This window comes from Dipodomys merriami, unplaced genomic scaffold (genome assembly GCF_024711535.1).
Source record: "Dipodomys merriami isolate MVZ:Mamm:240054 unplaced genomic scaffold, mDipMer1.0.p SCAF_114, whole genome shotgun sequence".
NCBI lineage: Eukaryota > Metazoa > Chordata > Mammalia > Rodentia > Heteromyidae > Dipodomys > Dipodomys merriami.
In genome coordinates, this window is record NW_027202427.1 from 1,811,835 (window position 1) to 2,356,857 (window position 545,023).

The following is a 545,023-nucleotide window of genomic DNA, read 5'->3' on the forward strand; positions in this document are numbered from 1 at the left end:
TGGCAGGAAAAGTCTGTGAGACTCTTATCTCCAGTAAACCACCAAAAAGCCAGAAGTAGATTGTGGCTCAAGTGGTACAGTAAAAAAAAAAAAAAAAAAAAGCTCAGGGACAGTGCCCAGGCCCTGAGTTCAAACCCCAGGGACTGGCACAAAGAAAAAGAAAAAAATGTAATGATTGCTCATATTTTCAACACCCATATTTACTTTTGTGAAGGAATAAAACATTAGAGATAAGGCTGAAGTCCCACCTCCCAGCTCCTACAGATGACTAATGACTAGGTGCATACACATCCTGTCTTTGTGTGTGTGTGTGTGTGTGTGTGTGAGAGAGAGAGAGAGAGAGAGAGAGAGAGAGAGAGAGAGAGAGACATTCCCAAGGCTTGAACATAGGGCCTGGGCACTGTCTCTGAGATTTTTTTTATTTTATTTTTTGTTCAAGGCTAATGCTCTGCAGCTTAAACCACAGCTTTGCGTCCAGCTTTTTTGGCTGTGATTAGAAATAAGACTCTCAGGGACTTTTCTGCCTGGGCTGGCTTTGACACATGACCCTCAGAACTTAGCCCCAGGAGTAGCTCGGATGACAGGTGTGAGCCACCGATGCCTGGCTCCTGGCAGTTTTAAATCATGTCACCTACCTGTCGGGACAGTCCCTGTATGAGGGCATCCAGTGTAGGTTTGATTTTCCAGCATGGTATATATCCCATGATTCATATCGTCCTGCAACTTGTCTTTTGAAATCCGTGATCACACACACGCACGCACACACACTGGGTATGCGTGATTGCTGGTGGGAAGGCACAGCCGGAGGTGCCATTCCGGGGCCCCGCGCCCGCTCACCTCTCTGACTATTTTCGCACCTGTAAAACGTGTGCACGCCCCGACCCCCCTGGTTCCGGGGGGAGCTGAGCCTGCCCTGCGGTGGAGGCGCCCAGGCCGCCGGGCCCGGGGAGAAACCTGCAGGGACACCGCCATCTGGTGGCCGCTCCGGGGCACTGCAGGGCCGGGCCGCGGCTCCCCGCTGTCTGCGGGGTAAAGTCCGAGGGCCCAGCCTGCGAGGCCCGGGCCTCCGCCGCCGCCCCGCCCGGCCCGGCCGACCTCACCCGCGCCGACCTCCGGCCCCGCCAGGCACGGCTCCTCCCCGAACCTCGGAGCCCACTGCCGCCGCCTGGCCTGCCTGGGCCTGGGCCCCTCGGGCCTCCCCCTGCCCCCCTCCTCCTCCCCCTCACCCCTGCAGCCCCTGCAGGCTCCGCTCCTGCGCCACCTCTTCCAGGAAGGCCCCCAGGCGCCTCCAAGCCCCCCAAGCCCACTGGCTGAGCTCCCTGGTCAGGCCGCACTGTTTCCTACCAGGAGATCAGGTGTGCAACAAGCCCTACACCCAGCCCAGCCTCCAGCCCTATGCCCAGCCCCACACCCAACCCTACACCCAGCCCTACGCCCAGCCCTACACCCAGCCTCCAGCCCTACGCCCAGCCCTACACCCAGCCCTATACCCTCCCTACATCCAGCCTCCCCGCTACACCCAGCCCTACACCCAGTCTCCAGCCCTATGCCCAGCCCTACACCTAGCCCCCCAGCCCTACACCCAGCCCTACACTTAGCCCCCAGCCCTACACCCAGCCCCCAGCCCTACACCCAGCCTCCAGCCTGTCATGGGAACCAGATACCCAAGGGCAGTGCGCACAGGGGACTGAAAATCCGGTGTAAAGCTTTCTTCCTGGACGTGCCCCACATGTTGCAAGGTGGTCCTGTGCACTGCTGCAGGGGCAGATGCAGCGTTCTGGGTTAGGACTCACGGGCCTAGTCATCTACGGCTGACACCCATGGCCTTTGCCACCCCTGGGTGCCCCACGCCCCTCCCAGCTGCTCCGCCTCAGCCCCCTGCCCTCTCAACTTGCACCCCGTCCCACCAAGAAAGGTACTTTCTGGGCTCCGCTTAGTGCCTGTTTTTTTGCCTGGGGGGGGGGAGGTTGATTTGTGACTTAACTGTTGTGAACTGCGCAGTCACGGCGGTGACTCGGGGTGGAGGGAATGTGTGCCTGATACAGCTCTTGGCACTGGTGGCTCCAGTGCCAAGCGTTGTCTTAATGAATCAACAGCTGATAGTCTATCAGGTGTCTTTAAATAGAAATGCACAATTCAGAAATTAAGCCCTGGCCTAGGAGAGATATATATGGAAATGCCACGAATTCGATTTTATATATGTGAGACTATTTCTGTGCCAGGACTGGGGCCTAAACTCAGGGACTTGCACTTCTGCCTGACTTTTTCCACTCAGGGCTGGTGTTCTACCACCAGAACCGTACCTCCACTCCTGGCTTTGCAGGAGTTAATTAGAGATAAGTTTCATAGACTTTTCTTCCCAGGCTAGCTTTGACCTATGATCTATGGATCTCAGCCTGGAGCACTAGGTGGGATTACAGGTGTGAGCCACAAACAACGGGCTTTGATTTTTTTTTTACTCTTTTATTATTTTTTATTGTAAAGATACATGCATGTATTTTAATTTTTTATTACCTTTCAGTGGTTGCACAAGAAGTTCCCTTTCTACAAAACCATGTCTGGCACTGTCAGCCACCGCTCCTAACCCACCCCTTCTCTCGCTTTCTATTTATTTTGGTCAGTCTGTCCCTCAGCTCTTCAGCTCACACTTGAGCCATGGCGCCACTTCCGGCTTTTTCTGTTTCTGGGGTGCTGAGGAATGGAACCCAGGGCCTCATGCATGCAAGGCAAGGGCTCTACCCCTGACCACCTTCCCAGCCCCACTTTCTTTTTGATTGAGGTCAGGTGATTGCATACATTTCACTTCTTCACAGTGTAGTGATTCTTAAGGCACAAACACCTTTTAACCTTCCCATTGGCTACCTTTGAATTTTAGGAATTCTAGTGCAGGCCAGGGGCGGTGGCTCACGCCACACATCCCGGAGGCTGAGGCGGGATGGGCCGAGCTCGGGGCCAGGCCGGGCGCACAGGGAAACGTTCTGATGATCGCGGTTCAAAGCCAGCCCGGGAGGAAAGTCCGTGAGGCCCTGATCGCCAAGGAACCACCCGGAAACCGGAAGCGGCGCTGTGGCTGGCGCGGTAGAGCGCTCCCTGGCGCTGCAGCGCCCAGGGCCCGAGTTCGAGCCCCACGACCGGCAGAACCACCCCCGCCACCCCCCGTGCAGGTGATCCAACATCCGGGATCCGCACGCCTGGGCGTCCCCGACTTTCCAGGGCGCCGACCCCGGGTGAGGGGCCCCAGGACCGTCCATGCCGAGCGCGGGTCCCCAGCGGCCGTGGCGGGGGCCGCTCCGGGCAGTGGGGCGCAGGGCCCGACCCGGACCGGGCTCCCGCCGCCCGCCCGGGCCGCCGCGTCGAGCAGCAGACGGGGCCGCGCTGCCCCGCGACGCCCTCGCGCACGCGCGCACGCGCGCACACGCGCACGCACCCGCTGACCCGGCAGCTGGGGCCCGAGGCGGACCGCGGGGGCTCGGGGACCCGCCGCGCGCAGGCGCACTGCGCTCGGCCGGCCGGGCGCTCCGCGGCTGCGCGCTCGGCTGCTTTTGCGACCGCTCTGCTTGACGGCAGCGGGTCAGCCCTCCCGGGAACCGGCGTTACCAGGTAACGGCAGGCGCGTGGGGAGCGGGAAGGGGTCCCGCGGCCGGGCCGGACCCTCACCTCGGGGCCGGGGCGCGGGCTGGGCCGCAGCCGGGCCGCTCCGGACGCGCCGGGCCCCGGCCCGCGGCTCGGGCTCCCCTGTGGCCCGTGGGCAGCCTCTCCCGCCAGACGTGCCTGTGCGTGCACCCCGTCTGGAGCCTCTCCCGCCCCGGGATGGTGGATGGATCTCCCCGCACCCATGGCAGCCCTCCCCACTGCCCTCCGCCCCCCACCTCGGCCCGGGACAGCCTCCTGTGGGGAAACTAGAGTGTCTGCTCAGCTGCCCTCCGTGGAGGACCCCCCCCCCCCCCGGCAGGACCGACCCTTGCAGTGGTCAGTTTTTCTTTTTCTTTTTCTTTTTCTTTTTTTTTTGGTCGGTCGTGGGTCTTGAACTCTGGGCCTGGGCACTGTCCCTCAGCTCTTCAGCTCAAGGCGAGCGCTCTACCACTTGAGCCACAGCGCCACTTCCGGTTTTCTGGTGGTTCATTGGAGATAAGAGTCTCACGGTCTTTCCTGCCCGGGCTGGCTTTGAACCGCGATCCTCAGATCTCAGCCTCCTGAATAGCTGGGATGACAGGTGTGAGCCACCGGTGCCCGGCTCAGTTTTTCTAAGTGATAGATTTATTTTATTTTATGCTAGTCCTAGAGCTTGAACTCAGAACCCGGGTGCTGTTCCTGAACTTTTGTGCTCAAGCCTGGGGCTCTACCACTTGAGTTACAACTCCACTTCTGGCTTTTTGATAGTTCATTGGAGATAAGAGTCTCATGAACTTTCCTGCCCGGTCTGCCTTCCAACTGTGATCCTCAGATTTCAGCTTCCTAAATTGCTAAGATTACAGGTGTGAGTCACCAGCACCCAGAAGGTTTATTTAGGTGGGGGGGGTTCGGGGGATTTTTTTTTTGTCCTAAGTCCAGCACTCAAAGTCAGCACCTGATGCTTGCTTTCATTTGTTGGTTGGCACTCTATGACCAGAGCCATGCCATCAACCCCAAATAGTGTGAGCATGCACATGTGCACATGCTCTCTCTCTATATATACATACACACACACATATATACATATATATACATAGAAACACACAAAAAATACTTTCTGACTTACCCTTTTAAAATGTACAGTTCAGCAGTCTTAGGGTTTAAAGATGGGCAGCAGCCCTATGATCAAATTTTAGAACATTTCATCACCCCAAAATAAACCGCATCTGTTCTCAGTCACTGCCGCTTCTCTCTCTGTTCAGCCAGGTAGCCACTCACCTGCCGTCACAGAGTCTGCTTATTCTGGATGCTCTATATTAAGGCCTCACATTTGCTCCTTTCCGTCTGTGTCTTTGACTTAGCCTAATGGTTTCAAGGCTCATCCATGTTGAATGTATTTGAACACATTCCTTTTTGTGGCCAAATAATATGCCATTGTGAGGATAGACCATCTATAGTTTGTCAGTCATTCTTGATGGACATTTGGACGTTTTCTCCTTTTTTGGCTGTTATGATGAACACAGCTGTGAGCATTCATGTACAAATGTTTCCATAGACAAGGGAGTTCACTTCTCTTAGATTCCGAATCTAGGGCCACAGTTCAGTTGTTGGATTTCTTGGAATGTCTCGAAGTGAGCTGTCAATTTGTTTTTTTTTAATTCTGAATGCTGTATCCAGGTCAAGGAGGACTCAGGCTAAGCTGTGAAGGTGGCACTGAGAAAAGCCCAGTTGCTCCGAAAGCCCCTGGGTGGGTGCCTGGCTGAGGAGGCGCGGGAGGCCCCGGGAAGGCGCCATCCTGGTGGGCGTTTGTCGTGGGGCCTTTGTCCCAGGAGACCCAGCACTGTGACTTCACAGCCAAGCCTCCACGTTGTCACCTTTCCTTGGAAACACCACCAGTGACTTCTTGGGGTCCCGAGCTGGAGAGCAATGTCCTGGTGTCTCACGTGTACCGGCCAGTCCTGTCTTCCAGCTAATTATGGGATACATATGTAATTCACAGACAGAAGGTGCTGGAGCCTGGGAATCTTAGCTCAGGTTTTACATGTCATTATTGTTTGCTTTTCTTTTTCCTTGTCTGCTCTCTAAAGAACACAGCCCTGAAGAATGGCAGAAGCAGTCTTCCATGCCCCAAAGAGGAAAAGAAGGGTGAATGAGAGCTATGAGTCTCCGTTGCCCATCCCGTTCTGGCAGGACCCCGGTCCCAGGCAGGGATGCCCACAGCTCCGCGCCGAGCTCATCAACAGCAGGGTGATCGTGAGGCGCTCGGAGGACATGAAGCAGCTGTACAGGAAAGTAAGTCCGGCTCCCTCCTGCCCGCCCTGAGCCCGCTGCCCTTCGCCAGCTCCCAAGCGGTGCCACCCACCCCCAGAAGCTCCAGAAGTCATACCACTCACCCGAATCCTGCCGGGAGCCAAGCAGGGTGGGTCAGATTAGCCACTCACAGCCCACTCAGTGAAATGGGGTCAATGGCTTGACCTTCGTGGTTCACTTATGAAAACAAAGCCAAGTCGTTTGTGGAGGTGTGGAAATGACCCTCACTCACCTGCCTTCTGTCCCCAGAGGAGTGGGTTCCAGGAGCCCAGCTGGGGGCGATGGAAGGGTGGGAGGGGCCTTCGAATGTTCTCAGTCCTCTGTGTGCTGGAAGGAGGCCAGGTTTGGTGTTGGCTGTTCTCCAGCGGAGGTGGTTTTGGCAGGGCACTGGTAGCATTTTGGTGGGATTTACAAGCACGCCTGACTAACCATGTGCCCTTTTCCCCAAAGGGCTACTTTGGAAAAGGTGTTCTTTCCAGAAGCCGGCCATGCTTCACGGGTTCAGATCCTAAGCTGGTTGCCACGTGGAAAGGTAAAGTTGAACAGCAAATCTTCATTTCCTTTCATCTGTGACCTTGCACCTAAAATTGAATGATGAGTTCTAAAGAAGAAGTAAGAAGCACACTGACAGTTTACCACTGCCCCAGAAGAGCAACTAGGAAATCTCATCTGGGTGCTGGTGGCTCACATTTTCCATGTAATCGTAGGTACTCAGAGGGCTGAGATCTGAGAATCCAGGTTCAAAGCCAGCCCAGGCAGGAAAGGTGTGAGACTATTATCTCTAGTTAACCACTAGAAAACTGGAAGTAGTGCTGTTATTAAAGTGGTAAAATACTAGCCTTGAGCAAAAAAGCTCAGGGACAGCACCCAAGCCCCGAGTTCAAACCCCTGAACTTTGTGGCTTGTGTCCAAGCTGTTCACAAACTCCTTCCTCAGCCTCACCAGGCTCGACTTTTTTTTTTTGGTCCAGTCGTGGGGCCTGAACTCGGCCTGGGCGCTGTCGCTCAGCTCTTCAGCTCAAGGCTAGCGCTCTACCACTTGAGCCACAGCGCCACTTCCGACTTTTTTCTTTTTTGCTTATGTGGTGCTGAGGAATCGAACCCAGGGCTTCAGGCATACAAGGCAAGCGCTCTATCACTGAGCCACCTTCCCAGCCCCCCCTTTTTTTTTTTAATAAAAAATAATCCTAATAGATGCAAACTTTTTAATTTTATCTATTTTTATCTAGTTTATTCTTTCATCGCTTGTACTTTTGGTATCATATTTTTAAAAATTGCCAAATCTAAATCATGCAGATTTTCTAGTTTTCTTCTAAGAGTATAATTGTTTTAGCTCCTCTGTTTAGGTTTTAGGTCCATTTTGAGTTAATTTTTTCATGTGGCATAAGATGAAGGTTCGGCTTCAGCTCTGCCTGGGAATCTCTCATTATTTCAGCATATGAACTTACTTTTTTAGGGGGAAGAGTGGGCTTTTGGTGTGGTTTAGTTGGTTGGTTGGTTTGGTTTTGTTTTTGATAGCCCTAGGGCTTGACCTCAGCCCAGACACAACCCACTTCTAGGAATTTATCTTAAAGATAAACTAGAAAAAATGGGGAAAGTGTTTATTGTAACACTGTTTTTAATATTCAAAGAATAAGAAAAATCCAGACACCCTTTAAAGGGACCAGTCACAAAAGCTAGTGTATTGGCATAATACAAAGCCTAGATCAGAGCCACAAGAAATACTGCTTAACAGAGTAAAGTCCTCACTGAGCGATGGTTTATCTAAAAAGGGAATAGTAATGTATGTTGAAGATGAAAGCACTTGAGAGGTTTGTCTAACTTGATTTAAACATCAGACACGTAGATATGTATTGAAATATCATGTTACCCCATTAGTAGTTACAATTGTTAAGTTTTTATGGGTTTTGATTTTGTGCCAATACTGGGACTTGAACTCAGGGCCATGTGCTCTTGCTTAGCATTCCTTCCTCACCTCAGCTCAAGGCTGATACTCTACAACTTGAGCCATAGCTCCACCTCTGGCTTTTTGCTGGTTAACTGGATATAAGAGTCTCTCAGATTTCTCTTCCCAGGCTGGCTTTGAATTGCACTCCTCAGATCTCAGCCTCCTAAAGTAGCTAGGATTACAAGTGTAAACCACCCAGTTGTTATGTTTTTATGCCCCAGTTGTATATTAATTTGGATTAGAGGCATGGCCTAGTGGTAGATTGCCTGCCTAGCAAGTATTAGGTCCTAAGTTCAAACCCCAATATCACCACAAAGAAAATTAAAAATAAAAACAAGAGCCAGGCGCCAGTGGCTCACACCTATCATCCTAGCTACTCAGGAGGCAGAGATCTGAGGATCTCAGTTCAAAGTCAGCCTGGGCAGGAAAATCTGTGAGAATCTTATCTCCAGTAAGCCACCAGAAAACCGGAAGTGGCACTGTGGCTCAAGCAGTAGAGTGCTAGCCTTGAGCTGAAGAGCTGAGGGGACAGTGCCCAGGCCCAGAGCTCAAAACCCACGACTGACAAATAAGTAAAAGCAAAAGGATAAGTTGATGTGGTGGTGTGTGCTTATAATGCCATCACTGTAGAGAAGGAGTGCAAGTGTGAGGCAGCCTGGGTCGTAGTGAGAGCCTGTCTCATAAAAAACAAGGATAAACCATTATTTTTAACTATGCCTAGGAGAGGGAATGAAACAGGTAGGAAAGAGATGGGACTTGGAAGTCTTACAGATATATAATTGTAAAACGAAGCTTTTTTCCAGAAACGCATCTTTCTAGGGAAGTTGTGAAATAAATGACAAGCATGTGGGTAGTTGGGTAACCCCTAGCGAATTATTTGAAGTAAATAACTTCATGGATGGATGGATGGATGGATGGATGGATGGATGTAGAGATAACAGTCTTGCTGTGTAACAAGGGCTAGCCTCCAACTCCCAATCCTCCTCCTAACACAGCCTCCCAAGTGCTGGAATCCCAAGCATGCACCACCATGCCTGGCTGTTATATAACTTGAAAACATAGAACTTTAGCTCTTTAGTCCTGGGGTAGACTTTGTGTCCCTTTCTCTTGCTGCAAAGATGCTGATGCCATTTGTAAAGCAGCCACGTTGATGGCTGTGCACAGCAGCCTTTTGCTCTCTAGACCGCAGGTTTGCCTGGAGGTCTCTGACCCGAGGGTGGTGGGTGGTGAATTGACCAGTCTCAAGGCAGAGAGAGAGGACCAGAACTGAAACCCAGATCACTCAGCAACCCCATGAGCACTTTAGAAAATGAGACCCAGCCGGGCGCTGGTGGCTTACGCCTGTAATCCTAGCAACTCAGGAGGCTGAGATCTGAGGATCGAGGTTCAAAGCCAGCCTGGTCAGGAGAGACCGTGAGACTCCTATATCCAATAAAACCACCAGAAAACTGGAAGTGGCGCTGTAGCTCAAGTGGTAGAGCGCTCACCTTGAGCTGAAGAGCTGAGGGACAGTGCCCAGGCCCAGAGTTCAAGCCCCACAGCCGACCAAAAAAAAAAGTGAGACCCATTGAGATTTCTTGAGCTGGAGCTGGAGCCTACACTTCCCAGGTCTGCGCCCACGTCCCCGCCCTTCCCCGCTACAGGGGCCTGTGCTCTGCTCTCCACCTGGCGTTCGCCCAAGTGGTTGGATGTGATGGAGAGGTGCCCTTCCCCCGCCGCCACTGCTGAGCTGGGGTGCAGAGTTGAGGGTCTGGAGAGCCCAGCGGCAGGGGCCAGGTTGGCTGAAGCGCTTGCCGGGCTGAGCGCAGGGAGGCATGGCCAGCAAAACAAGTACGCACACTCACCTTCCAGCTGCGTGCCTTCGTAAACCTGGCGTCACCTCGGACACTAATAGACCGTGTTTGTTGTTGCAGACGTGAAGACACGCATGCCTATAATCACGTCAAAGAAGTAAGTGACCTGAAGCTTGGCTTTCCTTATAGTTATAGCTCAAATAAGACTCTTAGGTAGCCTTTTTCACATGCAAGGTTTTTTCTTGTTTTGTTTTTGCATAGACAGGTTTTAGAGAATCTGAGTTTTATGTGGCTCGAATCATATTTGAAATGCATTAAGTGAACTCTCTGCTTTAATTTACTTACATTTTCATACTTTGTTAAATGGTGACTTAAGTCTTATCAAATGAAGCTCTTAAAAAAAAAAAAAAAAAAAAAAAGCCAGGCACCAGTGGCTCACACCTGTAATGCTAGCTTAGGAAATTTGAAGCCAACCTAGGCAGGAAGGTCTGTAAGACTCTTATCTCCAGTTAGCTATAAAAAGCAAGAAATGGAGCTGTGGCTCAAGTATTAGAACAAATAGTAGCCTTGGGCAAGACAAAGCTCAGGAACAGCACTCAGACCCGGAGTTCAAGCCCCAGGAACAGCACTGAAAACAAAAACCAAACAATAAATGCTTTTTTCATGACACTTAGAATATGCAGAAGTAGCCGGGCGCTGGTGGCTCACGCCTGTAATCCTAGCTACTCAGGAGGCTGAGATCTGAGGATTGCGGTTCAAAGCCAGCCCGGGCAGGAGAGACCGTGAGACTCCTATCTCCAATAAACCACCAGAAAACCGGAAGTGGCGCTGTAGCTCAAGTGGTAGAGCACTCGCTTTGAGCTGAAGAGCTGAGGGACAGCGCCCAGGCCCAGAGTTCAAGCCCCACGACCGACAAAAAAAAAAAAAAAAAAGAATATGCAGAAGTATATGAGGGCAACCTTTACCCAGGATCCGCTGTTGAAGAATGCTCCGGTTGTTCACTGTGCAGTCTTCCAGCCTGGTACAGACATGCTGGCACTGATGCATTTCTGCTTGCAGGTATGAGCGTCGTGTAGAATGGGCCACAGAGGTCATGCGGAGACAAGGCCAGGAGGAGAGCACAGTGTGCGAGATCCTCAAGGAGTTCACAAAACCTCTTGGACATCCTTGCACAGGGAGGAGCAAAAAGTGTGAACAGTGCGATGCCCGCGGCTCCCCGGTCGCCTCCACCCTGTGCCACACAGCAGAGCCCCAGGGCCCTTCTGTGACGAATGGAGACTCTGGACAGCGGGGTGGGCACCCTGATGGCCTGCAGGAGAGCTCTGGACACGACCTGCTTCCTGCACCCCCCCTCGAGGGACCCATGGTAGAGGAAACGGCAGCTCTGCCCCGAGAGCCCCTCAGCACCCAGAGCGGACATCAGCCATCAGGACAGAGGGGGTCCGAGCCTGAATACGTGCTCGTGGAAGAAGGCGTGTGTGATGAGCAGCAGGAGGCAGGCACCCCAGCGGAGGAAGTAAGTAAAAGAAAGCACCCCAATTCTCCTTAGGTGTGGGCAGCCCCCATTATCCACAGACTGAAAATACCTGGATTTGTCTTGATCTGGGGAGAGAGAAACCACACTGACACCACTTACCATAGTACGTTGTTACAGTTACTCTGTTAGTGGTTGTTGTTAACTCCTACTACACCCGATCTATAAGTTAGTTAAACTGTCTTGAGCGTGTCTGGATGGGGAGAAGCGGGGTTTGTATGGAGCTTCACTGGGACCCTTGGGCGCCCCCTGCAGATACAATAGTATGTATTGAGTTAGGGAGCCGCCTGGAAGTCACTCCCTCCACAGCCATCTGTTCTGGTCACTGGAGGCTCAGCTCTGCGCGCAGGCCTGTCAGCCCCAAGCATGTGGGATGAAGTTGGAGGGAACCTGCGGGCTGTCAGGGCCATTTCTTGGGACAATAGTAACTTGTTTAAATAACATGCTAGTAATATAAAGCAAGACCAATAATTCCTCTCCTTTGATGGGGAAAAAAAGAAATGCAGTGATCCTTTACATATGATCTGCAATACAGCCCGCATGAGAGAGAACGGGTTTATGAAGTCAAGAACATACGTTGATCGCAGAATCCAGCAAAATGCTCCAAGCTGCAACAAGACTCATAGACAAAGGGAGATCAAATAGGTTATTTTTATAAGCGAGGATTGTTTGTTCACAGTATTTCCAAGGCAGCTTTTTAGTTCGGGAGAGTTTATCATTTTAGAGCGCAGTGGCTCTATCAGGGCTTGCACTCGTTCCTGCTCTGTGCTTGATTTCTTTCCTTCTCCTCAGTGGGTGCACAGGCAGAGATTAACATGCCGGAGGAATCCATATAGGATCTTTGAGTATCTGCAGCTCAGCCTGGAGGAGGTACGTGTCCACCAAGCCTGTCAGCTCCCAGCGGGCCCTGCGGGATGCTTCCCGCGAGCCGGCCTTCGCAGCGGCCTCAGGGCACGGTTCTGAACAGAACACAGCCGTGGGTTTGGGGTCGCCATGAGCAGCCTCAGAAGCAGGCCTGCCTACATTTCCCTTCTCAGCCTTTTTCATTTGTTCTAAGTTGTGTGTTGGGGCTGAGGAGATAATGTCTGCTGTAGGCCAATGGTAGAGTGCTTACCTGTCATGACAAGGCCTAGATTAAAACCTTGGCACTGGGAAGTAGCACTGTGGCTCCAGTGGTAGAGCACTAGCCTTACACTGAAGAGCTGAGGGACAGTGCCCAGGCCCAGAGTTCAAGCCCCACAACCCATAAAAACAAAAACAAACCTTGGCACTGCTAAAGAAAGAAAATGTAAGCCGGGTGCCGGTGGCTCACGCCTGTAATCCTAGCTTACTCAGGAGGCTGAGATCTGAGGATCCCGGTTCAAAGCCAGCCCGGGCAGGAAAGTCCGTGAGACTCTTATCTCCAATAAACCACTAGAAAACAGGAAGTGGTGCTGTGGCTCAAGGGGGTAGAGCCCTTGCCTTGAGCTGAGGAGCTGAGGGACAGTGCCCAGGCCCAAAGTTCAAGCCCCACGAACGACCAAAAAAAAAAAAAAAAAGAAAATGTATTTGAGGACAATTCTCCTATTGTTTCATGGAGGATTAAAGAGGGTTCCTCTGGCATTTGTCTTGTGGTGGTGGTGGGGAGTGGGGGGGTTGAGATAGTTTTCTCACTACGTTTAGAACTAGGAACTAATCCTTTTGCCTTGGTCACCTGAGTGCTAGGACCACAGTCATACATTGCCACTCCCAGCTGAGTACTTGTTTTCTGTTTAGGATTTCAGATTGAATGTTTCAGCACTAATTTTCACCAGATTCTTTTTTTAATATGGCTTTGTTGAAATATAATTAACATACCATATAATTCACCATCTAAAGTATACAACCTTGGGGTAGGGATGTTATTGAAAAGAAAGAAAGAGATCATATTGTTGGTGGTGGTAGTAAAAGATACTATAAAATCATTAAAACAATGTAGTACTGGTGTAGGAGTGGAAAGATCAACCAGAAGAGTCTACAACCATACCCACGCATAGATGAGAATTCAGAGTATGGTAAAAATAGTGTACCTTATCCATAAGGAAAAGACAATGGATCTGAGGTATGGAGCTGATTGGCCATGTGGGAAATAAGTCATAATCCTCCCTCCTATCCTATGTCAGAACAGGTGAAGTATCCCCGTGGTCCTGTGTGCTGGGCCGCTTGCCAGCTGGTGGATGGATTTGGGGGAAGTGACTGGATCCCAGAGGGCTCCGCCCACTCAGTGGACTCACCCCTCAAGGCTTCATAATAGGAGGGGAGGCAGGACCCGGTAGAGGAAGGGAGTTTCTAGCTTCGTCCTTTGGGGACTGTATCTGCCCTCCCCCCACCCTTCCTGTATTCTTCTCTGTTCCTGTCCTCATGCAGTGGGCTGTTCCTGTGAGCCCAGCCACTGATTGAAACCCGAGATCCTCTGAACCAAAGTAAATCTTCCCTCCGTTCATGCTACATCAGGCCTGCTGTCACATTAGTGCAAAGTCTGACTGGCACAGAGACATAAAGGAAGAAATTTTACGGAAAAAAGCAACAATAGTAAACAGATATTGGTGGCTCATGCCTTATAATCCTAGCTACTCAGGAGGCTGAGATGTGAGGAATGAGGTTCAAAGCCAACCCAGGCAGACAAACCTGTCATCCAGCAAAAAGTGGAGGTATGGCTCAAGTGGTAGAGCACCAGCCTTGAGTGAAAAAACTAAGCAAGAGTTCAAGCCCTAGCATTGGCACAAAAGATAAAAAGTTAAGAGGTATGAGCTGTCTTCTAAGAAACATAGCACATAGATTCCACTATTTAAAACTCCGTGTTGGGGGTATAGGTAAGTTGTAGAGCTTGTATAGCATGCCTGTGACATGGATTTGATCCCCAGACCATCACTGCAGAAAAAAGGGCTCAAGCCTAACCAGAGCACCGCCCGTCCGGAACTCATCTTCCCTTTTAGATTGGTTTCCAACTTCAGCTCCTGCGCCTGCCTCACTCAAATCCTCATCCTGTCTAGAGCACCCTTGCTCTCCTTGGCCTCTTTCCATCCTTGGGATGAGAACCCCAGGAAGCCCCTTTGTGGGGATGACAAAGCAGGGGTGTGCCCTGCTCACGGAGGACGCCGTCTGCCCCGTTTCCTGGTGCCACCCACGTGTTAGGTTAGGTGCTGGAGATGAGAATAGGAAATGGGCAGTCCCTGTAGCTGAGGGAGAGGTCGGTGGGACAGGAAGGGGCGTGAGCAGTTGTGCACCTCTGATAAGGCCTGCTGTGGAAGTGGTCGGCAGCCGAGCCGGCTCCACCGAGCTCCGGCTCACAGGGTCCGGGTTCTGTACCCGTTTCCATCTTGTGGGTTGGGGCAGTCCATGGGGAAGTAGCTTTCACCTCAGGCTCCACTCCAGGGTGGAGAGGAGCTGACGGGGAGTGGGAGCAACGGAAGAGCTGTGCGCAGGGCCCTGTGCTGGTGGCAGATAGACGCCTTACCTTACTGAGTCCTCACCCCACCCCATGAGGAACCCCAGGTCCTGTTACCTGGCTTTGATGGGGGAGAAGCTGACCCTTTACTGGAAGGCGGGGCGCCCCTCCTCTGCTGTCCGCGTATTTATAATGTCACTCTCCAACTGTACGGAAGCATCAGCGCTTTCTTGGGCCTCTGTATGGCCTGTGGGCCGGATGCTGTGGTTTTGTAATGATAGATGAGGATGAGCAGCAAGCTTGCCCAGCACAAACAGGGTCTTGAGTTCCATTCCCTGTATGGCCCAGAAGCTAAGAACAGTTTAGTTTGTTTTGGTTGGTTTGCTGTGGACTTCTAATCAGGACTCAAACTCACAATCCGCCTACAGATGGGCATGTTATGCCCAGCCCAGAACATCAGTTTACTTTTGAGGTGGCAACAATTCAATCTATGTAAGACTCTTCCAGGAACATGAACTATTTTTTAAGGCAGTGCTGGGGGTGGAGCCCAAGGCCTTGAGCATGCTAGGCAAGGGCAGTGCTCCACCCCTGAGCCGCAGCAGCCCTAGCCCGCGGCGTGGCACCAGTCCATTTTTGCTTTTTTTTTTTTTTTTAAAGTCAGTCGAGGGGTTGATATCTGGACCTGGGTGCTGTCCCTCAGCTCTTCAGCTCAAGGCAACTGTTCTACCTCTTGAGCCACAGTGCCACTTCTGGTTTTCTGATGGTTCATTGGAGATAAGAGACTTACGGATTTTCCTGCCCAGGCTGGCTTTGAACTGTGACCCTCAGATCTCAGCCTCCTGAGTAGCTAGGATTCCAGGCGTGAGCCACCAGTGGCCAGCTTCATTGTTCATATTCTTGTTGCTGGCCAGTTGTATTGGGATGAGATAGAATTTTTTTTTTTTTTTTTGTCGGTCGTGGGGCTTGAACTCTGGGCTTGGGCGCTGTCCCTCAGCTCTTCAGCTCAAGGCGAGCGCTCTACCACTTGAGCTACAGCGCCACTTCCGGTTTTTCTGGTGGTTTATTGGAGATAGGAGTCTCATGGTCTCTCCTACCCGGGCTGGCTTTGAACCGCGATCCTCAGATCTCAGCCTCCTGAGTAGCTAGGATGACAGGCGTGAGCCACCAGCGCCCGGCTATGAGATAGAATTTTGTAGTTGCTTTGATCTGCATGTGCTTTGCAGCCAGGGATGCTGAGCACTTCTTCATGCATTTAGCGACACGGCAGCGTTTCTAATGAGCTTTCCCCTTGCTGTCTGCAGGCCTTCTTCCTTGCATATGCCCTGGGATGCCTGAGTGTTCACTATGAGGAGGTAAGGTGTTTTGTTAGACAGTCCTCCTAAAAGTTTCCCGACACCCACAGCAGGCCGTACTAATACTCTTACTTAAAGCCAAATGCTGTCCCTGGTGCCATACCCCAACCCCTACTGATTAAAGTAGGAATTGAGGTGTCTTTTCCTGAGTTTTGGCTTTGGGTTCTGACTGAAGACTGTTTAAGTAAAAGCCAGCTTTGAAGACTGTTTAAGTAAAAGCCAGCTTTGATTTGACCCTTTTAAATTGAATTTTACTCTCAGGAGGACGGTTTTTTGTATATACTGATCAGGAACTCAGCATCAAAGTAGTACTAAAAATATGCAACAGTAGAATCTAAGGGCTGTCATGCGTGATTCAGTCATTGTAATGTAGCTATACAGAAACAGGACCAAGAGTCAGAAAAGCACATGATCATCTCAGTTGACACAGAAAAACCCTTGGACAGAATTCACCCTTTTACGATAAAAGCTCGGAAGAAGCTAGGCGTGGCAGGCACGTCACTGAGCTTAATGAAGGCTACAGATGACACACCTACACCCAACATCATATAACATGGAGAAGGGCAAACTCGTTTCTCCTGAAGTCGGGAACTCAGCAAAGGTGTCCACCCTCCTCACTCTTCCCCGAATCCCTAGCAAGAAGGTAGGAGAAAGAAAAAAAAAGGGATTCAAGCAGAGAAAGAGTAAGTCTGCTTATCCCCATATGCAGATTATATGATCCTCCAAAAGCCTCGCCGGTCCCCCTCTCCTGCCCCTTCCCCTTCCTCCACACCGGTCCCCCTCCCCTGCCCCTTCCTCCACACCGGTCCCCCTCCCCTGCCCCCTCCTCCACACCAGTCCCCCTCCCCTGCCCCCTCCTCCACGCTGGTCCCCCTCCCCTGCCTCCTCCTCCACGCTGGTCCCCCTCCCCTGCCCCCTCCTCCACGCCGGTCCCCCTCCCCTGCCCCCTCCTCCACGCCGGTCCCCCTCCCCTGCCCCCTCCTCCACGCCAGTCCCCCTCTCCTGCCCCCTCCTCCACGCAGGTCCCCCTCCCCTGCCCCCTCCTCCACGCTGGTCCCCCTCCCCTGCCCCCTCCTCCACGCAGGTCCCCCTCCCCTGCCCCCTCCTCCACGCCGGTCCCCCTCCCCTGCCCCCTCCTCCACGCCGGTCCCCCTCCCCTGCCCCCTCCTCCACGCTGGTCCCCCTCTCCTGCCCCCTCCTCCACGCAGGTCCCCCTCTCCTGCCCCCTCCTCCACGCAGGTCCCCCTCTCCTGCCCCCTCCACGCTGAGATGGGCTCTGCGGCTGCGCTGTACCTCTGGCCTCAGTTGCCACTTTCCTGCTTCTGCCTGCCAGTGGGAATCGCGGGGAGCCCAGGCAGGAGCTGCGGGGGCCGGAGCCTCGGGAGCCGTGCAGATTGCTTCTAGTAGCCACATTAAATTAAAAACAGGTGATGTTAATTTGAATCACATCACATCGTTCATAGATCAAAAAAACGATGCGTTCTTGTCTTCTTTCTCGTAGTGAGTTGGATCTTGGTGTGTTTCACACTTCCAGCGCCTCTGTGGGGCTGAGCCGGTGGATGGCGGGGCTCAGTCTTCCAGCTGGGCCCCAGGGCAGGGGCAGCCCCAGGGGTCCGCCGGCCCTGGCCCAGGGCAGGGACACATGCTTCATTGCGCCTTCCCCCCTTCCTTTTTTTCTTCCCTCCCTTCCTCCCTCCCTCGCAGGAACCTTTAACGCTTGTGAAGCTCTGGCGCGCGTTCACCGCCGTGCAGCCCACCTTCAGGACAACGTACATGGCATACCACCACTTCCGAAGCAAGGGCTGGGTGCCCAAGGTGGGGCTCAAGTACGGGACGGACCTGTGTGAGTAGCTCCCGGGGAGGGATGGCGCGGGCGGCCTGTGTGAGTAGCTCCGGGGGGGGGGGGGGGGGGGGGGCGCGGGTGGCCTGTGTGAGTGGCTCCCGGGGAGGGAGGGCGCGGGCGGCCTGTGTGAGTAGCTCCCGGGGGCGGCTGGGGGCCTCTGGCTCACGGGAGACTGCGGAGCGCATGCACCGCACGCACAGCCCACCCGGCGCCTGCCCTCAGTTGTCTTCCACGACCCCCGCTTGCCTCACGCCATCCTTGCCCTTCAGGACTCCCCGCGGTGGATCGCTGGAGACTTGTAGGCATGGTTTGCCTGGGCCCCAGGGCCGGGGCTTCCAGCCCAGGCACCGCGGTAGTCCAGTACTCCCTCCCCCAGCGGCCAGGCGCTGCTTAGAAAGAGAACACAGTTGTGAGCACCACAGACACAAAAAGCAGGCAGTCATCTTGAGGGCGGCCAGCGCCCCGTGGAGGAATGTCATGAGCAGAGGCCAGAGCAAAGGCTGCTACTTAGGTCAGGAAACAGCTCTGGAAGCTGCGAGCGCAGGTGGGGAGCAGTTGGCAGGTGAAAATGGAAAGAGCATACTAGGCAAATGGCAAGTGCAAAGGCCCGAGGCAGGAACACGCCCAGCAGGTCGCAGCAGCAAATGTGCTGCTCTGAATTTCCAGAAGTAGGCATAGGCTGTTTGTTCAGATGGGCTTGAGTCTCACTCATCTCCAGCCCCAGAGCTGAACCAGCCAGAGTGTCTGCTCAGCACATTTGTAGTAATACAGGATTGCTCCACATCATTCAAACTTCCTGCTTTTTTTTTTTGGTGGGCGGGGGGGGGGGGGGTTGCGTGGAGTGGTGGTATTGGAGTTTGAACTCAGGGCTGTGTGCTTACTAGACAACGCTCTGCTGCTGCTCCCGCCCTTTTTATTTTATTTTGAGGTAGAGTATCGGAGGGTTTCCCTTTTTGCTTGCTGTATCTGGGACGACAGGCACATTCCACCATGCCCGGCTTTCTCTGTTGAGATGGGGTCTTGGAAGTGTTTTTGCCCTTGCTGTCTGGGAACTGGACTCCTCCTGATGTTTCTCTGAATTGGTAGCATTGCAGGCCAGGTGCCTGGCAGAACTTCACAGCCATGATACAGTTTCACACTCTACCATGGAGAGTGTAAGGGAAGAGGCAAGATAAGGCTCACAGGGAGGCCTTGTGTTTAGTCCCCAGTGCCAGGGAGAAAAGAGAGAGCAAGAAAGAGCCACATGTGCTCAACTGGTCGGAAGTGCGTGGCGAGGAGGGAAACCTGGGGGGCCAAGGCCTTGGGAACTCCCTTGCGTCAGGAAAGGCGTGCCAGCGGGGCGCAGGGCAGAGCGCACATGCAGAGAAAAACAACTTAGCAGTAGAGGACGCCGTCCATGGCCCATGGTGATAGGCTGTCTTTTTCTTCTTTGCAGTGCTGTACCGGAAAGGCCCTCCGTTTTACCATGCAAGGTTTGGAGCACTCTTTAATTGATTGAAGGCCACACAGGGCTTCCGGTATTGTCGCCATAGTGATGATTAAAAACCAGGTCCCTCTGGCCTGACCAGGACCATGCAGATGTCCACGTGGGACTGGGGGCGTGGCTTGGTGGCGAGAGGCTGCGCAGCATGTGGGAGGCCCCCCTTCCGTCCCCAGCGCCTCAGAAACAGGCCCGGCCTCTGCCCTCACCCCCAGCGGTCCCCTATTGGGTGGAAGACTGTGTTGGGTCTGTGTTGAAGTCAGTGTAGGTACATAGTGGTCGCCCCAGGCACCCCGGGTACCTGTCTGCAATTGTGCTGGGAAATTCTGTTCCTTGTCTACAGTTCTGTGTTGGAGCCAGCTGCAAGTTTGAGGTTACAGGAGAGAGAGGGCTCTGGTAACCGTCAGGGTGTCTAGGCCCCCTCAGGACGCGTGTGCTTTTCCTGTAGCTTCATTCTTGGGAAGACAGGCAGTGTTGTTTGTGAGCAGGTTGGCTGCATGGTTTTGATCTCCTAACCCACCTGTGTTTTGCAGCTACTCGGTGATCGTGGAGCTGGTTGATGACTGCTTTGAGGGCGCCCCCCGCAGGCCATTCAGCTGGAAGTCCTTGGCTGCGCTGAGCAGAGTGTCAGCCAGTGTCTCCAAGGTAACTGCAAAAAAGTCATTTGAAGCCTGGTGCCAGTGGCTCATGCCTGTAATCCTAGCCACTCAGGAGGCTGAGGTCTGAGAACCAGGGTTCAAAGCCAGCCCAGGCAGGAAAGTCAGAGAGACTCTTGTCTCCAATGAACCACCAGAAAACCAGAAGCAGCACTGTAGCTTAAGTGATAGAGTGCTACCCTTGAGCTGAAGAGCTGAGGGACAGTGCCCAGGCCCAGAGTTCAAGCCCCACAACTGACTAAAAAAAGTCATTTGTAGAACTTCCTGACATCCCTTATTTTTGCTCAAAGCTGGTGCTCTACCACTTGAGCCACAGCTCTACTTGTAGCTTTTTGTTGGCTAATTGGATATGAGTCCTACAGATTTTTCTGCCCAAGCTGCCTTCAAACCATAATCCTTGTATCTCCGCCTACTGAGTTGCTAGGATTACAGGCGTGAGCCCCTGGCGCCCAGCCTGAGTTTAGTCTTCTACCTCCATGTTCACATGCGCAGTGTGCTGCACCTGCGTTCTCTTGCGCCTTGGCGGGTGCCGGGGGAAGCAATGTGTCCGTGTGTGCCATGCACGCATGCCTGCCCACACTCTCTCGCCGCTGTTTCTCACAGGAGCTTCTGCTGTGTTACTTGGTGAAGCCCTCCACCATGACTGAGGAGGAAATGGGGTCCCCGGAGTGCATGAAGAGAATTAAAGTTCAGGTGGGTCCACAGCTAGACATGCACTGTCCCAGAGTCCTGGGCACTGCTGTGTGACCTTCCAGGCCCCGGAACCTCTCCCTCTGCCCTCCTCCTCCCTCCCCCACAGTGGCCTCTCAGTGGCCAGGCCCGGCCTCTCACATGCCTCACCTCCTGATGGCTGAGCTTCTTCCTGTCCTCCTGGCTGACTCCCCCGCCAGGGCTGCCCGGTCCACTGTGGAATCATCCATTGACTCTCCCCCGCCAGGGCTGCCCGGTCCACTGTGGAATCATTCATTGACTCTCCCCCGCCAGGGCTGCCCGGTCCATTGTGGAATCACCCATTGACTCTGCCCCGCCAGGGCTGCCCGGTCCATTGTGGAATCATCCATGTTTGTGTTGGTCCTGGTAGCCCTGTATGCACACTTACACACACGCACATACCCAGCCTGCCCCTGCCTTCTCTCACGCGTTGCCCCCCGCCTCTCACGCTGCCCTGCCTCCCACCCTGCTGTCATCTCCAGGGCATCAGTGCCCTCCTCCCCGAGGCTGGCTGGCATGGGGCTAGCGGCTGGGGCTGTGGCGTCCGGCTGCGTGTTTACACATCGTCTGCCAGCGGAGCAGGGGCGGCTCACCTCTCCACCGCTGCCTGGAGCCTGGCCTGATGGCATGTGCTTGGAACCTTAGAGAATCAGTGCTTCTCATTTTTCCTGCCTGCAGGAGGTGATCCTCAGTCGCTGGGTTTCTTCACGAGAGAGAAGTGACCCGGATGAACTTTAGTGACCCAGTGCAGCCTCCCCGGCTCCTGCCAGGGCCCGGGCGGGTGGGTAGAATGTCCTGTCCTGGAACTGAAGCTTTAAAGGGCGACATGCACACCACAGAAAGGACTGCAGACTCCACCCGAGCGCCCGCCGTCCCTCCTCCTGCGCTGTGGAAGTCAGAGCTGGCGAGTCCAGCCCCACGGCAGTTCCATGATCTGGGCACAGGCTGAGTTCCTGTCACCCTGTCCCTGGGAGGTGGCGCCGGCAGTCCCCTGGGAAAGCTCTTCTCTGGGGACCTGAGCACGGGAGCAGATGCGGACTCAGGACCCCACGTCCCACGCTTTAAATGGAAAGGCAGGCTCTGTGTGCCCGTGTACCTATGGGCTTGGCGCTAACCCGAGCGCTGGAGAGCCGCTTTCCGAGGCCGCCACTGCAGCGCTGGCTCTCCACGGTGCCTGTCCTCTGCCGAGCGCAGCCAGGCCTGCGTGTTGAGAGACCTGGACCAAGCCAGCGCGCAGGGAACGTTTCGGGAGGGTGAGCCGGCGTCAAGGAGCAGGGCTCGCTGGGCTCGGCTTCTGCTGGCTGCGAGCCGAGCGGAGCCGAGCCGGAGCTGTCACGGCCCGGCGGGGTGGGGCGCTGGTGGGGGCGGGGCGGGGCCTGCCTCCAGCCTCCGCTCCACCGAACCTGTCAATCCTTCCAAGGGACCTGACTCTCCCTTAAAGAGCCCACCCGGCAGCCCCCACTGCACCGACAGTGAGGCGTCTGCGTGAGTTTGGGTGAGGACCCCACATCCACGCGCTAACAAGGAAGGGCTTGGACGGGATGGGGTGAGAGGGCCGGAGGAAGCCTGGGGCTCCTCGAAGCTCAGCCCTGCGCCTCTTGGCAAGCAGATCGCAAAGCGGGCACGGCGGGCGCCCGGGCCGCCGAGGCCTGCGCCCACCCGCGCGGGGCTTTCCCTTAGCAGCCCCGGCCCCTCCGCGCTGCCGTGCCGCGGCAGAAAGCAGCCAGAGCAAAGCCCACGGAAGCGTGGCCCCAGGGTACCGCACCCGCCCGGCGATCCGAGCCCTAACAACAAGCCCGGAGAGCCGACTCCGGGCTCGCGCGAAGCCCCTCCGCGCGCCTCCACCTCTCGCCTCTGCGGGGTCCCGGCCGCGTCCTCAGCCCGGGGCTGAGCTGCGGTGCCGCGCCCCGAACCGCTCGACGCTGCCCCCTCCCGACGCTGTCACCTCCGCGGGCCAGGGGGCGGCACCGCCATCATGGAGGACCGCGACCCCAGGCGGAGCCGGGGGCGGCACCTGGGTGCCAGGGGTCCGCCCGAGGGGCGTCGAGGCGCAGTCTTCAAGCTGAGCACAGGGAAGGTCGCCATTCACAGCGTTGGCTGAGCCCCGCTCCGAAGGCCGCCATCCGCACCCGCACGCTTCCCGGGAGGCTGCGCGCTGGGCCCCGGCGGTGCGGACGAGGAGGGGTGATGAGTGTAACCGGCGTGGGGGTCTCCCGACACTGAATGCGCGAACTGACACCGCTGTTTGCTTTACAATGGTCGGTTCTGTGCACCGTGTGTCCCCGCGGGAGGCCGCTGTGTGGCGGCCCCGCGGCCCTGGTCTGCAGGCGCACTGTCCAGTGCCACCTCCTGGAGTGTAGCTGGCACTGGGCAGTGGCTAAAGCTCTGTGGTTGGGACTCAGTTCTGAGCAGGCCAACAAGACTGGAGACTGGCTTTTCCTTCTTGTTTTTCCTTAACTTTTCTTAGATTTAGGGGGTTGGCCCGTGCCATGCACGGTGTAGGAGTTTGGGAAGAACAGCCTGTGTGGGTGGTTGTGTCTTTCAGTTCAGTGACCTCCGAGGCTGGGTTGTGAGGGCCCACTGGTCACTCCATGAGCACAGACCTGCTCCTAATGGCCCCAGGAGTAACGGCGTGAAGGGCGCAGTGGCTCACGCCTGCAATCCCAGCTACTCAGGAGGCTGGGATCTGAAGATTGCAGTTCAAAGCCAGCCTGGGCAGCAAAGTGCATGAGACTCATCTCCAATAAAAAAAAAAAAAAAAAAAAAAAGCTAAAAAAGTAAGTGGTGCTGTGGCTCAAGCGGTAGAGCACTCGCCTTGAGCTGAAGAGCACTTGCCTTGAGCTGAAGAGCGCAGGGACAGCGCCCAAGCCCAGAGTTCAAGCCCCACAACCAACAAAAATAAATAAAAAAGGTTTCCCTTTAGCTGGGTACGGTGGCTCAGGCCTATAATCCAAGCTACTTGGGAAGTAGAGATCAGGAAGATCATGGCTTCAGGCCAGCCTAGGCAAAAATTTCACAAGACCCCATCTCTACAAAAGAAGGCTGGGCGGAGGGGCTGTCGTCCCAGCCATAGCAGGAAATATAAACGGGGATGGAAGTCCAACCAGCCTAGGTAGACATGGATCCTATCTCAAAAATAACCCAAGCAGAACAGACTGGAGAGGTGGCTCAAGTGGCAGTGTATCTGCCCGGCACAGGAAAGCCCTGAGTTCAAAATGAGCACCACCACCAAAAAGAAGTTGGCAATGAAAACCATGAAGTATTCTGCATTTCCCTGCCCCACCCCCACCCCGCCGGATTCCACCAGCCGGGATCTGCTGAGCTCCAGGCAAGTGATAGGGCGCGACTAAACAGCACTGCCACTTTGTACCCTAACAGACCTCCATCGCAAGAGCCCCAGTGTCTACAACAGTTGTAATGCGTGCCATTTTTTTACAGTTTTATTCGTTAGTGTTTGTTCATTGCAGTGCTGGGGGTGAGATGCAGCCACAACCCCGGCCTGAAATGTCTACTAGCTCCATGACTCCTCACCTTGAAGAAAAGCCATACGTGTGCTCAGCCATGGTGAAATGCCCTTAGGTGACCTGTAGCAGCCATCCCCTCTCCAGCGCGTGCGTGTGTGCACACACACACATGGCTTCCTCAGGGACGGCCTGTCTCAGGGTGGGGCCAGTGGATGGCGTGGAAGCCATGCTCCTCCACGGCCCGGTAGAGTGTGATGTACTTGGAGGCCAGCCTCGTCCTCGGGACCACATACTTCTCCGTGAACTCGCCCTTGTCCAGCTGTGCTTTGCCTTCGATGCTCAGCACGCAGTTGACGAAGGTGAGGGCATAGCTGTAGCAGTTGTGGTGATCTTCTTCGTACCTTCGGGAGAGGCCACAGGCAAGAGAGAACCCAGCTCTTACTTGTTTTTGGAAGAGACGGGGTCTTGCCGTGTTGCCCAGGCTGGCCTTACACTCCTGGGCTTGGGTGATCCTCCGGCCTCGGCCTCCTGAGTGCCCGGATGAGCGGGTTCACCGCCGTGCCTGGACCCTCAGAAGGCTGAGCTTTATGGTTTGCTTTGGTTTCAGTAATGGGGCTTGAACTTGGGGCCCGGGTGCTGTCCCTACGCTTTTTTGCTCCAGGTTAGTATTCTAACACTTGGAGCCACAGCGCCACTTTTGGCTGTTGTGGTTAGTTGGAGATGAGAATCTTGCCGACTAGTTCCTGCCCAGCCTGACTTCAAATTGTGATCCTCAGATCTCAGCTTCCTGAGTAGCTAGGATTACAGGCGTGAGCCACGGGTACCTGGCTGTCTGAGCTTTAAAGCCGCTTGGATTCGCCAGGCCAGGTCAGGAGGAGTTTGAGGCTAGGCGGGGCCTCATAGGGGGACTGTATTTCAATTAAATCGGGAGGGAGAAAGGAAAGGAGAGAAGAAAAAGGGAACGGGAGAGAAGTCTCAGGAGCAGCTGGGAAGCACTTCCAGAGCGTCCCGGGACCCTGAGGGCTGAAGCCACCCAGAGACCCACCGGCCATGGCTGCATCGGTGCAGCACCCTCTGCAGGACACCTCAGGCGCCCCGGGAGCACACAGGGACCCACTGGTGACAGGTGGGAGCCGGGAAGGGCCTGCGGCTGCCTACCTGTGGGGCAGCCAGGCCCCTGCGGCAGAGAAGTCCTCCAGGTACTTGTCCCACTGGTCCATCAGTGCGAACAGGCCGGGCTGCACCAGGGGGACGCTCAGGCTCTGCTCCCACCCCGCCCGGTCCCGCTGGACGCCCAGCGCCGTGTAATGGTACACGACCCCTGCAAATGCAAAGGGCCGTTCAGAGGCCAACTCCGGACTTGAGCCCAGGCGTGCAGGACCAGCCTGGGCACATCCAGCTCATCTCAGAAAAGGTCAGGTGCATCTGACAGTTTTAAAAGCCCCGCTGTAAGTTTCTGGTCACTCACAGCTGATGTACTGAGCCAGGAGTGAGGCTGCTGGCAGCACCAGCTACGGCGGCCTGCAGGGGGCGCCCTCTGCGCATTCTGCAGGGAAAAAAAACTCAGGGTGAAATCTGCTGCCAAAGAAACATTTTGTGGGGGCTGGGAAGGTGGCTCAGTGGTAGAGCGCTTGCCTTGCATGCTCGAGGCCCTGGGTTCAATTCTTCAGCACCACATAAGAAAAAAGCCGGAAGTGGCGCTGTGGCTCAGGTGGTAGAGCGCTAGCCTTGAGCTGAAGAGCTGAGGGACAGCGCCCAGGCCCAGAGTTCAGGCCCCATGACTGGACCCCAAAAAAAAAAAAAAAAAAGAAACATTTTGTGTCATCTTTCTATGCGGTGTGTGTGCGTGCACACGCATGAACATGCTGCAAAAGCACTCTACCGCACTCCAGCCTGTGCTGGTGGGGTTTCTGTTTAACTTCTGTGGGATTTTGTTTTGGGAGGGGGGAGGTACACCAGTACTGGGGCTTGAACTCAGGGCCTGAGAACTCTCCCTTAGCCTTTCCAGGCAAAACTGTTGCTGTATCCCTTAAGCCCCAGCTTAAAAGCTTAAAAAAGCTTCCAGCTTTTTGGTAGTGAAGCAGATAAAAGTCACAGACTTCACTACCCAAGCTAACTTCAAACCATGATCCTTCGACCTCAGCCTCCTGAGTAGCTAGGGTTATAGCAGTAAGCCGCCAGCACCCAGCTCCCTGCCCCTATTTTATCCCTGCAGCTTCTCAAACACAGGACACCACTGGCAGTAGGTGTGAGTTGGGCATTTGGGGACTTGAGATCAGATCCCAGTTCTGGATCCAACACAGAAACTCACATCTTTGGGCAACTCAGCCTCTCTGGACATCTGTTTCTTCCTCTCTTATACATCTAGTCGAGCCAGCTACCGGTGGCTCATGCCTGTAATCCTAGCAACTCAAGAGGCTGAGATCTGAGGATCATAGCTCAAAACCAGCCCAGACAGAAAAGTTCCTGAGACTCTTAAGCGCCAACGAACCACCAGAAAACAGAAGTGGAGCTGTGGCTGAAAGTGATAGAGCTCTAGCCTTGAGCAGAACTCAGGGACAGCGCCCAGGCCTCACGTTCAAAACCCAAGACCAGTAGAGCCAGGGTGTGGCTCTTGCCTACGTATGTAAGGCCCTGTCTTCCCATCCTGACTGTGGGGCTGATGAGCTACAAGGGGTGTGAGAACATACTCACCTATGGTATTGGTTATTCCAACATGAAGATCAGACTGCCCATCGTACTCCCTGAAAGAAAGGCCATCGCGTCATCGTCTGTGTGCATTGACAGTGCTGCCTGAGCTGGTCTCGAACTCCTGGGCGCACACACCCCTCCCACCTCACCCTCCGGAGCAGCTGGAACTGCAGGTGTGTACCACTGCACCAGCGATCAAGGGTTATTTTTCTTGTTGCTGTGTGTTTGGCCTACTGCATCCTCCAAAAAAAAGAAGGAAGAAATGTTGATATTGTTGATATTGTGCCATCAGGACCAAAAGGCGTGCAGAACTGCCTTCCTGGGGCTAGGAAGGCAGCTCAGTGGTAGAGCGCTTGCCTTGTATACATGAGGCCCTGGGTTCGATTCCTCAGCACCATATAAGCAGAAAAAGGCAGAAGTGGCACTGTGGCTCAAGTGGTGAGCACTAGCCTTGAGCTGAAGAGCTGAGGGACAGCGCCCAGGCCTAGAGTTCAAGCCCCACAACCAACAAAAAAAAACTGCCTTCCTTTCTTGAGGATGGGGGAAGGGAGCAAGATCATTTAGGATAAAAGTCTTCTCATTCATTTGTTGTTTTGTTTTTGTTTTTATCAGTCCTAGAGCTTGAACTCAGGGCCTGGGCCTGTCCCTGAGCTTTTCCACTCAAGGTTAGCACTCTACTACATTGAGCCACAGCTCCACTTCTGGTTTCCTGGTGGTTCATTGGAGATAAGAGTCTCCAGGCTGGCTTCAAACCTCGATCCTTAGATCTCAGCCTCCTGAGTGGCTAAGATTACAGGCGTGAGCCACCAGCGCCCAGATTTCTCATTTGTCTTGAAAATAACAAAGCTAGAGTCAGCTATCAGAGTGCTGTGGCGCCCCGGTGGTGACAGCTTTGGGTCACTGGTTGAGGGGTGCACTTGAGGTCAGAAATACTCCCTGCTGCTGTATTTGCTTGGACCGCAGAGGCCATTCCTTCTGAAGTGGAACTTCGCATCCTCCTGGGGCTCCTGGGGTCCGCATGGAAGTCATTTGCCGGTGGGGCTCCTCACTCCCTTCTGCGGGAGGGCTCCCCACTTTCAGGCTACTGCAGCTGAATCCAGAAGTATCAGAGGCCCTTCTCGTTCCAAGCCACCCTGGCCCAGACCCCAAGCCCAGACCCCAGCTCAGCCCCAGCACCATAAAACAGGCAAAGGGGAACCCCGCCTGGTGGAAACGTTAACCTGCACAAAGGAGGAAGGACCACCAGGCAGACCAGCAGGGCATTGTGGGAAAGAAAACACATTCTTTTGCTTTTTGGTTCCTTTCAAAAACAGTGACATAAAGCTGAAATAATAATTTGCTCTTTCTGTGTGGGTTCTCCTGATTATCCTTGGCTTTTCCATTTTAAGTTTTACTTTTGCAAGTCCAGAAGAGAATGTGTTGAGATTTTGATTGGAATTGCATTAGATCTGTACATTAAAGTGGGGAGGGGCAAGGGGGGAGCTTACAGGCAGTGCTTCTCTGAGCATGTGCAGAGCCCAACTTCCATCCCTAGCCCCAGGGGGAAAAAAACTAATTTTTTTCCTTTTGTCAGTCATGGGGCTTGAACTCTGGGCCTGGACGCTGCCCCTGAACTCAAGGCTATCACTCTACCACTGAACCACAGTGCCACTTCTAGTTTTCTGGTGGCTCATTGGAGATAAGGGCTGGGAAGGTGGCTCAGTGGTAGAGCGCTTGCCTTGCATGCCTGAGGCCCTGGGTTCGATTCCTCAGCACCACATAAGCAAAAAGAAAAAAGCCGGAAGTGGCACTGTAGCTCAAGTGGTAGAGTGCTAGCCTTGAGCTAAAGAGCTGAGGGACAGCACCCAGGCCCAGAGTACAGGCCCCACGACCAGACCCAAAAAAAAAAAAAAAAAAAAAAGAGTCTCAAGGATTTTCCTGTCCTGGCTGGTTAGGAACCGTGACCTCAGAGCTCAGCCTCCTGAGTAGCTAGGTCGACAGGAGTGAGCCACCGGCACTTTTTTTTAAGGACCAATCCAAAAGCAATGTCACGTTATCCCGAGGCTTGTTTGGTGTGACAGCACACAGCTGCAAGCTTCTGGAATCCAACTCAGTTAGCACGAGCCTCTTAACCAACAGTGGGAGTCCCAGGGTCCTGGATGGTTATGAGTGGAGGCCAGGCAAGCTGGTGGGTGGGAAGCACAGGGGAGAGGCTGGGGCTGGCTTGTGCCTCCTCTGCTGGCCAGCTTGGAGCCACCCAGAGTCGGGGAGGAGCCTGGCTTCTTCGTGGAAGAATCAAGATGGGAACCTGCAGGCTGACCAGTGCCTGCTGCTTACAGCAGCTGGGGGGGGGGGAGTGGGGGAGAGGAGACCAGGGCGGAGCCCTGAGCCGGGCTGGTAGCTCCTGGCAGGGCCATTGATTTAGTCACTACCAGCAGCTCCACAGACCATGGGGCACAGCCTCTTCTCGTGATTTTGGAATCCATCCTTTATAATAATAATTAGTAGTAGTATTTTAGTGAGTCTCACTATATAGCCCTAGGTGGCCTCAAACTCCAGATCTTCTTGCCTGCACCTCCAGCTGGATGCAAAGCCAGATGACGTCTGCAGCAGGAAGAGACCAGCGCTAGCCCTGGACATAAGGTGGGGTGCGGCTCAGTGGAAGAGCTAGGTGCCATCCCTGGAGGATCACACACACACACACACACACACACACACACACACACACACACACACGTCCTTCCTGTTGAGTGAGTTCCCTTCCATACAAAACAGTCTAAAAGCCGGGCGCCACTGGTTCATACCTGTCATCCTAGCTACTCAGGAGGCTGAGATCTGAGGATCACCATCAAAGCCAGCCCCAGAAGGAGTCCGTGAGACTCTTATCTCCAATTAACCATCAGAAAACCAGAAGTGGCGCTATGGCTGAAGTGGTAGAACGCTCATCTTGAGCTGAACAGCTGAGGGACAGGGCCCAGACCCAAAATTCAAGCCCCATGACTGAACAAGGGAAAACAAAAGACAGTCTAAGTACTAGCCCTTCAGGCTCTGCACATAGTACCTGCTTGTCACACAAGTGATGAACTATCCCAAATCATTTTTTGTTGTTGTTGTTTCTGAATTACCTGCGGGGGCATTTTTCTTTCTGTTACATCAACTCTATTCTCATTGCCAACTGCTGGAGGAATCATATTCCTTTTTTTTTTTTTTTTTTTTTGCCGGTCATGGGGCCTGAACTCTGGGCCTGGGCGCTGTCCCTCAGCTCTTCAGCTCAAGGCTAGCGCTCTACCACTGGAGCCACAGCGCCACTTCCAGCTTTTTCTGTTTATGTGGTGCTGAGGAATTGAACCCAGGGCCTCATGCTTGCAAGGCATGCACTCTACCGCTGAGCTACCTTCCCAGCCCTCATAATCCTTCTTAACCTACCAGAATCTCATATTCAGCAATGAGTTCTGAGTTGCAAAACAGCATTGGCTGTTTACACCTGTCTGTAAGGCTGTGTCACAAATTAAACAAGACACAAACAGGCAAGTGCTCCAAGTTGGGCTCTTCACACATATTTTCCCCTCCTAAAATCCCTTCTGCGGGGTTGTTCGTGGATTGTGGTGTATGATTGCCCGTGTCATTGCAGGGAGGTGTACATGCCCCCTCCCCCGCCTTCCCCCCTCTCTCTCTCCTTTTGTCTGTTTCCTCTTGGACAAGCTGGGAATGAAACCTGAGGCTCGCTGTGTGTGACACAAGTGCTGTGCCGCTACGATGTGCCTCTGGCCACACATTGTTGCCTGCTTGGGTTTTTTGCTATTGTTTTGTTTTCCATTCCTGAGGTTTGAACTCAGGGCTTACACTAGCTAGACTGGTGCTCTACCACTTGAGCCACACTGTCAGCCCTTTTTGCTTTATTTTTTGAATTGGCTTTTGTGCCCAAACCAGCCCAAACTGTGACCCTCCTATGTATGCACCTTGCATAACTGGGATGATAAGTGAACATCACTGGGCTCAGCTTGTTGGTTGAGATGGAGTCTCGATAACTTTTGCCCAGATCTCTGCCCCCTGAACCGCTGGGATAGTAGGTATGAGTTCCCACACCATTTTTTTTTGTTTTGTTTTGTTTTTTGTTTTTGTCACTCGTGGGGCTTTGAACTCGGGGCCTGGGTGCTGTCACTGAGCTCTTTAGCTCAAGGTGAGCGCTCTACCACTTGAGCCACAGTGCCACTTCCGGTTTTCTGTGGTTTATTAGAGATAAGAGTCTCTCAGATTTTCCTGCCAGCGCTGGCTTTGAACCCGGATCCTCAGATCTCAGCCTCCTGAGTAGCTAGGATTATAGGCGTGAGCCACCAGCGCCCAGCACACCATTCATGTTGATGAAACAGAAACCCATAGGTATCAATCAGGACGTCAGGCCCCCACACCAGAAGGACTGCCCACCAACCCTCACACCGCACAGCACAGATTAGAAAGAGAAAGTGACTGTGTGCCATAAGGCCAAGCTTGCAAAGTCAGCACAACACAAGAGACTCGGTACCTAAGAAACGTGCCCTGGGTTGGTCTGAGGAGGAAGGAACATGTTTCCTGATGTCCGTTGGTAAGTGGGCTGGAGATGCTGATCGGGGCTTCCTCCAGCCTGGCCGAGCCCACGTCCTGCTGGCAAAGGGGGCAGCGCTGTGGCACCCCGAAGCTGTAGATGGACATTTTGCAGTGGTCGAATTTAATTAAAGGCCTCCCGGCCTCAGCACAGTGCATCTCCGGGGCTCTGGAGACTTCCCTTTCCTGCTCGCACAGCCAGCAAATGAGCCCGCAGAGAGTAACCTGAGGAAGGCAAACCCAAACCGTGTGGTTAACCAGTAACCAGCCAGCACACAGGCTGCGTTCTTAAAGAGCAAGTCTGATGTGTTGGTTTCATTTCGTAGTGGATAGTATCCAGCTCCCACTCATTCATTAAAGCCCTACTTTCTATGCCTCCTGTCTTAGCTTCCGTGTGTGTGTGTGTGTGTGTGTGTGTGTGTGGGTGTGTGGGTGTGTGGGTGTGCGCGCGCGCGCGCTTCTAGCATTAGACTTACAGTACTACCAGAACTATTGTTTCATTCATTTTGTTTCTCCCACAAGTCTGGGGGCTTCTTGGGTTGTGGGAATTTTTTTTTCTTTTCTCTTTCTTTCTTTGTCCAAGAAAAATAAACTCATGCATTCAGCCTTGGGCAGTTTTGTGGAAAATTGTGATTGCCTGTGTTCATAGACACTGGGCTCTGTACCTGGCTCCAAGGAGAATATATAGCATTACTGGCGTTCATTTTTGTTGTTTTTTTTGCTGATGCTGGGGCTTGAACTCAGGGCTTGGGCGCTGTCCCTGAGCTTCTTTTTGCTTAAGGCTAGCACTCTACCACTTGAGCTACAGCACCACTTCTGGCTTTTTCTGTGTATATGGTTCTGAGGAATGGAACCCAGGGCTTCATACCTGCTAGGCAAGCACTCTACCACTGAGCCACCTTCCCAGCCTGGCATTCACTTTTGTGTTGCATAAATACCTGTAATCTTTCTAGGCTGCTTGGCCATTGAGTTATTCTGTAAAGTGAGAAATCCAGAGTGTGATTGTTCCAGGTGGAGAGATTGCCAGGGAGGGGCAGAGGTAATTTCTGGGGTCTGGGGCTATTCTGGGTCTTTAGGGTTACTGCACTATTTCCTGAGTGAAAATCCATCACCCATCATTATTTTCCAATTTAAAATAACTTTAAGCAACTGCATACAAATACAAGGGGAAAAAAAAGCAAGGCTTCTCGTTTCTCCTCCATTTTCCCAAGAATAGTAACTAACAGTAGGTTACTAGGCATTTACTATTATTAAGTTAACCCTATTATGGTTTGAGGGCTGGGGTTTCTCTCATTTTGGACCTTTCCCCAGCCTTGGTGATCCAGGCTTCGGATGAGTGCGTCATAACCCTGCGCTCTGCACCCGGACTGTGTCCCTGCTCAGGCAGAAGCAGCCTTAAGGTGAGAGCTTCTGAGGAGGGCTCCCCACCACAACAGAGGCCCGGGGTGTTTCCTCCCGTGCACTTCCTGAGTTTAACGTGCTGGGCACAGGAAATACCCACCAGCCTCCTGTCACTCACAGACTACACAGGTGCCCGTGTTCTCCTGACAGCCAGGCAGACAGGCTCTAGCTGCCGCTCAAGGACCTGGCAATCACCGGCTTCCAGAAACACCGTCAGATCGTTAGTCCCGAGGCCGGCGGCGCCGTGTGGCCGAGTGCAGACATATATGCATGTGTGTGCGCACATCATGGACAGAGAAGGAGGTGCATTATTTGACACATCACAGCATCTTCAATCCTATTTATATTACGGATAAAACCAAAATGCACAATTCATAGAGGGTGTGTGTCCCGAGGCTGCTCCGGACGGCTCCCGCGCGGGCCCGCAGTCTGCGTCTCCCCAGCTTCTCCGGTTCCTTCCTCCACCTCGGTTCGCTAGCTTCGGACGTGCTGTGGCTTGGCCGGAGCCGACCTCAAGCCGTCTGAGGCCCGAGTTCCACGAGAACAGCAGGAGAAGGAATGAGACGAGCGCGGGGCGAGCGAGCGGGGGCTGCCCCGCGCTGGCCCCGGGGGAGCGGAAGCCGGCGCGGGCCGGGCGGGGGGCGCGGCGGGGGCCCGGCGGGCGCGGCGCCGCGGGGCGGGGGTGACCCCGGGCAGGGGCGCGGCGCCGCGGGGCGCGGACGCCCAGGCGCTCGGGCGGGCCGGGCAGGGGAAGGGAGGCCTGCGGCCCGCGGTCCCCGCAGCCAGGCTGGCTCCGCCCCGAGGCTCCCGGAAGGCCCGCCCCCGCCCGCGGGGCGGAACCAATTGTGACGAGGGCGCGGTTTCCGGCCGGCGCTACAAAGGTGCTGCACGTGGGGCGCCGTGACGCGGCTGCGCGGGTCGGGCGGCGGCGGCGAGGCGGCGGCGGAGGCGCGACGACGGCCCCGCAGCCGGCCGCCATGAGCACCAAGCAGGTTACGTGCAGGTCAGCGCGCGGCGCCGCGGGCCCGAAACTGAGGCTGCCGCGGGACTCGCAGAAAGCCGCCCCGCGGCTCGCGGTGGCGGGTCGAGGCCCGGGGCGGCGGCGCGGGCCCTGGGGCGGACGGGCGGGGGAGGCGAGGCCGCTGAGGGAGGGAGGGAGGGGCGCGGCCTCGCGCAGGCCCGCGCCCGGGCCCCGCCGGCCTGCGGCTGCACCTGAGCCCGGCGAGTTAGCGAGGGTCGGCGGGCAGCGCCTCAGCGCGCGCGCGCGTCCTCTCCCCCTCTCAGCGCGCGCCCCGCCCCCAGCGCGCGCGCGTCCTCTCCCCTCCTCAGCGCGCGCACCCGCCCCAGCGCGCGCGCCCCCGCCCTCAGCGGCGCCCCCTCCCCGCCCCCAGCGCGCGCGCCCCCGCCCTCAGCGGCGCCCCCTCCCCGCCCCCAGCGCGCGCGCGTCCTCTCCCCCCCAGCGCGCGCGCCCCCGCCCCCCCCAGCGCGCGCGCCCCCGCCCCCAGCGCGCGCGCCCCCCGCCCCCAGCGCGCGCGCGTCCTCTCCCCCCCTCAGCGCGCGCGCCCCCCGCCCTCAGCGGCGCCCCCTCCCCGCCCCCAGCGCGCGCGCACCCGCCCTCAGCGGCGCCCCCTCCCCGCCCCCAGCGGCGCCCCCTCCCCGCCCTCAGCGGCGCCCCCTCCCCGCCCCCAGCGCGCGCGCACCCGCCCTCAGCGGCGCCCCCTCCCCGCCCCCAGCGCCCCGCCCTCAGCGCCCCCGCCCTCAGCGGCGCCCCCTCCCCGCCCCCAGCGCCCCCGCCCTCAGCGGCCCCCCCCCCCCCCCCCGTGTGTGGGGCTGTGGGCGCGCCGCTTCCTCTCGGGCGCGCGCCGGCGGGCTCGGGGATCGCGTCTCGCGGAGCTGGGCGCCTGCGCATGGGCCGAGCACCCCTCACGCAGCTGCAGAGCCCGCGCCCCGCCGCTCCACGGGCCGCAGCTTGGGCCCGGTAGAACCATCCGCGTGGAAAGTTGTGTTTTCATTTTGAACTCGGGGTGGGCGCTGCCTCGGAGCCTCTCTGTGCTCCAGGCCAGCGCCCTGCCTCTTGAGCACCACTCGCGGCCTTCTCTGTGTATGTGGTGCTGAGGAATCGAACCCAGGGCCTCAGGCATGCTAGACAAGCCAGGCCCTAAGTGGAAAGTTCAGCACTGTGAAATGCTGTCTCCTGTGCAAGAAAGTATTAGAAAATATTGTATAAAGTTACTTTCAGGAGCTGGGCGAGGCGGCATGAGTCTGTTATCATTAAAGAGACAGGCCCACCGGGTGCCCGTGGCTCACGCCTGTCATCCTAGTTACTCTGGAGGCTGAGATCTGAGGATTATGGTTCAAAGACAGCCCAGGCAGGAAAGTCCATGCGACTCTTATCTCCAATTTATCACAGAAAAAGCTAGCAGTGGCACTGTGGCTCTAGTCGAAGAGCACTGGCCTTGAGCAAAAATGAGATCAGGGACCACACCCAGGCCCAGAGTTCAAGCCCCAAGTCTGGCAAAGATAAATAAATAAAATGAATTCCTTGCTTTTTAAGTCCAGTGTTTTCACTTTCACTGTCTAGAAGTATTTTTTGGATCCTGTTTAGTGGGAGTTCTGTATGCCTCTGCCAAGTGTATGAGATTTTCTCTCAGTCTTGGGGAAGTTTTCTGTTACTTTATTGAATAAGTTTTAGTGCTTTTAGTTTTGAATTCCTCTGCTCATCAGTTCTGACTGCGTTAATTGGATCTTTTGGCTGAGTCTGTCAATTCTTGGATTTTCTTTTGGCATGTGCTGAATATTTTTCCATGCCTTGGATTTGTTGTTGTTGTTGTTGTTCTAATTCTTCTATTTTATGCCCAGCTCCTGATTCTGTTTTCCATTTCACATGTTCTGTTGCTGTGCCATTCAACTGTGGTTTGCACTTGTGAAATCAAAACTTTTATACTTCCAAGTTCTTTGTTAAGGTCAGCTCTCATGGTGTTAATATCATCTCTTAATGAGGTGTGTAGTGTTCCATTTTTCTCTGTCTTTTTGTGTGATTTGTGTCTTCTTTGTCATTTCCTCCTTTCATTCTATTTGCTTTTGGATATCCCTTTTATGTCTTCGACCAGTTCTCTCATCATTTCTTTGATGGTTCTTTTGTCCTCCATCTCTTCTTCACTTGGATTGTTGGCTTTTGGATTTGGTTTGTTGTTGTCTTGGTTGTTGATGAGTTTTGTAATCTTCTTGTATGCATTTGGGTGCAGGGGCTGTGGAGGTCGTCGGGGTTGTGAAGTGTGGTGGTGGAGTGACTCACTGGATGGATCTGTCAGACTTAGCGTCTTCAGCTCTGGGTGGTGCGGATAGCATAATATGTCCTGCTCAGTGGTTGGGGCTGTGTGGTGTGGGGTCAGTCTGGTGTTCAGGCCTAGGCTTGGGCCCAGTGACGTGTTCCTAGTATGTAGTGCACAGCAGTCTGGTATCTTGATCTGGTTCTGTATCCGGGGTAGGTGGATCCCCACTAGCCCAGTGGGGACTGACCCCTGGCCAGTCCTGAACTGGCGTCTCTGCAGAGAGGCCGGGTGGAGGCGGACAGGACAGGACAGGACAGCGTTGAGCACCTGGACCCCCTCAGAGGTGGAGGTGGAGGGCGCAGGTTCCCACTGTCTCCCCCCCCCAGTCCTGGATTGGGACAGGAGTGTACCCCTGGGTGGGTTCCCACCGGGCAGTGCGGGAGATCGTCTCCACTCGTGTTCTGGGTCGGTGGGTTTGTGGTCCTGGCCGCTTGCATGGCTGATGGCTGGCATGCACTTGCTCCAGGGCTAACTTGCACTAGGTGGACTGGTTCCGCGTGGGTGCCCTGGGCTGGCCAGCTCTCCTTGGGCTGGTGTGCTCGGTCAGGCCTGGGATGGAGGCTGGGGGGCCTAGATTCAGGCCTCTGGGGTGGGAGTGACCTTTAGAAGAGCTGGCTCTCCCTGTAGGTGGGGGAGAGTATCCCCCCTTCTTTTGGCAGATCAGGTTTTTCTGCTTCAGCCAGGGTGGTGTTGGACACAGGGTCCTCGTGCCCACCCGGTATTGGTCCTGGTGGTCCTCTGCTGGAAGCAGATGGAGCGGGGAGGAGGGGCAGGGAGGTGAGGAAGGAGTCTGCCTTCAGGCGGGGGGGAGGGGTCTGGGCCAGCACTCTGGGTCCCCACCAGTCCTGGTCTCCCGTCCCCAGCAGGACACTCACAGCTGCTGGCCTTGGTTCTGGGCTGACCAGCGGTGTTGAGAACATTTTCTGTCTCTGGGTGCTGGGTTCACATTGCTGATCTTTGTCGCTGTCTGTGCTGGTCCGGCCCTGGGCAGCTGAGGAGCGGCTCCGGCTGCTTAGCTGTGCTGTGGAGCTAGGCTGGGGGCGCGGGGGGGTGAGTGTGTGAGGTGTAAGTTCTTCATTCCTGTGAGTCTCTGTTTATGTTCTTCTTGTTGTCGATCTCTTGGGGTGAAGTGTGCGTTAGGATCCTATTGTCTGACTGGAGAGAGCAAGGTCACTCCCTCCTGCTTGGCCGCCATCTTGACCAGCACCAGGTGTGAAATTTTGTCAGTTGGTGAGTTGATGGATATTTGGGCTCCCTGTCTTGGACCATCAGATACAAGTATTCATGTGGATGTGTATTGTTTTTTGGGTAAACACCATTATGGCAAATGTGTTTTCAAGAAACTGTCCAACTCTTGTCCACATCAGCCCCTTTTCCCCATTTATAGACCGGGTCTAGGTCTAGGGTCTCCTCTATTTCCTTGCGTTGTTGGGGGGGGGGTGTAGGTGTGTGTGTGTGCACATGTGTATGTGTGTGTATTATAATTGACTGGGTGTTCGTGGTACACATCTGTCATCCTAGCTACTCTGGTGGCTTAGATTACAGTTTGAAGTCAACCAAGACATGAAAGTCCATGAGACTTATATCCAGCTAACCAGCAAAAATCCGGAAGTGAGAGTGTGGCTCAAGTAAAGCACCAGCCTTGAGCAGCAAGAACAAATGAGAGCAATGGAGCCTTGACTTCAAGCTGTAATACCAGCACGACAATTTCAATAACCATAATTACATGCATGTATGTTGTATACACACATCATATACGTTATATACAATTTGTTAGCAGTCTTGGGACTCACGGTCAGGCAGGTGCTCTACAGCTGAGCTACTCTACTGTTTTTCCCTGGTTCTTTTTTAGGATAGGGGATCTTGCTTCTTGTGTGTGTGTATATGCATGTGTGCGTGTGCACATGCACACTGGTCCAGGGCTTGAACTCAGGGCGTGAGTGTTATCCCTGAGCTTTCTGCTCAAAGCTAATGCTCCACTTCTTGAGCCACAGCTCCTCTTTTGGATTTTGGGGGGTTTATTGGAGATAGAGTCCACAACCTTGCCTGCCCAGAATGGTCATACCCTTTAAAAACTCAGTGGTGATAGCACAGCAAGAAGTATTTTCTACATGAGGAGGCTCACATTTTTCATACTTAACACATCTTATTTCAGAAGGATGTATCTTCAGATAGAAACTTCTGGGAGTATTAATTTTTCTTCCAGAAAAGCGGTCCTTGTAGTAGACATCTATACTAATTTGGGGGGGGGGTTGGTCATGGGGCTTGATCTCTGGGCTTGGGCGCTGTCCCTCAGCTCTTCAGCTCAAGGTGAGTGATCTGCCGCTTGAGCCACAGCACTACTTCCGGTTTTCTAGTGGTTTGTTGGAGATAAGAGTCTCACGGACTTTCCTGCCCAGGCTGGCTTTGAACCGTGATCCTCAGATCTCAGCCTCCTGATTAGCTAGGATTACAAGCGTGAGCCACTGGCGCCCGGCTTTGTACTCATTTTTCGAATTGAAGATAATACGTATCTTGTGCAGATCAGCGTAATAGCATTTGCTTAGTCCGTGTCTGTGGGGTTGAACATGTGCTGAGTTCATATGCGTGCGAGAGACAGCTGTGTGCTCTTGTCTCTCTCAGGTACTTCATGCACGGCGTGTGTCGGGAGGGCAGCCAGTGCCTGTTCTCGCATGACCTGGCGAACAGCAAGCCGTCCACCATCTGCAAGTACTACCAGAAGGGCTTCTGCGCCTACGGAACCAGGTGCAGGTAAGGCTGGGTGGGGATGCGGGCGGTGTTCAGTTCAAAAGTAATGGAACATCATCTCAAACCATGAGAAGCGTAAAGTATAATGTTTTATATCTATTTTACCCCATTTAGCAGGTCCTAGACTCTTCCTCTGCCGGCACTTTATCTCCTTGCTGTAATTTTGCTGAGTAATGTTTGTGTGTCATCTTTTCGTTTTTGTACTGGTCTTGGGCGTGAATTCAGGGCCTGGTGCTGTCATGAGCTTTTTTGTTCAAAACTAGAGTTTTACCACTTGAGCCCCAGCTCCACTTTCAACTGTTCAGTGGTTCATTGGAGATGAGAGACTTTCCTGCCCAGGCTGACTCCTAGCCATGATCCTCAGATCTCAGCCTCCTGAGTCCCTAGAATTACAGGCGTGAGCCACCAGTGCCTGGCAACCATCATTTTTGAAACTAATCTTCCGTACATATTTATGTGCCTTTTGGTTTTTTGGTACAAGTACTCGTGCAGTGAGCATTTATATACACAAAGCCTTTGTTTGAAAGGTGGCTCAGCGGTAGAGTGCTTGCCTCACATGCGTGAGGCTCTAGGTTCGATTTCTTAGTACCACATAAATAGGAAAGGCTGGAAGTGGCGCTGTGGCTCAAGTGATAGAGCACTAGCCTTGAGCTGAAGAGCTCAGGGACAGGGCCCGGGCCTAGAGTTCAAGCCCTACGACAGACAAAAGAAAAAAAAGAAAAAAATCTTGTAACTAATAAACTGGAATGTGGGCTGGGTGTGGTTCAGGTAACGGATGGCTGGCCTGCAGGCGTTAAGTCCGACTTCAAACCATAGCACCCATAGCACCCGGGAAATAAAGCACAGTAAAAACCTGTCTGCAGAGTGGAATGCATTGTAAAAGCTTTTTTTTGGGTGTGGGTGTGGGTGATAGCAAGGCTTGAACTAAAGTCTATGCAAGCTAGGTGGGTGCTCCAGCCATGCTGAGCCATGTTTCCAACCCCACCCCTACCTCCCCAGCACTGAGCATACTTCTGCACTGCTGCCTGTTTTATGCTTCCCGTCATAGGTAGGATAAAAGTATGGGGCACCGTGCGCAGCTTCTTCTACCAAAGGACTTCTCTGCCCGGGCTGGCCGGGGCTACAGCGCTGTGCGAGCCTTCTGCTCTTGCCGGATGCTGAGCGATGCACCCTTCCACGCGCAGGCCACGCGCAGCGCTCCCCCTAGCGGGCAGTCCTCACGGACGCTCCCAGCGGCCACCTCAGCCACGTGGCAGAGGCAGCGACAGCGGCAGGTGTCTGGGGCGAGGCAGCACGCATGGCCAGCATGGCTGTGACGTGTGTGTGTGTGTGTTTTGTTCAGATACGATCACACCAGGCCCTCAGCGGCAGCAGGCGGCGCCATGGGGCCTGTTCCCCACGCCGGGCCTTCCCCAGGCACGCACAGCCCGCACCCTCCTGACCTCGCCACATCCACCGTGAGAATGCACGCGCACGAGCCGGGGAAGCGGGAGAAGAGGACGCTGGTTCTCAGAGACCGCAGTGCGTGAGCAGCAGCCCACCCAGCCCGGGCTCCTCCATGGCCTCCTCTCCCCCAGGGTCCTCACCCAGGGCTCGCGGGGGCTGCATGCACCCCAGATGGGCGAGTGAGCCCCTAGTTTGTCCCCATGGAGCATAAAAGCAATCTTTAGGGGTGTCGGCTTGGCGGGGAGCGTGTGCCACCAATGCATGGGTCGGCGCGGCGTCTGCTGGTGTCAGGTCTGGCATTGCAGGGGGGGCAGGCGCCGGCTGCTCTGTCCTCTTAGCAGGTGGCAAGAGCTGTGTTCGTTGGCCTCGCCTCACCGTGAAGGCTGTCTGGCTGTCAGTGGTGAGCCTGGAGCCAGGCATGTTCTCCTGGCCAGTCTGTGGGGCCACGGCTGCCAGCCAGAAAGGCTACTGGGCGGCTCGCGTGTGGGCGGCGTGGCTAAGCGGGGCTGGGCTCACCTTCCTGTGCCTGCCAGGCGGGCCCCGGAGGCCGCACCTATAGTGCTGAGGCTTTTGTTTTTTTGTTTTTTTGTTTTTTGTCCGTCCTGGGGCTTGAACTCTGGGCCTGGACATTGTTCCTGAGCTTTTGTGCTCAATGCTAGCATACTACCAGTTGAGCTACAGCTCAACTGGCTTTTTGGTAGTTTTTTGGTAGTTTTAGTGGAGTTGCATGGACTTTCCTGCCCAGCTGGCTTCACCATGATCCTCAGATCTCAACCTTCTAAGTAGCTAGGGTTATAAGCAGGAGTCCCCTGCACCCAGCTTGTAGTGTTCGGGCCCTGACGTTGGGCTTGAACTCTGGGCCTGGGCATTGTCCCTGTGCTCTTCAGCTCAAGCCGAGCGCTCTACCACTTGAGCCACAGCACCACTTCTGGTTTCCTGGTGGTTCTTTGGAAATAAGAGTCTCACGGACTTTCCTGCCTGGGCTGGCTTTGAACCACGATCCTCAGCTCTCAGGCTCCTGAGTAGCTAGGTAGGATTATAGGCGTGAGCCATCAGCTCCTGGCTAGTGTTCTTTTTTTTTTTTTTTAAATACTACCATGCTCTGTTCTTTCCTTCTCTCCCCGTACTGTGGGGCTTGCTTTTGGTATGTTGTGAGTCTACGGTTCCTTTCACTTTCTCCTCTTGGCCTCTTTTCGCTCGCTGTTCCAGGCTTGCTGCTCGTAGGTCACAGGCAGTGGGTGAATCCTCTGGGTTTTGGCTCTGGGCCGCCCCGTTCTCATTGGTTGTGTTTGTGCTCAGATCTGTGTGGCGTGGCTGAGGAGAAGACGTCCGTGGGCGTGGCGAGTCACCCGGGCGGCTGCAGCGACGCCCAGATGGGCCTGGAGACCAAGCCGCACTCCTACCTGGACGCCATCAGGAGCGGGCTGGACGCTGCGGAGGCCGGCGGCTCCTGCGGCGGGGAGCAGCTCTGCCCCTACGCCGCCGCTGGCGAGTGCCGCTTCGGGGACACCTGCGTCTACCTGCACGGGGACGTGTGCGAGATCTGCAGGCTGCGCGTGCTGCACCCCTTTGACCCCGAGCAGAGGAAGGCGCACGAGAAGGTAATGCGGGGCCTGCGTGGTGTGGCCCACGTGCTGCTGTCGTCCGGGCCGCACACGTGGCACCGGGACGCGCATCTCACGTTCTCGTTAGCGCAGTGCCATCCCAGCATTTTAAAAAGCAATTTGGAATAAGGAGAAAAAGAAGAGGCCTTAGAAGTGTACAGTTCCGAGAATAGATACAACAGGAGCAGGGTGTGTGTGCGTACGCGTGTAAGCACGTTCGTGTGCTTGCCATCACGCATGCGCGCTCACACTCACCCAGCCTCCTTTCTCCCCAGGGTTCTGCTTGTCTGGCTGGTTGCGGGCGGGCGGCCTGCACTCTGGGGCCTTTCAGGTTCCGAGCGTCTCCGGCCCCGCAGCTTCCCTCGCACGGGGCTGTGTGCCTTGCACAGGACACGGGAGGACCCGTGGAGGGGGGCCAGTGCCGTCCGCACCGTGCATGGGGCTGGGGCAGGGGTGTGACATGCAGGGGAGCAGGGAGCCGCGGTGCTGCAGCGAGCTGGCCCAGCCAGGGCCTGGCGGAGGTGGCACCCAGGTGCCCACGAGCGAGCAAATGTGGCAAAGGAGCTGCCGCTGCAAACCTTTCGCTGTGCCGCCAAGCTCGCCGCGCAGGTGCGCAGTCCAGCACTTCTGATTCTACTGTGGCCGAGTGGGGTGGAACTCAGGAGCCATGAGGCCGGGGTGCCAGCGATGGTGGGTGCTGACCCCCGTCCTCTGCGGCTTGGCTCTGCGCTGGGGGCAGCCCTGTCCTGCAGGGCATGTGTCTGCGGCCCGGTGACTCCTGCTGGGCATCTGAATCTGGGGACTGTGGCCACGCAGGTGTGTGCTGCGTGTATCCTGCCCGAGCTCCCTGCCAGTCCGGAGTCAACGCCGCCGCTCCTTGTCTCCTGCAGATGTGCATGCTGACGTTTGAGCACGAGATGGAGAAGGCCTTCGCCTTCCAGGCGAGTCAGGACAAAGTGTGCAGCATCTGCATGGAGGTGATCCTGGAGAAGGCGTCGGCCTCAGAGCGGAGGTTCGGGATTCTGTCCAACTGCAACCACACCTACTGCTTGTCCTGCATCCGCCAGTGGCGATGCGCCAAGCAGTTCGAAAACCCCATCATCAAGTGAGTGTCAAGGCCTCAGCCGCCGGGCCAGGGATCTGCGCCGCCTCCTGGCCTCAGCGCCCTGCCCAAGACCTGGCCTGTGGAGCCCCGGGCCGCAGCCTGTGCTCACAGAAGCCACAGTGTTGCATGCATGGGTGCTCCCGCAGCCTGGTTCCCTTTTTCATCGTTGTTTGTTCACTGTACTTGAGGATTCCCTGGACTGGTCTGTGGTCACGAGTGCGTGCTACACAGCCTGACCTCGGAGGTGCCCCCGGCAGTTGCTGTGCCTGCCCCATGTGCTTCCTGCGGGCTGTGTCCTGGGGGGGGGGGGGGGGCACAGGCTCTGCATTGGCTCCGCCCTGGGCAGAGTGCATCATCCACCGGACACTGGTGCAGACACTGCCGGGCCCAGCCGGGCAGCCGAGGGAGGCTCTGGCTCTCTGTGCCTGCTCTGGGCACGGCGTGGAAAGACACGTGCGCAGTGTGGCCTCTCGTCACATTTTTGTAGTGTGGCACTTCAAGGCCCAGCCCTGTGGACGCGTAGATCAGCACCACTTTCCACTTCATTGTAAATAAGTCTGTTGGCTGGGCAGCGCGCCTCTGTCCATCTGCTCACCTGGTGAACAGATGGAGGTGTCCATCTGTGACACCTCCATGCACACCTCCATGCTTGTGAGCACGTCTGTGATGTTTTTCTTCCTGAAGTGTATTCCAGGAGTGGGGTGCAGGCCCTGGGGTAACTGCATTTCACTGAAGGGCGGGACACCCCTGGCACTCCTTGCCCCTCGCCCGCCCTGAGACGCCCTAGAGGAGGGAAGCCGTGGCGCCCGTCCTGCTCTGGAGATGTGCTCCGCGCCGTGCGGCGTCTCCCAGCTTGCAGGTGCAGGACGCCTGCCACGGGTAGACGTGGGAGCCAGGCTCCACGGAGGCGCGCGGGGTCCAGGACGACCTCCTCTTACACACCTCGTTCTCGCTGCAGGTCGTGTCCGGAGTGCCGTGTTATATCAGAGTTCGTAATTCCAAGTGTGTATTGGGTAGAAGATCAGAATAAAAAGAACGAGCTGATCGAGGCTTTCAAACAGGGAATGGGGTAAGTGTCTGCTGGCTGGGGTTCAGCCTCTCCCCCCTCAGGCTGTGCTCCAGGATGGGGGGGTGAGGGGCGTCCTGGCGTCCTGGCGGAGGGAGCGGTGGCATCCCCTAGGGACCCTGGACATGGCGCCTGTGGGTCTTTGGCAGTACCTATTGAGGATCTTCCACGTCACAGCCTGGTCTCCTGCCCGAGATGCAGCACCAGGAAGGCTGATGGCAGCCCCTCCCACAGCTGAGGTGAAGTGGCACAAACAGGAAGCTAGAAGGCAGACATACGAAGCCCGGGCCGAGCGAGGAGGGGCATGCTCTGGGTTTCTGTGCCTCGGTGTGGGACTTGAGCCTTGTTGAGATGAGGGATATTCCAGAACATTCCGGATGGAGGGGAGCTGAGTCTTGAGGGGCTCTGTGTGTGGTGTAGGGAATGCAGCTGTGCTGGGTGCTGCTCTGGAGGTTGTGGGATGGGCTGTGCGGGCTGTGCGGGCCAGGGCTTGTCCTGCGGCAGGTGAGCGGGACCGACATGGCCAGGGCTGGGTCTGCGTGAAGCAGCATTGCTGGGCGATGGAGCGTGGCCATGGAGCATAGCGGTGTGCTGGGATGTTTTTCTTTTCTTAACCAACCTTTGATCTTGGCCAATTTAATGTTTTATGACTTTTTAACAATTTTTACGTGGTGTGCAAGGGGTTTGCTGTTGAACTTGTTGGGTCTGGTACTTCTCCATCTACACTTGAATCCGGGCCTCCCACTCCCTGCCTGGGCTGGGACTCTCCCTTGAGCCGGCACGCTTGCCGCCCCGCTGGATGCCGCCCCGCTGGATGCTGGCTGTCCTGGAGGTGGCGTCTCACAGGCCGCACGCGCGAGCTGCTCCTGCTGTGCCGCCCTGCTCCCGCCCAGACCCTCTGCACCTGATTCCTTCGGCCCTTTACAGACGCCCTTCTCCAAGGCCAGCTGGCGCCCGCCCCTTCTGGGTCGCTGGGAAAGCGACTCTGCCAGCAGAGCTGCCCTCCCTCCCCACGCGTCCTTGGCCACCAATGCTGGGGAGGGGGGTTTCAACATCTGGCACTGCTGGCACCGCCAGGCGAGTCTCGGTCCCCGCGTGAGGCCTTCACTGGCCTCCGGCCGTTACTTCAGCCAGTGTTCCCTGCCCTAGTCTTTCCTTCCCTGTGACGCCGTCAGCCGGCCGCACTTCCGGTTTTGTCAGTCTTTACTCTTTGCTCACTTCCTGACCCAGCTGTGTCCTGCTGCTTCCAGCTGTGTCCTGCCTGGCTTTAAGGTCTTACCCTCCGCATTATAAATGCTGTACAAGCGGCTCCATTGTTTGGCTCCAGTGTAAAATCTGTTGGATTTTGACGGTGGGTAGATGACCCAGCTCGGGCTCGGCAGCGCCCGTTATTTGCTGTGGTTTGCATCGCACAGGCTGCTTGGGGACCTGCTGGTGTCCTGTTGCTGCAGGCGCCATGGAGATGCACGTTTCCCCCCCATCCCACTGCCAGTGCTTGTGCCTACTCTTGTTGCGATTTTTTTTTGCCAGTCCTGGCACTTGAACTCAGGGCCTGGGCACTGTCCTCGGGCTGCTTTTGCTCAAGGCCAGCACTCTACCACTTGATCTAAGGGGCCACTTCCAGATTTTCCCCTCCATGTAGCACTGAGGAATTGAACCCAGGGCTTCATGCGTACTAGGCGAAGAACACTCTACCACTAGGCTACATCCCCAGCCCCTTGTTTTGATTCCTGAGCCAGAAAACTATGAAAACATTTTTCCTGGGGGTTTCAGGCATCTGCCTTTCCACAGACCTTGACCTAGGCCGGACTAAAGGAGGTGTCGCCACAGCCACCTCGCTGCCCTCGGCGCTTACCCCCCTAGGAAGCCACCTACTTGTGTTTCTACAGTGTCCGAACCTCCTCATATTATCGTCACCGGTGGGAGGTTCGTGGGACTGTGACATGTTAGTGGCTCCCTCAAATCCTAATCCCCACACTCAAGAAGCTGAAGCAGGAGAGGCATAAGTTCAAGGCCAGTGTGGCCTACATGGTGAGGCTCTGTCTCCAACGATGAACAAAAGGTTCCTCACTGCTCAGGAAGCCTCTCGTGCCACCTGTACAAGGGGAAGGCAGGCACAGCTGGGTGCATTGGGCTCCGCACAGGTTCTGAGTAGGAATGTTCCAGTATACTGTGGTAGGGACCCTAGGGACTCTTCCTGATGGCATGGTCTTGAACATTCCTGTCAGTGGCGGGGTGCTGCGGGCAGCTGGGTGCGGCAGGGACGTGGGACGGCTCAAGGGGCCGTGGTGACAGGTGGGCGATCCCCTGCATGCTTGCGGGCAGGTCGATGCAGTCTGACGTGAGCAGCTGCACAGGCCCTGGGATTGAAGCCAAGTGCGGGAGGCAGCCGGGCCCAGAGACGCACTCACGTGTGCATGCGCGCGCACGCTACAGACGGGCTGAGCCCCTGCTTGATGCTGGTTTTAAGAGCACAAAGCATGAGGTGGGACACTGGGTGGTGTGGAGGGAGGGGGGCGTGCCGGGCTGGCAGCTCAGGACCTTGCTCGTGACCAGGCCGCGCCTCTCCATGCAAGAATGCCTGCCTGAGGGGCCTCAGAACGGGGGGGTCAGCAGGGGTCACCCAGAGACCAAAACCAGAGCAACCTGATTGGCGCTGAGGCTCCAGTGGCAGAGAGCTTGCCTTGCACCAGAAACTCAAGCACAGCGCCGGAGTCACGCGGTCCTGCCTGGGGTGGGGACCGAGGGAAACGAGCTTTCCTAGCAGCCGTCTAGGGCCGCTGCAGGGACGGGGGGAACGTGCAGGGCACTCTTGGGACTTGGGCAGAGCAGGTGGCCGAGCTTCAGACCTTGGCATAGAGCACCAGAGGGCGAGGATGAGGGCTCACAGCGGCCTCCAGTAGGGTGGGAGGCCTTGCTCCTTGCAGCCTCTGGATCCCCCTGCCGCCTCTTCCTCCCGCCTCCCTCCCCCTTCCCTGCAGGAGGAAGGCTTGCAAGTACTTTGAGCAAGGGAAGGGGAGCTGCCCCTTCGGAAGCAAGTGCCTGTACCGCCACGCCTACCCTGATGGGCGCCTGGCAGAGCCCGAGAAGCCCCGGAAGCAGCTCAGCTCCGAGGGCACCGTGCGGGTGAGAAGGGCGTCCGAGCTGGGGCTGGGTGGCGGGGTCCGAGGGCGGCCTCTCCTGACCTGCCTCGCCGCGGCTCCTGTGCAGTTCTTCAACTCCGTGCGGCTGTGGGATTTCATCGAGAACCGGGAGACGCGGCAGGCACCCGCCACGGACGACGATGACGTGGCCGAGCTCGGGGATCTCTTCATGCACCTTTCCGGAGTGGAGTCGCCAGAAACCTAGTCAGGGGTGCTCCCGACTTGGCTGTGCCAGGTGCCCGGTGGAGCCCGCAGTGGCGTGGGGCTGGGCCCGGGCGGGCGGAGAGCGCCTCCCCTGGCCTCATCCCACCTCGGGGCAGCTGGGAAGAGCGAAGGGATAAAAGGGCGTGCGCCTCGCCCCCACGATCACTATTTTTATAGCTGATTTTAGTTGTCCCTCCGGCCCCCGGGGACCAGCTCGCCCTTCCAACTACTCTGATTGCTTTGAAAAGAAACCTGGCTCCTGTCCTTTGTGAGTTTTTCTCAGAAGCAGCCGCCTGCAGCCACGCGGGAGGCCCGCCATGGTAATGTCCTGCCGTGAGAAGGCCTTGAGCTCCTTGAACGCTGCACACGCTGGCCCGTGGCTCTGGGCCTGTGGAGTGAGGACGTCCCTCTCACGTCCCAACTCAGCCACCATCCACCCTCCCGTGTACGGCATGGTCCAGGGCAGGCGTGCTGTCTGGCGGGGGGTGGCCAGCACCACCTGTGGGCTGAGGCCCGCCACGCCCGCTCCATCCATCCTTCAGCCCTTTTGTGTGAAAACTTCACAGCACCCAAGACAGTTTCTGACCGTGACTTGATTTGAACTGGAGTGCAAACAGACTTGCAAGGCAGAACATTTATTCCAAACCTTAGTTTTATCTATTTTTGTAAAAAGCTGAATATTTTATAAAGGTGTGGGCTGCGGATGTCTGTCTTACTTGAGTGAGTGTGGCGTGCGTTCCTTGCCAGTTAACTGCAGTAAAGGTTTCAGAAGGAGCAGGCACGGATGTGGGCCTGGCTGAGCCCATCTCCAGCCGAGCTCTGCGCCTGCATTTCTGCTGGGAAGGGGGTGGGGGGTGTTGTTCCTTTTGAAGGAGCTCGTAGCCATTACACCTAAACTTAATTTATTTTATTAAAATAACATCATTGAGGAGTCATCAGATAACTTGTATCTTGTCAGACGCAATAAACAAAATTAATTAAAACCCAAATCATTAAGAAAACCTGTATTTCCTGGCTTTCTTGTAGACATGACGTGACTATAGGCAGGGCTGGCCCGTGGCCCGCCCCACAGGGGCAACTCCTGGAAGACAAACTGAGCATGAAGGGGGGGCTGCTGGGGGGCGGGGACGGCTGGGGAGGGAGAAGGGGAGTCTGCTGGGGGGTGGAGGGGAGGGGAGGCTGCTCCCAGGTGGGCTGGTGGAGCACCTTGCCTCCCCACAAGGTCAGATGTGGGCGCCGGGAAGGAGGCTGTGTCCCCGAGTCACACTCCTTAGTACCAAAGCAGGCTCCTCCGGGCGGCTGGCACAGCAGTCCGGGGCTGTTTGGTGCATTATGTGCAAAACTGGCCACGCACCACTGTGAAAAGCCCACATCCACAGCCCCGGGTCCCCGCAGTGGGCTGGACTGCTCCATGCCCTGGATGTTCGTCTGACAGCCAGAGCCCAGCTTCCATGACACTGGACCAAGGGAGGCTCTGGGCGGGGCCAGGAGCAGGATTGGCCAGCCTGGGAGTGGCTTCCTTCTCCAGGGTCAGGTAGAAAAGAAGGCAACATCCGTGATGGTAAGGCCCCGTGAGTTGTCTAGATGGTCCTTAGCAGCAGCAGCAGCAGCTCCTCTGAAAGCATGCACTGTGCTCCCAAAGAAAGGGGACAGAAAAGTGCCCGCTCCCTCCTTCCTCCCTGGGTGGCCAGAGCACAGGTGCAAAGTCAGCTAGAAGACCGGCAGCCGCGGGGACGTGGTCAGCGTGCAAGAGTTGATGTCCTCGGTGTGGGCTGCGCGGTGCAGGGAAGGCTCAGACGCACTCCGGTTGATTTTCGGCAGAGAGTGTTGGAGCAGCTCAATGGAAGACAGGATCTGAAACAGGCCACACCGTGGTCTCTCGGTTGGGGCCACGCTTCCTGTTGGGTCCAAAGACAGGCCACCCCCTACACGGGACGGGACGGGACGGGACAGGGCGACACGGCCGTCCTCCCCGCAGTGGCAACCCTGCCGCTCCAAGTGCTGCATGCACCCAGGAGCGCTCACCTGGGGGAAGAGGGGCCTCTCCTCCTTCGCCTTCTTCACACAGTCAGCAACCAGCCGTTTCATTGCTTTGGGGCAGTTCTTGTACAGCCTGCTGAGATCTGGTGAGGCGTACCCTCGGCCCACCATGAAGATGATCTAGGGAAAGAAGGGCATTGAGAAAGGGAACAGAGCCAAGCCTCCACTGCACAGCGTGTCCCACTGGTCACCTGGTCTCGGTCGCTGATGTGAGAGTAGGGCAGCTCCCCGGTCATCAGCTCGTACAGCACGATGCCGTAGGAGTAGACATCCGACTGGAAGCTGAACGGGTTGTTATCCTGCATTCGGATCACTTCAGGGGCCTGTGGAAAGCAGACACATCTGTCCTGCAGGGTGACCCACAGCAGCCCCTTCCACTCAGTAGGGAAATCCTGTCCTGGGACATGACACACTTCTTTGTGGTTACTGGAGTTTGAACTTAGGGCACTGCACTTACCAGACACTTTTTGAACAAGAGGGTGGGGGTGGGGGTGGGGGCGGTGTGTGTGTGTGTGTGTGTGCGCGCGCACGTGTGTGTGTGTGTGTGTGTGTGTGTGCGCGCGCGCGCGCGCGCGCACCATTCCTGGGGCTTGAACTCAGCTGTCCCTAAGCTTAACTCAGCTGTCCCTAGGCTTTGAGGCTCAAGGCTAATGCTCTATCACTTAAGCCACAGTTCCACTTTTGGCATTTTTAGAAGATATTTGGGAGATGAGAGTCATAGGCGGGGGCTGGCTTCAAACTGCCATCCTCAGATCTCAGCCTCCTGAGTAGCTAGGATTAGAAGTATGAGCCACTGGCCCCTGGAATGGCATTTCCTGTTCATTCTCAAGCCTACCCAGATGGTGACCCTCCTGTTTACACCTCCCATGTGGCTGGGAGACAGGCACATACCACCACACTGGGATCTTGCCCAGGCTGCCTTCCACGTGGCTACGACTGTAGCTGCAGCCACCAGGCCAGCTGTTCCCTGAAGGACTTGACCCTCGGGCTCACTCTAACTGGGGTCCTGCTCTGCCGCCTCACCCATGCTGAGCTTCCGCTTTCGCTCCATACAGTCTGACACTAGAGGAATTTACTGAGGTGCGGGGAAATGCACAGGGCTCTGGGGTGCGGCCCCAGCTGTGCGCAGAGGACAGCAGTGGGCACCCAGCTCCTCACCATCCATAGCACAGAGCCAGTGGGCTGCTCAACCTGCTGAGAACCACTCCAGCGCGACTTCACCGTTGCCAAACCAAAGTCTCCAATTTTCACCGTGAGGCCTTCGTGGAGAAATATATCTCAATGCCTGTTAAGGACTCTGGTTGCAAAGCAGTGGCCCAACTAATTCTGAAAAACTTCCCAAATTTCTGTCGCACGTTCTCTCTACTCCCCCTGGTCCAGCGTTCTCAGAACTGAAGTTTAGGTTTCTGGAGTTTTAAAAAGTGCTTTTGAAATTGCCTCTATCCCCACAAGGCCAGTGGCCTTATAATCTTCCTGGGACTGTTACCCAGAGTTCTTCCAGGCCTAGCCACACGTGGTGACGGCTTTATGGTCACCTCTGCCCGCTTTCTGCATTCACACAGCCCACGGATGGAGTGCTGAGTCGGGAGGAAAGCTCACTAGATTACCAACGGGTAGCCCGGGAAGTCAGCCCTCCTCCTCCAGTCTGCGCCGCCTGCTGGCATAGCGTGGCTGGATGCTAGAACCCACCCGGCTGTGACCATCTCCAGCCTCAGATGAGTAAGTACCCAACACAGGCCATGTCCTGATCCAGCTCCTCTCCCCAGCTAAGCAGCAGAACTGGGTTCTAATACCTCCATGCTCCTCGCAGAGGTGAGGGGTGTGGCAAGAGCAGAAAGTTGAAATCTGAAACAGTTTTCTACACACCCTGAAGACTTGCCTCCACTCACACTTCTGAAACACACTTGAGCATCAGGAAGAGGCAGGAAACCCCTGCATATCAAGGTCTTTGCCTAGAGACAGGGTCTCCCTCCGTACCTAGCTGGCCTCAAACTCACCATACTCCAACCCCAGCTTTCTCAGCTGTCGATCACAGGCGCTTGGCACCACACCTGCTGCACTTTTGGGAATCTTCTAGCATTTGGCTTGTAAACGAGTTATCTCCTTTATATACATACACGTCCTCCACAAAGTAGAAAAAATAAGTAGGTCTATTTTAAGTTTAACCAAAATGTGTATCGCAACTCTTGTGGGAACGTTTTCAAATCACGGTTGCTGGGAAAATTTTTAAAAGAAAGGAACCTTCCCCAGAAAACCCAGTTTTGTGGAGAGTTTGTGGAAGGCAGCCACTCTTCTGGTGCCTACAGAGTTTGCTTCTCCACCAACTTCCTGACTTTTGCCCTTTCCTAAAAAGTTGTCCCTCAGCACGGAGGCTCCCCTCTGAAGCAAGCGGTTTGTTGGACTCAAATCACCAAAGGATACTGTTGGATTTCATGTCTCTGTGGATGATGTTCTTTGCATGGAGATAGCTGCGAAGGGAAAATGAGTGAGTCAGACAATTTCAAGTTCCTGGGAAATAAAGCCTGCCTGCCTCCAGGGAGGCTGTGCGGCCCGTCTGATCCCACCCATGGCGATCAGCACAACCACACTAACACTTTAAGCACCAACTGTCCTTACAAGTCCTTCTGATAACAGTGCCCATTACCTAAAGGACAAGTAATGTGACGTCCCCCAAATTAAGTCTCGTGCAGGTTCCGATTTGGATTTACCTTCAACTAAGCCAAGTAAAAGAAGCTAAGCATAGAAGACCGTATCTTAAACTTCATATGGCGTGACTCTGCTTATATGAAACACGAGCTCTAGAGACAGGATGTGTGTGCCAGGGCCTGTGTGGAGGTGACTGTTAATGAGCGTGGGTTCTTTCTGGAGCGATTGAAAATGCCCTAAAATTAGACTGTGATGGTCATATTACTACAAACAGACTAGAAAAACACTAGGATAAACTGATAGAAGGATGAATTTCAGTTTTTCAATTAGACTTCTGTTTTTTTTTTTTTTCATGAAATTCTGACAAATTTCTTAAGATTCTGAATTCCACATGAATTTTGGGACAGACACGCAGACTGCAGCATTTGCCTGCGGACCACAGCCAGAGGGGTCGGAGGCTCCCTGTGCCTTTACCCTAAGGGCGTGTTTATCCCGTGGTGCTTCCGATGCAGCACTTGCACGGCACCGTCGCTAGCGTCTCTAGCTCTGAGGACTGTAGCCAGCAAAGAACTGTGGCCAGAGGGCAGAACATAACCGAGAGCTGGGATGAGTCATAAAAGGAAAACAAATCATCTCCAGGTGACATCCCGCCCCGCCTCGGTACTGTCCGCCTGACACAGCAGTGCAGGTCCAGCCCCAGAGCTCGAGAAGATGGTGCCGGTCGCGCTCTGTGGTCACGCCTCCCCAAAAGCTGAGTAGCAACTGGAGCCGGGACCAGGGCCCAGTGCGGAACGTGCACTTCTCATTCTTGTCAAGCCTCCATTGGGCCACAGCAAAGACCCCACCTGATCAGACCACGCACCACAAAGCGAGACAAGGGCCGCCCGGCCATCTACTCACTCCATCCCCTGGGCCGTCTGCCGCGCGATGTCAATGAGCTGGAACATCTGGAATTTGGTCTCCTGGACGTGCAGGTGTTTGTAGAGGCTGCTGCCCTCGCACCACTGTGTCACGATGGCCAGGTTGTCCTTCGTCATGTACCCCATGAAGAGCAGTATGTTCACATGCCGGGTTTTGCTGCGGGGAGAAGAGGGTGCTCAAGACCGTCTATTTCCCACAGGCACCCCGACTCGAGGGGACTGGTGGAGCGAAGCTATGGGACTGCCAGCTGGGGTGCTAGGCAAAACAAGGAGCTGCTCTTGGAGCCCCTCTGTGCTGGCCATGCCAGTGCCCTCCACTGGGGCAGCAAGGACCCTCCTCTGCGCAGTCCACACTATCTGTTGCTCTCCCACAAGTCTGAATGGTGAGCAAAGACTGGAAAGCGGGAGGCGCTAGACCCAGAGGAAAGCAGACCAGCACGTAGAGGAAAACAATGGGAACAAGAGAGCCATTTCCCTACTGTATGTCATCACCAACCAAAAGCTGGGCTGCTGAGTGCCGTGGGCCCCGAGAGCTGAGCATACAAAAAAAGACTCATGCCTGATCTGTACCGCAATGCTGAGCAGGTGGCGCTGCCCACCCCGGGCCCACTCACCGCAGCACAGCAACCTCGTTCCTGAACGCCTGGAACTGCTCTGGGGTTGGGTCGACAACCTTCAGGATCTTCACTGCAACATCGCCTGAAAATGAGTTTGTAGTCAGTGTAGACTTTGTTTTTTTGAGGGAGAAACAGTGAGTTACTTTTCAAACCATGCATCCACTCAGATGGAACCAAGAGGCCAACTTTGGAACGGAGGGCAGAAGCATCAGTAAGTGGCTTCACTTAGCAGGCCTGGTGCAAAGCGGCCCACCAGTCCTGGGGGCCCAGGAGCCTGGTCGTGCGGGACGCACCAGCAACCTGGCTGATGGATGCCAGGGCGTGAACGGACTGGACCGGAGATAGCCCTCTACATACGATGGACACCATCATGAGGCTTCTTTGCCTTCTGGACCATTAAAAAGTAACCCTGTACCAAATGCTCACTACACCCTGATCGCCTTTAACGGCGCCCTTTGCTGTGACGTCAGCAGTCCCCCTCACTCTGAGGTCACCAGCAGAGGGGAGTCCCCACCTGAGGGCACCTAGCCGGAAAAAGAAGGAGCTGGAGTCCCAGCCCCAGGCAGGGGGCGCGCTCAGCCCCCCGCCCCTGCAGGATGGAACCGGGACCGGCCTCTTCATGCTGCTTCAGAAACGCTCGGGAGCAGCTCTACTCCATACAGGCTAGAGTTACAAGTCATTTTCAAAGTGTCTTTATACAGCTGCATTTATAGTTATTACAATCCGTTACTTAACACCCTTTAATGACCTCAAATTTTCATAAATGAATTTGCTAAAACAAGGCCTTCCACTCAGGATGTTGAGGCCAACCTGGGCTACACAACAAGCTACCATTTCAAATACAAGAAGGCCAAGCATGGTAGCTCAAGCCTATGGTTCTAGTTACTTGGGAGGGAGAAATCTGGAGGATCTCAGTTCCAGATCAGCCCAGGCAAGAAGTTCAGAAGACTCTCAACCAATGGCCAGGCATGGTGGCAAGTACCTATCATTTCTGTGTGGGGAAGTCTGAGTAGGAGAATCATGGTTCTGGTTGATCTAGGACTATAGTAAGATCCCATTGAAATTAACCAATGTAAAAAGTGTAGAAGAACGGCTCACCTATCTAGCAAGGGCAAGGAGTTCAATCACAACAGAAACAACAGAACCCTAGTCTTTCAAATGATAGAAGTAGGGGTCAGTGGAGGGTGCCTGGCGCCCTTCCCCCCACGAGGAGTGCAGTGTCGGGGCAGGCCCTCTCTCTGGAGCACTACTGGCGCACAGACTGTCTGCGTGTGTGCCAGCACTGGGCCTGAACTCAGATCATCAGCGGTAATGAGCCCCAGGCGCACTGAGAAGTGGAGGCACTGCACAGTTCAGGGGATCCTTTCAACCCGTATCTTGGCACCAGAACAGAAATTCAAGCACCTAGCTGCTTCACAGCTTTGCTGCATTATAACCTGAGTTAAGAAGAGATGTTTTTTTTTTGTGGGGGGACGGAGGGGGAATATAGCATTTTCAAGAAAATGCTGCCTGTATGTGCTAACACCTTGAGCCTGAGGCCCTAAACACCTGACACAGAATGTTACGTACACTGCCAAAAACATACACTGCATAGCTAGAGAAGTTACAATGGTGCCTTGCTTCTGAGTGAGAAGTGTTTCCATATCAATAAGAACTCTCAATCCACGCACTCGAGAGAGCGCAGAAGCGATCTCAGGGCCTCTGGCTTTCCTGGCTTCCCTAGTCTCAGCAAAGGACACATCAGCCACCTCTCTGGACTGCAGTTTCTCTGATGTCGGCTCCAGCTTTAAGTCTGTAGACTACGCCCAACAGCTGCAGACTCCACTCATTTAATAGCTTCACAGCACGTCCCATGGACAAGCTGCTTAGTTGCGGAAAAGTGTCCCTGACATACCTGCAGAGCTCAAACCTTGTTCATCTGCTCATCCTGAGGACAGCACACCACGCAAAGCACGGTGGTCCACATAGCACTGTGCACTGACCACAGGACCTTGGGGTACAGAGGAGTGCCACCAAGAGCCGAGGAGCGGGGCCTCCACGCCCGCTGTCCAGGGCGCCCCAAACTCACCATGCCACTTGCCCTTATACACGGTGCCAAAGGAGCCTGACCCAATCCGAGTGGACAGCATTACTTCACTGGCTTCAATCTCCCAGTAATAGCTTGAATCTCTCTGTCCACGAGGCCTCTGAAACAAGCAGGAGCATTCACAAACTCCTAGGAATAACACGTCAAAGAGAGGGCAATCCGACCCAGCCTGTCCCCTTATCTTGTGAAGTCTGTCTTTGGGAAATGCTGTAGCGTAGCTATGGCAAATTGCCAAGGCATCTGACAAAGATGCCAGCAACGGTACGAACACTTATCATCTCTTTCACTTGGTAAATTTTACCAGCCCCATTCCCAATGAAGTTTAATGCATTCTAATTCCCAGCCAGTCCGTTCTCACTGCACCTTCAGTGGCAGAATCTGCTGCTGGCCATACTCACAATTTTGTTTTTCTCCTGCATTCCGGATCCTGGTGCCCGCTCCCTTTGTACCGGCACGGGGGGTTTGGGCTGGGACCAGCCTGTGGGGCTCAGGTTGTTAGGGCTGCTGGATAGGGCTGAAGGAGAGGCTTAGCAGATAAGACAAACATAACCACACGTGAATAAGCGAACAGAAGACAAACTGTTGCACGAAGAGAAAAAAGGACCATTACTGTTTGCTAAATGAGGGAAAAGTACCTGATTCACTGTGACTTCGAATTGCATCCTGAAAGAAAAGGAAAATGAGTCAAATCAGATACTGCAAGAGCTCTCTGGAAGAGGGAAAAGAAAAGGGTTTACAGGAACAAAATGGAGTATAAAACTTCTGAAACGCAAAGTGAAATTCCACATTTACCAAATGTCTGGGGCCAGTTTCTTTTTTTTTCTTTTTTCAGTTGGTCGTGGGGCTTGAACTCAGGGCCTGCGTGCTGTCCCTGAGTTCTTCAGCTCAAGGCTAGTGCTCTACCACTTGAGCCACAGGGCCACTTCCGGCTTTTTCTGTGTATGTGGTGCTGAGGAATGGAACCCAGGGCCTCGGGCATGCAAGGCAAGCATTCCACCACTGAGCCACCTCCCAGCCCCTGGGGCTAGTTTCTTCAAGACTAGTCTTGAATGAAACAGTTTTTCATATGGAAAACATTTTTTTTTCTAGAGAAAAACAATGTAAATAAACTATATACTCTGTCAAGAAAGACTAAAAAAGTGACTATCAGCTGGGATCTTTCCAAAGACAACATTTTGCTCTGAGAAAGCTTAAAAAAAAAAAAAAAAAAGCAGGAAGAGAGAAAATGAGAGGAGAAAGCTCGCAGCGGTGCGCCACCTCTCCCCCACTGGGAGTGGCTGTTACCCTATCTGAGCCTAGTCACAGAGAGGCACAACACGAGCCCCCAGTCCTACCCCTCCACTACACGTGCGCAAAGCACCGCAGCAGGAAGCGTGGTCACCGGGTGTGGCTGCAGGCAAGGCCAGCACAGAGCGCTGTCTCCGCCTACACTGACATACTCCTCAGTGACAGGTCAAAGGTTACCTCTGGAATGTCTTGGAAACTGTTTGGAGAACTGTTCCAATCACAAGAGGCCACTGTGTTTACACGTGTGTTTCTGGGAGGTTCTTTGAGAACCATGGTGGGACAAGACACCAGTGCTCTGGCGCTGTCCGACTGTGACAGGACACGCCCACTCAGCGAAGCTCAGGGTCACACTATGAGGCCCAGGCCAGCCTGGAACTCGGGAACCTCCTACGCCATCCCCTCAGTGCTGGGATTGCAGATGTGGCCACACATTTGGCTCTCAAGGACATCTTGTCAGGAGAGAAAACAATCGTAGCTGTTTCTCCACTGCTCCCCTTTCCTCCCTCCCATTTTAGCGGTGTTGCCAAAGCATCTTCAGAGTTCTTAGTAAGGCCTGGTTCTGGTTCCCCAACCTGGCCAGTCTTCACAAATCACCCGCTGCAACATAAGCCCCGCCCGCCTGCGAAGGCTGATTCTGAATATGTGAGGGAAGGTGGAAGCCGGGGTCTAGGCTAAGTGCAGTCGAGTGAGTGCAGGTGGGCAGGATGCTGGCAGAAATGACCTGGACATCAACAGAACTGCCAGGAGCTGGGGCTACATCACCCACCCAACCTGGTCTATGCTTGCTGTCAAGCAAAGTACAATGCATTTTTATTAGCCATTATCGTTATTTCCCTGTACCTTGTATTTTATTTGATGGTAATTTTTACAATTTTATCAATTTATTCTAGGAGAGATTTTTTTTTTAAATAAAACTGAAATCTAAATACTAGTTTAGAAGAATTATAACCTGCTGGGCACCGGTGGCTCATGCCTGTAATCCTAGCTACTCAGGAGGCTGAGATCTGAGGATCACAGTTCAAAGCCAGCCCGGGCAGGAAAGTCCGTGAGACTCTTATCTCCAATAAACCACTCGAAAACCGGAAGTGGAGCTGTGGCTCAAGTGGTAGAGCGATCACCTTGAGCTGAAGAGCACAGGGACAGTGCCCAGGCCTAGAGTTCAAGCCCCACGACTGCCAAAAAAAAAAAAAAAGAATTATAATCCTTTAAAATAAAACAACAACATCCAGCTTAAAATGCTGAGTCAAAAAGGATTGGCGGGGGGGGGGGGGGGGGGGGGGGGAGGGAATCAAAATTGACTTCCAAAGTATAGGAAGGCAAAAACACAGCAGTCAAGCCCAGGTATTTCATAATAAAAACTGCAGTTTTTCACTTTTAATATTCCTTCTTGGAATTAGCATGTGTAAGAGAAAACGAATCATCTAATAGAAGAAAAAACAGCTACTCTATTATGGCGTTATTATGAGGACTAAGTGTAATGACGTAACAAATAAATTTCAGAATACACTCGGCCACCACAGTAATGAGAGAACAGGCACGTCAACGTTGCCTGGGTGCGGGAGAGCTGTGACTAACATGGAGGTGCCTCTGAGTTCTCTCAAGGGTTAATTCGTGGTACAGGGTTCCAGGGCATATCAATCTATCTTTGTATCTTCTTTTTCTTTTTGCCAGTCCTGGGCCTGAACTCGGCCTGGGCGCTGTCCCTCAGCTCTTCAGCTCAAGGCTAGCATTCTACCACTTGAGCCACAGCGCCACTTCCAGTTTTTTCTGCGTATGTGGTGCTGAGGAATGGAATCCAGGGCCTCATGCATGCAAGGCAAGCACTCTACCACTGAGCCACCTTCCCAGCCCCAGAACTAATTTTTCAAAAAATAATCTTCAATGCCATTGGCTTAAAATATTTAACTTGAAAAACACATTTTTCAGTAAAATCATATACAGTGCATTTTTATTCACACACTCTTGACAACAAAATGAAAACATAGAAAGCAGTGTAAATAGAAATATAAACTTTAACCCAGCAATTGCTTCACTGCCCAACAGTCTTAGCCCTTAATCATAAGAGAGCAAAGGCATGAAGAAAAATACCTACTCTTCCCCTCAAACAAAATCGTCTGGACCACGCCCTGGGAGAAGCATTCAGGCTGTTATTCTAGTCCAAAGCAATAGAAATAAAGAAGAATAAAGAACAAAGCAAGTATTTTGAGTGTATGCAGTTGTTAACAACGATGAACTCTAAACTAAACAAGAACATACTACAAAGCCAAGAGAAGAAAGAGCAGCTTGGAAACTCTAGCTAGGAGCGCTTTCACAACTACCTAAACACCTGCTAATTAAACTCTAGGACTGCAGCCATCTACTTCTAAATACAATCAACAAACTTGTAGGAGGTACTAACTGCACCTCACTGTTATTTTCTCTCACACACAAACATGGAACTACTCCACACAGCTTTCACGCTAGCTAACTGGAAACACTATCCACATCTGATGCACGGAAAGGACAGCCTCTCTCAGGAGGCTCTGCTTCTCCACCTGATCTACCAACCTTAGGATACAAATGTCATGAACAAAGAAAAACACTGCACCACTCCTCATTAGGTTTGAAACCTGAAACTTTCGACCCAAACCCACCAGCGAAACTCCTCACCAGCCCCAGGATACCCCGTTACCTCGATCATCCTGCTGTCCACAGGCAGGGCGGTGCTGACCATGTGGACATTGGGTGTGGACGTGGACCGCTGCCTCTGGGACAGGGAGCCTTCGGAGGAGGGGCTGGAGGCATTGAAGGTGAAGGCATGGGGCGTGGAATGCCTGTGGTAGGTACTGGGCAGAGAGGAGAAAGAAAACCCCATGTTGGCACTTAGGCTGCCATGCTGGTCCAATCATGCAACTATCTTCCTCAGTAAGGTATTTCAAGAGCAAATTCAGGCACTTCAGTGTGCAAATTTTTGAAAAGGAAAATAACATATGCACTTGGTATTTCATACACACACAAAAAGGGAAAAATACACTGTATGTTCTCCCCTTTTTAATAAATCAGCCATGCAGAAGACCAAGTGTTTATAGCATCTCTTGAGAAACAACAGACTGACTTTTGTGGAGCACTATTGTCTCCTAGACTGGCGGGAACTGCCCAGCTTCACTTAAAGACTAAATTCAAGGATGTGAGAGATCTTTGAACAAGTGTAGTTAGAGCTGCAGAGCACATCTGCAAAGTGGACACAAGGTACGGCCCCCTGCATCCTCCCCACAGACAGTCCACTGGGCACCTTATTCCCACTTCGGGCTCCAGATTGGCAGCAACTGAAGTTAATCGCTGGCTTTTGTTCAGCCGCACAGCTCTCTCACCAGACAAACCAGAGCATTAACATGATATTGTGGGATGGAGATATAGCTCAGGGTTACAGCACTGGCCTCATATGTGTGAGGTCCTGGGCCCATCCCAGCACAGCAAAACAATAGAACAAAACACACCAGTTATGTCTGGGCATGTGGCTCAGGAGCCGAGTTCTCATGGGCCTACGTGAGGCCAGAGGTTCCATCCCCATACTGTTCCATCCCCTCCATACTGTAACGTGTAACGTTTCACTATCTGCTATAAAGATTAGCTTAGGCTTTGTTCAGCTGAGGTATGAACGCATTGTGAACTCAAGGGATGAAAGTCTGGATTTTCTAAGGGAAATTGTTCTCTGATCTTGAAAAACCACCTTCTCCTGCCATTCTCTGTGCTTTCGGAAGCCGAGCTCCTCCTCATTGTTGAAGGCAATCAAACATGAACACGTATCATGATGATTCAACCCCTTTTTGAAGAGGCTGCCTTTATTCCAGGCTGATTTCACAAGGCCACTAAACATTACCTCATTACATATAGATTAAAGCCAGATATTCTGAACAAAGACATTTTATTTTAGATTCTAAATTCTTATGTAACACTGAGAAATGGTAACTAAATTCTGAAAGCCGGTAAAGACAAATTACATGCTTAATTCAAAGGCCTATTAGAAAGGATATTTATTTTTATTTTTTGGGGAGGTCCGGTCGTGGGGCCTGAACTCTGGGCCTGGGCGCTCGCTGTCCCTCAGCTCTTCAGCTCAAGGCTAGCGCTCTACCACTTGAGCCACAGCGTCATTTCCGGCTTTTTTCTTTTTGCTTATGTGATGCTGAGGAATCGAACCCAGGGCCTCAGGCATGCAAGGCAAGCGCTCTACCACTGAGCCACCTTCCCAGCCCCTCATTAGATCATTTTGAAAGATAGTAGTCTATATATAACACATAGCTTTAGCAATTGAAGTATAATAAGTGTCTTCAAGTTAAGGGTTTTTGTCTTATGAAATTAATGTATTCTGTTTGGGGCCCTTTTCTTTTCTTTTTTTTTGGTTGGTCGTGGGGGCTGAAGTCTTCAGCTTGAGGCTAGCACCCTACCACCTGAGCCACAGTGCCAATTCAGGCTTTTTTCTGCTTATGTGGTGCTGAGGAATGGAACCCAGGGCCTCATGCATGCCAGACAAACACTCTGCCACTGAGCCACCTTCCCAGCTGTTTGGGGCCCTCTTCATTGAGGCTTACCTCAGTACTATTTGAGGAAGACAGAACCTTAGGGTTTTGAAACCTCACTGAGACATCAGGGGTGTTGTGAAAACAGAAGAACGACAGTCTAGTCAAGGTGTCTATGGACTATACAAACCCAGAATCCCGGGGCCAAACTTTGACAGTGCTACCAGAAACACAGGAGGACTAAGGAATGTGCACACACTGGAGCAGAGTGAAAGCAGTCTCTGTCTTTTGAATTTGAGCTTCCAACTCCACTCATCCCATCTAACTTTTAAAAAAGAAAAGCTATGGGTACAAAATTACCTGGGAGGTGCTCGGGAGACAGACTCTCGCATCCGCCGCATTGTCAAAGAAGGTAGTGCTGGGACCCCACTATCACCAATAGTGGAATTGGGAAACAGCCTAAGTGAAATGAAGGGGGTTGACAGGTTTAAGACATTCTACGGAGAACACAGGCTGCCAGGCTGCCGTGCCTTGTCCCACAACTATCTATCCAAACCAACTTTGCCCAGTCTCCCATTTTCCTCAAGTACTATAAGCACCTGATGTAAAAAGACTATTGTGACCGATGGCACACTGGGTGATGATGGCCCGCCAATACGGCACACAGGCTCCAGCCAGCACTGCTAGGAAATACCTGCCAATGTCTTGGTATACCAAAGTAAGGGTTTGATTCTGGTGCATGTGTATGCCCATGCTTGCCTGGCACTGGGGCTTGAACTGAGGACTCATGGTCTAGCTCTGCTTTTTCTCTCAAGGCTGGCACTCTACCACTTGAGCCTCACCTCAAGTTCTGGCTTTAAGCTTGCCAGCTGGAGATAAGAATGTCCTCAAGTTCTGGCTTTAAGCTTGCCAGCTGGAGATAAGAATGTGAGGATTTTTCTGTCTGGGCTGGCTTCAAATGGTGATCCTCAGATCTCAATATCCCGAATAGCTGGGATTAAAGGCATTGAGCAACCAGCACCAGGCTAAAGGAATTTAAAAAAAAACTATAGTATGTTATTTTACAAAACCCTTCACACTCTAGCCATTTTAAACCCAAACACAGTTTTCTCCAGAGTGAGGTGAATAGAACATCAGCAAGGCGCTGGTGGTTCACACCTATAATTCTGGCTACCCCAGAAACTGAGATCTGAGGATCGTGGTTTGAAGCCAGCTCAGACAGGAAAAGCCCACAAATCTCTTATCTCCAATTAACCACACACACACACACACACACACACACACACTCTCTCTCTCTCTCTCTCTCTCTCACACACTCTCACACACACTCTCTCTCTCTCTCTCTCTCTCTCTCTCACACACACACACACACACACACACACACACACATACACACACACACAAGCTGAAATGGAGCTGTGGCTCAAGTGTACAGCACTAGCCTTGAGTATCAAAGCTCAGAGACAGTATCCAGGCCTTCAATTCAAGCCCCAGGACCAGCACAAAAAAGAAAAAAGAAAAAGAAAGAGAAAGAGAAAATGGGCTGGGAAGGTGGCTCAGTGGTAGAGCGCTTGCCTTGCATGCCTGAGGCCCTGGGTTTGATTCTTCAGCACCACATAAGCAAAAAGAAAAAAGCCAGAAGTGGTGCTGTGGCTCAAGTGGTAGAGCACTAGCCTTGAGTGAAGAGCTTAGGGACAGCACCCAGGCTCAGAATTCAGGCCCTACAACTGGACACCCCCCCCAAAAAAAAAGAAAGAAAGAGAAAATAACAAGTGTGTTTTGTACTTCTTCCCTAGAATCAAAATCCTAACCACCCACGAATGCTACTGTCCAGAGGAAAAAGCCAACGTCTTCTCTGTCCCCAACACCATTTACCTCATTGAACCAGGTCAGCTCTTTCCTAACAGACGCAGGTCCTACCTGCTCACTTCAGAGTCCTAACAGTGCACGGAAACCAGCTCTTTCATACAGTGTCATGCTGTGAGGCAGATGGTTTCTGGAGCAAATCATTTAATAAGTCTAAAACCCAGACTTCCTGGTCAAAATGTACAAAAAGCACCTGAAAAATGTTGACACAAGCACCCCTGTATTCTTTGGGAGAACTGAGGGAGTGAATAGATGAATGAATGAGTTCCTCACAAGAGCTGTCTGATGTTACTCCAGTCCACACACATAGTAGGTACTTTGGTGCTACAGTGCTCGTGAAATTTGTAGCCACAAGTCTGACATCGAAACCCATTTAGCAAGAACTTCTGACAAATGTCACAGAATGCAAGCTTCAGAAACGTCTTCCGAGCCTGTAACAGCAAAAATACAGGGGCAAAATTAGGTTGAATGAAAAATTGCCAAAGACAAAGCAATTTCTTAAAATTAAGTGTACTTTAGGGCTAATGAACTCCAAACTGCCTATGTAAACAACGGCATGCTTAATTAGAAACTGATAAACAGCAATAATATACATGCTTATTACTGCTATTGTGTGAGGCAAGGATGTAACATGCCAGAGAGAGAGAGAGAGAGAGAGAGAGAGATGCAACTTACAAAGTTGTGTGTTGTGAGGGGAACATGATCCAGAAAATCTACTTGAAGTTCTTCTCCAATCAAAGAGGCAGCATCGGTATTCCAATCTAAACGTGCTTTTTTACTGAAAAAGATTTTTCGGAACATGAAAGGGCAATGTTGGAATAAGGTTCAATATCGGCACCTAACAGTAGCTGCCATTAATTGCATGCTTATCTAAATATGACTTACATAATCCACATGACAAACCCATAAAGTAGGTGTTGATTTTTTCTGTTTTTCTGTTTTTTTGTTTTGTTTTGTTTTGTTTTTTGGTCTGGTCGTGGGGCCTGAACTCTGGGCCTGGGCGCTGTCCCTCAGCTCTTCCACTCAAGGCTAGCACTCTACCACTTGAGCCATAGCGCCACTTCCGGCTTTTTTTTTTTCTGATTATGTGGTACTGAAGAATCGAACCCAGGGCCTCAGGCATGCAAGGCAAGTGCTCTACCACTGAGCCACCTTCCCAACCCCTAGGTGTTGTTATTCTCAAGCTAAAAATGAGAAAACTGGAGCTCTATCAGGGTAATCCTCAGAGTGCAAGGACCTAGGATTGAATCCAGGGTCTACAACTAGGTAGCTAAAGAAGAGGCTGGCAAATTTGAAGCCCAAGTGAATAATCACAGAGAGACCCTATCTCAAACACAAAAGAGAACCCAGGCTTACTGGACTCCAAAGCTTATACTCTTAGAATAAAGTTTTCTTAGCCAGGTGCCAGTGGCTCATGCCTCTAATCCTAGGATCTTAATTGGAAGCCAGACCAGGCAAGAAAATCTGTGAAGACTCCAATAAACTACTCAGAAAAAGCCAGAAGTGACTCTGTGGCTCAAGTGGTAGAGCTCTGGCCTTGAACACAAAGAGGCTCAGGAACAGCACCCAGGCCTGAGGTCAAGCCCCAGGATTGGCAAAATAATAATAATAATTCTGTAAAGTGGGTCAGAAATATTACTACAGTGCTAAAAATGTATTGTTTAATAGTCTTTTTTCAATCTAGAAGATACATAAATGGAAAGGAACCACAAATGCACTTTTCCATTAATAAATAACAGGCTTAACTCTACAGAGCTGTTTGCAGCATCTATAAAAATAAACATGACCCTCTGAAAAAACATAACTGTCTTTAAATTTTACTCGAGGCCACTGTTTCTATGCATAGGATAAAAAGACAGAAAACTGTGATCCTTTAAAAGTAAAAAATTAAGCCCAGTCTACATCCATAGCACCCAAATCTACCCCACCAGTAAATAATCCATCCCTTAATAGAATTCATTCCCAATACAAGGTCACAGCAACTCCTTATCATCTCAAACCCCATTTTATCCTAGAAGAGAACAGAGCACACTTTCTGATGGACCTGCAGGAGTTATCTACTGCCAAGAGAGCCAGGCCCGCTCTAACTATTCCCTGTCTCTGAATCTCTCTAGTCCTTCAGGAGTACCATGGATTGGCTTGGGAACCACCCTGCGGCTACACTGGGTTAAAGCCGACACCTGCTTCCAAAATTTGCATGTCACCAAGCTACCTCCTCAACCTAGAGGAATAAACACACTGAAGGCTGACCTGCTCCCTCTTCCCCATTTCTCGTAAAGTTGAGAACTACTGGAATCATCAGAGATAAATGCTGAAGATCAGTAACAGGACGTGCTTCTTTCCCAAAGGAGGACAATAGACAGGTGGTAAGTTCAAGTAATTGTCTCCTGATAAACAAAGATCTAAAGATGCACAGAACTCTAAAGAAACCTAGGGTAACTGTTTTTAGTGGCACTAAGCTAGGCGATGCTTGTATTCTGAAGAAGGAGCTGTCAGACTGGTTCCTTACCCTTTGTGTCCGTGGAGGAGTCTGAACACAGCACAGCACTCTGGCTGGAGGCCCCGCACCTTGAGAGCTTTCCTAAGGCAATCATGCAGGCTCATTCCATTTCGCACATTGACCTACAGACAAAAGACCATCTTTAGAACCAACAAAGGCAAGTACAAGCTGGGCGCTGGTGGCTCACGCCTGTAATCCTAACTATTCAGGAGACTGAGATCTGAGCATCAGGCAGGAAAGTCCAGTCCACAAGCCTCTTATCTCAAATTAAACTGAAATGCAGACCTGCAGTGCTAGAGAAACCTCATGTGTGCATGCCGGCTGAAGTACAACCCTGCTGGGGCCGTCCTAACCCTTCTTAGGCAGCCTTTTTTCTGGATGACTTAAGACAGAAAAAAGCCCTCAAGAACGAAGTGGGCTGGAAGTGTGGCTTAAGGGTAGAAGGCTTGAGTTCAAACTCCAGGCCTCCCCTTCCCCTCCCCAAGGAGCAGGATGGAAACATCTGGGCCTGCCCCATTACTAGTCTCAAAACAAGACACAGTGTTCAGATGCAAAGTAAGAGTTGTTCACAAAGCTTCATCTTGCTTTATCACTGGTCTGCTCTGAGGGGTAAGAGGGGCTGGCTCCCCACAGAACTAGCACAGCCTAGGGAATAAGTCAACTCAGGAGGTGACAGGACGGAAGAAGAGCTTCTTCTGAGGGACCAATTACCAAGGGAGTAAAGAAATAAGATTTTCCAAACTACAGGAGCTCATTTGGAGTTTATCACAAGAATCTGAAAAAAAAAAGAACTGGGAAACTACACTACATAGGGTGTCAAAGGTCAATTGATTTTTTTTCACCCATACGAATTATCTATTTAAAAATAAAGTTAAGCTGGGTGCCAGTGGCTCACACCTGTAATCCAAGCTACTCAGGAGGCTGAGCTCTGAGGATCATAATTCAAAGCCAGCCCAGGCAGGTATGTCTGTGAGACTCTTATCTCCAATAAACCACTTGAAAACCAGAAGTGGCGCTGTGGCTCAAGCGACAGAGTGCTAGCCTTGAACTGAAGAGCACAGGGACAGCGCCCAGGCCCAGAGTTCAAGCCCCATGACGGACCAAAAAATAAATAAATAAAAATAATATTAATATTCTTTAAAAGTTTCTTGTATGTACCAAACTAGTTCAAACAAATGTTATCTTGGATTTATGTCAAAAGCAACTGGTAAAAGCCCAGTGATGGTGATTCACACCCATAATCCTAGCTACTCAGGAGGCTGAGATCTGAGGATCCAGGTTTGAAGTCAGCCCAGGCAGGAAAGTCAGTGAGATTCTTATCTCCAATTAAGAGGTACTATAGCTTAAGTGGTAGAGTGCTAACCCTAAGTTTTAAAAAAAGATCAGCTTGTGAAAAATACTGATTTCCAGCCTCTCCTTTAGTGCACCTGACAGTTATTTTGGAATAAACCATCTGCTCGTATTATGAGCTGGTCCTAAAGGCAGCGGCTCTCAGCTCTGATCACACACTGAACTCATTCAGCAAGTCAAACAGGCATGTATGCTTAAAAACAAAATGACAAGGCCCTGGGATAGTGCCACACACCTGTAATCTCAGCTAATTAAGAGGGTATTACAAGTCCAGGACTAGCCCATGGCAGAGTTAATGAGATCCTACCTCAAAAATAAAAAATAAAGTGGCCAAAAGCATGGCTTAAGTGGTAGAGCACTTGCAAAGCCCTAAGCTCAATGCCCGATGCCCCCACCAGGCACAAAAAGCTTGCTAATTACTTCAAAAATCATTTAAATTGGACACACATCGTGTGTCTCTGTACTACTGCTCCCATGGAAACATACTGGACAAGCCCTGTGGATACATGCTGGACAGGCCAGTGCCCCTGTGGATACATGCTGGACAGGCCAGTGCCCTGTGGATACACTGGACAGGCCAGTGCCCCTGTGGATACATGCTGGACAGGCCAGTGCCCCTGGGGATACATGCTGGACAGGCCAGTGCCCCTGTGGATACACTGGACAGGCCAGTGCCCCTGGGGATACATGCTGGACAGGCCAGTGCCCCTGTGGATACATGCTGGACAGGTGCCTGCCCCTGTGGATATACCGGACAGGCAGTTGTCCCCTGGATCTACACTGGAGCCCAGTGTGTGTTAGAACAGATGTATCAGGTTTCCTCAATGAAGATACCTGGAGTTGCTGCAAAGTGCTAGCTGGAAGGCAGCAGCCTGCCCTCTACTCTACCATGGCTCCTCGGAGCCAGGCACCTGGGGAAAGATGGTCTTCCTGGCATATATTCAGGGCCCATCTTTTGGCCAAAAAAGAAACTGACTTTTTTTTCCCTATAAAAGTAGCAGATGTCAAGCTTCTAACTTACTAAGTCCTAATCACATGCTATGGTCAGACAAAGCCAGTAAGGACTCCATACATGGATAAGGCATTCAGAAACAGTGGCAACTCCCTGCACCAGCCAATCAGCCATTGTGCTATAGCATAAGCCTCACTTCATAAAGGCCAGGAATCAGAAGTGCAAAATAACACATAGCTTGTCTAATAAAAGGCAATGCAGAAATTAAATTTAGGTCTGGTTGTCATAGATCCATGTTCCTGACCAGTGTGCCACATGAACTGTCCGGGCCCCTAGGCAAATAGGTAGTGAAGAAAGGAGAAGTCAGTATTCAAAACACCCAGATTCCCATAACACTCACAATTCCCACTTGACGGCTCACTTTAAGGTCGAAAAGAAAAATAATGAGCAACAGTGGATGAAACTGGAGGCATGGCTCAGCAGTAGAGTGCCTATTTAGCAAACAAGGTTTCTGAGTTCACATCCCAGTACTGCCACAAAAAAATAAAAATCACCTTACAACCAAAAGACCACTATGCAAATACTTCTATTTTTAGCAAGGAAAACAAAAATAAGATATACTCTATACATCAGCTGGCCTTTTGTTTCGCCCTTAGTTCAAAAGGCACCTAAGTATATACACAATACAATTCAGAAGCTCTGTAGATCCACAAAAGGAATATAAAGAAGCTGGGTGCAGTGGACCACGCCAGTAATCCTAGCTACATGGAAGGAGATTAGGGGACTGCAGTTTGAGGCCAACCCATGATAAAAGCTTCCTGAGATTCCATCAAATGATGTGTGACACAGTAAGGCACCCGTTAGTCCAGCTCACTGAGTCTGGGCACAGAGATGTGTGTCTGTCACCCCCAAAAAACAGGGTGAACAGAGTAAGAGGATCATAGCCCAGGATGGCCCCAAGATAAAGCAAGACCTTACCTCTAAAATAACCAACCAAAAAAAAGTTTGTAGACTGTTGGCCTAGCAAGTGCAAGGCCTAGCGTTCCATCTCCAGTAAACTCCCCACCCTCAAAAGGAAAAAAATATAAAGAAATTTATTAGCAAAGCAGCGAGAAGAAAGCCTATAGTATTAAACTTCTCTGCATTCAATTTCCCAATGTGAGCGCTTGTGTATGTAGAATAAAAACAATGCATGGAGCTTACACAAAGAATGCAAAAACAGGAAAAAAAAAAAAAAAAAAAGGAAGTGTTGACATTTAAAACTGAAGTTTTCTCAAATTTCCCACCAAACAAAATCAACCCAATTCCACTTACCTGTTTCAGCCAAGTAGTTGTTTGTTTGTTTATAATTCAGAAGAACAGAAGGCTTTTTTTTTTTTGGCGCGGGGGGGGGGGGGGGGGGGTCCAGTTATGGGGCCTGAACTCTGGGCCTGAGCGCTGTCCCTCAGCTCTTCAGCTCAAGGCTAGTGCTCTACCACTTGAGCCACAGCGCCACTTCCAGCTTTTTTCTTTTTGCTTATATGGTGCTGAGGAATCGAATCCAGGGCTTCATGCATGCAAGGCAAGCGCTCTACCACTGAGCCACCTTCCCAGCCCAACAGAAGGCTTTTTGAACAGTAAATTCTTAGAAAAAAATTGAGATTCTGGTCAGGCACAGTGGCTCATGTACATAATCCTACCTACTTTCACAAGATTCATAGTATAAGGCCAGTCTGGGCAAAAGGTTAGGAGGACCACATACATCTCAACAAAAAAGCTGGGCATGGTGGTAAAGGCTTGTGATCCCAGCTACCCAGGAGGCCCTAAGTAGGAGGTTTGTAGCTCTAGCTGGCCTGTTCAAAAAGACCCTACTTGAAACACAACTAAAGCAAAAAAAAAAGGGCATGGCTCAAAATGGTAAAGCACCTGTCCAACAAGTGTGAGACCCTGAATTCAAATCCAGCACTTCAAAAAGAAAAACAGAGATTTTGTGTTAGAAAGCCCAGTGACCATATTCTATACCATGATGCAATCATGAGCCTGTCACTGGCACTTGAAAACATAAACTGTGCAGCACAAGGAATGATGCCCTGGAGAAGAGATAGCCACTAATTTCTTAAGCTATCTATACTATCCTAGAAAATAAATTAAAATTATTTTTTCTAATAATTTGGCACTCTACCACTTGAGCCACCGCTCCACTTCTGTCTTCTGATGGTTAACTGGAGATTCATGGATGTTCCTGCACAGGCTGGCTTCAAACCACAATCCTCAGATCTCAGCCTCCTAAGTACTTGGATTATAAGCATTAGCCTCTGAGGCCTAGCATCAAGTTAGTTTTAATGAGCTAGAAAAATCTAAAGAAACTATTCAAAGCCTTAGAAATATCCCCCATAAGTGAATATGGTCAAAGTATTTCTAGCATTTGTAAAAGCGGAGCAATGAAACCAGCTGACATTGTTTTAAGATAAGGGGGAGGGGACAGTGTGTGTGAAAGGGTAAGAAGGCTGGTAAAGAAGGTGAGGTTGATGCGGAGGTACATCATATTCATGCATGGAAAAGTCACAACACCCCTTTCCTTGTAAAATTCATCTATGGTAATAAAACCTCTTAAAAAGCAAAAATCTTTATAAGCATGTACTATTTGGATGAAGATTCAGGAAGGATGCATTTGGGTCAAAAGTAGTAAAAACAAGGCCAAAAGTTGGGACAAAGTAGGGGATATGGAAGGGACAATTTAGTGAACCAAAAACTGCACCTAGAAATCTCAACTAATACAGACTTTCAGTAACAATGGGATTTTATCAGTCTGTAAGTTGGGCCACTGAATTGACAATATTTTCTATAGGCCTACACAATAAAGAGCTACATTTTCTAACAGAAAGAGTCACATACCACTGTTCTTTGCTTATTTGGCAAGAAAACACGGATAGTGTTGCTTGTCTTAGAAGAATCTGTGAGTTTGCCATCATCTGACGCCCGGCGCTGATAGCCAAACTGCTGGACTATTGTTGGAGAGATGCAGCTGGAACCATCGAGCACCGCGTCTTTCAGTCCAAAACCATTGCTGATCGCCTTCCAGGCTCCCTGTACGTGCTCCATTGATGCAGCGCAGACAGTCCTAACCTGGGAAGAAAAGAAGTAACTCGCAATTCTAGAACAAAAGCACTTAATGTAAGAACACAATATGAAGACTAGTTGGGAAAATACTACTTTGTGGATTTTTTTTTTTTTTTTTGGCCAGTCCTGGGCTTCTTTTGCTCAAGGCTAGCACTCTACCACTTAAGCCACAGCACCACTTCTGGCTTTTTCTGTGTATGTGGTACTGAGGAATCAAACCCAGGGCTTCATGCCTGCTAGGCAAGCACTCTACCACTACAACATTCCCAGCCCTGGATTTTAAAAAAATTCATGAACTAACCAGAAAAGGGGGGGAAAAACCTGTAACAGTATATTTCCATAAAGTATTTTATAAGAAAATTTAAAACTAAGGGAAATGGGTTAAGGAAGTCAAGAGTTTATCAAGGGTTACATACATGGGTAGTTAAAATAAGCCAAGCTGGCCAGGCACTGGTGGCTCATGCCTGTAATCCTAGCTACTCAGGAGGAGTAGATGTGAGGACTGTGGTTAAAAGCTAGCCCAGACAGGAAAGTCCATCCAACTCTTATCTCCAGTTAACTACCAGAAAACCAGAAGTGGTGCTGTGGCTTAAAAGGGACAGAGCATTAGCAAAAGAGATCAGAGACAGTAGCTAAGCCCCAAGTTCAAGCCCACGACCAGCTGCTCCAGCAGAAGTGCTAGGCCACGCTGGTCAGGAACCTGCAAGCTCAGGACAAATAGGATACTTCTAACTTCCTCATCAAAACAACACAAGTATGTCTTCATCATGTACTGAAGGGTAGACATCTGAAAACAAGAAAGAATCATCTTCCTAAAAGGCTGGCTCAGTGTGGCAGAGACATGGCCCTGGGTTCCATGCAGACACTACCCTCAAATGCTAAGGCAAGCCTAGCTTCTAACACTGTTATCTCTGGCCTTGTTAAAATATACACCCACATATGCAGATAAACATAGTTAAAAAACGCTAAAACAAGACAGGCCAAATGCATTCTCCTAGTAATGTGAAGGCTAACTGTGTTCAATTATTTAAAGTAATACATATATCTTGCTATAAAGGATAACTATTCCTTACATACAAAGAACTTCTAAAAATTGTTTTAAAAAGGTAAACAAAAAGAAAAAAGGTAAACAATGGTACAGGGAAAAAAACAAATTAAAATCACAGAAAAGAACATCCATAAACAGGCTATAAATAAAATAACTAGAACTACAATCACAGTCTAGGAAGGCTAAAGTAATAGAACCACATGAGCTCACAAGACCAACCTTGACAATACACCAACACCCCTACTCAAGAGAAATAGCAAGCCTAGATCCACTCTACTCCTCTCTATGCTGATCTCTAGTCTATTAGACAAGTGCCACAAGAGAACTAACACTACTGAAGGCAGGCGCTGAAAAACATGCTTTATGAGCCGTTTGATGACAGAAAGAGTGGCTCCTGCCGGCGTCAGAGCTTTGGAGACACCCCATCCACATCATCAACTCGGAGTCTATATGAACTTCTCTGAGTCTACTTTCTCATCCCCAATACTTGATGATAGCACATTCTACAAATCCACCAAAAAAGTTTGCCTTTTATTGGCTTCACTGTTCATTCTCATCTCAAATTTGAGGATATACTTGCTTTTAATCATTTAATTCTCGATTTTATAGTATAAACTCTTCTTAAAACTACATCTTTTGGGACAATGATGGAAGGAGTAATGCTGATCAAGATGCACTGTATTCACTTAAAAGAAAAAAACTACATCTTTTTTATTCAGGAGGCAAAGCAGAAGCCAGTCCATGCAAAGTTGAGACTATTACCTCAAAGAAGGGGAGGGGCTGAGGTAGAATGCTTGTCTGGAAACCAGAAGGTCTTTGTGGGCTTCTGAAATACTTAGTTCAATACCCAGTAAAGAAACAAAACTTTAAAATCCATTTTTATTAATACAGCTAACTTTTGTCTTGATCTCTCAACCTCATTTGTTTTCTATGTGAGTATTCCTTTTTTAGAAAGTTAGAGGGTGGGAGCCGGGCGCTGGTGGCTCACACCTGTAATCCTAGCTACTCAGGAGGCTGAGATCTGAGGATCGCGGTTCAAAGCCAGCCCGGGCAGGAGAGACCGTGAGACTCCTATCTCCAATAAACCACCAGAAAACCGGAAGTGGCGCTGTAGTTCAAGTGGTAGAGTGCTCGCCTTGAGCTGAAGAGCTGAGGGACAGCGCTCAGGCCCAGAGTTCAAGCCCCACGACCGACAAAAAAAAAAAAAAAAAAAAAAAAGAAAGTTAGAGGGTGGGGACTGGGAAGGTGGCTCAGTGGTAGAGTACTTGCCTCCCATGCATGAGGCCCTGGGTTCAATTCCTCAGTACCAAATAAACAGAAAAAGCCGGAAGTGGCGCTGTGGCTCAAGTCATAGAGTGCTAACCTTGAGCTAAAGAGCTGAGGGACAGTGCCCAGCCCAGAGTTCAAGCCCCACGACCAAAAAAAAAAAAAAAAAAAAAAAAAAAAAAGCTCAGGGACAGTGCCCAGGCCCTGAATTCAAGCCCCAGGACAGACACACACACACACACACACACACACACACACACACACACACACACACACACACACACACACACACACACACACACACACACACACACACACACACACACACACACACACACACACACTTCAAGCCCCAGGACTGGCGCGCGCACACGCGCACACACACACACACACACACAATTGGAAAAAAAAGAGGGGATAACTATTCCCTTATTAAGTTAAAAGATGAAGTTATAAAAATGCCAAATACTAGTGAGTTTACAAACACCAAACTGCCAGAGTAAAAATACACACAGACCTGAATTCTGTAATCAGAGGACACACATACGAATTCAATGCCAAGTCCCTAAACACCTAACCTGCTGTCATCTTATCTTGTTTTTTGGTTTTTTGTTTTTTTTTTGGCCAGTCCTGGGGCTTGAACTCAGGGCCTGGGCACTGTCCCTGAGCTCTTTTTGCTTAAGGCTAGCACTCTACCACTTAAGCCACAGCTCCACTTCTGGCTTTTGCTGTATATGTGGTTCTGAGGAATGGAACCCATGCATGCTTCATGCATGCTAGGCAAGCACTCTACTACTAAGCCACATTGCCCCTAATTTATATCAACTATACTCTTTCCACCTCTTTGCAATATAACCATGCTAGTATATGGGCTCAACAGCCAGGAAAGGTATCTTCTTCGCCAATGGAATAGAAGATCCAGAAATAAGTCCACATGCCTACAGTCAGCTGATATTTGACAAAGGAGCCAAAGACATACAATGGAAGAAACACAGCCTCTTCAACCACTGGTGCTGGGAAAACTGGGCGGCCACATGCAGAAAACTAAAAGTGGACCCCAGCCTATCACCATGCACCAACATCAACTCAAAATGGATTAAAGACCTTAACATTAAACCTGAATCTCTGAAACTACTGCAGGACAGAGTAGGAGAGACACCTGAACTTATAGGCACAGGAAGGAACTTCCTGAACAGAGTCCCAGGGTCACAACAAATTGGAGAGAGACTCTACAAATGGGACTACCTTAAAATAAAAAGCTTCTGCACAGATAAAGCTATCGCAACCAAGCTAGAAAGACAACCAACTAATTGGGAAAAAATATTTACCAGCAATATATCAGACAAGGGGTTAACATCCTGTATATACAGGGAACTCAAGAAACTAATCCCTCCCAAACCTAACAAACCAATTACTAAATGGGCAAGGGAACTAAAGAGACTTCTCAGATGAAGACATAAAAATGGCAAAGAAACACACGAGGAAATGATCACCATCCCTGGTTGTAAAGGAAATGCAAATAAAGACAACCCTGAGATACCACCTTACCCCAGTCAGAATGTCCTACATCCTCAAGTCAGCCAACAACAAATGCTGGAGGGGATGCAGAGAAAGAGGAACCCTATTACACTGCTGGTGGGAATGTACACTTATACAACCACTTTGAAAAGCAGTCTGGAGGGTCCTCAGAAAGCTAAATATTGACCTCCCTTATGACCCAGTCATACCACTTCTAGGCACCTATCCTGAACAACAGGAACCAGTATACAAGGACACATGCACCTCCATGTTTTTTGCAGCACTGTTCACAATAGCCAGGATATGGAAACAACCCAGATGCCCCACCACAGATGAATGGATCCAAAAATTGTGGTATCTATACACAATGGAATATTATGCAGCCAATAGAAAGGACAAAATAATGGCATTTGCAGGGAAATGGATGGAGCTAGAAGAAATCATGTTGAACAAGGTAAGCCAAGAGCAAAGAGACAAACGGTACATGGTCTCCCTGATAAGTGGATGTTAAATCCAAAATGTTAGGTGATACAAAAAATTAACAGGACTTAAGAAACAAAAGACTTCCACTCATCTGGTCAAATCACTACTAAATAACCCCATGCTGCTGATCACATGTATGGTGTATATGTGCACACCGGAGGGGAACCAGGAAGAGGACACAAAACTAGAGGGAATCAGGGAAACCCATCCGCTGCCCTGGACATTGACCAAAATGAACTAAGCAACTCAATGGCAGCGATGGGAGGGAGGGAACAAGTGGGAAAGAGGGAAAAGCTGATGCTATGCAAAACAAAAGAAATGTACATATACCCAATGTGGAAGAAATGACTGCATTGTCAAAGCTCATAGAACTCATAAATGTTATAGACGATAGACAATTTGCTCCAGGAAAGTTAGAATGTGTTTGTGACTTTGAGCATCACTATCCCACAATACTGTGAAATTTGGGAAATTATGTAACCACTTAATCACAATAAAAAATTTGAAAAAAAACAAAAACAAAAACAGAGTGTGAAGGAAGCTTCGGATAACATAGTCCCAAAATGTGGTAATTATCTGACTTCTAAAAGTGTAACACCTCCATACATCACCTCTGTAATAACAATAAAAGACCAAGACATTCTCCAAAAACAAAAAAAAGGTATCTTCTTTGTAATACCAGGGAAAAGATATAAAAAACTCAAGACAGCTGGGCACCAGTGGCTCACACCTATAATCCTAGCTACTCAGGAGGCTAAGGATCACAGTTCAAAGCCAGCAGGGGCAGGAAATTCTGTGAGATTCTTATCGCCAATAAAAACCACTAGAAAACCAATAGTGGCGCTGTGGCTCAAGTGGTAGAGCGCTCGCCTTGAGTTGAAGAGCGCAGGGACAGCGCCCAAGCCCAGAGTTCAAGTCCCACAACCGACCAAAAAACAAAACAACTCGAAAGCTCTTCTTTCCAAAAAATACAGCTTTTTTTTCAAGCTGTAAAACATGACTCATTAACACATAGGAAATCCCCCCCCCCCCCCCCCCCCCGGGTCATGGGGCTTGAACTCTGGGCCTGAATGTTGTCCCTCAGCTCTGCCACTTGAGCCACAGCAGCACTTCTGGTTTTCTGAGTGGCTTATTGGAGATAAGAGTCTCATGAACTTTCCTGCCCAGGATGGCTTTGAACCACAATCCTCAGATCTCAGCCTCATGAGTAGCTAGTATTACAGGCATGAGCCACTGGCACCCAGCTTTATTCTGTTTTTTAAGTTTTTGGGGTTTTGGTTTGTTGTTTTTTGTTGTTGTTTTTGAGAAAAGATTTCATTATGCTCCAGGCTAGTCTTGATCTCAAAATATTTCTGCCTCAACTTCCCAACTGGAATTGTGTACAGTATGTACAGCTTTTTTTAAATTTTATTCCTTTATCGGTATTACATGATTACATAAATTTCAAAGTATTGTGGGATACTGATACTTAGCTAAAATCACAAACACATTTTAACTTTCACAAGGTGAATTTTCATTATCATGGTCTATAAAGCTTATGAACTCTATGAACTTTGACAACTCTATGAAATTTGACAATTTCAGTGATATGTACATTTCTTTCCTCTTGCTTAGTGTGAGCTGTTCCCTCTTTCCCTCTCATTCCCCCCCCTCCCTTCGCTGCCTTGAGCTGCTTAGTTCACTGTCATCAGTGTCCAGTGCAGCTGATGGCCCCTCCGCTGTATTGTTTCCGTTTCCCTCTGATTCTGTGCCCTCCGCCTACCTTCCCTCAGATGAGCACATGGATATACTATGTGGGGTCAAAACAAACAAACAAAAAAAAGCAGAAGAGATGTGTCACACAAAAAAAAATCTTTGAAAAATCTTCAATTGAGACTCATGAACACAAAAATAATGGACCAATACTGTATCTGAATGCTACTAGTCTAACTCTAAAGTCCAAATTCCTAGGAATGCTTGCAATTTCTCCAAATACATGTATCCACACAGATACATATTCTGGTACTTAAACAGACAACTTCTGAAAAGGATTTGTGTAGTCTTAAAGTATCTTCCTATACCCTACCAATGAGCTCTTTCCATGTATGTGCTAATCCTGATATATGTAAATGTCATAGCCATTTGTGGCAGGTGATAGTTCATGTAATTTTACCAGTCTTCATTTAATCTATTGCTATTTTGACTAAAAAACTCAGATACCAAATTTTCGTTATTTTTTGTTGTTATGTGATCTTATTTTAATTTCTACTTTAAGGTAGAAGATATTTACTTCTCAGTTACAGTAATTCTAATTCCTATTGATCATTTTTAACCAACAGACTTCCAACCAAAATTCCAAAACCAATGAAACAATGGTTGTAGAGCCACAACATATTACATATAAAGTTATGTAAATTAAAGATGCTGGCTACATTTTAAGGAATTTTATTGTCATTAAGATGTTGTATGGAAGGGTTACTATTCTATGTCAGGTAGAAGATAGCTATTTTATATGACATAATATAAAATTATAACCATAGAAAACTCCATGAGAAACATTACCATTTAAGAAAACCTGTAGCCAGGTGCTGGTGGCTCACGCCTGTCATCCTAGCTACTCAGGAGGTTGAGATCTGAGGATCCTGGTTCAAAGCAAGCCCAGGCAGGAAAGTTCATGAGACTCTTAATCTCCAATAAACCACCAGAAAACTGGAAGTGGCACTGTAGCTCAAGTGGTAGAATGCTAGCCTTGAGCTGAAGAGCTGACAGACAAGTGCCCAAGCCCAGAGTTCAAGCCCCACGACTGATGGATGGAAGGAAGGAAGGACACAAGGAAGGAAGGACGCAAGGAAGGAAGGAAACCTGTTAGGCCAGCCAGTGTTTACTTTCTGTTGATACTTGCTAAAACTAATGAGATAGTAAGCTGTATCTTCCAAAAAAATACTTTTCTTGAGCTGGGAATGTGGCTTAGTAGTGGAGTGCTTGCCTAGTATGCATGAAACTCTGGGTTCAACTCCTCAGTACTACATACACAGAAAAAGCCAGAAGTGGAGCTGTGGCTCAAGCGGTAGAGTGCTAATCTTGAGCAAAAGGAGCTCAGGAACAGTGCCCAGGCCCTGAGTTCAAGCACCAGGACTAGCAAGAAAAAAATATTCTTACAATTCTGTACCAACTAAATTTCAGGACAGTAATATCACAATAGCCATTAACTGCCTATTATCTAAGTCTTTTACATTCAATACCTCATGTGACTCTCCTGTAACTCCTTATGAGATAAACTATCATCTCAACTTTTTTTTTTGGGGGGGGGGGGGAGGGTCCAGTCGTGAGGCCTGAACTCTGGGCCTGGGCACTGTCCCTCAGCTCTTCAGCTCAAGGCTAGCGCTCTACCACTTGAGCCACAGTGCCACTTCTGGCTTTTTTCTTTTTGCTTATGTGGTACTGAAGAATCAAACCCAGGGCCTCAGGCATGCAAGGCAAGCACTCTACCACTGAGCCACCTTCCCAGCCCTCATCTCAACTTTTGAGAGAAGTGGTGGGCGGCCATCCAGCTGAAACAAGACTAAGATTACACAGTGAGACACTCAGCCAAGGTGACCGGCGGGCTGCGAGGCAAGCTGCAGTCACAGCTCTATCAGGCTTTCCTTATTCTTAAGACTGCTCAGCAGGAAGCAGACCTGTGGCTTAAATTGGTAGAGCACCAGCTTTGAGGCACCAAAGCTCAGAGACAGCGCCTAGGCTGAGTTCAAGCCCATGATGAGCAAAAAAAAAAAAAAGACTGCCCCACATATGACAGGTTAGATTTCAGCCTTGTGGCTTCCTGCTATCTCTAAGCCTGTTTCTAATTAAACTTTTTATTTATAACAAAAGTTAAATTTAGAGGAAGATTAAAGAAAATAGTTACCCATAAAGTTCCTCATCCTCATTATATTTTTGTATATCACCTAATATTTGAAATGTAATCCATGAAAAGTAGTTCAAAATCTATCTCCACCTTTTAACTAACTGTATGGCCTTTCACCAAAATTCTTGTTTTGGTTTGTTTGTTGGTTTTGGGGCTTGAACTCTGGGCCTGGGCGCTGTCCCTTAGCTCTTTAGCTCAAGGCTAGTGCACTACCACTAGAGCCACAGAGCCACTTCCAGTTTTCTGAGTGGTTTATTGAAGATAAGAGTCTCAAGGGAGATAGGAAGGGGAAACAAAGGAGGAAGCAACAATGCTTGATAAGAAATGTACTCTGTATCTTGCCTGTGTAATTGTAACTCCTCTGTACAGTATTTTCACAATAAAAAAAAATCATAAAAAAGCAAGTCTCAAGGGAGTCTGGGAAGGTGGCTCAGTGGTAGAGTGCCTGCCTCTCATGTGTGAGGCCCTGGGTTTGATTCCTCAGCACCACATAAGCAGAAAAGGCTGGCAGTGTCACTGTGGTTCAAGTGGTAGAGCACTAGCCTTGAGCTGAAGAGCTGAGTAACAGCACCCAGGCCCAGAGTTCAAGCCCCATGGCCTACCAAAAAAAAAAAAAATCTCAAGGGCTTTTCTGCCTGGGCTGGCTTTAAACCATGATCCTCAGATCTCAGCCTCGAGTAGCTAGGATTACAGGAGCGAACTACCAGCGCCCAGCTTACCATAATTCTTTTTTTTTTTTTTTTGGGGGTCCGGCCGTGGGGCTTGAACTCTGGGCCTGGGCGCTGTCCCTCAGCTCTTCAGCTCAAGGCTAGCGCTCTACCACTTGAGTCACAGCACCACTGCCGGGTTTTTTCTTTTCTGCTTATGTGGTGCTGAGGAATCGAACCCAGGGCCTCAGGCATGCAAGGCAAGTACTCTACCACTGAGCCAACTTCCCAGCCCTTACCATAATTCTTAACTTCCCTATATGCCAATTTTCTTACTCACGTATGTCATAAATTTATGATTGAATGTCTTCTGCGTATCAGGCATTGTTCGATGTTTAGGTTCCTTTAGTATTCAAAAGAAAAAGATTCTGACCTTAAAACTAGATCAAGGGGCTGGGAATGTGGCTAGTGGCAGAGTGGTTGCCTAGTATGCATGAAGCCCTGGGATCCATTCAATACCACATACACAGAAAAGGACAGAGTGGCACTGTGGTTCAAGTGGTAGAGTGCTAGCCTTGAGCCAAAGAAACTCAGGGATAATTTCCAGTCCCTGAGTTCAAGCCCCAGGACTGGCTAAAAAATAAATAAGTAAAAAAATAAACAGATCAAGAAGCACAACATAAAGTAAGTTACACAACATGATAGAGGGTGCTAAGTACCAGAGAGGGAGAAAGATTATAATCTGTATAGTGAGGGCGGAGCAGCCTTCATGGGGAGGTTAAGCTGAGCCACGATTTGGAAGGGGGCCTGTTCCTGGCAGAGGAGCCAGTATAAAGAAAACTATGTCCACAACAAGAGATGGCAGAGTTCAGAATATGGGAAAACGCTATATACACAACTAACAAGATGACAGAGCTCAGTGAAGTACGAATACAGCTGGGTAGCAGTTGTATCACATGATGCAGACCACACAAAACCCTGCAGTTCACCGTAAGGACTTGGTCCTATACTGAGTGAAATGAGAAGCCATTGAAAGGCTTCAGACCAAGCTGCATCTGACAAACAACAGTATGCCCATTTGTCCTAACAGAATCTAAAATAAATCCCTTCAATTATGTGAGTATTTTGATTGACACTTTAGACCTGTGATTACTGGGTCAACAGGTAAGAATTATGTGTGAAGACTGCTACTGTCACATTTTTTTTGGGGGGGTCCGGTCGTGGGGCCTGAACTCTGGGCCTGGGCGCTATCCTTCAGCTCTTCAGCTCAAGGCTAGCGCTCTACCACTTGAGCCACAGCACCACTTCTGGCTTTTTTCTTTTTGCTTATGTGGTGCTGAGGAATTGAACCCAGGGCCTCAGGCATGCAAGGCAAGCGCTCTACCACTGAGCCACCTTCCCAGCCCATACTGTCACATTTTTTGTATCTTCACTCTGGACTTACTTTTAAAAGTTTAGTTTCTGAAGGAGCTGGTTGTAGAAATCTATTTTTGGTCACTTTTTTTTTTTCAGGGACAAACCCCAATAAAACCGGAAAGGGAGGGTTGTGCTATTACTTCATCTTTCTTAGAAATGACAAAGGCTTTTTAAAAGTTTAGAGAGTGTAGAGGTAGTTGATAACGGTAACCAACAACAAACAACACTGTGGGTTCAGGATGGAACCTAGGGCTTCCTGGACTAGGCAAATGCTCTGCCACTGAACCATATCCCCATCCTATTATCTTTTGAAGTCATCTTAGCAGGTCAGCTTTCCATCAACAGGTGACTGGCTGAGTGAGAATACTGTGTTTAAATTTCCTTAGGGGGGAAAGACGCATAGTCCAATTCCCAAAAAGCTCTCTGATACCCATACAATAACAGGGTCCAGGAAGAAGGAGGAGGCTTCTTTTTCTGACTTGTTTTTTTTTTTTTGGGGGGGGGAGACAGGGTCTCACTTGGTAGCACATGCTGGCCTTGAACTCACAACCCTTCTGTCTATACAACGTGGGTGCTAGGACTTCAGACATGTGTTATCAACAGAGCAAGCGGGGACAGTGGGGACACACAGGTTGTCAGCCACTAAACCAACCACTCAGTAGAATTAAGGAGAAAACAATAAAACTTAAAGTCTGTCTGCCATTTGTTTCTTGCAATAACACAAAAATGCTAAAGTGTGGGGAAACTGCTACATTCACATTATGTTTACAAAGGATTCTGTAACAATAGTCACTACTTTAGATTTACCATGGGCAAACACCTTAGGTCATATTGTTATAGCCCTAAAATATGAAGCAATTTCTCAATACATAAAACCTAGATACTGTTGAACACCAACAAGTTATTTTGGATGGTGCTAGATTTTTTTAAGGGTCTTGTGCATACTAGCACAAAAAAAATTTTTTTTTTCTTTTTTTTTGGTCAGTCATGGGGCTTGAACTCTGAGTCTGGGCTCTGTCTCTCAGCTCTTTAGCTCAAGGTGAGCACTCTACCACTTGAGCCACAGTGCTACTTCCGGTTTTCTGGTGGTTAACAGGGGATGAGTCTCATGGACTTTCCTGCCCAGGCTGGCTTTGAACCGTGATCCTCGGATCTCAGTCTCCTGAGTAGCTAGGATGACAGGCGTGAGCCATCTTAGCACAAATTCTTATCTGCTGAGTCATGGTACTGGGGATGGATTCAGGGCCTCCAACTTTGGCTTAGGATAGTACTCTGCCACCTGAGCCATACATCCACTTCTAGCTTTTGTTTGGTTAAGTAGACCTAAGAGTCTCTCAGATTTATCTGTCTGGGTTTGCTTCAAACTGTGGTCCTCAGATCTCAGTTTCCTGAGTAGATGACAGGCATGAACCTCCAGCCCTCCAACTGTTAACAAATTTCATAGGCTACACCTAATCAGTTAACTTCTATGGTTTAAAATACAGTTCTCAATTTCTTAAATAACTTGAAACTATAAGAAATTAAGGAAAAAAAACTGTTAAATTCATATTTTGAAAATGTTAAGAATACTTTGGGTAGCTGGGTTGCCATTGGCTCATGCCTATAATTCTAGCTACTCAGGGCCGGGCACTGGTGGCTCTCACCTGTAATCCTAGCTACTCAGGAGGCTGAGATCTGAGGATCACAGTTCAAAGCCAGCCCAGGCAGGAAAGATCATGAAACTCTGATCTCCAATAAACCACTAGAAAACCGGAAGTGGCGCTGTGGCTCAAGTGACAGAGTGCTCACCTTGAGCTGAAGAGCTGAGGGACAGCGCCCAGGCCCTGAGTTCAAGCTCCACAAATGACAAAAAAAAAAAAATTCTAGCTACTCAGAAGGCTGAGATCTGAGGATCCTGGCTCAAAGGTAGCCCAGGCAGGAAAGTCCGTGAGACTCTTATCTCCAATAAACCATCAGAAAACCGGAAGTGGCGCTGTGGTTCAAATGGTAGAGTGCTCATCTTGAGCTAAAGAGCTGAGGGACAGTGCCCAGGCCCATGGTTCAAGCCCCCATGACCAAAAAAAAAAAAAAAAAGATTAGTGCATACTAGAAAAAGCTATGAGAAAAAAGAAAATAAAGACTATGAAAAAAAGAGAGGGAAAAGCAGGCCATTGATTTTCACCTCTTTCAAGAATAAGATTACCGGGGCTGGGAAGGTGGCTCAGTGGTAGAGCGCTTGCCTTGCATGCATGAGGCCCTGGGTTCGATTCCTCAGCACCACATAAGCAGAAAAAAAAAGCCAGAAGTGGCGCCGTGGCTCAAGTGGTAGAGTGCTAGCCTTGAGCTGAAGAGCTGAGGGACAGCGCCCAGGCCCAGAGTTCAGGCCCACGACCGGCAAAAAAAAAAAAAAAAGAATAAGATTACCAGCTAGACACTGGTGGCTCACACTTGTAACTCAGGAGGCTGAGATCTGAGGATCAAAGTTCAAAGTCAGCCCAGGTAGGAAACTCTTATCTCCAATAAACTATTCAGAAAGAGCTGGGAATGGTTCTGCGGCTCAAATGGTAGAGCAAAAGAAGCTAAGGGATTGTGCCCAGGCCCTGGGTTCAAGCCCCAGAACCAGCAAAAAGTGGGCGGGAGGGGAATTATACTTTTAAAATACAAATCCATTGGAAAGGCAAGGCACAAGTCCTACCCATCTGTCCTCTGGCCTCAGATAGCTGGTCAGCACAGTAGCTACCGCTCAACCCTTAGGTATCAGCAGCTTAGGCAAACAGTTGCACTCTATTTTTCAAGAGTCTGAGAGGCTCTGAGCAAGGTCCCTGAAACCTTCTTGCCTTCATCTACACAAAGCACACACGCCTGGCAGAATGGGTTCTAGCAGGTAGAACACTGTTAGATATGCTAACAGGTGAAGGGTCAGAAACATAAACACATACTACATTTGTGAAAAACTAACATCAGAATTTAAAAGGCAACATATTTATTGCTTAGCACAATTCCTAATAAACTGATGAGACGGAATCTGTCTACAAAAGACACTGGCTGTGATAACTTGCTTGGGCTGAGAAGGCTGGATTAACAAAGCACAGCACTAGAAGTATCAGAAAACAGAGCTCCTGGAGGATTAACTAAGGGGGCGGGGGGAACCTGGAGGCTAGGAGCTGGACCTGGACAGGATGGGGGACGCTGTGCACTGAGTATAGGTCTATCCTCCCTCCTTCCCACCACTCTCTAAAGGACAGACTGAAACCTCTGAAATCATGATCCAAAATTCACAACTCCTCCCTTAAGCTGTCTATGGCAGGTACTTGGTTATAGTAGTGAGGGTGACTAATACAGAAACACATTCTGCCCCCCCCAGCCTAGCTCTAAAAATAACATCAATGAGTTGCTGCACTTATAAGCATGTCTAAAAATAAATAAGGACTGGGGGTATGGTTCAGTGTAAAACATAATAGTTAACATTCAAGTGCGACTGGGTTCAAGTCTCATCATCAAAGAAACATGACAGACAGATTATATAGTATCAAATCAACAGAATCTATACATTAGAAAACAAAGTAAACCTTTAAAACTCTGGGATGGCCTAAAGCCGATAGCTGGTTTTGCTTTTTTCAGTTTACCATATGATATAGAAATAAAACAGCAAGACTAGGGCTGGGAAGTTGGCTCAGTGGTAGAGCGCTTGCCTTGCATGCCTGAGGCCCTGGGTTCGATTCCTCAGCACCACATAAGCAAAAAAGAAAAAAAAAAACAGCAAGACTATCAGTGTTAGACTAACCAAGAACAGCAACTACACAAAGTACTGGTAAATTAACTTCAGAACAATCAATTAAAATGTAACCACAGCAGGGTATGGTGGCTCACAACTGTAATTCCATCTACTAGGAATCCAAGTAGGGAAGACTGAGGTTCAAGGACAACTCATGCAGCCGGGCACCGGTGGCTCACTCCTGTCATCCTAGCTACTCAGGAGGCTGAGATCTGAGGATCACAGTTCAAAGCCAGCCTGGGCAAGGGAAGTCTGTGAGCCTCTTATCTCCAATAAACCACTAGTAAACTGGAAGTGGCGCTGTGGCTCAAGTGGTAGAGTGCTAGCCTTGAGCTGAAGAGCTGAGGGACAGCGCCCAGGCCCAGAGTTCAAGCACCACAACTGACCAAAAAAAAAAAAAAAGAGAGAGAGAAAAGAAAAGGACAACTCAGGCAAAAAGTCAGCAAGACCTGATCTCAACAAATAGGCTGAGCTTGGAGCTCAAAACTGTAATCCCACTTCTGAAGATCTAAGTAAGAGGATCATGGTCTAGGCCATCCCTGGCCAAAAAAAAAAAAAAAAAGCCGGTGATATAGCTCAAGATAGCTCAGCATGTACCTGCTGAACAGGCATGAGGCCAAGAAAAAGAAAACTACCAATATTTATATCATCTTATCATTTTAAGTGATTGGAGGGCTGGCAACATGATAATCTCAGCCACTCAGGAAGCAGAGATAGAAGGCTTGAGGTTCAAGGCCAGCACAGGCAGTCAGCAAGACTCCATCTCAACCAAGCCCCACAGAGATAGTATACAGCTGTGACTGCAGCTACATGGCAGACCTAGGTAAGAATATTATGGTCTGAAGCCAACCCCAGGCAAAAACAGGAGATCCTACTCAAAAAAAAAAAAAAAAAAAAAAAAGCAACTACAAGTAACAAAGGGGTGGGGGGAGTGTAGTTGAGGAGGTGGGAGGGAAAGGATGGGATGATAGGGGAAAAACAAAGGAGGCAACAATGCTTGATAAGAAATGTACTCATGCCCTTGCTCATGTAACTGTAACCCCTCTGTACAGTGTTTTCGCAATAAAAACTTATTTTTAAAAAGGGGTGTGGCTCAAGTTGTACAGCACCCGCCTAGCAAGCACATCTAAATTCATACCACCAAAAAAAGAAAATTAAACAAGCTAAGGAAAGTATTCCTGTCTCTCTCGTATGTTATTGTCAGTCTTGAGGCTTGAACTCGGGGCCTAGGCACTGTCTCTGGACTCTTTTGCTCAAGGCCAGCACTCTACCACTTTGAGCCACAGCTCCACTACCACTTCAGGTTTTTGAGTGGTTAACTGGAGATAAGTCTCACAGGACTTTTCTGCCCTGCTGGCTTCTGATCCTTAGATCACAACCTCTTGAGTCTCTTGAGTAGCTAGATTACAGGCATGAGGCACTGGCGCCCAGCCTTGCCTCTTTTTTTAGATTAAGTTCAAAAGGCTCTATGAAGGCTGGGAAGGTGGCTTAGTGGTAGAGTGTTTGCATGCATGGGTTCAATTCTTCAGTACCACATATATAGAAAATGCCAGAAGTAGCACTGTGGTTCAAGTGGCAGAATGCAAGCCTTGAGCAAAAGGTCTGGGACAGTGCCCAGACCTTGAGTTCAAACCCCAGGACTGTCAAATAAAAAGGGGGGGGGCTGGGAAGGTGGCTCATTGGTAGAACGCTTGCCTTGCATGCATGAAGCCCTGGGTTCAATTCCTCAGTACCACATAAACAAAAAGAAAAAAGCTGGAAGTGGCGCTGTGGCTCAAGTGGTAGAGCGCTAGCCTTGAGCTAAAGAGCTGAGGGACAGCGCCCAGGCCCAGAGTTCAGGCCCCACGACCGGACCCAAAAAAAAAAAAAAGGATCTATGACAACTGAAGAGAAATAAATGATTCAAATTTAAATTGGAATTCCAAATTCTATTATATGACTTAGATTTAAATAATATAGATTTGGACCTGAAACAATTATTACTTAATGATGGTACTATTCTTTTGTAATAGATAGTTTATAAATAAGTAAAACTTGTTTCTACAAGAAAAATATGCACTGTCTCATGTATCATAAGCAATTTAAATTTTTCTTCAAATTTAAAAGTTTTGCTTCCTTTCTAAATTCTAAAGAATTTAAATGTGTCATCTTAATCCTATTTCTAATCTTTTTTTCTAGTGTGGCTTTACTTCTTATCTATTAAACAAGAGGATACCAAAAATATAACCTTTTATTGATACAGATATCATACAGGAAATGGATAAGGACTTCAGTAGAAATACAAAGAGTCTACAAATTCTTTTTTTTTTTTTTTTTGGTGGGGGGTCCAGTCATGGGGTCTGAACTCTGGGCCTGGGCGCTCGCTGTCCCTCAGCTCTTCAGCTCAAGACTAGCGCTCTACCACTTGAGCCACGGAGCCACTTCCGGCTTCTTTCTTTTTGCTTATGTGGTGCTGAGGAATCGAACCCAGGGCCTCATGCATGCAAGGCAAGCGCTCTACCACTGAGCCACCATCCCAGCCCCGAGTCTACAAATTCTTAAGTCATCGTGTGTGTGTGTGCGCGCGCACGCACACGCGTACATGCGTGCACATGCACAGGCCACATGTGCATACATGCTGGGACTTGAACCCAAGACCTCAGACTTATTTTTTAGCTTGTTGTAGGGCTTGAACTCAGGGCTCTTTGCTCAAATCTAGCACTCTACCAATTGAGCCACACACAGCACCATTTCCAGCCTTTTCTGTGTATGTGGTACTGAGGAACCGAACCCAGGGCTTGAGGCATGCTAGGCAAGCACTCTACCACTGAGCCACCTTCTCAGCCTGACACTGTCATTCTTTATCTTTATTCCAAACTTTTCTCCCTAGAGGTAGTAATAAATGTGAGATAAAATAAATACTCATGCAATTAGAACACTGCTTAACCACAAGCCATGACTCATTTATTCTGAATGTTAGTCAATACAAAAGAATTCTTATACATCAGAAACACCTGGGAACTGCCCTAGAGTTAAAATCTTGTTGGCTACTCAGAGAATCTCTTTGGTTTAGAAAGAAAAAAAAGAGGAAGAACTGATAACAAGAACTTAAAGTCTGCATCTGTCATTAAGTGAAAATCTAAATATCCTGTAAGTAGCCGATGGCAAACACTTGTAATACCAGCAGTAAGAAGGCTGAGGTCAGAGGATTATGAGATTGAGGCCAGCTTGGCTATACAGGGAGAGCCTGTTCAAAATAAACAAGCAGCAACATCAAGTCCACTAAGATGTATATTTTTAAATAGGATTTGTCTAAATTTAGCATTAATGGGACTTGCCAGGCATCCATACCTGTAACCCTAGTTACTCAGGTGACAGATCTAAAAATTTCAGTTTGAAGCCAAGCCTGACAAATCCATGACACTTATCGTCAGTTGCAGAAAGCCAGAAGTGGAGCCATGGCTCAAGTAGTAGAGAACCAACTCAGAATAAAAAGCGTACGGCCAAGTTCAAACCAAGTACAAGCACACACAGTTGTAAGAAAAAAATGTATAGGGCTGAAGGCATGGCTCATGTGACAATGCGCCTGCTTAGCAAGCACGAGGTCCTGAGTTAAAACCCCAGTACTGCTCCCCAACCCTTGTTTGCACATGCTAGGCAAATACTCTCCCAGTAACTTACCAAGCCTCATAGCTCTTGGTTTTTTTTAGTCTATATCACAATATAGTCCATCTCACTTTATAACTTAGGCTGCCCCTGAACTCTTCACCCTCCTTCCTCCATCTTCCAATCCTAGGATTCCAGGCCTGCAAGGGCCTGGCATGTTAGAATTAATAAACCAGAGCACAAAGTGCTGGCGTGAAATAGTACCATTTTCCTTAATACAAGCCATAGAAATTCTACTGATTAGCAATTACAAATCTTTGCTTATTATACTAATTAGGAACTCTTCTAGATCACCCTTAAACCTCCAGCCTGGGATTTTACCAGTCTGCTGGTAAAGGTCTTAAACACTGTTAACACTACTCCAAATATTAAGAGCCAGTTTCCAAAATACAAACTACGAGACCTTATTTAACTCTCATATTACTTACAGAAATCTATTACTTCCCCATATAGATTATATACTTTTTTTTTTTTGCCAGTCCTGGGACTTGAACTCAGGGCCTGGCCTGGGCACTGTCCCTAAGCTTCTTTTGCTCAAGGCTAGCACTCTACCACTTGAGCCACAGCACTACTTCTGTTTTTTTCTGTTTATGTGGTGCTGAGGAATCGAACCCAGGACTTCATGCATGCTAGGCAAGCACTCTACCATTGAGCCACATTCCCAGACCATATATGTAAATACAGAGAGAAGGGGGGGGGAAGGTAGAGAAGAGGAGAGAGAAGGAGAGAGAGAGAGAGAGAGAGAGAGAGAGAGAGAGAGAGAGAGAGAGACAGGGTCACATTATGAAGTTAGAGGAGAGAAAGGCAGAAAGAGAAAACAAGGAGGAAGAGAATTGAAGAGAGGGAGAAAAAGGCAGGGGGAGGGAGGAAGGGAAAATTCTAACACTGAAAATACCACTTTCTGATATTATAAGATTATAAAATTGAGGTCCAAATGCAGTGACTCACATCTATAACCACAGCTTGAAATCAATTACTGAAATCAATGAGCGAGCTGAGGTTGTTAGTAAATTTGAAAGCATTTAATTAAAGGCATTGATGGCTCATACCTGTAATCCTGGCTACTCAAGGAAGCTGAGGCATAAGGATCTCAGCTGTAAGACAAACTGGCCACGAACTTATCTCCAATTAGCCACCAAAAAGCCAGAAGTGGAGCTAGCAGAGTGCTAGCGGTGAGTGAAAAAATTCAGACAGCACCTAAGCCCTTACTTAGTTCAAGCCCCAGGACTGACCCCAATAAACAAACAAAAATATGCATCATGAATTCTTTGCAGAGGGATTCAACATCTTCCACTAACTTACCAAACTGATCAACAAAGGAAAAGAAGAGAGGCCTTCTAGAAAACATGTGATCACATATATAGAGAGCTATAAGAAAGGTGATACTAGCTGGGTGCTGGTGGCTCACACCTCTAATCCCAGCTACACAGAAGGCTGAGATCTGAGGATCGCCTTCAAAGCCAGGGCAGGAACGTCTGTGAGACTCATCTCCAATAAATCACCAGAAAACTGGAAGTGGCACTGTGGCTCAAGTGGTAGAGCACTTGCCTTGAGTTGAAGAGCTGAGGGACAGCGCCCAGGCCCAGAGTTCAAGCCCCATGACCAACAAAAAGATACTGAGCTGGCAATGTGGCGTAGTGGCACAGTGCTTGCCTAGCATGCATGAAGTCCTGGCTTTGATTCCTCAGTATCACATACACAGAAAAAACCAGAAGTGGTGCTGTGGCTCAAGTGGTAGAGTGCTAACCTTGAGAAAAAACAAGCTCAGGGACAGTGCCCAAGCCAAGTTCAAACCCCAGGACTGCCCACCCCCACAAAAAAAAAGTGATATTGTAGCCTCCAAAGGAATGTCCAGATAAGAGTACAAAAGGAATGAATGCATGACCTAGTACCAAGGTAAAACCAGAAGTCTACAGTGTACCCAGCATGTTTTTAGCACTGTCAGAAACAAGCTAAAGGCAAGATTCTTGCCAAGAGACTGCGTGCACTGAGCATATTTAATAAGAACCAAGATAATTTCCTTTCCCATGAAGGAAAATGATGAGGAAGTAAAGATGGGGTGTGTGGCTGGATGGCACAGCTCTTGCCTAGCATGCCCAACTGCATCAGGAAGGTGGGGGGAGGGGAGTTGAAGAGAAAGGTACCTGGGATTTAACTAAAATGCAAACCTGTTCTACCAGAGGCATGTGAGGACAGTGGGAAGGAGCCCCAAGCTACTGGAACCTATACCCCCTATGGATTAAAAGCATAACTAGGATCTCTCTCTCTCTCCCTCTCTCTCCCTCTCTCTCTCTCTCTCTCTCTCTCTCTCACACACACACACACACACACACACACACACACACACACACACACACACACACGATACAGAACACTGAGCTAGATACAAACTGTATTGTGATTTCCCTTGAATTTACCTCTCCTTAGTCTAGCCTTGGTTCATCTGACAGAGTCATCACTTTCAAGACTGCAAACTTAAGGTTTGCTTGTTTGTTTTTGGAGGGAGGGTGAAGGGACACAGGGTCTCCCCAGGCTGACCCTGAACTATCTATACATCCCACACTGATCCTCCAGGCCTTGGCCTCCTGAGTGCTAGGATCATAAAAATGTACCTACCACCATGCCCAGATCTTTTCCTTCTTAAATTGTTCACAAAACAAAACGAGCTGGAGGGCTCAACAAACATGAACTGCTCAAATACTTCCTCCTCCTTGTTCAGGCACAACAATGTGTGCAGCCTGCAAAATATTTACACTACAGTTTCCCAACAAATCCACGGGGGGCGGTCTCACTCACTGCAAGGTGCTGTATGTGTGTCAACATCTTGAGTTTCCTCACTGCTTTTTCTCAACTTCTGGCCACAAAATGGTAACCTCATCAGCTGACTGGCCAGCACACCACAAGAAATGTGCCACATTCTATGCTTCCAAACATCAGCGGGAAGGAGCCACCTAGGCTTAAGAAATAGGCTAGTATTTAAATGTGTAACTGATCTTAAGATACAAGTTTAAGTGAGCTAGCCAAACTAAAACAATCACTTGCATAGAAGATACTGAGTAAATTTCATGTTTAACTCTCACCACAAAAATGGGTTTTTTCTTATTTTCATGTTCAGTATCTGAACTATTTACGTAGCAGTCCTGGGGATTGCACCTGAGGCCCTGAACTTCCTAGGCAGGAGGCCCACTAGAGCCATTACTCCTTCTGATTTGTTTTTGCCAGTCCTGGGGCTTGAACACTGGGCCTGGGCGCTGTCCCTGAGTTCTTTTTGCTCAAAGCTAGCACTCTACTACTAGAGCCACAGCTCTACTTTCAGCTTTTTGTGATGAATTGTAAGTAAGCGTCTCATGGATTTTCCTCCCTGGGCTGGCTTCGAATTGTGAACGTCAGATCTCAGCTTCCTGAGCAGCTAGGATCACAGGTGTGAGCCACTGGCACCCTACTCCAGAACTTTTTAACTCAAGCTTTTCTTCTCACCTTCAAATCAGGCTGTTTCTTCATCTAGGCAGCAACTGATGCCATTCATTCATTTATTCAGTGCCAATACTGGGGAACTTGAATTTGAGGCCTTGGGCTCTCACTTGGGCCAAACTTTCAGTAATACATTTTTGCTGGGTAATTGGATAAGAATCTTGCCAACTTTTCTGCACAGGCTGCCTTCAGACTGAGATTCTCAGATCTCAGCTACATAAGTAGCTAGGATTACAGGCATGAGCCACTGGCACCCAGCCTCAATGACTAATTTTACAAGGAATAAACCATTACAAAGTACAACATCAATACAAGCACCAAAATATACAATGTGAAAATAAAACATGGTTTAGAGATGATTATTCTGATGGCCAGGTAACAATCGGTTAAAAAAAAAAAAGGCTACATAGTGAATGAGGAAGGAAAAGAATCAAAACCATCCTGGTCTTTCAATTTGTTAACCAGCTGGGATACTGGTATATAATACTTGACTGAGTTCTTGCTTTCTGTTCCATGTTATTATACACCAATGTTCACAGCAGCAATGTTCAAATCAGCCTGAAGATGTAAACACCAAGTACCCCACTGACAAATGAACAAAATGTGGTGTATCCATTTAACATTACTCAGCTATAAAAAGAAATGAAGTACTGATATACACTACCAATGGACAAAATCAGCCAGACACACTAATTTTATAGTATTTTATTTTGAAGTGTCTGGAACAGGAAAAGTCAGAGAAAGCCAGAACAGAATTACCAAGGGTTAGGAGTAAATGGGGAGATTTGGGGGGGTGGGGGAAGGTGTTTGGTTTCTTTCTTTCTTTTTTGCTAGTCCTGGGGCTTGAACTCAGGGCCCGGGCACTGTTCCTGAGCTTCTTTTGCTCAAGGCTAGCACTTACTACTTGAACCACAGCACCATAGCTTTTTCTATATGGTTCTGAGGAATTGAGCCTGGGGCTTCATGCATGTTAGGCAAGCACTCTACCACTAAATCGTATGTCCAGCCCCAGTTAGTTTTTTGTTGTTGCTGTCTGTCCTGGGGCTTGAACTCAGAGTCTGGTGCTGTCCCTGCACTTTTGTGCTCAAGGCTAGCACTCCACTACTTGAGCCATATGACTTCCAAGTTTTTCATGGTTAATTGGAGATAAAGAATATCATGGGCTTCTCTGCCTGGGCTGGCTTTGAACCACGATCCTCAGATCTCAGTCTCCTGAGTAGCTAGGATGACAGGTCAGAGCCACCAGTGATGACCAAGGAGAGTTTTTTTAATAGACTGTTCTGTTTTGGATAATGAAAAAGCTGTGGAAATGGAGAACAGTGATGATGATGATGACAACAAAGCACTGTGAATACACCTAATACCACTGAATTGCACAACCAAAATGGTTAAAATGGCAAAATTTATGTTTTTGTTTTTGTTGTTTTTGTTCCATCATGGGGCTTGAACTCTGGGCCTGGGCGCTGTCCCTCAGCCCTTCCACTCAAGGGAAGGGCTCTACCACAGCGCCATTTCTGGTTTTCTGGTGGTTTATTGAAGAGTCTCACAGACTTTCCTGCCTGGGCTGGCTTTGAACCGTGATCCTCAGATCTCAGCCTACTGAGTAGCTAGGATCACAGGTGTGAGCCACCAGTGCCCGGCATGTTATATATATTTTAACACACACACATACACAAAGCCTAAGGACCAATTCTACATTGTCCACTAGGAAGTTAATACTAGGGCAACAACGGTCACTATCTCCGCTCTCACAATTGACTGAGGTCAAAGAAGGCAGGAGAGTACTACATACTCATTCTCTCCAGTTAAAAGTTCCCTAGGTGCAGATTCCCATCCTTACAGATGCAGGAGATCATCAGCCCAGCAAGAGCTGCTTGAGGCAATTAGTGAGTTGTGAAGAAGGCCTTCAGGAGCTGGCGATAAGAATTCAGGAAGCTGGAGAGATAGTGCCCCCAACAGAGAGCCAAGTATATATAAGGGAGGTAATTACTACCACTAATGCTAAGTGGCAGAGTTCTCAGGATGTATCTTCTCATTACTACAGATGCTATGTACATGTATGAGAAAAAGTGGGGAGGGGGGAGCAAGATGAAGAGATCAAGAGAGACAGAGACAGTGTGAAAGCACACAAAGAAAGAAAATCCCCAAGTGAAGGAAAATCCACTCATTCATTCAACTGTTGTATAAGCAACAGTTGTGTAAGGTTTTAAGAACTGGAGAGAGCAGAGTACTATAGGCCCCACCTTTAAGGAGCTTAAGTCTAGTCAGAGACAAAAGACTTGGGGGATAAGGGGAAGAGATTCAACACAATAAACATTGTTTAGCACCTTACATACAACAAATTGAGCTGTAATCAGAGGCCAGTCTCTGCATTATCCTGAGCATTAAAAAGTATTTGAAACAGTCCTCTAAGAGGAGAACAGTAAACAAAGAGATTAATAAACCTTTACTTACAAAGTCTACAATGCAAATTACTAAAACAGTTTTGCACAAACCATTTAAGGTCTAATAAAGCCTAGTAGTTAGTGCTGGCATTTAGATTCAGCACTTTCACTGAAGTATACAAGCCAGGTCACTTGGCGTCTCAGAAATTTATCTCAAGTATCATTTAAACATTAAGTAGATGGCACTAACTGGGGATCATAAATGACTTTACAATAAAGGCCATAAAAGAAGAAATGCAAAATGTTCAAGAAGGTCTTAAGGACAATGGAAAAGACAAGTAATAAGGGGAGTAGAGAGCAAAAGATCAGGAAATGATGTTTTAGAAGATGGTTTTGAAATGGCTCTTTAAAGAGGAACAGATGAAAATGTAGAAATCTCTTTCCATTAGATAAGGGCCTTGTAGGCACCACTTGCCAATGCCAAATGTAGGAACTTGAACATAGTTAGCACTTAAAAAAAGAAAAAAAAAGCTTTTGCAAAGGGTGACACTAGCCAAAGAACATTATATTCATTGCCTGATTTAATGGCAACCTCTCTATACAACACCTTAATAATAACAATAAGTTTTATTTTAAAACGTGTGGAGTTTTCTTTGGGGGGGAGGGTCAGTCCTGGGGCTTGAACTCAGGGCCTGGGCACTGTACCTAAGTCTCTGTGCTCAAGGCGAGCACTCTACCACTTGAGCTACCACACCACCTCTGGCTTTTTCTGTGTATGTGGTGCTGAGGAAGCGAAGCCAGGGCTTCATGCATGCATGCTAGGCAAGCACTCTACCGCTGAGCCATCTTCCCAGCCCAAAAATAAATAGCATTTTTAGTGGGACATGCTGGCACACACCTTTGAGCACACTCTTACCACCTGGGGGACAGGGCCAGAGGACAGTGAGATGGAGGACAGCCTAGGCTACATAAAAAGCTAGGGGCCAGCTTGAACAGAGTGTCACCCTGTCTCAAAAAGCAAAAAACGACCAGAGCTGGAGGCTCGGCTCAAGTGATACAGCAAGCTGCCTAAAGAGCATGAGGTCAAGTTCAAATTCCAAACGAAGAGAGAGAGAGAGAGAGAGAGAGAGAGAGAGAGAGAGAGAGAGAGAGAGAGAGAGAGAGGGGATAAACCACATTTCTCTGGATAGCTGTGGATAGCTGGTGAACAAAGACAGAATGACTCTGTACAACATAATTTTCTTGCCGGGCCCTGGTGGCTCACGCCTGTAATCCTAGCTACTCAGGAGGCTGAGATCTGAGGATCGCGGTTCAAAGCCAGCCCGGGCAGGAGAGACCATGAGACTCCTATCTCCAATAAACCACCAGAAAACCGGAAGTGGCGCTGTAGCTCAAGTGGTAGAGCGCTCGCCTTGAGCTGAAGAGCTGAGGGACAGTGCCCAGGCCCAGAGTTCAAGCCCCACGACCGACAAGAAAAATAAAAAACAAAAAAAACCCCATAATTTTCTTCAATCCTTTGAATTTTGTATCACTGTTGACTACATTATACAAAAAACAATATTATTACATTTTGTAATAATTGGAAGTAAAGAATACAATGGTATGTGAAAAAATAAAAAAGAATTCACATCAGAGGGTCTTAAGATCCAGGCAACGGGTAATGAAAGCCTGAACAAATTTGGAGGCAACAGGAAGTAACAAGGAAGTCATTCAAAAACATAACAATCTGACACATGACTAAATAAAAGGGATGAGGTAAGGGCCTATACTATGAACAGAATTATAAACATTTTCCTTATAAGCGTATTTTCTTATAAACAATGTATTCAGTGAATATGTTAGAAAGTATAGAATATAAAGGAAATTATTTCTACAGTTTAACTACCACTGGTAAATGCCTATGATCCTAGCTTTGTGGGAGGCTGTAGGTCTGAGAACACCCTAGGCAAAAACAAAAAATAAACAACAAAAATAAACGCTAAGCACCTGTAATCCTACTAGTCAGGAGGCAAGAAAGTCAGTGAGACTTTTATCTTCAATAAATTACCAAAAAAGCCAGAAGTAGAACACTGGCTCAAGTGGTAGAGTGCTAGCTACCTTGAGCAAAAAGAAGCTCAAGGAGAGTGCCTAGGCCCTGAGTTCAAGTCCCAGGACCAAAGGAAGAGGAGAAATTAAAAAAAAAAAAAAAAAAAAAGACCCTACCTGAAAATATCTGAAGTTAAAAAAGGACATGGACCAAGTAGTACAGAGCCTAGCAAGCACAGGCCCTGAGATAAAAACCTTAGTACCAAGAATGAATGACAATATGTAATTTACTGGCTTTTATTATATTCACAGTTATATATCCACCTCCACAATCTATTCTGGAACATTTCAACACCCCAAAAAGAAATCCCTATCATATCACTGCTTATTCCCCACTTACTCTAGTTCCAGGTCTGCTTATCTCTTGAGATCTCATTCTAATAAATGAACCCATAGGACACACTGCTTTCTGTGCCTCGTTTCTCTCACTAATCACAGGAGTTTCAAGGTCCATCCGGGCTGCACTGTCTACTAATCCTGAATAATATTCCCCTATACTAAGTTTGGGGCATTTTTAAAACATAACTATAACCATTCCAGAAACATTATTTCATGATCAGCATTTTTCATGTCATAAATGCTTTGTGACATATGAAATAAAGCACAGTATCTCACATCAAATGGCTGTGTTGTGATTTAGTCACTTTAATATTGTCTGACATTTTAATTATTTTCAATTGTAAATGAACCTTTGAGGGGGGGGGGCCTGAATTCAAGGACTAGACACTGTACCTTATTTTTTTCTTCTCAGGGCTAGTGCTCTACTCCTTTAAGCCTAAGTGCCACTTCCAGCTTTTTGATGATTAATGATGAAGGTAACCGTTTTATGGACCTTCCTGCCCAAGCTGGCTTTGAATCAGGTTCCTCAGCTCTCAGCCTCCTAAGTAGCTAGGATCACAGGCATGAGCCACAGCACACAGCACACAGACTTGCTAAGGTGTCCAAGCTTGTCTCAAATTCACACATCTCCTTCCTCAGCTTTCTCAGTGCTAGGATTTCAGGCATGGGCCACCGCACCAGTTATAAACTTTGAGGTTTTTTGGTGCTAGTACTGGGGCTTGAATTCAGAGCCTCAAGCTTTCACTTGTCTTCTTTGCTCCTAGCTGATAATCTACCACTTGAGCGTATAGCCTCTGTCCGGGACTAGAGACAGCCAGCAAAAATTAAATACAACAGGTAGAAAGAACCCTCGGGGCTGGGAAGGTGGCTCAGTGGTAGAATGCTTGCCTTGCATGCATGAGGCCCTGGGTTCGATTCCTCAGCACCACATAAGCAAAAAGAAAAAAGCCGGAAGTGGTACTGTGGCTCAAGTGGTAGAGAGCTAGCCTTGAGCTGAAGAGCTGAGGGACAGCGCCCAGGCCCAGAGTTCAGGCCCCATGACCGACAAAAAAAAAAAAAAAGAAATAAGAACCCTGCACAGCATACATACATCCTCAGAAGCAATTAGACATGTCAGGTTCCATTAAAACATTGACTGCCACTGCCTGCTGCTACACTGCTGCTATATATAAAAATGTAAACAATTTCTAAATCCTAAAGATTTAAACATCCTAAAATACCTTCAGGATTGTTTGTTCCCACACAGTAAAACCCTTCAGAATCTGATCTAAAAATAAAATTATGTGTCAAGTGTTCTTCAAAAATACTATGTATACTGATTGGAATGTGATGCCAATTAACACATTTTGTAAGTAACTTGCCAGTGAAACTTCAGATAGCCTAAGCCAAAATCAACAACAAAAAAAACAACACCCTCTTGACATTTTCCTTAAATGAGAAATTCTGCAAGTAATTTTAGAAGGCAAACAGATCTGAAGTTAACTAAAATCATGAACTCATTAAGAGTAGCTTCTTGTGGTGACACCTGCCCATATTCCAGTTACCTAGGAGAGATAGGAGGATCTCAGTTCAAGGCCAGCCTGGGCAAAAGTCATCAAGATCCAATCTAAAAAATTAAAATTAAAATTAAAAAATAAAACAAAACCAAGCTAGGTTATAGTAGCCCATGCCTATAATTCTAGCTACACAGGAAGAACATGTAGGAGGATTGTAGTTCCAAGCCTGCCCGGGGAAAAGCTCCAGGCTCTACCTGAAGCTAAAAGGAGAAAGAGCTGGGCATGTGGCTCAAGTAACAGAACCAAGCTTGAGGCCCAGAGTTCAGACTCCCTCATTGCTGTCTCACATCTGTTTTTAAAATGAAATTACTGAAAGCTAGCTGGGCACTGGGGATTCATGTCTGCAATACTAGCTACTCAGGAAGCTGAGATCTGAGGATCATAGTTCAAAGCCAGGCCAGGCAGGAAAGTCTGTTGAGACTCTCATCTCCAATTAAACACTAAAAAAGCCACTATAAATGAGGCTGTGGCTCAAGTATAGAAAACTAGCCTTGGGCACAAAGGCGCAGGGACAGCACCCAGGCCCTGAACTCAAACCCCAGGACTAGGACAGGAAAAAAAAAAATACACAGAAAGCTATACACGTAATTCTAGAGAAAAGAGAATATAACAAAATGGTTCAAATGCTAAAAATTAAAGGTGAAAACTTTAACATGTAATCAACTCCTGGGGTCAGAATACAGTACCCAGCCATTACTACTATGAAGATTACAGACAAGATAGTTTAGCTCTATACCAAAAGAATCAACTGAATCATGGAAACAAATTATCTAATATCACAGTAGTATCTAGTATCACACACAGTTAAATGAGGAATTATAATACACATGCATGCCAAAAACAAAGATCTATGCAACTTTTTTTTAAAAGAACCAAATTTCAACTAATTTAGTCAAGGTGAGCAAGTTTCCAGCTAATTCTTATTTTGAAAAAATGACTTCCACAACCTCCCCTACTGAAGTCAAAGCCTGATTCTGTGGTTTCATAAGCCTCCCTCCTCACTGTCACATTAGTTCACTGCCTTTCAAAGACAGTATTTAAAATAGTCTTAGGCAAGTCAACCTTCAAGCACGCTGTATGGCTAGCAAACTCTGCCCAAGATCAGGATTATTATGTATGATCTAGTATGTTCCTAACACACAAACAAAAGTAGTGCCTCTGTAACATTAGTTTCTATTTTTAGATAATAAGCTACTGCTTTATCTGAAATGTAAGTGTAGGACCATACATTTACTAATACATTTCTTGAAATAGTAATTTGAAGTTACTAATTATATTTTCTAACTCAAAAATAAACCTAGTGCTTCTGCAAAAGTCAAATTTAACTTCTAAAAAGTATCAAATGGTTACTGAATCTTCAGAGCAAACAAGTAGCGTATTTTAAGCTAAAGGCAGATAGGTTTAGAGCACTTAATACAATAGCATTCTTCAGTTTTAAGACACTTTTTGTCCTAAACAACCCAGCTTAAAATGCTTCTGGTTTTTTGGCGGCCATGGGTTTTGAACTTGGGGCCTAAGTGTTGTCCCTGAGCTTTTAGCTCAGGGCTAGTGCTCTACCACAGTGAGCCACAAGCACAGCTTCCTGCTTGTTTCTGTTTTTTTTTTTTTTCTGCTAAACCAAATCCCTTAAAATATATTCAAATTTATTTTAGTTGGTTTCCTATTTCAAATACATTTAAGTTTTTCCACTACTGACAAGACCTTCACAATCCCACTACAATTTATAATCCAAAACACCACATACCTAAAAGATAAGCTTTTAAAACAGAAACAGTAACAGGTTTATTTTTCCAAGAATCCAGTGTTCCACTGGGTCAAATGTTTCTGTTGGATTTTAAACAGCTTAGCCCTTGAAGTGATAAGAATGAAAACAAGTCAAAAGAACCTCAGTGTTCTTCAGTGGCATGCAATCTTCGCAGCCCAAAAAGGCTGCGGAACTTCGCGTCGAAGTCCTCCAGCACCGGAGTAATCTACGCCGTGGCACACAGGTTCACCGCCAAGGCCATTCCCAAACCCGGTGCGCACAGAGCTGGGGCCCTCTAACAGATCGGGCGCTGGGGAAGTCCTCCAGAGACCCGGGTCACCGTGCGCGCCCACGGACACACGCCTTTCGGCTACCTCGGACACGGCTGTCCATTTCTCGGTGCTGGGGAACACACCCCATCTCGTCGAGTCCTCGGAAAGTTAGAACCGGGAGAGGGTACCACGCTTGTGGGAAACGTTTCTGGTGAGCAGAGGGCCTGAAGTGTGGACCAAGCGCTTCCCAAAGGGACCAGGAGACGCGAACCGAAGCGTTAGCGGGCTCACCCTCGCCCGCCACCCCCGGGCACCGGGCCCCCACCGGCCCCCGACCGGCCCGACCGGCCCCAGCCACCCGGGGGCGGCGGGGGCGCCCGCGAGAGCCGGCCCTCCTCGGGACGAACCCGGGCGAGCCCGCCGGCTCCCGCGGTCCTCCAGCCGACAGGGCTTCCCCGGGCGCGCCCCTCGCTCCCCGCCCCCCGACTCCCCGCTGCCCCCCAAGCCCCTCCGGCCTCGGCCTCTCCCGCGGGCCGCGCGCGCCCGCGCATCCCGGGCGGCCAAGGAGGGAGCCGGCGCCACCCCCCGGGGGATGCTCGCTCTCCCCGGGCCAGCCGCGGAGCGGGGAGGGGGAGCGCCGCGCGGCCGGAGCCCCGGGAGGAGACAATGAATGGAGCCGGCGGCCTCGCCCTCTCCCCACGCCCCGACGCCCCTCGGCGGGCTCCGGACGGCGCCGCCCGCGCGCGCCGGGGCTGCCCCGCGCGCCGGCCCGGAGCCCACGGGGGCCTCCGCCTGGGTGGCGGGCGTCTGTCACGGGAGCCGGGAGGCCCGGCGGCGCGGGCCCGGGGCCCGGCGACGGGAGGCCGAGCCCACCCGCCCGGTGACCCCCGCGCGCGCCGGGCACCGGGGTGGCGCCGGGCCGCTTCCGCGACGCATAAGGAAACCCGAGCCGGGACGTGGGAGCCGGGCTCGCCGGCCATGACACCGGGCCCGGGTCCCCGCCCGCCCGCCCGCCCGCGGTGACAGCGGCCGGGCCCCGGCCCCCGGGGAAGCCGACCCCCGGCCCCGCCGCCCGGCCCCGCAGCCTACCTGGGGGAGCCGGCCACCCCGCGTCCGGTCGTCCCCCGGCGGCGTCCGGGCCGCTCCTCCCCGCGGCGGGCGAGGGAACCGGGGGCGGTCACATGAAGCGCGTCCCCAGCCCAGGGGACGGGGCCCCGGGAAGGCCCCGCATCGCCGCACTAGCGCCCCGCGCCTCAGGGCACGCGCCCCAAAGCCCGGCCAGCTGGCCCTTGCGGGGCGCGCAGGGACAGCGCGAAGGAGTCTTCACGCCTCACGCTCGCTCCCCTCCGACTCCCGCCATCTAAGATGGCGGCCTCGGCGCCCGCGATGAAGACACTCTCGGGCGGCCCCGGCTGCCGAGCCCTGCACTCGGCGCTCTTCCTCCCGCCCTGCGGAGCCGCCGGCTCCCCCTCGGCGGCGCACGAGCTCTCCGGGCCGGCGGTCGGCGCCGCGCTCGGCTCGGGCATCGATTGCTCTTGCCCGGACGCGGGCCCCGCCCTCGGGGGCGTGGCCTCGGGACCCCGCGGCCGCCATTTCGGCCGGAGGTCGGGTCCCGAGGGAGGGGGCGGGGCCCGGGGAGCGCGGGAGCCGGCGCGCGTGCTGCGGTGCTCGGCCTCGGTGAAAGCCTCCCCAGATGCCGCCGAGCTCCGTCAGCGCGGGGGGTGCGCGTGCGGACGCCGCGCTGCGGGGCACAGGCCGGGGCCCCGGGCTCGCGTGTCACACGCACCGAGTGACCGAGCCCAGCACGGGCCTCCGCGTGTCACACACCCAGTGACCGAGCCCCGCGGGCCTCCGCGTGTCACACGCACCCAGTGACCGAGCCCCGCGGGCCTCCGCGTGTCACACGCACCCAGTGACCGAGCCCCGCGGGCCTCCGCGTGTCACACGCACCCAGTGACCGAGCCCCGCGCGGGCCTCCACGTGTCACACGCACCCAGTGACCGAGCCCCGCGGGCCTCCGCGTGTCACACACCCAGTGACCGAGCCCCGCGGGCCTCCGCGTGTCACACGCACCCAGTGACCGAGCCCCGCGGGCCTCCGTGTGTCACACACACAGTGACCGAGCCCCGCGCGGGCCTCCGCGTGTCACACGCACCCAGTGACCGAGCCCAGCACGGGCCTCCGCGTGTCACACACCCAGTGACCGAGCCCAGCACGGGCCTCCGCGTGTCACACGCACCCAGTGACCGAGCCCCGCGGGCCTCCGCGTGTCACACACAGTGACCGAGCCCAGCACGGGCCTCCGCGTGTCACACACAGTGACCGAGCCCAGCGGGTCTCCGCGTGTCACACACAGTGACCGAGCCCAGCACGGGCCTCCGCGTGTCACACGCACCCAGTGACCGAGCCCCGCGCGGGCCTCCGCATGGGCCGTGTGTTCTCCAGCACACAGTCTCAGGCGAGCACCGAGGACAGCGTGAGCACCAAGCCAAGCACCCATCGCTAGGAAGGAGAGGGTGGGAACGGATCCCAAGTGCAGCCGCCAGGGCTGGAGGCCATCCCACCAAATGGCCATGCCCCCTGGGGTGGGGATCCGTCGGTGAGCACAGCGGGGGTGGCCAGGAGGAGGAGGAGTACCTTGAGGTTCAAGGGGCAGGAAGGCCAGAGAGCCTGCCAAGCGCATTCTGTCTGAGCCCAGGAGACAGCACGGCCCCGGCTGTGCGGTGGGCCGCTGGTAGAAGCTGGTGTGACAGCACCGGCCGTGAGGCCAGCCAGGTGGAGAGGACAGGCGTGCACGGTGCGACGCCCCCGCCTTGGCCTTTCCATGCCATCCTCTCCCAGTTTAATTTTAGTCACAGATGAGTTGGGCCGGCCTGGGCTGGTGCCTGGGAGAGCCCGCCATGTAAATAAACAATGACTCCACCAGAGGAGGGAGGGAGTGGCCTGCTCTACCATATTGGGTCAGGAAAGCCTCCACGGAGGACACAGCTCACCAGAGGATGAGTGGGAATTTTCTGGAGTGGGAGCAGTATGGGCCAAAGCACAGAGGTGTGGTTAGGATGGTATGTTTGGCAAAACAGTTCGTGGGCTTGAGATTGCTAATCAAACCCTCCCTGGACAGAGAAGAAAAGAAGAGATCTGAAGATGTCCAGCCTGGCATCGGTCCGCTCCAGCCATCACAGGGCGTGAGGGATCCGACACTGGAGCGACAGGCATTGCTATGGTGTCAGATGCAGAAAAGCTAGCGCTGTTAAATATTAAGACGTAGCCAAGCACTGGCGTCTTACTCCTGTCATCCTAGCTACTCTAGTGGCTGAGATCTGAGGATCAAGGTTTGAAGCCAGCTTGGACAGAGAAATCATAAGAGACCCTTCACTCCTCCAGTTAACCAGCCAAGTGCCAGAAGTGGAGGTGTGGATCAAGTGGTAGAGAATTAGCCTTGAGCAAAATAGCTAAGGAAGAGCTTGAGGCCCAGAGTTCGAGCCCCAGTCCTGGCACCAAAACAAAAAGATACAAGTGCTCTTATAAATAGCTTGGGGCTTATACACTGGGACAATCCCTGGAAGTCAGTTCACAGTACTAACATGATAAAGGCACAGGTCTTTTGTCCCAGGAATTCTCCCTTGGAATGTATCCTGCAGGTACACTTGCACCCTCCAAGAAATCTTGTACACCATTGCTTGTGATCCAAACACCACACAGCGGTAGAAAGATGGCAGTAGACTGTGCACTGATACAGAAAGATGTCCAGGAATGACACAAAAATTGGGCTGGGGGTGTGGCTTAAGTGATAGAGCACCTACCTAGCAAGAAACAGACCCTGAGTTCAAATCTAGTACCACAAAAGAAAAACTATAAGCAGCATGAATAGTGTGCTTCTTTCTGCAAAAAAGGACAACATTTACCTCTAGTTTTGAGTACATCTGGGGAGACGCGAAACACAGTCACAAGCTACTTCTTGATCATTTTTAGTCTTTAAATGATGGAGTTGCCCACTCAAAGCTTTAAAGCAAAACTAGCCCAGAGGGAAACGTAAACCATAAAGGGAGAGGAGGAGACGGGGAGAGGAGGAAAGAGTTGTACTCCAGTTCCTCCTCTATGCTCCGTCCTCTTTCTCCCCCACAAACCCCGTGGTGTGCATTGGCACACTATCCAGGCCTCCAAAGGCTTGAGCCTGGGCCTGGCCAACTCCGCTGCTCTCCTGCTCCTGAATTGCCAGGCCCTGGGAGGAACCCGGCTCCACTAGGCAGCCCCACTTCCAGACACCCAAGTAGGCCAGAGGAGGCCATGCAGCACCTCACCCCAGGAAGGCTGGGCTCATGGCCCTTTACTCTGTTCCTCAGCAGCCCGTGGAGGAGAACATACTTCCTCCCGCCTGTCCACCCCAGCACAGCCAGTACAAGCTCTGGAAACAGGAGGCCAAATCCCAGCTTCCATCACCTCAGGAAGGGGGATGGGGGGCGGGGGGAAGAACACCTTTCTTCAGCCTTTGATAAGGGGAAATGAGCAGGGTAGCAAGCACCTCTCCAGGCCCCCAGTCCGCTCAGAGCACCTCTCCCCACACGCCTCCCATCTCTCTCCCCCACACACTCTGCCCAGGACCCTCTAAGTGCATCTCCCAGAGGTTCTTGTGCTGGAAACATGCCCCCCCCCAAATGGCGCCGACTCTGCAGGTGGTGTAGAAGATGGGGACAAGTGAGAGGCAATCAGGCCACTGGAGGTCCCGCCCTTAGAAGGCATCACATCGTTCTCAGAGGACCCTGGTGGTTATTTTTAAAAAAGCCAGGCACTGGTGGCTCACGCCTGTAATCCTCGCTACTCAGGAGGCTGAGATATGAGGATCACAGTTCAAAGCCAACCCAGGCAGGAACGTCCACAAGACTCTTATCTCCAATGAACCACCAGAAAACCAGAAGTGGCACTGTGGCTCAACGTGGTAGAGTGCTAGCCTTGAGCAAAAAAAAGCTCAGGAACAGGACCCAAGCCCTGAGTTCAAGCCCCATGAGCAATAAATAAATAAATGTAAGGTCCACTCCTGGTTGGCCAGCAGACTCCACCCTCCTCACAGCAAAGTCTCCACCCAGTACCTGCATTACCTAGGCAACTGGGACACCTGGAAGAGGTCACATCTGCATCCGCTGAGGTCACATCTGAATTTCATGTGGCTACACCTTTCTCTGCCCATACCCTAGATAAGGGCTAGCCCAGGCCCAGAGGCTCTCTCTCCCTGCTCTTTTCTAGCTCTTTTCTCTCTCTTTCCCAGGCCTTTCCCAGCCGCATGGAGTGCCAACCTTGCCTGGTCCCAGCAGGTCTACTGAATAAACCTACCCCTTACCTGAATACCACGTGTGTGCTGGTGCTGTTCTTACTCGGCTACCTCTTTTTAAAAACCTAACAATAAACACCAACAAAATTGCCTTCTGGCTTCCAATCTGGCCTTGGGACAGACTGCTGTCAAAGGCTGGGATGCCATGGATGGAGGTGCTCACCAGAGCTGAGCAGAGGCTAGCCATACTCTTGAACCTCCAGAACTGTGAGTTTCTCTCTTTTCTTTGTCAAGTATCCAGCCTCAGGTACTCTGTTACAACTTCTGAAAACAGACTACACATCAGGTCTAAAAGAAGAAAAACTCTGGCTGGGGAGGTGGCTCAGTGGTAGAGCGCTTGCCTTGCATGCATGAGGCCCTGGGTTTGATTCCTCAGCACCACATAAGCAGGAAGTGGTGCTGTGGCTCAAGTGGTAGGGCGCTAGACTTGAGCTGAAGAGCTGAGGGACAGCGCCCAGGCCTGGAGTTCAGGCCCTACAACCAACAGGAAAAAAAAAGAAGACAATCTGTAGCCCTTTAAATGACTCTAATTCTCCCTCTTGGGTCCAAATTCATCCCAAAACGGTGTACACTCCAACTTAATTTCCACTTCCCCTCCTCCACTAAGCCCCGCAGTGTGCCTTCCACACGGTCATTCACAGAATGCCTTTCCTTCTCACTCAGAGCACTCAATGCTCAGGGGGGTTTACGTTTGCTTAAAGACACACCCTTAGCTGGGCACTGGTGGCTCGAGCCTATAATCCTAGCTACTCAGGAAGCTGAGATCTGAGGATCGGGGTTCAAAGCCAGCCTGGGCAGGAGAGACCTTAAGACTCCTATCTCCAATAAACCACCAGAAAACCGGAAGTGGCGCTATAGCTCAAGTAGTAGAGCGCTCGCCTTGAGCTGAAGGGCTGAGGGACAGCGCCCAGGCCCAGAGTTCAAGCCCCACGACCGACAAAAAAAAAAAAAAAAAAAAAAGAGACACCCCCTTGCTGTTGAAATCCTGCCTCAGTCTCTCTCCTCACCAGCCCTATCTGAGGCCTCTTGTTCCCAAACTAGCTCTTCTCTCTTCACACCCTGTCTGGGCTGTGCAACCCAGAGCCATTTGATGACTTAGTTCCTATTTTTCCCACTACAGGGAAGGTTTGCCCTGCTGTGTGTCCCCAGTCCACAATCTTCCCTGGAGTCACCTTTCCAGGCAGCGGCTGCCAGTTCCACTCCCAAGTCCGTGACATACCTATGTATGTTTTCCCAACCCTTCACTACCTCAACTCTCAGAAAAGGCTCAGACTTTGGAGTCATCCTCTGAACTTCCATCTCTTCAACCAATTCCCTGAGTGTCTCTAGACCAGGCATTCTGTTCCTGATGGGCCTGTCAGAAACCTCAGGGCCACCCTGGGACTGAAGGCTTTGTGGTCTCTGTCTTGAAATTCTTCATCGTCTTACCCTGGAATCCATGCTTTGTGACTGATGCGCCAGGGAACAGTGCAGGTCGCTGGGGCTTCGGGAGCCTGACTCCCTCAGGAGCCACCGGTTCCTCCTCACCTCCCTGGGAATTCTGGCTACTCACGCCTCCTCTTCAGCATGTCCACTCTCATCCCAGACCCTTCCCACCCCAGCATCTCTTTGTCTCTGCCCCCAACCCTCCCCACCCCATCATACAGTGGCAGCCCTCCACTGGGAGCATGGCATGATGTCCAGAGTGACTTTCCTGTCCACTGTGTAGCAGGTGTATCTGGCACTGGGAAAGAAGGAGATCTAGAAAGCCCTTCTCAGGGTCAGCACCTTCCCTGGACACATCCCTGAACTGGCGGGGGGGGGGGGGGGGGGAAGGGGGCGTGTACCATGAAAAACAAACAGAAAACAGCAAGAGAAGCCAGGAGCAGTGTTGGCTCAGTCCTGCAGCACTAGTGACTTGGGAGGTAGAAACTCGGGGATCACAGTTGCCAAGCAAAAAAAAAAATATATCTGGAAACTTCATCTCCAGCAGCAGCTAGGTGTGATAGTGCATGCCTGTAATCCCAGCACAATGGAACACAAACAGTCCGGGCCGGCCCGGGGACAGGGAAACCCTTTCTTGAGAGCATGTGTGGAGGTTTTAGCAGGGCAGTTCAGCTCCCCGCGTAGCTTTGACTAGAGAACAGTCCTTCTCTATGGAGGATGGTCGTCCTTTTCAACCAGAGGTGTGGCTTCAGAGGGACGCACATGGAGTGGTGAGGGAGGAAGGGACACCTGCCCAGGAAGCCAGATCAACCGAATCCACCCTGCTGGTCAAGAGGGGACACGTCACAGCCAGACTGCCTTCACAGCTATGAGACCAGATCTTGCAAATAGGCAATGAAAACAGAGGCTGGAGGCGGGTGGCTCAAGCGGTGGTAGACATCTGCCTTGGCATACATGAAGTCCTCAGGAAGAACCAACAAGCAAATGAAAGAGGAGAGTGAAGGAAGGGAGGAGGGAGAGACAGCCAAGTTATACTTTTTGGTCCACCGCATAGCTCTTCCCCCCCGCCATATGGATGGCTCTGCAGGGATTCTAGGAGTGTTACACTGCTTTGGAAAGATCTTAACACGTGTCATTCTCCCCAAACAAGGTCACAGTGGATACAGCAACCAGAATAAAGACAGAAAGCACGTGGTAGCATGGTGGTCTCTGGGTGGACAGACCCTCTTCCATGAGGGCTCAGAGCTCCAGCGGACAATGCAGAAGCAGCATGGTCAAGTCACAGGTCACTGGCTGGACTGGATAAAGTGGCTGCTGGCCATCCTGGTCAGAGGGACACACACAGCTTCCACCTACCCCAGGAGACTGCGCCTCTCCTGAGATCCTAGGGGACCTCAGCGACGGCAGCTGCCATCTTTGAAACACACCAGCAGTCACGCCCATGAGTTACATCTTAAAATCCTTTAATTCTCTTGGTAAAGAACATCCCAGATTTGCATTATGCTCTCAGGGTGGATTATGAATGTAAAGCTATCCGCTTGTTGAATAGAAGCATTTAAAGCACATCATCTTCGGACCTGGGGTTTAGCTCAGTGGTAGGGTCTCTGCTTGGCCTACAGGAGGCCCTGAGTTTGATCCTCAACCCCACAAAGCAAAAAAAAAAAAAAAAAGATGGTAAAATATATCCTCATGATGGCATATTTACAGTTTAAAAATCATACCAGTGCCGGGTGCTGGTGGCTACATCTATAGTCCTAACAACTCAGGACACTGAGACCTAAAGATGAGCCAGGGGAAGGAAAGTCCATGAGACCCTGATCTCCAATTGACCAGTAAAAAAACAGAAATGGAGGTATGGCAGAGGCTAGCCTTGAGCAGAAAGAGCTAAGCAAGAGCATGAGACCCGGAGTTCCAGACCCACTACCTCCATAAAGAACTAAAATAAAATAAGACAGAAATGACACTAAGCCATAAAGAACTAAAATAAAATAAGACAGAAATGACACTAAGCATTTCACAGCACGGGAGTGGCACCACCCACTCCGCCGCTGAGAGGAGGACTTACTGAGATGTTATAGTCTGCCACCCAGAGTTCCCAGAGCGTGGAGATGGTTAATACACACTTCTGGCCAGGACAGAGGAGTAACGTTCACGGAGCAAGGCTTAGTGGACGACTAAAACTTTAATTTCTGGTTCTGTCATTGCCACCGCTATCCACAGTCTAACACGGGCCATTTCCCATCCTTGGTTCATGTGGGGTAATTCCGTGGAGAGAATGAAAGCTGGATAACAAGAGCCAAAGATGAGCTTGGCTTGTTGAACTCCATGGACTCCCGCTTCCCTAGTTCATGCTCCATGACCTCAGGTCACTTTTCCTTACATTTGTGAACATTTGTTGAGTAGCTATGACATGCTGGATGTCAGCAACTGAGCTGACCTCCGGGGTGGTAGAGATGCTGCTTCGACGGTCCTGGGCCTCGGGGAAGGAGCCCATGAATCACGTGCAAGACCCTGGACCACAGGAGTCTGTGCCATGATGAGTCACATGAAGAGGGCACAAGGGGAAAGGCAGAGAAGAAAGCGGGAGTGGAGCTCTCTGGGACAAGAGCATGAGAGACAAAGGCTCCGAGCAAGACCAGTTGAGCATGGAACAGGAAATGTCCCAGCAACCCCCAGTTCTGGTATCCACACCAGGCCTGGTTAGGTCAGAGAGCCTCCATCTCAACAGAAGAAGCTGGGTGTGGTGGCTCACGCCTGTCCTCCTGACACCTGTTTTCTCATCCCAGGGAAGCCTAAAACAGGTGAGTCAGAGCTCAGACATGTGCCCAAGCGGGAAGGCAACCTCAAAAAAAAAAACCAGCACAAAAAAGGGCTCAACAATAGAACGCCAACTTGGCAAGTGCAAGGCCATCAGTTCAAACCCTAGACTGCCCAACGCTGCCAAAAAAAAAGAAGGAAAGAAAGCACCAATATACTCTACATGAAAACCCAAAACAAAGGTTCATCTTACCTGAAACATGTGAAATTAGACATGTCTAATATTTTCTGTACATTTTGTTTCTGGCTTTTACATTAAAAAAAAAATGTGTGTGTGCCAGTCCTAGGGCTTGAATTCACGGCCTGGGCACTGTTCTTTTTTTTTTTTTTGTCGGCCGTGAGGCTTGAACTCTGGGCCTGGGCGCTGTCCCTCAGCTCTTCAGCTCAAGGCGAGCGCTCTACAACTTGAGCTACAGCGCCACTTCCAGTGGGCACTGTTCTTTAGGCTAGCACTCTACCACTTGAGCCACAACTCTGCTGCTGGCTTTTTTGATGGTTCATTGGAGATAAGAGTCACAGACTTTCCTGCCAGGGCTGGCTTTGAACCATGATCCTCAGATCTCAGCCTCCTGCTGAGATCTGATGTGAGCCCCCAGTGCCTGGTTCATCCTGACTCCTTTCTGTATTTGCCCTTCCTGAGGTTCACTTATAGAAGTAAAGAGCCACAAAAGCTCAGAACTTAGAAAATCTCAAGGATCCTTCTACGCAGACCTCTCTAGCCCCAACATTTGGCAGGTGGGCGAGCAGGCCCGGGGGGAAGAGTCCCGTATTCTGCCTGGCATGTGACTGTGCTATGAGAACCCAGAGCTGCAGAACTGGGTCATCCAGGATCAAAGCCCGGTCCTACCATTTATGAGCTGTGTGCCCCTGACAGGCACCTCACTCCCAGAGCTGTGCTTTCCCTACCTGCAAAAGAAGCAAAGAATCCAGACCTCCTCAGCTACAGAGGGAATTAAATGCAATAAGATAGGAGAGGTTGTCATCTACTAGGGACCCCATAAACGTTCCTGTTCCTTACCTCTCAAATAGCTTTTCTACACTTTTGGTTATTTCTGTTCCACAGAGCCCTACAAGTTGAATAACTGGCCCAACCAGTACAAGCATTTTCACAGGCCTTGCGCTCAGTGCCCCTTTTGTTTCTTACGGATACTCACTTAATGGCCACAGCAACATCTGGCATTGTCAGTTTCACTCTACTTTGCCAGCATAAAATACTACAGTTAGTCAGTGGCTCACGCCTGTCATCCTAGCTACTCAGGAGGCTGAGATCTGAGGATCGCAGTTCAAAGCCAGCCCAAAGCAGGAAAGTCCTGAGACTCTTGCCTCCAGAAAACCACCAGAAAACCAGAAGTGGTGCTATGGCTCAAGTGGCAGAGCACTAGAACTTGAGCTGAAGAGCTCAGGGACAGGGCCCAGGCCCAGAATTCGAGTCCCATGACCAACAAAAAATAAAAAATTTCAAAAAATACAGTTTTGGCCAGGCACGGGTATCACATACCTATAACCCTAGCTACTGAAGAGGCTGAGGTCTGAGGATTGCAGTTCAAAGCCAATCTGGGCAGGAAAGTCTCTGAGACTCTTATGTATGAGGCTGGAAGTGGAGCTATCGCTCAAGTGGTGAAACCCAGGGATAGCACCCAGGCCCAAGTTCAAGCCCCAGTATCAATACATACACAGGTGTGTGTGTGTGCTCACGTGCTCACACACACACGCAGACACAGACACAGAATTTAGTTTTTCCTCTGGGTATCTGGGCAAAATAAAATATTTATCATTGTTTTAAGTCGTACTTTTTTGATGAATCCTGAGGGTGAATATTCCCCCACATCCGCATTTCCTGTTGTCTTATGCATCTGTTCATGACCTTTGACTTCTGGGGTGTTAGTATCCTCTTATCAATATGAGTGAATTTTTTTATGATAACAAAATTCTTATGATCTATACTGGCAGCAAATATTTATGCCCAATCCCTTGTTTGCCATTTTAAAAAATGTGTGCCAGTACTGGGCTTAAACTCAAAGACTGGGCGCTGTCCCTTAGCCTTTTCACTCAAGGTTGGCATTCTACCGCTTGAGCCGTAGCTCCACTTCTGGCTTTTTGCTGGTTAATTGGAAATAAGAGTCTCCTAGGCTTTCCCACTTGAGCTGGCTTTTAGCCACAATCCTCACATCTCAGCCTCCTGACTAGCTAAGGTTACAGGCGTGAGCAACCGGCGCCTCGCTGCGTTTTCATGTTGAAGCTGATTTAGTTTTACTGTCTTTGTTGTGTTGGTTATCATTGTGATTGTGATTTGGGAGTTTTTAAATTTTTTTGTTTTGTTTTGTTAGTGTTGGGAATCAAACAAACTTGAACATGCTAAGCATATACTCTAGCACTGAGCTGAATTTTCTTTCTTTTTTTAGGTCCGGTCGTGGAGCCTGAACTCTGGGCCTGGGCGCTATCCCTCAGCTCTTCAGCTCAAGGCTAGCGCTCTACCACTTGAGCCACAGCACCACTTCCAGCTTTTTCTGTGTATATGGTGCTGAGGAATGGAACCCAGGGCTTCATGCATGCGAGGCAAGCGCTCTACCACTGAGCCACCTTCCCAGCCCTTTCCCTTTCTTTTCTGTTTTCCGGTAGCACCAGGGCCTCACTCACGTGGGGCAGGCCCAGAGCTACACTCTAGCAGCCACATTCCACGGCGTCTATGCTGTCCCCTCCAGAGGAGAACTCTTTTATCTTAAGCCAAATATAATGGGTTGAATTGAGTGTCTCCAAAAGACAGGTTGAAATCCCGGCCTCCAGAAACTTGGAGCATAACTTTATTTAGAAACAAAGTTTTTGCGTGTGTAAGGATTAAGATGACAGGAAGGAAGGCAGAGGGGCCACTAACCCAATACAACTGCCGGTTTTCTGTTGGTTAGTTAGCTCTTTTGGGATTGGTTAGTTTGGTTTGGCTTTGAGACAGTCTAGATACAGCCTAGACTAGTCTTCAAAATTGTGATCCTCTTGTCTCAGCTCCAGAGTGCCGGGATTTCAGGCAGGAGCCACCATGTGCAGCTTCACCTACTATCTTCATGAGAGAAGACAGTCTATAAAGCACGAGGCTTGAAGCAGCACAGAAGCGAAGAGTCTCAGAGGGAATGCGGCCCATCGGTCACCGCTATGCCAAGCTCTGGCCTCAGGAATTATGAGAGAATATCTGTCAGTTGTCTTGAACCACCAAATTTGCCATATGCCTGGACATGACCTGACTGTCAAATTCTCCTACGAACATGAGAAGCGAGGAGGAACTGGATGGGAACGCTGCTGTGTTGCATGCGGACGTACCAGGCTGTGGGCAGGGTCAGCACTCGGCTTTCTTAGCCTCCAGGAAGATGGCAGCAAGTTTAATCTCTACTTTGCAAGCTACATGAAGACACACTCAAGGGACTGGCAGATGTAAATGTGAAAAATGGAGCCCTAAACCAGACGCCGGCAGCTCACGCCTGTCATCCTAGATAGTCAGGAGGCTGAGATCCGAGGATCACCGCTCAGAGCCAGCCCGAGCAGGAACGTCCATGAGACTCTCATCTCCAATGAACCACGTCACAGAGTGTAGAGCACTACTTGCCTCCCAGGCCGTGAGGTCAAACTTGAGGACTGGCACTCATATAAAAAAAATGGAGCCCTGGATTCCATCTCCAGAACCAGAATAACCATCAGCAAAAAAGAAAATAGAACAAAACATGGGAAAGTCAAAAGAATTTTTTTCCCAGAACTGATGAGAATACCCCACTTGTAAGCTCAATAACACATGCCAGAGCCATAAGAGAAGAGGTGGATACATTCCCCCTTCACAAGGTTGTCTGCATAGTAATAAATACTTTAAACAAAGTCTAAGGTCAAATGGTAATGGGGGAGGGAGGGAAGGAATTACCTACAGATAAAGGATTGGATTCTCTTGTAGAAAAAACAGAGGCTGGAAAGGTGGCTTAGTGGTAGAGTGCTTGCCTTGCACGCATGAGGCCCTGGGTTCAATTCCTCAGCACCACATAGGCAGAAAAAACCAGAAGTGTCTCTGTGGCTCAAGTAGTAGAGTGCTAGCCTTGAGCTGAAGAACTCAGGGTCAGTGCCCAGGCCCTGAGTTCAAGCCCCAGGACTGGCCAAAAAAAAAAAAAAAATGAAACTCAGAACCCAGTAGAAAAATAATCAAAGCTAAGTTAGGTAGAACATGTCCAGCTCCTTGGGCTTAGTCCCCAGAAACCACACACACACACACACACACACACACACACACACACACACACCCCTAGCTACAAGTCACAGAAACAGGCCATGTCAACTAGACAAAAAAAACAGCTACCACCTTAACAAGAGAAGCAACTCGGAGAAACCACCCTCACCCCTACCCTCCAGAGCCAGACACACCCAGCCTTCCCGTGTGTTAGTGACTGAGCCAGACCCAGGGTTAGGACCTCAGACCAAGGTTCTTTGCCACGCCATGCCCTGGGAGCATTATCAGACTGTCACCATCTTGCCTGAGGTTAGAAGAAGGAGCTGCTCGGCGGCTGGCTCTGGCTGCCTGTGGGGTGCTGGCGCCCCGCTTGGGATTGCTCCTTGATTCTGACCTTTGGTAAAGTGGTGAACCTCTCAATGTCAGTCTTCTGGAGTGCAAGGTGGGGACCGTCCAGTGGGGCCTTCATACCATCGTTAGGAAGAACAGCGGGTTAATGCATGGAAAGTGTCTGTGGCTGTCGTCGGCACCACGCAAGTACCAGCCGGCCCCGGCCGTCACCGACGGGTGACCTCGAGTCTGGAGATACAAGAGAACTTCGTTTATTCTAAAACTTCCTGCGTTCCTACCCTCCAGGTACACGATCACTTTCCAACACATTCTCTTCTTTAATCCTCCCAACGGTTCTGGAAGTCTGCCTCCATTTTTCCAAGAAGAAAACCGAGAATCAGAGGGGTTCAAGTTACCTGTCTAAAGTCACAAGGCCCGGGAGGGGCCAGGACCAAGATTCAAGCGTAAGGGTGGGCAGGCTCTTTGCCACGGCAGCCACGGTTCGGTCAGGCCGGCGGGCCCGCGCGTCTTTCACCCCACGAGTGCCCGGGAAATCCAACCCAGGACCAAAAAAAAAAAAAAATGCCAGGCCGGGCTGCGGCTCCAGTGCCAGGGCCCAGTGCAGCCACGTGATGGGCTGATTTGTAGTGAAGTCAGGAACATTCCCGCACCTCGGTCCCACCCCGGGCAGGATTCCTAAGGTGGGGAGCGGGGCAGGGGAGGGCGGGGAGAGGAGGAGGGCCGGCTCTGCACACCGCCCTGCTTCTAAGCGCATGTCCCTGGGCAGTCACGCTGGAAACGCTCCAAAAGCCCCAACCTAAAATAGCATACTACCCTGTTATTTTCATGGCTGGAGAAAAAAAAATGCTCCAAAGCAAAGCAAGTATTTTTATCCCAGGCCTGGCTTAGAATAGCAACACCTATTTACTCGGAGGGTGGAGGCTGAGGACCAGTTCCAGGGCTGGAGACTCTGGGTTGATGACTCTGGATCCTCACCCAGGACCCAGGGCAGGGAGGCCGCAGCCCAGCCTCCTCCCCCACCCCACCCCCAGACGCCTGCCTCATTTTCTGATCTGCTCCACCCTCCAACCTTCTATCCACATTTGTTTTTCATTTTCTGCCAGGCTGGGGCTTGAACTCAGGGCCTGATTGCTGTCCCTGAGGCCTTTTTTTTGCTCAAAGTTAGTGCTCTATCACTTGGAGCTACAGCGCCACTTAGGGCTTTTGTGGTGGTGAACTGGTGATAAGAGTCTCAAGGACTCTCCTGCCCAGGCTAGCTTTAAACCGTGATCCTCAGATCTCAGCCTCCTGAGTAGCTAGGGTTACACACATGTGCCACGGGAACCCCGGTAAGCCTCCCCTCCTCCGGCCCTTTCTTCAACCTTTTCTTCCCTCTTCCACCAGCAGCTGATCTTTCTTGAGCCTGACCGTGGCTCTCCAATGATAAGGACCCTGCATCAGCTAGGAATGACTGTAAGCCACCACAGGAGGCTCCTGTGGAATAGCTCAGTGCAGAGCCTTTTCCTGCCATGCACAAAACCCTGGGTTTAGTCCCAGGACTGAGAAGGAAGGAAGGGGAAGGGAAAGGCAGGAAGGCAGGCAGGCAGGAAGGCAGGAAGGAAGGAAGGAAGGAAGGAAGGAAGAAAGGAAGGAAGGAAGGAAAAACTTTCCCAGGCCAAGTGGGTCTTGAAGAAGTTGCAAGCTGGGGGAGGGGGGCTGGGAAGGTGGCTCAGTGGTAGAGTGCATGCCTTGCATGCATGAGGCCCTGGGTTCGATTCCTCAGCACCACATAAGCAGAAAAAGCCAGAAGTGGCGCTGTAGCTCAAGTGGTAGAGTGCTAGCCTTGAGCTGAAGAGCTGAGGGACAGTGCCCAGGCCCAGAGTTCAGGCCTCACCAAAAAAAAAAAAAAAAGGAAGTTGCAAGCTGTATACCACTGGCTCACACAATCCTACACTACTCAACAGGCTGAGATCTGGAGGATCATGATTCAAAGCCAGCCCAGACAGAAGAGTGTGCAAGAATCCCATCTCCAAAGAATAACCAGTCAAAAGCAGGGTTGGAGGTGTGTCTCAAGTAGGTTAGCACCAGCTGAGCAAACACAAGACCTTGAGTTCAAACTCTGAGCTACAGAAGAATGAAGTGGAGGTGGAGGAGGAGGAGGGGAAAGGGGGATGGGACGGGGGGGAGGAGAGAAGAAGGAGAAGAAGAAAGTTACAACTGATACTCAAAGCTTATACTCCAAAAATATCTCCCCAAAACCTGTCTACTCAAAGCACAGGCTACAGGAACCAGCAGCTTCAGAATCAAAAGGAACTTGTCAGAAAGGCCCAGACTTAGAGCTCAGATGGCCTGGACTTGTGGATCAGAAGCTGCCTTTTACAGGTAGAAACGCTTCCCTATGACCTCTCCTCCCCTCCTTCCTCTCCCCTGCCCACCTCTCATTTCCCTCTCCCTGAATCCGAGCAACCGAGCTCACAGCTCTCAAAGCTGTCCTTGCCCCTAGCTTTGGGGCCCCAGAGCGCTCTCGTGTTAGCAGCAGCTTTCTGCTTTTTATTCTCTGACTTCAAAAGTACTTCAACTTCAAACCTGAAACTTGAATGGAAAGCAAACTCATGTATTTGCACATGGCCTTCACATTTGCATACACTTTGCATCCCCTGGCCACCCCAGCTCCAGCTTCTCAGGGTGCTTGGGACCTCAGGGTTTCTTGGCAGGCTGGATGTTCATTGCTAACATGAGGAAAGACTTGGGTAAACTGGGATGGTTGGCTAAGCCCTCTTTCTCTACCACCCAATGTCATACTTCACCCAGTAATTCTGCCCTTAGAATTACCTGGGCAGCTTTGATGAAAGACCCTGCTTGTTACCCCAGAAGCACTAAACCTGGATCTCCGGACGTAGGGCTGACGTCAGGATGTTACACAAATTCCCCAGGTGATTTTACTGCTCCTGATCTGCCCAGAGTCACTTTTTGTTTTTGCACTGAGTAGCACATTTGCCAGCAACAGGATGAATTATCTAAAGAAAGGAAGAAAAGAGCAGGGAGTGATCTTCACCGCATCCCCGCCTCTATGAGGAGGGAAAAGTGTCTCTGGACCCTCGGAGGGTTTTATCATTGAATCCATGAAAAAACTGAGATGGGCAGATTAACAGATGAAACTGTATACACAATTAATTAATGGTGTGGGAGGGGCGTCACAGGGAAGAAAAAGGAAGCCTAAGTACCCAGTAGGAGCTGGAAGTGTCCAAACCCTCTCCATAGAAGTGGAAGACCCATCCACCTGCAGAGGAGAACGGACCAGCTCTGGGAAGCTGAGCTGAGGAGCGCTGGCATCAGGCTGGGGTGTGGGGGTCTGGACGTGGGGACAGCCTCCGGTCACCTTGCCTGTGCTGCCGCTGATCTTCCCTAAGGACACCTGACAATCGTGCTTCTTTGGGAGGCTCTGAGGGTCCTATGAGCAGCATTCAAGGGCCAGAAGCTCTGTTACCTGGGATGATGCAGAGTCGTCTGTGCCCGTGACATAGACAAAAATACTGAGGCTCGCCGGGCGCTGGTGGCTCACGCCTAGAATCCTAGCTACTCAGGAGGCTGAGATCTGAGGATCGCGGTTCAAAGCCAGCCCGGGCAAGAGAGACCGTGAGACTCCTATCTCCAATAAACCACCAGAAAACCGGAAGTGGCGCTGTAGCTCAAGTGGTAGAGTGCTCGCCTTGAGCTGAAGAGCTGAGGGACAGCGCCCAGGCCCAGAGTTCAAGCCCCACGACCGACAAAAAAAAAAAAAAAAAAAAAATACTGAGGCTCAGAGATCTTAAGTAACTTAGCCAAGGTTACAGGCACAAGTGGTGGTTTCAGGTTTGCCTCTTCACACTGCCACAACGACGGGGTATATAAAACAGATTACAGATCTCCTCTGCCACCTCGCCAGGTGGATCTCGGGAAGTGGCTTGCGCGAGGCTGTTACGGGGCTGGAGGTGTTCTGTATCACAACCTAGGTAGGTCTTGCACAGGTAGCATGCTATAAAGACTGCTGGGTTGTACCTGAGATCAGTGCACTACACATGGTACCCTCTGCACAAGTACCTTGTACTCCACGCCCTGTGCCGCTGTCCCTAAGAATCCCTAAGAGCATCAGCTGACAGCCACCTTGCCTGACCCCGTCACATGACCTAAAGAGGGAACTATGTGGTCTTCAAGCTGAGTCAAAAAACAACTAACCCTAAATTTGACTGGAAAGTGACTTTCTAATTCCCAACGATACTTCAGAGAAAATAAGAAGGGAGGAAATGAGTGCAGAGATGGAATCCAGGGTCCTCCCTGGGCCTAGTGTCAAGATGGCTTCAGCGTCTACATGACCCAAGTGCAGCTATGAAGCTCTTGCTCCTCATAGCCAGATGGCCAGGCTTCCAGAATCTTTAAGAAAGCAGATGGGGGGGGGGGGGTGGGTAAGGAAAGCAGATGGAGCAGCAGAAAGCCTGACCAGAAAGCAACCTAAGAGTGGCTTTTGTGTGGGGCTGGGAAGGTGGCTCAGTGGTAGCGTGCTTGCCTTGCATGCATGAGTACCTGGGTTTGATTCCTCAGCACCACGTAAGCAGAAAAAGCTGGAAGTGGTGCTGTGGCTCAAGTGGTAGAGCACTAGCCTTGAGCTGAAGAGCTGAGGACAGCGCCCAGGTTCAGAGTTTAAGAGCCATGACCAAAAAAAAAAAAAAAAAAAAAAAAACCAACAAAAAAGTGGTTCTTGTGCCAGGTGCTGGTGGCTCACACCTGTAATCCTGGCTACGCAGGAGGTTAAGATCTGAAGGTCACAGTTCCAAGGCAGCCTGGGCAGCAAAGCCCGTGAATTGATATATAAAAAACAAACAAGTGGTTTGTTTTCCCACCTATTTGTACTAACTTGGATAGCAAAGATAAAGGACATTTTAAGCAAAAAGCAGCATCTGTGGTCCTAATCCAATAGGTGTATACAGGGAGCACTTCTTAGGGAAAAAAAGGTGATTCAAAGGGTGGAAGTCAACCTGGGCTAGTTAGTTAGTTCTGGTACTAGTACTTGAACTCAGGGCCTGGGTACTGTCCCTGAGCTATTTTACTCAAGGCTAGACTCTATCACTTGAACCATACCTCCACTTCCAGATTTTTGGTGGTTGATTGGAGATAAGAATAGCATGAAAAAAAATTTTTTTCCCCGGGCTGGCTTCAAACCAGGATCCTCAGATCTCAGCCTCCTGAGTATCGAGGATTACAGGCATGAACCAAGGGCACCTGGCTTGATCTAGGGCTTGACTTGGGCTTTACCCAACATACATTTTTCTAAGTTTGTAATTTGTAAGTTTGTAATTTCAGAATGACTGTGGGCCTGTATTTACATTTAAATTATTTTTCAGGGTGCTGGTGATGGTGCCAGGCTCCACCTGCTGAGCCCCACCTCTCCTCCCACCCCGTGGCCTCTCCTTTTGAGTGGGAACAGATCCCGTGGGCTCCGGCTGCAGCTTTGTGGTTGCACGTTGGGTCTGCGGGAGCAGATCAGTCAGCAAGTTAGCTCACAGGTCAGGGCCAGAGCAGCCCCACCCCACGGCCCCATCAATAGCAGGGGGAGAGGCCAGGGATGAGAACTTGGACTTCAGATCTCAAGCTGAGGCTGCATTGGGAGAAGCTTTGGGGGCTCTGGAAGGTGCGTGTGACAGAGACCTTGGAGGCCAGGTGGGTGAAGATGGCAATCGTGTCTGAAGATGGCTCCTGGGCATCATGCCTCCCAGTGGCATCTGGGCAGGTCCTGTGACCTACTTTAGCCAACAGGAGGCCACGGAGTGGCGTCCTGCCAGCTCTGGGACTGAGAATGTAGAGGTCTGGCGGGATCAGTTTTTACCATGTGGGGAGCCCTGAGTTACCCCCAAAATGAGCCTGGTCACATTGTGCTGGGGGGAAAAAAAATCAGGTAGAAAGGAAGGCCTTGGAGAAGGGGGCGGAAGCCTGAAGTTACCTGAAAGAGCAGAGTTTCCACCTTCCCAGAGTCACAGAGCCTAGTCTTGGATGTTCCCGCACCAGCCTCTGCCACCATGGGCAGAGCCAAGTCACAGCAACCTCCAGAGTCCCGAGAGAGGATAGACGGCTGCTCTTTGGAAGCCAGTCCGTAGCGGGGTGTATGTTGTTAGGTGGTGCATAAGTAACGAAAGATCACTGGCCAAACCTGATGGAATCAAGAACAAGACTGTTGTGGGAGGGGTGCTTCCAGATGGAGGGGAGCGGGGGAGGGTGTGGAGCGGATCTGCAGGGGTAAACTGAGGCTTACAATGCTGATCGCGGTAGCTTTCCATGGAGGGTGAGAGAGGGATTCCTGAGTTTTAGTGGTTCCCTAGTAGGAGGCCAGAGAGCGCTTAATCGAAGCAGGAAATGTGAGGAAGGAACCCGGCCCTGGGGGGTGGGGAGCTGACTTCCATTTTGGGTACTCAGGTCGAGAGGCTCTGGATGCTCACTGGGAAATATCAAAGGCCAGGAGGGTCCACGGAGGTGCCATCAGCAGTGACGGCAGTAGCTCCAGCCGCGGCGTGGTGTGTGCTTGCCTGGAGACAATGGCTTTGCAAAGGAGACAGTGAAGAATGTGAGGGAGACCAAGCAAGAAGGCATAGTGCTCACACACCAGGGCAGGGGGGCCTGACCGAAGCGGGGGTTCTCCCAGCAGCTCACAGGATGGTGAACGGAGGAGCTGTGGAAACGCACACCCAGTTCTGTGAGTGCGCAGGCGTATGCGTGGATGGATTCACCCTGGGGCCAGTGCTCCATCCCTGCACGGTCACCAAAGAATCCATCTAAATGTTCTTTACTACACAGAGCTCATCCACAGCATGTGCAGCTGGGGTGGGCCCATCTCCAGGCTCCTGATGGCTGGTCTTCCCAGGACAGGGTCTTCCCAGAGCACCAGTAGGGGTAGTCAGGCTCAGGGCTGAGGTGGTATCGGGGCACAGGGCCTCCGGCCTCCCTCAGCATGAGGCCATCACGAACTCTAGGGAAAGCCCCACCTGGTGAGGAGCTAGCAGGACCCAGACTGGCAAGGAGCGCAGGCAGATCACTCTTCACAGTTCTGCTGGTCACATGGCCCTGGTAGCTACAGAAGAGAATTTCCCAGCATGTTGCCTGTGATCCTGGAAAGTGGATCTTCTCAGGTGTAGGAGAGGGGAAGGAAGGACAGAGCCTTTGGCTTAGTGGGACTGGAGCCCCGCCAGGCATTGACCAAGAAAACCTCAAAGCAGGCCAGGCAGGCCTGTGGGAAGCAGCTTGTGGCCAGTGGCATCGTGGAGCCATGAGTCACTATGTCTGCCCAGTGTGCAGTACCTCTCCCAGCTTGCACACTCTCTGGTGAGGCCTACATGCTCACACTTTGAGTCTGATTTCTATTGCTATAACCGAGTACCACAGGCTGGTACTCTTTCCTTAACAAAGGAAAGGAGTTCACTGGCCTCACAGGTCTAGAGGACCAGGTGTATAGCGTTGGCAGCTGGAGGGAGCTCAGAGGAAGGAGGAAAGCCAGGAGGACAGGGAGGGGTAGGAGCAGGCCGGCTCCGGAGATAATGAACCATCCCAGACAGCATTCATCCATTCCTGTGTTTCCACTTCACGACCTGATTATCTCCCATTAGGCGCCCCGCCCCAAGACTGCCAAACTGGAGATCAAGGTTAGCATTCCACCACTTGAGCCACAGCTCTGCTTGTGGCCTTTGGGCAGCTAATTAGAGATAAGAGTCTCGTGAATTTTCCTGCCCTAGCTGGTGCTGAACCACAAGTAGGCAGGATTTTTTTTTTTCTCCTGGTCCTGGGGCTTGAATTCAGGGCCTGAACTCAGTCCCTGAGCCTCTTTGTGCTCAAGGCTAGCACTCTACCACTTGCGTCCCAGCGCCACTTCTGGCTTTTTCTGCGTATGTTAGGTACTGAGGAATGGAACCCAGGGCTTCATGCCTGCTAGGCAAGCACTCCACCACTGAGCCATCTTCCCAGCCCCAATTTTTTTTTTTTTTTGAGTCTCAGATTCTTCTCGTGTGTGAGCCAGCTTTCTGACACTGTGACAGAATACCTCAGACAAATGAAAGGAGAAAAGGTTTATTTCCTGGGTGTCAGTTCATGGCCACATGATGGCGTTGAATGGGGTCTGTGGGGAGCAGCAGGTCAGGGAAGAGCTCAGAGCAGGGAAGGAAGGGACAAGGTCTCCAGACCCTTTAAAGACACACCCAATGATGTCACCTTCTCCCACTCAGCCCCACTTCTTTTTTTTTTTTTTTTAATTTTTTTATTGTAAAGATACTATACAGAGGGTTACAGTTACATGAGTGAGGCAATGAGTACACTTCCTATTGAGCATTGTTACCCCCTCCATTGTTTTCCCCCTACCATCCCCTCCCTCCCTCCCTTCCCCAAGGTTCTTTTTTTTTTTTTTTTTTTGATTGTGATTAAGTGATTACTTAATTTCCGGAAATCAGCCCCACTTCTTAAAGGCTCCACCTCCTTTCAATACTGCGAGACTGAGGGCCAGGTCTTCTACATGGAGACATCCAGGGAACATTCGAAATCCAGACTATAGAAATACAATACGCAAAACAGTGGGACAATAGAAGGGGCGTAAAAATCAGTTGTGGGGCCGAGAATGGGAAGCCTCGGGCGTGGGCCACTGAGCTGGACCTAGCTTCTTAATGCCGCATTCTTTATGTATTAGTGACTATTAGCCCACTCCCGCTCACACTTAGCCAATACTAATCTCCTATTATCATCTGTTTTGCCAACAATCCTGAAAACGTCCACTGCATCCTAAACCTCCAGGATCTGTGGTGGGTGGTAGTTGTTTTGGCTCCTTTACCTGATCTCTCTGACTGCTGAAGTAAGAGTCTCCCCTTTCTTCCTTCACTTACTCTGCTTCTGAGAGGTGTTTGCAGTCTTACAGAGAACTCCATTCATATTAGACAGTGGTAAGGGAAGGAGGCAGCTAGCTCTGGGGCACAGTCTGCCGTGTGCAGCCCTGCAGCTCTCTCACTGTGGACAAGAGTTCCACTTCGCTAAAGGTCAGGGACACCCTAGGTGTCCCCAGATGAACCTGCCCTGAGTTCATCAGGGGAAAACTCTGAGGAACCCAACTCCTCAATGTTTTTATTGGTTGCTAAGGAGCCCACATGTACCCGGCTGCTCATTGGTTAGTGCCCCCTCTTGTGTCCATGAAGAGTAAAAGCATCTACAGCAGAGCAGAGAGTAAAGGTGTGCGTGTGTGCGTTTGTGTCTACACTGATGCGATACACTTTGCTTTTATTTCATGAATGATTTAAATTGTCTTTATTTTGTTGTTGGAGGAATCTGACTGAATACTTCATTGCATGCTAGGCAGGAACTTATTACTGATCATAGATCATTTTTATTGTGGAATATCATTTATTCACAGAAAAGTATACAGGATATATGCCCAGTATGAAAAAAAATAGTTATAAAGCTGTTTGAAACCATGATGCCTCCCTGCCCTCTCAGTTGTCCGTAGTGGATGGACTGGAATCCAGGCAGCTGGGCCGTGAGGGGTTTTCTGTTCTGCCTCTGTCTTTCCAACCTGCAGTCAGTTTTGTTCCTGGGCTGGGAGGGAGGAGTAAGGCCTGCCTCCTGCCCCCCAGCCACTCTGCCCTCTCCCTCCTTCCCTCCCACCCCCTCATTAAAAAGAGCACCCAATGCCTGTAATCCCAACTAATCTTGTGTGTGTGTGTGTGTGTGTGTGTGTGTGTGTGTGTGTGTGTGTGTGTGTGTGTGTGTGTGTGTGTGTGTGTGTGTGTGCCAGTCCTGGGGCTTGAACTCAAGGCCCGGGTGCTAAGCGCTACCACTTGAGCCACAGATCCACTTCTGGCTCTTTGGGCATGGTTAATTGGTGATAAGCGTTTCACAGACTTTCCTGCCTGGGCTGGCTTTGAACCATGATTCTCAGATCTCAGCCTCCTGAGCAACAAAGATTACAGGTATGAGCCACCAGTACCTACTTCCCTCTAAATTCTGGGATTATAGTCATGCAGTACCGTTCCTAGCCATAGTGGTCTTCCTAAAATGTATCTTTCTCTCTGCCATTCCTCTGCTCAAACCATCTATGGCTCCCCACTGTCCTCCAACAAAAAAGCCCAGGTAGTTAACCCAGGTTTCAAGGGCTTGCTAAAAGACAGGGTTAGTTCACTGTGTGTGTGTGCTATTACCCACTGAGTTAGCCAGCTGTCTGTGACTATAGTAAACTCCCAGACTTTCCACCTACCAAGAGGAGAGGTAGATTTGGCTGACAGCTTGGGAGATGCCAGTCTGCTGGGGGAATGCTGGGTCCCAAGGGCAGTGCCCTCCTTGATGGCATCTTGCTATGCCCTCAGCCCTGCCAGTCCAGCCCATAGCTCGCGCATCACCTGTTCTGCCCAGCTTCCTGGGCTCAGTCCACGGCCGACCCTGCCCCAGCTCGGGTCCGGGTCCAGACCCTCTGGAGCCCACACAGGATCCCAGGTGCATGTTGGGAGCCAGGGCCAGCAACTGCTGCTGCTCTCTGGACTTCTCCCCTCCTTCCAGTCCAATCCGGTCAAATGGCCTTGAGATCCCATCACACACACAACTCCCTCCGCCCCCCCCTCCCCTCCATTCTTCCCTCTGCAAGGAGGAGGGCAGAAGTCCCTCTCACAGGCCCAGGATGGTCTGGAATGGAAGCTTCCCCCACCCAGAACCCCCAGCTTTCCCTCCTACCCCTCCTTCCCCAACCTCACTCCAAGATCCCAGGCTTTATTTATTTATTTAGTGGGTCATGGGGCTTGAACTCTGGGCCCGGGTGCTGTCCCTGAGTTTTTCAGCTCAAGGTGAGCGCTCTACCGCTTGAGCCACAGCACCACGTCCGGTTTTCTGGTGGTCATTGGAGATAAGAGTCTCATGGACTTTCCTGCCTGGGCTGGCTTTGAGCCGTGATCTTCAGAACTCAGCCTCTTGAGTAGCTAGGATGACAGGTGTGAGCCACCTGCGCCTGGCTCAGGCTTTATTTTTGGACCACACGCTGGACTGGAGCTCAGGAATCTGGTGGGGATGTACCCAGACCCTGGGCTGGCACTGCCCTTGGGCTGGACAGAGCCAGGAGAGGTCAAGGTCAGAGCCGGGAGAAGTCCAAGGTCGATGCTGGGGCTGGCCCTTGGAAGCAGGCAGCCCCTCAGCAGGCTCCAGAGGGAGCGGAGGAGGCATAAGGGCTGCAGCCTGACTCCCCTGTGCTCCCCTTTCCTATCCAGGGTCCCCAGGGGCCCAGGGGCCCACCAGCAGGGCTGGGATTGCACCTGCGTCCCTGTGTGGTCAGGCCATGTACTTCTTCTCTGGCTCGCTCCTGGTCCATGTCCTGCTTTCCTTTTCCCCCTTTCTTTCCTTTTTTTGGGAAGGGTTGTACTGGGGCTTGCACTTAGGGTCCTTGCAGCCTCCCTGGGCTTTTTTGGCTCAAGGCTGGCCCTCTACCACTTGAGTCACACCTCTACTTTTGGCTTTTTGGCTGATTAAATGGAGATAAGATGTATCTGCCCAATCTGGCTTTCAACCAATATCCTCAGATCTCAGCCTCCAGAGTAGCTAGGATGACAGGCGTGAGCCACCAGTGCCCGGCCGACATGTCCTCTCTTACTCAAGAAGCCTCAAAGAATATTTAGCTTAACTCTTTCCAGTACAGGGAAGATCGTGTTTATTTGAGTCGTATTGGAGTCCAAGGCCGCAGGGCTGACACTGGGTGATGGTTCCCGACATCTTGCCTGCACCAGGTCCACCTGGGGTTCCAGCCAACCCTGCGAGCTCCACTGGTGTGGCCAGATGGCGTGGGAGAACCGGGAATGGGGCAGGTGGTGTGGGAGGACCGGGAATGGGGCAGATGGCAGCCTGCAGGACCAGAGAACGACACCCCAGAGTCTTGCTGTTTTCCAGAGGCTGTGGCCTTCTCTCCTGACCGCACACCCATCTGCCAGGTGCTGCCCAGCCCTGCCGGTGCCAAGTCAGAGCCCATGGAAAGAGAAGATCTCAGTTTATTGTCCTGGCTTGGCCTCCCGGGGCTCCTGCCATGTGACTCTGTCCTCGGGGCCCAGCGGGGCAGCGGTGGTCAGGCTGGAGCCTGGCAGAGGCCTCAGTCTGTCTTCCTGATCCCTGGAAAGCAAAGACAGCAGGATGGCATGAGGTCCTGTGCCCCGATGCTCAGTACCCCACAGGTCTGGCATCCGGGAGCCCTTAGACCATGGTGGCTCACACCTGTCATCCTAGCTGCTCAGCAGGCTGAAATCTGAGGATCACCATTCAAAGCCAGCCAGGGCAAGAAAGTCCTTGAGACTCTTATCTCCAAGGAACCGCCAAAAAGCCAGAAGTAGAGCTGTGGCTCAAGTGATAGAGCACTAGCCTCGAGTAAAAAAAGTTCAGGGCAGTGCCCAGGCCCTGAGTCTGAGCCCCAGTGGTGACCCCTCCACCCTGAGACGTAGCAATGAACACAAAGCTGCTGACCATGAGGGAGGCCTGCCTGGCCTTCGTGCAACACTGTGTGTGCCATCCCTCAGGAACACACACGTATTTGTGTGATCTACATCCGTGCAGCTCCTTTGGCTGTGACCCTTGTACCCCGCAAGTCTCATCAGGCAAATACATGATTACCAAAGCCCATTTCCTCCATGAGTTTCACACCCGAGCCTCCTGCAGCCCTCCCTCCCTCGTTCCAACCTCAGCACTAATTTAAAACAAAACAAGAGGCTACTAGCCATCCCCTATCGCAAGCTGGGAAATGAGCAGAGGTAGACTGGACCCCAAGTCCCTTGCTTTGAGGCTTTCTTCTGTGTGCTGGTGCACCAGGACTGGGGTTTGAACTGAGGACCTGAGCATCGTCCCTTAGCTTTCTGGCTTACGGCTGGCCCTGTGCCACTGGAACTTACAGCTCCACTTGTGGCTTTTTGGTGGTTCATTGGAGAAAAGAGTCTCATTGATTTTCCTGTCTGGGCTGGCTTCAACGTTCAGTCCTCAGGTCTCAGCCTCCTGAGTTGCTAGGATTACAGGCGTGAGCCACGGGCACCCAGCAGTTGCGGCTCTGTTTTAGCCCTGAAGCCTCGGTTGCAATCCCCTGGGAGGGAAAGACGGTGAGCCTGGGAAGAGTGGAGACATTACCCAGCAGCCGGAGCTTCTGAAGGAGGGGGATGAAGCCCCGCAGCACGCTGTGGATCCGGTACACTGTGGAAAAACACAGGAACAGGGGCGGGCCGATCAGGATGGCATCCCTCCCAGGATCCACACAGACCGCGCTGACCCAGGCTGCGCAGCCTGAGCCGAGGGGACAGCACTAGTTGTGATGAAGATGGCCAGCCGTGGGCAGGGCGGCAGGAACAGACCCCGGGACCCGGCACTCCTGGCCTCGCTGCCGCCACGGCTGCTTTTCCTCATCTGCCCAGTGCTTTGTGTGTTTGCCACTTGAAATTGTATTTGTTGTTGCATTTTCATGGAGCTGCTACCCCTACCCTTCCCCCCTCCCCGCCCGGTCCTGCCTATGACTTCATGTTGACCTTGAAGTTGGCCGGGAAGAAACCACCGCAGCAGGAATTTTTTTTTTAGTTTAGTTTGTCAGTGTGGCATGATGGTTCACGCCTGTAATCCCAGCTCTTGGGAGGCTAAGATGGAGAGTTCAAGGTCAGGCTGAGCTACACAGCCAGGAATGTGTCTCCCCCAAAATTCAAAGTTTAGATGGCTACTCTTGGGCGATTGGTGAGCGGGAAGGAACGTCTCCTCCAGCCAGGAGCGTGGGGACGAGTGTGGGGTTCCTACAGGGGGCTTACCCAGCCCGAAGTAGATGCCGACTGTCTCCAGGGAGGCGAAGGTGAGCAGGCCCACCCCGAGGGACATGAACCAGTCTGGAAGGGTAGCAAAGGTCAGCCTGCAGTCCCAATGCTCTGTTTCCCGCCCCCCCCTCCACACTCCCCCTCCCCACGTCCCCTGGTCCTCACCCGCATAGTAGTGATAGCACACCAGCAGGGCCCCGATGCCAAAGCAGAGGAGGACGAAGTGGAAGAACTCGTCTGTGAAGGCAGAGGCAGGAAGGTTACTTCTTTGTCCACTTCTTTTTCTCTTTCTGTTGTGGCAGTGCTGGGGATGGAACCCGAGGCCCGTGCACACGCGCCACATCACAGCCCTTTCTTTTTTTTTTTTTTTTTTGGGTCCAGTCGTGGGGCCTGAACTCTGAGCTTGGGCGCTGTCCCTCAGCTCTTCAGCTCAAGGCGAGCGCTCTACCACTTGAGCCACAGCACCACTTTTGGCTTTTTTCTTTTTGCTTATGTGGAGCTGAGGAATCGAACCCAGGCCTCAGGCATGCAAGGCAAGCGCTCTACCACTGAACCACCTTCCCAGCCCCTCACAGCCCTTTCTTGATTCATTTGTTTGTTAAGATGAGGATCTTGTTATGTGTCAAGCCTGGCCTCAAACTTCAGGATCCTCCAGCTTCATAGCCTCCTGAGTGTTGGGACTACAGGGATGCACTACCTACACCAGCTTCTCTCCTTCCTCCCTCCTTCCCTTCCCTCTTCCCTCCCTTCCTTCCTTCTTCCCCTTTCTTTCTTTCTTTCTTTCTTTCTTTCTTTCTTTCTTTCTTTCTTTCTTTCTTTCTTTCTTTCTTTCTTTCTTTCTTTCTTTGTTGTGGGGATTGAACTCTGGGCCTGGGCGCTGTCCCTCAGCTCTTCAGCTCAAGGCTAGCGCTCTACCACTTGAGCCACAGCGCCACTTCTGGCTTTTTCTGCTTATATGGTGCTGAGGAATCGAACCCAGGGCCTCATGCATGCAAGGCAAGCGCTCTACCACTGAGCCACCTTCCCAGCCCTCCTCTCTCTCTCTCTCTCTCTCTCTCTCTCTCTCTTTTCTTTTCTTTCTGTCATGAGACCTAAAATCAGGACCTTGACACTGTCCCTGAGGCCTTTTGCTCAAGGCTAGCCCTCTATCACTTTGAGCCACAGCGCCACTTCTGGTTTTCTGGTGGTTCATTGGAGATAAGAGTCTCACAGAAGCCGGGTGCCGGTGGCTCACACCTGTAATCCCAGCTACTCAGAAGGCTGAGATCTGAGGATCTTGGTTCAATTAGCCAGCCCGGGCAGGAAAGTCCGTGAGACTCTTATCTCCAATAAACTACTAGAAAACCAGAAGTGGCGCTGTGGCTCAAGTGGTAGAGCGCTAGCCTTGAGCTGAAGAGCTGAGGGACAGCGCCCAGGCCCAGAGTTCAAGCCCCACAACCAACAACAACAACAACAAAAAGAGTCTCATAGACTTTCCTGCCCAGGCTGGCCTTGAACTGTGATCCTTGGCTCTCAGCTTCCTGAGTACCCAGGATGACAGGCGTGAGCCACTGGCCCCTAGCTCTGTGTTTGGTCCTATCAATGCTTCAACCCAGGGCCTTGCCCTTGCTTATAGGCACTCGTCTATTCTCTTGTGTTCAAATAACAAAAAGTCTTAGCTGGGCGCCGGTGGCTCACGCCTGTCATCCTAGCTACTCAGGAGACTAAGATCTGAGAATCATGGTTCAAAGCCAGCCCAGGCAGGAAAGCCCCTGAGGTTCTTGTCTCCAATAAACCACTAGAAAACCGGAAGTGGTGCTGTGGCTCAAGCGGTAGAGCACTCGCCTTGAGCTGAAGAGCACAAGGAGAGCGCCCAGGTCCAGAATTCAACAGACTTACAGCTGTGCCTCGGGACCCCTTGCGGCCCTGGCCTCAGCTCACCTTTTAGGTAACTCGCTATGCTCCAGTGAGACCCCCACCCCCTGCCGACTCTGTGGATTCTGCGGTGGGCAGGGCGCCAGCCCTCGCCCTCCAGGGAATCCTCGGCATACAGGGCTGCTCAGTGCTTCAGGTGTTGGGATGGATGTTCAAAAACACAAACGCTCAGAGATGTTGGGAGAATCAGAGCCTGTGCCCCAGGCAGGAACTCTGCGGTCTGCCCCAGACACCCCTGCACTCTGCCAGGCACTGTGGGAGGCTCTGGGGCAAAGAACACAGTGCACTTGCTTTTCAGGGGCCAGGCATGGTGGTGCATGCCTGTAATCCCAGCACTCGCAAGGCTGGAAGCAGGAGAGCTGTGAGTGTTAGGCCACCCTGGGCTCCACAGCAAGATCCTGTCTCAAAAGAATATACGTCAATCCATGAAGGGCTAGAAGCATGGTGGAGCGGTAGCAGAGTGCTTGCCTAGAATGCATAAGGCCCTGAGCTCCGGCCTCAGTGCCCGAGGCGGATTGTGCAGCAACACAAGAGGAAACAGGGCGCTGAGGGGTAAGACCACTTGGTTTGAAAGAGATAGAGGGCGCACAACAGATGTGGCCAGATGTTCTAGGCCACCAGAGCAGCGAATGCATAGAAAGCTGGATGAGCCCGGGGGTCGCAGCTCTAACATAACCCATCTCCTTACCATCTTTCTTTATGTTCTGTCTTGGGAACTCTGAAGCCTCCACCTCCCCTTGGGAACAAGACAGGGCAGTTAGTTTTAACAAGGAAGAGAATTAACGTGTGTGTGTGTGTGTGTGTGTGTGTGTGTGTGTGTGTGTGTGTGTGTGTGTGTGTGTGTGTGTGTGTGTGTGTGTGTGTGTGTGTGTGTGTGTGTGTGTGTGTGTGTGTGTGTGTGTGTGTGTGTGTGTGTATGTGTGTGCTGTTACTGGAACTTAGCCTCTTAGATCAAGGCTGGCATTCTACCACTTGAGCCACAGCTCTACTTACAGCTTTTCGGTGGTTTATTGGAGATAAGAGTTTCACAGACTTTCCTACCTGGGCTGGTTTTGAACCACAATCCTCACAGCTAAGCTTCCTGAATAGTTAGGATTACAGGTGTGAGCCACAGTGCTCAGTGTGAGACTTAACTTCTTGCTAATAATGCTTCTTTGTGGACAGAGGGTGCTTGTGCAGTAACAGCTAAACAGACGGTGGGGATGGGGTGACCATTTTGGGGGGCCCCAGTGACTTCCTTCTTCCGCCAGCTTCCTTCCCTCCTGTTTCCCCTGCACTATAGGGGTCACTGTGACAACCATGCAATGCCTAGCCACCCTCTCAGGCCATCGGGGGTCCCCTCCTGTCCCCTAGGACCCGGCTGCCTCCTCCTGTGTGGTTACCGGTCTCTGACACCGAGCCTCTTCTTTGGAGTTCTGCAAAGGTGAGGAGGAAGTGGTGTTAGTGCTGCACTAGGCTCGGACCCTGGGCGCCGCCTCCGCCCCTCCTCACCCCCCGCCTCCTGTCCAGCCAGCCGGGCCTCCCTCAGTCCCCAAGTGTCTCCCACAGCCGTGCACCCCAACCATGGCCAGGTCTGGTGGAGGACACGCTACACCAGCCTAGAGCACCCCTCCCTACCCGACGCTCACCTGACTCTCCAGACCGTGCCAGCTCTCCCTCGGCGCCCGCAGCACCTGCGTGGGACCCGTCCGTGAGCACGGCTGCGCGAGGGGCCTGGCCCCCGCCCCGAGACTTGGTGGGCCAGGTGGACACCGTGCAGACTAGAAGGTTCCCGCACCGTGTACCAGCCCTGGAGAGCTGCTGCCTACATGTCTGCCCAGATTACAGCCCTTCCAGGGTCCCCGAGGTCAGGGTTTCCCCCCCAGATGCCCCCATTTTAGGGAACGTGGCAACTCTTGTGCAGCCAGGCCACGTGTCCATGGAGGATCAGCATAGCCGTCCGCCCCCCTGCCCAGCCCGCCCCATGTGACGTCGTAGATGTGCTACTGGGGTTTGAACCCAGAGCCTCACACTTGCTACATGGGCACACTACCATGTGAACCAGGCCTCCAGTCCTATTTCCTCAACAGTCCAGTGTTTCCAGGAATAGCCCCAATGACACTGAGCCTATCTGACTGACTGGGAAGAACAAGGCCCAGGAAGCTTGTGCGATCCTCAAGGCCAAGTTATGGCACAGCACAGAAGGCGGGTGACCCCAAGACACCCACCCCTCCCCCCATAACAGCCTCTCACCAGCCACCTCCGTATTCCCCTTCCTTCCTGTCTCCTCCCCTCCCTTCCTCACAGGCTGGGCTACCTCCAACCCCTGATCATCCTGCTCAACCTCCCTAGTGCTGGACTTAACAGGCATGTATCACAACGCTCAGATCTGTACTTGTCTGGGAATATTCCCATGACATTGCTTCTGTCCCTGAAAGCCCCCTGCTTCTCTCCCCCAAAGCCACCGGGCCAAGCAGTTACCTCCATACAGCTGCAGTTCATTGCGCGCCACATCAAGCGCCCCGTGTTCGGTGCCTGTGGAGATAAACCTCCCTCAGTTCTCTGGACCCCCACTGCCTCCTCCAGGTCTGAAGCATAGTTGTCATTTTATGGGACCCCCACAGAAATCATGAGATTAGTCCCCCATTACACAGGGAAAGCAACAGAGGCATGGCAAGTTAACCCAGATCAAGCCTGGGTTGCTCATGCCTGTAATCCTAGCTCCTCAGCAGGTCAAGATCTGGGGATCATAGTTCAAAGCCAGCCTGGGCAGGAAAATCCAAGACTCATATCTCTAAAAAGCCAGAAGTGGAGGTATGGCTCAAAGAGTAGAGTTGCCAGCCTTGAGTGAAAGAGCGAAGAGACAGTACCCAGGACCTGAGTTCAAGCCCCAGTACCAGCACAAAAAGAAAAAGAGGTAAGAGAAAATTAGCCAGGCATGGTGGCACATACCTATAATCCTAGCACTTGGGAGGCTGAGGCGGGAGGATTTTGAGGCCAGCTTGGGTTACATAGAGAAACCCTGTCTCAAAGAGGGGATGGGGAGAGGGAGGCAGGCAAGGAAGAGGAAGACACATAATTTCTCCACCCAGAGGCAACCACCATTGCCCTTCTGATAGTCTTTCTTCCAGTCTCCATTACAACCATACGTACGTGAGTCCCGACAAGACGTATAGCAGACCAAGTGAGGGGTTTGATTTGCTACCAGGACTGGGATAGTGTTTGCTCATCTGCTTCTCTGTGATTGGTTGGAGCTTAGGCACTTTGCTGGCTGAGTCCTGCTGTAAAGAAGGCTGCGCGGGGAGGTCACGCACACACTCAGCCAAGGGGCAAAGCACACATGAATGAGGCCTACCCGCTGAGGAGTTCCTGGCGGGGCGTGCTGCGCCCAGGCTCTGCCGGCGTTTCCTAGGACCTCGGGGGATTGGGTCCTCATCACCACTTTCTGCAGGGAACAAGACAAGCTGTGGCAGGTGCCTGCCTGGAGCCGGGGCCAGGCCCACGGGGGCTCCTGCTTTTCAGGACTTCGCCTGTGTGGTGCTGTGGTTGGAGGAAGGAACCTGCTTTGGGGACAGGGGCTGAAGAAACCTGCCTTTTGATGTGTCAGGTAATAATCATGTCATATTTCTGTGAGTTTTGTGTCTGCTTCACACGTGTGTGTGTGGGGGGGGGGGCTGGGCTCTGTCCCTGAGGTTTTGTGTTTTTCTTTGCTCAAGACTGGTGCTCTACCACTTGAGCCACAGCTCTACTTCCATCCTTTTGGTGGTTAACTGAAGTTACATGTCTCACAGACTCTGCTGCCCAGGTTGGCTTGGCACCAGATCCTCGGATCTCAGTCTCCTGAGCGGAAGGCATGAGCCACTGGTGCTGCAGCACACCCTGACAGGCATTTCTACGGCCACAGCCCTCATCTCAGCTCCTGAAGGTGGAGCTGTGGCTCAAGTGGTAGAGCGCCAGCTGAGTAAGCACTGATTGGCACCGTGGAGGTTTTTTGTGGTTGTTGTTGTTTTGCTTTGTTTGGTGGTCATGGGACCCGAACCCAGTGCCTGAGCACTGTCCTTGAGCTTTTTTGCTCAAGGTTAGCACTCTACTACTTGGAGCCATGGCTCTACTTCTGGCTTTTTGCTGGTTAGTTGGAAATAAGAGTCTCATGGGCTTTTCTGCCCTGGGTGGAGGGAGGGGGCTGGGGAAACCTAAGCCTCATAAATCACTAGGATTTCAGGTATACATGGGTCACCAACCTTACATTTTGCATTAAAAGAGTAAAAAAACAAAAGCATGTTCCGTTATTTCTTAGAGGATGATGTGGCAATTGGAATCAAGATTCTACTAGGATGTTACTGTGTTTTTCCGCTAAGCCCAGTGTTAGAGCACCCATGCAGGGTCAGTGATTCCTGTCCATATCATAGATTGGTCATTGATTGGCCATGGGTCAATGATTCCGCTATGAACTATGCAAAGAGTAATTCTCTTTAACACCACCGTGATCAGGAATGGAGACATTTGGGGACAAGAGGATGGAGCCCAGAGCCTCGTGTGCACCAGCAGGTGCTCGCCCACATACTACAGCCCCAACCCTAAAAACCTTTGCTATACCTGAAGAGGAGGAGGAGGAAGAGGATGAAGAGGAGGAGGAGGAGGAAGATGAAGAGGAAGACTTGTCTCTCTCATAGTGCCCTGGAGAAGAGAGTCCTGCCTTCCCATCTTGCTTGTGGCAGTTTGTCTCTCCATCTGGGAGACACACAGACAAGGTGATGAGAGTTGTCCGCCCACCTGGACCCCAGGAACCACCCAGGCCTCCCCAGAGGTCTGTGTGCACGCCAGAGGCCTCCCGGCCCTCGACTACCTCCCAGACATCTAAGGCAACAGGAGGTGTGGGAGGTCAAGTTCTCAGAGGATTCTAAGACAGCAAGGCAAGAGTTTCCCTAACACAGATCCCCAAAGCAGGGCTTCTTCCCACGTGCCAGTGGGGAGGGGCACATGGACCTTTCCCATCATCCAGGGATCCTCCCAAGTTCCAGCCCCAGTCCCCCAAAGTCAAGATTTGGGAACAACTAAGGGTCCCCTCAGCTTGAGCGTGCTGGGTGACAGACCATCCAGCATCGAGGTGGACATGCAGGCATGTAAGCCAGCTAGTCTCCATTTCAACTGTGAGGTGAGCCACCGTGTCAACGTGACCTGCTGTCCCTCCTCCCCCTGCCCACCCTTCCTCCCAGCAGGCTTTGCCTGGAGGGCCTGAGAGGGCCACGTGCAGTCCAAACCTTCCGCTCCTCCGTGGAATCCACTGTGGTCCTGAGCCTGGGAAGAGGGTCTGGACGTCTCCATGGCTTTCCCTGGAGGAGCAGCAACAACAAGCAAGTCACTGCACTGCCGTGAGTGGTTCAACACACCAGAGCCAGGCCAGTAAATAGGCAATAAGAAAAGGAGATCTAGATGCTGTGGCTAGAGCTAGCCTTGAGCAAAAGAGCTCAGGGGCACCGCCCAGGCCCTGGGTTCAAGCCTCACAACCAACCAAAAAAAGAATGAAAGAAAGAACGAAAGAAAGAAAGAAAGTCCCAGTATTTAAAAGTATAAGGGAAACAACTCAGGAATGAGGAACGTTTGAATAATGTTCATCTTTTGATAACATTAAGAACTTTTTGTAGCCAGGCACCTGTCAGCCTAGCTACTCAGGAGGCTGAGATCTGAGGATCACAGTTCAAAGCCAGCACAGGCAGCAAAGCCCGTGAAACTCTTATCTCCAATTAACCACCAGAAAGCCAGAAGTGCTGCTGTGGCTCAAGTGGTGGAACCCTTGCCTTGAGCTGAAGAGCTGAGGGACAGACCCAGGGCTCAAGCCCCACGACCAACCAAAAAAAAACCCCCAACTTTTCCTTTAATCTAGTGTTCAATAAGCTAACAGAAGAAGATTGTTAGTCCAGCCTGAGCTATACAGCAAGGCAGAGACAGAGACAGAGACACAGAGACAGAAAAAGAAAGAGAAAGAGAGAGACACAGAAACACAGAGAGAGAGAGAGAGACAGACAGAGAGAGAGAGAAAAAGAGACACAGGGAGACACAGAGAGACACAGAGAGACAGAGAGACTGGGTGCTGGTAGCTTATGTCTGTCATCGTAGCTACTCAGGAGGATGAGATCTGAGGATCACAGTTGAAACCCAGCCCAGGCAGGAATATCTGTGAAACTCTCATCTTCAATAAACCACCAGAAAACCCAGAAGTGATGCTGTGGCTCAAGTGGTAGAGTGCTAGCTGTTAGCGAAATGCGCTCCCTTCCCATAGCTTAGTCCACTCCTTCCCTTCTCCACAGCTTAGCATGCTCCCTTCCTAGGCAGCACTAGGCCCATGTAGTAAAGGCAGTAAATATTCAGCTTCCAACCCTCCTTCACCTTGGGATGGCACTTCTCTGGGGCAGCTACCACCATAGAAGGCAGCAAGAGCCCCTTAGAGTGACCTTCAGGTCTGGGCAGCTGCAGGACCCTTCTCTACTATTTGGACAGCAGCCATCAATCCTAGCCCCTGGCCCACACGTCCACACCGGGGTCTCCGCCTCCTAGACCCTTCAGCCCCTCCTAAACCTAGGTTATATAGGTCAGCTCAGACAATAGCCAGTGCTTCTCACTCCTCCCTTGTGAGGAGTCTTGCCGGCCCCCTTTCCCGACAATAAACCTTTCTTTGTTCTCTGTATCTGGATGTCTGCGTGGTTCTCTGGCAAAGTCTAATTAATCTTTTTTTAAGCTTACACTAGCCTTGAATAAAAGAGCTTAGGGACAGTGCCCAGGCCTGAGTGCAAGCCCCAGGAACAACAAAAAACAAACCAAAACCAAAACTTTTTCCTAAAAGATTGTTTCATTTGACTTATACGGTGAGTTTTATCAGTTTTCTTCCACAGAGAGGAGAACTGAGGCTCAGCGAGTTGAGTGACTGCAAACCTTAAATTCTCCCCAATATACCCCTGGAAACACAGGTCCAGGGCGAACACTGCTCCTGGGTCCCTGCGGAGTCACGGATCTAAGTGGTGAAGGGAAGGGCAGGAGTTCGGATGTATGTCCCTCTGGGACACCATACTCTGCTTTCCTGAACTTCTGAGAGGTCCCCAGAGATGGGGGTCACAAAAATAACTGTGGCCTTGGAAATCACATAGCTAACCTCAGTAAGCAGGCACTCTCCCCAACAACAATACACGTAGCTACCCTGCTGCAGCCATTGACCAATAGCCAAATTTTAGTTGGACACATGACTACCAGCTAGAGACTACAGTTCCCAGAATCCTTTGAAATGGGGGGGGTTGTCACACAATCACACTCCCACAGTGCAACAGAAGTTCACTATACTGAGAAAAGAATATAGACAGTTATGTGTGTACACACACATTGTATGTTTCATGATGCAAAAAAATAAAACATAGTGTTCACAACTGTGAATTCCACATGCCTGTAACTTCATGGTGTTTAATGCCAAAATCCACCCCCAGTCTTTAGCTTGCCAACAACAGAGTCACAGGATGTGATCACAAATCAGGGCCCGCCCGGCATGCGTGGCTCAGGCCTGTCATCCTAGCTACTTGCGGGCATGTGTGGCTCATGCCTGTCATTCTAGCTACTCAGGAGGCTGAGATCTGAGACTCATGGTTCAAAGCCAGTCTGGGCAGGAAAGTCTGTTGGATTCTTATCTCTAAGTAACCACCAAAAAGCTGAAGTTGTGCTGTGGTTCAAGGGGTAGAGAATCAGTAGCTTTAAGTAAAACAAATCTCATAGCCAATTTCCATGAGTTCAAGCCCCAGTAACAGAAGGCAAACAAAAGCAAAAACAAAACGCAGGAAGGCAGTGCAGGTACGGGAGAGGGCAGGGCACAGGCGAGGCAGCTCGCGGAGGCTTCAGGAAGTGCTTTTTGACCTGAACCTAGAAGGATGAGTTTAGTTTAGTTTTATTTATTTATTTTTGGTCAGTTGTGGGGCTTAAACTCTGGGCCTGGGTGCTGTCCCTCAGCTCTTCAGCTCACAGTGCCATTTCTGGTTTTCTGGTGGAGGTAAGAGTCTCATGGAGTTTCCTGTCTGGGCTGGCTTCGAATTGTGATCCTCAGATCTCAGCCTCCTGAGTAACTAGGATGACCATAGGTGTGAGCCACCAGTGCCCAGTGAGTTTAGTTTTATACAGAATGGGCCAGGCCTGAGAATACTGTGTGAGACCAGGACTGTAGCTGGGGTTGATAGGAAGAAAATTCCTGAAGGAGAGTGGGTGGGATGCACTAGCTGGAAAGGGTCGCAGGGCAAAGCACATGCAAAGGTACTGAGGCACGGGCAGCTAGCAGTCAGTGCCCAGGCCATAGCCCTTGGAGGCCCCGAGGCTCCCCCCTATCTCCCGGAGCACTGCCACCCTGACCCTTAGTCACCGCTGCCTCCAGGCCAGGACCAGGCTGTACCACTTCAGGGGGCATACTCCGGCTTGAGCTCCCCATCGGCCCTGCTGGAGGGTCTGCCACACCCAGGGTTTGTCATCACCGGGTCACCTGCCCAGGGCTGGGCGCAGAGTGCAAAGGATGGGGGTGGGGACTGAATAAGCGTTTCCTGCCTGCCAAGCACGGTTCCAAGTCCCCCATCCCCACAGGGGCTCACTGGGCGGTGCCCACTTCATAGGTGAAGGTAGGAGGCACAGACAGGACAAGACGCTTGCCTGGGAACACACACCGCGAGAGGGGATGAGCCAGGGCTGTGGCTGTGTCCGCGCGGGGAGACGGAGGGCAGATGCCAGCCCTTCCTCCCAGGGCCCGTCATTGGGACCAGGAAGGAAGCCGCCATGGTCCTGGAGCGGTGTGCAGACGAGGCTGGCTTGGCTTAGACAAGCGGCCTTGGCTGAGTCAGGCTTTGCTTTTTGTTAGAGACAGCCTGGCCCTGTCACCCAGGCTGCCCGGGACTCCTGAGCTCCAGCCATCCTTCTGTCTCAGCCTCCAAGGAGCTGGGACAGCAGGCATGTGGCACGACTCTGGTTTTCCAGCACAGATGTTAGCAGCTGGCCCAGCACGAGGGGCCGGGCGTGAACTGTCCCAGAAGGAGGGCCCACGGCGCCTCTCCTCATCCCATCCCATTTTTTTTTCTGCTCTAAGAAGAGAAACGTAGCTTGTTAAACTTGACAGACAACCAAGGCTGATGAACACACCCGGATACAGCACCCAAGAAGATGTATCTATCTGGCAGAGAGACTGCTGGGAGGAGGCCTCCAATCTCCAGGTCGGGAGACTTGGCTGGGCTGGGGCGTGGCGCAGGGGTAGACATTGCCCAGCATGTGCAAGGCTCTGAGTTTCACCCCCAGCATCTCAAAAAACCACTGTAGCTGGGCACCAGTGACTCATACCTGTCATCCTATCTACTCAGGAGGCTGAGATCGGAGGACTGTGGTAGAAACCTGAGTTCGAGCCCCACAACCACCACCAATCACCACCAGCAACCTAAAAAACACCACACATAGTCATAGATTCCCTTAGAGCCACGATGAGCCACTGGGAACTAAGCAAATGCAGACAAAGAACAGGACACCTTGCCTGTGATCTTCACTCATTTCATGGTTCTGGGGGTCAAACCCAGGCTCTGTGCCCAGGGCGAGATGCCCCTCCCCTCCACACAGATCTCATTTTCCACAGGAGGAGATAGAGGCTCAGGTAAACGAAGTAATCCACGCAGGGTCTCAGGCCTACAGACAGACCAACCCCCCCCCCCCCCCCACCGCACTCCAACAGAGCAGCCCGACTCCCAGGCCTTTTGTTATTGGTGGTGGTGGTTGTGGGGCTTGAACTCAGGGCCCTGTTTTTGAGCTTTTCTGCTCAAGGCGAGTGCTCCACAGCCACAGCGCCACTTCCAGTTTTCTGGTGGCTCATGGGAGATCAGAGTCTCACAGACTGTCCTGCCCAGGCTGGCTTTGAATGGCGACCCTCAGATCTCAGCCTCCTGAGTAGCTAGGATGACAGGCGTGAGCCACCCCTGCCCAGCCGGCTAGAAGTCTTGAATCTGACGTGGATCCTACAAGAAACTCTCCTGCCTGACTTTCCAGCACTTTCAACCAAAAAGCCCAACCCTGCTGAGTCAGCGGCGGAGAGGGGCTGGATGAACTGGATTTCCCCTGTGCTCCCTTTCCAGCTTGCTGGGTGCCCACGCCACCCGGAAGGAAGGCAATGAGGGGGATCGCGGTCCTGTAGATTGCCCCGCCCCCTGGAGAAACTGAGGAGTTGAAGAGGAACTTGCCAAGGCTCAGCCCTGTCTTGCTCTCTCATTCTCTTTTGCCTTTTGGATGTTGCCCCCCCCCCCAGGTGCGGCCTCATTAGTTGGGGACTTGCCGTCCTCCAGAGTATGAAATAAACCCCCCAAGCCTCCTTCTCATGATAAATCCCCCGCCTCTGGTGTTCTGTGATAGCCCCACGGGTGGCCCAAACCGTCCTGGAGCAGCTCGGGGCTGCCGCTGGCTCCAGGGGCTGCCGCTGGCTCCAGGGCCCACCGCTCCTTTGCGAGGCCGCTGACCTGGTCTCGCTCTGCGTGGGGGTGGATGGAGGCAGGCCTGACTGGGAATTCCACAGCCAGCCAGAGCCACGGTGGAGGGAGGGCTCAGAGCCTGGGGGCGGCTCAGTGGCGGAGCACCTGCCTTGCCCGCCGCCCGAAGCCCTGGGCTCCGTTACTCCAGGTGGAGGAGGAGGGGGAGGCCGGCAGGTGGGAGGTTTGAGCAGTGAGGCAGGTGGAGAAGGAGTCGGGACTGGCCCTTGGGACGCCAAGGGGTCCCAGGGGTGGACCTAAGTCCAAGGGCAGAGCTGGGGGGACATGAGTGCTTCCTAACGCACCCCAAATACATGCACACCCTACTCTCCGACGAATGCTCAGCTACAGGACAAGCGGCCCCCAGCGGGACTGTCTGTCCCCCAAGCCCTCTTCCCCAGCACAGCGACCACTGCCCTTCGTCCAGGCTAACCTGACAACCAGTCCTTCTGGGAGTCTGACTTGTTTCACGAGGGACGAAAAGCTCGCAATCTGCCTCCCTGGCGTGTCTGGAGCCTGAGCCCCTGGGGCCGCCTTCTCTAGTCCTCTCTGTGTTGGGGTCTTCCCCACATCCTCCTAAGTCTGCACAGGGGCTGGATTTTTTTTTTGGCTTGGGGGTATTGGGGTTTGAACACAGGACCTCACCCTTGGTAAGCAAGTGCTCTGCCACTCGATCCACACTCCAGCCCTTTCTTTTGCTTTTAGTTCACATACGGTCTGAAGTTAACATTGTCTGGGCTGGCCTCCAACTGCGATCCTCCTGCCCCTGCCTCCCAAATAGCTGAGACCACCACCATGCCCAGCCCTCTAGAAGAATCTTCTAAAAGCAATTGCTTTCGGGTGGGAAGTTCACGAAGGGCAGGGGTTCGTGCCTATGTCCTTGTCTCTCAAACAATCACCTTCAGAGTCCAAGAGGAGAGGACCAATCCACCCGCCCCTACTCCATTTTTAACTAAAAGTCACTGACAGTATATAGTTGAACCCTAATGGGCAGCCCCAGCCCGCATGGCCCACGCTGCGTGTCATGACCCTATGGGGTTCCTGAGGTCAGGAAAAGCACACGGAGAACTGCTTCCGGAGCAACGCTAAGTCTACAGCATGACGGCTGGGTTTCCATCCACTGTCCGTAGCCGTGACGGTTCTCGGCGGACGCGAGCTGAGTCCTGAGCTAACAGCCACCACACATGTGTCCTCACGTCCGCCTCGCTTACACAGAGTTGGGTCCTGAGGAACCACGGCAGGCCGGCCATACGCCAAGGTAGCCAGCTCAGCCCCGGGGGGCCCGAGGGGGTGCCGCATGCCCCCCTCTTCTGCTGGGAGCTGGGCCAGCAAAGGTGAGGCTGACCAAGGGGAGGAGCAGACTCAACACTTAAAGTGCGTCTCCCGCTCACGACAGACCACCAGGGCGCCATTGCAAGGTCGCAAAGTCGTAACGGAATTGTGCAAAAGTTGGGAGTCATCTGCCACTGACAAATCTAAACGTGTGTCTGTGTTGGATGGGCCCAAGGCACAAGCACTGTAGCACGGAGATACGTCACCCAGCCCAGCCTTTTCTCTTGAAAAGAATGTGTACATCAACACGGCTGAGCATGGTGGTACACACCTGTAATCACAGCTGTGGGAGGGGTAGGGTTGGCAGGAGGATCAAGAGCTCCATTCCCAGCCAGTGATACACAGTGAGACCCTGCGGCCCCAGCCAGCAAACAAAACGCCGGAGAGCAGAAAACCAAAACAAGGGAGCAGTTGGACAACTGTTGTTCTGGATTGTCAGCCTAAGCCTAACCCTGCGAAGCCCGGCTCCTGCTTTGAGGTCTAGAGCTAATCGGGGGTGAGGCAAATGAGGGTGGGGCTGCCCCCCAAAAGATGTTTCTGGAGGAACCCAAGGACAAATCTGATGATTCACGGGAAGAAGTTTTTCCGCGCTCCCGGGCTTCCCTGGCTGACCCGCCTCGGGCATAGTTAGCCAGAGCCCCACAGTGCGTCTCTCTCCTCCCCAAATTGCTGTTTCCTCGCTCTGTGTTTACTTTTCTTGTTTCTCTCTCTTCTGCCTCTGTCTCTCTGTCAGCCTGTCTCTCTGTTGTCTCCCTGCTTGCCCCCGCTTCTCTCTCTCACACACACCAAGTTCAAAAAGGAAGTGTCCAATAATTGGCCCATGCAAGCGCTGGGCCCTCTCTGAACTCGGTCTCCCCCGCTCACCGGGAGGCCTCCAGCGGCCGCGTCCACATTCTCCTTTCTGGAGGCCTCAGCGCCCTGGCCTGGCAGGGGGCTGGCTACCACTCAGCCCTTCACCAAGCAGCGGCTCAGGGTCCCCGAGGCCAACTGATTTGAATGAAGTTCCTGGGGAGAAGACTCACAGCAGGCGGCTCAGCATCCCTCACAGGGAGATGCAAAGCCAAACCACAGCCGTGTGTTTGTGCTTGTGTAGAAATGTCTCAATAAGCCCGGCGGCTGGTGGTAGCTGTCATCCTAGCTACTCAGGAGGCTGAGATCGGAGGATCACAGTTCAAAGCCAGCCAAGGAAGGGAAGTCCGTACAATGCTTATCTCCAATGAACCACCAGAAAACTGGAAGTGATGCTGTGGCTGAAGTGGTAGAGCGCTAGCCTTGAGCTGAAGAGCTGAGGGACAGCGCCCAGGCCCAGAGTTCAAGCCCCACGACCAACACCACCCACCACCAACAAAACACAGAGCTCACCCTGTGGAAAGGTGGATTTATGGAATGCAAGTTCTATCTTCATAAGGCCGTTATTTAAAAGGAAACAAAAAGATGACCCCATCCACAAGTTTGCTCGGGGCAGAGGCGTCTATGGGGCAGAGGCCAGCATGGTCCTCTGTGCTAACAACGCTCCGGAAAGATCCAGGGAAGGCGACCTAGCAAGGGCTTCAGTACTTCAGTCAGGAGGGGCCGATTCTCAGATCTCCACACAGTGCTGTCCACGACTCCCCCGAACACTCCTGACACCCCCACCCCAACCCTAGTTAGAGCTCTGGCCTCTAAATAGGGGCCGTTAAATAGAACAGAAGAAAACAAGATGCACATGATTTCCCTTCCCAAGGAAACGAGGCTGGAGGGGTGCCCATTGCTAGGGGACTCCAAGCAGAGGCAGAGGAAGACATCCCGGGGGAGGGATGGCCCAGAGGCCCCGGGGCTGGGGGTCCCAGCGGCCCGCTGGCCACCTGCCTGGCGGGAAACGAGGCTTCCCCTGCCCCAGGCCTACATCTTCCTTCAGCATTGTCTCCACACAGGGGTCTTTCCTCCCAGGTCTCCCAGGCCTGGCTCAGCCTCCGGGAGGGAGGCTGTGTCTTTACAACCCGGGTCATTGAGGGGTGTCCCCCAAGAACTTTGGGGGAGGAAGATCGTCTCACTGCTGACGTCCATCAGTGGCAGGGTGAGGAGAGGCCCTGGGACGTGGCGAGACCCTTCAGGTCCCACGGGACACTCACGCACGTCAGGGAATCTGCTGTCGCGCTCACTAGGCAGGAGCTCTGCTCCTGAGCCACACCTCCGGCCCTTCTAGAGCTTTCCTGAAATTTCCCACAGCAGCCAGTGACAGGACTGGAGCCGGTCACCAACCGTGGCCAGGCTCAATACAGTTCCGGGGCGGGGGGAATGGGTCACTAAGCTTCTAGGCCAGACAGGAAGGGGCAGCGTTGGGGTTCCAAGCCTAGGGCCACCGAGGATTGCCACGCCGACCCCAGTAGAGTCTGCTTAGCATGGGAAACCATCTATCAGACCATGATAGGGGCCTCGAGACCTATCTCTGAGTTTTGGGACTTCACCGAAGTCTACCTCAGAGAATGGGGCTTTACAGAAACCTATCTCCAAGTTTTGGGACTTCACCGAAGTCTACCTCGGAGAATAGGGCTTCTAAGAGGCCTACTCCTGGGAAAAGGCTGGCAAAACCCCTGGGAAAAGATGTGTTTCTGCCTATCTTTTCCTCATAAGAGTGCCTATTAATCTTTTACTGTTTCTACTGCTCATTGTACTTACTCATTGTCAACGTTCCCTTATTCAAAGCTCTTTCCCAATATCTGATGAGTGTCTTAAAAATATGACTAACTCACCAGAGTTAAGTGCTACCCTGAAACCCCTCTTATGGAGGCTAGTAGACAAGCCATAAGCAAATATAAAAGTATTGGGGGTTTCACAAAGTCACTCCAGCAGAAGGAATTGTAAGAAATTTACAAAAAGTTGTAGGCACGGCTAGAACAGAAAGAATGTATGGCAATTGCTGAGATAACTACTTAGGAGAAAGAACTTCCTCATTTACTAAGAGACTTGCTAAATCTAAGTCTCCTTGGTGTTTACTATTAAAGAAGAAACAGGAAAGATCTTAATGGGACAGTTAAGGCCTCTATAGAAAAAAGTAGTGGTTAATTGGTGACAATCATCAAAACCCATTGTATTTCTTAAAAATAGAGGTAAAGCCGGAAACAAGTGCCTACCAGGCGACCAGCTGGTGACCACCCAAGAATGAAGCCCTGCAGCAAGATTATGTAATCTTTTGCCCTTTCTTATGGAGACTTTTTGCTATAAAAGTTTGTTATCCTCTGCATTAAATCGCACTCAGCACTCAGCATCCACTCCTAATGTGTGTGAGTTGTCTGTTTGCCATCTCCCCGTCCTATTCCAGGTTCCTCCCCTAGGTATTCTCCGTCGTCCCGACAGAACCCGGTCCGCGGCAGAGGATGGCCGGGAAGGAGGCCCATGCCTGCGGGTCCCTCCCTGCCCTTCCCCACCCCACCTCGTACCTGCGATCCTGAGTGGAGACAGCAAGGCCAGCTGCGTGGACTGCGTGGATGTGGCCCTGGCAGCCGAGGAGGCTGCCCTGTCACAGCCCTGAGGGCGGGGCAGCCGTCACGTGACCTGGGGCCCCACTGGCTCTGGGGTGCATTCCTGCCTGCCATGCTATCTGCCCCCAGGCCTTCCTGTCTGAGCCGCCTCTCCCTCCTCCTCAGCACCCCAGAAAGGGCAGATGGGGGTGGCTGCCGCTGCCACAGCGCCTCCCCCAGCCTCCCCCTCCCCCACACGGCACTCTGTTGGGCCAGCGGGGCCACCCTGGGCATTGCCAGGCTCTGGGAAAGAGCAGGGGGCGTGTCCCAGATGCCCGCACCCCCACACCTCTGTGGGTGAGGCTGATTCAGCACCCAGCCATGTGTCCCAACCAGCCCTTCAGCTTAGAAGACACTGCCTGCTGGATGCTCTGGCTCCTGAGCCTGGGTCCTGCGGGTGCAAAGAAGGAGGCCAGGGGCGGGCGCCGGCGGCTCACGCCTGTCATCCAGCTACTGGGGCGGGGGGGGGGGGGGGCCGAGACCTGAGGATCAAGGTTCAAAGCCAAGCCCGGGCAGGAACAGCTGTGAAACTCTTCAATAAACCACTCAGAAAACCAGAAGTGGCATTGTGGCTCAAGCAGTAGAGCGCTCACCTTGAGCTGAAGAGCTGAGGGACAGTGCCCAGGCCCAGAGTTCAGGCCCCACCAACCAAAAAAAGAAAAGAAAAGGAGGCCAGGGCACTGGGGAAGAGGGTGTGGGGAGGGGGGGGCGTTTCTAAGAGGGAAGAGCCACACACTGCAGAGGAAGCTAGACGCAATTTTGGAGCTCAAGCTGTTTGGCTTGTATAGGTGAGAGAGCAGAGTTTCTGGGTGACCCTTCCCTCCCTCCCGCCCTCCCTCCCTCCCTTCCCAGCTGCAACTCCTTCTGCCTTTTGCTCCCTCCTTAATCATCCAAGCTGCAGAACAGGCACACCTGGCTTTTGAGAACAGGAGCAGGAAATCTCTGGAAGTCTTCCTGGAAAGAAGAGTCAGTCATCCAGAACCTAAACTCAGGCAGGCCCAAGACACTCATCCTTGACTCCATTCTCCTATCTTCTGGGCATATCCTACCCATCTGGAACGTTCTGTTGGGCCTCCTTTGATCTATTTTGAAGATCCTCCACGGCCACCCCACTGGCCGCCCACCGCTTCACCAGGACCCCCCACTCCCGCTCCACCCCCACCTAGTCCGCTCCCGCAGGCAGCCAGGCCCGTGCTAGCCTCTTCTCAGAAGCCAGAGCACAGAGCCCATTATCCCGAGACAGCGAGACAGAGACAGCCGGTGGGGTCGCCCCGGCTGTGAGGGGCTGTGAGGAAGTGTGAGGGCAGACATCTGGTGGGAGGAGACGCTGCAGAGCCGGGGACCAGGGACAGGGTCGCAGCTGGCTCCAGGTGCACTGTCCAAGGCAGCAGCCCGGACACGGAAGGGGGGAGGGGGAGGGGAGGCTAGAGGGGGGAGCCTGGGCGTCAGCTTTGAGCTCAACCCAGCACACACAAAAATCCCTACCTTGCAAAAAACAAAAACAAAAAAAAAAGAAAGAAATGCAATAGAACCGGACGGACACAAAGCCCTCTGTCCCTGCTGGTATGGAGGGAGAAATGTGAAGACGTAAGCCGGTGAAAGACAATTGAATAAAGTTAGTTATTCTTGAGTCAGGAATGGTGACTCGTGTCTATAATTCCAGCACTCGGGAGGCTAAAGGAGGAAGGTTGCAAGTTCAAGGCCCAGGCTGGGGTACATCGTGAGTCTGTGTAACAAAAGAAAAGAAAACAAGACCAAAGAAGGTAAAAAGTATTCTAATAACACGTTCCAAGGCCAGCACCCACAGAATCATCTGGAAGCCCAGCCCTACTGAGAGACAAAAGTTCTGGGCGGGGGGTCCACGAGCTGTATCTTATAGACCCTTCTCTGCCTGCCACTGGTGGCTGGGAACTAGATGCTTCTTTTCATTAAGAAGCTTCTAGACTACCTTCTGTGAACGTCCTGCTTCCAGTGTAAGGCACCCTCTTCTCTCCGAGCCTCAGTTTCCCTCTCTGCTTCGCACCTCATTGTCTGACAGATGTACACCTTAGGGCATTTCCTACCTCTTCCTGTGGCAGATGTCAAAGGTCAGGATAGACCTGCAGCTCTGAGACACCCTCAGGTGACCTTCCAGCCGTGTGTGTGTGTGTGTGTGTGTGTGTGTGTGTGTGTGTGTGTGTGTGTGTGTGTGACTCATGGGACAGCTCCCCCATGCTGGGGCACAGCTGCCAGCCTCAGGGAGCCAGCTCAGCAGCTCAGTATGGTATCCAGCTTCCTGCATTCCAGAACTGTCCACCAGACACCTGACTCAGCAAGCACACGTGCCCTGCAAACAATGGTTAGCCAGCTCGGCCTCAGTTTCCCTGTATGAGCAGTATGAGGTGCCTGGCCTCTCCTTGGGGGGGTGCTTGTGGACAGTCCATCTCTGCGAGACATCGGCATCTGCGTGATGAACCGCGCAGCCTCCCACTAGCGTGTGCCGCTGCGCCTACCTATTGGTTGGGACTTATGAATATTCTGTCTTGGCTGGCTTCCAACTATGATCCTCCTGATCTCCGCTTCCCAGATAGCTAGAAATATAAGTGAGCCATTGGTGTTCAACCTGAAACTAGTCATTTGAAATAGGATATGAGCTTAAAAAAAAGTTAAGGCTGAAGATCCAGCTCAGTAGTTCAATACCCAGTTCTGCAAAGAAAGGAGATACAGGAAAAGTTAGGAGGCTGAAGCAGGAAGATTATGAGTTAGAGGCCAGTCTGAGCTATCTAGAGACCCTGTCTCAAAAAGCAAACAGGGCTGAGGGCATGGATCAACGGGAAAGTCCTTGCCCAGCATGTGTGAAGCCCAAGGGTTTGATTCCCAGGGCCAGAGGAAAAGCAACAGAACAGAAAACTTACTACATCACATTTTAAATTATAAATATTATTAGTGTATCATATTAAAACTTAGGTACTAAGTTAAAATGCAGGTGTTTCTGGAGGAATGCTCAGGATGAATAATGTTTAGGAAATGCCCTTGTGGACAGAAAGGTTTAGGCAGAAACACTGGGACAAAAGCTGTGCTGGGGGGGGGGTCGTGGTGTGGGGGGGGAGGGGGGAGGGGAGGAGACAGCCTCTCCCCTGCAGAATGGCTGAGCTGGGTCAGAGATGGCAGGGAAGAGGAAATTCAAGAGCCTTCTGGGATCCTATAAGGCATCTTCCCTCCCTCCCTCCCTCCGCCTCCCTCCCTCTTTCCCTCTCTTCATCCTTCCTTCCCTCCTTTCCTCTCTCCCTCCCTCCCTCTCTCCCTCCCTTCCTCCCTCCCTCTCTTCTTTCCTTCCTTCCTTCCTCTCTCTCTCTTCCTTCCTTCCTTCCTTCCTTCCTCATCTCTCTCTCTCTCTTTCTTTCTTTCTTTCTTTCTTTCCTTCTTCTTTTTTTGCCTGTCTTGAGGTTTGAACTCCGGTACCATCTGAACCAAATCTCTACTTCCAGGGTGTGTGTGTGTGTGTGTGTGTGTGTGTGTGTGTGTGTGTGTGTGTGTGTGTGTGAGTGAGTGTGTGTGTGTGTGTGTGTGTGTGTGTGTGTGTGTGTGTGTGTGTGTGTGTGTGTGTGTGTGTGATTGGAGATGAGAGTCTCACAGCCTTTCTTGCTGGGGCTGGCTTCAGACCACAATCCTCAGATCTCCTCTGCTGAGGAGCTAGGACCAGCAGAGTGAGCCACCAGCACCCGGCCTGTAAGACATCTTTGACTCAGTCTGGGGAATTTGCATCTGGACTGACTAGCAAATCACTTGAGGAATTCCTGTTATGTGTGTCAGGCTTGACAATGACAGGACAGTTGTGTGCTGACTGGTGACGTGACGCCACGTGTGGATTTGTTTTGGAGCAATGAAAGGTGGAGGAGAAGCAGCGGCGGGAGCGGGGAGAGCTGGGAGGGTTTCCTCACCGTCCGTCTTCTGAAGGTCTCATAATCCAAGTCTTCCACAGTGTCAGAGACGCTGAGCGGCTCTGCGGAAGCCTCCGGACTGCGGTTCCCCTCCCTGCTTGAACCCAGCCGGGAAGCACATGGCTGTCAGACACCACAGGAGCCGAGGTGGGGAAGGTTCCGGGGCTCCAGCTGTGGGCGCTCCAGCGTGGCGCTCCCTCCTGTAGTTGTTGGATCTGTTAGAACAATTTCTTTCCAGGGAAGATCACCGACCATCTGAGAATAAGGAGGTCGGAGGGGCTAGGAGGGGCTAGGATGTAGCCTAGGGACAGGTGCACGTCCAGTGCTCTGCCCTGGGTTTGAGTCCCAGCCCCAGAAGGCAAGTGTAGATTCTTGATCTTCATGAAAAAAACACAGGAAGGGGCAGAAGGAGGAATGGAAATAGAATGGAGGGAGTGAGGCAGGGAGGAAGAAGGGGAGGGAGGAAGATCAAGAGAAGGTCTTAAAGACTCTCCGGAGCTTCTCTGATAGAAGTGGGGGCTCACACCTGTAACCCCAGCTATACAGGAGGCTGAGATCTGAGGCTCTTGGTTCACAGCCAGTCCAGGCAGCTAAGTCCTTGAGACTCTTATCTCCAATTAACCAGAAAAAAGCCAGACATGGAGCTGTGGTTCAAGTAGTTGAGCACCAGCCTTGAGAAATAAAGCTAAGGGATAGTGCCAAGACCCTGAGTTCAAGCCTCAGGGCTAGCACTACAAAAGGACCCCGAGGGCTGGGAATGTGGCACAGTGGTAGAGTGCTTGCCTAGCATGCATGAAGAACTCAGTACCACATAAACAGAAGAAGCCAGAAGTGGTGCTGTGGCTCAAGTGGTCGAGTGCTAGCCTTGAGCAAAAGAGGCTCAGGGACAGTGCCCAGGCACTTAGTCCAGGCCCCAGTACTGGCAAAAAAAAAAAAAAAAAAAATAAAATAAAATAAAATAAAATAAAATAATAAACAGAAAGAGCCCCAAGTGTGTGGAAAGGGCTTACTTGTGGGTGGCAGGGACACTTTCCAGCCTTAGACTCTTCCAGAAACGCTGGGAAGTGTCTTCCGTGCTGGTGGGGTTGTGTTTGGGCTCAGTCTGGGCAGATGTCCCAGGACATACCTGTCCCGTGGGTGTGACAGGCAGGTACAGGACACCCAGCAACGGAAGCCTGAGTGTGAAGAGGCGAGTATGAGTGTGTGTGCCCAGGACACTGGGTGCCTACTTCCGTGCTAAGAGAATGTCTTAGCCCTCCACACTCCCTCCCCCGACAACCCCAGCCTCCTGCTTCCCCCTTCCATGGATTTCTATATATGTGCCCCTCTATGAGCCAGACTTCTGCAGAGAAACAGAACCAGTAAGATAGAGAAACATACAGAAAGATCATCATGGTTAAGGCTGAGTCCCACAGTCAGCTGACTGAAGGCCAGGAAGCCAAGAGCAGCGATATCTAAGGGCAAAGCAGCGGGACACAGACTCATAACCCCCACACCTCTTTCTTCTGGCTCCTCCATATCTTGGATGTTGCCCACCAGCATTGGTGCGGGCAGTCTGCTTTTGTCTGCCCACTGAGTCAAATGCCGGTCTCTTCTGTGGACACCCTCACAGACACACTCAAAGAGATATTTTACCAGCCTCCTGGACATCCCTTAGCCCAGTCGAGTTGACACCTGAAATGATCCATCACAGTCAGTGCTCCATCCTGCACTGTGGTACATCCTGCACTGTGTGGTTGCTGTTGGTCATCACATCTCTCCCCTCCTAGATGTGAAGATAAAAGTAACAAATAGCCGGGCGCTGGTAGCTCACGCCTGTAATCCTAGCTACTCAGGAGGCTGAGATCTGAGGATCGCGGTTCAAAGCCAGCCCGGGCAGGAGAGACCGTGAGACTCCTATCTCCAATAAACCACCAGAAAACCGGAAGTGGCGCTGTAGCTCAAGTGGTAGAGCGCTCGCCTTGAGCTGAAGAGCTGAGGGACAGCGCCCAGGCCCAGAGTTCAAGCCCCACGGCTGACCAAAAAAAAAGTAACAAATAACTCCATCCACGGCCGCGCTGGCCAGGCTCTAGCTTTTCTGCTAGGGTGTTACCTCACAAGGTGGCTACTATCGGTTCCAACTTACAGAGGTGGAAACTGAGGCTCAGACAGCTTAGTCACTTACCAAAGATCTCACAGCTGGACTCACACTCAGCTGGAAAGCAGCTGTTCTTAAGCATTCCTCTAAGCAGGTCACCTCTGTGTCCCAGTGTCAGGCAGACAGCCTTGCTCTTTTAGAAACTGCCTGAGGGGACAATCACTCTGACCTTTGACCTTCCCACAGGCCTTGGCCACCCATGCTCAGACACCTGCCTGCCTTGTTCACCTCCAACATTGCTCAATTCTTTCTTTTTCTTTCTTTCCTTCCTTCCTCCCTTTCTTTCTTCCTCCCTCCCTCCCTCTCTCTCTCTCTCTCTCTCTCTCTCTCTCTCTCTCTCTCTCTCTTTCTTTCTTTCTTTCTTTCTTTCTTTCTTTCTTTCTTTCTTTCTTTCTTGTCATGGGGCTTGAACTCTAGGCTGGGCGCTTTCCCTGTGCTCTTCAGCTCAAGGCAAGCACTTGAACCACTGTGCTACTTCTGGTTTTCTGGTGGTTACTTAGAGATAAGCCTGGACTTTTCTGTCCAGGCTGGCTTTGAACCATGATCCTTATATCTCAGCCTCCTGAATAGCTAGGATTACAGGCGTGAGCCACCAGCGCCTGTAACATTGCTCATTTCAAGCTGCAAACATCCATCTCCTTTCCAGACCTGACAGTTTCCAGTTTGGTTATGAATCTGATAGCACATTAAGCAGCTTGGTAGAGAAGGTATGTAGAGAGACCCTACCTCTTACACTTGGAAAATGCATCCTCTTCCCAACACATGCAGGGTATTTCTATAAGCTGATGGCCCCCGGGTCATCAGGCAAGCCTTAACGAACAGGGGAGAAGTTCCTACTTCCGCAGATCTGAACCATAGCATCCTAGACATTGCCACAAAGACTGGAGCATCTCTGCCCCCATCAGACCGGTGTTCCAAAAATGATTAATTTTGCGTCCCTTGTCATTAAGTACAGCTCTGAAGTTCCAGGGTCTCTATACAAAGTATTTTCTGTACTCCTCCCCAAGCCTTCCTAGACCCCCCCCCCATCATGCAGGTGAGCAGAGGGGGTTTGGAATTGAGGCGGGAGAGGACACCTGGACGAAGAATCGTGGCCCCTCTTCCTGGTGCCATGCTTAGGGACTCTGCAGCCACTGAGCCACCTTCCCAGCCCCAGCTCTGATTACTTGAGTGCCTACATGTGAGAAAAGCTGGGGCTCATCGTGGTTAAGTATCTTGGCCAAGGCTACAAAGAAGAGGCAGTGCTAGGATTCGAACCTAAGCCTCCGATACCACGGCCACACCATCAAGTAGGGCGGGCCCACGGGAGTGGTGAGAAGCTTCGAGGTGCTCCAGGAGGAGCGGCCCCAGAGACACGCCTTTGAGCCACGCCCCCATCGACCACGCCCCCTTCGTCCCCCACAACCACCACCACGGCAAGGGTCCCGAGCTCCTGCCCACGAGAACCACGCCCACACCGGAACCACGCCCCAACGACCACGCCCCCTTCAGCATCCCCCTTACTCTGGGCGGCCAGGGTCCCGAGCCCCTGCCCGCGAGGACCACGCCCACATTGGAGCCACGCCCTCCAACGACCACGCCCCCTTCAGCATCCCTCTTACTCTGGGCGGCCAGGGTCCCGAGCTCCTGCCCTCGAGGACCACGCCCACCGGAGCCACGCCCCCAACGGCCACGCCCCCGGAGCCGGCGGCTATTTCTGTCGCGGGCCTGCCGGGGGCGGGGGCGCGGGGGCGCGCGGGGGCGGGGCGGCGGGGGAGGGGAGGCCGCGCCGCCATATTCCCTCCGGCCCGGCGGCCCGCGGCGCAGCCATCATGAGCACCGCCGCCTTCCACATCTCCAGCCTGCTGGAGAAGATGACGTCCAGCGACAAGGACTTCAGGTGCGCGCCGCCTGCCCCGGGCCCTCCCCGGGGAGCCCGGGCCCCCGCCCCGCCCCTCGGGGCCCCACGCCGGCCTGCCCGCGGCTCCGGCCCCGCCGCCCGCCCTCCCCCGTGGAAGCCGCCCCGGCCCGGACCCTCCCGGTCCCGCAGGCCCTCGCCCGGGCCGCCCCTCCCTCCCGCGCCCCCTCCGGCTGGCCTCGGCCCCGGCTTTGCAGGCCGGGCTGGGCGAGGGCTTCCCGTCCCCCCACCGCCTTTCTCCTGTCCCCCTCTCCGGCTCCCCAGCACCCAGGAGCAGCCAGGGGAAACTGAGGCTCAGCCTCGACCTCTGATGGCCAGTTGTGGACCCTCCCCAGCTAATAGGACTTAACAGTCATATAGCCACGCCCCCTCCTTGTTGAACGCGCTGTCGTTTTTATCCTCACCTGACAGATGGGGAAACTGAGGTTCGGAGGTGGGAAGGACCCGGGTGCAGTCACAGAGGTAGGAAGTGGAGGGCCGGGGGTCCAAGTCCAGGCCAGACCAGTACAGAGGCCGAGGCCTTGGCCTTCGAGGGGCCTCTGAGTCCCCTGCTCAGCTTGCGCCTTGCTCTTTCTCACCCCTACAAGCCTCCCTTAAGCCAGACCTCACACCCTTAAGAGGCCTCCCCCACCCTCGATGGCTGTGTGTCCATGGACAAATAACTGCACCCCGCTGAGCCTTAGCTTCTGTTTCTGGTGCTCACAGCACACCGGGGAGAGAGAGGTAGGGCTAGGATGCACGTGGGGTAGTGACGGGCACCTAAACTGGCCGAGCAAATGGGCATCTCGTGATCTGCCCACCATGCCTTTTCTTTTTCTTTTCCTTTTGTCTGTCGTGGGGCCTGAACTCTGGGCCTGGGCGCTGTCTCTCAGCTCTTCAGCTCAAGGCTAGCGCTCTACCACTTGAGCTACAGCGCCACTTCTGGCTTTTTCTGCTTATGTGGTGCAGAGGAATCGAACCCAGGGTCTCATGCATGGAGGGCAAGCGCTCTACCACTGAGCCATCTTCCCAGCCCCCACCATGCTTTCTTTACTCCAGACCTTGGCCTTCCCTGTCCCCTGCTGTCCCCATGCCAGTTCAGGCACTTCCCTTTGGGCTCTGGGGACCCCTGAACTCCAGCACCCCTGGGACCAGGTACTATGCCAAGGATGCTTGCAGGGTACCTGGCTGTTCTGTTTCCCAGGGACTTAGAGGGGCACCCTGGCTTTTCCAAAGTCATGTGGTCTGCCTGTAGCTGAGGGCCTTGTCTCTCAGGACCCAGGTCCTGTCAGCAGGAGGGCCTGAGAAGCCCTTTTGGCCAGGCCCTGCCATGAGGACACTTAAAACCACCCTAAGCCAATGAGAACGGGTCTATTTTTAAAGTCTGAATACCAAGAGGCTGAGTCCCATCCACCAGCTGTCCAGAAGCCTCGTGTGGTCCTGTGTTTCAGCTGAGTTGCCTTTAGGACATCACTGGGTGGACACTGAGACTAGTCTCTGGTTCCCAGAGTTGGGGGTAGGGAGTAGGGCAGTAACTGCAGATGGGGTCCTGGGCAGGGTGGAGGAAGCCTGGAGCTCTGTCCTAAGCACCCAGTTTGGTTTGTGGGCAGGTGGCTGCTTGCTCTGTTGTTGCTGAGGCCCCAGCAAACCCAAAAATGTCTTGCAGGAGTTTCTGAATCATGTTTTGAAAACAAAACAAAGCAGGAGACCCATCTGCTGGGCTGATTCTCCACCCAATTTGCTGTGTGACTTCTCTGAACCTAGTTTTCCCATCCGCTCTATGTAAAGAGCCGTTTGTTGTATTGACACCCCCAAGGATGCTATGATTTGGGGGGAGGGTGTAGAAATAAAAATGTCCATCCCATTTATAGGTGGGAAAACAGGCCTGAGAGAAGGAAGCAGCTAGTAAAATGGATCCAGTTCTTTTTGGCTATGCCTCTCCACCATGGTGGGGGGGGGGGTGAAGGGATGCAGCAGTTCAGTAAATAAACTTCTTTTATTGCCTGAAAAAAATGGATTCAGTTGATAATGAAGCTCTTATCCCAAAGTATACCTCCCATAAACACACACACACACTCATATACACTTACACACTGTCTTTTTTCCTTTTTTCCTGGAAGTTTCTCTGAGTTCTGACACAGCTATTTGGCTCTAAGGCCTGACGGTTGCCCTTTCCTATCCTCTCTTTCTGGCCCCACTCTGCCCCACAAGGTCAGAACAGCTCCAGTCCAAACCTCCATCACCCTACCATGACCCAGAGGTAGGCATTGGCAACCATTCCATTCCCTCCCGACCTCGCCTGGCTCCTTGCCTTCTCTGAGCAGCTCGATGCTAACCCAGTGCTGAAAATCAGCAGTGGTGGCAGGCACAGGTGCCCTCCTGGTACAGGGCTAGAGGCTGCCTGGGGGCCCCAGGCCATGAGGTCTGAGCTTGCGCAGTTGAGGCCCCGGAGCCCAGGGCACACGGGAAGCAGGTTCTCCTCTGGGGCCACCGCCGTGGGCCCACCTTTGCTACCCTTCCTCACCACCTCATCCCATTTTCCCCTTGAGCCTTCACCCTTAGGTGCCTGCAGGAGCCAGAAAGTGACAATGCCAGCCTGGTTGGAGACGGGTGAACTGGACAGAGGAGTGGGCAGCTGTGACCCGTCTCCTGCCAGTTATTGCCACCAGCCCAGTTGTATTAAAATCTTAGATTTCCTAAAGTTACAAATCACCTTCTCATGCCGATTCTTAGTGTTCAGATATCGATGATTAATTCAATTTTGGGAAGTGCATCTGCGGGCTGGACACAGCGACAAGCCCCCTTCTGTCTTCCACGGTCTTCACAGCATTCAAATGCCAGGGACGGACATTGGGCTTTTGGGCTCAGGCCACGAGGATCCCCTGCCCGGGGTGGGTGGGTAAAGCCTTGGATGTGGTGCCCACCCTGTGTCAGGGCCAGCTGGGGACGTGTACCCTGCTGCTGCTGCTCTCCCAGGGAAGCACGCGGCTCAGCAGCACGGCCCACGCAGTGGCTTTCAATGTGTGGTCTTGAGGCTGAACCTGTGGGAAATGTGTGATCTTGGGGTGCAGCCCAGCAGAGACTCGCAAGCTCTGATATGTTCTGATACTGGCCCCAGGCCCAGATCATCTAGTCTAAGGGCCAGCAGCTCTGCGTTAACTCTTTCCACGGTAGGTAGACAGGACCAGCCTCCCCTACCTGTCTGGCAGAGGCGTTTCTTGCCCGTGCCTGACTCAGTTTCAGGCCCTGGTGTCCCTGCCTGCTGTTGCTGCGAGATGTGAATGATATTTGCCACAGTGTCTGTCATTTACAGACACCCACGCCGGGCCTCGCAGCCCCACAAGACAGGCAGAGAGGAAAGCGATTTGCTCAACATTTGCACACCACCTACCCTGAAAGCCTTTTAGTCAGTGTCCTCTGTATTCCTAGTGTGCCACCCTGTGGCACACATAGACTACGTCGACTTGTGCTCCCATAGACCTGAGTCTCCTTGGGCCAGCCCGGCCCTGCCCACAGTCCCCATGAGCCACATGCTCTTGAATCCTGGTATCACGGTGTACCTCTCTGGAGGCCTGTGGTTCTGTGCACATCTCCCGGGACCTGGGAGCTGCTGGTGATCTCCTCCCCCCCGTCCCCAGGTTCATGGCCACCAGTGACCTGATGTCAGAGCTGCAGAAAGACTCCATCCAGCTGGACGAGGACAGTGAGCGCAAGGTGGTGAAGATGCTGCTGCGGCTGCTGGAGGACAAGAACGGCGAGGTGCAGAACCTGGCTGTCAAGTGGTGCGTGTCGGCCTCAGCGGGGCAGCCGCCCGCGGGGGCCTCGGTCCTGTGTGGGGGTTGCAGCCTCAGAGGTGCTCTCAAGAGAAGAGAGTCGCTAAGCAGCCTTGGGGCCCCTTAGAATCAGACAGTGGCGCGGCTTGGATTGCCCCAGGCAGACTCTGAACCAAGGGCTCGAAGCTCAATTTACATGGGAGGTGAACCCAGAAGAAAGTAGGGACGTGATGTGGCGGGAAGAGGAGGACAGGCAGTAAAGGGAACTTTCTCAAGCGGGTGGCACGCTGGGAGAGCACTGAGGCTTGAGCTCAGGGCCCCATGCTTGATAGACAGGGGCCTGGCCCCTGTGCCACACATCTGCCCCTCTTTCTGCACTGGTGTTCTGCCTCATGCTCAGGGTGTGCACCTGGACTGCAATCTGCCTATTTCAGGTTAACCATTCTAGCTGGGGTCACAGGCCCAGGACACCACTCCCACTGGAGTGTCGCAGACCTTTCTTGTTAGCGCTGGCCTCCCACCTGGATCCCCCTTCTCAGCCTCCCAAGTAGCTAGGATTATAGATGTGAGCCACTGGAGCCTGGCTCGGAGCTTGACTTGTATACTCATTGTGGACTCCTGGGACATGGAGTTGCCCATGCGGAGGGTGAGGAAGTGGGGACCAAGGAACCCCCAGGCTGCCAGTGGTTGTTTGAGGGCTGCTCCTGTGGGAGGATGGAGGATCCAGGATCCAAGGTCCAAGCATGGTGGCACACAGTGTAATCCTAGCTGGGTGGGGGGTGGAGGAGGGAGGGAGAGCCGCCCGGGCCGCCTAGTGAAGAGGCCATCTGACTTAGGCCGAGCCTGAGGTTTGGGACCTTTCCCCATGCTCCTTCCCTCAGCCTGGGCCCTCTGGTGAGCAAAGTGAAGGAGTACCAGGTGGAGACGATTGTGGACACCCTGTGTGCCAACATGCGGTCAGATAAGGAGCAGCTCCGGGACATCGCGGGCATCGGCCTCAAGACGGTGCTGTCGGAGCTGCCCCCTGCGGCCACAGGTACCCGGGCCCCGGGACTCGGCGCCTCCGTCACCCATCCCAGTTTGTGGTTAGAAAACTGCTTTCTGCAAGGGAGGTTGGGAAAGGAAGTGGGCAGGGAGGAGGAGTTGGGGTACATAAGGCAGTCCAGCAGCTCCGTGAGGAGGCTTCTGGTTTGTCTGTGGGCTGCTGGGGCCCTGGGTCCTGATCCCCAGGCCTCCTGGGAACACAGCGAGGCCAGAGGCTGCCTTTCCCCACACCCAGCCTCACCGCACACACCTGTGCCCCATGCAGGCTCCGGGCTGGCCATCAATGTGTGCCGGAAGATCACCGGCCAGCTCACCAGCGCCATTGCCCAGCAGGAAGATGTGGCTTTGCAGCTGGAAGCCCTGGACATCCTCTCGGACATGCTGAGCAGGTGAGGGGTCCCCGAGAGACCGATGCAGTGCTGCGCTCGGGCTCCTTGTCGGTCAGCAACCTGAGACGGAAGGCTATGTCATGGGCACCATGGCACGGGTTCTGACGGCAGCGTGGTTGGCTCAGTAAAGCACCAGGTGCTAGACCAGGGCGGAGCTGGTTGCACCTCTGGAGGCCTCATGGGCCGTGGGTACAGCAGCCGGGGAGGAGCAGGACGCGCTCGTGCGCGCGGGGAAGGCCAGTGATGGTGGAGGGGCGGGGGTGGGAACCAATGGGAACACCTTGTAAACCTGCATGGAAGTGCACCAGGGAGCCCTCCACCCCACGGAGGGGACGGGGTGGTTGCTGGAGCAGAGCCTTCAAGGGAAGTTGGCATGGTGGACTGGCAGGGGGCCACGAAGGGAAGACCACCCTGGCAAGAAGGCAGCGACAGATGTGGGGTTCGGGGCTTGTGCCGGGTGCTGTGGGGCTGGGCTGTAAGGTGGAGGGCGGGTGTGGAGAGGTGAGCGCCGTGGGGAGGCGGAGGTCTCCCAGAGCAAGCTCCCCTCTGTCTGTGGAGGATGCAGGCTGGGGAAGAGCTGTGCCCCGGTGGTGACCTGGGGTGGTGTGGGGGAGGTGGGCTCCGCGGGACTTGGGTGGGCGCAGGAGTGGGGCGTGGAAGGTGATGGGCTCCCTCGGGGTGCCTGGGAGATAGCCACGCCCCTGGGGGTCCCCTGAGCACAGGCCTGGGCCTGCTGGGCTGTTGCTGGGATGGAAAGTGTGGTGTGGAGGCGGTGGTGGGGGCTGTGTCTGCCTGGTTCCTGTGGTCAGGGCGGAAGTAGGTGCGGGGTCCTGGCCACTGTGAGGAGGTGGACTTGGTGGGAGGGGCGGGCCGTCTGCTCCGGCTGGAGGCCCTGCTCTTGGCTGAGCCCTTGAGGACTAACTCCCTTCTCTTTTTGCTCTCTGCCCCTGAGGAATAACTCAGTCCCCCCTCGCCGTTGAGGGCATCTTTCCCTTTTCCAAGCATCCCGGGTCGTAACTCCAGGAGGAGGTCTGGAGTGGAGGCAGCGCCTGGCCGCTCTGCCTCCTTCACCTGGTGCCCCTCTGCTCCCCAGGCTGGGCGCCCCGCTGGGCATCTTCCACGCCAGCCTGCTGCACTGCCTGCTGCCGCAGCTGAGCAGCCCGCGCCTGGCCGTGCGGAAGCGGGCCGTGGGGGCGCTCGGCCACCTGGCAGCCGCCTGCAGCACCGACCTCTTCGTGGAGCTTGCAGACCACCTGCTGGACCGGCTGCCCGGCCCGCTGGCGCCCGCCAGCCCCACCGCCGTCCGCACCCTCATCCAGTGTTTGGGCAGCGTGGGTCGCCAGGCCGGCCATCGCCTGGGTGAGGGACGGGGCCAAAAGGGAGGAGAGCTGTGGGAGGGAGGGGGGGGGCATGCATCAGCGCACACACAGTGAAAGGCGTGGAGGCAGGGTGAGGGGCTGGGAGGGGGTGCAGGGCGTGGAGGAGTTGCGTGGGTCTGGAGGAGGGAGCTGGCCTTAGTGCTGGCCTACAAGGGGGAAAGGCTGTAATTGTGAGCCGTGTCACTGAGCCCTTCAAAAATGTCCTACCTCCTACTTGGCCAGGTTTTCCTTCAGCAGTCTGGGAGCCAGGTCTGCGTGTTTAAAGGCTGTACAGGGGAGGCTGTGCCGCAGTTGGCCACACTGGCGTGTAGCCCTCTGTGTTCCGACTCTTGTGTACACCCTGGAACCCTGATCACAGGCAACGCGCAGGACTTGTCCAGCGCCCCACATTTCCCCACCCTTGGCAGTTCGGTCTTCCTTAGGGAGCACAGCCCGGCAGGTCTGCCCTAGCCTCCGAGCAAGGCATTGTGGGCAGAGCTAGCCCACCGTGGCTCCCATGGGCCCAGCATGCCCCTCGGGAGGTGGGCTTGGGAGAGAGGCCTGCACACGTCCAGGGTTGGCTGAGCAGGAAAGTGTGGGGTGTGGAAGGTGATGTTGGGGTCCTCAGACCAGCTTGTTTCTTGCTCTGCGGAGAAGACTGCCACTGGAGAGGGTCCCAGAGATCCTTTAATGCCTGAGGACCAGACCTGTGAAGGCAGCGCTGTCCCCCACTTCTGTGTGGGGCTCACACCCCATGCAGGGATTAGGCAGAGTCATGAACGCTCCCTACTTACCAGGGCCTGCTGTGTGCTGTGCTAGGTCCCAGGTAAATTCCTCCCAGCCATGGGGATCTGTCAGGAAGTCTGTGACCAGCCGGCCTGCTTGTGGTGCCTGAGTTGGATTTGCAGTGGCCAGGGCTGAGGTGCAGACGGGCTGGGCGTGGGGCGGGGGCTCTGCGAGGGTCTGGTCCCTTCAGCGACCCTTGGCTCTGCAGGGGCCCACCTGGACCGCCTGGTGCCCCTGGTAGCAGAGTTCTGTAACCTGGATGATGACGAGCTCCGGGAGTCCTGCCTCCAGGCCTTCGAGGCCTTCCTGCGGAGGTGGGTGGCAAGGCCGGGGCTGGGGCTGGGGCCTGGAGAGTGGTTTGGGAGTTGTTGGGGAGGGGGACAGAACGCTGGCTTCCTGACAGTAAGGCCTTGGGACTCAGCCTCGCGTTCCACCCCGTGCCTCAACCCGCCCCGCAGGTGCCCCAAGGAGATGAGCCCCCACGTACCCAGGGTGACCAGCCTCTGCCTCCAGTTCATGAAGCATGACCCCAACTATAACCACGACAGTGACGAGGATGAGGAGCAGATGGAGACCAGCGACAGCGAGCTCAGCGAGACAGGTTGGGGTTGGGGGGGGGCAGGGATGGGCGTGGCTTTCCTGGAGTCTCCTTGCCAAAGCCTTGATGCCATCTCCGTGGTTGTAGTGGTCGCAGCGAGGGAAGCTCCACGGTGGCTCCTTTGTGTCCACAGTCAGCCAGCTACACACTGAAAACACGCATCTGCACTGAGCACGCTCTCCCTGCTGTCACTAACCCGTAACGATGCGACGCAGATGCTGTTTCCATAATGCAAAAATCACACATGAGATGTGCTAAATTGTATTGAGAAGCTACGCATTAAGCTATTTTCTAGAAGGGTTGATATCTTTGGTTGTGTTTTGTTTGTTTGTTTTTGCTAGGCCTGGGGCTTGGACTCAAGCCTGGGCACTGCTCCTGAGCTGCTTTTGCTCAAGCGAGCACTCTACCACTTGAGCCACAGCACCACTTCTGGCTTTTTCTGTGTGTGTGGTACTGAGGAATGGAACCCAGGGCTTCATGCATGCTAGACAAGCACTCTACCACTGAGCCACCTTCCCAGCCCTCTTTGTTTTTCTTTGTTTTTGTTTTTGCCAGACTTGGGGTTTGAACTCTGGGCCTGGGCACTGGCCCTGAGCCTCTCTGTGCTCAAGGTGAGCACTCTACTACTTGAGCCACAGCACTACTTCCGGCCTTTTTCTGTGTATGTGGCACTGAGGAATCGAACCCGGGGCTTTCATGCATGCTAGACAAGCACTCTACCACTGAGCCACCTTCCCAGCCCTATCTTTGGTGTGAATGTCCAGGGGGTAAGGCCTGTGACAGCGGCCACCTTGGGGCCCCCACTGGTGTCTGAGCTTTGTTCCTCCATGTTCCTCACAACCACCCAAATAGACAAACAAGGACAGTGAGGCCTGGAGTCACACAGGTGTGGCGGGCACCAGAGGGGGCCGCGGGCAGGCCTCGGGCTTGTGGTCCAGGCAGCTTCTGCCTTGGCACACAGGAGGTTTTGCACGAGGTGCCGCCGTTCCTATCGGGTGTGAATACTGGCCAACAGGTGAAGCACTGGGCCGGTCCCCTTCTCCCCGCACGCGGGCAGCCGTCCGGGGCCACGGGGGTTCCACGGGTGTCTTCTTCCCGCCCCAGAGAGTGAGGATGAGTACAGTGACGATGACGACATGAGTTGGAAGGTTCGCCGGGCGGCAGCCAAGTGCCTCACTGCGCTGATCGCCTCGCGGCCCGACCTGCTGCCTGATTTCCACTGCACCCTGGCGCCCGTGCTCATCCGGCGCTTCAGGGACCGGGAGGAGAACGTCAAGGCCGATATCTTCGGGGCGTACATCATGCTGCTACGACAGACGCGGCCCCCCAAGGGGTGGCTGGAGGCTGTGGAGGAGCCCACCCGCACCGGCAGCAACCGCCACATGCTGCGGGCCCAGGTGAGCTGGCCTGTGCCCACTCCCGGCCCCCTCCGGTCTGCCCCCGCACCTCCATCCCCCACCCTCCTGTCCTTCCATCCACTGCCCGTGCCTGGACACCAAGGGGACAGTCTGGCTGGAGTCCCAGCCCCCTCCCGTCGCACAGCTCAGTCTCTGGACAGGGCTTCTGGAAGGGGTAAGGACTTCGTGTTATTCTAAGAGCCAGGAAGGCTATGGGCCGCGATGGCCAGGTCCTGTTCACGTCACGCCAGCTCACTCCAGCTGCTAGGTGGGAGCAGTAGTAACCGAGGCCGCGGGGGGATGGGGAATGGTGTGGCTGTCCCGATGGCAGGAGACGGTGCCTTGGGCCCAGTGGCAGCAGAGGGGCTGAGAGCAACGGTCAGGCCGGAGAAGTGGCTTTTAGCTTGCCTGGTAAGATCTGGCTGATGGGCTGCGTCTGGGACAGGCAGGTGTCACGTGACTTTGGGTGTCTGGTCCAAGCATGAAGCTCAGTCCCCTGGGATATGGGGGACAGTGGAGTGGGGAGGGGACAGGCACACTTCTCCAGGTTTGTGTTGGGTGGCTCTAAACGGCCTGTTTTCTGTTACCTTGACCCAGTCAGACTGGGTGTCAGTGGTGTTCGTGGAGAATGCAGCAGAGGACAGGTGCCAGGCCGCTGCTCCTTCCTGAGGGCGCTGGTAACCTTCCCCTGGCGCTCCGTCTCTACCTGTAGATACAGGAGGTTCCCGTGTCTGTGCACTGTTCCCAGGCACTAGGTGGGGCGGGGGCGTGTGCCAGGCTGCTGTCTGCCCACGCCTGGCCAGTCCCTGAGCTCGCGCCTCGCCTGCCCACAGGTGCCTCTGGTGATCAAGGCCCTGCAGCGGCAGCTCAAAGACCGCAGCGTCCGGGCCCGCCAGGGCTGCTTCAGCCTTCTCTCCGAGCTGGCGGCCGCCCTCCCCGGGAGCCTGGCTGAGCACATGCCTGTTTTGGTGTCAGGTAGGCTAGATGTCTGTTCCCTGGGCCTCTTCCAGAACCCAAATTCCTGCCTGGGTTGAGCCCCTTGTCTAGGCTGAGCCCCCATGTGGCAGCGTGGGGGATCCCGGTTCTGAGCGAGTCCCCAGCCTGTTCCCTCTGCCCTGGCTCCCGCCAAGCGGTGGTCTCTGGGAAGCTTGTGTGGAAGAGTTAAGTGCTCTGGGTCATCCCAGGACACTCGGTCCCTGCTTTCCAGAGGGCTGCTTGGAGTCCGGGTCTACGGCCCCCTGACCTTCGTACCCACCCCGCAGGCATCGTCTTCTCCCTGGCTGACCGCTCCAGCTCCTCCACCATCCGGATGGATGCCCTGGCCTTTCTGCAAGGGCTGCTGGGCACGGAGCCAGCTGCGGCCTTCCACCCACACCTGCCCACCTTCCTGCCACCGGTGCTGGCCTGTGTCGCCGACCCTTTCTATAAGATCGCGGCCGAGGCGCTGCTGGTGCTGCAGGAGCTGGTGCGCACCCTGTGGCCGCTGGAGAGGCCCCGGATGCTGGACCCGGAGCCCTACGTTGGGGAGATGTCCATGGCCATCCTGGCACGACTCCGTGCCACGGACCTGGACCAGGAGGTGAAGGAGCGGGCCATCTCCTGCATGGGCCACCTGGTGGGCCACCTGGGTGACCGGCTCGGGGATGATCTGGACCCTACCCTGCTGCTCTTCCTGGAGCGTTTGAGGAACGAGATCACCCGCCTGCCCGCGGTCAAGGCGCTGACGCTGGTGGCCAGGTCCCCACTGCAGCTTGACCTGCAGCCCATTCTGGCCGAAGCACTGCCCATCCTGGCCTCGTTCCTGCGCAAGAACCAGCGGGCACTGCGGCTGGCGACCCTGGCCGCCCTGGATGCGCTGGCCCAGAGCCAGGGCCTCAGCCTCCCGCAGCCTGCCGTGCGCACCGTGCTGGCCGAGCTGCCGGCTCTGGTCAGCGAGAGCGACATGCACGTGGCTCAGCTGGCCGTGGACTTCCTGGCCACGGTGACCCAGGCCCAGCCCGCCTCTCTAACCGAGGTCAGCGGCCCAGTCCTGACGGAGCTGCTGAAGCTGCTGCGGTCCCCGCTGCTGCCCGCGGGGGTGCTGGCCGCCACCGAGGGCTTCCTGCAGGCCCTGGTGGGCACCCGGCCCCCCTGCATGGACTACACGGAGCTCATCAGCCTGCTCACGGCGCCCGTGTATGACCAGACCGGGGACGGCGGGATGGGCCTCCACAAGCAGGTGTTCCACTCCCTGGCCAGGTGTGTGGCCGCGCTGTCGGCCGCCTGTCCCCAGGAGGCGGCGCGCACCGCCAGCCGCCTGGTCTGCGACGCCAAGTCGCCCCACTCGAGCACAGGGGTCAAGGTGCTGGCATTCTTGTCCCTGGCTGAGGTGGGCCAGATGGCGGGGCCCGGCCCCCAGCGGGAGCTGAAGACCGTGCTCCTGGATGCCCTGGGGTCGCCCAGTGAGGACGTGAGGGCCGCGGCCTCGTACGCGCTGGGCCGCGTGGGTGCCGGCAACCTGCCCGACTTCCTGCCCTTCCTGATGGCGCAGATTGGGGCGGAGCCGCGGCGGCAGTACCTACTGCTGCAGGCGCTCCGGGAGGCCCTGGGGGCCGCCCAGCCTGACAGCCTGAAGCCCTACGCCGAGGCCGTCTGGGCCCTGCTCTTCCAGCGCTGCGAGGACGCTGAGGAGGGCACCCGCAGCGTGGTGGCCGAGTGCATCGGGAAGCTGGTGCTCGTGAACCCTCCTTTCCTCCTGCCCCGCTTCCGGAAGCAGCTGGCTACGGGTAAGGGCACACAGATGTGGGTGGTGGGGGGCACCCAGGTGCTCATGCCGAGTCAGCTGCTACATCACTGGGCACCAGAATCTCCGTGCCCGTCCACCGAGGCAGAGGAGCACAGAGGAGTGCGACCTCCTCTGCCAGTGGGCCGGGGAGGAGGACCTGATGTGTCCCTGCAGAAAGTGCAGTCCACCCTCGTGCCCAGGGGCTGCGTCCGTGGACGGCCAGCACGTGCAGTACATTTTTGTCGTTGTGTTTTTGGTGCTGGTTTGGGGGCTTGACCTCAGGGCCTGGATGCTACTATCCCTGAGCTTTTTTAAAAATTTGATCAAAGGGGGCTGGGAAGGTGGCTCAAGTGGTAGAGCGCTAGCCTTGAGCTGAAGAGCTGAGGGACAGCGCCCAGGCCCAGAGTTCAGGCCCCACGACTGGACCCCAAAAAAAAAAAAATTGATCAAGGGTAGTATTCTACTCCTTGAGCCACAACCATTTGCAGCTTTTTGGTAGTTAACTGGAGATAGGAATCTCTCCTGCGTGAGCTGGCTTCAAACCAGCATCCTCAGCTCTCAACCTTCTGAGTAGCTAGAGTTATAGGCATGAGCCAGCAGCACTTGGCTCTTTTTTCCTAAATCACAGCTCTTGGTGGGCCAGGTATTTTCAGTCATCTGGAGACCACCGAAAGAGCGTGGGATAGCCGGGCACTGGTGCCTCACACCTGTAATCCTAGCTACTCAGGAGGCTGAGATCTGAGGATGGCGGTTCAAAGCCAGCCCGGGCAGGAGAGACCGTGAGACTCCTATCTCCAATAAACCACCAGAAAACCGGAAGTGGCCCTGTAGCTCAAGTGGTAGAATGCTCGCCTTGAGCTGAAGTGCTGAGGGACAGCGCCCAGGCCCAGAGTTCAAGCCCCACGACCGACAAAAAAAAAAAAAAAAAGAGCGTGGGATGACTGTGCGTCTGTACAAATGCTACAGAACATGACATGCCACAGGAGGGACTTGGTCATCCTTGGGATGTGTATCCTGGAGCTAGTCCCCTGAGGATACAGGGAGCAAATATACAACTGCCCTCCAGCAAAGGCTGCTGAAGTGGTTTCCTGAGGGGCCTGGGCCGCAGAGGGGCAGGGCGCACACTCCAGCCAGCTTGTGCACGGCGTGGGGAGGACGTGTCCCGTCAGGAGGGGCACAGAGGGTGTGTGAAACCTCCCAGAGAAGACAGGCAGGCAGGGGTGAGCAAATGCCCCAGCAGGGAGCGTCTCCAGACTCTGGTAGGAGAGGTGGGTAATGGTGGACATAACGCAGGTGACATGCTGTGTTTCAAGACTGACAGATGCAGCTGGGCGCCGGTGGCTCACGCCTGTCATCCTAGATACTCAGGCAGCTGAGATCTGAAGATCGTGGTTCAAAGCCAGCCCGGGCAGGAAAGACCGTGAGACTCCTATCTCCAATAAACCACCAGAAAACCAGAAGTGACGCCGTAGCTCAAGTGGTAGAGTGCTCGTCTTGAGCTGAAGAGCTGAGGGACAAGCCCAGAGTTCAAGCCCCACAACCAACAACAACAACAACAAAAAAGACTGAGGGACGCTGGGTACGGAGCAGGAGCAGGAGCAGGAGCAGGCTGCGGCTGCCGCGGGTGTGGCGGAGGCCCACGGGCGGTGCTCGGTTGATCAGAGGTGGCCGCTGACCCTCGGCACTCACCGCATGCGCACAGGTTGTGGAGGACGTTTCTGTCATTTTCTACCCAACCTTCAGCTCACTGCCACATTTCCTTCTCACCAGGCCAGCTCAGAGGCCCGCCCCCGCAGGCTCTGGGGCTTTCTTAGTTGGCTCTGCCACACACTCCTCCCGCCCTCCACTGTGCCGCCTTTCTCTTGTCTGCTTTGGTCCTGTTCTCCTGGTCTTCAGTCCCGGTAGTCCGAGCAAGCCGTTCAGAGGGAAATGTCCTTCCTCACTGAGGGAAACGTCCTTCCCTCCCTTCAGTGTCTCCACTTGGAAAGCCAGCAGCCAGCAGTGAGAGGTTTCTTCTTTGCAAAGCTGGTGGTGGTCTGGGGGTGGCGGCCTCCTTGGCCCCTGCCACACACTCAGGCCCAGCCCGGACTCTGAATCTGATGTGGCCTCAGGTGTGAGCTTAGCTCTGAGTCTTGTGTGAAACACATTACTAATCCTTTTTATCCTTTTTATCCTTTTTTTTTTTTTGTCGGCTATGGGGCTTGAACTCTGGGCCTGACCCCTGTCCCTCAGCTCTTCAGCTCAAAGCAGGCGTTCTACCACTTGAGTCACAGCACCACTTCCAGCTTTTTCTGAGTGGTTTGTTGGAGAAGAGTCTCATGGACTTTCCTGCCTGGGCTGGCTTTGAACCAGGATCCTCGGGTCTCAGCCTCTTGAGTAGCTAGGATTACAGGCGTGAGCCACCAGCGCTTGGCTAATGTTTGTTATTATGTAGTAGTGGGAGCTTCGGAGGACTGAGAACATGAGTCCCAACACCATAGTGCGGTCCAAGACAGAAGGGAAAGGCCCTCTGTGTCCTTAGCACGAGAGGAAGAACCCGGGCCTGGCCACGGCTGCCAAGGAGAATGGGTCTTGCGGGTGGGGGCGGCCGTCCAGGGCAGGGCTCTAAGTCAGCCCCTCCCCTTTGTAAGCCACGCCCTCCCGCCTTGCAGGTCAGCCACACACCCGGAGCACAGTCATCACAGCCGTCAAGTTCCTCATTTCAGACCAGCCCCATCCCATCGACGCCCTCCTGAAGAGCTATGTCGGTGAGCCTCCCTGCCTACCCGTCTAGCGCCCGCACCCCGGATCAGGCTGGGGTTTCTTACAGCCAGAGGGCCTCTTCTCACGATGGAGACCCGAGTTCTAATTCCTGGGCTATTACCACTGAAGCCTCCTCACCGTTGAGTCTTTCCTTATTCATCAAATGGGCATGAGGCATCCTGGAGAGCATCGTGGAGACCCAGGGTGGCCAGTGAGGGCAGTGCCATCGCCTGAGCCTGTAACCTCCCTCCACTGTCCCTGAAGAGAGAGGCCTTCAGACCAGAGATGCCCGGGGGCCTTTGCTGGGAAGAGATCTCCTCCACCTTAGGCTGTGTTGAGGGTAGGCTGCTTCTCACCCCGCCTGAGCCGGTAGCCTTCCACCTGTTGGATGCTCAGCACCTCAGGAGGATTTCTGACTGACTGCCATTGTGAGCGTAGGCTGTTTGTCTACTCCTTAACTATAAAATGGCAGGCTGTCTGCAACCAAAGGGTCAGTGATGTGGCCACCCTGAGTTAGGGAGCCTGTCCTGAGGCTCAGATGTAGCTGCCCCCGCAGGCACAAGCACGCCTCCCTGCTGGGCTTCTCATCCTGACTGAGCAGGTGCTTAGCACAACGGGAAGAAATTAATAGAACTTTTTTTCCAGCTGGGTGCTGGTGGCTCACACCTGTAATCCTAGCTACTCAGGAGGTTGAGATCTGAGGGTCACAGTTCAAAGCCAAGAGACTCTGACTCAAAAAGTCAGATGGGCACTGGTGGCTCATGCCTATAATTCTAGCTACTCAGGAGGCTGAGATTGAAAGTCAGGTCTAGGCAGAAAAGTTCCTATGAGACTCTTACCTCCACTTTGAGCTGTGGCTGAAAGTGCTAGAACACTAGCCTTGAGCAAAGAGAACTCAGAGACAACACCCAGGTCCTGAGTTCAAGCCTGACCACAACGGGAAAAAAAAAAGCCAGAAGCAGAGCTGTGGCTAAAGAGAGTGCTAGCGTTGAATGAAAAAGCTCCGGGGCAATCCCGCACCCATGCCCTCAATTCACGCCCAGTAGCACTGGCTCTCTAGGCTCCTCGCCTCCTGTTCCCAGAGCCTGTGTGACGGGTTGGCACTGCCTCTGTGCAAGGCAGCGTTTTCTAGACTGCCTCGTTCCAAGTCAAAAGCCATCAGCAGGTCCTGTGGTTCTTCCGGTTTTACTGAGGAGGCCACCGGGGCTCTGGGGCCCACAGTTCCACAGCATCTGCAGTGGAAGGCAGCGTTTGCGTGCCCTGCACAGAGCAAAGACGTGGCCTGGGCGTGGGCTCATGTTTTCACTGTGTCTCTGCAGGAGAGTTTATGGAGAGCCTGCGGGACCCAGACCTGAACGTGCGCCGCGCCACTCTGGCCTTCTTCAACTCAGCCGTGCACAACAAGCCCTCACTGGTCCGAGACCTGCTGGGCCACATCCTGCCCCTGCTCTACCAGGAGACCAAGGTCCGCCGGGACCTCATTCGAGAGGTGCGTGCAGAGCCGTGCCACCGGCAGGCCACTGCCTGCCCTCCACTTCCCAGTGGGGTGGCCCTGGCCTGGCCGTCTGACCCCCTTTGAACCCCAGTTTGTCACAGCAAAAAGGAGAATCAACAGGTCTGCAGCCCGGTGAGGAGTGAAGCTCCCTTCCTGTACTGCAGATGTCAACATGACCCCCCAAGGAGAAAGTTCACACCTGGCCTCCTGAAGCACACACCAGCTAGGCTCCCATGGTGCATGCCTATAATGCTAGCTAGCAGGAGCCTGCCTCCCTGAGGATCAGAGTTGGAAGTCAGCTCAGGCAGACAAACCCGAGACACTCCAGTGCCAGAAGCAATGATGTGGCTTAAGTGGTGGAGTGGCGGCCTTGAGCAGAAAGCTGAGTGGCGGCAAGCGGCCCCAGGTTAAAGCCCTTCAGGTTGTATGTGGAAGGCATGTGTGAAATAGAAGTGAGGTTTGTGTTTTGACTTTGGTCCCATCCCTAAGATAACTCATTATGGATATGCAAGTATTTCAAAATCCCCACGCTTGAAGCATCTGGGATACGCAGCTCTGCCTGCAAAGGCTGGGGGGCTGTGCTGTGGTCACTCCACATCAGCACCAGGTCTGAATGCTGGGACCAGTGGGACCAGCTGTGGCTTCTTGCCAAGGCTCCTAGGGGCCTCTGCTCTGCCTCCTGTCTGAGAGCCTTACAGGGCTGATACGGGGAGGGGGGAGGCATGCACGGAGGGTAGGGGTGGTTGATAGCTCCATCAGCACCAACTGTTACCACAACTCAGCACCTCTTCTGAGAGGGTTGGAAAAGTTTGCCATTGAAAGCAGAGTCTCATGGTTAAAAGGCTCAGCCAGGTTTCTAATTTTGGTTCATTCGCTTAGCAGCTTTGTGCCTACATGCTGGGCCACATGCAAACACCACGGGGCCTGTGTCCACAGGTGGAGATGGGGCCCTTTAAGCACACAGTGGACGACGGGCTGGACGTGCGGAAGGCGGCCTTCGAGTGCATGTACTCGCTGCTGGAGAGCTGCCTGGGCCAGCTGGACATCTGCGAGTTCCTCAACCATGTGGAGGACGGGCTCAAGGACCACTACGACATCCGGGTAGGACAGCGCCTCCCCCAGCCCTGCCCGCCAGCGACAGCCAGAGCCGTGGGCCCGCTGGGCCACGCGGGCCCGCTTTCCATGTGTCAGCCCCTTTCGTGGGAGTTGACATGGCATGCCGGGGTCTCCTCACAGCCCCTGGAAACAGGGAGGCGCGGCTCCCTAAATACCCATGGCAGAGCCTGCGCGGTGGCCTGGGCTGTCCCTGTGTCTGCGGCGGGGGCACTCAGCGACACAGGGTCCCCAAGACTGGCCAGGAGTGGCAGCCCGTTCCCCACCTGGCCCGTCATCTTCCCAGCCGGTGTGCTGGGTCCCAGGCGGGGAGGAGCTAAGCTTACTATGTGTATTATATACTAGATATACTACACGTATGTACTAGGTAACTAGCATATGACATATACTATATATAGTAGTATACAGAACATACCTTACTGCTTATAACACATATATATAGTACATATATATAGTACATATAGCATATATACGTAGTATATACATTATATACTAGTTTTTTTTAATGGCTCATACACAAAAATGCAAAATTTGCCATTTTAACCTTTTTTTCCCTTGATGCTGGGGATTAGACCCAAGGCCCTCGGCCTGCGAAGTGTGAGCTCCGCCCCTGGCCACACCCCAGCCCCATCTTGCTTTGTGTCCTGTTTGGTGGCTTTAAGCACATCACACTGTCACGCAACCACCTGACTTGCACATCACCTTCCACACTCCATCCCCACTAACCCTACTGTCTGTGACTGTGACCATTCTAGACATTCACGGAAGTGGAATCACAAGGTATTTTTCCTTCCTGGTGGGCTGTTTCACTTAGCGTACTACCCATGGAAGTTCATCTGTGTGGTAGCCTGTCTTCATAATTTCATTCTTTGTGGCTGAATAATATTCCACAACCACTTAATGCATTCATATGTGCGTGGACACTTCACCTTCTGGCTACTGTGAACAGTGGCAGGGTGGACATGGTCACCTTTGAAAGCTGGTATTCAATTCTTTCGGGTGCATACTCAAACTGCTGGATCATGCAGCACTTTTGCTTAGTTTCTCAAGGATGTTTAAATATCTACAGTTACCGTGAATCACTATGATAATGCAAAACCTATTCAGAGCAACCAAAGTAACACAGGCTTGTTTGAGAAGATTTATACAAGACAAAAGCAAATAAAGAAGCAAGTAATAGCCAGGCACCATGGCTCATACCTGTAATCTTAGATACTCAGGAGGCTGAGATCTGAAGACCACAGCTTGTGACAGCCCGGGCAGGAAAGTCTGTGAGACTTTTTTTTTTTTTTTTTTTCTGGTCGGTCGTGGGACTTGAACACTGGGCCTGAGCGCTGTCCTGAGCTCTTCAGCTCAAGGCTAGTGCTCTACCACTTCAGCCACAGCGCCACTTCCAGCTTTTTCTGCTGATGTGGTGCTGAGGAATCGAACCCAGGGCCTCATGCTTGCAAGGCAATCACTGTACTACTGAGCCCCGCGACTGTTATTTCCAGTAAACCACTCAGAAAAAGCCAGAAGGGGCGCTGTGGTTCAGATGGTAGAGCGCTAGCCTTGAGCACAAGAATTCATGGACAGTGCCAGGCTCAAGCCCCAGGACTGGCAAAAAATGGAAAAAAGAAGCAGGTAATAATTTCCCAGACTTCTCTGCTGGGGGCCCACCGTGACAAACCTCGGTGTGACTGGTTTAGTTAGTGAGTCAGTATTTGGGGAGTGCAGGAGAGAGACTGGCATATGCTGGTCTGGGCTCTGGGCTGTTTGTTTGTTTGGTGGTACTAGGGTTTGTGAACTCAGCTTTGAGCTTCCATTTATGCCATGCACCCAGCCCTTCTTGTTCCGGTTGGTTTTTCAGATGATTTTCCTCCTGTTATTTTGCCCGAGTAGCCCTGGAGTTCCATCCTCTACCCCTGCCGCTTGAGTAGCTAAGATTGCAGGCATAAGCTACCATGTACAGCCTTTTTGGGGGAAGCAGGGGGGAGATAGGGAGGGGCAACAGTGAGTTTGAGCTCAAGGTCTCCCACTTGCTGGGCAGGCACTCCATGACATCCTAGGCCTGCTGTTCAGGTTAGCTTTGGAGATGGGAGTCTAGCACACTTTCCGACCCAGGCTGGCCTAAAACTACATTCTCAACTGAGTGCTGAGCTTGCTCCTTTTACAACTCAGTTACCACTGTGATGCCCTCCAGAGCCAGGCCTGTGCTCCCTGCTGATTCCAGCAGCATCTGAACTCAAGACCCGCTCCTTCCCGCTCCACTGGAGAACTAAGTGTAGCTGGCAAAGGTCAGGTCACCAACCACACGGCCTAGATGAGGAAGCTGAGGCTTAGGAAGGGGGCACTTGGACAGCTCCCGCCTGGGACTTGGGATTGGTTTGGACTTGGGCTTTTCTCCCTTTCGCTTGTGGGCCATTTCACCAAGAACAGGATCTCCTTTCTCTTGGGTAGATGCTGACCTTCATCATGCTGGCCCGCCTGGCCACGCTGTGCCCGGCACCCGTCCTGCAGAGGGTGGACCGACTGATCGAGCCACTCAGGGCCACCTGCACGGCTAAGGTAAGGTCCTTGTGCAGCCTGACCCAGGCTTTGGGCACTGACTGGGCCTCCAGGGCCTCGCTGGGTTGTGTGCAGCACAGGGCAGCTGAGCCGGATTGAGACCCAGCTATTTTCTCATTTAAGCCATCCCCCACCCTCGGACTTCGACAGATGCCAAGGGAGCACTGGACGTGTGGGTCTCACTCCTCCCTGTCCGCTCCCGTGTGTGGGTGGGAAGCCTGGGGTGTAGAGAAAGGCTCACACTAGACCTGAGTGTCTCAGAGTCTCAAGGAGAGGGACCTGGGGCAGGAGATCCCGGGAAAACTACAGCACTAAGAGCAGAGCCTGTTTGATGAAAGGACAAGAATTCACCACAAACAGGGTTTACAGAGGAGACTCAGAGCTGGATTGTCTTTTTTGAGATTGGCTTTCCCCATGTGGTCCAGGCTGAGTGGCCCCAAAACCCTGGGTTCAAGCCCCCTCCCAGCTCAGCCTCCCAGCACTGGAACTGGAGGTGCCTAAGCGGAGATTTTCACATTGCTTTTCTCAGAAAATGCAATCTTGTGCAGATAAAGCAAATTAAGCCTAAGTGATTCATTGGTTGAAACCTGCCTGGTACACTTAAATTTTTAACATATGCTCAGTGTCAAGTTAGTCCATGGGACTGGAGGGCATGGCTCAGTTGGTAGAGCACCAGCCAGTGAGCAAAAGCATCATGTGAGTTCAAGTCCCAGTCTCAGACACACACACACACACACACACACACACACACACACACACACACACACACACACACACACACACACACACACACACACACACACAGAGTCCATAAAAATGGTAATGAGCTGAGCTCTGATGGCTCTATCATGTAATCCTAGCTACTTGAAAGGTAGAGATCAGTAGGATCACAGTTTTGGGCCAGCCTAAACAACATGAATTCCTGTCTCAAGTCAGTAGCTGGAATGTGGCATACACCTGTTATTTACAATGAATACAAGTTCACACCTGCACTCCTGTCTACTCAAGAAGCTGGGAGTCTGAGGATCAAGGCTCAAAGCTAGCCCAGGCAGGAAAGTCTGTGAGACTGGTATCCAGTTAATATAGGAAAAGCTGGTAGTGGAGCTATGGCTCAAATGGTAGAGCTCTAGCCTTGAGCACAAAAGCTCTGGGATAGTGTCTAGACTTTGAGTTCATGTCTTAGTACCTGCACAACCCCCCAAAAAAAGAAAGTGCAGTGAGAAAGCCAGGTGCTGGCAGCTCACACTGGCAATCCTGGTTTCTCAGGAGGCTGAGATCTATCACTTTTATAGCATTAAAAAGGATTTGCAAGGCCACTGAAGAGCTGGCATTGAGGCCAACCCGTCTCCTTTGAGCTGTGCTGTGTACCTTGGGAAAGCCGCTTGACATCCCCGGCATCCTACCCAGAGATGCCAAAGAAGTGTTTCTTGGTCGCCAGGCCCAGGGTCCTGATTTCAAGTGCTGTCCCACACTTGATTCTTAGGGGAAGAGCAGGGTGAGGGCTTCCTCCCAGGGATGGAGACTTCCTGAGCGAGAGCAGGAAGTTCTCTGCAGCCTGGGTGTGGGTCCTGGCAGGAGGGACACGCCATGTGGCTGCTCATTTCTAGAGGCTACCCCAAAGCCGCTGTGTATGGTTGGCGGGGTGGGGGGACAGATGCAGGCTGGGGACCCAGCTCGCGTGGGGAGGCGGGAGGCTGCCTGGGAGCAGGCTCACTAGAGGATGCCTTCCTCGTCTCCACTTTAGGTCAAGGCCGGCTCTGTGAAGCAGGAGTTTGAGAAGCAAGATGAACTGAAGCGCTCAGCCATGAGGGCGGTGGCCGCCCTGCTGACCATCCCGGAAGTGGGCAAGAGCCCCATCATGGCTGACTTCTCCGCCCAAATCCGATCTAACCCTGAGCTTGCCACCCTCTTCGAGAGCATACAGGATTCTGCTCCAGCCCCCAGCACGGATTCCATGGAGCTCAGCTAGTTGGGAGAGCCCTGACCAGCCCCGGCCTCCCACTCCCTCCCTGCTTCCCTCTTCCTACAGGGGCTCCTGCCCCTGCTCCAGTGCCTTCCGCAGGGTCTGGCCCACAGGCCCCAGCCTGAGCAGAGGCCCTTTATCTCAGGATGGCTCCCAGTGACCCCCACCATGCCAACCCTCCAAGGCTGGGGAGCCCCCTCCCCTACGCAGAGCTGGCACCCCACTGCCTCAGCAGGTTCCCACTCCCTCCTGACCTGGGTTGGCTGTGGTCCTTAAGAGCTGCTCTGGGCCCTGGGCTCCACCCCGCCCCAACTCCCCCCAGGGCCTGGCATGCCCAGGAGGCAGTGTGCCCCCGCCAGAAAGCTTTATTCCTACTTTACACCAACAATCAAGAAGATGCCAAGGTCTTTTTTCTTCTTGCAGGGAAGATGGGGTGGGGAACCAGGAGTCTTAGACTCGACTTTCTAATTTTATCACCACCCAGGCGTGAGCACTGGCTCCTGTCCTTCTCAAAGTTTAAAATGTGTTATTTCTAGTTTTGTTTTTTTAGTATTGAAGACACAAATATGACAGGCCAAAGTATTTCCTGTGATACCTAAGGTTAATAAAGCTTCTAAGTTGTTATTGCTTTCCTGTAGTTCTTGTCACAACATACTTCCCATCAGTTCTAAGTTCTGGAAATGACCAGTTGGTTCCACAAATGCCTAAGACTAGGTTTTGACCAGTACGCAGGCAACCTGAAGACCCTGACCTAATGGAACTCGGGCATAAAGCATCATGACTGTTACACCTGTAACCAGCAACTTCCTTCTGCTAGCTAGAGAATTAGAAGGCACAGAGCGCCCGTCTTCATATTTAAGAGCCACTTCTCCACGCTATCACAGCACCTGTATCAACACACCAAAATACCATCCCAGCAAAAGAAGAATTGCAACAGGGAACTACATCAGGACCCTGAACTGAGGGTGAAGGCTGTACTCAGGGAGCTTGGCTTCACACTGAATTCTGATTACCAGACAAGAGGCCGTCACCAGTTAGGAAGTGGCTGAGGGAGGGAGACTGAAAGATGTCTTCCGGTACCCAGCAATCGATGGCATTCTTGTGAGTCAATCCACAATAGTACTAATGTGGCGCACACCTGTAATCCTGGCTACTCAGGAGGCTGAGATCCGAGGATGGAGGTTTGAAGCCAAGGCAGACAAATCCAAACCTCGTTAACCAAACCCTAGAACCAAGAGAAGGCAATACCAGATAGCAGTTTCTGTGGTTTATTTAAGCACAAATAAAAGGTGTATGTGAGCCATCTACTCGTTTTCTTCACTGCGCAGCCTGGCGTTGGGATTGGTGACTCTGATGGCCAGCTGGGCTGCTCGTTCCACGATGGCTTTTCGGTTCTTGGAGGAAACATTGTGGGCGATCTCAGCACAGTAAGACCTGGAAAAGAAGCGAGTTGAGGAGCAGCTGTTCACTACCGTGGGGAGGCTCTCGAGCGGAGCTGTGGGGTCAGACCTGACCGCAGGCACTGCAGAGGCTAGCTTAGAAAACACATAACCATGAGCCACGCATCCCCTCCTCTCTACAACCAGTGGCCACGGATTCCCAAGTCCCAGTACACAAGAGGAGGGCTGGGCTCTAGACAGGAAGGTTCTCCCTCAGACTCTGATGAGATAACTCAACCCCTGACAGTCCTAAGGTGATTTCAAGGCCCTTCCAGTGAAGCTTCAGAGCTCCACAAAGTCAGTGTGGTTAGCCACAGTCCAGGTGGAAAGCAGCACGGCCACACAGATCCATCCCAACACTTGCTGCAGGGCAGGTCTGCCTCACAAGCCACGCCAGCTGCCAGCTTCTAGACTTGCTGCACTACGCACCCCAGCCTCGTTGAGAGCCACATCCGAAACACAGCCACTCCATACTGCAGCACCACAATCACTGTGGTGGCACTCTACCACCCACTAACCACCGCCCACGCTGTTCTCCTGCCTTCCAGACATGTCCACATGCAAAAGAAATGTTAGCAACGATGCCGCCACACAAGTACTGAGTTGTACATCTGAGAATTCTGCTTTTTGAATTGCCATTGATTTCTACACTCACCCTTTCAAAAATTTCTAGTGTTTGCATGCCTGGTTAAGTGTTCAATCTAAAATCTGAGAGCACAGTCTTCCCTCACTGTACTACTTGTGTCTGTACCACCTGAGGAAGAAGAGATCCCAGTAAACACACCATGAGGCCATGAGCCATGTCCCTACGTAGCAGAAAGGGAAGAAAACACCTCCTCCCCCTCTTCATTCCACTGCCGGAGCCTGACCCGGGCACACTGGGAGCTTACTGTGTTCTACTGTGACGCACACATGCTCTCGCCCATCATCTCTGCATCCATGGAGGCCACGCTTTCCACCAGCCTCAGACTGTACCGAGCCCCACAGCCAACCCTGGTGGCAGCCTGCAGGTGCCCCTGCCCAGCACAGAACCGGCGTCCCTGAGGTATGAGACTGGCATCTCTCCTCCCCACAGAAAGTGTCAAAGGCTGCACCAAAGGGTACTGCAGGATTCAACGTGTCAAATGAAGTCCTTGTCTTCTGCACCTGGATTTCTACTTTCTCCCTTCTCAAGCAGAGGAAGCATCTTGACCCCCAACGAACACCCATGAACCCAGAGCCGCTCTGACTCACTTGTTGCACATAAGCAGCACTTCCAGCTCCTTGACATTGTGGACCAGGAACTTCCGGAATCCACTGGGCAGCATGTGCTTTGTTTTCTTGTTGCTCCCATAACCAATGTTGGGCATCAAGATCTGGCCCTTGAATCTCCTCCGCACCCTGTTGTCAATGCCCCTGGGTTTCCGCCAGTTACGCTGAAAGCAAACAGGCAGGTGGGTTGGTCTCTGCAAGCTGTCAACTGTTGCTTTCAGGAAGGGGAAAAAGGACCAAGTGAAAGGGGAAAATACCAAGCAGCAGCTGTCCTCAACAACAGGGCTTCCTACAGCCAGGTAGGCTTCTTTTTTTGGGGGGGGGCGGGGGGAAGGGCGGCGGAGGAAGGCCTGTGGCTCACACCTGCAATCCTAGGTACTGAGGAGACTGAGGTCCGAGGATTGCCATTCAAAGCTAGCCCAGGCAAACAAGCCTGACTCTTCTCTCCAGTAAACTACTTAGAAAAAGCTGAAAGTGACACTGTGGCTCAAGTGGTAGAGCACTAGCTTTGAGCAAAAGCAGCTCTGGGACAGAGAAGTCCCAGGACCAGCGTACACACACACACAAGTAGGAAGCTCCTGGCTCTAACCAGTAGAAGAAAGCACAGCCTCGAATTCACTCGTCAGCATGGGAAGTAGAAGCAAGCGGGGTGGGATGCCAGGGCAGGGCTCTGAATGCACCGCCCACAGCCAGAGTTCTTGAACCCGTAAGATGAGTATCATCCCAAAGCCATCAGCAACACAGCGCTCTATCCCCTGTAACCACCCCAGGGCAGCTCTTCAGTCCCAATTCACACGTTCAGACTTGGTGGGATGTCAGGAACGCCAGAGTACAAAACTTTCTTCACCTAGACATGCCTACCTTAATCTTGACATATCGGTCAGACTGGTGGCGGATGAACTTCTTGGTCCTCTTTTTGACGATCTTGGGCTTCACCAGAGGTCTGAGGGCGGCCATGATGCCACTGGAAGAGGGGCAGAGGCAGGTGAGCGAGTGGAGGACTAGAAGGGCGGCTTCCTGCCAGGCAGGAGTCAGCTATGTCGCAGAGTGTCTTCCAATCACCAGCTACTGAGCCAACTGGGAATGGAATGGGTGTCTCTGCCAGCTTGCTTTCCCTCCTGTTTCCGAAGCTGGCAGAATACTAGCCACTCTCCAGACGCGATCCCAGGAGGTTCCGGTCACCTTCCCACTCCAAATCCCCAAGGGGGTACGGCAAACGGGGGGCCACCAAGACAAGACTCCCAACCCAGTGGCCCTTTCCGCTCAGTTGTCTCCCGGCTCTAGAACAGGGCGGCACAGGGTGGGATGTCTACAGGATGGAGGCACAGGGCAGTGGCTCACTGCCGATCCCTGCCTCTTGCTGCCGCTTCGCTGCGCAGCCTCCCACCTGGGAGCACTCACTTCTCCAAAACCCCGCCTCGAGCAGAGACACCGCCAGCCTCTCATCTCCCCCGGATGTGGAGTGGTGGCTCGAAGTGGAACTCAGGGGCAGGGTCCAGGCCGTGAGTTCGGACCCCACGACCCGTACCCTTCCTCGGGTGGTCTCGCCGGCCACCCCGGTTCCCCCGAACATGCCGGTACTGGGGGTCACCAGACCCCCGTGGTCCGGCCTGAGGCAGCGCCACGGCCCTCCGGGCGTCAGACCACAGGTCTGCCTCTCCGACTGGCCCCAGGCGGCCGCCGTAGGAAGGCAAACGGCCCGACAGGCGGCCGCGTCCGGGCCCCAGGCCGCCGCCCGCTTCCCAGCTCCCACGCGCGTCCCCGCAAGCCGACGGCCACAGAAGCCGCGGGGCAGCCGGCGCAAGACCGCGAGGCCTCCTCTCCGGGGGCGCGGACCCCACAGGGCCCGCAGGAGGGCGGATGGCCAGCGATGGAGACTCACCGAGCAGGAGAGGGCAGCCACCTCCGGAGGCAGCGCCGAGGAAGAGGAAGGGGCGGGCGGCGCGCAAGGGCTGATGGGACGAATCGGCGGGAGGAAGGGAGCGCACTTCCGCCAGGAGTGGAGGCCCAGTCCTGCTTTTGGCTTATGTCCGGGGGCATCGCCTCCTCCACGTGCGCCTCCTGGTGGCCGGGAGGGAAAACGACAGGCTTCCTGGCTGGGCCTGCTGTGAACTTCCAGTCCTCCCTCAGCCTCTCCTGAGGCTCAGAGCTTTCTGTAAAACGGCCTCCCTCGCCTCTGCATGCGTAGGGCCTCCCTCATCCTCCTGTGTCGTTAGAGCGGTTCTAGATTAGTTACCATGTCTAATGTAAGGTGTCACCCTGTGCTGTTTAGATGACCAGAAAAGCCCGTACATGATTAAGACAGGTAAGAGTTTCTTCGAATATTTTCTGGTTTTTTTTTGGGGGGGTGGGGGGCTGTACTCAGGTTTGACTTCAGGGCCTGTACACTTGTCAAGCCTCTGACACTTGAGCCCCCCACCTTCTGCCTCCACCAAGAAGTGCCGCTCAGCGCCCAGCGCTGTCTTTCCTGAACTACTGTGAAGTGGCAGCCAGGTTGTGCCAGACTTGTAGACTGGGCTGGTTTCAAAATACAATTCTCAGATCTCAGGCTCCTGAGTAGCTTGGATAACAGGCGTGAGCCACCTGTGCCTGGCAAGAATAAGTTTTAAACTAGGCAGTTTAGCAGAATGGTCATGAGACCAGAAAAGGAGGGCTGGAGAAGGAGCCAAGCATTCAGCTATTCAAGCTATTCGTGACTAGCTTGACTGAAAGCACAAACTGTGCTGTCTTAAATTTCATTCATCCCTTGAGGAGCTACAGCTCTCTTTCTCTCTCTGACCTTTGCCCTCTTGCCCAGATGATTACTATGTTCTGGAAGCTGACTAGACTATGTTAAAGAAAACACATTTCATGTGTGAGTGGGATGTGAGGAGAGAGGAGGGCGGTGCCTACTGGCCACTGCATATGGAGACTTGGGCTTGAGGTGGTGTCGCTGGCAAGCGGAAGGGTTGGGACCTGAACTCTGTCAGGTCTACCCTCTACTTCAAGAATGGGACATGGAGTATGGAAGCCTGTTGTTAATGGCAACCCACAAGATGCTGTCAAGGGAAAGGTTTTGACGGAGTCAAGGCTTAGGAACCTGAGATCCTGACTTCATTTCCTAAAGACCCAAGAGATTTGAGAGCGGTAACTCCCTGGCTCAGTCATCAGGGATAAGGAGCTCATGCCAACTCATTCTACAGAGGAGGGCCCAGGACTCCCTGCCAGTGTCCCCGGCCACCGCCTGCTGAAGCTCCATAGGTTCAGGAGGCCCCGATGCTCCCCAGCCAGAGCCCCGAGGAAGACAGCGCACCAGCCACAAAAGAAAAATGCCACCATAGTTTATTGTGAAAGGAGAGGGAAACCATGAAAACCTGTGTGTCCTTCCCTGGATCTATTGAGACACTTTGGAGGTGCTCAGGGGGAGCTGGCCCCAGAGCAACCACAAAACAACTTCTGTGGTCTGACTCTTTGACTCATGGGTCTAGCATTATGGGGTAGGGTACCCCACCTCTGGCCTGGATGGCGGGGTACAGCAGCCTCTCTAGTTGATGAAATATACCTTCGTAGCGTCATGATGGCCATAGGTAATGTAATTTCTGTCCTTCAGCGGCCACCAGCGGTCAGAGTGGTGGCTGGCAGGGTAAGTGGGACGTTTTTCTTGGACACAGCTGAAGATCGCCAGCCTTCCATCTTCCTTGGCCATAAGCGGCAGGTAGAGGCGAAGCTTATCTAGCAGATGACCAGGCCAAAAGGAATTGGGGTGGGTGAGCTGATGACGGTTGGTCCTCTTCTTTAATTTCCTGGAAAGAGAGAAGACACAGGGAAGATGGGTCACATCAGCTGGGGCCCTGTGTGCTGATCAGTGGGCCGCTGATGAGGACCCGAGGTCTGGAGAGGCTGCTGTGGCCTTGGGGATGCAGGTGAGGGCAGGTGTGACCCCCAGAAGTAGCCTCCAATGCCCAAACCCATGGCCTGCCTCAGTGTGCTCTGGAGTTTGAACTCAGGACTCTGGAGTTATTATTATTATTGTTGTTGTTGTTGTCAGTTGTGGGACTTGAACTCTGAGCTTGGGCACTGTCCTTCAGCTCCTCTACCACTTGAGCCACAGCGCCACTTCTAGCCTTTTCTGTTTATGTGGTGCTGAGGATTCAAACCCAGGGCCTCATACATGCAAGGCAAGCACTCTACCACTGAGCCACCTTCCTAGCCTTTGCTCTGGTTATTTTTTGAGATAGGTTCTTGATTTTTTTTGTCTGAGCTAGCCTAAACTAAGACTTTTCTTAGTCACACTTCCTGCTATAGTTAGAATGCCAGGTGTCCACCATTCTGCCCAGCTCTGTGTGTGTGTGTGTGTGTGTGTGTGTGTGTGTGTGTGTGTGTGTGTGTGTGTGTGTGTGTGTGTGTGTGTGTGTGTGTGTGTGTGTGTGTGTGTGTGTGTGTGTGTGTGTACCAGAGTTTGGTCTCAGGGCCTGGAGTTCTCACTTGGCTTTTTTTCCCCTTCTTTTATTGTCAGTTTGAACTCAGGGCCTGAGTGCTGTTCCCTGAACTCTTTCCACTTTGAGCCACAGCTCCACTTCCAGTCTTCTGGTGGTTAACTGGAGAAAAGAGTCTTAAGGACTTCCTTGGCTGGGCTGGCTTTGAACTGCAATCCTTAGACCTCCTCCTCTTGAGTAGCAAGGATTACAGGCGGGAGCCACTGCACCCGGCCCTCTTGGCTGTTTTGCTCATGTCTGGACTCTGCCACTTGAGCTATACCTCCAGTCTGGTATTTTGTTGGTGAATTGGAGAAAAGTCTCATATACTTTGTTGCCTTGGCTGGCTTCAAACCTTGACCTAAGCCCACTGGATATTTCCAACTTTTTGTCTAGGCTAGCCTTGAACTTGGGTCTTTCCATCTCTGCCTTCCGAGTAACTCGGATTTGACCACTCCCAAACTCTAGAAGCATTTTCTTGTGCTATGTGGAGTCTAGCCTCTGGACCCAGCCTCGCTGGCTGGCCATTTGCCAGTTTCACTTCTGGAAAATGGGATGCTGAGAGGTCACATGATCTCACTCCTGGGAATCATACAAGCAGCGCCTGCCTGGTGCCGGCCTCTGGGTGCTGGCTGGGGGCTGGGCTAGGAGCCCCCACAGAACCTCCCTGGAGCTGGAGTGAGGCCAGCCTGCCCTCCTGCCTCCTTCCCAATGGGGTGAGATGCTACAAACCCCGCAAAGTCTTCAAACTCTTTGAAGCCCATTTTCTTCATCGTTTTTGGTGTTTTCCTAATGGAGAAGAGAAAGAGGACATTTTGTTAGAGGGGGAAATCTAGGCTAATGGAAACTGGAGGTAATAGGAGACTGGTTTCTTTTCATTATTGGGGGGGGGGCTTGAAGTCAAAGCTTTGGTTGATTGGTTCAGATTTCTGCTTACAGCTAGCACTCTACCACTTGAGCCACATTTCCAGCCTCAGCTTCTAGCTAGGTAATTGGAGATAGGTCTGAGGAACGTCTCCCCCACCCCCGCTGGCTTCCAAGCCTCACCCCGTGAAGTAGCCAGCCACCAGCACAGAGCCGGAGTGTTTCTGAGTCTTCTTTCTTTCTTTTCTCTTTCTGAACTCTGAGCCTAGGCGCTGTCCCTAAGCTCTTCAGCTCAAGGCTAGTGCTCTACCCCTTGAGACATAGCACCACTTTGGCTTTTTCTGTTTAGGTGGTGCTGAGGAATGGAACCCAGGGCTTCATGCATGCTAGGCAAGCGCTCTACCACTGAGCCACCTTCCCAGCCCCTCTGGGGTGTTTCTTTAGCTCTGTTTTGATGCATGGGATGGAACTCACACTAAACATGTGCTCTAATCCCTGAGCTGCCCAGAGTAGCACAGCCTTAGGATCTCCCACTTAATCTTAGGTAGCCAGAGAGAGCCAATGTCCTTCCTAGAGCGAGGAGACCTTTCCCCCTTGGAGCTACAGCTGGCCAAGCGCAGGCAAAGATCCCTTTCCCAGGTCCCTAACCACTTCCTGGGTTCACAGAGCTCAGGAATTAGTGCCAGACCCCCTCGGGATGGAAGACAGTCATCAGGTGACCTGAAAGGCTCTGTGCTAACTGCTTGCCGGCTGGCACTGAAGCTCAGGTCTTCACAGCCGGCACCGGCAGCAGGTCTGGCCCACTGAGGACCAGGGCAGAGTAGCCCCATGGACGCACTCCCTGACCTGACCAGTGCTGTCTGTGCTCCACCCCACTGCGCACGCGCGTGAGGAACCCGCATCCATGAAGACACCGAGCTCACGGCAGCGGCGGCGGCGGCGGGTATGAGGTGCGTTAAGCAAAAGGCTTGTCTGTCTCCACAGAGCCTTCTGCCACACCGCCCCGGGCAGCTGGCAGTGGTCGCAAGCGCTGGGCAGGCCCGGGGCTTCCCTCCACCCAGCCGCCACCTTGGCCTCCCATCCACAGTCAGCAGTCACTCTGCCCGCAGGTGCAGGCCTGCCACACCACAGGGGGCCACAGTTTTTAAAGAAGACTTGGGTTGGCCAAGGGTCAGGGGAAGGCCCAGGGCAGTGTTTCCTCCAGCAGAGGCAGGACGGCCCCGCTGTCCTCCGCAGCGCCCCTGTGGGGGCCTCAGGATGGCGCTCACTGGGGCCTGCGGAGGTGCAGGGTGTGGTCACCCGGGGTATGCCTGGTCCTAAGGCCGGCATCCAAGGTGACACTAGCGACCAGCCGATCCAAAGCGGCAGGCCGGGAAACACGCGACACCCAGTGGCTGCCAGCGTCAGTGTCTGCAGCCGGAAGGGACAGCGAGGGGCGGGCGGGGAGGCCAGGGGCGGGGAGGCCAGGGGCGGGGAGGCCAGGGGCGGGGAGCCCGCAGCCCAGAAACTCAGCTTGTCCATCCTCTTGGCCTTGCAGAGGTTCTGGGCCTTGAGGACAGCCGCACTCAGAGGGTGGAGGAGCCAGTCTTTGTAGTATCCTCCAGGCTGCCGGATGGGGATCACTTGCTCATCCTGGTAAACGATCTTGTCTCCGGGGTACAGCAGCGCTGGGAGTGGCAGGAGAGAAACCAGCACACTTGTTACCCAAGATCTCAAGGCTTTGAGCGCGCACGTGCCGAGCACATGTGTGCCAGCCCAGCGCTGGGGTTTGAATCAGGGCCTCACATTCTCACTTGGCTTTTTCACTCAAGGCTGGCACTCTATCCCTTGAGCCACACCTTCACTTCTGGCTTTTTGCTAGATAACTGGAGATAAGAGTCTCATGGACTTTCCTGCACAAGCTGGCTTTGAACAGTGATCCTGAGATAGCTAGGGTTACAGGTGTGCGCCACCAGCGCCTGGCTGTGCTCCAAGTTTTGATACTATTGCTTATGTGGGGCACAGGAGGCTGTATAGGTGAAGGCAGGGAGGGACATGCCTGATTTTTAAATGTTTACACATTTAATGTACATTGTTAAAATAATAAGTAATTTTACATACAAAAAATAGATTTGTGCCCGGCACCGGTGGCTCACGTCTGTCATCCTAGCTACTCAGGAGGCTGAGATCTGAGGATCACGGTTCAAAGCCAGCCCAGGCAGGAAAGTCCGTGAAACTCTTTATTGGAGATATAAACCACCAGAAAACCGGAAGTGGCGCTGTAGCTCAAGTGGTAGAGCGCTCGCCTTGAGCTGAAGAGCTGAGGGACAGCGCCCAGACCCACAGTTTAAGCCCCATAACCGACAAAAAAAAAAAAAAAAGAAAATAGAAAAGAAAAAAAATAGATTTATGAGGAGATGTTTATTAAAATATCAGTAGTAACCAACTCAAGCTAAGGGGGATATTAATTTTTATGTTTTTAAAGAAATGATTGAGTCTGGATACCAGTGGCTCACGCCTGTGATCCTAGTGACTCTGGAGGCTGAGATCTCAGGATTCTGGTTCAGAGCCAGCCTGGACAGGAGAGTCTGTGAGACTCTTACCTCCAATTAACTACCAAACAAGCTGGAGGTGGAGCTGTGTCTCAAGTGATAGAATGTGCTAGCCTACCCTTGAGAGAAAAAGCTCAGGAACAGCACCCAGCCTCTGAGTTGAAGCCTCAGAAAAGGAAGAAGAAGGAAAAGAAGGAGGCAAAGGAAAAGGAAGAAGAAGAGGAGAAGGAGGAGGAGGAAGAGGATAAGGAAGAGAAGAGGGAGCAGGAGGAGGAGGAGGAGGAGGGGGAAGAGGATGAGGAGGAAGAGAAGAGGGAGCAGGAGGAGGAGGAGGAGGAGGGAGCAGGAGGAGGAGGAGGAGGAGGGGGAAGAGGAGGAAGAGAAGGAGGAGGAGGAGGAAGAGGAGGAGGAGGAGGGGGAAGAGGAGGAGGAGGAGGGGGAAGAGGAGGAGGAGGAGGGGGAAGAGGAGGAGGAGGAGGGGGAAGAGGAGGAGGAGCAGGAGGGGAGGAGGAGGAGGAGGAGGAAGAGGAGGAGGAGGAGGAGGAAGAGGAGGAGGAGGAGGGGGAAGAGAAGGAGGAGGAGGAGGGGAGGAGGAGAGGGGAGAGGAGGAGGAGAGGAGGAGGAAGGGGGGAGGGGAGGCTGCGCTTGCCCTCCATCCTCCCAGCGTCTGGGCTGTCTGTCTGTCTGTCTGTCTGTCGTGTCTGGGGGAGCCTGGCTGAGGGCCAGTGGAGGCGCTCACCTCTCATGAGGATGTCCTCCGTCAGGGGGAGGCCGTGGGCCTCGCACTCCTTCCAGCACTCCAGGTAGACAAGGAAGGCGTCCCTGCGGGCCTTGCTGATGAACTCCTTCATGTCCCCGGATATGGTGGACGGCAGGCAGTGCTCATCAAACTGCTTCTTCCCGCAGCGCACCAGGCGGCAGCACTCCGAGTACTGGATGGAGGGGATGGGGATCTGGGGGAGCGTGGGGAAGGGGGGCTTGTCCATCAGTCCATCACTTCGCCTGGCTGCCAGAGGCGCCAGGAGGGGCTGGGGCAGAGCAGGTACAATGGGGCTACAGCTCAGGTCCCACAGTCAATGGTTTCTGTTACCCTAAAAGGGCGCCTCAGATGGGCAGTGCTGTGGCCGTGTGCGCGTCCGTGCTCTGTGTGCGCATGCGATTGTGCAGCAGGGGCCGCACGCCAGGGTGTCCTGCTGGGAATGACTTTGTATTCATGCTCACTGGCTCCCTCCCTCTCTCCCTCTCTCCCTCCCTCTCTCTCTCTCTCTCTCTCTCTCTCTCTCTCTCTCTCTCTCTCTGTCTCTCTCTCTCTCTCTCTCTCTCTCTCTTTGTTGGTCGTGGGGCTGAACTCATGGCCAGGGCACTGTCCCTTAGCTTTTCACTCAAGGTTGGTGCTCTACCACTTGAGCCACACCTCCACCTCCAGCTTTTTGCTGGCTCATTGGAGATAAACCTATTGGACTTGTCTGCCCAGGCTGGTTTTGAACCTTCATCCTCTGATTGCAGCCTCCTGAGTAGCTAAGCTTGTAGGCAGGAGGCTCGGGTGCCTGGCTGGATTCTTTCATCTTTTCCCAGGCACTAGGATTACAGGCGTTATTTACTGGATGAACTACTTTTCGAGGTTGGCCTTTTCTTCTGTAACGTGCTTAAAAGCTGCTTCTGCTGAGGAGCACTGACCCTAACTCAAGATAGAAGAAACACACCGCACCCCCTCTATTCTGTGTGTGTCTGCGGCCACTCCGCGGTCACCTTGGGCCCAGGAGAGGCGGGGACTGTGTGACGTACCTTCCCACCCCTAGCCCCAGCTTTCCCCATGTAACCTAAAACAAATGTCTGTACTCCAAAGAGAGCTGACGACTGTTCCTCCAGCATGCCCACGGGGAGGAGGAGAGGCAATAAATCTTTCTCTGCCCTTCGCCATGTCCCTCGTTTGGCACGTAGGGACAAGCGGCAGGCTGACACGTCCAGCTGCTGGACTTTGGGTGTGGGGTCTGAAACCTCTGGATTCACTTTGGTCACAAATTCCTTGGATTCTGAAGCCAGGCCCTTCCACTGGGGCTGTGATGGGGAGCTAGCCCTGGTCCCCGCGGGCAGTGACAAGAGTGGCAGAGGGAATTCCCTGTCTTCTGCCACACACACCCCCCCGCCCCGCCATCGCCATCCCCCCCCCCCCCCCACAGGCTGAGGTACCTTTCGGCGCCGCCTCCGCTCCCGGTAGCGCTTGCCCACGTCCTCCATCTCCTCCAGCGTCAGAGGCCGGAACTCCACCCTTGTGTCAATCTTGGGCACCTGCAGCAGGTCCATCTTAGGGGGCTCATGGTGTGAGACCATCACGGACTTCTTGGCAGGCCTCTTTGGGGAAGCTTTGCACACAGGCAAGTCCAGAACTAGAGTTAGAGGGAGGAGTGAGGGAGGGCGCCTGGCCACAGTGAGTCCACGCTACCCAGCTGGTTCTGAGGGGGCCCCGAGCGCTGCCCTCCATCCCCACGACCCCAGCTGCCATTCTCAGCCTCCACTAAGTGGCAAATAGAACCTTGGCCAAATGTTGGCCAGATTGCCTCCACCTTCCCACCTTCGGTGGAGCTAAGATGAAATCCAAATCTGCGAGACATCAAGGACAAATGCCGGCAAGGACAGGCAGGTGGGAACACTTAGACCCTACTACAGCCACCCTGGAAATCCTAACAAATTTGGAGGCTGAAAAAAGGGAGGACTGCGGTTGGAGGCTAGCTTGGGTAGAAAAGTTTATATCCTTTCTCTATTTATAGCTGGATGCAGTGGTACGTGCCTGTCTTCCTAAGCTATCGTGGTTAGAGAGGCCATCACAATGGGAAGGAGCTGGGTTTGACAACATGTGCCTGTCATCCCAGCTACCACGGGATGTCCAGACAGGAAGCAAGACCTGTCTTGAAACCAGCAAAAAGCAGGTCTGTAGGCACGGCTCAGTGGCAGAGCACCTGACTTGAGTTCAAACTCTAGTATGGTTAAAAAAACTTAAATTTTTTTTAAGCAAGTTGAAGAGGGTGGGGTTAGGGAATGAAAATGATCAAAGTACACAGTGTGCAGTCCTTCAGCCCCCCCAGTACTGGGATCATAGATGTGTGCTACTATGCCTGGTTTAGCTCTGTGTGTGTGTGTGTGTGTGTGTGTGTGTGTGTGTGTGTGTGTGTGTGTGTGTGTGTATTTTACTGGAGTTTTGAACTCAGATCTTCATGTCTGCCAGATAGACACCCTTACCTCTGATCCATATCTCCAACCCTCTTTTGCCCTGGTTATTCTTGAGATAGTGTCTTGCTTCCTGCCCAGGCACATGCCTAGACTAACAGGTACATAAGCCACACCCAGCATTTTTCCATTGAGATGGAGTCTCACAGACTTTTCTGCCGGTGCTGGCTTGAAACCATGATCCTCTGTCTCCACCACCTGAGTAGCTAGGATTATAGGCGTGAGCCACTGGGACCCGGCTCTCATTTGCCTTTACATGGACACAAGGGTAGCTGAGTCCTTGAGAAACTATCTGCTTCTAAGTTGATCTGTGGGTCTGGAAAAGCCAGTGTTGGCTAACAGATAGCCAACCAGAATAGGAGCACACACTTAGGACTGCCACAGGGGCAAGGCCCTAGGTGGTAGAACACGCACTCTGGGCCTTCAATAACTTCGGCTGGCTTGTGAGCCACTGCCTGTAGGTGCTGTTCAAGATGTCTGTGGTGATGGCATTCTGTTTCCCAAGAGAGCTGAGGTAGACTACCAAGTCTTCTACCTCCTGGGTCTTCAGGCCGACACCGATCTGAGGAGAGGAGAGAGGCCACCATAGCCAGCCCAGCTCCCATCCAAACGGGGCTTCATGCATGCTAGGCAAGCACTCTACCACCAAGCTGCGTTCCCATCCCACTCCTGGCTTCTTGGTAGTTAATTGGAAATAATCTCACAGACTTTCCTGCCCTGGCTGGCTTCTAACTGCAATCCTCAGATCTCAGCCTCCCAAGTAGCTAGGATTACAGGCATGAACTGCTGGTACCTGGACAGATTGCATTTTTACTTTTATTTACTTATAGTCAATTGTCAGTATTAATTCACCAGTAAAATAGGACCAGTACCCCTGGTACCAGTAGGAGCTTATTGAAAATGTAGCATCTTGGGCATTGCACAGAGATACTGAGTGAGAAGGCTCACACAGGATTCAAATGCCAGTGCCAGCTGGAGAAGCTCTAGAAGGCTCTAGAAGTGGAACTAAAAGCCCATCTCTCTATGGGGTCAGTTCTTGTGTTTTTTGTTTTTCCAGTCCTGGGCTTGAACTCAGGACCTGAGCATTGTTCCTGAGCTAGCACTCTCACTTGAGCAACAGCACTGCTTATGGCTTTTTCTGTTTATGTAGTAGCGAGGAATAGATTCTGGGGTTTCACGCATGCTAGGCAAGCACTCTACCACCGAGCCACATTCCCAGCCTGGGCTCAGTTTTGAAGATTCTTTCCATAGCTGGGTTGTTTTGAGGTTGGCTCTTCAGGCCTTCCACTCATATAGCCTTTCCCCTGCTCCCTGGCTCTGAGCATGGAACCCAGGGCCTATGTGAGCCAGGCCCCGCCTACTACTGCACTGTACCCCAGCCCTACAGGTCTTCTAAGGTCAGATGATGCAGACGTGGGCTAAAGATCTGGTTTGACCATGGTCCTTACCCTACTACTTCTCGTCTGTCTCTACTGATGTAAAGCGGATGGCCTGATCCCCGTGTCTGTCTTTTAGTGGATCAGAACCTGGGAAGGGAGCTTACTGCCTTCAGTGTCATAATGAACTCCTCCCTGGAGATCTTCCGGCTCTCGCTGTGGTCCGAGTTCTCAAATATCTCCCCAATCTTGATCTTGTGATTGCGCAGGAAGGAGTACAGGACTGACAGGGAGGAGGGCTTGGGCAGCCGGAGCTTGGGCACTGGGTGGTGCGCGACTCGCATAGGTCTTTTCTGGAAGAGGAGAAAGGGGAGTAGGGAGGAAGTCAAGGCAGGCAGCCAGTAGGTGGCAGCCTTTCAGCGTTGGAGAGCAGCAGGGCGGCTGTGAAGGGAACGCCAGGCTGAAGGCAGAGTGCACCCGATGGGTGGAGACAACTGGCTTTTGCTGCACAACTCAAGAAGTCGCTGCTTCTGGCCTTGGTTTCTCTCTTCAGAAGCGAGAGGCTCAGATGCTGAGGCCGAAACCTCAGTGTGTCCTTCCGTAATCCAAATGTGCACCCCTGCTGGCGCCAGGCAGAGCTGTCTCTTGGCCTCTGCTCCTCCTGGACTTCCTGACTGATGTCCTTTCCTTTTTCGTACTTACCTGGGCCCAACTCAGCCTCCAATTCTGAATGCTTCCCGGCCATGGTGTAGACTGGAAGTTTACCCAGGCCTCCCTGCCCGCAGCGTGCTGCTGCTCTGTGCCCCCGTGGATGGGATCTGCCTCTGTGCGGGGCCTGCAGGAAACCTTCCTGTCACATTCTGATGTGTCTGCCCCCTGCTTCTGCACGAACCCCATGTGTAAGATCGTGTCTTCTGTGGCCACACTTCCCATCTCCTGTCCTTATACTGCTCAAGGCCCCAGGCCCTGGGCAGGGACACAGGAATTGTTGGCTGCTAGAATAAAGGATGCTGGGAAATAAGGGCTGGTCTACTTATACATGAAGAATCAGGGACAGAAAGGTGAAGCCACCTGCCTAAGGTCACGGAACACACAGTAGTAGGGCTGGGCTTCTGGCCAAGCCCATAGACAATGTGCTGTGGGGTTTTGGCAAGGATGACAGGGTACTGGTCTGAAGGGTTCTGGGCACCAGTGAGACTGTAATAATGGTAAAAATGTTGGTCACTGTATGAATATTTCCCATATGCTCAGCAGTAGCCAAGGCACTTGGTGTAATTTATTTCAACATCACAGTGACCCCAGGAGAAAGGCACAATGATTAGTTTACTTTAGTATTAGTTTTAGTATTTATTTATTTTTGTTGGCCTGGGCACTGGCCCTGAGCTCTTTTGCCCAAGGCCAGCACTCTACCACTTGAGCCACAGTGCCACTTCCGGTTTTCAGGTGGTTCATTGGAGATAAGAGTCTCATGGACTTTACTGCTGGGGCTGGCTTTGAACCACGATCCTCAGATATCAGCCTCCTGAGTAGCTAGCCACCAGCCCCTGGCTTATTTATCTGTTTTTAAGACAGGATCTTCTATACTGCTATCCTGGAGCTCAGGACCCTCCCTACTCAGCCTCTTGAGTAGCGAGTACTACAGACATACACTAAAAAAATACACCTGTCTTCTCCTCATTTTATAGGTGAGGAAGCTGAAGCCCAGAGATCATAAATGTGTTTAAATAAGTCATTTGACCTCTTATCCCAGCTTGACCTGTACCGGGAGTTTCAAGTATTTTGTACAGCAAGGAAATGTGGCCGAGGCAAAGGAGCTGGTGCTGACTCTGAGTCTGCCTGAGGATTCCCCCTCCCCCTCCCCCACCCCCGCCCCCGCTGTGCACCTAGGGGAGGCCTTGGGGTCTCCAGAATAGCCATGTGGGTAACCCGGCTTGGAATCTGCTTTTCCTGTCTAGCCCAAGTCTTCAGACGCACAGCTAGGCCGGAGACTCCTATCGTTCCTTCTGTGAAATGGGTAGACCAGCCCTGTCCTGTGTCACCCGAGGGACAACAGACCCCCAAGACTTTGAGCATCTTCATCCGGCCAGCAGGGCTGCTCACCATGGCGGTCCTGAGTCGGTTCAAGTGTCTCATGATCCGGGCGTTGCGCAGCTCCTGGATGTCCTGTAAGATCTTGCTCTCTGAAGGCGTGACCTCAGCCTTTCCATCCAACCACCGCTTCACGTTGCCCATCGACTCCAGCTGTTTCCGTAGCTTCAACCTCTGGCTGAGCCAGGTCGCCCTGTCCACTGGCTGCTCCTGGATATCTTCAGGTTCCAAGGTTTTGTAGCTGGAGAGGGGCTGTGGGGGAGAGGAGGGCTGGGCCGGGGGACCGCTGGGCGTCCAGCCTTTCTTGGGCGGCAGGATGATGATCCTCCGGCGGCTCCGTGGCAGGTGGAAGTCCTTCCGCTTGAACTGCTGGAAGCAGTGCGCAGTGACCCGCTCAGGGTTGAAGGTGGGGCTCTTGCGAGACTCATCCTCGTCTTCCAAAGCATCGGGCTGGTAGAACCCTGGGGAGAAGAGGGAGAGGTGGTGAAGAGGACTGGAAAGTCAGGAAGGAAAGATGTCTTAGCATCTGATGTGAGGCTCCATGATGAACTGGCAGTAATGAAACGAGGAACATCACGTCATTGCGGGACCTGTACCCACGTGTGCCAAGCTGAGGGCTTCACGCACTTTCTCACGTGGAATCCCCTTCACCTCCAGCCTCCAGGGCCAGCTGCCCAGGGCCAGCCTGGACCTCACGCCTCCTATTTTCACATTCCATTGTGGTTACGATAGCTTCCCCCACGGTGCCGAGACAGTGGTTGAGAGCTGATTGGTCTTAATCACTGATGCTCCTGCCTCCTACCTCCTAGCAGCTAGGATTCACAAAAGCAGGACCCCCAGATGCCACTCACCATTTCTTATTCTGTTATTATCCCTTTGACAGTGACAGAGTCAAAGGGATTCACCTCTGAAGCTGGAGCACTTTGCCAAGTCCCTGGCACCTGGCAGACTGCCGACAGAAACTTGGAGACTCAAGTTCCCATGTGTCTTCAGTGTGGAGCCCACTCGTGTTTGGAGAAAGTGGCAGAGTGGAGCGGAGGGCTCCAGGCACAGGAGCTCCAAGATAGCAACCAGGCCCACTCCTCCAAAGGTGCATCACCTGCCCTCACCTCAGGGGAGATGTGCAGTGTGATCCCCAATTTCTCCTTCTGCAGCTTGGTGCCTGGCAGGCGTTGCCCTCAACCTGTCCAGCAGAACCAAGGGCAGACTGCAGTCATTTCACAGGCATGGTCCGTGGCCGGGTTCTGGAAGTGTGTGTGTGTGTGTGTGTGTGTGTGTGTGTGTGTGTGTGTGTGTGTGTGTGAGTGTGAGAGTGTGTGTGTGTGTGTGTGTGTGTGTGTGTGTGTGTGTGTGTGTGTGTGTGTAACGCACCATGGGAGCATCTGTGACACGTAGCTCCAAGCTTTGCTTTAGGCACTTAACTTGCAGAGCGAAGCGATCTGTGGCCATGGCTATGGACACCAGGATGATTGGCTGAGCGCAGCCACGTGCTGGGAGGAGGTGGGGATAGAGGGAAGGGCTGGCAGGGGGGACCAGGATCCCAGACACTTTGCTTTTTGCCCACACATTCATGCCCAGGGGTCCCAAATTGGAAATAAAAGCAATCAGTCAATCGATGGACTGACCAATCCCATTTCCCCCCCATAAACTGTAAGATCTCAGCACATCAACCAATCATTAGGCCTCAGCTTTCTCATCCAAAGAACAGGCCCTGCACACACAAGAGGGTTTTAAGAAGGCAAGCAAGTCACAAATAGAGGTAGGGCATTTAGTATGCTTTGTCCCATCTGACAAGAGAATTTCAGCACCCAAGAACCAGTGCATTAATAAACTCTTGAGATGTCCTTCAAGGAAGAGAACACGGTCTATTCTCACGATACCTGTGACAATGTGCATGCAAAATGGAAGAAACTAGAGCAGCTACATGCTGCTCAAGAAACTAAAGGCAGCTACATGTGATTGGTTCTATTTCTACAAAGTGCCCAGAACAGGCAAATCTACACACAGAAAGATTACCAAGGTAGGACGAATGGGTACAGTGGGTTACGATGAACTGCTGGCAGGCCTGGGGTTTCTTTGGGGGCTGATAGGTATGATCAGGAATCAGTGGTAATGGTTGCACAACGATGTACATGCACAAAAAACCCTGAATTGCTGGGGATGGAACCCCAGCTTTGTGCAGGCTGGGCAAGTGCTCTACCACTGAGCTACTCCCTGGCTCTAAAATGTTGAATTTTATGATTTGTGAATCTCATCTCACTAAAGTTACGCACCCAGGTGTCACTCACACCTGTAGTCGAGCCTCTGCAGGCTCAGTTCTGAGGACTGTGGTTTGAAGCCAACTGGGACAGAAAAGTTTGTGAGACTCTTATTTCCAATTAACCAGAAAAACATCAGAAGGGGAGGAGTGGCTCAAGTGGTAGAGCATTTAAATTGGAGTGAAAAAGCCAAATAAGAGCACAAGGCCCTGAGCTCAAGTTTCAGTAACAGCACGTGCATATGCGCGTGCGCACATACGCACACACGCACACACGCACACGCACACGCACACACACACGCGCACAGATACACAGGCATAGTACAGAGCACAGGACTACAATCCTAGCATTCAAGAGGCTGAAGCAGGAGGACGTTGAGTTCTAGGCCAGCCTGGGCTACATGGCAAGACTGCCTCAAGAAATGACAACAAAAAACAAACCCCCAAAACCAACAAAACACAAAAACCTCACAAAGCAGTTACCCCCCCTTTTTTGGGGGGGGGTCCGGTCATGGGGCCTGAACTCTGGGCCTGGGCGCTGTCCCTCAGCTCTTCAGCTCAAGGCTAGCACTCTATCACTTGAGCCACAGCGCCACTTCCGGCTTTTTTTTCCTGCTTATGTGGTGCTGAGGAATCGAACCCAGGGCCTCAGGCATGCAAGGCAAGCACTCTACCACTGAGCCACCTTCCCAGCCCAGCAGTTACCCCCCCCCTTTTTTTTGTTGGTCGTGGGTCTTGAACTCTGGCCTGGGCGCTGTCCCTCAACTCTTCAGCTCAAAGCTAGCACTTTACCACTTGAGCCACAGCACCACTTCCGCAGTTGCCCCTTTAGTAAGATGCAGTAACAACTTGAGGCCACCACACGGTGCCCTGGAGCCACCTTAACATATCTTGAAGGCAGGCATTATTTCAGCACTGCTGCGTAGGAACTTAGAATGGCGATGTTAGCCAGGCTACGCTATTCCATCTGGAGATGAGGGAACCGATGCAGGTCACGCATCCTCACCTGCGGCAGAGGGGGAAGGGCCAGGCCTGGAACCTAAGCAGCCGGGTTGAGACCTGCACTGCTCTGCCCCCCCGCACCCCCCACGTCCCCACTCTTGATGGAGGGGGGTCCTGCCATCCAACGATCATTTATATCAGATTCTTAGTGTCCAACCTGTATTGGCCAGGGCTTCAGAGAGCCTCTGAGCTTTTACAGCTGCCATGCGCGGTGGGTGCTTCCTGACACCTCACCCTTTTTACTTCGCTTGTCACTTGTGTGCCATTCTCTCTTCCAGGAGGTGCTCATCTTTGTACCCCTCCCCAGCACAGGGCTCTGCACTAGATGAAAATGTGAGGGGTTATTACAAAGCCAGCGTTTGTCTGGGGAGGGGAGGCGGGGGCCAGTGTTCCTGTTTTCCGATCTAAATCCCTCCCTCCTCCCAAACTGACACTTGCTCACCAAAGGGAACTAACTAGCCTGCATCATACTGCATCTGGTTCTGTTCAAATACCAATCTACAAAAAGGCAATTTCCCAAACAACTGATTCATTTTTCCTTTATTCAGTCAACTTAGTTTCCAAGTTAAGCCTTACAATGGTAATTAGAAATTAGGACAATTAATTTAGAATTTTGTTTTGTTTGGGGAGCTTGTTCTAAGGTAAATGCTTTAGTACTGATACCTGTCATAAAATGGCGTAAAACAAAAAAGATCCTATTCTTTAACTGGAAGATGAGACAAGCATCTCACCAAGGAAGTCAAGGTCAAGGGCATAGCTGAGCTCAAGTGGAGCCATAAGTAGACATTCACATTATCACAAGGAAGAAGCTGGGGTCACATCTACAATTTAAAGATCCGGTGTGGAATCAAGAATACATGATGCTAGCAAGTGGCGCTGTGGCTCTAGTAGTAAAGCGCTAGCCTTGAGCCAAAGCAGCTCAGGGACAGTGCCCAGGCCCTGAGTTCAAGCACCACAACCACCACCACCAACAAAATTAAAAAAAGAAAAAAGAAAACATGATGCCAAAGAAATACTATTTTTTAAGTAAGCTTTTTGTAAGGTATATATTTTTTTATTAATTGTTCACTATCACACTGTAAAACCTTTTATTACTTTGTGCTTCAGTTTTTAAGAGCTATGTTAAGCATAACCAGCCACCATTCTAGATACAGGGATTCTAATTAGTTCAACTAGAATTGGTACTGGGATTTGAACATGCACTTCCTAAGCAAGTGCTCTGTTGCTTGAGCCTCCCTTCCAACCAGCCCTGCTCAGGGTATATTTTCTTTTTCTTTTTTTTTTTTTTTTGGGTCCAGTCGTGGAGCCTGAACTCTGGGCCTGGGCGCTGTCCCTCAGCTCTTCAGCTCAAGGCTAGCGCTCTACCACTTGAGCCACAGCGCCACTTCTGGCTTTTTTCTTTTTGTTTATGTGGTGCTGAGGAATCGAACCCAGGGCCTCAGGCATGCAAGGCAAGCGCTCTACCACTGAGCCACCTTCCCAGCCCCAGGGTATATTTTCTTAATGTGCTCACTGGACCATTGATGCTGAATGTTCTAGAACATATTTTGTTAAATGGAAACGAGATTGGGCATTATGAGTGGATGTTTGCCTTGGGGAGAAGGTATAATTTAATTTTCTAATAACACCTTAAAATGGCAATTGGTAACACATAACTTAATAAGTTAGGATCTTTTTGTTTAGTGATTTCTGTCTAGCATAAATGTATCGTATCTGAACTATAATATTATGAAACTACAATAAAATGCAAACTTTCTGACTGTTCACTTAACAATTACATAAAGTAATAGTTTATGAACAGAAAGTCTGATCTGTCTTCTAGCAGCGGTGACATTTACTCACTCTGTACTACTGGTAGTTTATAAAAGCATTTCCCTGTTCACATTTCATTACTAGAAAAGTCATAGTTTCAAAATTATTATTTTTTTTGTCGGTCGTGGGGCCTGAACTCTGGGCCTGGGTGCTGTCTCTCAGCTCTTCAGCTCAAGGCAAGCACTCTACCACTTGAGCCACAGCGCCACTTCCAGCTTTTTCTGCTTATGTGGTGCTGAGGAATCGAACCCAGGCCCTCATGCATGCGAGGCAAGCACTCTACCACTGAGCCACCTTCCCAGCCTCTAGTTTTAAAATTATTATTTCATAATAATTTATGAAAAACGAATCTTGAGCTGGGCACTGGTATCTCACACCTGTATCCTAGCTACTAAGGAAGCGGGGATCCAGAGGATTTTGGTTTGAGGCCAGCCCAGGCAGAAAAGTTCTCACTAGACTCCATCTCCAAAATAACCAACAAAAAGCCCAGCTAAAGACATGGCTCAAAGGATGAGTGCCAGCCTAGCTAGCAAGGGTGAGGTCTTGAGCTCAAACTCCAGTGTTGCCAAAAGAAAATTTAAATCTCAAAATATGTTCTAGAATCTTCAGCAATAAAGATCCACCCATGGAAACACACAGCGTTAGAACCTGTATGTCTGGATAAACAGCTCATTGAATAGCTTGGAGCTCTTAAAAACAACTACAAAGCCATGCATAAAAGACAAGTTAAAAAGACTTCAAAGGGCTCAAGACAGACTTAATTTTTCATGATTTTCCCAAAGCCAGTCATGATATTTATTTAATTTGTGGTCTTCAGGGTGTACCTGGAAGAAACAGAACACATTAGAAGACAGAGACCTCATGTAAATTAGTCATAAATACATTTTAAAAGTTTGGTGAGGAACAGGACTTTATACTATACACCTGAAATATATAATACCCTTCAACCTAGCAGTGTTCACCAGTGTTTAAAATTGTACTTTACGTGAAGGCAATCCTGTACAGTTACAAAATATTCCTCAATTCAGAACTGACCCAGATCTGCAATGGACGGTGAGAACATGAGTTAAGCCTTAACATTCCATTTTCTATAGAAGGTTCTGGGCCAAGAGGTTAAATGAGCTGCTTAAGTCACAATGGATTACTCTGGTGGAACAGGGGCAGGTCAGCCCGAGCATGGCTGAATGCTGAGGGCCGTCACAAGCTGACGGCCTTGTACCAGGCTACCTGCCAACTGCCAGCTAGCCAGCAGGGTGCCCCAGGGTGTGCTGGGTACACACAGCTGAATGGGTAGCTGTGGTGCTACCACAGAGTGAGACGCTGGGAGAAACCCCAACAAGCTCAAACACGCCTGCTTCCCTTTCGTGGTGTCCTTTTGACAGGAGAAAAACCACTCCAGGCTTAGAGACTGGGGAAGACAGGAGCAGAGCCACGGGTGACAAATGCTAAGGGTCAGTCTGAGACCACAGCAAATTGTCTCTGTGAACCTGGGAGTGTCCGAGGATCCACTACACCACCGGCTGCTGCTAGAGCAGGGATGGCAAGACTTGTGTTCAATAAGTGGTCTCAGCTGTCGTGGTGGACTTAGTTTGTCCCAGACTTATGTGTGGGATATGTCAGGGGCTAGAGGTGGGCCTTACCTGCTTCCACTCATTGACACAAAAGATCCGGTAAGAGTCATTGCCATATTTCCCGATGCCGTGGAGCTCGATGGGATACTTCCACTGCTTTGTCAGATACTCATCTGAAGAACACAACACCCCGCACGGGAGGTTCTCAACAGGGGGTGGTGGAGGCAGGAGGGGGAGAGGACAGGGCAGGACAGGTGCCTTCCAAACATCCCTCGAGCGATGGTTCTTCCTGCTGAGACTCACAACACCCTCATCACCTGCTTCTCCCTAACCCCTTTGTGCTAACTGAACAGAGGCAATGGCTTCTGAATTCTGCCTAAATAGACCCAGAGCTGTGTCAATGGGAAATTGAGGTTTGGGGCAAGTAGACAGCTTTTGTTTTAAAATATATTTTTATTTTCTTTAGATAGTCATATAAAGGAGTTACTATTAGGTAGGTAGACAGTTTAAAAATGCCTTCATCATGCAGGGTTTTGGTGCTCAAGTCTGTAATGCTAGCTACTCAGGAGAGCTGAGGATCTCAGTTGGAAGTCAGCCCCAACATTTCCAATTACCCACCAAAAAATTGGAAGTGGAGCTGTATAGCTCAAGAGGTAGAGTGCTATCCTTGATCAAAAAATCTATGGGATAGTGCCCAGGCCCTGAGTTCAAGCGCCAGTACTGGCAAACAAACAAACAAAATATATCTTTCTTTCTTGAGCTGAATGATTTCTATTAATGTAGCATAGAGGAATTAAAAATTTAAGGTGTGGCTCAGAGTCTTTAACTCCCATTTCCTGCATGGGGAGCTGAAAATGTGATGTTCCTCTTTTCTATTTCTCTCTAAGTCTGTTAATACTAAATTTTTTTTTTTTCTCTTTGTCAGTCCTGGGGCTTTTGAACTCAGGGCCTGGGCCCTGTCCCTGAGCTGCTTTTGCTCAAGGCTAGCATTCTACCACTTGAGCCACAGCTCTACTTAAGGCTTTTTCTGTTTATGTGGTACTGGGAAATCAAACCTAAGCCCTCAGGCTGGAAAGGTGGCTCAGTGGTAGAGTGCTTGCCTTGCATGCCTAAGGCCCTGGGTTTGATTCCTCAGCACCACATAAGCAAAAAGAAAAAAGCCGGAAGTGGCGCTGTGGCTCAAGTGGTAGAGCGCTAGCCTTGAGCTGAAGAGCTGAGGGACAGCGCCCAGGTCCAGGCCCCACGACCGGACCCCAAAAAAACAAAAAACAAACAAAAAACCCCCCAGAAAACCCAGGGCCTCATGCATGCTAGGCAAGCACTCTACCAGTAAGCTACATTCCTAGCCTGAACTAAATTCTTACTAAAACTTAAAAAAAAAAAAAAAAAAGATGTGGCTTTCATTAAGTAGGCACCATTTTCCCCCTTTGGGAGCAGAGAACCGTACCTGAGAACTTGATAATGGTTTTTGCACGGAGATCGTAGAGACCGAGAGGCCGAAGAAGTTCTGACACGTCTCTCCAGTCTGCAGCTCTTGCGACATCAGCTGAGGGGTACTTCTCTAGAAACTCCCAGAGCACAGGAATTGCCATTTTGCCTGGGGAGTGCAAACAGCCTGTTATTATCAGCCTCCAGGAGGGCTGGTTTCCTGCTCAGGCAGTTTCTTGTCTAACATTGTTTTGTTGTTGTCGGTTGTGGGGCTTGAACTCATGGCCTGGCACTCTTCCTGAACCTCTTTGTGCTCAAGGATAGCTTTCTACCACTTGAGCCACAGCGCCACTTCCAGTTTTTGAGTAGTTAATTGAAGATAAGAGTCTCATGGGGACTTTTTTGTCTGGGCTGGCTTTGAACCTCAATCCTCAGATCTTAGCTCCTGAGTAGCTAGGATTACAGGTGTGAGCCACCAGCGCCCAGCTTCATCTAGAACTTTTCATAAGAAGTTTTATTTGTTCAATCATGGACAAGAAACCATTTCTTTGAACCAGCACTTTCAAAGTCAAATAACTGCAATGCAAATTCATCTGGTTAATAGGCAAGTTACACTAAAACTGGTCTTGCACAGAATTAGCTTTAAATAATCAGGTCACTAGTAATTTAGAACATGAGATATGGAACTAGAAACATGGTTCAAATAGTAGAGTACCAGCCATGAGCAAAGGAGAATGCAAGGCCTGGAGTGCAAGTCCCAGTACTGACCCATACACAGTCCTCTCTCAGAACACAAGGTATATACAATGAAAAAGAAATGCTCACAGGGGGCATAGGAATGTTAATTTTCACTGATTATCAAAACTAGTCTGCAAGTAGGAAGAAAGTGTCAATCTGCCCCCTAATGATCATAAGGACTTGGGATAGCCTTTTGTCTAGCACTGTACCACTTGAGACACAGCTCCACTTCCAGCTTTTTTGGTAGTTTACTGGAAATAAGAGTCTCACAGACTTTCTTGCCTGGGCTGGCTTTGTACCTCAATCCTCAGATCTCAGCCTCCTGAGTAGCTAGGATGACAGGCGTGAGCCACTAGCGCTTGGCATGTAGCCTTTCTTATAGGTGAAGAGTTTGAGAGCTGAGAGGAAAGCTTAGCCAATATCACAGACTTGAAATAGACCTTGAACCCAGGTCTCTAAAACAACTCAGTCTGATTCTTTCTCCTCTCTAGTCTCTAAGGCACAAGTGAAAATAATCCACAAACCTGATGTGCGGTTGAGAAATATAGTCGCAATGAGGAGCTTCCATGGGTCATGGAAAAGGGTTTCTTGAACAAGATTAAAAGGTGACCGAGGAGGAGTCCATTTCTTAAAGGCTTTGCGTCGTGGGGGGCTGAGAGCTGAATGGATACACAGCATCAGAAAGGTGTACTTCCAAGACAAGGACAGCCCCATGCTCTCTCTGGGGATCTTACCTTCTTTGTTATACTTGCTGGAAAAATACAGGCTTGTTTTCCTTTTTTCTATTTGTGCCCGTGGGATGGCATTTTCTGAAAAGGAAGAGTGAGCACTGTTTACAGAATCTACGGTGATGGTGGTAGTTATGGCACACGCTTTTAAGACCAGCACTTGGGAGGCTGGGCATCATAGGACAAGAAAGACAGAGGGAAGGAAGCAAAGGAAGAAAGGAAAGGGAGGGTGGGAAGGAAGAGGAGAGAGATCCTACATATGAGGCCAAGTTAAAAAAAAATCTATGTATGTATATGCACACATATAGCATATACATGAAACAGACCAAAGCAGTATAATAGTTGTTGGTGAGTGGTAACTTTTATGTTATAAACTTTCCAAAATCTCTGCACTGAATGTGTAAATACTTAGCAACGTAATGGTTACAAAGCAGAAGCTGCAACAAAAGCTAAGCTCTGGACTGGAGCGCCCCCTGAACGAAGGGAAACAGTGTCACTTAGCCCGTTTTCTGGTTGTCCTATTTAGTGCTTGTTTCAGCCACATGCTATGAATTTGAATGCCAGCTAAAAATACCTTGCATTTATATAGTGTGAAGCCATTATTTTAACTTTTTTTTTTTTTTTTTGGGGTCCAGTCATGGGGCCTGGACTCTGGGCCTGGGCGTTGTCCCTCAGCTCTTCAGCTCAAGGCTAGCACTCTACCACTTGAGCCACAGCGCCACTTCCGGCTTTTTTCTTTTTGCTTATGTGGTGCTGAGGAATTGAACCCAGGGCTTCATGCATGAAAGGCAAGCGCTCTACCACTGAGCCACCTTCCCAGCCCCTATTTTCACTTCTTATCTTACAATACTTTTTTTCTTTTTTTTGAGACACTGTCTTGCAATGTAGCCTAGGCTACACTGAATTCATGATTCTCCTGCCTTTGTCCCCTAAATCCTGGGATTACAGGCATGCTCCACCATGCACAGCTTCACTTTACAATATTCTTAACGTGAAAATGGGACTAGTGAGTTACTACCTCCATTTTACAGAGAAACTAAGACAGAAATTAAACAATGTCCCCAAATGATGCTGGGTTGAGAGTACAAGAATCCTAATAGCCAGTGCCATTTGCCATTCGAGTTTGCTTAAGTAAAGCCCAACAAAGGTCTTGGAATCCTGGTCCATGGATTCCTGTAACTAAGCACTCGCTGCCTCCCTTTCTGGTGAGGCCAATGGGGGAGTGAGAAATAGGCAGGGCACTTCATCTTGCACAGAGAACTAGACTTCTGTAAGTACAGGATGAACAGAGTATTTCCATCTTAGTCACCAAAGGATGCTCTAAATATTTAATTCATCCATTACATCAGCAATAAATCTACATAAATGCTTTCTTTAAGAAGTTCCAAAACCTAGAACAGACTTGAAGAATTCTTATACATTTGCTAGGGACATGTGGCCATTTTTTATTAAAGGTAGATTCTAGGCACAGAAAGGTCTTAAAATTAGGGTAAGACTGAGCGCAGGAATTAAGTCTAACCTCCTGTTTCTACCAATTTTGTCCAGGCAATTTCCCCAAAGGGTTTTAAGTAAAATTACTATTCTTTATAAGAGTTATTCATTATATCATAATGGCATAATGAATGACTAATATAGAGCTGCCCAAAAGGTCTCCTTTTTTTAAAATCAATTATTCACTGAGGTATTATAAAGGCAAAATTGCTAAGCCTGGAATCTGTATTAAGAGCATATTACAAATAATACATGAACTACATGATTACTCCTTTGAATTATTTAGAGCTCTTAGGCCTGTTAGCAAAGCATTATGTGATAATAGAAGATACAAATGACTGTGATAGATACGAAATTAAATGAAGTCACACGTCAGGACTAAGCAACAGGAGGAGTGTGAAGACACACTATTCTTGGTCAGTCCTACAGAAAAAGAACTTTCTCCACATTTTTCACAAGGGAAGCCTTTCAATTTCCCTTAATACATTAAGACTGCTGTCTGGGGAAAGGCTGGGGAGAGAGAGGCCTGAGGCAAGCCCCAGCTGTTGCTCCAGGGAGACAGTGGCAGATCCTGACAGTGACCAGCTGGGCCTCTCTGTGCCATGATCAGAGACAGTTTTAGGATCAACTGGGAGAACGAATCTGCCATAACCATGGACAGGCATGAAACCCAAGACCTGGGAGTGTGAACCCCCACATTTAACAGCGCCAAAATGTTCAGAATACCTTGGAACATTTTCTCAGAAATAAAGTCATTCTTGGCCTGAGAGCAGTTGCACATTTCAGAACCACATTTTAAAACGTCAGTATGCAAATGATGCTTCCTGTCCCCATCGGCTACCTCTGTTCTGATCTCTTCACGTGTCTTGTCATCTGCTTCTGCGGTTGGACATGATTGGTTTGTGATGCCAGAAGTGATTTGTTCAAAATGAGAATCTGATCCCGAACTCAGAGATGTCTCTTTTACAAGGCTCCTTTCTTCACTGGTCACACTGAGGGGCTGGTCGCTCGCTCTGCTGTCTGAAATGCAGTCAGGTTGACTTTCTTGTGCAACAGGCTCATTTTCAGCACCTGTTTGATTAGGTACAGATCCTGTTTTTCTCTTACTTTGAACAGAACCGGGCAGACACTTCCTGCGCTGTTTTTTGGTTTTCTTAACTGGAATTTCTTTCAACATAGTCACCTTTCTTTTGGACTTCCTGACCTTAACCTCATGAACAACTTCATTTTCTTTCAAGAGCAAAGGGATGGGGTTAGAGGTTGATAGTGTTCTGCTACCTTGCAACTCTGAACCAGCACAAGAAGCATTTCTTTTCCTCCTGCTTCGTGTCCTGAGGTTCTGGTTTGAAGCATCACTTTCCTTTTGTAGCTGGGCAGTCAGAGCTGCAAGGCTGAAGTCTTTATGTTCTGACTTGATGACTCTTTTAGACAGTACAGTAAAATCAAAAGCTTCTGGTTTAAGAGAAGTCTCTCCATTTTTGTGAAGGTAATTAGCAAGTGACTTTCTGGATCGGAACTTCTGTCCTTGTGGGCTGAAAAATGATGTTAAAGAAAATGTGAGACTTTAAAAAAGAATGGATCCACATTTCAAATTTCTAACTAATAATTTCCACAGGTTGCTACAGATGTTTGCCATTTGGACGTTTAAAAAGTGATTAAAAAAAGCATTTACCTACTGGTACTAGGACTTGAACTCAGGACATTGTGCTTGCTGGGCAGGCTCTACACCATGTGAGCCACACCTTAGTACTTTTTTGCATTAGATATATTTGGAATAAGGTCTCATTTTTGCCTTGCACTGGCATTGGACTTTGATCCTCCTATCTACGGTCCTCCTTTGGTGTATCTGGGATTATAGATGTGCTTACTGCTTATTGCACTTACTGCTGCAAATGAAGGCCTAAGACTTTCTAGGCTGGCCTTGAACCACCAACTTCCAAATCTCTGCCTCCTGAGTAACTGTAAGAGGCCTTCTTAAATGGATTCCTCTATGATAGCATAAAACTTACAAATACAATCAAAGGGCAAGTGTACCTTTAATCATTCACACTACTGAAAGTATCAAAATGTATGTAACTGAACCTAAATCCATTACTGTAACTAACCAGTAACACTGATTAGTTGTTTTTGGTAATGGTGCTGGGGATTGAACTCAAGGCCTGGGTGCTATCTCTTAGCTTTTTCATTCAAGGCTGGCACTCTACCACTTGAGCTACTGCTCTACTTCCAGCTTTTTGGTGGTTAACTAGAGTTAAGAATCTCATAGACTCTCCTGCCTGGGAAGACTTTGAACTTGCATCATGATCTCAGCCTCCTGAGCAGCTAGGGTTACAAATGAGCCACTGGCACCTGGCTCCACCATGGTTATTAAGATAATAAGCCAAGATTCCTGCTATACTTTCCTACTAGCTGTCTAGAAAATAATTATTTGCCGGTACTAGCTTTACTTACCACCTTGTTTGCTTACCTGATAAAGTATACATCAAATCTTCCTGCTGTTTTCCCAGACAATCTTTGCTTCACAACTCTTTCCCATCCACAAGGGACAGACAGACGGCTGGCTGTCACTGTGGTACCCCCAAAACGAGTGGCAGCGATGTTTTCTGTGGGGCTGCCCTCACCGCTGCTCTTTATGGTCACTTGAATTTCACCTCCTTCCACTTTTCCCGATTCCACTTCCTCACTGGAAAAACAAGTGACGAACTCATTCATAATTTCTTTTTCTCTGATTTTATTCAGCTTCAATCCTGCACAATGCAGGAACCAAAGGGAATATTCCGATTACGATGGGGGAGCTTTAAAGTTTGTAGAAAGGAGGCAATATCATTTCGTAAAGGAAGTTTGGAGGGCTAACTTCTGACAGCAATCAGGGCAATCAGCTTGGTCTTCCCAGGGACCCCCCACCTCCACCCCGCCCCATCCAGGCAGACCCTCAGACACAGCCCCCTCCCCCCTCCCCTTCCCCTGCTCCCCCGGCCCCTCCCCAGGGCTGCTCCCGGGGACAGAACCCGCAGGCCTCCAGACCCACACGGCCTCGCCCGCTTCCCCGGCACAGGGGAGAAGCTGAGGCCCGGGAGGGGAAGGAACTTGCCCGAGATCACCGAGGCGGTCCCCACAGGGGTCTGACGGGGCGGCTCGGCCGACCCCCGGGCTCCGACGCGACATCCCGGCGGTGCCCGTAGAGTGGCGTCCGGCTGCGGCACGGGGCCGGGAGGCGCCGCGCCCCGCTGCCGGCAGAGTTAGACGAAGACACCGGTTCACAGCGCCAAGCCGGACCTGAGCCCCAAGGCAGGAAGAGCCCCTCAGAACCACCGCGGCTCCCCTCCGAAAGCCGCGTTTACACGGCTCTGCCAATCAGATCCTCCCTTGCGAAGTTGCACCGCCCATCCATCCTCCTCGACCAATCGAGCATGAGCTTCTGGGCTCCTGCTCTTTTTGTGCTTCGGCCCCTTAGCGCGCCCTCCCTTTCAGACATGCGCACTCGGGAGCTACAGGCGCGCGCAGCTTACTGCGCATGTGCGTTGCCAGGGGTAGCGTAGGTAGCCAAAGTGGCTGGCGCGGTGGAGCCTGTTGCCGAGGCCGGGAGGAGGAGCCCCGGGCGTGAGGGACGCTGCGATGAGGACCGTGGTGACGTGGAAAGATAAAAGCGATCAATGGTGAGGAGTGGGACAGGCGGGAACAAGTGGGACGCGAGGCCCAGGACGGCGGGAGCCTAGGGTTACGTGACTTCCGTGGTTGCCAGGACAACCGGCCTGCGGCTTGGGGCCTGGACGTGGGCCTGGGGCCTGGGGCCTGGGGCCTGGACGTGGGCCTGGGGTCGGGGGCTGGACGCGGCCCTGGGGGCTGCAAGGTGAGCCTCCACCGCCCGGTGGTGCCGCGGCTGAGGCTTGAAGAGGGGGCCCAGGGCCGGGCCCGGCGATAGTGCCCTGTTGGGGTGCGGGCTGTGCATCCTCACCTCCTTCCCGTCCTTAGACAACTTCTACTTCACCAGTTTTCGCATGAATATGGTTTAGGTCTTACATAGCATCGTGATTTCTACGCGAACGACAAAAATAAGTCAGTATGGTTTGCTGCAAGTGCGAGATAAGTAAAACTGCAAGCGTGGAGACACAAGAGTGAAAAGGTGGCAGGTAGAGACAGTTGCTACGACACCTTTCCAACGGAAGTCCGGCTGTGTCTCAAGCTGGACATTCCCAGGTGAGGTCAGCCTAAAGATGAGCATCAGATCAAGGCGTTCTCCTAATTAGAAAGCTTGAGAACCGAAAGGAAATGATTTACATTTTAATAATTAATTCAGTGTTATTTAATGCCCTGTTCTATTTTATTACATTGCCTTATTTCTGTGTGTGTGTGTGTGTGTGTGTGTGTGTGTGTGTGCGCGCGTGTGCACGTATGCACGCACGTGCTGGTACTGGGGTTGAACTCAGTCCTTGCACTTTTGCTCAGTTTACTTGCTTATGGCTGGTGTCTTATCACTTAAGCCAAGCTTCCAGTCTGGCATTTTGCTGGTTAATTGGGGATGAGTTAATTGGGGATGAGTCCCTTCCTGGACTGGCTTTGACCCACCATCCTATGATCTCAGCCTCCTGAGCAGCTAGGATGATAGGCCACAGGTGCCCAGCTCGTTGTAACTTTTGATAGACATTGAGTAAAAAGCAAAACTTTAAATGGTTACATTTCTCTGCATAGCATAGGTTGATGATAACTGGCAATTGAGCATTTGTCAATTATGTCAGAGAGTAAGGGAGTGGCAGGGACTGTGGCAAAGCAGAGAACTTGTGCTGTGCGTGGAGGGGCATCTGTGCTCTGCTCCTGCCAGCACCAATTTGGCCTATTTTTATCAAAATATAGGAATCTGAGTTTTAAATGTGAAATATCCTAATTTTAAAATGCTGGTACTTAATGAGGGGGAAAAAGACACAGTAAACCACCCCATGGGCCCAACAAAACATTTGCTGGCCAAATGCAGCCTGACTTGCTCTGTTCTCAACCCTTGGCACAGAAGTTTGCTCATTCCTTTCTACTGGTACTTGAGTGTGTCACGTGTAAGAGTTATTTTTTAATGTTTATCCCAGAAGTCTATAAACCTTAAGGAAAAACAAAAGGCAATGGCTCTGTCATCTTTATTTTCAGATGGCGCCCGCGCCCAGTGGAGTCACTGGTGGTGGTTAGTGTTTGCTGGGTAGATGGATGCCCAAGTGAATGAATGGAGGTTGGTTATCAGGGACTCCGCCTATTACAGATTTGGGACAGCCTGTTAGAATAGGAGGCATGGGGTTCTAAAGACCAGATCTGCTGACAGCCCCATAGCAGCTGATAGCCCAGCGTGAAACAGACACAAGTGGGAACTAGATAGCAGAACTCAAAGTTCCCAGATGTCACTGTGACTGACTAGCCCTCCCCAACCCCTGCTGGCCCTTCTCTGCCCTTTGGCTTCTGGAATAAACTTTGCATTGCGTCAGAACTCCCAGGCCTCTGCTCTGATGTATCTCCCTCCTCTCATAAATCCACCATGACTCCCAGTTGCCATATGATGGCTTTGCTAGGTGGTCCTCCTGCTGTCTTCTCTGTAGCCGTGCTGACATTGAAATGTATGCTTTGGAGTTCAGCCAAAGACTCCATTTTCCTACCAAGATCCTTCCCATGTGGTCTTTCTTTCTCCTCATTCTCCTCCTCAGAGGCACGAATGCTGCCCATCCTAACCTCGAGGCCTTGCAGGGCTCGCTTGCCTGGCTGCAGCCTGCTGCCCCCGCCCCCAGCTCCTGTTTACTGAGCACGTTTGAATTATTATTCCATTCAGATGAAGAAATTGAAGTTTCATGAGGGGGCTAGGGACGTACATGCACACACACACACACACACACACACACACACACACAGAGCAAGTGGGCTGGTATGAGTCAGATTTAGAGACTCCTAAAACATCTGGCCAAGGACAGTGGGTCGGACTTAGCCTCCATCTCTCTGAAGTGGAATCCAATGACATGTTTTGACAGTTTGTCCTCTTCATCGAAGGGGACAGCACAGTGTGCCTGGGAAGGGCGAGCAGGGTGCAGGCGGGGCTGCTTGGCCACACGGAGGGGCTTTTTGCCCTGGTGGGGGCGACAGACTACACAATGTCTAGAGTCCTTTCCAATTCTGAGCTTCCCTGATTCCACGATTCAAATGAAATCTTGTCTGATGCTCAGTTATGTTCAGTGCCGTGCACTGTGGGTCCACGGATGTATAAGGTAAAACAAGACCCATTTCTCTTGCATTCATAGGAGCACAGCTAAAAAGACAGTACCTGGAAGCAGAGAATACAAGAGGCTACATAACTGAGAGCAAAACTGAATTGTACTTTTTTTTTTTACAGCAATAGTTTAAGTTGGGCACATGATATTTGGGTAATACATGTTATGTGCACTACATGTGATATGTGATGTATGTCTAACGGTGGTATTTTTGAGAGGAAAATTTCAAAAAAGTTCAGAGAAGAAGGTGGTTCCGGATTAGGCTGTGTGAGACCCTTAATAATTTGCTAACCCAGCCGGAAATAACACTGCTGAAGCAGCGGCCTCAAAGTGTTTGCAGCAGAAAGCCACACTCCTGGCGTTATTCTGGAGCGATGCAGCCCCCCTCCAAGCCCCACTGTCCTGTCCCGGCAGCTCGCGGGCATCTGTGCTTTGCAGAGGCCTGCAGGGCCCCCGCACGGTGAGAGGGAGCCGCCGATCCTTGTTTTGTGGATGAAAAGGAGGTCAGCTTTTCTGGCCCCAGTTCTCCCCTATTTTTGTCTCTTTCATCTGCTTCTCAGAGTGTGAAATGTGTTGAGATACCTGGACTCAGAGATAGAAAGTTCTGGAAGCGCCACCAAGCAGTGAGGAAGGAAGTGGAAGGACCAGGGGCCCAGGGTTGCTTTTGTCCTGTGCGCCCAGCTGCAAAGCAGGGAAGCGGCCCACGGCCAGCTTCTCTCCGCCAGCTGCGGGACGGCAGTCAGCCTGCCTCTCTCTAGTTTCCTCATCTTTAAAAACGGGTTGATGATGCCTGCCCCATCCATCCATGATGTCAAAATAAGGTGCAAGAGAGGGATGGCTCCTACCTGTTGAGGAAATGTGAAGACTTCTTGTTCAAGGGAACTGTCTGCCCGGGTGTGGAGTCAGAGGAAGGGATGGGGATGGTGAGTCTCCCTTGCATTGCACAGTGACCACAGCTAATACATGGCTCAACTAATAGATCAGCAGCATTCTCACTACACTAAAATGATTACATTGTTGAGGAAATGGGTCTGTTAACTCGCTTTGCATAATACATACATAAACAAAAACATCACATTGTATATTATTTGTCGATTAAACCGTAAAAACACCCCTTTCCTCTGTATTTCATAAAGTATCATTGAAATAAAAAAAATAAAATAAAATTGCTATCAGTTAAATCGACAAGTCACCAATTAATTGCAAGATACATCCCAAACTCAGAGACACTAACATACGAAGAAGTGGAGGTGCAGAATTCTTGGTGAACGTGTCTAATTCGCACCTTCTCTCTAGTGGGGACTTCCTGGAGGGCAGGAAGGGACTCAGACCTGCACACCTTGTACCACCTGTTGGTACCTAGCGTCTCAGGCAGTCAGCACATGACTGTGTGGCTTTCCTCACTCGGGGTCTAGCCCTTATGGTATCATTCAAAGAGTTAAGTGCCCTAGAGGTTGAGCCTCTGAATCACTCCTGGCGTCTGGCTCCGGACAGGAGGAAACCAGGCTGCCGAGACGGGCGAGCCCATCACCACTGAGCAGCTGCCAATGGAATTTGCAAACACATGCAATTCATTGCTGTTATTTTTCTCCTCATACACACAGTGTTGATAGTGGAAACAAAAATTGGCTTTCCTGGCCATTAGCAGACCTCATCATTTTGGTTCCTAATTGTCTTTTTGTCTTGTCTTCTGTTTAGTATCTATGACCTCACATTTAAGCCTGATGGAACTCAACTGATTGTGGCTGCAGGAAGCAGATTACTGGTAGGATTTTGTCTGAATTTCCTTTTTAAGTGCTCTTTTTTTTCCTCCTCCCACTTGTAAGTACTCTGAAATTTGACCCTTTTTCTTGAGATAAAAAAGGCAAAGGAGGAAAAACCAGTCATTACTTTTTAATGGGGAAGGAAATGGGCTATTTAAAACTGGTAAGTAAACTGTCTGTCAGCTAGGAGCTTGTGAACAATGCCGCCTTTAGAGTCATTCATCTTTCTCTTTTTGCTTGAGACACCACGAAGTAGTTGAAGACAATGAATCAAAATGCCCTTGAAAGTGGGCGGGTGTCAGTATTTTGTACTGAAATATCTAAGCAACAAGAGTGACGGGGCCTCTTCCATGAGAAGCCAGGTACCCTGACCTGGACTTTTAGGCCCTGGCCCACCTAAGCATTCCCATATGCATGCTGTGCTGGCTTTTTGTATTTTCAAAGGTTATAAACTCCCCCTGGAGCCCATCCCAGTGGACAAAAGTAACTCCTGAGAGAACTCTGTTTGACCTAAAAACCTGTGTGATCTCCCTTCCTCCCACCCATGTGTTAAGTCCACTTCCTCTTCACTGTTGTCTCCAGATATGCAGACTGACTGATGTCTGTTCTCTGTATGGTCACTGCAGCCTTAAACCGTGGTTGAATTGTTCTGCAGACTTGTTCTCTCCAGGGTAAACAGTCCAGTCCTTTCAGCTTTCCTCATAGATTTCCTTCTGACTGTGTAGGAGTTTTACCCTGATTCCTCAGATGGTGTGTTTTGTACATTTTCACTTATTTATCCATGTTACAGAACCATAAAATATCCTAAATCCGTATTACAGCTGGGTTTTATAACACTTCTTCCTACTTGCAAACCTAGCAGACGGTCTGTGACTTTTTCAGTCTCGGTAGCTGATAGGAAACCTCTCGGTGTTGCAGTGGTCAGGAGTGATGCTGGCCCTGCTGTTGAACCGTGTTGGAAGCTGGTCCTTTGTGCATGCTGGTTTTATTTAGGTGGGCCTGGCTTGATTGGTCCTGTTCCAAGCCCGTGGCAGAATGAGGGAAGGTTGTAGGGATTATCCGTGGCTTTTGTTTCTCAAAGATGGATGTTATGTACTTGCTCTCAGAGGGTTTAGAATCAGGACTTCCATTTCCTGCTTACCTAGTGTTAAGTCATGTTCCTTCTGGTTTTGCAGTAGTCTTTCTGGAATACAAATTTAGAACATTGACAACTGTTTTGTTATAAAAATGAAAATAATGGTAACAGTCCTACAGGAATTCTGAATAATTGATGTCACATAGATAATCTACACATATCTCTCCTCTTCCCTCCATTCTCTCTCTTTCTCTCTGTCTCTGTCTCTGTGTCTCACTGCCTCTGTCTCTTTGTCTGTCTGTCTCTCTGTCTCTCATGTTTCTAAGGCTTGATCTCAGGGTCTTGAGCTTGCTAGGCAGTGCTCTGCCTGTGAACTACACCTCCAGGCCTTTTTTTTTTTTTAGCTGGATAGGTTCTTGCTTCCTGTCCAGGCACATGCCTGGATCGTGATCTGCTATTTTAGGTTTCTGGTTGTGGCTGGGCTGACTGGCTCTTACCACCACATCCAGCTTCTTCCAGGAGATGTGGAGACTGGCAGACTTTCTGCCTTGGCTTGCCTGGAACTGTGATCTTCTCAATCTCAGCCTCCATGGAGTTAGAATTACAGGTGTGAGCCACCAGCAATTAGCTCACTTTTGTCTCTTTTTGACAGGTTTATGACGCCTCTGATGGCACCTTGCTTCAGCCCCTCCGGGGACACAAAGACACCGTATACTGTGTGGAATATGCAAAGGATGGTAAGAGGTTGCTCTGGATTCTGTCTCTGTCATGGCCTCATTGCTACTCATTTTTGTGCGTAGACACTCTGTAACTCAGAAGATAGGCAGTTTCTGCATTGTAAATTCTGACATTCAAGTCAAGGAGGATTTATTGCAGGTCATGCATGTGGCAGGTACTGTCCAAGGTGCTGGAGATGCTCCAGAGAACCAGGGACCAAGGTCCTGTGGGGAAATGAGAGGCAGACACACGTGAAGTGAGAACCAAGCGGTAGTGATGGACGGGCAGTGCTGTGGAAGAGGACAGGCAGGCAGGATATGAGGGGTGGGGAGCCTGCAGGGGTTGGATGGGCTCGTTCAGATGGGACTGGTGAGTACAGACCACGAGGCCCCAGAGTGAGATCTGGGGCGAGGGGGCGCTGCTGCAGAGCCGGCAGTGGCTGGGAGTGTGCCAGGCCTCCTGGGAGTTGAGGCACAGAGGCTCGGGGAGCAGGGAAGTGAGGGGAGACAGGTGCCAGGCCACGTTGGCCATTATGAGAACTGCAGCTTCGGTTCTCATAAGGTGATGAGCCGTGGACGGGCTCTCAGCGGAGGAGGGATGTGATCATGCTCACATTTTACCTTTGTACTGGGAACAGCCTGCGGAGATGAGGTTGAGGCAGGGAGATGAGCCAGAGCGTCTTCCAGGGAGCACTGAGTGCGGGGCTGAGGATGTGAGAAGGGATCTGGATTCTGCATGGAGGGGCGGAGTCAATAGGATTTCATGAGAGGCTGAATTTGAGGTGTGGAGAAAGAGGAGGCCAGGTGACTCCCAGCTTTTGACCTGAGCAACGGAATGGGAGGAGCTGCAGGAGGAGGGGCTCACAGAGGAAGGCCTGGAGTTCGGTTGTGGACATGTGAATTGGAGGAAAGGTGGCGGCGGTGTGTGTGGAGGGGCCATGGCTGCCTGCAGGCAGTGAGTGGCACCTGATGCAGAGCGCGGGGACCCTCCCCCGTGGGGAGGGCCTGCGGGTGGGGACTTGCAGTAGGAATCACGCCTCGAGCCAGCTGAGAGTGAGATGGGGAAGGAGGTGAGGTGAGGAGCCAGGGCAGCCTGGAGAGAGGAGAGAGGGGAGCTGGGAGGCCCGCTAAGGAAGGTGGGAAGAGCACACTTGCAGCGGGGAATGGCAAACTGAAGATGTGCTTGTGTCCTCTTCTCCTGCTGCTCAGAGCTGCACAGGACCAGCAGCTTCTGGAAGAAGTGGATATAGTCAGAGCGGTGGTTTTACAGACACGGTGAAGGCCAGAGGGCAGGGGAGCCCAGGCTGTGTGCAAAGGAGCCATTAGATACATCAGCCTGGAGATGCTGTCTGAGCGGTGAGGGAGGTGGGGCTGTGTGCAGGGGTAGAGAGGTGGCAAGGTCATGGGGACAGGCAGGGGAGAGGTTTGGGGTCATAGGTCAGGCAGGGGAGAGGCATTACCGACCGGCAAGGGGAGGGGGGAGGATGGATTACTGTAGCTGGGATTAGTATACCAGCTGGGTTGGGAAGAAGGGAGGAGGCAGTTAGAGGATGGATGCGTGGAAGGAATTGAGATCAGGAGTTAAAAATAAATTTATGCTACCCCACAGCGCAAGAAGCTCCCAGTCCCAACCCACCCAGCACAAAAGCTGTGCGTTCCACTGGTGATGGTCGCTGAGCCTCAGTTTCCTATGTCGAGCCGACATGAGGCTAGAAACAGCATTCACTGACCATGGCCCAGAGCACAGACTGGAATGTTAGCATTGGAAGGAGACTGACAGAGTCTAACTCCGACTTCCCACTTCCCTTGAGATCCATGCAGGACTCAAGAAGAAAAGTGCCATGCTAGGGTCATGCAGCAAATTCACTCAAAGACAATACACATTTCTTTCTTCCCTATTCTTTTAATTGCTGTTCTTTATTTTGTGAGACTTTTTTCCCTGCAGTACTGGGTTTGAATTCAGGGTTTCATGCTCGCTGGTCAGGAGCTCAGTCACTGAGCCACGTTTTTAGCTAGATGTGTGTGTGTGTGTGCGCACGTGTGTGTGTGTGTGTGTGTGTGTGTGTGTGTGTGTGTATGCATGCATGCGTGCACACGTGCACTTGAACTCAGGGCCTTTGCATTCTTGCTTGTCCTTTTCACTCAAGGCTGGCGCTATACCACTTGAGCCATACCTCCTCCCTCTGGAGACAGCACAATTTTCTTGCTCCCTGGCCAGGCATGCTCTGCCACCGCAGCCATGCTTTTTGTGTGTGCCCTTTACCCTGAAGCACCGTTATGGCACTGGCTCAGGTCAGCGTGACTTGGCATTCCCCAGCACTCTGCAGGCACACATTATCTCATTTATCTTCCAGCGAGACTCTGACCAGTCAGCAACCCAGATGAGAGAAAAGCCTGGAGCAATGTGAGGCACAGCAACAGAGCTGGGCCTGCAGGTCCCATGACCACAGAACCCTAGATCGTTCTAGTATATCATTCTATTCTGCCTTGCAGTGCGGCTTACCTAAGGAGTAAGAGGACTTTTCATTCCTTGGAACTAGTCTTGCCTCGTGTAGATCTGAATATTGAGATGCACTGAATTACTCTTAGTCGGCTCCTTTCTGATTTCGCCTGTCAGTGTAATTAGTAGTTAATGATTTTTTTTTCCTGTAAGTTTAATTAGTAATTAACGAGCAACCATGGTAGATAAGTGCCTGAGATGTCGTTTCTTTGTTCAAGAAAAACAATATGAAGCAACAGTGGTAATAGTAGTAATTTTTTGAGCATAATTTTATCCCAGGCAGTGTTCTTAGCACTGTGTGTGTGTGTGTGTGTGTGTGTGTGTGTGTGTGTGTGTGTGTGTGTGTGTGTGTGTGTGTACACTCAAGCACACACACTCGCTTAGTCTTCCCATGAACTATGAGGTAAAAACATGTTTTTTTTCAATCTATTCATGTTTATTGAGCACCAACTATGCATAGGAATTTGTTTCCAACATAACTATACACCGTGTATAGCCTCTAACTATAAACAGCTATAAAATTATTATATAGTAGTGAGTTGTTCAGTTGTGATTTTTTTCCCCTGAGACAAGGTCTCACCCTAGCCAGACTGGCCTTGAACTTGAATCCTGGGCCTGGGCCTCCTGAGTGCTGGGATTGTGTCTCTGTTTTTCAGATGAGGAAATAAGGGCAGGAAGAAGGGGGCAGCAGCTCCCTGTTGATTTGGTATTTGCAGTGCTGCCTGGTGCCTGGCCTGAGCTCGCCTGCTGTAGTGGCGAGCTGTAGAGTCTTAATTGATCGCCCCAGAGAGGAAAGTGTCACCCGGCCCCTCCCCCCGGCCGTCACTTGCCCAAGTTCACCTTCCACAGGCCCAGAAGGGTGAAGTCTGCACCCGGCATTGGTGGTCCTAATCCCTCCCCCCTCCCCCCATGTGCTTGTAGGCAGTCCCTTCTGACCTGTCGCGCTCTGCTTCCAGCCTTTCTCTCCTTCAAAGCCCTGCTGTTGCTTGCGGGTAAGGGCAAGATTCTACTGTGGTCCTAAAGACCCAAGAGGTCCTTCCACTGCCCCTTACCACCTGCCCTCTGTGTCCAGGCTGCTTCTCAGCCCTCCTGGCCCTTCCCTGCCCAAGGGCCTTTGCATATCTGTTTTGTTCATGTGAATGTGTCTTTCTCATTTCTTTGCACTTGGCTGAGCTCTGCTCATACTTCAAGCTTCCAGGGAGATAATGGCCTACAGTACAAAAGTCCATTCGGACAAGAGGAGTGATTTCCGATGCCTTCTGTCCAGCGTGGTGAGCACAGGCAATACAAATGTATATTTCAGAGTTGCTGAAAGAGCAGACTGTAACTGTTCTCACTACAAAAATAAATAACTAGGGGCTGGGAAGGTGGCTCAGTGGTAGAGCACTTGCCTTGCATGCTAGAGGGCCTGGGTTCGATTCCTCAGCACCACATAAGAAAAAAGCTGGAAGTGGCGCTGTGGCTCAAGTGGTAAGTGCTAGCCTTGAGCTGAAGAGCTGAGGGACAGCGCCCAGGCCCAGAGTTCAGACCCCACGACCAGACCCCCCCCCCAAAAAAAAAACTATCTGGTTGGGCACCGGTGGCTTATGCCTGTCATCCTAGCTACTCAGGAGGCTGAGATCTGAGGATCAAGGTTCAAAGCCAGCCCGGGCAGGAAAGTCTGTGAGACTCTTATCTTCAATAAACCACTAGAAAACTGGAAGTGGCACTATGGCTCAAGTGGTAGAGCGCTTGCCTTGAGCTGAAGAGCTGAGGGACAGTGCCCAAGCCCAGAGTTCAAGCCCTATGACTGACCAAAGACACCAAAACCTATCTGAAGCGATGGGTACAAGAGGTTAGTTAGCTTGATTTAATCATTTGTCAGTGTATATGTACAGCAAAGCCTCACATTGTATTTCATAAAACCATACAACAATTATTTGTCAAGTAAAAACAGAAATCAGATTTCCCAGTTAATTCAGTTTTTCTCATCACATTGTGTGTGTGTGTGTGTGTGTGTGTGTGTGTGTGTGTGTGTGTGTGTGTGTGTGTGTGTGTGTGTGCTGTGTTAATTTAGTGTTTACTACTTCTACTGGAGGGTGTGAAGGTTTGGATGATCTACTTTAATCACTACTCAGCCCTTATCCTTGAGCACGATGCATGCATGAAGCAGTCTTCAGTACGTCTGTGTGTACTCAGTGCCAGAAGAGCAGGCTTGGAGCTCAGACCTCCTGACTCCAGGCTTCCTGTGGTAGTACTGATGAGCAGTTACAGAGGGGTGGGGTGCTCAGTGGTGCAGCAGGAGCAAAGCTGTGGGTTCCATCCCTGTAACACACACACACACACACACACACACACACACACACACACACACGCATGCACGCACGCACTCATAGAGAAGGTGACACTTAACTAGCTTCCCTAAGAATGTGGTGGCACATGCCTGTAGTTCCTGCACTCAGAAGACTGAGGCAGCAGGATGCTACTGAGGCAGGAGGGTCACAAGTTCGAGGCCAGGCCTGGCTACATAGTAAAACCATGATAAAACAATAGCAGCATCACTAACAACAAAAACATAGTTTTCTAAGAAATACTATGGGAAATGCTGGTACAAAATATTGGTGACCAGGGCTGGGAAAGTGGCTCAGTGGTAGAGTGCTTGCCTTGCACGCATGAGGCCCTGGGTTCGATTCCTCAGGACCACATAAGCAGAAAAAGCTGGAAGTGGCGCTGTGGCTAAAGTGGTAGGGTGCTAGCTTTGAACTGAAGAGCTGAGGGACAGTACCCAGGTCCAGAGTTTAAGCCCGATGACCAAAAAAATAAAATAAAATAAAATAAAATAATATATATGTGATAATTTTCTTCTTAACACAGGCAAACGCTTTGCTTCTGGGTCAGCTGACAAAAGTGTTATTATCTGGACATCAAAACTGGAAGGCATTCTGAAGTACACGTAAGTGACTGCCTGGGTGCAGTTTACTACTTGTTTGTTTGTTTTTTGAGACAGAATCTAACTATGTATCCCAGGCTTGCCTGGAGCTTGAGATCCTCCTGTCTCAGCCTTTTAAGAATTGAGATTGCAGGCATGCACCACAATTGTACCCAATGCTCCTTAGAAAAGATGTGAGGGCTGGGCGCCTGTAATCCTAGCTACTCAGGAGGCTGAGATCTGAGAATTGCAGTTCAAAGCCAGCCTGGGAAGAGAAGTCCATGAGACTTTGTATCTCCAATAAACCACCAGAACTGGAAGTGGCGCTGTGGCCCAAGTGGTAGTAGGGCACTTGCCTTGAGCTGAAGAGCTGAGGGACTGCGCCCAGGACCAGAGTTCAAGCCCTACGACCGACCAAAAAAAAAAAAAAAGATGTAAGGAAGTAATGTTTTTCTCCAAAATGAACTTCCTATGGGAAGGGGGAGGGCTGCTTCTGCTAAGCACTTGCTGGCTTGGCTAGCCCTGGGCTGGGTGTTTTCATGGAATGCATTTCAGTTCCTCTGCCACCACACATTCCACCTCCTCCCCAACCCGTCTTCCTCCAGTGTCTCTGTGTCAGGGCGTAACCTTGCACCCAGCTGGTGTCAAAGTGAGGAACTGGGCCAGGCCTCCTCTCCCCGTGGGCTCGCTGGCATTCTCCATTGCTGCTGCACCAGTCCGCCTCTCTCAGCTCAGGTGTCTCTGTCCCCCCCAGACCGGTGCTTCTCCACGGTGGCATCTTTTATGGTTGAATGTCACCTATATGTTGGGGATTGATCAATAAAGCTCCCCGAAAGCTGCTGAAGGGCAGGTGCTATTTTGGTAATTCTTGTGTTACTAGCACCTAGCACCATGCCTGGTCCACAGTAAGAATTCAACAGGCCATTTCATTTGAACCAACCAACCAAACAAACCAGAAAACCCCACACAAAATGTAAAATGTACCACCCTACCCATATTTTAGGTTCAATAGAGTAAGTACATTCGCATTGTTCTGCAACCTAAATTTTGGAAATGAAAATCCCCAGACTTGTTTGTATACGTATATATTTGAACTCAAGGGCCTCTCCCCTTGCTTGGTAGGTTCTCTGCTGCTCAAGCTATACATCCAGCCCTTTGGACTCTGGTTATTTTTTAGATAGAGTCTCCTACTGCCCGACTGGCCTGGACTGTGATATTCCAATTTTACACCCGCGCTATAGCTGGGATGGTAGGTGTGTGCCACTGAGCCTAGCTATTGGTTGAGAAGGAATCTTGAACTTTTGCCTGGGCTGACCTCTAAGTGTGATCCAACGCAACTTCACGACAAAGTAGGTAGGATGACAGCCCTAAGCCACCTGGCCTAGCAGAACTCTTTTTTGTGGGACTTGAACTCTGGGCCTGGGCACTGACCCTCAGCTCTTCAGCCCAAGGCGGGTGCCCTACCACTTGAGCCACAGCACCACTTATGGTTTTCTGGTGGTGTATTGGAGATAAGAGTCTCACAGATTCCTGGGCTGGCTTTGAACCGAGATCCTCAGATCTCAACTTCCTGAGTAGCTAGGCTTACAGGCATGAGCCACTGGCGCCTGGCTATGAACTCTTTTCTTGTAGAACTTTAACTCTACACCTAATAATCCCCTCCTGCCTCTCCCTCAGTCTTCGCTACCCACCATTCTGCCTTCTTTCCCTATGAACTTGATATCCTAGCCACCTCGTGTAAGTGGAAGCACAGTGTTTATCCTCCTGAGACTGCGTCATTTCACCCAGCATGGTTCATCCACGTTGTGTTGTATTGTGCTTCCTCGTGATTCCATTGTATCACATGCCATTTTGCTTGACTGTCATCATTTGATGGACAGGTGGGTTAATTCCACCACTTGGCCGTGGGGGCTGATACTGCTCTGAGCATGGGTGTGCAAATCAATAAGCAATTATTTATGCCAGCCTGAGGACTCAAACTCAAGGCATGGGTTCTGTCCCTGAACTTTTTTTTTTTTTGACTCAAGACTGGTGTTCTATCACTTGAGCTCCACTTCAGCTTTTCTGGTTAGTTGGAGATAAGAGTTTCACAGACTTTCCTGTGAGGCTAGCTTCAAACTGCAATGCTCAGATCTCAGCCTCTAGCAGCTAAGATTATAGGCATGAGCCACTGGTACCCAGCTCAAGAAGCCATTTTGAAATGAGTGAGGGCAGGAGGGAGGAAGTACAGTGTTACACAAAAGTACAGGAGGAATTAGGCTGGCATGCGATGATGGCGTAGGACCCCTTAGCTTTGATTGCCGTCTTAGGATTCGCCTTTCCAGATCTTGGCCTCCCCGTGCTCGCTGGCCTCCATCCTGCATTACTAGGCTACCATGAAACAGCAGCAGCCACAACCCAAGCACTTACTCTGCAGCTGGCACAGGCCGGGTCCTTTCTGTCTTTAGCATATCAGCACTCAAATCGGCGGTGCAGCGTGGCGACCACAGAGGGACAGCGCTGCTTTCTGTTGGTCACTGGCAGAGGGCTGTGCAGTGAGTTAGATCTCCAGCAGAAGCCACAGAGACGGAGACGTCAGTGGTCTGCATCCTAATGACCATGCTGCTTACCTTGCAGGCACAACGAGTCTATCCAGTGTGTCTCCTACAACCCTGTCACTCACCAGCTGGCATCTTGTTCCTCCAGTGACTTTGGTATGTTCTCATTCCCAAACGTCCTATCCTCAGTAACCAAAACACTGGGCCCCACGTGCGGAAACCCCTTCGAGACTCAGTGTCTTGTGCTGAGAGTTCGTTCCCCCTCACCCATGTCTGAGGGGCGGCCTTAGTTTCTCCTTACTTGGTGGAGAGCCCATGCTCTGCATTATGCTGCCCTTGAACTTGGCAAGACACGAGCTGACAGGAGGGCCAGGTGGAAATGGTGAGCCGGTAGGAGGGCATGGGTGTGCCACGGGCACACCCCTGCCCACCCAGCAAGGGACAGGTCAGCGTGCCCACGTTGTATTCACTGCCATTCACCGTTTCAGCTCTGCTTCGGGTGCAGTGTCGCAATGGCTGTCCCGGTGGCGGTAGCTGTGTTCCCCAAGGGCTGCCGGCCTCAGCCACGCCTGGCATCACACGGGCTACTGTGGCACCACTCAGAGGTGGTGACAGGGACGTGTGTACGGAGGGAGGGAGGCAGGCTTGTAGACGCTCTCCATTAAAGGGTGATTCTGCCCCGCACTGGTGACTCACGCCTGTGGCCCTAGCTACTCAGGAAGCTCAGATCTGAGAATCGAGATTCAAAGCCAGCGCAGGCAGAAAAGTCTGCAAGATTCTATCTGTGATTAACCAGCAAAACACTGGACTGGAGGCATAGTTCAAGTGGTAGACAGCCAGCCATGAGCGGAAAAATGGAACTAGAGCTCATCACCCCGAGTTAAGCCCCAGGAGCAGCATTAAACAATAACAACAACAAAAAGTTGACTCTGGGCCAGATGTAGTAGCTCATGCCTGTAATCCCAGCTACTCAGCCTGGGCAAATTAGTGAAGACCCCCCGCCCCCAGTCGAAAAGCCAGGTGTCCTACTGTGCGCCTACTACCTATGAGAAAAGCGTAAAAAGGAAGCTGGAAGTCTAGGCTGGTCTGGGTATAAATGCAAGCTCCTGTTAGTAAAACAAATCAGAAAAGGCGGGGGGGTTGGGGGAAGGGGGAAGGGTGGCTTATCTGGTATAATGCCTGCCTCACAAACTCAATAAATTCAAATCCCAGCAGCACAAACCAAAACAAAAAGTCAATTCTGGTTTCTAGCTCTGTTGTTGTGTCTCCTTCGCTGAGACAGTGGGACCAAGAGACTGGGCATGGGTGCGGGGTGAGTATTTCAGCTTCCTCACTGTAGAGTATAGGCTTCCTAAAGGAAGAATTTAAGCAAGAACACATTGTGCCATTAAATTAGGCAGAGCCTGTCACTTATGTAAGACGTTAAGCGGTTTTCTCCCTGTGAAGCCCTCGTTTATGAGTGTACTTGGGGGAGATGCACGTCTCCCGCCTCCAGCTAGAGGTGTTGGGGGCAGGTAGAATATGTGAAAACATTGGGGCCAGGGCTTCCGGCAGTGTGCTAGGCACTGTGTAAGGGTTTGAAAACGAATTCCTAGTTGATCTCTGTGCCAGCTCCTGAGGTGTTCTGCTCATTCCCACCCTACTGACAAGGGGACTCAAGAATCACTAAAACTCTCTCAGCTGACAAGCAAGGACACCCGGCTTAGACCCAGGATAGGCGATTGCATCCAGCCCCGCTCTGGGAAGCATGGCTTGGGGACGCAGATAGGGAGGCTGCCTTGCAGCTGGAGCTCAGGGCAGGCGTCGCAGAGCACAGAGGACGTGCGTGTGGTTGGAAGTGTGAGGAGATGAGAGCCGAGGGAGCATACCGGCCTGCCTCGCACCTGGCTGTAGAACTCTGTTTGTGCACCAGACTTCCCTGCTTGAGCGCGCTCCGCAGCCCAGGCAGAGAGGAGAGTTTGTTTGTGGCGTCTGGTCATGCACCTGCGGCTGGGCCCACTGTGCCACAGTGGGGAGTGGCTGGCGCGAGCCTCCACAGACTGGGCACGTGCTGTAGCAGAGGCCCGGCGTGACTTTAAACGCGCGATGGACTCTTGGTTGCTGTGCCCTCCTCAGGAGGAGTCCAGGTGGATATTTCTTTGAGACCTAAATCCCAAAGCTGGCTAGAACGTCATCGGTCTTTCTTCTTTCTCTGTGGAAATAATTATAGGTTCCCAGTAAGCTGCAGCCTCGTGTGCCCTTTATCCACTTCCTCCAGGAGACGCTGCTTATATAACTGTCGTGCGGTACCTAAACCAGGACGCTGGCTGGCACTGTGTGTGCGTGCAGTTCTGTCCCTTGTGTCACACGTGGCGTGCCTCTGCTGCCGTACAGAACTATCCTGTCACCTCACAGACGCCTCTCACCATCACACTCCCCCTCCCGAGCCCCCGTTACTCCAGCCCTGGTGCCCAGGAACCTGTCCTCTGCTGCCATCGTGGCATCTGGAATGTTCTATGAATGGAGTCGCAGAGCATGCGGCCTTTGGAGATGGGCTTTTTTTTTCACTCAGCATAAAACTCTGGAGCCCCCCCTCCCCCAGGCTGTTGTATGTGTCAATGCTCCATTCTTCTCATTGTTGAGTAGTATTCCGACTGTCAATCTTTTACCCTGTATTGAAGGGCTGTGGTCTCCGGAACAGAAGTCTGTCTCCAAGCACAAAGCCAACAGCAAGATCACCTGCTGCAGGTAAGTTACGGGCCGCTGCGAGGTCAGGCTTTGGTTCCTTCCTCTTCTGAACAGGCCCATCACCGCGCACTCATTCCACGTAGCAGAGGCAGAGGGGGTCTGCACCGCGTGCTCGTTCCACACAGCAGAGGGGGCTGCTGCTCCTTTTTTCTTTTTGTCTGTCTGGTGGGAAAGAAAGAGCCAGGCCTTTGATCAATGAGTCAGAGACTCCAAGTTGCCTTCCCTCAGGTAGCTGGCCACAGACTCCTCACCATGCAGCTGTACTGAGCAGAGGTTCTGGAAACATGAGGCTGGCCTTGTCCTTTGCACCTTGCTGCTGATGCTAGAAAGAGGCGGGCTTGCGGCGTGGCTGTCTGAGCAGCAGGGGCGATGGCGCCACAGCCCTCACCACGCTGTGGCACACGTGGTGCTCCAAACCAGAGTGTTGGTCTCACTGGCTTTTCCTTCCATGTCTCCCTCCTCCCCACCTATGTTGGGCGTGTGTCCAGCTGGACAAATGATGGCCAGTACCTGGCTCTGGGGCTGTTCAACGGCGTCATCAGCATACGGAACAAAAACGGTGAGGAGAAAGTGAAGATCGAGCGGCCGGGGGGCGTCTACTCCCCCGTATGGTCCATCTGCTGGAGCCCGTCCAGGTACGGGGTCGGCGCACGCTCTCGGCAGGCCGCGTTCTTTCTTCCTAAACTCTTCCTGGGGGTTCGGTAGTTTGAAAGTCTTCTCCCTCCACTTGACCAGTCTCTTTGGAATCTGTTGCATTGAAATCGTTTTTTAAAGAGCTATCTTGAGTTTTTGGCACAGATCCCAGAGATTTAGCTAAGCAGATGAGCTATGTAGGCCAGACAAGAGGATGTGTGAGTGTTGTGCGTGTGAATGCATACATGAGTGGTGTGTGTGTGTGTGTGTGTGTGTGTGTGTGTGTGTGTGTGTGTGTGCGTACTCGCATGTGTATATAACGTAGGACCATTTTTTTTTTTATTGTTGCTGAGATTTTTTTTCAGTTGTTCCCTGCAAATTTGGGCAAAGGGTGTGCTCACCTGTTAATAAATTGCTCCTCAGTGAGCCGTCATTGTTGCCCGTGCCCAAAAAAGTAAAAATTAAGTTTACAAGGATCTCCAAAGCCCAGCATGGCAGCTCAAACCTCATTCACTCTTGCCGTCTACGCCCATGTGACTCTGAGGGTGAATTAATACCTTACAGGCTCTTTGTGTAATCCCATAATATTATTAAACCTTTTCTATCCCCCACAGAGTCCTCTGAAGGTAAATGAAAGGACTTGTTTACCAACCCAGTGTCATTTTACAGGTGGGCGCCCACTTGATTTAGGAGGCCATTTAATTCCGCTGCCTTTCCCACACCAGGTCATTATGCTTCTTCCTGGCTAATTCTGTCAGCCCAGGTTGGATCATGAGTACCTAATGCTGCCGGAGGCTATTAGCCTACCCCAGAGTTCCTGCTGTTTGATTTTGTGGCCACAGATGACTGTGTGGCTTCGGGCCACCATCTTTAATTCATGAGAAGCAGGATGCCCAGTGTACCTGGTGGCTGTCCTTTTCCGGGCAGGGTTCAGGGGCTCCTTGACAGGGTTTGAAATGATAGTGCTAGTGAGGTTGTAGGCAATGTGATTGTGAACCACCACTTACTATCTGCAGCCGATGGGAGAATTTCTGGATGAGCAGAGAGACGGAGGATGCTGAGGATGTCATTGTCAACAGCTATTTTCAGGAAATCCCTTCCACTCTGAAGTCAGCAGAGTACAGTAGTCAGGGTAGTGAGGCAGAGGAGGAAGAGCCGGAGGAAGAAGACGACAGTCCCAGGGACGACAACTCGTGAGTGTGTCCCAAGGAGCAAGGAATTCCTTGGAAGGGCCCCGGCCTGTGCAGCCCGCCGGGGCCGGCAGAGCAGGGCCCCAGCACACATACACACCGAGGGGGCACCCCAGGACCTGGAAATGTTACAAAGGACAGAGAAGAAGGCCCAGCTGCTCTGTGAAACCCCATCCCTAGAGCCCCCCATGGGCATCTGTGTTCTCCTCGAGCTCAGCGCACATCTACAGTCATCTAAACCATAACAGCCAGCAAGCTCCTCCCAGTAACATTAGAAATTCTTCCAAAGACATAACTTCTTGCATCTGTCTTGTAGCACTACCTGGATGTCCGTCCTTAACACTGCCCAAGTCCCTGGCCCGTTCCTTCCCCCTCCCTCGGCATTCTTCGCTAAGGCAGGGACACATGGCAGGGGGGAAGCCCCTGCCTTGCCCCTGTCTTCAGCACACTGTCCATTAGGATGGCCTGGCGGGCTGGTGGGACAGCTGACCACGTACTGCACCCATGGGGCCTGAGGCTCGGATGCCTCCAAGAACCCCAGTGTCACGGGGAGGGACATGGGCGCAAAGGGAGGAGGAAGGGTGGGCTTCAGCCAGAGCATCACCCTTCATTGTTCTACATGTGTGTTTGGCTAAAGAGCCTCATTGCAGGGGACGGAGGGGGCTGAGCGCCACCAGCCCGCGCCGGCTGCGCCTCCCCAAGAATGTTCACTGAGCGCTAGGCTTTCTCTTTTTTCTTTTCTTTTCTCTTCTTTTATTTTCTGCCAGTCTTGGGGCTTGAACTCAGGGCCTGGATTCAATCCCTGAGCTTTTTTTTGTTGAAGGCTGCATTCTACCACTTCAGCCACAGCTTCACCTTTGGCTTTTGGCTGGTTCACTGGAGATCAGAGTCTCACAGACCTTCCTGCCCAGGCTAGCTTTGAACTATGATCCTCATCTGTCTCCTGAGAAGCTGGGATCAGAGGCCTGAGCCACTGACACCCGATGAGGGCTGGGCTTTTGCAGTGTGTTTGAACTTCACTACTACGTTCACCTCCTGGCCCCTTCCGCTCACCTCCCTCTCAACCCTTCTTTTTCCCCTTGGTTCTGAATTGGGGCCTGTGACACTTTCCTCCCGTCACTCCCAGCCGGGTTTCTGAACCAAACAGCACCAGTCATGCCTGGCAGGCCCTGGGCCCTGCAAAGCTAGAATCACTCAGGACCAGGCAATCTTGGGTGAACTGAGGCCCACAGCTTTGCCAAAGGCTGTCTCTGGGTCCTGGTCCTGTCGCCCTGTCAATGGGATGCGGTCAGACCATTTTCCCCATGCAGCAGTCCCCAGCTGGAAGACATCTGACCTTAGTGCTCATTCTCGCTCTCCATGGATGACCATTTTCCCTCTATTTAATAAACAGATTGGTGCTGGGCATCGTGGCCCCTCCTATTAATCTCAGCACTTGGAATACTGAGATAGGAGGGTCGTGAGTTCTGGGCCACCTTGGGACACATAGACTATCTCAATGCCCCCCCTCCCCTAAGAACCCCCAAATCAAAAAACAACAACAGGAAAAACAAGAACAAAACCCAGATAGTTCACACCTTCTCATCATGAGCGGAGCCCCTCCCACGTCCCCACGCTTCACAGCACGGGAGACGCACTCTCCATCTGCCCTCGGCCCTCCTCAACCCCGGGGAAGCGGAGGTGAGGGCTCCCCGGGCTGCAGCGTGTGTCCTGCAGCTCAGGACGGCAGTGGGTGCAGCGGCTGACGGACGGGTTGCCCTCGCCTGTACATTTGGCTCCCCGACAGCCTGGCCAGGGCTTTCTTTTCCTGTTTGTTCAACTGTTAGTGTTGCACTCCTCAGCAGGCCGTGGCCCCCGTAACCTCTTTTGTCTTCTCTTGATTAGAGAGGAACACAATGACATCCTGGCTGTGGCTGACTGGGGACAGAAACTTTCCTTCTACCAGCTGAGTGGGAAACAGGTATGTACCGCTGTTGAAACCCAGGAAGAGCTGGGCGCCAGTGGTTCACGCCTGTAATTCCAGCTCCTCAGAAGGCTGAGATCTGAGGATCGCAGTTTGAAGCCAGCCTGCACAGGAAAGTCCGTCAGACTCTTGTCTCCAATGAACCAGCAAACGCCACTTGAGCTGTTCTCAAGTGATAGAGTGCTAGCCTTGAGAAGAAAAAACAAAACTCAGGACGGCACTCAGTTCCTGAGTTCAAGCCCCGTGACCAACACGCACACACACAAAAATTAAACCCAGGTACACTTGTGCCCTTTGCCCCTTGCAGCGCCAGTGTTAGCTTTTGCTTACAGTGTGCAGTGCTGTCCTGTGCAGTCACAGCTCCTGTCCTCCCTGCGCTGTCCTTCATCCCTCTAACATGTGAGCACCACCTTGGTCCACACAGCCCTGCTGTGTGAGGCATATGACGTCGGTAGCTGCACCATTGCTTCTTTAGTATTTGAGTGAAAAAAAGACCATATAGTTGATAATGAAGAGCTACTCAGTTTTCCACGGCTGATTTCCCAGCATCCTTACTTAGTTTTTTGTCAATACCAGGATTTGAACCCTATACATTCTTGCTAGGCAGGCACTTTAGTGTTGAGACACACCTCCGCCCTTTTTTGTGCTGGTTATTTCTTTTTGGTTGTGCCGAGGTTTGTACTCAGGTCTTGTGCTTGCTAGGCAGGTGCTCTTACCACTGAGTTGTGCCTCCAGCACTTTTTTTGCTAGCTTTTTCTTTTTTTTGTCGGTTGTGGGGCCTGAACTCTCCGCCTGGGCTCTTCAGCTCAAGACGAGCGCTCTACCACTTGAGCCACAGCGCCACTTCTGGCTTTTTCTGCTTATGTAATGCTGCGGAATTGAACCCACGGCCTCATGCATGCAAGGCAAGCACTCCATCACTGAGCCACTTTCCCAGCCCCGTGCTCGCTATTTTGAAGTAGGGTCTTCCTGTCTGGGCACAGTCAGCCTGCTATAGTTAGGACAGTGGCACATGCCACCATGTCCAGGTCTTGGTTGAAAAGGGATCTTGAGAACCTTTCTGCCTGAGCTAGCTTCCAACCCCAGTTCTCCCAGCCTGAGCCTCCCGAGTAGGTAGGATTACAGGCATGAGCCACTGGCACCCAGCATCATACTGGTTACTTTTGAGATAGGGTCTTGCTTCGTGCTGGACATGAGCTTGGATGGCAGTCTGTTTTAAGTTTCCTAATGTAGATAGGATGACAGGCATGCACCACCGTGCCCGGCTTCTTCCATTGAGATGGGGTCTCCTGGACTTTTCTGTCCCACCTGACGGGAACCGTGATCGTCTGATCTCAGCTTCCCACAAAGCTAGGATGACGGCATGTACCACCACACCAAGCTATTGGTTTGAGCTTTGTTAAGGACTAGGAGAACTTTTGGTTGCTAGGCAGTTGAAATTCCTAAAAAGGAAAGGAAAGCGAACATATTAAACTTATAATGGTGGTTTAAATTAGTTGAAGGGAGTTAAGCTGAAACTGGAGCTCACTTTTTAATCTGCACAGCATTGTATTTCATTAAATAGAGCCACCTTCATGTTAAAAAGGAAAATTTTTGTAAATTGTACTAAAAAAAAGTAGGGAGGGGCTGGGAAGGTGGCTCAGTGGTAGAGCGCTTGCCTTGCATGCATGAGGCCCTGGGTTCGATTCCTCAGCACCACATAAGCAAAAAAAAGCCGGAAGTGGCGCTGTGGCTCAAGTGGTAGAGCGCTAGCCTTGAGCTGAAGAGCTGAGGGACAGCGCCCAGGCCCAGAGCTCAGGCCCCACAACCAGACCGAAAAAAAAAAAAAGGGAAAAACCTTTCTAGAGTTATTTCCTTAATAAATTGAATAATGAATAAAGGAGGGTGTTTAAAACAGAATAAACTCAGCTTTGTGAAATACCTAAAAACAAAAGCAGATGAGAGAAGGAAAGAAGCTGCAGCAGCCGCTGGCAGGGACGGTGGAGGAGGAGGCCTGGAGGAGAAAGGCCGTTCCTGGCCTCCAGGTCCACCCAGGAGCGAAGGCCCACTCAGGATACTGATGGCTAGAGGGAGTCGCGCATTTGGCCATAGGGAGGGGAAAGAGTAGGTGAGGAGAGGCAGCGAGGCCGGTGTCCGTGGTGGTACATCCCAGGAGGAGCCCAGCTGGCTCTTCGCAGCCTTCTCACCATCTCCTGTTGAGTCTGTAGGGAGATCTCATCATGGGGAATGACTTATCCTTCATCAGTGATCTTTCTCTGGTGTGTGTGTTCTCTTTCCTCAGATTGGGAAGGATCGGCCACTGAACTTTGACCCCTGCTGCATCAGCTATTTCACGAAGGGAGAATACATTTTGATGGGGGGGTCAGACAAACAAGTGTCCCTTTTCACCAAGGATGGAGTACGGCTTGGGACGATCGGGGAGCAGAGCTCCTGGGTGTGGACGTGTAAAGTGAAGCCTGACTCCAACTATGTGGTGAGGAGGACCCGCTCTGTTAGAAGAGGCGTGAGCCGGCCAGTCCCGGCTCTGGCATTCGTTGCAGACGGGTGTGGAGGGCAGACCATGTCTCCTCAAAGCTGGGGGTGACCGACAGCCCTCTTCCCTGCAGGCCATAGGCTGCCAGGATGGCACCATTGTCTTGTACCAGCTGGTCTTCAGCACAGTCCACGGGCTCTACAAGGACCGTTACGCCTACAGGGACAGTATGACCGACGTCATTGTGCAGCACCTGATCACCGAGCAGAAAGGTCGGGGCGGGCCTGGGTGACAGCACTTGAGAGGGCAAGAAATGTGCCTCTGTGGGCTTATTTTTCTAGGTGGGACAGGAGTTTGAACTCAGCATCTTGTGCTTGTTTGGCTTGCTTGGCTGAGCTAGTCCTCCAGCCCCACTGTTATTTTGGGGTTAGTTTGGAGATGGAAGCTCACAGACTTCTCTGGTCTTGAACTTTGATCCTCCAGATCTCAGCCTCCTGAATAGCTAGGATAATAGGAGCTCACATGAGCCTCCCATTTTTTCAGGGCAGAAATCACATATGGCCCCAGTTGTCAAGCAGGGGTGTGTGACCATCCCTTAGGTGAGCCATCAGGCTGGACAGAGGAGTAGAGACTTAGCCCTCAGCATTGCACTTTCCACCGTCAAGGGTAGGATTTGGACCATAGAGATGTACTGGGCCAGCAAGTGCAAGGCCCTGAGTTCAATCCCCAGGTCTGCCAAAAAAAAACTGTTACGTTGTATACAACTCTGGACCCCAGTGCCCAGCGGAGTTGATTGTCTATATGAGACACTCTGTAAAGATCTTTTTTAATAAGAGCATCTCACTTTAATTGCCAGGAACATTAAGTAAATGAGGGCTTTTAATTTCTCTGCCTTCCACCTTACTTAACAACCTTTTGCTAGAGCCTGATTTTTTTTTTCTTTTCCCCTCTGACAGTTCGGATTAAATGCAAAGAGCTTGTCAAGAAAATTGCCATCTACAAAAATCGATTAGCTATCCAACTGCCAGAGAAAATCCTCATCTATGAGTTGTACTCAGATGACTCGTCAGATATGCATTACCGGGTGAAGGAGAAGATGGTCAGGAAGTTTGAGTGCAACCTCCTGGTGGTTTGTGCCGACCACATCATCCTCTGCCAGGTGGGTGGCAGCCTGAGAGGGGCTGGGCTGATCTGCTTCCTGCCTCCCCCCAAGGAACGGTCCCCACATCATGGTCTTAAAAGTCAAGAGGAAACCCATCCCTTCTCATCCAACTTGGCCCCATTGACCTACAGACTGGCGTTGCATGAATCAGACTCGGTGCATTGAAGTTGTCATAGTGGGACTAGTTGTATGTTAATGATTTAAATTTAAAGTCCCACAAATGAAGATAAATTTACTTTGATAAACATATGTATCAAAAATTTATATCAAGGAAAAAAAGTTCTCAACATAGATTTCTAGGAAACAATGGCAAGCATTTGGAAAGACTTTGAGAAAAGCCTACAAGAGGTAGATTTGGGTTCACTGAGACTTATTGGAAGAGATAAGGTAGAATGAATTCTTTGGGTGTGAAATGTGAATGTGGAGGTCTAGAGATTTCAGCACAAGTTAGAGGACAGGTGTGGTCACTGGCACGCTCTGGTGTGGTCACTCTCGTGTCACGGGTGTGGCTGACATGGTCACTGGTGTACACTTGTTGCTGCTCTGGAGTCTGCATTGAAGATGGAAAGCCTTGTGTGAGGGTTAAAGATGGGGGTGGTGGAGATAAACCAGGGCTGGCTAAGCCTCCGGACGGGGGGGGTGTGTGGCGGGGGACTGGGAGCCCAATTCTATGGAAGGTCCATGCTGAGCCCGGTTTGCTTCCTAGGAAAGGCGGCTGCAGTCTCTGACCTTCAATGGAGTGAAGGAGCGGGAGTGGCAGATGGAGTCTCTAATCCGGTACATCAAGGTGATCGGAGGCCCTCCCAGAAGGGAAGGGCTGCTAGTAGGCCTGAAGAATGGACAGGTGAGTGCTCCCTGGTGGCTCCCGTGTGCCTGCCGACTCAGGTGACCTGCCTCATGATGACTGGAAGGAAAGCTTGCTGCACCCCAGGCTGCTCTGAGTGGCCTTTTCTGAGAACAGCTGCATGCTCCCATTCTGGCCGAGCTCTGCCATCCGTGGCCCTTGGGCTGCACGTAGAATGGATTAGTGGCGTAAGGTCACCTGGGGGGGGATTTGTGCAAGCTGCAGCTTTACTGGATTGCTGGAGAGGGAGGCAGAGCAGGTACTGAGGTCAGATCGCTATTAGGGCTGGGGCTGGATTACCTTGCGCTCCAGCCTTGGCCCTAGACAGCTCTGTGTCCTCAGGATGTTACTTGATGCTAAAAGTAAAAGGGTCTTTTGGGCCTATAGATGCAGGAAATTTAGGTTGTAAAAAGTTAAATCAGTGTGTGTGTGTGTGTGTGTGTGTGTGTGTGTGTGTGTGTGTGTGTGTGTGTGTGTGTGTGTTCTTTGCTGAAAATAAAAAAAGTTCTATGTGGGCTTCATAGAAATCTGAAAGTGAAAATATAACTGCATTAGCCCAAGAGCCAAGCTGTGTAGCAGATGGCTTGTGACTGAGGCTTGTCAGGTCTTTGCTGGGGACGGACATTATAGAACGTGAGATCAGTGGGAGCTGTCAGACTCCCACCAGAGTGAAGAAGGGCCTGCTTCTTCCTCCATCAGCTCTTGCGTCTCAGGCAAAGCTGTGAGCAGGGGCTTCAGGGGTCAGGTTGAACAAGATCATGTATCTTAGCTGCTGACTAGCTGTGTGACCCTGGGCAGGTCATTTTGCCTCTCTGAGGCTCAGGCTTTACAAATGAGGATGCTATACTTTTCACAGTGCTTTCAAGAGCAAGGGTGTCAATAGACAGTAGCCATCAGCAGCAGCATCATCATTGTTTTATACCAGATGCCCTACCAGGGTTTCTTATGGCATCATTCTGTATTAGTCCTTGACTCAGAGCTTTGCTCCGTGGTCCCCTGCAGCGTGCAGTTTGAGTCAAATCATTAGCAAGTCCCCAGTCTGGGTAGACACTGGAGTGAAGTTTGGCATATTTTGGGCCTGTTGTTCCTTGGGCGACCTCTGATGAACCACACTTCTGGTCTCCTGAGGATAAGCCTGCCCCTCCTCCGCCACCTCTTTTTTCTTTTCCTTCTAATGAGTCCTTTCTGGGAGTCAGTGGGAGTTGTTCTGGTAGAACACATGGGACTCCAGCAGCCTGGCGCTGGGCCAGGGTCTGGTTGCCATGGTGACTCACACTTTTTTTTTTTTTTTCCTCTGAAATTTCACCAGATCCTGAAGATCTTTGTGGACAATCTCTTTGCTGTCGTCCTGCTGAAGCAGGCCACAGCCGTGCGCTGCTTGGACATGAGTGCCACCCGGAAAAAGCTGGCCGTGGTGGACGAAAATGACACGTGCCTGGTGTATGACATCCACAGCAAGGAGCTGCTTTTTCAGGTGAAGTTCCCGACACCTAGAAGCGGGGACCCCGTTCCTACAGGGGGCGCTGCAGCTCCCAGCAGTTGCAGATCCAGTGCTGGGCCGGGCCTGCAGCCTCCCCTGACTTGGCAGCTGGGCTAGCCCCGCCTCGTTGTGTGTTCTTTTGTTTGTTTTGTTTTGTTTTGTGGGTAAGTGGGCAAGTAGCCCCTTTCTTGCATCAACAATGAGCAGTAAATGAAGTGGAAATCAAGCGGGCAGGCCAGTGGGCCATAGGGTCCCTTCTATAGGCCTGCCTGTTGTGTGTGTGACCGGAGGCCCAGCAAGGAGGCCCGGTCAGCTTTATCATCTGAAAGCACGGAGTCCCCTGTACTCGTATCCCAAGGAAGCCATAGAGGTGGCTCGGCGGGAGCTGGTGTTGTCTTTGGGATAGGCATGCCTGCACACTGACCTGTGGCTAGCCATGTGTCATGGGGAGGAAGGTCCAGAGGCTGGCCCCCGGGTCTGCTGGGTTAGGGCCACCCGTGGTCTCTTTGGGCTTTGTGAGTCAGGTCTGCCTTGCCTAATGCAAGTTCTCCATCGCTGGACCCTGTGTGTGCAGGCTTCCAAGGTCAGGCAGATTCAGGTCCCCTCTCAGGGTGGAGGGGGCCTGGGGTAGAGGCACCGCAGTTGGGCAAGGTGACCTGGCGGCGGCTGCTACCCCAGAAGTGACTCTCAGCTCATTCTGGCCTCCATCACAGAGGAAGCTGAGTGCTTAGGGAAAGAAGGCATGTCGGTTGCCTTTCAACTGGCCTGGGCTTGCGTCCTGCCTGCGCCATTTGCTGTGTGATCTTCAGCACATTAATAAACCATTCTAGGCCTCAATGGCTCCTTTTCCCTGAAATGAAACTACTCATTGTCTCCTCACAGAATTGCTACAGGATTAAGTGAGATACCTCAATGGTGGCGCAGCACTGGGCAGGAAAGGGGCCTTCTTCTTCTCCCTGGCCCCATTGCTACCCCTGCCTGCACTCCTAGTTAGTGTACTCTAGGGGTGCTCTGGGCCTAGGACTCTGTGAGGGTGGCAGGGCGTGTGGCTCCCCTGTGCCCACAGCCTCTGCGGAGACGAGAGCAGGTGAGTCTCAGGCCTTGTCCGGGGACAGGAGCGTGCCCAGCCACCCTCGCCGCCTTCTCATCCTAGCAGTCAGCAGGAGACTCGCGGCAGGAGACTCGGGGCTACCAGAGACTCTGCTGGCCTCGGGGGGCCACCACACAGGGTGCCTGGATATTTAGCAAGTGAATTGTAAATGTACACATGGCATATTATCTTCTAATTTTGAAAAGCACTCCCTGATCTTGTTCTTATTATAAAAAGAATCCAACAGATCTTCGTGACAAATTTAGGCAAACAAAAAACAAGAAAATAAAAGCACCCGTAATTCCATCCACGCAGAAATAGTCACTTTGGGGCTGGGAAAGTGGCTCAGTGGTAGAGCGCTTGCCTTACATGCCTGAGGCCCTGGGTTCGATTCCCCAGCACCACATAAGCAGGAAAAAAAAAAAGCTGGAAATAGTGCTGTAGCTCAAGTGGTAGAGCGCTAGCCTTGATCTGAAGAGCTGAGGGACGGCGCCCAGGCCCAGAGTTCAGGCCCACGACCGGACTCCCCCCCCCCCCAAAAAAAAAAGAAATAGTCACTTTCAACTGTCTTCGTGTGTGGGGGTGTTTGTTGGTTTGTTTGCTTATTCTTGTGGTGCTGGGGCCGGAACCCAGTGCCTTGGGCATGGTAAGCAAGTGTTGTGCCACTGAGTCACCTCCAAGCTTTATTCCTTCACTGAATCCTACTTTGCTGATTTTCCACTCACAATGGAGGAAGAAGAAGAACTTTTGAAGTCATGCTTATTTGGAAACGTCGTCATGGCCAGTGTTTAGAGCAGTGAGCCTCACCCCGTTCTTCCTTGTCCCTGCCTCCTCTGCCTCCTGCACCCCACCGTCAGCATCTCTGGTCTTCAGGAGGGGACCTGACTGGGGTGTGGGAGAGGTGCCCGTGCCCAGGGCAGTCCTCACCCCCCGTCCTCATCCTCAGGAACCCAATGCCAACAGCGTGGCCTGGAACACCCAGTGTGAGGACATGCTGTGCTTCTCGGGAGGGGGCTACCTCAACATCAAGGCCAGCAACTTCCCTGTGCACCAGCAGAAGCTGCAGGGCTTTGTGGTCGGCTACAACGGCTCCAAGATCTTCTGCCTGCACGTCTTCGCCATGACTGCCGTGGAAGTGCCGCAGGTAACTGGAGCCTGGCCGTCCTCTGGCGGTGGGCAGGGGGACAGGCAGGCTGGGCCCCGGCCTGGTGCTGGGGGAAGAGCGGCGCCTGAGATGTCACGCTGCCACCACCCCACGCAGCCTGCACATCTCCAGCAAGCAGCTCGCGCTCACTGTTTCCTTGTGATTCTCTTCCTGGTTGGGAGCGGGTGCAGGGGGCGCTGCTCAGCAGGCAGCAGTCATCCCGTTGGAGGATGCCTGAACACACAGGTTTATGGGTGCGAGGGTTGCACAGGCATGCGTGTGTGTGTGTGTGTGTGTGTGTGTGTGTGTGTGTGTGAGAGAGAGAGAGAGAGAGAGAGAGAGAGAGAGAGAAGGGCTTGGGCCCAGGCTGAGGTCTGTGAGCCAAAAAGGGAGCATGGGACCCTGAGCAAGTTCCCTGGGCTGGAGTATGGAACCACGTAATAGACCAGAGACAGACAGACAGACAGGAGAGCCCAGAGTGACAGACTACCTGGTGGCTAGCCTAGTCCAGCTGCTCTATCTGCCCACTGTCTCCAGTGAATGGTGCTTGCCATAGAACTACCATAAAACAGATAAACACAGAGGACAAAGAAGCTTGAGCCCCAGAATCCCATCCTTATAGAACCTGTGTGTGTGTGTGTGTGTGTGTGTGTGTGTGTGTGTGTGCGCGCACGCGCTGCTTGGCTTCTGGTTCTGCTTGGCTTTTTCCTCTCGTGACTGGCACTCTACCATTTGAGCTACACCCACATGCTTGGCTGTTTGCTAGTTAATTGGAGACAAGATCTCCTCTGGCTTCAAACTGGGATCCTCAAATTTCAGCCTCCAAAGTAGCTAGAATTACAGGCGTGAGCCACTGGCTCCTGGCTCAAAGAATCATTTTTAATGTAGTTATTTATCTTTTTAATTAATTATTTTTTGAGACAGGCTAGCTTTAAACTCATGATCCTCTTGGCTCAGCCTGTAAAGAGCTAGGATGGCAGGTGTGCGGTCACCACACCTGAGAATCATTCTTAAGTGTTTGGGAATGTACCCACTCAGGCTTGTCTGCAGATACAAGTAACAGGCATGATCTATAATTATGACTTTAGGCATTCCTTCTTCCTTTCTTTTCTTTCCTCCTTCCCTCCTCCCTCCCTTCCTTTCTCTTTCTTTCTTCTTTTTCTTTTTTTTTTTTTTTTTTTGCTGGTCGTGGGGCCTGAACTCTGGGCCTGGGCACTGTCCCTCAGCTCTTCAGCTCAAGCCTCTAGTGCTCTACCATTTGAGCCATAGCAACACTTCGGCTTTTTCTGCTTATGTGGTGCAGAGAATTGAACCCAGGGCCTCATGCACTCTACCATTGAGCCACCTTCCCAGCCCTCCTTTTTTCTTTTCTTTTCTTTTCTTTCTTTTTTGCCAGTCCTGGGGCTTGAACTCAGGGCCTGGATACTGTTGCCAAGCCTCTTTGTACTCAAGGCTAGCACTCTACCACTTGAGCCACAGCACCACTTCTGGCTTTTTCTGAGTAGTTTGTTGGAGATAAGAGTCTTACCAACTTTTCTTCCTTTGGAGCCTTTGAACCATGATCCTCAGATCTCAGCCTCCTGAGTAGCTAGGACTACAGGTGTGAGCCACGGTACCTGGTGACTTTAGGCATTTCTAAACTGAAGTAGAATATGGCTTTTTTTTTTTTTTTTTTTACTTTTATCTGTAAAAGCATTTCTACCCAAAGATAAAATCTCAGATTTTATCCACCCAGTTTCCTGGGTGGACCCTAAGCAAGAGATGGAGACTTTTCATCCACCTTCCTTAATGCCACAAGTTTAATCCAACATGGAGATATTACACACCCATCCCTTTTTGTAAATTATTGGCTGTAAATCAGTATTGGACTTTTCCATCCAACCATCTACTAGATATGTGGTCTTGTGCCAATAAATGGACTGCCAGCATTTGTCAGCAGAAGTTGACTATAGACCTTTGTATATGTGTAAGAAATGTCAGAGATTTCTTTGCACTCTGCCCAGTTTCTGCCGGGAGTGGGGGTGGGGTGGGGAGAGCTTGTGATGATGCAGTTGTTGGTGTGACTCTCCTCCCCCTGCTTCCCACCCCAGCTCTGTGGGCATCGACGACCCTGGGTCCTGTCACAGGGTGTTCCTTGGCCAACTTGACCATCACTTACTGCCCAATTAAGCTGCTCTCATACATAGCCAGCATCTGCCAGCTCTGCGTCTGTCTCCGCTGAGCTCTGTGGCATAAATCCTAGAAGTGAAGTAGCTTGGACAAAGGCTGTGTCCAGCTCGAGATGTGACACATCCCGATTGCCTCCCCTTGGCTGCCAGTCAGTCACATGCCGTGCACGTAGCTGGCCAGCCCCCAAAGAGCCATGAGGCCTGACTGGCTTTCTACAGGATTGCTAGGGCCCTGTCCTCTACGGGGCCTGCCCAAGAGCAGGTATGGGAGCAATGGCCATGGGTTCCGATTTGAGGAAACAGAGGAGGGAAAGAGAAAGCAAAAGAGATACCAGAAGGCTGGAAATGTGGCTTAGTGGTAGAGCGCTTTCTACTACTTGAGCCACAGTACCACTTCTGGCTTTCTCTAAGTAGTTTATTGGAGATAGAGTCTCATGGACTGCTGGGCACTGGTGGCTCACGCCTGTAATCCTAGCTACTCAGGAGGTTGAGATCTGAGGATCTCCGTTCCCAGCCAGCTGAAGCACTTTTATCTCTAATTAACCACCAGAAAACCAGAAGTGATACTGTGGCTCAAGTGGTGGAGCGCTTGCCTTGAGCTGAAGAGCTGAGGGACAGCGCCCAGGCTCAGGGTTCAAGACCCACAACTGACAAAAGAAAAAAAAAAAAGTCTCATGGACTGTCCTGCCCAGGCTGGAGTGCTTGCCTAGCATGAGTGAAACCCTGGGTTCGATTCCCCAGTACCGCATACACAGAAAAAGCCAGAAGTGGTACAGTGGCACAAGTCTAGAGTGCTAGCCTTGAGCCAAAGAAGCTCAGGGACAGTGCCCAGGCCTTATGTTCAAGCCCCAGGACTGTCAGAGAGAGAGAGAGAGAGACCCCTGGGGGAGTGGAGGCAGGAGGCAAGTGCACCCCTGTGATGTCTCCTGGCCAATCTCCTTTCCCAGCCGCATCCCGCCCAGGCCTCGCTCGGACTGAGCTGTGCTACTCAGGCAGTGCTTATTGTTGACAGGCTTTTCCCCGAAACTGCCATCCTGACCTCAAACACAAATGCAGTTTTCTGCTCCCTGGCTTCAGCCAGCCTAGAGGAGCCATGGGACCCCGGGCTTCCTCTGCCAGCAGCCAGGGCTTGGCGTGGCTGTCCAGAGCCTCCGGCTGCTGCAGCAGGCCCCGCGGCCAAGGGTGAGGAAGGGCGATCTCAGGACAAAGGCTGTTTATCTGTTGCCTCAGCCCCCAGCCATCCTGTGGCTTGGGCCTCCAGAGCCAGGAAAGAACCCAGTCTGGCTCTTGGGATTTTTGGTTTCCTTTTGAAATGGACATCATCTTGTGCAAGCACTGGTTGGTCTGAGCTGCCAAGTAGGGCAGCGAGGCCGCCAGCCTCCGCGGGCGGGGTGATTTCACACGTGGAGGAAGGGGCGCACCGAGGGGCCCTAAGCAGGTCCTGTGGCAGCTGTCGGCCGTTCTGGTGCTGCAGGGTGCCTGGCCCTGTGCCTGGCACCACCCCAGGACAGTCTGCCACCTAAACCAGCTGTGTCCCGAGCACTCCCGTCATTTTTTCCCCTGTGAAATGGGGCTTTATATATACATATATAATATATATACATATAATATATATGTATATATTTGTTTATTAAGACAGTCTTGCCATGTTGCCCACGCTGGTCTCAAAATTGCCAGCCTCCAGAACAGCTCCGTGCACCGGCTGCATCATGTGTCCAGCTTGCAGTAGAGCTAATTATACCCATCTTCAGGTTTTGTCTGTCCTGATTCCTATGATTATTTCTCCTTATTACAGATGGCCATAAAATAGCGAGACTAAATTGGACCGAAGGGTACTTGCTAACGGAGTTTAGAAGAGAAAGCTGGGGGTGTGGGGGAGGCCAAGACTCGGGGCCTGGCGGGGGGCAGGAGGGGCTGGTCTGCACAGGCCACAGCAGCAGGCAGATGGGGGCGATCCGGAGAGTTACAGAGCAGGCAGGCCAGCATGGAGAACAGACAGGAAAGGATCATGCTTGTTTTGGACCTAGCACTGGTCACTTTCAGAGTGCTTCTCCTTTGCCCTTGGTAGCCTGAGCAGGCAGGGCATCCAAACGGAGGAAATGGCTTTACCCAGAAGGAGCTGGCTAGGATGGCACTCTAGCTTGGCTGCTCCCAGCTGCCATGCACTGCTGCGTCCCGGAAAAGGGTGCGCGGCACAGTGGGAAAGACAAGCCAGCCACGGAGCCGCCCGCACCGCCGTCACGAGATGGACCGCTTAAGACAAAAAAAGTTCCCTTCAGCTCTAAAGCTAAAAAAAGTAGGACCGGAAATTTCAAAGACAAAGGCCCCAAATAGAGAAAACAGCCCTTGAACTCCACATTTGGGAACCATTAGCGCAGAGGTAACGACTGATTGATGTCCACCGCCGGAGAGTCCAGCGGGGAGACACAGGTCCCTGAAGCATATTAGCCAACAGGACAGGGCCTTTCATGAAAGACTCCTGGGCCCAGCCCGGGCTTGCTGTGTTGCACGCACATGTGTACACACTGGGGAGAGCATGCGCACACACAGGTCCTGGAATCAGCTCACCTCTCACTCCAGCTTCAGGTTGCCCGTCTGCCAGCTTGATGTTCTCAGCAACTCAGGTGACCTCCCTGAGCCCAGTGCCCTGTCTGAATTCAGGGTATAGGATCAGGCTTGCACATGGTTATTCAAAGAAATGCAAAGACAATTTGAAACAGTAAAAAAAAAAAAGTCACTAGGAACTAATCACAGGTATTTAACAAGACAGCCCTTCTTGGAGGGAGTTGGGCCCATGGCACCAGAGACCAAGGGGACTTTATTCCAGAGCCTTCCAGAGAGTGAGCTGGAGAAATCGATTGCCATTCACTGACTGTGGCTCTCTGGGAAGACACCATCCCAAGAGTGTCAGTCATTCATGTAGTACAGGGACTGAAGGCCTGCTGGGGAAAGTGAGTACCACCCACTGCAGCCCACAGTGCAGGGCCTTGACAGTGCGGGGGCAGGGGGGGGGGGCGCTGAAGGGTATCTCCAATCCAGACAGAAGAGAAGAAGCTCAGATTCCAACCTTTGGGGTGGGAGAATGAGGGGCCATAGAAGTTTCCAGACGAGTGACACTTTTAACAGGGCCATGAAAGGTATTTTTCTGTAGGGTAGGGAGGGTGTCACCTGTGGCGGGGCAGCCTGGGACGGGGCAGCAGGAGGGAAGGAGGGAAGGATGATGGACAGGAAGTCTGTGATGCATGTGGGCTGGGGCGCGCACCTCCGTGGCAGGGCCAGGCAGGACATTGTCAGGCAATCCCTGCACACATCTGGAGGTAGACTCAGTTTCCCACGGCTCTGAAAAGCATCTTCTCCCTCTGATGAAATCCTGCAGTCTGCTCCGATGTACCAGTACCTGGAAAAGAAAATGTTCAAAGAAGCCTACCAGATTGCCTGCTTGGGTGTGACAGACACTGACTGGCGTGAGCTGGCCATGGAGGCTCTAGAAGGACTAGAGTTTGAAACCGCAAAGAAGGTAGGCATCCAGCTAACCGACCTGGAATTCGGTCCTTGGAGGGGTCCATGGCCGGGGGGCTGGCTGCAGCTTAGACTCACTTGGGTTCTGACCGCAGCTTAGCTCCCTCCTCACTGTGAGATGAGGCAGATCGCATGCTTTCTAAGAAGGCCTCCGTGGAGGAGTCTGGAGGTGCCAGGCCCCATCCTCCCAAAGTCGTAATGATGTAAACTGACAGTGCTGGTCAAGCCAGGCACAGAAGAAGCATCTGGTAGACTCTGGCTGTCAGTTTTATTAGCGATTATTTATGTAACATATAGATAAAAGCCTGCTGCGAGGTAGGCATTCAATAGAGGGCAGCTTTTATGATCGCTGCACGCACCGGGCCAATCGTTACACACTTGTTCGCAGCACGCAGTGAGTGTGGTGGTGGAGGTTCCGACAACAGTGTGGGCTCTCCCCGCACTGCTCACCGCTTGGTTCATTATATCATTTCCTGGTGTAGTTCAGTTAAAGTTACAAATGGCCGAAAACATTCCACCCATCTCTGAATGTTAGAAAAAGCCCAGGTGTATTTCTGAGCTGGCTTTTCATCTAGGACCTGAGGTAGAGGAAGGCATGGCTTTCCGCTCTTCCCCCTCCTCTCTTGTTTTGCCCATGCTACTGGACTGGTATAGAAGGAGCTCCAGAGAGGTATGTGGTCCCACCTGGGGCTGGTCAAGACTTGCACGCAATGCAGAACGTAGAATGGACAAGAGCAAGGCTCAGCATCAGGCTGGGGCCAGCTCCGCCCTCCGGGCCCGGGCAAGCAGCTTCTCAAACAGCGGTGGTGAAAGGCCCTGAGAATTACTGAGGCCTAACCACTAGGAAGCTGAAACTGGGAATGGCTGTGCAAATGCTTGCCACGTTCTGACAAGCACAGGGAGTGTGGTTCAGTGCAAGGCCCTGGATTCCACGTTCCGTCCGCAACACAAGAAAGGGAAATGGTCATTACGTACAACAATTATCTACGTGGCGTTTTCAGGTGTGCTAAAGGGGACTAAGTGTGAGTGATAGCAGAGAGCTTTAAGAATTCAGAGGAGAGTGGAGGCCTCCTCTCCCTGGAGGAGCTGCATCTGCCCTGCCCAGAAATGCCAGGAGGAAAGAACAAGAGCAGGCTTCGTGGGCTGTGTGTAGTTTGTTGTAGCTGGGGATGAAGTGGAATGATGGTGAGCTCCTTAGGAGGCCTAGGAATCCAGCCCTGTTGGTACCACTCCACAGTGCCTGGCACAGTGCCTGGCCGACACTGCTGAGATGTTTGAGTGGACGGAAACATAAGTAGAATATGACCCTACGTTCATTCACACCCCATCCTGTATCATGGCATAGAAAAGCTTGTGTTAGAGCACACGATTATTTTGAAAAGTGCCGACGTTTTAATTGACAAATGGAAATTATTTGTGTATTCTAAGGATTTGAGGATTGGGGACTATTTCAGTTCTGAATTCCCAGCCTCTTTCTGCTCCGCACCAGGCCCTCTGCACACAGGCTGAGATGGGCATGGCCACTAGGTGGCAGAGGAGGGCTGCTCAGCGTGGCCTGGGCCGCTGCCCTGCCGCCCTGCCGCCCTGCCGCCCACTCCTCACCCACAGACCTTGTGACTCTGAGACTCTGACCACTGGCCCGGCACCTGGCCCCGCGGATGTGGCCAGGCCAAAGGAGCACAGAAGAAAAGTTCTCACGGGGATCTCTCCAGTCCCAGAACCCAGCACAGCAGAATCGAAAGACCTGGGAAGGGGCATCACTCGCTTCCCGGGTTCACAAGGAGGCCGCCGGAGCCCAGAAGCAGGAAGTAGGTTCAGGGCTCCTGGCCAGAAAGCCTCAGAGTGAGCCAGGACCCCGAGTGGCAGCTACTGTCATGGCAGCACTCTAGTGACACCTCCTGATCTCTAATCCAGGAGGTCAGGTTTAAGACCACAGTGGAGTCTTGCTGCTGCGGGGTCTGCCGCTCACTGGGCCCTGTGGCACACGCCTGTTGTCCCAGCAGTAGGGTCGTTGCTTGGCCCAATTTGAAACCAGCCCAGGGAACATGATGAGAGCTGTCTTCAGCAAAAGAAGAAAAGAAAGAAAAAGAAATCCACTTGCCGGCTCCCTGCTGTGCATGCTTTACTTAATCCTGCCGGCTCCCCATGTACAGTGCATATATTTTCTCAAGGGAATCTGCTCCCGCTCCTATAGCTGTAAGCTCGGGAGACTTAGTGACCTGTTTAATCTGCCAAGCTCCCCTTTTCCATTGTGGGCCCTGAACAGGGACGGGGGGGGGGGGACAGAGGCCACAAAATTCATCACGGAGCTTCCTCCCCCCACCTCCCCCAACCCCCCCCCCCCGGGCCTGCTGCCACCTCTAGGCATTGCAGACTTTCATAGGGACAGTGTGAAAGGCCAGCTGGGGGACCGCAGGCCACATGGGGGACCTGAAGCGGCAAGAGCAGCGCTCGGGTCAGTCTGCAAATAGAAACTCCTAGCAGGCCAGGGGTTAAAGCACAGCGCGGCTGCACCGCTGGGTTTGCGTAACAGTTTGCCTTCCAGACTTGGAGTGATTCATTCCCTACCATCCCCCCTCCTCAAGGGCCTTCTTGCTTTCTTCCTCTTTTGCTCCCCCCCCCCCCCCCGCGCCTGCCGTCCATCCTGTGAGCTGTGTGTGCTCTGTGCCCTGTGTTCATGGCACCCTCGGGGGAGGAGAGTTGTCCTTTGCTTCCTCTTCAAGTCGCCAGCCATATACGTGCAGCCCCTGCCCGTGCGTCTCACCCACTCCCGCCACGGCCCCTGGCTCAGACCCCGGCCTCCCAGCCTTCCCTGCCCGCCACCGTGTCAGGGTTTTACTTCACCCAATCCCAAAGGGTGGCTGCAGCCAGAACTTCCTTGCCGTTCTTTGCATGGACTAATCTTCAGGATAAAGTGAGCCCGCTGGGTGGCAAACCTCCCAAACACAGATGATTAATCAATGCTCGCTTCCCCTCCTTGCTGGCTCCCTGTCTGGAGCTTGGCGTCCCGCCCCTGCCAGTCGCCCACTGTTGAAACAGAGAAGGCGGCTGATTCCATTCTTTCTTTCCCGCAGGCCTTCACCAGAGTCCAAGACCTGCGCTACTTAGAGCTGATCAGCAGCATCGAGGTAAACGCGAAGCCACAGGCTCCTGCCCATGCCCTGAGCCCACAGGTGTTGGCTGTGGGGTGCAGAGTGACCACATGGGAGACAGCACCCCTGCGGAGGGAGGGGTGTGGCCTGTCACTTGGATGACGAGGGTGGATTTGGTGTACTGTGACGTGAGTCCGCCCCCCCCCCAGGATTGTAAGGGTGAAGTAGACCCTAGGTGCCAAGCTTGTGTCTCTGCGGCGGTGGTTAGCTGGCTTCTGTCCCCCCCTACCCAGTAGCCGGGCGGGGTAGGAGGCTTCTCCCAGGTCCCCCTGCGCAGAGGACGCCGGCCTGGCCCGTGTCTGTCAAGCCAGGAGGCCTGGTAGGGCTGGAGGAGCTGTTTCTAAGCGCACCATTTATGGGTGATGGTAGGCACTATTTTTAATTTCTGTGTATCGCAGTGCTGTCTGACTGTCTGTAAAAAGGCCTACATATATTTTTTTTTCTCCCGAACAGATTTATTGTGAGGCTAAGGGAATGCGAGACACATTTGAATTCCCAGATGGAAGCAGTGAGGAAATTAGCAAATGTCTTGTCCCTCTAATTCAGTTCAGCATAATAAACACCTGTCATCCGCCCGGTAGGCAAGGGCTGAGCAGGGGAGAGGCTGGCGGGGGCACCCCGCCTGCACCCCTGTGAGCGGTGAGGAGCTTCCATTGGTTGGGTGGGCCCGTGTCCTGGGACTAAGCGTGTGTGCACTGCTCTAAATGCGCACTCAGCTACCAGTGGGCATCACTGCTAGTGGAAAGGCTGAGGGGGCTGGGGCTCAGGGAGGCCACGCCCCCCTCCCCAGGGGCACCCAGCTTCTATTCATGAGTTTCCCAGATGGGTTGTCTTGGCCCTAGGGCACCGCCCGTCCCCTCCGCTTGTCTTCCTGTGTGAGGAGGGGCTGCTGTCCCCCCTCGTGGGGTCTGCTCTCAGGCCTGGCACTTGGAAATCAGCTGGCCGGGAGCCTAGGGGTCTAGAGCCAGATCTATGGAACGTAATTTTTCTCTACACTGTAGTTGGCGTTTGTGAGGACCCGCTCCTGTCATTCGTCATCTCCTAGTTCAGAATGCCTCCTCCAGGTTGCTGGGAGCCGGGCACTTGGAAGAAAGCAAAGCACCTTCCAGTGACCCGTCTGTCTGCTCTGAGGTTGTGGCTGCTTGCTTCTGGGTGTTTAGCATTTCTTAGGGGGCCGCTGTCCCTCAGGAGCTCCTTTTGGCTAGGTGAGCTGCTAGGGCGCTGCGAGCTAAGGAGAAGCTGCCGGGTGGCCATCTACTGCTGAGCACCACCGTGGCCACACTCGGCGTGGCCGGCCTCACGCTAGGCCTGTGGTTTCCACTGCCAGATTTTAATTCATTTCTAGCTATTAGAAGGTAGTGTATTTGGCTGATTAGCCAGAACCGAGTGAAGGGTGTGTGTATGTGTTTAATTATTTGTCAGTGGAAAAGCCTGTTGCCTCCAGCTGTTAAAGCGTTCCGCGGCCTGTCTAGGAGTTTGGTCCCGTGTCTCATCTTCCTCCACTCTGATGCGCTTGCTGGAAAACAAGCACGAGGCAACGGCTGGGGCGAGGGGCCGGGTGCCATGGAGTGTTTACAGATACTTGAGCTGTAGATGAGTGAGTGTTCTCCAACACAGGAGGAAGGGGTGTGCGGGCACCTCCCTCCATCCCAGCTCAGCCCGGTGTGCGCATGCTGGCAACCTGCCACCACACACATGCGCACCCAGGGGTGCTGTGCTGTTGGGGACTGTGTGTCCTTCTGAACACAGGGCTATGGAAACAAGTAGAAGGGAGCCCAAATGTCAGTTTGACTTTGACCCCTACCTTGCCTTGAACTTCACTGGAGTTCTTTGGCAATGTTGAGGTCACTAAAAGCCAAAGTGCGTGTGTGAAGTACGGTCTAGGACCTAGCGGTGTCTAGTCCCCCCAGTTTTCTTAACCTTCTCTTTAGAAACATGGTAACACTTGCACCACTATCTTAATGATCGCCACGTTGGGAGAAGCCGTAGGTTTTCTCCTTTGTCACCATCCTAGGTCACAACTCCGCCAGCCAGGCTTGGAGGCCTAGGAGGCCTTGGGGCTTAGGGACATCAAGGGGGTGGGGGGGACAGTGCACGTGGTCTGAGTGACCCACGGTCCAAGCAGCCCAGTCAGTGCCTTGAAAGCATATGCAGCAAAGCAGAGCTGAGGAATTTCCATCAAACAAAGGTTTGCTTTTTGTTTTTTAATTTAAGCTTCAGTCTGTCTTTGTTGTCCAGTGTCCCGACAAACGCGTAGGGGACACAGCAGTGGGAGCCAAGCGTGGGCTCCAGTTGGAAGGCCCAGGGCTTTGCTCGAAATAGCAGCAGCAGCCTTTGTACAGGCTGCTTCCTGCCTGTGGCCATGGAGGCCATTTCCCGTGCTTCTGATTTTCCAGGAGAGGAAGAAGCGGGGCGAGAGCAACAGTGACCTGTTTCTGGCAGATGTGTTCGCCTACCAGGGGAAGTTCCACGAGGCCGCCAAACTGTACAGGAGGAGCGGGCACGAGAGCCTCGCACTGGACATGTACACCAACCTCTGCATGTTCGATTATGCCAAGGTAACCCACCACCCGCTGGGCCAGGCCGCCGCCCCAGCCCGCGGCTCACCTGTATCGTCCACGCCGTGTGCCGCGGCTGGCGGCGCGGTGGCCTCAGGAAGGGCTCCGGGAAAGCAGTGAGCAAAGGACCCTCCAGGGCACTGTTGACACCGAGCAAAAGCCGACCTTGAAGGCTGACGTAGAAGGGGTGGCTCAGAGGGTCAGAGAACGGCTGTGGGCGATGCTGAGTTACCGCAGTGCAAGGCCGTCTCCTGTGAAGGCCCCCCAGCCTGACAGCGGCCCCCAGCTCCTCAACCAGGCAGGGGATGCGCTCCCGGGGCCCTGTTGTACTGCAGTGTGCCCCACCGTTCCAGGAGGGTTTGGTGGCTCCACGTGGGGGAGGGGATGGTAGAGACTCCCCGTTTGCACTTGGGGTCTTCCTCAAGGTTAGTCTCTTTATCAGCACCTGTGAGACAGAGTCACACCTAGGGAGCCCGGGACAGCCCAGGCGTCACGGCTCGTCTGTGTGCATGGGTAGAAAGGTGGCAGAGTAGGAAGATGAAGAGGGAAAGACAGAGGCAGCGGAAGCTTCTGGATCTGAGGTAGGCAGGCAGGGAGCCCCGAGGTGGTGTCCGTGGAGGTAAGGGCGAAGCTGAGCTACATTGCCAGCAGCCAAATGTAACCTGCAGCCAGCGCGGCATGGGGCAGAGAATCCACCCAGGGCCTGCGCAGCAGCAGTGAGCTCTTCCTCCACGGAGGGGCGCCCTCCACCTGTCCCCGCTCACAGCTCAGGTGCGTAGAAAGCCAGCCACAGCCACGCTGTGGCCACTCATGGTCAGCGTCCAGCTCACAAGTTGAAGATGGAGGATCTCCGCATTGTGTTCTGCTTGTCTGTTCCTAAGGATGGTTGGGTTCTTCCCTCTTTTGCCATCTGGTAGCTTGAGTTGGAATCAGTCGTGCTGAGGCCAAGCGCCTGGGGCCCGCCTGGGCCCCAGATCTGGAGGCTTCCGGCTCCTCTGCCTTCTCTTCATCTGCTTCACCTTCGCCAGATCCCCCATTCCTTCACACACACACACACACGCGTGCGCGCGCGCACACGCACACGCACACACACCACCAGGAGTGCATACAACATGTAACAACAGAGCAAACTCAGTAGATCTCCTCTTAGCTGGGAACAAAGCATTAAACTAAAAGGATGGCTCCCCAGAGGTAGAATTTAGACACCAATATTGGCCGGGCCTGTTAGTTCTTTGGGGCTAATGCCTCGAACCGCTGCTGTCTCCCCAAGTCAGCAGCTGTGGCTTTGTCAGAAATGCTTTTGTTGGCATCCAGAATGCAATGTGTGTCAGGGGTCCCTTCCCAGGGGTCCTGGGTGCCTCCATTTCCCCCTCAGAGGGCCAGCCCCTCCGTCCCTGCTCTGGGAACCCTTCATCCTTCTCCTGCTTCACCTAGAATTTCCTACCCAGCAGTGCAGCCCCTTCACAGAGGCAATCTGCTCTGTCTCCGTGAAGGTAACTCTCAGGGCTTGCGTTGGGTTTTAAGTAGGTGGGTTCCATTTCAGGCACGCCCCGCACCCCTGTAGTCTGCGTTTGAGAAAATGCATGCATACACTAATATTATGTTGGGGGGACACAGTGCTTATTAACATGGCTTGTTTTTGTTTACTTGAAAATTGCTTCCCAAGATTCAATCTGGTTTTCGGAAAATTTTTAAATTACATTCCCACGTACAAATAAATTGTATGCTTTCCGGATAAGTGACATGTTTATATGGTGATAAAGGAAATTATAATGCTCTTAACTCTTATGTAGTATGTCCTTATCAAAATCACCAAGCATGAGAGCCCTGTTTAGTCTCATTCATCACTCAGCACAGCCTCTTTCTGTCCACTTCAGGACAAAGTCTTCACCGAGGCCCCCAGATAACGTGTAAATTAGCTCCCTGGAACCAAAGAGCTTTTGAAAACCTACTTTGTTGAGCCTCGAAGGAACCATTTAGACTCAGCTTCAATTAAGCCGCAGCCCCTGAGCTGAACCGCGGGCTGGGGCGGCGCCCCTCCCCGCAGACGAGGCTCCTTCAGCCACGAGCCACAGCCCACGCGGTCCCCAGGGGGGAGATGCCCCATGCTTGGGGCCCCCTCCGGGCCTCTAGCCCTTCTCTCAGTCACCCCAAGACCTCTGAGCAGCCACTTTGGAGGACATTTCTGTCCTAGCCGCCGCTAGCCTCACTGAGGCAGCCAGGTGGGCAGTGCTCAGCTTGGGTCTGACGCAGTCATGGCCACCAGGCGTGCAGGGGCCGCCTAGCCAGGTGTACTCAGCAGCTGTTCTGTAGCCCCGGCCCCTCCGGGCGGTCCAAGGCCAGCCAGGGCAGCCCTGACGGGGCCTGGGTGCCCAGCATTGGGGTAAAATGATGTTTCCCCTCCTCCCAGAAGCATTTGCTTTTCTTGGGCAGACCTAATGTATGATTTCAGGGGCTACATAATTACCCTAAAAGCAAATGGAAAAAGAAATGAGCTAATTGTTCAAGTGGGTTTTTAGCGTACATTGACTGCGCTTTCCTGACAAGTGAGTGGTAATCACCGAGCAGCGTGTGTTTCTATACTAGGAGGCTGAGAGCACTCAGGTAGGATACGTCCTTCCTGAGACGAAGTTTCTAAGCAGTAATGCAGAGCTAGGCTAAAGGCCCACCTTCACAAATGTCGGCAGCAGGGCTGTCTCAGCAGCAGCTCCGTCCTGAGAGCAGGTTTCTGACGCTGCTACCCAGGGAGGTGTTACTGGGGGGGAGGCGGGCAGGAACTCAGACCCCACACCCCAATCTGAGCCTCTGGGGCCACGGGCCCCTCTTGCCTTGCCTCAGGCCCTCTGTGGGCGCCTGCCATCCCTCTGTGCATGGCGTGTCCAGCAGGCAGACCTGATCTCAAGATGGACCTGAGGCCGCTGAGAGGGAACAGGCCATCGGAGGCTTTGCTTGCTGTCTGTCCTTGGCCAGTCTGTGCCCGGGAGGCCACGCCAATGTGGCGGCCTCCCAGATTCAGACAGTGTATGGGGGAACATCTGGGAACAGCACTTGAAGTGTGTCGCTAGCCAGGGACGGTGGGCATTCAGAGCCAGGGCTGAGCCTACAGCTCTGCACATCATTTTACGGGTCAGGTTTAGGAGACCCCATGCTCAACTCCAGTGTGAGGCATGTGGTGTCGCCCTTATTATGTGAATAAAGATTACAGGGCTGTCAGCACTGGACAGATGGTCCGGGAACAACCACATGCACGTTGGTCCTGCACTCCCGCGGCACTGGGTGCAGCCCTGCAGAGTTCAGGCATTCCCTGCTGAGCTCCGTGTATGAAGGGCAGGAAACAGACGGCCACAGTCCTGGACATTGGTTCTCTCCCCTCCCCCTGGAACATCTGCGGGTGGCCCATGAGCATCCCTCCCACACACCTGGCCTAGCCCCCACTCGGTGAGCCGGGCTGGGCTCCAGCCTGTACCCCGATTGCCCACACAGCCAAGCAGAGCCCGTTCCTGCTCCGGCTCTCGGGAGCTGACGTCATGCTGGCACAGGAAGTCCTAATCCGGAGTGTTTTTGTTTGTTGTGCTTCCTCAGGATTTCCTTGGATCTGGAGACCCCAAAGAAACAAAGATGCTAATCACCAAGCAGGCTGACTGGGCAAGGAATATCCACGAGCCCAAAGCGGCCGTGGAGATGTACGTCTCCGCGGGGGAGCACGCCAAGGCCATCGAGCTGAGCGGCGACCACGGCTGGGTTGACATGTAGGTTTGAGCCGCACCCGGGGGAGCGTTCGGCAGCCTGTCACCTCATGTCAGCTCTGAGCTTTGATTGACAGGAGAAAGCACAGTGTTTCTTCAAGTGTCTGAGCCAACTGTAAAAGCACCTCAGTTCTGGGTGGCACCGAGTCTGAGCAAGGCAGACGCGCCTTTGGAGAGGGGCATTGGGCAAGGGTGTGGAGACGAGGACATTCAGGGACCAGGCTGTGTGTAGCTGAGGCGGCCACCCAGGCCCGGCCTCCTCCCTCCACCCCCGGGTCGGTGCCTGCGCACCTGTCCTGCGAAGGAAGGCAGTGAGGCTCTGGGGACACCTGTGTCCACCAAAGAGGGAGCAGCAGGGAGATTGGCAGAGAGCTCCCGACTGGTGTGGGTGCTCCCAGTGTCCACCACACGTACAATGATAGGAACCAAAGAGAACCAGGAAGAGTCCTGGTCCATTGAGCCCACGGACGTCTGGCCTGAAGGAGCAGATCTCAAGCCATTAACATTGAGGTAGTGGTGGGGAGGGGGGGAAGCGGGGAGCAGGGGAGCACAGGCGGGAGGAACACAGGGACAGCATGCGGGCCCTGGAGCAGCCAGCGGGGGAAGGGTGGGCACATGGCGCAGGCTCTGGTGCAAGGTCAGGAGACCCCCCCAGTAAGGTGGAGCAAAGTCGAGCAAGTAGACCAGGATGGACTATGGTAGGCCGAGGGCACGAGAAAATGGAAGAACTAGGAGAGATACTCTGTGCCACGGGGCCATGCCAGTTAACCAGATAGAGAGCTGGGCGAGGGGCGGGCGGGGCTGTGCTGGGACAGCAGGGCTCAGCCTTGGGCTCTCGGAGGACTGGAGTTCACGTGCACTCATGTGTGCGTGCGTGCGCGCACGCGTCACCACAGCTGGCAGGAGGCGAGAGTGGGCGCTGAGGCTGCCCGAGCGCTGCAGGCTCACCAAGGGCCCTTACCTGGAACCCACCACTCCATTCTCAAGCCAAGAAGAGGTGCTGATCATGTCCCCCGAAGTTTTCTTTCCACAAAATAGATGACAGATGAGTGCCAGGCAGACTCGGGGTCCTGGACACGCCCACTGGCGAGCCCCGGGGCGCATTGGTGTGCAAGTACTCTGGGGATGCTTAATGCGTTGAGCGGGGGGTGTGCTGCCCCTCTCCAGGCCGGGCTGTAGAAGGTGGGTTTGATGGGTGGGGGCTCTAAGGGGCTGCCTGTGCCACCTTTCCCAGAAAACATTCTCTCTCTGCAGAGCGAGTTATTTTTAGATGCTATTATTATTTTAAGTGCAGACTCACAGGCCGCCCCGAGCCTGCCTGTCTGCGTTCGCCGCTTCTCCTTCCTCACGTGGAGCCGGCTGGGTAGAGCCCCTTCCCCGCCTTGGTTTTACTCCAAGCCCCGGGCTGCCCAGAACCCCGCAGAGCATTCCATTTAGCCCATGTCCCCGCGAGCCGAGCCGTGGGCAGGCCGGCCACCACTGAGAGGCTGCGGGGAGCATCTGGACCCTGCGGCCTGCAGCTTGGCCAGGAGGAAAACAGCTTCCTCCCAGGCCTCTTCCACAGAGTGCCAGGCTCTGAGCAGTGCTCACCCCTGGCTTCTGCCTTCCTGTGAAAATCTGACATGGCAAGAAGAGCACAGAGCCACTTCCTGCCTGAAGAGCCCAGGCCGAGCGTCCCCCTCCCCCAGACTTAAGGTCATGTCATGTGCAAACCGGGAATAAGAGAAGGGTGGCGAGGCTTCGGTGAGGCCAGAATAAGAGAAGGGTGGCGAGGCTTCGGTGAGGCCACGCCCGGAAAGCTCAGGTGCCCTCTTGGTTCCTGACCAGGGTTCCATACACATTTTATGTATATTCCCAGATACCGCCGAGTAGCGATGTAACTCGCGTGGAAGACAGATGAGGTATAGACCATGTCTTCCGAGGCAGCCCTGGGGTCCCTGAGAATGGTTGTGGGGTATGTGTTCCTTCACTTAATGACCTGGCGTCTCCCTGGGCCGTGGCGCTGTTAGACAGGACTCAGCAGAATGAACAGACATGGAGTGTGCCCTTGAGAAGATGGGAAGCTACTCCGCTTCCTTCCGTCCGGCCGCTCATGGGTTCCTCCCTCCAGGTTGATCGACATTGCCCGGAAGCTGGACAAGGCTGAGCGGGAGCCCCTGCTGATGTGTGCTCGCTACTTCAAGAAACTGGACCACCCCAGCTATGCCGCTGAGACCTACCTGAAGATCGGCGACCTGCGGTCCTTGGTGCAGCTGCACGTGGAGACCCACCGCTGGGATGAGGTGAGGGGAGGGCGGAGGAGGGTGCCCACTGCCGGGACAAGGAGAGGGAGGGGAGGGTGCCCGCCGCCACCGCTGGGACAAGGAGAGGGAGGGGAGGGTGCCCACTGCCGCTGGGACAAGGAGAGGGAGGGAAGGGTGCCCGCCACCACCAGGACAAGGAGAGGGAGGGGAGGGTGCCCACCGCCGCTGGGACAAGGAGAGGGAGGGAAGGGTGCCCGCCACCACCAGGACAAGGAGAGGGAGGGGAGGGTGCCCACCGCCGCTGGGACAAGGAGAGGGAGGGGAGGGTGCCCACCGCTGGGACAAGGAGAGGGGAGGGGAGAGGAGGGTGCCCACCACTGGGACGAGGGGATGGTGTCTGGTTGGGATGGAGAGCAGCTGCCTCTGGACGGAAGGACCATTGCCTGGCAGTCAGGAGACTTAGCCCCGAATTCTCTAAACCAGAGCCCCCTGGAGGGCGGCCCTACAATAACTTTCCATTCATTCATTCATTCATGCATGCATGCATTCACTCGGCATGTCTTTATTGGCTGAAGCTCCGGGCCAGCCCCATGGTAGGCGCCAGGCTTCGCGTGTCCGCCTGGCTGTCCAGGGCTGTGGTTGGTGCTGGTCTGCTGCCTCTGACCAGCACCACAGCATCCTGTGCTCTCCGAGGTGAAAATGCATGGATGTGACATTTAAAACCTGCTGGGCAAAGCCGGGCGCTGGTGGCTCACGCCTGTAATCCTAGCTACTCAGGAGGCTGAGATCTGAGGATCGCGGTTCAAAGCCAGCCCGGGCAGGAGAGACCGTGAGACTCCTATCTCCAATAAACCACCAGAAAACTAGAAGTGGCGCTGTAGCTCAAGTGGTAGAGCGCTCGCTTTGAGCTGAAGAGCTGAGGGACAGCGCCCAGGCCCAGAGTTCAAGCCCCACGACCGACAAAAAAAAAAAAAAAAAACCTGCTGGGCAGCATTTGGGCAGAAAATGCCAATTGTATTTTTCAGGCAGAGGCTGCCAGAGCCGTTTCCGGGGCAGTTCTCTCCTCCCTCCCTGACCCCCATCCTTGACCACTCTAGTGTGAGGAGGGACACGTGGAAAGAATCAGCCAGGCTATCAGAGCTGCGGGGTCCCCCCACCCCGTGCCCTGCAGTGTCAGCCATAACAAGGCCCTTGGGTACCCTGAGTGTCTGAGGTGACAAGATCGCAGGGGAGAAAAGGTGAGGCCAGGGGAGATAATGGCTACAAGATAAACTTGCCAGAGTCCTTGCATCTCAGAAGCACTGGGTTCTGGCAGAGCCTCAGGCAAAGCCCCCCCTCCTTCCCCCCTGCCATCATGTCCTGTTCTCTGGGCCCAGCAGGTGGTCTGGGGCCTGGTTGGGGGGGGGAGCAGCCACCGAGTCCCATCAGCACCACGTCCACAGTCATCTCTGACAGCTCGTAAGCAGTGATGATGATAATGTCAATCCCGTTTCCGTAGGTGTCGCCTGCAATTAAAAGAAATCTGTTTGCAGCGCTACAGGAGCCCACGCAAACCCTCAAAATAAAATGTTTCCGATTCTGTGCCGCTTCTGTGGTCCAGAAACAGACTGTGTTGTTGTTGAATCCAGTCAGTTGCATATTGCTGCTAATTGCCTTTTGTTTTCAAAGAGCTGGTTTGTTTCTGTGCTGCTGGGGGTGGGGGGTGGGCTCTCTCCCCCTCTGAGTTGTCAGGCTGGCAAAATATGACATCTCGGTGCCATGTTTCTGTGGGGCTGTGGGGAACAGTTCACTAAGAGGGCCTGTGCTCCTGTCTCCAGGCCTTTGCGTTGGGCGAGAAGCACCCCGAGTTCAAGGATGACATCTATGTGCCCTACGCTCAGTGGCTAGCAGAGAACGATCGCTTTGAGGAAGCCCAGAAAGGTAGGCCGTGCAGATGGCACCGTGCAGAGGGGGAGAAGTCAGCGCCAAGACACACACTTCAGGGGGCCTGCCGGGCCGCTCCCTTCCACAGGCCCCAAGACAGGTGATTCTTCTTTAGATAGGAGGGCTCTGCAGAGAAAAGAGTTCGGGGCAGTGGACAGGACATGGGCCTTAGGTCCTGCCCACGCGGGCCCCTGACCCACGTGCTGGGGGGCCCTTCAGCAGGGCCTCCCAAGCCTCTGGCTCGTGGGCAGGGTGGTGTACCCCAGTGTCTCTTCCCCTTTGATTCTCACCACGTCTCACAGTGTGGTATTGCTGGTCCCACTCCACAGATGAGAAAACCAAGGTTGAAGTTGCTCAAGGAGTGTGAAGTCCCATAGCTGGGAAGCGCCGGCCTGCGGCAAGGGCGAATGGAAGGCTGCGCTGAGCGGCCTGCCTTGTCCCACATCCACGCTTTCCTGCTGAGAGCAGAGTGCAGGGCTGTGTTTCCATCCTGGCTGGTGGGGGCGGGGGGCTCCGCTCCTCTGCGTTTGCCTTGGTGAATGGGCCGCGCATGAGGCATGGCAGATCTGAAGTAGAGCCAAGGCAAGCGCAGAGCCTCGCCTGGGCACGTTAATCATGACTTACAAACCTGCCTGCCTGCGCTGTGCCCCGGCTGGGGACTTAACCCGCGTAACCTTGAATCCTGCCAGCCACCCTGCAGGGACACAGAGGCTAAATGTGCCGTGCAGAGTCACAAAGCTAGCGAGAGGCAGAGCCAGGATCGGACCCGATCTGGTTTTCTGCCCATTTTGCTGCCTGTTTCGAGGGCCTCCTTGCTGAAGCCAGTGCGTCTGCTCCCTGGCATCTCAGTTACGCGTCCACGTGGCAGCAGTTGCCACCTCCGGATGCGCGGCTGAGCGCTGCCTCCCTGCCGGAGCTCCTCAGTGAAAACCCCACTGAAGGACGGCGCGTTCTCGCCCGCACAGCACTTCCACAGCACCCAGTTGCTGAAGTATCTGCATGTTTGGGCAAAACACATCAACCTATCCATCTGTCTGCATCGCCCTTCCAAGAATTCATCGCCATAGTAACTTGGTACTCAGACAAGAGACGGCGATGGGAGTAGAACAAAGGCCAGACCCTTTCCTTTTCTCCAGGCAGGGGACGGGGCCACCAGCGTGCCCACGCGTGGGCCTCCCTGGCAGCCCCCGGCGTCTCCAGGGGGCCAGGTTGTCAGGGCGGATGCTCAGGAAATGTCTGTTAAGCAGACACAGGAATAATTTTTTAAAAATTATATATATATATATATATATATATATATATATTGCTTATTTTCACAAATGTCTGGCTTGAGGAACAGAGCCAGATCTTCCAAGGTTGACTCCAGAGAGCACTCTGCAAGGGAAGGCATGCTCGGCCCTGGGCCCAGCTCATTCTGTGACTGGAGCATGACATTGTCTATACCTGGCCAGGTCCAGCTCTTCATCCGTGGCAAGGGAGCAAACTCCCTTCCTCCAAAGTCTGCTGTAATCTTCTTCTTGTGTAACTAGCCAGGGAAGCGCAAGCTCTGTCAGCGTTGCCCTGGGTGTCACGGAGCAATGTGGAATAGAGCAAATGCTTCCTGGAAAGTGGGGACAGAGACCCACTGACCCCAGCAGCATCCTGGGCTCTTCTCTCTACCATGCCTTGCTGAAGCAGGTTGCTGTTTCCCAGCCAAAGAGGAGCAGAGTGCGTCTCCCTGTGCTTTTTTTTTTTTTTTTTCAGGACGTAGTCCCAGGTATTTATAGCTGGCGGCCTGAGCAGCAGCACCCAGCACCAGCACTGCAGATGTTCTGATGGGTGTCTGACTTCCAAACTGACCCCATACCCACCCTGCACAGCCCCGGCCCCTTCCCGGCCCCCTGGGTGATGCGTGCTTTCCTCTTCCAGCCTTCCATAAGGCCGGGCGGCAGAAAGAAGCAGTCAAGGTGCTGGAGCAGCTCACACACAACGCCGTGGTGGAAAGCAGATTCAATGACGCCGCCTATTATTACTGGATGCTGTCCATGCAGTGCCTTGACATAGCCCAAGGTAAGTACACAGCCGCCAGCCCGTGTGGCACGACAGTCAGAAGAGTGGACCTTTCATTAAAGCCCCAGGCTGGTCTGCTGGCCGCATCGTCCGGGAGCCTGTGGCATGGCTCAATCTGGGGGTGTCATCTCTTTCTAGTTTGCCCTGAAGTAGAAGGGTGGTCCCTGGGCCCAAAGGGGTTATGGATGAGAGGTTCTGCCAGTGCTGCTAATGCAGAGCCCCCCTCCCCTGCTACCTGAGACCCCGCAGCTGGGTACGGTGAGCACCAGCTTGAAGAAATTAAATTACGTGAAAGATGAAGGGGAGGTTGCCCCTAGCAGCCTGCTTCAGATGCTCTCAGCCCAGGCAGGAAACAGTTTTAGTGTTGCTTTCTTTCACAAGACTTCCCATGATGCACTGGGGGCCCTGGATTGGAGGAGCAGAGAGAGACAGTTCCCACACACAGAGGGGATAGCACTGCCCACGGAGGCTGGGGACCTCCCCCTGAGCTCCGGATGCCCCTGTCACGGGGGTGCCCCGTCACGGCGTCCCCTGTCAGTCGCGAGGTGTCCCTGCCCTGCTCCCTTCCCGGCTCATCCGAGCATCGCAGCACCATGCTTAGCGCCTCGGCCGTCGAGCCCAGTGGCTTTCTTGGTTCTGGCAGTGGTGTGTGCTGTCACAGCCGCATGTGAAACTGCTCCCTGGCCAGCTGTCCCTCCAGGTTCCTCCAGTGGGTCTGGTGCTTGCCCAGCCGGGTGTGCTGTAGGGCAGCGTGCAGCCCAGAGAGCCCCGTCCAGCCCAGGCGCCACAGTCCAGATAAGCTGTTACCGGGGGGCTGGGGGGCCACTTCCTATCTGGCCTCTCTCGGCCCCTCTTCCTTGTGAAGGCTGCCACCTGTGGCTGACTGACCACCCTGGACAGATCTGACACGCCTCCCCTCCCGCCACACACAGCAGATCCCGCCCAGAAGGACACGATGCTCAACAAGTTCTACCACTTCCAGCACCTGGCCGAGCTGTACCACGGCTACCATGCCATTCAGCGTTACACGGTACGGGGCGAGAGCAGAGGCCATGCGGTTCTCCCCCCTGATTCTTCCCTCCTGGCTCACGGCAGTAGAGAATGGAGGCAGGCATTGGCTCCCCTCGGTCCCTCAGCCTCCGCCTCCCCTGCCCTCTAACTTGGCCTGGTGAACTCGAGGCCTTGGGTTCCAGCTGTGCTGTGTGACCCTCTCCCTGTGCCTCAGCTTCTGTCTTTGTGAAATGGGGCCGAGGCAGTACCTGCTGTGAGTTCCTATGGGGAGTCCTGGGAGGAGCCCCTGGTGGAGGCCGGCGGTCAGCTGTACACAGCCTTCAGGCTGGCCTCTCAGATGCTGCTCCCCAGCTGCCTCCCACGTCCTCCCTACGGGCTCCTGCACTGACGTGACCCCTGGGGGCCAGACCCCATCAGGTCAGCCTGGGTGTGGGTGTTGTCACTTCCCTAAGGGGTGCGGGGCCTCCAGAGGCCTCGTCTCCTCTTGTGGTTGTTGATTCCCCCTGGCTGTGATCCCCTCAGGGCCCCACATCTCTGTATGGATGAGAGGCCACAGACCGAGGAGCCCAGACTCCATGTGGGGTGGAAAGGCAGAGCCCCAGCCCAGCCTGGGTTTGTCTGAGCCACTGGGAGCCCAGATCTTGGTTCCTGACCTCTCTCAGCCCCCCTGCCCCTCCCCGCCACCCTGGGGTCTCCTGTCCCCGACAGCCAGCCCTGCTGCAGATCCATGTGGGGCTCAGCTGGAGGTCCTTGTGGCAGCCAGGGCCCTGGTGTCACCCTGGCCACGTGGCCACATTCAACACACGGTGGGGATTGAGATCTTGTTTCTCCCCCAGCAACCTGTAGCTCAGGAAACAGGACAGTCCCCCGAGGGCAGTGCTGGGGAGACTGCGTGGAGCTGGGGCCTCGGCTGAGGTGGGAGACAAGGAAGCAGGGAGCAAGTGAAGAAGGGGAGGGAAGGGCACAGCCTGGGCAGACATGGAGGCCGGTGGGGGTCTGGAGTCTGCACCAGGGCCTGGCAGAGCAGCTCTGCACGGGGCAGCGTGGAAGCCGGGGAAGGGAGATGTGGGGGCCTCCTGGGCTGTGTGGTTTCTTTCCCAGGGAAGAGGTGCTGAGCTTGAGTGCCCCCTCCCCCGGGACATTGCTTCGCCTCCTCACCTAGCGTAGTAGAGCCAGAGGCAGGCGTCTCTTGGCTTGCATCCCAAAAAGGATGCGTCTCAGGTGTTCCTGATTCTTGGAGCAGCTAATGGAGGCTGTACGAGTGTAAGTGGGAATGTACGAGAAGATGCCGGGCTTCAAGTCAGCAGAAGTGAGTCTTTACGAATTTGGACCAATTAAGAGATAAACTTGGTAGCTCCATGGTGCGAAGGCCCAGCCAGCCTCAGGAAGTCCGTGTGGCCTGTTTGGTGCAGCACAGGGGCAGGAGTCACAACAGAGTGGTTAGAGATCACCGCCTCCATGTTTGCACCCTCGTGCCAGCCTCCTTCAGAGCAGAGCCTGCGGTCAAACCTTCCTTGCAGTCTTCTGTACCACACTCCAGCAGCTTCTAGGTGCAGAAGGCCTGGGTGCTGAGTGCTGCCTGCTAGGTCCTGGCCTATACTTTCCTCAAGAGTATGTGGTGTGTGTGTGTGTGTGTATGTGTGTGTGTGTGTGTGTGTGTGTGTGAGAGAGAGAGAGAGAGAGAGAGAGAGAGAGAGAGAGAGAGAGAGAGAGAGAGAAACAGAGCCCACAGAGTGTGTTAAAGGCTAGATGGCACCAGTGCACACGGGCTGCAGTAGCTCAGTGTCCAGTGTCTGCTTCCAGCAAGATCCATCCCTGTCCGCTCTTCTCTTCCCGCAGGAGGAGCCCTTCAGCTTCCACCTTCCAGAAACCCTCTTCAACGTCTCCAGGTTCCTGCTGCACAGCCTGACCAAGGATGCCCCCTTGGGCATCTCTAAAGTGTATCCTCTCTCCTCGCCCTCCCTGCATCTAATGGCCCGAGTTCTTCCCAGAGCACTTTCCTGGCAGAAGGGAGAAGGCTGTCTCTGCACAGTGGGTGAGCGGTTGAGCAGCCAGCCAAGAGATCAGCTTTCAGGGCTCTGCCTGGGCCAGGCTTCTGGCTAGCACCATGTCCCCAGTCCTCCCTGAAACCACAGATCAGGGCGTGAGCAAAACCAGGCAGGCCTCGCTTTGGGGTTGTGGGCCCTCTCCTGGGGGACGGTGTGTCCGCGCAGGTGCACAGGCCCCAGGAGCCTGTCCAGGCCCAGTGACAGGCATTCAGGACCTAGTTCCATGGCATGTACAATCTGCCCAAGAGTAGAACACAGCTCAGACCAGGTGTGGCCAGGGCCGTTATGTGGCGGAGGAGACAGCCATGTACCGGCTGAGGAGATGGAGTGGAGCGGCTGCTCCCAGGACGACCTGGCCCAGAGGCCCTGTTCCACTCTGTGGGCAGGCAGGGTGGGCCTCGGGCTCCACGGTGGGCTGGGTCCAGGGCCAGGCGGTGCCACTCCCAGCCTCCACTATCCTTAATCCTCGGCGGCAGAAACACGCTCTTCACCCTGGCCAAGCAGAGCAAGGCCCTGGGGGCCTACAAGCTGGCCCGGCATGCCTACGACAAGCTGCAGGGCCTGCAGATCCCCGCCCGGTTCCAGAAGCCCATCGAGCTGGGCAGCCTGACCATCCGCTCCAAGCCCTTCCACGACAGCGAGGTGGGGCCCGTCCCCGCCCAGCACCCCCTGGCTGCCCACCGCCTGGGAAAGGTGGCGGCCACGCCCCCCGCCCTCCCGCACCTTGGCCTGCCGCCTCCTCCACCCCACCCGTGGCCGCTCCCGGCTGCAGGTGCCCAGCCCCAGGCCTGGCTCGGGCTCACCCTCCTTCTGGGGTTCCCTCCCCTCCCCAGCCTGGAACTCAGCCGCTACAAAGCCCACCCAGTGTGCACAGCCAGCGTCTCCTCCAGCCTGGCCAGTGCCTGATGCCAACTCCTAGCCGCGTCCCGGGCATTGAGAACCTCCATTCCCAGAGGAAGCATCCTGCTGAGCTTGGCCTAGGCCTTTGTCTCCCCCCACCCCCCATCCCCCCCTGCCGCCCCTCCTGAGCACCCAGCCCTGCCCCGGGAGGTGAGGCACGTGGCACTGGTGGTCAGCCGGGTGCGTGCGTGCCCCTCAGGAGCTGGTGCCCCTGTGTTACCGCTGCTCTACCAACAACCCCCTGCTGAACAACCTGGGCAACGTGTGCATCAACTGCCGCCAGCCCTTCGTCTTCTCCGCCTCCTCCTACGGTGAGTCGCCCTGCGCCGCCGGGGGCAACTCATGGCCACGGCGTGCGTGACAGCCGCGCTGCCGGGCATGGGGATGTCAGGGCGCGCAGGGACAAGGCCGGGTGCTGCCCGGACGAGGACCTGCCCCAGCCAGGCAGCCACAGGGCTGCGCTGGCTCTCGGTCCCCAGCTGTGCCAGGGTGACACGGGATCCGAGGTCCCTTCCCAGGGGCAGGTCAGGCCTGAGAGCAGCGTGCCCGCCACCAAGGGCCCTGCCCCACCCATGGCCTTGTGGGGGCTGACCCCGACCCCGTGCCCCCAGAGGTGCTGCACCTGGTGGAGTTCTACCTGGAGGAGGGCATCACCGACGAGGAAGCCGTCTCGCTCATTGACCTGGAGGCCCCCAGGCCCAAGCAGGGCAGCAAGTGGCAGGAGATCTCAAGCAACAGTATCCTCGTGAGGGGAGCGGGCAGGGCCTCGCGACCATACCACGCGGGTCCGCTGGGCGGCTGTGTTGCCGGCCAGGGCCCTGCGGGAGAATTGGCAGTGGCAGGAGAGCCGCTGAGGTTTTTGTCTCCCTTGCCTTGCCCAGGAAGGGAAAACACCCCATGTGTGCCTGTGGCTTACTAGGTGCTATTAGAGGCCCAGGCTGGCTGTGCCCGAGCCCCATTCCTGAGCCAGCACCAGCAGCCTCTGCTTCCCAGGCCTTCTTCCAGGACGCTCTTGCCTCCTCGTCCCTGCTCTGACACCCACGTGCATGCTGTCTGCAGGAGCTGGCCCAGCGCACGGCGCCCAGGCTCTGTCATTCACCCCCCAATCCCAGCCTCCACGAGCCACCAGCGGGGGGCCGGCCCGCTGGCCGCCCGGAGGTCCTGCCTGCCTCCTCTGCACCCTTCCTTGACCACGCCCTCCAGATTCCCAGGCGCTGAGGCTGGACGAGACCGTGGACCCCGTGGGAGACACCGATGACCCGTTCACTGCCAAGCTGAGTTTCGAGGTGAGGCGCCCCGGGGAGGGCTGCCGGGGCTCCGGAACACACAGCACCTCGGGTAGCGGCCACAGCTTCCAGATGTGGGGGTTAGAGGGGGACTCGGGGCCGAGGCACGGTGGGTCTGCAGGGGAGGCAGGGCGGCCCTGTCACAGGGGCTTCTGGGATGGTGGTCCACACCGTTAGTTAGGGCCCCGCACATGCCCCCTGCAGCAGGGCGGCTCGGAGTTCGCGCCGGTGGTGGTGAACCGGTCGGTGCTGCGCTCCATGAGCCGCCGCGACGTCCTCATCAAGCGCTGGCCGCCCCCGCTGCAGTGGCAGTACTTCCGCTCGCTGCTGCCCGACGCCTCCATCACCATGTGCCCCTCCTGCTTCCAGGTACCCCGCCCCCCCCCCGCCCCCGCCCCCACCCCTCCCTGTTCATACCCCTGACTGCAGCCAGGCCCTCGGCCGCCCCCCCCACCCCCGCCCCCCCCCCGCCCCCGCCCCTCCCTGTTCATACCCCTGACTGCAGCCAGGCCCTCGGCCGCCCCCCCCACCCCCGCCCCCCCCCGCCCCCGCCCCTCCCTGTTCATACCCCTGACTGCAGCCAGGCCCTCGGCCGCCCCCCCCACCCCCGCCCCTGCCCCCTGCCTCTGCCCCGCCCCTCCCTGTTCATACCCCTGACTGCAGCCAGGCCCTCGGCCGCCCCCCCCCCACCCCTGCCCCCTGCCTCTGCCCCGCCCCTCCCTGTTCATACCCCTGACTGCAGCCAGGCCCTCGGGCCGGGCCGGGCGCTGGCCTCACCGGGGCCTCTCCCTCAGATGTTCCACTCGGAGGACTACGAGCTGCTGGTGCTGCAGCACGCCTGCTGCCCCTACTGCCGCCGGCGCATCGAGGAGCCGGGCCCGTGACCAGCGCCAACGCCGCCCGAGCGAGCGCCTCGGGCGGGGCCTGGTCACCTCTACAGAACTGTGTGTGGCGTGGCGTGGCGTGGCGTGGCGTGCCTTGTAAACAGCACCCGGAGGCCGGGGGCGGGTGGAGGGGGAACGGACACGGGTCTGTCCCTTTGCAAGGGGCCCCGGCCGCGAGAGTCGGAGGAGCTGTCTGATGGCACACTCCGCCACCGGCAGCCTGGATAACGACAAATAAAAGGGCTACTCGTTTCCATCAGCGTCTTCATGTTGCAAATCTCCATATTGTCTGCAACTTAATTTCCTTATGCAAAAGTGCACCTGTTTTTAATTTGAGCCGAAAGGCACATGGCATTTGCACTGCTCTGAACGTGTAATCTAATTGAGATGGCAGGGTGGGAAGGGCAGGGGCGGGTAGTTTTGTTGTTATTTATTTTCACAATGAGGATTTGTCTTGATGAGAACATAGAATACCTGGCTGGGGAGAAAAGAAAAAGGAGCAAGGTTGAATATAGGTTCCCCCACCCCACCCCAGAGTTTCTGGAAGCCACCCTCCACCTCCACTTGGAAGGTCTTGGCTCTCCCCGCACCACCCCAGTCCTGTAGTTGGGGAATCTCCACTGCCAAGGCCCTGCCCAGGGGGCTGGCGGGAGCCCTCATTGCCTGGGACCACTTCCACCCAGCCGTGCCCAGGGTGGCTTCCACGCCAGCAGCTCTGTGGGTGGTCATGGTTTCCAGCTCAGAGCTGTCCCGGCCGGAGAGCAGGGGGTGCGGCTCCCTGTGCCCCCCAGCTCCGAGGAGAAGCTGGGAGTTGTCCGTCCAAGGGCCCTGCCCACTTCCTCCAGCGTGCCACTGCCCAGCGGCGGCACCGGGCTCCACGCATGGCTCTCAGAGCAGCTGAACACAGGACGGGGGTGGGGGGTCATGTTAGACAGGCAGGGCCCGGAAGGATGAGGAGCTGAGGCTTGGGGTGCAGCTACCCAGGTCTCGCGCACCAGGGCTGGAGCCCGCGTGGCCCCCATGCCTCCCCCTGCTTCCTCTCCCTCTCCCTGCATCTCTGGAGATGGAGGAGAGAAAGAAGCCAGACAGTTGTGCCAACAGAACTCCTCCGTCGAGTGTGTAATTGCTTACGATCATGCATGTTCTCTCTCGCGCTAAACATTTATTAATGTGTTAGGATTTCCATTAGCGCGTTACTTGAACTGAATTCATTTGCATATGGCTGGGAAAAAGTGGGGTGAGGGAGAAAACAGCTCCAGATACCTAACAGGCGTCAATCACAGCGACAGATCAGATGGTCCCTGCCCAAGACGCCGCACTCATCCTCTCCACCTGCTGCCTCCGAGCCAGGCTCTGGGGGCCGGGCCCGAGGCTGCTCCCTGGGCCCAGCGTCTGTCGGTGTGCGTCCGGTGTGCGTCTGCTCGGCGTGGCCAGCGTCTAGTGTGTGTCACCACAGCTAGCCCCGTCCCTCCGGGACGGATTGAGCACACACACCGAGAAGGTTCACACACCGGCGCAGCTTTGCACATGAGAACCAACCTTGCTCTGCTCTCACCTAGGTCTTGGCTGAGCTCAGCACTTTCTCCAAGACTCAGTTTCCCTTGAACAGGAGGGCCACCCCACAGTGACACAGGCTCCAGACTCAGCCTGAAGCTGTGAGTGGGGTGTCTGCCTGCCCCCGCCCCGTCTGTCCATGCTGACCATCTGACCAGGACGTGGGCGGGGGGCGGGGACAGGGCCGGGGGACAGCACAGCTTGGGGCCCCCGGTGCTCCTGGTATCCACAATTTTGAGGAGCACAGGCTCTGATCAGCCACCTCTTCCTGGCACCGTCTGCACAGTGGGCAGAGACCAGTGGGGACAGGTGCCAGCCTCAGTGAGAGCCCCCGCCGGGCCTGCCCCCGCCGGGCCTGCCCCTCCCCTGGTCCAGGCGCTCGTGCGGGGCTCTGAGACCCCTTATACCGAGACTCCGCAGCATCTTCCCGGGCGTCGCCCACTTGCCTGAGGCTGCTATGGGCGACCCAGCTGCCCTGGGGCCTACTTCATGCTCCAGGCTTCCAGCCCTCCTCGTTACTGGTTTTCCCGGCCACAGGCCCTGAGCCTGAGACTACACAGGATTCAACCCAGGACCTCAGTGTCCGGCCCAGACCTAGAGAAGGTTGGATGGATGTTACAGGGGGAGGAAGGGAAGGAAAGGGAGAAAGGAGGAGGGAGGAGGGAGGGCAGAAGGACCAAAGAAGAGGCATCTTTCCCTTCCCTTGTTCCCTGTCACCCTCGGCTTTTAGGGTAGGGAGCCTCCGTTCTGCCACGGGCCGCGGGGTTCTTCTGGCATCATTACATTTATCAGCACAGACAGATGGCCGGGGGCTGGGGGGGGGGGCTTAGGAGAAGCTGAGGAAAAGTGTTCAGCTCTGTCCCATCAGGTGATTTTGAGGGCCCATGGCAGCCTGTGGTGGCACCCCAAGGCCTCGCGTGGCTGGGGTGACAGCCACGGGGATGTTGCCAGGCGGGCTGAGACAGGGGAGCAGGGAGCAGGGGAAAACGGGGGGGGGGGGGGCTGCTGACCCAGCTGAGGCTTAAGGACTATTAGCGCTGTCAGCTAAGTCCCTAATCCCCAGGGGCAGGGGGGGAGAGGGGAAGCCTCCACCCAGGCCCCTTGGGCAGCTCTCCCCCTGCACGGCAGGACGTGGGCACAGGTCACCCGGCCTGCAGGGTTGCGGGGTCTGGGGGGCCCGGGGCTCCCTCCTTCCACTTAGGTTGAGGGGCCCAGGCCTGCAGGTGGCATGGCCAGGCCCGGGTGCCTGGCTGTAGAAGGTGGCCTAAGAAATGAGCAAGTCAGCCGGGCGTCGGTGGCTCATGTCTATCATCCTAGCTACTCAGGAGGCTGAGATCGAAGGATCTCAGTTCAAAGCCAGCCCCAGGCAGGAAAACCCGTGAGACTCAGCATCAATGAACCACCAGAAAACTGGAAGTGGCGCTGTGGCTCAGGTGGTAGAGCGCTCGCCTTGAGCAGAAGGCCGAGGCCGGCTGTGTAGGGCGTGGGGGCTGGGCGGGTGGGCGTGGGCAGCCAGTGTGGTGGGGGGCACGCAAGATGGACGCTCAGGACCACCGGAGAATCTTCCAGCAGCCCACAGCGCACATGCTGGCGCCACTCCTCCGTCATGGCGCAGGAGAGCGAATGGGGCCTCAGTGGGTGCTCAGCTCACGCTCGGGTTCAGGTCCTCCTGCCAGGCCCCGGCGGGGACAGCGCCGCCGCTTCCCCCTGGAGGTGGAGGCTGTGGGGGGGAGGTTTCTCAGTTACCAGCCAACAGAGGCCCAGCTTGGGAAGTGGGACTTCCAGGGCTCCTGGCGGTGCAGGACCCTCCTCTTGGGGTGACCACTGCTCCCCCTGGGGCCCGTGTGACTCAGGCCTCCCCACGGGCCCAGCGAACGGCCCCTTAGTCATCTGAGCCGGGGCCAGGGCCTGGTCGGCCTTCCCTGAGCGCTGTCCGACGGGGCGCAGGGCTGGGGAGGACCCAGTTTCTCCCCAAAGCCCCAGCAGCTTCTGTCCATGCCACAGCTCCGGTGTCCGGCGGCAGCCTGGACTTCCGGCCCCGGCGTGCGGTCAGAGCAGCGGCTCCTCACCATCCTCCCAGCCCAGGCTGAGCTTGTGTCCCCGCACCAACAACGCATGTGCAAACCCAGCCCTCTGCCCCCCTCTTACACCACCCAGAGCCCTGTCACCGCAGAGGTGACCTTCCACGCCCCATTGTCACAGTCCCAGGGGACCCCAAGCCTGGAGAGGGGCAAGGCCTCCACCCGCTCATCCAGCCGCAGGTGTGCTGAGCACCTACTGCATGCCAGGCATGCGGCCTGAACGGAACAGACGTCCCGTTCTCCCAGTGCAGAGACTATACCAAAGGGCTAGCTGGGCACCAGTGGCTCACGCCTGCCATCCTAGCTACTCAGGAGGCTGGGACCTGAGGATCTCGGTTCAAAGCCTCCCTGGGCAGGAAAGTCCATGAGACTCTTATCTCCAATGAACCACCAGAAAACCAAAAGTGGAGCTGTGGCTCCAAGGGTAGAGTGCTAGCCTTGAGCAAAAGAACCCAGGGACAGCACCAGGCCCTTAGTTCAAGCCCCATGACCACCATCACCAACAACAAAAACCCCACAAAGTACTGCCCTGTGCCAGGTGCCACGCTGGCCCCCCACAGGTAAGGAGCCCCCCTGGGGCCGGTGACAAGCCGCAGGGTGTGCTGGCCCCCTCACCTGACCACCCGGCTCAGGTCAGAACCACACTATCCACCTTGACCTCATTAACACGGGCCTAAGCACTGGGCCAAGCATCTTAAAACTGTGACATTCCCACATACCCTGCCCAGCCACGCCTCAGGCTTACTTCTCTGCCCTGCCCTCCCACGTGTGTCTGGAGGGGTCTGGCCCAGGGAGGCTGCAGGAAAGCGGGGCAGACAGGTCTGAGCAGACAGATCCAGAAATCCCATGTGGGGAGAGAGACTGGACACAGAGGGCTTAAGAGCCCAATCTCAGAGACAGGGACTCTTGTCTGGCCAGTGTCTCCCAACCTCAGGGCCTTTGCACTGCTGTCCCTCTGCCTAGATACCTTTGCTCCAAGGCTCCTCCCATCACACAGCTCCCAGCTCACACTTCACCCTCCCAGCCAGGACTTCCCCAGCTGTTCTGGCTAATATTTGGCTTGCGGGGAACACGTCACCCCCAAACTTTTCTGTTTGCACTGCTTTGCCACACGTGCCCACCTCCATTCTCTCCAGAGAAATGCTGGCTTCTCGTGGGAAGACCCCGTGGTCCCCGGGCTGGCTGCAGTGGTCAGGGGCACCCCGCAGCGGGGTCCCTCAGCCTTCTCTGTTTGTTTTGGGGTGTCACTGAGCTCCTTTCACAGATGAGTGGGGGCCCTGGCAGCATCCGCTCTGTACACCACCCCCATTGACTGTCCCCAGGGTGCGCCCTGGCACCAGCTTCACAGGCCCATGGTGGGCATGCTGACGTGTCCCCACGCGGGGCCCTGTGCGTGCTGGGGTCTCCGGCAGGCCAAGATGAACCCACACTCAGCCTGCGCCAGGTCCAGGAGCTGAGGCCTCCGGCCCCTCCCTGCTCAGATGCCCCCTCCCTCCAGCCCACCTCTTCAGGCCTCGGCCCTGCCCAGGGCCCTGTGTGTAAGGAATGGGCGGCCAGGGGAGGCCAGGCCGGGGACGAGGCCCTGGCCAAAGGAGCGAGTGCCAGGCCCGTGACTCGATGGGGGGAGCGGGGGGGGGGAGGGGCAGAGAAGACAATGTCAGCTGTGGAGAAGCAGGGAAGCGGCCACGGGACTCGATGTCAGGCCTGGGCGGGGATTCCCAGCAGGCCCTGGGGCAGGCAGGGTGGGCTCCCCTCTCTTCTCGCCGAGTCCCACCCGACCCTTCGCCTCCCGCGCCCCGGCTCCCGCCTGGTGTCACCTTGGCGCTTCTGCAAGCCAATTAGGCCCCCCGGCAGCAGCGGTGGAGATTAGTATGATTATGAGCACCCCGATCTCCCCGGTGCTGATTCAGCCAGGGGCTTAGCGGGGGGAAGGTCACTTTATAAGGGTCTGGGGGGGGGTCGGGGCCAGGAGTCGTCCCGAGGGAGTGCTGGGTGGCCGAGCTCGCGTGGCGCACGGCACAAGTCTCCATCTCGGGCGGTCGGGGCAGCCGCCAGGGCCAGGGCCGCAGCCATGAACGGCACGGAGGGCCCCAACTTCTACGTGCCCTTCTCCAACGCCACGGGCGTGGTGCGCAGCCCCTTCGAGCAGCCGCAGTACTACCTGGCGGAGCCGTGGCAGTTCTCCATGCTGGCGGCCTACATGTTCATGCTCATCGTGCTGGGCTTCCCCATCAACTTCCTCACGCTCTACGTCACCGTGCAGCACAAGAAACTGCGCACCCCCCTCAACTACATCCTGCTCAACCTGGCCGTGGCCGACCTCTTCATGGTGTTCGGCGGCTTCACCACCACGCTCTACACCTCGCTGCACGGCTACTTCGTCTTCGGGCCCACCGGATGCAACGTGGAAGGCTTCTTTGCCACCCTGGGCGGTACGAGGCATGGGGCTGGGGCAGGCGCGGGGGGGGCCCCGGAGGGGCCGGGCACTGTGACTTCGATTTCCTTCTCCCTTCTCCCTTCCTCCGGACACCAGTATTCAGTCAACAGACACGGCTGCTTGTCTGGGGCCGGGCAGGGGAACTCTGCCCTGATCTCACTTGGAGCAGGGCTCATTGTACAGCAGAGATGAACGCAGGCCCAAGCCACCAAGGGCCTTGCGGGGTGGGGGGGCGGAGGGGCTGATGTACGGGACGGAACCGGCTTTGAGGCCACGTTCTGAACACCAAAGCTGAGGCCCGGCACCACGGGGTGAGCTAAATAAAACAGGTGCCGGCCCTCTAGGGCGGGCCCAGCCAGATGCACAAAGCGGTCCTCTGGGCTTTGGCTTTTCCTGGGCTTGGGCTCAGTCTGTGGCATCGATCTGACTCCTTTCTAGCCTCCCAGCCTCTGCTGGATATGCAGGGTCTCGGAGCAGGGAGGTGTTAGACCCAGGTTGCAGCTTCAAAAAATTCCATTCCTTTCCTTTCCTTTCCTTTCCCTTCCCTTCCCTTCCCTTCCTTGCCCTTCCTTTCCCTTTTTTTCCTTCCTTTCCCTTTCCTTCCCTCTTCCTTCCCTCCCTCCCCCTTCCTTTCCTTTTGTCTCTTTTTTTCTTTTCTTTAGACAGGGTCTTGCTATGTAGACTATGATGGCCTTGAATATTCAATTCTCCTGTCTCAGCACCCTTCTCAGTGCTGGGATTACAGGCATGTACCACCACACTCGGCTAGATGCTAATATTGGCCATGCATAGTGGCACATGCCTGTAATCCCAGTCTCTCAGAAGGTATAGGCAGGAAGATTGAGAGTTTGAGGCCAGCCCAGACAAAGCTGGTGTGACAATCTCAAAACACAAAACTGCAAGGCCAGCACAGTAGCTCAAGTCTGTAACCCCATGCTACCTGGGAGGCAGAGATGGGAGGTTGCAGTTCCAGGCCAGCCCAGGTTAAACAAACCAAAAAGGCCTTCATGAGACCCTCTCACCCAGTGGCTGGAGGTGGTGGCATGCGCCCCATCCCAGCCACCGGACACACAGCAGGGTGGGTGGCAGCACCGTATCCCCGTGACATGGGAAGCATCTGTAGGAGGACTGACATCCAGGCCGGTTTGGACATAGAGAGCCCTATCTTGAAAATAACCAATGGAAAAGGAGGACAGAGTTATGGTTCATGTGTCAGAGTGCTCACCTAGCAAGCGCAAGGCTTTGAGCTCCATCCTGGGGGCAGGGGGTGGGATGGGGGAAAGCAAGTATTTTCTTTCACCTGACTGGAAAAGTGGGACTGGAAAGTGGATGACTGGCTGGCTGGGCACATGGATGGATGGGTGGATGGATGGATGGGTGGGTGGGTGGGTGGGTGGATGGATGGATGGATTGATGGGTAGATGGATGGATGGGTGGGTGGGTAGGTGGATGGATGGATGGGTGGGTGGATGGATGGGTGGGTAGATGGGTGGGTGGATGGGTGGATGGATGGATTTATGGGTGGATGGATGGGTGGGTGGGTGGATGGGTGGGTGGGTGGATGGGTGCATGGATGGATGGGTGGGTGGGTGGATGGGTGGATGGATGGATGGGTGGGTGGGTGGGTGGATGGGTGGATGGATGGATGGGTGGGTGGATGGGTGGATGGATGGATGGGTGGGTGGATGAGTGGATGGATTGATGGGTGGATGGATGGAAGGATGGTTGGGTGGAATGATGGATGGATGGTTGGGTGGAATGCTGGGTGGACAGATGGATGGATGGGTAGATGAGTGGATGGATGGTCTGATGGGTAGATGGGTGGATGTCTGGGAAGATGGGTGGATAGATGGATTGATGAGTGGATGGATGGGTGGGTGGGATAATGGTTGGGCAGATGGATTGATGGGTGGATAGATGGATGGGTGGATGGATGGATGGATGGATGGGGTGCCCCCAGGGATAAGGGATCCCCGAGACATGGAGAAGGCATGGCTTTGAGATGTGGCAGAGATCTAAGTCTAAGTCTCCCTGCTCAGATCAGCGATCTCCCTGCGGGTCCCAGGGGGTGACAGGAAAGTCAGGGTGGTGGGCAGAGCTTGGTGGCAGCCCAAGCCACTCAGGTCCAGAGCGGCTGGAGGGCTCTCCAAGCCTCTCCAGGTGTCGCCAAAGCCGTATCGCGTTCCGTGCTCACAGAGCCCCATCTTTGGGCAGCAGGTGGGGTTCCCCATGAAGCTGGGGTGCCCCATGAACTTGGGATGCCATGCAGATGGGCATTTCTCTGCCCTGATCGCCTCCCACCAGTGTTAGGAGAATGAACTTGGGGCTGATTAATTCTCTCCCGACTCAGTTTCCTGGGGGCAGGTAGAGGCGAGTATCAGTGCCTGCCCCGTGTCTGGGGAACGAGTAGTGCCCAGCCCCGCAGCCCCGCAGCCCCGCAGCCCCGCAGCCCCGCAGCTCCACAGCTCCACAGCCCCACAGCCCCGCAGCCAGAACTGGCTCCACAAGCCCACAGCCCCGCAGCCCCGCAGAGCCCTACAGCCCTCCAGCTCCTCAGCCCCGCAGCCCTGCAGCCCCGCAGCTCCACAGCCCTACAGCCCCGCAGCCAGAACTGAATCCACAGCCCGTGTCCTCTTTCCCTCTGGGTGGGGGGGAGGGGTAAGAAGACCATCCACCTGTGGGTTTCCATCACTTCTTCCCGGACCCCATCTGACCCGAGCCCCACTGCTCCTGGATCCTCGGCTTTCCCCTGCCTGCTCCCCGCAGCTCCTGATGCCTCTGTTCCTCCTTCCCCTCCACACATCAAGCCCTTCTCCGGTCCTGCTCCTGGGCCTCCCCGTCCCCATCTCTCTGGACCAGCCCGGAGGTGCGGCAGGTGGGCTGATGGCCACCGGCTGTCTTGCAGGTGAAATCGCTCTGTGGTCCCTGGTGGTCCTGGCTATCGAGCGCTATGTGGTGGTGTGCAAGCCCATGAGCAACTTCCGCTTTGGGGAGAACCATGCCATCATGGGCGTGGCCTTCACGTGGGTCATGGCGATGGCCTGCGCCGCCCCCCCGCTGGCCGGCTGGTCCAGGTAAGGCTCCCGGAGGAGGAGAGGGGGCTGCAGGGCCCTCGGCTGGCCTGGTCAGGACTCAGATCTGGTGAGGTCTGGTCCTAGGAACCAACCTAGAGGGCCCTACCCCAAGCCCACCCAGGTGACTTTCCCAGAGCTGGGGTTCTGGCAGAGGAGGCAGAAGCAACCCCAGGGCCGTGGAACGACCCCCGCGGGTGTCAAGGAGAATCACAGCAGCACTCACCTTGGCCGAGCTCCTAATCCTCCACTAAGCCCCGGCCCATCCCAATCCTCTTTGATGCAGAGTTCCTCCGCAGCTACCTCCCTCTGACCTTGGGGAAGTCGGGGCCTTGCTCGTGTGTGTGGAGACACCGCGGCCCCGGTCTGAGGCCCACCCAGCCGCCCCTCACGTCTCCAAACGCTGCAGAGAGGAGAGATTCGTAACTCTGGAGCCAGACCCAGAAATTTCCTGCTCTGTCCTTGCTTCCTCCCATGCTCTCCTGGGGTCCGTTCCTCTTGGACCCCACTTCCATTCCCCACCTCTTTGGCCACTTGGCTGCACACAGCCTCAATCAGCACGGCAAAATCTGGGTCAAGCGGGAAATCATGGAGAGGCTGGGAATGTGGCTTAGCAGTACCGTGCTGTCTAGCACACGTGAAGCCCTGGGTTCGAGTCCTCAGTACCACATACACAGAAAAAGCCGGAAATGGCGCTGTGGCAAGTGGTAGAGTGCTAGCCTAGAGCAAAAGAAGCTCAGCGACAGCGCCCAGGCCCCAAGTTCAAGCCCCAGGATTGGCAAGAAGAGAAAAAAAAATAGAAATTATGGAGACGCTGGACTCCAGACCCTGGGGCCTGGCTTCGGGGCTGCGCATAATCCCTCATAATGCCCATCTTGGCCTAGACAATGCCGTCTTGCTAGGAAGCCCTCATTTCTGCAAACTGCCACACGCAGAGTAGGAGGCCCCCTGGTCCTCGGCGCCCTCCACCCGTACCCGGGCGCAGCTGGCCTGGCAGAGAAGGGCCTGCAGTTGGGCAGCTGAGAGCTGGCATCTGTTTTGGAGCCCAAGCATTCTCACCGGGCCACAGCGGGGACTGAACACACCCCACGAGGCCCAGCGGAGCAGATGTTTCCCTCTGTGCTTTACTGAGGGGAGGGGATGGGGGGTGCTGAACAGGGCTGGTACCGCAGGGCTCCCCGTGCCCACCGCCCCCCCCAGGTACATCCCCGAGGGCATGCAGTGCTCGTGCGGGATCGACTACTACACACTCAAGCCCGAGGTCAACAACGAGTCCTTCGTCATCTACATGTTCGTGGTCCACTTCGCCATCCCCATGATCATCATCTTCTTCTGCTACGGGCAGCTGGTCTTCACCGTGAAGGAGGTACAGGCGGGGGGCCCCGGGACCCCGAGGGTCCCTCACAGGCGGGTGACCTGGCACCGTGTGGGGGCCGGGCACTGGAGCCGCAGCCTGGACACAACTCCCTGTGCCCCCGCAGGCGGCTGCCCAACAGCAGGAGTCGGCCACCACCCAGAAGGCCGAGAAGGAAGTGACCCGCATGGTCATCATCATGGTCATTTTCTTCCTCGTCTGCTGGCTGCCCTATGCCAGCGTGGCCATGTACATCTTCACCCACCAGGGCTCCAACTTCGGCCCCATCTTCATGACTCTGCCGGCGTTCTTCGCCAAAAGCTCCTCCATCTACAACCCGGTCATCTACATCATGATGAATAAGCAGGTGCCTGCGGCGGGCGGGAGATGTGCGGTGGGGGGTGGCAGGGGGCGTGGTGCGGTCAGGGGGACGTGGTGAGGTCAGGAGGCGTGGTGAGGTCAGGAGGCGTGGTGTGGTCCCAGGCAGGAGCTAGGGCGGGCAGCCTTGCCCAGGAGCTTGTGCCAAACGCAGCCTCTGAGGTCACCCCCAGACCTGTCTCACCTGAGCCGTAGGGTCCAGATGATTCTGGAATGGGTTAAGAGTAAAACAGAGCCAAGCTGCCGGTACTCACACCTGCATCCTAGTTACTCAGGAGGCTGAGATCTGAGAATCACGGTTCGAAGGCAGCCCAGGCAGGAAAGACTGTGAGTCTCTGGTCTCTGATGAACCACCAAAAGGCTGGAAGTGGTGCTGTGGCTCAAGTAGCAGAGCACCAGCCGTGAGCAATAAAAGCTCAGGGACAGCACCCAGGCCCTGAGTTCAAGCCCCAGGATGACAAAAGAGAAAAAAAAAAGTAAATAGTTCCAAGCTGGGGGGTGGGCCGGTTCCATCTTCATAAAGCTGAGCCAGGATGGAGCAGGCTTATTTTGAGGACTAAAAGGGTACAGCGTCCTGAACAAACATGGGTGACATCTCTGTGGGACCCATGGGGGCAGGGGACATGGTCTCTGGAATGAGACCCACTGCATTCCAGTGCCAGCACTGACCCTTTCCACCGTGTGACCTTGGGCTTCCCTAGAAAGGGCAAAATTCCGAACGCTTGTGTTGCACTCGAGGTTGTAGGGGGCCGACTCAGGACACTGTGGCATGGCATTGGTGACAGAGCCTGCGTTAGTCCCTGCCACGCCCGGGGGTGGGGTGGTGGGCCTGGCACAGGGCAGGAGTGGGGGGGGTCACACACTGCAGGGTGTCCTGACCCGTTCCCCCCTCCAGTTCCGGAACTGCATGATCACCACCCTGTGCTGCGGCAAGAACCCACTGGGCGACGACGAGGCCTCCACCACCGCCTCCAAGACCGAGACCAGCCAGGTGGCCCCCGCCTAAGCTGCCGGCGGCCAGAGCAGCCTCCCACCCCGCCCCGCCCCGCCCACAGGCACCAGCTCACACGGGCTCTCTGAGTTCATTCTAGAATTAATGAGAAAAAACAACAAGGCTCCCCACTCAGCAGGGGTGGCCTGAGAAGGGACTTCCACCGAAACCCCTTCTTCTGGGGTCCCCCCGCCCCCCCGCTCCCAGGGGCGGCAGGACCTGTTCCCCTTCTCCCCATAACTGGTCTCCCCGGAATTCCAGAATTCTTGCTCTCTGGAAGTGTCCCAGCTTAGGGCTAAGTGTCTAGCACAGAATGGGGCACACAGTAGGTGCTTAATACATGCTAGATGGGTGAAGGGAGGGACGAGAGGAGGAGCGAAGGGAGGACGGATGAGATGACTGGGGGAGAAGTCTGCCCCCCAGGCTTTATTCACAGCACAACTACTCACATTGGCTGGTGTCTCTGAGTCACTGTCTTTTCCTTCCTTGAACTCACTTTCCTCCCTCCCCCTAAAATAGAGAGAAAACCCCAGATCTCAGGCACTGGTAGCTGGCGCTGCTTCAAACCCCAGAGAAATTCTGTGTGTGTGTGTGTGTGTGTGTGTGTGTGTGTGTGTGTGTGTGTGTGTGTGAGTGTGTGTGTGTGTGCGTGCGCACTTGAGCCTGTGCACTTTGTACATTGCAAGGGCTGTACAGATGACAGTTAACATTATGGATAATACTGGTTAATAGAATCAATTAATTATCATGATTGTCTCTGCTTGATAATAACCATTTTGGGGGTGGGATAAGGCCCCAGCATTGACACAGTGTGGCTTTTAAAAATAAGCCAAACATCCAGGAAAAGCAGGGCTGGGACTGGACGACAGAGGACAAAAACGCAGGGTACGGTCACCACATCCGAGAAAACGATGTCAGGGTCCGGGGGCCGTGGGTCCGACACTCACCGCTCCCCCATTCCAGGCAGCCCACGGACACTCGGGCCTTTCACGTGGCTTGTGCAAATCACACCTCTACCACCCCAGCACTGGGGTGGCCGTGTCTCTGCCCCGCCCCCACCCTACCCCAGCAATGGCGTTCTGGAATACACACTAGCTGGCCCACACTCAATTACGGGCTGGTGGATGCGATCTGTAGTCAAAGAAAGGGGCGATGTGGCTGGGTCCCTTCGCTGGGGATGCCCTGGTCTTCCTGGCCGCTCCTCTGCTGGATGGGTCTTCAGCAGCCACCTAGTTTGTTCTCCACCCTGCAGCGCCTCTGCTCTGAAGCTAGCAGGAACTCTGGGGCTCCAGACTTGAGCGGTCTCAGTCCGAGCCTCTTGTGCTCCGTGAAACCACAGCTGGAGGCTGCGGCTGGCTCCGGCTTTCCCAGCTCTGCCTGGAGACCAAGGCAAATGGAGGCATTAAAAGCTCAGCAACTACCCGAGGCGTTGCCAGGGGCAGTGTGTTGCTCTCAAACTTTTTGCCCACAGGATGGCTGGAGACCTGGCAGTTTCCCCTGAGCCCTGGCAGGAGATGGCTAGGTGGGCCAGTGCGCAGCAACAAGTAGCCCAGATCCCTGTGGGAGTATGTGTGCGTGTGTGGAGGGGGGGTGGGGAGCGTGGAGAGGAAACCATCCTGGGAGTGGGGAAAACTCAAGTTGGACATCAAAGAGACCCAGGCGACCTTGGGAACCACCAGCAAGTTTCGCAACCTCTCTAAGCTTCCTGATCAGCAAGAGGGAGCTTAGCGCTGACCTTCAGGGAATTCGTTTGACACTGTGGGCTTATTGACCAGCCCACTTCCTAACCCACCGCAGACAGTGAGACACTGGGCCTGGGCATGGGGGGGAGCGGGTGTCAGGATGGAAGGTCTCAGAGCTTGGTAGGCTGGGGCAGGTGACTTGAGGGATCCCATCTTTGCTGTCTTCCAAGGTGAGAAATCCAACTCAAATGAACTGAAACAAAGGGAGACATTATTCGCTCACATACAAAACAAAGAAGGCTTAGGGCACCGCCAGATGCATGCTCAGATGATGCGATCAGCTCTGACTCTCCTCCTGGCTACACGTTCTCCACACCCCCCCCCCTTTATTGGCTTCATCCATAGGCTGCAGAAACAGTCCCAGAAGCTACTGGGTCAGCTAGCTGTGATAGGGGCTGGGCTTCTCTTTCCCCTAAGTACAGCAAAGGTCCCAGGTAGAGCTTATTGGCCAGACCTATGTCATCTATTAATCTCTAAGCCAATCACAATGCCTTCATCTCCTGATTGGCCAGGCTTGGGTCATGTGATCATTTCTAAACCAATCACAATATCAGAGGGGGAAAACTCATCTTCTGATTGGCCATTGCTAGGTCACATGCTCACCACCTCTACCTCCCAACTTCCAGGGGTGGGGAACTGTTTTTGCCAAGGGCCATTTGTTGTATGTTGTTGCTATGAATAAAGCTCCTAAAAGGAAAAGGAAAGAAAAATGCTCCCGGATTTATTGAATTTCAGGTCTTACCTATAGTTGCCTTGACAGCCAAGTGACTTAAGGACCTTATATGGTTCAGAGGCCAGGCATTCCCTACCCTTGATCGCCAAGTATCTGGAGTTCCCACAAAGAAACCATGGGCAGGAGGGAGCAGGAACAGAGCCACCAGCAGCCATTGGATGGATGGATGAGACCAAGTCGATGAAGCATGTAGTCTGGCTGGCCAGGCCTCCTTCCCACGTTGGCATGAGGGAGGCGCTTCCTGTCCCCTCAGCCTCAGAGCTGGGTGCTAGTGGTTCACACCTGTAATCCTAGCTACTCAGGAGGCTGAGAGCTGAGACTGAGATTCATAGCCAGCCTGGGCAGAAAAATCTGTGAGAGTTTTTTTCTTTTTTGGTCAATTGTAGAGCTTGAACTCAGGGCCTGGGTACTGTCCCTTTTTTCTCGACTAGCACTCAACCACTTTGAGCTCCAGCTCTACTTCCAGTTTTCTGGTGGGGTGTTTCCTGGTGGTAGAGATAAGAGTCTCACAGCTTTTCCTGCCTAGGCTGGCTTTGAACCATGATCCTCAGATCTCAGACCTTTGAGTAGCTAGGATTATAGATGTGAGCCACCAGAAATAACCTACTGGTGCAAGGGCCGCTTGCACAAGGCACACATCTCCTACATGCTTCAGAAAGTTTAGAGCAGCGATCTTCAGGGCTGGGAGGAAGCCAGCAGCCTGGGTTCCCGGGCAGTGAAAAGTTTTCAGCGGAAGCTGGGCTCTGTGGAAGCCTTGGGGAAGAAGTCAAGGAAGGCAGCTTGGGGGCCTCTGCTCTCAGAAGCCGACCGAGACACGCTGTGCTCATTTCCCTGAAAAACGGCAAACCCTGAGAGGAATTTTTAGATCATACAGTGCATTTTAGATCTCCCCCCCCCCCCCGCTCCGAATGCAAAACTGGATCCTGGCACAGCACGGAGCATTCGTGGGAATGTTTTCATCTCGAAGCGTTCTGTATTTCTCAGTTCTTGGAAACGCCCACAGATGTGATCAGAGCTGCGGCCCCGTTTGCGCCAGCTCCCGTTCGCCTCTTTGCCTCTCAGCTTCCTGTGCTAGCTCAGCACCTGCAGGCAGTTTAGGGGCCTCCATCCATGCTGCTGAGCTGGGCTGTGGCTCCGGGACACCCACAGCTGCACAGCAATGACACCTACTGTATACAGGTGTCATGCGGTGTGCCACCAACCCAGCCCCCCACCCAGAGCTCAGGGCTAGGGCCAGAGCTGTCATTCCTTGCTGGGGACATCTGGAGAACTTAGTGACACTGCAGCCTTCTCAGGACCGAGGAAGGCTCTTCTAAGAAAGTGTTCACACCAAGGCCAAGGGATGAGTGGAAAAGATTCCAGAGAAGGTAGGTGGGGTAAAAAAGGCATTCTACTTTAAGTGCATTGGTTAGCTAGTTCTGTGTGACAAACAGTCCCAGGACTCAGAATACTATGGACTAGCAGCAGGTGGCTCTGCTGATCTGGATCAAGCTCACATGACCTCTGCGGGGCTTATTCAAGCACCTGTGCTCAATGGGAGGGCGGCTAGAGACTGGCTGGCGATGGGGGTGACCGGGCCGTGGGCCTCTCAGTCTCCAGCAGACAATCAGGGCAATGGGACCGGCATCACGTCCCTCCCACAGTAATTCCATTGTCCAAAGCGAGGCCAAGGTCAGCTCAGGACTAAGGATTGAGTCTGAGCTGCAGAGGGGCATGGATGTGGGCAGGGGCGAAAACGTGGGACCATTTTTCTATTATTTTAACAGATGCAGAGGAAGCACACAGGTACACAGAGCTAGTCACAGTGTGGTTTTGGCTGGCGGGTTTTGGTGCTAGAGGTGGAGCACAGGGCTTCATGAGCACTAAGTACATGCTCTGCCCCTGAGCTACACACAGCCTGCACAGCTCAGTTGAATGTGGACTTTGAAGGTGGTGAGGCATTGTAAGCGTCATTGAAGACTTCAAACTTCACCCAAGGGCAGTAAGGAGCCATGAAAATGTTGGGGGAATGAGGTCTGATGTAGCTTTAGAACACTTTGAGGATCACAACCAGGAAAATTCCAGCAGCTGAAGACAGTGTGTAAAGAGAAAAAGGTAGCCCTTCCAAATCTTGTACCTGCTTCAAAGATAATACGAGTTGATATTTCAGACCATTTTCTATGTCATCTCTCTCTCTTTTTCTCTTTCTCTCTCACTCTCACACACACACAGAGTTTTGTCTGTCTTTTCAGAAACTGAAGTATAATCTACAGTTATGGCCTGCCTCGTTTATTTTCACAGCTATATACTATTCCACTGTAAAATAAGCCACAGCTGACTCTATTTGATGGGATTTCAGGTTGTTTTGAATTTCAATTAAGATTATAGCGAGTGTCCTTGCACCCCAGTGTAAATTCCTCTTGGTTTCTCCCCATAGATGAATGGGTGAGCACTCGGATGAGTCTATCTTTAATTAAATATGACATGGCTGAATTGCATCCAAAAGAGGCCACCAATCTGCCGTCTATTTCTCCACACCCTTGTCAGTCAGTATTGATAGATACTTTAAATACTCGGCTTTCTGCCAGATGCAAGACACCACTTTGGCCTTGTTTGAATCTGCCTGGTCATTTTATTTATTTTTTTGAGAGGGGGATCTGGCTATGTATCCAAGTTGGCTGGAAACTTGAAACCTTCCTCCTCAGCCTCCCATGAGCTGGGATTACAGGATTGCACCTGCAGGCTTGCCCACCATGTCCTTTTAAAACAACTGTGGCATATTTTACAGCTGGGCAATAGTGTAACCAGGGTCTACATGATTCACGTGGAAGTTGCTTCTTGTTCCTCTGGGCCCTGGCAGGGCAGGACCTCATTCCTGCACCCTTGCCAACAGGCGGAAGATCGTAGGTCTGACCAGAAAATGGTATCTTCTCCGGTCACAATGTCAATTTTCTGGAATGCCTTAAACAATGGCTCAATGCTTCCCTGTTGTCTTTCTGGTGGCTAGTCTATTTTCCCAGCAGACATCGTCCTTACTTGTGAAGACTACTGCTAAGACTGTTGCTAAGAGGTTTAATTTCAAAATTGCTCTTTCACTCCTCAAGGACTTCTTTTTTGGGGGGAAAAAAAGGCAAAAGGAGAGGCCACTGCCGCTGCATTTGCTCCAAGAAGGCCCCGCTTGTCGGGGCCAGCAGCAGCCAAGCAACAGGGACAGAGGCTGGGCAGAGGCCTACTTGGTGTGTGTGTGGGGGGGTGTTGGAAGGACTCGGTGGTCATCACGATAATCCAGGAGTCCACACATCACCGTCAGCCTCTTGAACTGAAGGCCGTGGAGAGAACCAGGCATCCGGGGCCTTCTCCTTACCTGTGGACTCTGACCCAGAGAGGCCACTCAGCTGAGGCCACGAGGAGTGGGGGGGCAGGCTGGTGCAGAGGGCGTGGCCTCGTGCAGAGGGTGGAGCCTCGTGCAGCCATTGGGGGGTCTCATGCTCTGGGGGCGTGGCCTCGCGCTGAGGGCGTGGCTTCGTGCAGAGGGTGGGGCCTCGTGCAGCCATTGGGGGGCCTCATGCTGGGGGCGGGGCCTCATGCTGTGGGCGGGGCCTCGCGTTCCTGCCACCGGGGCCCAATCAGCAGCCGGAGCTCTGGGGCCGCGGGCACTGATTGGACGGTGGGCCGCCGCTGAAGGTATATAAGGAGAGCTTGCGCGCCAAAGCCCCATGCCTGGAAGACGAGGGCCTGCAGCTGCCTGGACCATGGCTCCCGGAAGTGTCTCCAGCCTCACCTCCTCCACCGACACGGCCACGTCCTCAGAGTCCTTCGAGTCTACACAACCAGGTGAGCAGGGCCAGGGCCTCCGTCCTCCCTGCGGTCTCACTCCACCTCCCGCCCCGCCCCCCACCCCCAGCCCGGACCCCGCGTCCACCCCAGGCCGCCCTGCTTAACTGCCGTGCGGCGTGGGAGCTGCAGGCCGGGCGCAGGGCAGGAGGGCAGGCCCTCTGCAGGGGCCGCGCAGCTGCAGGGCATCTGGGGGGGCGAGGGGCAGCGGGGCGGGGCCCAGGGTTCCGCTCGGGGTCGCGCTGCGCGTGAGGGTCCCAGGCTGGCGGGCCCAGCCACGGGAGACCCCGGCGGGGAGGGAAGTGGCGGGAGAGCCAGATCAGCCGCTTCTGGGGCCTTGGAGGACGAGTAGGAGCTGCACTCCACACAGGCGGAAGGCCTCCGGGCCAGAGGGAGCGGCCGTGCAAAGGCACGGGGGCACGCGTGTGAGTGGGGGCCCCCTCCCCGATTGCATGGGAGTCGTGGGGGAAGAGCTGGCGGGACAAAACCCCTCAGTCACGTTCAGGTGGCTCCACTCTCCTGAGGACAACGGGGAGCCCCAGAGGGCTCCGGGAGAGGAGGTGCGAGTGTGGGTGCTGAGGAGAGAGTGGGCTGGGAGTGGAGGAAAGCGGGTGCTGTGTGGATGGAGAGGCGAGGCCGGTATGATGAAGAGGAGGCCCAGTGGCTGGGCAGGGGGTGGCAGGGCTGAGGGCCTCGCGGGGGCCTGGGTGGGCACTGTTCCCAGGGAGATGGGGCTGTGTGGAGAGGAGTTCTGGACACCCCAGGCCTTCTGGGGACACCTTGGTGGTGTGGTTTGGGGGAGGAATGCAAACTTCCGCCTGACTTCAGGCAGGGAAGCCCCTGGGGCCGGGCTTTACCACTTGAGTCAAAGCGCCACTTGGTTTTTATTGGTGCTTAATTGGAGGCCTGCCCGAGCTGGCCTCACACTGTGATCCTCAGAGCTCAGCTTTCTGAGTAGCTAGGTGAGGCTCAGGTACCCAGCTGGGTTGTTTGGTTTGTTTTTGCTGGGTATGATGGCACATGCCTGTAATCCTAGCACGTGGGAGGCTGATGCAGAAAGGTCAGGTGTTTGAGACCACTTTGGATATATTGGGAAACCTTGTCTCAACAAGCCAAAAAGTGACTTGGAAGCATAGCTCAGGTGGTAAGAGCGCCTGCCTAGCAAGCCTGGGGACCTGAGTTCAATGCCCAGTACTGACCAAAACAAAAGAAAATCTGAAAAACTTTGAGACATTTTGTAGCCAACTGATTTTTTTAAATCAGTTGTGGGTCTTGAACTCTGGGCCTGGGTGCTGTCCCTCAGCTCTTCAGCTCAAGGCTAGTGCTCTACCACTTGAGCCATAGCACCACTTCTGGTTTTCTGGTGGTTAATTGGAGATAAGAGTCTTATAGACTTTTCCTTTGAACCTTGATCCTCAGATCTTAGCCTCCTGAGTAGTTAGGATTACAGGTGTGAGCCACCTGTATCCAGCTCAATTGATTTTGTGAGTCTTTAAGTTTTATGGACTGACAATGGACATTTGCATTCATCACATTTACATCAAGTTCCCTGTTTAAACCCCACACCTGAGACAGGCAGCTTCTCAGACCAGCTTGATCCAATTCCCATTTGCATCTTTAAGTAACTGACTGTTGAGAGACAACTCCATCCTGTGCAATTTACCCCCACACAGTGTGACTCTGGGATGCACACAGTGTGTCTGCATGATCTATACTGGGAAGATTTCTCACCAACCCTGGAGGATGGAGCTGTTGCTCAGTGGTGGAGTGCTGTACTGAGCAGCCCCCGTATACCTTCCTCCCCCGGTCCAAACACCCCACCCCCTGCCTCAGTGGGTAGACACTTCCGTAGCTGGAGCCACACAACTCTCGGCCTTTTGGCCGGCTCCATTCATGGCCTGTGGTGAGGGCTCTTCCTGCCCTGACGGTATGTGTCAGGACTTCATTCCTTTTTATGTTTTGCTGGTCCTGGGGTTTGAATTCAGGGCCTGGGCACTGTCCCTGAGCTTCTTTGTGCTCAAGCTAGAGCTCTACTACAGCACAACTTCTGAGTAGTTTATTGGAGATAAGAGTCTCACAAGACTTTCCTGCCCGGGCTGTCTTTGAACTGTGATCCTCAGATCTCAGCCTCCTGAGTAGCTAGGATGACAGGCGTGAGCCACTGGCGCCCAGCCTCATTCTTTTGTTTATGTCTAAGTAATATTGCATTTTATTTATCCACTTGTCTGCCATTGGCCATAGATATTAGGTGGTTTCTGCTTTGGGGCTGTTAGTGTTCATGTACAGGGTTTTTCGTGTGTTAGAGATGGAACCTTGTATGGACAAGCATGCCATATAAACACAGAAGCAGGCCATGAGGTGACGTGAGCCCCCTCTCTCCCCCCTCCCCCCCCCCGCCCTCCTGTTTGCACAGCACTCAGCTGTGGCCTCCTTACTTCATCTGCGGGGCCTCTGCAAAGCAGATGCCAGGCTTAGCATCTGCAAAACGGCCTGATATTGATTCTCGGCAGACAGGGACCTTCAGAAGAGTAATTAGAGGGCTGGAGCTGCAGCTCTTGGCTCAAATGCATAAGGCCCTGGGCTCTATCCCCAACATAACAAAACCGACAACAACAAACAACCAACCCCTAAAACCCAATGCCATGCTGTTAGCACACCTGAACAATGCCGGCACTAAAGTTCATATGGATTTTCTTTTTTCTTTTTCTTCATTGTTTAACTCCTGCCCTGAGTGTGCCCGGGGACCCCACTATGTGGCCGAGAGGGTCTCACAGGTGTCTTTCACCCACCATGGTGTCCTCCCTTCCGCCCATGCTCCCTGGAGAGCCACGGGGTCCGGCTGGGGCCTGCGTGTCACACAGTGCCCTCCGAGTCCTGTACATTGCTTTCTTCAAAATGACTCGGCAAGCCACACCCCCTCCCCCCCCCCCCCCCCGGCATGGCCGGCGGGCCCCTGGCCTCGGCCCCGCGGGCTGGACTTGGTGACGCCCTGCGGTCTGTCCCGCAGGCCTCACCCACAGGGTCCCCTTGGGCCGCCGCAACCCATCGATGCTGCGCATGGTGCTGGAGGCGCTGCAGGCGGGGGAGCAGCGGCGGGGCACGTCGGTGGTGGCCATCAAGGTCTACATCCTGCACAAGTACCCCACGGTGGACGCCACCCGCTTCAAGTACCTGCTGAAGCAGGCCCTGGACACGGGCATGCGCCGTGGGCTCCTCACCAGGCCTGCCAACTCCAAGGCCAAGGGAGCCACGGGCAGCTTTAAAGTAAGCGGGGGGGGGGGGGGGGAGAGGGGGGGAGAAGGGGGAAGGGAGAGGGGTGAGGGGAGAGGGAGAGGGTCAGGCATGCGGTGGGGGGGGCACTTGGCCCCACGATTTGGACGTGAGGAGCAGCTTGCTTCGCTCCTGGCCTGGGTAAGAGCGTCTTCCCGGCCTGGCGGCCTCTCCACCCTGTCCCTGTCGTTCTGTCTGTCCAGCACTTTCTCCCAAAAGGACAGTAGCGGCCCTGTCCCGGCTCTCGCCCGCCCTGGTGGCGTCTGTCTTTGTGGTGGTGGTGTGTCGTTAGATTGCCAGGACTGTGTTTGCTCTTTGGCTCCCGGGCGCCCTCAGATGGCGTGCCCCCCCTCGGTGCCAAACCTGGCCAGGGGCCGCCCCCTCACAGACCCCTGCCCCTTCCGGAAATGGGGTTCAGATCCTGGCCTGACCAGGCTAGAGGCACAGACTGGGGACAAAACTGACCCCCAGCCTTGAGCTGCTGCTCTGCACCCAGGGCCTGTCCAGCTCCTGGCAGTTCAGTGGGTGCTGTGGGAAGTGGGGTGCTGTCTGCTCCGCCCGCGTCGGGCCTGTGGCGTGCGGTCCCGCTGCAGGGCGTCTCGTCTTCACGGCGCTTCTGGGCTCCTGGGCGGGCTGGAATGACGAAGGATGGGGAGAGGGGGAGCGTGGGGTCGTCTCTGGTCTTGAGGGTGTGGGTGCTCAGAGGACCAGGAGTTCCCAGCTCAATCTGCTTGCCAGGACTCCCTGTGTCTCCTGAACCCCTCTCCGTGACACCCTGACAGATGAGAGGTTGGAGGACGGAGGCTGAGCCCCACAGCTTGGGCCTGAGCTCCGCAGGGCCTGGGGGCAGGTGGAGGAGGGGGAGGGAGGGGAGCCGGGGAGGCCTGGGACTCTAGGGCACAGGGAGGTGGGATGGACAAACAGGGGTGGGAGCCTGACCCTCTGACCGCTGCCCTGGCCCAGTCATCTGTGTACAGGTTTGGAGCCTGCCCCTCAGAACCTGTGGCACTGGGGCGCAGGAGCCCCAGACGCTGAGCTGCTCTCCTTCCTCTCCATGTCCCTGCCTCAGCTGGTCCCCAAGCGCAAGAAGAAGAGCCGGCCCAGGAAGATTGCAGCCCCGACAGCCCCCCAGAAAGCCCGGGAGCCACAGCGGGGCCCTGACAATGTGGGCCGGGGGGCCAAGGCAGCGGAGAAGCGGGGAGCAACCAGGACGGCTCCTCTCAAACCAGGGGTGGCCAAGGAGAAGGCCCCCAAGAAAGGCAGTGAGATGGGGGTCAGTGGAGCAAAGCTGGGGGAGGCCACCAAGGTCCCCCCGAAATCGGACAAGGCTGTTCGGGCCCCTCCCAGCGCCAACGGGCTCGGTGGAAAGATGAAGGCCACGGGCAGTGGGCGCAGTCAAGGTGTGAACGGGGCTTGGGGAAATGTTTGGCCTAAAATGGGGAAACAACTCATGGTAGTTGGTGGGTGGGCAAGCGGGGTTGAGAGGTACCAGGGGTCTGGGGCTGCCATCCTGAAAGTCCTGGAAGACTTCCTGGAGGAAGAGGAGGCCCAGCCTCTGAAGGCAGAGGCGGGCTGGCAGGAAGGGAGAGACCTGGGAGGAAGCAGGGCCGTGGTTAGTGTTTTTAGATGCCTCCTAACTGCCATGTGCCAACTAAAGGCCTCGGGCCTGTGGCGGCCCTGTCCGGGTCTGCCCAGCGCCCTGCGTGGAGGAAGCGGACCTCGTGTGCTGTGGTGTGGTGTGATGGGCGGGGTACAGCAGCTCACCTGGGCCACGTGGCCCCGGGTGGGGGAGTGAGGGCTGCAGCCCCAGGGCCTCTGTCTCCTGACGCCTGCCATCTTCCAGGAGCAGCCAAGGCCCACAGGAAGATCAAGGCAGAGGGGGGACTGGTCAGGCTGCCGGCCAGCAAGGTAGGTGTCTGTGCCCTGCCAGGCGGGGGGGGGGGGGGGGGGGGGAACGAGGGGGGGAGGAAACGAGGGGGGGAGGGGCTGCCCCGCCCCGGCAGGCACAGGCTTCCACCTGTGCCCAGCAGGCGTGGCCTACCCACGCTGGGAGGGAGGGGGCCTCTCCAGAGCCAGAGCCGCCCTCTGAGCCCTGTGCCAGCCCCACCTCCTCGTCCCCTTCTTGTTCTCTCATAGGTCCAGAATGGCACCACTTCTCCCACCAAAAGGAAGATGACAGCCCGGGCACCAACTGGGGCAGCCGCCCCCAGGGCTGGGGCGGGGCCCAAGCGGAAGGGGGCGGGGCCTCCCATGGGGAGCCTGCCCAAGGCCCAGTCCCGGCACAGGGCCAGGAAGACACAGGCCCCTGAGGGCCCCAGGAAGCTGCCCACCAAAGCCGCCGCCTCCAAGGCGTCCAGCAAGAAGGTGGAGGCCAGGAACTAGGGCTTGGCTGGCAAGAGATGGTGTTTCGTGTGATCTTTTATTCCCCAGCAAGCCATCGAGCTATTTAATTGTAACTTATTTATCAATAAAGAGTACCTTTTCTGTTTTCTCGCATGTCAGGATGGGGAGAAGATGAGGTTCAAGGATTTGGCCTTCCGCACTTACGCTCTGCAATCGCAGAGCACCTTCTGGTGACCTGCCTGTGCAGGGGACCAGACGGCGCCCTCTTCCTGGAGGAGATGGGTGCATCACGAGTGGACAGTGGGACACGGAGGGCCTTGGGAGCCTGGGAGGGGCTGGGCCGTCCAGGCTGTGGGACTGGGGATCTGGAAGCTGCAGGGAGCCTGGCAGAGGGCGCCGCAGGGCTGCTGCGTTGGGGGGCGTGGGAAGATGGGGTATGGCTCTGCGGGAGCCTGGGGGAGGCCGGAAGGCTTGCCGGGGCAGATGGGGCAGTCGGGATCCAGACAGGGCTGTGGGCAGGGGGGGAGCAACGGTGTGACTGCGGGAAGGAGGGATTGGAGGAGCTGGGCCAAGGGCCAGGCGCTGCTGCAGCCCGCAACTCCACCGTCAGGACGGCCGGCCCGGGAGAAGAGGCCTGAGGTCTGCACTGGCTTAAAAGGCCCTGGGGCGCTGTTCCCATGAGAAGGGCCCATGCCACTCCGTCCTGTCTGGGCTCCGCCACTCCCTGCCCAGAGGACAGTGGCAGTGCCTCCGGACAATGTTTTAGACCGGCAGCTAGTGTGTGATTTTTTTTTTTTTTTTTTCCCAGTCGTAGAGCTTGAACTCGGCCTGGGTGCTTGTCTTTGGTCTTCCTTTGCTCAAGGCTGGCACTCTACCACTTGAGCCGCAGTGCCACGCCCAGCTTTTTTCTGTGATCAGTTGGGGGTGAGAATCCCATGGACGTTCCTTCCGCAGGCTTGCATTGAGCTCCACCCTCAGATCTCAGCCTCCTGAGTGGCTAGGGTTACAGGCCTGAGCTACAGGTGCCCACTTTGTTTCCTGTGTTTTAGGTCTTTGACATGCAGTCTTGGAATTGGGCACGTGCTGTGGGGAGCCAGGCGCCACGTCCACCTCAGCCCCAGCCACGCCAGCGTGTCACGTGATCTCCGGTTCCGCCGCTGCCCGGGGTGGAGGAGGGGGCAGGTGGACCGCCTCGCCCAGCCCTGTCCTGATGGCAGACCCAGATGCAGAGTGAGTGCTGGCTGTGCTGGGCCTCCGGTGGCGGGCCTGTGACACGGGGAGCCGCAGGGGGCCTGCAGGGGGCAAGGGCTGCCATCCAAGGGTGCTGGAAGGCTAGGCCCGCCTGTCACCTCCTTTGTTGTAAGGAACCATCAGAGGAGAGTTGGGGCTTGTGCCCAGCCAGGGGCTCCAGTTGTGGCCCAGAGTGGGAGGGGCTTGTGGAGGCGGGGCCGCACAGGGCGGGTCTGAGTGACCTCAGACAAAGGCGGAGCTTATGGAGAAAGGAGCAAGCCCTACTAGAGGAGATGGAGGCTGCCCAGCGTGGGCATCAGATCTATCTTCCTGAAGTTGCTCGGCCCCTCCCTGCCTCCTCACCCCCCCCTCTCCTGGAACCCCACGAGGGCTTGTCTGGCACTGCCGTGGCCTCCTTGGGGTGGCTAGGTGTGGTTGCCAGCCATCCCCATGGGGCAAGGGGAGCAGGTGGCAGCTGGGGCTTCCTGGGCTTCTTCGTAGCCTGGCCTGGGGCTGGGGCAGCTCCACTGGGCATGGCCGCCTGGAGCTGGGGACTGGCCGTGCCTGCCCAGTTGGGGAGGAAAGTTCTAGCATCCTTGTGGGCCCTTGGGCGAGTGCCCCATGGCTGCCGCAGCAGCCTCCCCTCTCCCCTTGGAAGCTCCACTTCGGGAGACTCTGCTGGGGTCCACTCCTCCCGGGGTCCCCCTCCCCCTCCCCCTCCCTCTCCCCTCCCTCCCCCCTCCCTCTCCCCTCCCCAGGCTGTCTTGTGCAGGCCAGCTTCTAAACTTCAATAGGGAGCCGCATGCTAATCAGGCGGCAAGCCAGGCTGCAGAATATTTAATGACAAAAAGATGTTATTGCCATATTGCCGCATGGGGAGAAGTGGGGTGTGAAATGGTGTGTGTACCCCACTCCCACCCCGCCCCCACCAGCGGCTTCGGCCGTGCCTACCACAGCCACTCGGAGCATGGCACAGCGCTGATTTTCCTCATGCCTGTGTGTGTGTGTGTGTGTGTGTGTGTGTGTGTGTGTGTGTGTGTGTGTGTGTGTGTGTGTGTGTGTGTGTGTGTTTCCTGTTTCTGGGAAACGGGCATCCATTCTGGAATCACTTCCCCCTCAAAGACCCCGTCAAATATGCTGATAACTGAAATGAGATCTGTTAAGAACATCATTTGAAGGATGAGGACCTGCTCTGGGTCCCGAAGCTATTTTGGAAGTGAAGGAGCATTGGCTGTTTTCTTACTCTAGAACTGCTATCTGTGGAGTTTTGCTTCCTGCTTGAACTTTGGGTTCAAGGTTTTGTAGATGGCATGGAGAGCAGGGGCACACTGTCACCTGTGACCGTGGGCTGGAGGCGGACTCAGCGCGCTGGGACGGGCGGGCCTCAGGCTCAGACCCCCAGGTGGCCTGGGCGGGGTGGGGGAGGGGGTTTTCAAGAGTGGGTGTTTGCAGACCCCAGTCAGATGACCTGTGCAGAGAACCTGTGTGCTGCGGTGCAGAACTCGTGGATTTGCAGACCCAGCGGTCATCTGCCACCTCCTGGCTGTGTGGGGCCTCTCTCTGGAGACTGGAGGGGAAGGAAACCTTGTCTGCTGTGTGCCCTTGGGGACACTGCTTAGCCTTGCTGAGAGGGGGTCTTGTCACAGTGGAGGGCATGCACTTAGTATGCACTTAGCATGTGTAAGGCTCTGGGTTCCAGTCCAGCACCACCCATAGGAAGGGCCCAGCCCCGCAGCAGGCTGACCCCTGGAGGTGGTGGGGGCCCCGGGAGGCTGTGGGCAGGCAGCTGTGGCCAGGCCCGTCAAGTACACAGCCATAGTACCTCCTGCAACCTGGCAGAGGACGGCAGGCCTTCGGGAGGTGGTGGGCATGCGGAGGCCAGGAGGCTGGCCTTCTGCTGGAACTGTGTGACAAAGTAGCCACCCCTCCCCCTCCCATCCTTCTCCCTCCCTCGCCCCCCCCCCCTCCCATACCACCAGCCATCACAGGACAAAGGCTGGAGCCCACAATAGGTTTTCTGGCAGGCTTTTATTATAAAGAAGGTTCCAGAGAGTTCCAGCCCTCCCGTCCAGCTCCCTTGGGTCTGGCCAGGCCTGCAGCAAGGAGCCTGGTGAACCCGTCGGCGTTTTCCGGGCCTGCCATGCACGGCGCGGTCCTTTCCAGTGTTGCCGGGAGCCCTGGGGATGGCCGGCTCCTCTGCACAAGCGGCAGCGATTCACAGTTGGCGCGTGGCGTGTTTTTTAATATATAAAAGCTTTTTTTAAAAAACAAAACAAAAAAAACAAAACCCCCCAAAGTGGTGCTATCTTTAGAAACATTTCCAGAAAGATCAAGTAGCCCGGCTACAGCGTGTGCAGCCCAGCCTCCCACCCCTCCCCGGGCACCAGCAGCCCCGCGTCCCCTTCTTCTGCCCCTCCCTGCGGGCAGCGGGCACTGCCGCCTCTGCCAGCGGCCCCCGGAGCCACGCAGACCCATCCCTGCACGGCACGGTCTGTGGGCAGGTCGCAGAGCGTGTTGGTGGACCGAGGCCCCACCAGGATGGGTGAGGTAGCGAGTCTGGACGGTGGCCTCTTCTCCCGTGGCGGAGCGGGGCTCTCGGCCGGGCCAAGTCGCTGAAAAGGGGCAGTGGCGGCCGGGCTGAAGGCCCCCGTCCCAGTGCCAGGCCTGAAGTGGGCAGAGGGGCAGCGTGGGTGCGGCCAGCACCTCCCCTCCAGCCCACCCTCCGGCTCAGCGGCCCGCAGCTGAGTTGTGGGCGGGGGCGGGGCGCAGGTGGGGCACCGCGCCTCCCTGCTCTCAGGCCTCGCTGTAGCATTCGTAGATGTTGTTCTCCATCAGCGCCACCACCTGCTCAAATTTGTGCTGCAGCTGCGTCCTGCGGGCCGTGGGGTTGGCCTCCAGGGCGGCCATGATCTGAGAGGAGGCGGAGGGTCAGTGGGGCTGTGGCCGCTGGGCGTGGCCAGCCCCCCCTCCGTCTGGGGAGAAGCCAACTAGCCACCGGCCGCCTGTGCCCTCCTGAGCAGTACGCGGGGCAGGGCAGCCTCACCTGAGGGCGATACCTCTTGGCATATTTGTAGATCTCTGCCACGGCCACGTTGGTGTTGAACTCGTTCTGGTATTTCTATGGGGGAGGGAGGAGAGAGGAGGGCCGTCAGCCACGCGATCCACGGCCCCGTCTGCTGCTAGCACCCGCAGCTCCCACCAGCAGGGGCAGTGAGGGGGGTGCGGAGGGGGGTGCCCCCAGCTCTGTCCTGTTGAGGCAGCAAGCCAAGCATCCCAGCCTCGCCAGCCCTGAGCGGCCCACCCTGGACTCCTCGGCCAGGTGGGCGTTCATCTCCTGCTCGCTGAGGGGCGTCATGTCCTGGATCTGCTTGTAGTAGCGCTGCACGATCTTGCGGTACTCGGGGATCTCCTTGGCGTACAGGAGCTTGTTGGTGGGCGAGTCCTGCACAGTGAGAGGCTGATGTCACCACCCTCCGGCCAGGCAGGTGCCAGGCGGACGTCCCCCCTCTGGACCCCGGCCGTGCTCGCCCGGGCCTCCTCAGGCCCTGCCCCCGCAGCCACGGCACACCTTGCCCAGCTGCAGGTCAGAGATGGAGCAGGCGTCGATGAAGGCCTGGGCAATGACTGACAGGCAGGCGTCTATGTGGTCCGTCTTCTCGATGTCGAAGACGAACTGGGGGTTTTTCAGGATGTTCACCCAGAAGCGGAGAGGCAGGCTGCGGGGTGGGGGTGGGGGCGACAGGGCCACGTGAGCCGGCGGAGGCGGGCAGGGCACAAGCGTCTGGGAGGGATTGTGCTGGCTCTGCCCTGAGGCCCCACCAAAATGGAGCCTTGGGGGACTGTGGACGCACAGGGTGGCGCTGAGGGCCCAGGCCAAGCTGGCCCACTACAGCCCTCTCCCTCCCTGCTCCCCCTCAGCTCCCCCTGGAGGCCCCAGCCGGGTCTGGTGAGCATTAGAAGCCCCCACCCTGCCGCCCGCAGCCCATGCCCGCCCACAGCTCCTCCCCCCAGCCTCGCACGCAGCAGGCAGTCCAGAGCAGAGAGGCAGGCCTAGGGGTGGCCTGGAGGAGGTGGGACAGGTCCCCCACCCAGAGCCACCCAGACATCGGAGCCAAGGGGTCTCCAGAGCGCCGAGGAGCTTCTGCAACTGCTCAGAAACTGCTCAGAGGTGGTGCTGTGTATGTACGAGGGTGTGTGGCCAAGGCTAACCAAGCTAAGGCTCAGGGAGCTAGGAAGTAGGCGTGGACTGCAGGTCAGGCAGGGCGGCGTCCAGCCTGGCTCTGTCATTCCCAAGTGTCCACCAAGGAGGTGGAAAGGGAGCAGGGGTTTTAGTGTCCCGGTTTTACTGCAGGGGAAACTGAGGCCAAGAGAGGCCTCACAGCTGGGAAAGGCTGGAGGAGCAGAAGCCAGGCTCGGCCCCAAGCCCGAGGTGCCGGGCGCCGTCCCCTCTGCGCCCCCCACCCATCCCCACCTGTTGGTCTTCCAGATGTGCAGTGTGTCTGGGTCCGAGATCCCCCTCCTCTCCGCCTGCTCCTCCAGGAAGTCGAAGAAGTACTTCACAGCCAGAGGGGGCTTGTCTTCCCGGATGCTCAAGATGGCCTTGAACAGGTCATCCAGAAACTTCTGCAGCGTGCCCTGTAGAGAGCAGTGGCCAGTGTGGGCCAGGGCTGCTGGGGGGGGAGGGGCATGGGGCAGCGGCGGCCTCTGTGGTGTCAGGGAGACCCCTTGTACTTGGGTCCAAAGCACTCGGGCTAGGGGCTCAGAGCTGGGAATCGCTGGGGCCAGAGTGAGGCTGGGCCCACCTTGGTGGACAGCAGGCGGGTCAGGTAGATCTCCGGGAGCACCTTCTTGCGGTGGCTCTGGCGGTGGGACTTTTTGGGCTCTGCCAGTTCGTCCGTGGGCAGCACCTGGGAGGCCCGACAGGGTCGGTGCTGTGGCATCCGCAGCCTCCGCGGAGGTCTGTCCCGTGCTCGGGGCCCAGCCCTGCCCACGCTTCCCAGTGCACAGGCTGCGGCTCGGGCAGGATTCCATGGGCTCCCTCACCCGGCCTTTCCCAGGGCCTGGGAGCGCTCTCCCGGAGGCCCAGGGCGGCAGAGAGCCAAGGCCACACCCCGCGAGGGGCCAGGTCCCCAGGGCCCAAGGCTGGGCACTCACCAAATGGAAATACTTCTCCGTGTCCAAGTCTTTCACTGCGAGAGGAAAAACACAATAAATAAACAAGAGACAAGACGGGGGGAAGAAGAGAGCTGCAGAGAGAATGAGACCAAGCACGGCTGAGACAAAGACTCCGCCACAGACAAGGGAGCGACCAGAAAACCAGCAGAAGCTACCGCCGTGCAGGAAGAGGCCTCGAGAGGGGCCGGGCCAGCCACCGTCCTCACCCATCCTACCCATGAGCCCCGCCAGCCCAGACCACAGGGGCTGCCGGGGGGCAGCCAAGACCCCACTCTCAACCTCATGAGGGACCCTGAGACCCAAAGTGCCCCCGCCTGCCTGCAGCACAGCTGGCCTGAGAGGGCAGCAGGGGCTGAGGCCGCCCCGCCCCCTCCCCGCTGCCCGGCAGCTGCTGGGGCTTCTTGGAAGCACATCCCGCCCTCCTCCTCCTCCTCCTCCAGCTGCCCACGGGACAGCATGGGAGAAAGGCGGCCATGGCTCCTCCCGTGGCCATGGAGGGAGCGAGGGTCTCAGAGCTGGCCTTGGCTCTCCAGGCCCTACCTCTGCCCAGGGTGGTGTCCTTCTTGTCCGTGAGGCTCATGGCCAGGGAGGCTCCTTCCGGGATCTGAGGTTGGCAGGGAGGGAGAAGCCAGGGTGAGACGCTGGGGAGGGGGGGGGCTGGGGAGGGGGGAAAGGCTGGGGGGGGGAGGCCGAGGGTGGGGTGGGGAGGCCGGGGGTGGGGGGGAGCGGGGGGTGGGTGGGCGGAGGGTGGCACCTTGTAGTGGGCCAGCGTGTTCAGCTTTTTGCGCCCATCCTCCACAACAGATGTGTCGTCCAGGTCCCGCAGGATGTAGCTCTGAGTGCTGGAGGCAAACCACTCTAGGGGAGGGGGGGGCAGTCAGGACAGGGGGCCTCTCCCTGTGGGGTCTGCAGTGGGGGGCAGCGGGGCTGTCAATGGCACAATCACCAGTCTCTACCCACCAACCCTGGGGATAAATGAAAACCTGAGCACCCAGCGCTGGGTAGCGCAGCCTGGGCCCTTGTGGTTCCAGGGTGAAGACCTCCTTCCTCCCCATCCCTCCTGCCCTCACAGCAGGCCCCGTCCACCCTCGCGGTGGCCCCAGGGCCCTCCCGCATGCCATGCCTGCCCGCCCTGCCCACCGAGGTCCACGTCCTCCGCCCGGGGCCACTGGGAGTAGGGCACGTTCTTGCAGAAGGCCTCCAGGATCTTCTCCTTCACCTGCGTCAGCGTGTCCGTGTCCATGGCCCGCACGCTCAGCGAGTCCATGCCACAGCCCTGGAAGGACACGTTCAGGTTCTGCACGAGAGAGGGCAGATGGGAGTCAGCGGGTGCCACTACCCACCCCCAGCTTGGTGACCAGGCTGGTGACTTGGTCTAGATCGGAGGCCAGGACCGCTGGACAGCAACGCTCTCTGGCAGCCTGGGGAATGGCCCCGCCCCTCACGGACCCATTCCCCCGCCCACTGCCGATGGTCCTGCCGCTGGCGGGGAGGGGCGGGCAGAGGTGCTGCCGCTCACCCGGGGCTTGGCCTCTATGTTCTCCCGCAGCAGCCACTCCTCGTTGAGCGTATATCGGGCCTTGCCGGTGATGGCGTCGATGGAGCCCTTGTTGATCTGCTGCTTGATGGCGCACAGCAGCAGGAAGAAGGGCTCTCCCACCGTCTCCTGTGAGGACTGGCTGTCAGGCCAAGGCCACCCTTCACCCCCAGGCCACCCAGCAGCTTTCCGCTGAGTCGGGGTCACACAGCAGAGGCTGCGAGCGACCCGCACCGCAGGTAACGCCAACCTTGCACGCTAGTTCCCGCTCCCGCCTCTGGGTTTCACCAACCACCCCCAGAGTGGCCCACAGCCTTGAACGACTTCCAGGTGACCACTGCACTGCCAGTGACCCCCCGCAGGTCCATTTATGTCAGGCGGCGAGGTAAAGGGAGAGGAGATATGAAGGAAGAGCCCAAACACAATAGTGGCAGGCAGATTTGGCAAAGATAGGAAGGCAGCCTGCCAGCCTCGTCCCTGACCCAGTTTCCAGATCTGGCAGCGGACGCCACTGACGTCCTGCTTTCTAGAAGATGGGGCCAGGCTCAGGGAGGACAGCCTGGCTGAGGCCACAAGAAGTCGCCACAGGAGCAGCGGCCAAGCCCAGTGTGGCGAGCGTAGCCCCCGATGAGAAGAGGCGGCCGCCAGCGGGCCAGGCGCCCCGGGGAGCTCTCCCCGGCGGTTCCTCCCTCCCTGCTTCCCCAAGAGGCCAGAGGACCCCGCATGTGCAGAAGGAGACCCGGAGCAGAGAGGGCTGCACAGCCCAGGGCCACAGAGCTGACTGCGCCAGAGCCCAGACTGAAATCTAGGCCATTTTAGGCTCTGGTCTCTAGCCAGGCTTTTGTCTTTCTCCAGGATCACGGGTGGCCGTTTAGCCTCTGCCACCACAGGGCAGCTGACGTAGAGAAGCACACGGGCTGAACAACACCGTGCAGTGGCCCACCTCTACCAGGACCCCGGCCAGCTTCCCACAGCACCTCTGTGCATGTCCTCCCCTCCCTCCTTTGCCCAGGTAGACCAGTGCCTGGCATGCGCGTGCGCACACACACACACACACACACACACACACACACAGACACACACACACACACACACACACACACACACACGTGGCTCACTCCCTGAGCCCTAGCCAGCCAGCAGCCTCTGGGGGGTGGGCACTGTCTCACTCCATATCTCATTCTCTCCCGAGGCTGGGAGGTCTTCAAGGACTCGGCTGGGATCCCATTTACCCCCCAGATCCACAGCCTTGGCCCCAAGACGCACTGGAGAGGGCTACGCGGCTGATAAACAACCATCTGGACCAAAGCCACCCCTAGCCCCTGTCCATCCCACGCTGGCCAGCTGGGCCCGGCCCCTCACCCGCAGGCAGCTGTACATGCAGATGGACATCCAGTTGGTGAGCATCTTCTCCACCACCGACTCGGTGCGCCGCAGCATGAGCTTGGGGTTCTTGGAGGCCGAGGCGTCGATGAGATCCACCAGCAGCTCCTTCATGATGCCCGTGTAGTACTCCAGCTTGCCGTGTAGCGCGATGGTCAGCAGCGAGGCCAAGCTGCACCTGTGGCCCGGGCGGTCAGCACGGCTGCCCACCGCTGGCCTCGTGCACCCCGGGAGGAATGCCAGGGCCAGGGGAGGCGACTGGCACCCGGCTGAGGGGCTGGGACAGCCCTCGGATCCCCCAGGGACCCCGCAGTCTGACCTGTCTCGCACTGCAAAGTCCTTCTGCTGCTCCAGCGCGTGGACGAAGATGATGAGGAAGTGCTTGTTGCTGATGAGTGAGGAGAACAGGCTGACGCCCTCCTCCATGCTGGGCCGGCGGTCCTCGGGAATCTGCCGAGGGCTGGCGTGTGAGTGTCGGGCAGGGCCGGGCCCGGAACCCCGGGTGGCTGCCCGATGCCCCCTGCTCCCCTCAGGCACAGGACTGGACGGGGAGAGGCCCGGCAGCACTCACCTTCCACTCCCCCAGCAGCGGGTGGGTCTCGGGGGTGGGGGAGCCGCCTGGGGAGCCGGGGGTCTGGGAGGGCAGCACGTAACGCTCTTCGTAAAGAGAGGAGCACTGCGGGGTGGAGCCAGCACCCCAGGGTCACTCGACATACAGAACAAGGCACCAACAGGGCTGCGCTACACAGGGCACGCAGATGCCTCCCAACACTCCCGGGAGGAGGCCCACACGGAGGAAGCAGCATGGACCAGGGTTGCACCCAAGAAGGCACAAGACTGAGAAGGAAACTGAAGCAGGGGATATTGTGGGGATTGCAGCTGCAGACGTTCCTGTGTGAGTGTGGCCACACTCCCAGAACCCCAAGGACAGAGCTGGGGAGGGACCTGGCCACCATCACAAAAGCCCAACAGGCAGGCAGACGGGGTGGGGAGGCCGGCCAGCCGCCCCGCCCTCTTGGTGGGGACAGTAGGTCCCACAGAGTGGGGGGGGGCAAGGGGAAGGGAGGGGGCAGCTGGCTTCACTGCAGACAGGCATCAAGTGAACAGAGAAGGAAAATGGGGGGATGGGGAGAAGCAACACCCCTCTTCCTTGGCAGGACAGCTCTGGAGGAGCACAGGTTCTGCCCTGCCCCAGGGCCGCCCCGTGAGGGAGATGCCGAGGGACGGGGCTGACCTTGGGGAAGAAGGTGCGGGTCACGAAGTGCCTGTACTCCAGGAAGGGGATGCCCTGGCTGCGGTTCAGCTCCTTGGTCAGGTCCGTCATGTCCGTCTGCAGCTCGGCAAAGCCTGGACGGGCAGGTGACCACCTCAAGTCCTGCTCCAGATGGGAGAGGCCAAGCATGCCCACCCGTGCCCTGCCTCCCCGGTACCTTTGCGGATTTCCTCTCGGATCTGAGACTCCATTTCCTCCATCTGAAGCAGCGTCTTCTGCCAGTAGCGCTCAGCGCGCCGGCTCTTGGTGCAAAAGACAAACAGGGCTGTGGGCAGCAGAGAGGCAGCTCAGACCTCCAGAAGCCTCTGTTGAGGCCTGCTGGGCCAGGGCCTGGGCTCTGGCTCCAGAGTACAAGGTAGATAGCTGTCCTTGGCCCTCCTGCTCCGACAGGCCCGGGACACCGGACCGGCCAGCAGCACACGCCCCATGTCCCCTTAGGAAGACACATGGCATGTAAAGTAGTGGTTAGCAGTAGTTTTCTCTTGAAACAATTAGGGTGGTTTGTTTTCTTCCTGCTTTCTAGCACTTTCCATTCCTCTCTCAATGGCCCTGTGTTGTCTGTGGATTAAGAAACTAAATAGTGAGCGTCATTACAATGCTGCTGTAGGACAGGGGAGGGTATCTGATCTGTATGGACAGCTAGGAAATGCGGAAAGCATGTGGGTACGGCGCTATGTTCTGCCCTGTTAACCCTTCGCTAACTGCCCTACTTTTTTTTTTTTCTTTTTGCCTGTACTGGGACTTGAATGCTAGGCCTGGTCACTGAGCTCCTTTTTGTTCAAGGCTAGCACTCTACCACTTGGGCTACAGCACCACTTTTGGCTTTTTTCTGTGATTAATTGGAGATAAGAAGCCACGGACTTTCCTGCCCCAGCTGGCTTTGAACCACGATCCTCAGATCTCAGCCTCCTGAGTAGCTGGGAGCCCCAGTGCCCAGCTTCCTACTGCTTTTTAAAACTCAGGATCTTCGGCTTGCTGTGCAGGAGCTCTCCCAATAGAGCCATGCCCCCAGTCCTTTCTCCAAATTTTATCATTGGATATAGTCACTAAAAAGCAAAGCCTCAGGCAAACACCAGTGGCTCACACCTGTAATCTTACCCAGGAGGCTGAGATCTGAGGATTACAGTTTGAAGCCAACTTGGGAAGAAAAGTCTGTGAGACTCTTTATCTCCATTTAATCACCAAATTAAATAAAGCTGGAAGTGGAGCTGTGGCTCAAGTTGTAAAGGACTAGCCTTGAACACAAAAGCTCAGGGACAGTGTCCAGGCCATGAGTTCAAGCCTCAGGCCCAATACACATGCGCATGCGCGCGCGCGCACACACACACACACACACACACACACACACACACACACAGCCTTATTGGGCTACAGTGCATGTATGCTACAATTCACCATGTAGACAGACCAGTGGATCTGAGTGTAGTCAAACGCTTTGAGGTCATGAGTATGTCTCACCTGACAACACTGTTGCTATCCCAAGAAGACCTGTACCCATTAAGCTCCCTCACCCGGGTACCCGCTAAACTATGTCTGAATTTCCTACTCTAGCTACTTTGTTTAAAATCAGTAAATCTGTGGTCCTTTCTGTCTGCTTCCCTCCCCGCCCCCCGCCCCCTACTGATCAGCAGGTTTTCAAGGCCCATTTATTTCTGGCGTGAGTCAGTAAACTGTTCTTTTCTTTGTTTATGGCTGAATAATATTCCGCTGTCTGGATGGACCATGTTTTACTTATCCTTTTATCAGTCGATAGCCATTTGGGTTGCTCTGCCCTCTTGTCTATTGTAAACAATGGCACTGTCAACATTTGTGCACAAGATTCTGTGTGGATGCATGTTTTCCTTTCTCGGGCAGATTCTCAGGAGTGGAATTTCTGGGCCATATGGCAACTCTATAATTAGCATTGTGAAGAACAGCCAAACTGTTTCCAAAGCAAGCACACCTTCCTACATCACCCCCAGCCGAGCACAGGCTTGCTTTCTCTGCCATGTCTAGTATGATACTTTTGTAGCCATATTTGAACACCTAGGCTCGTTTCCGGAGTGAACTGGAGAATAAGATCCCCGTCCCTGGCCTGGCATTGGGGATCCTCGGCCTGGGCCCAGCCCCTTCGCAACTTCCACGTCTCCGGCCCTGTGGTGCGGCGGGCAACTTACCCACGACAGAGAGCAGCAGCAGGATGCTGCAGACGACGATGGAGACGATGATGGCCGTCTCGCTGCCTCCCAGCTGCAGCGTGGCGATGGTCTGGTTGAAGTTTCCCACCTGGATCTGGGCAGAGGCAGGAAAGGGCTGTGACTTTCTGGAAGGACGCTCTTCTCGCTGGCTGTGGGACCTTGGGCACATCACCTGACCCCTCTGGGCTTCCTCCTGAGGACCCTGAGCGCATAGCGAGGTGATGCCTGTCTACCGTCATGCCCGGGCCTAGCCCAGACACAGGCTGTGAAGATGCACTGGCTGGGGGGAGGCGGGTGGAGGGCAGCCCACAGGGCCCGGCTGCAGTCCTGGAGGACCCACAGCGCTGCCCTAGGGCTAGGGCCGAGCGAGGGTGGCAGTCAGAGCTGAGGATGGTGCACATGCAGAGGAGGAAGGAAGCTCCCGTTTTTGGGGGGTTGGGGTGGGGGGAAGGGGCAGGCAAGGCACCGTGGCCGGGGCCTCATCGGCTCATTAAGAGCCACAGCAGCAGCTTCCATGGCTGAGGAAGCCCAGACCCTCATGGGGGTCCAGAGGGCTCCAGTCACAGACCCTGAACGGTAACTCAGTTCCGAGGGACTCAGTTTCCCTGTCTGTCAAATGGGGATGTGAGGCTCTGCCGACCCAAGCTACTGAAGGGGAAGGTGTTGAGTGAGGCGCACGCGGCTGGACGAGGGCTGCCGCAGTGCACTCACCGTGATGGGCAGCTGGCCCTCGGCCGCACCCAGGGACTCATTGACGGAGCAGTGGATCACCCTGTCCGAGACGATCTGGATGTCGCAGGCCGCCTGGCCGATCTTGACCAGGTACTCGTGGCTCTCGAGCCCCAGACTGTCCTGCTCCTTCTGCAGGCGTGGGGGAGAGCGTCACCAGGGCCGGCGTGGGGCCTGGCCCGCCCTCGGCCCCCCAGCAGGAGCCCCCGCGCTCACGTGGATGACGAGGGTGAGAGGCTCCCCCGGGTGGTGCTTGATCCACCGCTCCCGCTTGGCGGTGGAGAACTGGGGGTTGGGGAGGTAGTCCAGCCGGAAGTGGCCGCCCCGCCGCCCCCGGGCCGGGTCCAGCAGCTCCTCTGCCAGGGCCGCCTCGTCCACGTAGGCCTGCCCGTTGATGAAGAAGTCCACGGGCGCCGAGGCGTTGCTCAGGGCCCCCGGCGATGGGCAGGTGATCACAGTGGCGTTGAGCACCTTGCACAGCTGGTACAGGATGTAGGACAGACCGATGGACATGGAGAAATGGGGGAAGGGTGGGATGAGAAGGAGGGGCAGAGATAGGCAAGGTGCAGCAGGAGGCGGTTCGGTCATTCAGGGCACCTGCTGCCCCAGACCCCACCCCACCTGGGCCCCGTGGCCCTCACCGTGGGCTCGCGGCCGATGTGGTGGACAGCCATGGACACGTTCTGTACCATGTGGAAACGCTCGCCGGCTACGGTGATGGTCCTGCCGCCGCTGCAGGGACAGCAGGACCGTCAGCCCGCTGCGGCCCCGGGGAGCAAGGCCAAGCCTGGGGGCGGGGTGGGGGGGGCGGCTCACCTGACGGGGCTGCGGCGGGGGCTGATGGAGATGATCACGGGGTTCTGCATGTACTGGAAGGTGAGGTTGCCGAGCAGGCAGCCCCTGCGCTCCATGCGCACGCACACGGGCACGGGCACAGGCGCGGCGCCTCCGGGCACCGTGCAGGTGATGCTGCTCTCTGTGCGCCTGCGGGCAGCGCGTGCGTCAGCACAGCCCCTCCGCCCGCCCCGCCGCCACGCCCTCCCGCTCCCACGGAAGCCCGGCAGTGCCCGGCTGGCTCAGGAGCAGCAGGAGGACCCGAGTGTGGACACGACAGCACCCACTTGCGGAGACCGGCCGTGCGGCTGCGCAGCACTGCTCCGTCCTCGCCGGCGCTGTGCAGGCCAGAGGGCTGAGACCAGGGAGGACCTCAGGCCGGCTGACGCTGGCGGTTCCCCAACTCGGGGTGGGGGCCTGGGGCTTACACGAGCTCCACGCAGGGGTCCGTGTCGTTCACCAGGACCTGCAGCTCGGAGCCCACGTGCAGATGGCTCCCTTGGATGGTGATCCTCGTGCCCCCAGCCTGGGGGCCCATGAAGGGCTCCACGGAGTGGACGGTGGGCAGCTGTGGGAGGAGAACAGGCAGCCAGACCTCAGCCAGCCGGAAGGTGAGAGGGGCAGAGGAGGGGAGCAGGTGGACAAGGCTCTTACCACGTAGGAGAAGCGCTGTCTCGAGTGGCCCTCCTTGGAGGCATTCACGCTCACCACCGACGAGAAGGCACCCAGGGCCGGCCCCGTGCGGCACACGATCCTGAGGCGGGCGGGCAGCAGCGCAGTCAGCGTGGGGCGCCACCGCCCCACACCGCCCCGGCTTGTAGCTGGGAGACACGCGCTGGCTCTGCCCGTGTGGACCAGCAAGCAATTCTCAGCGGGCAACAGCTCCCTGAGCTCCCAGGGGCCGTCCCAGGATGGCTAAACTCGGGCAGCACCCAGCCCACGTGTTTCCACAGTCCAACAGCTCTAGGTCAGGGGCTGGATCCTGAGGAGCTCAGCTGCCTGAGGCTCTGACCTCCCGCCATGCAAGTCCAGCTCACCCTGCAGAATCTCCCACACCCCACCAGGGTACCCCCTAAAAACATTCTCAGAGCCAGGCTCCAGTGGCTCACGCCTGTCATCCTAGCTACTCAGGAGGCTGAGGTCTAAGGATCGCGGTTCAAAGCCAACCCCAGGCAGGAACGTCTGTGAGACTCTTATCTCCAATGAACCACCAAGAAACCAGGAGTGGCGCTGTGGCTCAAATGGTAGAGCGCGTGCCTTGAGCCGAAGAGCCAAGGGACAGCGCCCAGGCCCAGTTCGAGCCCCATGACCAACAACAACAACCCCCCCCCAACCCAAAACATTCTGAGTGGCAAATAAGTGTTGCCAAAGCAAAGCTCAGCTACAGAGTTGGGTTGAGGAGCACAGGGGCTTCCTGGAGGAGGGGCACAGAGTGGAAGGGCCTGGGCCGGGCAGGATGCAGGTGTGTGTGTGTGTGTGTGTGTGTGTGTGTGTGTGTGTGTGTGTGTGTGTGTGTGTGTGTGTGTGTGTGTGTAAGGCAACAGGGCACTGGAAGGAGCGGGGAGGGGGAGGACAGCTGGGCAGGCGGGACGGGCGCCGGCTGTCACTCACTCCTCTGACACCGTGTATCTGTCAGCCAGCGGCTCACATGCCACACTGCCAATCCACACGCCGTGAGCCACGTCGCTAAGGCGCCGGCCCAAGTTCCTGCCGCGGATGGTCAGCAGGGTCCCACCATCCAAGGGGCCACTCAGTGGCTCAATCTGCAAGGACCAAAGGGGCAAGCAGGGTTGGGAGGGTCGGTGGGGGCGGGCTGCATGGTCACACACATGGGTAGGGGGCTGGCCACCCGATTCTCTGCTCAGATGGGGGTGGGCGCAGCTGCCCATAAGGACACATGTGTGTGCCTAGGGACGCCCCCTGGGGCTGGGGTACCTCCCAGGGAGTTTCTTGGGAGACACAGAAGTCAGATCCCAATGGCCAAGTCTAACCGCAGGATCCTGAATCCCAGGTAGAAGCTGATTGGGGGAGGGTTGGGCCTCTGACCTAAGCTAAGCCAATCAGAATCCTTCTCTGAGTTGAAAACTCAAAGCAGGGGCCAGTGACTTAGTGGAGGCCTCAGCCCTCACTTGCCTGACCACAAGGACCCATGACACCCGGCCGGGTTTCCCCAGGGCCTGCCCTGCCCCTTTCCTCCTGGCACGCGCCCCCCGCACGTCCAACTCCCTTCCTGATCCGTGCCGTCTTCTCCCCACCAACACGGCAGCCCCAGGAGGCAGGCGTCTGCTGGGACCCCGGCCGCGCCCCGTCCACGGCCTCGGGCTGGGTCTCGAGGGGTGTGGGTGGCGAGGGCCAGGCCCTGCGGCTTACCAGGCGGATCTCGGGGGCCGGGCAGGTGCCAGGGGGCGGCTGCAGGGGGCCTCGTGGGCGGCAGCCCTCGCTCCACACACACAGGTGGCCCAGGTCCTCGCGGCCCAGGCACTGGGAACAGTCGGGGCTGCCCACCGCACAGTTGTAGACCTCAACTGAGGAGACACAGGCAGTACGGTTGGGGCGGGACGGGCGGGTCTGCGCAGTCCCCAGGGCCTTCTCCTGGCCCTGGTTTGTGTTGACCTCCGTGGGCCCACAGCCTCGTTAGGGGCTCCTGTGTGCTGGGAGCTGTCAACCAGCGCCAGGCCACAGAGGCTCAGAGAAGAAACCTGTCTGAGCACTCACAATGGGGAGCTGTGCGCGGGGGTGAGACAGTTTTGGGGCCTCCCTACTGCCTTCGTGATGGTACACAGAGAGGCCTTGAGATCCCCCCATACTCAGAAAGGCTCTTGGGAGAGTTGGCTCAACATATATGAGCCCGGTCATGGTGCCAGCCACCCCTTGGGGATGCCACCTCTGCCAGGGCACTGCTGACAGGCTTGGTGAGCCTCCCTTTGTAAGGGACAGAGGGGTTCAGAGAGGACAAGCACGATGCCCAACGCCGCGCAGCTACGGGGGGCACCTCCCGGGGCCTCTGCAGGGACGCTGCGTGTGCGGGGGAATCGGGGCACTTGGGCCTGCGTGGTGCCTGACCCAGGCCCGCTTCCCTCTGGCCATGTACATGTCGGGGGAGGGGGAGAAGGGGAACACCCACCTGTCATGGGGTCAGGGCTGTCCAGAAACTGGGCAGGTCGGCCCTTCAGCTGGAGGCTGAGGACAAACACCTGGCTCTTCTGTGTCGTGTGCAGCTGCAGAAGGAGGAGAAGGTGAGGGCGGGGTGGGAGTAAGGAAGCATCAGAACCCACACAGCCGCCCCCCACCCACGGCCAGGCCCTCACCACTCACCACGACTTGGTTGCAACGGACAACTGACTCGTTCACCCACACGGCCTCGAAGCTCTCCTCCAGCCCGAAGCTGCACTCCAGGGCGGTACCCTGAGGACACAGGGACACAGGGACAGAGGGGGCTGAGAAGAGCCACACTGACTCCTCTCCCCTCCTCTTCCCCCCACCTCGTCAGGCCAGCTCCTGAGCTGACCGTGGGGCCCAGTGTGGGGGAGGCAGGGAGGCACAAATACCAGGCCTCGTGCCCTGATGCTGAAGGCTGCCCCCTACCCAGAGCCTACAGCTGGGGCCTCTGGCTCAGCCCAGAGGCTCAGCTCCCAGAGACACAGGCCCTCTGGACTTCACTGCCCATTCCCGGCTGCAGGCTCCAGACACTTGTCCTCCCTCTCCCCGCAATGGCCTCTCCAAGCTGGGCCTCTGCTCCAGCCTATGCCTCCTGGGCAGCTGGCATCTCTTCTGCCATCAACAAAACTAAGTGCAGCCTCGAGTTCCAGCCCTGGTGTCTCTGCTCCCAAAGGTGCATGCGTGTGTGTGTGTGTGTGTGTGTGTGTGTGAGAGAGAGAGAGAGAGAGAGAGAGAGAGAGAGAGAGAGAGAGAGAGAGAGAGAGAGAGAGAGAGAGTGTCAGCGAGAGAGAGGGGCTCTCGTCCCCGCCAGCCCTGTCTCTTCACCCATTGGGGAGAGGCGGGCACTGAGCCCTGGCCTGCAGGCACCACGGACAGCCAAGGGCTCAGCTTCTACCTCACAGAGTCAGAGGTTCAAATCCCTTCACTTCCTAGCTGTGTGACCCCACGCACGCCGCCCCCACTCTCTGAGCCTCACTCTCGGACCTGCACGATAGGAAGGGGTTCCCCCAGCCTGCAGGGCTGCCAGGAAGGCTGGAGAGCGTGCACGTTAGGGGTCTGCACGCTAGGCGCCCCATCCTGCTGGGGTGGGCGTGCAGGCCCTGCTCACGTGTCTGGGACAGCAGTGGGCAGGGTCCGTTGCTGGGCCGAGCCCCGCTCTCTCCAGAGCGGCATCAGCACCGAGGGAACCGACTCGGGCTCTTCCGGAGTCTGTCCCTGGTACAAGGGACACTCGGATAACCAAGCAACGCCAGCCTCCCCTTTCTTTCTGGGGTGCCAGCATAGGAGCAGATGCAGTAAAGCGGTAGCTGACAGGTCAAGGGCCATTTTGTCCCAGCCGGGCTGAGCTGCAGCTGGGTGCATGCGCTAGGGCTGCCAGGGTGGAGACTCAGAACACCGCCCTGGGGTCCTAGAAGCAGGGGTGGCAGGAGGCTGGTGACAGAGGAGAGGAGAGGGGATTTCTGTGGCTGATGACAGCAGAGACCTCCGGTTAATGCAGTTAGGATCTGCTAGGGCCGGATCAGGGCTGGGACCTCCAGACCCAGGGCTCTGGGATGCAGGAAGGCCGAGCGCCCTTCCCACTCACCCCTGCTCGGTCTCCAGCCTGTGCAGGGCGGAGCCTCTGGTGGAGGGGGAAAGGCAGCCCCACCTTGGCCCTCACAGAACCTTTCTGATGCATCCCAGATGCCTGGCACGTGGCCCCCGCGTGTGATCATCATCACGGGCCTCAGTTCCCGTGACAGTGACAGATGCATGTCCCTGGGGCTAGCACCTCTCCAGGGCTCAGCGCTGCTTCCTCCCAGGAGGGACCTGGAGGGCCGTGTCTCCTCCCCAAGGATAGACAAGGCAGCTGGACGCCAGGAGCTCCAGGGCTGGCCTTGCTTTCCTCTGCACACGGGGAACTGGGGACAAAGGCTTCTCCATGGTCCTCCAGGGCAGACGCAGGGGACACGAACCAGCCAGTGGCCTCCACCCCGCGGCCACATCCAGTGTCTCAGGCCAGCCAGCCAGGATGGGACGGGCAGAGCAATGTCTGGAGCTCGTTTCCATGGCCTGTGGTGCCAGCTAGGGGCGGGGCCCATCCTGCCTGAGGACCTGTGGGGTCCCCTGGGGCTGGCCCGTCTCCCTTGGCTGCTGTCCCCTGCTTCCCTCCCCACCCTGCCCCACCCCGCTTCCATGCAGCCCGAGCAGAGCTTTTCCCAAATGGAACCAAAGGTGGAGGGGGGAGGGATGCAGAGTGCATGGGAGCGGGAGAGCTGCTGGACTTCACTGGGGACGGCTGCTGGCCCGGGCGGGCCCCGCTGCCCCACCCCCACCCCAGCCGGGCCTCTACTTACATGGAAGGCGGCAGCACTGGTCACGGGTACCAGGATGTCCCGGGAGCCGCCGGTGGGCACCGGCGCCAGAGACCTGGGCAGGATCTGGGGGCAGTCCTGGGGGCTCTACAGAGAGGCAGGAGATGGGGTCACGGGTCATTTCTGAGGTGCTCCACAGTCCTTGGGTCTCAGGCAGCCTGGCCGTGCCCAAATCCAACCCTCTGTCCACACAGCCTCACCCGACCTTCATGCCTGTCACAGGGTGGGCTTCAGTAGCCCTGCTCGATGGATAGAGAAACTGAAGCACAGAACCCCACCCAGTGGAGAGCTCTGAGTGATCGCCCTGCTGAGCCTGGAGACCCCAGAGCGGCTGCACACACATCACACCACAGGGCCGGACTGCGGTCCAGGGCCCTGCTCCGTCCATGACCGGAGAGAGAGATCAGGGCCAGGTCAGGCCAGGAGGTACAGCCAGCCTGCATGCACCTGACGCCACCCGGCTGGCCAGCACCCAGGATGGGCTGTGGAGGCCGCGCTGAGTCTTTCTCATCACCAAGCGGCGTCCCTGCTCGGCAGCTCACTGTGCCACACCGGCACCGGCACTGGTCCTCTCCCGCAGGATGGGCTTGTTTGAGGGAAGGCCGCTGGCCGGTCAGCTCCGGTCCCCTGCAGAGGCTGGCTGTGCTCCATGCTGCTTGTGCGGAACGCCAGGGGACGTCAGGGCCCACAGCCGTGTTTCTAGTTAGGCTCTGACCGGCTGCCTGGGCCTCGTCAGGGCCCAGCATCTCTGTCCTCTGCTTCCCCTGCACTGGGGAGGTGGTCACAGCAGGGCAGCAGTGGCGGGGGGGCGGGCAGCTCTCTACCCATCTCACTGCTGCAACCCAGGACTGTGAGCAACCACTCTGCGGAGTGAGCCACAGCCATCTTAACTCTACCATCCACCTCCATGCCAGACCTGGCCCGTAGGGCACCCCCGGCCCCAAGGCCACGGGACCTCAGCCCACCCAGGCCTCGGCCAGCTGCTCAGGTGTGGAGGGGACCCAGAGCAGCGCAGTGAGACGCAATACCAGGCCCCCGCCCCCCAGACCAGAGAAGCGGCCGCCCAGCTTCCCAGGCCCCTGCACGCCGGACCAGAGACGCCGGACCAGAGAGGCGGCCGCCCAGCTTCCCAGGCCCACACAGGACCAGAGAGGCGGCCGCCCAGCTTCCCAGGCCCGGTGGGGGGGCGGGGGGACCAGGAGCTGGCCTGCGCCGCCGAAGCCATCTTGGCACCCAGAGTGGATGCCAGCCTGCCCAGGGCACCCTCCCAGTGAGGCCAGCAGGCCCCAAGGTATGACTGGAAGCCCCGGATCCAGCCGTTCCTGAAGGCCCCATCACCCTGCAGCTGGGTCATTAACACGTGGTCCCGTTGGGGCTGGAAAAGGTGACAGGTCTCTCTCGCTGGAAGCTGGGGCAGGTCGGGGGCCCTGGCTCAGAAGCCACAGCTGGGCATGTTCAGGAGCAGGTGCGGGGGTTGGGGGGGACAGCAGGTGAGCTCCATCTAGGGCAACGCCCAATGGGGGCAGGGGCGAGCGGTGGGAAGCCCAGGCTGAGCTCTTGGGGCTCACACATGGAAGCGTGAGGCCCGGGGTCCCGACCCCTGGAGCAAGGGTGGGTCTGTCCCAGACCGGCTCAGCCCACAGCCCCCCGGGCTCCTGCCACCAACCCGCCCTTCCTGGGCCCTCGGCTGCTGGCGCCGGACCACTGGCACAGACTGGCCCACACCAGCTTCTGACTCGGGCCACCTCTATCTGCTCTCCTGGCTTCCTGTCACGTGGCCCTGGAACACGAAGACAGGGAGCCCACCTTCCCCACCCCGTCCACGCCCCTCGGACTCCAGCTCCTGTGTGACGTGTGGCGGCATCCTCGTCGCCTCCCTGGGGCAGGATGGACTGGCAATGGGAGGCCAGTCGCGGAGGCCCCCCCCCCCGTGCCTCCCCGCTCCTGAGGGGTCTGGGAAAGCAGCAACTCGGCTGCTGTCTGCTCAGAAGAGCTGGCGCCTCCACAGCTAACTGGCACTTAATCAAATGCCAAATCAAGTATGGGGTCAGAGCTTCACACAGGCCCGGGGCGGAAGCTGCCTCGTCTCCTGCCAGATTAGAGTAATCCTCTAAGACAGCCCCGCTCGCGCCCAATCCCAGACTCGGAACGCCAGACTCAGGGAAGAGCAGGCTGAGGGCGGTCAAAAGGCAGCATCTCCCGGGGGGTGAACTCTTAGGTAGTTACCAAAACCCAACCCAGAAGGCCCCTCTCGAAAGACAGCTTCCCTGACCCCTCCGTGAAGGGAGGGAAGAGCACAGGCAGAGAACCCAGCGGAAGCCTTTTATTGAGCACTTTCTATGTGCCATGTATGGAGCTGAAGCCTAGGGGAGGAACCGGCTCTGCACTCTAGCCCTGAGAGAGGTCCCATTTTACAGATGGGAAAATAGGCCCCGAGAGGCTCAGCTACAAGTGAAAGCTGAGGCTCAGGGTTTGCGAGCCAGAGGGCAGAGCTGTACTAAGAGCTCTTCCCAGCACACAGAGGCCCTCGGTGGCGCTGAACGGCTGAGTGGCCGGGTCCTCCTGCCCCCCCACGCCCAGGCTTTCTATTGTGTGTGCAGGCCCGGGCTGGGAAGAGGACATGCGATCCAGATGTGATCCCAAACAACAGAGCCAGAGTCCCGGCCGGACCCCAGTTCCCCAGACCCGCGCCCAGGGCTGCGGTTTGGCGCCTCCCTTGTGGTTTGGCCAAAACCCTCCCGGGCCTCTCCAGCACCGGCACCAGCACTGATGCGCACCTCTGGGCCGCGCGAGGCCGCTGCCGGCTCTGCTCGAAGTAGGCCAGGGGTGAGAGGGGGTCAGGCCCAGAGCCCCGGGGCTCCTCCTCCACCCCTGCTGCTTGGCACCTGCTCCAAAGACAGCATGAGGAGCGTCTGGACAGGACGGGGCGCCTGGCGCAGGACCACTGGCGAGTGGGCGGGGCATCCCTCCCCAGCCTGGAGCCGGGAGCTCGGGGACCCACAGCCCTGACATAACAGACTCTGGGGGCCCAGCCCGGCTAGGTCTACCCGAGCTCGTGGCCTTGCACCCCACCCGGCACGCCACCCACCTGGCAGCACCGCGCCACCCCTACGTTACAGAGCTCCAGCTGTCCCTGCCCGAGGTTGGGGAGAGACATATGGCTTTTGTTGTTTCATGTGCGTGCTGGAGATGGAACCCAGTGCCCGCTCGGTGTGAGGCAGCGGTCTGCCGCAGGGCCGGGCCCAGCCCGCCATGTGCAGCGCCAGAGATGAACGCTGCGCAGCGATCTCATCCCGACACCCTCAGTGGCAGGATGGGCAGTGCCCTGTCCGGCCCCAGGTCAGGGTGAAATCCAGCCCTCGGGTACAAGGCACAGCAGGGCGGGGAAGGCCAGGCGCAGCCCCTCACCCAGGGACAGCCCAGCACCACAGGCCACGGGGACACTCCCCCAGCTCCGTGTCTTTGCCAGAGGGATCCGGGTTCAGGGCCCAAGCCCAGTAGCTGCCAGGTGGGGAGAATGAAGCAAAGCTCTCGGGGATGGCTGCCCTGCACAGCTAGGGAACCGAAGTACAAAAGGAAAACAAATAGGAGTGGCGGACGGGACAGCAACAGAATTACAGCTGGAAGAAGAGGGCTACACGTTCACCCCAAATGTCAGTGCTACGCTCGGGTCTTTGGGGGGAGCAATCAAAGATGCGGGCGGAAGCGGGAAGCAGTGGGTGGGACCTGCTGTGTGGAGCCGGATGTCAGGAAGAAACAGACACCCTCTCAGCTCTCACCGTTGCATAGAATCTGACAACAGGCAGACGCAGAGGAGGGCACCCGGGGCGGCTTACCATGGGGTTGGGTGAGGCCTCGCATCGAGACTGGTTGGAGACACAGGTGTGCTGCTGTGCACACCAGAAGCAGGGCCATGGTGCCGACAGGCAGCTGGTGCAGCTGGAAGAGGAAAGGCCCATCAGAACCTCCCTCCCCCTCCCAGCTCGCTCTGCCCTGGGATGGGGGAATGGGGGGACGGAAGGCCAGTGCCAGCCAAGGGGTCCTGCCCATCCCCAGAGCTGTTTGTTGGGAAGGCGTGCGAGGGAGAAAAGTGGGAGCCTGTCTCTGGCTCCGAGGGGCCGATCCGCTGTCAGCACCTTTTCCTCCCAGGTGTGTGCGGGAGACCGAAGGCAGCGCCCAGAGGGTGCAAAGGGACCGCCCCCCCACTCACGCTTCCCGGGGCCGCACATGTCCAATGCGGCTGCAGTCATAGATGGTGAAGTTGGCTGTGACGATGCTGCGCCCGTTGACCCTCAAGGCCATCTCCACAGTCACGTGATCTGGAATGGATGAGGGGAGGCACATGGGCGAGGAGGTCCCCACGGCCCCAGCTGTGACGTCAGGAGCCCCGCATTCCTCCTCCTGAGCCCCCCCCCCGCGCCCCACCCTATCCCACTCACCTTGGGCGTCAGGGAAGGGCGGGAAGTGGGCCTGCGGCAGCAGGTTGCAGTAGGCCAGCTGGTGGTCATAGGCGGGGCCCGGAACCCGGGCCACCGTGCGGATGTCCCCTCCATAGTCACAGGCCATCTCCATGCCGCTGAGGCTGGGCAGGCCGCCCGAGATCTGCAGGATCATGCCCTGGGGGGCAGAGCACTCTCAGTGCACCGACCCTTACAGCTAGCCTCCTAGGGCTGAGGACCAACAGGAGTCTGCCCTACCCCGGGAGTCCCCGGAGGGAAGTGAACTCAGCCCTGAAGGCTGGGATCTTCTCCGTGCCTCAGGGCCTTTACACCGAGTTCCCTCAGCCAGGACTGTCATTGCCTGCCCTGGTTCTCTTCCTCCTTTACTGCTCCAAGGGCCCTCAGAGCTGGTCCAAGTGTGAACGCTGGCCCTCCCCACCCCTCAGCCCCTCTCTAAACTCCTCCCTTTTCCTCCGACGCCTGTCGTCACCCTGACACTCCCTGGCTTCTTCTTGCTCCCCTAGGAGCGCGTCAGTGCTGTCTTGCTCCTGATGCACACCCAGAGTTTACGTACGGATGGTCTCACTGCCGTGTGAACGGATGAGTGAATGAACGAATGGGAACCCACCCCAGACTACGCAGGGGGAAGGCAAGCGAAGAATCCTGTGGTAGAACATCTTGCGGGAGCGCACAGGGACACACGCAGCTGCGGGGTGCCCATTGGCCGCCCCCCTTTCCCCCAGGGGATCGCGGGCGTGCACGGCGCTCACCGGGTACTCCTGACGCACGTTGATCTCCGCGGGCAGCACGGTCATGGAGGGGCAGCGGCCGGGGCCTTCACTGGCACTGGTCCAGAAATGTGGCTGGCTGGAGTTGGCGCAGTCCTGCTGCAGGGTGCACCTGCGGGTCCGGCACGGTCAGGCCCTGCGGCCCCGGCCACCCTCACCCGCCACGCCCGCCGTCCAGTCCTCACCGCGTCTCCAGAGCGCACCAGCCGCAGTAGGCGTCGGCAGCGCCCACGCAGTCCCGGCAGGTGGCGTGCGCCTCGCACGCTGCGACCTTCACCCGGGCCATCTGCAGGCACAGGAAAGGCCCGCTGAGCGGTGCCAGCCTGCCCACCCGCCCAGGAGGCCAAGGCTTAAACAAGCTGGGGAAACCGAGGCTGGGAGCTCTGGGAGAGCCACGGGAGAGACGAGGCCTGGCCGGTGATCATACACAGGGCGGGGAAGGGCGGGGTAGGGCAGTGGCAGAGAAATGGCACTGTGCAAATGCCAGGCTCAGCTTATCTCGGGCACTGTGTGGCTGGAGCCCCTTACCTGGTGTGAGGTCATGAGGTAAAGGTAGCCAGGGTCTGTGGGGTCAAACTGCATGACGTGATGCACGGGTTCCCCGTAGGCCACGGTCAGCACGCGGCTGCTCACCACATGCATGGTCTCGTTCAGGTTCACCTGCAGAGCACCGTGGTCAGGCCGGCTGCCTGCCGGGGAGGGGGTGGGGAGGGGGGCAGACTGGGGCCCTGGAGGGGGTCTCGGACACCCCTCCTGCTCCCGCCTTCCACAGGCACAGCAGGAGTCCAGAGGCGCCCGCACGTCCTTTCTCCACCATGAAACCCTCTCCCCCACTCTTCTCCAGCTCCTCCCTGTGAATATAGGACTGTGGTACAGTTTCCAGAACCTTCTCAGGTAGACTTTTTGGCATCATGGCTAAGAGCAAGGGCTTGAGTTTGCATTGGGGTTTGGCATGGATAAGCTACACAGGTGCACGCAGCACCCGGCGCGCGGTGCGCTTCCTCTCTGAGCCTCGGTTTCCCGAGCTGAGGAGGCAAGGATGGTCACCCACCCCACCGGACCGCGAACCCCCTGGGTAAGAGGATGCAGAGCCACACGGAGCCGCATCTGGGCCACGGCGGAGGGACGGGACAAGTGTCACAACACGAAGCCATCTCAGGGCCAATGCAACAAATCCAGGCCTGTCAGACCCCAGAGCCCAGAGCCCAAGGCCGAGGCTGGGGGCCAAAGGCCCAAGAAGGAAAGGAGCCCAGGCTCCAGGCACCCGGACACTCCAATAGCAGAGACCTCTCTGTGTGTCCCCTGAGGACTGACAGCGCCCGGCTGAGTCTTGTCACATTCTGTCCCTTTTTATCTGGCCCAACACGCTGTCTGGTCAAGGCCCTGCCAGGCCCTGAGCTGGGACCAGGGTAGGACCAGTGGTCTAGTGAGCTCACAGGCCGGGCCTGAGTGTCCTGAGCCCCGGCCTCCTTCAGAGGTCTTCAGGGGCTCCCTGAGGCTTATGAAAGCAACTCATGGAGGCATCTGAGGCCCCGACGATCCACTCCCCCCTCCCTCACCCCCACCAGACACGCTGGGAGGCGGGGAACAGGCCCAGGCTGAGCTCTGGCCTCGCAGGTGTGAGGCCCTGGGTTCCAGCCCCAGCCCCGCCAAGGTAAATCAATGAAGCGCCCCACCCTGCTGCGGGCAGAGGCCAGTGGCCGTCCCCCCAGCGTGGCGTCCCCTTCAGGAGCTGCCCCACCTCAGGCGTGGGGGTGGGAAACCAACAGGGCAACACCCCCTGGCCTCCCCGGGAGGAGCTGGGACCAGCAGGTGCCTCATAATGGCCTGCCACAGGCAGTGGAGGGGAGGCCCTGTCCCCAGGTCACACGGCGGGGCACGGCACCGCCACCCTCTGCACCCGACACACAGTGGCCACCCGCTTTCCACCACGGAGGAGCTCACAGGCCCCGGGCCAGCTCCGAGACCCCTCCGTGCGTCCCCTGAGGACCGGCCTGCCCTGCCCAGGCGTCTGCTGGGCAGCTGAGAAGATCAGATTAGCGGCTCTGAGTCAATTAGGCCGAGGGCCTGGTGCACGGGTAGAGATGGCCGCTCGGCCATCTCTGCCTACCGCGAGTGGTTAGCAGTCCTGCCTTGGAGTGGGAAACGGGGTTCAACCTTCCTCTCCAGCTCCAGGACACACAGGGCACAGAAACTGGGGTGGTGGCCAGCAGAGGTGGGTCGGAGATGGGATTGAGGACCCTCAGTCACAGCTTATAGCCCTTAACAGATGGGGAAACTGAGGCCCAGGAGGAAAACGCGCATTTGCCAGACAGTGGCAGAGCAGAAACATGGTGGCAGGCTGGGCCTGGAGATGCAGGCGAGAGGCCTCGCCGAGCCCTGCGTCTCCGTGCCTGGGCGGGCCTCCCGCTGCCACGGGCCTCCCGCTGCCACGGGCCACGGTGGAGCAGCAGACGTGGCAAGGCTGGAAACCATCAGCGTGGTGTGCACGGGACCAGAGGCGGCCGGGCAGCCGTGTGCAGACCCCTCCCGCCCCGCCGCGCCTACCTTGAGGAGCCTCCCGTTGGCAGTGCCCAGGAAGACCACCGTGTAGTTGTTGATGCTGGCCACGGCCACGGCCGTGAGCCCCGGCGCCCGGAACACGGGCGAGGCCTTCAGGGGCTGCAGGATGGACAGCGGGTGCTGCAGGTGGGCGGCACCGCAGTCGAGCTGCTCCGACAGCAACTGGAGAGAAACGGCAGGTCAGACCTAGGCTCCAGAACTTTCTCCGGCTCCCTGCCTGTGCAGCTGGCCGCATCTCAGGCCTCTGCTCTGAGCGGGGGGAAGGGGGGAGTCTTGTTCCCGCTTGGCATCCCCAGCTCTGAGCTAAGGCTCCAGTACCAGTAGGGCCCATCCCCGCCGCAGGCTGTGCCCTGGCCTCTGCTCAGGTCCCGGGGCCACAGGGTGGGGACTGGAGGAGGGCATGGCGTGAGGGCGGCCGAGAGCTGGCAAGGGACTGGTGGCCTGACCCCGAAGAGGCCGGGGTGGCACAGGGGCACGTGCCTGTGGTCCCGGCTGCTTGGGAGGTCGATGCAGGAGGATCGTCTCAACCTGGAAGTATGAACCCAGACTGGGTCGTGCAGGGAGACCCACACACATCGGCCAAATGTAAGCAGGCAGGGCAGAGGAGGCAGGTAGCCACCCGGGCTGTGCCTGCTTCAGCTTACCAGCTGCCTCCAGCCTGAGCACCGCCCATCAGCCCTGGCTGGCTCCGCTCCTCCCGCCAGGCTCACCTCCCCCCCCCCCCCAGCCAGGCTTCCTGGAGCCCCTCCATCCTCCCCAGGCACAGGGGCGTACCCCCACACCTGCCCTCATCGCAGGTGGGCAAGCCCAGGGCAGCCCAGCGTCACCTGGGCCCAGTGTGGCCAAGGCTCTCCTCCCACGCAAACCGACCCTCGGAGGGGGGGCCAGGCAACCGCAGGGGACCCTGCCGCTGCTGCCTCGCCCCCGTCCAGGGGCCTGAACAGGGCCCTCAGAGCTGCAGAGAAGGCGCTCAGGGAAGCCCTAAGGCCGCACAGAGCTCCAGACTTCCCCTCTGGGCATGCTGTGCATGGAGCCACTGGCGCCAAGCACACACAGGTGCCCGGATAGTCTTCATAAAGGGGTGAGCAGGGGTGTCCCTGGGGTGGGGGCCTAGCCCAAAGATCAGAGGGTGTCTGGTCCTCCCAGAGGGGGCCGGGGGGAAGGCTGGGGCCAGTCCCTGCCGGCCCCCAGCCTCGGTTTTGACTGTAAAATGGCACGTGGACAGCCCGCCCTCTGGGGCCTGAGACCCTCGCTCTGCGGTGACTGCTAATCTCCTGACTATAAACCAGCTCTGGGGCCCGAGCACGGCTCAGGGGTTAGGGCCTGTGCTCAGCACACACCGGGCCCTGAGTTCTGTCATTGCCACCAAATCAACCAACCAACCAACCAACCAACCAATCAGTAAATACAAAGGTTGGGGGCAAAGCATGCCCACTTCCACTTGGACCTCAGTGCCCAAAGCAGGCCTTCAGGCAGCCATCTTCCTGTTCAGACAGCGCCCAGCCCCTCACAGTCCGGACCCAGGTTTGTTCCCCATATTTCCCACTTCTGAACATAGCTGCCACATGAATGCCTTAAAAACTTCCAGTAGGTTCCAGAACATGTGGAATAAATCCTGAATCTCAGCCCGCGCTGGCCTGCTCTGGCCATCCTGTCTTCTTCCCACCCTAGCCGCTCTTCTGACCCTCAGTCCGCACAAGCCCGTCCACCTTGGGGCCTTGGCCCTGGCTCTTCCCTATGGTTACCCAGCACCTCCCTCCCCCCATCTGTGGAGACATGCTTAACCCTGAGAGTCCCGGAAACTGTCTACAGAGGCTGTGTTTTGTCCCTAAGCACGGAACATCAGTTCCATGTTCAGTGTGGCTCTGCAGAGTCTGGTTTTAGTTCTCATTGGTGCATTCCGCAAACCTGAAGAGATGCACCTGTGACAGCTTATTTTCTAAATCAGATGAACAATAACTAATCACAAGAAAAAACAAGCAGGGCAGGTAGGGCACACCTGTAGTCCCAGCCACCAGGGAGGTAGAGGCAGAAGGAAGGCCGATCCCAGGCCAGCCCTGGAGAAGCTACAGGATCCCAGATCAAAAGCAAAATTTAGAAAGTCCACCACTGGTGGCTCAGGTCTACCGTCCTACCCAGGAGCCTACTGTGGAGGACTGTGGTTTGAAGCCAGGCTGGGCAGAGAACAGAGACTGCTTCTCCCAAATAACCAGCAAAACAATAACAAAAAAACAAAACGGGAAGATCAGAAAGATCAAATGGTAGAGCACCAGCCCGAGCAGGCAAGAGGCTGCGTTCAACCCGGCACCCCACAGTCCCTGCCACCCGCACACCACACAGCTGCTCTTCTTTACACGGCATTGGGGATCCTCAGTTAACTCTTGTTAAGTGAAGAACGCCGCCATCTCACTCACGGCCGCACTGGGGCTCTCTGGTGTGGCTGAATCCACTCCGCCACACGCCGGCCTGCTCTTCAGTGAATGACGGTGGTAATGTTAGTGACTCCAACCCAGCATGGTGGCCCAGGGACACTGAATCTGATGACCAGGACTGGGTGGGCAGCACATACTGCATGGAAACGCTGGACACAACCCACGGGAGGAGGGACAACATGAGGTTTCATCCTAACAGCAAGCAACTTACAACCTCTGAATTGTTTCTAGAATCTCCCATTTAATATTTGGGGACCTTAGCTGACCAAGGGCAAATGAAACGGTGGAAAGAGAAGCCACAGATGATGGGGGGACCCCGATGTCGGGGAGGGGGGACCCCAGGACCGGCTCCTTCTCCTTTGCTGGAAGCCAGCAGCGGCAGGCCGGAGGTGGGCGCTGGGCCAGTAGAAGGGGCGACGAGGCAAGGCCAGCCCGCAGGCAGAGAGAGGGTGGGGCTCGGCTACCCACGGCAAGGAACGCGTTTCCTGCAAGTTATATAACTTCGCTCCACTGAATATGGATTACTTGCGTCACTAAATAATAAGTTGTTTTTAAATTAAAACTGCAAACTGTGGAGGGGATGGGCTCTGGGAGGAGAGATCTGGGGGCCCTGGATGGCATTTGGGGGTTTCCTGCTCTGAACCTCCTCCGGAGGCCCAGTGTAGCCAGGGTGGGGGTCCTGGGACCAGCCAGGCCGCGCGGCTGGGGGGGGGGGGGATTTGCGGCCAGAGCAGCGGGGGAGGGGCCGGGAATGCTCTCGCTGCTGTTCTAGCTGCAGCCCTGACATTCACAGCCATTAAATCTGTGCCGAAGGAATTTTCTAAAAAGCCTTTCCCCCAACTTTTTTTTTCCTTATCCTAAAAATAAAATCTAAAAAAAAATAATAATAAATTAAGGGAGAGAGCTGTCGGCTGTGCTGGGGGCTGTAAAGCCTGACTGGACGGAAGCTGGGTGACTAGACCCCAGGCCCAGGCAATTGGGAAATGACCCCCTCCCCCCTCCTCCCCCCCCCCCCCCCGGCTCCCAGTAGGAACTGTTGGCCCAGGAAGGGGACACGGCCCAGGCCTGGGGACGGCAGCCATCCCAGGTGCCCAGGACACTTGCTCTCCCATGGGGTCGCACTCAGTCCTTTCCCAGCCACCTCCTTCCATACCGCATGGGACAGCAGGCCCAGTCTCCCCCCCCCACAGCCCAGCCCCTCTGGTCCCCAAGGGTGCGCTGGTCCCCCCCTCATCACAGCCTGGTACCCGTCTCGGGTCTGGCGCTCTAGACCTTCTGACAGGACCTGCCAACGGGAGCCTGAAGCCCGGCCTCCCTCCCCCTGCCCAGCTCTAGCCCCTCCAGATCCACATTCCCCAAACACTCCCTGCACCTCTGCAAACATTCCCACAGCAGCCAGAGCCCACCCCCTCCCCCAGACCACTGAGCCGCAAGCACTTCCTTGTCACCCCAGCCCCTCTCCACCTCCCCACGGCTGCTCCAGGTGTGCCCTGAGGCAAGCTTGTAGTCAGCTTCCCAGATGTGGCCAAAACAAACCCACCCAAACCCAAACTAACCCCTCCCTCCCCCCTCACTCGCCGGGCTGGCCACCACTTCCACATTGATCCCGGTGTAAGGTACGTGAGTTTCTCCAGGGAGAAAATGTGCTCTGGGGAAAACGCTTATTAAATTTTGACTAAAATGTGAATGACTGTATTTTCCAGCTTCCTTCCTGAGCAGAGTGACAGTAATCTAACTGTGCCCGGTATTAAGGGGAGGTGTAGGTTGACAGGTTGCCTACTGTGTGTAGGATCAAAGGAGAGGCAGGCTCTCAGACCTGGACAGCAACCGGCAGCTAGGTTTGGTTCCCCAATGAGCCTGAGTTTACCTCTCTCTAAAATCGGCCAACCAGTGTTCACCGATCCCAGCTCCCTGCTGAGGGCAGGCTGGCCTCTCTCCATCACGCTGGCCGCCTGCTGGGGGTCGGCTCAGCTCTGCCCACTCGACCACTTTTACTACCAACTGGGATTGCACTGGTTCCCTCCCGCCCCCACCCCCCGGAAGCCAGCTGGAGGGGAAAGTGCGGGCACCCGGGCCTCACATCCTGCCTGTAGACCCCCCTGCCCCAGGTCCCAGCGCTTCTGCAGGTGGCACTCATGGGCAGCAGGCAGCGTGCAAAAGCCACGGTTCTGTACCAAGCCGGTGCCCAGGGGCTCTGGGCAGAGCCGCCAAGCGGAGCTGGCGTGCATTTCATTTTTGGTGGCTCCTTGACACCAGGAGCTTGGCACGAAAGGCAACGGGGGACCCTGGAGGCCCCGGTAGAGTGAATGGGAAGTAATGCTCCAGTGCGGGCCTGTTTGGACCAATGGGCCGCGGTGATGTAAGAGGCTGGCGATGGGGCGGGGGAGGGGAGCAGGAACTGTCTGTACTGTCTTTGCAATTTTCCTGCAAATCGAAAATTATCTCGAAATAAAGCAATTACTTTCATAATAATAAAAAAAGCTGTGTGTGTGGAGCACGCCTGGGAGTTCAAGGCCACCCTGTGCTACACCGCAAAGCTATAAGACAAAAACCAGGGAAACACAAATCCTGAAAGCCGACCTTGCTGCTCCCATAAACCTGGGCCTGGCTCCGGGCCCCCAAGGCCTGGCTCAGGGTGACCCTGGCCCCCATGGCCTGAGTCCCCGGCACATGGGGCCTTGTCTCCTTCATGTAGGGAGACGTAGGGAAAAGACAGGGACCAGGTGGAGCTGGGCTGGACACACAAGTGGTCAGATGGATCCAACGGGGCGATTCCGGCAAAGCCAGTCTAGGAGAAAGGACTCTGGACCCGCGGGACGGTGGTGCCCTGGCAGGGCCCGCCCTCCGGGCAGCAACTGTCCACTTTGCCCGCCTCACTCCACCCCTTTAGGGCCCAGGGCAACGTGTCCAAGGTGGTCACATGCAGCCAACCTCCACACCCCGGCTCTGAGCCCCAGCCTGAGGGTAAACTGAGGCATGGGACAAGCCAGGCGTCGGCTGTGTGCCGACCCTGCGAAGGAGGCATGGACTTGGCTCTGGCGAGCACCCCCAGCGGAGGGAGGAAATGGGTCCCAGTCAACATGGGAGCTGCCCGTCCCCTCCAAGGATGACAAGACACTTCTGCAGAGGGCCGGCACCGCACAGAGGGCCAGCGGCCCCCTCAAACACACAGCACAGCCGTTCCCTACCTGGCCCCAAACTGCCTAGACCTGCCAGATAAACAGAAAAAGGGAAAAGAACACAGCACCTCTGTAGATCCTTCCAGAACTTCAGGGAGGTCCCCCTGGAGGAAGGGGAGGGGGTCTCAGTCCCAGGGTCCTGAGTTGACAGAGACAGCTGGACACCCAGGGGAGCAGCCAGCCCCACAGGGCACAAGCCCTTCCCCAGGGAGCAGCAGGCCAGGTCCCTGCTGCCGCCCGAGGCCGGGACCAGCGTCTCTCGGCTGCCCACGGCCCGCCCTGCCATCCTACAGATGAGCAAACCGAGGGCCCCGCTGCGCCAAGCCTCGAGCTCTCTGCGCTGTGAGGCTGCCCTGCGCCCCCTGCCCACCTCCAGGAGTGCGCGGCTGGCGGGGCCCTCCAGCAGGCTGCGCGGGGCTGACACGCAGCGGCACTGCCCCGGCCCCAGCACACATCACAGCGGGGACAGCGGAGGCAGCAGCACCAGGCAGTGGTGAGCAGTTGTCTGCTCCCCCACAGAAAGGAACGGAAGCTGGGAGGGGAGGGGGGCAGGTCCCCTGGGGGGCCCTCCACGGTCAGATCCACACACCGCTCCAGGAAACTCAGTACAGGGAAGGTCCGGCTAGAAAGCTAGAGAAACTGAGGCCCACTGAAGCCCAGCTACTCCTAGAGAAGGCCACCCCAAACAGAGGCCAGCAGGGGAGGGGGAGGGGCCTCGCAGGAAGGTGATGGACAGCCGCCAACCCCAATCAGGGCAGTGGCCTTTCCTCAAGGCCACGCCCCACCCCCTGATATTTACTGATCACAGCCAAAGTGGAAAGTGCAGAGCCAGTCCCAGGGGGCCTGCGGGCTCTAATGCAGCTGCGGCTCCCCGCTGCCTCCTCTTCTGCTGAGATTTATCTATCGGGTTCCAGGGCAGGGACTGTGGCCAGGCACAGGGGCATCTAGGGCGGGAGACAGAAGGGCTGCGCGGGCCTCTGCCGGCCAGGCCGGGGCCGGGCCCTGGACGGCCTGTTTGATGGGGCTTTTGTTGAGAGAGAAAAACAAAAAACAAAAAGTCAAAGGCTATGCTCTAGGTAACTGGGATCAACTCCACAAGGCTGGGCTTAAGGGACTCTGGGGGCCTGTCTCCATCGGGGGACAGCAAGCTGGTTTCCATGGCAACGCCCATGCGGTTGTCAGCACTGGAAGTACCCCCTCACACACCCAGTGACCTGGTCCAGCCACAGGCAGGCCCCCTCCAGCACCTGTGGGCATTCACAGGGACGCGGGCAGCAACCTCCCCCATCACTGACTACGGGACCCCCAAGGTGCTGTCCAAGCCCTTACCCCCTCCCGCAGGACCCCCAGGCTCAGCCTCTTCCCCATGCTGTGCCAGCGTGGCAGCGTACCACTCCAATGTCCCCATGTCCCGGACACCCGGACACTTTAGTCCAACGTGGCACCAGGGACAATGTCACCAACCGTTCCTAGGCCCCAGTGGACAGGGAGGGGGGGTGACTCACCTCTTTGGGGGGCTGCCATATCACAGGGCCAGGCCCCTTCTCTTCTCCCCCCCTCCCGAGACCCCCAGAAGCCCAAATGACACCTGCTGGCTGGTGTTCAGATGGCAGGTGCGGGCTTGGTGACTGTGCCTGGCTCCACTCCCTGCCCACGGTGTGGCCCGGCCAGTGCCGGCACAGACACAAGCCTTCCTTCACGCAACGCCAGCAGCCAGGCACGCGCTACCTGCGACAGCGGAGGCCGAGACACGAGGCCTAGACCTGGAGGGGCCATCTCCCTGGGGATCAGGGTCCTCTTCCCAGACACACCAGCTCTGGGCTCATTGCACACGTCCTTCCCTGGTGCAGAGGGAAGGACGTGGGCAGGGCAGGCCCAGGGAGGGGACTGGGGGGGGGAACCCCAGCAACTTCTGTTCAGGTGGCCACAGATGCCACCTCTGCTATCCCTCTCAGCACCCACCAGAGCCAGGTACAACTTGACACCGCTGAGAGAGGAGCTCAGCCCTCGGGCAGCCACAGCCCCTGCTGCCCCCGCGGCTGGACTGTGCAGCCGCGGCAGAGGATCTGCCGTCCTGTAGCACCGGGCCTCCGCAGGCCCCCAGGGAGATACCGTCACAGACAAGACACCAAATAACCGCATCCCAGCCCCAGGGGACCTGCGGCTCCAGGGCTGACTATGGAGCAGGGGCAGGAGCAGGAGCAGGAGCAGGCTGCAAGCCACCAGTGTGCCGTCCTATAAGCCCAGTGCCCAGCTGTGCGGCCAGGGGGAGTCCCCTCTCTCTGAGCCTGGTTTTCTCTCAGTGTGTGTACTGTCCTTTAGCTTTTTCACCCAAGACTGGTGCTCTACCCCTTGGGCTGCAATTCCCTTTCTGGTGTTTTGGTCTTTAACCGGACACACAGACTTTCCTGCCCTGACGGGCTCTGAACCGCAGTCCTCACATCTCAGCCTCCCGAGTAGCTAGGATTACGGGTGTGAGCCATCTTTAAACTGGGGTGATAGCAATGTCTGCCTGAAAGATGGTGAGCGGCGTGTGCTGGTGTAGAGGGGGGTGTTCTCAGAGTCAGGGCGGAGCACGTGGCCAGCACATATTGAAGGCTTGGGTTCTATCCCCAGCAAGTGAGTGCACATGCACACACACACACACACACACACACACACACACACACACACACACAATGCGTGCTCTCCCTCTCTCCCTCTCAGACATTATCCTCTCCTTACCACACCCCTCCACTTCGCCCCACCCCTGCTCCCTTCACAGTCAGCTTTGATCTCTCCTCCAGCGCCTGACGCCCCCTCTGGGCATTCATCTGTTCGGCACACCTAGCACCATTCTCAGATGGCTCCTCTCTCTCTACTGCCCGCACCTGCCATTTCCTGGACCCTGTGAGATTTGTATCTACCCACGTCCTTGGAGAAGGCGCTGGCTCTTGTCTAACATGAGGAAGCAAGGGGCTCAGAGAGGGCAAATGACTGGCGCTGAGTCACACAGTGGGGTCAGGATGGGCGCTGACGCCCTCACCCCACGTGCCCGGGAGCTCTGTCTGCCTCTCTGCCGGCCCCCCTCCCTAGATCTTGCCGAGGGTCCCTGCCGGCGCCTTGGCTCTGGGCGCTCGCTCCCAGCCCCTGCTGCGCAGAAAGCCCAGCTTGGCAACGCTCTCCTCCACCCTCAGCCGATGCAGAAAATACCTTCCTGGCACGTGCACCCACCCACCGCGTGCCAGCCTGAAGCTGCCTCCGGCTTCTTCTACCTTTACTATAAAAAGACACCTTGAGCGCGCAGCCCGGCACCCGCCTGTCGTGTGTCTTGTGATTTAAACATGAAGGTGATGGTCACTCAAAGGCTGGGTCGGGGAGGAGAGGCTCTCAGTCTCGGCTGACCCCACTTTGTTGGGTGGACCCTCAGCCTCGGTTTCCCCATTGGCATGCTCTCCTGTCGAACAGGCTGTGATCTGAGGGAAGAGATCCAAGCCCCATGAAGGGGGGCGGAGGGGAGGGTAACTGCTTTCCTTCTCTGAGACAGAGTCTGTGTAGCCCAGGCTGGCCTTGAACCTGCTCTATTCCCATCTGGGCACAAGGCAAATTTCTTGCCTTGATTTCTCTTCCAAAATATCCCAGCAAGCCCCAGCCAAGTGTGCTATCATAACCAGGGGCCAAGTTAGGGTCCTCCCAGCACCTCTGCCTCTGAATGCTCTGGGCGGTACCCCCACCCCGGCAGCACAGCAGCACGCAATCATTTCCTGCCTGCCAGGGTGCGAAGCCGGACCCTCGAGGGCCAGCCCACGGGAGGCTCCGCGGCGGGGGCAGCTCCAGAGACCCCCGCGGGGCAGAGGCAGGAGCAGCAGGTGCGGTTTCCAGGGGCCTGGCGGCCACACCCCACCCACAGGACCACACGGAGAGACGGGTCCTGCTCCACATCCATCCCACCAGGCCACGGTGCCACACAGGAACTCCCAGACATGCCCACCCGGTCCCCTAGAGGCGCCAGCCTCTGTCCTCTGGGTCTCGGTGGCCCCCGTGTCCCTCCAGACCTCCACCCCAGCTCAGACCAGCCCGCCACGGGCCGTCTCCACGGCTGCAGCCCCCGTCTGGCTGAGCACAAAGCAAGAGATCTTTGTGAACGAAGAGAACGAGGAGAAGGAAGAGGGGCTCTGCCACCCCCGTCCCTCCTCCTCCCCAGCCTCCCTCCCACGTGCTTTCTAAAAGGATCTCCAGCCGCCCCAGCCGCTGGCACAGGTGTGCTGCCCCCTCCCGTTCCCAGGTCTCCTTGCTGCCCACGCTGGACGGATCACGGTGCTCCCAGACTCCTCCACGCCTCCCCACTGCTGGGAGGCTGTGCTGACTCCACTCCCCCAGCATACTGACCCCCCGTGGGTCCTCCAGCCTCTCTCTGCAGGCCTCTGCCCGGTGGCCCCTCTGCACGGGATGCTGCCTCCTGGTCCTCAACTTCCCCAGTTCCTCCTGCTCCTCCGCAGCTTCCCAGGCCCCTTCGCACCACCTCTCATGACCCTGCGGGCCACGGGCCGGGCTTCCGGTCACTGTACCAGCCAGAGTCACAGGAACCTGAGGCACAGGGGCATGGGGGGGGGGCTGCAGGGGGGACAGGGCGGGGCCACACTGCTGCAGAACAAGCCAAGTGAGGGCACTGCCACCGTCCAGTACCAAGCCCAGAGCCAGGCCAACCACGCTCCCCGGCGACAGGCTCATCAGATCCCACACACACCAGTTCCCTCACCCCCTCCCCAGGGCCGCTCCCACCGGCCTCCCTTCGCAGAGGATCAAAGAGGCTCAGAGAGGCTCTGGTGCCCACCAAGGACAAGTGACAGAGCGCTCACAACTCGCGTGCACTATCAAAGCACCAGACGCGCCCTCTGCTCCCCCCAGGCGTACCCAGGGCAGTGCTGGCCTGTGCTCACGCTGCCTGCCCCTGAGGCCACCTGCAAGGGCCTCAGCCAGGCGTCCCTGTCCCAGGTCACCCTGCCCCTGGGGCAGTTATCTCTGAAGAGGCCAGGCCCCTCCTGGACAACCCCCCCCAGGGTGAGTCACTGCCCCGTGGGGGGTAGGCCGTGGGAACCAGGGCAGTCCTTGTCAGAGGGGGAGTGGAGAGCAGCCGGAACCCCACAAACCAACTCAGCAAGGGGCCAGCACGGCCAGCCGCTGCCCAGAGAGGCCTGGAGGGAGGGCGGCACACTCAGCCCCGGCCCCACAAGGCCTCTTGGCCTTTCTTCCAGCCCCAGGGCCACACCGCCGCGTGGGGCCAGCGGCCCCTGCGGAGCAGGGCCGGCCCCGGGATGGAGCTGGGACCCCGCTGCGCCTCACCCGCCCTGGCCTTTCACGTCAGGGGCTGAGACAGATGGCGGCTGACAGGGGAGCGCACCGCAGACGGCAGCCCTCTGGGAAGAAGGCATGCCAGGCCTCCAGGAGAGGGACCGAGGCCGGGCCCTGGGGACTCGCCGTTACCACAAGGCCGGGCTCAGCATTTTGCAATGCCAGGAGTCATTTTGGGGCCTCGTGACTCAAGGATGCTGGGAGTAGTGACCTCTCGTGGCGCACAAGCCCCTCTCTCCCTCAAGCCCCACACAGAGCTGGGCTCCGACCCCGCCAACCCAGCCTCAAGACATCAGCAACTGGTGCACACCCCCCACCCCACCCCAGGCCCGGCCTCTGCCCACCCTGGCTGCCTGGACCCGCCAGAGCTCCCAACCACAGAGCTGTCTGGAAGACAGCGAAGCCTCACACAGTATCACACAGGGACGGAGGCCAGTCTGCCTTCAACTCCACCCTCCACCTGGTCCCAGCTGTGTGGCCTGAGCAAGTGTATTAACCTCTCTGCGTCTGGTTATCTGTTCCACGGGCGAGTGTAAGAGGGCACACACGGCAGGTACTCGCACGTTGGTGTTAACTACACTGCTAAGTGCTCAGGATTTGCTGAGTGAAGAAACTTGGCCTTGGACTGGCTTGCCAACCACTTGACCGCTGGAGAAGCCCACTGGTCCCCCAGTACCAGGGTCACTTGCCAAACACAAGGCCCGCCCAGCGGCGCCCGCGGTGTGGCCACTCAGCGGATGTCACCAATGGCCCTGGTGCACACCTGTGATTCGGACAGCCTGCCCCACCAGTGCACACACACCTGCCGGCATGCAATGGTAACCAGGAGGCTGGGGGCTGAGCACACTCCTTCGGTGGGCACACCTTGCTCTGAGCGCGGCACTCACCTGTGCCCCTCCCCCTCCCCACCTCCCCCTGCACACCGGGCTGCGTCATGGGATCTCTTTCGGAAGCACCGGCTACCGCGGGGCAGCCCGGCCCCTCCTGGGGGACGTGGGCAGGCGCCCCGGGACCCCCCCACGGTGGACACCCGCGTCCCGCCCCACGGGCCTGGGTCCTCGAGGCGGGTCCCGGGCGCGCACACGGGGCGGCCGGTGGGGGCCGGCTGCCCGCCCCGCGCCGCCCCGCGCCGCCCCGCGCCGTACCTGGATGTTGGGCTTGGGCTCGCAGGTCGGGCCGCTGCCCTGCACCACGCTGTCCAGCACGGCCACCACGTCGGGCGCGGGCGCCACGAAGCAGGAGGTGCGCGCGGCGCGGATGGCGGCGTGCACGTCGGCGAAGCGGAAGGCGCAGAGCGCGGCCGGGGCGGCGGCGGCGGCGGCGGCGCGGGGCGCGGGGCCGCCCGGGCTGCGCTCGAAGACGGCGAAGAGCAGCTCGCGCTCGGGGAAGACGGAGACCAGGCGGCTGTAGAGGTCGGTGCGGCCCGCGCCGCCCGCGCACTGCAGGCCCAGCTGCACGTAGGACTCGGTGAGCTTCTCGGGGTCGCCGTCGGCGGCGCGGGGCAGGCAGATGCGGGCCAGCAGGCTGCGGGCCTGGCCGTCCTTGTCGCCCGCGCGCGCCTCGCTGTTGAGCGCCAGGTAGGCGTAGGGCGGCGCGGCGGCCGGCGGGTGCAGGAAGGCGCGCACGAAGCCCAGCTTGTGCTGCTCCTTGGCGCCCTGCTTGATCTTGAAGATGTTGTCGTCGGACGGGTTGAGGTCGTAGGTGAAGAGCTTGGCCGGGTCGCCGGCGGCGTCCAGCGAGCGGATGGAGATCTCGGGCGTGTTCTCGAAGCGGTGGTCCTCCAGGCTGTGGTTGCGCGGGAAGAAGGCGCTGCCGAAGCCCGTGAACGTGGCGCCCACCAGCAGGCGGCTGCCCGCGGCGCCGGCGGCGGGCGGCAGCAGCAGCCCCACGGTGGACGCGTTGGGGTGGTTGGCGGCCACGTTGAGCATGCTGGGGAAGACGCTGACGGGCGCGGCGGGCGGCGCGGCGGGCGGGAAGTGCACGGCCAGCGCCGAGATGTTGCCCCGGCGCCGCAGCTGGCAGAAGCCCTGGAAGATGGTGCCGCACGCCACCACCAGGCCCTGCCCCGCGTCCAGCTGCAGGATCTTGTTGTAGTTGTCGGTCAGGCGCCGCGGGTGCCCGCACGACGACTGCGGGAGCTGCGGGGCGTGGCACAGCGGGTTGTCGGCCACCGGGCCCACGGCCGCCTCGGCCTCCAGGCTCAGGTTGGCGCCCGACAGCTGGTACAGGCGGTTGACGGCCGCCAGGTACACGGTGCCGGCCGCGCCGTCCAGGACGAAGTTGTTGGTGGGCGTGGGCGAGGAGAAGCGGCGCTGGATCTCCAGGGCGCCGGCCCGCGCCGCGCCGGGCGGCAGCAGCAGCGGCGGCAGCAGCAGCAGCAGCGGCAGCGGCAGCGGCGGGCGCGGCGGGGCGCCCCTCGGGCCCGCGGAGGGCGGCGGCGGCGCGGGCGCGGCGGCCCGGGCGCTAAGCGCTGCGCCGCCCGCGGCGCGACGAGCCATGCCGGCGAGCGCGGGCTGCGCGGCGCGGCGAGTGCATGGGGCGCGGCGCGGCCGGGAGCCGGGAGCCCGGAGGCGGCGAGAGGCGGGGGGCGGGCCCGGGCCGCGAGGCGCTTCCTGCCCGCGCCAGCCGCCCCCGGCCCGGGCGCCCCGGCCCGGCTCAGCCGCACGGCGCAGCCCGGGGGCGGGGCGGGGGCGGCTCCGCGGCGGCCACGCCTCCCGAGGCCACGCCTCCCGAGGCCACGCCCCCTCCGGCCCGCGCCCGCGCCCGCGGTCGGACGTCGTCCCCCGGGCCCCGCGGCGGCCGCGCTCTCCCGCTTCCTCCTCCCGGTCTCCGGCCCGCTCGCCTTCCTCTGCGCGCCCGCCCGCCCGCCCGCCCGTCCGTCCGTCCGTCCGAGCGTGCGTGCGTGCGGCCGCTGCCGCTCCCCGTCCCCCTGCCTCACTCCCCGACGCCGGCTGCGCCCGCAGCCCCGCCCCGCGCCGCCCCCTTCCCTCCCCGTCCCCCCGGCGCGCCCTCCCTCCGGCCCCCGGTGACCCCCAGCCCCGGCCCCGAGCGGAGTTTGCAGGCCTCGCGGCTCGGCGAGCGGGCCAGCCCCGGGCCCACTGCGGCCGGGCGGCCGAGGCCCCGGAGGAGCGCGCGGGCCCTGGGGCCCGGGCTGGCGGGGAGCGCGGAGCCCGGCACCCCGGCACGGCCGGCCAAGGAGGTGCCCCCCACACGCGCCCACCCTCGGGGTCAGACGGGGAGACCGGCGGGGGTGAGGCTGGGCTCCGGGCGGGAGGGGCGGCCGGTGTCCGAAGCCCAGTCCGGCTCTGGCCTCTCACCGCGGGGCCTCATCAGATCACCGTCTGCCACCTGGGGGGCGGTTAGGGGCCCCATGGTGAGCTGGGGAAAGAAAGGAAGGGCCGGGGTTGCTCAGCAGCCACGGGGTTGGGGCCGGCAGGAAAGGCTGGACCGACAGCCACCCCACTTCCTGAACACCCCCACCTCCCTGTGGCCCCTCCAGGCCTGGGTCTTGTCAGGGATTTGATGGCTGTGATGGCCGGGCAGGGCCCCCCTGCCCAGGCCTAGTCAGGGGGCCCCTTCCTCTGGATGGGAGGGCCGCGCTGTACCCCCATGAAGGCCATAGGCAGAGCCCTGGGCACCTCGTCCCCCTCCACCCGCCCGCCTCCGCCTCCAGCCCCAGCTCTGTCCCCTCTGCTCTTGCCCCTCCTCCGGGCCTCAGGTTCTCTTCCCCTCCCCGGTCCACTCGGTCTCTATCTCTGGGTCCCTATCTCTCCTCCCGGTCCCCACCCGGCTCTCCCCTCCTTGCTTCCTTCCTGCCTCGCTCCTCTTGCCGCATCCTGCAGCTCCCCCCACTGAGCCTTGAGGAGAATGCTGCTGAGACCAGCAAGCATGGATTGTTCTGGACACTGTGGGCACGCACGCTTCCTAAGTGACTGTAACCCACTGACCCGCAGCCATTTGGGGTGCCATTAGACATCAGGCTAAACATCCTCTGACAGACTGGAGGTAAAGAGTGCTGGATGGCCTTGGGCAAGGTACTTGCCCTTGAGCCTGTTTTCTTGCTGGAAAATGAGGATCGTAATAACACCTTTACTCCTGGAAGGCTGTGATTCTTGGCCGGTTAACCCAAGGTCCTTGGCCAACTCAGCTTTCTCTCCACTGTGGGATTGAGAAACGAGGAGCGGGAGGAGGAAAGCCAGGGAACCAACAGTCAGGGCCCCGCGTCTCAGCAGCAGACAGGCGTGCAGAGCTGAGGCTTGGACCCAGCACTATTATTATTATTTTATTTATGTGTTTATTGTCAGTTGTGGGGCTTGAGCTCTAGGTCTGGGCACTGTCCCTCAGCTCTTCAGCTCAAGGCGAGCGCTCTACCACTTGAGCCACAGCGCCACTTCCATTTTCTTGGTGGTTAATTGGAGAAGAGGCTCACAGACTTTCCTGCGCAGGCTGGCTTTGAACCACGATCCTCAAATCTCAGCCTCCTGAGTAGCTAGGATTAGAGGCATGAGCCACTGGCACCCAGCTTCCAGCTCTATTCTTGCAGCCAGCTGACAAGGCAGGCATTATGGTGCCCATTTCACAGAATGGCAAAATGAGGCAGCAAGGTGAGGATTCAAACCCAGACCTGGGAACACTCGGGTCAGGGTGAGCCCTAGCAGCAGCGCTGGCTGGAGGAAGGTGGGAATGTGCTTCTACGTCTCCACCTCACTATGATGTCCTGGGTGTCTCCCCAGAAAAGATTTGAGAGGGGCTGTGGGGAGGTGGGTGGTACTCTGGTCCTGCGCTGGCTAAGTCTGAATTGTCTGGGCAGATGCCCCAGCCCTACTGACTGTGGCCGGGTAGAAATCTCATTGTGACTCAGGCCCTGGCTCACGGTCCTGATTAGATCAGAAGGCTCGGTCTGGGGCTAACATGTCTTTAATGACTTCGTAACATTTGTCATTGTCCCTTTTTAATAGAAAGAAGGTCTCGAGCTCAGGGCTAGCGTGACATCAGCTTTCTCAAGAGCTGGGCCTTTATGTTTGCCATGTCTTTCTAGTTTGGGCGCTGGCTTCTGTGAAAATAATGATGTCAAACTTCCCCATAAGTGCATTTGTGGAAGTCTTTAACAAGTGAGTTAAAAATACGAAGTAGGTCATAACACAGGTGGTACAAAGATGCCTGAAGCTCTGGAAACCTTGGGAAAAGCCCCAGTCCCTCTGCTGATAGGGATGAGCACCCCCTCCCCCATTCCTGCCTGCTCTGCGCTGCCTCTGCTACTGGGCAGAGCTGAAGGGGGAGGAGGAGGAGGAAGAGGGAAGGAGGAAGTGTTTTTTTTTCTTCAATTGGAAAAAATAACAGTGGGGCCAGGGCTCCACTGGGAAGAGGGGCCCCTGTCCTGAGCCCTTGGCTTCGGGAGAGCCTTCGCCCTGCAGGAAGCCAGCCAGGGCCTACACGGCACCAAGGACATAGCTGGGCATCTCAGCCGTGCCCTCCTGGAACTGTCAGCCTTGTGTCACAGACAGGGACCCAGGATCAGAGAGGTCCCACAGCTTGCCTGCTGCTGCACAGCACACACACCCCCCCTTCCAACCCGGCTCTTGGCCGCTTGTGTCCCTCTGCCTTCTGACTTGGGGTTGAGACCCCCACACCCCAGGCCCAGCTCTGCCCCGAGTCGCCCGGTGAGCTGGGCGGCATGGCGTCTGAGGCCGCCCTGTGGAAAGCGGGGAGGAAGCAGACACAGATCCCACTGGGGGTCTGCTGGCTTGTCGGCTCTAAGACCGGGACCCCTCTGCCTGGAACCCGGAGAGGAGCCGCCTGGTCCCTTGGACGGGTCACTGTGCCTCCCGGAGGCCTCGGGGACCCTGATTGTGACTGCCGTCCCCAGAGCAGCTGCCCTTGAGAAGTGCCCCTGGGACCCCGAGTCAGATGGCCAGGAGTGGCTTGGATGAGCTTGAGTGCTCAGAGAGGCCTAGAGGCATGTCCTAGGACACACAGCACAAAGATGGCACCACGTGAACCCTGCCCATATCCTTGTGCTCCTTGCTTCCTGATGCTAGATATGCAGCCACTGCAGCGTGCCCACTGGCATGGGCCAGGAGAGACAGAAGAGCCACTGGGAGGCACAGCCCGGGCCATGTCACTAATGTGTGAGGGGCAGCCGCTGCTGCAGAGAGCACACTGGCCTCTCCCACCCCTGTGGACGCAGCCCCGGCCATTTCCACCGGGGCCTGGCTCTGGAGGAGCCGCCTGCTGCCCCATCTCCTCTTTGTCCCCGCGGGGGCCGGAGGAAATGGTTCTCATTCCTGCCCAAGAGCCGTGCCCTCCCCCGACTTGGGGCACGTCCTTGACCTCGGCTGCCGTCAGGGGACGTGAGGGCCTGCGTGCGCTGGGCGCGGGCGCGGGCGCCTGGCCTGCGGGGGGCCCCGCGTGGCCCCTTTGTGCTCTGTGTGGTGGATAATGGGCAGCATTCTCAGACGGCCAGTCATGGGTCTGGGCCTGCGAAGGGCCTTGGGCGGCTCACACTGAGGCCTCTGTCCAGGGCCGGCGAGGGGCCGGCTGCCCCCGGCGCCCCCACCCACAGTCCCAGGCTGCTGCCAGGGAGAGTGAGGGCTTCTGAGGCTGAGCGGACGGGTGCTGCCCGGGGCCGCAGCACAGAGCCCGTGGCCGGCAGAGATGCCCTGAGCGCCTACCGCGCACGGGCGTCCCGACCATGCCGGCGCTGGGCCCCGGTCCCAGTGGGGGCTGGCTGGACACCAGAGGACAGGGCAGTAGCTGTGCCCTGGGGACACAGGCCGAGGAGGCGGTGGGCGGAGCCCCGAACTCTCCTTCCAGTGTGTGTGTGTGTGTGTGTGTGTGTGTGTGTGTGTGTGTGTGTGTGTGGTACATGTGTTCATGTGTGTGGCTGCTCCCTAAAGGGCTGGGGTTTCCAGACCTGGTGATTCCGTTCCTAGGGTGCTCATCCCAACAACCCAAGGCCTGAGCTCAGATCCCAGTTCTAGGCTTCATTTCTGCGTGACCTCTGTGTGTTGTGGGGGGGGGGCTTGCACCTCCCTGGGTCTGCTCACTTTCCACACTTATGAAGTGAGTGTGAGTCCTGGCCCTCTTTGTGTCCTAGGTAGCTTTGGAGAACTCGTCTCTCATCTTGGATGCACTGGGGCATCACCTGTGTATGGAGGGGGAGGGGGGATCTGCCCAAGCACCAGGGCTGCCCCGCCCTGGCAGGTGAGCCTGCTCTCCCCCAGGCCCCTCCCCCCCAGCTGTCTCCACTCGTCACTTGGACCACAAGTTCCCCTCCATGTCCTGGGTGTGCAAAGGGTGAGCTGCCAACCGGGACGGACACCTGCTGTGTGTGAGCACCAGAGCCAACCATAGCTGGCTGGGTGCTCTTGTTCAGTCACACACAGCGGTGGAGGAGAGACCGGCGTGGGCAGGGGTGCGGTCTTTCAGCACGACGGTTTTTCTGAACCCCTACGAGGATCTATTCCAGAAAAGATAGTTCCTCTTGTTTTCTTGGGAGAACTTGTCTACCTCCCTCAGGACTCAGCCCAAATGTCCCCTTAGAAAGGGGGCTGGCCTCCTTCAAGCCCCTTATTCTGAGATGGTTTTCTGGCACCCACTTTGGGCTGCTAAGCACCCGGGACAGCCTTCCTTGGGACTACAGAAGACAGGACAGGACGCAGGTGAGTGAAAGTTGGGGTGGGTGGACTCCTGGACATGCCTGCTCCACACAGGATGGTCTTTTTGTTTGTTTATTTGTTCTCTGTGTTGTACCAGGCCTGGGGCTTGAACTCAGGGCCTGGGTGCTATGCCTGAGCTTTACCACTTGAGCCACTGCTGCTCTTCTGGCTTTTTGGTGGTTAATAGAAGAGTCTTGAGAGAGGACTTTCCTGCCTGGGCTGGCTTTGAACCGTGATCCTCAGGTCTCAGCCTTCTGAGTAGCTGGGATGATGGGTGTGAGCCACAGGCGCCGGCTGGTCGCAGCAGTCACAGGAAACTCGGAGAGCCAGTAAGGCGGCCTGGCCGCCCCCATTCTGTGTGAGTGGCACTGCAGAGCGCCCCTTTTCCCACGATCAGTATCCCGCCTGCCTTCCACAGTCCTGGGGCAGGTGGACACCAGTCCTTCCTCACCAGAGGCCTCTCATCCAGAGCAGGTCTGGGTCTGGAACATTCTCACCAGGGATGTGAGCCTGTCTCCCTCAGAACCCCTGAACTGAGAAGTGAAGAATGCAGAGGAGTTAGGAAGGTGGAGAGACTTTCCAGAAGCCGTGATGTCCGGGGCTGGGGGGAGAGGGCGTGGCTGGGCGGTGGGGTGGGGTTGGGGTGGGAGGGGCCTGTGGGCTGCTGGTGGCCAGTGTCTGCCTCTGTCATGCGTTTTAGGGGTCTTCAACAGCCTGACCTCTGCTTTGGCCTTGGACGGTCCAGTCTCTAGCCTTGGCTTGACTGGCCTGACCGCACCTTCCCCCAGGTCCTCCAGCCCCTCCACAGCTTTCCCACCCTGCCGGCCCAGCAACTGGGAAGTGGCTCTTCGGGACTTTCGGGTGACAGCATCCATCCTCACGGGGAGCAGCTCTGCTGACCTCAGCTGCGTCTCCAGAGGAGCCACATCCCAGGCCTGGACTTCCCCTCTGACTTCCCCTCAGTCCTGGCGCAGAATTCCCCGGCAGGGGTCCGGGAGGGGGGTGGGGTCGCCAGGGCCCACTAGCCCCACCTCCTGCCACTTCTGCAGACCAACCACCACCCAGGCTCACCCCAGGTGACCACCATGACCATCAGGCTGCTCGTGCTCCTGGGCCAACCAGGGGCCGGCTTAAGAGCAGAGTCACCTGGGGAGGGGAGGGGCTGGTTCAAAGCAGACTCACAGGACAAGGGAGTAAGAGAGGAACAAATAACTGTCCTCCCTCCGTCTCTGGGCCTCTAGGGCAGAGGCAGCCCCCACCTCTCTCCACCTCGTCTCTGGCCTCCACCTGCCCACCCAACCCTCTGGAAAGGGCCTGGGAAAAGATTGTTTCTAACATACAGATTCTCAGAGAGGCCCGGGTACCAGGATGGAATGTTGGAGACACCATGGCAGCCCCCCCCATCCCGGCTCATTCATAGCCGCAGGTGACAGCACGTGGGACAGTCCCCTATCCCAGCTCACAGCCCCTCCCACCTGGGGTCTCCAGGTAGCATGTGTCACAGGGTGTAGGCTTTAGGTCCAGTGGTGACAGTTCCCCCCAGGGAACGTGGACAGATCCTTCATCTCTGTGGGCCCCATTTCTCCATCTGCACAGTGGGGGTGCTGGGGGAGGGGCAGCCCCCGTTATAGGGCCAAGGCCTCCATGTGGGAGGGAGGCCGCAGCTGGAGGCTGGGGAGCAGGGGAGGGGGGGGCTGGCTCCCACACACACTTGGCACAGGTCACTATTTGCTCCTCAGTGACCTCAGACGCAGGCTGGTGAGATCTGATCAGCGGCATTCTCCAGGTGAGTCGTGTGACCTGTCCACCCCAGGGCTGCCTGCCCAGCCTCGGGGTGAGCGGAAGTGATGGAGCCCAGGCTAACAGGCGGGGCAGCCCACCAACTCTGTCGGCAGACCAGCCAGTGCCCCCTTCACTGTGCATTCTCCGCGTGATGTACCGGGCACCTGCTGTGTGCCAGGCAGCACGTGCGGGGCAGGGCGGAGGGGTGGAGGGCATTGGGGGGGGATACAGCCATGAAGACAGAAGAGACAGCTGTATGTGCAGCTGACAGGCAGGCCAGGCCAGGGTAGAGGCCGAGGACACAAGAAAGCCAGGCCAGAGGGCACCAGGGGCTCATCTACAACGCTAGCTGCTCAGGAGGCTGAGATCTAAGGAGCACGGTTCCGAGCCAGTCCAGGTAGGAAAACTCATGAGATTCTTATCTTCGATTCATCACCAAAAAAGAAGTGGAGACGTGGCTCAAGTGGTAGAGCATGATCCTCGAGTGGAAAAAGCTAAGGGACAGCATCCATGCCCTGAATTCAAGACCATGTTTTTGTTTTGCTTTGTTTTGGGGTCAGTTGTGGGGCTTGAACTCAGGACCTGTGTGCTCAAGGTTAGTGCTCCATCACTTTGAGCCACAGTTCCACTTTGTTTTCTGGTGGTTCATTGGCGATAAGAGTCTCATGGAGTTTCCTGCCTGGGCTGGCTTTAACCACAGTCCTCAGATCTCAGCCTCCTGATTAGCTAGGATGGCAGGCGTGAGCCACCAGTGCCAGCTTTGACCATGTTTTGGTTTTGAGTTCTTGAGACCAGGTAGCCGGGGCTGTCCTTGAACTCCCAGAACTCGCGCCACTCCGCCACACTTCCAAGAGCGCTTCTAACCCATGTTGGCGGTCCCGCCCGGCATCCTGGCTGTGCCCCTGGGCATGAATAAGAAAGGGTGTCAGGGGCCGGGCCAGAAGCTCAAACTTCGGGATCCCAAACCCAGGCTGAGCTCTCCCCACAGCCTGCCAGGCGGCCCAGGTCAGCGCCCATCCAGCCGCCAGACACCCCATCCCTTCAGGCCACTCATACAAAGTTCACCTTGCAACACCCCGCCCGTCAGCCCCTGACTGCAAGACTACTGCCTCTGCGTGAGCCCCGCCCGCCCGCACCCCTGCGCTCTGCCCTTCCTCCCTTTTCCTGAGGTCCTGGGCAGTCCAGGCCCGGGCCAAGACACTGGGGTCTTGAACACAAACGTGTTCTGTTGTTTATCTCCAATGTCAAATCCAGTGGAAGCTTTTGGGGTGAAGCGGGGCCTTGCTCCCTTGCCCATGGCCATGTGGCTGACCCTGCCACTCCAGCCATGCCAGGGTCCCCAGCCTTGGTTCCACCCGGCCCTTTCTGGTTCGCTGCCCTCCACCCGGTGGACGGTCCTGGGGAGCCCCTGCCCTGCTGCTCCATGCCCAGTGCTCTCCGCAGGTAGCTGGAGGCCTATTCAACCCTTGCCACAGCACCATGGCAGGTCCTCTTCTTGGTCCTGTTTCTGGGGGGGACCCCAGCAGGGCCAGCCCCCCCCCCTCCATCCCATGTCCCTTGTAAACAGGCTGGCGTGTTGTGATTCTGATCCCAGGCCTGGGGTGTTCGTGGTATCTGCGTCCTCTGGTGGGACCCAGACTTGTGTCCTTCCCCCCTTCCTCCCTCCCCCCCCCCCCCCCCGATGGAGCCCGGGACCTGACCAGGGAAGCAGCTATTTCCAGCTCCCGGAAACAGGAAGTGAGTCAGCCTGAGGAGCCTGCAGGATGCGGCACCCGAGGTGCAACCGATGCGCCTGGACGGAAGCGCCAGCCTCCTTCCTGGCAGGAGGCTGGAGGAAGAGGATAGGAGGGGAGACCCCCTCCTCAGCACAGCAGGCAGCGGAGCCCCCCCGCTGGTGAGGTCAGCGCGGACGCCCCACCCAGCCCATTGTCCATCCACACCTGCTATCTGTGACTGGGAGGAGGCCGCCCCAGCTCAAACCCCAGCCCTGCTGACGGTGACCACAGCCGGGCCTGCTGTCACCGACTTACCCCCACCCGAGCAGAGAGGCGCACGGGCCCTGGCACAGAAGGCCAGGGAGCAGCCGGGATGGCCAGCTGAGCGCACTGTGACCGCGAGGCTTTGCCTGGCCTCCACGTCTCGGCGGGCACAGGAGGGCTCCGGGCCGGCCTCCCCTCTGAGAGGAGAGGGGCTGGCCAGGGCCGGGCGCAGGACGGGGGCTGCCCTCCACGCACTCTGCCAGGAAACAGCCAGTCAAGCACCTCCTTGCTGGGCCTCAATTTCCCCACCTTCACGCCGAGGCTGGCCAGGCCCGGGCCAAGACACTGGGGTCAAGGCCAAGGGTTTTCCACTGCAGGGCCCCTTAGGGAGCTCTCTGGACCAGGGACTCCAGAGTGGTCTCTGGGGCCAAGGGACTCCTTTCTTGGGGCGTCAGAGCCTGGGCCTCGCGGCTGGCTTGGCGGGGGGAGGGGGGCGTCCTGCCTTACAGCTTGCTCACTGGTGTCACCCACACCCCGGTTCCTCCAGCCTCCCTCCCCCCACGAGGCTTGCTTACCCTGCGCGAGGGGCACAGCAGAAGAGCAGGCAAAGCCTCAGACGTGCACCTGCGTCCTGACCCTTGATGGAGTTTGGCACTTGGCTCTGAGTTTTCTGTTTTTCTTAAAGAATATGTATTTTGTGTATTAAAAATAAATTTGGAGCCAGACACTAGCGCTCATATCTGTCAGCCTCGGTGCTCGGGTGGCTGAGATCTGAGGATTGAGGTTCAAAATCAGTCCTGGCAGAAAAGTCTGAGAGACTCTCCCCATCTCCAAAATAACCAGCAAAAAGCCAAGCTGGAGGTATGGCTCAAGGGGTAGAGCACCAGTTAGGAGTAAACCAAGTAAGCTCAGCGAGGCTCTTCATTCAAACTAAAATGAATAAATAGCCAGGTACTGGTAGCCCACACCTATAATCGTAGCTACTCAGGAGGCTGAGATCTGATGATTGAAGTTCAAAGCCAGTGTGAGGGCTGGGAAGGTAGCTCAGCGGTAGAGTGCATGCCTTGCAAGCATGAGGCCCTGGGTTCGATTCCTCAGGACCACATAAACAGAAAAAGCCAGAAGTGGCACTGTGGCTCTAGTGGTAGAGCACTAGCCTTGAGCTGAAGAGCTGAGGGACAGCGCCCAGACCCAGAGTTCAGGCCCCATGACCGGCAACAAACAAACAAAAAATCAAAGCCAGTGTGGGCAGGAAAGTGTGTAAGACTCTTACCTCCAATTAATCACAGAACAAGTCCGGAAGTGGTGCTTTGGCTCAAGTGGTAGAGTGTTAGCCTTGAACAAAAGGAGTTGTTCAGGGACAGTGCTCAGGCCTAGAGTTCAAGGCTGGCAATAAATAAATAAAAATAAACAAATGTGTGGGGAAAGCAGAATTTTTATGGGGATCAGAGGCCAAATTAACAGCCATGATGGCTGGGGCAGACGGGGGGGGGGGGGGGCACCCAGAGCCTGTGGCCGGCGCCTGGTGCCCGGAGCAGCTCCTGCCTAGGGTCTAGGCTGTCCCAGGCCAGCGGCACAGCTTCCAGGGCTGGAGGTACCTCGAGAAGCGGCAGCGGTGGTGCCCCTGATCTGCAGCGTCCCAGTTTGTGAACAGCTTGCTCCGTGCCTCAGCTTCCCCCCCCTCCGGTTGCTGGGAGGGGCTCCCCGGAGTAAAGACAGGTCCACAAAGTACCAGGCTTAAGGATGGTCAGACATTGGTCTTGGTGCCCAGAGCCAGGCCGCACTCTCGGGGAGCCTCCTCTGCTTCAACGGCCCCTCTCGGCATGGACCTCAAGGCCACTGCTGGGGCTCGGGCTGGGGAGGCCTGGCCAGAGTCCTGGCCCTCCGCTGCCCACCAGAGGCTGGCCAGGCACCAGGGGAGGGGTGGGCGTGAGGACCGCAGGGACCGCAGCCACGGCTGGAGTTCACAGGGGCTGGGGCTCTGCGGGGATTCACCGCCCATGCGCGCAAGCGTGCGGACAGGGCCCAGGCCGCGCTGTTTTTGCACTGTGGAGTGACCGAGAGGCCGGATAGGATTTACGCTGTTGGCCCTGTTCTGGCCTCCGGGCTGTGTCCTCCCAAACAAGAGCCCACGCCGCCGCCGTCCCCTCACCCCAACTGCTGCCCTTGCTGCGAGGGGCCCTGACCTCGACTCAGATCAGCCACATGGTGCCCTCAGCCCCCGTTGGGAAGGAACTGGACTCACAGACATGAGCCACTGCCCAGGCTCCACACCCCCACTCTGCCCCCTGCCTGTGCCCCCCGCCCTCGCGTGACCCCTGCACTCAGGACCCTGGGCCCCTTCCACGCTCTCGGCTGGGGCCTCCTTCGGTCTCATGCAGGGGACAGACCCGCGTGGGGTCCGCGAGGGGGGGCTTCCCGGAGGAGGCGATGGGCGTCTCAGATCGGCCACAGGACAGGGCGCAGCCTGCAGCCTCCGGTCCCCCTCACCCCATCCCACTCCATCCTCCGCTCCTTGCAGACCGGAAGGAAGCCGAGGTGGGAATCCAGCTCCCAAGGAGAAAAAAAAATAACACGAATCCCATTGTCTCCACTCCCAGATCCTGCCTGAAAAACAAACACAAAATCAAACTCCAGCTGCGGAGATTTTCTCTGGCAGCGATTTCACGGAGGAGGCCCCGTGGCTGCCGGCCCAGCCGGGTGCAGGGGTGCACGCCAGGCCACGAGCAGGAGGCAGCGGCACCCAGGGGCGCACCCGGGACCCTGCCACCTTGCTGGGCCACACAGGCACTGCCCTGAGCCTCCCCGTACCACCGCCTCCTGTCCATTCCCATCCCTACTCCACCCTGGTCTGGTTCCCCATGAAGACCCTGGCCCAAAGGGGTCTGCGATGATGTGGACAGGACAGGGGTGCAGCCCTGGGGCACTGCGACCCACCCCTCCAGCTTCAAGCCAGTTTCCCAGCCCCAGGTTAGACAACTCCCTGGGCCTCTGCTCCCTCTGCAGGCCGAGGGCGGCAGAGCGGGGGGGGGGGGGGGGGGAAACCCAGCACCACGCTGGGGTGTCTCAAGCACCCCCACCTCGGTGATGGCGAGGAGCTTTGTGACCCCTGGCGTGAACCTGGCCTGCATGGAGGGCGCTGAGCTGGCAGGCGAGGCCGGGCCCTCGGGGCCGCCTCCTCCCGCTTCCCTCCAGCTTGACCTCAGCAGCCCGGCTGGGCTTTTCCCAGAGCCGGGCCGGAAGCGCGGGTCCCGAGTGTTTGTTCAGGCCGGGCCGGGCTCCGGGCAGGCGAGGCGGAAATGGCAGCAAGATGTTTGTCCAAGTGGGGGTCAGGCTCCTCTGCGGCCGGCCGGGGCCGCACCCCCGGGCCTGGCCTCCCCCCTCCCCCGCCCACGGCTGCTGCACACAGTAGGGGCTTACTGGATGGGGAATGGCTGGCTCAGAACCCACCCCGCCCTGGACCCCTGGACGTGGCCTCTCCTCCAAGCCGGGGAGAGCTGGCTTTGCGGGGGCCATGCTGGCTTTGCGGGGGCCATGCTGGCTTTGCTTTCTTCTGCTCAGCGGCACTCGGTTTCCTCCTCATGGCTGGACGTCTGCCCGGTGGACTGCTCCCCTAGGACTTCCCCCCCTCCAGACCCAGGCCTCTGCTCACGTGTCCCCTCCCTCACCAAAGTGCCCCTGAGTGAACCACCGGTGCCACTACCGGGCAGGGCCTGGTCCCGAGGCAGAGCAGCTGGCGCGCAGCAGTGTGCAGCCCAGACCTGCCGCTCCGGGCCCTGCCTCCCTGCCTTTCAAGGGTCGGGGTCACCGGGGTCCCCAAGGCAGGGCCAGAACCCTCGGCCGTGTCCGCCCTGCTCTCCACCTGCTGCTCAGTGGCTGTTCCAAACACCCCCAGTCTGCTGGAGGCTGGGTGCCAGGCAGGATGGCCTGGCAAGGCAGGCCCAGGGATGATGGGGCCCCTTAGGCTTCTGGGACCCCCACGTGGACGTGTCCGCACTGGGCCTGGGGCTGGGGAGGGTCTGTGTGCAGGAAGGCTGCTCGGGGCCCGGCTCGCCTGGCATCACGCCTCGCCTCTCGGTTCCATGTGGGCCTTGGGGCTGAGGACTCGGCCTACACATCATTATGGGAGATAATGGGTTGGGGGAGGGCGGGGAGGCCCTCTGGACACTTGGCCCTCTGGAAATCAGCTTCCATGTTTAAGAAAAAAGTCAGACCTAGGAGAGCTAGAAAGCCCTCACTTAGGATGCAAATGAAAAGGAAATACAGGCGCATAAAACCTGTGGGGGGGGGGGTGGCTGGGAAGGTGGCTCAGTGGTAGAGCGCTTGCCTTGCATGCCTGAGGCCCTGGGTTCGATTCCTCAGCACCACATAAACAGAAAAAGCCAGAAGTGGTGCTGTGGCTCAAGTGGTAGAGCGCTAGCCTTGAGCTGAAGAGCTGAGGGACAGCGTCCAGGCCCAGAGTTCAGGCCCCACGACCTACAAAACAAAAACTGACCAGGGTTGGAGGTGTGGCTCAGGTGGGACAGCGCCTGCCAATGAGTGAAAGCCAGCGCCAGATATCAAGCTCGAGTCCCATCTCAGATCAAGAAGAAAGAACGAACAAGGGACGCGGGAACGACTGTCCCAGAGCTAGACGTTGTCACAAACTAGAGACCAGCAGAAGGCCCGCCGGGGGAGCGGGCGCTCACATCCGGGGCCCACTCCCGCGGGCCGGGCCCAGGGCGCCGACCCCCTCTGTAGGCAGGGCACGGGGTGTCTGGTTCCGCGCGCTGCTGGCAAGGTGAGAACTGTCCTCCGCTCCCCGTGGAGCCGTGCCAGGCTTGGGGGGGTGGCGGGGACCCGGCACGGGGCGCGGCGGGGCGCAGCTGGCCTCTCCCTGCGGGCCTGGCCGGCGTCTTTAGTCTCTCCTGAGCTGGCCACCTGCAGGCGCGCTGGGCGCCCGGCGCCGGGCCGGAGCTGCGCTTCCAGAAACGGCCACCGGGCGGCGCCAGAGACCGGGTCCGAGCGCAGCTCCGCGTGGCGCTCGAGCCGGCTCCCGGGTCAGCCCCGCGCAGCCCCGCGCCCGGCTGGGGTGGGGGGGAGTCGGATGATGAATGGTAACAATAATAGTACTAACAGGGTCCCCTTCCTGCTGTCTCCCAGCCCACGCCACTCCAGCTTCCAGGGCGGTGGGGCCCCGTGGGCTTCTCCCGGGATCGGCCCGGGCTGCGCACCGCGCGGGACTCGGCCGTGGGGCGGCCTGGCACCGCAGTGGCTGGGCCTGGAGCTGCCCCGCGCCCGGGGCCCCCCACCGCCACAGCCTCCCTTCAGACCTGAGCTCAGTTTACTGCCAGCCTTGTCGGCTGCTTCCGAGTCGGCTCGCCACTGGGCGCCGGTCATCCCAGCTGCTCGGGAGGCTGACATGAGGATCAGGGTTCAGGGCCAGCCTGGGCAGGAAGGTCCGTGAGACTCCTCTCTCCAATAATCCACTCAAGACCGGAAGTGGCGCCTGGGCTCCAGTGGTAGAGCGCTCGCCTTGAGCTGAAGAGCTGAGGAGGGGCAGCGCCCAGGCCCCGAGTTCCGAGTTCAAGCCCCACGGCCGACCAAAATCAACAAACCTGTGTGACGGTGTTGTGCCAGTACAGTCCTGGCTGGGCTCTCCTCAAAGCAAAACCAAGATGTTTATGATATATATATATATATATATATATATATATATATATATATATATATATATATATATATATATATATATATATATAGCCAGTCCTGGGCTTGAACGGAGGGCCTGGGCACTGTCCCTGAGCTTCTTTTGCTCAAGGCTAGCACTCTACCAACTTGAGCCACAGCGCCACTTCTGGCCTTTTCTGTGTATGTGGTGCTGAGGAATCGAACCCAGGGCCTCAGGCATGCTAGGGAAGAGTCACCTTCCCAGCCCAGAGACTCTTCATGAACATGATGCAACCCTTAGGCTGCTTGCAAATGCTCTCCTCTGCAGGCATGAGCCTTTAATGGAGGCACTAAAGGAAACCCAGAAAGGCACTCTATTTTTCTTGTGAATGCTTGGTTTTTGAGGTATATTCTTGCTCTCCAAGAATTCTGAGCAACTGAATGCAAACTTACAGATTTCCCAAAGAGCAGAGAGGGAAATCTGCCCAGTTTCCTTCGATTTAATGCTCCAGTTACTGCGCTGTGCATCAACATCATGTTCCTAAGGTGTTTATTTCTCTTTTAGGTCATGTTTATATTTTAAGCATAAAGACAGGTGTCAGAGGTGCACGCCTGTCATCCTACCTACTCAGGAGGCTGAGATCTGAGGATCACAGTTCAAGGCCAGCCTGGTCAGGAAAGTCCATGATACTCTTATCTCCAATTAAACACCAAAAAAGCTCTAGAGCCATGACTCAAGTGATGGAGTGCTAGCCTTGAACAAAAATGCCTCAGGGACAGTGCCCAGGCCCTGAGTTCAAGGCGCAGGACTGGAGGTGTGTGAGAATACACACACACACACACACACACACACACACACACACACACACACACACACACACATACAGAACACCCATGAGCTCCTTGTTATTCAGACATTTGCCTCAAATCCCTTCTTAGCCATTGTGGTGTTCTGTAGTCCTGGTAGGTCACTATTGTAAGTCAGCTGAGTGAGGGTCCTGGAAACGCCCACTGGAATCCTAAAGAACTAAGTCAACTTTACAGCCAGGACATGCAGGTTTAAGCAAAGGAGACTTACCTTATTAAAGTTGCACAAAGATGCTTTTTTTTTTTCCTGTTCTTTTTTTGTGGTGCTGTAGATCGCACTCAGGGCCTCACACAAGCTAGGCAAGCTCCCTACCGACATACACCTTCCACCTCAGAAAACAAACAGCAGAAATAGCATGTTTAAGAATCAGATGCAGCCATGTCCAAAAACTGTCTTTTCCATTTACCACTGAGGCGACTGGTCCACAGGACAAGATGCAAACAACCAATTCCAAGTTTTGTTCTGCAACACACAAACAGTTCCAACATGCAAATGAGCGGTTGTAAGAATTAGAAGTGGAGTGGGTGGTCCTGTGCGCGGCACGGAATGGGGATTCAATAAATAGTGGCTCTTGGTTCCCTTTACTGTGGACCTAATGTGTGCTGTGCACTGTTCTAATGCTGAGAACACTATGCTGAGGGATTTCAGGTGAAAATCTGCTCCTCTCATCTTGTGGGTCCATTTCTACGGTTTGGTTCTCTATGGCTGGGATGTTGACTCTGATTTCTTTGGTTCCTTGGGCCAGGGCTGGCCAGGGAAAACCCAAATCCTGGCAACTGGGCCTTTTCTGGGTGAGAATAGGGGACAGGATTCATTCTGAATTCAGTGGAGAGTGACAGGTGGCTGTCTTCAGGAATTCTCAGCCTATTAATGGTATTAATAATCACGATCATCCTGTAGCACTTACTCTTGCATGTTAGAGCATTTTATTTAATCCTCATAACTTTATCTGTGAGGTACTGCTTACTATCATTCACGCTTATTGTGCCCGTCTGTCTGTATTTATAGTCCTAGGATTTGAATTCAGGGCTTTATCCTTGCTCAGCCGGTGTTCTACTTGAACTCCGCCTCCAGCCCTGCGTATTTCTGAGATAGGGTCTCACTCCCCACCCCCAAGCTAACCTGAACTATGATCCCCTATTTACACTTACCTGGATGACAGATGTGAACTTTTCTGCCCAGGCTGGCCTGCAGCCAAGATCCTTCCAATCTCAGCCTCCCACATAAGTGGAGAGACAAAATGCAGAATCACTGTGTCCTATGGGTTGAGGTGTTTGCGTGGTGGAGGGCCAGGGGTGTGGGTCTCACGAACTTTTTTCTCAGGCTAGCTGGGATTACAGGTGTCAATTACCATACCTGGTTTTAGTGTACCTCTTAGTAGTCTTTATCACAAATGAACTGGCTTCTTACAAAGAAGACAAAGGTCTCTTGAACAACTTAACCATTTAGAAACCTGAAAAACATGCTGTGAAGTGTTCTTACTCAAAGATTTAAGAATTCTAATGCCAAAGGGAAAATAGGGACCTGCGTCCCTCGGGGTGGGGCTGCTCTCCTTTTTTCCTTTTCACTAAATATGACAGCTTTATTGAGGGATGTGTAAGTTTTAAAGCAAATTGTGTCTTTGCGATTTTAGTAAAAATATTCATCATCAGTGCATGCATGCATGCCTATAATACCAACTGTGCAGGAGGTGGAGGTAGGAGAATCACAGTCCAGGGCTGGCTGGGTCAAAAGCCTAAGACTGAAAAAAGAACTAAAGCAAAAAGAGCTGGAAGCATGGCCCAAGTGGCGATGTGCTTTCCAAGCAAGTGTGAGCTCCTGGTTGTCTCCAGTCACACACATACACATACACACTTTATTTGCTCTTAACAGATTAGTATTTTACAGGAGACAAGCATGAGAGTCCCTCACCACTCTTCCCTTACCTCTCCCTAAAGTAATGGCTGGAGGAATGGTGTGAAGTCTTTACATGTCTATCTTTACATGAAAAAAAAAAAAAAAACAAACCTCAACATAAATGGGAGAAGATAAATAGTCTCTAATTGGTGATTTTTCATTTCGTACAGGTTACATAGAAGCCAAACATTTTCTGGAATGTTTATTAGACATTGGTTTTTCTGTGAGCTATTTGTTCAGAATTTTTATTTTGTACTGTTTTCTTGGCTTTTTTTTTTTTTTTTTTTTTTTTTTGTTGGTTGTGGGGCTTGAACTCTGGGCCTGGGCACTGTCCCTCAGCTCTTCAGCTCAAGGCTAGCACTCTACTACTTGAGCCACAGCACCATTTCGTTTTCTGATGGTTAATTGGAGATGAGTCTCACAGACTTTCCTGTCCAGGCTGGCTTTTAACTGTGATCCTCAGATCTCAGCCTCCTGAATAGTGAGGAATGCAAGCATTATCCTGGGCTGGGAAGAACTGAGTCACAAGAGTCTGTTTGATACTATCACAGGCAACCTCAGCCCTTCGAGATTCCAGAGGTCCCCCAGAACTTGTCAGGTAATAGATGTAATAGAAAACTGTTTCTGGGGTTGTGGCTCTGTGGTACAGAGGATGTCCAGGTCCCTGGGTTCCATCCCCCAGGCTGCACAAAGGAAAGACATGACTACTTCTTTAACAAAATCATAGATAGGTAATAACTCTTCACATGTGAACGGGACTTTAAATGCTTCACATATTTCTATGCATCATAACAATTTCAGCAAAGTCTTAGAAGGATGAACAGGTGTGATTATGCCCATTTTCAGGGACCTTCCAGTCAGAAGGCTCTGCTGAGTGCCCCTTTACTAAGGGAAAGGCATTACCTGCCATTCTGCAGGAATTATAGAAGTACGGGTCTGAAATGGTCCAAGGACATCATTGTCAAGGCTGTGGCAAGGGCTTAGTTGTCAGTTACAGTTTTACCAGAGTAGTGAAATGGACACACAGACACACCCACTTTTCAAATGCACAAACCAATGGGAAGTCTTGGTTACCCTGGCCACGGAGAATGGATCTGCAAAAACCAAGAGCAAAATAAACTGGAGTCCAGCCACCAGGTTAATAGCTGAGGTCTTTATTTCAATTTGTATGTACAGTAAAAGTGCTGCTGAGAGTCAGCAGCAACCAGACAGAACATAAATTTAATTCTCTCTCAACAATTAGCAGCTTAAGATCTATCAACTACAGTGTTAACGTTCACGCGTTCACAAGTGTCATTTCTTTACTTTTCAATTCGTGCATGTGAGTTTTTACTCTTACACACTTCGATAAAGCACACGTACAGTCTAGTAGTCAGTCACTACTGAGGGTGTCACCTAGCATACACAACACACAGACAGCAATGTTAATGCTGGAGAGCCACATTCAAAATCGCAGGTTTCATGGAGGGTGATGGTATGGGAACCTGTGATTTTGCCTGTGCAAAATTTGAGTTTGTTGTTGCATCATTTGGTTTTGTTTTGGATGCTTTCCAAAGCTGCAAGGCAAGCTCCTTACTGGTACTTGTTTGGAATCCAGCATTTCCTCCGACTGTCCCTCAAGTCAGAAACAAAACCAAATGCAGTGAAGACCACAAGAAAATATTCTCATTGGGATACAGCTAGCAAGGAAGGCTTGATCCCAGGGTTCCTCTTGGCATCAGGTTCTGATCCTAACTGTGACGGGGAGGAGGACCCCAGCAGGTGACATATAAAACTGAATACACTTTTGCATATATTTAAGGAGCCAGTGGGGTGGAAAGCCTTCCTTGCCAGGACACATTGAGAACACCAAGGAATTGAAATTGGAGCAGGCAGCCCTTCGAATACCAAGAACAATGTAAAACAAAGCCACTCTACGACCTGAACAGAGTCACCCAGGCCCACAGAGCCAGCCTCACTCATCCAGGCTAGGACCAGCATGAACAAGTAATAAAGGAATGCTTCACTTGAAAGGGAATGTACATAATCTTTTTTTTTTTCTTCAAAGAGAATTAAATTGAGGGCAAGTTTCTTTCCGAACAATTGTTAAACCACAAGAGCAAGGTTATAGAAGGGTTTGGAACAGACAGAATTCAAAGCAGCTCAAAGGCAGCAGGAAACTGGAGCATGTTATGATGAGCACTAGATGAAGGAAAGTGCTGGGCCTGGTGAGTGACAAGGACAAGAGAACAAGAAAGCCATGCAGGGCCTGGCCGAGGCTGCAGGCCCTTCTCCAGACAGTTCCAGAGAGAAAGGTGGGACGTTAGTGTGGGTCTGTTTGGCTGGAGCTCCAGGGGCTTTCCAGAGATGAAAACCTTTCTTGGATAGAACTGTCTCAAGGCAAAGGGGAGTCACGTCAGCTGATCTATCACAGTGATAGCCAGTGGCTACAAAACTTAGTCACCTCTGTGCAGCAGGAGACTCTTTCCTTCTTAGCAACACCAGTGGCCCACACTACAGCACCTTCCCAACGGCCCCATGAGGCTCTCTCTGTACTGAAGGACTGACCAAAAGCAGCAACTGCCTGTCTGACAAGGTCGTGTGTCCTTTGGCACTCCTGCTTAAAGTCACTGCAATATTTTTAGGCAAAGTTAACGTTTTAAGTATATAGGCTTGGGGACAATTTGTTTTGGCATGAACATGAACTGGTTCTAATGTTATTTTTTCTTAAAGAAAAATCACCCCTTATGGTCCCTGATCTGGATGATAACTGTGAGGTGGAGGGCAACGATTTGGGGATGGGGTGGAGACTGGGGTACCTGAGTTAAAATATCCAAGTGGTTATGGAGACAGCATGCGGACCCGGAGAAGGCCTGGCCGCCAAAGCCAGTGGAGGCTAGCGCTGTCAAGTCAGCCACCCTTTCCAACTGACAGGGCAATGCCAGGCTAGTTCCTACAGAAGGCCCTGGTGTGGGGGACCAGGGCACTGCTCCTGACCCCTAAGCCCCACCTGGCTGCACAGAACAAGGCCACCAGGGAACTGCACTTGTGACCCAATACAATAAGTCATACGAAAGCATCAACCAAGCTCTCGAGGGAAGTTCTAAAAAAGTTCCACCAGGACGGTGCGATGGGCTGGGGGAGCTAGTTCATCTCTCTACACTCTCTACACAAAGTCCACCAGGCAGTTAGGTAAGTCCTTCCAGATTGACAGGAAGCTACTGACACTCTGTACCCAACACAGGTCGGGTCCTTCCAACCTGACGTTTCCTGTTCTGCTAGTTAGGAGAATCAGAGCGGTGGATTCTCTTAGGCAGCAGATAAAGCTTTGAAATTAAGGGTGTTGGGGCCAAATGCAGACTGAAGATTCCACATCACTTTGGTTTCAGTAATTAGGGAATGCTAAACAATAAATTAAAGAAACACAAGAACTTATTTATGACTCTGATAGTCTCAATGTTTCCTAAAGACAAACCCAGTCCAATGTCACTGGGTGGACATTTTTCTTGGGGCAAAAATACCAGTCCTGCCGTGCTGTACGTGGAGACACTGTCCCTTCTTCCCTGCAAACCCCTTGGCTCTCCAACCAAGCCAAGCCCATGAAGGGGTGGTAGAGGGGTGGCGGACACAGAAAGCAGCAGCAGCCAGGGCAGGGAATTTAAGCTGCATCTCAAAACAAAGGCAGCAGACGGCAGCGTTTCCAGTATCTCACTCAAAGGGTCCAGGAGGGAGCAGCAGGTTTAAATATCCACACATCCTCATTTAAAAACATCACTTCTTTATTTCAAAGGAAAAATAAAAGATCCTCCCAACCCTTTCCAAAAAAAAACCCAATAATAATAACAACAATAATAAAAAATCCTATTAGAAACCATAAGGAAGCACTGAGAGTTTGAGTATTACATTCTTCAAGTATGCTGTTCGGATTTTTTATTTTTAAGTTGGTAACTATACACACATACAAAATAAAAAACACCAAAAAACCAAAACCTTAAAAGTGCGGCCGAGGGGATTTGCTCAAAATTCAGGATGTAGAGGGCTACTTCACATACTGCCGTGGACTGCGCAGAGAACCTTCTATGTCCTGGCAGAGCTGAGGAGCCAGGCTCAGACGGTCACATTCCAGCCATAGCATGAACGGCCATGTTGGGTGAGAAAGCCGCGAAACCCACGTGTTGGAATGTGGCGGGACTTCACAGTAGAGTTAATCTGGGGCCAGGAGAGGTGGAGAGCCCAGACAGGGCTGCTCAGGTGTCAAGGGAGTGCCCTGGTCAGGTCTTTCACCCTCTGAGTGGGTTTGAGTGCAGTCCTTCAAGCCCCAGGGAAGAATGCCCTTCAGTGTGCTCCAGATTATTGGGTCATGTTAAAGGACTGTTTAAGATTTGCATCCCAAGGAAAATCATGCTACATAAAAATGACCCAAGATTTTCGCCCAAAAAACTTCTTGGATAAAATCTAAAAAATACTATTGCAATTGCGTCTCTTGAAGAAAAAAAAACATTATTCTAAATGTAAACAGATTCACTCAACTCTCTTGTTGTTGTGGAAAGCGTCAGAGTGGGTGTGCTGTCTAACTTACTGCACACACTGCCAGAGGTGGGAGCTGCTTTCTGCACCATCATCTGGGGGGCGAGAAGAACCTGTCCACATAGCTGAAGAGCGCGTCCCAGTGCTTCCAGAGAAAGGCAACGAAAACCACAAGGAATAAAGTGCTGAACGTCCTGTTGCGAGTCTTCATGAGGGGAACCACGCAGTTGGCTACTGTTGACACAAAGACCAGAAGGACGGCCATGACAGCCAGGAGGATGTTGATGAGTTTGCCCAGAAGGTTCCGGGCAGTGGCATTCTCCAGCCCTTCCAGCTGCACCACCTGCTGCTGCTGCTGCTGCAGCTCCATCTTGGAGATGCGAGTCTGGCAGGCCTCCAGGGCCTCCTGCGGGCCAAATGGGGGATGATGGTTAGGCTTCTGCTCTGAGTACCCCAAGGTGCCTCTTGAGCCATGTCAAGGATCTGAACTAGGCAGAGCCTTGAGCATGAAAGGTCGGATGCACAGATCACTACTCAAGTGACTTACTCCCCTCTGCACTCCGTGGTTGGCTCATGGGAACCACTGGCCACACTGATATATTTGGCCTAGAAATCATGTATCAAATATGTGATTTTTTTTCTTTCATAAACTTTCAATCCAACTTGCACAAGTTATTTACATTATTAATCTAAGGTGTAAATACATATATACATCTTTAGAGACATATATCTTTAAAGACAAATTTTAATTTGAGAACACGTTTTTCAACTAGGATAGTCTCCCTTGATGCTTTCCTCAACACTGTCTAACTGCTAGACAGCATTTGATAGGATGGGCATGTCACACACTGTTCAGTCGGCTCCTGCTTGGGGGTTTCTGGATTGTCTTCTACTTTTCCATTCTGACAGTGATGCAGTGAGCACTCTGTGCACCTGCTACCTGGTGTTTCCTAAGTTGAGCCAGGCCCTGATCAGCTTTAACAAGGCTAAACTCCCTCTGTAGGCTGATCTCTGTAAAGAGGATACTGTGCTCACACTCTATACCCAACATTAAAAGTGGCTTCTCTGCTCAAGGCCAAGACTTTTACCATGGGTTGACAAGAATTCCACTGCATCATTAATAGAACCTATTTCCCTAGCCAGGCCCAGACATCTTCCAAGGTCTGGCACTCATGCTGTTTTACTGGCTTTGGTTTCAATGGATACTGTCTCCTGGGATGTGAGGTAAGACCAGGCAGTGTTAAGACTGAAGATGGCTACTGGGTGGATCATGGGTGCTTGCACAGCCTATAATCTTGGTGAGAAAAAACAAAACAAAACTAGAACACAAACATAGTTTCAGGGCCCAGAGAAGATGACAGCAGGGCAAGTCATCAAGACTACATTCCTTTAGGTGGCTGTCATCCAAGTTTCCTGGGCCCCTTCCCTTCTCTGAGTCCAAGGCCTGTTCCCTTAGAAATGGTTCACCACAGAAATAAGAAACTGCTGTTCTACTGCTCTGTGGAACAGGATTCACAGGCTATTCACCTTACACATCACTGCATCAGCGTCACTACTAAGTGACTTGGATCTGGGAACTGGGACCAAAGTCCTCCTTTGCCATAGATGCAGGAGGCAGGCAAGCCTGCCTCAGGACTGGCCAGAGCAACTTCTGGAGCAGGAAGCAACAGACGGACCACCCCAAAAACGGCACAGAATTTTGAGAACATACCTCCATGGCTTGAAGAACAAGTGCACTAGAGTGGTATAAGCTTTTCTTTCTTCTTTTCTTTCTGTGCCAATCCTGGGGCTTGAACTCAAGGCCTGGGCGCTGTCCCTGCGCTTTTGTGCTTAAGGCTAGTGCTCCACCACTTGAGCCACAAAGTTCCACTTTGGACGTTTTGCTGGTTAATTAGCAGTAAGTCTTACAGACTTTGCTGCCTGAGATGGGTTCAAACCTCAACCCTCAGATTTCAGCCTCCTGAGTAGCTAGGATTATAGGCGGGGCCACTGGTTCCCAACATACTAACTTTTCTTGATATTCTAACCTCCCATTTCTCCCCACTCCCATCCTCTTTTCCTTTTCCCTTTTTTTTTTTTTCCTTCTAGCCCTTTTACCTTCTTACCCTGTAGTATTTTGTTTTTACAACTTAGCCTTCCTGCTAACCTGGATGTCCCGGGCCCGTTCATAGGACTGATATGCAATTTTCTCTTCCATGCTGGCCAATTCCTGCTTTAAATTCAAGATTTCATTCTGGTGGAGTTCTGTAAGGTCATTTAGTTGTTCTTCTAATCGTTCACATCTAAGAAAGAGAGAAAGAGTTTTATGCATTCTGTATCTTTCTTGGTGCAACATACACCAATCCCCCCAAATCCATTCTGCAAAGAAGAAAATACAAGCATAAAGAATTGAGTAGCTTGGGTAATTGGGTAATAAGCCATGCTAGTGGGTACTGCTCTTAAGTCTCTGGAAAGGGCAGCTTGTTATAGGCCAAATCAGCAACATAGCTTTTCTATAATCTTCTCAATACACAGCATCTGCAGCAGTTTCAGCAGCTTTGGTTAGTTTCAAGTATATCATTATGATAGTGAGGCAAGTTCTTATTCTGATCTGAGCAATATATGGGAGAAGTAAAAACTAGAATACAGGAAGGGGTTACATTGTCCTAAAAAATGCACTCATCACCTGACTTATGAAACACCTGACTTATGGTAACACCTCTGTACAATACCTTAATACTAACAATAAAATTATATTTAAAAACACTAGCATACAATTAAGCAAACCTCATCGGAAGACAAACAGCATATAGCTGAAAATTGACTACTAGAGTAGTCCCTGGTAGCCTAATCCAGTATTGGACAGCTTCTGTCTGCGTGTTTGCAAGTCAGAGCCCTAGAATACCAGAGCTAGCAGTGCCGTACGACATTCGTCAATGAGTATTTCCTAAGAGCTAGCTGTGCACAGAGCATGTTCAACGTGGTGAGATACCGCTGTCAGTGAGACAGAGCACCCACCCTCAGGAATCACATTCAATGGGGGAGATATGAGGCAAAAAAACAGAAAGAAGTAAAACAAAATCAGTGGGGCTATATGAAAGGGTGGCTAGAGGCTGGGAGCTAGAATGGCTGGGAAAGGCTTCTTTCCTGTCCAACTCTGTTTAGCAATGAAAGCTGAAAGCTGAAAGCCAAACGACATAAACAGAAGCCTGGAAGATGAAGGAGACCGAAGTGTTGTAGAAGGAAAAGTAAGTACAAAGTTCAAGAGGGGAACTAACTCAGCCTGTCTGTGTGGCAGAAGTAGGCCAGAGTGGATGCAACGCAGCAAAGAACACAAAGACAAGGCTGATTGGGAGATAACTTAGTCCACTTGTACTTCCAACACTTAGGACCAAAGGTTTACTTGTCAGAAAGATGAAACTTAGGATGAGATTGGGAGGAAAAAAGGACATGGGAAAAAGGCTGGAGTTACCCCCAGGCGTTACAGAATAATTAGAATAGTTTCAGTGTGTAGGAGTCACATGAGTCACATGACAAATACCCTGTTTTAGGAAAAGGAATGTCTGGTAGTGACAAAGAGGGCAGTTGAAGCAGGCTGCTTTTGTAGTTCTTGAAACCAACTGAAGAAATGAGGCAGGAAAAAGGTTGAAGACTATACGTTAAACCTGTCAGAAGTGAGGAAGAAGGAAAAGAAGTAGCAATGTATCTCCATCTTCTGGTGACTTGAACGTAATTGTCCCTGTCAGTCAGAGGACAACCACGAGGAGGGCACACATGAGCTTCACGTGAGCCTCGGGAGATTTCTTATTAAGAATACAACAGTAAAGCCAGGAGCAGGGTGTGGTGACACATACTTGCTTTCCTACCACTCAGGAAGAGTAGGAGGTCCTGGGTTACACCCAGTTACAAAACAAAGCTGGGTGCTGATGGCTAGGATCTCGTCTGTAGTCCTAGCTACTCAAGAGGCTGAGAATTGGAGGATCTCGGTTCAAAGTAACATTCCATTTCCAAAATACCAGTAAAAGCCAACCTGGAAGGAAAGCAAAGCCAGCAGTGGGGAAGCTACCTCTGCCCTCACTCCCTCCCACCCCTCTCTGCTGACATCATGCTCCATCATGTTCCCGCTTTGGTTTGCTTTGGGCAACATGGCTGGAATGTATCTGCCCCAGAACTATGATATACCAAACCTGGCTAAGATTAAAAAGGACTTAGAAACCAAGAAGAAACCTCCTAGTTCCTGAGACCTTCCCCAGCACTGAGTTCTGGATACAGCAATTCACCCAGTTGCTGTGGAAGGCTCTTGACCTCCTGACCCAGAGCTACTGTGCCTGTTTGGCCTCAGTCATTACTTCTTTGCTAGATGCTAGGTGTTGCCTCAGAGCAGAAACAGGTCCACAAGTTCAGATCTCTCTTCTGCTTTCAACAGCCTTGCTTTACCCCATCTTCCTTCATCTACTTGGGGAGTTTTAAGATGGGAATTACTGGTGCTAGCTTAGCAAATAAGAACTTTAATTCATAGTTTCTCTCATTCTTAGGAACTTCTACTGTTACTTGTCAAAAGAAAAACTGATGAGTTTTGTATAGTTGATCATATATAAGTAATGCTGATTTCAAAGTTTAGCAATCATAATGCTTGTTAAACATTTGTTACTAAATTTTGTTGTTTCAAAGTAATTAAAATTAATATGTAGAAATCAGTTTCTGGTGAATTATCCACTTATTTTATACTGTTGTCAGTATAATTTTTTTTTTTTTGGTTGGTCGTGGGGCTTTTGAACTCTGGGCCTGGGCGCTGTCCCTCAGCTCTTGGCAAGAGCTATACCAACTGAGCCAGAGTGTTACTTCCGATTTTCTGGTCGTTTATTGGAGAGAAGAATCTCATAGCCTTTCCTGCCTGAGCTGGCTTTGAACCACAATTGTCAGATCTCAGCCTCCTGAGTAGCTAGGATTACAGGTGTGAGCCACCAGCACCCGGCTTCAGTATAATTATATATATTACATTTATAACTTATTTATACTGTTGTCAGTATAATCAGTGTTATTCACCTAAGCCAACCTGGAGTTGTGGCTCAAGTGCTAGAGTGCCAAGTGTGAACAGGAAAACTAAGCAAGCACAAGGCCTATAGTTCAACCCCCTCCCACCAGCAAAACAAACAAACGGCTGAATACTTCAGTTTTTAATGTGTGAAGCTCTGGGTCTGATCTCCAACATCACTTACTCACACATACACACCAAAGGAAAGCATAATGAGGCATACTTACAGGGGGAGGGAGGGAAGTGGGAGGACAAGAAGGAAGAAGGGAGGGAGGGAGGGAGGACAAGAAGGAAGAAGGGAGGAGGAAGGAGGGAAGAAGGAAGGAGGAAGGAGGGAAGAAGGAAGGGAGAAGGAAGGGAGGAAGGGAGGAAGGGAGGGAGGGAGGAAGGAAGGGAGGGAGGGAGGAAGGAGGGAGGGAGGAAGGAAGGAAGGAAAGAAGGAAGGAAGGAAGGGAGGAAGGGAGGGAGGGAAGGGAGAGAAAAGAGGGAAGGGAGGGAAGGGAGAGAAGGGAGGGAGGAAGGGAAGGGAGGGAAAGGAAGAGAATGGGGGCCAGGACAAACTCAAACATTTAAAACTAGCCCCTTTTCTTTCCTCATGTTTATGTGCTTTTTTTGCTTTGTTTATGGTGCTGGGGACTGAACCCAGTGCCTTAAACATGTTAGGCAAATGCTCTACTTCTGAGTTACATCCACAATTGTCTTCCTGTTTTGTTTTTCAAACCATATCTGCAGTATACAAATTTAAAATTTATTTCCCTCCTTTTTGGTGGGCTGGTAGCTCATGCCTATAATCCTAGTTACTCAGGAGCTGAGATCTGAGAAAACTGGTTTGGAGTCAGACAAATCTGAGAGATCCTTATCTCCAAATAACCAGCAAAAAGCTGGAAGGAGAGGTATAGCTCAAGTGAACAAAAAAGCCAAGCACAGGTCTCTGAGTTCAAGCCCCAACTGTCAGCAAAAAGCTGGAAGGAGAGGTATGGCTAAAGTGAACAAAAAAGCCAAGCACAGGACTCTGAGTTCAAGCCCCAACTATCAGCAAAAACAAACAAACCATTTTTTGACCAGTTCTCATTACTAGTAGCCTAGGCTGGCCCTGGCCTCTCAATCTGCTCCCTCAGTCTCCTGAGGACTGGGACTGCAGTTATACGCTACCATGCCTGGCTGACAAGACAGACATTTTAGGGACACCAGCAGAATATGCAAACACTTAAGAAATACAAAAATTTCTCTGTTGAGGGTAATTTTTATGCTGTAGCATCAACTTTCTCCTTTTAATTGAATAATAATCAGCAGTTATAACCTACATTCCATTCTTCTCTACAAAACAACAATTTACAAACATAAAAGTCATAGTTGACTCCTTCATACCATGCTGCTAAATCTTACTCGGTTCTCCTTTACCCGTGACTTTCTCTGACTCTCCGTCCTGCTTCCCGCTGCTGGACTGTCAATTATTATCAAGGCAACAGTACAGCAACATTGATATTGCCTTTGATTAGGAACCAGGCTAATATTCTTGGACCAGGGAATATGCTCAGAAACAGATGCCATTTTTGGAATACATTTCTACCCAATTTTAAGTTTGCCAAATGTCCTCTAAGATTATGTTAATATACCAGGCCCTGTGTATGGTGGTGAAGATGGAACCCAACCCAGGGCCTCACATATAGTAGTCAGGTGCTTACCCTTGAGCCCCCTGAGCTGCCTATACTTAGCCATATGTCTTGTAGTGTTATGAGTTGAGGCCTTTCTGGGGTCTAGCTCAGTGGTAGAGACTGTGCTCAGTGTGGTCCTGGGTTCCGTCCCCAGTGCCAAAAACAAAACCATTAAGAGAATGAAGTGTGGGTCCCTTGTAAACTAAGAGAAAGGTTGTCTGGGAACAAATGCTCCTAAGCAAAGGGAGGGCATCTGCCAGAATAAACACCTCTGGCATTGTGTTCTACAGGTGACCACCCCATCCTTTGGGACCACATGTCAAAGATCTAATTTGATATAAAATGTGGCTCACATATATTACTAGAACAAATTTTTCAAAGATTAAAAAAAGTAAAACTTAGTTTCAAAGGTACTTCCCAAAGGCACACAGCAGGGGAACAAGGATTTGAACCCAGGTTTGACTTTAAAAATTGAAATTCTTAAACTTTGCACTGTGATGCCATCTTGAAACTAGTCAAGAACCCCAGAGCAACTAACTCTCTTTAAAACCGAGGAATCTGAGTCAGTTTAACAGTGGTCTATGTCACACAACCACTAACAGGGATGGGAACACTCCACTAGCACGATGGTTAGAGCTAGAGGAAGAGAAGGGCACAATGAAAAGATTGGGGATCTGTGCTGAGAGATAATACCAAGTGTCAGCAAAGATGAGGACATGGTTGGATCTTTCCTTACGTTCTGCTGGTGAGAAATGAAATGGTAAGACTGCTGGGGAAAATGGTTTGGTAGTTCCTCACAAAGTTATGCATTGTTACCTGATAGCCTCCCAATTCCACTCCAGGTGCATGCACACTGAAGAGAAACAGAAACTCATTTCCACATGAAGACTACTATAGAATGTTCCTAGCAACATTATTCACATTGGCCAAAAATTGAATGAACTGAAATGTGTGTGAGTTCACTGTACTACAAATCATCTTGGCCATTCACAAGTAAAGTTTCTACCACACTTTGTATCCTAAATTTATATCACTCACTACTTGGGACAAGTTTCTATTTACTTTATTTGTTTCCCCTTCAGCTGATGGATATTTAGGGAATATTGGGGTAGGAAACACAAATGAAATGCAATTTTATTTTTCTACATGTATGAAACTCCAGAGCCTTTGGCAAACTACAAATAGGCTGCCTTAGGCATGGAGGCTCTTCGGACTCATTTTTTTCACCTGATATGAAAATGTATGTTGGTCCAGCAAGCATGGTTCCCAGGGCAGAAGCCTGGGGTATGCTCTGATAGCCGCCTGGGATCTCTGACTTAGCCCTGACATTCCCTGTCTCGTCCCTGTGTCCAAACCCAGGGTGGAAAAAAACAGTATGGAAGGCAGCATGTGGCAAGAAAGCTGAAGCCATGTCTGTAAGTGAACTCAAGATGGTCTTGACAGATGTCAATAAAGTCAAGACTTTATCAAGGATTAGATCTCTGGAGGCAATTAAGGAACTACTTTCCTGCTGTCCAATTCTGGTGTCAGAGGTCATGGAGATGAGCAAGTGTCTCCAAAGAATCAGGATACTTGCAAAACTCCTCAGCTCTTATTTCTAACACTCCTAAAGCCTATTTTAAGTCAGTGCTTATAATTATTCTTATTATTGCTGGTACCAGTGTTGAATTCAGTGGCTTGCAAATGCTTGTTCAACCGTCTGGTTCATAGCTGGTACCTCTACCACTTGAGCCATGCCTCCAGCCAGGCTTTTTGCTGGCTAATTGGAGAGGGAGTGCATGGACTTTTCTTTCCTGACTAGCTTTGACCTTGATCCTCCATCCCAGCCTCATGAGTTACTAGGATTACAGGTACAAGATACTGATACCCTGATGCCAATGTTCACTGAAAGAGTCAAAGACCATTTTCAGATTAGATTTGGTTCATCCTGGCCTAGGCGCTGTCACTGAGCTCTTCTGCTCAGGGCTAGCACACTACCACTTTGAGCCACAGCACCACTTCTGGTTTTCTGGTGGTTTATTGGAGATAAGAGTCTCATGGATTTTCCTGCCCAGGCTGGCTTTGAACTGTGATCCTCAGATCTCAGCCTCAGATCTCAGCTAGGATTATAGGTGTGAGCCATCAATGCTCTGCTAGGAATTTTTTTTTTTTTGGTCATGGGGCTTGAACTCTGGGCCTGGGCACTGTCCTCAGCTCTTCAGCTCAAGGCACTACCACTTGAGCCACAGCACCACTTCCACTGCTAGGAATTTTTGTCTTATGTAGTTTGTACCAGTAGATAAAGCTGCTCTGTCCAGGTTTTAGATTCAAATCCTAGCTCTGCAAACTCACTGGTGGTGTGGGTGACCTGCTGTTGGGGTCATTGTGAACATTAGATGAGACAAGACAGACACCAAATGCTTGGCCTTGAAGAGGAGCTCTATGAGAGCTATCGCAAGCATGCATTTGGTTTCCCTGCTCTCGTGTGGTCTTCCTAGTTCTCCCTGCAACGAGACCTACTGAAGTAGATCCAAGAGATTGCTTGTTGACTGTTAGGTGATTTCAAGGCTTTACTGTTCATGGTTCCCACTTTTGATTTTTTTCTCTATACTTTTACCTCTACATTTATCTCCATGTTCCAAATTTTACCTATTCTGAATATTCACTGTTTCTAGTTTATGTATGGCTTTTCTCCTGTGACATCACACTAATGAATGTACTGGACTCTCTCTCTCTCTCTCTCTCTCTCTCTCTCTCTCTCTCTTTCTCTCTCTCTCTGCCGTAGTCAAACCTAGGTGCTGCCAGTCTCTTTCCTCCTCATCATTCCAACCAGGATGGCCTGCATCCATTTTCTACCATTTCTCTAGCTCAAATCTGCCACATAATTCAGTGCCATTCACTGATCCATTCCTAGCTTACCTTTGTATCAATAAAACTACCTCACTGATGAGGAAGAAGGCATGTTTTGTGCATGTGTCTCAAGCCAATTTTATCTGATCTTTGAAATCCTCCAGAAACAGCAAATCCTCCCCATGCCTTTGTAGAAAATAAAAACTCCACCAGAGATGTTGACTAGTATACTTGGGATTACATGGGAGAACACAAAATCTCTTCAAGCTTGAGGGGTTCACTAAATGAGAGGATAGGACTAATCTTCCTAGAGACTCAGCACCTTATTAGCAAGTAGTTAAACACTGAAGTAGCATTTGGGTTAAGCAGAATGAGCTCCATTTCCCAGCAGATGAAAGAGACAAACGGAATAGGCAAAGCTGCACAACTCAAGGGTAAAGCAAGACCCAATAAAGTACAGCTGACACAGCCCTTTAACAACTATTAACTAACTAGCATTTGTTTCCCTCTTCAAATCATAAGAATTACCTGGAAAATGAGGACTTTCTGAAAGAACAGAAAAGTTACACTGTTACTGTGTAGCTAAAATTCTATGGAACTAATACAAACAATTGTGTGTGGGTTACATAGTCTGCACCTCTGATCTACAGGAAACACCAGGGAGGAAACAGAAAGCCATAACATTTGAGGCTTTGTGCAATCTTACACAAAGAGTTTTGGCAAAACGCCCTTCATGTCTTGGAATGCAGGTCTTCTGGGTTGGCCTCAGTACCTTCAAAGAATTTCACTAGCCTATCATTACAAAAACATTTTCCCTAATTTGTTCACGCAGACTCGAAGTCTTTTCACTACCACACTACCTATCACCTGGAACAACAAACCTGATCACACTTGGTACTAACATTTTCAGTGCTACCAGCCTCAGGGATGTGACTACATGTGACATTCTGTTCTGACATACAGTGCCCAGGAAAATGAGGTGGTGCTTTTTTGGAAGGAGTGAATGTGGGGGCAGAATTTAGGGTTCAATCTAATCACCATAAGCATCAAAACACTGACACCAGCTATAATAACAGTGATAGGCAGCCACCCTCTCCACCCTTTCATGTGTAGCGTCTGCCTCTGAGGAATGCAGATTTATGGAGATATAACCTACAAACACCCTCTCCTTCCTTCTCCTCAGGAGGCACATCAATTTCCTAAATAAGAAAGAGGAGGCCCAGAAATGCTACCATGTCTTCTTGCTTTTAGTTGTATTTTTTCGTCTGTACAATTAATCACATGAAAAATTTCAACAAAGGGAAGAAAACATAATGTTCTGGTTCCTACTGATATTTCATACTTTTACTACTACTACTGTGATCTTTTGCCTGCTTTACTTCCCGCCTCAATTCCAAAATGGAGTAATGAGGTACCCTAGGGAATTCAGAGACAGAACACTTCCATCTTCACATATGTAAGTTTTTAAAAATCAAGAACTCCCTTTTTCCCTATTCCAGGTTCTACATGAGGTTTTTATTTTGGCTCATTGGCTGCTACCTTTGCCTGTCACATATTCTCTTTTCTCTGCCTGGTCCTTTCTCATATTTTTTTTGGTTTTTTGTTTTTTAATGTGCGTGTGGTGGGGTTGGTGCTTGAACTCAGGGCCCAGATGCTATTGTCTCAGCTTTGAAAGCTCCAATGCCTGGGGTTCTACACCGTGGGCACCAGCAGCTGTCTTTTTAAACCCTGTGGAATGTTTGAGTCTTGGGTAGAGTACAAGGCATCTCAATCCTGCCACCACAGATCTAACGAGGCGGTCATGGGGCTTGAACTCTGGGCCTGGATGCTGTCTCTCGGCTCTTCAGGTCAAGGCTAGCACTCTACCACTTGAGCCACAGCACCATTTCTGGTTTTCTGGTGGTTTCTTGGAGATGAGTCTCATGGTCAGGCTGAAGGAAGGTGGTTCAGTGGTAGAGTGCTTGCCTTGCATGCAGGAGGCCCTGGGTTCGATTCCTCAGCACCACATAAGCAGAAAAAGTCAGAAGGGGTGTTGTGGCTCAAGTGGTAGAGCGCTAGCCTTGAGCTGAAGAGTTGAGGGACAGCGTCCAGGCCCAGAGTTCAGGCCTCCAACAAATTAAAAAAAAAAAAAAAAAAAAAAAAAAAAGAGTCTCATGGTCTTTCCTGTCTGGGTTGGCTTTGAACCACGATCCTCAGATCTCAGCCTCCTTAATAGCTAGGATTACAGGTGTGAGCCACCAGCATCTAGCTCCTTTAAGGGCTTTTAACTCCTTCACAGGACGCTAGCTAGTTTTCTAGATAGGCAGGAAGGGATACAATTATATAATTTTACTTTATAAAAGTACTTTATATAATTTTGGTGGACTCAAACTTTCATGCAACGCCATGAAATAACAAATACAAAGTTGTCATGAGGTAATAACCACCTTTTGAGAATTTTTACTCAAAGGTCTTCTTTCTTTATAACCCAAAGGGACACAAGGCATTTAAACATGGCTTGAGTTTAACTGTTAGCAGAGAGAGCGTTAACATTTTAAGCTTTTTCAAGACTTTTATTAGCATATGGTAATTGCACAAGGTGGGGTTCACTGTGATGTTTCCACACGTACAATATACCCCACATCAAACTCCTCCCTCCATCTTTCTCCCTCATCTTCCCTCCTTAAAGCAATTTAAGTTTCATCATTGTTTTCATACACATAAGCTAGTTCAACCATATTTACCCTCAGCCACCTTGTTACCTTTCTGTCTTGACTGTCTTTCATGGGGGAGGGCAGTACTGGAATTTGAACCCAGGGCCTTGTCATTATAGCAAGGCAGGTAATCTTCCACTTGAACCAAACCCCTAACTGTGGCTATTTCTTTAAGAAAGCAGGATATGTTATATTTTGATAGGTGAAGTTCATCTCTCACTGGAAATAAAACTTGATGTATCTAACAAAATATTAAACACATCCAGATGTTGTTGTAGGGGAACAATTAATAAATGACAATGATCTGTCACTGGATTGGTCAATATAATATTCATCTTCCTCTATCATCAAAGGTAAGCCACGGGTCCTTCTGGGTTAAATTCCTGACGGATGACAAACTGGGTGAGCACAGAGCTGAGAACTCTTCAGTCTAAAGCATCACTTTTTGGGTGTGACTCAAAAGTTGGAGTCATCTGAGAGAGCCTATGGTGCTTCCTTAATTAGGCAACAGGTCACTAGAGCAAGATGCCTGATGAAACCTGCAGGGCAGGTACTGAGCAAGACAGGAAGAACTAGGTCCCAAGACTGACATCAGTAGAAGCAAACACAATACTATTTCCCAAGTGCATACTGGAGACCTGAGGTAGTTTGCTAGTGTGTGACCAGAGTACAGACAAACAGCTGAGGTACAGGATAGGACATGGGGTGAGAGCATGAGATTTCTGGCTGCACTGGAGAAAGCAGATGTTTTTCTGTTTGCCTTCTGTTACCTCATTTTGTTGGGAGTCTTAAAAAGAGGCAACAAGCAACTTAGTTGAGAAGGGAAGCAGCACAGTATTAATCCCTTCAGAACTTTAAGGGTAGTGAGTATGGTAGTAAAGGCTTATAATTCCAGCTCTTGGCAGGCTGAGGCAGGAGGATCATGAGTTTGAAGCCAATATGGGCTACACAGCGAAACCCAGGGCAACTTGAGTTACTTAGCAAGACCCTGTCTCAAAAACCCGGAAAAGACAAAAACAAAAACAAAACGCCGGCCCTGGTGGCTCATGCCTAGAATTCTAGTTACTTAGGAAGCTGAGATCTGAGGATCATAGTTCAAAGCCAGCCTGGGCAGGAAAGTTCCATGAGACTCCAATAAACCACAAGAAAACCGGAAGTGGTGCTGTGGCTCAAGTGGTAGACTGCTAGCATTGAGCTGAAGAGCTGAGGGGCAGCGCCCAGGCCCAGAGTTCAAGCCCCACAACCAACCAATAAAATAAAATAACTATTTCTGAGTTTATCCCTGACTTATGTCCCATGACAGTAAAATTATGTTTTAAGCAACTATTTGCTTAGTTAGGACTCTAATACCCTGGTGCTTAACTGGGTCAGCTTAGTTACTAACTGTTCTGTGCATGTGATGACTGCTCATGGTGACTGCCTCCTTTATTTTTGTTCTTGTGACTCAGTGAGATTTAAAGTAACTCTGGACTTAATACAAACATTCTCTGAAATTGGTTTCTAAAGGACAACAATCCCCTTAAAATAGAAGCTTTCAAAATGGCCTTACTGCTCATGGACACCAAGAAGGTCTTGCCTGCACTACATACCATGGTTTTATTCAGCAGTAACCACAGAGTCTCTAAGGAAGAACCATAAAAGAAACCAGTAAAATTATTGATTTAAGGTTTTTCTCAGCTCCTATTCTCAATGCAATTGCCACAGCTGAACTTCTTTCAGCAGTGTATTAGGTATTATACTCACTTTGGGAATGGGACTTAGTCTTTGGCAACAAATTAAATATATGAGATATGAAATATATGAGATGGTTTTATTATGCAGCTTAGCAAAAGTCACCTTATATTTCTGGGGTTCAGTGTCCTGAACTTGAACTGAGTTTAGACTAGACATACAAGGGTCCTTCTACTTCTGCTGAACCCGGCTGCCATTTACAAACTGTAACATTTTAATGGGCAAGAATAATCTGACATCAGCAGATCCAATCATTAAAAAATTTCTAAACCTTGTTTCCTATCCTTCCAAATACATCATTTCACTCAGACCTAAGGGCCCATCACAAAGTTCAATGACTGATCACTTAGTTCCAAGCAAAAGGGTGAAGTGGAGCCTAGATCCATACTCTGCTCCAGAGCTTCCAGAGTATGTGGGAGCAGGTGCTGAAAGAATATTGACAGTCATAGCACAATTAAGTGGTAAAGCCAGAGACTAAGCCACAGGTGACAAGAGTGCTTCTGATCATTCTAGAGTGAAGCAGATGTCTTGGGCAATCATCTTGCCTAGTACTACTTACTAGGGTAGAGAGCAAAGGAAGCATATTAAGAAAGTGGTGTTGGGGGTGGGAAGGTGGCTCAGTGGTAGAGCGCTTGCCTGGCATGCATGAGGCCCCCTGGGTTCGATTCCTCAGCACCATATAAGCAGAAAAGAAAAAAAAAGCGGGAAGTGGCGCTGTGGCGCTGTGGCTCAAGTTGTAGAGCGCTAGCCTTTAGGTGAAGAGCTGAGGGACAGCGGCCAGGCCCAGAGTTCAGGCCCCACGACTGGATCCCCCCACAAAAAAAAAAAAAAAAAAAAAAAGAAGAAAGTGGTGTTATTGAGAAAGGACTTTGAAAGAGGAAATAATGATCGTGTGAAGGTTTAAGTGCACAAATTGCCCATACCGTTGCACTAGCTTGCACATTCAAAGTTTTGTAAAATAGGCTAAAGACAAGGATTCAACTTTTAGTACACACACACACACACACACTCTCTCTCTCTCTCTCTTTCTCTCTCTGATCTAGGAAAGGCCCAATACCACTGCCAATGCAATTACTGATTCTTAGAACTAGACTAGTCTTTCAACCACATAGGATTCAGGTTTCAACTTGGAAATCAATTTGTCCTGGTATAAAAAGAGCACAACTTGAAGTCTAATCCCAGTCTAATAAAACTGGGATTGAATCCTTGCTTTAATACTTACTATTAAGTAATCTCAGGCAAATTTAAAAATCTCCAATTTCCTCGTCTATAAAACGTTATAAAATAAGCTTCTTGCAGGGTTATTGTGAAGCTTGGCAAAATGCACATAAAGTGTATAACATGTACACACCACAGCAATTTAATAGATTCTATTAATGATAACATCATGTAACTAGCAACACTGTGTATGGTCTCCTTCCCAACGCAGATACTAGAAAAATAAACTAAAGCACAGATTTTTTTTTTGGGGGGTGGGGGGGGAAGGGCGGGCAGTCGTGGGGCCTGAACTCTGGGCCTGGCCTCAGCTCTTCAGCTCAAGGCTAGTGTTCTATCACTTGAGCCACAGCACCACTTCCAGCTTTTTCTGCTTATGTGGTCCTGAGGAATTAAACCCAGGGCCTCGTGTCTGCAAGGCAAGCACTCTACCACTGAGCCACCTTCCCAGCCCCCAGAAAATTTTTGTAAAAGAAAGAAAATCAAAGCAAAACGCTAGAGCAGTTCTTGGTCATTCAAGAGTCCACTAGCAGGCTGGGAATGTGGCTTAGTGGTAGAGTCCTTACTTAGCATGCATGAGGCCCTGGGTTTCATTCCTCAGTACCACATAAACAGAAAAAGCTGGGAGTGGTGCTGTGGCTCAAATAGTAGAGTGCTAGCCTTCAGCAAAAGAAGCTCAGGGACAGTGCCCAGGCCCTGAGTTCAAGCCCAGGACTGACCAAAAAAAAAAAAAAAAAAGAGTCCACTAGTCTTACTTCCTATATAAAAAGCAAAGTCTGATACAGTAGAAATAGCTACAATGCCCAAGATCTGAACTGTGCTATAGCACAGAGCAAAAAGGGACTGCTGCAGGCAGCTCACTAACAGTGTAGAGGAAATACAGAAAGGAGAAAAAACAAACACAGCAGACAAATGAGCTAAAATAGTCTAAGACCATTTTCTGTAGGGGCAGATACATAAATACATGGTCTTACTAGCTTGAGTTTCACTATATGCTAGAACACTAACTAAGCTATTTCCATTAAGTTGGGTTCAGCATATTTTGTTAAAAGGCAGATTACAAATTCTCAACAAAAAAAGCTTAAAATATGAAGTTTTAGTTCTTAGAATAGCTTCAGTTGTGGGGAAAAAACCTCACTTATGGGAAACTGCTCAAAAATGGCTAATGTTAGACAAATATATTTACTGTGCAAAGACATATAATGGAAAAGCACATCTCTTTACTCCTTATAGGAGAATATTGGTACAGAAACAACTGAGTAAGGGACTGTGGGCATGGGCTCAAATGGGAAAGCACTTGCTTTGCAAGCTTGAGGCCAAGTTTGGCGGGGGTGGGGAGAGTGGGTGGGAGTGGGAGGCAAGAATCAAGTGAAATAACTGTGATTGTTCCACTCTATTTCCTAGAGGGGAAAAAAGGCTTCCTTTCAAGATTGGATTTTAAGGAGACACCATTCTAAGAGTGAAGTGGGATTACAAATATATCAGATTATATATTATTGCCTCCCCCCCCCCCCATTTTCTTCTCTTCTGACAAAACTCAAGTTTCCTTTAGTCTCTTTTCATTTCATAGAACCAGTCCTTATACTGCAGAGAACCTGTAGTGCAATGGGAAAAAAAGCACTATTCAACACCTCTCAGAAGCTTGGCTAGATTCGTCTAAGGTGATAATAAGGAGCTAAAGTTCTGTGTTCTCTCAGACTAATACTAAGTGGATAAAAAGGTAGGCTTGGGAGATGTGGTTTTCCCTCTCTGATTTTCTTATATTGACCTACATCTTATTTGAAGACAACATGTTAATTTTAAGCTCTAGAGGAATTGAAAAACTGGAATGTTTTGTTTTCTATTTAAAATAAACATCAGTTGGGCAGCCGTGGCTCACGCAAGTAATCTTAGATACTCAGGAGGCTGAGATCTGAGGTTCAAAGCCAGCCTGGGCAAAAAAGTCCATGAGACTTTTATCTCCAACTAACCACCAGAAAACTGAAGTGGTGTTGTGGCTCAAAGTGGTAGAGCACTAGCCTTAAGCAAAAAAGCTCAGGGACAGGGCCCAGTTCAAGCCCCATGGCTAACAACAACAACAAAATTAAAGCAGATATTGTTGTTTTTAAATAGTTTTAAAGCAACCGAGTAAGCAACACTCAGGTCTTCTTGGTGGTGGGGTGTGATTAGCAGCAGCTTCTCTCTGACATCAATGGACAACCACTGTGAGGTCAAGCATTGAGCTACATACTTTACATTAAAGATTTTATTTAAGTGTTACAATAATCTCATGTGTGCTTGTTTTTCAAGGTTAATGAAGGAAAGGGAATTTGAGCCTGGGATTTAGATAAAAAGATCTACTTGATTAAAAAAAAAAATTGTTTGAGATGGAATCTCACTGTGTGTAGCCCAGGCTATGTAGTTCAAGTTGACTTTGAACTCCTATTTTATTTTAGCCTCCCAAATGCTGGATTACAGCTATGTACCACCATGCCCACCACTTGACTATTTAGGATATTTAAATTCTTTGTTTTGGACACTGATTTATCATGTTAAAGAATTCACAAGCAGGATGCTGGTGGCTCACACCTATAGTCCTAACTACTCAAAAGGATGAAGTCTTAGAATCATGGTTCAAAGTCAGGCAGGCAGGAAAGTCCCTGAGATTATCTCTAGTTAATCACCAACAAACCAGGAATAAGAGCTGTGGCTCAAGTGGTAGAGCACTAGCCTTGAGCAAAACAGCTCAGGCACAGCTCCTAGGTCCTGAGTTCAAGCCCTAGTAGAAACATGTGCATGTGTGTGCACACACACAGAACACTGAAATAAAAATAGTAACATTTTTTAGGAATTAATTTTTCTGTTCTACATTCACTTCTCTTTTCTTATTCCTTGAAGTCTTGAAGGACAGAAGAATAAAGAAAAGCAGTAATTACTGACTAGCATTATCACATTTGAAAGGGACTTGTGCTATTCCTAGCCTCATAGCTAACTGGTAAGCATGAACAGTTTATTTCAGGCTCTGAGACTATCTCATAAAACCTCAAAAGACTGTTCAACCCTCAATATTACAGCAGAAGATTCTCCCTAGTTCTTAACTGAGACAGGACCAGAATCCAGGTACTTTAAGGCTTAACTGCAGGGCAGATATAGGGCTCCTGTAAGCTGGTCTTTATTCTGCAAAATGAGGTAAGCTAGTCTCTGGCTGAATGAAGTATTTCATTGAAGACAGTCTCTCTGCATGTGAAGAAAAATAGGGGGAAGGATTGGGGATGTGGCTCAAGTTGTATAGCACTAAGAATGAGGTTCTGAGTTCCATCACCAGTACTGCCTAAAAGCGGGAGTGGGGAGGGTAAGAGGCTGGGGGTGTACATTAGCCATACGGTGTGTGGTTACATGTCTTGGGTTCAACACTCAACATGAGGAAACCAATAATAAATCAAAATAGACCAATTTCTCCTTGGATTCTGTCTCAAGAGTGTTGAGTCCTTTGAGAGTTGCTATAGAACTATTTCATACCGGGCACTGGTGGCTCACGCCTGTAAATCCTAGCTACTCAGGAGGCTGAGATCTGGGGATCGCGGTTCAAAGCCAGCCTGGGCAGGAAAGACCATGAGACTCCTATCTCCTATTAATAAGGCACTAGAAAACTGGATGTGGTGCTGTAGCTCAAGTGGTAGAGCGCTTGTCTTCAGTTGAAGAGCTGAGGGACAGCGCCCAGGCCCAGAGTTCAAGCCCCATGACCAACAAAAACAAAAACAAAACTATTTCATACTTAAGTCTCCTCCCATTCAAACGTGTGTCAATTCATAGTAAAGATTACAGATACACTTATCTGAATTTATTTCCAATCTAATCTTTGCACCAACTGTGCAGGTAAGTCTGTTTAAAGGCCAAAATACAGGGTTCATTACACTTTGATTATCTAAAGAGTTTTGAGAATTAAGGTAATTAGAATTCAGTGTAGTTTGGGTACAGGTTTCACTTATTTTGTGCCACTGTGGTTTAAACACATAAATGGAATACTTTAGAAAGTTTTGAAGTGGAATCAAGGACTGGAGAGGTTAAAGTTTCATTCCCTGTCTAAAATGTTTCACCGGAGTACGATCTCTATTTTGCTGTTTGATAAACAATAAAATGTAGATGCTATATGTCATACTTAAAGTACATTGACACCTAGAAAAGGATAAAGATCTTTTGAAGTCACTTCTCTATACTCCATAATTCAGGATTTTAATTTCATATAACTTACCTATATCGCTCCTCCTGTAAGGTCTGCATTATTAAGGAATAGTCCCTCTGATAATGTTCTTTGAGGGTCTCAAAGGATTCCTCCAGTCTGGCCTGGGTCTCCCTGATCTCTTGGATCTCATGTAGAAGTGCATCAAATCCTGAGCTCTGCATGTCTAGGGTGTTTGTTTTGGAGCTGGATGCTCCTACACCGATGCCCCCAGTGGTGCTGTTGGCTCCCACAGAACCTGAAGTAGCACTAGAACAATCTTCCTCACTACCATATTTTGGGCTTGACTGAAAGTTCGAAATCACTCCCAAAGCCTTCCCCGCATCATCTACTTGCCCCTCTTCTAAAGAGTCCTTTAGGTTAGGGATGTTGTCTGCACTGCCAAATTTGTTCCGAATTAACGAGGCGATCTCTCTGGGTTTAGAGACCACAGCTCCTGCTGCTGAATGGGTGGCCTGGGAAAAGCTGGAGAATCCACCTTTGACACTGTCCACCACACCTTCACTGAAGCCAGTCACCTTGGCTCCCACATCTTTCAGACCCTGGTGCATGTCCCTGAAGACATCCTTTGGCTGCCGGGGGATCCCATTCTGCTCTACCTCTCGAAGCTTCCGATGGTAGTGCTCAAGCTTCTTTTGTAGCTGGAGAATGGTTTGGGCAGATTTCTGGTTCTTCTTCTCAAAGACCTGTTTGATGCGGGCAGCCTGCTGCTTGTCTGCACTGTTGGCAAGCTTCAAATACTCAGCAACATTGTCGTCCCGGGCTGTTTGTGCAATCTTGATCTGTTCTGTAAGCTTTAGAATTTTCTGCTGCAGGTGAGCAATGGCAGCCTTTGTGCGTTGAGGGTCTGGTATTCCATCCGCAGACTCTGTGTGGATGCTGCCATCAGTGCTAGAGGCCACTGCACTGGAAGTCTGGGCGAGGCTGCTTACTTCCAACCGTTCGATCTAAAATAAAAGCAAGAGGAAGATGTTAGTAGAAGTCAAAGAAGATCACCTTTCTAGAATTAATACGCACTGAAAATCTACCTTCTCTTAATTCTCAGCATAGATGGCTGACCTGTATTCCCTCCTGTCCTTTATTAGCCCTCGGTTCCTCCTAGATACAAAATAGATACAGTATATGAGATAAAAGATCAGTACAAACTGTAATACTGCAATCGTAGCTACTCAGGAGGCTGAGCCCTGGAAGATAAATAGATCCAAACCAGCCAGGACAGAAATGTCTAAGAGACTCCATCTCTAATAAACCAGCAAAGTGCTGGACTAGAGATGTGGTTCAAGTGGTAGAGTGCTAGCAATGTGTAAGGGTGTGAAGGCCTAAGTTCAAGCCGTAGTACTAGAAGAAAAAAGTTGTAAACTGGGGCCATTATTCTTTTGCTAGAGGATTTCCTATGTATTTCTCTAAATAACAAATCTTCCTAAGTGGGTTTAAAACATGTAATACTTTATATTCTACATGTATACTTTTATTCAGAAGCAAATCTATGTAAGACAAGGTATGTCTGTTTTCCAATTTAATTTTGTTGTTCAGATATCACTAGGCTGTGGTCTCAGTATTGCCCCCTGCTGCCCCCACCCCCCAAATAAACAGTATGTAGGATTGAGGTGAGCAGTTTTGTGTCATTTTCTCATCATGTTCAATTCACCTACAGGTCAATATAATGGAGTTTTAGATAGCCAAGTTACAAAGTATTACAATGAGAGCTCTTGAAAATTAACACACACTGGAGTCCCAACCTTCTAGGTTTGTACTAAGTTCCTACTTGTTGATTTTCTTTCTGAATGAAATTTTTTGTTTCACAATTGTAGTATATAATCAGATCCGGATTATTTAGATTTAGTTAAACTAAAAGTCCACTGGAGTATAAGAACAGCAAATAAGGTAGACACCTCTACATCTAAGTCTGCTCCAAGCCTACAATACTCTAGTTTTCTCTCTTAGGTTTTATTATATTGGTATAAATCTAATTTATATGTTCTTCTTGTAATAACCCAGCTTTTTTGATAACCCCCAATTCGAATCCTGAATCTCTGGTCTCCAGAACGCGGTCTGCCTGGTCCTGACCACAGCTGAAGAATATCCCTGCACCAATCATCTTTGAGTTTCTGTAAACTGCCATCTATGTGTGGTTCTGACTTATATAAACTCTGTCCTATTGGAGGTTAGGGCTGCTCTCAGTTCTCTTGGGACAAGGCAGTCACAGCCAAACCCCCCACCCCCCAAAAAAAACCTCCTTGTCACTTTTGCCCATGCCTTGTGGATTTTCTCAACACTGAGGTCATTACATCCTAACTTAAGAAGTGTGGATATGAAATGAAGTTTATTAATCTGGGTGGACCAAATCCACCCAGTAAAATCACAACAAACGTTCTATATACAAATGTTTACAAATGATCAGATTTTAGATGCAATTTTATTTCTTTATAAAATAACTAAAGAGGGCTGGGAAAGTGGCTCAGTGGTAGAGTGCTTGCCTTGTAAGCATGAGGCTCTGGGTTGTATTCCTCAGCACCACATATGGAGAAAAAGCCAGAAGTGGCATTGTGGCTCTAGTGGTAGAGCGCTAGCCTTGAGCTGAAGGGGTGAGGGACAGTACCCAGGCCCAGAGTTCAGGCCCCACAACCGGGCAAAACAAAACAAAACAAAAAACCTAAAGAAACCAGGGAGCAAGTGCAAATTAAGCAGTGCAGAAAAAGGACTGGAGGCATGACTCAGAAGGTTGCCTGCCTAGCCAGTACAAACTCTGAGATCCAACCCCAGTTATGTGCCCTCTTGCAAACATGGAAGGTACAATAGAGAAATGGGGTGGAAACAGCAAGGGAAGGATGAGGAAAGGAGAAATGGGAAAGAGTGGGGAAGGAGAGCAGAGGAGAAGGAAATGGACAGAGGAGGATATAATGACCCACAGTACCACTATGCAGGAGAGGTGAACACCTGTGTTTTGGGTCAATGAATAAAATCCTGAAGGAGAGGTCCATGCTCTAGGCACGGACATGTAGGACTAGGTGGGTATACACTATTGCTCAGGTTAGGAATCCATCAACACAGATACTCTTTTTTGTTGTTGTTCTTGTTGTGAGACTAGGACTTGAACTTGGTCCTCAAGCTTTGCTCAGGGGCTGGCGTGCCAACTGAGTTGTGCCTCCAACTCCATGGATTCTCTTCTTAAACAGTCTTTACAAGCCGGGCACTCAGGCACACTGAGGAGGCTGAGACCTGGAGGACTACTGTTAAAAGCCAGCCTAGGCAGAGAAGGCTGACAGTCCCTCAATTAGCCAGAAAAATGCCAGACTAGAGGTGTTCCTCAAGTAATAGAATGTCAGCTATGCACAAACAACAGAAATGAAAAAACCTGAATGAAAGCACAAGGCCTGGAGTTTAAGCCCTAGTACTGGCGCACACACACAAAATCGAAACTAGCCTTTGCAAGCATATTATACTGGACATAAATAAGATGCAAAATTAGATGCCTAAGTTACTCTAGACAAACAAGTATAGAATGCAAAACTTAAAATATTTCAGGAGGTGGAAGGAAGCAGGAAGGTCTGCTCAGCCCCTAGGTAAAGAACCTACCTCAAAAACAGAACATACAACATAAAGGGCTGGGGGTGTTACTCAAGTGGTGGAGCAGAGAACATGCTCCAGGCTCTGGATTCAATCTCTAGAACTGTGATATGTAATATATACATAATACATGCATACATACATGCATATACACACACAGACACACATCCTCACATACATACACACATATAGTTAAGTAAAAACAGTTCTAAGGTAGTATTACGGGATTTTATGGTATTGGGAATTCAGCTCAGTGCCAAGTATTCTAACACTAACACTGAGTTACATTCCTAGTTCAGGATTTTCTCACCTGTCTGTCTTTCTGTCTCTCTGGGTCTCACTATTAAACCCACACTGGCTTGACAGGGTCTCATTATATAACCTGTAGCCTAGGCTGGCTTCAAACTTCCAAGCCTCCTGCCCTCTCCTGGGATTACCTCAGGACTTTCTTAAGGACCTATTAAAAAAGGTACAAATCTACAAAACAAGAAAACTGATACCAAGATACCAAGGCTCTATCATTTCACCTTTATTGTACTGCTGACTTACCTTATTCCTTTGGTTCACTCTGTATATCCCTTATTTATACATAAAATGTAAATAAACAGAACCCAGTTCTCTTTAGTACAACAGTGAAACATACACTACTTAGGTTTAGACATACACTACTTAGGTTCAAGTCACACATGGCTATTAGCTGCAAAACCTCTCCACCCATCCCACCAACTATGAGATGCAGATGACACACACGCTCAGTTTGTGAGACTGCTGTGGTTGGCCTTGTAGCTCAACACCAGACCAGCTAACCTCTCAATCCTCACAACAAGCCTACAAAATCAACATTGTGAGCCTTGATTGACAAATAACCTGACTGTAAAGTTCTCCCTGCCACCAGTTCTCACAAGGCAGGGAGGAAGACAGTAGTGTCTTGTCTGACTCTCCGGAGGACTTTTATTTTTTCATCATCAGGGCTCCTGAGAGAGAAAGTGTACCAGTGCACCCATCATTCGGTTCTAACTGCTGCTACAATGAGCAGGCAATACTGCTGTGTTTGCACTTCGTCTGGTCATTAAGAACTAATTTGCTAGACTTAAATTATCTATTAACTGACATGAATTAATTTATCAGGAAACATTTAAATAGCAACGCCTCAAAACACTGATTTAACAGGGATAGTATTTGGTAAAGCTTCTGCTTACAGTTTTCATTTGCAAGTATACTAAAAGATCTACATACCTTTTCTAAGTAGATTAAAGTATCAGAACCCGATGGGTACGAGGCTGAGGCAGGAGGATTATGAGCTGAGGCCAGCCTTGGCTACACAGAAAGGCCCAGTCCAACAAAAACCAACAAAAAACTCATCCAACCAACTGATAAATAACAAAAACAGAAGGGAGGGAGAGAGGAAGGAAGAGACAGCACAGGAACACACAACAGTTCTGAACTTTGAGAAATCACATGTGAGGTAATATGGTAGACATAACAACCACCCCAACAAAAAAGTAAATGACATGGGTTCAACCCGACTACCAGGTTCCTGAGCTGTGTCTTTGGTCCACCTGTTGTTCTTTCTGAGCCGAAGATTTCTCAGCTATACAAAGGGGTAACTACCTTTTCATGGAAGCTTTTTATTTATTTCTTTTTATGCTAGAACGCAGGGTCTTGTACTTGCTTGGCTTTTCTGCTCAAGGCTGATGCTCTACCACTTCCACTTCTAGCTGTTGTCATTACATCTAATGACAACATTATTATAAAATTATTATAAAGCTGGGCACCAATGGCTCACACCCGTAATCCTAGCTACTCAGGAGGCTGAGATCTGAGGATCAAGGTTCAAAGCCAGCCCAGGCAGGAAAGCCTATGAGACTCTTATCTCTAATAAACCACTCAGAAAACCTGAAGTGGCTCAGTGGCTCAAGTGCTACAGTGTTAGCCTTGAGCTGAAGATCTGAGGGACAGCATTCTGGCTGAGTTCAAGCCCCTTGACCAACAAAACAACAATAACAACTGTTATTAGCACTTCCGGCTTTTTGATGATTAGTTGGAGATAAGTCCCTCATATTTATCTGCTCCAGTTGTCTTTGAACTAGGGTCTTCAGATCTCACCACCTCTTGAGTAGCTAGGATTACAGGTGTAAGCCACTGGCACCAATCATAAGGTCTTTGGAAAAGCACAGTGGCAGCGCACTTGACTTACATACATGAAGTCCTAGGTTCCATTCTTGTTACTGAAAAAAACGAAAAAAAGTGAATAAAACTCATGTATCAGAGTTCTGCTGGGCACGATAGCATGCAAGCATTGTAAGTCCCAGGATCAAAAGCTTCAGGCAATCTTGGGGTACGCAATGAGACTGTTTCAAACAAAACAAGACACTACAGCTAGTCAATGTTTTAGACTAAGCTCCTGAAGTAGTTCCCCAAAATACTAGGCTAAACAGCAAATGGAGTCATTCATACTAAAGTTCTGCTCACCAGATACCTGAAGTTGTTATCTGACCTTCAGTCAGGATTAGAGATAACAGCCAAATTTCCCAAACAGTCCAGTTTCAGTTGGCAAGATAATAAAGTTCCCTCTCCTTTAATCCTTTCACACAAAAAAGGACTGGTAACTCTAACCAAATATTTTTCTATCGGCCCTTTTTCTAGTCTCTGCCTTGCAAGTAAAACAACTTTGAAATATCCCATTTATTTTTTTGTCTTTGCTTTCTTTAACTTTTCCCATCTTTAAAATCAAACTGTTTGGCTCACGAACACTTGTTTTATTTATAGAATAAAGCATTGTCCAATTCTAGAAAAGAAAATAAATCCAATTGCGACCATAAAATTAAGTAATTGTGATCTTGTCCTTTGATAGTAGCCAGCATTCAAGAAGTTACCTTTCCTCAGTCAGGCCAGAAGGTTCATTACCCCTACATACTCAGAACCACATTCTATACACATAGGCATGAAGAAAGCATTTTAGAATAAAAGAAGTGGAAAGTCTTTGAAAGTAATCTGAAAACATAAAGATGCCTGAGTAGTTTATTCTTTCTAAAAGCAGTTTTTGAAAGTCAAACTTTGTAGAATGGATTGCTATTGCTTGTGTGGGCGCATGCCGGGAGCTGAAGACTATGTTTAAAGGCTCTGCCCACCTTTATCTCGGAGACAGAGTAGTCATGTTGTTGTTGTTTTTAACCAAAATAAAGTATTATAGTAGTGGGGAATAGGACAGAGTATCTGATTTCTGAAATTTGTAATATGTAAATCAAATTTTTATATACGATTTGTAAAAATTTAGAGGCCGTAAGAGCCACCAGGAATCGGTCATCTAATCGACTATGAATGTAGACTATGAATGTCAGTCTTGCAAGCTTGTCTTTTTCAGCTCACTAGATTACGTTGAGGCAGGACAAAACACAGAGGACCAAAGTCCTGCCTTAGGAGTCAGATTTAACTTGAATTTTCCATAACGTTCTTGAGGCTTGCCTTTACCAACAACTCCCCCATATCTCATGCCTACAAAAAAAGAAAAGAAATCCACAAATTGGTGTGGTAGTACACTCTTGAAGTACCACCACTTGGGAGGCTGAGTCTAGAAGACTGAGTTCTAGATCAGACTGGATGATATATAGCAAGACTTGTCTTATCTATACCTTCTCCCCAATAACAACAACAACAACAACAAAAAATAATGATGATAATATTGGTCAAAGGGAAGCAGATGAAAGTAAACATACTGAATTATTTCATTTAGTTGAACAATAAAACAGTGGTGTGGGGTGATGATGCCCAACTACTACTACTCAGCAGGAAATGGTAAGAGTATCTGGAGTTTGAGGCCAACCCTGGCAAAGTAGCATGTAGATTCTGTCTCTACTGGAAAGACTTGGAAAAAATTTTATTAAGTGAAGTAAGCCAGGCCCAAAAAAACATAGGTTCCATGGCTTCCCTTATTTGCAATCACTAGTATATGTCTGAGACAAGCAGAAATGGTCAGATAAGTTGATGTTAGGGGAAATGAACACCAAGATAAGAACTCAAATGGTTTTTCTTTCTTGCTATTGTTTCTAACATATTTATGATTTCTTTGTTGCTTTATATGTTCCTCCCCCACAGTATAACTCCTGTGTTCACTGATGTTGGTATAATTTGGGGAGGGGAAGGGAAAAAAACAAATTGTTTAAATAGGGATACATGTGGACCCATTGCAACAATGAGATGTACAAGACATTATGTCGAAAAACAAACTTTACAACTTTGGTGGGGTGGGGGTGGGGGAGATGGGAAGGCAGAGATGGTAAGGGGAAACAAAGGAGGAGGCAACAATGCTTGATAAGAAATGTACTCATGCTGAATGCCGGTGGTGCATGCCTGTAATCCTAGCTACTCTGGAGGCTGAGATCTCAGGATCGTGGTTCAAAGCCAGCCCAGGCAGGAAAGTCCGTGAAACTCTTATCTCCAATAAATCGCCAGAAAACCGGAAGGGCGCTGTAGCTCAAGTGCTAGAGCGCTAGCCTTGAGCTGAAGAGCTGAGGGACAGCGCTCAGAGTTCAAGCCCCATGACAGACAAAAAAAAAAAAAAAAAGTGCTCCTTACCTTATTAATGTAATTGTAACCCCTCTGTACAGTATTTTCACAATATGCATGCTCAAGGACCTGAGTACAAGCCTCAGTAAAGGAAAGGAAAAAAAACAACAACTTGTAGTCTGCCAATGTAGAAGGCACATCTCAGTTATGATCATCCTCTTCAGCGTCTTCTGTCTCTCTGTAGAATGGCATGCCCATCACTAATCCCTGTGGGCACAATTTCAGTGAGATGTTTTCTCTGTGCACATCTGACTTAGGTGAGATGTTTTTTCTACATGTCTGACTTTCAGTTTGCTCACTTAGCACTGAAATAAATACCAGAATAAACAAAGATAACAAGAAAGAAATTCAACTTTGTGAAGAAGTTGCTGAAAAGGGAAGGCTCCACCTTTTATAACTAATTTCTGCATTTCTACACTGTTGGTGTGGGACTCTCTGTGTGAGGTGTTAAAAAAGATGGACTGAGCAAAGTACTATTCCATCAGAAGACCTCAGAGAACAAAATGGGGTACTTTTCCTTCATTGCAGGCTTGACAATGATCTCATCCTAATGCCAGTAATCACTTCACTGACATTCAGTGCACCAAATGGAAAAGGAAGACACACAGAGAACAAGGCTAGCTGTATATATGGGTGCTGGTCCCAGCCTGTCATAGATTGAAATAGAGGACCAATTAAGACAAGGCTACTAGACATGAAGGAAGTGTATTCCTTGAACATAGAAAGAAGGCAGCATATTCAAAAGATGGGAAAAGTACTGGGTGTGGAAACTCAACTTGTCATCTTAGCATTTTAGAGACTGAAGCAAAAGGATTCTGTGTTTGAGGCTCTAACCTTCATCTTCACCCATACAAAAAGCAAACCAAAAAAAAGGAAAGCGATCAGAGAAGACTTCTTCGAGGTGAAAGGAGAACATGAAGAAGGTTTTGATAAAAAGATAAAGGTATTTCAGGTTGACATCCATGCCAGAATGAGCAAGGGCAAACAAGTCAATGTAAAGGTATCTTTTTTTTTTTTTTTGGTGCTGGTACTAAGGCTTGGACTCAGGGCCTAGGTACTGTTTCTTAGCTTTTTCTCTCATGGTTGGCTCTCTACAACTTGAGCCACAGTTCCACTTATGCTCTTTTGCTGGTTAATTGGAGATAAAAAGCCTCGCAGTTTTTCCTACCTTCTGGGTAGCTAGGATTACAGGTACGAGCCACTGGTGCCTGGCTAAAGGTATCTTTTATGACATAGCAGACAACTATGGCAGAGATAAACTGCCATCAGAAATCTAAATTACCGCTTTGGACTTTATTCTAGGGACAGCACTGAAGGGCTCATAATGATAATGATAGTGTAATTTCCTTTGGAATTTAGGCTTATAAATCGTTAAGACTACTATACAGAAATCTGTTCAAAAACATTACAATTTTCTTCTAAACTTGCTCTTCTTATAGTGTTCCTTAGGCAAAAGCAATCACTACCCATCAAATTAAGTTATATAAACCAAGCCAAAGCCCAGAAGACATTCTTGACATCTTCTGCATTCTTACCAGCACTGGGAAAAAAAAAAGTCTGATCATGGTAAGCAAAGTGTTACATAGTTCAGATCCAGATCTATCTATGCCCAGGTTTCCTTCAATGATTCTCTTACTCTCCACTTAGTCACAATGACCTTTTTCAGGCCCTAGTGTTCAAGTTGTTTCTTCTCACCATGGTGCATATGCATTACTGCCTATTTGTTCTTCCTTAAGCTCTCAATGAGCAATTTTACTAGGTGCTAAATATATAGTGATGCACAAGACAAAGGTCTCTATCTTCATGAGGTCCACGACTGAGTGGCAAAAAGTAAATAACCAAACAATGTAAATTGTGAAAAGTACTGTGAAGAAAAAGAACACAGTGCTGTGAGAAAACAAATAAATAAAGGAAAACCTGCCTCAGACTGAGAGGTCACAGAAAGCTTCCTTCAATGGAGGAGGCATTTTAACTGAGTCCCCAAAGATAGAGAAGAAAGTGGACACTTTAATCTGTCTATAAATGAGGGAAAACATTAGTACTAAAGGTTTCATGTGCCAAAAGAAGAGAACTTGGAATTTTACCATAGTCAAGATGAAAACACAGCTCAAAAATGCAGCAACTCAAAAAGATAGAAAGGAAAAGGAGTTACGTCTTCACTACTTCTTAGAATGTCCCTGGTAAAATGATAAGACCATGTTATCAAAGGCTGCTGAGGGAGTGAGAGGCAGGCAGGGACAGAGGACCCGTAAGCTATTGGAGTACAGGCTAGCGGTATGGCTGCATTTACCAGTCTTACATAACCAATGAGTCAGCAGAAAACCAGGTGTCAATAGATCTCCTCGGTGCTCACTCTAGCTGCTAGGAAACTTGGCTCTCTCAACTGGTGTCAAGAGGGGCTCAAGGACAAAGTGTGAGGTAAGCTAATAAAACCTACCTTCCAGCAACACTTGCCTAAATTAGGATGAGGAAAAGTGAACCTTCATCCTTAGAAAAACATAACAGGATCCAACTTAGAGTAGAGCCAGGTGATTTTGATAGGATTTCACTTGTAATAAAATGCTCATTTTAAGATTCCAAAATTAAGACTCTCCTATCTGCTAAAAGCAACCTAGGTTTTAAAGAGAAAATGTTCTATCTTTTTTGGGTTCTATACATATTTCATGACTACTATCTTTTCTATCTCCCCCTCCCTCTTTAGGGACTAAACGCAGGGACTTCTGATTCAGAGCTAGTTTCTATCTATCTTTACCTTTTCTCTAGTACAGGCTACTGTGTATTAACAGTGACTGAAAAAATGAGCAGAATTGGGTCTGGCAAATAAAATATACAAAAGTGAACATAAAAGGGATTCAATCCTAGTGGAGTGTAAAGAAATAAAGCACAACCAACTACTTGATAGTGAACAGCAACCATAATGATCCAAGACAACCACCACCAACGCACACTATAAAAATAGCTGACTCCCCATCCTGCCTCCTCCTCCTCCATCCTTGTGTTCTCCAGCCTATTGCTGTTCCAGTGGAAACAACCAAGTAAGAGAAAGAAGCTTTTATTTTTCCTTCCCCACTCCAGGCCATAAAAAACACTGGAAAGAAGAAAGAGTAATTCTGACTATTCAGAGAAAAAAAAAAAAAGATCCAATTGTTAGCATTCCCTGCTCTGGATATTCCTAGCTTCTGCCTGTTCATGATGTAAGAAAACTTGGTCATTATCTCTGAAGGTTACAATCTGAATGACCACAAATGTATTTCTCTATCTAGCTTCCTTCATCATCCTTTTGCTTCAAACATGATTCTGCAAAATGTTTTGGATATTGCTAAGATGCAATTCTATATAGCTGATACAGTAAATTTTTTAAAAAATAAGGAAAAGAAAAACTATCATAACATATTCATCTTACCAAAACCCCCCGTCAGGCAGTCTGCTGATTTTGCTTGCCACAAAGCTCATCCTTCATTTGCGCACAGCAGAGCAAGCTTGGATGATGAAAACAAATCACAACCTCTTGGCCATAAGCTTTTTCCATTTGTTCCAGCTTCCAAGCTGCAGAGGAGCTGTGGCATAGTCTGTCACTGCTGCACATACTTGGTTTCCGAGAAAAGCGCTGTAAATGAGGACAGTTACCACTGGGAATGCGTTCTCTCACAAAGCCTGGTGCAGCGAAGCTTCTAGTGGATTCCTCGGCTTCTCACCTTCACAGTCTCAGAGAAGTGCCTGTCACAGAACAGGCAGGTACAGCAGCACCACATCAACATCACGCATAGCGTGTACTCAGTTCCCCTTCTGCCTCCTGCATCAGCTCCTAAAGCCTTCTACATCTAGGCATCTGTGAGGACCGTGCTGAACAAACAGAGAGCTTTGGCCAAACAAGCATGCGTGCATGCGTGTATGCGTGCGTGTGTGTGTGTGGTTTGCTAGAGCTGCATTTGCAGCTCTAAGAATGGAGATCACAGACAGTATCTGCCTCTCTTCTCCAGCTGTGAACATCTTTTATAAAAGACGAAAGCTTCCAACTGGTTGGATTTAAAGCTACAGGGCATAATTTTCACATTTGCCTTCATCTTCTCATTTCAACTAGATGAGGTTGAGAGAATAGCTTGAAGATGAAAGACATTCTAAATGAAATAACACTCGGTTCAATAAATAAAATAAATAAAAAACAAGTTACTTAGGTTTTGATAAAGATTACCATGCTTTCCTAATGTTTCTTCTCTTATACTTTCATTTTAGATTTTCAAAATCATTAAATGAAAATTGACTAGGACAGCTGGAGGTGTGTCTCAAGTTGAAGGCCCTGAGTTAAAACCTGCTCTCTGTGTGTGTGTGTGTGTGTGTGTGTGTGTGTGTGTGTGTGTGTGTGTGTGTGTGTGTGTGTGTGTGTGTGTGTGTGTGTGTGTGTGTGTGTGTGTGTGTGTGTGTGTGTGTGTGTGTGTGTGTGTGTGTGTGTGTGTGTGTGTGTGTGTGTGTGTGTGTGTGTGTGTGTCTGTAATAAGAAAATGGAGCAAGAAATAAGAAATAAAGCACGAGACCCTAAAATCCAACAGACAAAAGAGCTTCTTCTGCATGAGAAGCACTGCCACTCTATCAACTCTAAGCAACAGATAAAAAATGTGACAACAGTAAGCAAACTCATGTTCAGCCCCCAAGCATCCATGATGCTGCATTCTAAAGAGACAATTTCATCCTGAAAGAGTCACTTTGAGATCTGAGCAAGCTATTGGATCTGAACCGTCTTTCTTCATTTTAACAGTAGTTATAGAGAAAGCATGCACAGGGAATTTTAGTGGTCATAAGATATAGTGTAGCAGGTATGTAGCATTGTATCTAGCAGCTTTTTCTCTGAGGTTAATATGCAGAAAGTGATGAGATATGAAGACAATTTAATACATTTCCTATTTCTATGAGCTTGGAACAGTGATCATTTCTATGCTTCTAATTAAGTATGGGGTTAAAAGATCAGGCCAGCACCAGGCCCAAGAAGGTTTTTCCCTTAGCTTCATAAAGCTTTCTCTCATTTAAGTCAGATGGAATTCAAAGCATCTTGAGTAAATGTGAAGAAAATGCTGGGTTAAAACCCTGGCCTCTCTTCCATCTCTGGAGATACAGAATCTTGGCTTTGACTCTTCAGAACAAATTTAATAAAGAATTTACGATTAATTTTTTTTATTATTCAACGTAAGTTCTGTGTTTGCTTAAACATCAGATTGTAAGGTTCAGTAAAAACAAAACTCTCAATCTCAAACCATCATTAACACTAGCTCTGTTTGCTTAATTTTGTTTATTATCATTTTCAGTGCTTTTTTTTTGGGTGGTTGAAACCAGAGCCTTAGGCATGATAAACATGAGGTCTACCAATGATCTACACCCCACCTTTTTTTTTTTTTTTTTTAATTTTTTTATTGTAAAGATTCTATACAGAGGGTTACAGTTACATGAGTGGGGTAATGAGTACACTTCCTCTTGAACATTGTTACCCCCTCCATTGTTTTCTCCCTACCATCCCCTCCCTCCCTCCCTTCCCCAAGGTTCTTTTTTTTTTTTTTTTTTTTTGATTGTGATTAAGTGATTACTTAATTTCCGGAAATTCACAGTATTGTGGAATAATGATGCTCATTTAAAGTCACACGTTCATTCTAACTTTCCTGGAGCAAATTGTCTATCACAGTCTGTAATATATAACGGTGTTCATATGTTATATACCATACACGTGATCAGCAGCATGGGGATATTTAGTAGTGGTTCAACCAGATGAGTGGGAGTTCTTTGTTTCTTAAGTCCTGTTAGTTTTGTCATATCACCTAACATTTTGGATTTATCATCCGCTTATCAGGGAGACCATGTACTGTTTGTCTCTTCGTTCTTGGCTTACCTCGCTCAACATGATTCCTTCTAGCTCCATCCATTTCCCTGCAAATGCCATTATTTTGTCATTTCTAATGGCTGCATAATATTCCATTGTGTATAGATACCACAATTTTTGGATCCATTCATCTGTGGTGGGGCATCTAGGTTGTTTCCATATCCTAGCTATTGTGAACAGTGCTGCAATAAACATGGAGGTGCACGTGTCCTTGTATATTGGTTCCTGTTGTTCAGGGTAGATGCCTAGAAGTGGTATGACTGGGTCGTAAGGGAGGTCAATCTTTAGCTTTCTAAGGACCCTCCAGACTGCTTTCCAAAGTGGTTGTATGAGTGTACATTCCCACCAGCAGTGTAATAGCGTTCCTCGTTCTCCACATCCCCTCCAGCATTTGTCGTTGGCTGATTTGTGGATGTGGGACATTCTGACTGGGGTAAGGTGGTATCTCAGGGTTGTCTTTATTTGCATTTCCTTCACCACCAGGGATGATGAACATTTCCTCATGTGTTTCTTTGCCATTTTTATTTCTTCATTTGAGAAGTCCCTCTTTAGTTCCCTTGCCCATTTAGTAATTGGTTTGTTAGGTTTGGGAGGGATTAGTTTCTTGAGTTCCCTGTATATACAGGATGTTAACCCCTTGTCTGATATATTGCTGGTAAATATTTTTTCCCAATTAGTTGGTTGTCTTTCTAGCTTGGTTGCGATAGCTTTATCTGTGCAGAAGCTTTTTATTTTAAGGTAGTCCCATTTGTCGAGTCTCTCTCCAATTTGTTGTGACCCTGGGACTCTGTTCAGGAAGTTCCTTCCTGTGCCTATTAGTTCAAGTGTCTCTCCTACTCTGTCCTGCAGTAGTTTCAGAGATTCAGGTTTAATGTTAAGGTCTTTAATCCATTTTGAGTTGATGTTGGTGCATGGTGATAGGCTGGGGTCCACTTTTAGTTTTCTGCATGTGGCTGCCCAGTTTTCCCAGCACCAGCGGTTGAAGAGGCTGTGTTTCTTCCATTGTATGTCTTTGGCTCCTTTGTCGAATATCAGCTGGCTGTAGGCCTGTGGATTTATTTCTGGATCTTCTATTCTGTTCCATTGGTCTTCGGGTCTGTTTTTGTGCCAGTACCATGCTGTCTTTGTTATTATAGCTCTGTAGTAGAGTTTGAAGTTCGGCATGGATAGCCCTCCCATATTGTCTTTATCCCCTAGAATTGTTTTGGCTATTCTAGGTCTTTTGTTGTTCCATATGAATTTTTGGACTGTTTTCTGTATTTCAGAGATGTACGTCATTGGGATTTTAATAGGAATTGCGTTGAATTTGTATATTAGTTTTGGAAGTATTACCATCTTTACTATATTAAGTCGGCCTATCCAGGAGCATGGGAGGTCTTTCCATTTCCTAGTGTCTTCTGCAATTTCTTTCTTTAACTTTTTATAGTTCTCATTAAATAGTTCTTTTACATCTTTGGTTAGGTTAATTCCTAAATATTTTATTTTTCGGGAGGTTATTGTGAATGGGGTTGCTCCCTTTATTTCCCTCTCTTCCTGTACATTATCAGTGTATAGGAAGGCAACTGATTTTTGTGGGTTTATTTTGTATCCTGCTATTTTGCCAAAGTGATTTATGATTTCTAAGAGTTTGGGGATGGAGTTTTTGGGATCTTGGAGGTATAGTATCATGTCGTCTGCAAAAAGGGATAGTTTAACTTCTTCTTTTCCTATGCGGATCCCTTTAATGTCTTTTTCTTGCCTTATTGCCCTGGCTAAGGGTTCTAGGACTATATTGAAGAGGAGTGGAGACAGTGGGCATCCTTGCCTTGTTCCTGATTTTAGGAGAATTGGTTGTAGCTTTTCCCCATTAAGTATAATATTGGCTATTGGTCTGTCATAAATGGCTTTTATTGTTTTTAGAAATGTTCCTTCTATTCCTATTTTCTCCAGAGCTTTTAGCATGAATGAATGTTGAATTTTGTCAAAGGCCTTTTCTGCATCTGTAGCGATAATCATGTGATTCTTGACCTTGGCTCTGTTGATATGTTGGATTACATTTATTGACTTACGTATGTTAAACCATCCCTGTGTCTCTGGGATGAAGCCTACCTGGTCATAGTGAATTATTTTTTTTATGTGTTTCTGGATTCTGTTAGCTAGAATCTTGTTAAGGATCTTTGCATCTGTGTTCATCAAGGAGATTGGCCTGTAATTCTCCTTTTTGGTTGGGTCTTTGCCTGGTTTGGGGATGAGTGTGATATTGGCTTCGTAGAATGAGTTTGGGATAGCTCCTTCCTTCTCTGTTTCTCTGAAGAGCTTGAGGAGTATGGGTATTAGTTCTTGTTTGAAGGTCTTATAGAATTCTGCTGTGAATCCATCTGGTCCTGGGCTTTTTTTTGTTGGAAGACTTTTGATAGCTTCCTGTATCTCATTATAGGATATTGGCTTATTTAATTGGTTAACTTCTTCTTTGCTCAGTTTGGGCAACTTGTATTTCTCTAAAAATGCATCCATTTCTGCCCGATTTTCTTCCTTTAGAGAGTATAGCTTTTGAAAGTAGTCTGTTAGAATTGTTTGGATATCTTGGGTACGTGTGGTGATGTTTCCCGTGGCATCCCTAATCCTATTAATATGGGTTTCCTCTCTTCTTTTTTTAATTAATCTAGCCAATGGGCCATCAATTTTGTTTATTTTTTCAAAGAACCAGCTTTTTGTTTGGTTTATTTTGGTTATGGTTTTCTGATTTTCTAATTGGTTAATCTCTGCTTTTAATTTGGTTATCTGGCTTCTTCTAGTAGCTTTAGGTCCCATTTTTTCCTGTTTTTCTAGCTGTTTTAATTGCAACATGAGATTATTTACTTGGTCTGTCTCCATTCTCTTGATGTGGGCACTGAGGGCAATAAATTTGCCCCTCAGGACTGCTTTTGCTGTGTCCCACAAGTTTCTTTGTGAGGTGTTTTCATTTTCATTGAGTTGTAGGAAATGCTTTATTTCTTCTCTGATCTCTTCTGTTATCCAGGCATTGTTAAGGAGTGTGCTGTTCAATTTCCATGTATTGGAGAAATTTCTGCGGTATGCTTTGTTATTGAGAGCTAGCTTGATTCCACTGTGGTCAGATAGGATACAGGGGATTATGTCGATCCCTTTGTATTTGCTTAAGTTCCTTGCATGAACTATGATATGGTCTATTTTGGAGAAAGTTCCGTGAGCTGCTGAGAAGAATGTGTACTGTGTTGTTTTAGGAACACCCCACCTTTTGTTTTTAGTGTCTTCTGTTGAGATAATCAGGTTCCCTATAGAAAACTTCTCTGCATAACACCTTAATAATAACAATAAAATTATATTAAAAGTTTTCTGTAATGTCAACTTTCAGAGAAGACCAAATAAACCACTGTGATTCAATATTTTTGCTAATTTAAAAATCAGTGATTCTTGTGACTTCAGTTCTATGGGAGAATCCATGCTTTTCCTTCCTTCTCAAAAATCCCATCATATATTTCTATACTAAGTAGATGTAGAGATGTTAAGAGATGTAGAGCTATGTGATTATTTTCATTGTAATAAAGAATTCTGGTAAGTTGCTGTTTTCTTCATAATTATACAGCTACATATTGAGGACTATGTCTTCTTTGGATAGGTATAGTATTTAAACTTTTGTAGAATGTTTGTTATAATTTTACAACTCTAAGCAAGACTGCTATTACTCACAGGTATTTCCAGTGATCCATGAAAAGATCTTATTTCCAGGCCCTTTGCAACCCCTTTGCAACCAATGGGTGTAAAGGAAAAGAAGAGAGTATGTTACTCACTTCTTCAAAATATTTAATTGGTAACTCTTTCCTTACCACTGAGATCACAGAACCATGAACTGAGACAAGGTGCTGTAGATCAAAATGGCCTTGGCTGTATGACCTACTGTATACTGGCTATATGAGCCTATTGTAAAGAGCTGCCTAAAAAGTCTTTGATTGTGATCAATGAAATTATGTATTTATATGAAAGTCATGGCTTTTATCTTTTTGAGTGCCAGTTCTGAGGCTTGTGCTCAAGTTCTGGGTGCTGTCCCTGGGCTCCGTTTCTCTCGCTTGACTCACAGCTCCATGTCTGCCCGGGATGCTTTAACTATGATCCTCAGACCTCAGCCTTTTGAATACTTAGGATTATAAGCATGAGCACTGGTGCCTGGCTCATCTTCTTCCTTTAAAAAAAAAAAATCGCCAGGCACTGATGGCTCATCCTAGCTACTCAGGAGGCTGAGATCTGAGGATCATGGTTCAAAGCCAGTCCTAGCAGGAAAGTCCGTGAAACTCTTATCTCCAATAAACCACCAGAAAACTGGAAGTGGCTGTAGCTCAAGTGGTAGAGTGCTAGCCTTGAATTGAAGAGTGCAGGGACAGCACTTAAGCCGAGAATTCAAGCCCCATGATCGACCAAAAAAAAAAAAAACCTTTAATAGTTTTAAGGGTCACACCAAGATATCATTGACTTTATCTGACAGAACCAAGTAAACCCAAGTTGCCTGAGAAGACATACTGTTGGCTGCTTTAGCTTAGGTACATCTCTTCTTGGCTCCCAAAGTATTATTTTAATTTTGCTGACTTTGTGGTTGTATCACTATTTATTTATTTATTTATTTGTTTATTTGTTTGTTTGTTTATTTATTTATTTATTTATTTCATGGGGCTTGAACTCTAGGCCTGGATGCTGTCCCTCAGCTCTTCAGCTCAAGGCTAGTGCTCTATCACTTGAGCCACAGCACCACTCCCCCACCTCTCCCCCTCTTTTTTTTGCACATCTGAGAAACTATACCTCATTGATGACAGCAGCATTGACTGAAAACTTGGTTTTAATGGTTTGGCAATTTGATGGGTTTTGTAGAGGACTAATAGGTATCTATTCTATGTTGGGCAAAAAGCCAAAAGCTTATTTGGCTTGTCAGATTTCCTTTTTGCACATTAGTTTATGTTGACAGCAACTCAATTAAGAATTTTGTATACTATGAAGGTGATCAGCTCTTTAGACTGGTGAAGTTTTGTGATTTTGTGTTTATTTTTGACCCATGGCTAAAAAGTTGTATAACTGAAGCCACAGTCTCTATATCTATGTCTATAATTTCAGAAAGACCTGGACTTCTCTCCACATCAGCGTGCAATGCACCCTTACAAGGTAACAATCAATTAGATTATAATGTCTCTTAAGGTAAAACACCTCTTTCACTGGCTTTATAGAGTCACATAAGCATCTACTTACACCAGATATTCCTAAAGATCCAAAAATAAATAAATACATTCAATAAATACAGTCGTCCCTTGCTATATCACAGTTCACTTATTGTGGCTTCACTGTATCACAGTGTTTTTTTTTTAAATGTAAATAATGATCCCTCACCTATTACAGGAGTTCTGTTCCAGAGACTGCTGCGATAGGTAAAAATCTGCAAAGCAGCAGTAAGTGAATCATAATATAGTGAGGGACGACTATATAATGCTGCTACTAGTGGGATAGGGGGTCCTATTATCTTAGTTTAGGCACAACTCTTCAATGGGTTGCACAGGCTGGCTTCAAACTTGAGAGCTTTTAAGCCTCCAAACTTCTGGGATTATAAATGTGCACTACAACACCCAGCTACTAGTTTCCATAGTTCTTAACCAGCCTCATTTCTTCCCCCCTGGAATAATTTGCATAAAAAGTGTTTATCAGGATGGGACTAGAAGGTGTTTGTCAACACCTTCACTATCATCCACGTGTTTTTAATGGATGGATATTTTAAATTTGTGCTTATTAATAATAGAATTTTACTCTATTTTATTATCATTATTGATTTCTCTAACAGTCACATCTATATTATCACCGATAGTTTAACTCTACTGAAGGCTCTGTCAAAGGACTGAGCATAGTCTGAGTTTCATGGACAGCCTTGTATAAGGTACCCTAAACTCTTGATACTCCAAGAGCAGATTCTTCTGAGCTACCATTGCTTACAGAGTTGTCAATCTATACCGGTGCCCCAGGTCAGGATTTCCAGGGTGCTTTTTAGTCCAGAGCTGATGTCTCATAAAGCAAACTGTTGACCCACAGTTCAGATGAAGAAGAATTATACAGGACTGAATGAATTGACGTAAGACCTCCTCCCCCCCCCCCCCCCACTTTTCTTTTCTTGGCAGTCTGGGTCTTGTGCTTGTTAGAAAAGATTTCTACCACTTGAGCCACGTCTCCTGATAAGGGAAATCTGATTGCAGTTTTAATGTTCTATTTTTTGGAGGCCCTACGAAATCACCCTTTCACTTTCTCCTTAAGGAATATTAGGCATGCCTTGTTTGTGGATTTATTGACCAAGTGTGTGAAATGGAAAAGGTTTAAAGTCTTTTGAGATTACTAGGGTCATATGAACATCTAAACAATACAAGTATTGTCTTTTACTGCTTCGAACCAATTAGCTCAGAATGAAAGGCAATAGAAGCTTTTCCTCAGTGGCAGTTATGAGGTTTTAGGAAATAACACAGCATTGACCTTTAAATACTATTTATTTGTAACATAAAGCATCAAGTCTGCTTATTTAGGATCTATCTCAAAAGAACCACGTATCACAATGTCATCCACCATTGTGTTAGTCCGATTTCTGTTTCCACGATGAAATACCTGAGGCTAGGTAATTACAAGGAATATGGGTTTATTTAGCTCATAGTTCTGGAGAGTGGGCCATCCAAGAGCACTTGACGAGCACTGTCCAGCATCTGGTGAGATCTTTCCTGCTGCATCCCTAACACAAGGGAGGGCATCACATGGTAAGATGGAGCAAGAGTGCCAATTCATTCTCTTTATATAAAGTTACTAATGCCATCATAGGGACCCTTACCCTCATGACCTCAATTAATCCTAATGATTTCCCAAACACTTCCAAATACCATTAACACATGATTCAGGAGATAATTTCCAACACATGAACTTTTGACAAAATCAAACCATTGCAAACAAGCAAAGGACTCAACAGTACAACCAATACTCTAGTACTCTGACTGCTTCACAACTACAAGGCTGCATAAGGACCTGATGGTAATAAGACTCCCTCACTCAGAGATGCTCCAGGCAAGTACTGTTACTGGTGAGTGGGCACAGAGGTAAAGACAGCAGATTCTTGGCATTTCCAACGAAGAACTGAATGGAGACACACATAAAGCAAAGTAGCAAAGCAAGGAGCTTAATAGAGAGAAAGCATAATAGAGAGAAAGTACATTGTTAAGGGAAACAGCTGACCGAGCTGGATGGCTCAAGAACAAGGACATAGTTTCTAGTGTTTGGGGAGGATGGGACACATTTATATTAATGATAATGGGGAATGAAGGAACCATGACTTGGGGGAGATTCCTGGAAGGGATCTGCTCATATACAAAGTTGCCATCACACAGTTATCTATATGATACAACCCATATTCAGAAAACCTTAAGAATTAGGAATTTGTTGCACAAAGGTCAGACTAAGGATGTATATTGTTCCACTATGCAGGTGCTTCAGTTTGCTTAGAACTGACCTGCAATTTTTCTTCCCCTAAGGAGTAGCCTTAACCTCAAACTGACCACTAATTGTTCCCCAAGGAGTGGCCATGGGAGGTACTAGGGCTGAGACAGAACTCATGGATGTCTCCTAGGGGATGACTGGGGGGGGGGGGGGGGAGGTTGGTGGCTTTAGCATTCTTTTCTGGTAGCTCACCTGTCTCAGTACCACCTGCAAAACAATTGCAGAAACATACAAAAATTTTTACTTCATAAAATAATAAAAGAGCACATTTTTTTCTATCATGAGACATAACACAGAATAGGGTCAACTGCTTTCAGGATTTCTCAAAGTCCAATGGAAAGTATACAATCATTTTCAATAGAGTTAAGACAGTCAGATTAAAGTGAATTTTGTCTGATATTATCACTACTCCAAGTAATATCACTGTGTTAGCAGACAGGTTGTTAGTATACCACTGGGTATCAGCTACATAATCTATCTCACATAAAAAATATTGGCTGCTAGCCTTTACCTTTTTAAATTTAATTTTACTTTTTTTTTTTAAAAAAGGAAAACTATGCTTTTTTTGGGGGGGGGGGGTCAGTTGTGGGGCTTGAACTCTGGGCGCTGTCCCTTAGCAGCTCAGCTCAAAGCTAGCACTCTACCACCTGAGCCGTCACAGTCCCATTTCCAGTATTCTGGTGGTTAATTGGAGATAAGTGTCTCACAGACTTTCCTGCCTGAGCTGGCTTTGAACCATGATCCTCAGCTCTCAGCCTCCTGGGTAGCTAGGCGCGAGCCATTGGCTCCCAGCTAGTATATACTTTTGTTTTTATTTTATTTATTTTTTTTGGTTGGTCATGGGGCTTGAACTCTGGGCCTGGGCACTATCCCTCAGCTCTTCACCTCAAGGCTAGTGCTCTATGACTTGAGCCACAGAGTCACTTCTGGTTTTCTGAGTGGTTTATTGGAGATAAGAGTCTCACAGGGGCTGAGAAGGTGGCTCAGTGTAGACTGCTTGCCTTGCATGCATGAGGCCCTGGGTTCGATTCCTCAGCTTGTGGTTTGAAGCCAGAGTGGGTCAAGAGTTATCAAGACTCTCATCTCATCAAATAAGATGGCATGGTTCACATGTGTAATTTTGGCTACACGGAGTCATAAGTAGGATTGTGGTTCAAGGACAGTCTGGGAAAACATAATGAAGGCCCTATTTGAAAAGTAACTAAAAAGCAAAAAATGGGCTCAGGGATATGGCTCAAGTGGCAAACCCCTGCCTAGCTAGCATACGGTCCTGTGTTCAAGATCCCATACTACCAAAAATGTGTGTGTATATAAATCTAAAGTTCAACAAATATATAATTCTGTAGAATCCCACTTTCCTAAAGCTTTATTTCCTAGCATTAGCGACATTTTTCTCCCTCTCAAGTCTTCCTTTAAAAAAACTGTTCAATCTGCAGTTTAGAAAAAATTTTTCATAAAGTATGGTGCATTATCAGATAAGGTTATATATGTAATCCCAATCCAAAGAACTTAATATATCTAGATAGCCATATTAAAATTTTCATATGCTGGAAGTAATGACTTCATTTCTTAACATTTTAGTCATAGTTTCACTGAGAATATTTTTGTTCGCTATAGTGGACTACTAGAGATCAAGGAAGTAAGAGAGACAGGGAAGCAAGGTACCAGCTAATCTAAAACCTTTCACTCAGGTACTATGGATTTTAGAAAATCCCAGTCTTTGTGGGCACTGGTGGCTCACGCCTGTAATCCTAGCTACTCAGGAGGCTGAGATCTAAGGATTGTGGTTCAAAGCCAGCCCTGGCAGGAAAGTCTGTGCAATTCTTATCTCCAATAAACCACCAGAAAACCGGAAGTGGCGCTGTAGTTCAAGTGGCTGAAGCGCCCAGGCCCTGAGTTCAAGCCCCATGACTGACAAAAAGAAAATTCCAGTCTTTGGCCAGTACTAGGAATAGAAACCCAGGGTGCCTCGTGCATGCTATGCATGCTGTCTACCACTGAGCTATATAACCAGCTCTAGAAAATGCTCTGTTCTTACAAATTAAAATCAACTTAAAATGTTCTAAGTTTTGTTTTATTTTCCCTCTTGTCCACTGACCCTTCCTGATGAGGGAAAAAGAGTTTTGTTAGCCTTTATTACCTTTTTAGGACTCTTCTATGAATTCTTTCCTTCTGATCACACCATTCACCCATGGCTAACATTCTAATAAAGTTTGGATAAATTGGCCTTTTATAACTTCAGAACAAACACAAGATATAGAGCATTTTTAAATCCACAATTCAGCACAAACAGAAAAAGAGGGTACATACTAGAGGCACAAATCTGTTAACAAAGTTGGCATTTAAATAATCAACCAGAAGGCTTAAGATCTCAGAGTGAAATCATTTGGATCTAAAATCCAACTGCACAACAGCAAACAGTATCAGTGTACATTAAGTTCAGAATCAAGAAAAACTACAAAATGCTTTGCTTTAACATTTAAAAGAAAATCAAGCTGTAGGTGAAATGTGAGGATAGTAGTTATACTGCATAAAGCTGGATCATCTTCCTATCTAGTCATATTTCAGGAACCTGTTCTGATCTGAAGACAAATTTAACAGCAAGATCCAAGTACATTGCTCTATAATTTGTAAAATTATCAATTCATTGTGAAAAATACTTAGAAAACAAGTAGCTGGCTAAAAAGAACTTCTTTTTTAAATGTGAGAAATATTTAAAATTGGCTTTAATCCAAATTCCTATTTGTTTTTTCCCCCCCAAATTCCTATTTGTTATGCATGCCTGGCATCTTCAAATTTAACCCAAGCATTTCCCAAAGCAAGTGAAACCCTTTTGCTCACTGAAAAAAAAAATGCTCATTTTCTTTAAGTACTTAGCATGAGACAGTGAAGATGACATTTATTCTGCACAGAAGCGGCCCATCAAATGGAGGGGGGAGGGAGAGGACACTGGAGGATGACGTGAACATGCCCACATAGAGTATCTCCTGCATTCTGCCCCAACAGCTATGGTAAAATGAACAACTAGGAAATATATAACAGGATTCTCTATTATTTCAATCCCATAGTCTTAAAATAGCACATGCCCTGGCTGAGATCTACTGCTGTAAAGTGCTAAGTCTCAGCAGCTCAGTCAGTCCATTCTGCATCCGTTTATGCAGCCCGCCCCCACTTAAAGCTGTAGGACTAAAAGAATAAGGAAGAAAAATGTAAAAAAGACAGATACACACACATATACAACATACGGTTTCCGAGGAAAGTGAGGGCTCCATGCTTGTGGGGAGGAGTAGGAGGAATATGCCGAATAACCCTCGGGTTTCTTGCAGATTTGAACATGCTGTACTGTGGCGTGAGGTCAGCAGAGACTGACTCCAGCCCTGTGAGGCAGAATTCTACCCTGACAAAGCAGTACCACTGTAATATGAAGCAAGAGGACCCAGGGCATGTTGGCAGCTGTACAGAGTGGCTGTTCTAGAAAGTAATGGCAATTCCAAACAAGAGATCTACACTGTCACATGAGGTAACCTTCAGCCCAGCTAAGCAATGAGCACCAAAATACTTTGAATCTTTGTATCCCAAACACAGGCAGCTCAAAATATTCAAAGGAAAGAAAACTTTCCTCCTTAAATCTACTTTGTAGCTGATGGAGAAGTGGGTGATTTGGAAGAGCCACTGGCTATTCTGTATCATAATAATACACTAACTGTGGTCTGAGAAGAGATAGGTACAACCTGTTTCTGGACCCTAGGCCTGAGCTGAGGAGCCTATAACTTGTCATTTTACTCTGAGTCAGGGGTGGCCTGGGGGGGGGGAGGGAGATATTCTGAAAATGTATTTCTGGTAATGTATATATGCCAGAGCTTGAAGGTGTGGGGGGTAACTTTGTTTTTCATATATGCCTTATATACATTTCTTTTTAGTTCACCAAGAATGGAAGTGTGCTCTTAGACATAGTTCACCCAAATAAGAAAAACAGCAGGGTTGAGATTAAAAGCCACACAGTGAAGTTCTGACAACTCTACACTCTTACCTACTACATAGTTTACAAGTATGTTATGTATATGTATATTCCTTTTTAAGCACTCAGTGGAGACAAAACAGACCACCCATAATAACAGCAATCAGAAATAGAAAAGAAAGCATCTAGTATAGTGGCACTTGCCTGTAACTCCAACCACTAGGAAGGCTAAGGCAGAAGGGTCCTCTAAGCCCTGGATGTCTGATGTTAGCCTGGGCTATGCAGGAAAACTCATGCATCTTATAAAAAGTAAAAAGAAAGAAGAAAGCCTATCTCTGTAGCCTGGAGAAAGCTTTAAAGGAAGATACAAAACTTTAGATGAGTCATTCATTCAAATATCTGAGGCACTGTTCCAGACTCTGGAGATACAGCAGAGGACAAACCCAGCCAATAAATAAAATTAAGTAAAATAAGTTAATTAAAACAGCAGAATAAAGGAAATAGTGATGGAGCCTCTCTGATAAAGTAACATCTGACCAGAGAGATGTGAAGTGGCTGGGGGGAGGGTACTCCATGGAGGCTCTGACACAGGAATGAGAGAGAGAGAGAGAGAGAGAGAGAGAGAGAGAGAGAGAGAGAGACAGAGACAGAGAGACAGAGAGACAGAGACAGAGACAGAGACAGAGACAGAGACAGACAGAGAGAGAGTGTGTAAGGCATGCCTAAGGGGTTTAGTAACAAAGGGAGGAAATGCTATTCTGAAAAATACCACAAACAGAATCACATGGTACAGACCTGAGATTGGACGATGTCTCTGAGATCCATCTGTGATACATCTGCACGTAGATACACCTACATAAATTCAGTGGGAGAGGCAAGGTGAAGTTTGCTCCCTTCACCTTTACATATAATGGGACTCAGAGCAACAGGGAACGGGAATACAATCTCACTCAAGAACCAACCACTGTAATGGCACTCACAAAAGAACACATTTTTATGCCTTTTTTCTAGAAAAGCTGCCATACAATTAGATAATAGCTGCTGCCAGTTTTACTCTGCTTTCTTACATTGGTTCCTAAGACACAGATTCAATTAAAATTACTGGTCGCCAGTGGCTTATACCTCTAATTCTAGCTACTCAAGGGGCTGAGAGCCGAGGATCACAGTTCAAAGGCAGCTTAGGACAGAAAGTCAGAGAGACTCTTTATCTCCCATAACCACCAAAAAGCCCAAAGTGGAGCTGTGCCCCAGTGGCAGAGTACTAACTTACTTGGCCTTGAGCAAAAAAGGATCAAGGACAGCACCCCGGCTCTGAGTTTAAGCCCCTGGGCCAGCACACACACACACACACAAAAGCAAAACAATAATCAAATTGATAGCAATGTAAGCCATGAAAATGCCCAGTCGATGTGGGTTTATTCTGACCTCAGATACAACTTGTCAGTAAGGGCTCTGACATCTCTCACCTTGACTGGTCATCAATCAGAAGAGCTTAGAAAACCATGCGAGTCAGGTGGAATGACAAGTTTAAACCAGAAAAGTGAAAATGTTCTGTGGGAAAACTTTTCCCTAAAGCTTATTATTCTTGTTCAGAATTCTTAAAGATTTATTATGCTCTTGAAAACAGAGTATTTTACTGGCAAGCAGCAATTAGTTTAGAATAGCCTACCAATTCTATGTAATTAAACACTGATGGTCCCTCAGGGAAAAATCTTGAGATGTCTGTCAGCTTTGTACGTTTTTCCCAATATAAGCAAATCACTAAAAAAAAGCTAATTGTGGCTGGGCACTGGTAGCTCATGACTATAAGCCAAGCTGCTCAGGAGGCTGAGATCTGAGGATCACGGTTCCAAGCCAATCTGGGCAGGAAAGTTTGAGACTCTTATCTCCACTAAACTACCAACAAAGCAAGAAGAGCTGTGGCTTAAATAGTAGAACACTAACTGTGAGCAAAAAAGAAGTTCAGGAATAGTGCTCAGACACTGATTTCAAGCCCCAGGACTGGTGCACCACACGTGTGTGTGTGCGTGCGCACACGTGTGCACACGCACACACACACACACACACACACACACACACACGCACACACGTGTACCCACAAAAGAAAAAGAAAAAAGCAAACTATGTGGATACCACTACAAAACTACAGACAAGAAAAAAATCAAAGTGTTTTGTAAAGATGAGTCAATAGGAACTTCCAGACACAGTAATGAGAGTTTAAATTGGTACAACTGCTGTGGATAATGATTTGGCAGTATCTGGTTAGTTATAAATATATCATAAAACCCACTAATTTTGTTTCAACTATATATACTAGAGAAACTCTTCACAAATTTACGTAAGAACACATTTTCAAGAATAATCATTTCAGGGGCTGAGAAGGTGGTTCAGTGGTGGAGTGCTTGCCTAGCATGCATGAAGCTCTGGGCTCGATTCCTCAGTACCACATACACAGAAAAGGCCAGAAGTGGTGCTGTGGTTCAAGTGGAAGAGTGCTAGCCTTGAGCAAAAGAAATTCAGGGACAGTGCTCAGGCCCTGAGTAGTTCAAGTCCCAAGACTGGCCAAAAAATAAAAAATTAAAAAAAAAATCATTTCAGCAAGGTTTACAAAACAACGACAATTGGAAACAAGTTTTAACCATCCCTTATCATGAGAATCAATCTACAATTTGGTATATTTGTAAAACAGAATATTGTAGAATAGTTAAAATAAATGGATCACAACTATAAATATAAATCAATGTTTCAAAATCAAGATATGTATAAAGTTATAGAAATTATATATATTAAAAAGTTATTTACATAAATATGAGTTATGTAACATTTAAAATTATATAGAATGATACTATGATTACAATTGCACACGTGGACAGTCATGTATAATGTATTGATTTCTTAGTCAATAACGTACTATGTATATAAAGGGGTCTCACAAGATTCTAATGGAAGCTAGGTACCAGTGGCTCACGCCTATAATCCTAGCTACTCAGGAGGCTGAGATCTGAGGACTGCAGTTCAAAGCCAGCCCAGGCAAGAACGTCTGTCAGACTCTTGTCTCCAATTAACCACCAGAAAACTGGAAGTGGTGCTGTGGCTCAAGTGGTAAAGCACTCACCTTGAGCTGAAGAGCTGAGGGACAGCGCCCAGGCCCAGAGTTCAAGCCCCATGACCGACAAAAAACAAACAAACAAAGGAAAAAAACCCAGTGGTGCTGTGGTTCAGAGTGGTAGAGCACTAGCATTGAGCAAAAGAACTCAGGGAGAGTGCTCAGGCCCTGAGTTCAAGCCCCATGACCACCACTACCACCACCACCACCACCAAGAAGATGATGATTCTAATGAAGATGAAAATTTCTTATTGCCTGGTGACATCATAGCTATTTTAATATGGCAATGCAAGGCACTACTTGCGTGTCCATAGTGATGCTGTATAAACAAATTTACATATAGAAGTATAGCACATACAGTTATATTCAGTACGTAACACAATGATACTAAACAGCTTTGCTGATTTATATATTTTTTATACATCTTATCATTAGTGTATTCCTGCTTAAAAACAAAACAAAACAAAACTGCTGGGTGCTGGTGGCTCATGCCTATAATCCTAGCTACTCATGAGGCTGAGATCTGAGGATCCTGGTTCAAAGCTAGCCTGGCTTTGAAAACCAGAAGTGGTGCTATGGCTCCAAGTGGTAGAGCACTCACCTTGAGCAAAAGAGCCCAGGGAGAGTGCTCAGGCCCTGAGTTCAAGCCCCAAGACGAACAAAAACTGTAAAAGAGCCTTGGGCAGGTTCTTCTGGAGGGAACTAAAAGCCCTGTCATCACAGGATGTGCCAGCCCCATGCATGCTACTGCCCTGAGGACCTCCAGTGGGTCAAGACGTGAAGCTGGAAGACAGGGATATAGATTGGTGATCTTGATACTTTGTTAAGGATTGGTTAATGTGTATATGTCATGATTTAAAAAAATTTTTTTTAAAAAGGCCAGGTATGAGAAATAAATTTCTGTTGTTATAAATTACTCAGTCTGAGGTATAACATCACAGCAATTCTTTTTTTTTTCTTTCATCTGGTTGTGGGGGCTTGAACTCTGGGTCTAGGCGCTATCCCTCAGCTCTTCAGCTGAAGGCTAGCGCTCTACTACTTGAGCCACTGTGCCACGTCCAGTTTTCTGAGTGGTTTATTGGAGATAGGGGTCTCATGGACTTTTCTGCCTGGGCTGACTTTGAACCACCAGCCTCAGATCTCAGCCTCCTGAGTAGCTAGGATTACAGGCATGAGCTACCAGAGCCCAGCTATCACAGCAGTTCTACCTGCTAAAACACACACAAAGGGACTGGGAAGGTGACTCAGTGGTAGAGTGCTTGCCTTGCATGAATGAGGCCCTGGGTTCTATTCCTCAGCACCACACAAGCAGAAAAAGCCGGAAGTAGTGCTGTGGCTCAAGTGGTAGAGTGCTAGCCTTGAGCCGAAGAGCTGAGGGACAGCGCCTAGGTCCAGAGTTCAAGCCCATGACCGACAGAAAAACAAAAACAAAAACATAGACACACACACAAATACTTTCGATTTAAGGTAACTTTTCTAATTAACTATGCTATCATTAACACAACTAATGAATTTACCTAATTTTCTATCATCATCTATTAATCCAGCGATATTAAAAAGGCTTACAGATTATACATGGTGGCTCATGCCTGTAATCCCAGCTAACTGGGAAGCAAAAATTAGGGGGACTGTGGTTCAGTATCAGCCTGGGAAGAGTCAGTGAGATCTCATGTCAACCAACAAGCACAGCAAGGTGGCAGGTGCCTATTATCCCAGCTATGTAAAAGACTGTAAGAGTATTGCTATCTGAAGCTCAACCTTGGGCAAAAAGACAGATCTTACCTAGATAAAAGCAAACAGGGCTGAAGGTGTGTGGTTCAAGTAGTAGAATGCTTCCAAGCACAAGGCCCTATGCTCAAAAAGTTCAGTACCACAAACACAAAAAGAACAATGTAAAAAATGAGACAACAAAAAATGGAAGCCAGGTATGGTGGCACTTAGACTTAATCCTAGCAGCCAGAAAGCTGAGAGGAGCACTGTGAGTTTGATGGCAGCCTGAGCCACATGGTAAATTCTAGACCAATCTGGGTTAAGAAATAAGAAATTACTGGGCGCCAGTGGTTCACGCCTGTAATCCTAGCTACTCAGGAGGCTGAGATCTGAGGATTGCGGTTCAAAGCCAGCCGGGGCAGGAAAGTCCGTGAGACTCTTATCTCCAATAAACCACTAGAAAAGCAGAAGTGGCGCTGCGGCTCAAACGGTAGAGCGCTTGCCTTGAGCTGATGAGCACAGGGACAGAGCCCAAGCCCAGAGTTTAAGCCCTATGACCGACCAAAAACAAAAAAGAAAGAAAGAAGAACTTGCACCAATAAACCCCAAACAAAACCAAACCAAACTGCCAGATAAAGTTTATACTTTGAATAAATACTAGCTATACAATACATATAGGACATATGGACTTAGTTACCATTTCAATATTCCACTATCACCAAGGGTGTAAGCCCATAGGCCCAGAACCATTTGTTATATGCTTTACATGTTTCAGGGCAGAAAACTGTAAACCTCTTTTTAAAAACAAAACAAAACACTTTTAATCTTCGTATGTATAGCTCATCAATTTTATTGCTGTATGTTTGAAAAAGCATACTTCAGGTGCTACATTATTAGAAAAACAAGGTCTAGAGTAGACTTAATGTATTATTACGTAATTCTGTTGTCACCAATTAATTCATAATCTATCTCCAAAAGGGAATTTTGGATAAAGTGTAAAGTATGTACTCTTTAAGAACACAATAAAACTGTAAATTAAAGAACAAGAGACCCACAGTGAAGAATAGAGAGACAGATAATGAAACTAGAAATGCAAACTAAGGTTAGTTACCCCAACTGAGTACTTTTGATTTTTCTGGCAACCAAAACAAATGCTTTCAGTGAATTTTCACTAACTACCAAAGACATGGTTAAGAATTTCTCAGCACATTTAACGAGAGAAAAGATTCACAGGTAGATCTGCATATTAGAAAAATTGAATGGCAAAATCTTTTTTTTTTTTTTTTTTTGGGTCCAGTCGTGGGGCCTGAACTCTGGGCCTGGGCGCTGTCCCTCAGCTCTTCAGCTCAAGGCTAGCGCTCTACCACTTGAGCCACAGCGCCACTTCCAGCTTTTTTTCTTTTTGCTTATGTGGTGCTGGGGAATAGAACCCAGGGCCTCATGTATGCAAGGCAAGACCTCTGTGAATGGCAAAATCTTTAACAATGATTTTATAAATGGTAGAAAAACATCTTCATTGACAATTCTAACAACAGAAACCCTCCACCTTATTAAAAAATCACAGTTCAGTGAATGAGTTTTTACAAGAACTAAAGGGACACAAGTTAGGTGTGCAGCTAGCTTTCTGGTAAGCTTTCAAGTAAGCTTGATACTGGAGACAGTTCCAGTGATAGAGAGGCCACATGTTCCTTTGCATAATGCTGCCAAAGGGTCAGAGATCTAATTTGGGCTGTTGACAGAAGTTGGTCATCACCAAATCAGCTTATAATCTCCATGTGGTCACAGCCCAAGAATCCTTACCCCTTTCCCACGTAACAGGTTCAATGAAAAGAAGGAAAAACCTGGAAACCTACCCAGTTTAATTTCAGATCTGAAACACTAAACAGGAGAAGGGAGAACTAGATTAACAATTGATTACTATTCCCCATCAAGCATTAAATACAGATGCACGTACATAAATCTAAAAGCAGAATTAAAAGATACTATCTGCTTTCTGCCAAAGAATGTTTTTCATGGAAATGCTCTCCCCCACTTTCAGCCATTTCTGAGACCAACTCTGCTCTCTGTGATAGAGATCTTTCTATTGGAACCACATGCTTCACAGAAGATATGCGAGTAGCCTTTCCTAGTTCGTACTTTTATTTCAGATATATTCTCCCAGAGACCAATCTCCAAGGCCTTCTATGAAGAAGCTTCATGTTTAGCTGAAAGTTTGCTGCAGATTCCAAGTTCTTTACTTCCTCTGTGCCAGCTGACACATCAGTGTCTCCAAAGCTACACTCCACCAGGCAGAGGGATGTCCATTGCCTGATAGCTTAGTAGCAGTGGCAACAGAAGCAACGCAGTAACAAAGCTTGAACTATGACTTGTCAGAAAGTCAGCAGCACAGGAGATAGTTCAAGGAATAAAAATGGTTCTATTCTTCTTGTAAAAGCTTTTTGGTATGACTATTTAGCTTCTATTTCCCAACAATGTTTCCCAACTCATTAGAGTTCTCAAGCCAATCACTGGAGAGAGCAATGTGCAAAGGTCAGTGTATCCTAGATATACTTTATCAATTATCACAAGGACCCAATGAGTATACACAACTGTTAATTAAAAATAGAAATAAAAGGGGATGGTAGGGGGAAAACAATGGAGGGGGTAACAATGTTCAAGAGGAAGTGTACTCATTACCTCACTCATGTAACTGTAACCCTCTGTATAGTATCTTTACAATAAAAAAATTAAAAAAAACCCAGAAATAAAGCCAGGTGTTGGTGACTCATGCCTATAATCCTACCTACTCAGGAGGCTGAGGATTGTGATTCAAAGCCAGTTGGTGCCGGAAAGTCCAGGAGACCTTATCTCCAATTAATCCCCCAAAAACCTAGAAGTGGAGGCATGCTTCAAGTGGTAGAGCACCAGCCATTAAAAAAAGCCAAAAAGTCAAGTGATAGCAAGAGGCTCAGGGTTCAAGCCCCAGTATTGTTGGGGGTGGGGGGAGGAGAGAATCCAACAGTTAAAGTATAGCTCAAGCGGTAGAATCAGGCCCCGAGTTCAAACTTCAGTATTACACACACACACACACACACACACACACACACACACACACACACACACACACACACACACACACACACACACACACACACACACACACACACACACACACACACACACACACACACACACACACACACACACAAAAACAGTCATTTCTCCAAAGAAGGTATGTGAATAGGTAATAAGTATATCAAATTATGCTTAACATTAACCATCAGGTGAATGTAATTCAAAAGGTGAATTCTAGAGGTATAGCTCAGTGATAGAGTACTTCCTTAGTATTTATGAAGCCCAGGGTTTGATGCCAAGCAGACTAAAGACAAAGAAAAAGTGACAGTACTTCACACACACTTGGATGGCTATAATTGAAAGAGAGAGAGAGAGAGAGAGAGCAAGAGTTTGTGAGAATGTGGAGAGTTTAAACTGGAACTCCAATATACTACTGGAAGTAATGTAAAATGGTGTGGTACTTTTGGAAACTTATTTTCTCAGCTTACTATAGAGTTACTATATGACCTAGCAACTCTAGTCCCATATGTACAGCTAAAAGAAATAAAACCATATGCATGCACAAAAACTTCCATACATATACATTCAAAGCATAATATCCAGAATAGAAATAATGGAAATGTTACCAACTGTTAAATGGTAATATGTGTGAATTAACCTCAAAAATTATTTTTAATGAGTCATTTCTCTATGAAGTATTTCTTAACAGGACTTGTGCTCTTCTCAACTACTCTAGTCTTAAGATCAATCCAGGTTTAAAATATAGCTGTAGTTGATTATAGACTGAACGCCATATTTTAAAATGAGTCCTGCCCCTATCACAGGATGTGACTCAAGCTGGAAGTTTGAAAGCCAGAGATACTGCAAGACCTCGACCTGGGCTGAGGGGGTGAATAATAGCTCTTCAAGTCTGTAATTAAAAATGATTTCAAAAAAAAAAAAACTGCAAAAAATGGGAAAGAGAATAGAAGCGTAAAAAAATAGAAGCAGCAGAGCCTGAAGACTCTGTTGTAGAATAAGTACCACACCAATGTGTGGTTAAGTGGAAGGCAGTTATAGATGTCAACAGTACCTGGGAATTTAGATTGTCCAGAATTATTTGAATGAAGATAGTAGAAAAAAGGATGGTACAAAAAACCCTTTCCTGACAATACATGTAATAACTGCAAGTCAAAGAAGAAAACAGATTGCTTTTGACAAACCAAAGACTTTCGATCCCTGGGCAAGTAACAAATAACTGGTACCATGGATGGCAGTAGAGAGTCCATGTTTGTTACACAATGTCAAGTTTCAGATGAGGCTGACTTGGTGCTGGCAAAATTGGCAGGTACAGTACAGCATGAATGTCCTCATATTGTAGCATATGTATACTTTTCCATACACACATAGGTAGAGTGAGCACAATGACAAATAGAATCTGAATCTTAGGTTTTTAATTAATAGTGAGTTAGTAACTACATTTTAGTGAAAATCAAGTTTGAGATGTTGATTTTTTTTTAATTCAAAATAAGGAAAACATTGTATCACCTAGTTATATCCCTGGTCCTAGTTTTTTTGTTTGTTTGTTTGTCGGTTGTGGGGCTTGGGTGCTATCCCTCAGTTCTTCAGCTCAAGGCAAGCGCTCTATCGCTTGAGACACAGCGCCACTTCCGCTTTTCTAGTGGTTTATTGGAGATAAGAGTCTCATGGACTTTCCTGACCAGGCTGGCTTTGAACCACGATCGATCTTCAGATCTCAGCCTCCTGAATAGCTAAGATTATAGGCTTGAGTCGCACGGGCTTAGTCTTTGTTTTTTTTTTGAGACAAGGTCACCAGGCAGCTTAGGCTGAACTTAAATTTGCTAGGCAGCCCAGGCTGGCCTCAAACTTTTGGTCCTCCTGCCTCTGCCATACGTATGTATAAATGCAATAGCTTATTTCCAAAATTCCCACCTTTACCAACTTCCCACCTAGATGAGAAAATCAGACAAATCCTGGTTTCCTTTACTCAGCTAACAAAGACTAAGTGAACAATATAAAGGATCCTATAGTGAGCCACTCCTTTATAGAATGTTGAAATCTGTGACTAAAAGCTCAAAAACCTTGGAATATCTTGGCTCATGGAAATGTAATCAGCTGGTTAGAGGTGTTGGCAAATCAGGACCTCTGTCATATACAAACAAACAAATTTTATAATTATTGACCTGCACACTTTTCCTTTACTCCTACACATTCCTTACTTATAAGCTCAATCTTTTCCACAAAAGCCAGAAAAACTTTATAGTAAACAGAATGTTACTCAACTGTATATTGTTTACCTTATTGTAAATACTGGTGACACTGAAATAGTTTTATGTTTTTCAAAAGTCTTAACTTAGGCGGGAAGAAAAAGAAAACTGAGCTAATACCAGTCTTGGCAGTTTTGCTTGTGTAGACAAGTCTCATTAAACCCCAGTTTCCTCATGCTTGAAGGTTGTTACGAAAAAAAATCTTGACTGAATCAAATCTCAGAAAGATTTTCTTGTAATTTGAACTTAATGAACAATTCAGAATTCTAGGGAAATTGAGATGTGGAAGGAATTAAACACTCTTATGAAAGACTTTACAGAAAAGTACCACTGTACTCTAAGATGTGTTTTGGTAAATCTGTGGGATAAGCAGATACTCCTCTATATTCTTTTTTTTTTTTTTTCTGTAGGTTGTGGGGCTTGAATTCCGGGCTAGGTGCTCTCCCTGAGCTTTTTTCCTCAAGGCTAGCATTCTACCACTTTCAGCCACAGTTCCACTTCCAGCTTTTAGACGGTTAATTGGAGGTAAGAATCCTGCCTGGGCTGACTTTGAACCACAATCCTCAGATTTCAGTCTCCTGAGTAGCTAGAATTAAGACATAAGCGACCAGTACCGGTCTATATTTTTACGTAAAGTATTTGGAGCTGAAGTTAAATAAAGTGTGAAGGCAGTTGTAGTCACATTATATAAATGACAGTATAGACTATGAGTGAATGACATCAGAATTGGAAATACAAATTATAGACTAATATGTGGAATGGATTCTTTCAGACAAAGTCTCTTCATCCCAAACAACTTACTGCTATTTTCATTACCATTACTTGTACTTTCTAGGCAGGTGCTCTACCAGCTGATACATGCCTCCAGCCTCTTTTTGGTGATAACTTCCAGTTAGGGTCCGCCTGAGCCTGAGATCCTACTTGTGTGTTTCTCACCACTGTGCCAAGCACTGGCTGAGATGGACTATCACCAACTTCCTGCCTGGACTAGCCCAGAACTCTGTGAGCTCTACTGCCCAAGTAGTTACAGGCTTAAGCCACTGTGACCTTTCTGTTTTTGTTTTGCTTATTTTTCAGATATGATCCCATTTTTGCCGGCCTGGACTGTGATTCTACTACTTATACTTCCTATGTTGTTGGGATTACAGGCATATGTCACCACACCAGACTTGTTGATTAAGGTAGACTTCTGCTAACTTTTTGCCTCGATTGGCCTTGAACTGTTTGTTACCTTTCTCAGCTCCACCTCCCAAGTAGCTGGGATTACAGTCATGAGCCATCAGCTTATGCTCCTAAGACTTTTTAGATCTCTAGATATGTTTCTGATAAAACAACTCTTTTTTCTTTGGTACTTTGTAGGAAAAAAATAGGGGGAAAGGGAGGGGGAGAGAGATTGCTTCCTATCCTGCCTATCAGCATAGAGTTCTCCAACTGTAATACATAACACCTTAGTATATTACTACATGTATAGTTCCAAATATATTTGATATAACAGTTATCCCAAAGGGTGTGATTATTAACACCACCACCAATTCAAAGATGAAGATAAGGTCAGAATCTCACTCAATATTATAGAGCAGATAGGTAATAAAGAAAAACATCAGACTATAGGCTTACAGTTTATAAAACTCTGAATTCACATTTCAGAAAACTCAAAAACTTCATTATACAGTTATGAAGAAGAGAATAAGTTTTCTTAGAAAACATGCAGTTGTCAAGTGCTAAACAAAACTAAATGTTAAGCTACCAGTTAAAATTGCCAGTATAACTAATAAGAATCATAAAAAAATGAATAGAAAAATATCCTTGAAGTTTTAAACATGCATTAGCAATATTTAGAACTCACTCTTCTGTTTGGCTTGTATGATGAGATTATAAAACATTTTGTTGTCATGTCCTGCATCAACTCTATAATCTCTCTTTTGAGTGCATAGTCCAAACACGAACAACACCTTCTGAACCACCACAATTCACTCCAAAGCTCCACCTCTGCCCACAACAGTAGGGACCTTACTCAGCTTTGTTGTTTCCCAAGAATCCTCCTCTTCAGAGCTAATGCCCCAATGGGAAACTGTACATCTGCAGTTGTGGTGCTCAGCCTCTAGGGTAGCGTTGCCAGACATTCTGAATCCTAAGGGTTTTAGTCTCTTTCTAACTCATCCCACTTCACCAATACAAAGCATGTCCTTGCTACCAAAAGAAAGAGGCAGACATTTTAAACTAGACTAGAGGGACCTTTCTTATCTCCAAAAATGGAAGAAAATAAGTTAAGTACATTTAGAGAGGAATAAAAACATACATAGCTTCAAAAAACGAGCTTTGGTTTTTTAAAATGTGTAAACTAATAACTACTGTGTAATATCAAGGATTACTGAGTTTAGAACCTTGGCTCTAAACTTTGATCCTGCTAGTGGACTTGATAATGAGCCAAATCACATACTTTGCCTCCCTTGAGCATCTGTGTGATAGGTGTTTTTCATAAAGCTTTTGGAAATCCAATAAAGCACTGCTAGCATTCTTAAAAGAGAAAACAGCCATACAGGGAGTACATGACCCGTGAAGGGATATTTACAATAATTAGATTACCACTAATTTTAAAATGAGAGAATGTCACACTACTTTTGTAATTCCCTTCACTTCGACTTTCTTTTCCAGGTTAGGTACAAGGCTCTGTTGTGATCAATATTAGGTCATTCGTACCCTGTGCAATGCCCAGAACATAGCTGGTTTCTGGATAGGAGACAAAGGTAGAAGAACAGAAAAAAACACCGCTGGCTAGCTTTGTAACCTTGGGCAAGCTTTTTAGTTTGAGTTCCAATTTCCTCATCAGTACAAGAGGAATAATACTGGCTTTGTCTCATTGTAAGAACGAAATAAATCAATGTATGAGAACATATTATGCTCATTCCCTATATATCTAAAGACTAATCTAAAAACCTACATTTAATTCTGCAACACATGCTCCATTAATGTAGGATTCAGAGTGATTCCTAAAACTAAATCCAGAGTCCTCTCAGTTACCTATCTCTCTTATAAAAAACACAATGTCTGTGATCAACCTGGAGATAGAGTCCAAGGATCCTCAATACTATGTTAAAAACAAATGGCTGTGCTAGCATTCTACTTCCCTGGTGTACTGCCATTCAGATTTTGAAGAGGGAAGTGGAGATCTTTTAAAAAGAGCTACCAGGAAGTAAGTTAATTTTTAAGTATGATTTCTTAGGTTTTATATATCATTATAACAGCTGCCTACTATATGCACTCAAGGTCTATACTAGTTAATTGGTGTTTCTATATAGTATGAATTTATACAACCATTCAGTGAGTTCCTTGTCAACTAGGAAATGAAGACTCAAAAGAATACTTACCAGGGGCTGGGAAGGTGGCTTAGTGGTAGAGCACTTGCCTTGCATGCCTGAGACCCTGGGTTCGATTCCTCAGCACCACATAAGCAAAAAGAAAAAAGCCGGAAGTGGCGCTGTGGCGCAAGTGATAGAGCACTAGCCTTGGGCTGAAGAGCTGAGGGACAGCGCCCAGGCCCAGAGTACAGGCCCCACGACCGGACCAAAACAAAACAAAACAAAACAAAAGAATACTTACCAAAACTTACCCCTGCAAAAAAAAATCTCCCCAAATAGTCAGTGCTAGTAGCTTATGCCCCTTAGTTCTAGCTACTCAAGAGACTGAAAGAAAAATCTATGGTTCAAGGCCAGTACTAGCAAAAAATGTTCACAAGACCTTAACTTAAGGTTTTAACCTGCAAAAAAAAAAATAGGGTTAGAGATGTGGCTGAAGTGGTAGAATGCCAGCTTAGCAAGTGTGAGGCTCTGAGTGCAAACCCCAATATTGAATAAAAAGAGAAAGAAAAAATTCTCAAACATAAAACACACCCAACTTGTTCAAAATATACTAGGAAATAATGTGGCTATCAAGCAAACCTCTTCATATCTAGTAAACTATTCAAGAATACAAGTCTTATGGGATGCAGTTCTTAAATGCCAATCACAAGTGTAAGCTCTGGCACTACAAAAAAGAACTCCCCTCAGATAACTATCCCACTATTTTTAGCTAATGGTATTAATGGGATGAGACTAAATAACTATAGCCATGTATGCAAAATTCCATCTATAAAACCTTTTTTGGGTCAAATATGAAGAGAGGAAACAGAATGGAATGAAGAGATTTAGGACTCTGGGAAACTTTAGATAGACATGATTTTTTGATCTCTTAAAAATTCCAAAGGCGCCGGGCGCCGGTGGCTCACGCCTGTAATCCTAGCTACTCAGGAGGCTGAGATCTGAGGATGGAGGTTCAAAGCCAGCCCGGGCAGGAGAGACCGTGAGACTCCTATCTCCAATAAACCACTAGAAAACCGGAAGTGGCGCTGTAGCTCAAGTGGTAGAGCGCTCGCCTTGAGCTGAAGAGCTGAGGGACAAGCGCCCAGGCCCAGAGTTCAAGCCCCACAACCACCAAAAAAAAAAAAAAAATTCCAAAGGCATATTTATTAGTTTAGAGAAGTAAAAATATAAAGAGGTTTTAGTAATTTTTTTAAATCTCAACTCATAAGGAACTGAGGTTGAGAACTGGATTTATTAAAACTAAGTCTTAACTACTGTTGTAAAAATGCTATTCTGGGAAATAGGATAATAAGGAAAAAGGAGTATTTAACATGTAGCATAAATCATTTTTCTTTACACATAGCACAGATGCTTTAAATGGAGATGTTCAGGAAATGCACTTGTATGTACACACAAAAATAAATCTGAATGAGTGACAGAATAAATTCTGCTAGAAATGGTCTCATCGTCCCTAAGTGATGATTTTGTGATTCAGATATTCTAAGTGCCTACTGGGTTCCTGTCTACAATGCTGAGTTCCTCTGTCAATGTCCTCCTCCAGCAGGACACCAATCACTATCATTTGTGGAAAATGTTGTTTTGTTCCATATTACAGTTTTGTTGATCTATAAGAGGTACAGTTCTCCTTGGATGCAGAATTACTGATACAGAAGGTTGCTGTCTCCTAGGTAAAAAAAAAAATGTTTCACTTGTCTCAAATCTTTTTAACTATCCTTATTTTAAATCAGAATACTTGAGTTGGAGTCTAGTTCTTACTGTCTTATGGAAATAGAACTAAATATTTAAAAGTTTTATGTAAGAACCAGGAAAACAAAACCCTCCAAAACAATAGATTATCTTTTCTATATCCAATATTCTTTTTGAATTTTCTATCCAACCTAAGTTGCCTGTTTTCTGTTTATCTTTAGGATGGTAAGTCTAGAACCTGTCTTTATATGTGTGGGAGAGGTTAGAACATACTCATTTAATTTATGCACAATCTGAAAGTGCAGATAGAGTGAATGCCTACTCTGTGAAAGAAGCACCTACTCCTGACCTCCAAACACAGCAGCCCTCTATTGCTTAGCGCTAGGCCAATTCTTTAGATATTGTGTTATTCTCTGAGTCAGTTTATATGACCCCTTACACGTGAATGTGGGTTGAATCTATCACTCATATTAACATTCTCATATTCATTGCTACATAAATTACTGATTCCTTAAATATAACCCTGCACAGAATTTTTTTTAAAATTCAGAAAACAGCCCATTCATCAACAGAATAACACAAGAATTATGTTCTTTTTAGGAAGTCATTCTCTAAAGCTTCCATTTGATGTGTATCACAATTCCCTGGCCATTCGAAAATCACTAGTGAAGGTGCATCAAAGAAATTAATCTAAACAGTAAGCTCAAAATGTCTAAGTAAGGGGAAAAAAATCAATTTAAAAGAAAGACAATGCACACACACACACATCAGATATGACCTCTTAAAAGAAGGTATACAGTCTTCTTTTTGTCAAATGAATACCTAAAAATGCAAAATTTCCCAAATCACCAAGATTTTAATCTAAAGTCCTATCTACATATAGTCAATATCTAAATTATGAAGCACAGAGTGAGTTTTAGATAATCAGTGACAAAGAAATCAAGATTTCTAAGGTAGGTATTTATAATCCACATCAAAATTAGAAAATATGTAAATTCATTTTTACTTTTAAAACTAAATAAGACAAATTCAAAGGTTTTTTTTTTTCAAGTAAATCTTGCAATATGGAAAAAGGATAATTAAGGGCTGGAAATGTGGCTCAAGGGGCAGAGTACCTGCTTAACAAGAGTGAATATAAATTCAAACCTCAGTACTACCAATAAGGAATTAAAAAATCATTAAAACCAAATAAGATTCATCCAGTACTGCTGTGCTATGTAGCTCAACATCTGAAAAATCAATGTCTTTCATTATTATATCAAAAGGCTAAAATAAATGGGATGCTAATAGCTCACGTCTGAAATCCTAGCTCCTCAGGAGGCTGAGATCATGATTTGGGGCCAACAGAGAGTGAGAGGCTCTGAGTTCAAGTCCCATACTGGCACAACCAACCAAATGCTAAGAAAGAAAAACCTAGCCAGGCACGTATTTGTGGTTTTAGGCCAGCATAGGAAGAAAAGGTTTTGAGAGTTTTTGTTTTTGTTTTTTTTTTGCCAGTCCTGGGGCTTGAACTCAGGGCCTAAGCACTGTCCCTAATACTTCTTTTTGCTCAAGGCTAGCAATATACTACTTGAGCCACAGGTGCCAGTTCCAGCTTCTTCTGTTTATGTGGTTCTGTGGAATTGAACCCAGGGCGCTGGGCATGCTAGGCAAGCGCTGTACTGCGGAGCCACATCCCCAGCCCAAGAACTCCTTTTTAGCTACTGGGATGGCATGGGGGCATGTATCTGTTATCCTGTGTTCAAAAGTGTAAAATAGGCAGAGTGAAGTCCAGACATGTGTCCTGGCCAAAAGTGAGACATTATCTAAAAAAAATTAATATAGAAAAGGGCTAGAGGTATGAGATTCTGTGGTAGAGAACCTACCTAACAAGCAAAAGACCAAGTTCAAAGCCCAGTACCATAAAAAATAATAAAATAAGAAGAAAGAAAGAAAAGAATCATCAATAGATACAGAAATTATTTCCTTTAAAATTAAACATCCAGCGGGGTACCACTGGCTCATGGCTATAACCCTAAGTATTCAGAAAGCTGAGATCTGAGGATCACAGTTCAAAGAAACATGGGCAGAAAAAAATCCATGAAATTCTGATCTTTAATTAACCACCAAAAAAGCTGGAAGTAGAGTTGTGGAAGTGGTAGAGCTCCAGTTTTGAGCAAAAATGCTCAGGGACAGAGCTCATGTCCTGAGTTCAAGCTCTAGGATGAACACAAAAAAATTAAATTAAGCAAATAGTGAGTGTCAGTAGCTTATGCCTGAAACCTTAGCTACTCAGGAGGCTGAGATCTGAGGATTGCACTTTGAAGCCGGCCCAGACAGTAAAGTCCATGACACTCTTATATTTAAATAATTACCAAGAAGCCAAAGTAGAGCCTTGGTCAAGCAGTAAAGCACTAGCTTTGAACAAAAAGATTAGGGGCAGTGACGAGGCCCTGAGTTCAAGCCCCAGTACCAACACCATACAACAATAATACAAATCTAAGCCAGATAGTGGTCAACATCAGTAATCAAGCACTCTAGAGGCTGAAGCAGGGGAATTATGTGAAGACAGCCTGGACTATATTGTGAGTTCCAAGGTAGCTCGAGTTACAAACACCTTATGTCAAACAAATGTTATCAGTCATCAGTGGTTCATGCCTATTCAGGGGTTGAGATCTGAGAATCTTGGTTCAGCCAGCCTGGATAGGAAAGTCCATGAGACTCTTATCTCTAAGCAACCAGCAAAATGCTTGAGTGGAGGTGTGGCTTAGGTGATAGAACTCCAGCCATGACCAAAAAAGCCCAATGAAAGTTCAAGATCCTGGCTGGGTACCAGTGGCTCCCTCCTGTAATCCTAGCTACTCAGGAGGCTGAGACCTCAGGATCACAGTTCAAAGCCAGCCTGGGCAGGAAAGTCCATGAAACTCTTTTCTTCAATTAATCACCAGAAATCCAGAAGTGGTCTGTAACTAGATTGGCAGAGCACTGGCCTTGACAACAAACAAAAACAAAGTTCAAGGTCCTGAGTTCAAGCTACCAATATCAGCACACAAATAAAAATAGCTAAAATGGACCTGATGCTGAAAAATATCAGTGTTACAAGCATTCTTCAATACATTCTTTTTCTTTCTTCCATTTAGGTTTCAAAGGTACTGTTTTTCTTCAAAGGTGCATAATGTTTCCTTATCTATTAAAAGATTTATGCCTGATTTCTTAATGGAACCCATAATAAAACTCTTGCTCAATTATATGTGTATGTATTCAGTATTTTTATCATGAAATTCTTCCATTTTTAAATGGAGACATAGGTCATGTCTATGAATTTAGTGTTTGGAACTTGGGGAATGAGTGACGTAGTATTGCACTTTAACCTAAAATGGACCAACCCAGACATAACAGTTATATAGGAATATCTGAAAAATGTGAATTTTTTGTCCCTATATTACTAAATGCTTTGAATTTTTATTTAAAACAAAGGTTTTTACCCCAAACATACTGCCTGCAATTTTGTTTGGCAAAGTCTGAATTGGCATCTAGTGTATTATTACCATCAATTATCATCATGAGGAAGAAATTCTTCTACACTAATGAAACTGACACAAAGAACTTAAGCTTATAACAGTGGTGAGGAAATTGCCTCTACCTTCTACTTCTATGGGCTGTAAGCGAATGGACAAAGGGAAACTTTGGTTTCATTTAACTTAGTATAACAGTCATGTTTAAATTGTAAAGACTGCATATTTTATAATCCATCTTTTTTTGTCTTGAACAATGAGTTTACAATTGTACATCACCATGTCTGGCATAACTAACTTTTCTTAATCATAAAAATAATCATCAGGGGCTGGGAAGGTGGCTCAGAGGTAGAGCGCTTGCCTTGCATGCTCGAGGCCCTGGGTTTGATTCATTAGCACCACATAAGCAAAAAGAAAAAAGCCGGAAGTAGCACTGTGGCTCAAGTGGTAGAGCGCTAGCCTTGAGCTGAAGAGCTGAGGGACAGCACCCAGGCCCAGAGTTCAGGCCCCACGACCAGACCCCGCCCCCCCCCAAAAAAAATCATCAAAGGAGGATAAAGTTTTATAATCATTCTAACCTCTAAGACTTTTTCTTTTTTTTTAGAATTTTAGAAAAGTTTATTTGATTCTAGACCCTTTATTTTTATAAATGATGTTCAAAAGACTGCTTGGTGTGCTAGGAATGGTGGCTCACACCTGTAATCCCAGCTATGAGAGGTAAGAGGATCATGGTTCAAGACCAGCACAGGCAAAAATGTTTCCCATTCAAAGCTGGATAAGGTGGTTTGCACCTTAATTCTAGTTAAGTGGAAGACAGATATAGGAGGATCTCAGTCAGACTGTGGCCCCAGGCAAAAAGTGCAAGATCTTATCTGAAATGTAAGTGAACAAGAAGGGTTGAAGATACAGCTCAAATGGTAGAAATCTGAGTTAAAACCCCAAACCACAGCCAGGCACTAGTGGCTCACAACTGTAATCCTAGTTACTCAGGAAGCTGAGATCTGAGGATTATGGTTCAAACCTAGCCGGGGCAGTAAAGTTCTTGAGACTCTTATCTCCAATTAACCACCAGAAAACTGGAAGTGGAGCTGTGTCTGAAAGTGGTAGAGAGCTAGCCTTGAGTAAAAAGACTCAGGGACAGTGCATAGGCCCTGAGTTCAAGCCCTACAACCAACCAAGGAGAAAACAAACAAAAAAACCGCAAGCCACAAATGAACTCAAAACAATAAAAGCAGCAAACAAAACCCCACCTTTGACAAAATTGGAATCATGAATAAAAACCCTAACTTCTTATAATCTAGTAATTAATAGCACTGACTACAAGAGTGGTTTCTTAGTTGAATATGAAGAAAAAAAGGATCGTCTAAATAGAACAAGCTCTACTACAGGTCAAAAGGTCAAGATTCCTTGGGGCTCAGGGTCCTAGAGTTGAATTACATTCTTTGTGGCTTTGGTATGAATCCAACTAATTATCCTAATTCAGTTGTCTAAAAATAGGAAGAAATTGGGGATTTCACTGTAAGACATTGAGGCTCTCTTTCTGGGAGGGACAGACAGAGGAAGAAAGACAAGGAAGGAGGAGAAAGAAGCAAGCAAAGGAAGAAAAGAAAAGTTTACCTCTGTAGATTCTGAGAGGAATTTTCTTGGCTTCTGCTTCAAGGCCAGATTTGTTTTTCTGCTTACGTGGTACTGAGGAATCGAACCTCATGCATGCAAGGCAAGCACTCTACCACTGAGCCACCTTCCCAGCCCTCTCCATCTGCTTTTTTTTTTCAAATTTTTTATTGGGATTAAGTAGTTACATAATTTCCCCAATTTCATAGTATTGTGGGATAGTGATGCTTAGTTAAAGTCACAAACACATTCTAACTTTCATGGGGCAAATTGTGTATCATGGTCTATAACATTTATGAGTTCTATGAGCTTTGCAATACAGTTATTTCTTCCACATTGGGTGATATTTACATTTTTTTTTGTTTTGCATAGCATCAGCTGTTCCCTCTTTCCCACTTGTTCCCTCCCTCCCATCGCTGCTATTGAGTTGCTTAGTTCATTTTGATCATGTCCAGTGCAGCTGATGGGTCCCACTGTTCTATGTTTTTCCCTGATTCCCTCTAGTTCTGTGTCCTCTTCCTGGTTTCCCTCCGGTGTGCACATATATATCATATATGTGATCAGCAGCATGGGGTTATTTAGTAGTGATTTGACCAGATGAGTGGAAGACTTTTGTTTCTTAAGTCTTGTTAATTTTGTCGTATCACCTCACATTTTGGATTTAACATCCACTTATCAGGGAGACCATGTGCCGTTTGTTTCTTTGCTCTTGGCTTACCTTGCTCAACATTATTTCTTCTAGCTCCATCCATTCCCCTGCAAATGCCATTATTTTGTCCTTTCTAATGGCTGCATACTATTCCATTGTGTATAGATACCACAATTTTTAGATCCATTCATCTGTGGTGGGGCCTCTGGGTTGTTTCCATATCCTGGCTATTGTGAACAGTGCTTCAATAAACATGGAGGTGCATGTGTCCTTGTATACTGGTTCCCGTAGTTCAGGATAGATGCTTAGAAGTGGTATGACTGGGTCATAAGGGAGGTCAATCTTTAGCTTTCTGAGGACCTTCCAGAATGCTTTCCAAAGTGGTTGTGTAAGTGTACATTCCCGGGTCTGGGAAGATGGCTCAGTGGTAGAGTGCTTGCCTTGCATGCAGGAGGCCCTGGGTTTGATTCCTCAGCACCACATAAGAAAAAAGAAAAAAGCCAGAAGTGGCGCTGTGGCCCCAGAGTTCAGGCCCCAATAAATAAAAAAGTGTACATTCCCATCAGCAGTGTAATAGGGTTCCTCTTTCTCCGCATCCCCTCCAGTATTTGTCATTGGCTGACTTGAGGATGTGGGCCATTCTGACTGGGGTAAGGTGGTATCTCAGGGTTGTCTTTATTTGCATTTCCTTCACAACCAGGGATGGTGAACATTTCCTCATGTGTTTCTTTGCCATTTTTATCTCTTCATCTGAGAAGTCTCTCTTTAGTTCCCTTGCCCATTTAGTAATTGGTTTGTTAGGTTTGGGAGGGATTAGTTTCTTAAGTTCCCTGTATATACTGGATATTAACCCCTTGTCTGATACACTGCTGGTAAATATTTTTTCCCAGTTAGTTGGTTGTCTTTCTAGCTTGGTTGCTATAGCTTTAGCTTTGCAGAAACTTTTTATTTTAAGGTAGTCCCATTTGTCAAGTCTCTCCAATTTGTTGTGACCCTGGGACTCTGTTCAGGAAGTTCCTGCCTGTGCCTATAAGTTCAAGTGTCTCTCCTACTCTGTCCTGCAGTAATTTCAGAGTTTAGGTTTGATGTTAAGGTCTTTAATCTATTTTGAGTTGATGTTTCACCATCTGTTTTTAAGGCTCTTCCTTGTAGCATTTATCAGTACATAACAGTAAAACATTAATTTGTAAAGCAAAAAATCACTCCCTAAATTAAAGTAAGTATACTTGAGGCATGTTGTATTTGTAATAGATACTAGGATTTAGGTCACCCTCGTAATCCAATAAAATATTTCATTACAAAGGGAACACATAAAGTTCCTAAATCGTAGCAATTTCTGAATATCACTTTTTTAAACGCTCACATACTTGGACATAGATGTTAAATGGGTCTCTGAGTTTAGGACCATAAAACAAAAACAAGTGTAGTGAGAAGTGCCTCGTGAGAGATGACTTAAGCAACTAGATCTACGTATTCTGTTTCATTTATTGTAAATCCTACTGAGTGATGTTTTTGTTTCCCTCCTATTGTTCTCTTCCCTGAGAAACTTAAACCATTCTTTTTTTCTAACTCAAGAACACAGTTTGAGGACTAAAGAAAACTTGGTTCAAGACTGTACAGTCCCAAATGAAACTAATATATCCCACAAGAAAAAAATAAAGATAAAATTTAACACTGCTATTTACTTAGTTCCCAGTATTTCCATTTTCACAGGACAAATACACAGAGAGTGTGTTTATTTATTAAAAATAAGGAGTTGAGTGGCTCACATCTATAATAGTAGCTATGCTCAGGAGTCTGAGATCTCAAGATGGTGGTTTAGAGACAGCCTAGGTAGACAAATCTTAAAGACTATCTGTAAGCAGAGGTGTGGCTCAAATAGTATTTATTAGCCATAGCAGAAAAGGCCAATCAAGAGTTCAAGCTACACACACAGACACACACATACATACAGAAAACAAAGAGGAGGAGGGTGGATATTTTTTTGTTTTTGTACTGAGTTGGAATTCAGTGCCTTACACTTACTAGGCCGGCTGGCACTCTACTACTTGAGCAAAGTCACTAGCCCGTTTCATTTCTTTTTCTTTTTTTTTTGGCCGATCGTGGGCCTGAACTCGGCCTGGGCGCTGTCCCTCAGCTCTTCAGCTCAAGGCTAGCACTCTACCACTTGAGCCACAGTGCCACTTCTGGCTTTTTCTGCTTATGTGGTGCTGAGGAATCAAACCCCCAGGTCCTCATGCATGCAAGGCAAGCACTCTATCACTGACTGAGCCACCTTCCCGGCCCCTTTCTGGTTATTTTTGAGATTGAGTCTAACTTCCTGCATGGGTGTGGGCCTGAGACATGATCTGCCTACCTTAGGCTTCTTATCATTGCTTTGAGCATAGGTATGCAACCACATGTCCAGCTTCTCTCCACTGAGACAGAGTAGCATGCACTTATCTACCTTGGTTGGTCTGAAACAAGTATCTGGGGATGACAGGCATGCATGCACCATGCCCTGCTAAGGGTTGAGAATCTCTCTTCTGTTCCCAATCTCAGCCTCCAAGTAGCTCAGATGTGAGGCATGGGTACCTGGCTTGTGTCTGTCTGTCTGTCTGTCTGTCTGTCTGTCTGTCTGTCTGTCTGTCTGTCTGTCTGTCTGTGTGTCTATCCAATCTAGATCTCCTCTATAAGGATTATATATGGTCTCTTCTATCTCTGAGAGATTTTGGCACTTTTTTTTCTTTAAGCCTTTTGAAAACCTGCATAAAAACATTTAGGCTCAACAGATACTTGTCCTTACTGGTAGGGTTGGAATCCTAATTGATCCCTGCATTCACTGAGGATACACAGCTAAGTCGTGTCAGAACTGACCTCAGAGAGCTCACTGTCTCCACAAGAAGGAAAGGCAATAAAAATAAAGATTCAGGAAACAGAAATATCATTAATGCTGAAAAAATGTGAGGGAGGGTAAGGGATACTTAAGATGCTGCTGATGGGAATAAAAATTGGTGCACCCATTATGGAAATCAGTATAGAGGTTCCTCAAAAAACTAAAAACAGAACTAACATATGGTTCAGCCATACTATTCCTGGGTATATACTTGAAGGAATCAAAGTCAGCATTTAGTAGAGATACCTAGATACATATATTTATCCAGGTATTATTCACAACAGCCAAGTAATGGATGGAAAAAGATAATATGGTCTATATACACAATGGAATATTACTTAGCCTTAAAGAACAAAATTATGCCACTTACAGGAAAATGGATAGAACTGGAGATCATAGTGTTAAGGTGAATTAAACCAGGCACAGAAAAGTATTACATGTGTTTTTCTCTATGTGAAATAGAAGAGGAAAAACAGAACAAAACATGAATGTAGAAGGGGGAAAAGAAAGGGACAAAGGAATGGGGAAGAAGAAGGGTGATAATGACTGAAGCACATTATATACAGACATTTACATAAACACACATAATAATGAAGTCACAATAAAATCCATTATGCATATAATGCTAAGAAAGAAAGAACACATTATTTATAATTTTTCAATGTGATACTAGCAGAATTAAATATTAAAATACCGGTATACTTGATGGCCACTTTGCTAAACATATCCTGCAAACAACATTTTTAAGGCTAAATAATATTCCATTGTAGGAAGTGGCGCTGTGGCTCAAGTGGTAGATCGCTAGCCTTGAGCTGAAGAGCTGAGGGGCAGTGCCCAGGCCCAGAGTTCAAGCCCCATGACAAAAAATAAAAAATAAAAAAAATTCCATTGTATATACAGACTACATTATCTTCATCCACAAAAAAAGTGAGTGTATGTATTTTCCAGTGGTTTTAAAGAACAGTCACATCTTTCTAGAAATGTCAGTAAAATGACAGAATAAAGTCACCTTAAGTTCTAAAATTAATATAGTCCTTGATAATTTTAAAGTATTTTTAATAATACCAGATCACTGGCCTTCAAAACTAACCATCTTTTGTACATATATTCAACTTCAAATTACCTAATACAGTTATCTCTCTCTCTCCTAGGAAAACAACAGATAACTGTGTACTTAAATAACAACAAAAAACACTAGCACATTTTCTAATCATCTTGTTGGGAGACTGTGTTTCTTCTACATAGTCAATGATCTACTAATAACTAAAAAACTTTAGCTGGGTACTGGTGGCTCATATCTGTAATCATAAGAGGGTCAGGAGGACCATGGTTTGAAACCAGCCAAGGTAGAAAAGTCCACAAGACTTCATCCCAAAATAATGAGCAAAAGGTTGGGCCAGAGGCATGGCTCAAGTAGAAGAGCACCAGCCAAATAAATTGTGAGAAAGAAAACAGTGAGATTAGGAGGCCCTGAGTTCAAGGCTGGTACTGGTGTGTGCAGACGCGTACATATGCACACACAGACACACACACACTTATCACTATCATCAAAGCTTTTCAGAGTAAAATATATTTCTGAATCAATTTCTCTATTATTTCCAAATGTATTTACATATGGAGAACATCTCTATTCTTACCACATATGACATATACAGAACTCTTAGAGGTCTCGTTTCATGTAATGCAATGCCATCAACATTCCTATTTTCACTCTGTAATATATCAAAATCTTATAATGATGATACATAAATGTTCAAGTCCAAAATGTAGATTGACATGTACGCAGTAGCCAAAAGAACATTATACTTACTATAACAAAAATAAACTTTCCATGAAAATGTGAAAACAAATGTGTGGACAATTAAAATTCAAGCTAGAAACTGTATAGCATTTTCATATTAGAAGGTTCAGAAAATAGATGTTCATATTTGGTTATATATACATGAGCAGAGGATGAATGAAGAACAAATTTGTGTTGATTAGACATCAGAGTCCTACTTGATCACCTGTCTCAGCCACATGGCCCTTCTGGCTACCCCAAGTGCACACACCTCTTTTCAATAGACATCCTCTCCACACTGCACACAGGTTCAAAAGTAAAATACAAGGGCAAGCCAGGCCGTCAGTGGTTGATGTGTACAACCCTAGCTATTTAAGGGGTGAGATATGAGGACTATGCTTCAAAGCCATCCCAGGCAGACAAATCCAAGAGACTAGCTCCAATTAACCAACAAAAAAACCAGGAGTAGAAGTATGAGTCAAGTGGCAGAATATCAGCGCTGAGTGTAAAAGCTGAGCAAGACTGTGAGGCCCTGAGCACAATAAACAAAGAAATAAATTGGTTTAAAAAATGGCATATTACTGAAATTATCGATCTTAAGAGGTTTTCACAAAGAAACTGATTTTCTATCGCCTATAATAGATTTTTAGGAAAACTTTCTTCTCTGATCAGATCAGTAAGAATTCAAGTAACTTCAGAAGGGCTTTCCAAAAAATGTCTAAGCCACTGCATTTCATAGAAACACAAAAGCATGCATTTCTTCTTCTAAACATTTTTTAAAAAGGTGGCACAGCTTGGAAGTTTCATATAAATATATGTGGTTAAGCTTCAAATTACATATAATTACTGTGCATTTAATATAGCTTTATCAAATCAATTATCTTATTCAAATCCATGCTTCTTTGGCCAAAGAAAACAACTTTAATTATGGGATACATTTTATTAAATTTGACCAATAAATCCAATCCAATATAAAATAAGTATAAATAATATATTTAGTTCAGTTCCAAGGGAAAGTTCTAAGGATGCCACCTAAGACACTTGGGTCTACTTTTTTCAAAGTGTATATAAAAATATAGAGAGAAGGGCTGGGAAGGTGGCTCAGTGGTAGAGTGCTTGCCTTGTATGCATGAGGCCCTGGGTTCCATTCCTCAGTACCACATAACCAGAAAAAGCCGGAAATGGAGGTGTGGCTCAAGTGGTAGAGCACTGACTTTGAGCTGAAGAGCTGAGGAACAAAACTCAGGCCCAGAGTTTAGACCCCATGACCAGCAAAAAAAAAAAATAGTAATAATAAATAAAATTATACATATATATTTATTGAGGGGGGGAGAAGGAGGGAGAGAGAAAAAAAATAAAACAATACATCAAATACAAAACATCAGAGAATACAATAGTAAGGGTGAGTAACATGCCAGAATGTTACAGGAGCAGCAGGGGCGCTGTTTATAGAATTAGATAAGTTTGAACCTAACTTTACTCTTGTTATCTTGAGCAAATGACTTAATTTCTCTGAAAACTATTTTCTTTCATAATAAAAAAATAGCTGAGCTAGGTGCTGGAGGCTCACATTTGTAGTCCTAGCTATACAGAAGCTGAGATCTAAGATTGAGATTTCAAGCAAGCCTGGGCAGAAGGTTGGACTCTATCTCCAATTAACCAGCAAATTGCCAGACTGGAGGCAATTGATGTACTACTAAAGTAGTTCATCACGAGCACAAAAAGAAGGTAAGTTGAGTTCAAGCACCAGTATAGCACGTGTACATGTGTACAAGCATATACACACACAAGCTGATATAATCAACTCAGAGAGCATTAGGAAAATGAAATGAAATGTCCTATTCTTCATGTTATGGGAAGAATGTGCTCCTATTCCCTAAAATTTGTCTTTTTTGTATATCACAGTGACTACATAAAAATGAATATAGAGTGTAAAGTTAAATAACTGGGAGAACTGGACTCCAGTGGCTCTCTTGGTACAAAGCCAGCCCAGGCAAAGAAATCTGAGAGTCTCATCTCCAAATAAGCTGCAAAAAGTGGGAAATGGAGGTATAGGTCAAGTGGTAGAGTGACTGCCTAGAGTGGAAAAAAACAAACAAGGGCACAAGGACCAGAGTTCAAGCCCCAGTGCTGGTTGAAAAATAAAAACATAAATAACTGGGAAAGAAAAGATTTGGTGGCAAAATACCTAGTATATAGTTATTTTCTAATTTAAAAAAATCATCTGACTCTCAACCTGTGCACAATGTTCTTTTTGTTGTTGTTTGTATTTTTGGTTTTGGCTGGTTGTGGGGCTTGAACTCTGGGCCTGGGTGCTGTCCCTGAGCTCTTCAGCTCAAGGCTAGTGCTCTACCGCTTGACCCACAGTGCCACTTCTAGTTTTCTGGTGGTTAGTTGGAGGTAAGAGTCTCATGGACTTTCCTGCCTGGGCTGGCTTTGAACCATGATCCTCAGATCTCAGCCACTTGAGTAGCTAGGATTACAGGGATGAGCTACAGGCACCCGGCTGTATTTTTACATTTTATGTCCTTTATTTCTATGTACTAAGCAGTACCTTCTGATAGTCTTGTCTGCACAATGTTCTTGCGTAGGAATTTCACTGCCCTGAGAATCTCCACAACATCTACCTTCTCAATGTTCTACATATTAGAAAATATACAATCCAGAGGCTAGTTCTGGTGGCTCAAGTTTGTAATCCTAACTACTTGAGAAGCAAAAGGAATCATGGTCCCAAGTACATAAAAAATAGTGAGACTCCATCTCAACCATAGCCAGACATGGTAGGGCACATTTCCAGAAGAAGCCTAAGTAGAAGGATCACAGTCCAGGTTGGCCTAGGCATTAGGCAAGACACTACCTTATTGAAAGTAACCAATGAAGAAGGGGGCTGGAGGGGAAGCTCAAGTGGTAGAGCACTGAGTTCAATTCCCACCATCAGTTCCCCTTGAAGGAGAGAAAACATGCACTAGATAACACGGGAGGAACAACAAAACATACCCTGTGTTAGTTACTTAGGAGAAATTTTCAGGGAAGGGAAATGTTTTTATAAATCTTAAATGTTGCTGTTGGTCTTAAGAGATCCACAAAAGCATGGTACTTGACACGGGAGGGAGGGAGGGAGGCAAAGCGCTGTGCTCCTTCCTGCTTCAGCTGGCAATCGGTACCAGGGTTACCTGTGATAAAGGAGCTGAAGGCTTCCTCTTAAGAACTCAACACAATTCAAGATTGAACAGTTCAACAAACAGCTAAGGAGGTGAAGAATGCCTACTGATTTACTATTTGTTAAATCTTCTGTCGGTAGGGAATGAACAGTGTCTTATTTCATGGTTTGTAAATAAAGCTCAACTCTTAAGGCACCTCTCTTCACACTAGTATCCCCACTAGCTAAAGACAGAGCTCAAGATGGATCAATGTTCACAAAAATCCCTCCAAGACATCACCATCCACACAATCACCATCTCCTCTTCAACCTCAGCAACCCCTTTTTTCACTTTTTATTTAAAGTTTTAATTTTTCTTACATTAAACAAGTTTCCCCTGAAGCCTGTTCTTCACGGAGAACTCTGGAAAAGCCACTTTGCAAGCCCCCGGCCACCGTTCCTCACACACTTCTTCATTAAGTACACAACTCTCAACAGTCCCTCATTTAAACATTTCCTTGTGGGTCTTGCTCCTTGAACTACTTTGTGGTAGTTTCCTAGTTTATCAGTGAAATCTCTATGAAAAGCCCTGATTACACAGACCAAGAAGGTCTTCTCCTCTTGGTCCGCAAGCTGCTAGGCTAATTGCTACTTAAATACGTACTTTCGACCTACAATTATCTCTCTTTCATCCACACTCCTTTGGAAATTCTATCTGGGGAGCAAACTACAACCTGGGCCAAATTCCCAGTGACAGCTGCAGTTTTGGGGACAGGGAGGCTGGAGCCGCCAGTACGGGCAGCCTTCAAGCTTTGTGTCTGTCAGATGAAAGAACAAAAGGCAGCGCTTCCTCCCGGCCCCTCCTCAGCACCCGAGGAAAGCCGACTTGACCCAGCAGTCCGCGAGAAGAGGCAGCGGTGCGGGCCGGCAGGTCCGGGCACCGACACCGGCTCGGACCCACCTTGGATAGCTGCCTCCTGAGGCTGAAGCGCTGGACCATGGTCACCCGAGGAGCGCGGGACGACGCGATCACCAGGGGAGGGTCTTTCTTTCTCAACGCCCAGCCGCGGGGCCAGGTGGCCGGCAGCTCATCTTGAAGGCTGTCACCGAAGTCCGAAGACTCTCCCTAGGAGTCTGCGCAAACTTGGCAGCGCCTCATTGTTCTGCGGAGCCGGCGCCGGAGCCGGCGCGGGGAGGAGGGCGCGGCGGCGGGCGGGCGGGCGGGGCGGGGCGGGGTCCCGGCCGGCTGGAGCGGCTCACTCGGCGAGCACTTCCTGTGAGTCAGCTGGAGGGGTCCGGGCGCAAGGACCACCCCTTCCCTTCCCTTCCCTCCAGACCGCGCCGGGGTGCGGGGTGCGGGGTGCCGGGGTGCCCGGGCGCCGCCTGCGCCTCGCGAGTGTGGGCGGCCCGGCCCGGGGTGGCAGCGCCCCCCGCCGTCCCGCCAGGGGATGGGGTTGCTCTGGGGAAGGGGCGCGGACGGCCTCGGACGGAAGCCCCTCCCGCGGCCGCGGCTTTGTCTGGCCAGCGCAGACCCCGGCCCCGGCCGGGACCGGACACGACCGGACCGGACGGCTGCTCACCCTGGGCCTCCGGGCGCGGCTGCCCGCTGCTCTCGCTGGAATGGAACACTTTAAAAAATTCACAGAAAGGACTGCCGAGTGAATCAATCGGTGCAGATATGAGAGCGGCCATCGCTTCCCTCTGGCCGGCACTGACCGCCTTCCCTCGTTCATGGGCGCCTGCTGGCGGACACCCCGCACGACGAGGCGAACGGACACCGCTCCGCTCCGTCAGGACAGAAGCCTTGGCACCGCCGCCCCGGCGTGGACCAGGCCTGGCCCCCGCCCCCCGCGTGGCCCCCCGGCCTGCCCCCCCCCGCATGGCCCCCTGGCGTAGCCCCGGCCTGCTACCCCCCCCGCACGCCCCCCCCGCCTGCTTCCCCCCCCCCGGCGTGGCCCTCCCCCCCCACGGCCTGCCCCCCCACGGCCTGCTTCCCCCCGGCGTGGCCCCGGCCTGCCCTCCCCCCTCCCTCCCCCTCCGCGCACCGCACCCCGTTAAGAGGTCCGCGTCGCGTCGGCGTCGGCGGGCCTCTGAAATCTGTACCCGCAGCACACACGTTTGGTAAAGCAGAAGCCCTCAAACTTGAGAATTAACAGCTATGAGGAAACCACACAGTGCCACTTTTTTCCTCTAGGCAAGTGAAAAGTAAATTGAAAACAAGCATCTGTGCCATGCTTATTCTCGATGATTCCCTCATTTCACGCAGCATGCTACCTTTTCCAATTACCAACAAATGTAACACAACAAACTCACCTTTAAAGTCTCACACACACACACACATTTCATTATCTCAGGAAGAACAGAAAAAAACACAATTCCAGCAAGGATTTCAGCCACCAAAATTACTCTAAAACATACCCTTCGATATACTTTTTAGTAAAACTTTTACTATTAGAAATTGTGCAGAGCTGTACTTTTTGTACACTTCCAAAGCGGAAAGGAAAAGATAAACTATGACCAAAAGCAAACAGTCCTCCATGCCTAAGGTTGAGCATAAGCAATGTAATCTAATATTTGAACTGATTGAAACTGAATTCTAAGTAGAAAGTAAGCTGAGGTTCAACAGAGTGGCTCAAGTGGTATAGTCCTTGCCTAACATGCAGCGGTGGCACTGTGATCAGTCCCCCACCACATACACAATAAGTAAAATAATAAAAGAAAGTTGGCAGTGAACTTGAGTGGTTTGTTATTTGTTAGTAAAAAGTAGGAGTACCAGGTACCCCGGTTTTTCCTCCTACAGAGAATGAGGTCAGGCATGATGGTGCATATCTGCAGCCTCAGCACTCAGGAGGCTGATGCAGGAGAAGCCTGAGTTGAGGCCAGTCTGGGCTACACAGCATGACTGGGGGGAGGGGGTAGTGAGGGGAGGAGGAGCCGGAGACACAGAAAGAGATTCTTGAAGAAAAAGCAGAAACTCCACAAGAGTACTCTAAAATCTCCTGGGAAAGCAAGAAGAGTTACTGAGATGTTTATGTGGAAATAAGATGACTCAAGCCTGTCATTTGGGCTACTCAGGAGGGGAGGACCTCAGCTTCAGGCCAGCTTGGGGAGGGGGGGGAAGGCTGTGAGACACCATCTTAATGAATGGCAGGGCATGACTGCATGCACCTGTAAAACTAGCACAAATAAGAGGACATCCCAAGATGTGCACAGCCTGTGCATAAAGCAGGATTCTATCTCAAGATAACCAATGTAAAACATCTGGCTGATGTATTGGACCAAGTGGTAAACACTTGCCTAGAAAGTGTTAGGCCCTGAGTTCAAACCTCAATACTGGTAGCAAACAAAAGAAAAAAAGAGCCAGGTGCAGGTGGTTCATGCCTCTAATCCTAGCTGCTCAGGAGGCTGAAATCTGAGGATCATAGTCCATAAGTTGCTTTTCTCCAATGAAGCACCAAAAAGCTAGAAGTGGAGGTGTGGCTTAAATAGTAGAGTGCTGGCCTTGAGCAAGAGGCAAGGACAGTGCCCAGGCCTGAGTTCTAGCCCCAGATCTGGCACACACACACACACACACACACACACACACAAAGGAAAGCTAGAAAGAAAAAAGTTCCATACAGAACAATACACTCTCTTAAACATGAGATGTTCCTGATGTATGACCAGAACCTCCTACTACTGCTATAAGATTCTTTCTATATACATGCATGAATGCATGCATGCATGCATCCATCCATACATGCATAGGCGGAACAAAAATGTCAAAAGACAGCAGCACCAGGTAACATGAGAATTATCAATCACAGACTGCAAAGGTATGAATTCTTAAAAGTATAGATACATGATTTATGGATTAAAAGGATTGTACTGCAGTAGGAACTCACTAATTTTTTTTTTGTCAGTTGTGGGGCTTGAACTCTGGACCTGGCAGATGTCCCTCAGCTCTTCAAGCTCAAGGCTAGCACTCTACCACTTGAACCACAGCACCACTTCTGTTTTCTGGTTAGTGGAGATAAGAATGTCATGGACTTTCCTGCCCAGGCTGGCTTTGAACTGTAATCCTCAGATCTCAGCCTCCTGAGTAGCTAGGATTACAGGCGTGAGCCACCGGCACCCGGCTTCACTAATTTTTTAAAACTTTATCTTATTAGAATTGTCACCAAACACCAACAAATTGTTTCTAATGTTTAGATAGAAAAAAAAAATTCATTCAGCAGATTTCCCTTTGGTAGTTCTATCTGTAAGGGCTGACTGCACAGCATTCATTTATCAAATACAACATTTTTCTTTGAAGATCATTCATCTGGCATTGTGGAATAGTCATTTCTCTATACATATATTAGCCTCAAATGTCATGTGGCAGGGATTCAAAAATAATAGTGTCTATTTTCTTGTTTTCTTTTATTTATATTTTTTAAGTTAGCATAAATTGAACTCACTTTTTTGACTAGTAAATAGAAGTGAAAATCCAACTGCTTATATCCAACTAACTCTTAAAAAATCATATGTACGTTTGAAATCTAGTCCTTGATAGAAAAAAGAAAAACTTGAAAATAGAAAAGATATTTAATAAACTAAGCTAGTCACAAAAAATTAAATTATCTAAATTTGGCCTCTTTTGAGGTGTCTGCCAGCTTTTTGATTGACAATAATAGACAAAGAACAAAGCCTGTAAAATAGGAGTAATGAAAGACGCCTATAACAAAGAAGAAAGTCAACCATTCTCTTATTTTACTCTGGACCCAAAAAAGGTCATTTTAGTGGTCTATGACCAAAAATCCACAACACTTTGTCTCTTTGGAAGCAAACAAAGCAATTGAGTGGATTTCACAAGCCTTTTTGAATCATACACCCTTTGTCGAGTAGTTAAAAGCTGTAGACTCAGTCCCTGGAGTGACACATGTGAAATGCACAATGGAAATACGTAGTATTTGGATACAACTGCAAATGGTCGCAGATCTGAAGCAAGTCCAAAGGCTCCATAACTATAGAACAGAGCTCCAGTAATGATTAAAGAAAAGGTGAGCATCTGAAATTCAGCTATCTTGTCTTTTGCTTTCCACCATAGGTTACAATTCTTAGTAAAGCTGATAAAAAAGCTTATATTTGACATCTTTGCCCTAACTGCCAATATATTTCCCTTTCTCATCAAATACTTTCATGTATATTTTGACAAAGCAGCAAACATTTTTATGTATACTTTGAGTGTACTTCAAGGTCTTTTAGTTTTTCTTCATTATCACTGTAGGAAAAAAATAATTCTTTGAACTAGCATGTATAACCAGTTTACAGGAGATAACAGTAATACTTTTTGCATTTTTTTTTTTTGGTCGGTTGTGGGGCTTGAACTCTGGGCCTGAACTCTGGGCTTGAACTCTGTCCCTCAGCTCTTCAGCTCAAGGCCTGCATTCTACCACTTGAGCCACTGTGCCACTTACTGTTTTCTGAGTGGATTATTGGAGATAAGGGTCTCACGGACTTTCCTGCCTGAGCTGGCTTTGAATCATGACCCTTAGATCTCAGCCTCCTGAGTAGCTAGGATTACAGGCGTGAGCCACCAGCACCCGACTTCCTGCATATTTTTGAACTCAGGTATAAAAGTACATTTGATTAAAATAAAAACTCATTCCATTTTGTGATTTGCTTCTTCATGTATGATTTATATGTCTGCATGTCCGTGTATATATACATTATATATAATATATAAATACATACACATCCATACTATGAGTTCCCTGGATGAATATTTATGAAAGTCAAATAATCATCCCAACTTAGCTAGGTTCAAAATTAGCTACATTCAAAACACTTGTCCCTCACTGTGCAACCCAATCCAGTTGTATGTCAGTTTCTAGTGCTATATTCTAGTACATACATACAAACACATCACTGGATAGGTACATATAATACATAGTACTATATAGAAATGTATGAAGATACAGACTTTTTTGTGTGCCAATACTGGGGCTTCATCTCAGGGCCTGTACACTTTATCTTTTTCCCTCAAGTCTAGCACTCCATCACTTGAGCCACAGCTCCACTTTCAGCTTTTTGTTTAATTGGAGATATACTCTCATGAATTTTTCTACCCAGGCTGACTTTGAAACCACAATCCTCAGATCTGTCTCCTGAGTAGCTAAGATTACAGTCATGAGCCACATGTACCCAGCCAGCTTAGAATATTTATGACCATATTAAAACACTGGGTATTTCCAGCCCCTAGAAGGCTGCTATCTTTACTGCTGTATTAGCCATTTGGGGGGAATTTGTCAGGAAAACCTCATTGTGGTCTCATATAGCTACCTTTTCAGTAGCTAGTATTAGAAGTGAGCTACATCCCAAGCCTTTTTTGAACCACAATCCTCAGATCTCAGCCTCGTGAGGTACTAGGATTACGGGTGTGAGCCACCAGTGCCTGGCTCTGATTTTTTTATCTTACTATTTATAATCACACAATATTAAAAAATAGTTATTTAGGGCTGGGAAGGTGGCTCAGTGGTAGAGCGCTTGCCTTGCATGCTCGAGGCCCTGGGTTCGATTCCTCAGCACCACATAAGCAAAAAGAAAAAAGCCGGAAGTGGCACTGTGGCTCAAGTGGTAGAGCGCTAGCCTTGAGCTGAAGAGCTGAGGGACAGCGCCCAGGCCCAGAGTTCAGGCCCCACGACCGGACCCAAAAAAAAAAAATAGTTATTTAAAAAATAACCAACTTTTTAGTATTCACCTAAATTCTATTTCTCCTATTTGGCATTTTAAAAAGAATTAATAATTGTATAAAAATATGACACTAACAAAAATAACTGCATATCTGATCATCTCAAGTGGTATGTGTTTGCAATGCCCAGAGCATGCTGAACATAAAAAGTACCACAGTCAGAGAAACAAAGGAACAACTGCACTCCCCCTAGCCTACAGAAACATCTCTAACATGGGCTGGGAAGTTGGCTCAGTGGTAGAGCGCTTGCCTTGCATGCCAGAGGTCCTGGGTTCGATTCCTCAGCACCACATAAGAAAAAAAAAAAGCCGGAAGTGGTGCTGTAGCTCAAGTGGTAGAGTGCTAGCCTTGAGCTGAAGAGCTGAAGGACAGCGCCCAGGCCCAGAGTTCAGGCCCCATGACGGGACCCAAAAAAAAAAAAAAGAAACATCTCTAACAGTGAAAAGTGAGAACAATGCTCAAAAGAAATGTCCCAAAGACCACAGCAAACTAAGTAAAAAAAGGAGGACTGTTTAGAATGAAGTCCTCTCATGGAAAGGATCACTTCGGCATTATAGAATGCTATCCTTTATCTTATTTATTTTTTTGTCCGTCAGTGGGGCTTGAAATCTGGGCCTGGGCATGGGCCCTCAGCTCTTCAGCTCAAGGCAAGCACTCTACCCCTTGAACCACAGCGCCACTTCTGGTTTTCTTAGTGGTTTATTGGAGATAAAAGTCTCCCAGACTTTCCTGTCCAGGCTGGCTCTGAACTGTTGATCCTCAGATCTCAGCCTCCTGAGTAGCTAAGATTACAGGTGTGAGCCACCACGCCCGGCTTCTTTTTTTATTTCTTATTTCTTTTTATTTCTAACTTACCTGATATGAACACAATTGTAAGCAACTTGCTTTTGGTTAGTGTTGCATGGTACAGTTCAGATATGTGGATTCAAATAACTGTGGATTCAAGGTTCTCAAGAAAAAAAAATCCTGGTATTACTGCCTAAACAATACAAAATAAAAACTATTTATATAGCATCGACATTTTATTATCCAGTACAAATAACCTAGAGATGGTTAGAAGTATGCAGTGGACTGTGTTATATGCAAACACCATGTAATTTTGTCTTCTCTACATCAATATAGTAGCTTCCTACATCTTAAAAGACTATGTATGTATTGAAATAAATACTAACTTGGATTCAAATCAGTAGACATGAAATTTTCTATGAAATTGATTTGAGGATAAAGATAATTTTGGAGGGCAAGCATGTATCAAAGCTCCTTAAAGTTCTAATAAAAAGTTTCCTTAGATGGGAAGCAATGAACTAAACATGGAAGACTGAACAGATTTATTGTGGCTCTGCACTAATATGAACAATAAAAGACATAAACCCAAATAGGTAAAGAAGAGTGACAAGGAGAAAGCAGTGAATAAGGTACATCAAATTAAGCTTTGGAAGGTATAAGGTGCGTTGGTAAGTATGTAATAAATGACTTTGTTCAGCTTTTTGTCCAGTCAGAAAGTTCTTGGCAGGGAAGCAGGTATTTGCAGGGAAATCAACAAGAAGCCAATTTATATTTAAAAAAAAAAAAACTACAGTCCTATGGTTAAGACTTAAAAGTATCAGAGGTTATTCTAAGAACAGGGCCTAGGGCCTTAAAACAGGAGAACTAAAAATAATTTTAATAAACAGATCAACAGCTCATTCTACTAACATACATTTCCAAAGTGAGATTTTTTTTCTTTTTCTTTTTCTTTTTCTTTTTTTTTTTTTTTTGGGGGGGGGTCCGGTCGTGGGGCCTGAACTCTGGGCCTGGGCACTGTCTCTCAGCTCTTCAGTTCAAAGCTAGCTCTCTACCACTTGAGCCACAGCACCACTTCCGGCTTTTTTCTTTTTGCTTATGTGGTGCTGAGGAATTGAACCCAGGGCCTCTGGCATGCAAGGCAAAGCACTCTACCACTGAGCCACCTTCCCAGCCCCAAGATTATTTTTTCTTAGATAATTTCCAATCCCCATTTTTCTTCCCTCTTATTTTAGAGACTTTCAGCAAATACCTAGTCACCATAGCTTTCTCTTCATATGTGAAAGAAGCATTAAAGTGGTTTAGGGCTTATAGATTGATAGCTCTTACTATAGATTAATTGGGCAAATATGAAGTTTATTCCCCTCCCCCATTATAAGTATTTATAGGTCTTTTAACAATTATAAAGATCTTTTCTTTAGTCATTTTTTTATAGTTTGTTTGCCCTTGGGTGGATGATAGTGGTGGTAATGAGCCTCTCTGCCTGTGATATTCTAGAAGAATGGAAGGAAGAGGCTGAAATGCTCATATTTTGGTTTCATCTCACTGTCTCTCAGAATGACACCTCATCCTAGCTCTCAGCTGTGTCTGTAGTCTCTCAGTCTAGAATCCCTCTATTTAGATATTCTAGAGGAGAGGAGGCAAAAAAAAAAAAATCCTTAAAGACAAAAGAAACCAATCCATACAATAAGGACAGGATGTTACTATAAGTTATCTAAGAAAAAAAATCTCACTTTGGAAATTAAAAACACAATATTAGAAATATTTATTAAGGATTAGTAAGTTTTACAGAGGTCTCTCAAGAATTAGAACAAAACAAATAGAAAATAAAATGAATTATTTTTAAAAACAAAGTCTGGAGTTTATCCTCTGACTACTAAAAAGGGGAGAGAAATACAGGTAGGGGAAAAATTAAACTATGGCTATATGTAGTGACATGGGTCAATTATAGAAACATTTTTGCATTCAAAGCAAATTTTAGAAGACTAGACAACTATGATACTATTTTATAAAGCCCCAAATAGGCAGGCTTAAATAATAGTTTAAGCCTGCCTAACTTAAAAACATATAAATTTACTATTTTTTTTAAGTCAAGGGCATGAAATCCAAAGTTCAGGATGGTGGAATAATTACTACTATATATGGGCATATGAGTATATATGATGATAAGGTTCCCCCTCTTGTGTGGCAGTTCACAGGTAGCATATATTATATGTCACAGCATATATACAATTTTGTTTTATATGAACAAAATAAAAATTTATATTTAAATGTAGAATAATAAAATTAATGCTATTGAAGTCCCCTCTCCCCACTGCTGTGGATCAAACCCAGACTGAGCTATATCCCCACCCTATAAGGTTTTTAAAAAACTCTTGTTTCCAGACTGAATTTTTTAGTTTTCCAAGTGCAAAGGCAAGGCCCAACTTTCTAGCCTCTTAATTGTCACAAAGACCCACACCAAGGCACATCACTGTAAAATTTTGGTCAACAGTGATGAAGAGATGATTTTTAAGTCTGGTGAAAAAAAACAAGGTGTTACCTGAGGCTCAAGAATTAGAACTGTCCCAGATTTCTCAGCAGCAATATTGGAAGGCAATGGATATCAATATACATAAAGCTTTTTTATGTGTTTTTCTTTTTCAAAATGCTATGGGGAAATTATCTCCAACCTATAGTTCAGCATTTAACTAGACCACCAATAAAATTTAAGGTTTGAATAAATTTTGAAATTGGCTTATTGTCTCCCCATAAGACTTTCAGGAGAATGTGCTTCATTGAAGAATAAACCAATAAAGAAGACATGAAATGAAGAAAATAAACGTTCTGTAATTTCTTAGCTGATTAAGGACTCCAGGACAAAAGGCTATACTTATCCTAGAAAGCTTCCAGAAGTGTTTGCTACTTTCAAGAAAAGGCAGCTAGGAAGAGGATTTGTGACATTAGAAGATGCTCAGAAATCAACAGTTCTTTCAGAATTTGGAGGTGATCTAAGAAATAATTGTCAACAAACCACAACTTCAAAGACAATAAAAAAAAAAAACTTTCTCAAAGGAGAAAACACTATAAAGCTCAAATTAGAAATATATTTACATTGCCATAATGTGAATGTTATATTGAAATTTCAATTTCAGCTAAAATAAAGTATGGACAGGAAAGAAGTGGTAAACAATCACCTTCACTGTAAAATGTCATTTGTAAGAAGTTATGTAAAACAGAAAATAATAGCTGCATACACATAATATTTAGAGAACTTCCAGAAAAATTTAAAAGATCAAAAAACTCCCTATAGAAAGTGGGAAACAGGATAAAGGATTCTACTCATTACAACCCTGTAGTGGTTTTATTCTGCTTTTTCAATTCTTTATAAAGGATAAATATGAAAATGAAAATACAGCTTCTTTGTGTTAGATATGTTGAAGAAAATATCTATTAGTGAGAAATCTGAAAACCTGCAAGATGGTAGTAAATAAGTCTACAGAAACACACACACACACAATTTAAGATAACAGACTTATACGCAAGCAGAATGTTTCATACTCCTAATTTTGATCATTTAAAAATTCTGTTTTCTTGATTCTCTGAAAAACTAAAGACATGAATGTTAAGAAGCATTAATTTCTTACTTTCATTTGTTCCTGTACCCTAAGACTTCTCACTAGTCTAAGGCTACATTTCAGCCTTCCTTTGTCAAGAGTAATTTGCAGACTTTCCAACACTGTGGGTCTTAAATGATAATAAGGAAGTAAAGAACTATGCAGCTATACACAGTGAGAGACATGAGATACACACTACTGACAGAAAGAAAAAACCTACCAGGGCGCAAGTCTTTAAGACTTTCAAGAGATAAAGGCAGTACTTATTTAAAAAACATAATCAAACATTCAAATTACACAAAAAGGTTTTTTGGTTTTGGGGTTTTTTTCCCCCTATTTCAATGGCAGCTAATTATTTTTTAACCTAATATTTTGGGTGAATCCCACTTAAGTAAAACAAAAAGAAGCTCAGTAAAAAAAAAATGACTATAAAGAATAGCTTAGATGAGTTAAAAATCTAAATAAGAAATCTTATTTTAGCTATTGATTTCATGTAGTAAAACACATTGGAGCTATAATCTCATAACAATGAGATAAAAAAGCCAAAACTGTCATTGGAACCAATATATACATCTCTGTAGCCTAAGGTAACAAAAGATACTGACATACAACCACAAGTAAAAAAAATAAGGGACACACTCATAACTAAGTATATAGATCCAAAACTAAAAATTTATGTTAGGTCCCAGTGGCTGGCTCATACCTGTAATACTAGCTACTCAGGAGTCTGAGATCTGAGGATTATGGCTCAAAGCCAGCCTGGGCAGAACAATTTACCACCAGAAAACTGGAAGTAGAGCTGTGGCTCAAAGTAGTAGAGCACTAGCCTGAGCAGAAAAGCTCAGGGACAGCATGCAGGACACACGGACACACGGACACACGGACACACACACACACACACACACACACACACACACACACACACACACACACACACACACACACACACACACACACACACACACACACACACACACACACACACACACACACACACACACACACACACACACCTGAGCAGAAAAGCTCAGGGACACACACACACACACACCCTGAGCAGAAAAGCTCAGGGACACACACACACACACACCCTGAGCAGAAAAGCTCAGGGACACACACACACACACACCCTGAGCAGAAAAGCTCAGGGACAGCATGCAGGACACACACACACACACACACACACACACCCTGAGCAGAAAAGCTCAGGGACACACACACACACACACCCTGAGCAGAAAAGCTCAGGGACACACACACACACACAGCCTGAGCAGAAAAGCTCAGGGACAGCATGCAGGTCCTCAGTTCAAGCCCTATGACACACACACACACACACACACACACACACTCACACACACACACCCTGAGCAGAAAAGCTCAGGGACACACACACACACACACACACACACACGGACAGCATGCAGGCCCTCAGCTCAAGCCCTATGACACTGACACACACACACACACACACACACACACACACACACACACACACACACACGGAAAGAAAAAAAGAAATTTATACCGTAACCTCCATTCTCCTGAGCTGTAACTGGATCATAAAACCTTTAGTCCCCCTAGGCATCTACCCTGAGCATCATGAACCAGAATATGATAAGAACACTTACACATCCATGTTCACTGCCACACTATTCACAATAGCTAAGATACAGAAACAACCCAGATGTCCCACGATAGATATGTGGATCTCAAGAAAAATGTAGTGCCTATATATAATGGAATTTACACAGCTATCTGAAAGAATAGTGTCATTTGCAGAAAAATGGATGGAACTAGAACAAATCATGCTAAGTGAGGTAAGGCCAAGATCAGAAAGACAAAAGGCCCATGTTTTCCCTGATAAGCAGAAGTTAGAGCTAAAACGCACTGGGATATGACAAATCACACAGGATTCCAGACACTCACATACAGTGAGACCAAAAGAGGATACTCTTAGGAGAGATTCACAAAGGCACAATACCCAAGGCACCTCATCATATGTGTATATAAAATATATATTGAAACAAACTCCAAAGATATAGAAACAAAGGAGTCTTAATTTGCTTTTTCTGTTACTGATTCTGTATTCTTTACCTTAGACACAGTATATTCATGTACATATCTCTAGGAGAGAGGCACAGAATCTGAGGAAAAAGGGTGAAAAAAAGGCAGCAGTAGAGCACACTAGACATTGATGTAAGTGAACTATACAAATCACAACTCATAGGTGGAGATGGGAGAGGAGAGAGAACAGGGGAGGATGAGGGAACAGATGACACTGTGCAAAAGGAAATGTACTTATTGCCTGATGCATGTAAATATAACCGCTCTGTATATCACCTCTAAACAATAAAGTAAAATAACAAAACCAGGGCAAGTGTGGTGGTGCACACCTATAATTCCAGCACTTGATAGGATGAAACAGGAGGATCTTGAGTGTGAGGCCTACCTGGACTACATAGTAGTACCTTATCACCAAAAAGACACTAAGGAGTTTTCTAAACGATGATTATGATGATGATAATTCATGACAGATTACAACAGTTCCAAGAAGTAGAAAACCTAGAGACTGAATCTTTAGCCTAAAAGAACAGTAACCTAAAATTGTAGAAACATTGGCATGTTTCTGGAGAGGTTAAGACACGAACACCATTTAAATATTCTACTCCACAACAAAGTGGGAGGTTATGTCCACATGAGGGAGGCTATAGTGATCTTCAGTCACTGATGTCCTACTCGCTATCATTATATTTCTTGCAATAAAATTTTCAGAAACACATCAGAATCAGAACTCTTTTTCTACTTTATGGCCATTCACTTTGTATATTAAACATTTAAAAGTGCTAAAATATGGAAATATTCTCAATAGATGTTCTCAAAAAAAGGCAAGACATTACAAATATCATGAAAGAAAAGAAAAAAAGGCAACCACAAGAGGGGAACTTAAATTGGCAAGTACCTTGGAGCACCATGGTCCTAGCCATAATGTTCAGATCAGTTCTCCACTGGTGTCTCCTTAAACAACCTTGAAAAAAACTATGTAATTTTATTGCTAGGATATCTTTGCATGTTGGATTTCAGAAAACAAGGACTTCCCCTCCCTCCATAAAAAGGAGGAAAGTTTTCTTTTTTTTTTTAGGTGATACAATTTGAGCTTAATAAGATGATTCACAGCTCACAGCCATGGAAAGTGGCTCAAGCCTGTAACTCTAGCTGCTTGGAAAATGGAGATTGGAGAATACGTTCCAAGTCAGCCCAGCCATAAAAGTTAGTAACACCTCACCGCAACCAATGGCTGGGTACAGTGGTGAACATCAGTTATCCAAAGCTATGGGAGAACCACATAGGCTGGGTGTGGTGGTACACATCTATCATTTCAGTAATAAAGAGAAACCTAAGTTTCTGGCCTGGGACAAAAGTAAGACCTTATCTCAAAAATAATCAACACAACCCCGGCACAGGTGGCTCACACCTGTCATCCTAGCTACTCAGGAGGCTGAGATCTGAGTATTAAGGTTCAAAGCCAGCACGGGCAGGAAAATCTGTGAGACTCTTATCTCCAATTAACCACAGAAAACCAGAAGTGGTGCTGTGGCTCAAGTGGCAGAGCACTTGCCTTGAGCTGAAGAGCTGAGGGGATAGCGCCCAGGCCCAGAGTTCAAGCCCCATGACCGGCCCACAAAAAGAGGCTGGAGAGGGCTTAAATAGTAGAGCACCTGCTTAGCTAGCATGAGGATCTGAGTTTAAAACTTTATTAGTACAAAAAAATTACAAAATATTCTTAATGAAATAGTACCTATATAATAAAGGAAATTTAACAATCTGAACATATGTACTAAATTATCTGTGACACTAAACAATTTAAAATTTTTTATTTTAACTTGCTTTTAAGGTTTTTTTCCTTTCTTCTTTTGTTTTGGGGTGAGCAATAATGAAGTAGGATAAATGATAAAAGTCCAGCACTGAAATTTGCATTTGGCTCCTATAGAGAGTCAAGCTGTATAGACTTGCAAGAGCATGAACTACAGGGGTGCTATCCTGAAAATCAGAAACCATAATTTATTGATTTCCTTATTTTTTTGCCAGTTGGGGCTTGAACTCAGGGCCTGGGTACTTTCCCTGAGCTTCTTTAGCTCAAGGCTAGCACTCTACCACTTGAGCCACAGTGCCACTTCCAGCTTTTTCTGTTTATGTGGGAATTACTTATTTCCCTGGCACTGATACTTGTTTAAAAAAAAAAGCGGGGGGGGGGAGCTTAGGTTCAAATTAAACTGTCAACATTTGTGTAAGGCTCTAGCAAAAAAAAAATATACAGGAATTTCCATATTAAAAAATTCATCCCCATGGGGAAAAAACCAATATCCACATATCAAATAATGTTTTCAAGATCACATTTTTTTTTTTTGCATTGTAAGATAAACTTTTTCTAAGAGCTTCCAAAAAAAGTGCTAGTTCTTCAGAATACTTTTTTTGCAGGGGGGGAAAGGGGGAAGGAGGCTAGTAATGGAGCTTGAATTCAGGGTCAAGGAGCTATTCCCTGCTTTTTTAATTTTTTAATTATATTTTATTATCTTTAATTAGTTGTATAAAAGGAATTACCATTCAAAAAATCAGTTTATGAGTACACTGATCTTGGTCAGTATCATCCTTGTCATCATTCTCCCCCTATCATTCCCAACCCAAACTCTCCCTTTAACTTTCTTTAACTTTCTTAATTCCAAAGGCTATGCATTGAATATGTGACTGCATCCCTGTCTTCTCTTCATTTCTCTATCCTTTCCTCTACACCTTCTAAGTACCAGTTTCCTGGTATTCATTTTATGGAAATATAAAAGTCCCTAAGCTGTTTTGCTCAAGATTAGCACTATACCACTTAAGCCATAGCTCCACTTCCAGCTTTTTGCTGGTTAACTGGAGATCAGAGTCTCATGGACTTTCCTACCTGGGCTGGCTTCAAACTGCGATCCTCAGATCTCAGCCTCCTGAGTTACTAGGATTTACAGGCATGAGTCACTGGTGCCTGGCCAGAAATGTGTTTAAAACTCAGTATAATCAGATGATCATGAAATCACTCGTTCAAAAATAACTTGAGAATAGGGATAAGAAGGGGGAAAATGAGGGGGAATGATGAAAAGAGTGGCATTGATCATAGCCTGACTTGCAGAATTGTAACGTCTTTGTACAAATGCTTAACAATAATAATTAATACGGTGAAAGCTGAGCAGTGCTGGCTCATGCTTATAAACCTACCTACTCAGGGGGCTCATGTTTCTCTCATATGGGGAAGCTAGATCTAAAACACACTGGAAAATGACAAATATACAAGGACTCTAGACACTCACACACAGCAAGACCAAAAGAAGATACTCTTAGGGAAAAATCACAAAGGTGCAATTTAGATCATACAAAATCACACACACACACACACACACACACACACACACACACACACACACACACACACACACACACACACACACACACACACACACACACACACACACACACACACACACACACACACACACACACACACACACACACACACACACACACGAAATGAACTCCAAGAACTGGAAAGAGGCTTTTTCCCTTGTTGTTGCTTGTTTTCTTTTTGTCTGGCTTTTTCATTTGTCTGTGTTTGGGAGGGAGGGACACAGAACTCCAGGGAAAAAGGGTGAACAAGTGCAGCAGTGGTGCTCACTAGACATTGTGAACTATACAACTTGTGGGTGGACACAGGAAACAGGAGAGAGTGAGGGAAGGGATAAACATTTTATGAAAGGAAATGTACTCATTACTTGCCTTATATAACTGTAATCCCTCTTCATATCACCTTTATAATAACAATAATTTTTTTAAGGAGACCATTCAAGAAAGACTCACTGTGAAGGATTTATCTAGAATGGGCTGCTTTGGACAATTCTGAGAAGCCAGACAACCACTGTAGAAAACTTAATGAAAGGCTCTAAAGAATAAGTGGAACTCAGAACAATGCTCCAGCACTCATATCTTACTTTTCCAGATGGTTAACCGCATGGCAGGAAAAACAAACAAAAATCCAGAATTAAAAATAATCAAAGCTAGATGGCATTGGTGGTGCTGGAAGTGCAGCTGTGACTTAATGGTAGCACACTAACCTTGAGGAAAAAAGCTCTGAGACAGTACACAGGCTGAGTTCAAGCTCTAGGACCAGATCAAAACAAAACAAAAACACTGCTATTACCTATTTAGCAACAGTTACCAAAAGAAACCAGCCAACATCTTCTCACTTCCAATTACAAGCCTTATTTGAATGTATGACAGTAGAGAACTGCAGCGTGTTCACTGTGGTCTTTTTTTTTTTTTTGGGGGGGGGGGGGTCCAGTCGTGGGCCTGAACTCTGGTCCTGGGCGCTGTCCCTCAGCTCTTCAGCTCAAGGCTAGCGCTCTACCACTTGAGCCACAGCACCACTTCCGGCTTTTTGCTTATGTGGTGCTGAGGAATAGAACCCAGGGCCTCAAGCATGCCAGGCAAGCGCTCTACCACTGAGCCACCTTCCCAGCCCTCACTGTGGTCTTTTAATAGGAGATTTAAAAAACCAACAGAAGCTGGGTGCCGGTGGCTCACGCCTATAACCCTAGCTACTTGGGAGGCTGAGATCTGGATTGAGGTTCAAAACCAGCCAGGAAAGTCTGTGAGACTCTTATCTCCAATTAACCACCAGAAAACCAGAAGTGGTGCTGTGGCTCAAAGTGGTAGAGTGCTAACTTTAAGTGAAAGTGCTCAGAGATGCGCCCAGGCCCAGAGTTCAAGCCTCATGACAAAAAAAAAAAAAAAAGAGAGAGAGAGAGAGAGAGACAGAAAAAGAATGAAAGAAAGAAAGAGAAAAAAGGAAATCCAATGGAAAGCTTAACATTTTCCATTATATCACAGTTAACTTCAGGCGTCAAATCTTAGTTAATGAAAATCAATTATTTAACTTCTTTTATGTTTTATGAAAATTAGTTGGTAGTTTATCAGCCTTTTGGCAATCTAGTTTCTTCTAGGATCTTCCATATTCTAACTTTATATTAAGCTCCTCATACTAAGTACATGATAAAAACTATCAGTATTAAGACACCAAAGACACCTGTGCTATGGTAAAATCAGTGAAGGACTTAGACCTGGCCATGCACTCTCTCTCTGATTTTAGGCAAGTTTTTAAAATACCACTAAGCCCTAATTACCTATTTGTTTTGTTTTTTTTTTTTTTTTTTTAAAAAAAGCTATCAGACCTGCAAGGATCCTTGCAAAGGATTCTTGCAAAGAATACTGCCAACTACTTAGAAAAGAACCCCAATTACTGAATGCTTCATTAAAATTCAGTATTAGCAAGGCAGGTCCCTTGGTATCTTAAAACAATGAACGAGTGATGGTCTTGCATTTATCATCCTTTCTTAACTACAATTTTGCAAATTGAGTAAGGTTAAGACTCCACAGCCCCCAACACACACAATTCAGCCTCAATGCAGAAAGAGCTCCATAATGACTGTTAACTAGGTGATAACACTAGAGAATCTTTCCCTTGTTATTTTGTTTAGATATTTGAGAATATGGAATATTATTGTTCCTAATAGTATTTAAACCAACTCTAGGGAAGTATTAATAAGTATTTAATTTTCATTGCCACTTACCTGAAGAAGACAAAAGGCATTACTTCCAAGTAATAACTTAAGGAGCAACAAGGGATTGTGATGAACTAAGTCTACACATCTGTCACTGCCCTTAGATTTCTACCTGCATTCTAACAAGCTCATTTAGTGACAGATTTTTTTTTTTTTAATGCTGATGTTGAATTAATGTTTTTCAATTCTCTGGCAAGATCCACAGGGTAAAGAGATAAGAATGCTGAACACGAACAGAAACAGCTAGCAATGAGTTCTTGGCATCACTTGGGCAGTTTTGAACATCTCTGACCCTGTAAAAGGAGGTATCTGATTAGGATTATCTCTAAGGTTTAACAGTTACTTGCCAACAGCCAGAGACTCAAAGTAATTTGTGTTACAAGGGGCTCTTTTTGCAATGAGTTTTTAAAGGTTTTTAAATGTCTTTTTATTAAAATTTAAGAATCTGCAAAGTCATGATTTCTCATCCCAGTAAGATGTTTCTTATGACAAAATAAAATGTACTTGGTCAGTTTTTAATCAATATGATACTGTTTAGCTAGATATGAATAGAGGGGTGGGGAAGAGGCATGCCAGTAATGGGGTTTGAACTAAGGACCTTTCACTTTTCCTTAGCTTTTTACATTCATAGTTAGTACTCTGCCACTTGAGCCACATCTCCAGTTTGTTTTTTTGCTGGCTAACTGGAGATCAGAGTGTCTTGGATTTGTCTGTGTAGGATGGCTTCAAACCATGATCCTCAGATCACAGCCTCCTGAGGATTAACTAGGATTACAGGCACATGCCCCCAGTTCCCAAGATATGATTATGTTACAGACTTGTGTAAGCCTTCATGTTGTAACATCTTCACAAAATAGTTTGCTATTAAATTTAAACATTTTTTTGGATGGTACTAGAGTGTGAATTCAGGGTCTTGGGCTTGCTAAGTAAGCACTCTATCACTTGTCTCCAGCCCTGTTTTCGTTTTTCAGACAGGATCTTGATTTTCCTAGGCAGGCTATGCTACTCTTACTGCTGCCTCCCGCATAGCTGGTATTACAAGCCTGTACCACCATGTCTGGCTTGTTCTTTGATGGGGGGACAGTGAAGTTTGAAATCATGGTCTTGAGCTCGCTGGGCAGGCACGTTTAACTAAACCTGAGCCACACCCTGAGGCCTTTTTCGCTTAGTTAATTGTTGCAAAGAATCTTATGTTTGTGCTTAGGACCAGCCTTGGACTTTGATGCTCCCACCTATACTTCCCATGTGGCTACAATGAGACACACACCACCATACCTGGGGATCTCACTAACGTTTTGTTCAGGCTGCTCTCAAACTGTGATTCAGCTGGTCTGCACATCCCAAGGAGCTGGAATCACAAGCGTGTAGCACCATGCCTAGCCCTATCAAATCATTTTTTTAAATCAAACGTTTATGTATTTAAAATTAGGGAGCTTGAAACATGGCTTAAATGATGGAAGTACTTGCCTAACAAGAGGGTTTCAAACTCTAGCAGCAGCAGCAGCAGCGGCACCACCACACACTCTCTCTCTCTCTCTCTCTCTCTCTCTCTCTCTCTCTCTCTCTCTCTCTCTCTCTCTCTCTTCTCTCTCTCTCTCTCTTTCTCGGAAAGGTATATTTTCAAAGTCTTATGTATACAATGCAAAAGGCAAAATCGGTATCAGATGTGTTTTAACTGTGACCCTAAAATATTAAAGCTCAAAAGTAAAATCTTATCTGTTTATACTGGTCCACAGACCTTAGTTCATGGTGACTTTAACATCAAAAGTCAATTTTTAACAAATTTTGTCAATTTCTTTAACAAATAAATACAGGAATGTAGCAGAGGGATGGGGGAGGGTAAATGGAGAGAGCAAATAAGGGTGAAAATGATTGATGTAATTCATCTATATGTATGAAAATAGCACACTGACACCTGCTGAGAACACTCTGGGAGGGGAGAAAGAATGCAGGAGGTGATCGTGGGGGAATACTGTATACTTGTACAAAAATGTCATGATGAAATCCCTCTTATATAACTGTAGATAATTTAAAAAATTTGTGAAGCTCAAACTTGTCAAAATGCCTTTGTTGCTAAATGCTGTACTGTGAACCCTAAAAAAGAAAACTAGGTATTATCTTGTATAACAGATGACCTTGATCTGATCCCTCTGTTGATCAGTGAGTCTCTAAAAGCAAGACTTTGGATCAATGTCTGGGTAAGTAAAAGCAGTGAACTTTGGAAGCCAAAATTCTACTCTTTACTCTTTATGATTCAAGACTGCTAACAAAGTGCCCAAGTCTGTGAACAAAAGGGAAAAGCAGAAATTTGGTCATACACTGTATTTCTTTAGAGGACTGCTTATCCTAAAGCATATGACTATTTTGTAGGACAAAAGAAAACAGGTTAAATTTGTAACCTGTTACAAACCTTAAACTTGCCCCCGTCTGAGCTTCCTGAATACTGGAATTACAAGGTGTATACCACCAATAGCAGTTATAAATTTAAAGACTGAAGTCTACTTTGTATTACATTGAGTCTTCATCATAAAAGCTGCCACTTCTCAGATGAGTTGTATATAACTTCCCTGGTAACAATCCCAGAACTGCTATTTCTGACTATAAGAAACATAATTCACTTTTTAAAAAGTTTTTGTTGTTGTTGTTGTTGGTAGTGGGGGCTGAGCTCTGGGGCCTAGGTGCTGTCCCTTAGCTCTTCTGCTCAAGGCTAGCATTCTACCACTTGAGCCACAGCACCACTTCTGGCTTTTTTTCTGCTTATGTGGTGCTGAGGACTTGAACCCACGGCCTCATGCATGCAAGGCAAGCACTCTACCACTGAGCCAACTTCTCAGTCCCTAAAAACAATTTTTTTGGGGGGGTCTGGTCGTGGGCCCTGAACTCTGGTCCTGGGCGCTGTCCCTCAGCTCTTCAGCTCAAAGCTAGCGTTCTACCACTTGAGCCACAGCGCCACTTCCAACTTTTTTCTTTTTTGCTTATGTGGTGCTGAGGAATCGAACCCAGGGCCTCATGCATGCAAGGCAATCACTTACCACTAAGCCACCTTCCCAGACCCCCTAAAAACAAATTTTAAGAAACATCCCTACAATGTTAAACTTGGTATAACAATTTGCCAAGGTCAAGAACATCTTGTCTATAAACCTCCAACCTCCACTCTTACTAGTTATTAACTACATAATTAATGATAATAATGTCCTTTAATGAGATAAAATTACTAAGAATAATCAAAATATTCTGCTCACTTTGGCAATCAAGTCTTGCTGTATAAAGTACCTTTCAGGAAGAAGCACTAAAAAGTAAAACTACATCTCTATTTCTAATGTTGGCTCTCCTTCCAGTCTCATATTACGAATTGTGCATATAAGACATGCTCTTGACAGTATCAGCAACCCATATGACACTACTTATATAGAAAATAGAGAACTCTACTGGCTTTCATTAAAAACTACAATTTTCAGGCTGGGAAGGTGGCTCAGTGATAGAGTGCTTGCCTTGCATGCATGCGGCCCTGGGTTCAATTCCTCAATAACACATAAGCAGAAAACGCTGGAAGTAGTGTTATGGCTCAAGTGGTAGAGTGCTAGCCTTGAGCTGAAGAGCTGAGGGACAGCGCCCAGGCTCAGAGTTCAGACCCCACGACTGACAAAAACAAAACAAAACAAAACAAAACAACATCAAAAAAAAACCTACAATTTTCAACACTTATATTAGGGAAACAAACACTATTTTCTAACTAGTTCTCCCACACAAATCTTGTGGGTTATCTTAACCTTTGTGGGGGTAGAATTTTCTAATACTGTCACATCCTACCAACAAATATACTGTTTATGCTACATGTCATATTTCTTTTCCTTCTTCCTTTTGTGTGATCCTGGAATTTTGATTTCAGGGCCTGGTGCAGTCCCTGGGCTTTTTTGCACAGGGCTAGTGTCTATCACTTCTGCCACAGTTCCACTTCTGCCATTTTGGTATTTAACTGGAGACAGAGGAGTCTCAGGCTTTCCTGCCCAGTTGGCTTTGAACTGCAATCCCCAGATGTTAGCCTCCTAAGCAGCTAAGATTACAAAAGTAAAGCACCAGGGCCAGGCCTATTTTCCATTTCTATAGTAAACAACTATAGAAATTTATTTATTTGCTAATAAAAGCAACAACTAAGCGGGGGCGTTGGTGGCTCACGCTTGTAATCCTAGCTACTCAGGAGGCTGAGATCTGAGTATCTCGGTTCAAAGCCAGTCCAGGCAGGAAAGTCCGTGAGACTCTTATCTCCAATAAAAACCACTAGAAAACGGGAAGTGGCACTGTGGCTCAAGTGATAGAGCGCTCACCTTGAGCTGAAGAGTGCAGGGACAGTGCCCAAGCCGAGTTCAAGCCCCACAACCGACCAAAAAAAATAAAATATAAAAATAAAAGCAACAACTACATCATAATCACAAGTAACTTCTCAAAATATCTCCAATTCATTGAAGTCCATGCAGAGCAGGCCTTTCATTCCCACCTGATCTTGGCCTATGGCACCATCTGGTGGACAGCAACAGAAAGTAACCACTTGCTACCTGATTTCTTTCCCCTTCAGAGAACAGGAAAGCTAGCTTACAAAGTTAAACTTAATTTAAAAAAAATTTAAAAATCAATTTTTAAAAAATCCTTCCTACTTATAATCCTATTTACATCCAGGTAGTACAAAAATTCTCTCCATGTTGTAACAGATCCATAAAAGTAAACAACTGAAGCCAGACGCTTCACACTTCAGGGCTGAGATCTGAGGACTGAGGTTCAAAAGCCAGATCTGGTAGAAAAAGTCTATGTTAGACTTTTGTTTCCAATTAACTAGCAAAAAGCCAAAAATATCAATATCCATGGTACTGTTTCATTAGGATATATATTTGTAACATACAACATACATACATATAATATATACATATATATATATATATATATTAGTGTAGCAACATAGGCTGTAATACTTTAACTAGACTTTAGAAGAATGAGTTTTGGGCACTATACTGTCATACAACAATACAATTTCTAACAGAGATTCAAAATCCTCCTTGTCTGAAATGATCTCTTCTCCCCTGAGCACTCCCCAGACACTAATGTGACTCAAATCACAACCCAAAGATCTTAAAGAACACTTCTCCTCCATTAAAGTATTCACTTTAACTGGACATGATTTTTCTTTTCTCAGCTTGTCTGTAATTATTTATGTTATCTGTATATATAGATATTCTTATGTTGTTTGCATGTGCAATTTACTGTTTGAATCAGAAAACATTTTAAAGACAGTCTGAAAAACTTTAAACATGAATAGTTTTAATCAAAATAATCTTAGTCAGGCATCAGTGATTCATGCCTGTAACAGCTACTTAGGAGACTAAGATCTGGAGGAATGAGGACCAGGCCATCCCAGGGAAAAATCCATGAGATTCTATCTTCAAAATAACCAGAAAAAAGCTGGATTGGAGGTATGACTCATGTGGCTGATTGCCAGCCAAGAACACCAAGTACAAGTGAGTGAGTGCAAACTTGAGTCTGAATTGAGTTCAAACCCTGGTACTAGAAAAAAAATTAGGTGATAGCCACTTTTTAATCTGAAAGAAGAGCCTGAACTAAGGCCATCTTATACATGAAAAACTATCCTTATTATAATAGTTAGTATTTTTGTTTTTTGTTTTTTAATTGTATTTTTTTTTTGTTCTTTCTTTTTGGTACTGGGGACCCAAACCAGGAGATTGCACTTGGTAGGCAGGCATCTCAGCCCAAGTGAACATCTTTTTAAGTTTACTTTATTGTTATTATAAAGGTGATGTCCAGAGGGATTACATGAGTCAGGTAATGATTAAATTTCCTTTCATATAGTGTCTTCTGTTCCCTCACCAAGTGAAAGAAAAAAGAACAGATGGCATTCCTACACCTTTTTAGTTATCTCCTAAGTACTTACTTAACTATGTCCAATACTAAATAATGGAGAGACAATATGGTACCATCAGTAAAATCAACCGTTAAGGTCAGATGGTATCTAGTATGCAATCGTTATTAAAATACATCTAATAAATTAGTAACTCATACTTAAGGTCTGAAATGTTCATTATAAAAGAAGCTAGTAATAAAATGTTAGACATACTTAATTTCTTATGTTTCAGTCTTACCCACAAAAATAAGAAAATATAATCTGTCAAAATATAAGGCTATTTGCAATTAAAGAGAAAATTGTGGGTTTAAACATATCAACTGGGGCTGGGAAGGTGGCTCAGTGGTAGAGCGCTTGCCTTGTGTGCATGAGGCCCTGGGTTCGATTCCTCAGCACCACATAAGCAAAAAGAAAAAAGCCGGAAGTGGCGCTGTGGCTCAAGTGGTAGAGCGCTAGGCTTGAGCTGAAGAGCTGAGGGACAGCGCCCAGGCCCAGAGTTCAGGCCCCACAACTGGACCAAAAAAAATTAAAAATAAAAATAAAAAAATAAAAAAATAAACGTATCAACTGCCACACAATAAGCAAACAATAAATGGTAGCTAACCAAGTTTATACCACCTACATGTATTAAGTACCCATGTAGAAAATACTGTACATTAAAGAAGTATAGAAAAATACATTGGAAATATAAATAGTTTCATCTTTTCTGACTCAATATATCAAAATGACTAATATAGTATAATAAATGTCACATTCTACCATTAGTAAAATTAATAAATATGAATATGGAAAAAAGCTCATGATAGTTTTAATTGAAAAATACAATTATGATTTACAAAGAATATGGTTTTAACATATCAATTTTAATAAAGCTAAATATTTTAATTTTGATAAAAATTTTAGTATGTAAGTATATTAAGAAAACACATCAAATAGTCAAAAGTTATTTAACTCTTCTTCCTTTGCTTTTCTACATTTTCAAAGTTTTCTACATGAAGCATTTATTCTTTCAAAATATCTGGGTTTTAAAATTTTCATAACACAAAACACTTTTGAGAAAAACTTTTGACTTTATCAATTTACCTTTGGCAATTCCAATATTATCTTTCAACTGACACACAGTAACCAACATGTATTAAGTAACCATGTAGAAAACACTGTGCTATAGCAGTTTAGATATGCTAATTAGATTACCCTGAGGGGAAAATACTTATCAATAAGCCTACAAAGGAAAAAATAATAGAAACTCTCTGTTTGAACATGTCATGGTTGTTGTAACCAATTCCCATCTCCATCATCAAAGCCTTTTTTTTTTTGGTCGGTTATGGGGCTTGAACGCTGGGCCTGGGCGCTTCTCTCAGCTCTTCAGCTCTACCACTTGAGACACAGTGCCACTTTTGGTTTTCTGATGGTTCACTGGAGATAAGAAACTCACAGACTTTCTTGCCCAGGCTGGCTTTGAACCCTGATCCTCAGATCTCAGCCTCCTGAGTAGCTGGGATTAAAGGCATGAGCCACTGGTGGCTGGCTTCCAAGCCATTATTTTTGTACACATACAAAGACATAATAAATCTGGATTTTTTTTTTAAGTCTAGCTAAACTGAGGATATGGCTCAGTGGGTAAAGTTGCTTGCCTTGCACGCATAAAATCCTGGGTTTGGCTCCTTAGTAACACACACACACAGCAAAAAGTAAAATATTAAGTTTATAAAATCTAACCAAAAAGCCAATGATCTACTTTAAAAAAATAGACTAATTTTGTGGCGGGTGACTATAAAGCAGAAGCAAATGGCTTTCAAAAACAGTGGATCTACTGGAAAATTAACTGAACATTTGTCTTAAGCCTGTTTGTGTGTACATACACACATACATACATAAGAACAATAAGTTAACAGATAAATACAATTTGACAGACTTACCCGTTCTGTAGTTGCCTCCTCTCCTGGTAGACATGCAGCAGCAGCAGCAGCAGCACAAGCTATTTCCATCATAGCTGAGCTGGTGGGAGCATCAGTTGTCGATGAAGACCTGGGTCGGCCTGTCTGTACAACAGCTGCCATCTCCTGGCCAGATTTCCTGTTGATCTGGGGACTTCCCTTTGGGGCTTCTGGCTTACCCCGCCTACTATGCAAGCTTGTCCCTCTCTTCATCTTGGGGGGCACTCGGATCTGCTGTAGAACACGATTCAGAGCTGTGGGGTGGGTGGGGACACCATCAATCTCAGCACATGAGTTCTGGCTTTCCAGATCTATTTCAGGTTCTGGATCTGTCTGAATTTGCTGCACATCATGTGGCGACACTGATGACCTCCTGCGCTGGTGTTGGAAGAGATGCTTCAAGCCTTGGCCAATCACATTAATGTTCTCCAAAGCATTGTGGGTCATTTTAGATAACTTTTGTTCTGATTCTGTTTGCTTTCTGGCCTCTGCATCTTGGGATCTGCCTCCAGGATCAGGGTCCTCATATAACTGTTCACTGCCTGAAGGCTCCATCAGTAGACTTAATATGCTTATTCGCAAACTCAAAAAAACTTTAAGCACACCAAGACTGTCAAATTAGGTAGGCATTTGCTTCAACAGTGACATGCATGCAGCTGTAAGACGGTGGCTTCATGCCTATCTAATATTAAAAAAAAAAAAAAGAAAAGAAAGAACCTTATATCATAAATCCATGCAGAAAATGCAAAATGTACAGTGTTAAAACAAAGAAAAACATGCTAGTAGCCAAACAAATAAACACTATCATTTAGCGATCTTTAATCAGAAGATTAAAAGATAGTTTTCCAGATAGTGGGTTATATTTTCTAGAATAAAAAGCCCAAGCCAAATAAATACAAGGGAAATGAAAATAACATTTAGGAAAAAAAATTCCTACACGTTTATTCATACATATGAAGAACTGGATACTAGACAGCCAGTTTGGGGATGAACACCATAATAGTAGTTAACAGAACACCACTGCTTAGAAAATCTGGAGTACAGACCATCTAATATGCTTAGTTTAGCATTTAATTCCACTTCATTCATAAGCACAGCTATGAATGAAAACTAAGTTTCACTCATTAACTCAGAATGAAATTCAGTATGCTGAAACTCAGTAAATTCAAAGAACAGTGAGAAGCAGACATCCCAACCTATATAGATGTTAGTGAAAAATGGTAATTTCTTATTACCATTCAGATTTAACAAGCTCACTGGCAATAAAAAGTGACAAGCTTGCTGTTTTGCTGAAACACAAACCACCTTTCTGATATCATTTGAATCAATGGTACAGACAGAACAAGACTTCACAGAGCCTAGAAATATCTCTGTGTGTGTTTGTGTGTATGTGTAAGTGTGCATGTGTGCATGTGTGGGCACACAAAGTACTGGGCATTGAACCCAGGGCCTAGGTACAATCCTTCAGCTTTTTTAACTCAAGGCTAGTGTTCTATCACTTAAGCCACAGCTCTATTTCCAGCTTTTTGGTACTTATTTGAAGAAAAAGTTTCACAGTCTCTTCTGCCCTAGCTGGCTTCAAATTGCATTTCTCAGACCTCAGCCTCTTTAGAAGCTAGAATTGCAGGTGTGAGACCCTAGGGTCCAGCTAATACCTAGATCTTTGCTCAGTACCAGCCATCAAAAAGGAGACTAGCACTAGGGAGGATAAGGCAGGAGGCTTGCTGAGGCTACATAGAAGGACCCTACCTCAAGAAAATAAGGTAAAATGAAACATCCACAAAACAAAACAAACAAACAAAAAACCTCAAGAAATCCCTTTCCCAAGAGAATCATCCATCACATAAGCTTCCCGTATAGGTATACAAACTCAACTGCAGTGAAGTAGCTTAGTAACTATGTATGATGAAGAGGAGGAAAATAAAAAGTCAAACTGCAATTATATGACAGCATTAAGTGCAGGAATTTAGCTGAAAGATACAGGTGAAAGCAGCACAACTGCTGTGATTAGTTGGTTAGTGAGATACATGCCAAGAAATTAAAATGGGCATGGGGAGAAAGATGATAGAAGATAAAATTTTTCCTCAATAAAAATGTCTTCCCAGAAAGTGGTTCCCTTCCTCTCTTCCTTATTTCCTTCCTTTTTTTTTTTTTTTTTTTTTTTTTTGTTCTGTTGTGGTTCTGGAGCTTGAACTTGGGGCCTAGGCACTGTCCTTGAGCTTTATTGCTCAAGGCTAGAGATCTACCACTTGAGTCACAGCTCTACTTCCAGCTTTTTGGCAGTTAGTTGGAGATAAGACTTTCCTTCCCAGTTTAGCTTCAAACTATGATCCTCAGATCTCAGCCTCCCGAGCAGCTAAGGTTACAAGTGTGAGCCACCAATGCCCAGCTTACAGAAGTGGTCCTTTTGAGTTTACGAACTCAAATAAATGTATCAAACAAAACTGTATAATAGATGTTTCTAGAAAGAGAAAGCACAATATAGAAGGTTTATTTCCTTCTTTTTCATCAATTTTTTGTTAAAAGACTTGAAACTGTCTTACACTACACCAGGACTACTGTCACCAGGTGGCTATCTAGAAGCAAAGGGCTGGATATAAAATGTCATTGTAAATGCAAGGGTACTACCAGACTTCCGAGGAAGAGGAATGAAAACCCAGCAGTTCTCTTTACAACGATTCGTCTTCCCATTCTACATGACACTGTCATTGTGGTTTCCCACTGTCCCTATTCTTCCTTGTCTCTTTCCTCATCTCCTAACTCTTCAGGACTCAAAGCATTATCAATGATAGGATTACAGATGTTTATTTCTTACCAGTACCTTCCAACTTTCTCAACTCCAAAAAAATCTTTTGTTCTCAATGAGGCAAATGAAACACTTCACTGACTCACTGACACTCTTTGTGGTCCCTTTGAAACCTTGTCATCCCACTGTGGTTTCTTGGCCTTCCATGTATTCCACCACCACCCCCCCCCCCCCCAGTCATCGGGCTTGAACTCTGGGCCTGGGCGCTGTCCCTCAGCCCTTCAGCTCAAGGCTAGTGCTCTACCACTTGAGCCACAGCACCATTTCCTCATACCTGTATTTTTGTCTGTTACCATCTCAAAGACACAGCAAAGAAAGAAATCTTTAACTCTTAATAGATTAACCACTGTCTTGACCTCTAGGTGCAGTTTCTGAGGTTCTTTATGGGCAAAAGTTTTTGCCTACAGTGAATGCATTTAATTACTCTCATCCTTCCTCATGAGTCTGTATGGCAGACTAGTAGTTACTGTGTTATTTCTTTTTTTTTGGTCGGTCGTGGGGCTTGAACTCTGGGCCTGGGCGCTGTCCTTCAGCTCTTCAGCTCAAGGCGAGCGCTCTACCACTTGAGCTACAGCGCCACTTCCGGTTTTCTGGTGGTTTATTTGAGATAGGAGTCTCACGGCCTCGTCTCTCCTGCCCGGGCTGGCTTTGAACCGTGATCCTCAGATCTCAGCCTCCTGAGTAGCTAGGATTACAGGCGTGAGCCACCAGCGCCCGGCTTACTGTGTTATTTCTAATCTCCTCATGTAACAAGATAATACAGTAACAATATACAACAGCTGATGTCTTATTGCGCTGGACTACTACTTACAGTGAGAAGATGGAAGGATGTAAAACCAACAGGCTGACAGTGAAAGGTAGTTTCCATGTTCTTCATTTGCTAAATTAGATATTGCCAAATTATATTTTCTAAATTATATAAAATTGTATATATTAGCTAAACAGAATAACTAACTTGTTACTGCTGCAACTAAAATGTATGAAGTAAACTTATCCCAAAAAATTAAAACATACCATGAATAAAAGAATAGTGTTGATGTAGATAAGAAACTAAAGACCTACTTGAGTAATAAGAAAAAGTATTAGGAATTCCCTTCTCAGCATATCTTTCTTTGGGAACTGTTATAATCAATTTACTATCTGTTTGCTTCCTACTTTAAAAATGTTTACGATGGTACATCTTAATGATAAGTAACTGAGATATTTATACATCATTTATACTAGAAAATTTGAAATGGCTGGGTGCCAGTGGCTCATGACTGTAATCCTAGCCACTCCGAAGGCTGAGATTAGCTGTTATACATTGTTAATGGGTTATCTTGTTACACAGCCCTTTTTCCTCTGAGGAGATTAGAAATAACCCAGTAACTATTAGTCTGCCATACAGACTTATGAGGGTAATTAAATGCGTACACTGTGAGGAACACTTTTGCCCATAAGGAGCCTCAGAAAACTGCACTACAGGTCAAGACAATGGTTAATCTATAAAGTGTTAAGGATTTCCTTCTTGGCTGTGTCTTTGGGATGCTAACAAATAAAAAAACATGTATAATTAAGGGAGGGTAAGAAGCCACCGTATACACAATAAAATGTTAAGGTACATACAACAAAACATTTAAAAAATCTCCTCTAGTCTTGCATACTTTCTATTACTCATTTATATTTATACATCAATTACATATAAAAATTTATAAATGGCTAGGTGCCAGGGGCTCATACCTGTAATCCTAGCTACTCAGAAGGTTAGGACCTGAGTATTGTGGTTTGAAGCTAGCCTGCTGGACAACGCTGAGAAACTCTCATCTTCAATTAACCCACCAGCAAAAAGTATAGTGGAGGTGTGACTGCTCAAATAGTAGAGTACAAGCCTTGAGTGAAAAACTAAGCATGAGTATGAGGCCCTGAGTTTAAGCCCTACACTGGAATAGACACACCTAATACACCATAAGGCTACCGGAAACAAGCTGTTCTGAATTACTACCAGAAATAAGTGAAAAAAAAATTTTTTTTAATCTGACAAGTGTCCATGAGGGTGTCCTACAAAATAGTCACAAATTACTTACAAATCATCTTTGCCATTTTATTCCTTTAAGGCTTTTACTATGTTATGGTTTGTTGACAGATGTGATGACCAAAGCTATTTGATTTGGACATGAGCCAAGTTAATTTCACTGATTACAAAGAGTTGGATACTTGCCTTCATTGTTCTTCCTCAAACACTTCTAGGGTGCACAGGAATCCTTTCAGGAAAAACTGAAAAGCAAGCATTAAGAATTATAAAGTGAGAAACTTAAAGAGGGAATTATTCTACAGATATACAGAAAAAAACTGCAAGCATATAGAACAAAATATTAAAAATCCATATCTTCCACTAGTAGACAGGAGTAAGGCAATATTGCTACTACTTTTAGTATTAATTTATCAAAAATGTATTCAAGAAAAATTATAATCAAGGAAGATTATGAGAACTAGAGGTACAGCTCAGAGGCACTGAGACAGCCTTAACAAAGTCAAGGCACTGAGTTCAAGTCCCCAGTACCACAAATAAATAAATAAATAAACAAACAAACAAATAGATAAAAAAGGAAGGAGGGAGGGGGTAGAGAATACATTTGAAAAAATATTAAATAGCACTTTAAGAGAAAGTCACAATATCATTAGTTGTACTATGACAACCATGACAATATTCAGTATATTACTATCATATTGAATAAGGACCAGCCAGATATTCCACTAACCCTAGTCGTAAAGTAACATGAAATATAAAACCGCTGTTTTCTTTTCTTGTCTTTTTGTTTTGTTTGTTCATTTATATGTCTTTGGGAGTAGATGGGGTGGCACAGAAATGGATGGACAAAGGGCAAACAAATGCAGCAGTGGTACTCACTGGACATTATGTTGAAAATGAACTATATAACTTGTGGAGGGGGCATGGGAGGGAAAAACTGGGAGAGAGCCAGAGAAGGGGTAACACTGTCCAAAAAGAAAAGTACTCTTTACCTGACTTATGTAACCGTAACCCCTCTGTACATTACCATTATAATAACAATAAAAACAAGTATATGAAAACACTACAACCTCATAAATATTTTTCAAATTCTTCTAATGTATCTGCAATTTTTAATTCAAAGGCAATTCTAAAATACTATCAGCTATGATTGAGAATCCAAAATGTAGCAAAATTGAAATTTTCTTTTTTTTTTTTTTTTGTCAGTCATGGGGCTTGAACTCTGGGCCTGAGGGCTGTCCCTGGGCTCTGCAGCTCAAGGCTAGCGCTCTACCACTTGAGCTATAGCGCCACTTCTGGTGTTCTGGTGGTTTTTATTGGAGATAAGAGTTTCACAGAGTTTCCTGCCCAGGCTGGCTTTGAACCATGATCTTCAGATCTTAGCCTCCTGAGTAGCTAGGATTACAGGCGTGAGCCACCGGCGCCCTGCTCAAAATTGAAATTTTCTTGGAAAACTAGCTCTTATAAGCCATTACCAAAGAAACAATCTAATTAGACAGGTATTTTAGGAATATCTGTTATGTACACAGCATTGTATAGACCAAATGCAATCCTATCCCCTCCAGGAACTCACAATATAAGACACAAAACAAGGTTTACACACTTGAAAAATAAGGCAGTGCACAAGAACATAATTAAGTGCTAAGATTACAATAGTCACCAGAATTCATGATGATCAGTCAGGACTGAGTTTGAAGAAAAGCCTGACTATAGGAGAAGCTGGAGCTAAGTGCTAAAGAAAAAAATAGTAAACAGAAAGATGGGCCAAGACTTTCTGTCAGAATACAAAAAAATATGTCTGAGCGCCAGTAAGGAGACCACATTACCCTGCTGGTATACATTTTTGAGTAAAAGAAATAATCAAGGCTGGAAAGCTGAAGGAGTGATTCAAACGTTGAGATAATTAGTTATTAAGTACTTGATTGTGTCAGGCAATTAAGTGCACTAAGATGAGAGGAGAGTGAAGGGAGGGGGAACTGGAGGGGGGAGGGGCAGGGCTAGGGCAGCAGGGCAAGGGACAGGGACAGGGAGACGACGGAGTAGGGGGGTGGGGAGGAATATCAAGAAAACTAAATCCATACATAAATTAGTTTATTTATTCTGGAATTGGCTCGAGTGACTGGTAATTTACATTCTCCTGGGGGAAAAGCAACTACAGTAATACAGAGGAAAAACAATTTCAATACTCAACTAAATAAAAAAGAAAAACAGTATCAACAGAACAAGACACTTAAAAAGGAATGATGACAAATGCAAATCTAAACATACTAGGGCTAAGACAGGAAAATGTTTCAAATACAAAGTGATCATTTACAAAACTACTGAACCCTCAAGTTTCACAAATTTTAAAAAGGCTAAAATAACACAGAGGAACTCCTCTAACCACAACCTGGATCTTCAAGGTTCAGAGACAGAGAAAGGAAATAGGACTATTGTTCCTTTTTCTTTTTCCTATTCTATCCTGTCTGTGATTGTAGGCAAAACATGTTTAGATGGTTCTGGCTGTGTGTACATTGGTTTATTTATATGCTTCTGAGTAGTGATCTTGGGAATGAGGAATGTAAGTATTACTTGGAAAACTGTTGGACATAACTGCCCCTGGGAACTGTCTATTTTGGTGAGCAAATTGTTGGCAATGGTATTATACAATTCCAAGTTACAAAAACAGTAGTTATTATAATTAATGACAAAAAGACAAATGAATGAAAATGTTAAGGTCCTATTATAAATGGAAGCTACAGTATGTAAACTAACAATTTTACTCAAACATTTTTAGAGAAATAATCTGGCTCTTCAGATTCTAAAATGACAAATGTGTTAGGATTAAATATAGTGTGTGTGTGCGCATGCTTGCTTGCGTGCGTGCGTGCGTGCGTGCGTGCGTGCGTGTGTGGGGGGGGTGTGTGGGTGTGTACTGGGGCTTGAGCTCAGAGCCTCACAGTCTCATTTGGTTTTTTTGCTCAAAGCTGGCACTCTATCCCTCAAGCCACATTTTCACTTCCAGCTCTTTGCTGGTAATGGGATTTGATAATCTCTTCAGAATTTGTCTGTCCAGGCTGGCTTCAAATTAGGATCCTCAGACCACTGCCTCTTGAGTAGCTGGGATTACAGGCATGAACCACTGGCGCCCAGCAGAAGGAAAGTGTTCTCACACACCTATCTCATTTTTGTGTGTGTGCCATGTCTGGGGCTTGAACTCAGGCCCTGTGTCCTTGCTGGGCTTTTTTGCTCAAAGCCGGCACTCTATCACTTGAGCCACACCTCATTCTCTTCAAATAAGGTCAACAAGACTGCCAGAGCAAATAACCTCCTTTCTCCCCGTCCCCCCACTCACTGTTGCTGTGAAGGTACTCCAGGCCTCGTGAGGCCTCACGTTCTCTGACAGCTCTGTCGCTCACTGGTGGCTGGCACTCTACCACTTGAACCATGTATGCCTCCATGCATGACACTTTACTTTAGACAGCTCGCTGGTAAAGTGGAAATGGAGTCTCTCTTGCAGACTTTTCTGCCAAGGTTGGCCCTGAAGGGCAGTCCTCCAGGTCTCAATGTCCTGAGCAGCTAAGACTATTGGCAGTGACCACTGGCATCTGGCTTTGTAATTTGTTTTAGATTTCACATATTGAGGCAAATCTTTAATAGTCTCTTGAAAAGAAATGCTGCCATTTTAAATGCATATACATTCAAAAACATTAAAATGCATGAAAGCAAACCTCTTAGAATTGAAAAGACGAATTATGAAATACCACTAATGTACCTATCCAACACTTAGCCACTATTTCAATTTTTTCTTTTGGTTTTTTTTTTCAATTTTTTCTAAAACAGAGTTGGACCAAAATATTATTCTTGGAACTATACTTATACCCAAATCTATCTTCTAGAATACCAAATATTTTTTAAAAGCCTAACAATTTTTTCCTGAAGATGATTTCTGCAAAATGTTAAGAATGCAATGTGAATAGCTAGGATATGGAAACAACCCAGATGCCCCACCACAGATGAATGGATCCAAAAACTGTAGTATCTATACACAATGGAATATTATGCAGCCATTAGAAATGACAAAATAATGGCATTTGCAGGGAAATGGATGGAGCTAGAAGGAATCATGTTGAGCGATGTAAGCCAAGAGCAAAGAGACAAACGGTACATGGTCTCCCTGATAAGTGGATGCTAAATCCAAAATGTTAGGTGATATGATAAAACTAACAGGACTCAAGAAACAAAGAACTCCTACTCATCTGGTTGAACCACTACTAAATATTCCCATACTGCTGATCACATGTATGGTGTATATGTGTACACCGTTATATGTTATAGACTGTGATAGACAATTTGCTCCAGGAAAGTTAGAATGAACTTGTGACTTTAAATGAGCATCATTATTCCACAATACTGTTAAATTCGGGAAATTATGTAATCACTTAATCACAATAAAAAAAAAGAACCTCGGGGAAGGGAGGGAAGAAAGGGATGGTAGGGGGAAAACAATGGAGGGGGTAACAATGCTCAATAGGAAGTGTACTCATTACCTTACTCATGTAACTGTAACCCTCTGTATAGTATCTTTACAATAAAAAATTAAAAAAAAAAAAAGAATGCAATGTGAGAAATATAACCCTAAAAGCCCGAGCTTTACCCTACAGAAAAAGTTTGAAAGTCTTGCAGCAACAGCAGCACAGGAGTAAATTGCTAACCTCCATTTACTTCTTAGTACCTACCTCCTAGACTAAAGTATCCTACTCTAATAGGTTGGGGCACACACTAAGGAAAACTTAAGTATCTGGTTTTTTTAAGAGTTTATTAAGGAACTGCAGGCACCTGTGGAGGCAGTGTCAGCAGTATCCTGAGCCTCAGCTGGAATGCCACCACCACCACCACCCCCATCCCCATTCCAATCTCATTATCCAGGACACATCTATCTTAACTTCAGTGTGGAAAGTTCTTCCATTCGCACAGTTTCCTATTCAATCTAGTAACTGAAAAAGAAACCACCAACTAATCCTAATTATAAACAAATAATTTATAGGAAGCAGAAAAAACCTACAATGACATGAAAAAAATGAATCAATAGCTGAAAAGCTAATATGAAAAGTACACAGTCTTAGAGATCTCTTTATATCAGATGAGGATAGACTGAAGTCACACAGCAGCAAGTGGGAAAACAGGCATTAACCTCAGCTACTCTACCACACTTTTTTTGTATATGCTGAGGCTGGTTTCAAATCATACTCCTCCTGCCTCTGTCTTGCCAAGTAGATAGGATTATATGAATGCACCACTATGCCCAGTCTTGAATGAATCTTTAATTTTGAAATGGCCATGTCTGTCACCTCATTCTCCAAGAGGGGACAAGTTTTACAGCATCTCAGCAAACTACTGAACAGCTTTAAGAAATGGGAAAAATGAGGAGCTGGGAAGGTGGCTCAGTAGTAGAGCACTTGCCTTGCATGCATAGGCCCTGGGTTCGATTCCTCAGCACCACATAAGCAGAAAAAAAAAAAAGCCAGAAGTGGTGCTGCGGCTCAAGTGGTAGAGCGCTAGCCTTGAGCTGAGGGATAGTGCCCAGGCCCAGAGTTCAGGCCCCACGACCTGACCCCCCCCCAAAAAAAAAGAAATGGGAAAAATGAGAATCAGTAAAAGAATTACAGGACCTTAGTTAGGTTCGTTTCTAATGTAATCTTCTTTCTACATTTACCTTTTCTCATAAAAAGAAAGTGCTACTGGGTGCCAGTGGCTCACACCTGTAAACCTAGCTACTCAGGAGGCTGAGATCTGAAGAGCATGGTTCAAACCCAGTCCCTGCACTAAAGTCCATGAGATTCTTACCTCCATTTAACCACCAGAAAACTGGAATTAGCTCTGTGGCTCAAGCGGTAGAGCACTTGCCTTGAGCTGAAGAGCTCAGGGACGGCGCCCAGGCCCAGAGAGTTCAAGACCCACAATCAAGAAGAAAAAAATATATATATTTTCAGACAGGTTAAATTTAAGATTTCTTCTAATAGTTTTAATGACTTTTTGCCATAAGTTACTGGCTATCTTATGAAGATGTTATACATGCTTAAATATATGTATATATACATTCTATATGATTTTTCCACTGCTCTGTTATATTGCAAAATGTCAGAAGTCATAGTATATTAACAAATTGATTAAAAAATAATGCAAATAAATACAGCAAGAATCTGAAAAAGAACAATCATAAAATTTCCTATTAAATTTCTGATTCAGCTAAATATGCCTTGACCATGCCTATTATCCCAGCTACTCAGAAGGCACAGATTTTAAGTATTGCAACTTAAAGCCAGGCTAGGCAAAAAGAAATTATCCCATTTTACAAACTGGCATGGTGGTACACACAACAATAATCCCAACTACATGGGTAGCTGTAAGTGGAAGGATCACAGCTTGAGTCCAGCCAAACAAAAACACAAGTCCCTATTCAAAAGGTAACTAAGGTGTAAAAAAAGGACTGAGGACATAACTCAAGTGGTAGAGCACTTGCCTAGCAGGCATCACATACTTCCGAGTATCAGAGGGATGGGGAGGTTCTCACAGCCTCCTTTTCAAACAAAATCACCACAGGCTTAATAATGTGCATGCACCAGTTCTGAATGATGGCCAAGTCTGTCATCTCATTTTAGATAAAATAAGGTCAAACTATCAAAACACTGGAAGAAAAAATTACTTTTGCAAAGCAAGATCCACAATGAAAAAAATTTCTCACACAACAAAGGGAGTTTCACAAGGCAAAAGTTTTAGCAAAGATTTTAGTATAGCAGGATAAAATAAGCAATAGAAAAGAGGGTAAAGAAGAGTGGTTCTTGGGCTGGGAAGGTGGCTCAGTGGTAGAGCGCTTGCCTTGCATGCATGAGACCCTGGGTTCAATTCCTCAGCACCACATAAGCAGAAAAACCTGGAATTGGTGCTGTGGCTCAAGTGGTAGAGCGCTAGTCTACAGCTGAAGAGCTGAGGGACAGCGCCCAGGCCCAGAGTTTAGGCCCCACAACAAAAAGAAAGAAAGGAAGGAAGGAAAGAAGGAAGGAAGGAAGGAACAAGAGAGAGAGAGAGAGAAAGAGAGAAAGAGAAAGAGAAGAAAAGGAAAGAAAGAAAGAAGAAAAGAAAGAAAGAGAAAAGTGGCTCTTGCTTTGCAGTGCAGCTCAAAAATGGCAGTCTTTTCACAGGTTTTATGTTCTCTGAGCAGGGAAAATACAAGTGATTATGTCTAATCATTAAACAAAGCTCTGGGTGGCCCGTTTACTATTCTAAAATATGAAGATGTGATGTAGACCTACCCAAGACACAGTGTAATTTTTCAAATCCTTCTACTCTGCTTTTGCTCCTTTTTTTTTTTGGTCTGGTCGTGGGGCCTGAACTCTGGGCCTGGGCGCTGTCCCTCAGCTCTTCAGCTCAAGGCTAGCCACAGCACCACTTCTGGCTTTTTTCTTTTTACTTATGTGGTGCTGATGAATCAAACCCAGGGCCTCATGTATGCAAGGCAAGCTCCCTACCACTGAGCCACCTTCCCAGCCCTTGCTTTTTTTTTTTTTTTTTAAACTATTTTTTTTGTCTTTTCTTTTTTGGTACTGGGGATCGAACCCAGGACGTTGCACTTGCTAGGCAAGCGCTTTGCCACTGAGCTACATCCCAGCCCCAGCCCTTGCTTCTTATTCTCATTTCAAACCAGTCTAAAAGCAACCAGCAATAACCACACCATAGTCTGAATGATATACTTTCTTGAAGTTTCCTCTGCCAAATTAATCAGTTGTTTACTTGCAAATTCAGCCTCACTTCAAGTCAAAGGACATAAAATTTAGACAAATTCTTTGACAGAATATTAACATGAATTACCTCTACTCCAATTTCCAATGGTCTTCATTTCCACAAAAAACGTCATGAGCATAATTTGTACTGTCTGCATTCCTATCATCATTCTGGTCTTGTGAGCAGAATCACCTGCTTTCAGCATCCAGAGCTTAGTCTAGCTGTTTCTCCATACTCTTCCAAATTCCTCCCACACACCAGTTCCAAAGGCTAAAGAACCCCATTATGAGGTAGTCACAGTAACAACCCCACCCGTCTGGTACCAACTTTTTGTATTAAAAACAAAGTGAAAATTGATTTTTCTCATTTTCAGAGGTTTCAGTCCATAACAGTAAGGAGAATATGGCAAAGAAGTTCAACTCCTGGCAGATAGAAAACAGAGAGCAGAGAATAGTCCAAAAACAGTTATAATCCCCAAAGCATATTCCCAATGACCTACTTACTACCTGCAGGTAGGCCCCATCGCTTAAACTTCTCCGCACATACCCAGACTGCTTTTAAGATAGGGTCGTACTTTTTTATATGTGCTGATGCTGGTTTCAAATCATACTCCTCCTGCCTCTGCCTTCCCAAGTAGATAGGATTATATGAATGTACCACCATGCCCAGTCTTGAATGAATCTTTAACTTTGAAATGGCCATGTCTGTCATCTCATTTTAGACTAAAATAAAGTCAAACTATCAAAACTGGATAGTAAAAACAAAAACAAAAAAAACTGGAAGGTAAAATTACTTTTGCAAAGTGAAAAAAAAATCAAGATCTTATTTCAGATTATAAATCTGATCATTGCCAGGTGCCAGTGGCTCACACCTGTAGTCCTAACTACTCAAAAGGCTGAGACCTGAGGATCACAGTTCTAAGCCAACCCAGGCAGGAAAGTCCATAGGACTCTTTATCTCCAATTAACTACCAGAAACTGGAAGTAGAGCTGTGGCTCAAAGTGGAAGAGTGCTAGCCTTAAGTGAAAAAGCTCAGGGACAGCACCTAGGCCCTGAGATCTGACAATCTTCAAGATAAACTAAGCATAACATACTGAGAACAAGGGAGAAATGCATGAAAAATCTGAAAGGGTTGTTCAACATGCCAGATGTTTCCAAAGGTACTTTAAAACAATTAAAAATAAAATATCTTTTCCTGGACCTCAACAGTACTACACATCCCACCATTTAGAGGCAGAGAAGAGTGCAAAAACTGTTCCGTCATTCTGTGAAACTCCCACTCACCTCTTTGGAGATGCCTCTTAGGTAGGTGCTAAGAAATTTGCTTCTATGATAAATACCTGCCCAGCCCAGGCTGGTGTCAGAAAATCTAAATTAATAGTCTCAGAGTAGAGAAAAAAACATGTAACTAACTGAAGCAACAATGGTGAGCTGTTTCACAACACTTCCAAGTTCAACCTATCTTCAAGAGGCTGACTTCAAGGCCATAGTGGAATTAGATTTAAAAGTAAGTCTAACAAAGAACTAAATCACCGAGCAACAGTTAGAAAGGATTCTGGTGATTTTAAAGATGAGACTCTGGTTAGGTCATACAGATAGCTGGTAGCATAATAAAGGCTAGAACAGACACTACTAACTCCTCAAAGAGCCAGATAATGAGTTGCTGTTATATGCCAAGAACCCTGTCAGGTACTAGAGATTAGAGAGAGCCATGCTTGTTCTTATATACTTCCTGTTGTTCAAAAACAATTTAAAATATCTCCAGGCATGGTGGCACATGCCTGCAATCCAGCTACTTGGAAGACAAGAGATCAGGAAGATCATGGTTCAATACCAGTAAAAGCAAAAAATTAGCAAGACCCCACCTCAACAAATAAGCTGGGCATAATGGTTCACATTTGTAATCCCGGCCTATGCAGAAAGCATAGGTAGGAAGATCACAGTCCAGGCCCAGCCCAGGCAAAACATGAGATCCTATCTGAAAAAAGAAAGCAAAAAGTACTGAGGGTGTGGGTCTGGTGGCTGAGTACCTGCCAAGCAAGGCCTTGAATCAACCCCCATAGGGCAAAAAAAAAAAGGGGGGGGGGGGCAGAGTGAGTTCAAATGTCAAGAATCACATTCTAAGGGAATGTGGATAATGCCATACCTCTTAATGAGCAAATTTAATTGAGGAGATGCACCAGCAATAAAGACTTTAGAATTCCAAAGTCTGCCCTTCCTCTGGTTATTACAATTCACATGCTGAGGCTCACTACTAGAGGTCCAGACCAGCCAAAGGCATTTCTACCCACATTTCATGGCCCAATCGTTCAAGAAAAATGAGCTTCGTATCTGTTGGGGGAAAAAAGTATTTGTCACATCACACTGCAAAATTAGCTCTGTCACAAGATTATAGAGTACAGCCATTTGTGGACAAACATCTAAGGAAAAAGGAAACAGTACAGGAATTTGACAACCACTCCTTTGGAATATAACATTAGGCTGTTTCAATGACACCTCTCATCTAAAGATCTCAAAACAAACGTTATGTACATTATCAAGAATTAAAGGCCAATACCATGGCCAAAGAAAGAAACAAATCAGTGACCTAAAAGAATTCAATACTGGCCGGGCGCTGGTGGCTCACACCTGTAATCCTAGCTACTCAGGAGGCTGAGATATGAGGATCATGGTTCAAAGCCAGCCTGGGCAGGAAAGTCCTTGAGACTCTTACCTCCAATAATCCACTAGAAAACCAGAAGTGGTGCTATGGCTCAAGCAGTTAGAGTCCTCACCTTGAACGGAAGAGCTGAGGGACAGCGCCCAAGCCCAGAGTTCAAGCCCCACGACCATCAAAAAAAAAAAAAAAAAAATTCAATACTGATGTTCTGACACTTAGCTTCTACCCTAAAAATAAGATCTAGTTTTTTAATACTGGTATAATGTGATAAGAAATTTGGATTTGTGGGGCTGGGAAGGTGGCTCAGTGGTAGAGCGCTTGCCTTGCATGCCTGAGGCTCTGGGTTTGATTCCTCAGCACCACATAAGCAAAAAGAAAAAAGCCGGAAGTGGCGCTGTGGCTCAAGTGGTAGAGCGCTAGCCTTGAGCTGAAGAGCTGAGGGACAGCGCCCAGGCCCAGAGTTCAGGCCCCACGACCGGACCAAAAAAAAAAAAAAAAATTGGATATGTTTTCTTTCCCCAATTATGGTTCAGAGTTCCTAAAACCATTGGCACTTCCTCAGTGACAGGACCATCTTTTTGCTTTTCATCGCAAGTCTATGCGCACTATACCTGTGTTTATTCTAGGTAAGGCAGCTCTGGGTGGACCTCCAAGAGCTGCAGAGTGGGGATGGCCACCGAGACACACTGCCCTGCTGCAATGGAGAGGAAGGGAGTGTGGGCTAGTGAATACAGAGGTGGCTGGAAGGGGAACAGAATGTCTGCACCCATCCCCCATGTGCCTCATCTTCTCGCTTCCATTTGCCTGTTCCTGGGTTGTATCCTTTACAATAAACCAGAAAGTGTAAACAAAGTATTTTCTAGAGTTCTGTGAATCCTTCTAGCTAGTCAATGAACAGAAGGGGGGTCCTGGAACCTCAAGCTGTAGCCAAGTTGGACAGATGTGTTGATGACCAGGAACTTGTTAAAATTATTCAAGAGAGAGCAGTCTTATGGGGTTGAGCCCCTACAGTGTAAGAATTAAATGTTATCTCTGTGTGTGTGTCTGTGTGCGCACATGCGTGCATATGCCAGTACTGAGGCTTGAACTCAGAGCCTCTTACATTCCTTGCTCACCTCTGGTGCTCTACCACTGACTCATGCCTCTATTTCTGGGTTTTTGCTGGTTAACTGGAGATAAGAGTCTTGTGGATTTGTCTGTCTGGGCTGGCTCCAAACTACAGTCCTCAGATTTTAGCTTCCTGAGTAGCTAGGATCATAGGTGTGAGTCACCAGTGCCTAGTTGAATAGAATCTTGAGATACTCAGTTTATATTAACTGGTAAGCTGAGTATGGTGTGGATATAGAAAAATAAACAAACTATTACATAAATAGTCATTCCTAGTCTATAGTTATAAAGCTCGCAGTTAAAGTTACACTTGCATTTATTGGCAGACAGCTTGCCTTATTGCACATGTATAAGTAATAATCCCAAAAATGTAATCAGTGCCATGAGAACAGTTGCTGCTTTTTAAAAAGATTGATAATCTTTTTTTTTTTTTTTGTCAGTCATGGGGCTTGAATTCTGGGCTTGGTGTCTGTCCCTGAGCTCTTCAGCTCAGGGCAAGCACTCTACTGCTTGAACCACAGCACCACTTCTGGTTTTCTGAATGGTTTATTGGAGATAAAAGTCTCACAGACTTTCCTGCCGGGGCTGGCTTTGAACCGTGATCCTCAGATCTCAGTCTCCTGAGTAGCTAACATCACAGGCATGAGCCACCAGCGCCCGGCAAGATTGATAATCTTATGCAATACATGTGCTATGCATTAAGGTTAGCATAAATTATGTGCAGTGTACAAAACTCAGAGGATTGTGCCCAACAACAGAATAAAAAATTAAGCCTCGGGCTGGGAAGGTGGCTCAGTGGTAGAGCACTTGCCTTGCATTCATGAGGCCCTAGGTTCGATTCCTCAGCACCACATAAGCAAAAAGAAAAAAGCCGGAAGTGGTACTGTGGCTCAAGTGGTAGAGCGCTAGCCTTGAGCTGAAGAGCTGAGGGACAGCACCCAGGCCCAGAGTTCAGGCCCCACGACCAGACCCCCCCCCAAAAAAAAAATTAAGCCTCATAATTATCTCACCACACATCAAGTAGCAGAGTTAGGAAGTAAGCCTACTTTTAAGATAGTCTCCACCACCTTCTATGTTACGGCAACTTTCATTCCCTATATCAAAAGTATACAGTGTCCCTGAAAATAACATGTCTGAAACCATGTCCTACGGGTGGGGGAATTATATAAATACAATGAGAGTATTCTAGTCTATGTCTCTCTCTGAGCTACCTTTTTCAGTACTACACTTTCTTGCTGATAGGCAACACTCATTTTTAGTTCCTTAATAAATTAAAGTCAACAAGATTTTTCCTTAGTTTCTTATCATTACCAATATTAACACTGAGAGGCCACTAGAGATCAGAAAAATCTTAGGAGCTGGAAAGGACAAGAGAAATCATGTAGGCCAACTACAGAAACAAAATACAATGGCAAGATAACAACCAGCATACACCTGGTATCTCTAATGTAACTTAAGTCAACTGTATAGTTGAACAACTCTTACTGTGAAAAAGTCCATTCCCACAGTGGGATATCCATCTCTTGCTTAGAATAACTCTTTAAATATACTTTATATTGCTAGGTTTCTATGTATTATGTGGTGAAATATCAATTCTTAATTTTTTCTTCAATAGATATAGTGTCTCCTATTCTGCTCTCATTCATTGACAATTTAGATTATCACTGTCCAATTAAAATGTGAAATCTGTAAATGCATACAATATTCCGGGATTATTGACAGTACAGCAACTAAGGAATATCCACAGTTTAATCTACGACTGTTTATCTATAAATGTTCAATAAGCCAGGCACGGGAGGCTCATGCCTATAATCCTAGCTACTCAGGAGGCTGAGATCTGAAGATCATATCAAAGCCAGCCCGGGCAGGAAAGTCTGTGAGACTATCACCAATTAACCACCAGAAAACTGGAAGTGGCGCTATGGCTCAAGTGGTAGAGCACTCGCCTTGAGCTGAAGAGCTCAGGGACAGGGTCCAGGCCCAGAGTTCAAGTCTCATGACCAACAAGAAAAAAAAAAGTTCAACAAAATAGCCTTTTTAACAGCTGTATCATGTCATTTGCAAGAAAATGGATGCAGCTAGATGATTTCATACCAAGCAAAACCAAGCTCAAAAAAAAAAATGTTTTGGGCTAGGAAGGTGGCTTAGTGGTAGAGTGCTTGCCTTGCATGCAGGAGGCCCTGGGTTCAATTCCTCAGTGCCTCATAAGCAGAAAAAGCTGGAAGTGGCTCTGTGGCTCAAGTGGTAGAGTGCTAGCCTTGAGCTGAAGAGCTGAGGGCTAGCACCCAGGCCCAGAGTTCAGGCCCATGACCAACAACAACAAAAAAAAATCCTGTTTTCACTCATATGTGGAAGCTAGACCTAAAAGACACACGTATTTAAGGACATGTACATAAGCATGTATGCATATATATATCCATATATATAATGGTATGTTTAATATAGACCATGAATCAAGCTAACAGACTGCTCTGAAGGGGAGGGGAGAATGAAAAACAAAGTTGAATAATTATAAGTATATATGAGGGCAGCATAGAGAAATCCAACAGAAGGTAATGATCAATAGGGGATGGGAGAGGAGAAAAAGACTTTGTCGGTACATAGAGACTAGTAGGAGGGAACTGTGCTGGTGGGGAGGATAAGGAAGGTGAATACTGTCAAAATTCATTACTTCCAAGTATGAAACTGAAACAAGGAAATCTGTTGAGGATGATATTTTGTTGGGGGAGGAGGTGTGGAGTATGATAGAAGAGGCACAATAGAAGGGAAAATAGTATAAATGTCTAGAGACAGATCAAAATACATGTCCCCCCTGGACATGTAATATAAGACAACAAAAAATTCAAGTAAACAACAACAAAATCCACTTATCTGAAACATCCAAATATATACATCAAGATCTTTCCCTCCTAAATTCCAGACATGAACCCAAATGCTTATTCAACATCTTAGTCCAATAAGCATCTCTAACTTATGGCCCAAACTGAGCTCCTGTTATCCCCTTTAAATTCCTCTTTCAGACTTTCTCATCTCAATAAATAGCAACCGTATCTTCCAATAACTTAGTACAAAAAAACAGTCAATCTAAATTATGCTTTCCTGCACAGCACAAACACAATCTATCAGTAAAATCTGTTGACTTTACTTGCGAAACATTATCCATTGGTAAAGAGAGAGATAGGTGGTGACTGATCAAGATTGTACTACATACATAAATGGATATATGAACATGAAACACCCTTGAACCACTAATTAATAAAAGAAAAAGGATGAAGATAACACAAAACTATGCCAAGTCTGTAGACATCACATCGGGAATAGTACAAACTATTAAAGGAGTTTTCTTACAATATTCCAACACTAACCTCTGAATCTAGAAAGAAAGTGACATGGCAATTTCATCACAGTTGTTATCATAAATAAAAGTGCCAATCCATAATTCATGTAAAGTGATGCTCTGGGGCTGGGAAGGTGGCTCAGTGGTAGCGCACTTGCCTTGCATGCATGAGGCCTTGGGTTCGATTCCTCAGCACCACATAAGCAAAAAGAAAAACAAGCCGGAAGTGGCGCTGTGGCTCAAGTGGTAGAGCGCTAGCCTTGAGCTGAAGAGCTGAGGGACAGCGCCCAGGCCCAGAGTTCAGGCCCCATTACCGGACCAAAACAACAACAACAAAAAATAGTGATGCTCTATGTTGGAATAACTCTATATGCTGGCTAAATCCAACTCCATTGAACTGAATCACTAATTGACCACAGTGGATGAAAGCAATGGCTTTATAGAATTTACATAAAGCAAATCACAAAAAATTACATATTTTATTATTGAGTGTTTTAGACACATTCATTATTTCAGTTAACTATTCATCAAAGACACCTTTGAATATATAATTATTATTTAGGAAGACTGAGCTGAAATATGTAGACTTTTTTGAAAATTATAAAACTGAATCTAGTTCTGGTCAAAAAGGCAAACATCACATTGTCACTCATTTGTAGAAATAGACCTAGAAAGCTGATGATGATACTAATAATAGTAATGGGACACAAATGTAAAAGGGGGACTTGTCTAGGTTTCAAGGGGAGGAGGAAAGGGTAAGGAGTTAATGAGGGATAGAGGACATAGCATAATGAAACTTCAAACACTGTAAAGCAAGGAGGAGCAAGAGGAACAACATACAGTATAGGTATGAAAATACAACGAAACCCTGCTAAAACTTTGTTAAATTAAATTAAAAAGCTGGGTAATGGTGGCTCATGACCGTAATCTTAGCTAGCTGGGAGCCCGAGACCTGTAGAATCACAGTTCAAGGCTAGCATAGGTATGAAAATTTGAGAGACTCCGTCTCCTAAATAACCAGCAAAAAAGTAGGCTGGAGGTGTGATCCAAGTGGCAGAGTAAAGCACGAAAGCCAAGCCAGTGCAAGGCCCCGAGTTCAAATCTTAGGGTGGAGTGGGGTGGGGGAAGGGAAGGAGGAGACTGAAATCACAGGGCTCTATGCAGTTTACTGGCAAATAAAGCACGAAAAACAGTAAGAGTAAGCTGGGCACTGGTGGCTCACACTGTAATCCTAGCTACTCAGAAGGCTGAGATCTGAGAATCTGTGTAGGCCGGAAAGGCCATGAGACTCTTATCTCCAAGTCTTATCTCCAATTAACCACCAGAAAACCCAAAGTGGCACTGTGGCTCAAAGTGGTAGAGTGCTAGTTTTACGTGAAAGAGCTCAGGGACAGCACCCAGGACTGGGTTTCAAGCCCCACAACCACCACCAACAACAAAAAAGTACCAAAGAGTAATAAAACTAAGTTGTTAAATAGTTTAATAGCTTTGTGTTTGTATGTTTGCTTTCTAAGCTGTCTATGTCTAGTAAATTGTCAAAGAAGAGATTTATCCTCATGTGAACTATCACACAGACCATCAAATGCTATTTTTCAAAAAAAATGTATTCATCATATGACTTATGAAATGGTAACCCCTTTGTACAACACCTTAATAATAACAATAAAATTATATTTTTTAAAATGGTAATTTTCTTTAACAATTTTGGCATTTTTAAAAAATATAATTATTTTTCATTCCTTATATAACTGTTAAATAAGTATTCAGTGATACTTGCTAATGGCTTTAATTAAGAAAGGCTATTCTAGAAGTGGAGAAGAATCAAAACGATCTTGCAAATCAACAAGACCTTGTCCCATTTTTTTAAAAAGGTTAAAAATTACATTTATATTTTTATACTTATTATTGATCTTGTTTACTTTGTCTCCACACATAATATACAATGTATACTCTATGAAGGCAGAAATTTTTATTTTCTCCTCTAGTACCCAGAACAGTAACCACAACAAATTTTTCACAAATGCACAAAATAATAAATGAGTTTTTTCTTCAAAACAGTATCCAATGAATATTCTAAAATAGTTCCTTATTATGGACGTTAACTTTTCTTTCAGCGTCACATTCAAGAATCTACTTTTTTTTAATTTAATTTTATTTTTTGTTGGTCATGGGCTTGAACTCTGGGCTTGGGCGCTGTCCCTCAGCTCTTCAGATCAAGCAGCTCTACTGCTTGAGCCATGGAGCCACTTACGGTTTTCTAGTGTTTTACTGGAAATAAGAGTCTCACAGACTTTCCTACCCGGGCTGGCTTTGAACTGAGATCCTCTGATCTCAGCCTCCTGAGTAGCTAGGATTACAGGCGTGAGCCACCGGCACCCAGCTAAGAAGTCTACTTTTTAAAATGCTATATGCCGAACACCTATTCAGTGAAAACTTAGCACCATGTTTTTAAAACCTATTGTAGCTGGGTGTTGGTGGCACCCATAGTCCTAGTTACTCAGGAGGTTGAGATCTAAAAATCATGATAGAAAGCAAATCAGGACAGAAAAGTCGGTGAGATTTTAATATTCATAACCACCAAAAGGCCAGAAGTGACACCGTGGGTCAAGTGGTAGAATGCTAGCCTTGAGACAAAAAGCTCAAGGTCAGTGCCTAGGATCTGAGTTCAAGTCCTAGTACCAGCACAAGAAAACAAACAAAAAAACCTATGGGGGGGGGGATGTAGGGGAGGCAGAGGGAGGGAGGAGATGGGAAGGGATGGGAAGGGGAAACAAAGGAGGAGGCAACAATGCTTGATAAGAAATGTACTCATTATCTTGCCCATGTAATTGTAACCCCTCTGTATGGTATTTTCACAATAAAAATAAATAAATAAATAAATAGCTTTAAAAAAAAAAACCTACTGTGGACTCATGAGTAAAGATGGGAGTTGGCCAATAATGCCCAGTAACTGGGAGGCTGGAGCAGAAGAATCAGGCCATCCTGGATTATACACTGAGACCCTGTCTCAAAGAGCAAACAAAAAAGGATAGAAATTTTAAAATCTGATTCATGATCATGGCAGGCTTATAACATCAAAGTTCAAAAAAAGAAAAAAGAAGGCTTTGATTGGTAAGAACTGAAATGTCTACAATGCTACAAAATGCAATAATAATCCTTTATATTACTATAATAGCCTTTCTCACCTATTTTCTCATTTAATTCTCAACAACCCCATGCCCATGAGCTGTGTAAGGCAAGTAACAATTTGTTCATTTCAAAGTAAAGTAAAAACCTAAAGTAACAAACACACTAAAGCATCAGGGTAATCTCAAAACTTAAGACTGGAATCTCAATTTTTAGTTCAAAATCTGCATTATCACACCTCTTCTAATAAATAATACTGTAATAAACTATAAAATTACATATCCAAATATTATGTTGTGGATACTTTCCCCAAACTATCCAGGTTAATGCAGAATGGGAACAAAGTTCATCAGTCATTATCTCAATCTGAGAATAAAAACTGAAACTACTTCTTGACACTTGTAAGTCTAAGCACAGGTCCACTAACATCCAAGAAGAGTGCTAAGAAATGACCATTGATCTATATGCAATAAGGAAGTTCTTGCTAGGAAAGAAAATGGGGCAAAGGAAAATAGGGCGAATGAAAGAAGAACAGAGTCCTAGGGAGGATAGTGACATGGGTATATGATTGTTCTATACTGCTCTGGATGCCTACAAACGTGAGTGCAGAAGAAGAGACAGAACCCCTCAGAACCTCCAGAGTTCTCTTCTTCCCTTGTACAGATGAAGATGAACAGTTATGATCCAGAATGTTTCACCAAAAGTTCTTTTTAAAAAACTTAGAAAATAGAGTTTGGAATGTGGCTCTGTGGTAGAATGCTTTTTAGCATGCACAAAGCCCTGAGTTCAATCACAGAACCATTAAAAATAACAGTTAAAAAAAACAAAACTTAAAATATCATTCAAAAAGTGATCCAAATACCAAAATTAGATCTAAAATACACTGGGATAAGATAAATTATGCAGGATTCTAGGCATTCCCACACAGTGAGACCAAAGGAGAATGTTCACAGCTAAGAATCACAAGAGTTTAATGCCTCCGTGCCTCTGATCATATAATAATTTTATCAAAATGAATTCCAGGAAATGGGGGGAAAAAGGGTGATGCAAGGACCAGACATGGGCATGTACATCTATACTCTCAGCTGTGAGGAAGGCTTAACTAAAAGAATCAATTGACCAAGATCCAAAAAACTTCCCTGAAAAAACTCAAGATCCTATAGGGGTAGGAGAATTAAAGGAAAAAAATGGTGGGGAATGATTCGAGAAGCACAGCACATTCCCAGCATGTATGAGGCCATGGGTTCATACCTTAGTATCCCACACCACACACACATACACACACACACACAGATCTGATCTGGGAGAATGAACTCTATACCATGTGAACATTCTGACCATGTAGAACAGCTATTCACCAAGCTTTAATGTCTGAAGAAAGAGCTGTATGTGCAATAGCCAGGATATGGAAACAACCCAGATGTCCCACCACAGATGAATAGATCCAAAAATTGTGGTATCTATACACAATGGAATAGTATGCAGCCATTAGAAAGGACAAAATAATGGCATTTGCAGGGAAATGGATGGAGCTAGAAGAAATCATGTTGAACAAGGTAAGCCAAGAGCAAAGAAACAAACAGCACATGGTCTCCCTAATAAGTGGATGTTAAATCCAAAACATAAGGTGATATGACAAACTTAACAAGGCTTAAGAAACAAAGGACTAAAAAAAAAAAAAAAAGAAACAAAGGACTTACACTTATCTGGTCAAATCACTACTAAATAACTCCATGCTGCTGATCATATATATGGTATATAAGTGCACTGGAGGGAAATCAGGATGACAACACAGAACTAGAGGGAATCAGGGAAAAACATAGAACAGTGGGACCCATCAGCTGCACTGGACATTGATCAAAATGAACTAAGCAACTCAATGGCAGCGATGGGAGGGAGGGAATGAGTGGGAAAGAGGGAACAGCTGATGCTATGCAAAACAAAAGAAATGTACATATCACCCAGTGTGGAAGAAATAACTGCATTGTCAAAGCTCATAGAACTCATAAATGTTATAGACCACGATAGACAATTTGCCCCATGAAAGTTAGAATGTGTTTGTGACTTATACTAAGCATCACTATCCCCCAATACTGTGAAATTTGGGGAATTATGTAATCACTTAATCACAATAAAAAAATTTGAAATAAAAAAAGAAAGTAAGTGCTGTGTATGTGTCTTCCCCAGAGGGTAACACTAACATCTGCTGGGTCAGAGGTGCAAGAGAACAAGAAACACTACTAAGTAGCTGAAAATCTCTAGTTCTCTAGTTCTCACTCAGGCTATAAATTCTTTCCAATTAAAATCACATAGTGGCAATACAACTAACCAAGTGCAGATGTCCCTGTTGCTCCTGTCACTGACAGGGAATCAGCTCTCTTCTGATCCCTCATAATAATAAAATTAAATGCAAACAATGCATGGTAGTACAGACTTATAAACCAGCACTCTAAAGGCTAAGGCAGGAGGACAGAATTTCAAGGCCAGTTTGAGCTATAGAGTAAGACCCTATCATATATGCATGCATATGTACATACAATTTTTTAGAAAATATAAAAATAAATCCAAAAACTCATTTTCCAGTTTTTCACAAAAAATAATAGTCCTATCACACACCAACCAAATAGAGATAAACAGTATTAGTGGTCTGCCAAAAGGTCCAAGCATTCTGGCATCTTATAAAACAAATGCTATGGGGCTGGAGTTGTGGTTTAAGTGATAGAGTGACTGCCTAGTAAACCTGAGGCCTTGAGTTCAAAACCCTAGTAGTACCAAAACAACCACAAATACAACTACTAATTCAAAAATTCAAATGTCTACATGACCAGAAATAATCATCCAAAAGAGTGCAGTGTTGCTGGGGGGTTGGGGGGAGAGTGCACGAGTGCGAGAGAGCACACGCACCAAAGGGGAGCTAGGAGCTGTGGTTAACACATGTAAAACCCAGCTACTTAGGAGGCAGAGGTTGGGAGGATTGAAATTCAAGGCTAGTCTGTGCAAAACATTGGCAAGATTCCCATCTCACTACGATCATACAAAATTCCCAGGGCAGTCAAAGTGATAGACTTAACCTAGAACATTAGGTGGGGGGGGGGGGGGGGGGGTGGGAAGGGACTGCAAAGTAGTATACCAAGCTTCAGCTTTACAAGATAAGAGTTCCAGAAATGGATTGTGGTGTATGGTTGCCCAGGATTACGAATGTACTTAAAGCAACTAAACTGTTTGTTGTATGCAAACACAAAAGAATTTATTACCGCCCCCCCCCCCCCCCCCCCCGCCAGTCCTGAGGCTTGAACTCAGGGCCTGGGCACTGTCCCTGAGCTTCTTTTGCTCAAGGTTAGCTAGCACTTGATCACTTGAGCCATAGTTTAAAAAAAAAAAAAAAAAAAGCCATTTCCAGCCTTTTCTGTGTATGTGGTACTAGAATGGAACTCAGGGCTTCATGCATGCTAGGCAAGCACAATACCACTAGGCCACATTCCCAGCCCTACACAAAAGAATTTCTTAGAAGGAAAAGTAAAAGTAGCCTGAGAAAAACCACCACACATTATGTATAGAAGAATAAAGATAAACCCAATCAAGGCCAACTTCTCTTGGAAACCATAAAGGCCAGAAGAAAGTGAACCAACATCTTTTTTTCCTCTCCCTTCCCCTCCCCCTTCTACCCTCCCCCTCTTTCCCTTTCTCTCCCTCTCCCTCCCCCCCTCGCTCTCTCCCTCTCATGGGGCTTAAACTCTGGGCCTGGGCACTGTCCCTGAGCTCTTCAGCTCAAGACTAGCACTCTACCACTTGAACCAAAGTGCAACTTCCTTTTCTGGTGGTTAATTGGAGATGAGTCTCATGGGACTTTCCTGCCCAGGCTGGCTTTATACTGTGATCCTCAGATCTCAGCCTCCTGAGCAGCTAGGATTACAGGTATGAGCCACCAGCACCCAGCAGTGAAGCAACATCCTTAAAGTAGTATTAAAAAAAATAATAATGTAAAGATCAACCTATAATTCTATACCCTGTGAAAATAGCTTCTTCAAACAGAAGCAAACTAAACACTTCTTCAGAAATACTAAACAGACTTATCATCAGCAAACCTATACTGTAAGAAATGTTTTTGTTTTTTTTTTTACAGCCTTCAATCAGAAGGAAAATGATATTACACAGAAGCCTAGGGCCACACAGAACTGTGTCCTGGGAATGGTAAGTACATAGGTAAAGAGGAGGTTTATAACATACACATACTTGGACGACTTGTTATACTGGGAAAACATTCATTTATATTGCTAAAGGAAAGAAAAATCATTATGAAGAATTTTCACAATATACTTATCTTTCAATATGCCTGTCTTGCAAAATACTCAAAGTACTTTATTAACAGAACTTTACACAAAACTTTAATCAGCATTCTTTTAAGTGATAAGAAGCTCTAAGCTGGGCAGAATGGCGTAAGCCTATAATCCTACTCCTTGAAAGGCAGAGATTGGGAGAATGAAGCTCCAGGCCAGAGGGGCATAAAAGTTCAACCATGGCTGGGCGTGGCCATACACATTTGACATCTCAGCCACAAGGGGAACACAAAAGCAAGGCACAGTGACTGCACTTGTCATCCCCAGCACCCCAGGGAAGCACAATCCTCCTACCCAAAGATTGCAGTCCAGGCCTGCCTGGGCTTAAATTGAGACCCTAGCTAAAAAAAAAAAAAAAAGGTGGGGCCCAAGCAGGAGAATGCTTGACTTGCAAGTGCTCAGAGCCCTGAGTACTACAGAGAGACAGACAGGCAGACAGAGACAGAGACAGAGACAGACTCTTAAGGTAAAGCTATTTTTCTGATAACTAAGAGTCTTCCTGTTGGAGAAACAAAATTAAAACTAAAATCTTCTCAGTACCAGCAGTGTTCCATTACAGAGTGTTTTTTAAAAATCTATAGGAGTTGTCTAGAGAAAAATTCCTTGCGATAAGTATGATAGTGGTCAATAAATAATTTAAATATATTTTAGTATCTCCAGGGTACACCAGTAATTTAAGAATAAGCTACAAGACAGAAAAGAATGCTCATTGTTATGATGTCTGGAAAACATTAGGTTTAAAAAAATTAATCAAACTGCCCTAAATCAGCAAAAGAAAAAAAAAAAAACAACTTTTACCAAGTCTCCCTGAGGAAAACAAATTTGTCAAAGCCAAGATGTCAAAACAATAGTTGCAAAATGAAATCAGGGTCAGGTGTTGAAACAAGAAAATGAACACAGTAATATTGGGCACTATTACAGCTCAAACCTCAGAGGGCATGTGGTTAGTAGCAACAAACCTCTGTAATTTAACATCACTGATGCATACAGAATGGAATTACAGAATGGAATACTGCCTACTCTCCCCTGAACACAAGTTAAGTATAGTTCATACGTTCCAACTCCTCAAGACCACTAGCAGATCTGACATTCCAACTTCATTTGAGAGACCACTTGCAACCCTCAAACAAGTTAACTGAACAATACACAACATAATTCAGGATGTTCCTATGTCAGAATTTGAAAGGAAGGCTACCTACTGCTATCTCATCTGGACCAAAATACTTTCCTCTGAAAAACTGAGTTAAGAAGAAAATTATGTGATTTCAGTTTCACTAATGAATACCAGGACACAGAAAGGTAGGATTGTTCAGCACTTTGAGTCAAATCACTGAGTAACTTTCCACTTTATGTGATAATAACTGTATCCAAAGAAATGAACTGGTTATGTGCCCAAGAAAACTGGAAACATATGTTCCAACAAAAACTTATACAAGAATGCCCAAATAAGGGGAGGCACAGAAATGGAGAGACAAAGGGTGAGCAAATGCAGCAATGGTACTCATTGGACACTATATTGAAAAGGAACTATAATGGGGATGGGAAGGAAAAAGTTAGGCGAGAAAGAGGGAAGGAATGACATTGTCCAAAAAGTAACTGTAACCACTCTGTACATCACTTTTATAATGACAAAAAATGTAAAAGAATAAGCTCTGTCCCCCTCCCTTCCTTATTTCTTTTTTAAATAGTCTTCTATGCTGCCTCAAATTCCTGGGCTCACATGATTCCCCAGCCTCAGTCTCCCAAGAAGCTATATAATTATAGGCATGCCCAGGCAAAACAGAATTATTCTTATAGTCAAAACGTGGAAACAGCTGAGTGCCAGTGGCTCATGCCTACAATCCTAGCTACTCAGAAGGCTGTTTCTGAGTGCTACAGTTCAAAGCCAGTGTAGGCAGGCAAGTCTCTGAGACTCTCATCTCCAATTAACCACTAAAAAGCCAGAAAGAAAAAAAGTGGAAACAATGTCACTCATCAACTGAGAAATGAACAAACAAAATATCTAAATAATGAAATATTATTCAGTAATAACAAAGTAATAAAGCACTAAAACATGCATGTTGATATATCGCTGTGAGTAAAGGCAGAAACAAGAGGCCCTATTCTTTATGATTCGATGTATATGAAATATTCAAAATTAATTCACAAGATTTCAGAAAAATCAAGATTGCTAGTCTTCAGGAGATAGAGGAAGAGACTGTTTAATGGCTACAGAGTTTCTTTTTGGTATAACAAAACAGTTCTAGACTTCAAATACCGTAGTATTTGTACAATAGTGTGAATGTACTAAAAGCAATTGAATCACTTGCACATAGTTAACTTGTCAATGAGGAAATTTTATGTTATACAAAATTTATAATATAGAAATACATTTCCAAATGTTAATTGTCCTAGTGCCTGTATCTCCTTAAAAAAGAAGCAGCAGCAGCAGCAGCAGCCACGTGCCAGTGCCAGTGGCTCATGCTTATAAATCTAGCTACTCAGGAGGCTGAGATCTGAGGATTGCAGTTCAAAGCCTGCCCAGGCAGGAAAATCCTTGAGACTCTTATCTCCAATAAACCACTCTGAAAACCAGAAGTGGCGCTGTGGCTCAAGTTGTAGAGCGCTAGCTAGCCTTGAGCTGAAGAGCTGAGGGACAGTGCCCAGGCCCAGAATTCAGCCCCATGACCGACAAAAAAAAAAAAAAAAAAGAATATTTTGCTCATTAAAATAATCAATCAAAATCACTTTAAAACTGCTAATACAATGTTATTTTAGAAAAGGCAAAACTGTAGATAGTAAACAGAGCATTAAGAGGTTGCTAAAAGCTGGCACAGGGTAAACAAGGAGGTAAAACATAGTGATTATGAGACGTTAAAACTCCACTAAAACCTACAGAATCTTAAAAGCACAGTGTAAACCTAAAAAAAATGAAAATTCTTACATAATAAGTACAGGGATCTCAACATGGAATGCAGACTGTGACACAACTCTAAATCTACAGCAACTACATGAAATCTACAGGAAAGTAGTGCTGATGAAGAAATGTTGGAAAAACTAAAGGCAAGAGGAACTGTCCATAGTGCTATATTCTAGTTGCTGGTTTCCCATAGGTATGCAGCTTAACAACTCTGAAACCACCACACATGAATCCTGGAACTGAAGAAGTAAACAGACAGCAGACAGTGAGCCAAGTTTCTCACTGTAAAATGAGAGGTTTCAGATCACAAAGGAAGTTGGGTTAGAACGATTTCTATGATACCAAGTAAGTCCTGTTTAGCTTAATATGCATACTGGCAGTTACATACAGAAATATTTAAAATATGTGCAGATAAAGTATCAACATCTAACTCCTTGCTTTCTCTCTTATACACACATCTTCTTGCTGTCACCTAGAAGCAACAACACTCTAGTTGTACTCAGAATAAACAACAGCAAGATCTTGGCTTTTCTAATACCATTCTCAAATAAAAAGGAATCAGGGGAAGTGGCGCTGTGGCTCAAGTGATAGAGTGCTTCGCCTTGAGCTGAAGAGCTGAGGGACAGCGCCCAAGCCCAGAGTTCAAGCCCCACGACCTACAAAAAAAAAAGGAATCAGGATTCCTTAAAGAAACAACTGATTATAGGAATGGACCAAAAAATATACAAGCCTTGAAGCAGCTTACACTGCAAGAGCAAGAAAGTACTCAAAAAATACCCACAGCCACACTAGGTGGTGCATACCTATAATGCCAGCTACCTGGGATGTAAAGATCAGGAGGACCATGGTTTAAACCTAACCCAAACAGCAAGACCATCTTCAACAAATAAAGTGTAGTTGTGGGATAGCCTGAATTCCAGCAATGCAGCATAGATGAAAGAGGACTGTGATCTAAGGCCTGCCCCCCAGAAAAAACTTAAGACTCCCTCTGAAAAAATAGCTTAAAGCAAAAAGGGAGGGAGGCATGACTCAATTGATAAGAGTGCCTGTCTAGTCACCATGGAGTTCTGAGTTCAAACCTCAATACCATCAAAACATACAATGAGCTGGGAAGGTGGCTCAGTGGTAGAGTGCTTGCCTTGCATGCCTGAGGCCCTGGGTTCAATTCCTCAGCACCACATAAGCAGAAAAAAAAAGCCGGAAGTGGCGTTGTGGCTCAAGTGGTAGAGTGCTCGCCTTGAGCTGAAGAGCTGAAGGACAGCGCCCAGGCCCAGAGTTCAGGCCCCACGACCAGACCCCCCCCCAAAAAAAAAATCTGAATAAAGTGTGGACTTAGTAATGATGTAATATTGGTTCATGCATTGTGAAACTGTATCATACCAATGTAAGATGACAATAATAGGGAAGTTGGGTCTAAAGTAGACAAAGAAAGAATGAATGTCTCTGTATTAAATGCTTCATCGTAACTCTGTAAACCTAACACTATTCCAAAAATAAGTTTATTTTTAAAAGATTTTTAAAAAATGTAATATATTTGTGATGGATATAACTAATTTTATTTAGTGCATCTGGGAACTCCTTCCCCCCAAAAAAAGCCTAAAATAGGATTCTCTTCCCTCAAGAAACTTTTGTCTTATTGTGAAAAAAAATGCTCATGAAACAAGTATAAAATACAAAAACATGCAAACATTAAAGATAAATGTATGTTTAGAATATAGAGATGTCTAGAATTATATGAGAATGTTTCAGGAAGAAGATAAAATTTGAGTTTACATCTTTAAATGTGCTGGAGGATACCAATGTAATAAAGAAAGATAAACACACTTACAGAACAACCAGAAAAGGTCAGGAAATAAGAAAAAGCTAAAAGGAAACGTTTAAAGATCCCTGAAAAGACTTAAATGAAAGATCTAACAACACTGAACAAATACTTGAAGGGTCATGTGGCAGAAATAATACATCATATACCCATTTAACTTACAAGCTGACCTCTGTAAAATGTGACCAGTGCTCAAGGACAAATTGACAGCTGCTCAGTAGAACCACAACAGGAAATGCCAAAAGGGAAAGAGAAGAAGCAGTTCTCTACAACTTTTTCAAAGGACATTTTATGTATGTATGTGTGTGTATGTATGCCAATGAAGTGAAAAATCTCTGCTACTTTGAAATTCTGAGAACACTATTAACCATCCTTTCGTATTACATTGTGTTTAATATTTACATCTGTAAATGTAAAAACAGAATTTTTAAAACTCTGAACTGAAGCAGTAAACTATCAGAAATCTCCACCATCTCCCACACCATGATAGAGATTAGATGGCTATTTTTAAAAGCTAGTCTGAAGGCTAAGATATTCACAAAATAAGTTATTGACATCTCTCCTCTTAGTCAAGTTTAGTGATTCTCAGTCTCTAATGTGCATAAGAATTTTACTTGACTATATACACAAAATATAAACACTACACTTTTTGAGTAATTTAAATGATTTTCAAGAAAAATTGCCCCTTTATGTGATTTGTATCTCATGCACTAATCCGCAGGCCTACTCCTAGGCCAAGGGGGAACTCTACTGCAAGATTATGCCAAGGAAGAAAGATCAACTCCTAAAAGAAAAACACTCTAACAATTAGATCTAAAAACTGCACAGGCTACTTAAAAGTAATGAAATTTCTGGCACTAAAAATATTCAAGTAAGCCTCAGAAAGTCACTGTGAACATTTCAGAAAGGAGCAATTGGGTAAGTAAAAAATAAAAAAAAACTCAAGGGGCTGGGAAGATGGCTCAGTGGTAGAGTGCTTGCCTTGCATGCATGAGGCCCTCGGTTCAATTCCTCAGCACCACATAAGCAGTAAAAGCAGGAAGTGGGGCTGAGGCTCAAGTGGTAGAGCGCTGGTCTACAGCTGAAGAGCTGAGGGACAACACCCAGGCCCAGAGGTCAGGCCTCACGACCAAAAAAAAAAAAAAAAAAACTCAAGACACTTTAAGACTCTACAATAGGTAGGATTTTAAAACTTGGTAAGAGGAAAGCAAGCTAGTTGAAAGCAACAAAGGCACAAATGACAAGTTACATGAGGAACTTCAACAATGGATAACATGGAAGAGGCCTGTGTCTGTCTATCTGCAGACCTTTGCACATGCTGCTTCATGGCCATCTTTCAGGTCCTAATCTTCTCCCTAGTAAGGCCTCCTATGTAACCCACCACCTACCCTCTGGCTGACTTGCTTGTCACATGGCTCATTTTGTTCATCCATAGTAATGAACTAAACTATGAATAAGCAAACTTTTTTTTATAAAAGTCCACATACTGCATAAAAATACTGTGTGCCAAATACAACTCTTGTCTGTATTTTTTTGTATGGCTTGAAAGTCAACAAAAGTTTTACCTATTTAAATGGTTGGAAGGGAAAAAAATCAGACAAACATTCATGACATGTGAAAATTGTATGAAATTCAAATTTCAGTGTCTAAAAGTTTAGTTGGAAAGATAAAAGCAATACAAAGAATTATTCTGATCACAGTATATGCACATCTGAAATACCAAGTTGAAATGTACTTTACAATACACATTAAAAAATTATGATAAAAAAGAAAAAATAAACATGCTAGTTTATAATACTACCTATGGTTGCTTCTGCACTGAAACAATAATTGAGGAGTTGCAACAGGACTTGTAAGGCCCCAAATATTTACTTTCTTGTCCTTCACAAAAAAGGTTTAGTGACTGCTGGTTTACATTACTATCTGAAATTACCATATCTGCTTTTTGTTCTATATTCTTTTTCTCTATGCAAGCCACATACACAGAATCCAGTTTAATAAAAGCAGTCTGTCCTGCTCTTACAATGTAGTCCAGTGCTTAGAAAAAAATCTGAAACAAAGTAAGGTGCTCAATAAATATTTGATGAATAAATTAATTGACAGACCATAAATGCCATTCCGAGGAACTTAAAATTTAAGTCCTTCAGTCATTATAGGTTTTATGATATGCATAAAAACGCCTACAGAAAAGAGGAAATATCGAGCAGAGGTGCAAGCAGCTTAAAGTTTTTTAGTGGTCACCAACTAGCCCAGGACAGCATTCTTCATCATACTACAGGCAACAGGGGTTTTCTTTGTTTTTTTGGTCGGTTGTGGGGCTTGAACTCTGGGCTTGGGTGCTGCCCCGGTGCTCTTCAGCTCAAGGTGAGCACCCTACCGCTTGAGCCACAGTGCCACTTCCCAGTTTTCTAGTGGTTTATTGTAGATGAGAGTCTCACAGACTTTCCTGCCCGGGCTGGCTTTGAACTGCGATCCTCAGATCTCAGCCTCCTGACAACAGGGGTTTTGTACACATAAAAATTCTCTCAACTATTACAAGATGTCACAACATTGCCAACTGATTGTGCTACTGTTTATCCTAAGACACAGTCTATGACACTTCATTTCCATACATAGTATACAACTGCTACACCTTGCCAAATCTTTAATAAGTGCTCATAATTGCAAGCCTGTATAACATACAAATTCATTTTTAATATCTAAATTTCTCCTGTGCTGCTTCAGCAATCTATTCTGTAGGCAGCTGAAAACTCTAGAAATTAAAAGGTTACCACCCACAGACCAGAAGCAGATTTTTAATCTTTCTATACTAGCCAGAGTGGGTGTGTGCTTTCAAACACACACAGACACAAACATAGTTGAAGATAAGGTATTGTTGAGTTTAAATCCCCCCAACCGCATCGTTTGTTACATGATAAGTAAAAGTGCCACCTACTCACAATTTCAATCTCAATCTTCGAATCTACAAATAGAGAAAATAATGTAACTACCTCCTGGAGGAATTCTATGTCATTAATCATGAGGTTCTTTCCTCCAATCTTTGCAACAATTTCTATATACAGGTACTTCAAAAAGAACAGCGATTGGCTTAACCAGTGAGGTCCAAAAGTTAAGATAGTGGACGGATGATGGAATAAACACATCAAACTTTTGTTAAAAATTAAACTAGCTATCTTACTTTTTTTTAGCCCTAAGTGTTTTTAAAAGAACAACAACAATGATAACCTAATTGAGGAATTCAAGCCTTTTATAGAGAGAGATATTTATGATATAGGTACCTTTGACTTATAGCAACCATTTTAGATGGGGATGGGGGGGGGGGAGAACCACCTTTTTTTCCTCTGTAACAAGAAAGTCAGGATGAAAATGCAGTCTGCAAACTCTGGCTAGGCTCTACCAAGACTAACGATGTGTCACCAGAGCCAAGGAAAAGAAAGCAGCCGACGGCTCAGGTAGGCGGAGAATCCTCGCCACCGACGCTGTTCAAGGGGTGAATCAAACCAACACTATTTACACCTTGGCTTGGGCTGAAAAAGCCGGGACTGGCCAACTGGAAACGGATCTCTGGCTCTGGAGACAGGTACAACTCGCTGCACCCGGGCCCCTCCCGAAGAGAGTTGAGAAAGGGCACCCTGGGGTGCAGCCCAGCCCCCCCCATCCTCCCCAGTGCGCCCCCATCCTCCCCAGTGCACCCCCCCACCCCGGTCAAACAAGTTCAAAATCAAAACAAAAGGTGCAAAACTGGTCTCAGGTGGCAGCGGCCCGGCCCAGCGGCCAACTTCGCGGGCGCCGAAGACCCCCGACCCTTCTCCTCAACACGGGGGGTGGGGGACGGCCCAACTCCTCAGCGCCCCTCCTCACCTCGGCCTGAGGAGATGCTGAGGGGGCTGCGAGCCGGGCGAGGTCGGGGCCCGGCGGGAGGATGGGGGCCGAGCCCTAGGCCCGAGGTTTCAGGCTCCAACGGGGGCCACCGAGGGTCCCGGCCGCGCCAGGCCGCGCGCCCGAAGCCGGGCCTGCGGCGGCGGCGGCGGCGGGCCGCGCTCCCTCACGACCGTCCCCACCCACAGCGGAGGGCCGAGAGGGGGCCGCGTCCGGGCGGGGGCACGCACTCACCGACGGGGAGGGGAGGAGCGGCCGGCGTCCCCGCCGGCGCCGCCGCTGCAGCTCAAGCGCCGGCTCCTGCCGCTGCGGCCGCCGCGCCCGGTCCATTCCCCCCACCCAGCCACCCCCCCTCCCGGCCCTCCCCCCGCGCCGCCTCAGCCGCCGCCGCCGCGGCCGGGACGCGGGAGCGCGAACCGGCTCCGGGGAACGAAAGCCAGAGCGCGCGCCCCGCCACCGCCGCCACCGCCCACAACCTCCACCCCCGGCCGACGGCGCCTGCGCGAGGCGGCGCGGGGCGGGCGCGCGCACGCCGCACGGGGCGGGGCCGGCCTCGAGGGGCGTGGCCGCGCCTCCGGTCCGCCCACCCAGCGGGCGCTGTCCGCGAGGAGCGCCTCCGGACGAGCGGCTCCCGGTCCCGAAGCCCGGGAGCCGTGCTCCGCGGGACCGGTTCCTGTGCGGTGCGGGTTTGGGCGGGTTTCTGGCTGAGGCTCCGGCCTTCACAGGCCGCGAGAAAGAGGCAGAGGGGGTTCGTTCACGTCAGACATTTCCACCCCGGCCACGCGGGCCGCCGCGGGACCGCCCGCCGTGGCCGCGTTCTCCTAGCCCGCCGCCGGCGTCGCGGCCGGCGGGTCCGTGGTGTTTCCGTCCTGGGAGGAGCTGGGAGTGAGTACACTGTGGGGGCTAGCGGGGGTCCGACCCTAAGCTTGTCGAGGCCCGGGGCGGGGTGGGACCCCAGTGGGGGCCCAAAGGGGAGAAGACACTGAGTGCGGGGTGGGCCGTGGGCCTGGGAAGAGGCGGAGCCGATGTGAGGGCGGCCTGCGGGGGGGGGGGGGCGGGCCGCGGGGGGGCGGGCCGCGGGGGGGGGGCGACCCACGGGGGGGGCGGGCCGCGGGGGGGGGCGGGCCGCGGGGGGGGGGCGGGCCGCGGGGGGGCGGGCCGCGGGGGGGGCGGGCCGCGGGGGGGGGGCGACCCACGGGGGGGGGGGCGGGCCGCGGGGGGGGGGCGACCCACGGGGGGGGCGGGCCGCGGGGGGGCGGGCCGCGGGGGGGGCGGGCCGCGGGGGGGGCGACCCACGGGGGGGGCGGGCCGCGGGGGGTCGGGCCGCGGGGGGGGCGGGCCGCGGGGGGGGGCGGGCCGCGGGGGGGGGCGACCCACGGGGGGGGCGGGCCGCGGGGGGGCGGGCCGCGGGGGGGGCGGGCCGCGGGGGGGGCGGCCCCTGGTGATTGCGGGGACCCAGCTATCATGGGGGGGGGGCTCGTTAGGTGACCGGCCAGGTGGTCAGTACCAGGGAGGCCGGTGGGGAGGATTACTTAGTTACGGGGGCCGGACTTGCCGGGCTAGCTGGGAGGGAAGGAGAGGACGAGGTTGACTCAGATCGAGGGTGGTAGGAAGGCATTCATTTCGGGAGCATTGATGGAGGCCCGTGAGGAAAGTCACTCGAAGGGGGGGGGGGGGGGGGAAAGGTTTGAGAAACCTAAAGGTAAAACAAAACACTAAAATTTTCAGAGAAAAAAAAAATAGGGAATGTCTCTGTGACCCTGGGATAAAGATTTCTTAGGACACAAGAAACGTGAACCATAAATGAGATGAGCTCTATCAACTTCTGCTCTTGAGAGAACACTTAAGAAATGACAAGGCAGGCGGGGCTGGGAAGGTGGCTCAGTGGTAGAGCGCTTGCCTTGCATGCATGAGGCCCTGGGTTCGATTCCTCAGCACCACCACATAAGCAGGAAAAAAAAAGCTGGAAGTGGCGCTGTGTCTCAAGTGGCAGAGCACTAGCCTTGAGCTGAAGAGCTGAGGGACAGCGCCCAGGCCCAGAGTTCAGGCCCCACGACCGGACCCCCCCCCCCAAAAAAAAAAATGACAAGGCGGCTGTGGACTTAGCTCAGTGCTCATCTAGCACTCAAGGCCCTGGGTTCAGTCTCCAGCCACTGGAATTTTTAAAATGAAAGGCAAGCCAAAGTTAGGAAGAGGAGTTTTTAATGAAAAACTCAATAGAAAATGAAGGTCTTGGTCTGGATGTGTGGTTCAGGTAATAGAGTAGACTGCCTGTGTAAGCTCTGAGTTCAAACACTAGTCCCACCTTTGAAAAAGAAAGAATGGGGCTGGGAAGGTGGTTCAGTGGTAGAGTGCTTGCGCTGCATGTGTGAGGCCCTGGGTTCAATTCCTCAGCCCACATAAGCAGAAAGAAATGGGGGTGTGGCTCAAGTGGTAGAACACCATCCTTGACCTGAAGAGCTGAGGGGCAGTGTCCAGGCCCAGAGTTCAAGACCCACATTCAACAAAAAAAGAGAAAAGAAAAGAAACAGAGAGTGAGGTAAAGAATGTATATTGATACTAAGAGTTGTACAAGATTTTTTGTTGTTGTTGTTGGTCATGGGGCTTGAACTCTGGACTTGGGCGCTGTCCCTGTGCTCTTCAGCTCAAGGCGAATGCCCTACCACTTGAGCCACAGCACCACTTCCAGTTTTCTAGTGGTTTATTGGAGGTAAGAGTCTCCGACTTTCCTGCCTGGCTGGCTTTGAACCTCCATCCTCAGATCTCAGCCTCCTGAGTAGTTAGGATTATAGGTATGAGCCACCAACACCCAGCCTTTGTACAAGAATTTTTATAGCAGCTTTATTTTTAGGTTTTTGGTGTTTAGTTTGCTTTTGGCTTTTTGAGATGGCAGTTTAGTGAACTGGAAGACAGGCAGTAGAAAGCATTCAGATAAGTGATCACAATGCAGTGTACTCATAATCTGACCTATTGAATTGAAACCCCTTTGCACAACAATTTAAAGAGAAAGGAGAACCAGTCACTAATGTCTCATACCTATAATCCTAGCTACTAAGAAGGTTGAGATTTGAGGATCACAGTTTGAAGCCAACCCTTGAAGTCCTTAAGATTCTTATATGCAATTAATCACCGAAAAAGCCAGAAATAGCACTCTTGCTCAAGTGATAGACCACTAGCCTTGAGCACAAAAGCTCAGGGACAGTGCCCAAGCCTGGAGTTCAAGCCCCAGGACCAGGAGCGGGGTCGGGGAGGGGGAAAGAGTGAAAGAGAGAATATTCAGATGAAAGCACAGAAAAAAGAAGGAAAGAAAAGCCCCACAAAAAGCATCAGAAACCAGGAGCTGGTGGTTCACACCTATAATCCTAGCTACTCAGGAGGCCAAGACCTGAGAATTAGGGTTCATAGCTAACCCAGGGAATCAAATCTGAAAGACTGTTACATCCAGTTAACCAGTAAAAAGCTAAAAATGGAAGTGTGGCTCACCTGGTAGAGTGCCAGCTGTAAGCAGAAACAAAAAGCTGATCAAGAATGTGAGGCCCAGCCGGGTGCGGTGGCTTCACGCCTGTAATCGTAGCTACTCAGGAGGCTGAGATCTGAGGATGGAGGTTCAAAGCCAGCCCGGGCAGGAAAATCTGTGAGACTCTTATCTCCAGTAAACCACTAGAAAACCGGAAGTGGCACTGTGGCTCAAGTGGTTGAGCGCTCGCCTTGAACTGAAGAGCACAGGGACAGCACCCAAGCCCAGAGTTCAAGCCCCACGAATGTGAGGCCCTGCGCTGGGAAGGTAGCTCAGTGATAGAGTGCTTGCCTTGCATGCATGAGGTCTTGGGTTCGATTTCTCAGCACCACATAAGCAGAAAAAGCCAGAAGTGGTGCTGTGGCTCAAGTAGTAGAGCACTAGCTTGAGGTGAGGGACAGCACCTAAGACCAGAGTTCAGGCCCCACGACTGGCAAAAAAAAAAAAAAAGAACGTAGCCGGGCGCTGGTGGCTCACGCCTGTAATCCTAGCTACTCAGGAGGCTGAGATCTGAGGATCACGGTTCAAAGCCAGCCCAGGCAGGAGAAACCGTGAGACTCCTATCTCCAATAAACCACCAGAAAACCGGAAGTGGTGCTGTAGCTCAAGTGGTAGAGCGCTCGCCTTGAGCTGAAGAGCTGAGGGACAACGCCCAGGCCCAGAGTTCAAGCCCCACGACCGACAAAAAAAAAAAAAAAAAAAAAAAAAGAACGTGAGACCCTGAGTACAAGCACCACACTATCCCACACTCCCCAGAAAAAAAGTATCAGAGGTCTGAAGGCACGTGAAAATGCTACTAAGGCTATAAAATAGGGGCAAGGGCTGAGTGGGGCTGAGTGATATAGTAGGTGCCTAGCATCTGCAATGCCCAGTGTTCCATCCCCAGCACCCAAGTATAGAAGTAAATAGAATTGAGGGAAATACCACTGTGCCATTGTTGAAACATGTAAATGCTTCTGGTTTGGGCGAGGTACTATCTAGCCTTCAGATACCTTACCTTGTCGATTGTAAAAGTATAAAAATTATAATGTTAGCCATCTGGACAAATTTGGTAATGTCAAGGCAGAACATTTATATAGAAATCAACCATCACTAAAATGACATTTTGTTATTTGAGATGAAATACAAAATCCATCATAGTAATTAAATATAAACATGTTATAAAAATAATTTGAGGGGTTGTTGAGTATGTGGCTCAAGTGATAGATAGTTACAGTGTCTGCTTAGCATTTATAATACCCTGAGTTCAAACCTCAGTACTGCCACTTAAATAAATCAACAAATGGCTAGGTACCTGTGGCTCATGCCTATACTCCTAACTACTCTGGAGGCTGAGATCTGAGAATCACAGTTCAAAATCAGCTGAAGCTGGAAAGTCCAAGAGACTCTTAACTCAAATTGCCAAAAGAAGCCAGAGTGGAGCTGTGGCTCACATGGTAAGAGTGCTAGCCTTGAGCAAAAGAAGCTCTTGGACAATGTCCAGCCCTAAATTCAAGCCCCAGGACTGGCAAGTAAATAAACCAACAAACAAAAATATGTCAGCAATCAAAATTTAAAAAAAGAAATGCCTTGGGATAATGTAAGAAATACTAAATATTTTCATTATCTTAGATGCAGCTCCTGGTGTGAGATATGTAGCTCACATACTAATTACAGATCTCTAAACTCAAATACTTTGTTTTTAGGCCAAAAAAATTCTTAACAAAGATTTACAGGTAAAAAATACACCCATGGGTGGGTGGGTGGGGGGGAGATACTCCACATCAAGATTCCTGAGGGAAATGCAATTGAAACCATAGAAAGATAGCAGTATTAAGAGAGTTTAAATTGCCTAGAGGGGTAGCTCATGCCTGTAATCACTACTTGAGGGGTAGAGATTGTGAGGAAAAATTGATCAAGGACAGCTTTGAGTAAGACCTCATCTCAACAAACAAGCTGGGTGTAGTTCATGACTGTAAAACACAGCTGTTTTTTGCATGTCGCCAGTGATACCTTGATAAACCTCTGAAGAGTTCTAAACCATCTACTCTTCAGGAAAGAGGTGCAGCAGCCCTGTATGGACTTCACTTCTTTGTATCTGTCCTGGGAAGGGCTATTTCTCTCACTGTTCCTTCCCTCTGGGACAGGAAGTATTAGTGAACAACTGAGTCTGAACAAATACTAGCAGGGCTCACATAAGCCACACCTATAGACTCCAGAATTTCCCTGTCTATGTAAACAGATGTGTTGGGAGGAATTAGGTCCTAGAACTGTAGAGACTGGGAAGTCCCAACATCTGCCCTGGGCAAGCTGGGAACATGTGTGCCTAAGACCACACATGATGGGTCAAGTCCCAGTCTGGACAGGAAAAGGCCAGTGTCCCTGTCCAAGAGAGAACAGATGCTGCCTTCCTCCACTGACTTGTACTCAGCCTGCATCAGACTGAGACCCACCCAGGGGAGGGAGGTCTGCTCAGTCCATGAGTCTAGAAACACTCCAGAAATGATTACGTGGGCACAGCCTTGATCCAGTGACATGAAGAGAGAAAATGAACTTTCAGCACAGTTAAAAGAGGTCCCCAGAATTTCTGTACACACTGGTCCCCTGCAGCCATGCTCATGGAATGTTTGTGGTTGAATTTGCAGAAGACATACATTTCATCAATGTGCTATATTCACCACTCTACCGCCCTGTGTTTCTGTGATACTTGTAGATCATACACACCCCTCTCTTAAACCAGGGACAGCACCCTCCTGAATTCTGGACATCTGGCATGTGGCTGACGAAGGAATATCCTCCTCTTCAGTGCCAGGCACTAAGTGAGATCCTTTGTGAACAGGAGGAATACAAAAGCATTCCAAAAGCATGGGAGATGCTTACAACTGACCCCTTCAGGTGACCTCTGAGCCTGAAGAGAAGCTGGTATACTGGCTCCAGATTTAGACAGAATCCGGCAGCATCAAAGCTTCTACGTGTGAATACTTTGGGGATATTTTTTGTGAGGACTGGAGAAAATTATTTAAAATTTTTAGTAAAATGTCACAACTGAGCTACACAAAAATATACAAGCCAGAAAGATGACAATGGTACAAATATTTGTGGAACATATAACACTTGTACAAACAATCCTGGAAAGAAATTATACATTGGCTTTGCTTTGCCTTGTTTGCAGTGCTGGAGCTGAGCACAGAGCCTGTGTGCTCTGCCTCTGAGATGGCTGTCCCTCCCTTCCTAAGATTCTCTCAATTGTTAAATCTGCTTTGACATGACTTCCAAGAACCATGCAACTCATACTCTGGTTTCTCTTCAGATCATATAAATCTTTCGCCTTTTACCAAGAACCATGCAACTGCTGAAAAGCAGTTAAAGACACCCTAAATATAAGTTTGGAAGAGCAAAAGAACTGCAAAGTATGTGGCAGGAAATTGAATTGAGACTATCATGTCAGCAAAAACTCAATCACAAAACATGCTGTGTTCTTTTTTTTTTTAATGATGGTATAAATAAAGACTATAGACTCATGTCAGGTGCTGGTGGCTCACGCCTGTAATCCTAGCTACTCAGGAGACTGAGATCTGAGGGTCATGTTTCAGGCAGGAAAGTACATGTGACTCATCTCCATTAATTAAACCACCAGAAAACTGTAAGTGGAGCTGTGGCTCAAAGGTAGAATGCTAGCCTTGAGCAGAAGAGCTAGGGACAGTGCCTAGGCCCTGAGTTCAAGCCCCATGATGGACAATAAGTAAATAAATAAATACACACAGAGTTCATTAGCTCAGTACTGACTGGGTATGGCACTAAGTAAAATTGATGGTTGAACCAAGTGACACAGAAAAATCAAAATTCAGTTTATGAAAAAATTTGGCATACATAACTATCCCAAAAATCTCTTAAGAGAGGGCTAGGAATGTGGCTTACTGCTAGAGTGCTTGCTTAGCATGCATGAAGCCCTGGTTCGATTCCTCACTACCACATAAACAGAAAAAGCTGGAAGTGGCACTGTGGCTCAAGTGGTAGAGTGCTAACCTCAAGTAAAAGAAGCTCAAGGACAGTGCCCAGGTCCTGTGTTCAAGCCTCAGGACTGTCAAGAAAAAAAGAAAATCTCTAAGAGAAAATCAGGCACCTGTAATTATAGGCTCACGTTTAATAATCCTAGCTACTCAGGAGGCTGACAACTAGAGGAATGAAGTTTAAAGCCAATACTAGCAGAAAAGTCTGAGATTCTATCTCCAATTGACTAGCAAAATGCTGGGCTGAGAGGCCTAGCTCATGTGGTAGAGCACCAGCTGGCTGTGATTGAAAAATTCAAGAGCAGGAGCTCAAAGCTCTAAATTCAAACCCTGCTACTCAACCCCACCCCCCCAAGAAGGAAATTATTTGAAGAAAAACTAGGTAATGATGTTAATAAAACATTGAGTTGTAAAATCTGGCATTTGTTTCAATCTCTAAAAGGAAGCTAAACTAAATATGATGGTGTACGCCTGGAATCTGAGCCATGAGGTCAACGTCAGTCTTGACTACAAAACAAAGTACGGCCCTGCAGGAAGAGGAGAGCATAACTAGGATTAGGAAACGAAGATAGCAGTTGTAATCCTCATCTGCAATTAAAAAAAAATCAAGTATTAAAATCAGTTTCTTATCCTACACTAGAAACTGCAATGTCATTTTCAATTTTTACTTACTCACTTTGTAATGCCAGGCCTCACAATGACATCCCCAGTTCCTTCAGTGTCATACAGGGGCTGGGGATATAGCTCATTTGTAGAGTATGTGCTTAGCATGTGCAAAGCCCTGTGTTCAGTTCCCAACACTTCCCTCCACCAAAAAATGTTTACAACCCTGAAGGAAAAAGAAATGACCTTCTCTGTCTCCTAGAGTCTTATCTTTCACGGTGTGGTTGCTGGGCAGTGTGGCCTGGGAGCTGGTCAGATGTGCACAATCTCAGCCCCGTTCCATATTGACCTAAAGTCTTCCTCTTAACACAACCCCCAGGTAACTCATATGCATATCACTTTGCAAAGCACTGGCCTTGGTGACACATGTCACTTGAAGCGTTACAGCTATTAAAAACGTACAACTGGAATTGACCAAGGAGCACCCGTGGATGCCAGTATAGACAGGAACTGAGATCTGGGGAAACTGACACCCTCCATTGTTTGCGCATTTCTAGCGTGATTTCCGCTGAAGGGTTGCAAAACCCTTGAGTTCCTGTGCCTCACATTTCCAGACTCGTGTCTGCTTGTATGTGCACCACTTTACTAATATAGACAACCAAAGTGTGTGTGTGTGTGTATGTGTGTGTGTGTGTGTGTGTGTGTGTGTGTGTGTGTGTGTGGCTTCAGTACAGTACTGGCGGCTCACGCCTGTAGCCTATCCTCTCAGGAGCCTGAGATTGAAGCATTGTGGTTTAAAACCAATGACTACCAGAAAGCCAGCCTTGAGCAAAATAGCTACAGGCCGGTGCCCAGGCCCTGAGTTCAAGTCTCAGTACCAGCACACATACACAAAAATGGAGCTTCACAAAATTAAAATTTAGTTGAAACTGGTTTAGAGTGACCAGACCAAGTGGAAACTGGTTAAGATTAGAATCACACCAGGTGACTATGACCAGCATGAGTTAAATGGCAAACACTCATCTGCCAGTGATTGAATTTCCTCTTTCACCTTTGCTCCTGCTGTTTCCTCATGCCTGGTTCACCTCACTCTCCAACAGAGGGTGGCCTGGATCTCAGCATGAATGTCATTTACTGGGGAGGCCTTCCCTGACCCCACAGCAAAGGTTAGCTTCTCCCGTGACACAGGTTCCAAATACCCTCAACTTCTCCTTTCAGAGTCTAACATACACTCAACTTCCCTTTAGTCATCTTTCTTCCTCTTTGGACTGAACTCAAAGAATGCAGAAACTTTGTCTCTGCTGTTGTAAAACCAGTACCTACCATGGGGCTCCATAAATAGTGAATTAATAAATGAATGAAGTCTTATTCATAGTAAAGGTACTTCTCTTGTGTGTGCGCCAATACTGGAGCTTGAATTCAGGTCCTAGGTGCTTTCCTTTAAGTTTTTTGTTTCCTCAAGATTCATGCTCTACCACTTGAGCCGCTTCCACTTCTGGCTTTTTGGTTTATTGGAAATAGAGTCTCATGGACTTTCCTTCCCCAGCTGGCTTCAAACTGTGGTCCTCAGATCTCAGCCTCCTAAGTAGTTAGTATTACATGTGTCAGCCACCAGCACCCAGCTTCTTTCTATATTCTTTTTATTGCTCTTATTATTTTTATTATTACAAAGGTGGTGTAAAGAGGACTTACAGATACAGTCAGGTGAAGAGTACATTTCTTCTTGGACAGTGTCACCCCTTCTCTCAATTTCTCTCAGTTTTTCCCTCCTACCCCACCCACAAATATTATAGTTGATTTTCAACATAGTGTCCAGTGAGTACCACTGCTGCATTTGTTCACCCTTTTCCCTCCATTTCTGTGCCCTACTTGGCTTTCACAAAGATAGATAAATGAACAGTCAAGACAGAAAAGAAACAACAAAGGGAGAAAAAGCCCTCTTGTTTCATTTTTACATGATCAGAGGCACATAGAAATTGTGCCTTTGTGTGTGTGTGTGTGTATGTGTGTGTGTATTATTTATTTGAGGCTTGGACTCAGGGCCTGGATTCTATCCCTGAGCTTTTGCTCAAGGCTAGCACTCTACCACTTGAGCCACTGTTCCACTTCTGGCTTTTTTTTCTTTCTCTTTTGTATTTTAGTGGAAATAAGAGTCTCTCAGACTTTCCTGCTGGGCTACCTTCAAGCTGTGATCCTCAGATCCTAGCCTCCTGAGTAGCTAGGATTACAGGCCTGAGCCTCCGGTGTGCAGCATGTCTTCTCTGGGATGACTTTTTATTCTGTTGTCCTTTGGTGCACAAACACTTTTGGTGATGTACAATATGGGTATTTCTCTTTGGCTGCCTGTGGTTGGTGAAATCATTCCCAAACTAATCATCTTTCCTTTTGACAAGTCTCTATCATGTCTTTGGCCTTTTTTCTTGGATTTTTATGGCACAAATAAAATGTCCCAAAGTCATTCTGTATCTTAACTGCTCCTACACTGAAAGCAACCATTTCCAAAGAGCTGAGGTTTGGTTTAAAAGGCACTGGGTACCAGATGGGCCCATTTCTACCAAAATGGCCTTCCTGCTGTTAAGCCCTCTTAGCAGATGGAGCTAGGAAACATGTTTATGTGTATATGTGTATGTGAATATATATATATATATATATCATATAGCATGTATATACATATGTACCTAGCTGTGTACATATTAAACATGCATTACATATACGTATATATGTAAGCATATATTATATACATTTCAGTACAACACTATAGGGACCCTCCTTGTCACTTGAGCAATATCTGAACTTCAGATTCCTCATCTGAAAAATGGTCAAAGGGTCATTGTGGAGTTTAAACTTGAAAAGATAAGCCAGATGCCTGTGGCTCATGTTTATATTCTTAGCTACTCAGTTTTTTGAGATCTGTAAACCAAGGTTCAGAACCAGCCTAAGCAGACAAATCTGAGAGACTATAATCTCTAATTAGCCAGCAAAAATCCAGGCCTGGAGGCTTGGTTCAAGTCGCAAAGTAACAGCTGTGGAGGATAAAGCCAAACAAGAGCATCAAGGCCTGAGTCCAAGTTCCCATTATTGACTCCCGAATACATAAAGATAATCTGATTTTAAAAATGTATTAGCCAAAATTTAGATTAATGGATACAACAACACAAACACAATCAAAAGTGCATCAAGTTGTTTTGGTTATTGATTAACTGACTCTAAGGTTTATATGGAGAAATAGAAGACCAAAACTAGCCAACACAACGTGGAAGGTGAACAAGAAAGTTGGAGAGCTGATACTACATGATCAATGCTTGCTATTTAACTACAGCAACCAGGACCGTGCATTACTGAAGCTGGGGACAGCTGCACATGTCAACAGTCCCAGCCACCTGAAGTGCTGAGGTGACCACATAGTGAACCTTCACCTCAAATAAAAAAGAATGTGTGGTATTGGAGAAAAATAGACAAATACATTAATGCAACAGAGAGCCCAGAAACACCCATAGATCTTTGACACAGGAACAAAAGCAATGGAATGGACAAAGGATTGTTCAATGAACACTGTGGATGCAGCCGGACCCCACAGATAAAAGGAAAATCCATAGACAACTCACAGCAGATAGGCCTGCATTTAATGTCCAAAACTAAAAATAGGGGGAGGAGGGAGTGCAGTTGAGGAGGTGGGAGGGAAGGGATGGTAGGGGAAAAACAAAGAGGAGGCAACAATGCTTGATAAGAAATGTACTCATTACCTTGCTCATGTGATTGTAACCCCTCTGTATGGTATTTTCACAATAAAAAAACATTAAAAAAAAAAAGCTAAAAGTAGGACGTACCATTGGAGAAGCCCAGAGCACTTGGATTTGGTGATGAGTTTTTAGATATAAAATCAAAGACTGGGGTTAGGGTTGTGGCTCAAGAGTAGAGTGCCTTCCTAGCAAGAGTAAGGCCCTTGGTTCAAACCCTTGTACCACCAAAATAAAAATGAAGAAAATGAGCAACCCCATTTAAAAATGGACAGAAGACCTACACATGCACACATATCACCAAGATCTGCAGATAGAAAATAGGAAATAAGAAAAGATACCCTTCACACATCAGTGAGGAACTGCAAACCAAAATGAGATCCAACTACTCACCTATTAGAATGGCCAAAATCCAAAACACTGACACCACCAAATGCTGGTAAGGACATAGAGCAACAGGAACACTCATTACTGGGGGAATGTAACACAGTTCTGCCGCTGTGGCAGAATGACCTGCAGATTTGTACAAAAATACCACCCCCATCCATTAATTACACCCCTCAGTATTTACTTAAAGGAGTTTAAAACTTGTGTCCACAGAAAAACCTGTACACATAGCCGGGCGCTGGTGGCTCACGCCTGTAATCCTAGCTACTCAGGAGGCTGAGATCTGAGGATCGCGGTTCAAAGCCAGCCCGGGCAGGAGAGACCGTGAGATTCCTATCTCCAATAAACCACCAGAAAACCGGAAGTGGCACTGTAGCTCAAGTGGTAGAGCGCTGGCCTTGAGCTGAAGAGCTGAGGGACAGCGCCCAGGCCCAGAGTTCAAGCCCCATGACCAACAACAACAACAAAAAAAAACCTGTACACAGATGTTTACAGCAGCCTTAACATTACCAAAACTTGGAAGCCATCAAGATATGTTGCAGTAGGTACACAGGTAATGTGGGCTACATCCAGACAATGGCATATTATTTAGAACTAAAATGAGCTATGGAGACAGGAGAGACATGAGGAATGATAAAAACACAGTAAGAGATTTGTCAAAAGGAAAGATGATCATTTAAACAATGATTTCACCAAAACACAGGGAGCCAAAGAAAAATAGATTTGGACAACAAAAAGCAACAGAATGAAAAGTCAGTCTGGTGCAGGAAGTGGAAGAATTGGGAATTCAGAACTGTGATGAACATCAGACAAATGTATAGGCAATTTTATAAAGAGCTTTGAAGGGCTGTGGCAGCCTGGGAGGCTTTTCTGCAGCTTTGAGATTGTGCTGGAAGATTTCCTGGGGGAGATGGTTCCTAGGATGAGCAGTCTGCAAGATATCCAGGTGGAGGAGACAGGAAAGGGCAGGGGTCAGGTGTTAAACACCCAGGGGCGAGTCATGTGGATGGCTACAGGTCATGGGTGAGTCACAGGTTCACAGGGTTGACAGCAGCTCAGAGTCAACACAGCCCCAGGAATCTCTGCACCCTGGGACTGGTGCTTTCCAAGCAGCAGGTGGATGGACAGCTGCCGCAGACCTCTTCAGAGGCACCCTGGAGACTCCTGGAACAGAGGAGAGCTCTAGGTAAGAGGCAGATGGCCCCAAGGGCTCCTTCCACGCCCACCCACTCATCGGGCCCCCTTTCACACCTCTGCCGAACCAAAGGCTTACAAAACACTTTTTGAAAGGTCGGAGCCCAGCCTCCATCCTCAGTGGGACAGAGGAAGAAACTGAGGCCCTGAGGGAAGTCCCTGGCCTACCTCTGCTCCAAAGACTGGATGACCAGCCAGTGCTTTTGGCCTCACGTTCCTCTGAAGGCTTCCTGGGAGATGAAGCTTTGTGAGTGACCAGAGAGGGACAGGCAGCTGGGAAGGATAGCCCCCCCAACCTGCCTTTTGGGGGACCTTATAAAAGTAAGGCTGAGCAAGGTGGCCTCCGAGAGGCTCCAGCCCCCAAGCCTGAGGCCATCAGTTGGTGTTAGCCGCTGCTACATGGCCCCAGACGCCAGCCCTGCATCACAGCTCTGTCCGTCCATGCCCCACACCCGTCGCCGCAGGGCCTGGAGGTGTCCAAAGCAGCTGGAAGGTGAGAGAGAGACAGGTGCCCTGCTGGCCGAGGTTGATGTGATCCGCCTTGGCAGTTCAGGGTATTTTTAGGCCTCGGTGCTCACCCGTGCCTTGGGCTGGAAGCAGATTAGAGAGAGACAAAATAGGAATGACCTCTGCTTGGCCTGACAATGCTCACTCACTCGAAAAGGGAAGGAAAAGCTGGGGGGGGGGGGGCGGGGAGAAGCATCATCCTTTGTTTTCTTTCTGCTCCTTCTGCTCTCAGAAAGTGGAGGCAAAGCAGGGCCTCGGAGGAGATGGGGGGGGCCTGCTGGGGACCCTTCCTTCCTGCAGAGTCAGCCTCTGCTTAAGGGAAATCAAACAACTGCGGATCCAAAACGTTTGGAAAACAACTGTGCCCGTACTGAACATGCACCTTACTGTCATCATTCTCGAAACAAAGCAATACAGTGTGGACAGCGATTACTTTTAGTCATTACGGGCCACGCAGATGACTGGGTATGCAGGAGGATGAGTGTAGGTTCTGTGCAAATGCCGTGCTGGGGGAGGAATCCCAGATGGCACCCCCCTCAGGACCAGGAGCTCCCTCCCACCTTCCCTCCTGAACTCCCCCTTCCCCCCACCCCCCGCACCTGCTTACATCCCCCACCTCCTTGCCCAAGGCTTTGATGACTTCTTCTTCTTTTTTATTTTTTATTTTTTGGTCCGGTCGTGGGGCCTGAACTCTGGGCCTGAGTGCTGTCCCTCAGCTCTTCAGCTCAAGGCTAGCGCTCTACCACTTGAACCACAGCGCCACTTCCAGCTTTTTTTCTTTTTGCTTATGTGGTGCTGGGGAATGGAACCCAGGGCCTCATGTAAAGCAAGGCAAGCGCTCTACCACTGAGCCACCTTCCCAGCCCCGCTTTGATGACTTCTTATATGACTTTTTTTTTTTTCCTTTGCAGTGCTGGGGATAGAACCCAGTGCCTCACGCACTAGCCGGTGCTTTATCCAGTCTTCCCAACATGGCCTCCAAGAGCCCCATCACCTTGTCACCCTGTCCCACCTTACCCCTCCTGGTGCTCAGCTGACCTAACACCTTTCCAAAACCAGCTTAGCTCATCCTCAAACACTTCTCTTTTCCAGGCAGATCAAACCAGTGGAGGCCAGAAGCAGCAGGTGGGTGCTCAAGCCCAGAACACACTCAGACCCCCATTTCTCTAATGTGTCCAACACCATTCAAGGCCTGCAGAATGCCAGCCCACACAACCCTGCCTCTGGCTCAGGCAACCCACACCGCTCAGGTCACCCCACCCCTCTCCAAAGCATCCCTGTGTGTCTAACAAACCGCTGAGTCCCTGTCTTTTCCACCCTCTGACCTGCTGCTCTGGGTGCCCCTGTCAGAGCTGAGGGCCCTTCTCACACTGTCCCCCCATTAATGCTTCCAGGCAATCCGAGTCCAGGCTGGAGTTCTCCCAGGATTCTTCTGGAAGCCTAAGGGAGTGAAGGGAAAGTTGAAATCTAGTCAGCAGACATCTCCTCCACTCTGGCCACTTTGGCTGGCTGCTTTGGTCCTTGACCCAGGCGTCTGGCTCTAGCCCCAGCCTAGCCATCAGAATCCCTTTTTTTATTCCCACAGCCTAAGAACCCTCACTCTGTTGCTGTGCCCCAAAAGGAATGAGTGAATTCAATGATGCCTTTTCCCTACTCTGGAAGAACGCAAGCATTACCTTCCACAAGGGTGCCAGGCAGCTCGTGTTTGAGTGCCCGTCTGGCATGCTTGAGAACCAGGGTTCAATTCTCAGGATCCTTTAAAAAACAATTTCAAAATAAAAACTCCATACATTATCATCAGTTCCTACACCATCTGTAACATAAATGCTTGCTAAGTATACGTTGATAAGCCAGGTGCTGTGGCGCACGCCTATACTCCTATCAACTCAGTAGCCTGAGATCTGAGGATCGAGGTTCAACAAAGCCAGCCCTGGCAAGCCGTTGAGACTCTTATCTCCAGTGAAACAGCAAAAAGCCAGAAATGAGCTGCGACTCAAGTGGTAGAGAGCACCAGTCTTAAGCAAAAAGCTAAAGGGCAGGAAAGAAAAAAGCAAGGCCTCTGTTCTTTTTTTTTTTTTTGTCGGTCGTGGGGCTTGAACTCTGGGCCTGGGCGCTGTCCCTCAGCTCTTCAGCTCAAGGCGAGCGCTCTACCACTTGAGCTACAGCGCCACTTCCAGTTTTCTGGTGGTTTATTGGAGATAGGAGTCTCACAGTCTCTCCTGCCCTGGCTGGCTTTGAACCGCGATCCTCAGATCTCAGCCTCCTGAGTAGCTAGGATTACAGGCGTGAGCCACCAGCGCCCGGCAAGGCCTCTGTTCTTTATAAATCACTCGGTCCAAGGTATCATGTTAGAGCCACACAAGACTGGCAGAGCCCCAGGCATGAGGTTCCTCGATTCATCCTTTCTGTGGCACCAGGAAGTCCACGGAGGTTAATACAACTCCCCACAGTTGCGCAAAGAGCCAGGGCTGTGGTTTGCTGGGGTGACTGCCGTGTCCCCTAACATGTCCTCCTACCATGCATGGTGCCAGTGTCCTTGCTCCCTCCCTTCCCATGGGCCTGTTGTCCGGTTGGCCTCTCCCCACGCTCAGGACGGCAGGGCCTGCACGGCCTGCCGTGGAATGGGAGGGACAGGCTGTTTGGCCTGGAGAAGGCCGAGTCTGGGCACTGTGGTAGGAAGCCTGGGCTCAGCTTCCAGCCCCCATGGGACACTCGGTCATGGTAAGGCTTCTGTGGGTACATGGGCAGGCAGGAGTTGGAGGACAGCCAGGGCACTGCAGAAGATTCCCAAGCTGGAGGGGAAGGTGACCTAGATTAGAGAGTCTTCCCGTGAGCCTTCGCCGGTGGCCTTCATGGACCTACCTTGGAGCCTGTGGTAAATCCAGATTCCTGAGCCAAACTCCTAGAGACCCACTTACTAAGAGGTGGGGGTGAGACTGGATGTGTATCTGAGTGCGTTTTCTCCTCAGTGGTTCTGGCACAGAGTTCTACAGTTATATATCTGGGGCAGTGTGTGTGTGTGTGTGTGTGTGTGTGTGTGTGTGTGTGTGTCTGTGTGTGTGTCTGTGTGTGTCTGTCTGTGTCTGTGTCTGTGTCTGTGTGTATGCAAACTTGAACTCAGGGCCTGGCTGCTGTCCCTGAGCTTTTTTTTTTTTTCTCAAGGCTAATATTCTATCACATGAGCCATAGCTCCACTTCTGGCTTTTTGGTGGTTAATTGTAGGTAAGAGTCTCACCGACTTTTCTGCCCTGGCTGGCTTTGAACTATGTTCCACAGATCTCTGGGATTACAGGTTTTGAAACAGATGGTAGAGACCCACCTCTCCCTGGGATGCTGGAGCAGAAGTTAAGCATTGTTAGAACACAGTTAAATACTGTTGAAGCACTGATACTAACAAGCCTCTGTTGCAGCACTCTTGAAAGATTACGTTTTTCTTTAAAAGTGCAGAGCTGTTGGGAGGCTGAGGGGACTTGATTTCATAATGGCTGCCAGACCCTTCTCCGGGGCCCGGCCTGCCTCGAGCCACGGACTGTCCTCATGCCATGCCCTAAGCATCACTCCCAGCTCAGAAAGCACTGCCCAACAGAACTTTGGGCCAACAGAAGGAAGATCTGTGATTAGTGCCACCACAGTCCTTCACTTGTATAAGAGGCTGTACTATGATTGGTGAAAACTTGAGGAGAGTGCTGATTGGTGGATATGCCTTCGTCCCCACCCACCTTCAGGCTCTCAAAGCTGGCTGCCCAACTAATTCTGAATAGTTGGGAGATAATGTGTTTGCTGCCTTCCCCTGCCCAGTATTCGAATATCAAGTCCCAATAAAGGAACTTTCTCTCCAGTGGTCTTAGTGACCTTTGTGAAGCTGCCCTAGCTGGCCTTCCTACTCATCCGTAAAGGTCTGCGGGACTTCCTCCCTCCATCCATAAATAATCCTACTTAAGTACTCTGTCACACAATGGATAATGATCTAACCTGTTGGTGTTTCAGCCTCCAAATTCCTATGAGGCTGGACTAAAGACTTCCCTGGTCCCAGCTCGATCTACAGCTCTCAACATGTCAGGTGGCACATAGTAGGTACTGAAGGGAGAATTTGGTAATCAGTATGAGCTGACAGTGAATTAACCTGTGTCTGTGGGTCTTGGAGTCAGTTTCCCCGGGACCTCTCCTTTGCAAACCTTGGGTGTGGCATTCACTGTAGTGAGTTGTCAAACCCGCAGGGGTAAAGATTCTAGAACTGTTTGCTTCAAATTCAGAGTGGTCTGGTGATTTCTAGCCCTACAGTGGCATCTACCGGCCAAAGCTAGAGCTGCAGCCTCCAGAACACAAGGTCTGCTAGGTCTCTCGCTCTGGGAAGAGGAGCCGGCTGGGCTGAGGAAGCCCTCTGAGACAGAAAGTCAGGGCCAGGCCACCGCTCAGCCTTCTTCTTCCCCCTGGGCCCACTTTTGTGAAGCCTACGATCTTCCCAGGCCTCAGACCTCCAGCAGCAGCGGCCTCGGAATGCACCAAAACCCTTCCTCCCCAGAGGCCAGCCAAGCCTCCAGCCTTTCTTGTCTCAGCAACTTCTCCAGAGCCCACGCCCTGGGGTGTTCTACGCCCTCCCTTCTCTCATACCCACCGTAGTCACGGAGACCCCTACCTACTGCGTCTTCAGAAGTCGTGGGCTGGGACCATCCTTCACCACCTCCTGCTCCGAGTGTGGAAAAAGATTCTTCATGGACATTTCTCCAGAGAAGATGCACCAGCAGCAAAGGAGCACAGGAAAAGACGCTCAGGCTCTTGGTCAGGAACTGACGCTGCAGGGAGAGACCACTTCACAGGGAAAATTAGCAGGATGGAGCACCGCTGTGAGAAACGAGCCTGGGACGTGGCCGTAGGGACACCACAGGTGCCATGCCGTGGGAACACCGTGGTATGTCCTCAGACCGACAGAGAGCTACCATCAGACCCACCAATTCCACGTCCCAGGAGGCACAACACAGTCCAAAGCAGGAAACCTGATACCCGCAAGCCACCTACCATAGCAGTATTATTCACAATTGCCAAAAAGTAGAAACAATCCAAATGGTCATCAGCTGATAAATGAGTACACAAAATGGGACATATGTACAAAATGGAATATTCTTCAGCCATGAAAGAAATGAAACGTCCGAGGACAGTGACTCACATCTGTTATCCTACTCAGGAGGCAGAGATCAAGAGGACAGCAGTTGGAGGCTAGTATAGGCAAAAAGTTAGCAGGATCCCATCTCAAAGAATAATCTGGGGGCTGGGAAGGTGGCTCAGTGGTAGAGCGCTTGCCTTGCATGCTCGAGGCCCTGGGTTCGATTCCTCAGCACCATATAAGCAAAAAGAAAAAACCCAGAAGTGGCGCTGTGGCTCAAGTGGTAGAGCGCTAACCTTGAGCTGAAGAGCTGAGGGACAGCGCCCAGGCACAGAGTTCAGGCCCCACGACCGGACCCAAAAAAAAAAAAAGAATAATCTGGGCATGGTGGCTCATGCCTGTTTATGCCACTCACCTATGAATGCCATAGGTGAGAGGGTCAGGGTCTGAGGCTGGCCTGTGCAAGATTAAAAGATGCTACCAGAAAAAAAGAACAAAATGGCAAAAAAAAAAAAATCCAAAAAGAGCTTAGAGGAGTGGCTCAAGTGGTAGAGCACTGGTCTAGCAATTGTGTAGTCCCGAGTTCAGACCCCTAGTACCACTAAAGAAGCGGGGAGCAGGCACCAGTGGCTCATACCTGTAATCCTAGCTACTCAGGTCGAAATCCAAGAATCACGGTTCACAGTCAAGGCAGAAAAGTCGGCGAGACTCTTATCTCCAATTAATTACCAAAAATCTGCAAGTGTAGTTGTGACTCAAGCAGTAGAGCTTGAACAAAACTTCAAGGATGTTGGCAAGGCTCTGTGCTCAAGCCCGAGGACCAGAACGAGAGAGAGAACGAGAGAGAGAGAGAGAGAGAGAGAGAGAGAGAGAGAGAGAGAGAGAGAGAGAGATGAATTACTAATTACAACACAGATGGACCTTGAAAACATGCATAAGGAAATAAGCCAGTCACAAAAAGTGAAGTTTTGTAAGATTCCACTTACCTCAAGTATCAGAAATAGGCAAATTCCCAAGACAGAGCTGGTGTAAGTTCTGTAAATAGTGATGACAACTACATGGTGATGACTACATGATGTTGTGGATACCACCAAACTGTGCACATAAAATGGTTCCAGAGACGCTGGGAAGGGTGGACGCACCCGGGGTCTCAGCTACTCTTCTGACTGAGCCCAGAAGTTAGTTTGAAACCAGCCCAAGTAACGTAAGAAACTATCTCAAGAAAATAAAAAGTTTAAACAGTAATCTTTGTAACAGTCATGGGGCCTGAACTCTGGGCCTGGGCGCTGTCCCTCAGCTCTTCAGCTCAAGGCTAGCTCTACTACTTGAGCCACAGCGCCACTTCCAGCTTTTTTCTTTTTGCTTATGTGGTGCTGAGGAATCAAACCCAGGGTCTCATGCATGTGAGGCAAGCGCTCTACCACTGAGCCACCTTCCCAGCCCAGACTGTATCCAGAGACTCAAATGACACACACACACACACACACACACACACACACACACACACACACACACACACACACACACACACACACACACACACACACACACACACACACACACGGCAAGGGGCCTCCATGCTCCACTCTGCACTCCACTCTCTTCTCCCTCCCCTGTCTCCAGGGCTTTGTGCTCATCTAGGGGAACAACACCCCTGCCTCAGAGTAAAGGCCAGTCACCGCACTGGGGGGCCCTTGAGCCCCTCATTCCCTACACCTGCCCCTGGGCCCCTTCCCGGTGTCCTGGCCAGCCACAGCCGTACCTGTGGAGGCTGCTTCTCCCTGGGGTCCTGGCTTCTGTGCCCTCGTCCTGCAGCTTGCTTTTGTTGTTCTCACACCAGCCACACCCTTCCCTCGCTCAGCTCCTTGGTGGTACTGGGGCTCAAACTCAGGGCTTTGCTCTTACCAGGCAGGCCCTCTGCTGCTTGAGTCACACCTCCAGCCCTTTTTGCTCTGGTTATTTTCGAGAGAGGGTCTTGTTTTCTGCCCAGGCCAGCCTGTACTGTGATCCTCCTTTTTACACTTTCCGTGTGGCTGAGGATGACAGGCGCCTCGTACCTCACATAGATGTTTATTAGAAATCTAAAACCTGCATTTCTGGCCCCTTAAAACACGAGCCATTCTTTTTTGCTCATGACTTGTGATTGACGTAAGACAACATGGCAGTACCCTTTGGAGACATCCAAAAGCCTGTTGTCCATGTGGCTCAGGTGTAGATCTAGAATATAATGGTGTGAAGTCCTAGGTTTGATCCTCAGCATCAGTTATAAACAACAGAACCATAGCTGAGCTGGGGTGGCTCAAGCCGGAAATCCTAGCTTCTGGGGAGGCACAGACTGAGAGGATCACTGTTCAAGGCCAGCCTGGACAAAAAGTCCATGAGGCCCTCACCTCAAGTAAAAAGCAGTGTGTGGTGTATTGTGCCTGTCATCCCAGCTGCAGGGAAAATGTCAACGGGCATGGTTCAGATGATAAAGCTTAGCCACTGTGAGGCCCTGAGTTCAACCCAAGTACCACCACGCACACAAAAATAGCCGGAACAGTAACTAAGCTTGTATGTCTTACAGGCGGTGAGGTAGAGTTGTCAGATTTAGTAGATAACATACACAAGACACCCAGTGCAGCCGCAGGCGGGGACAGTCCCCCGCTGGGCTTCGGTGAGTGCCATGTAGCTCGCTGCAATGCTGACGTTTACCAGCAGAGGGAAGCCGCACACAGCCTGAGTCCTCAGGGCCAGGAAGGGACCAGGGCAGCCTGGGGAAGGGAGATGGATCAGGGGAGGGTTCTAGAAAAGGAGGTTCTTGAGTCCATATTTATTGTTGTTGTTTTGTTTTAAATGAATGCAAGTTTCTGTTCTGTGACTTGGCTTTGGACTGCTAAGACTGCAGAATTTTCGGTCTGAAGAAGACTAACAGTCCCCAGAGTATGTCCCACAAGGATGGGGGGGGGCGTGTCTAGCCTTTACAGAGTGAATAGACTTGAAAATGGGACACTTCCTACCACTCAGTACTTCTCAGAGCCTTTGGTTTGTGGTACCTCTGCATCCAGGTCAGATGGAGGATGCAGTATCCTGCACCATGTTGAATCACCAAATTCGCTTCCCTGGACGGTGGTAAATGGCCACAAAGCGGGTGACAAAGACAACAAGTCTCTTGTCCCACTGTGACAGGGCAAGGTCTGGAGTCAATACTCCCTGACCTTCCCTCCAGTCTCTGCCTCCATCAACACAGGTCCTCTCCCTGTCTGTCCCTGTCCACCCTGCCCCTCAAGAACGGCCAGAGGCTGGGGGAGGCCCACCTCGCTCCCCTGGGATCTGACTTACCCACTCACATCCACAGTGACCCTGTTTCGAAGTGGGGTTCAGCCAGGCTTTATGGAAAGGGATGGAGGCACGCCTCGGGAGGCGGGCACAGTGCAGGCTAAGATGCACCGGAGATGTCGTTTGCTTTGAGGCAATTGACTCCTAATCTCTGAAATCCTGACACAGTCAAGCCATTGCCTGCCGTCACGATTCATGAACATAAGGGTTAAAAACGCATCTCACAGTGAATTTTAAAAAAGAAAAGAAGAAATGATTCTCTTCTGTAACAAAGTCTAGGAGGAGCCTCAGGAACGACTGCATCCGGAGACTAAACGATGTCTCTCAGCCCTGCCTCTTCCTGCCCATCCTCAGGCAAGCATCCTTCCCAAGAGCTTCAGGGAGACACCTCAGACAGCCCAGCAACTACCAATGACTTCTAGAAGCTTCCCTTATATAAGTGGCAGTGAGGTGCACCCACCCCCAGCGCACCCTTAGCCCTGTTCCTGCCTTTTGTCTCTCTTCGAAACAACTTCAAGTCGGCTGAGGCTTATCCCTGAGCCCTTGGATCACCATCCGGTGTGCGCCTGCTCTTTACAGTGAGCCCCGCCCACCTGCGCATCTGCTAGTCCACGAAAGTGGATCCTGCTGGGGGAGACGCGCTGGGGCTGCAGCCTGGGCTGTTTCTCTTCTGGGCCAGTCTGTCTCCACTTGGTGCCTCAGTTTCCTCAGCTGGTAGCACATGGAGGGTCACCACAGCCTCCAGACAAGCAGACTGCTTCCCCACCCCATGCCTCAATTTCCTCAAGTGGAAGATAGGACTGGCAGGGTACCTGCTTTAGGAAGAGGTGAGGACTAAAACAAGTCCTATTTTTTAGCGGGATACCAGTGGCTCACTCTTGTAATCCTAGCTACTCATGAATCTGGGATGTGAAGGTTGCAGTTCAAAGCCAGCCTGGACAGAAAAGTCTGTGAGATTCGTATCTGTCCAATTAACCACCAGAAAAAAGCTGGAAGTAGAGCTGTGGCTCAAAGTAGAGCTCCAGCCTTGAGTGAAAGAGCTAAGGGATTGAGCCTGGGCCCTGAGCTCATGTCCCAGTACTACAACAAAAAATAAACATACTTTATAACAACAGTGCCTGGCGTCTGAGAATTACCTGGAAAATGTGAGCTATTTCGCACCCACCCCCCACACACAGAGTCTCTGTGTAATCCAGGATGGCCTCAAACCCTCAATCCTTTTGCCTCCCCCATACAGAGCAGGGATTACAGGTGTATGCCATACTCCTGGCTTGTTAGCTATTATTATTAGCTATTACTGTTGAGGCCAGGGTGGGGTGCGACACCCTCTGGGAAGCAGCAAGCTTCCACCCAGCACACAGATGAGCCCTTGAACCCTTCCTGATGCCAAATCACCCCCGAGAGTTGACTCCCCGCGACCACTTCACAGGTGAGGGAAGCGAGGTCCAGCCAGGAACTTTCTCAGGTATGGAACGGGACACAGGGCTGTGGAGAAAGATTCGATGCGGGAGTCAGATGGCCCCTGGGCTTGAGCCTCACTGGGACTCAGCTTCCGTGTCTATAAAACGAGCCACCGTGGTAGCTGTGGTTGGACTTCAAACGACGCTCTCATTCTGCGCTAGTCAGCCCTCCTGCCTAACGGGTAGCCTCATGTACGTGGCCATTCTGGAGGAAGAGAACTTTTTAGCCGCGGGGGTCAGCGGTCCAGCCCTTCGCTGTGACTCCAGCCCTCCTGGCCTGGGCTGTGGTCCGCTGTGACTCCAGCCCTCCTGGCCTGGGCTGTGGTCCGGCAGGAGATCAATGCTTAGCAGCTGCCACTCCTTCCTGCTCTGAAGCTCCACTTAATTGTATAGATGGCGGTGCGGCTGCCAGGGCCTCACGCCTCAGGCCCGTGCAGCCACGGCCGTGCCTGGCTGCGAGGTACATTCATTAGGGAGGCAGCTTTGATCCGAGCTTCCAGAGGGACAGGACCAGGAGAGAAGCAAATAGGCACGCTTGGTCTCCAGGGTGCGGCCGGGCTTCGAGCAGCATTCACTTAGGGCTTCCTGTGTGCTCACCGCCTAGCAGATCCCAACCTTGCCCGCGAGGGGAGGGGGGAAGCCATGGTCCTCCCCTGCCCCCCCCCACAGGTGGGGCAATGGGGTGACCCTTTCAAATTCACTGTGTGGGTCTGGATTGGTGGGGCAGGGGCTCTCCTGGCGTTGGCATTGAGCCGCTTCCAATTGGCCATTGGTTAGGAGCAGGCTGAGTGCTGATGCTCCCATGGTCTGCTGTAGGCTCAGTCGCTTTGGCTGCAGAGCAGGCTGGCAGGGCTCTTCCAGGCCATTGAGCTCATCAGGGAGGTAGCTGAGATTTTTTTGTGGTTGTTGTTTTGTTTTGTTTTTTGTTGGTTGTAGGGCTTGAACTCTGGGCCTGGGCGCTGTCCCTCAGCTCTTCAGCTCAAGGCTGGGTGCTCTACCACTTGAGCCACAGCCCCACTTCTGGTTTTCTGGTGGCTCATTGGAGATAAGAGTCTCACAGGCGGGGTACTGGTGGCTCGCGCCTGTCATCCTAGCTACTCTGGAGGCTGAGATCTGAGGATCACGGTTCAACACCAGCCCAGACAGGAAAAGCTGTGACACTCTTATCTCCAATAAACCACTCAGCAAATGGGAAGTGGCGCTGTGGCTCAAGTGGTAGAGTGCTAGTCTTGAGCTGAAGCACTGAGGGACAGCACCCTGGCCCAGAGTTCAAGCCCCATGACAGACAAAAGAAAAAAAATCTCACGTGCTTTCCTGCCCAGGCTGTCTTTGAACAGTGATCCCCAGATCTCAGCCTCCTGAGTGGCTAGGATTATAGGCGTGAGCCACCAGCACCTAGTGCCGTTTTGTTTTTGAAATCTGGGGTCCTCTGACTTCAAGCCTCAACTCTTCCCTTTGCCCTGGGGCTGGGGCTGGAACCCAGGACCTGGACCGAGCTCAGCTAAGCACTCTCCCTCCCACTGCACCTCCAGTCCAAGGCCAGGCTGTCAACCAGCCCTGGGGCCACCGGGCCCCTTTGTGTGTGTGTGTGGGGGGTCACCGAGCTCCTTATCTCTGTGAGTGGTTCTGAGCTCCCAGGTACCTGATGACTGGAGTCCGGGTGGAGCAGGGCTGAGCGGAGGCGAGCAGCCATGCGGCTGTTGTTCGACCTGCCGTGTCATTTGCCCGCTTCTAGCCTTCCCATAGATGTCTTCCTGGTGGGCTGGCTTGGTGTGGCCCTGTGGCCTGCCTGATTGTGACTCAGGAAGCCTGGAGGGGGTGGAGGGGGGTCGGAACCCGCGTGTAAGGAAGCATGCCTGGAGATGCTCATGCTCACCAGACTCCAGGAACGCAGCTTGCCTGCTCCACTCTTAATTAAAAACGCTTATGAAATAAATCAGAGAATGTATGATACATCCAAAGCCTTAGCAAAGTTCTTTTTTTTTTTTTAATTAAAAGCAGACATAGCAGCTCCTGCCTATAATCCTAGCTACTCTGGAGGGTGTGATCAGAAGGACAGAGGTCCTAAGCCAACCAGGACACAAAGTTTGTAAGACCTCATCTCAACCACTAAAACTTGGGTGTGGTGATGAGTGCCTATCACCCTGCTATGCAGGAAGTATAAATAGGAGGATTACTTTCCAGGCCAGCCTGGGCATAATATGAGACCTATTTGGGGAAACAAATAAAATAACTAAAGCTAAAGGCATTGCTCAGGAGTACCTGCCCAGTCATTACAAAGCCCTGAGTTCAAACCCCAGTATTGCCACACACACACAAATTAGCCATTAGCAAACTGCAAAAATTAAACAAGACTTAGAAATAAGAAAGTAACGAGGGGCTGGGAAGGTGGCTCAGTGGTAGAGCACTTGCCTTGCATGCTCAAGGCCCTGGGTTCGATTCCTCAGCACCACATAAGCAAAAAGAAAAAAAAGCTGGAAGTGTCACTGTGGCTCAAGTGGTAGAGCGCTAGCCTTGAGCTGAAGAGCTGAGGGACAGCGCCCAGGCCCAGAGTTCAGGCCCCACGACCGGACCCCCCCCCCCAAAAAAAAGAAAGAAAGTAACGAGCATTCTGGATGGGAACGGAGCTCTGTACCAACTCTGCTAGTTCCCACTCTGCCCCAGGACATGGGCGGATGGCCAGGAGGGCTCTGATCTGTGGGTGCTGGAGGAGCACTGGGAGGGGAGTCTAGCTCTAGGCCCGGGGGACAGCAGAGCCTGGGACCAAGCAACCACGCATTGACCTGGGCAGGGACATTGGTCTCTGTGGACTCCAGGGGCGGAGCCTGGCGTCTGGGGGGGGGGGGGGCCAGGGCAGTGATGGTGCTGAGCACCCTTGAACCAGTGCTGAGGTGGTTCTCTTTTTACCTGGACCTGGAGTTGCTGCTGAAATCATTTCCCTGCCTTCACCTGCATCCCTCAGCCATGCAGAAGGCAGGTTCCCGGGCTCCAGCCCACCTGCTTCTTGAAATGGAGTCTGGGGTCTGTATTTCCTGCTGTCCATTCCGAGCTGTAGAGCGTGGTCAGTGGGGATGGAGGAGGGGGAACCCACGGAGGCAGGAAGCTGCCTTGTGTGTGGGGGGGGTGAAGTCAGGACAGAGTAGGGAGGGGTCACCTGCCAGGCCCGGAGCTGAGCCTGGTCCCTGATCCACAGCCCCCCAAGGCTGCCACCCCCCTCCTCCTCCCTCCTCTCTAGACCCACCATTATCCGGCCCCGCCAGCCACCTCTGTTCTATTTTATTAGTCAAGTGGAACATTAATTAAATGTGAGAATAGCAGAGACAGGAGAAAGAAAAAGTCAAGCCCAAGGAAGAAAAGTCCCTTCTGGGAGCCTCACTGGTCAGGAGAGCGAGAGGAATGTGTAATGCTGGCAGGTGGGTGACTCGAGGCGGGGGGGGGGGGGGTGGGGGGGAGGAAGGGGAGGGGATGGAGGGTGCCAAACTCTGTGGACAAGACAGGAACATCCAAACTATCCTATCCTGACCCCATCCGTCTCTACTCTGTTCCTGCCCCCTGCTGAACTCCTATTCATACCTCAAGGACCCACAGAGTTGTCCCACCTCGGAAAGCAGAGTTAACCCTGGCATTGTCTGGGCTCTGGCCACACCGGTGAGCCTCTTTCTCTGTCCCAATTTGGGCTCTGGGTTGTGTAATTATTCCAGGCCATCATTCCATCCCCACCCAACCAGACTAGCACACCTGAGCAGGTGTTGGCAAGCAGAGGAGTCAAGAAGGTTCGCCTAGATAAACCCAAGGGCTGCTCAGCGCTGCTTTCAAATTCCCCCCTTCAAATATTTCTCGTCTCCCTGTTCCGGCCAATGCAGAGCAGGCAGGGAGGCCGCTTGACTTGAGAATTGCCACGTGAGGCCATTGGAACCGGTCCTCAGCAGGACGTCTGAGCCCAGCAGCAGCAAGAACACAGTCTCGGGGTGTCGGGGTGTCAGAGTCCTCCCGTGAGGATCAGAGGCACCAGGAAGAAGGGGGGCGGCTGTGAGGGGCGGTGGGCTCCCTCCAAGGCCACACCAAAGCTGCTCTTCTTGCTCACCAAACAGTGAAGTTATCTGCATTCAACACAGTCCTGCTGAAGCAAGGAGACTCATTACACACTCGGCTGCCTCCCGCCAGAGCCGCTAATGGAGTCAGCCGCTGTGGGCAGGCAGGCAGGGTGACAGCGGGCAGGGAGGCCTCACCCTGCCTGAACTCCAACAAGAGCCTAGGGCCCAGGGCGCTGCCCTGGGGGGACCCAGCCAGGGAGTCCCGCCTTCCCCGGCCCCTGGCTGGCTTGGCTGGGCTGTTTGGAACCACCATGGTGCTTCTGCTTTGAGCGAGGCACAGGGCCCCATGGGGTCTCTTGTAGCCCGGCTGCAGGCTGGGCAGTGTCCATGTTAGCCTCGGGGTGACCTGCCCTGGCTCTGTCATGTCCTGGGAGAAGGTGACTGACTGGCACAGCAGCTCCGCCCCCCCCCCCCCCAGCTGAGAAGTAATCAGAATGAGTTTCTAAAGGTCGCTCGGAGCCCAGGCCCCATCACCGCACAGCTATTGTGCATCTATTTGTGACTTCCCCAGATCCTAACGAAAATATGAGTAATGGCGGGGGGGGGCAGAGGGCGCGGATGTGCCTGCTGACTTCAGCCAGAGTTTATTAAACTTCCTTTTATAAATTTCTATTCATTTCCTCACCTGGTGGGCTCCAGTGGCTCATCCATCACCGGCGTCCGTACGCAAGGTGTGTCTTCACGCTGCTGCACCGTGTCTGGCCACTCCCGGTCCCTCAGTGTCCGGTCCCCCCCCCCCCAGACTACGTGGCTGATAAGGTCAAGTGCATCCTTGTCCTCAGTTCACCCTCATGGTCCCATCCCACGCCGTGCGCCGTCAGCAGAGGATGCTTGATCTTCAAGTGCATTATCCACTGGGCGTTAGAAGCCCCACAGCCTGACCTTCATCTCACTCTCCAAATCCACCTTCCAGCCCTCCCAGCCTGCCACATGCTCAGGAACTCAGCCCCGGGTTGTGCATAGGGCTTGGCTAGTGGGAGCGAGCAGGAGAAGGGCGGGGGCCTTGGCCCACTGGGTCCTCCCATACCCTCTTGCTGGTTCTCCCTTCCTTCTCTAGCTGCTGTAACTATGGCTGGCCCTGGCCTTTCTAAGCGGACAGCTGCCACCAGCTGTCTCCTCGCCCTGCCTGGGGACTGCAATGCTTAATGCACTCTGCCATCCTTTATTTGCTCTATGGTTCTGGGGGTTAAACTCGGAGCCTGCTCTTGCTAGGCAAGCATGAGCTCCATCACCAGCTACATACTCTCCTCAAGAGCCCCTGAGGAAATTATCCTCCCACTTTCCAATATTTCTCTGAGACCACAAGCAGACACCTGTCACTACTGCACATTTGAAGTGTTAACTCTATTTTTTTTCTTATGACAAATGGAAAAGTCAGAAAGTAAAGAACTATCATAGGCGGGCGCCAGTGACTCACGCCTGTAGTCCTAGCTACTCTGGAGGCTGAGATCTAAGGATCACGAGTTGGAGCCATCCCGAGCAGAAAAGTCTGTGAGACTTTTCTTCAATAAACTACTCAGGAAAAGCCAGAAGTGGCACTGTAGCTCAAGTGGTACAGTGCTAAAAAAAAAAAAAAAAAAAGCTCAGGGATAGCAATCAGGCCCTGAGTTCAAGCCCAGGACTGGAGAAGGAGAAGGAGGAGGCAGAAGAAGAAGAGGAGGAGGAGGAGAAAGAATAGGAGGAGGAGGAGGAGGAAGATGAGGAAGAGGAAGAAAAGGAGGAAGAGGAGGAGGAAGAAGAAAGAACTATCATTTACCAAGTGCCTACTCCGTGCCTGGCAAACCAGATGCCAGACATAGCTCTGTACCTGAGGCGTGTTTCCTCACAGCACTCCGGACCTGTGCCTTGTGCCACACCTGATGTCTGGACGAGGACCCTGGGCCCCGGGAGGTGTCATTACCTGTACTGTCTTACGGGCAGGTGCGGGTAGATCTGCAGAGGCAAGTATGCTGTGGGATTCTAGGATCTGGGATCCTTCCTGCAGCCCTGCCCCTCCACAGCAGCAACTAGCTTCTCTCATCCATGACTGTCCTAAATTGCTGTCTGGCTTCACAACCCATAAAGGGGAAAATCTGTGGCTGTATCCAGTCCTGGAGATGGGTCTCCCCTAGGCCTTACGCATGGCCAGGCCCAAAATGGATGGCACTGCCCCATCTCTCTGCCACAGCAGTGGGCCAGAGTGAAGAAGATCCATTCCTGTGGCTTGTCCCCTGGTACCCATGCCCTAGATCTGCGTGCACAGGTGACTCCTGGCTGTGTGGATGAAGGATGAAGGTATCAGAAATAATGAGGGCTGGACAGGTCAGCCAGAAGGGAGGAAGTCTTCTGCCCTTGGGCAGCCTCCCTCTACCTGCACTCCTCTGTGCCCTACCCCCCCCCCTCCAGCTTTTCCAGTATCAACCACCCCCCAGGGCCCTGAGCGGCCTCGCATCAGCCCTCCCGCTTCTTCTGTCCACAGCAATATCTGCCCACAGAGCCCGCCACCGCTCCCGGGCAGTGCCCCATGCGTGGTCGCTGCTGTTTTTAATCTTGCCTCCCAGCCTGCCCTGTGAGTCTTCCGTGGGCAGGAAAGTTCACTCAGTTACTCACATTCACTCACTCATCACTCAGGTAACCTTAAAAGCTTTCTAGCCTCCCTTTGAATATGCACAGACAAGACCAGGAAAGTCCCAGCAAGGCCTAGTCCTTGGGAGCCGGGCGGAGCCTGGCGACCCTCACTTGGATGCTGATCTGTCTCCTAGAGATTTGTGGAACCTCATGTCATTTCCCCAGTGGGGACACTTTTTTTAAGTGGAAATGGAGTCTTTCTTTTCTGGTGCAGAGGTCAAACACCAGCCAGGGCTTGGGAGCCAGCAGGCAGGACAGAACTCCCTTCCTCCCGCTAGCTTGTTAAAGGTTTGTTTGGTTTTTTTAATCCTATTTTTTTGGCAATACTGAGTTTTGAACTCATGGCCTTATATCAGCTAGTTACTCTACCACTTGAGCCCGCCCTAGCCCTGGCAAGATTGTGTGTGTGTGTGTGTGTGTGTGTGTGTGTGTACACATGTATGTACACCAGTCCTGGGGCGTAAATTAAGGGCCTGGGCACTATCCCTAGGCTCAAGGCTACCACGTGAGCCACAGCTCCACTTCCTGCTTTTTGGTAGTTCATTGGCAATAAGAGTCTCACCAACATTCCTGCTGGGGCTGGTTTTGAACTGTAATCCTCAGATATCAGCTTCCTGAGTAGCTAGGATTATAGGCTTCAGCACTAGCACTTGGTAGCATGCTGTGTTTTCCTCCCTGATCCTAGGGATTGAACTCAGAGCCTGGGCTCTATCTTTGAGCCTGTCTGTGCTTAAGGCTAGTGCTCTACCACTTGAGCCACAGCTCCACTTCTAGCCTTTTCTTTTTATGTGGCACTGAGGAATCGAACCCACAGCTTCACACATGCTAGGTAAGCAATCTACCACTAAGCCACATTCCTAGCCCTGGCACACTGAGAGGCTGTATGACATGGTGGTTAAGAGCCAGACTTGGTCTTCCACTTGACGTAACAGCCATGTGATTTGCCCCACCCAGGACCCTGATATCAGAAGAAAGGACACTGAACACGGGTATAAGAAGCTACATGCACAAATGGAAATGCAACTTCATGTCAGTTTCTTGTGGGAATTATTTGTGGTTACACAGACGTCATCTCTGGTACATCTTTGGGTATCTAAGTGGGACTCCTTTTTGTCCTTGATGTTCATTTCACTTCGTTAGTTGCTGTTCTTCTTGGTTTCCAGAATTTTCCTTCCAACCCCTCACCTACCTCAAGCTTATTTATGTGTTTGTTTATTTTGTCAGTAACAGGGTTTGAACTCAAGGCCTCAAATTTACTTGGCTTGTATTCTACTACTTGAGCCATACCTTAATGAGCTTAGCATTTTTGCTGAGATGGAGTCTCTGGGCTTTTCTGCCCAGGTTGGCTTCGAACCATGATACTCTGGGTCTCAGTAGCTAGAATTACAGTTGTGATGGGGATTCGATCTTGTGATCAAAGGCAGGGTTTTGCAGGAGTCCTGCGGGGCAGCAAGGACTAATCACAGTCTGGTCTAGCGCTGCCGCCGCCGCATGATTTCCCCTGACAGCTCTGTCAGGGTGTAGCTCTCAGCAAACAGTGGCTTCTACGGGCCAAGCTTGGGCCGAGTAGTGATAGGAGGTCCTTCTGCTTCCTGGACGTTAGTAGCTGGACATGGGTCTCTCCAGCTCTATGACTGGACAAGGACAAGCTCTGGGAAGGGAGGGTGGGTATCTATCTTTTTGGACCATGTTGAACAGGACTATCCTTCTCCATTTGATGTCACCCCTGATTCATGGCCCTGTACTTCTGTCTTGCTCATCCTGCTCCTCCCTTCCAGTGTTCAGGGTACAGACTCCCCATATTCTGAGGACAGCCTCTAATTAGCCCAGAATATCAGGACAGAACCGGCTTTGGGGCTGACAGCAAGATGAATATACCTAAATGGCCAAGGTAATTGGGAGTTGTTTTTCATTTTTCTCCTGTAATGAGAGACGCAATGGCAGGGGCTGGGGGCTCGATATCTCCGGTGGATGGGTGATGAGCTGTCTGATTTACCAGCAACTCTCGCTTCCTGGCTGCCAGATATCTACCACCAGCCCCCACCCAAGCATCTCCACCCTAGCAAGTTAACAACTTTGACAACAACAACTTCTCTTCCTCCTCCTCCTCTTCCTCCTCCTCCTCTTCTTCTTCTTCTCCCTCCCCCCTCCTCCCCCCTTCCTCCTCCTTCTCTTTCTTCTTCATCTTCTCATACCCGTAGCAGGTCTTGAACTCAAGGCCTGAGTGCTATCCCTGAGGTTTGTTGTGTTCAGGGCTGGTGCTCTACTACTTGAGTCACAGCTCCACTTCCAGGTTTTTGCTGTTTAACTGGATATAAAGAGTCATGGGCCAGGGCCAGTGGCTCACAACTGTAATCCTAGCTTCTTAGGAGGCTGAGATCTGAGGATTGCAGTTCAAAGCCAGCCCAGGTAGGAAAGGCCATGAAACTTATCTTGAATAAACCACTAGAAAACCGGAAGTTTTTGGGCGCTGTGGCCCAAGTGGTAGAGCACTTGCCTTGAGCTGAAGAGCTGAGGGACAGTGCTCAGGCCCAGAGTTCAGGCCCCATGACCGACAAAAAAAATTCATGGACTTTTCTGCCCAAGCTGGCTTTAAACCAACCTTCAATCTCAGCCTCTTAAGAAGCCATGATTAGGGCTGGGAAGGTGGCTCAGTGGTAAAGCGCTTGCCTTGCATGCCTGAGGCCCTGGGTTCGATTCCCAGCACCACATAAGCAAAAAGAAAAAAGCCGGAAGTGGCACTGTGGCTCAAGTGGTAGAGCGCTAGCCTTGAGCTGAAGAGCTGAGGGACAGCGCCCAGGCCCAGAGTTCAGGCCCCACGACCGGACCAAAAAAAAAAAAAAAAAAAAAAAAAAGAAGCCATGATTATGCTGTAATCCAGTTTCCCAGCTAGCGCCCATCTTCTCCAGGTGACTTGGAGAGCAGCTTTGTGATCCGCCCATCACATCCAGATGTCCCTCCTCCTTCCAGCCTTCGAGTCCACAGACTGGGTTGAAGGATTTCTGGGGAGATCTTTGTCTTGACAAGATTTTTGATCAAAAAGTTTCTTTAGTGGGAAGATGTAGGAAAACACAGAGGCGAACTTGGAGAAAGGGGAAGAAACTCCAGGCTCGTCATCATCCTACCTGGTAATGTTTTTGCCAGTGTTCCCTCCCCATGGCCAGAGTGGAAACATCTGGGAACAGCACAAACTCCATCAAACCGAGTGCTTCCGTTTCCTCACTGTGTGGCTTTGCGCACGCTGCGTCCTCTCCCTGACCCTGGGTTTCCTGAAGCAAGCAGAGCTGTCTCTGGGGGTTCGGGGCACTTTCCTTCCCATCCTTACCTGCTGTTCCTCCTCCGTGCGCACCTTCTTCTCAACACCCCCGGAAAGCATGCTGTATGAACACAAACTACTGTAAAGAATGTTCCTGCATACGGACACATGCAAGGCTTCCAGATGTACTAGCAGGGAGCAGGGAAGGGAAGAGAAAACTGGAGACTTTGGAAGGAGGGATGAGGACCTGCTGCCCGCGGGGGCGCGTTGGCTTGAGAGCCATGTTTCTTACCAGGTGCAGCCACCGTCGCTAGCTCAATGCACACAAATATGTGTATCTGCATGTACACACAGCCAAGTACTTAGGCGCACACACGAACACACGTGTATGCCCCATACATAGATTTCTATAAATGCATGCTTATATGTGCACACACAGAACATATGTGCACACACACAGCATATAGACACATGCGTGCAGCTGTATGTGAATATGCAAACACTTGTGCACACCCACATAGGTGTGTGGGTGCACCAGGTCAGCTAAGGCCTCTGACAATGTTCCTGGGGGTCCTTCCTGAGCATCTGGCCCCAGGTGGAGAATCCTTACCGCCTCCTGAGCACTCTCCTCTTAGCAAGCTCCTGATGGGCAGAAAATTGCTCCTTGGAAATGATCTGGCTGGTACAGCCCTGCAACTGGCCACTCAGCAGGAACAGCAGACTCTGAGGGGCAGCGCAGGCGTGGTGGGGCTCATGGCTTCTCGTCAGCCTCATCTGTAAGTAGAAGCCTGCTTCAGCTCTGAGCCCAGGCAGGGGCAACTCTGCCAGTGTCCCCCAGCAAGGGGCCAACTCGGGCATCCCTGGACAAGCGTTCAGCTCGGGGAATGCAGACAGCAGAGAATGACTTTGAACTCCTGGTCTTCCTGCGGTAGCCTCCCAAATGCTGGCATACCAGGTGTGTGCCCTTTGGGCACGAATATCTTGTCTCCCTGGCTTTTGTCCAGGGATCATAGACTGCCCTGGCCACCCCTGGCACAGTAGACAGCTTGTGCTTACTCCAGGTGGAGTGTTTTCATGCATGCATTCGCTCATCCATCTACCCGTCAGTTCACAAAAATATTCGAGTGGCAGTTGTGTGATAGGAACTAGATAAATAGCAAGGAAAAATAGATAGGGACTTTGCCTTCATGTTTAGGTTGAGGTAAGGAAAATAAACAATAAAGAATAAGGAAAGAAGAAATACCTGCTGCACACAGTGACAAAGGCTGAGAAGGAAGAGCGTAGCTAGGTCCCTGTGTCAGCCAGGGTGGGCAGAGAGGGCCACCTAGCCTGCTGCTCAACCAAGGTAGCTCTAAGACTTGCCCAATACACCCCAGGTTGGCACTGTGGCGCCTGCTTATGAACCATTGAACCATATCCTGTGAGCCCAGTGCACATCGTAATGTAGTTTAGGAGGACACACCTTCCTTTCCACAGAATGTGAACACCCTGAGAACAGGGTGTCTCTCAAACCCAACACAGGGGCCACTCAGGGAATGGTCATTAAACAGACTAATGGATAGATGGATGATGGATTGAGGATGGATGAATGGGTGGGTAAATTATAGATGGATGGATGGATGGATAAGTTGATAGATGGTTGATGGATGAATATATGGGTGGATAGATAGATGATGGATGGATATGTGGATGGATGGATATATGGATGAATGAAAAGGTGAATGAGTTGTTAGGTGGATGGATGATGGATAGATGGATGGGAAGATGGGTGAGTAGATGATGGATGGATGAAGGATGGATATATGAATGGATAGATAAATGATGGATGGATTGGAGGATGGATGGGGATGGATGGATAGATGAATGTATGGATGAATGGATGGGTGAATGGGTTGTTAGGTGGATGGATGGATGGAGAGACAGATGGGTGGATAGCTGCGTGGGGGAGGGGGACATGGGTCTTCCAGCCAGAATCTGGTCACTTCCAGTTCATTCAGAGAAAATTTTGACTTGGGTGGTGTGAAGAACAGACTCTGGGCAGGGCGTTGGACTTACGGTCTGTGCCAGCTCACGGAGGGCTTTGGGAAACCTTTCTGATTTCCTCACCAGTATGTTTTATCTCCTCAGTGCCCACCCTCACAGCCTGTGGTGGGTGCACCCCTGTGTGCCTTTGCAAACCCCTACTAATTCATGTTCAGAGGGTTGGTCCCAGGGTTGTTAATCTGACTCTTGGTGATTGGCTTAGGAATGGGCATGTGGCCTAGGTTGGGCCAATAAGAACTGGCACTGAGGTTCTGGAGGAAAGCAGAAGGGCTTTCACTCTCAGAGCAGCTGAGCTGGAAAAATGTGGTGCAGTGGCTGCCTCTGGCTATTTCTCCTCATTAGAGTCTTGCCAGCCAACCTATGCGCCAGTTAGGGGAGAGCAGGGGGAAAACTAGCTTTCTAGTGTCGTGACTTCCTGGATACCACCATACCTGAAGTTAGTGCTGAATCTTTACTACTTTTTTCAATACATGGATCAATGCATTACCTTTTTTTTTTTGGTAGGTTGTGGGACTTGAACTCTGGGCTTGGGCGCTGTCCCTGTGCTCTTCAACTCAAGGCGAGTGCTCTACCCCTTGAGCCACAGCACCACTTCTGGTTTTTAAGTGGTTTATTGGAGATAAGAGTCTCACGGACTTTCCTGCCCGGGCTGGCTTTGAGACACGATCCTCAGATCTCAGCCTCCTGAGTAGCTAGGATGACAGGCGTGAGCCACCAGTGCCCAGCTAATGCATTACCTTTTATTGTGCTTGGGCCCGTTTGGTTGAGTTCTCTTGTACTCACAGCTAGCTAGGGAAGTGGAGGCATTTTTTTCCTGATAACTGTGTGGTTTTCTAGGAGAAGCTGACAGGGAAGGTACCAGCTGTGAACAGGCTCGGGAGGGGAGTGAGCAGCAGGGGTGGGGAAGGTTTGTGGAGTGAGAGCAAAGCAGGCAGAGCCCAGGACGGTGCACACCACCCTGAACCCAGCACAGCAAAGACACCCTGAGAGGAAGCACAGAACCAGGGGGAAACTAAGGCAGGAGGGTTCCACTGAGCATCCTCTGTTTGTCCCCACCCCCACCCCAGGGCTCAACATACTTACCAGAAGCCCTAGGTGTGAGAAGGCCAAGAGATAAAGATAGATACATTAAATTATGCCATTATTCATTTTCAAAAGCATAGCGGCATTAATCTGATAAGGGGCCACAGTTTTCAGAGTCAGAACATTAATATTACCAGAGAGAGGAAGAAAAATAGGAAACCGGACGGAACATGAAGACTAGCTCCTCGGCGCGGGCTAGCTTGGTGGTAGTGTGCATGGGTCTGACCCCCTGCGCTGGACCAAATACAGACGTAGATTCTCAGCCTCACGGCGGGAGTCAGGGCCTGACTTGCCCCATGTGACCTTGTTTGGAAATGGAGGCTCCGTTGTTATTGCCGTGTGGTGAGATCAGATCAGAGGACAACTGCCATTGAAAGGAGTCTGTCATGTTCACAGAGGACTGGCCAGGCGCCATGCGGAGTTGTAGGGCACCAGAGGCAGTCTGGAGGCAGAGCAGTGAGAGTGGAGCCTGTGGAGGTTTCTCGGGGGACAGGTGAGGTAGGTGAGCAGGCTGAGGATTGGCCAGTGGGTCATTTGGGCAGTACTGAGGCACGGGGGTGGGGGTCTCCTCCTGATCTCTGCAAGTCACACTGTACCACATACCCTGTGTGCATGCAAGGGGTGGGAGGAGATGTAGTAAGAATTCAGCTCCAGCCAGCACCGGTGGCTCACACCCATAATCCCAGCTATTCAAGAGACTTAGTTCTGAGAATCACAGTTCAAAGCCAGCCCTGGCAGTAAAGTCCATGAGACTCTTTTATCTCCAGTTAACCAGCAAAAAAAAAAAAAGCCAGAAGTGGAGCTAGGCTTATGTGGAAGCTAGGCTCATGTTCAAGCTCTTGTACCTTCACCAAAAAGAAAAGAAAAAAAGAGAGAGAGAAAGAGGGAGAGAAAGGAAGGAAGGAGGGAGGGAGGGAGGAAAGAGGGAAGCGCAAGGAAGGAAGGAAGGAAGGAAGGAAGGAAGGAAGGAAGGAAGGAAGGAAGGAAGGAAGGAAGGAAAAAAAGCCTAGTGGAATCGCACAATTGTACACATGGGTACACTTTCAGGCTACCGAGTTGCTGTATCCCTACACACTTGCACCTTTGTATGGGAAAGATAATGAGTCAGTTGGATTAAAGCAATTCCTTCCTATCCAGGAATAACTTGAGAGGTCAAGCTGCAATATCAGGTTTGCAGTTGGACTGGAGACAACCATTTGGCCTGGGGGCCAAATCACTTGCCTGGGGGACAGGAGGTGGAGTCTCCCCAGGTCTCTCCATCTTTGTGAGGAGAGGAAAGAAGTCTAGCCGTGATCAGGGGCACCAGTGGCTCATGCTTGTAATTCCCGCTACACAGGAGACAGATATGGAGAATCTTAGTTCCAGGTCAGCCAGGGCAGAAAAGTCCATGAGACTCTCCAATTCAACACTATCTTCAAAACTACCCAAACAAACAAACAAAAAACCCAGACAGGTATGCCGCGGACCGGCTCTGTCGGGATGATGGAGGACACCTAGTGGAGGAACTGGAATAGGTGGGGAGATGGCAAACAGACAACTCACACAGAGGAGTGGATGCTGAGTGCGATTTATTGCAGAGGGTAACAAGCTTTTATAGTAAAAGTCTCTATGAGAAAGGGCAAAAGGTTATACAATCTTGCTGTAAGGCTTCGTTCTTGGGTGGTCACCAGCTGGTCGCCTGATCTTGTTTTTTGGATGAGAGCTATGACGATAGGCACTTGTTTTCAGCTTTACCTCTATTTTTAAGAAATACAATGGGTTTCGATGTTTATCACCAATTAACCATTAACCAGAGCATATGGGCAAGGTGCTGAACAGAAAGGCATGAATTCTAGTACTTCATAGTTACTTTTGTTTAGTTTTGTACTTTATACGTTTTAAATCTTTTCTAAGCAATTGTGCTTAGAGGGTTCCCAATCTGTGGCCCAAAATCATGATATTCAGTATACTTAGTTAAATCTGGCCATATATCAAATTTAAGCTCATAATGTCTTTTCTGTAACCCTTTCACATAATCGTTTACTCTTTTCTATAGAGGCCTTAACTGTCTCATAAGATCTTTCTTGTTCCTTCTTTAATAGTAAGCACCAAGGAGGCCTAGATCTAGCCAGTCTCTCAGTAAATGAAAGAGAGTAATAGGAAGTTCTTTCTCCTGAGTAGTTTTCCCAGCGATTGCCATCCTTATTATACACACCTGTAAAAGGCTATGGATCTGGGGGAAGTCTTTGGGGTCCTCTAGATAATGGAGGATCCCACCATTTTCCTCTGATAAGCCATTGCCACCTTTCATCTATCAACCTTTTAGGAATCTTACTTAGCTTTTGGTCTAAATATCCCTCTACATCTTTTTTATCTACAGGATATCTATGTGAATCTATTGTATTTGTTTTTAGGATTAAAGGAAAGTCCCCAGTAGCCATACACTCTTTTTGTTCTAACCGTGCCTACAGCTTCTTGTAAATCTCTTACAAACAATTCCTCCTGATGAAGTGACATCATGAAACCCCCAATACTTTTATATTTACTTATGACTTGTCTACTAGCCTCCATAAGAGGGGCTTTCAGGGTAGCACTTAACTCTGGTGAGTTAGTCATATTCTTAAGACACTCATCAGATGTTGGAGTCGTCAACACTTTTAAGAAAGAGCCTTGAATAAGGGAATGTTGAGCATGAGTAAGTACAATGAGCAGCAGGAACAGTAAAAGATTAATAGGCACTCCTATACAGTGAAGAAAAGAAAAACAGCAACACATCTTTCCCAGGGGCTTGCCAGCCTTTTCCAGGAGGTAGGCCTCTTTGAAGCCCCATTCTCAGATCTGAAAGCGGGTTTCCCATGCTAAGCAGACTCCACCGGAGTCGGCATGGCACAGGTAGAGCCACCAGTCGCACAGGCAAGCTGAGCAAGCAAGGAGACCTACGTTCAAACCCCAGTCCTGGAAAGAAGAAGGGAAAAGAAAAGATCTCACAAATGCCAAAGGATCCCTTTGATCCCTGACTTCAGAGTGGCTTTGCCTGTCAAGCCTAGTGGTGCTAACAGCCCCTGCTTGGAGTATCTTGTCTGGTGATGAGAAGGTGCGTGGTGGCGAGCGCGAACAGGTTAGGAAAGGTGTGTGCCTTCCCAAGGGAAGGTCTCATAATTCGATGCCTTTGGGATGGCTTCAGGTAGCCTGTTCTGGAGCCCAGGGCCCGAGCTCAGGTAAGTTCTGGGCTGAAGAAACGGTGCCCTGGGGAAGCCGGGGCGCTCCATTCCACTGGGGCTGCTGGGCATGGGGGACACCTTTGCTGCCCGAGATCTGACTCCCTGTGGGCCTGGCTAGCTCCTAGCCATCCCTCTGAGAACCCCAGAATCTCTGGGGGTGCGTCGGTGGCTCCCCTCTGCCTGCTCTCTACCTCAGCCGCAGCACCCAGCCCTCCTCGGTTACCTGGGCCTTTCCCAGCCTGCCCTCCCCTCTGCTCCGGGTGACCCACTCACTTCCCAGGCCCACGACGTGCCAGACGGCACTGGGAATTCTGGGGCAATGCTCTTGCCCACGGCATCATGAAAAGGCTCAGCTGTGTGTGGGGGGGGGCAAGCTCCTTGGGGTGGATGTCCTCCCCCCCCCCCGCGTCCTCTCTCCCTCTCTGCGAGGCTCCTCTGTGAAGGAGCACCACGATGGAGGGGAGGAGCGGGGAGTGGGGTGTCCAGGGGCAGCCAGGCCGGCTACTACTGCGGGGCTGGGGGGTAAACGTCAAGGACGGCCAGCTCCCACGCCCAGATTCTCCTGCTCCCTGCCCCGGAACTCCGGAACTCCGAGAGGTGCCCGCCTGTCCTCCCGTCCCGGCGGTGAAAGCACCCGAGGACCCGCGGGCAGGGAGGCGGGTGGCGGCTCCCCTCCGAGCCCCAGCTTCCTCGGGCTCTGCGCCTCCGTGCGCGCCCCGCGGTCCCCTCCGCCTGAGCGCGCCTCCCTCCTGCGTCCTCCCCCGCCCCCGCGCGCCCCTCCGGCGTCCTCCCCCGCCCCTGCCCGATCCGTCGGGGAGGGGGGGGGGCGCGTGGACGACCCCGCCGCTGGGCCGCCGCGCCACCGCGCCCCGCTCCCGGTCCCCGCCCCGGAGTTCCGGAGCAGCGGGCGGGGTCCGGCCCGCGCCCCCTCCCCGCCGGCCGCCCCCGCGCCGCTATAAGAAGCGGACCAGCCCCGCAGAGGAGCGGAGCGCGCAGCCCGCAGCCCGCAGCACCAGAGCGGTCCTGCGGAGCCCTTGCCACTGGCAGGTAAGCGTCCCTTCTTCCCCGCAGACTACAGCGGAGTCCGGGAGCACTGGATGGGGAGTCTTCTCCGCCCGAGACGCATCCCGGAGCGCCGCGCTCTCAGGACGCAGGCGGGGACCCGACGGAGGCGCACGGGGCGCCCTCCTCGGCTGGCCCGGCGACCGAGCTGCCGGACACCCGCCGTGCGCCCAAGCGACAGGGCCCCCAGGGCACCACCCGGACCCGACGGTTGGGACGGAGCGAGGCTGGGTTCTCGCTTTGGGAGCATCTCGGTGGCGGGGCTTCGCTGCGGTCCTGGGGCGCGCGCCCCCAGCTCCGGCGCCCCTGCTCTCAGGCGGGCACTCCGGGCACCCCTGAGGGGCAGAGCTCCGGAGATGCCCCCGCTGCCCGCCCCGGGGCCCGAGGTTCTGCTCTCGAAACGGGTGTTGTGTGGTTTGTTCGCTGGGGCCAGCGGCTCTGGGCCCCGTGCGCCTCGGCCGGACCCGGGTCCGTGCGCCCCAGCGGGACCCAGGCTCCCTGCGCCCCGACCCGGCCCGGACCCCGTGCGCCCCAGCGGGACCCAGGCTCCCTGCGCCCCGACCCGGACCCCGTGCGCCCCAGCGGGACCCAGGCTCCTTGCGCCCCGACCCGGACCCCGTGCGCCCCAGCGGGACCCAGGCTCCTTGCGCCCCGACCCTGCCTGGGCCCCGTGCGCCTCAGCTTTCTCTCTGCCCCACTCCAGCCGCCGCGATGCCGTGCCCTCCGCTGCTGCTCGCCCTGGCCTTGACCTTGACCCTGACCTCCGTCCCTGGAGGCCGCGCCCAGCCCGAGGCGGCCCAGGAAGAGGCGGCCCTGGAGCACCCCGGCCTGGACGCCCTTCAGCGCCAGGCGGAGCGCCTCCTCCTCCTCCGGGAAGACCTCCACCGGCTGCGGGGGGACCTGGGCGAGCTCTCAAGTGAGTGCGGGGACCGAGGGGCTCCGTCCTGGGCCCCCTGCCCGCCCTGGCCGCCGCCTCGCGGGGTGGGGCCGCGGTCGGGCCGCGGGGCCGGCTTCCCCGCCTGTGCCCATGCTGGGGGCGTCTCGGCGGGCTCGGTTCTGCGCGCTCCCGGCCGGGACCCGTGCGGCCTGGGTCAGGTGCCGTCTGAGCACCCGGGCGCCTTCTCCCTGCCCGCCTGCGGGGCCACGGCCGCTCCCCTGCCACACGGACCAGGGAGCTGGGGGAGACGGGTGCTTGTGGTCCCACGGCCGCGGTGTGGCGGGGCCGGGGCTGGAGCCGTGTGGCCGGGGCTTCCCTCACCCCCCTTCTCCCCTCCCCCAGAGTCCTTGGTCCTCCGCAGACTCGACCGGCTCTCCAAGCGTCAGCATCCAGGCAAAAGGACGGTGGCGGCCGGAGAGGGCCTGGAAGAGGCAGAGGAGGAGGCAGAAGGGGGGCCCGTGGCGCCCCACAAACGGCAGCACCCAGGCCGCCGCTCCCCCTGGCTCTCGTATGCTGTCACCAAGAGGCAGCACCCCGGCCGCAGGCTGGCGGACCCCAAGGATCCCAAGGGCCAAAGGAGCTGGGAAGAGGAGGAAGAGGAAGAAGGAGACGGGGAGGGAGCGCTGGTTCCCGAGAAACGGCAGCACCCCGGCAAGAGGGCCCTGGAAGGCCCCTGCGGGCCCCCGGGGGCCTGCCGTCCAGCAGGCCTCTTGCTGGGGCTCCTGGGTGACCTGAGCAGGGACCAAGGCGACGAGGAGCAGCAGCCGCAGCCTCCGCGGTGGGCGGCCTGGGTCCAGGAGCCCCTGGAGGAGTGAGCTCGGTTTCCCCAATTCCCGATTTCCAGTTTGGGGGGGGGGCGTTGAGCCCTGTGTGGCCCTCCCTTCCACAGCCCCCCACTTGGACCCCTAAGCCTGGACCCCAGCCCTCTGTGTGATGTGCACCCACGCTCAGGCAAAGGGGGCAGATCCCAGAGCCCCCCTCCCCAGGCCCCAGCCCCTTCCCTCCCACGCCAGGGTCCTCCCATGCCTCCTAAGGGAACCCGAAAGAGGACCAGGCAAAGGCCCAAAGCGTCAACGTCCAAATCTGCTTCTATCCTGGGGAGTGCCCTCCCCTCTCTGGGCCTCCTGTGGCTCTGCTGGGTTTGGGGCAGGGGACACAGCCACTGGAAACTTAGAGAATACATGTAAGTGTCAGACATGGCCCTGGAGGTCAGGCTTGTAGACAACCCCACCAGCACGTCATCCCCTTTGTCCACAGTGTCGTGCTAATGATAATAAACTCGCATCTCCAGGCTCTGTGGTTGCTTTCTCTTCTATATCCAGAGGGTGTTCATTTATTGGTTGATTTTGCACTACCAGCCATGGAACACAGGCCCTTGCACACTCGCTGCAAGCTCCCTGCTACCTAACCCCGCCTCATTCAGAGGGTTATTACAACAGGACAGGCTAGAGCTTCCCAGCACCCAGCTTTGCTGTGGTGGCACCCGCACCTTGGGGATGGAAGGTTCCCACTCCTGTCTCCACTCCCAGCAACTTGGGAGGTAGAGAAGGTTCCGGAGCCCAGTTTGACCCCTGGGGAAACTAAAGTTTGGAGAAGGGCTTGTTCAAAGACTCAGCTGGCCGGGGACTTGGACAGGGCAGGATCCTGCCTTGAGTCTGCCTGATTTTAGAGGGAGCAGAGGAATCCTGCCCTCGCTCAAGTCTGCAATCTTCTTCCGGGGCAACTTGTGTCCATGTAAGCCCACTACTAGAGAGAAATGAAGAGGGCAGCGGACCAGGCTGCAGCAGGAGGTGGATTAGGTGCAGGACCGGAGTGGTAGTGGGGAGTCTGGGAACCAAAGAGGTGACTGGAAGAGTTAAGTCCAGAATTTTAAAGAAACCTGTCGACAAGCAACAACACGAATAAATAACAGCAAAACATTCAGAACATGTACTATGTGTCAGCCATTGCCCTAAACACTGTCTACTTTTAACTCAATAATTCTTGGTGTTGCTAGCAGTGTGTTCATTGAGTAATGTTTAGCATGGCAGGAGGCCCTGGGCTCCATCCAAGCACTGCACACAGAAACACTTTAGTGTGTGGTAGTGGACACTTGTAGCCCCAGCTGTTCAGGAAGTGATTACTTGAAGCCAAGAATTGAGCCAACCTGGGTACCATAGCAAGATGCTGCCTCAAAAGAAAGCAAGAAGAAGGGAGGGAGGAAGGAAGAAAGGGAGGGGGAAAAAAGAAAAGAAAAAAAGTACCTATGTCCTGTTTACGATTCAGTGATATTTGTATGCATGTGTGTGCACGCGCGTACGCATGTACATGCTCGCACATGCGCACACACACAACTCAGCCTTGTGCTCTTGCTTGGCCTTTTTGCTCAAGGCTGGTGCTCTACCACTTGAGCCACTGCTCCACTTTTGGCTTTTTCTGGTTAATTAGAGATAAGAGTCTCACTGACTTTCCTTCCCTAACTGGCTCCAAGTCATGATCTTCAGGTCTCAGCCTCTAAGTAGCTAAGATTACTGGTGTGAACCACTGGCACCTGGCTTAAGGAAATTTTTTCTCAAGTCACTTTGCCAAGTGGTACAGCTGTCAGTTATAAAACATTAATAGTCCCAATGAAATCTTGATTTTTCTCCTTCCTGATTGGAAACAAGAAAACACTTCCCCAGCAGGTGGCCTCTGGAAGCCCCCAGGTCTTCAAGCTTAGCACCTTTACAAGCACTAGATTCTGAGTGATATGCAAATCATTCAAGGGGCATTAGCCAATCGGCACATGCATCCTGACCAATCAGAACAGTAAGATTCTGGCTTCAGATACCTGTGAGCCCCACCCCCACCCCCGCCCTGCCCAGTGCCAGGAGAGCAGTGCCATCCAGCCCTGCAGTTTACCATTCCCAATAAGGTTCCCAAGTTCGGTGCTGAACCCTGCTAATGTGCCAGGATGTCTCTTACTCTTCCTTGGCTGTCACTTTAGACAGCCCCCAGCCAACTCCTTCTTCCCAGACTACACAGTTTGTAATTACATCTGTCTAAAGCTGTGTCTCCCCACCACCAGTGGGACTGGAGTGCAAATGATTTGCTTAGAGGCTGAGCCCAGGAAGCACCAACTTGGTGATTCTGGGAATGGAAGGAAGGAAAGCAAAGCGTTCTCACTGAACTGGTTGTCTTGATGGGCAACTGGGGTGGGGGGGTCTGTCTTGTTAGGGGTCCTTGGGAGAATATAGAACGACAGACCGGTCCCTTCTGTTATTAGGTAAGGGAGGTTGGAGATGTGTCCTCGAGCCTGAGGCCCCACCCAGGGATACAAACTCCATCACTTCCAGCGGCCCTGAGAGCCTGCCTTGAGGATGGTGCCCAGGGTGAGTCCTGAGGGGATGGAGTGAGGTCCCACAGTGTCTGTGTCATGTGTCACGCATGGCTCCTCCTCCTCAAACTCTGGTATTGGCCAGCACCCAGGGTGGGGCAGCCATGGTGCTACCTACCATACTAGGATTGCCACAAAGGCCAGGGGAAGAAAAGTGGAATTGGGATTTGAGACCAGAGCTGTCCAACTCTGGACACCACAGGGAGCTGCAGGGGAAAACCCTGAATATTTGCACCAAGCGTGGGGTGCTATGCAGTTACTAGAGATCTGGGAGCCTGCCCAAAGGATGGCCACAGAACTGAGAACTTAGGCTGCAAACAACGTAACATCTGCCCAATATCTGGACCCGTGGCCCTCTGCAGGCTGCTAGTTTTCACCTGTACACTGTGCCATTAAGAAGTCCTTGTGAAAGTCAGGCACCGGCAGCTCATGCCTGTAATCCTAACTACCCAGAAAGCTGAGATCTGCAGTTGTAGGCCAGTCCAAGCAGAAAAGTTCCCTACATTTTCTCTTCAATCAACGAAAAAGAAGCAGGGCTTACCCCAAGGCCCACCCTAGCTCTGTTACACCCCCAAGTCCAGTAGTTTTTTTTGTGTGTGTGTTGTTGGTTTTAGTTGTGGGGCTTGAACTCAGGGTCCGAGTGCTGTCCCTGAGCTTTTTCGCTCAAGGCTAGTACTCTAACACTTTGAGCCACAGCACCACTTCTGGTTTTCTGGTGGCTAGTTGGAGATAAGAGTCTCATGGATTTTCCTGCCTGGGCTGGCTTTTGAATCACGATCCTCAGATCTCAGCCTCCTGAGTAGCTAGGATGACAATCGTGAGCCTCGGGCATCTGCCCATTGGTCTTTTATCTCCACTCTCTGCCTGTTGCTTGGGTAGCTGCAGGGAGTTGGATAATGAATGCTTCAATGAGCAGCGGCCTCTCCCACCCCGGGAAGCTGCCTGTCCCGCTTTGCGGTGAACCACTGGCTGTCACAACTTCATCTGATCTGTTCTATAATTAATTCTTTTGGTAAACCTTACTTTAATTAAGTGCAATCAGAGACTAGTTTGCTGAGAGACTCAGTTCCTGCTCAGGGCCTCTTGGGTAGCTGGCGAACATGTGTGAGTTCTTACCTAAGGATGTCAGCAATTAGAGCCCATTTCAAATGCCAGGGTATGAGCTGACTGGCTCGGGGAACATCAATTAGCTCGGTGGCTAAATCGTGCTCACAGTTACATGTTACCAAGGGGACCCGTGGCCAGTGCCAGGATTTAAGTGGCGGGGTGGCCTTTGGGGATCATCTTTCCTGAATTGCAGCCACATTCTGGGCCTGGTAATTATTGGCAGGCTGATGAGGTCTCGTCTGGAGAATGACTTCCTCGTCACCAGCTGTTGGGGGAACCAGCCTTCCCGTCAAGACGCAGGTACACCCCATCCGGCTCTGACGCTCTGGAGCCTGGCATGCACATGGACATGGCTCTTTGGGGTGTGTGGCTGGCAGGGGAGATGGCACAGCTCACACGTGGAACATGAACTGAGTCTTTCTGGGGAGGGGGCTCTGGGTCTCTTGGATGTCGTGGGGGACATGGAACCCCAGGCCTTTCTTGGAGAGGTGAAGCTGAGCTCTGAGAAGATGCTGGCCCAGGAGAATGGGGAGCTCACACCTAGCGTCGAGCATTGGGATAAGACCAGGCATGCACAGCACGATGAGGTATCAATCAACGACAGACAGGCTGCATCCACAACGGTGGTACTGGAGGGGTACATTCCGGGGGACTGGGTTGAGGGCAGCTGGACATAGAGTTCTTTCTTAGGTGTTCTGTTCTATTTGAAACTGAAAGGCTCTAAGCAACATGGAATATATTGGCTCATGTACCCTGAAAAGTCAGGCTATAGGTATGGGTGGATCGAGGTTTCCAACTAAAGTCACCATTCTCTGGCCATGAGGAATGGAGGGTCAGTCAGGAGTCTGAGTGGCCTTCCCGGTGGGGCGGGGCCTCTGTCTGCAGAGAGCTGCAGGAATCTGCTCAGGAATCTGCTGCCTTCTGGGGATCGCTCCAGTCTCTTCACCGAGGCAGGCGCCCAGCCCGGCGGCCCTCCCTCGCCGCGGCCCTCCCTGCCTCCTCCTGCAAGACAGTTTTCCCAATTTGCAGGTGGAGAAGCTGAGGCTGGGGGCGGGCAGCCACCGTGAGATGACTCACCCCTCGGTCTTCTCAACCTCTGGAGTTCACCTTCCAAGAGCTTCTACTGCCATGTCAACAAAGGAACTCACAAAGCGGATCCTGAAGGAATGAAGGACCACGCCGTTTCTCTCCACGTGGCTCAAGGTGAGGGTAATGTCTTTCCTGGGAAGGGTCTGGGGGACGTGGGACTGGCTGTCGGCAGTGTCTCTCCCCAGTGTGGTTCTCCACGCCTCTGCGTGTGCTCCTTGCCCCGTCCTAGGAGATTTCTGGTTGGAGCTGGCTGTCCTAGCACACATCCTCAAAGAACGACCAAGATAGTTTAAGCATTTCAGGAAAATGTGCCTTTAAGTGAGGCATGAAGATAGAGAAACGGGAAGAAAACACGACCCGGGAGGAAACAGAGCTAGTTCCAAAGGCAAACATGGATGTTTCAAAAGGAAAAAATCCTGCTAACTGATGTCCTCAGAGAGAGAAGATAAAACACAGCAACCATAAACCCAGTAAGAGAGGACAGAGAAACAGGCTGGATCAGCAGCAAGAAAACAGCAACAATAACAAAATCTTAGTGGTGACCCCGGCACAGTTCATCTTTTCCCTTCCACCCTCTGGCCTTACACAAGACGAAAGGCCATTTTCCTTCTTTCTCTCCTGGTCTGTCGCTCCTGATGTTTCCCCCACAGTTTTCTCTCATTGCCAAACATCCTTCCTCTTGGCTGCATGGGTGATCTGTTCAAAAGATAGAGCTCAGTGGCAAAGCACTTACCTAGCAAGTACAACGTCCTGGGTTCAATCCCCAGTACCAAAAGTGAAAGCCCCCCTCCAAAAAAACCCCCAAAATACAAAACATAGACTTGACACTGGGTATGGTGACACATGTCTGTAATCCCGCCTACTTAGGAGGATAGGTAAGGAAGATGGCGGTCCAGAGAAAAACAGGAAGGCCCTATCTGAAAAATAACTAAAGCAAAATGGCTGGGGGTATGGATCAAGTGGTAAAACATCTCCCTAACAAGTGCAAGTCCCTGAGTTCCAGCCCCAGAACTGACACCATAGCAAGTAAATAAGTAAATTCCCAAAGGAGCCTATGACTCAAAGGCCAAGAGCCACAGGATGTCGCTGCATGATTCTGCATGAGGGTGCGAGTCCACCCAGCGCGAGTGGGACCTGGGTTCAGACAAAGCCTGGAAAGGTCATCGAGAGCAGCAGGCAGAGCTTGGTGAGCCGGTGACTCAACGCTGTCATCCTAGCTACTCAGGAGGCTGAGATTTGAGGATCACGGTTTAAAGCCAGCTCAGGCAGGAAAAGTCCATGAGAGCTTTATCCCCAATTAACCACCACAAAGCCTGACGTGGAACTGTGGCTCAAGTTGAGGAAGGGCTAACCCAGCCCTCTCGAACCCTGTGCTGGAGCTAGGGCTTCGCATTTGAGTGCATTGTCCCTCCGTGGCCAGGCGGCCCTGCCCCCGCAGTCCCTTCCCCTCCCGCAGTCCCCACCACTGCCCACTGGAGCCCTGGTGACTTCCTGCTAATGGAGCTGTGACAGAAGAGAGTTCTCCTGGCCCCAGCCGCTTCCCTCCCGCTTCCAGCAGACATGGGGCCAATTTCAAATCACAACTCACTTTTATTGGCAAAGAAGGAGCTTGGACACCCTTCTCATTTATTTCTCATCAGTCGCACTGCGTGCCAGTCCTGCCGGCTGGAGCCTGCTGGGCTGGGGAATCGAACTCCGGTCACCTGCCTCTTCAGAGAGCTGCTGTAAATTTCCTGGGGCTCTCCTTAGACACACTAAATGTTGTCTGGAAAAATCCATCTTTCCCTTCTTCTGTTGCCCACTACCCCACCGGCACTCAGGATGCATGAAAGCCCCTGCCCCCTCACATGATCTCCAGACAGTTTTTCCTCGCATCAGTAGAGTCCGCTTTCTAGCGGGGCGCCTGTGGCTCACACCTGTAACCCTGGTTACCCAGGAGGCTGAGAGCTGAGGACACAGTTCGAAGCCAAGCCCAAACAAAAAGTCCACACGACACTTCTCTCCAATTAACCACCAAGCAGTTGGCTGTGTGTGTGTGTGTGTGTGTGTGTGTGTGTGTGTGTGTGTGTGTTTGTGTGTGTGTGTGAGAGAGAGAGAGAGAGAGAGCAAAAGCTTCTGGTCGGTGCCAGGCCCCCAGTGGACCGCACTTACCTGTCCCCATTCCCCACTGCAAAACACACCATTCTTCACTTGGCTGCTGCCTGCCTTCCTGCCTTTCTTCCTGCCTGCCTTCCTGCCTGCCTTGCCTTCCTGCCTTCCTTCATTCCTTCCTTCCTCCCTTCCTACTATCCTTCCTTCCTTCCTTCCTGCCTGCCTGCCTGCCTGCCTGCCTTCCTGCCTTCCTGCCTGCCTGCCTTCCTTCCTTCCTGCCTTTCCTTCTTTTTTTTTTTTTTTGGTCGGCTGTGGGGCTCGAACTCTGGGCCTGGGCACTGTCTCTCAGCTCTTCAGCTCAAGGTGAGCGCTCTACCACTTGAGCTACAGCACCACTTCCAGTTTTCTGGTGGTTTATTGGAGATAGGAGTCTCACGGTCTCCTCAGATCTCAGCCTCCTGAGTAGCTAGGATTACAGGCGTGAGCCACCAGCGCCCGGCTATCCTTCCTGCCTTTCTTCCTGCCTTCCTACCTGCCTTCTTTGCTTTCTTCCAGCATGCAAGGCTGGCACTCCATCACTTGAGCCACAGCTCCACTTCTGGCTTCTTGCTGTTTAATTGGAGAGAAGCATCTAATGGAACTTCCTGCTGGACTGACTGTCTTTGAGTCTCAGCCTCCTGGATAGTTAGAACTACAGGTGTGACTGGCTCCCAGCTTCTTTCTTTCTTTTATTCTCTCCCCCAACCTGCGCTCGTGCTAGCTAAGGAAGCATTCTACAACAAAGCTACAACCCCAGTCTTTTTTTTTTTTAATTCTTTTAAAACTCCTTAAGCTTATCACCATTTTAAAATCTCTGATTTACACACATAATAAATTAATACAGTATCACATTCAAATTTACATCATACACAGCTATCTAGAGCCAAAATTGGTCTCCTTGTATAACTTGCTGGCCCTCATCCTCCCGGTGAAGCTGACAGTTCAGCCAAGGCAGAATGGATGTGTGGGTGTTTCCTCCAGGAAGGGCGAGCCCAGGACAAGAGCCACAAAGACTGATTTCAAGGCATTAGAAATGCAGGCGCTGCACTGGGTGCAGCACTTGGGGAGGCAGGGATCAGAAGGATGGCGTCTTAAGGCCAGCCTAGGCAAAAAGTTCTCCATATTCATCTTAACCAATAAAAACTGGGTGTGGTGGCATGCGCCCGTCATTCCAGCTTCATGGACAGCATAATAGGAGGATTGTGGTCCAGGCTGGCCTAACATAAGCATGAGACCCTATCTGAAAAACGACTAAAAATAAAAGGGGCTGGGAGTATGGCTCAAGTGGTAGACTACCTGCCTAGCCAGCGCAAGGCCTTGAGTTCAAGCCCCCAATGCAATCAGTCCATCAACCAATAGATAAATAAGTAAGTAAACAAATAAATGAATAGAGGAGTAGCTTAAAAAGGCAGGATTAATCAGAAGTGCTGGCCAAAAGAATGCACTGTGCTGGCCAACAGAGCGGGTCTTTTTTTTTTTTTGGTCAGTCATGGGGCTTGAGCTCTGAGCCTGAGCGCTGTCCCTGCGCTCTTCAGCTCTACCGCTTGAGCCACAGCACCACTTCCAGTTTTCTAGTGGTTTCTTGGAGATAAGAATCTCACGGGGCTGGGAAGGTGGCTCAGTGGTAGAGCACTTGCCTTGCATGCATGAGGCCCTGGGTTCGATTCCTCAGCACCACATAAGCAAAAAGAAAAAAGCCAGAAGTGGCACTGTGGCTCAAGTGGTAGAGCGCTAGCCTTGAGCTGAAGAGCTGAGGGACAGCGCCCATGCCCAGAGTTCAGGCCCCACGACCGGACCCCCCCCCAAAAAAAAAAGAATCTCACAGACTTTCCTGCCTGGGCTGGCTTTGAACCACGATCCTCAGATCTCAGCCTCCTGAGTAGCTAGGATTACAGGTGTGAGCCACCGGCGCCTGGCCAGAGAGGGTCTTCTACTTTCTGGGCAGCAGGGACACTGCCTCTCCTGCCTCAGCCTCTCTTCCCAGGGCTCCGGTAGCCACCATGAGGCTTCTGGAACAACAGGCAGATCTCTGTCACCGCGTGTTACCACTCACTGAGGTGTGGCCTTGCACACCTTGCGTGTTGTACACCCACAGATTGTCTATCTGTTGTATTTATTGTCCCAAGCCATGGTCTGGACCAGGACCTCCAGCATACTAGGCAGGCGCTCTACCAACTGAGCCACACTGCCAGCCTTTTGGTTTTTATTTTGTTTGCTACCTTTTGCCTGAGCTGGCCTCAAACTCATGCTCCTTCTACCTTGCCTCCCAAGTAACTGGGATTATATGCATGCGCCACTACGCCTGGCTGACCCAAAATGTTCTAAAAACACCCACAGCTTGGTATTCTCCTTGTTTTTTCATCCTTTGGCAGTCATGTCTGGATACATTGCCCATTTCCAGGACTTTCTGAGGGCGGACAATGTTGTCGTGGTGGACAGTCTTGCTCATCTGTGGGTACTCTAGAGTTTTTGTAGAACTGAGAGTTTTTGTAGAAGTGGAATTACTAGGACCAAGAGGCTGGAGGATGGGAGGCAGGTCACAAGCCAAGGAATGCAGGCGGCCTCTGGAGGCAAAAAAGGCAAGGAAACAAACTCTCCCGAGTCTCCAGGAAGACCAGTTTGGGCCACCTCAGAACCTCAGGAAAGAGCTGCTTGGGAAAGCTGGATGGAAAGGCTGAGGGGGCAGAGCCCTTCTGGGGCTAGGGGAAGGGAGGAGAAGAGAGGGTATGCGCAGCGCCCCCGCTGCCAGACCCTTCCAGGGTCTATCTCTGCTAAGTGCAGGGGGCAGCCCGCTTATTATGTAAGCCCCGCTCCAAGATTCTTATTAACATTTAACAAGTGGATGCTATTTAAGGCAGGCAGCTAGGAGACATGTGGGAGGCCACTAGGTCTGGCACATGGGCGCAGGGTGCAGGCAGAAGATGATGCCCCAATATTCAGTCCTCAAAGAGCCACCCAGGCCCACACAGAAATAGAGGCTGCAAAAGTGGTGGCCAGACAGCATGGGGGCGTGGAGGAGGCTCTAATTAAAGTGCTTAATGCACTTGGTGAGGTTTCTATTTTTCTCCCAGCTGAAGTCTTACCCAACCCCAATCACAGTCTTCTGCTCATCGGTTCCAGCAAATAACCCCAGGGTTGGCTCCTGTGTGGGCACCAGCAACAGAAATGACAAATCTGCTGGATAATCATAAATAACAGGAGGAACTGCTCACGTTTATTGAGTGCTTGTTATGTGACAGACACTGTTTTGGCTTTTTTTTTTTTTTCTGGTCATAGGGTGGGATTTCTGGGCCTGGGCACTGTCCCTAAGCTCTTCAGCTCAAGGCTAGTACTCTACCACTTGAGCCACAGCGCCACTCCTGGCTTTTACTGCTTATGTGGTGCTGAGGAATCAAACCCAGGGCCTCATGCATGCAAGGCAAGTGCTCTACCACTAAGCCACCTTCCCAGCCCCAACTCTTCATCTTCACTGCCGTCTCTGAGGAGGAGCCTCATATATAGGAATAGATGGCTAAATAGATAGATAGATTAAATAGATAGATAGATAGATGGATAGGTAGGTAGGTAGATGGATAACTTTGTCATTGGAAAAAGAAAAGGATGAAATACCATTGTTTGCAATCATTCCCAGAAAGAGGTGGATCTCTGTCTCCATGTTTGAAGTAGGCTGGTGCTATGACATACATTGGCCCACAGAAAGCAGTGGGAGTGGAGCCGGGCGCTGGTGGCTCACGCCTGTCATCCTAGCTACTCAGGAGGCTGAGATCTGAGGATCGCCGTTCAAAGCCAGCCCAGGCAAGAAAGTCCGTGAGACTCTTATCTCCAAGAAACCACTAGAAAACTAGAAGTGGCACTGTGGCTCACTCAGTAGAACGCTTGCCATGAACTGAAGAGCGCAAGGACAGCGCCCAAGCCCAGAGTTCAAGCCCCATGACTGACAAAAAAAAAAAAAAAAAAAAAAAAGCAGCGGAAGTGCCAATGTGACAGCTCAACCCTAAGGACTCTAGGGACCTCGGCACCTTGGCTCGCTATGCTCTTGTGCACAAGCTTGGGTCAGCCCGCTGGACAAGGAGGCCACACGAAGGGAAGTTCTTCTGTCACACCTGGGGCCTTGGACGGTGCAAGGTCCACTGAGACCGCAGACTGCAGGGAAGAGGGGCCTGTCACGGACTCCGACTCAGGGGGATCCTGTTGGGTGCAGAGCATGGGGCACGGGGGAGGGGCAGGGAGAAGACAGGTGGGAGAGCTGGGAGGGCGGTGGCAGCCAGAGGGTGAGCCTGGCTAGAGCCATGACCAAGCAAAAGTGGGCAGGACTTGCTGATGGGTCGGATGTGGGGTCGTGGGTCTAGCAGGATTAGGGATCCTGTAGGGAAACCGATGCTGAATGGCCGGGCTGGACCAGAATGGGGACCTCCGAGTCCCCTGCCAGCAGCTCAGCTAAGCGCTAGGAGCAGAAGGACTTACCTAAGGCCAACAGTGCAGAGTGGGGGGGGGGAAGACTGGGGCTCCTATCCTAGGCTGAAGAGCCCCCACATCCTCTGCTGGACACAGGAGGGTGACCGGAAAGGCAAGAGTGTGAGATGAACCCTCAGAACCCCATTGGTTTTTGAAACCTGGTGAGGCTGCGCCCCCTGGTGGCTAGTGTGGTTAGTCACAGCCTGCTCACCCTGGACACAACCCACAAGCCAGGACAAAACCGTGGGACACCCCAACTCCCATCTGGGGAAGTTTTGTCTCTGGCTCTGAGCTGCAGCCAACAACTCCCCAGGCAGGAAGCTGTTGGGACTGCCAGGTGTGTTCCCCGGCCCGGCCCATTCTGGGGAGGGATTCTAACTGCTCATCTAACACGCTTACAGAGAGGAAGAGGTTCTGGAAGAGGGAGTGACCTGGGGGCCTCTTCCACTTCTTCTTTTTGCTGATCTTCTCAATCTCCTCCCGCTTTTCTTTTCCTTACATTTTTTTCTTTTGCTTTAGGTATCTTTGAGGGAAAAAAAAGCACATGGAAGAAAACAAGTCAAAACATAAGAGAGCACACACTACACCCAGGAACCCTCCCTCTCCCTCCTCCCCCTCCTCCTCCTTGCGGCTGCCTCCTCTGGCAGTCACTCTTATAATTAGTGTTTCCTCCAACGCATCCTCTCAACTGGCAGTAGCTCACCCACCTCTAGTATGTGGCAAGCACACTTGGAGTTTTCCACCTGGCATTTCTCCTCAGCCTCTCAGCTAGAGTCAGAGTCACATCCTGTCCCCCACCCCCTCTCACAACTTCCCCTGCTCGGAGTCCCCCTCCTTGAGAGCAAAGGTCAGAATCTTCACAATAGCACAACCTGACCTCTCCAACTCCGGGACTTGGTTTCCTGTGACTCTCTTGCCCCACAGTCCTCCTTGCTTTTCTTATTATGGGACAACACAAAGCAGAATACTGGTCATTTCAACCAGGTGTGCAATTCAGTGGCATTGAATCCACTGACGGTTGTGAACCAGCTGCTATCCATGCCCCAACTTTTTTCATCCTCCTCCATATAAACAGTAGATAAACAGTGACCCCCCCAGCTTGATAGACAGCCCTATTTGTTTATTGTGCCTATGACTCTGAGTAGGCTAGATGTCATACACTACCCATCCTTCTGCTTCTGAACTATTTGAGTGAGCACAAGGACAGCAAATCATGCCACATTCCCTCCCTTTTGGTGGCTGAAAAATATTTCACGGGATGTACAGTGGCACCAGCATTGTGTGCATCCATTTGCCCATGGGTGGATTTCGGCTACTGTGAATGGTGCTGCCTTGACTCTGGTGTCAGCCTCCTCGGGGTTCTACTTGTCCTGTGCACGTCCACCTGGAGGACTTCACACTGGCTGCGCCTGCTGCCTCGAAGGCTCTGTCCCAAGAGGTGCACATGGCACAGGCCTCAGTTCCGCCAGGTCTCTGGCTTGTCTGTTGGCTGCTCGGTGAGACCCACCCCGACCATCCTTAAACCACACCACCCGGGCCTTCCTGCTGCCTCGATTCTCTTTTGGCTTTTTTTGATGGCACTTTTGAATGTTCCAAGCTACTTGTTTAGCACCTTTGTTGTTTAGTGTCTGCCTGGGAAAAATGTCAGCACAATGAAGACAAGAACCTCTGCTGTATTTATCTCAGGCACCCAGATGTTCAATGTATCATTTGTTAAATAAACTTAAGGCTAAAAGCCTTGGGAAATGGCTAAAAGTGTACACACACACACATCTATTTTTTGTGGTGCTACAGATGGAACTCAGGCCCTCACGTAGGTGAGGCAAGCTCTCTGCCACCGAGTTGGACTCCGAGCCCGCATTACAGGTGTGTGCGATCAGAGGCAAAGGCTGATGGGTGAGATGCTGTCACGTGCTGACATCTCTGAAATGCATGAAACTTGAAACACCTCATGTTGCAGATTGTTTCAAATCTGGGTTGAAATGGGGATTATCTCCTCAATCCAAAGAGGGTTCATGTCCTCAGGATTGAGGTCAGGGGCTGAGGTAAAGCTGCAGAAAGCCAGATGACCTTTTCTTACCTTTGGGGGTCTTTAAGGTCTTTTCTTGCCTATTCTGGGCAGCCCAGTGTCAGCGTGACAGCAGCTGCTGAATTCCAGAGAGCTGACGGAGCAGAAACAAGAAACGACAAGAAGGGCTGGGAAGGTGTCTCGGTGGTAGAGCGCTTGCCTTGCATGCATGAGGCCCTGGGTTTGATTCCTCAGCACCACATAAGCAGAAAAAGCTGGAGGTGGTGCTGTGGCTCAAGTGGTAGAGCTAGCCTTGAGCTGAAGAGCTGAGGGACAGCGCCCAGGCCCAGAGTTCAAGCCCCACGGCTGACCAAAAGAAAAAAGTGACAAGAAGTAAGAGAAGCAGAGAGGACAGACGCTGAAGAAAGACAGGAGGCTTCAAAGTCAGAGATGAGAAAACACAGGTGCAGGCTGGAGTTGCAGGGAGCTGCCAAGATTTACAGGCTTAAGGGTCCCAGATACCCTAGTCCTGAGAGCTGTAACCAGCCATTAGCAAGGGCTGAGGTTTCCAAGATGTCAAGCCTGAGAGCTGTGACACTGCACTGGCAAGGGCTGTGTCTGCTCAGGAGCTGTGACACTAGCAGGTACTGCCTGCTGCTACTCAGTGCTGCTAGGAGCCAAGCAATGCAACAGTTGCCAAGTGCTGGGCCACAGGTGGCTATGGAGTAGAGTGTTAAACCTCCAATCTGAGCATCTGGAGCATCAGGCCCCTAGTTCTCAGGGACTGGAGCCCCGAGTCTTTAGGTATGCAGTCTCGCCCCTAGGCGGAGGTCAGCTACCATTGGAAGAGCTTTGCCTTCCTATTTATGGTTTCTACCCAGGGAGAGCAGAAGAACCCCAGAGAGCTGAACCTTAGCAATTTCTTTCCCATTTCTTTTTTCCTCCAACCCATGAAGCTGCCACCACTTTTCCTGGACACGGCCCAGCCCAGCATCCCTGTACGGGGCCCTCGAGCCAGACCATGGCCCTCTGGCATCACTCCTGCTTTCCCGCCCGGGCAGCAGGGGTGCCAACCTCAGTCCTCAAGTGCCAGCTCAGGACCGCAGCAGCTGGCGGGCCTGGGCACTGGGGCCAGCTGCCTGGAAGGTGCCCTCGGGGAAGTCACATGACGTGCTGCACACTCTCCCCATGTCATGGTTCCTTTTATCTGCTCTGGGATTTTATTGTGCTGCCAAGACACCTCATGCTACTCTAGATCAATGCAGACAAGCAAGGGGGCAAGAGCCAAGAGAAGGAAGTAGATAAAAAGAGGATAGAGATGCCAGGTGCCGGTGGCTCACGCCTGTCATCCTAGCTACTCAGGAGGCTGAGATCTGAGGATCACGGTTCAAAGCCACCTGGGGCAGGAAAATCCCTGAGATTCTTATCTCCAAACCACTAGAAAACCCGAAGTGGCACTGTGGTTCAAGTGGTAGAGTGCTTGCCTTGAGCTGAAGACTGAGGGACAGCAGCCAGGCCCAGAGTTCAAGTCCCCCCAACTCCATCCCCCCAAAAAAAGAGAACAGAGACCAAGACAGAGCACAAGACCAAGTAGCTCCCTACATTTTGGCAGCAAGGAAGCAGGCCTTGATATTCTGCTTTGTGTGAATGAGCTTTTCTGCGTTTATCAAAGGACTCGTGTTCTTCCTCATAACCATGTGCTGCTCTTCCTGACTGCGAGGCTCTTCCCATCCATCTCTCCCTAAGCACTGTGCTTCCGAGTTTCTGTGTCTGGAAAACCTCTCCTTTGATACCAGAGCATCTGCACACAAACACACTACGACTCGGGAGTATCTGTGCCCTGCCAGTGGAGACCTCTTCCGGTGACACTGCTAGGCCTTCTCCTCTGGCACCCCGTCTGTCTCTGTACTTGGCGCATGGTTATGTCTGGATGAAATGGGTTAAGTTAAACTCGTAGAAAAGCGCTCGGTAGGGGCAAGTCACTGTTATTTGTGCCGACACTGGGGCTTGGATCAACTCCCGCTCGGCTTTTCCTACTCAAGGCTAGTGCTGTGGTGGTGATTTGAGCAAGACCCCCCTGCTCCCGGTTCTGGTGATGAACTGGAGATCAGAGTCTCACAGACTTTTCTGTCCGGGCTGGCTTCGAACCATGATCCTCAGATCTCAGCCTCCTGAGAAGCTAGGACGACAGGCCGGAGCTTCTTAGCTGATTCTTGAGTTGGGTTACAACTGCGGTGGGGTGGGAG

General features: G+C 50.7%; 15 protein-coding genes, 1 long non-coding RNA gene and 2 other non-coding genes across 38 annotated transcripts; 8 read left to right on the forward strand and 10 right to left on the reverse strand.

Moving 5' to 3' along the window:
• Window positions 1–3,561: 3,561 nt before the first annotated feature.
• On the forward strand, window positions 3,562–21,979 carry LOC138822713 (tRNA-splicing endonuclease subunit Sen2-like). 2 transcript variants are annotated; one of them, XM_070015590.1, is made up of 12 exons: window positions 3,562–3,600; window positions 5,700–5,904; window positions 6,373–6,454; window positions 9,783–9,819; window positions 10,722–11,178; window positions 11,989–12,066; window positions 15,904–15,954; window positions 17,659–17,797; window positions 19,233–19,269; window positions 19,811–19,922; window positions 20,537–20,626; window positions 21,323–21,979. In XM_070015590.1, exons 2-12 carry the CDS (start codon window positions 5,716–5,718, stop codon window positions 21,380–21,382), a joined length of 1,332 nt encoding a protein of 443 aa, XP_069871691.1. In that variant the 5' UTR covers window positions 3,562–3,600; window positions 5,700–5,715; the 3' UTR covers window positions 21,383–21,979. The 2 variants fall into 2 exon arrangements, with proteins under 2 accessions (XP_069871691.1, XP_069871692.1); XM_070015591.1 differs by lacking the exon at window positions 3,562–3,600 and adding an exon at window positions 3,851–3,969.
• Window positions 21,980–24,069: 2,090 nt separating this feature from the next.
• LOC138822714 (MKRN2 opposite strand protein-like) lies at window positions 24,070–33,378 on the reverse strand. Of its 2 annotated transcripts, none has more exons than XM_070015593.1 (5): window positions 32,879–33,378; window positions 31,301–31,584; window positions 26,803–26,852; window positions 25,267–25,429; window positions 24,070–24,509 (listed from the first exon to the last, which is right to left on the reverse strand). In XM_070015593.1, the coding sequence occupies exons 2-5, from the start codon at window positions 31,516–31,518 to the stop codon at window positions 24,287–24,289; spliced, it is 654 nt and encodes a 217-aa protein (XP_069871694.1). In that variant the 5' UTR covers window positions 31,519–31,584; window positions 32,879–33,378; the 3' UTR covers window positions 24,070–24,286. The 2 variants fall into 2 exon arrangements, with proteins under 2 accessions (XP_069871694.1, XP_069871695.1); XM_070015594.1 differs by having other exon boundaries at window positions 32,861–33,378.
• Window positions 30,185–30,314, reverse strand: LOC138822755 (small nucleolar RNA SNORA40). Its single transcript, XR_011370615.1, has one exon. It is a non-coding gene; the product is annotated as a small nucleolar RNA SNORA40 (small nucleolar RNA).
• A 280-nt stretch (window positions 33,379–33,658) lies between the features above and the next one.
• Window positions 33,659–48,207, forward strand: LOC138822716 (E3 ubiquitin-protein ligase makorin-2). The gene is made up of 8 exons (XM_070015603.1): window positions 33,659–33,763; window positions 38,715–38,843; window positions 40,183–40,361; window positions 41,586–41,887; window positions 42,781–42,995; window positions 43,954–44,064; window positions 47,043–47,187; window positions 47,272–48,207. The coding sequence occupies exons 1-8, from the start codon at window positions 33,738–33,740 to the stop codon at window positions 47,407–47,409; spliced, it is 1,245 nt and encodes a 414-aa protein (XP_069871704.1). The 5' UTR covers window positions 33,659–33,737; the 3' UTR covers window positions 47,410–48,207.
• Window positions 48,208–48,399: 192 nt separating this feature from the next.
• On the reverse strand, window positions 48,400–115,477 carry LOC138822715 (RAF proto-oncogene serine/threonine-protein kinase-like). 7 transcript variants are annotated; one of them, XM_070015597.1, is made up of 19 exons: window positions 115,288–115,467; window positions 114,936–115,120; window positions 71,043–71,273; window positions 65,876–65,988; window positions 64,042–64,144; window positions 63,640–63,797; window positions 61,861–61,959; window positions 59,676–59,829; window positions 59,097–59,156; window positions 56,353–56,380; window positions 56,116–56,243; window positions 55,700–55,817; window positions 53,629–53,713; window positions 52,995–53,171; window positions 51,870–51,916; window positions 50,607–50,725; window positions 49,640–49,771; window positions 49,434–49,568; window positions 48,400–49,262 (listed from the first exon to the last, which is right to left on the reverse strand). In XM_070015597.1, exons 2-19 carry the CDS (start codon window positions 115,008–115,010, stop codon window positions 49,119–49,121), a joined length of 2,106 nt encoding a protein of 701 aa, XP_069871698.1. In that variant the 5' UTR covers window positions 115,011–115,120; window positions 115,288–115,467; the 3' UTR covers window positions 48,400–49,118. The 7 variants fall into 7 exon arrangements, with proteins under 7 accessions (XP_069871698.1, XP_069871696.1, XP_069871701.1 ...); XM_070015595.1 differs by having other exon boundaries at window positions 115,013–115,477; XM_070015600.1 differs by lacking the exons at window positions 114,936–115,120; window positions 115,288–115,467 and adding an exon at window positions 114,846–114,869.
• Window positions 115,478–126,537: 11,060 nt separating this feature from the next.
• On the reverse strand, window positions 126,538–153,741 carry LOC138822662 (homeotic protein female sterile-like). Its single transcript, XM_070015442.1, has 17 exons — window positions 153,568–153,741; window positions 153,271–153,494; window positions 151,326–151,423; window positions 151,210–151,283; window positions 149,830–149,952; window positions 145,829–145,916; window positions 135,825–135,896; window positions 135,160–135,294; window positions 133,919–134,008; window positions 133,045–133,098; window positions 132,213–132,257; window positions 131,967–131,999; window positions 131,273–131,320; window positions 128,836–128,907; window positions 128,668–128,742; window positions 128,006–128,068; window positions 126,538–127,006 (listed from the first exon to the last, which is right to left on the reverse strand). Exons 1-17 carry the CDS (start codon window positions 153,739–153,741, stop codon window positions 126,987–126,989), a joined length of 1,488 nt encoding a protein of 495 aa, XP_069871543.1. The 3' UTR covers window positions 126,538–126,986.
• LOC138822717 (cullin-associated NEDD8-dissociated protein 2) lies at window positions 153,723–176,435 on the forward strand. Its single transcript, XM_070015604.1, has 15 exons — window positions 153,723–153,845; window positions 157,481–157,624; window positions 158,497–158,651; window positions 158,925–159,048; window positions 160,142–160,407; window positions 161,401–161,506; window positions 161,651–161,793; window positions 162,895–163,187; window positions 164,021–164,162; window positions 164,450–165,952; window positions 168,603–168,698; window positions 170,013–170,182; window positions 171,125–171,289; window positions 173,741–173,848; window positions 175,593–176,435. Exons 1-15 carry the CDS (start codon window positions 153,778–153,780, stop codon window positions 175,815–175,817), a joined length of 3,708 nt encoding a protein of 1,235 aa, XP_069871705.1. The 5' UTR covers window positions 153,723–153,777; the 3' UTR covers window positions 175,818–176,435.
• Window positions 176,436–177,056: 621 nt separating this feature from the next.
• Window positions 177,057–180,466, reverse strand: LOC138822718 (large ribosomal subunit protein eL32). Its single transcript, XM_070015605.1, has 4 exons — window positions 180,384–180,466; window positions 179,363–179,465; window positions 178,484–178,665; window positions 177,057–177,245 (listed from the first exon to the last, which is right to left on the reverse strand). The coding sequence occupies exons 2-4, from the start codon at window positions 179,456–179,458 to the stop codon at window positions 177,116–177,118; spliced, it is 408 nt and encodes a 135-aa protein (XP_069871706.1). The 5' UTR covers window positions 179,459–179,465; window positions 180,384–180,466; the 3' UTR covers window positions 177,057–177,115.
• On the reverse strand, window positions 179,537–179,675 carry LOC138822754 (small nucleolar RNA SNORA7). Its single transcript, XR_011370614.1, has one exon. It is a non-coding gene; the product is annotated as a small nucleolar RNA SNORA7 (small nucleolar RNA).
• A 1,350-nt stretch (window positions 180,467–181,816) lies between the features above and the next one.
• LOC138822720 (EF-hand calcium-binding domain-containing protein 12-like) lies at window positions 181,817–199,328 on the reverse strand. The gene is made up of 9 exons (XM_070015612.1): window positions 199,146–199,328; window positions 193,052–193,500; window positions 191,119–191,304; window positions 189,990–190,137; window positions 188,541–188,737; window positions 187,090–187,303; window positions 185,333–185,486; window positions 183,688–183,744; window positions 181,817–182,283 (listed from the first exon to the last, which is right to left on the reverse strand). Exons 1-9 carry the CDS (start codon window positions 199,171–199,173, stop codon window positions 182,025–182,027), a joined length of 1,692 nt encoding a protein of 563 aa, XP_069871713.1. The 5' UTR covers window positions 199,174–199,328; the 3' UTR covers window positions 181,817–182,024.
• On the reverse strand, window positions 196,835–207,342 carry LOC138822721 (methyl-CpG-binding domain protein 4-like). The gene is made up of 8 exons (XM_070015613.1): window positions 207,158–207,342; window positions 206,534–206,749; window positions 204,793–205,598; window positions 202,582–202,656; window positions 202,372–202,506; window positions 201,129–201,278; window positions 199,751–199,854; window positions 196,835–198,934 (listed from the first exon to the last, which is right to left on the reverse strand). The coding sequence occupies exons 1-8, from the start codon at window positions 207,229–207,231 to the stop codon at window positions 198,857–198,859; spliced, it is 1,638 nt and encodes a 545-aa protein (XP_069871714.1). The 5' UTR covers window positions 207,232–207,342; the 3' UTR covers window positions 196,835–198,856.
• Window positions 207,343–207,588: 246 nt separating this feature from the next.
• On the forward strand, window positions 207,589–264,238 carry LOC138822719 (intraflagellar transport protein 122 homolog). 5 transcript variants are annotated; one of them, XM_070015606.1, is made up of 30 exons: window positions 207,589–207,722; window positions 211,998–212,064; window positions 213,790–213,874; window positions 219,207–219,285; window positions 221,878–221,954; window positions 224,459–224,525; window positions 225,014–225,160; window positions 226,175–226,351; window positions 228,233–228,308; window positions 230,593–230,784; window positions 230,918–231,056; window positions 231,741–231,943; window positions 232,653–232,790; window positions 234,100–234,264; window positions 236,307–236,504; window positions 242,049–242,189; window positions 245,266–245,319; window positions 247,740–247,901; window positions 251,484–251,650; window positions 253,758–253,929; window positions 255,708–255,810; window positions 257,722–257,862; window positions 258,795–258,892; window positions 260,713–260,813; window positions 261,398–261,563; window positions 262,021–262,132; window positions 262,433–262,558; window positions 263,025–263,107; window positions 263,312–263,476; window positions 263,902–264,238. In XM_070015606.1, the coding sequence occupies exons 1-30, from the start codon at window positions 207,682–207,684 to the stop codon at window positions 263,989–263,991; spliced, it is 3,732 nt and encodes a 1,243-aa protein (XP_069871707.1). In that variant the 5' UTR covers window positions 207,589–207,681; the 3' UTR covers window positions 263,992–264,238. The 5 variants fall into 5 exon arrangements, with proteins under 5 accessions (XP_069871707.1, XP_069871709.1, XP_069871708.1 ...); XM_070015608.1 differs by having other exon boundaries at window positions 263,315–263,476; XM_070015607.1 differs by having other exon boundaries at window positions 258,798–258,892.
• Window positions 264,239–269,697: 5,459 nt separating this feature from the next.
• LOC138822671 (rhodopsin) lies at window positions 269,698–275,872 on the forward strand. Its single transcript, XM_070015453.1, has 5 exons — window positions 269,698–270,058; window positions 272,969–273,137; window positions 274,335–274,500; window positions 274,616–274,855; window positions 275,762–275,872. The coding sequence occupies exons 1-5, from the start codon at window positions 269,698–269,700 to the stop codon at window positions 275,870–275,872; spliced, it is 1,047 nt and encodes a 348-aa protein (XP_069871554.1).
• Window positions 275,873–279,480: 3,608 nt separating this feature from the next.
• LOC138822663 (histone H1.8-like) lies at window positions 279,481–287,797 on the forward strand. The gene is made up of 6 exons (XM_070015444.1): window positions 279,481–279,699; window positions 281,996–282,145; window positions 285,153–285,409; window positions 286,485–286,815; window positions 287,259–287,323; window positions 287,552–287,797. The coding sequence occupies exons 2-6, from the start codon at window positions 282,028–282,030 to the stop codon at window positions 287,795–287,797; spliced, it is 1,017 nt and encodes a 338-aa protein (XP_069871545.1). The 5' UTR covers window positions 279,481–279,699; window positions 281,996–282,027.
• Window positions 287,798–290,997: 3,200 nt separating this feature from the next.
• LOC138822722 (plexin-D1) lies at window positions 290,998–328,838 on the reverse strand. The gene is made up of 36 exons (XM_070015614.1): window positions 327,486–328,838; window positions 315,384–315,560; window positions 313,365–313,496; window positions 313,022–313,122; window positions 312,819–312,948; window positions 312,049–312,226; window positions 311,820–311,928; window positions 311,446–311,548; window positions 307,592–307,696; window positions 305,412–305,501; window positions 305,221–305,314; window positions 304,467–304,621; window positions 303,708–303,859; window positions 302,751–302,850; window positions 302,525–302,664; window positions 302,079–302,246; window positions 301,904–301,994; window positions 301,479–301,742; window positions 301,245–301,394; window positions 300,513–300,627; window positions 298,514–298,621; window positions 298,318–298,430; window positions 297,655–297,759; window positions 297,403–297,533; window positions 297,063–297,261; window positions 295,683–295,829; window positions 295,304–295,460; window positions 294,918–295,021; window positions 294,704–294,767; window positions 294,143–294,177; window positions 293,791–293,895; window positions 293,460–293,623; window positions 292,557–292,704; window positions 292,290–292,430; window positions 292,032–292,106; window positions 290,998–291,898 (listed from the first exon to the last, which is right to left on the reverse strand). Exons 1-36 carry the CDS (start codon window positions 328,836–328,838, stop codon window positions 291,782–291,784), a joined length of 5,820 nt encoding a protein of 1,939 aa, XP_069871715.1. The 3' UTR covers window positions 290,998–291,781.
• A 4,507-nt stretch (window positions 328,839–333,345) lies between these two features.
• Window positions 333,346–338,484, forward strand: LOC138822672 (uncharacterized). Of its 2 annotated transcripts, XR_011370606.1 has the most exons (5): window positions 333,346–334,001; window positions 334,242–334,356; window positions 334,468–335,424; window positions 335,738–335,784; window positions 336,769–338,484. It is a non-coding gene; the product is annotated as an uncharacterized lncRNA (long non-coding RNA). The 2 variants fall into 2 exon arrangements; XR_011370605.1 differs by having other exon boundaries at window positions 334,242–335,424.
• Window positions 338,485–347,310: 8,826 nt separating this feature from the next.
• On the reverse strand, window positions 347,311–486,867 carry LOC138822723 (transmembrane and coiled-coil domains protein 1). 8 transcript variants are annotated; one of them, XM_070015616.1, is made up of 7 exons: window positions 486,773–486,867; window positions 473,382–473,480; window positions 455,804–455,859; window positions 450,783–451,482; window positions 370,047–370,981; window positions 352,825–352,960; window positions 347,311–351,084 (listed from the first exon to the last, which is right to left on the reverse strand). In XM_070015616.1, exons 4-7 carry the CDS (start codon window positions 451,353–451,355, stop codon window positions 350,770–350,772), a joined length of 1,959 nt encoding a protein of 652 aa, XP_069871717.1. In that variant the 5' UTR covers window positions 451,356–451,482; window positions 455,804–455,859; window positions 473,382–473,480; window positions 486,773–486,867; the 3' UTR covers window positions 347,311–350,769. The 8 variants fall into 8 exon arrangements, with proteins under 8 accessions (XP_069871717.1, XP_069871720.1, XP_069871716.1 ...); XM_070015619.1 differs by lacking the exon at window positions 473,382–473,480 and having other exon boundaries at window positions 450,783–451,478; XM_070015615.1 differs by lacking the exon at window positions 473,382–473,480.
• A 41,540-nt stretch (window positions 486,868–528,407) lies between these two features.
• LOC138822673 (pro-thyrotropin-releasing hormone-like) lies at window positions 528,408–529,448 on the forward strand. Its single transcript, XM_070015454.1, has 2 exons — window positions 528,408–528,612; window positions 528,976–529,448. The coding sequence occupies exons 1-2, from the start codon at window positions 528,408–528,410 to the stop codon at window positions 529,446–529,448; spliced, it is 678 nt and encodes a 225-aa protein (XP_069871555.1).
• The last annotated feature ends 15,575 nt before the right edge of the window (window positions 529,449–545,023 follow it).

Bases quoted from the DNA above. Each gene is read 5' to 3' on its own strand.
- LOC138822673 (XM_070015454.1), top strand. From the start codon at position 528,408: ATGCCGTGCCCTCCGCTGCTGCTCGCCCTGGCCTTGACCTTGACCCTG. The intron at 528,613-528,975 runs GTGAGTGCGGGG...CCCCTCCCCCAG, and splicing joins GGACCTGGGCGAGCTCTCAA to AGTCCTTGGTCCTCCGCAGA.
- LOC138822721 (XM_070015613.1), bottom strand. From the start codon at position 207,231: ATGTCGCGTCGGAGCCCGGGGGTCGGCCGAGCCGCCCCGTCAGACCCC. The intron at 202,507-202,581 runs GTAAGATCCCCA...GTATCCATTCAG, and splicing joins CAGCAAGTATAACAAAGAAG to CTCTCAGCCCCCCACGACGC. The intron at 198,935-199,750 runs GTAAGGCCCACC...TGTTTCTTCCAG, and splicing joins GTGTCAATGAGTGGAAGCAG to GTACACCCTGAAGACCACAA.
- LOC138822714 (XM_070015593.1), bottom strand. From the start codon at position 31,518: ATGCACTGTGCTGAGGCCGGGAGGCCTTTAATTAAATTCGACCACTGC. The intron at 25,430-26,802 runs GTGAGTATGTTC...TTGCATTTGCAG, and splicing joins TGGAATAACCAATACCATAG to GGGTCGTGTACCATTACACG. The intron at 24,510-25,266 runs GTAGGCAGCCGC...CCTCTCCCGAAG, and splicing joins GGGGCCTGGCTGCCCCACAG to GTACGAAGAAGATCACCACA.
- LOC138822713 (XM_070015590.1), top strand. From the start codon at position 5,716: ATGGCAGAAGCAGTCTTCCATGCCCCAAAGAGGAAAAGAAGGGTGAAT. The intron at 19,923-20,536 runs GTAACTGCAAAA...TGTTTCTCACAG, and splicing joins TGTCAGCCAGTGTCTCCAAG to GAGCTTCTGCTGTGTTACTT. The intron at 20,627-21,322 runs GTGGGTCCACAG...TCCTGCCTGCAG, and splicing joins TGAAGAGAATTAAAGTTCAG to GAGGTGATCCTCAGTCGCTG.
- LOC138822719 (XM_070015606.1), top strand. From the start codon at position 207,682: ATGAGGACCGTGGTGACGTGGAAAGATAAAAGCGATCAATG. The intron at 221,955-224,458 runs GTATGTTCTCAT...CCTGTATTGAAG, and splicing joins TTGTTCCTCCAGTGACTTTG to GGCTGTGGTCTCCGGAACAG. The intron at 257,863-258,794 runs GTAAGTACACAG...CGCCACACACAG, and splicing joins GTGCCTTGACATAGCCCAAG to CAGATCCCGCCCAGAAGGAC.
- LOC138822716 (XM_070015603.1), top strand. From the start codon at position 33,738: ATGAGCACCAAGCAGGTTACGTGCAG. The intron at 38,844-40,182 runs GTAAGGCTGGGT...TGTTTTGTTCAG, and splicing joins GCCTACGGAACCAGGTGCAG to ATACGATCACACCAGGCCCT. The intron at 47,188-47,271 runs GTGAGAAGGGCG...GCTCCTGTGCAG, and splicing joins GCTCCGAGGGCACCGTGCGG to TTCTTCAACTCCGTGCGGCT.
- LOC138822671 (XM_070015453.1), top strand. From the start codon at position 269,698: ATGAACGGCACGGAGGGCCCCAACTTCTACGTGCCCTTCTCCAACGCC. The intron at 270,059-272,968 runs GTACGAGGCATG...GCTGTCTTGCAG, and splicing joins CTTCTTTGCCACCCTGGGCG to GTGAAATCGCTCTGTGGTCC. The intron at 273,138-274,334 runs GTAAGGCTCCCG...CGCCCCCCCCAG, and splicing joins CCGCTGGCCGGCTGGTCCAG to GTACATCCCCGAGGGCATGC.
- LOC138822722 (XM_070015614.1), bottom strand. From the start codon at position 328,838: ATGGCTCGTCGCGCCGCGGGCGGCGCAGCGCTTAGCGCCCGGGCCGCC. The intron at 313,123-313,364 runs GTAAGGGGCTCC...CTGTGCCTGCAG, and splicing joins ACCTCATGACCTCACACCAG to ATGGCCCGGGTGAAGGTCGC. The intron at 304,622-305,220 runs GTGGGTGTTCCC...GTGTCTCCTCAG, and splicing joins CAGCCCTGACCCCATGACAG to TTGAGGTCTACAACTGTGCG.
- LOC138822718 (XM_070015605.1), bottom strand. From the start codon at position 179,458: ATGGCCGCCCTCAGACCTCTGGTGAAGCCCAAGATCGTCAAAAAGAGG. The intron at 178,666-179,362 runs GTAGGCATGTCT...GTTTGCTTTCAG, and splicing joins ACCGATATGTCAAGATTAAG to CGTAACTGGCGGAAACCCAG. The intron at 177,246-178,483 runs GTGAGTCAGAGC...CTTCTTTTCCAG, and splicing joins GTGCTGCTTATGTGCAACAA to GTCTTACTGTGCTGAGATCG.
- LOC138822723 (XM_070015619.1), bottom strand. From the start codon at position 451,355: ATGGAGCCTTCAGGCAGTGAACAGTTATATGAGGACCCTGATCCTGGA. The intron at 370,982-450,782 runs GTAAGTCTGTCA...CTTTTATTTTAG, and splicing joins AGGAGGCAACTACAGAACGG to ATCGAACGGTTGGAAGTAAG. The intron at 351,085-352,824 runs GTTAGCAGGAAG...TTTGGCCCGCAG, and splicing joins AACGGGCCCGGGACATCCAG to GAGGCCCTGGAGGCCTGCCA.
- LOC138822663 (XM_070015444.1), top strand. From the start codon at position 282,028: ATGCCTGGAAGACGAGGGCCTGCAGCTGCCTGGACCATGGCTCCCGGA. The intron at 286,816-287,258 runs GTGTGAACGGGG...GCCATCTTCCAG, and splicing joins GGGCAGTGGGCGCAGTCAAG to GAGCAGCCAAGGCCCACAGG. The intron at 287,324-287,551 runs GTAGGTGTCTGT...GTTCTCTCATAG, and splicing joins TCAGGCTGCCGGCCAGCAAG to GTCCAGAATGGCACCACTTC.
- LOC138822717 (XM_070015604.1), top strand. From the start codon at position 153,778: ATGAGCACCGCCGCCTTCCACATCTCCAGCCTGCTGGAGAAGATGACG. The intron at 168,699-170,012 runs GTGAGCCTCCCT...GTGTCTCTGCAG, and splicing joins CCTCCTGAAGAGCTATGTCG to GAGAGTTTATGGAGAGCCTG. The intron at 170,183-171,124 runs GTGCGTGCAGAG...CTGTGTCCACAG, and splicing joins GCCGGGACCTCATTCGAGAG to GTGGAGATGGGGCCCTTTAA.
- LOC138822720 (XM_070015612.1), bottom strand. From the start codon at position 199,173: ATGTTCTCACCGTCCATTGCAGATCTGG. The intron at 193,501-199,145 runs GTCAGTTCTGAA...TCTTCTCCCCAG, and splicing joins ACCGTCCATTGCAGATCTGG to GGTTCTACCAGCCCGATGCT. The intron at 182,284-183,687 runs GTTTGTAGCATC...CTCTCTTTCCAG, and splicing joins GAGTTTGAAGACTTTGCGGG to GAAATTAAAGAAGAGGACCA.
- LOC138822715 (XM_070015595.1), bottom strand. From the start codon at position 115,201: ATGTGTTGGAAAGTGATCGTGTACCTGGAGGGTAGGAACGCAGGAAGT. The intron at 53,714-55,699 runs GTGAGTTTGGGG...ACTCATTTTCAG, and splicing joins GTATAAGGGCAAGTGGCATG to GCGATGTTGCAGTGAAGATC. The intron at 53,172-53,628 runs GTGAGTGGGCCC...TTCTCCCCGCAG, and splicing joins AACGAGGTTGCTGTGCTGCG to CAAAACCCGGCATGTGAACA.
- LOC138822662 (XM_070015442.1), bottom strand. From the start codon at position 153,741: ATGGCGGCGCGGCCTCCCCTCCCCCGCCGCCCCGCCCCCGCGCGCCCC. The intron at 149,953-151,209 runs GTATGTTTCTCT...GGTGTCTGACAG, and splicing joins TTAACCATGATGATCTTTCT to CCATGTGCTTCCCGGCTGGG. The intron at 132,000-132,212 runs GTGAGCGTCGGG...TCACCTTTGCAG, and splicing joins GGCACGGTCTGGAGAGTCAG to AACTCCAAAGAAGAGGCTCG.